Consider the following 500,214-nt stretch of genomic DNA (forward strand, 5'->3'; position numbering starts at 1 on the left):
ATTGTAGAGTGATTCATCATTATATAGAGTATCGTAGCAAGGTTTCACTGTAGGTATCCTCGTTTTTCGTTAAAAAATTCTTTTTATTTTTACAAAACTACCGCTTAAAATTTTGGAAAGAAGTGGAATTACTCTTCAATTTTTCTTTTTTGGATAATACTGCTGGCTACACACTGGCCCAATGTTCCTTGTCGAACATCTGCTTCTAGAAAATAGTGTATCTTGTGACTGTTGGCATTCTGCAACTAATGTGACACCAGACGCATTGGAAGATCGAGAAGGAAATAAACTTCTTTGACTTTAGAGGGGGGGGGGGGGGTAACCACTGATAGATTTCACCTTCATATTCCACCCAACAGCATTGGTAAGACATTGTCATTGGCAATATGATTGGAGTTGGTGTGCGGTAATACCCTCCAATGTTTGATGATCGTTGCCAATGGTGGAACGGCCAAACTACTCGTCCATTGCCAACCTTGGAATGTATTGGGCTAATCTGAACATGAATGTAGCCTTCGCTTAACAAATGCTATGATGAACAATGAATTTTGTTGTATAGATATCTCTGTCAACTGATCTTGGCAATCTCTATCATTCCACTGCCATTATCACTAGGAGTTACGGCCCATGATATATTCCCATTTCTTATAAATTATTTTTTTGGTTTTTTAATTTACAGTATTAAGTTTCATTACAGCCAAGTGGTTGGAGCACCAACTTCTGGTTCAACAGGGGTTGGGTTTTGAATTTGGTTGAGTGATATTTGCTTTAAACTATATATGTCCTAGTCTGTATAGCTTTGTATTCATAAAGTGACAGTGATGTGATGAAAATGGTCGTTACTTTTCCATTATAACCATCCACACATTTTTGAAGTTTCGTGGCTTGCTGGCACAATATTCTTTCCGCATCCTTTTTCAGCATGCTACTTGGCATGATATTCAGCAAAAACATTATGATATAAAAATATTTAACAGAATTTATCGGAATGATCAATATTATTCCGATGAAATAAGCGCCCGAGTGGTATGATGCTTGTCTTCCATCATGAAGGTTACTGTCAAGATCCATGGGCTTGAATCCGGCGGGGGGAGAACATCAAAAACAAGTTCTTTACTGTCCAAGCATGGGACGACTGACCACTGATAGACGGCACCTTCATTTCCCACCAAACTCCACTGCTAGGAAATTGCAGTATGTCAATATGATCAGAGTTGGTGTGCAGTAGAATAGAACTGTTGAAATGAAAGCTGTATGACAGATAATGCACTTTTGGGTGATACTTCATCTCCACATCAACAATGACAGTTCCATTGAATCAAGCAACAGCATCAATGTTATTACAGAGATAAGTTATGTTATTAGGGGGAAAACTATGGTTTCAACTGAAGAGTAACGAAAATGTGGTTGCATAAGTGAACCAAACTGACTCAGAGAAAATACTTCAGGAAAGAAACTAAACCAAACTGGCAATGAAAATAGGTACGAGTTTGCCCCCAAAAGTGGTAGTCGTGAAGATAAAAAATGCATTAAGTGGATCGTTGTAACAGAAAAGTACCGAATGATAGTTTTAATAGTTTTGTTACTTGTGAAAAAAATGTGTTGCTGTCTTTTGTACGGTCATCTCCTGATTGTAAAATGGCAGTGCTCGGTTATAAGTGCTGAATCTCATTTTGAATGTAAAAAATTCAAAGACGTAGTGAGAGAAATGTAATCCAGGGCTTGACAAATCAGGGGAAAAAGTTTTTTCCGAGAGGAAAAACCGTTCAAAATCTCTTTCACATTTTCAGGACTCGGCTATTCTTTTTCCATATTCCCCCCCCCCCTCAATCATCGAGGCAACTGGGATTAGTCAAGCCCTGGTGTAACCATTCATGTTTTTTTAGCTCACTCGATATTATAATGCTGCTTCTGCCCAAGGATCTCAAACATTGGATTCTGTGAAATACGGAACTCCCATGAAACAATTTGCACATTTTAAATATTGATACAGGTCATATTGTTTGTACTAAGAATCTCGTGATTGTTTCAACTGGAAATGTTTGATTACATCTGCATGTCATTATTCGCCTCAGTGTTTGTATGTTAAGGGGTGTTGGTCTCTCAGATTGTTTTTTTAATATATATTTCTTATATTGACATCCGTTTGTTATACAAATTTTTTTGTAAAGAATTTAGAAATAAATTTTTCGTAATTTTTTTCTCTTTAGTTCTTTACAGAATGGAAAATTAATCTGAAATGGGTGAGATGAAAAAACTAATTAAGATCATTTACTAAACAGTGAAATTAGCATCACCCTGTAATACAGGGATGTTAACCAGATCAGAGGCATCAGCATGAAGAAAGCATTATGGGAGGGCTAATACTACTTAATTGTACACGCACCTCATATACATTCCTCTACGGAATCTAACGTTATGAGAGGGTCCAAATTCTGTAAAAATAAATACAGTAAATATAAAAGGGACTCAAAATTTTTTCAAGACTGGTTATATCTGGAAATGATTTAGGAAGAAAATTTATTTCTGCTTCTATGGAGACAAACCCTGGTCTCTCATACGCCAGATGGGTGCTCTACCTCCAAGCTATGAAAGCAGATAGAATATTCCCTCCTAGGAGCATGTATATGCTAAACGGCTCTGTGCAATGGATGGCAGCAACAATCAACTAACAGTTCTTAAATGCCATCAGGGCCACCAGATAGCGACATATATGTAGAGAAAGATGTCCTCTGCACTTTTTGATGCTTTCACAACTTAGAGGTAGAGCACTCATTCAGCATACGAGAGACCATGGTTTGTGTGTGTGAGTATCCCTATAGTGGCAAAGATGAATTTTATTCGTAAATCATCATCTCCAGATATAACCAGTCTTCCGAAATCTTGTACCAACAAATAGAGAAGACATCTTTCTCTCCATAAAATTGACTTTTGAAGAACAATATAGGGATTTTTTAGGGATGTCAAAACCTTCGTAGTAATAGCGGAGATGACATCACACACTTTTGAAGCTGAAAGACCTCATTTGTCAATACTTATTAAGATGCAATAGATATGCACTTGCAATCTATTTCCACTGAGAATTTCGACTTGGTTGTCTAAACATTTGATTTCGCAGACAGTGCTGAGGAAATAGATTTCACTGCTTGCGAACGAGATGAATTTATTGATCTGATTTTGAATTGATTTTATTGTTAAATCAATTTTTGAATTGATTCTGATTGAATTTACCTCTGATTCCACACTCAAATGTAAGTTCACGAAGAGTGAGACATTGGTAGCTGCTTTTTGGCTTGGACTAAGAGAAGAGTATCCTAATCTAATTAAGAAAACAATTAACATACTTCTGTCCTTTTCAACATCATATTTATGCAAGCAAGCCTTCTCTGCTATGGAGACAATGAAATACAAATCAAGAAATAGACTACTGCGGCTCAACCATGCACATTCCTCTGCGGAATTTCTAATGAATTGGTACATGTTGGAATGCACGTGTTGTGAAACTAACGTGAAGTTTGTTTCTGTGTAATTCTTGTCAGGGATACTAATATCATTGTAGGGGGATTTATGTGTAGTGCTGCCATCTGTTAAGAAATAGACTGCAAGAACTTTAGGTCACTTAACGTGTTTCATTGCCAACTGTAAGGCTTGATTTCAAGTGTCTGCTCCAAGTATCAATCAAGTTTCACATTAATGATTAATTGAGCAAAACTCTATACTAATGTATTTTTACTGTGATTTTTGTTGTAGTAAACTGTATTCAAGGAAGGGTGCCTCAAGTTTTTAATATTATTTCCGAGGGTGCAGCGAACTTCAAAAGGTTGGGAAACGCTGGTCTAGAGCATAGTTTTCCAACCTTTTCGTCCCCTTCAGAAATTTTTTTTCTCCCATAGGATCCTATGTTATAGCTGTAGCTTCTACCGTCCCTCTGGAACATTTGCCCCCAGGGAGCATTAACGCCCACATTGGGAATCGCATGTTGCTTGGCTTGCAATAAAACATTTTGTGACATCTGTACACATGGCTGGGAAATTTCAGCAAATCACTCGAGCACAATGCATGTCATAGATGTAAACCAGACCTTTATACTCACACATCGCAAACCCTACATGGGTAGATTCCCTTGTTCAGTAAAAAAATTGTATCATTGGCATAAATGGGAAGGTGGGCACCTGCCCCTTTCGTGCCCTGAGTGGGTGCAAATTTCATTCTAAAACCACTCCAACATTACGGGGGGGGGGGGGCGTCAATGCCGCCCAATGACGGTGAAATGGACAATTTCAGTGACATCACAAGTTAGGTTTGTTACCAGTACAGAAATCCTTCGATTCACAGGATTTTGCTATAAATCTGTTTTAGATTATCAAAGAATCAGAACCTACGAAATTTAACCTGAAGTCTAAAATTTGCACTCTGGTCTTTAACCTGCGAGCACACGCAAGGGGAGTTTTGCACCCCACAAGTGAATATATATTACAAAATTTCTAACCTTGGCTATTTTTTAAATGGGTATAACCCAGTGTAGCTGCTTCTAAAATCATCTTTTGGTAAGAGAACATGTCAGATGTGAGAAATTTCCTTTTTTCTCTTGAATGCAGCTACCTGGGTGTTAAACACCCACTTGCGTGTGCTGGTGTTACTTGTACGAAAATAAGACCAAATGCTTACAAAAGTTTTTGAGGATGTTTCTACAGATGAAAAATCAGTCAGATTGTGTGGTGTGTGTCCTAAGAGCTTTACTCTTTCTTCTGAAGATGTTGCAGACGAAATGGGCGTTCCATATTCTACTGCTAAAATTTCAAATGGATGACCTATGCTAATAGTTTTTGCATTGCTGAAATCAATGTAAAAGAGAGAAGGCTTTCCTTCAACTAATCAGATCCCAAATAGTAAAAGAAAGATTCTGAATTGGTCAAAAATCTTTCTTGAAATTTTTCAGCTTCCAAACCATTTGCAAAAAAGCTAGACTTAATACATTGTTGTTTATGTGTATGAGAAAGACAGAAAAACAAAGTTTCCATATCAAATAAAAAACGAGTGTCAGGCCAGGATTACACTATAAAAGTTTGTTTATAAAACTTGAAAAATGCAACCAATAGGCTGATCAGTTAAGTTCGCTCTAATGTAGTGGATGTGTTTATTGGTTACATTTTTCAAGTGTTATAAAAGAATTTTTTATCAAAGTTTTATAGTGTAATACCAGCCTTAGAACAAATTAACTAGTGGGGCAAAAAGCACGCTCACGATTTGACAGAAGAAAAGGAACATCTGAAGACTAAAAATGTCATATTTGTGGTGTGGATGTCCAGAATTTGCTACCGATTCTTGGAAGATACAATTAATTTCTTTCCAAACATTTGTATAACCATAATATCCAACAAAAATCTTTCCTAAATGAATTTGTTTCGTTTTAAAAAAATTATTGCCCTATTATATATATATGAGACTTTTTAATCTAATTAAGGAGTCAGAAGTAGAAATTTTCAACTCATTCACAAGATTTAAGTTTGAAAAACCGTTGTTGAAGCTGGATGGATAACATGGATGACTGATAAGCTGATCCACTGCGATTCGAAATTTTATATTCATTATTGACAATCATTTGATTAACTGACAATTACTAGATTCTTTGAGAATGCCCATCATCGTATAATTTTGTTTATGATTTCGATTGCCTATCGGCATTTGTTGTTTCGATTTTAATTATCTGTTATATGTGATCTCAGATTGACGATCATTTTTATATAAATTTTATTTTTGTTGCTATTGTCTGAGATTACAATGTCTTGTTGATAATAAAACTTTCCAGATACATCCATCCTTCAGGAACGCTCAAATATCTCTGAGATGAGAAGTGGGGTGTGTCCGGTTGTCAAAGGTAATGTAAGGCGGGTATTACACTATAAAAGTCCTTTTATAAAACTTGAAAAATAAAGCCAATAAGGCCACCGGTTGCATTTTCTAGAATGTAACCAATAACCTTATTGGTTAGATTTTTCAAGTTTTAAAAAATGGATTTTATCAAATTTTTATAGCGCAATACCGGCCTAATACAGTGGATCCCCTTAGCACAACTCACTAGTCATCCAACATTTACATATAGAACATTTCCTGGTATATATTTTTTTCAAAAACGCTATAAGTGGGATGGACTGTATAGCTAGGGATCCTTGAAACCCAAGTGCAATGACAAAAACTACATTCTAGAACAGTGGTTCTCAAGCCTCAGTCACTCGCAGCTTCCCAGAATGGGGGGCAGAGGGTGGAGGAAACAGCACGAGTGATTAAAGCATCTGAAAATATATTTATTTCGTGACATAAATGGGTTGAACCTAAAAAACACTCCTTAATTGAGCTATTATTCACGAGCACTCAAATAATTAGGAACTATAGGAAAGGAAACTAAAAAAAAAAGACCTGAAAAGGCACCACAATTTTCTCTTTCAAAAAAGAACTAAACCTCAACACCAATAAAATAGTTGATTGGTTAGTTTGTCGTGGCTCCCACCATAGGTATATTAACACAACATATTTCCCAGTATACAGATTTTTTTTTTCACAGCCTATTTTTCAATTCTTCAAATCTAAAAATGAGATTTCATGTTTACACAGCCCTGTGAAATTTTAATTATCAGGTTTGACAGGTATAGATCAATGATAGGAAGCCCTACAATCATTCAACATTGGTTGTCAAACACATGTAAGCACCGATGTATCTTGACCAAAATGTTTTTTTTAAAGTTTTATAAAACTTTGACCCCCTCGACTGGTGTGATGGAATCATTTTGGTCCCACTCCCTTGAGAAAACATCCCGTTATAACGAAAATCTCGTATATTACGAAAACTTTTCCAACCCTTCAAATCAAAAACAAGTCTCTAAAAACAAAATAAAAATGATTCAATCTCTATCTACTCTTTTAACGTTTTTAAAAAAAACAGTTATTGGATCTCCTAGGAAATAGATCCAACTTTCGAATTTACAAGACATGGATGCAGCTGTCTTTACCTGGTTACCAGTCCACTCATAGGAGAAAAGGTTTTGGAATTCGCACATGCTTTTGGATGCGAAAACCTTCAAGCAAATTTCGGCTGGCTGAATCATTTCAAAGAACAGTATATGGTGTGGTAGCAAAACGGATTTGCAGAGAAGCAAATTCAGTCGATATGGAAAATGTAAATGAATGGAAAGCCATTCCGATAGTCTTAGGTAACAGTTGATAAAAAGATTGACGTTTAAAAAACACGAGCATTTGGTGGCAAAAACTCCCTTAACTGCTTTGTTTTGCTACAACGGCAACGTAACTGAAAAAAGAAGTTATGATCGGAAAATTTGTGGAGCCTGCAGAACGCGAAATCACTGCCTTGACAAATCAAATCGAAGGGCTTGGATGACAAGAATTTTAAATGAGGGGCTAGTAAAGTTTTATGGGGGAAACGAAGCAAAAAAATAAAGATCCTGATCTTATCCCAATTGCACGACACATTGAATCTTCAAAATTAAAGTGCAAAGGAAAATACCGTACGAAACTCCTATAAATGTAAATAACTATTTTTTTCCTTAATAATGTAAAATTCACATGGCACATTTCTGCAAGATGGTGACGAAATATTAAGATTCTTATTTTTTAAGAAATTAAATTTTTCATTTTAATTTTTCTGGAATTACACGCATGGTCAACTTTTTAATCTCACACCTGGGAACCACTTGGATATATAGCCATCGAAACTGTAGCCAAGTATAACCCATATTATTTACAGTTAAAGGCTGTTCCCTCCTTAATAAACTAATTCAAGCTGGAATATACTATAGCCAACTTTCTCAGAAATACTTATGTGCCATGTCTTCCGAATACCGAAGCAGTTTATTCTGGCTGTTATTTAAAATGCATTTTAAAAATGTTAATTTAAATTGTTTTGCAGAGAGCAGTTGGACTATCACATTTGAGCTTGCCATTTAACATTTTCTCACGACTGCTTTTTGAAAAGTTTACGAGATCCAATGTGTAATGAAAAAAAATTACATTACCATCCATTACACACTTAGCAATACATGAACAAACACTTGAAGACAAAGGAAAAGAAATTTTATTTCAGAGCAGTCAATTTCTCCTCGATCAATGATATTAAAAAATAAAATTCATTACTATTTTCCATGTTCAACACCTTTTCTCAGTTCTCAAATTACATTCAACAAGAAGCAACTGAAGCTGAAATATAAGAACAAGTTGAGGGCGGAGGAAATGAAGAAAAGCATTGATGATAAATCGAAGTCAGCATGAGTAAATATGTGATGACGTTGGCAGTGAAAATAAACGAAATAAAAGTAAAAAATAAGGAAAAAATATGGAAGTGTTGCTTTCAACTTGTCATTCATGTAGGCTTGGGAACACCTTTCTTTCCAATGAGCGACTTGTGGATATGAGGAATGACACCTGTAAAAAACGACAATGAATTAAATGTCAATATAAATTAAACTTGTCAAAAACGAAGACAAGAAATACCGTAAAGCAATAAAATTTATCGGGTCACAATAGTTTCTCCAAATCTTAGGACAGAAGCAGATTACAGTCACGGGTGGGAAGTGACGAATGATCGCGTGATTTCGGATCAGCAAAATATAGGATTCCGAGTAGTTTGGAACAGATATTTATAAATTGGAACAGTGAAATTAACTTAGAAGAATGTTTCATTACCCCCCCCCCCCTTTTCAAAACAAAACTGCTGTCTTGTTAAACATCTTTTTATCAGTTTCTTGTTTGAAAAAGAGTGGCTGTCATAAACTTCACACTAGTCTATTTAAAATGAAACTTTACACACTGAGAGCATTATTTGCCGTCTGGAACAACAGTTTACATGGGCTAAAAGTTTGAAAACTTGAACTCTATTAGGCTAAGCTGCTAAATTAGAATTCATAATTCAGTGGAATTGATCTTTTATTTGTGGAATGAATTTTTTCACGAAACATCAGAATTTGACGCAATGACGATCGACTATAGTAATTTCTGCTGCTTGCAATGAGACTTTGAAAACTGACTTACATTTACGCTCTAAAGCTAAGAGCCATTGCAAATAATCTTCAGCTGCACGATCATTATCGGGTTTCACGATAGAAAGCCTGACAGTTTAAATAAAGGGCCGGAGCTATCCCAATCAGATTTGTCGAACATGGGAGCTTGGCGGAAAAATTCAAAAAATCTGCCTTCTCTAATTTAAAAAACTTTCTGGACTTCCAGCAACTTTTTCAACGAGAGACCAGGTGGATTACCGATTTGACATGCTTGTAACACTTTAAAAACTCTTGAGGTAAAGTTACGAAGGGTAAATAAAAATTAAATATTGATTGACAATTTACGCACAAATATAAAAAAATCTATGTAGTGCTTACAGAGTGAAAAGCACATGGTTACGCCCAAGTTTCCCCCCCCCCCCCAACACTGTACTTTACAGTGTAGTAAGACTTTCCAACAGACCAAGTCAAGGTAGAGAGAACAATATTACAGAAGATAAGTGGTGCTGAAGAATACAGAGAACACTCTTCTGAAATAGTTTCGCAGCAAGCAAGAACAAATCTTTTGGTATCCTTCCTAAAATTCCGGGCATACTAAAGTAAAATTTATTATTTTGACACAGAAAAATACAAAAACACTACAGGAGCAACAGGGCTGTGGATAATTTTAGAACAGCGTTGTGTAGAATTTCCACCTCTGGAATAAGGGTCTTTAGAAAATATCGGGCCAATTAAATTGAAAAAGTTCAAATCTTTAGGCAACTAGTACAAATGCTATTTAATCCACCTGGCTTAAGATATAAAACACTAAAACAAAATTCTAAACAAAACCTGGGAAAGCTCGTTACGCAAGATTCTCTTACACAATGAAAAATTCTGCTAAAAGATATAAAAATCTGGTTTCTGGCTAAAAGATTTCAAAGAAAATTCAAGATAAATCTCAAGTATTAACACCTATAGAATTTGGTAAATAGCCTGCACCACACCTATAGATTTATATAGACCCTTCCCCCCCATAACTTTTTGGTGATGTAAAGTCAGAACATCTATTAAACATCACTCGTTTAAAAAAACAAATTTAAAAATTTACAGAAATAAAGACAAATCTACATCCAAGATAATTCACAAGATACTTACCACCACCAGCAATGGTTGCCTTAATCAATGAGTCCAATTCTTCATCACCTCGAATAGCGAGCTGCAAATGACGTGGCGTAATACGCTTTACTTTCAGATCTTTACTGGCATTCCCTGCCAACTCAAGAACCTATAAACATAACGTCTTTCATTATATGCTCATAAAAAAATTTTAATCTTATAATTTTTAATGAAATCAAAATATTTAACATAAATGTATTTCCCACTTAAAATTAATATTAGCCAATAAAATCTACACCCCCCCCCCCAATTTTTTAAAACAAACTGATCCAGGAAATCAAAACATTCTGCATTCACCGACTAGGATCTTGTCTATTGTAGGCATATTATTTATCATTAAAGTAATGGAAGACAAATCCTAATGTTCAGTTCGCCATACAACGATTGAAAATTGACCAAATCTTTTCTCGTACTTAATTGAATTCAAGGTCGAGAACACCAAACAATTATCAAAATCTTCAAATTGTAGACACTACATATTCTTTACATTGATCTGTAACTTAAATGACAGAATATACCTCTTGATTAAAATTCTCCAATTTTTTTTAGAAAATTACGTAAGTGGTAAGAACCTGGATATGTTTTTAAGGCAAAAATTTTCAATATACACATTTATCACATGGAGAAGAGTCGTTTCTTAAAAATTCAAAATATAGTTCTGTTACATATTATTCTGAATGATGACAATATTCAGCCTAGAATTATAAAAATCAACATAAGGAAAAACTAATTCCATAAAACAATATGCAGAACATTTTATACCTCAGCAGTCAAGTATTCCAAAATAGCAGCACTGTAAACAGCAGCTGTAGCACCAACTCTACCATGACTCGTCGTTCTATTCTTCAAGTGACGATGGATTCTACCAACGGGAAACTAACAGGAGAAAATTTTTTAAATATTAACATCTATTGCAAATGTAAAGTTTACACACAATGGAACACATCCGATTCATGAAACTGATATTTATGTTTATATATAATTTCAGATACATGTTGAAAGTTTCCCGCTGACAAGAAAACGTTAAAAAACAGCAAGTTGACAAAGACAGAACAGTCATGCTTTTGAACATCTTTTCTTGCCAGAAACAAAAATAGCTTCATTAAAATCATCAAAACATTCTTGTTGAAAACAGACATCCTACTTATGACTAATTATGTTTGAGACGTAGTGGTATAGGTGGGTTTTTTTATCAGTATTCTAGAGTTAAAATAAAAATGCCCAAGCAAGAGAAGTTGCAAAGAATGAAACCAAGTTATACTTTCTGAAGTTGCTCTATGTTTAAATATTTTGTTTTAATGGTAATGGAAGGAATTACTTTTAGAATTACTAGTTTACCAACCACTTTGCTTAAAAACAAAAACCTATGCTAATGACACTAACAATGTAATGCAAGGAAATATCTGCATATAATTACATTATTTTTCTTAATATGTAAAGATTTAATATTTCTGCCTTACCCACCTACAGCTTTAAAGGTTAAGAGCAACCAAGCCTAGGCAAGTACACCAGTGCATATTTTTAACCAAAACCCCTACACTGTTTTCCAAAGATTCTTATATTTTCGTACAGAATTTAAAGCCACATTAAAATCTAATTCATTAGCTACAATTTCTAAAAAAATTATTTACACAACTCATTTTGACTCGTCTCTCGCGAAACCACACCACTGGCCATTTTCTTCTTGACCTCACTTCTAACAGGTAACGACAAATCAATAATGCAATTAATGCCTTTAATGCAACAAATCACCAAGGGCGCAACCCATCACCATCTTCATGGTGACAACAAATCACCAAGGGCGATTTGTTGTTACCTGTAGCAATCAATTTAAACCTATGCCACAAAAATGTTGAATGAGAAAAAATATATCTCCCATGTTTCCAAGGTAAATCTACACAAAACTCAAGCTAAAAATAAACCCAGGCAAAACAGACATGATCATGGCCCACAAATTTTCAGGATTCCAAGATATTGATTGCCTTTTGCGTTATAAGCATGGATGTTTCCCAAGACTTATTAAAAACAATATAAATAAACCAAGACCGATTTACGGTTTTGCCACCTATGGGCTAAATTAATTTTTCCACCAGTCTCAATTTATAACCACTCGTCCCCAATTTAACCTAGTACAATAACCCATTTTTTTCCCTCACTACATTAAATACATCTGCGTTGCTCTTTTAATAACCTAGATTCAAATCTCAGCATGGGTTTTGACCTAATCCCTTTCCAGGTCTATTTGCCATTCACATGCTCTAGGTTACTGTTTTGCTGACTGACATTTTTGCGCTCTTGTTCACTCACATGTTTGTAAATTTTCTGGGCCTCATTTGATCACTTACCGACCTATTCCCTCGCTCTGGGCAAAGACAGATTTAGAAAGGGGGTCAAACGGATTTCGCCATCACTTATCCCATTTATAATTTCCTTGACCACTCATTCCCAAAATTTGCAACCTGTATTACAGCCCCTATGAAAGCCACTGTATATAAAAGGAGCCCCAAAAATTTCATTTTCCCCAGAGACCGAACATGTGAGAAACAAGCTGTAATGGTCTAATTTTCCTCAACCTCTCCAAATATATCTTTAAAAAAAAAAAATCCAGGTTTTGTAATTGCACAAAATTCAAATGAAAGGAAATTTCAATATACATTTTGAAATCGGATGTTACATTTGAAATTGCTTACATATGAACAGCCCAATATTCAAAACTTAGTTAAGATTGGCAATTTCAGATATCTAAACCAGGGGGTTCTTAACCTTTCCAGTACCAGGGACCTTCTGCGATAACGAAAATAAAGACATGCCCCAAAACCTATAGAAACTAGAAATTTACGGCCATTCATATTGGAACCCGTGATCTAAACAAACCGGGAAAATTCCTCGCATCTAAATTTCCCAGGGACGTTCTACCGGGTAATTCACACAAAATTTAAAATTAAAATACTCAAAAAGCGTTCGTTAAACGCCAAATGATTTTTCCAACGTACTTGAAGACCAGCTCTCGCTGAGCGGGAAACAGCTTTCGCCTTGGCTTTACCGGAATCTTTTCCTGCTTTACCACCAGCCTAATTGACGAAACAAGGAAGAAAATATCTATTAAGGCAACATTAATTAATTACACACAAGACTAACTCTTTATCGCAATTAATCGAAATAACATACCATCTTCTAATATGAAAACACTCGGCAGCAACTTCCTAACAATAACTTGACACGAAAAAATGGCAAACAAACCCGAACGAAGTAGTAACGGACTGGCGCCCAAATACGAAATGGAGGGAAAATTTAATAGCCTGGCTTACTTTTTTAGCCTTTGAATTGATCACGTGTGCCCGTCTGCAGTGGCATCTGTCGAGGAAATGCGTAAACCTTAATATGGTGACTATCGGAAAACTTTCTTTTGGAAAAAATGTTTTGAAGACAAATTGTCAGGCAATCGAAAATTTCCCAAATTCAGATTAGTGAAACTTTTTTTTTAATAATATTTTTCATTATTATATTGATTTTCATGTTTTTTAAAGCTTTTAAATCAGATTGTCCGGCAAGCATTTGAAAAAATTCTGTTAATTGTGCTTACCACTGTGAATTGCGTCGAAAAAATACATGAATTGGGATCTCCAAAATTGGAAAATACGGGATATTGCCAATTCTTGTCGATACATTGCCAAATGTGGCACAAAAGTAGTGTTTTCCCAAGAGCAGGATTTTCGCGTCATACGCAGCGTGAGGGAGAGGATCAGTTAAAAAACTTGAATTTCAGGTTTTTTAACCAATCTGTACCCTCACGCTACACGCGAGAGGGGAAAATCGTGCACTCAGGAAAATGCTTCTGTAGTAAAATAACTTCAAACTGTTTGAAAATTGCCAATAGATGAAAAAAAAGATTATTTCAAATCAAATATATTTCACGAAAAATTGAACAACTTTGTATTTATTTCAACGAGTATTGCCATTTATATTTAAAATTATCGTAATATAGTTTAGAAATTGCAAATATTATCTTCATCTTTCCTCGATTACTGTCAAGATTCAAGATTGGTTGAAAAACGGGACAATTCAGGTTTTTGAAATACGTCAAAATATGGTCACGTGAGCACTGAGCCTGTGAATATATGTCATCAGCATGATGGTGATGCACCATCACGATTTCAAACAACTACTACTACTTGTACGACCTCTGATTGGTCCTTCTCTACAGGATCATTAGCATGTATTGCGAGTAACATGTGCTATTGCATTAGAAATTATTGATAGGATAAATCAAGCAAATCATATTAAAATGGATAAACAGGGCGGTTATTTAAATATGTTCTCCTCCGTGGATCCTAGCATGATGCCATGTAAGTTTTGCATATTATTTCGCTTCATTGTTTACTTTAAATATTCCGGCTTTTCCCCCCCATAAAATGGATTTTAATCCCTCAAATATCCAGCAATGACTTTCATTGAATAATTTTGATTGTTTTTTCGTGTGGTTTTTTTTCATTGTTTACGTAAATTTTCACTATCGGGTGTCTTAGTAGAATTGGAAGAAAAAATTACCTAGTGTCCTGGGCAACCAGGCATTGAGTCTCATCAATTTGTGGCGTCGATAAGGGACCCTGACTAATTAGAGGGGACATAAGGAAGGTTCTAGGGTGTTTGATAGTTATAAGTAATTGATAATTACCACAGCAACGTGGGGGTTTTTTTTTTCATTCACTGAGACGTGAGTGTTTATATATAATGTCTCTTCAACTGAGCCAAGATTCAATTTGAATCCTGGTAAATCCCAACTGATAATCTTTTTTTTTATAATTACAAATATGAGCTAAGCTAAATGTAATATTGGGGGTGGGGGACAGAATTGTAACTATTTGTCTTAATGTTGAGGGTGCTAGATGACATTTCAAATAAAACCAGGAGTCGCAAGTACAACATCACTACAAGAACTTCAAGGATGAATAATGGAAATATATATATTAATTCTCAAAATACTTATTGAGTATAGCTCTTGGTTTTTATTCCTTGACCTAATCTGGCGATATTTACTGAGATTAATGGTGGGGACAGTATGAAATACTGTCAAGGTCACAAAGACGTTTGCACTGACACGTTAGAATGTTAACGACGTCTTAGCTATTTTAGTTTAATCTGAAAATTTGGGATAAAAACACAAAATGGTAATCTGAGACATGCTTTTCTTTAAAAGCAGCTATACACTGTGCTTCATGATGGTAGGGATGTGCAATCATTCTTGAGCAAACTGGGTGTATGTATATATGTATTTATTTATTTATACTCGCGACTTGAAGGTCCATTTACACACAATAAATGATTTGGTGGTCAATTAAATTTGAAGTTGTCAAGTACTTTAAAACGTATACAGACAAAAAGAGTAATTTGCATGCCGTTAGATTGGTAAGCAATTTAGTTGTTTAGTAAATTATCTTGATTCTATTATTTGTAACTAAGTAGGTCTATAGGTCCTACTCATTTGCCAGTTGCCCTTGGAGATGTGGTCTTTTATAGCCAAATAATTTTCCTGTACAATAAAAGTATGTTTTTCGAACCTCTGATTAACGGTCATTTCTCTTTTATTGACTTTTTTTAAGAACTTTTTGTCCCACTGGTGTTTGCAAAAGAGAGGTTTTATTGTATAAATTATCCAATGAGCGTTTACTGAATCTACTTAATGTATGGACACTTTTTTTGGAAACTTGCCAACTTAAAATTTAGTTGACTATTAAATCGTTTAACGTATAATAAGCATGTAAATGGGCCTGAAGTTCTGGCAGTGTGTGTGTTCCTATTCACATTTAAACAATTTCAAAAGTGAGGTGATGGCTCTAAAAAAAAAAAGGCAAGAATATGGCTGTTATTGTGAGCAAAAATCGAAGACTTAACTTTTTAGACTTAACTAACAAACTCTTATTTTCATCACTCAAGTGAATTAATTACATACGGTTTTTAAGCCATGGTGTAAAAACTTCCATTCCTGACATTTAGCCTATAGCTAAGCTGGAGGGCTGTATTGGCTGACCCTTCTGCGGTCAATCAAGCCTCAGAAGTCTATATAGGTAACAGTTTAACAGGGGCAGATGTATGTTGAATTTCTCACTTGTCTCAGAGACCTATGCATGTGTAACCTCTGAAAATGTCTGTCGCTGATGTGGGTGGAATATCAGGGATAGAAGTTCTTAAAACATGGTCTAACAACCCGAAAACCATACGTAATTTTTTGGATGCTAGCAGAAAAAGCCTCTGACAATATCACTGAAGTGTTTTAGAGAGATGTACATTGAAATTTCTATACAGCTGCAAAAATTTATTGTTATACAGTTGACGATCAATATATATTAATTTAACTTCCAATTTAAAAACTAATTTTCTGGTCGCCCAACGATACACTATGCTTTTCCCAATTACAAATTGTGTGTGTGTGTGTGAAGTGTCTACTGTAGTTGAAGTCCTCATCTTGAAAAGGGTCATTCATTTTGTGGGGGGTGAAATCTAGTTAATTTATCGTAAAAGAAATGAAACATAATTGTATCGAAAACCCTTCATTTTTGTGAAGGGTCTTTTTTCAGATCCGGAATTCGGACCCAAATTTTAGCTGGACAGACCCCTGTTACAGCAATTCTTCTTCCTGAAATGTCAATAAATTCATGCATGACATAATTGATAATTTTTATTGTATTAATCATAAACTCTAGAAGGTTTTTTTTCTCTCTCTATCGATAGATTCTACTCCTGGTGGAGGCATGCAAACTATATCACCATATCTCAATGTGGATCCAGCATATTTGGCACAGGTCTGTATATGTTACTGCAAAATTTAAAATATACCTACATCCATGTTAAAAATCCTGTATATTCATTTATATTGTTCTGCAGTTTGTTACTGCAACCCCTTTTTATGCAATCTGATGTAACAGTAGATTCAAAGTATTTAAATCGTTTGCTGTAGTTCTACATTCAAATATGGAAGATAGATTTCATCACCAGCAGAACACATAACAAACACAACCCTGACAACATAAATATGTTAAGGGCCACACATCCCAGCAGTACTAATTCGTTAAAAATTCAACACAGGAGTGTATGAGGTAAATTTCCGGTTTAGTCAAAATTCATGTTTGCATCGTGCTGGACTTTCACCATAAGGATCCTAGTTCGAACCTATTGGTGGTCAGCCAAAGTAAGGTATTCTGCAGTTTTCCAACTTCAAGACTTAAATGCAAGCCTGTCTCCCATTTGATAAAAGTTTCTCTGCAGAGTGCAGGTATGTTTCAAACATGATGCATTTACTATCTTCACTGTAAAATGTGGGAGACGAATGGCTGCATTATCGAAGAACATGAGACAAAGTGTTTCCTCTGACAACATAAATATGTTAGTGGTTACACATACACTCCAAACACACATTCTAGCCAGGGTTGGCAGGTTTTTGACACATGGTAGTTTTTGAGATTTTAAACTGTCGCATCAAAAACTGTCAAAAACCTCAAATATTGCTTTTCAGTTTAAAAATTCCCGTTAAAAATACACATTGGTTGCATGTAATGTTTAAAGTGACTACGTTATATAAATAATAAATACTTGATGATGTGATTGTAAAACAATATTCTGCTGGCTACAGAATTATTTTGGACAAGATATGTGTATTTTTTCTTGTAAAATGTACAATTTGAATAGAGCATAGTGTAGAAATGCTGAAGGGAAAAACTGTGGAATAATTTGATATTCTTCAATTCAAGATAAGATTCTCAAACTTCTCCAAAATTTCTTCAACTGTTTATATATGTGTATTGATAATAAACCATCGGCTGTATTCTTTTCATAACATATAGGTGATTAAAAGTTTTTATCCCAAAAATGTGACATTGATTTTTTTTTTTTTTGTTATTAAATTATCTAGATCAGTGTTACCGAAAGTGGGCAATATCACTCCCTGGTGGGCGATAGAAGCTACGAGTATAACATAAGATCCTATGCATTCGTTTGAGTCGGGGAGTGATGAGAGAAACATTTTCTGAAGAAGGGGGGAGGGGTGGAACAAAAAGTTTGAGAAACTATGATCTAGATAATCACTGATACTTGAAACAATACCTTTATTGTGCGTAACATGAGAATGTATCTAGCAATCAAAATATTAAATTGTTCGACCATATGATGTTTAAGAAACTCCTATAACTTATTCTAAGCATAATAGTAAGAATGACCAAGTTTTATTATGTGGTATATTTTTACTATTATTTATAATGCAATGAAGTTTTCCAAAATGGTTTTCCAATTGAAGATGTATCTAAACGTGCAAAACAATGCTTTGGATATCAAGTTCAATCAAACGCTTTGATTGAAAATATTCTTTAAAACTGTATTTATATGACGTAAGCCAATAAAATTTTTAGGTGGTAATAAATGAGTGCATAAACAGATGCTGCTTGAGAACTTTCAATGTGGAATTAAATTTTCTGACCTACTCAAAATTTTAAATATCAAAATAGATATTTTATTATTCGGTAACTATGTGGTAATTATAAAAATATAAAACACTTTAATCTGCATAAAAGTAAGTTATTTTTTGTTATTTAATTTATCTATCGGGTTAAAAAAAGAACTATATGATAACATTGACAATAAATTTTTTACTGTTTTAATATGTAAGTAAATAAGTTTTTGTTGGTTTCTGAAGCCAAAAACCTAATGCAGATGCCCTATCACACATATTTTGAATAAACTGCTCTATTTCACATAGTAAATTAAACACAGGTAATCAGTAGTTCAGATAAAATAGACCAAAATTATATATAATCTGTTCTGGACTGTTTTGTATGTCGAGAAATTCAAAATTTTAAATAATGATATCAATATTTTGTTTTAGTTATTATAATAAATTAGTGTTTAAAAATAAAAAATAAAGTTTTTCTCATGTCATCAACCTATTGTGTTCAAAATATTCAAAACCATTCATTTAGGTTTTTTGATGGTTTTTGCCACTTTAAACCAGTTTTTCACATTTGTCAAGCCAGAAACCCAACCCTGATTCTAGCATGTACTGATTCATTAGATTTTCTCCAAAGAAATGTGTACATAATGCATATATGAAAATGGTAGAAATTGGTACATTCAAGATGATTATCCTTAATAGTGCCTCTGAAAAACACCATTGCAATCATAAATTAGCTATTTTCAAAATGCTTTAAAATTTGCTTCAGAACTACTGTGTATATTCGTGTGTAAGCAGAGTAATTTGCACGCTGGCATGTTCCAATGAGCATGACCTCATAAATTCTTTCTTTGTTATATAAGTCCCCCCCCCCCCCCCAAAGCAGAATGTTTAGCACTGTTCTGCGATCATCCCTCAGCTGACTGCAAATGTTCTGCAGTAAAAGTCCCCATACATGTAATAGTGGGTTTTTTTGTTTTTTTTTCATACTTTTTTTTTTCTTAAAATTCTTCCAAATTGTTTTGCAGTAGCGCTAATTGTTCTGCGACGTACGTCACAGATTTTGGCACATTCTGCTTTGGGGTATAAGCCTACTCAACTGAAATACTTGTCACTTAGCACAAGGACTTTAGAGTAATGGTTTTATTGTTTAGCTCAGTTCTGTGTATATGTGTGTTATTGCAATAGAATTTTCTCCTAAAACAGTGTTTTACAATGAAAATGAACTCTTTGCTGATTGAAAATGCTCCTTGGTAAAAATGTCCACAATGGTATTTTCTATACAGCAGTGTTTTATTTTTTATACACAGCAGAATTTTTTTCTTGAAATTCTTCCTGATATTGTTCTGCGACATATGTAACAGTTATTCATAAATCTTTTTAATCTGCATTTGTTTTGGTTTTTTTTAATATATACAGTCAGGGCCAGAATGGATTTTCCCAGAAGGAGCATCGAGACAAAGAGGAAGGTTCGAACTTGCTTTTTCGCAAATCGGTGGAGCAGTGATGGCTGGTAAGTTTCAACATAAATCCATGTACCATAGCTGCCAACTTTGAAGAGTTAGAATTAAGGAGGTTTTTACACAGATTCTGTATAAAAATTAATATGTAGTAGGGATTTTTCATTAATGAAGGGATTTTCCTCCCCGTGTAAAAACGTGACATAGTGCAAAACCATTTGCCCAAGAGTACCAAGGCGTCAATCATTGCTAACCACTAGGTTAAATTACCTGTCTACCACTTTCTTATCAAATCACGCCAACAAAAATATTGCCATGGCTCCAAATAGGACATACAGACTCAACAGGATATATTGTCAAGGCAAACAAGTCATCTCACCAATTTTGGATGTCAGGAGGCTGAATTGATGCTAGCCGTTTGGCAAATTTTGTCTTTCCCCCCTGAAAATTAAATACTTTGTGTTATTTGACGCAATGGTGACAATTTACATTAAGCTTGTGACATTTTGGAGGATTAAAAATGAAAGCATGTCTTTCTTCCAAGTAAATTCTTTAGGAATAATTTTTCCTTAAAATTAGGGATTTTTTACAATTGCAGCCAAAATTCGGGAGACATATGGGAGACCGAGAGATGGAGTAGAAATTCAGGAGACTTGGCAACTATGATATACTGTTGCAGATTTCTGCTGATAATTTTTCAACAAAGTAGTTAATCATCCTTATAATGTACAGAAATATTGATCACTGTGTGATGCTATGTCACCCTGACATAACAAACTCTGATTTAACTCATTTTTTTAGAAATTTCTTTGTAAAAATCTGTGTTAATTTCAACCCCAATACTATATTTTACTCAATTCAACAAATAAAAAAAAAATTTGATTTTTTCACATTCGTTATATCGGGTTTCAACTGAATTACTTTTAAAGGGACTGTCAATGTGTTGTTTTTTTTTTTTTTCACTCCCAGCACAACTGCAATCTATCACCATGGGCAATTACAGAAGAATGTTGACACGGGAACACTGATATAGTCTTCATCTATCAGTGTTCCCATTTTATAAAAATATTCAGACTGATAAAAGTAAAATGTTACAAAAATATATATATATATAGTGGATCCCTTTTTTATTTTTTCTGTTTTCAAAATAATATCGTGAAAGAACGCAAGTGGGAAAACGCTTTAAACAGGAAATCTTAATGAGAATTAGTTCTAGTTCAGGCCACAAAAGTGTCATACTAAGTGGGAAAACATTCTAAGTGGGAATGTTTATAAAATGGGATCAACTGTATATAGGGAGGTCACTTTTAGAGAATCGGTGAATTATATAATTAGAACAGTATAACATGTTCATTTTAAATTTGTAGTTTCTTTTCGAAATATGACTTTTAAGATATTTTCAACTCTGATCATAGGTGCTTTCTACGGTGGTGTTCGAGGTTTTTATAATAGCTGGAAGATGGTCGATGCATCTCAAAAAGCGAGTGTTAGACGTACTCAGTGAGTATTTATTTCTAACTGAAGTTAACATCTTACTTTATGCCAGTGTATGATTCGCTGACTAATAAATTCAGTTTTCTTTTACCTTTGGTCCATATTATTTATTGAAAGATAATGATGCAGTAATGGGGGGGGGGGGGCCTGAGAGAGAATTTGTGAGGTACTAAGCAAATTTTTTTCACAAGGTCCCTGAAAAACGTGCTTTCTCAAAAAAAGTTCTTTTTGAACTCTTTTTTCCTTTCAAACTCTTCTTGTTGATTTCTCATAAACTGCGATTTTTTTGCAGGTAATTGTTCTGTACTCTGCAGTGTCTTTCAAGTTCTCAGACATAGGGAACATGCTCTATCATTAATTGTAGACGTAAAATATTAGTCTCTGTAAACAACATAGACTAGTTTTTTTTTAAAGGAAAAGCTTACTCATCGCACTAGCTGCTTATGATTATAAATACATGAGTGAACAATATGTTAAAATGTTAGGGCTGCACATATGTAATTTTTAACGTTTACCAATTCAATGAAAATTATGGAGAGAAGTGTTTATGAGAAGCACACACTGTTTAGTAGTAGTACCTTTTTAAGTATAATAGGATCTTGGTCATACGAGGTACTTTTAAAGTTTATTTTTAATTTTTTTTAAAAATGTGTTGTATAAAATTATGTACAAATTGTTTTCTGTTACAAAAAATTGGTTTAACTACAACCACAACTTATGGCGAGGGCTTTAAGCATTGTGTGAAGATAAAGGATGATGTAAAAGGCATTGAGCTTATGTTTTTTAATGTACAGTAATCTTTGTAATGTGGTAAATCATTACAATACCTTATTTAATGTAAATTTATATCGAGATTCGTTTGTGATATTTTTATTGCATTATATGCAAAGAAATTTCAAAACTCTTTTTCAATTATTGCTTCCATCATATTTACCTTTTTTTAACATAACTTAATCAGGTCCATAGTATCAGTTTTTTTTTGTTTATCCAGTTAACTAATAATTTAAATGAATTTGTTCCCTTTTAAAGCAGTTATGTGTGAAACTTTGCGTTTGTGTTCAATTTTAAAATATTTTTTCATCTTTTTTTTTCTATCCAGAATGCTTAATTACATTACCAAGGGCGGTGCTGGAACTGCTAATACCCTGGGTGTCATAGGTATAAAATTTTGCTTTTGTACAATTTTATTTTTTTATAATAGTGAAAATGCTATGTAATTAATTCTGTCTAATAATCACCTATATGAGAATATTCTCCTTGGTTCTGATGCACTTTTCATAGTTTCAATTATTTAATCTATAATGATAACTCCTTTTATAACGATTCTTTTCCCTGGTCCCATGCAGAGGCATATTTATAGTTTTGCCGCCCTTCTCTATTTTTTGACCACACATTCCTCAAATTTTAATCCACTTGCCTCCCCCCCCCCCCCATCCCTGTAAATATGTTGGTGTTTTCAAGTCACTGATTTGATAACTTGTATGCTTGTGTACTTGGTGACTCTCTTGGTCATTTGTATGCTCATGCACTCTCTAGGTTACTCTTTTGGTCATTCACATGCTCTAGGTTGGTCTTTCACTGACCTGGTTCTTTGCTGTATAGGTTACTTTTTGGGTCATTCAGATGCTTGTGCATGCTCTAGGTCACTTACTGACCTGGTCCCTGGACTTCCAAGTCATTCTTTTGATCATTCAGATGTTCACACGCTCTCTAGGTCACTTTCAGTCCTTCACATGCTTTATGCCACTCTTTTAGTCATTCAAATGCTTCCAGATGCTGTAAGTTACTCTTGGTCTCTGACTGACCTGATTCTTCGCTTTTTAAGTCACTCTTTTTATGATTCATGTGCTCTCACACTCTTCTGATTATTTGCATGCTTGGACACTCGCAGTGCTTGCAAACTCTCTAGTTCACTTGCTTTCTGGGCAGAGGTGGAAGTCTATGAAAATTTTGCTGCCCTTCTCCCATTATAATCATTTTCTTGGTAGCTCGATCCTCAAATTTTGCCGTCTCTCCAAACTTGCCATCCTTTACATACGCCACTGGTCCCATGATTTTAGTTATATAGGTGTTTCACTGTATAGGTACAAAAGAATTCTCACCTGTTTTAGAATGATAATTGCAGCTTTAAAAAAATCAATTGATTCATCACTATCCAATAAAAGATTCAGTTATGTATTTTGATATTGTTTTTTTCTTACGTAGTAACTTGTGTCATTTCACATTCAATAAGATAAGATACCTGGCTTTATTCTGTAATAATGCCTCTGGATGATCTGCAATTAAAAATATCTTAATTTTGATTACATCTTTGATATATGATTCTCTGACCTAAGAAGGCATATGGGGCTGATGGTTTGTATTTGCTAAATTTTTTGGAGAATTGATAAACATGTCAAAAACTTCTTGAAATTTATTAAATTTTTTTTAAACTTTAGTTTGCAATTTATTAGATTTCCAAGCCTCTTTGACTATATTTTTAAGTTTAGCACATGAAAATGAGATATTGTGTGATATAGATATTTGTTTTCATACAAGCAAGGTGAATCAACAGAGTAAAACGGGCACCAGTAAAGTTTCTTGAGGGCCTAGCCGTTTTTTTAATAGATCAAAACTGTCTAAAAATATTGACACGCTGTAAATATTGACAAAGTGTAAAAATATTTACACTTTTATGTAGACACGCTGACATAACTTCAAAAACAATTTGTTTTCTTTGGACTGTGATTTAGTGATCACACATAGAACATTTTTTGTGTGCCTATAACAATTCTTCAGTTGTCATAGCAGCCTAGTGCTTGAGATTTGTCAAGATGCCATATAGACAATTTAAGGTTCCCCGGAAAGTCAGGGAACTAAAAAATATATTTTGCAAGAGTCTGGGGGAAAGATCTAAGGGGGGGGGGGGTAAAAAAACATTCTTAAAAAAACATTCTTAAAAAATCAAAATTTGGAAGGTTAAGATTTTGAATTATATTCCTTTCTTCCAGAGTTTTGGTCAGAAAAAAATCAAAATTTTAAGCTTTGGGCAGAAAAAATCGAAGAAATGTACAAGCAGATTTTGCTGGGATCGCCTTTAAATTTCCTTCAAAATATATAATATATTACAGTGCTGGACAAATCCCAGGTACCTGGTCACCATGGCGACTAAAAAAATTGTTATTGGCACTTATATATAAAATTTTCTTTGTGCAATTACTAAATAACATGGCTGAGAGTAGCACTATCTTTGGAGTTATAGCAACATATCTGCCAACGTATGAAAGAGGGGTCACTATGGAATTTTGGATTTTGTATATTGTGTACATGTAATTTTCTTCTAGTAGTTATTCATGGCAGGAAATGGCTGAACTAGCCTTGATGAATAAAAGTAGTCTTCATTACCTAATTTGTGTTGTGATGAATTAACATGTGTTACTGTAAATTTTTTTGATTTTTAATAAATATTCTATATATCTGAATGGTTTTTTTTTTTTCTTTTTAGCTGTCATGTATAGTGGATTTGGAGTGATATGTTCCTGGCTCAGAGGGGTGGATGATGAACTCAATACCGTTGTGGCTGGAACTGCAACTGGCTTTTTATATAAGTCATCAGGTTGGGCATATGAAATATATAAAATTTTATCTTTTGAAGATGGGTCTGCACCATTCATGCTTAAGCCTATACAGTGAAACCTGTCTAAGAAGAACACACATGAGACAAAAACTGTTTTGAAGGCCAGGCCAGATCTAGGATTTTTATGTTTTGCACCACCCCCCCCCCCCCAATCACTTTAAAATTCAATAATTTTTCAACAGTGCTTTGTGTTTCAACGTCAGATTTTAGCCCCCATGGCAATTGCCCCCCCCCCCCCCCCAGTCACTGCCCTTTTAAAGAGAATCAAGATCACACACATCGATGATTGATGCTTTAATGTGCACCATTGTAAAAAACAGAAACCTGTCTAAAATAGACTATTTCAGTCTCTTAAAGTTCCATTTCATACAGGTTCCATTGTAGTTATGTGAATTTCTAAGCCTGTAACTAATGTGAGTGTAATGACAAGCAATGAGCGTCAGGCGATTCACAGGCTTATGAGGCTTGGCCTGTTGGTGTAAAAAAAAGAGCTCTATATGAGGCACCAGAGTTGTAGATAGCTCAAAGCCATATCAGTTTAATGTCTGTGGGGGCTTTCCATATAGTCCCAAGAACTTTTTTATGAAAGTTATTTTACAAAACTTGAGAAATCCAATAAGTTATGGCAATAGGCTTGGTTTTTTTTTAAAGATCTTTTATCAGACTTTTATAGTGTAATCTTGGCTTTAGTCAAAGCTTAATAAGCTAACTGAAGTAATATAGGCATAAATTGAAGTAAAAGGCTGGGAAAGTTCCCTGACAGTACAGGTAGTGTAGGCATATGTTTCTAGCAGAAGTGTATGGTTTCAATCATTTTCACAAAAGCTTTCCAAAACTCTGCATTAGGGATATATTATTAGGTTGTCTAGAAAGATTGTGCTGATTTTTTTTTTTTTTTAAGTGAAATTCGAAGGTAAAATTTGGCAGTTCATCATGAATAGAGCATAAGCTCTAATATCTAGAATACCTGAATTCAGTGTCCAGTAACAAAACTTGGACCATGAGCTGGGCATTTATTTTCAACCTAGTGATCATTGAAGGGTGAATAATTATAGTTAAAAATTTTATACCCATAAGGTATTGATTATTAATCAACCTCCATATAATGTCACACCTGGAGATAACAATGGCTTCACAGGTGGGCTGACTTATGAAAAGTGATGTTATAAAACCACTTTGTAGTGACCTATAAAAAAGGTTGTTATAGGCTAGATGACGTTAGAAGTGATGGCATTATACTGAAGACTTACTGTACTTGTGTACAAGTATCACACTGTTTTAACCAGTCATCTTTCTATGATGGCATAACATCAATCCCATTTTTTTGTCTAATTATTTCAATTTTAAAAACTATATTCATAAAAAATTTTATTTTTAAAAAAGGAAGACTTCAAAAAAAGAAATCAACCAGTCATCTGGCCGATTTCTTTTTTTAAAGTTTGAGCTTGTATGAGAGCAGCCATTCAAGTGCTCGTTTACTGATGATGGGCAAAGATTATGTTTGGGCTAGAACAATGTTGAAGACTTCTGCACAAGTGGATACAGGCTTTCCAAACAGTGGGAGGCAAATCACAGGGGTGTGTATAGCAATGGGGGAGGGGGTGCGCAATAGACTGACACCATCTTTGGGCCCATCAATTTCTCTGACTTAGACATTTCTTGGTGATGTCATTCTCTAGTGTTGGGACAACACCCCTTTACCCCAAAAACCTCTTTCGATTGACAACATAAATTTACCTTATTGACTACTTATAACTCTAAAAAAATTTGTTGGGTAGTCAGAGATTCATAAGAACTTTGCTCATTGTAACGCAAGGCTCTTACTTTTCGGTAAAATGTTCTACTTTTCCACCACACAAATCCTATGAACAAAATTTGTGTAATTGATTTTAATTGAGCAGGGAAAAGCATTGATATATTGTCAAATATTATAAATGTTGTAGATTGCAATTAATGATTCTGCCCAAGCAGAAATTTCATCATTTTAGAGGTTATTTTATGGGTGTAAATGTGGACAGTTTAGTTTATTAATTTTTCTTTTCTTTTTTTTGAGGAAATGAAAAATTTCATTTAAAACTTCAAAGTTTTAATAAAACATTCCTAATGTAAAGTCATTAAAAACTTCTGTTTGGATGGAAAAGATAATTTTGTATTTATTACTTTACGGTCTTGGACAGTAAATAACATTCATAATTCAAAATTTTAGTCCTCATTTTGTGTATAGGTGAAACATCAGTTTGCATTGCAAAGCAGTTGGATACATAGTCCTATTCTAAGTTTGATGATTCTGATTTGACCCAGTAGCATTCAATGTGGGTCTTGTATATTTTTAGGGCATGCAGGGGCATAAACAATATTTACAATTTTCGGCAAAGAGCTAGAAATAAGTGCTGCATATGTCAAAAACAATTACACTGGTATTGAACAGTAAGATGTAAAAAAAATCCCTTTAAAAAAGATTGAACAATGCAGTAAAACCATCCAGCCTCATCTTGACTTATTTACATAGGATCTTGTAATTTTGCAATGTGCTTTTGAAAGTAGTCTCGAAGGAGCATCATTCTTAAAAAAAATACATCTTCATAATTTACTGTGTGCATTGTCGAAGAGAGTTGACAGACTACTCTTTGGAAGAGAGTTGACAGACTGCACTTTGGAAGACTCCAAAAAAGAAAAACTGTAATATATATTGAGAGGAGAGACAGAAAAGATTTATCTGTGGTTGCTAGTACCCTGTTTTGGCTGTAAGTTGTTTTTGTAAGTGTCATCTCTGTCATTTTGCTTTGAGTCAATCTTATTGGATACTGAAATTGTGCTGAGAAAATAAAAATTAAATTAAAACATTATTTTGGGGGATTTTTTTTTTAATTATGCTATATGATTATGTTGTCTGGGAGGGGTACCCTTCCCATCTTTTTTTGAGTGGAAATCCTGTGTAACGCCATCTACTGAGAATTTAACTTTGTAGACAATTTTTATATATTTAAGTGCTTATGAAAATTGGTAAAAATTTCATGTTTAGCTGAATGGTACGTAGTTATATACTGTTTTCTTTAACTCGAGATACTTTGTGGTCATTACAGCTGGTCTTCGCAAATGTGCAACCGGAGGTGCAGTGGGCTTGGCTCTGACTTCAGCATATTGTTTATGGACTAGCAAAGACAGGATCAAACAGATGCTCCAGATTGCATAACCCGCTCTTCATATAGGTGTAAAGTTTCAAAGTTTGAGTTTGCATTGTGACAATAATTACAAATGATTGAATCAACATCCTTTCATGTACGTTGTAGATATCACAAAGAAATAGTCAATTAGTAATCTAATTAAAAGTAATTTATCAACTTTTGCCATGAGGTCTTTGTTTTTTTATTCCAGTGTGGCATCTATCGGACATTGTTTAAAATACATTCTTTGCACAGAATTTAATTTACTGGGTGTCCAGATCTTAAGTCTATGATTTCAAACATCACGTTAGGTGGCAGTATTAGAAAAATTTTGTTGTGCAGTTCTGTGAGTTTGACGAGAGAGATTCTGAAAGTGTCATTACGTACACTGTCATTGTTACGAGCAAACAAAGAAAAAAAAATTTTAAAAATGATGTTGCCATTATATACAGGGTGATTATAAAAAAAACTATCCCGACATATGGGCCCCTAACTATCATACCATTCACAAACTGAATGAAATTTTGGCATAAGGTATTTTGATGTATGCGCTCAAGAATGATATGGAAAACAAGTGTCACTCTAACAGCGAGAAAATTTCGAAAATATCAAATGGCAACACCAAGTTTTTTGTATTGGAATGTGATCTCCATTGGGAAAAACCCTAAATAGCGTTCGAACGGCAACTGTAGCATGAAAATCACTGGCGGTAGATAGGCTAAAAGTGAGGACAGCCAATAAGGACAGAGAAGCAGCATAAAATAAAGCATTTTATTGTGTTTCACAAATTTTCCACATGACCTTGTGGAGGACTAATCAGGCTGGGATCTCAGCCGAAGAAACGGTGTGACGAATGAAACTAACATTAATGCTCTGGTGCACGGCAAAGTCCTTTTTACTTTTTCCTTGCCTAGCTCTGGGGATTTTCGTGCTACAGGTGCCATTCCAACGCTATTTAGTGTTTTTCAGTATGGAGATCGCATTCCAATACAAAAAACTTGGTGTTGCCATTTGATATTTTCGAAATTTTCTCACTGTAACCGTAACTGTTAGTGACACTGTTGTTTTCCATATCATTCTTGAGCGCATACCTCAAAATACCTTATGCCAAAATTTCATTCAGTTTCTGTGAATGGTATGATAGTTAGGGGCCCATATGTCGGGATAGTTTTTTTATAATCACCCCGTATATAGAAGAAAGTGTAAATTGTTCTGTGGATATGTCAGCCCTAATCTAAGGTGAACCTGATTTCCACTCCAGGATATTTCTTAGCAACATTCCATGTGTAAAACCAGGTTAATAAGTACTACAGCTGAAATAGGGGCTAACAACGTATCGCGTCCCCTGATTATATGGCCCAATTGCTGCCCTGTAGGTTGAAATTGCTTGCACCAATTTTTCAAATTTGTATTATAGCGAAAACGTATAAAGCTTAGGATGCTTGTGCAGGACTAATTAAAAACACACTTTTAATCCAGGCAGCCTATATAACGCTCACTGAATTATAACATCTTCAAACTGTTTGATTTTGATAGTATTTTTCTTGGCACAAGGACCACTTTGGTCAAGCTGTGCCAAAAGAAGTGACTGGATAAAATCGGGATGGCTCAAGCGAGGGTGTAGCAGCCTAAACTTTTGTTTAACTATATAAATTTTTCAAATTTTGGAACAATAAAGGTTCACGTGACACCACTTGCTGTCATACCTTCACAATGGAAATGCTGAGAAAACATTGGGTAATGAACTCCATCACAAAGTCAGCAAGTCTGTATTTTGGTTTGGCCATGATTGCCCACATCCTTCGGCAGAGCCTCCTAGATTCAGATCTTTGATGTGGGCTCTTGATAGTACTTATAGTACAAAAAATCGTCCCAGGTTAGAGTCCTGTCAGCCTCAAGCAGTAATTTTTCAGGAGAGCAAAGAAGAAAAGAATGAGTTCTCTTGTACAGGGTCTGAAGCACCAGCAACCCCTTGCACTCCCTTAATTTTTGTCTTGGGAAACTAAGTATTTTAACAAGGTTCAACTGTGTTAAAAAGAATTTAGAAGAATTAAAAAATTCAGTCCTAAAAAGAAGGAAAATATGATGGGTTCATCAATAAGAGCTGTAAAATAATTCTGGACCAAAAAAAGCAGGATGTATGGACAAGTAAATTTTTTTTGGTTATTAAACATGGGCATATAGCTTTGGACGGGTAAAAAAAATCGGAGTCCCCCTTGGCCAAAGTTTTTTCAGCCTCCCACCAGGGATGCCTTTAGGGGCAGCAGGTGAGCTAGAGCAAACCAAACTTCTGGAAAATAAGATGTGCATGATAAGAAGCTGTCTTCAAACTTTAATAGATGGATGCTGCTGCACTTGCCAATGTCACTCTAAATGAGGCCGAGGGGTGCAGATCTCAAAATTAGTTGAGACCTAAAACTAACCTGTAACCGTTTTGATAATATGCTTAAAATTGCCTTGGAGATTTTTCCAAACAAATGACTAGAACATTATCCTATCTTCTGCAAGTGAAAATAAAAACTGATAGACATTTTATTTATTAAATATAAAATTTTGCAATAGCTGCATGAGAAATGTTTCACAAATCAGCGGTTGAAGAACATGGCTAGAATATAACTAACACATGAGATATTGCAGCTAAAAATTCTGATACTCTAACATTTTAAAAACAAATCGATGCTGAATTCTGAATGAGATATAGGAATAATATAGAAAAATATGTGATTTGACCTGTCTCTACAACCTTGCAATTCTTTTAATTCATGACATTATATTCTATCAATAAACATGTAAAATTTTTCTTACCTTTGAAAAAAAAAGGGTGTCCCATATTAACCTTTTAACTGACAATATTCCAGAATTGGTTTAATTAGTGGAAAATATATATTTTTTTTTGTTTATGAAAACACTTCATTTTTTTTTCCTGAAGAGATTTTTCAAAATTAAGATTCCAAACTTAATTTAGAAAAGAAAAATTTTATTCACCTCGGGACTTTTTGGTCATAAATTTAATTTTATTAAAGTATACATTTTCAAGAAATTTTTTTTGTTTTTAATGTTCTTTTTCATGGCTGTGTGAGTCCAGAAAACATGTAGAATTTTTTTTTTTTTTCATGAATTTCTTGGTTGATATCTCTAAACTAAAAGATAAGAAATAAAAAAGAAAAATAATGAAAATCAAATCTAAATTTGGTTACAAAAGGGTTAAAGTGCTACTTAGATTATCTATTTTTGAACTCTATACCTTTATTAAGTGACATTAATGACTTAAATCCTTTCTCTTAAAATGAAAATAAGTTTTTCACTATCAAGACAATCGCTGAATTTATCTGGATGTTAACTCCAGAGAGCACCCCTTAGAAAGCAGTCCTTTCCTCTTTATTATCAAAAAACATTGAATTAAAATACAAATACAACGCCACAACAGGCAAAATGCCCAACGAGGTGGCTGAGAAAAAGATGCCCATAAAAATATGGATGTCATATATTTCAAAAAAACAGCAACCCAATTAAAAATTAAAATTATAAACAATATATACATGATAAAATATTACACAATGCCCAAACGCAGGCAAAGAAATTTTTAAAAAGTTTAAAGGCAAATGATTGATCATTTGCAGGGATCCTACTTTTTGGTAAAATGTCCTTTATTAACAGATCCTGTCAACAAAATTATGAAACTGGTTTAAGCGAAGAGAATCATCAATATATTGCCAAATACTATAAATGTATATTGCAATTAGATTCTGCAAAAGCAAAAATTGTAACTTTTTCAGGTTATTTGGGGGTGTATGCGATTTATTTGGTTTATATATATTAATTTTTCTTTTACTTAGTTTTGAGGGTTCAAAAACTCATTTTGTGTTACTGTTTAGAGCAGTCATTAAAAGATTGTCTTGATGGGAAAAAAATCATTTTGCATTTTTACTCCTTTTCACACACACATATTTTTGGACTATTCATTGCACAGCAACTTTCATCCTTTAAAATTATGGTGCACATTTTTTGTATAGGGGGCCATTCAAGTATTACATAAGCAGATTTTTGACTTCCCCCCCCCCCCTTGTCAGCAAAATTTCGTCAGCAGCTTAGAATATTTCATATCTTCAAAAAGGGTGGTTGATGACGTAAGCAACCTTCACCCCCCCCCCTCCGATGCTGATGTAATACTTGAATGGCCCCTAGGTAAGAGAGAAGCAATAGGTTTTTTTTTTTTTGCATAACAAAGCAGTTGGATATATAGGCCTATTCTAGGTTTTGTGTTTCTGATGCTACTCAATAGCATTCAGTTCTATTTTTAGAACACATGCAGAGGCTTAAAAAATATTTACAAAGAGCTGGAAGTGAAAATGCTTCATTTATCAAAAACAATGATGCTGGCATTGAACAGTAAAATCCAAACAAATCCCTTTACGAATGGACAGTGTACTAAAACCATCCAGTTCACGTTGATTTATTTACATTTGACCTTGTAATTTACACATTTTGCACTGTGCTTTTGGAAGTGCCCTCGAAGGAGCATCATTCTTAAACTTAGATGTCTTCATAATTTGTTGTGTATCGAAAAAGAAAGTTGACAGACTGGGCTTGGAAGACTCCTCGAAAAAAGAATATAATATATTGTAGGGAACGATAGAATTATCTATGGTTGCTTGTATGCTGTTTTGGCCCAAAATTGTTTTTCTAACCACATTCTGCCATTTTTCTTTGGTTTGAGTCAGTCTATAAAAAAAATTTTTTGGAGCAATTTTTTTTCTGCTATGATTATGTTGCCTGAGAGAGGGGGGGTTAGGGTACCACTCCCCTTCCTTTTCCTAATTTTTTGAGTGGAAGCCCTGCATTTGTCTTTAAAAACGTGTTAAAAATTTCTTTGAACTTTCCTCTTTACTTTTTTAAAAATATATCAATGATCTTCCATTTGCAATCAATTGGTTTAATATGAGACTTTAAGTGGATGATTATGTTATTACTCACTACTCATAGACCAAGAAACTCAATTTAACTTAAAATAACTGGTGTACATCTTGGAATCTTCTACTCAACATTCTTCATAAAAACACCCTCCCTTATACAATCAATAATGCCCAGAAGTTTCTTATTTTGAATATCTTTGCATAATAATCTCAGCCAACCTTCGTTAGAACCTCATAATTCAACTACACTATTCAGAAATGCCTTCAAAAAAGCAATTTCTAATCACAGGATAATATAGCAGCAGGTTACTATGCTCATCTCATTGTCTGTAGATCATGGGAGCTCTCTGAAAGTTAAGCTCTCCTTCCTTTCCCCTCCTCATATTAAGCTACTTCGGTGGTAACCCTATAAAGGAATTTTTTTTTACCTCAGCATTATTGTTCACCTTTTCTTCCTTGATAAGTAAAAAAATATATAGTACTATGTATAATTAAGGGGGAATGGAAAACCAGCTCCACCTATTTTATTCCCCCCCCCCCTAAATTTCCTCAATGTTAACAGGTACCACTTTATTAGATGTATCACTGTTACTTCCAGTTGCATATCGTCAAAATTTGTTGCCAAAAGTCTGTACGTTAGAAGGGGTTAAAACAATATTGACACAGGCGCACATCCGTATTCTCTTGCATAGGCATGACCATAACTAGGACTTTTGTGAAAAAAAGGTGCAAACATGATTTTATAATATTTTTTACTCTTTCCTAAAATTTGCCACACTGGACAGTTGACCCCCCCCCCCTTAGTTCCTGCCCTAGCATAGGCCTTGATGACAATAAAGTAACTTGTAATCCAACAAGGAAACACAGTTTTATTCAACTTTCAAAGCAGAAACAACATAAATCTCAAATAAGAAAAAGAAAAAATGTGTCTATGGCATTATGCACTTTTTTAAACTTCAATGTCATACACTACTGGTAACGTAAGGGGCGGGGCAAAAAAAAGAGAGCATTAAGTGTTCACACAAAGAAAGACATGCCCTGTGGAATGAACTAAGAGAAGACGAGAAGGAAAGGCATTAAAAATAAAAATCTAAAATAAAATACTCACAGATAAGGGGGGAAAAGCTATTATCATACATATAACAGTGTGATTTCAAAAATTTAAACCACTTACAATAAAAATATCTATGGCATACACTTTTTCATCTTTACAAGCAATATTTTTCCCCCCACATTTTTTCCAACATGTCACACAAAATCGCTCTTATAAAAAAAATTAATTACATCACACGTATGACTCAAACGTGCAGCATCATTCATTTGCTTTTACATACCACAACGGTAATTTTATATATATATTTCCCCATGCATTCTTAGATTTATAAAGCCTTAAAGTGTTAAGATTTTGATACTGCGTTAAATTACTTTATGACGAAGCTTTAACCATTGAAAAATAATAGTAATATATACACGCACACACTGGAATTAAATGAAAACATTCATGGAATATTCAAAATAGTTCTTGATTTTACTTATCGAGAATCTGACGATATTTTTCCCAACATCAATTCAAGCCAGAAACTAAAAACAGGCATAACTTCACGAGCAAAGTAAAAATATGTGATTTTTGATGAGCTGCCAGAGAAAAAGCTCTCTAAACTTGTTAAAATGAAGTAATAAAAGCTTGAGGTGAAGCTGTGCACTTATATCCACGTTTTACAAGTTTTGTGGTTCAGTTTTAGAACTTGTACAACTGTCTGTCCACCACAAGAAAGGAATCGGCCATAGCTCTCAAAAAATCCATTTCATTGCAACGTGAGAGGAAAAATGCTCTAAGGTTAATCTCAATCGAAAAATAATTTTCCAAATCAATTTCAATTCTGAAAAATTTTACTTTAGAAATCGTAACATGCCAAAAATAACCATGTAATTTCTAAATAAGAAGAATCAATCACGCTTCTGCCCATGAACTGTTCAACATGAGCACTAGCTAGATGCAGTGATGAATTCTTGATAAATTAACAGCATTTAAACGACACTCTACATGGACATAACAGTCTTATCAAACAGACTACAATGTCATCGAATTTGCAATAGTGCAAAATAACAACTTGCTGGCAGAATGCAAAATATTCATACTTAGAGCAAGATCGTTTCACCAAAAAAAAACTATTGGAATTAGTTTTGTCATACGTCTCTTAATTTTTTTCAATAATCAGATATTGCGTTATTTTTGAGAATTGAGTTGTCTTTAATGTTCACTACTGCGCGCAATTCCTGAAGGAAAAAAATAATAAAATCGGGTATGAAATTTTAAGCAGACTTTGAGCCTCAATAACATACATTTACATATATAATTTATATATTCATATATATATATATATTTCCAATCTTTTTTTTGTTTGTTTTTTTCCATAAAGTAGCTTGCACCTGCAACTATTTCAGCTGCTCTTACTGAAATCGATCAAGAAAGCAAATGCTATTTCCAGTTTTAAGGAGAAGAAAAAAACAACCAAAAACAAACAAAAAAATGTCTCACTAGCAAAAAAGCTCCCAGCCAGCACTTTTTCCCACATTCCTTCCAATAAAATATAAAGCTAAACAGAAAAAGCACAATAACATTATTATTACTCGTTAAGTGGAAACAGTTGAGTATTTCTCTGCAAGCACAGACAGGAGAAGGGGAAAAAACGGGGAGAGAGGGAGGGAAAAAAAACAAATGTTCGTTATAGAACACAGACTAACTCTTGTCCATTGGATGGGAAACAGGAACTGGTGGAGCAGGCTTCAAGAAACGCTCTTGCTGCTGTTTACCTTTCACTGGTATGCCGGAACCTTGGGAACTCTAGTGGCACAAAAAGAAAAAAAAACATTAGTTTTCATACTTCATGCAACTGTTTCTATTGCATCTGATCTTATAGCTTTATGATTTATTTTTTCTTATAGCTTTAGCTACCTGACAGAGTATGCAAAAACATATTTTCAATGGAGAAAAGCAGAACATACATATATGGCTTTGATTAAAAGAATGCCTTGCTAGGCAGTAGTAAAACTTCGGATTATGAAAGTGAATATTATATTAAACTTCATTTGTGAGTGTATCACAAGACAAGCAAAACTTTTAAACAAATTTTGGCTTGATTAACAAGCCATATGTACTACTACCACACACCAATATATGCATATCTACATCTTCTTTAACCGTACATGCACCTTGTACACATTCCTCTACGGAATTTCTAAAGAATTGGCATATGCCGGAGAGAATCAGTGTATGTGCAACCCTAACGTATTTATGTTGTTGAATTGCGCTTGCTTTGTGTTCGTGCTGTCATCTGTCTTCCATCTGCTGAAGATGGAAATGCTTGAATTTTCATGTTATGTCAGTATTGGGTTGTTGGTCTGCCTGCGCTCTGCGGAGAGACTTTTTCGAATGGGAGGCCAGCTAGCATTTGCACCTCAAAGCTGGAAAACCAACTTCAGCTGACCATCACTGTGCTGTCAACAGGGTTCAAACCTGGATCCTCAGGACGAGTCCAGCACGATGCTCAATAATATATACATATCTCTATGCAACAATTTACTACTGATTGAGTTGGGTCAGAAATGAAAGCAATATCTATCATGGTCACCTCAAGTCGGATAGCGAAAGAACTTGTTTTTTTACGTCCTTTACAAGGAACGGACCTGATGGCAATCTTCATGGTGATAGATAAGCATTACCATTGTGCCACTAGTGCGCAACAAGGGATATCTAGCAAGAATGAACAGAAATTTTGATATTTTCAACAGATTTTGACCTGATGAACAATGTCTTGAAATAGTAGTGTGGGTACCAGTCTCCCAGATTAGGGCTATTCAACTTAGCCAACAGTTCTCTTCTTCTCAGTGCAGGCAAGACCATCTAAATGAGTTCAGGAGCCGGGCCCAAGTACTTTTTTTGGGGCTTCTTTTATCAAGTTCATGAGACCAAATTAAAAGAAATATTATATGAATATTAATGAAAATCTACAATAATTTAAGGACCCTTGTTTGACCTTGGACCCTTCCCAAGCCCCCGTGGGCCCATTCATATCACAAGCCCATGAAAGACTCTCACCCTCTTGTTATCTGTTACTGGAAGCAGGAATTTCACAGTAAAACCCTAGCTCTTTTTCACATTATGCTCATAAATCAGGGCTGGACAAGCACCAAGTCGTCATGGTGACTAAGAAATTAGTGTATTGCACCTAAAATTTTCTCTTTGTGTAGTTACTAAATTACAGGCTGAAAGCATCGCAAAATGTTTGGAATTTATAGTAGCATATCGGCCAACATGAAAGAAAGTCACTATGCTCTGAAAAAGTCAAAAGTAGTATTATTTTGGATCTTCTTCTTCGGGTAAAAATTTCCTCTGGCGCCTAGATTATTCTGAGATTTGTCCAGCCCTGTCATAAATCGAAGTTTCACTGTAATAATCGTAAAGTAATATCGCATTAAAATGCAGACAGGAGAAATTCCAAAATATTTTGATAGATACTTAGAACAAGTAGAAGATGCAAGTATACAAAGTATTTTATTCTGGTTTCACTAATTAACATTGAAATTTCTAATTAAAACAGCTAAAATTTCACTTAAGAAATGGACAATTATTTCATTTTAGCTGTGCTTTCCCTATTCACGAGAGCTTTCTCAAATATGCGTCGAATTGTAAAGCAAGCAAAATAGTTTTAACATTACCATTAATTGCAATCAAATCTGAAGCAGTATTGTTTAAGGTTAAAAAAAAAATTCTCAGCTACACAGTGTTTATGGTGGGATATCTTCATTAGTTTCATACTCACAGAAGGAATTGGTGAGAACGCTGGTGGTGGAGAAGGACTTGGCATGTGGACGTTCTGCACTAAGCTCTGCCCGCAATGTGGGCAGCGATTAACAATATTAAAGGATTCTCTTGAGCCTAATGAAAAAATAAAAGATCATTCAGATTGATTCTTACAATTCAGTGCTGTCATCAATAAAAAAACCTTTACTTAATAAAATTTCACAAAGTTATAATTTCAATAATATTTTCCTATACAAATAAAAAATTTTCTGCCTTGACATGTAATAGACATGAATATTACCTGGGCTGTGAGGCAAAGAAGTCGAGCTCTGGGGATTGAATGGCACCGGACTTGGTACTGATCGGGGATGAACATGTGCATGAGTTGACATCTCATTAAACTGCCTGAAAATTTATAAGAATCACAAAACTAAGCAAACAAAATTTTGTGTACGAGTTGAAAGATTACATAAAACCAGAAAACTTAATAATCTTTTCATAAAGTAATTTATTCAATAGTAATGGAGTCAGACCAGGGACATACGCAGGATAGACCTTTGGAGGGGACACAAAGATTTGCTTCCCGAGAAATTTGAGTTAACACCCTTCAAAAAAACATTTAAATTAACATAAATTGTTTAAAATAATATATAACAGGTATTTTCTTTCGAAATATTAATTTTCTTTGCACAGAAATATTTTTTCTAATTTTTGTACGGCTTAGGGAATGGGCTTACTATCTTACATCTTGCTATATAGAGTAATAAGTCATAACTAATAAATTCAGAGAGGATAACAAATATTTTACAGAAATGCTTTCACTAAATCAAGAGGAGAACTCTGTAATACTTTGTGAAGAGATTTATGTACAAATAAAAACATATTTGAACCCTGTGGTAATATTTATCATTAAAATGAATGGACCAGTATATGATAATATAGAATCAATCTGCATAGATTGTGATTTTATAGAATCCGTCGACAGAAATTAATTCAAATTAAAAGAAGCAAAAGCTGCCTTTCATCTAAAAACTCAATATATTACATCACTGAAACTGGATGTTGAACAAGACCCAAGGGTCTCAAAATGCCAGGAATTATGAAAGCCTAAATTCAGATATAAATATCAATGTATAAAAATAGCTCTCCTGTGATTTATTATGTAATTTTACATTGATATTTATATCTGAACTGAGGGTTTCATAATTCCTGGCATTTTGAGACCTTTGGGAAAAAGAAATCATAATTCCTGAGAATTAAGAAGCAGATTTCAAATTTATTGTCAAAAATTAATAATAATTATCAAAGGAGTATATAAATATATATCACCACATGTGTTATGGTTTAAGCTGGATAAAAAATTCCTTTCGTGAAAATGGGGGAAAAGCTTTAGCAAAATGCTACAATTCTAATGTAATGATTGATGGTTGGATGTCTACTCGTTTCGTACCTCCTGTACGCATTTTTGGGAAAGTGGCTACTACTTCCTTCACACTCTACAATTTTCTTCCACATTTTGCAAAAAAGGTGACCGTAGCTTGAACCCTGACGTGTGTATATATAAAAGGTGTAACTAAACTGATGGTCAGAATTGTAAAGGGTGATATGACTCGTCAAATGTGGCATCAGAAAGTAAGCTGCAAGAGGACACCTGCGTGGTGAAAATGGAGGAAGCAGTAAAGACAAATAATAAAGGACAAAGAATCTTTATTATCAAAAACTTAACAACAAATGCTCGAATGAGTGACCACCTGCAAAAATACAGGTGTCACATTGGCGACGGATAGCAGCTGAATAATGGGCTCTGCAAAAGGTGACATTTCATCCACTCCAGAAAAAGCTCTCTCTCTTATGGCTCACCAATTGCTATCCCACCCCACATTGTATGGTGAAAGTTGTTTGCTTTGGCAAGTTCTATCATCCCTTACAGTTCTGACCATCAGTTCAGTTATACTCCGCAGAGGAATATGGACGAGGTGCATGTCTGGTTTTAGTAGTTTAGTTACATAGTGTATACTTTAATAATTTATCAGTGTCACAACCAGGAGCAATTTTTTTCCTGTTTAGGGTTTCACAGGATTTAAAAAGCTATTTCCCCGATCTCCCAACATTAAGTCTTAGAATGGGATACCATCAAAATTTCCAGAGAACAGGTGGAATAAAATTCTCAACAAAAACCCTACTTGAACTCAATAAGTACTTAGTGTACTTTCTCAGTCTATTGGGACACATTATGTTTGAAGTATTTACCTTTCTTCATCCATTTCAAGACTAGATTCACTTTCAGACAAATGGCGGCAAAGGGATTCCCTTCTTTCCATTTCCATTTGCAATCTTCTTTGCAGGCGAATATTCTCTTCACGGACATGTTTTTCTTCTAAGGCAAACTGGGCCATCTTCTCAGAATCTAATAAATGGTGTGAAAAAGGAAAGAAAAAAGATTAAAATTATTGATTTATTTGGGTGTGCTTTATAGAAGATTATGAATATTTCTTCATCTTATTTTTTCACCAAATTTTATGTCATTCACAGATAATTTTCATTAAAAAGGCTGGATCAGAACATTTCAAGAAATATCCTCTTATGAGCATGACTTTTTCAACAGGTGAATTTTCAAATGCTTCAAAACTCATTTAACATAACACTTTTTCTAATTCCTCCTATTCTGTTGCGTATTTTTATTAGTTGGCATGCAGCTTTCATGAACATTTGAAAACTACACTGTATTCAATGCAACTGCTCATCTTTCAAAATTTCGTCAATTTTTTTGAGTAGGCGAAATGTCAAACCAGATCTGTTCTTGTATAAAAAAAAAAAGAGATTTGTTTCTTCCATTTTATAGCGTAATGAAGCCCCACTTTTCATAAGACAAAAGACTATCATGACTTGAAATTTAATCATTTTTCTTTAAGAATGTGAAAGATGGGCAGATCACCCATAAAAAAAATCATTGCAACATTCTTGTGTTAATCTGTCACGTTCTGTGACATTCATCTTTGAATCGACTGAATGACTCTTTACTGCAAGAAAAAACTAATATAGTTTTCTCAGTACATTTTCTTACTTTTGCTGTTATATTTTATGCAAATTGTTTGTATCATCCAATGAGACACATGTATCAAGCAATGTTCATAAATGTTCCTTACAGAAAGACGAGGGAAAAATAATCACTATAATAATGTGCATCAATCACAATAAATGATAATGGTCTGCTAAAAAAGAATAAGCTTTTTTACCACAAAGCAGGGTAGATAAAAATCATGATGTTTTAAAAACATCAGGCTTTTTTTTTTCCACCATAAAATATTAACTTTTTTTTACAGAATATAACATAAGCTAACTTTTATTTTATTAACAGTTAGTGGTTTAAATATTGTGTCTTTAAGAATATGACTGAGAACAATATTAAATTCTAAAGATGAGTATTCTTTTTGTGTATAAAAATAAGACCAACACTAACTTTTCAGACAATATTGAACTTGATAAATAATAAAATAAGTGTGGTCATACATGGAACAAACAATTATTTCATATGTATAGAGGGAAAATTATTGTTATACAATTTCTGCCAATTTCAACCTTTATCAATTCCAAGGTTAATATAAAAATCATTATTTTTCAAAAAAATCAAATAAGTTTGATTTTTTTTTACTTGAAAATAATATTTTATTTAAATTCTACATACTAATTTTTAAAATTCCCATCCATACTAAACTACTAAAAATCCCATTTATCATACCAATGACATCTATTCTGTCACCATTTTATGTTTAAAACAGTATTGAGATTTGTTCTTGGTAAAAAAAATCCAAAAGCGCAGTCACATATGCAACTAATTCATTAATTTAAACAATTTAAAAATTCTGGAGGAAAATCTTCACAAAATATTACTGTGATACCACATATTTTTTTCTGAGAAAAAAAACTACCTTTGAATGAACAAAAGTATTTATTGGAGCTATGAAAAATTTCTCTATGCATGATCAAAAAAGCATGGAGGGGAAGAATTAGTACCAAAAAAATTGTAATTTTCTATTATTGCTTTTGAAAAGAAACATATCTTGTTTTGACAATAAATTACTCTCACAGATACTGTATTGCCTACTTTCTACAAAAAGCCTGTACCAAATTCCATTCCAGGGATAAAAACTTGTCCAAACAGTTAACACTCTCTTTAATGACTTCACTTTCTCCATGGGAAAGAAAGTGCTTGGAATAGACTAGAAACTCACTCTCTCTAAAATTTTCTCCTGAGAAAAACTGAATTAATTCTACCAGCCTGACTTCACCAAAAAAAAACCCTTAAGTATTAATTAATGAATAAATAATTAAATATTAATCTTACCACCTCTGATTTACTTATACATCATACAAGTTAAAATTATTCAAAATTCTTTGAAATATCAAAGTATCCAATTTAAATCAGGTTTTTGTTTAAATCGTGTGATTTAAAGCAGGATTTAAATCAAGCTGATTTAAATCCAAAAATATATATATTGTTCATGGCAGGGTATCTCAATTTAAATCAAGATCCTTGTCATGAATAACATATATATTTTTAATATAATATCTCAGTAGTAGTCTATTGGTCTTATATCTAAAGGTATTATATCTAAAGTAGTGTATTGGTTTGACAATACATGGGATAAAACTCTCACGTTCTTGTTGAGCACTCAGTAACTGCATCTTCAATTTGGCAACTTCGTTTCTCAAATGCTGCACATGATGAGTCAAATTAGCTGCTGTATCACCGCTGTTTATATTCCTTGGTGATGGAGGTGCAGAAACTGGCTGATCCAACTTTTCTTGAAGCATTCTAATAAAAAAATAACAATTAAAATAAAGCAATCACTGAAACTCAGAAATGAGAGCAATTTTCAGAATCAAGTCTTAAAGGTTTTGACATTGGGTAAAGAGAATGGATATTTATAAATTTATACAAAAAATTCATGTACACAACAATGACAAAAAAAAAATTGTATGGTACAAACACACAAAGCTTTTCATCATGATAGTCATGATAATAATTTCAACTTGGCTTTGACAATAGATGGTTGAGCATTTGAAAAAGATGCTGCAGATGCTTGACAAAATTTGCAAAAACCTTTATAAGTTGACCTACGGCTTTTCAAATAGGTACACAAATCACGGTGAAAATCTATGAAACTTTTCTTGAAAAGAATATTCAAACAACTTTTTTTTAAAATTCATAATTACTTCATTTCAATAATAAAATAAATCTTAATTGAACCAATGTATTTCAAAACCACTAGAGAAAAATGCAATTATCTTTTTTTTTTTAAAAATGCACCAATTTCCTGCCTATAATCTGCACACAAGAATTTTGTCACTATGATAAAAATGTCATCCTATAATCTGCAGTGACACACAATCCCCGCGTGAAGTTTCATTAACTTCAGGACAAATCAAGAAAAAAAAAATTTAGGAGCCAGGAAATCTTCTTAGGGGAAAAGCAGGATTTTTTTTTTGCAAGAAAAACTATTTTGAAGTCTAAGATAATGTTTTGTTTTTTTACTTTTCTGGAACATAATGACTGCTTTTCATGTTGGAAGACATTATGAAATCAAAGAATTTTGTGTCATCCTTAGACACCAACTCACCAATCAATTATAGAAAATTTTAGGTGCCAATATTGATTCTTCTAGTTGCCATGGCGACCTTGGAATTAAAGTGCTAGTTTACCAATAATAAAGTAATTAAGAACAAAAGGGGTTGTGAATCACGTTTTTTAATGATTCCTCTACTCGCATCTATACACCATGTGTTATCTTAAAAAAAATTAATTTTAAAAATATTCATTCATATTTCAATCTCTTGGAGAAAAGGCTATAAATAATATACTCAGCTGTCCACACTATAAAAGTCAGATTTTTTTTTTAAAGATACAATCTAAAAACTGTATGCTGGAAATTACTGTAATCAAAGATACATCATTATTTTTTTAATTGACAGAACAACACATAAAACATATATTCAAGACAAGTGAGAAAAACACAAAATGACAAACATGATGATGGTACAGACACTCTAAATCCTTCCAGTAGGCCAATATGAATAGATTACACGAGTTTTCTTGGTTAAGCAACAGCCCTGTTGCTCAGGACCGTCATTTCAACTTTTTCCGGGGGGGGGGGGGGACAAAGTACATGTACTCAATGTATGTATATACATATTTGTGTATATACAATTTGCCCCTCCCGCCGCCCCCCTAAATGACGGGCCTGCTGTTGCTATCCTGCATGGTGATGATTTTCTAAAGGTGATGAATAATCCTCACAAAAAGCTTCACTTAGATTTTCACTCAACTTTAACTAAAAATAACTATTTATCTTGCAAATAAATTATATCAAATTGCATATGTATAAAAAATACCAAAAATAGAAACGATAAAATCTATATTTCTACCTTTTTTCAGCTTCAAGCTTGTCCATGCGTTTCCACAATTTATTCACCAAAGCTTCCTGTTCCTGTTCCAGAGTGTTTTCAAGCTCAACCTTTTCTCGTCTCAGCTGCTCAAGGTTATTTTGCTTCGCCATAGTTTCAGCTTCTAATTTTTCGATTTTTCGCATCAGTTTGTTTACCAAAGCTTCTTGCTCCTGTTCCAAAGTCTGCTCCAAATGAACTTTTTCTTGACGGAGCTGTAACCAAAATGACCAATGTAAGTAAAACTTCCTCTAATAAATGATATAAGAAAACAGTTTCCACAAATAAAATATCTCACGTACTTGATTTAATTTCCTGAAGAGATCATTAGTTAGGCATTCCTCTTCTTGCTCATAATTCAGGGCTAGAGTTTCTTGCTCTTTCTTGAGAGCTTGAATCTTCTTCAGCAAAGTGTTGCTAATGTATTCCTCTTCCTGCTCTGCCTTTGCTTGCTGCGAACAAAAGGAAATTACAAAATAAATAAATTCATGAAGAGAAATAGTATCTTGTTCATAAATAACTATGCCGAAAATGTAGTATACCATTTACAAAATTCAACTTTTATTATGATCAAAAAATAGGACTTAGTCAGTAAGCTCTTTATTGCACAAGAGGATATAAGTATTAACATCCAGATATATAATCTCCAAAGGTTTCTATTGCTTTTAAAAAAAGAGAAATAATTTATCAGATGAAACTTCTGAAGTTCATCATCTTTTTGCAATTATACATGCAGAGACATCATTCCATGTAGTAATTGAAGAACACAATGTGACAAGAATATCAATTTCATGTTTTCCTGAATTCTAATTGAAAATTTTTAGTCCTTCTGTTACAAAAAAAAATTTTGTGAAATGGAAAGGATTTCAACATTAGTTCTATGACACACTATTCTGATTCCAAGGACTAATTCTTAATAGCTGATGACATGTTCTCCAAAATTTTTCTGCTGTCCTCAGACTCCAATCCCACGTGGCAAATTTTAAGTGCTAACACCAATTGTTTAATGCCCACAGCAACCTGGCACCTGAGATTTGTTGAGCCCTGTCCATAGTGAAGCTGATTCCAATATACAGAGAAAATCTCATAAGAATACCCACTATAACAAGGTTGGCCAACTTCTCACTATTGGGCCAACATAATGGTAAGCTGTAGCGTCGCGAACAGCACCAGGGACAATACTCTAGTGTATAAGCTGCACCTGCAAAATTACCCAGAAAACTCGCTTATTTGTTGTTCGCCTAAGTAAATTGGTGAAAAACAACAATTTAGTCATTAAAATGTTTTCCTGGACGCGACTGCTTCATAAACTGATACATATCCATTGTTTTCATGGTTCCCAGCTAACATATGGGATACATCAAAAAAGCATAAAAAATTACTGTTTCTTTAGAAAATTAGACCATTCAATTGCATCCATAGTTTGAACTTTTAAGACAAAATATTTTTTCTATATTTTTCTGAAACAATTTTTATCCCTCACACTTCATTTGGCAACTGATGGGCCTGCACAGGTTGAATAGATGCTCAAGAAACCGATTCATGCACAAGTAGACTTTAAAGTTGAAAAGTTTTATTATTGAGATGGAAAGTGTGCCAAAACCTGTGATGGAATCATGATAAAATAGACTATCTTTGCATGGACCAGACAGACTACCTGTAGATGTGGAAGAATGCACACATGCACCATTACCTGGTGCACCTATATGTCCATGAGATTATACGAAACCAGATTTGCAATACATATTTATTACTTGACTTTAATACAATTCTTATTACTTGAGTTACCTCTTTGGAACAGAATATTGGTATTTTGGTTTGAGAAAGAAATCCCAGGTGCCAAGTCACCATGGCAAATAAAAAATTGGTAGTATTTTTCAACGTTTATTTCCAATGTTTAGTAGTCCTAAAATTTCCAATGTGTTACTATTATATTACAGTCCAAAAGCAACACAAAATTTCTGGGATTTATGTCAGCACGCTTACCAACATAAAAAGTCCTGAAAAAGCAGGAAAAAAGTTTTAGCAGATGTTTTTTATAGGGGGGAAAATATCTAGCTCCTAAAAAGTTGTCTAGACCTTTCTGTTTAGTACTTAATACACCAATTCCTTTGCCGGCAAAATGATTCTCTCAGACAAAGTAGGGAAGAGGCCAAAGTACTGCTGTGTGAGACATTACTTTCTCTCAAAGCAGAATGTTTTGCATTGCTCTGCATTGAGCCCTCGGCTGACTGGAAATGTTCTGTGTTAAAAATCCCCAGAGTAGCGTCTTCTGCATTTTTTCTTAAAATTCTTCCACTGGGGTCACTTCCCTTGGCTCATATAGCCACACTAAAACTACTTTTAAGGAATAGACTGTTGGATGCTTGGCAAGCACAGTGGAATCTCAATGTACACAGAGATTTATACAAGCTTCAGAGAAGCATGAAGACCAAAATCTGTTTGTACCAAACGGAAAATTATAATTTTATCTGAGAATGGGTCATTCCTAGTTGAAATAGATATGCTGCAACGAATGAAAGCCCCTAACCATTGGCTACTTAATTTAGTTTGAGGAAGAGGACTTCATATTTATCAATGAGAAATTGCAATACAATTTGAATTGAAAGCATTGTGTTATACATCAGGCTTTGACAAATTCCAGATACAAAGAGCAACCTCCAACACCTATGGAAGTCCAAGGTGATACCTTGTTTGCTTCTATGTTAGGCCACTACTAGTTTGCATGTGACTTAAAATAGAGTGACATCACTGATGCAATGCTAAATTTGAGTCTATGGACAACACAAATTTTTCTAATTTTGTGTCTGCTATATAAATTTATAGTTGAATATTAAAATATAGTACAGAGAAATTTTTGTCCACAATTAAGGAGATATAAATAAAAAGTTTAAATCAATGTTATTGCATAAGATATCTAATTCAAAAATAGGTCCGTCTAATTATTTTATGTTCAATTTTTTTCAATCTTTACACAAACTCAATATTTCAAAAATCAATTTAATTTTTAAAATTATTGATCTGGTGGAAAACTCTACCAAATTTCCACATTCTAACAGCAAAATTGGAAATTTTAACATTGATTTCTATTGGGTAATCATCCTGTGCCTGTCCTCTCAAAGTGATAATGATTATGATGTCTATGAGAAAAAGCCTAATGTAATTAAGTCTCAAGAGTCACCTTAAAACTATCGTCCTCCACTTTTTATTCATCAAGTACCATCTAGAAACGTGTAGAAAGCTTGCGTGTCACCAGATGTGTTGCTTACCTCCTTAAATTCTTCAACACGATACTTACATAACATGAAAACTCTGGCATTTGCCATTTTCACTCCAAAATATGGCAGCACCACTCAAACAAGAAATATGCATAACTTTCACAACATATAGATATGTTAGGGTCATGCATACATTCTGGAATGTATGGATTCATTTGAAAAATTCCACAAATGAATTTTTACGAGGTGCATGTGCAGTTAAATAGCAGAAGTACCTCCCTGGTTCCTATAAAATTAATTTAAGGCATGTGTGCACCTTGTGAAATGTGCTTAGATCTGTGCATATTGCATATCTCTTGAAATGTGTAAGAGGCTTGTCATAGAAAGTCACAGATGACTTGCAGAAGACATACAAGACCTGCCTACTCTAGGCATGTAAATGCCTAAAAATACAAAAAATGCTTGCCCACTCATAGAAAAGCATTTTTCCCTCATAGAAATGTCCTGGCATGATAATTTTTTGAAATTCTTTTTGTTACTGCACTCATTTCTTCCGCTATGGCTGATTGTTTCTTGGTGCAAGCAGGTGCAGATCCAAAACAAGGTGTCGGGAGAGGTGAATTGTGTAAGTTCTTTGAATCACCACATATTTTACGGGACAGAAAATTCTACCATACTATTCAGCTCTATGGAGGGATGATTGTTCCTATCCTCTCCCCCCCCCCCTCCACTGGATCTGGGCCTGAGCAAAAGCAGACTTCATGTGAATTGAGTGAAGGCAAACATCTTTAGCCATGAATGAAACTGAGGCAGATATATTCAACTGTGAATAGAGCGAGGGACAGGCAACTTCAGTTGTGAATGGAGCAGAGACAGACATCTTCAGCAGCAAATGGAGCAGAGGCAGACATCTTCAGCTGCAAATGAAGACGAAGCAGATATCTCTAAGTGTGAATGGAACAGAGGCAGATATATTCAACTGTGAATAGAGCGAAGGGCAATTTCAGTTGTGAATGGAGCAGAGGCAGACATCTTCAGCTGCAAATGAAGCCAAAGCATATATCTTCAACTGTGAATAAAGCAGAGGCAGACATCTTCAGCTGTGAATGGAGCAGAGACAGACATCTTCAGCTGCAAATGAAGACGAAGCAAATATCTCTAAGTGTGAATGGAACAGAGGCAGATATATTCAACTGTGAATAGAGCGAAGGGCAATTTCAGTTGTGAATGGAGCAGAGGCAGACATCTTCAGCTGCAAATGAAGCCAAAGCATATATCTTCAACTGTGAATAAAGCAGAGGCAGACATCTTCAGCTGTGAATGGAGCAGAGACAGACATCTTCAGCTGCAAATGAAGACGAAGCAAATATCTCTAAGTGTGAATGGAACAGAGGCAGATATATTCAACTGTGAATAGAGCGAAGGGCAATTTCAGTTGTGAATGGAGCAGAGGCAGACATCTTCAGCTGCAAATGAAGCCAAAGCATATATCTTCAACTGTAAATAAAGCAGAGGCAGACATCTTCAGCTGTGAATGGAGCAGAGGCAGACATCTTCAGCAGCAAATGGAACAGAGGCAGACATCTTCAGCTGCAAATGAAGCAGAGGCAGACATCTCCAGCTGCAAATGAAGCAGAGACAGTCTGCAGCTGCGAATAGAGCAAAAGCAGGTGGATTGAGGGCGATGTGTAGGAGAAGTGATTACTCTGTAGCATAGGAGGAGATAGACTTGGAAGTCTGGGGGGGGGGGGCAAGATGATGATGATGTCGATTCATCTATACATATATGCATTAGATCAGTCGACTTCACCTTTGATGCTGGGGGGGGGGGAATGCCCCCAACGCCCCCGTATCTCCGCCCATGCTCTGTAGATGCATTGCATCATCTTGTATTTTTCGGGACAAATTTGCCCCATATTACTCAGCTCTAGGAAAGAGTATGGGCGATCAGCCCCACACCCCCTTTTGAATCTACGCTTGGGTACATGCACCCACAAGTTGGGAACCACTGCCCCTTCAAAGGACACAAATGGATCAAAAATAAAAGCCAATGGTAAACAGTTCAGATTGGCTCTCACAGTAAAACAGAGAAAATATTTACCTACAGAAAGCTAGATTATTTGATAAATGTGGAATTGTTTTTCACACGTGACAAATGCTTGGTAACCACAAAAGAAATACCGGACATTTCACGGCCCTTTATTGGTACATACAAGATGGGCACGCAAAAAAACGTAAACAAACAGCTTGGGAAACACACACACACACTATTGATACTCACGATATTGACGCTGACTTGTCGCAAGTACTTGTTTTCCTCTTGAAGGCTTTTGATTCTGTACTTGAGGGTGTCGGACTCGAGCTTCAGGACTCGGTTTTCCTGCTGGAGGGACTCGATCCGCTTCTGGTACTGCTCGCGGCTCAAAACTGAAGGTGGGACCATGACCACGGACATTCCATCCACGGAACCGCTATCGCTCTCGCTGTCGCCCATGTTGAATATTATTCGATGAACGAAGCGGGATATGTTTCTATATTTCGTTGCCCTTCGACACAATCCCGGTGAAATTTATTTTTTTACGGATCCAAAATCTTTTTTCAGTATGAAGTAACCTGCCCGAAAAATAAACACAAGGCGCAACTTTCCTCCGGCATTACTTTCAGTGTGTTAGTTTTTCGCCAAATCACTTCATTTCATGGTCATTTTAACGACTCCAGGCGGACCCTAGTGACCAAACGTCCCGTTGTTCCCGGGACGGAATTGATTTTTCCGTTGTCTGCAATTTGGTGAGAATGCTCATTTTGTCCAACATGCTGAGAAAGTTCATATTAAGATTTCTCAATTGTGAATTCATTATTTAACGTGAGTTGTGTTGTGCGTCAATGAAATGTCCCGTAAATTCGAAATATGGTCACGCATGTACGAAGCAACAATTTGAGCCCTCCTGTACTTTTTTTAAGGGGTCGTTCAAGTATTACGTCAGCATCGATGGGGAATGGTTTCCGATTTGGTGACTTGATGACAAGGGGGGGGGGTTTGATAATGAATGCTTACGTCATTAACCACCCTTTAGGGGTAAGGCGACTGAGTAGGGGATTCTAGTGGCTATATTTAGGAGCAATTCAAGTATTACGTAAGCAGATTTTCAGCCATTTTTTACCCGCTTCCCCCCCCCCCTGTCAGCAAAAGTCAGCAAAACACTGACCCCCTTCCCCCCGTCAGCAAAATTTCGTCAGCACCTTAGAATATTTGATATCTTCAGAAAGAGATGGTTGATGACGTAAGCAACATTCAACCCCCCCCCCCCTCCCCTTGTCATCAAAAGTCAGCAAATCCGAAACCCCCTTTCCTCCCCCCCCCCCCCCACCTCGATACTGACGTAATATTCTACCAATTCCTACGTTGAATAGTTCTTATTGAAAAAGCTTGACAGCAAGTGCCACTTACAGAACCATCAATTTCAGATAGTGTTGCAAGCGGAGATTTTGAGGGCTTTGATATTGGAATTATAGATTAGCGTTCAAAATCATTGGTGGTCCGCTGGTCCGAGACCAATGATGAAAGAATCGGATCACCGAGGAAAAAAATTGCGGTAGCTCGCGGGACCAGTATCAAAACAATATCGTCAATCAGTTTGACACCGGAAAATGTATTATTTTTTGCTGAATGTGCTAAAAATAAAAAAACAGTGCATTTATGTGAATTATATTGTTTCAGATATACACAGCTGGCCACCCAAATTGCAACACCAAGAAAGACAAGAGATATCGCAACAATATTTATTTTGTAGATAACATGTTGACCAAGCATCAAATGATTAAATTTAGAGACTTCTGTGAAGTGTGGTTCCTGCCAAAATCAGTAGCCAGAGTAGCCGCCATTGTTGGAGATCACCGCTACCACACGCCTCGGCATTGATTCAAAGATACTTTGGATGTGTTCTTGGGGTACAGCAGACCAAGCAGCTTCCACGCGTTGCCAAAGTTGATCTGGTGTGGCAGCTGGGGATGTAATCTGAGTCAATCGTTGAGAAACCATGGACCACATGTTTTCTATCGGCGAAAGATCCGGAGAGCGAGCTGGCCAGCGAAGCAATTCAATCTGGCGATTGACGAAGAACCTTTGGACAATGCGTGCCACGTGTGGTCGCGCATTATCCTGTTGAAATATGGCTGTGGGCAAGCCCTGAAGGTAAGGAAGGACAACTGGCTCCAACACCTCGGAGATGTAGCGCTGGCTTTTTAAAGTACCGGCAATGCGTACTAGAGGAGTGCGAGAGTGATATCCAATACCGCCCCATATCATAATACCCGGTGCAGGACCAGTGTGGCGGTGCATAACGCAGCTGTTCAGCATCCTCTCTCCACGGTGTCTCCAGACTCGAATCCGACCATCGTGGTGTTGCAGACAGAAGCGTGACTCGTCAGTACTCGCACAATTTCATTCCATTGTGCCGTCCACATCCTTCTTTCATCGCACCACTGGCGGCGGAGACGTCTGTGGTTCTGCGTCAAGGGTAGACGAAGCAATGGACGTCTTGCGGACAGACCACTCTGCTGTAAACGGCGTCGCATGGTACGCGCAGACACTGGATGATGCGGTACAGACTGAATGTGCTGTGCTATGGTTCGTGATGTGGCTGAGCGATCCGTTACTGCCATACGCACAATACGCCTGTCATCACGTGAAGTGGTGCACTGAGGTGGATGCGATCGAACACGTCGGTCCGTCGTACCCTCCTGCATCCAACGATCACATATCCGCATTACAGTTGTTTGGTTTCGTCCAACACGACTACCGATTTCCCTGAAAGATAATCCACAATCTCGGTAGGCCACTATCCTTCCTCTGTCGAACTCGGATACTTGATCAAAAGATGATCGTTTTTTTGAAAAAACCACAAGAAAAACACAATTGCCGTACTTCAAATCGTCGAAATCTCCAAGCCTTAAATAGCGCTTTGAAGTGGCGCCACAGGCGCGCGTGATGTGCGTCTGCGCTGAAATTCTAATCATTTGCATATCTCACCTCCGCTAATGCATGTTGTAAATTTCATATTATTTGCATGCTTCCTTCAGGGTGTTACATTTACGGTGGCCAGCAGTGTATATTGTATACAGAGTATATTGTTTTAATTACTTCGTAATCAATGTTGCTGTTGGAATCATGGCAAAATGTTTTCTGAAAAGGTTAAAAAGGAATGCATTTTTATATTTAAAACCATAGAATCAACAGTGGTGAGTTCATAAGGTTTGACTAGTTCCTAATTCAAGATATACAGAAGACTGGATGTTGTGAAGATATTTATTATTTGAGATGTTAACTTTTTTTTAAGGAAGGAAAAAACTCATCTCTGCCTCTACCGGGAGTCGAACCCGGGTCCCTCGATTGCCGGACGAGTGCTCTGACCACTAAGCTACAGAGGAGATAGAGATTTTCCTTCGCTAGAGCGTATATATGCCGAACGGAACCGTGCAATGGACGGTGAAACCGATCAGCTAATAGCTCATGGACGACGAGCCACCAGAGGGCTATATATATGACATGAATGTCGCTCTCCACTTGTTAATACAAGATATACAGAAGACTGGATGTTGTGAAGATATTTATTATTTGAGATGTTAACTTTTTTCCTTCCTTAAAAAAAAGTTAACATCTCAAATAATAAATATCTTCACAACATCCAGTCTTCTGTATATCTTGTATTAACAAGTGGAGAGCGACATTCATGTCATAGTTCCTAATTGTTTTTCATGGCTTTTTGCACCTCTTGTGGTATATCACTCTTCTAAATGACAATATACTCAGGAAAATGAATTATTATTATTCAGAAACGATTTTTTTCGTTTAGCGGATCACTCATGATGTCTACGTACCTGTAAGGTCTCGTATTTAGTGGTCCGTGGGACAAGTGACTTCTATTTTTCAATTCTAACGCTGTAGATTATGCATATTCAAGAAACTAGACTTTGCCCTTGCATTGTTTTCATTCTGTTTGCATTTCATCTGTTAGTAACATTTCAGTGTTAGTTTAATGATTGCTAGTGGTTATGCACGGAAGATGATGTAAAAGTTCGTACTAGAAATTTTCGGAATCCCAGGGACAGATTAGTTCATTGTACATCAATTCCTGTGGGCCGTTTAAATATTAGGACAGCAGATTTTGACCCCCCCCCCCCACCTTGTCAGCACAACTACGACCCTCCATTGTCAGCAAAATTTCGTCAGCCCTGCCCTTGTGGGGGGAGGGGGGTCATGCCAAGAGGTATGTATATGTATCATATACATATAACACCAGTGCTCCCAATACACAGGGTCGGGGTACCCGGGGGGATTGCACATATACCTTAATGGGGAAGTTAAAAGGTTTGATTTCCAGGGCCCTTGATGGATCTCGTTGTTTTCTTGCTGCGTTAACATTGAAAAATTTGCGATAGCGGAAGCCCAAGATATATCCAGTCTGGGGACCCCCATAAAATTTGCGAATTCGGTCACGGGTAATTGAGGGGGAGCCTGGAATTTATTCGTTGGTAAAATGAATACAAATGAGCATTTGCCATGGCACTTACAAGGGCGATGTATGACAAGCTCCGAGTCAGGGGACCGTTTCATTTTGGGGGCCCTGGATGAATCTCATTCTTTTCTGTCATCTAACGTTTTAGAATTTGCAACAACTAAAGCCCAAGATAAAGCCAATCTGGGGGCCCACTAAAAGTATGCGAATTGGTGTCCCAGGTAATTGGTTGGGGACCCTGGATTTTATTCGTTGGTAAAATGAATACAAATGGAAATTTTCATGGCGATCGCAGCGGGGACGACCGACAAGCTTCCAAGTCGGGGGCCCCATGTTTACAGGTTTTACCGGGAGACCTCAAAATAAAAAAGGCTTCACAAAAGAGAGATGTGGTTGAGATTTTCGAGAATTTGCCTGGTAGGTAGGGCCTCAGAAAAATCATTTGGCCCGGGGGCCCATGATGCTCCTAAGACGGCCCTGCATATAGGAGGAATCTGTAATTCTGGGATGTCATAAATAATGTGCGGATCCATTCTGATAATTTGTGATTAACGACCACGTATACATTTATCGCTAATAACAATCATTTTCATAATGATACGCTGGCCATAAAAAAATAACGGTTTCATCATCGATGTGTATGGATAACTTCTCACTTCATCTCATTAACGGTGATATTTTCTTTAGAAAGTATCGAAATTAGCTTCTGCGGATTATAGGCATGTATTTTTATTCAGTGTCTAACTAATTCTGTTGTCTCTCTATCTTGATTGAAGTATAATTATTTAAATCTTTATGCAATAATATTATGCAATAATAATATTATGCAATAATATTCGAAACAACGGTTTGATACAAGAAGTCATTAAAAGCATATATCAGGACTTGTAGTCTTTTGAGGATTAACGGGTTTATTGCAGCGCTTCTCAACCTTTTTTGACCCACGGAGATCTTTCCGGTATGCAATTTCTATGGCGGCGCCCCGGACGCCTATTTTTTATTTATTCATCAAAGTTTCTGACCTATTTTTATTATTCAAAAATATTAATAATTATTTTTTCAAATTTACTGGTTTTTTTTATTTATTTTCCTCGAGTGGCCACAGAGCCCCTGGGAGTTCACACGGGCCCTAAGGGCTCTACGGAGCACTGGTTGAGAACAGCTGATTTATTGGAATCCTCCAATATTGCCAAACTGATTGATTTGGCATGAACAGGCTGGTAGGCTGGCGAGATGTCCCTTTTCCCGCTCAAAGGCTTTTCTTCTTTACCCTTCAGAACGCCTGCGGTCATTTTCGCTCTCTCCGCCTAGTCAGTATTTGAGGGGACATCGAGATGAGCATCGATGTATTTTCTCTTTTGAAATCGCTCGCTTTGTTCGACTCCCCAGTATGTGTTCGTACCCGCAGCACATTCCCAAATCACTTAAGTAATCCGTGGCATACCGATCACTTGAGTGATGATATTTAGGGATCATTAAAGTGGCTATGTAGGGGACTAATCAATAGCGCGGAATGCTAGTTCAGGTGTCCACAAACTTGCGAAAGGTTTTTCTCGTTTTTGGCACACCAAGTAAGGTGCCATTAAGAACACTTCATATTTTTATAAAGTTTGGTTGATGACGTAAGCATCATTCAACCCCCCCCCCTTCCCCCTTCCCCCCCGAAAATGAAAATAAATTGCACTTCGCGAACAATTCGGTTTACGAAAACGGACATGAAGAACGAATCAAGTTCCTAAACAGAGGGTGGACCGTACTTTTATTATAGAATCTGGCAACCATGAACAAAGCTCACTTTTCTGTTTTATCTTCACGATAGCAGGGCCGGCACCTGTCATGAGGTGACGAGGCGGTATGATTAAAGGGGTGCCATTTTTTATGACAGATTTATTATGACGGTGTTTTCACTTGCAAATGTTTACGCATCGAAATAATTTCGAATGGAAAAAGTATGAGTGGATAAATAAGCGCAGGCAACTACAATATTTTTCAGCGTTGAAATACTATTCAACTCTTTGCTAATTCATCTCAACACACCTCCTTTTTTGCACTTTCAAAAAGTGCCACCACCTATCTATAGAGAAGATGCTTCGTGAAAAAAAAATTAGGTTCCTTCTTTTTTTTTTGTTAAGGATCTTATCGCTCTCTTTCAACATTTTTCCAATTGAGTGTGTTCTTTCTTTATTCCAGTAGTTTCCAACCCGGGTTGCGAGATGGAAAAAAAATAATTACAGCATGTTGTGACTGATTATTCAGGAAAAATTAAAATGATGATAAAATGCATATGCACCTTCGGATTGGATTGGAGTTTGTTTTTTATTGGTGCAATTACCATGACGGTTATGCTACGCCAAATAATGATCAATCGGTACAATGACTAGTGGTAGAGTTTGCGTTGCCGAAGATGCACCATGAAAAGATATCACATTACAATATGCTGCACCCTAGTCACACGCATTGGCATATGAAAGATCGATCGTTAAAGGGAGCACATTGGGTTCGGGAAGCGGAAGGAATATTCGAAATTAACAGAAATAGGAAAATATAACAAACATTATAAAGGTAATTTCTTCCGATATTTAAATTTTTTCAATACAATGTTTGAAAATATTTTCAATTTTTGATCGTCTTTGAGAGAGCACGCCCCCGCCCCCCCCTCCCGCATGTTCTCTCCTACGATCGCCTCTGGTGATAAACATATGAACTCCAGGATGTCATTCCTCTAGAAAATTTCGCAGCAACACATTGTATAAATAAAAAGGTAGGAACAAGTTATTTTTATGCTACGCAGCCTAAGAACATATAAGCAAAAAAACATAACGCGGAGAAACAATTTTAAAAACTAGGAAATGAAGAGAGCGATTCTTGGATTTTAAATAAGTGAATTTTGTCTTCGGATTCCGAATATTAATTTATTAATTTTCATGCTCTTTCATAAGGGTGTTACGTAAGTATTACGTCACCAGATTTTTAGCCATTTTTGAACTCCCTCAACATAAATCAGCAAAACTCTGATCTCTGATCAAAAGTCAGAACCCCCCCCATCAGAAAAATTTCGTCAGCTCTTCCCCCTCCGCCTAATGCACACCAGAGACGTTCGCGGCCGGGGGGGGGGGCCTTAAGTCACCATATGCTTCGCCCCCCCAGACGATCAAAAATTAATTTTTTTAATAAAAAAATATTTTAAAAAAATTGAAATATTTTAGGAAAATATTTATGTTATAAAACATTTTTCTTAATTTCAGTGCTATTTGAAGGCCAAGAACTCAAAATTTCGGTTTAAGATCATTGCGACCCACCCTCTAATTCATATATGCTCAACCCATGGCCTGAGGGCCACCAGGATTATCTGATGTGGCCAGTCATCCCAAACCTAATTTTGTAAAAATGATCTAAGTGGCACATTTACAGATCGCTTAAGATTTTCAATATTTTTCTTGCCAATGCTCGTCATCATTTCACGCCTAATTAATTTTCCGAAAAATATTTGATAATAATTATTCAAAACATCAGTATCATCAATAAACATTTGTTGTCAGAAAAAGACTGGTTATTATTCCCGAGAAGAACTTTTGGAAGAAAAGTAGGTCGGTTCCACTGGGAATCGAAAATTCGTTTACTTGCAATCTGGGCAAGAGAACCGGAGCCCTAACCAATATACCACGGAGATAAAATTTTCTTTCCTTGTATCAATTTATTTACTTTTCACGATCACAGTAGCGTAATGCGCTGAGCAGAAACATATAAGATATTCTTTATTTTGTAGTAGCCTCCTTTGATAAGATTGTTATAATATTTGTTCATTTTAATGCAAAACCTTCATTGCAGAACTCTTTGAAATCCTAATATCAGTCATCTGTCATCTTTGAATGCATATATGTGATGAAGTGACGAATCGTTATAGCCAATCACTGTTTTTTTCCCACTTTTTTTTAAATGATTAGACGGCACTTATGGTGAGCCTACATTGGCTCACTCGCCCTGACCTGTTCACCGGGGTCTTGCTTTGCAAATCTGCTGTGCTCTTTCTCTACCTATTTTCCTCCTCTTTTCTCTCCCTCCCACTTATCTATACCCAACTTGGTTCCAACCTCAACCTTTGCCATAAAAAATAGAGAGGCAACGCAAGCTCTTACTCCAAATCCATCGTGAGTGGAGCCTCCTAAGTTTGGTGTTCGTCTAGTGTGCGTTGCTTGGCCTGCGATGAAATATTTTGTGGCAACCGCTCACATGGGTGGGAAATCGCACCAAATGGTTTAAGGACAATGCAGAGCTCGCGCGTGTTGGAGTACCTTCTGAGTAAAGCTACTAGACTCGAAAACTAGAAAAGAAAAAGGCTTGCGCGTCCATGCTTAAGAAACGTCTAAAGGAGGTATTAAAGGAGGTATATGTTTTTCCAATTCCTATATCAGATGTCGCCACTGTTCTAACAAAAAACCGCTATCACGGTAGCTTTTCTAAACAGAATAATAAATAAATAAAAATAAATAAATAAAAGAACAAATAACGATCCGTCTCCCCCACTTATAATTAATTGTTTACATATATTCTTGTCAGTTTTATTACTTTGCCTGAAGCAACGCGAGAGGTTTCCATTCTAAACCCCCTCAGAAGTTTTTTTCCTTCTTCCTTTCGGGAGCATTGCTGCCTTGCCAGAGACGATTTCGCCGTGAGAATCAGCATTGGACTGTTGTTTGCAACCATCACTCAAAGCGTGTAAAAATATGTGAGGAAAAAAAAAGAAGCGGAGGTATATGTTTCAAAGTTAAAAAAAAAATTCTCCCCTCACAGGAAAGAAAGAAAAATTATCCGGGAAACCTGAACTGAGGACAAAAGGGAAAATTTTGTAAAACGTAGGAGGACGCTTAAAATGACATAAAAAGAAAGAGGATGTCTGTTAATCCCTTAGAGAAGAAATAAGGGAAAAGAAATAAACTTATATTTCTTCTGAATGGTTAATCCTACCCATGGCTCCCACAAGGGCAGGGCTGACAGGGCTCTAGCCTTAGGGCCCTGGGACAATTCTAATCATTTTTGGCCTAAAATATAGGCCCTTCTATAGTAATGATTGGCCTTCTAATCATTAACTATAGAAGGGCCCGTGAAAAGTGTGACCAGGGGGCCCGCAAAAGTTCCGAGCCTAGGGGCCCTGCTCTAACGGCCGTATTCACCAACACAGTTTCAACTGCAATCGCAGGTGAAAGGATTGAAGATCGAAACGGATTGGTTAAATTAAGGATTTTAACCAATCCGTGTCGATCGCTGATCGTTTAACCTGAGATTGCAGTTGAAACTGTGTTGGTGAATACGGCCGTAAGATGTGTGGGCCATGATCCTACCTCAGAGCGGCAAGACTAGTTTTTTTCGTTCAAAGATGGAGAAGGATGGATCCACATTCCTTTCTAAGCGCCTCATTTCAAAACATCATGAATGACGTCATTAATACGTCACGGATGACACCAAAATCTGGGATATTATGAAGGAATTTCAAGTCAATACAAAGTCAAAGTCGACCAGGTCAGTCTTATTAAGGATTTCACTGGGATTTAATAGTGAAAAAAGGAAGTTATCGTTATTTTTAACTAAAAAATTGCAACGATTTTATGGTCATGCGAAAATTTCGCCAATCCTAGTCGCAATTAAATTGTAAAGGTGAGCCCAAAATCTATGGTTCAAAAAATTTGACACCTCCCTTGATAACTTTTTTAGATGATTATGCAATAGTTAATATTTTTGATTTGGGAATAGTTTTATTTCATTTAATAATAAAGAGTGCTTTAAGAGCTTTTCCAATGAATTTTTTAATTATAATCCCAACCGTGTAATGATTCATGAGTGAAAACCAATTGTAAGCAACAATGAATCGTCAGCGAATGTAGAGGGGGGCGCGATAGTGACGATCGCCCTTTCTAAGAGCCCCCCCCCCCCCGAAAAGGGAAAAAAATTTTCTGTCCCATAAAAAATACGGGATGATTCAACTGACTTAATCGTGCTAGCCTCCACTGAATTCGGAGTTGAATATGTGTGCCTACAGCTCCATTCGGAGCTGATGGTGTCTGCTTGATTTCAATTGGAGTTCATAGTGTCTGCTCGATTTCATTCGGAACTGTAGGTATGTGTCATGGTTTTTATTCATAGATCAAGATGCCTGCCTCCACTTCTTTCTAGGCTGAAGATGTCTCTTCTTCTACTCCATTCATGGCTGAAGATGTCTCTTCTTCTACTCCATTCATGGCTGAAGATGTCTCTACTCTATTCACGGCTGAAGATGTCCGCTTTTGCTTGATTTGTAGCTGGAGATATCAGCTTTATTTGCAGCTGATGGTGTCTGCTTCGGCTCTATTCATAGCTGAAGATGTCTGCCTCGTTTCATGCTCAGATCCAGAGAAAGGCAGTGGGGGGGGGGGGAACAATCGCCCCACTCAAGAGCCAAAAAAGGAAAAATTTATGTGTCCCATAAAATACGGAACAATTCAACGAACCCAAACAATTAATCGCTGCTCTCAACACATCGCCCTAGATCAGCATCTACAATGAATGATTCATCAACGAAACCAATTTTAGTTTATTTCTATGTGTATGTCATGATTACATAAACATGATTGATCATTATATAATATTGTAACATGTGTGCTGACTTAGTTTAAGGCTGGGATTACACATCAGTGTCTGTCTAGACCGGAACCTACAATTTATTGCCGATTCCGAACGGCAGGCTTTTTTTTTATATTCATCGAGAGGTTTTATACTAACTCCTCAATGGGGGACTCCCTGCGGTAGCAATTTTTTCTGTGGTCATGTCGCCATTTCTCTTGTACCCCTGTATCAGGAAAGTTTTCTGATGTAGATGAACCGGTTATAGAATTCGCGACACCTAGACATCCTTTGGTACTTTAGGCGAGTATCTTATCAACCTGGGCTACCACGCCCCCAAAATTACTTATTTTTCACAAAAATAAGAGATGAAGCCAAGTCTTAAGTCTTGCCTGCGCAGGTGCAAAGGGTGATATCGCACACATGTTGATAGCGAAACATAAAGGCCCCCATAAAAGTACACTCTAATACATTATATCCTGACCTTAACTGTGTAACAAAGCCATAGCTGGAAATTTCATCTGTTAGTAGGTGTATCATATGAAAAATGTTTTTCCTGTATCACTAACATATTCAGGGAAATTCATGATTTAAGGAATTGTGAGTGTAAGATTGATCACTGTGTGACACTGCTCCAGAAGCTAGATGATTTTTTTCTCATTAGCGCAAGCCCCCATCTTAATGTATCTGCCTGATAGTACAGGAGTATTAAGATAGCACTGCAATCAAGTATTCCTCTGAGAGAGTGTTTATGGGTGACAGATCTCTAAAAGTCGACTCTCTAGTTGATCCTTAAAAAGACCTCCAATTGCACCTAGTAATTGGAGGTAATAACCTGTACAAACCTGTTCATAATGATACTATAGGGACCTAGAAAAAATATTTTAACAAGTTAAAGGTTTAACATGTAGTCAGTTTGAGCATTTCTGCTGTTTCCTGTTGGACAGGAATTCTGCAAAAACAGAAGAAAATATTGTTATAGGTAGGTTTATCATTATAGACAGTATTGTTGCACACAGGTTTCACTGTATACGAGCGGGCCATACAAAATGATCAAGTCTGACCCAGAGACTGCATAACACTATTACCTCATGAAGTCTCTACATTGAGCCATACCAATCTCTCAATGAAAGACCATGAAAAAAAGAATTTATTTTTTGGTGACATAAAGTTTGGGTTTTGAAGACTCTTCCCTCGAGAGTGCTCAATATTTGATTTTTATAGCGTGAACCTCTGGTGTTTTTTTTTTTTTTTTTATCATACTCTGAGCTCAAGTGCTATTGTGTTTCTTGTAATATTTTTTTCCCCAAATTTTTTTATTTTTTAGTTTTCTTTTTTTTTTCTTTACAGTACAAGCTTGCCTATAACACAGCATGCCGTCTAGAGAAAACATGTCCGAAGGAATGAGGCACCGACCTAGGGAGTCTCCTGGGAGTAGCTCTGATGCAACTAGTCCTGATGATCAGTTGAAAGCTGTTGAAAGGTAATATTTCTGATACGTGTGTAAAAGTACTATGATAAAAGTTTTTGTGGCCTTTGGTACTTGAAAGAGAGTTTCTCGGGGATAGAGGGGCCATTGCCAGTATGAGTTTATTTTATCCTTAATGAATGGCAAACAGTAGAGCTTTGCGGAAATGTTGATTCTTAGAGCCAACAGTCCCTTTGCTCAAAGGAAATTTCTTTCAATATGTACATTTAAGCGTTATAGTTATACATTCAATATTATATTTCAGTCTGCATTGATTATGTCACGAAGGGTGTCATCATGTGGGAAAATTAAGACTCGATTGCTCATCAGAGAAATTCGGGTGCTAAGAAAACTTTAAAAACACAGAGCACAATGATTTAATGCATTATTGAAGTAACACACTAATTAACCCTCTTCACAATACAAAAAATACAATGTAAGAACTCGTACAATGACAACTTAATATAATGATACTATGTGGACCCAGAAAAAAATATTGTTGTAAAGGAATTATCATTTTATCGAGAGGCATAGAGAGTTAATACATTAGACTAGGGGTGACCAGCTTCTTTCTGTTCAAGGGCCAACATAATGGTCAGTGGCAGAATTGTGGGCCACACCAAGGGTGCTTCTCTGGTGTATAAGCTGCACTTGCAAAATGACGTGGAAACTCACATTTGTATATGCCATGCATAATATTGTGAAACACTGGCAATTTATAATGCTGCATGCAGCCCATGGTCCATTGTTGAACACCCCTGCATTAGACTATAAAAAATGTGTATGTGTTTTCAAACAGGACTTGAAAAAATGAAGCATTCGACATCTTATATTACAGGATAAGACGTTGTAAAGACTATTACGATATATTAGGAGTGACTAAAGATGCCGGTGATTCTGAATTGAGAAAGCAGTACAAGAAATTAGCTTTGCAGTTCCACCCTGATAAGAACACTACTCCTGGAGCTGTGGAGGCTTTCAAAGGTTAGACAAATTTTCTTCATTCATTACATGATCATTACCTACTGAAAAATATCTGTTATATGCCAACACGTATGAAAGCCCATTTATTTAATTATTTTGTTGCTTTAAACAGCTATTGGAAATGCATTTGCTGTGTTGAGTGACCCTCAGAAAAGGAAGCAGTATGACATGTATGGTCTAGAAAGTGCCCAAAGAGTTCATAACTACTCCGAGCATTCTGAGAATTCAGAGTATTACTATACTTCTCAAGGTAATTTTTTTTTATCATGGATTCCACTTATTTTTATTTCAACTGAGTTTGGAATTAGTTTTGTTCGCCCTATGATCAGTTCGATCTTACTTAAATTTTTAAAGTTAATTTGATTGCATTGAAAATTTAACACTTTCGTAATTTTAAAAACGTATTAGTTATATCGGGGCATCATTTTTTTTTTGTGATGAGAAATGTTTGAAATTATCTCCACATATATAGTTTGATAATCCGAACTAATCCTTGAATAAGCTGAGGTGAACAGGACCGAGCCCACTTTGAATTTACTGAAAACTCGAATTTGCTATCTGAAAAATACACTAGAACCCTGCTAATCCAACAACAAAAAAAAATTGAATGTGAATTATGCCCGAAACAATTCAAGAAGTCAGTATTTGCGATGCCATAGAATGACTCACGCTGGGAAAAAAAACTTTACCAGTGTGACATTTGTTACATGTGATTTGCAAGAAAAGGCGTCTTAAATAAGTATAGATGAAGTATTCACACTGGTGAAAAGCCCTTCTAATTTGACATTTGGGCTAAGAGATTTTCGAAGACCATTTACTTGTTCACGGGAGAATCCGTGCTCGTGATAAACCATATCAATTTTTTGTAAGAGAAGCTTTGCACTTATGCTGTGTTTGACCATTCATAAAATAAGTCTCACCAGAGTAACCCTGTGGGTAGTATAAAAGTTACAGACCAGATAATTCTAATCAAAACCGTTTTTGGTAGATTAAAGTGTGATTTTTTTTACCTTCCACTGTTTTTGCTTCAGCCAATGGACCAAAGGCGTTACAAAACATCAAAACAGGTGTACAAAAAAAATTATGCTTCGATATCTCATTGAAGATTAAAATGAATCTCTTTCCGTTCTGCAAAAACTGATTAAAAAAATGTCATTTACTGGCCCTTAGAAGCATGGGAAAACATGCAGGCCCGTCATTTAGGGGAGGCAGAAGGGGGGGGGGCCCGGCTTTGGAAAATACACTAAAAATGGTATATATATATATATACATTGAGTACATGTGCTTTGTCGTCCCCCCCCCCCCAGAAAAAGTTGAAATGACGAAATGACGGCCCTGAAAACATGACAAAATATTTCTTAAGAAAAATTGGGAAAAATTATGGCCAAGACTTCCTTACAAATGAATCGGAGATAATCCTCCAGCTTACAGCCATAAAATTTTCACAGATGCAGAAATCATCGATCAGTGGTTCTCAAAGTGTGCATTGTTTCTCCTAGAGATGTTCCCAACCTTCGTCAAGGGTGGTGTTGCTGTGAGCTGTGAACATTCATGATTACCTATTCAGTGCTTTAAAGTAGTTCTTTCTTAGATTATTTTGAGGTGTCATGGATAAACGTTGTCATAGCGAGGGAGCCACAGATGGCAGAAACTTGAGAACCTCTGGGTTAGATTATGATGCTGCATCACCAAAGACTCATTCAGAAGTGTAATGGCTTTTGAAACTGTCCTTCAATATGTGCAGTAGCATGCTAATGCAACATCTGCAGACATCACGTTTCTGAGACGATGGCTACAAACTGCATCTGCTAGGTATATTTCACTTCCTCAAATGAAAACGGATGATTTTTTCAAGGCATTTATGTAATTCATCATTATGAGAAGAGATCATGTATTGTCCATGTGTAAAATGTAACAATGCAGAATTTATCAGTAGTTTTTTTTTTTTTAATTTTTTGAAAATAACATGATCCATACGTATTCCCAAGGGATCAGCATGATCCGTCCAGGGAATTTGTTAGTGTTAGTAAACATCCATGCCCGAACCGGGAGTTGTTGATTCTGTTGATTCTTAAAATTTTTTTGCTCATTTTGTCTTCTTTTTTTTAAGAGCTGTTTAGATTAGTAGGGTTCTAGTGTAATAGAAAATGACAGTAAGTATGGAGAGATGTTACATTCTTTTACTTGTTTTGCCCTTAATTTAATGGCTTAATTCATTACATCACTGCTAAGACCAATGGCCTTTTTTTAAAGTAAGGTTAAAAGGGGTTCCAGTCCTGTGGACTTGATATGAATGTTATTTGTTTTCTTCTGTTTCACTCTATAAATTTTTTATGAAAAGGCCTGTGAAAAATTCTGAACTGGGAATCCACCGAAGACCCCACCTCCCGTAGGGTAGAAATCAAGACTTCTTGAAATTGCTTAGAAATCACTCATTTCTAGAAAGAATGAGATAAAATGAAACAAACTCGTTCTTGGTGAAAAGATAGATTTCGAGAAGGAATTCCGAAAAATTTTAGCACCTTGGGTTATCCGGAATCCTGAAGTTTTGAGACTCAAATTATCAGGACTTTACTGTAAATGTAATTGTTTCTCTACTTTGTATTTTTTATAATGAATGAGGTGTATGGGCAATACCTGAAGTCTGGGCGATTCTGGAAGTTTGTCAAATTCAGGCACTGGTTATGACATGTACACTGATTTCATAAGAAAACTTCTGGTTTATAAACTGTCAGTGATATAGTGTACACCTCTTAATGTGATAACATCTGATAACAATATTTTGCTACATTTACAATAAAAAAGTCCCAAATGCAAGTAAGATGACCTTTTTATGATGGATCTTAAAATGGGTGAAATCCATTTTCTTCATACAAAACTGGATAACATGTTGAATTGTGCCACTACATTCTGCCAACTCTTTTTTGGCAACTTTCAAAATAATAATTTTGTTCTTCAAGTTAATATCAGGATTTCTTCAAATTCAGACAAAGTGAGGAAATGGAATAGATTGGTTCAACCCTTTACCTACTAGATTACGAAAAAATGCTTGCTATGAAGTATATCGCTTTTAACTTCACCTCGTTTATAATGTCAGATTTTAAAGGTTCCTGTTAGCAGAATTAGCAAATCATGCAATTCTTGTTATTAAATTATTCTTGTTATCACCACGCTCCTTTGAAGTCATTTTATTAGTTACGTTATATAGAGGCCTAACTGCCTTATGTGCGCAAATATTTTATTTCTTTCATCAACAGTTATTTTATGCTAATAAAAATGTTTTCCGAATTATTTTCTTTAACATGTTCGTACATTTTTTATTTGATTTTAGGAGATATTAGTCCGGAAGATTTGTTTAATATGTTTTTTGGACCAGGTAAATACTTTTACATGTGTTTTACACTATTTTATACTCTAGTGTGTTTTGCTTTTTTTAAAGGAACCTATTGTTTTTCTGCATCATACTGTGATGGAGAAAGTAAATTGAGAATACATTCATCATTATTGAAAGGTTGTGAATTATTGGAAATCGACCATTATGTGCGTGAAATATACTCTGTAGCATGAGGAAAACAAAAATATATTTTTTAAAAATACGTAAAATAAGTCCCCCTTTTATCACTTGTTGGCCTCGATTTATATTTGTGAAAAATTAAGTTAAGATGTGCTTGTATGAAAATTTTTCTCGTTTGAGAAGTCATATTTCTGGAGCCCTGATTCTTTTGCCCCCCAACATAAAAAAATTGCCTTTTTATGAAGCTTTTCCATTCAATGTGTTTATGATGGAATAGTCTTGGCCACAGGCAGGATCCACTGTGATAAGAAAATAGTAAGAAAGCCATTGTGGTCTGAAATTTATTTTCTCACTCATGAGTTGATTCTGTATATCTGTGATTGTTGCTTAATGTACAGAAGTCATGTAAGATACAGAAACATTTCCTATGTAGCATTCAACATAAAAACCATATATAACATTGAAATACAACAAACAAGATGCAACATAGAAACACAGCATACAAGATGCAACATAGAAACACAGCATACAAGATGCAACATAGAAACACAGCATACAAGATGCAACATAGAAACACAACATACAAGATGCAACATAGAAACACAGCATACAAGATGCAACATGGAAATATCAATGAACAGTTGGATGCATGTTTCACTATGAAGAGTATTCATTCTAATGTGATACATAATACCTTCAGAGAATGCTTTTTCATTCATGATTGTGCATATTTCATGAAAAGCAATTTTTGCATAGGAAGTTTGGTATGAACATTATAAACAATTTGTTTGAATAGGTTCAAATTTATGTACTGTAATTTTTTTTTTCTGCTTTCAGGCTTTTCAAATGTTGGCACAACATATGTCCGTAGAGGAAATCAGTGGCACCGATACACTACTCGAACACACCATACACATCACCAAGAAATGGTTTGTATCATAACAATTTTGGAAGAATTATTTTCAATGAAATCTATTCAAAGTACACTGTAGAGGGGAGATTAATGATAATAAATTTTAAGTTCATTATTGGATGGGTCAATGGGATAAAATACTCGTTTCCTCCAAAACAAAATGTTTTAAATGGGTATCAGCAGCAGAACTGGAGAGCTACTTAATGATATGACATGTATTCACCAATGATGGAAAAAAATTCAATCTTCTTCATATCGTGAATTTTTTCTCAAAAACTGCTTGTAATTCTGTTGAGTGTTTTATATAGGACTTTGAACTTGTTTTATGTAATTTAAGTACAAAAATGTTTGTCATTAGAATTTTCTTGTGTTTGCTTACTATGAAGTAATCATCGATTTTTTTTACTTCCAAATCTTATTGTTTTAATAATTCATGAATGGAAAAATCTATTCCACTGAATTGCTTATTTTCACAAAAAATTGTTCTCAGAAAAATTATCAAAAAGAAAAATCATGCAATCGTAATCAGGACCATGATGGATATCTTGTCTATTGGATGTTGAAAGTATTTTATGTAACCATTGTAGTGTTATCACACAATACCATAATTCTCATTGCTATGATTTTTTGCAAAAAGTATTATAGTACCAGAGATAATTTGATATCTTGCATTATCATGACCAATGTGATTTCATTTTAGGAACCCCGCGGTATCTTAATGCAAATATTACCTTTGTTATTCCTTGTTTCAATAACCCTGCTGAGCAACCTCCTGGTCTCTGACCCAGCTTACAGTATGCAGAGGACTTCGTAAGTGACATTTTAACTTATCATTCAGATTTTTACTGATCATCTATTCATTCAAGAGTGATACAAGTAATGTAAATCGCAAGTTAAATATTTATCATTCTAAAATGATAAAATGTTCCTCTCATTGATGCCTTTTTGTCTGTTTTTTCAAGTTTGGTCCCCCACTGGTTGCAAATTTGATGGAAATCACAAATTTAAAAAGTATTTTGGCATGTTTTTTAAAATGTGTTTTTTGATTTTAAGATGCTGAATATAACATTTTAAACAGGACAATTTACATTCAAAAGACACCTAATCATTCCAAAGGCTTACAAAATAAGTGAAAGAAATTATTGGTGATCATTAGTATCATTTCTAAATTTCATAAAGGGTATAAGTATTTGTTATTTAGAGGTTTTGTTGGCTAAATTCTGATCAGATGACTTATATTTCTATACACTGTAAAGCTTGTTGTGATTTTATTTATCTTTACTTGTAACAACTTATCTTTGTTCCTGTAGAAAGTATATTCACGAGAGGAAGACTCCAAACTTTGAAGTATCATATTATGTGAAAGATAGTTTCGAAAGTGACTTCAAGGGAAAGATTCTTAATTTTGAAAAGCAAATAGAAGACGAGTATGTGATGAGCATCCGTGCCTCTTGCTATAGAGAAAGAAATTACAGTAAGTTTTTTTAGGAATTATTTGGTGTGTCTTAGTTTTTTCCCCTGTTGATCGGAATTAAAATTACAAATTTACTACAATGAATGTTATCGTAAGTTCAGAATTAAAGAATCAAAATAATGTATTTTATGATCAAATGATTTTTCTTTTCACATTACTCAAATATTTTTATAAAAACTTTTAAATCATTACTGGACGTTAATTCATTGTAGTTTATTGGAAAAAAAAGAACCTTCTGATGAGATGAAAATATAAATGGTACTGCTAGATAATAGTTTTAACAAAGGCAGCACCTAAAAGAGTTGAAGTTCCAATTTCCTGTGGCACCCCAGAAAAAGTTGGGTTTCTAATTTAATTCCTAAAACTGGTTTGCTACTAATTAAATGCCATTCAATTATTTTATAAAAACATGAATTTTGGGAAAATTTAAATATTAAAGTTGAAAGGAATAATTAAAATACTTAATATTGTGTCCTGTAAAATATTAGTTATATGGTCACTCCCCCTCATGTAGTGTGTTAGATGCTGAATCAAATCTTTCATTTCATTCGGTTATTTATTTTGGTCTAGTAGCATTGCAAGGAAGAAAAAGGGGAAAGGTTGATTTCTCAGGTACATGTCACACCTGTGACATTAATAATATATTCATTAATAATACATAGTGATTATATATCTTCAGGGGTGCTGAAAAAGTGCCCATAATTACTGGTGCTGTCATCTGTCTTTTAAATCTATATGTATATAAAAAAAAAATTTCTGTCTGTCTGTGTATGTGTGTGTTCTCTCTATGGAAATCTACAATTTTAGATGGATCGTCGCCAAATTTTGCATATATATCAAACAGGGTCCGGATTGAATGGTAATCTACTTTAAGAGTTTGTCAGAGCAGGGCAAATACCTGAAATGGGTGAAAAATCATCGGGCAATAATGGTTTCTGGGCTTAAACAATCACTTTCAGAAGTTTACATTGGTTACCGTGGTTCCCTAGCAATGCTTTTCAGACATGCATATGCTTTTGCAGTGGTTTGTCACTTCTTTAATGCTGCTGGTGTTATGTACAATAACTTATTCATTTATAATGGTTTATCACTTTTTCAATCCTCTTAGTAATTGAAGAAAACTGAGCAGTGCCAGGTATTATAGCTTGTTGGAATATAATTTTCACAATTTATAATAAATAATTGTTGGTGACAATGACTGAACTTGAACATGGATTTTTAGTGCTGATAGAAAGTAGTTGGGTACTTCTGTGCAAATTACTTAATGGCTATATTATATTGAAAGAGTATTATTTTTTTTCTAAATGGGTATAGACACAATTTAAAGATGATTTGACTTACAAAAATAGTTAATTAGTGGTTACCTTAGTAAAATACAAAATAATATCCCCCCAACCACCATAACTTTTGATGATGAGTTTGAGTTTTTAGCAAATTTTAATACAAATACAAGGCCACAACAGGCAAAATGCCCAATAAGGTGGCTGAGGAAAAAGATGCCCATAACGAATATGGATGTCGTATATTTCTAAAATACAGCAAACCAATTAAAAATGCAATTATAAAAAGTAAAAAAGTCATATATATATAATAAAAAATATAATACAATGTGCCCATAAAGTACATTTATGGTTGTATTATTCTAAGTATGGATAGATAGCTTCTCGATTTACTCCAACATGTTTATGGTATTTCTTTTTAAACATGTCAATTGTGTTAGAATTTACTACCCCCCCCCCCCCCCCGGGGTAAGCTATTCCATTTATTAACAACTCTAAGGAGAATAAGGAGAACTCAAAGGAGAATTCCCTGCAACACCATAACCTAGAATTGTCCCTTCCCAATTGATACTGATGTCTTCTTGTAAAAGCTGTTGATTGAGGTCGTATGGTCGTATTAATAATTCATTGTCCATCCATCATGTTTCTAAAAAACTTCTTGATATGAGCTTCTGTAAAGCACAGGGTGACTAGATTTAAGAACTGTTCCTAATTATGAAGGTTTATACGATTTATTTACGTTTATCACCTTTTTGCTATTATTAATTGTTTTTATACTGGTGATGTGCATGATTGGCCTACACACCTGCCCATGTACGTAAATTTTGTTCAAGCTACATGGTTCTACAAAAATATTTCAAGGGTTGGTTATATAGGTTTTCTGAATACACCTGAGTCAGCCGTGACAATGTACTTACATCACCTAGTGTGACAGAGCGTGTGTGTTTCTAAGCTCTGCATTGGGTGACTAAATTATGTGTGCATCAGTTGATTTTCCAAAATTTTTTATTCATCAATGCAGACTTGTTCCAGTTATATCAAATAATTGAGATTCTGCTGTACTTTATAAGGGGCTATAAATTCTGTGTATTTATAATCTCTATAGATAGATACAAATTAACTTGAACACTCTCCATCAAATCACATACGATTGTTCTTTGGAAAATATCACCTGGGTTTTTAAATATTTGTATGTTAAAGCAAACTTTTTTTCTCAACTTTATTTTCCACAGGAGAAAACATGATCTGGAGAGCAAAGACATTCAAAGATGTAACATTAGAAGAGAAAGCCAGAGCTCTCCGAACTCCATCTTGTGAGCTGCTTAATGATTTGTATGACAATGCAAACAGAGGTTATTAAGTTATTAAAATATATACACATATATATATTATTGTAGGTCGAGAATTCAACTACATATATTTATGATTTTGTTGGGAAATACGCAAACCAAGATTTTTCCCTTCCATTTTAAAATATACACAGTTTTCCCAGGGTTTGTGTTTCGAATCCCTGAGTGTATTTTCGAGTCATATGAAAGAAGTCAAAAATGTATATTGTCATATTTATATAGTTTGTAAATATATTTGTTGGATTGAGAGTTACATTTTTTTTTATCACATTTCCCCCTTTTCCTTTTTTTTCACCACTCTTTATACAAGCAATGCTGCATTATTTCTTTTTCATTGAAACATCCCGTAATCCTCAACCATAGGGAATTTTATAAATAACGAAAAAAGACTAAATGCCTTTTTGCTGAAGTATGGAGCTACACTTCACTTGAAACATTGATCACCTTTACATTTATGGCAGAATGCCACGATTGTTATGTGTGCACTATATTTGTTTCTCCTGAGCCTTGAATTAAAAAAAACCACTGAAATTTGCTCTTTTATTTTCCTTGTGAATGCTTCTGCGACAATTACTTTTTTGTTGTATTTGTATTCAGTACGTAGCAGGGCTGGACAAATCTGTTGCCCTGCATGCCTGGGACATATAAATATTATGACTGGACGTGTATTTTATTCAACCATACCATATGCCCAACACTGGTTAATAAAATACTGTCTTTGGTGTAAATTTCTGGAGATTTGTTCACCCCTGGTGCATAAAATTTGTAGGTATATGAAAAGAATATATTATGGTGCTAAACATTTCCTAGGGGCTTTCCCTCAATCTCAGGAATATGGATTTGAAGCAATTCATTCTTGGGCTCCTGAGAATTTTCTGAGATTCAGTTCCTGTAAGAGTATAAAATAATAAGTAACAAAATATTTATATTTATTTATTGCTTTTTTTAACCCTTACAGCAGCAATCCTGAGATATATTATCGAACTTGATCTTCTTTATTTCAGTCACTCCCAAAATATCTCTGATTCTAAAAATTCTTTTATTTCCAACGTGGCAGTTATAATGCAGATCAGAAAGATTTTGAAAACTGCTTAAAGGGTTAATTAATGGTGTAAAAATATACCATACATATTAGCATAGAGATAATACAGGCATTTAAATGGATCTGCGGCTTCAGGTTTTTTGCAGGATCCGGAGTGATCATTGAGGTGAGCGTTTTGATATGTAACATAGAGGTTCTCTTTGAATACAGCTTCATATTGGGACATTCTGTAATAATTTGTCCTGTTTCAAAACGATATTTCAACCATGGTTCCCCCCCCCCCCACATACCCTGAAGCTTTGTCTGTCGGCAGTGATCCTTGTCAGGCCTCTTTGTTGTAAATTTAGGGGGCGTGGTAGCCCGGTCGATAAGATACTCGCGTAAAGTACCAAAGGATGTTTGGAGGTGTCGCGAGTTCTATACCCGGTTCGTCCTTGTCAGAAAACTTTCCGGAGTACAACACGGGTACAAAAAAAAACGACGACATGACCGCACCAAAAAGTTGCTACCGCAGGGAGTTTCCCCATTGAGGGGTTAGCGCACCAACCTCTCGATGAGTATAAAAACAAGCCTGCCGTTCGGAATCGGCAATAAATTGTAGGTCCCGGTCTAATTAGCCCTCGTGTGCAGAAAATGACCGTGGTGCGACAAAAAATGATCAAATGATTGTTGTAAATTTAAGTGATAGTTAAAAAAAATAAATATGGGATTTGTTTAGGGCTCACCTATCATCATATTGTGATATATCCCAACGAGTGCACCAGAGCCTGTTTCTCATAAGTTCAGGCTGTGGTCAAATATGAATTTTATGGGCTTAGTGTTCTTTGAGGCAGAGGAGTGGGGAAGGCCTGTGCCTACGATACAAAAACATCCAATTCTGGGTTTTGGGGTCCCTGAAAATTTGTGGGGTCCTGGGCAAGTGGCCTGTTTGCCTGTGCGAGAAATGTCCTGGCCATGGCACTTTCCTGTACCGCCAGAATGCCTCAAGATCGGACTGGCATACTCTGAGATATTTAAAATACTCATCTCATTTAATCTCAGACATTATTAAAAGTATTGAATGAAGCTCTCTGATAGTCAGTCGACTGCTATCTTTACCGAACCACTTGAAAATATGCTGTCATTAACCAACAACTTATTTTTCCTCAAATAGTTATAGTTTTCTTCAAAATTATCAATTTATAAGCTTCTGATATACACATTTTTCCATTGATCAAAATCGTTCCGAAATTTCTAGTACGCAAAATAAGAACTGGGGTAAGCTCTTCCTTGTTTCCCTATGAAATTCCAAGCGATTGAATAGTGAGAATTCGTGGGAAATTTTTGGTGGTATTTTGAGTGTAGGATCCGGGGAGAAGTACTAGTAGATACCAGGAAAGGAATACGTGTGTTTATCTGTTTTTGTTCCTGGTAAGAATGAAGCATTTGGAACATTCTCACATGTGCTCTCAAACATTCCCACAAGTGCTCTTGATTATCCATAATCAAATATTTCATACTGCACTAAATGCTGTCTATCACTGTGAAAACTAATAAAAGGGAGCGGTAGCCCAGGTTGATAAGATACTTGCCTCTTACTAAACTACCATATCTTCAGAGATGTCGCTAATTCTATATTTGACATTGTTACTAGACGTCCTCACGCTTTACGTCACTGAGTGTTCTCGTGCAATTTTAAAATTCCTCACATTTAGGCTTTCGGAATCATTTTTCTTTCAGGATAGAAAAATTTGCATTGCCGAACATATATAACTTTTCATCAGTGTGTGTTTATGTCCCACCCATAAGCTTAATTTACCAAACACCGCCCAAAATTCGCAGTGAATGAGAACTCAAGTTGCAAGTACAAGGCGATCTGCCTTGATAAGAGTATGGCAGATATTATTGTAGCTGTAGCTTCATTTACACTTTACTATAGTATGAAGAGGACAGCCCAGAAACATCTCTGGAAGAAACTATACATCATCTGTCTTTAAAAATGCCAAAGTTCACTCAACTTAGGCTACATCGCTTTCAGATAGCTTGAAATGTTGCTAATTAACTAACAATTTGAATGCTTGTCTCTTATTTTTTATGACTACTTAATATCTCAACATTTGTATGAACTCGAGATTAATAGGTATAGAACATGAAAATTGACTCACAACTTTCAGGTATGAGATTAATACATATATCATTACGCAATTATATGATAGGTCTGATGGTCAGTTTTGAAAAAAAAAGACATAGCATGTGTGTTTCGGTTAGAAAATTAATGTTATTTTTAATTGAAAATAACATTATTTTCTAGCCAAAACAGATGTGCCACTATACTTAAGTATGGTGGCACCATCTGTTCTAAACGGAAGTATAATCAAGTCGTTAACAAGCGGGCATTTACGCGTCCTCATTTCGGAGTTTCTGAACCTGGCAACGCTATTGGAAACAAACTTGACGGTGGAGCATAACAATTACACATACCCGGTAGATTCCCGGCACACACCAATTCGTTAAGAGCGATGTTTACGAGGTGCATGTTCGGTTTAGTAGTACGGGCCAAGTGATTTTTCTGAGGCCCTACTTGGAAAATTCTTGAAAATTTCAATCAGTTCTCTCTCTCATTTTGTGAGGCCGCCGGTCGAGCCCGAGTGGGTTCATGCGTTAAGACGGCACTTTGAATGGCGTAACGTAAAGTTCCTAGTGAGTGCTTCAGCTTGCTAAGTTTAAGCAAGACTTTCAAGTCTATCTCCACCTATGGGAGAGACGGCGAAAAAAGGTGCAGGAAATATTAAAAAATTTCGACATTGACTGATGATTAACTGTGTTTTTTTTTAAAGAAAACACTAAGTTTTGTTTGCTTCAATCGCGAAATAAGATTCCAAGGATGTAAGTGCGAATTCCGATTCTGTGAAATAAATATTTTCGAAATAACCCGCTACAAAATCACTTTCCGTAGAAACGATCTTTTGCTGATCTTTGATCCGAGGATTCAATGCAATTTTTAGAATGCTGTACTTTTTGCCAATTTTTGCCTCTGTAAGAGTTCGCACATTTTAATTTCATACAAAATAATTTCTTTTTTCATCCAATGTCAAATACAAATTTTTTCTGTTTTGTTGACATAGCGGATTTGCAAGAAGAAAGTAGTCAAACAGCAGTTGGTCGAAGTAGATGTCAATCGACTCAGACCGGTATTACACTATAAAAGTCTGGTAAAAGTCCTTTTATAAAACTTGAAAAATGCAGCCAATAAAGTCACCGATTGCATTTCCCAGAATGTAACCAATAACCTTATTGGTTAGCTTTTCAAGTTTTATAAAAGGGATTTTATCAAACATTTACAGTGTAATACAGGCCTCAGAAATGACCTTATTAACAAATTAATGCATTTGTTCTCGAACTTTTTTTGACTCGTTGAGTCATTTCCCGTAGTCCACCTTTTTTTGAATTTATTCATTAAATTTACTGATTTATTTTATTTAGACTATTACAGTGTTTCTCAACTTCGTTGGGCATTTTGCCTGTTGTGGCCTCGTATTTGTATTTTCCTGAAGCGTCCATGGAGCCACTGGGAAGGACTACCGAAGCCCTTATAGCTCCGCGGAGTGAAGGTTGAGAACCCGTTCGCTATTATATCATACAATTTCTCAAACCACCAGTTCAACCAGTCCTAATGTGCTCGCTGTGGTGGTCGAGTGGTCATAATGACGGACTCGCATCGCGGGGATCCGGGTTCGAACCCCACCGTCACAGCAGTGGTGGTCGGTTGAAGTTGGTTTCCTGTGGTTCCCAACTTCGAGGCGCAAATGCGAGCCGATCTCCCCATTAAAAAGTCTTGCCACAGAGAGCAACACGCCTACAACGATAAATTATTCAATCATTACACTTCACTCACAGTTAGAAAAACTGGTGGCAGATGGCAGCACGACGCATAACAAGCATTACACAGAAACAAACTTCACGTCAGGTTTCACTACACGTACACACACATTCCCACACGTACCAATTCGTTAGAGGTTCCGCAGAGGAATTTGGACGAGGTGCATGTGTGGTTAGTAGTAGTAGTAGTCATAATGCATAAACAGAAGCGGCGAGCGTGCATCTTCATTTGGAGCTTTTAGATCTGGTAAAGGGCCGTTCAACGTCAGCAAATTATTATCCATTTTTCATTTTTTGACCCCCCCCCCCCCGTCAGCAAAATTTCGTCAGCACTGTCCCCTACCTCCTAACGCATATTGGTGGGATCAGAAACGTACGCAGGAAGGCATAGGGCATTTAAGTGGCCCGTGGCACATTTTCAGTTAACTGAAGTAGACCTCAAAGATCGCTTTTGTGACCCGCGACAGTTCCAGAGCACGTAAACGATCCGTGGCAAACTTAGAGATCCCTTGAGTGACGTGGCACAGTTTTAGAGCACTTGTGGCCCCCAGTGCAGTTCTACATCACTCAATTTACCCGCGGAACATTTCCAGATTACTTAAGTGATCCATGGCATAATTAAAGTTTTTTCCCGTTCTTGGCGCACCGAATAAGATGTCATTTAAGAATATTTCATATCTTCTTAAAGGGTAGTCGATGAGGTAAATATCATCCAATGATGCGGACTTTTGATAACAAAGGACCCCTTGTCATCAAAAGTCAGCAAATCGGAAACCCCTCCCCCATCTCGATGCTGACGTATTACTTGAATGACCCCTAACCAAAGCTGTATTAAAGATCTTGAACCGCTTTGCCCCAAACCCTAGCGCAGTTAACCAACCTGTTGTTACGCGAGTGCTGTGCAAGGGTCCGCGGAATGATTTGCACTTCATTGCATGAATGACGCATTTTGTGCTGCGAAATCGTAATTTATTCAATTTTTTTTTAAACATGCGAATTGAGAAAAGACGATATATTTTTACGAACTGTGGGAGAGAGACGTCGAAATCAACCTTCTGATACTACGGGGGGGGGGGGGGGAAAGAGGGCGGATGTTGTGCCACGGGTGCTGGACCAGAAGGGGCGCCGAATTCATCCTCTAAATGCTTCTTCTACGTGCAATTGGCACCAAATTCATCCTTTTTACTGCTAATTCTACAGGCAAGGGGCGCCAAAATTCCACCTCGCCCGAATAACCAAGTATCTACTTGCGGCCTTAGGAATCCGCGGTGTATTGACCTTCACTGAAAGGAGTCCACGATATCAAAAAAGTTGGGGGAAACTGCCTTAGCAGCAGGCACGTCATTTGGAGTAGGGGTGCTCGCCCCCCGGCTTTAAAAATACACTACAAATGGTATATACATATAAGCCTACATGCACAAACAATGAGTATGCGTTCTCTGCCCGAAAAAAAGCTGAAATGACTACCTTGGTTTTTTTTAGGGGCGGCCGTTCAAGTATTACGTAAGCAAATTTTTAGCCATTTTTGACCTCCTCCCTCTCCTTGTCAGCAAAAGTCAGCAAAACGCTGACCTCCCCCCCCCCCCCTCCCGGTCAGCAAAATTTCGTCATCAGCTCTGCCCCTCTGAATCCTAACTCATATTTTCATAAAGGGTGGTTGATGACGTACGCATTATCCAAACCCCCCTCCCTTGTCATCAAAAGTCAGCAAATCCGAACCCCCCCCCCCCACCCCCATATCGATGATGCCTTAAGACTTGAACGTCCCCTTAGCAGATCTCTTTTGGTTAGAAAACTGTTTTTCATTTTTCGGTATAGTGGTGTCACCTATTGGTAAAGCGATGAAAGTCTGTAAGTCAGTGGTTACCAAGAAGGGGCGTGAGCACGCGTCCTCATTTCGAAGTTTATAAACCTAGTAACCCTATATGTATGTGCTACCAAAAAAAAAAAAAATATTGATTCATTTTATTTAATAATCATTTATTTTCAATTTTTAGTGACGATACTGCGTCGTAATTTGCCGTGAACTTAATCAGTGACAGAGTTTTCACTGCAAACGGGACGCATGGCCAAAGAAATTTCATCAACGCAGCAGAAGACAGAAAGAGAAAAAAGCTGCTGTGCTTGTGAGAAGAAGGAAAAGAGACAACTATGGTGGAGTGAACGTATTTTTTTCTTTTTTATAGCTGTGATTTTTTATTTTGATAATGAGAGGCTTAAATGGTCTCAAGCGTGGGTCGATAGATGACGCCAAAGATTTGAACTCAAGTGTTTATTTCTTCTCAACAACGTTAAAAAATGCATGTATTCAACTGTAAGCGCAGCTCCTTTCGTTGATAATATTCCAGTGATGTCTCAATTCGCCACAGCCAAAAACCCACCATGGGTTCGCAACACTGGTAATTATAACACTTTTGTCAACTATTATAATTATATATTTGTTGAAATAGCTCTCTTTTACAATTATTATTTCATTAATAGCGTGTTTGAACATAAAAGCGATTGTGTGGAAATATATTCGTATCAAATTGGGACGTTTCTTTGTTTAAAATTGGATAAATGTTAGTTTTGATCTCAATATTGTGATAAAAAAAAAGAAAAGAGAAATCAATTCATCTTTGGTCAGTTATGTATCAACAAAGATGTGAGATGTATATCATTACTGTGTAAAATATTTTCTAATTTTCTTTTAAGGTTTGACTTGTGAGCGGCTACAGCTGTGAAATTGATATAATCCTTATCTACACTAAATGCAAAGAATGAACACTATTGTCACTATCATTGGTTAAGATTCCATAAGCTGGGGTTGCACCAAATATGCCGATTATTTTGTCGCCAACTGATTACTTTGCCACTGTGGATCTTTCAAATTTTTTCATTGGTGACAGTAGTATTTTTTTAGCTAACATGCTACTCTTATCTATTTTTGTGCCATTTTCATTTCTTATTGTCACCAGCATCTTAAGTCTCATTATATCGTGTTTGTCATCATGCATCCTTTGTTTGGGAATATTTCAATTTTTTAAAATATAGATGAGCATTATTTAGCAGGGCAGCAACTAGGGGAGGGGGGGGGGGGAAAGCAGGTTGGTCGTGTGCCCCGGGCGCTGGACCAGAAGGGGTGCAAATTTTATTCTCAAACCCTCTCCTTTAACATTACAAGGGCGCGGCAAAATGCTCACTTGCCCCAGGTGACCGAGCATCTAGTTGTGGCCCAGTTCTTCGGTCCGATAAGAAACACTTTAATTTTGGCAGAATTTGGTTTGATACCTGCAAAAAAATTTATGCTTTCTTTCCCGAAATGTGTTACTAGCATAGTTTCGAACAGCAGTCGCACCAAGAAACTCGGTTGGCATTGGATTTGTTAGAATAGGAACTCGAAGCCTAAATGTGATGGGTTGGTGTGTGAATCCTTTTGCCAATACTTTCTTCATTGATTCCAGATTTCCTTCTTGCGATGTTCTAGCTTGCGAAAAAAAAAAGTGGTGGAGAATTTGTTTTTAGTCTGCCATCTTGATTTTTCATGATGTCGAAGATATTTGGTGATAAAAAAAAATCCAGGTTGCCAAGAAAAAAAACTTTGGCAGAATTGGAAATCACAAATTTGGCGCAACCCTGCTTATGGAATCTTAGCCCTATCATTCACAGAAACAGTTAATTATTTGGAAGATCTGTATGCATGACCATTTTAATAACATCATAGGCTCACAGAGAACAGCTATAGAATAATCCCTTTTCGGTGATGAAGCAATTTTTTTTCTTTGACGAGGAAAAACATTCGAAAGCATGAGAAGTCACCCAGAGTAAGCATAGTGCTGCTTTCGGACATCTTTCATGCCAAGGAAAATAATCGTCAATACATCACCATGAAATATATTACTATGGACCGAACAGCTGTAGTTTCGGCAATGGTAATGCCAATTTTTTTTTATGAGGGAAAAAGTATGAAAGCATAACAGGAAGTTGTCAATAGTGAATGGAGTCATGCTTTCAGATGTCTTGCGTGCCAATAAAGAAAATTATTTTTTTCTTCTTTCAGTGAAGCTGGGATTACACTATAAAAGTTTGATAAAAGTTCTTTTGCAATCAAGTGAAAAATGCAACCAATAATTGTACCAATTACATTCGCACAAATGCAACCTATTGTCTTATTGGCTGTATTTCTATAGGTTTTATAAAAGAACTTTATCAAACTTTTATTGTGTAATCCCGGCGTTAGATAAATGTTGCTAGTTTTGATCTATAATTAAAAAAAATCAATTCATCTTTGTCAGTTACGTATAAAGAAAGATGCTAGACGTATATACTGTAGTTACTAAAGCGTGTATTAAATGCATATTTTGGCCTTTTTTAGCATTAATGCATATAAATGCATAAAATCAGAATTTTTATAATAAGTGCATATTTTTGAAAGTTTATTTGAGCTCACTCTATTTTCTTTATAATTTATCAAATAAATATGTTCATAATATTTTCATAACATTGGTTTTTTTTCGATGGTGGGATTTAGTGGATTAATAGATAAAAAAATAGATATCAATATTTATATTTTGTAACCAATTATGTGGGAAAGAAAAACCAGTTGTCCTGCTTTACTAATGCTAGTTTACCATGCACCCAATTCGACCAAACAGGATGTATGGTCACTGTACTTGCAAATGGGATTTTTTTTCACAGTTATCATTCAATTGTTATCAGAAACCCACAGTCCCAATGTGATCACATTAAGCGGCATGAACTGTGTATGAAATTTTTTATTTCCACTTTGTCTACTAGCTGTTGTGGTAAATGATATGCATTTTGTTTACCGTTCAATGTTCATGTTTTCTTCTCCATTGGATAACAAACTTGTTCAATAAATTTTTTATTCAGTTTCAGCAGCGGCAAATTTGGCAGCCCAGCAGTCTGCATCAGGTACATCTCTCGCAACATCTATTCTTGCAGCACAAGCATCTCATGCTCAAACTGCTGGCGCAACGAGTGGACAGATTGCTGCTGCTGCACTTCCTACGGGAACTTTGGCTACTGCCGTGGTGGCTGCTGCTCAGACACAACAGGCGCAACCGACTCCAGCAGTGAGCGCTGCATATGGTACCGGCTTGGCTACTATCACTCTTACCCAGGTAAGCTATACTTAAGCTAATTTATTACTTCAGTTACTTTGTATTGTTATAGCATCAAACTTTCTTTTCTTAAGTGTTTTTTTTAATTGGTTATCTGATGAAATTGGACCCAACATAAAAGTTGACACTAACAAAAACTGGAAAGATGACACATTTCAGACCTATCAGACTGTAGTATACCAAGAGTTGCAGCTGAACCCGCTATATAGCATACCTATTGTATAGTGACCTGGCTTATAATGAACCTTCCAATATAAAAATTATATTGAATAATGCTATCCTATGCTCATTGGATGCATTTTATTAGATATATCGTGGCTTGACAAAACAGACACCAAGCCACCATGGCCACGAAAAAATTGAGATTGCTGCTGAAAATTTCCTATGTGTGATTACTGAATAGAATAGCCTGAGGATAACACAAGATTTTTTGGCATTTCTCTCTTTCCCTCTCTCTCTCACACACACACACTCACTGTGCCTATCAACTTGGAAAAAAGTCACGGAGACCCAGAAAAGTAGAAAATAAGATTATTTTTGACCATTTTTTAAAAAATAATTCTTGGTTGGAATGAAATTTTTTCTGGAGCCTGAATTTTTAAAACTTTTTTATTTTATTTTCAAGCTTTGAGATATGCACCATTAGTTATAAGCTGTAACTGATATATATATGTATAACAAATCTTCAGATAAATAGTAAGCCAAATCGTCTGTCCTTTGAAGTTCATTACAACAAGGTTCGACTAAATGTGACATGTATAAGAGCTTTCAGTGTCTGTTAGGAAAAGAAGGGCATAGATTTTGTTGAAATAATTCAAACCTACCAATAGGCCCTCTCAATAGGTATAGGACTTCATATTTAGGTGCATGAGACTGCTTGTGTGTATCATTATAGCTCCGTTTACATGTGCCAGAGTACAGATGAATAGAGGTTGGTGACTATAAACCTGCTTGGCAATTCGGAAAAAATAAGGGAGAAAGAAACCATCTTTGGTGGATTTTTCAGTTCCATGCCCCTATCCCAAAATTCTTCGCACTTTTTTTACCCTACTGCAATTGAAAAATACTGGATTTTTTATTTCCTATATGAAAAGGGGTTATAAGATAATACCATACTCACATCCAAACTTGCAGTTTTGATGTAATGTTGCCATCCATTTTTAGCTGAAGTAAATGTCTCATTTTCAAGTATGTAATTTATATAAATGTGTATGTTATTGAATCGATTCCTAAATCTACTATTTGCTTGACTCTAAATTTTGACTTTTATTGCAAATAAAATCATGTTGGCAAAATTGAAGAAAATGAACAAGTGCATCATTTTTCTTTCTCACTTTCGTTATAAAATTGCATTGCCATCAATCAGAATTTTTCTAAATCAAAGCAACGATTCGAAATTGCAAAAGAAGCTAAAAAAAAAAATCAAAGCTCATATTTGATTTCATTTATTTAACAGAATGCTCTGCCGCAAGGAGCAGTTTTGCAACAGGTATGTGTATTAAATACACACTTATATGTATTTGTACAGAATATTTTCTAGCTTATTTCAAATTGCATGTTTTCATTGAGGTTGTTTTTATTTTGTATGGTTTTTCCCATTCTAATTTTTCAAAAATTGTTTTTATAGCCAGGAATTGCTATCCCAGCATCCTTAGCTGCTACTACTCAAGTAAATGTAAGTAAAAAATTCATTATTATATGATAAAGTGATCAGTTTTATGAATAATGTGTATACAAATGGTTGTTCAATTATTTTTATTTACAAGCATGTTTTATTATCATAAAGTTGCATTTCCATGATGAGAGATTTTATGGTTATGAATGAAAGACCAAATGATAAGAAATCAAGGAACTGTTTAGTTGATATATGTTCCTGTCAACTTGTATCAGGCAGAACTGTTGCAGGCAGATGAAATAACAGTAAACAGCTCAAATTTCAAAGGCCTGAAATTGGGTGGATGTGCCACCAGTAATATCTTAGACAGGCTCCAAATAAGCCTTTTTTTATAATGGGAACAGTTAAGCATATTGTTCCACCCACCATAACCTCATGAGTGAGCCACTCTCTATATGCCATGCTACAGGTCATGGAAATGGGACTTAACCCTTTAAGGAGTTTTTTAAATTTTCCTGATCAGCATTACAACTGCACAGTAGAAACCACTAAACCTAGAAATTACCATCTATTTCCAAGAATATTTTTTCCAATTGCTTGAGCTGATGTTTTCCCCCCCAACTAATAAAAAGAAAAGCAAGAGAAAAACCTATTGTTTTCTGTTATTTATGCTGTACACATAATCAATATACTATCTCGAATGAAAAGGAAAAGCATCCTCTCTCTCTCTCTCTCTCTCTCTCTCCCTCCCCCTTCTGTTATCAGACTTTGAATAAAAGCTGACTCTGCCCACTGGCAGTTGATCAATAGTTTGAGGGGGGGGGGCGGGAATAGAAAACATATCTGAGGTTGTGAAAAAAACTTGTAAAAAATACAGTAGCTAGGCTTGGGATTTCCGAAATGAGAGGGTTTTAAGAACACAAGATATTTCGGGATTGCCGAAATTAAGCTGATCATTTTAGACAAGATATCTCATCATTGCTGCCAAAAGGGTTAAGTGTTATTTTGGTACAAACGATGGTTCAACAAAAATCTATAAAATGATTTATTCTCCTCCAGCTAGTTTTTTAGATTTATATTTTTGTATTGTGCATGCTTTCAATGCATATGAGTGCAGTAAAACCTAGATTATTCAAGGGTACAAAAAACCTGAAATTCATATATAGTCAAACCTCGTTGATGAGTCACTCTTGGGAGAGCAAAAATATGACTTAGTAAGTGTAGTGACTCGTTAAGCGAAGTAAGCCATAGCTGAGTCAGTTCCTGCCTGTGGACAATTGGGACTTCCAAAAAAGTGACCCGGTAAGCGGAGTGACGTGTTAACCGGGTGGCGCACTAACGAGGTTTGACTGTATATATATATATACATATGAGAGCCAAACTACTGAAATGTGAAGTGAAAAGTAAAGCAAAAGATATGATTATTTGGAAGGTGTATGATCAGTCACATGCATGATGATTCTATTTTTCATTTAAAAAAAAGCCAATGAATAATGATTGTAATCACGTCTTTAAAACCCAAGTTTTGTTACTTTACTTGTAGTCAGGACTAGACTCATATTAGGGATGCCTCCATAACTAACATCAGAGGTGTTTGGTTAGCAAGTGAATGTTTTTTTAAATTTAGGGATTAGAATTATGTAGACTGGGGTGAATGCGCCACTTGTCCATGCAAAAATCAGGTGAAGCTTGTAATTCAAACCATTTGTGGTGATTGTTATTTTACAATTGTAAAAAAATTGTTTTTTTTTGTTTCTTTTAAATAGTTCAACAATTTGTTAAGGTTCTCTCTGACACCATTAGTTTGGATAATCAAAGTTCTTATATGTATGTGTGTTACTAGATTGTAGATTACCTTATACATTTTTATAAATTATAAATAAAAACTCAAATATATATTTCATAGAGTGGTGTTGTAGTGGAAATAGCCCGCTTACCTCAGCCAGGTGTGGCATTGCCTACATCCTTAGCAACCACTCAGGTGGCAACAGTGAGTTATCCAGCTCCAAGGCTGCTGGCTCAAACTGCTCAGTTTCAAGCTGCTCAAGCAGCCCACCAGCAACAGACTGCAGCAGTTCAACAGGCAGCTGCTGCCGCCGCCGCTGCTGCGCAGCAACAGCAGCAATCTACACCTGCTCCACAACAACAGCAACAGCCTCAAGCATTGAAACAACGAGTTTTTACTGGCACCATAACGAAAATGCATGCCAATTTTGGTTTTGTCGACGACGATGTGTTCTTTCCAATCAGGTGTGTACCAAATGATGTTTACAAAGGATGGTAATGAAGAGTTAATATTTTTTTTATACATACAATATTTTATACTTCTACAATAATGAAGTATTGATATTAGTCATGAGATGATACATCTTATAGAAGCTGATATGATGTAAAAAGAGGGATCAGTGGCATTTTCTCAGCTAATGTTATGTTAGCTGAAACTTTACATTTGATCAATTGAACTTTGAAGTTACGATCAAACTTCCATAACAAATTTTGTGTCTCAAAGCTTTTTTAATCTACCTTGTTATGCTTTTTTATAGCTCTAATTTTCTATAAGTAATATTAATTTCTGAAAGCATTTCTAGATATTTAAGTTTCATTGTATATAAATCAGCGTTTAAGCTAGATAAAAATTCCTTTAGCAAAAATGGGAAAAAAAGCTTGAGCGAAATGCAGACATGCCAACATTGGCTTGAAGCTTGTCAGTAGTGATGAATGTTCAGCTTTGCCGTCGGGGTACCGTCTAGGACAACATAATCACAGTGTAATAAAAAATAAACACAAAAATTTAATTTTTTAAAAATTTTAATTGAAAGTTGATTAAATACAGCATCTCATTGGCGCTGCAACCTAGAAGGTCCAGGACACACGACCCCACCCCATTTCCTGAAGCAACTTTCGGGGTTGCAGAGTCCCTTAATAATTCATGAATGTTCAATGCAATCCCAACTTGCCCTTGTGGGTCATATATACGGAAGTCTTGCAACCCTATACTCCCATCCCCATTTTCTTCGTATCAAAGCTCCTATAGCTTACGATGAAACATTCTTTTTGACACAAGTTCAGTGTTCATCGTTATGGTAAAGATGGATGCAATTAAAAAAAAAAAAAACAGTAAAATCTCTCGACAACTGCCACTAATAGGACAGTGAAAATGTGGTTGCTATTGAGAGGTGGTCGTTATTGGGAGTAGTTTTTTTATTTCTATGAAAAACTAAAATTTGTGATGCAAAAAAACATACATGACATGTGAAATGATAGTCCATTCTGTAACTGATTATGATAGTTATATAATTGATATGAGCAACTTCGGTGTAAATATGCAAATGAGACGGTTATAATAACTTGTGCTCCTAACCCACAACCAGTTCATTGTTATAAATCGTGTATGTGGACCTGCTGCACTCTGCCATTGCTAGATTTGTGACTCTCCTGCAATGTGTTATTCCCTGTGGTTGTGGTCAAGTGGAATACATACTGCTGTAATAAATTATTTTGAGGCATTCTGTTTGTTATTTGCTTATCTTTTCTTTGACTTCTGTACGTCAGCACCAGTTATCGGCTGTTTTTTTAGGGTTTTTTTCCCCGTCAAAAACTTCCTATGACCTAGCGATGCTAACGCTTCAAACCGTTTTTTATTTCAGTTATTTTTCCGGTTTTTATGAATTTTTAAAGTTTCTATGGACTTTTTTCTCACCCTGTATTATAATAATTGAGTAATCGATCGACAGCACTATTTTGACATTCAAAAATTCAGGCTTGCAGTTCTCAGGTAAAACATAAGCGAGAAAAAATGATATGTACAGAGATGGTGACCAGTAACCCCAAATAGTTCTTTGTTCATATTGGACCTTCAACTAGACCAGTGTTTCCCACAGATGGAATGATCCAAAGGGCAGTAGAAGCTATGGGTTTGGTATAGGATATTATGAGTTGGGTGGGGGGGGGGGGGGGGGTAATGAAAACAAAAAAATATTGAAGGAGGCAAGATGGAACAAAAAGCTTGGAAAACTATAAACTAGACCTTTCCAGGGTGTTCCTGAGTCAAATCCAATAGGTGAAGACAGGCGCTGACATACATTCTTGTTAAAAAAAATTGAGACATCCCTCTCAAAAATTTAATACCCTTTGCATTGGGGCCGTCTTAAGAGCATCATGGGGCTTCCGTTCCAAGGGATTTTTTGATACCCTACCGGGCAAATTTTCAAAAAATTCAACCAATTCTCATTCTCTTGAGGCCCAAGTCGAGCCCATGCGTTAAGACGGCACTGTTTTGCATTTCTATTCCTATTTGCTAGCACCATTTCTTGTGGACGAGACCATCCATTGGGTTAGAGAATGCAGTGAACTTGCATATCTCTCTAGTCATTAAGAGTGTGCACAACGGGTCTCTTCCGTTGTCCCCTATATTAGTTCTTCAAGATTTTTCCCTCTCAACTGCCTTCAATATGCCCATCTAGCATTTGTACCCAAGAAAAGAAAGCGTACATAATCTTTTTTCCCCAATAAAGTTTCGGGGAGTGGAAGAACTCCCTTAAAATCAGCTTGAAAATTATTTTTCTCATAGCGATATGTATATTTTTCCCCCCGACTCTATGTCCAAAGTGTCCATTATTCCGAAATCATTGTTCAGAGGTCTCTTGTAATTTTTGGTCTATGGGACACATTCGGTTCCAACAGAATGTGGCTGTTATTCGGAGATTACTGTTGTTCAAAGGAGGCCATTAGAGGAGGTTTTACTGCTATAAAAATAAGCAGAACACACCTCAAGAAACTCAGACCCAATTTTTTTTTAAAACCAATTTCCGTAGTACTGAGAGTGTTTTCCTTAGCATTGTAATTGCAGCCATTCGTAAAAACTACGGACAAACCATAACAGTAGACAACTCTGAAATTGCTAATAATTGATGGATGGATGTCTACCCTTTTCGAACCTCCTGTATGCATTTTTTGAGAAATATAAATCATTTTAATTTGAACAATTTATTCCATTTAAAGTTTCTCAAGTATTTCATACATGTTTATTTTTTATTTTTGGAAAAATTAGAAATTATCATTTTAAAAAAAGGAGGAGGAAACAAATCTGATTTTCTTCAATCTTTCTTTTGAACTGCAGTGCAGTTAAAGGAACAGTTGTGCCTAAAGATGGGGAACGTGTTCTGGTCGAAGCTGTATACAATCCCAATATGCCGTTCAAATGGAGTGCTACCAGAGTCCAGTTGCTGCCAAATCAGATGTGTCAGGTATATTTTTTGTAATACCTACTTTCTTATACACTTTTCTTTATGTTAAACATTAATAATAATAACTTTTGTGGCTTTATTTGAAATATTATTTATTAATGTATGGGAATGTGTGTCATTCTTTTTCCAGCATGGCCCAAGTCTGACCACCTGCTTATATCTCTTCGTTGAGACAGAGCGACAGGCCATGTTCTGGTTAGGAGACAAGAATTCATGCATCTAATTCAGTTTTACCTTTACATGCTAAGGAATGTTCGTGTAAATTTTTAGGAGGCTGATGGGTTTAAATGCTAAATTTATTGTAAAACATATATTACTTCATTTACTTGTAATTTAACTGCTCTACTACAGGTTGGGGATAACACTTATTTAATGGTATCATTTCTAGTGTTTGTATAAGTTTGTATAATTCATCAATATATATGTGTGATAGAAGCTAATTTTTACCTATTTTTAGCTGATGTATTAAATACATGATATAAAAGCTGATTAAATAGTTTATAAAATATCTTTTTCCTTATGAATAATGCAAGTTCACACATTTTTCAAGCTGATTCTGAATAAAATCTGTATTTATTCAAATAAAATTTACTTAGCTATTCCATCAACAGTAATAAATTTTGATGACTTATTCAACTCTTCAGTAAGCAAGATGTCAGCATTAAAGTTTTAGTTGTGTGTGTATTAGGTTTAAAATCCAAATGAGTGAAGTAGCTGCCAAAGTAGCCATCTCCATTTTTTTTTCACAAATGTGGTTTTCAAAGATTCTGAGTTTATTTGATCTCTTCTACCACTTGGGAACCCGAAAATGTTTTAAAGCCAGCTTGATCCAAGCTTAAAATGGACCTGAAAATCAAGGTGTGATTCAGAACTGGCCACTTTGTGTGACAGAAATGAGCTTTTCCCAAAAATTTTCTTTTTTATAGATGCTTGCTTTTGCAGCTACATGGCACAAATATATGAACTATACTGCAGTATATAAAGTAATAAAATAGTGTGCTGCAGAGCATGCATTTTGTTTTAATGTTTTAATTTCTCGTACATTAATTCAATTTTTTTGACAGATGGAAAGCTATTAATATCTTAGAAATACAAATTGTGGCTTCTGAAGTAACTTTTTGACCACACCAACTGAAGGGCCAGAAGAAATATCTATTCATATGACTTCTCCTGAAAGAACTTGGCTCTTTATTTTAAAATATAAAATAATGTCGAACAGTTGGCCAGATACTTCTCATTTCTTCAACTGGAATTTTTCATATGATATAGCATCAGTGAAATCAGATGTATCATTTTCATATCAATTTAGTATATCTGTGAATCTAAACTTTTTTTTCTGTTAAAATTAGAAACTTGAACTGCCATGATCATGATGAAGTTTTTAAATTTGATTGCAGTCATCACAAATAGCAACAACTGTTATGACTACTCCTGTCCCAGTGGGATTGAGTCTGCAGACGGGTGTGAACATGAATGCTCAAGTGGCTATTTCAAACAGTCAAGCATCTCAGTTATCCAGCATCAGTCAACAGAATCGATGGCAAGTTCAACAAGAAATGGCAGTTATGGAACAGATGGGTGCGTCTATAGTTCAAAGAAAAAATTAGCAGTAAAAAAAAAAGGGGAAATTTTTTTTAATCAATAATCAGAAGTGGTCATGCATTATGTTTAAAATATCTTATTTTCTTTAATTCAATCACAGGTCAACAGCGAGTCAATATTCAATATGAGAACAGAATGGAAGGCCCTCATCCATGGATACAGGATTCAGAATATCCAGAAATAACTGAAAGCAAAGGTCAGTTGGAAAGAGAATTGTTTCTCCTTGCTTTCATACTTATAATGTGTAATTGTTGATATCCTCTTATATGATTGTTGGATGATGTAATCAAGTATGAGTGTTTATTAAGACCAAAAACAATCTTCTATTCAAAAGCTTCTAGATTTTCCCCCAATTTTGTTTGCAACTAAACCTGCAATTATAGAAAAGTAAATGAATAGTTTTAGGTGCATAGATGCTCTGGAAATCTAGCTACTTTATGTTGATTCAAGCATTATTATATCATAGCTGCCAAGTCTCCCACATTTTTACTTTATTTCCCGGACTCTGAAAAATCATTTTATCTCCTGAATTTTGCCCGTGATTGCGAAAAAAATCCCTACATTTAGGGAAAAAAATTTTCTCCAAGAATTTACCCAAAAAAAAAAAAACCTGCTGCTTCACAAGCCTCTGTAAATTGTTACCATTTCGTCAAATCACAAAAAAATTTCATTTTTGGGGAAGAAATACTGTATTCGCCAATCAGCAAGCGTCAATCTGGCCTTTTGAAATTGAAAATTTGGCATGATCGTGTGTATCTGCTTTGTCCATATGTCCCGTTTCGATGGAGATTTTTTGGTTTGCGAGATTTGATGTTTGAGAGGTAATTTAACCTGAGGACTTAAACCTACTGATTGACCATGATTGGCAATGGCTTTCATGGTGTCACTGTTTTTGCAACAGGAAAATATCCCTAAAATTTTCCTTTTACTAATGAAAAATCCCTAAAATGTTTTAAAAGGTCCCTTTTATATTTATTTTTATATGGAATTTGGATCAGTGCAAAAACCTCTCAAAATCTCATTCTCCAAAATTGGCAGCTATCTTATATTGGCAACACAGATTAATAAAACTTAGTTAACATGTGTTGCATGTCACAGAGAAACATTATTCTCGGTTCTCATTAACTTATGGTAAAAAAAGTTTTTTTTTTGTCCTTTTTTTCTTGAAATTTCAGTCAAAATAGGAGCTACAAGGTTTTAAATATGTTTTTATCTTGAAAAATATGAAATTAGAAACAGTTCATTCAATCTTTTATTATGACACTCCTACACTGTACATGGTGCCCATTAATAATCATAAGATAATAAAATAACACTTCATTAAATTGCTCATGTTGAGAGATAGAGAAAAACTGTGATATACTCAAAATGTGATATAAATGACATTATCTATGATCTAATGTTGAACTATTCACATCAGTTATAATTGAAAGACACAAAATATCTTTATGCATATTGTAACGAGGGCTACTGTACTTTGATAATTATTTGGTATACAGATGTTTGAGTAGATTAAAAAGCCATTCTCTGAAAATTGATTTGTTTTTTCATTGCTAAAAATTTTTTACTTCCGTAGGATCGAGGATGTGTCCAGTTCCAAGAAGGCATAGTCCACCACCTCCCCCACCTACCAGGAGGGAGAGGGAACGAGAAATGCGTAGAGATGATCGCAGAGAAAGGTATAGGGAAAGGTATTCACCTCCACCCAGAAAACGATCTCGCTCTCCCCGTAGACCAAGCAGAAGTCCTTCTCGTAGGCGTCCTAGAATAGCTCCTAGATACACTGTACAGATTCCTAAAATTACTCTTGATGTGTAAGTGAAAACTTTTTATGCATCTGAAAAGTTTTTTCCTCGTATATATTCTTTCTGTTGTGATTTATTTGTATCTGAAATATATTTATTGTAGAACAAATTCAAACCAGTATGCAATAGTGCAAGCTAAGTAAATTTCCGGATCCATAATGATCTGTAATTGGTATGTGGTGATGTGCGCTAGGTCACAAATTTGTTAGGATGATGCTAATAGTTTAATAAAACAGCAGAGTCACCAAGTCATAGTAGAAAAGGCACTGATGTGTGTGTGTGATTTAAATATATCATTGAGAATTGTTAGTCACTATGAATTATTAACTTTCAGTTTTTTATATTTGTGAAATCACTGCACAGAGTATTTTAAAAATTTTAAATGATATCAAATGAGGTTGATGTTTTCTTTAATTTACATGCATTTTTGTACATTTACCTGCAGTAAAGAGGCCAACGTAATGGAGTTGCGTAAGAGATATATCAACTTGTACATTCCATCAGATTTTTGTTCTGCCAGCTTCCTGTGGCAAGATGCTTTTCCTTCTCATAATGCCTTCTCTCTGGACCATCCGTGTAATTTCCATATTGTAAATAAAGATAGTGAAAGTTTAATAGAAAATGAAGTCATTCAGGAACCATCAGACACAGATCACTTATACAGTGCAAAGGTAAGTACATAACATTGTACCAATTACTATTACGTTTTTTATAAAACCATGCATAATTATTAATTATCATATTTTTGAGTATTTCACACTAATTTTCTTATATATTTGTATAGGCATGACTTTTTAGATAAACACTTTTTTTTCTCAAATTAATTTATCAATCATTTGGCTTGTTTCTGTAAGTAAGAGTTGATTCATAATTTTTTTAAATTGCAATATATGATTAAAATACATTTTGATATAGTTATTACAGGGTCATTCCATGTCAAATCACCCAGCCATGACACCCATAGTCTCAGATTTCAATGATTTTTTTTTATTTGTTGCATTTACCATCCTTATTAACCGTGTGAAATATTATTTGCATATCTCTAAAAGTTTTTGAGAAAAAATCAAAAACTGATGCAGATGACTTTTCCGAAGCTCAATTTTTAAGCGGCATTGTTTGAGAAAATAAATCATAATTTTTTCAATTTTCAATATATTCAAGTGAAATTTTCACTAAAGTGTTCATAAAAACGTACAGAATATGAATAAAAATAATTCATGCACTCATATTTGAAATTTACATGCAAAAAAATTATGTAAACTTTGTTTTTGTGGAATTTTTCGTTTGAAAAAATACAATTTTTCAAACGTATTTTTAGACCATAGGCACAGCAGTTACCAAAACAACTTTTATTTTAAATTTCTCCTAAATATATGAAGTAAAATACTGGAGAGAAAAAAAGTTTTTTTGACCGTTAATATGTTTATTCTGGCTCGCAACACAAAATTCATCGAAATAAGATTGGATCATTCCGATTTCAAATCATTCAACTAGATACTGAAATGCAACCCATCATCCCGGATTCCAATTATTATTTTTTATTTATTGCTTCTATCATGCTTGTTGACCATGCAAAGTTTCATGTACATATCTCAAACTTTTTGAGAAAAAAATGTTTTCTAACCTCACGAATGACATCTCTTAGGTTAACCCCATTCAAGCAATATTATTTGTGAAAATATATCATAACTTTGCAGATTTTCAATATATTCAAATTGAATTTCCACTAAAATGCTCACAAAAAAATGTAAATTATGACTAGGAAAGAAAATTTAAACCTTTGCATTAAAAAATTAGATTGTAAAAAAATCATTGAAATTTAATTTTCGATTCTTTTTATAATAAAAACACAATGGCTCACCTTTGCTTTTTCATTTACAAAAGCTCTCCTTCTTTTCGCACAGCATATTCAGTGACATTGAACTCTTCAGAGTTTTTTCCTTGTTCCCCTTTCTTAAAGCAGGGGCCAGAGTTAAAATTTAGTTTTCCCCTTGTTGTGATGGTTAAATTGAGTGAACTGCAATGACATTATCATATTATTTTGAATCCCATTGATAACTATAGAAGCATTTGCTGTTTGAAATCTGCATTAAAATGTTGACATTTGTTTGATAAGCCCTCATGTATATGAAACTATCATGTTTCAGCAGCAGTGATCTCAAGTGATCAAATTGTGATGTATGTTACTTGAGTCATGGTATATCTACTCGTTCTTAATTTTTTTTATTGAGAAAACCTTTTTCATTTGTTTATTCTATCAAAGGTCATGCTGCTGGCTGCTCCACCTCTCAAAGAAATATTCAAGAAATCATGCGCTCTTGCTGAGGACACAGAGGAAACCAAAGAAAACTTTGTTCATCCAACCCGATTGATCAGTTTTTTGGTGGGCCTGAAAGGTAAAAACGAAACTGTTGCCATTGGTGGTCCATGGTCACCATCATTGGATGGACCTAATCCAGACAAGGACCCAAGTGTACTTATCAGGACAGCGATACGCACTTGCAAGGCTCTCACTGGTATAGATTTGAGCAAATGTAGTCAGTGGTAAGTGAAATGCCCATTTCATTTTTTTTATTTCTTAATCCTATGCTACTACACGCTGCACGCATGTAGTGTTTCTCAATACATTTTTTGAATTGATAAAAGTTTATAAATGGGGTATAAGTGTTATAGAACTTGATAATTTTTATTCTGTCAGTTTTATAGCAATGTTTAGAAATTCTGAATGTGGTGAGAATTTTTGGTAGATGTTTTGTGTTGTCCAGCCATGAGTAAAGAATCCTTGGTTATTGTAAAGAACTACATGATTTTTGTAATAGAGGCATGCAAAAATGGCACAACATCCGAACTTATCACTAACACAGTTTACTATTGATTATTATTTAAGACAGGGTAGTGTTGGAAAAACCTTAGACATCCAGGATCACCAAAGTTTAAACCGCAGTACAGTGATACTTTCGGGCTAACAAACACTCAGCTTACAAATTTGTGGCTACTGAATACAGTTTTATCTTATGAACATTTTAGTTGACGCTGATGCACATGCTCATATAAGTGTTGTGAGCTTAATTTTCACACTATCATCATCAGTATTACTGTCACTTGAGCCCAATTAATAAATAGCTGGATTTGAATCAATTTCATAGTATAACTGAACTTCTCTTTTAGAATGCTTTCGAGTCATTTTATGTAGAATGAATGATATTAGAGTGATGCTCAGAGAAAATGCATAAAAAAAGATGCTAGACGTGAATGCTTTCAGTGCACACGCTAGTTTAGTGCAAGAATCTTAGCATCAAACTGAATGGTCTAGACCAATCTAGGAGCTTATCTTTTCCGTCTGAATAAGTATGAGACACATAAACAAGCTAATTACAACACATGACACCTGCAAACCAGAATTGGTTTATGTACATAGTGTGAAGTAAAAAGGTTTTCAGTGGAAGATCTCATCTTCCTTTAAATTCTCCTTCGTCCAATACGAAGCTGTTCAGCTCAGCCTTGATTCAGTTTTTATCCTTTTTATAATGTGTCTTAATGTTTTATAAAACTTATCTTCAAATTTTGGGACATATCTGGAGCGAAGTGAACAATTTTCTATAGAAACCTATGGGAAATTGTGTTTCGGCTTACGAAAGCGATTGCAGAATGGATTATCTTTGTTAGCTGAGGTATTACTGTAAAGTGAATGATAGGTGAAAAAATAATGAAACCGTCTCTGCCATTCCTTCTAGCTGACAATCATTATCAGACTGTATACAATTAAGTTTGAAGTTAAGGAAGAAATAATTGTACTTTGCAAATTTACTTTGAATCCTCTTTTATATATATTCTTTTAAATCATCACTTGATCCTATCGATATTTTCTTTTGCCGTGCCAATGCACATGTGATACTGATGCTTTCTTTCAAGTGCTTTTTGAACTAATAGGGATTTTGAACCAAGGTTACTGCATTTATGGCTGGGCTATGCATGAATTACTAAATAATATTAATTTATAGTATATATTTGCAAAGCCAACAATCTTAAACAAAAAAATAGCATTTTTATTTTCAAATATTAAAAATTTATTTTTGGGTCCATAACTTTAGAAAAACCCACAGATGATAATGTAAATTACCTATGGATTTTGAAATTTGAAACATCAACACTTTTGAAAATAAAATTTCACAAGTGTGTTTCATTCATTTTCCAAATTAATTCATTGCAGCTAGTTTTATGATATAGTAGCTAGATAGCAGAATACTTGTAATGGTGATCTCTAGTTACAGGTTTTGTATTTACCTTAATTTTGAAATTGTATGTTTATCGTCATTCAAAATCAGTTTCAACTTTCAAGTCCTAGTTTTATTCATCTAATAAAAAGTACATGTAGAAGTGACTACAGAGCTACAAAAAACTGAATTAATTATAATCCAAATATATTAATGTGCCATTTACATTACCACAATTAGAAAATTTCCCACAAAAATTGCTGCTTATAATAAGTTTCTTGGGAGAAAATATTGATTAATATTTTGGCTGAAAATTTAAAGGTGATTCTCAATTATATCTTCCTTTTTTGCTTTGCCAAAGGTAATGTCAGATTTTTTAACAAGAATTTTTAATTTTTTAAACAACCTAGGACTTTTATTTTTTTAAAAACTCAAGAATGGTTATAGTTTTTCAATGTTGTATTTAAACAATACATTTCTGTCAAAATTTGTATGCGAAAACTTGACAGTAAAACCATTTTGCTTCGTATGAAATCATGAATTATATGGTGTTACCATCTCAACACGTTTCAAAACTATGTGAAGTTATTCGAAGTCAATTAATTTGTCAATATTAGCAGATATTTAAATGAAACTATAAAATTTTTGTCATTAAAATGAGGGTTTTCAGTTTGCTTCATATCTATTAGTTACTAATTTTCAATCTGTGATATTTTGAAATGTATACTTCTTTACAGATATGGTGGAAAAAATGTTTTTCAATATTGCAATTTTTAAGCTAAGAGTTTATATTATTTGTTTTGAAAAGAAGTCAAAATTTTAGTTTTAGATTATTGATTTATAAATCAAAACTATTCTTTTCCTTGAGACTGTGTTTACATAAAACAATTTTTTTTCCATCTTCCAAATTTGGGTTTGGTATGCCAAATAGGCTGCCCAATGAAGTTCTGCATAACCACTTGGTGTTTTATTTGTTACCCTAATCAACATCTTGAAGCCAATGACATATTTTGTCACTTTTATAAACTTCAATTATCATAAAAATATATAACTCAATCTGATTTTATCAAATTAAATTTTATACTGATATTAATTAATTATTGTGGAAATCGATCTAAGTTACTGCTACTTCTAAATTATTAGCTGGAATATTTTCATACTCATTCCTGAAAAATAAGTGTTAAATATGACATAATATTGAGTACTAAATCTCTTAGCTTAAAAATTGGTGCATTGTATAATATATTTTTACGGGGCTGTAATATTTATTTGATTGCATGAGCAATAATCCTGTATACTAGTAAAAATGTTGCATTATTTCTTAGAACAAGGCAGTTATGGTCACTACACTTCTGGCCTGAAGGATGAATTTCAAAGCTGCAGGATTGGCCAAAAAATAATATGTGAAATGAAATTATTTTGTATATGATATACAGTTTTCAGTATTGATAATGCTTACTTAGTAATGTTGGAAGGTATATTGTATTGTGGGTTCATCAGTTTTCACATTTAAAAACAGTTTTGCTATAGCATTGTCCGCTTTTTGATTGTTGTTGTAATGTATTTCTGCTCAGTATCGTTTCTAAAATTCCTTTCTTTCTTCTGTAACTATGCACTAGCTTTTCATAAATTTGAATTCATTTTTGTTTGGATTTATCATGCTTTCCATAATTTCAGTGTGTCCCATATTTTAGTTCTTTCCTACAATTAAAAAAAAATTCAAGTTGGCTGTATCTCAAAAAGATATATTTGATTCAAGATTTGCTTTCAAAAACATCTTTATTCAGTTTTTCTTGAACATTTTTGTCTATAACAGTTTGATATCTTGGGATAAAATTATTTTCTTTCGTTTTTTCACTCAAAATCTTTTGTAGTTATGAAAAAAGTGCAAATACCATGGGAATAAAATATAGATTAGTATTTAATTTTAAACACTTGGAAAAGCATTCTGAAAAAAGATAGTGATGTATTCAGAAAGCTGGCTGTAGTTAACCGGATGGGAAAAGCATCAGACAGGAGAATGGTAAAATTAAAAAAGAACCTATGTATATCCAGCAGAAGTAGATTGAGATTGGTCGTGATGCAATTATGATGTTACAGTATCTGAATAACTATTTTTGCGATCTGACTTTTATGTAGCCTCCTCTTTCGCTCTAGAATTTTCTTCGTTATATGAGTGTATTTTTTATTGTTTGGAGGGGAAAATTATCAAATTGACTACCTTGGAATTTTGAAAGTTGAAAAATCTTACTCCATGGTGATGTAGGTAGCTATTAATGTATTGGAAATTTTGAATTATAAACATCATTAAGCTGCAGTGATCAGGAATTATTATGGAAAAACTGCTGGCTTTATTTGTTTCGACTTATACTTTTCATTACATTACTTGTAGGTTGTGTTTTGTTAGTCATTCTTTTATGTCTGCCTTTCTTTTCAAGTGATAACCCACCTTTAAAGTGATATGTTAGTATTTTTGTGTTATCCCCCCATTTCAAAACTTTTTCTCAGGATTTGAATTACAGTGATTCACTAAATTCTATTTTTATTGTGATTCTGAGGAAAGAATGAATCAAGTTTCCTTCCATATAACCATGAATAATTTTTTCATGTTCCTTTTTTCTGACAGTATTCCAGTCAAAATCCATTAAATGAAATTATAATGGTGAATTTACTGTAGTGTGGCTTTTGTCTGACTCAGTGCTCGCCTTGTTTTTTATTCTCTCTCTCTGTACCCTGATTTGGGATTCCTGCTTAAAGTGAAGTGCACATTGTAATGCTTAACATTGTGTGTATTCTTATGCATACTTTGACATTGATCATCAAAGATGTGCAAAATTTCTCAACTACTGCTTTTTCACTGAAAAATTGTATATTTGCTCTTTGCATTTTAGTTTTTTCATGCTTTCTGGATTACATAAGCTAATGAGATAGTCAGTTTGTGCCTAAAGGCTTGACACATCTATAAGTTCTTTTTTTTGGTTGCAATTTCAGTTTGTGTGTGCATTTTCACTAGCAACAACTGAACTCCCTATTATAATTCAGGATCACAACTATAATAAGTGAAAACTAATGCTTTAAAGCAGCCATCGAGGGTGCAGCCAGAATAAGAAGTAGGTTTACAGGAACTGGTGTAAGTTAACAACGAAATTGAATTCATTAGAACACAAGAACACAGAAGGGTCAATGTGAAGTATGTTTTATTTACTTGACAGATTTTCTATTGTAAAACTTGTTTTAGCTCCTTAAACATTCTCTTCTGTGTAGTCAATAGTTATGATAAGGGGGAAAAAATCAAATCAGTTATTGTTTGTGTGGACTATAAGTTCATATAAAAGAGCTAAGAGCAATTTCGATTGGTATAAAAATAAAAAGATTTAGCTTGTCTTGGAAAAAAAATAATATTGATAATTTTTCTTTGGAATTTTTCCAATCAAAACATGTATTTAAATATATTTTTGGCTCTTTCCCTTAGTGGGAAACAAAAATCTGTAATTTAAAAAGAAAGAATTCCCATGTGTAGAGAAGCACGAGTATAAAAATATTTGAGGTCAAGAATATATATATATATTTATATCAGATGTGTTTTCCTAAGTATAGTGTATAGCATCTTGAAAGATGCTTTGTTCGAGCTTTTATGGGTTGTGTAGGTGGTTAAATCTTTAGGCGTTCCATTGATGTGCCAAGTATTTTTAAAATACTGATCCCTTCACTTGAAAAATTAGATTCCAGTTTGGAAATTGTTTTCTTATTTTCTAAAGTGTAACATAGGAGATCTTTGACCTACTCACGCCTTAAATTCCATCATATTGTCATGCATAGTTTTAAACGAATTCAAAATTTATTTTGTTAAATAAAACTTTTATTTAGTAGGGAAAAGTAGAACATTTTTGAATAAATTTTTATATGCTGAAACAAGTTTTGCATGAACTGGGCAAGGTAAGAATTCATTAAAAGTTTGTTAGTTTTTCTATGCAATTTACGGTGATGGCAATCTCATTTATCATATCAAATTTTGATCATTGGCTTTAGTTACAAATGTTTTAATGCTGAATCGAGCTGCTGAGTTGTAGCCATTAAGTAGTCTAATGGCTATTACATTGAACACATCAACAGCTATTGGGTATAAAGGGGTTTTTTTAAAATGAGCTTGCCTAAGTTTTAACTTGCATGAAAAAGAAAATTATATGTTGAAAACTCTTCGAAGTTCTGCTTTGAAAGAGTTTCCTGTATTTATTTTAAATACATTACTGTCTTCGAGCCTTTTCATTTCTTAGTTAGTTCATAAAAAATCTAAACCTGCTGATATATTTTTGAAGAAAAATACAGCATTTTTTATTTGCTGAATTATTTTTTTTCAGAGAATTGAAACAAATATACATGGATAGTTTAACATGTGCTCCATTATACAAGAAACCAAATCAAAGCAGTATTTCTGGGATGCTTTATTTCAAATTACTCCTACCTTTCTGTGTTCTTGAGTAAATTTATAGTTGCATAAGCTTGCTGGTTTTTTAAAGCAAAATCGTGTATTTAAGTAATCAAAAAATTTGTTTGATGATAGACTAGATTGTCTTTGAGATGATGTGATTTTTTAAAATTACATCATTGTTTTCCTACAAATATCTTTTGGTACTTGTAGTTTTTGGTAAAAGTAATTATTGACAGAGAAATTAATTTTTTCCTGGTAATTTTCTTTAAGAAAAATACCAGAACCACTTTTAGAACATTTGAAAGGGCTTTTCATAATTTTGCTTGACAGAAAGCATATGCAACTGGAGGAGATTCAAAAGTAAGTAGGGAGGCATTAAAAAAAATATGTTGCCTCCACTGTTCTTCTTAGCTCACATTGGCTATCGTTCTGTCTTTCTTTGACACCCCCAGGTATCGTTTTGGTGAAATCTACTACCGGAGGGGCGAGTCATCGCATAAGGGACGTGCACTGCCCACGCGTGTTGAAACAGTGGTCCTTTTCTTCCCAGATGTCTGGAGTTGTTTGCCCACCCGTGTCGAGTGGGATGAGTTCCTGAGCGGCTGCAAAAAGCAGCTTCCCAAGAAGCTTCCTGAGGATGCGACTGAAAATTCCATCGACACTCAGGCACAGACGATCTCTTCATTTCAGTTCGATAAATATATATGTTCTATTACTTATATACATTTTCTTTGTTTTTACAATTTCTCTTCTAGTTAGAGCGACTGTGAAGGCTTTCCATGCCTCACTGTCAGAGGGGAAAAAATGTATCATGACAAGCCATGATTAGTGAATGATTAGTGAAGTTAACTGAAGAACAAAAATTCATTGTGAATTTCAGTGAAAGAGATTTATCTAAATTGTTTAGATTTCCAAGAATTTTAAGTCTTATTGTATGCATGATTTACAAATCAGAAAGTCATATCCTATATTTAGTTATTTAAAGTTATCTATCACCAGTTGATGATGAATGAAATCCACACACATATAGTGAAAAAGGAAACAGGCAGCATTTTTCCTAATAGTCACTATTTTTCTCATTTGCTACTGAGCTGTTTTTGCATTTTTCAGTCACATATTTCTATTCATACTAAAATCATTATTTACTGATGGACTAAAATTACAACAGAAGATGGAAATCGTTGTTAAATTCAACATAATCTTATGGAAATTGGTCTTGCAATATGTTGCAGTTTAATACTATATACTGTTCAACTGCTTAATAATAACTATACTGTTTAATTGTTTGTCTGTAGTGAATTATGGTGCCTGGTTTCACTGAAATAAGTTACTGAAAAAATGCAAGAACAGCCGTTTTCTTCAATTAATATGCCGTTTCTACAGTTCTCTGATTTTAAACTGTTAAAAATTTTCTCAGTTCATGAATTTGATGCATTTTGCTTAGAATTGCAATAAATCTGTTGAACTTGATTTTCTTATATATTATAAAAATTGACTAAATAGAATAGTTGAAATGAAAAAAAAAAAAGATAGCAATATTTCAAATAATGCATCCAGTTCTGACACTGGCATTTTTTGAGAACTGTAGTTAATAAATTTTTTGTTTCAGAGGGAAGTGATATTACTGATTTTATGAATTTGCATGATGCGACATTCATTGCAAATATTGGGAAATCAAAAATCATAGGATTCAAATCTTATTCTATTTTGATAAGTCAAAATATTATTGGGAAAAAAATGTTGCGGAAATCTCTTTCCCCCTTATCAAAGCCCATAAATAAAAATAAAGTTGGTCGCACTGACAGAGAAAAAACTTAGGCCATGTTTATTATTGGAGATTTTCAGTATTATTTGTATCTCAGTCACACAATTTATTTTCATCACAGACCACTGGTGACTGAAAATAGATACTAGAGAAAACAGAGTCCCCTAATACCAACTTAACAAAAACAATGCCAACGTTATGTTTGGTTTCTTTTGAAGCCATTCAAAACAAATTTAGCACTTATTCATACACGTGACATAGAATTACAAATGGTGTTTTCTGAAACCCGACTTCTAAAAAATTTCCTTTTACCATTCACTCAGAAGTGAACAGAATATGCTATATTTTGCCATCTGAAATTTAATGCAAAATACAAAAAAACTATATAAGTGAACAACCTTATATTAGCATTCCATTTTTTTTGTTCCAAATTTTCCCTAGCTGCTGTTAGTGACATTATTACCAACATGAATATAATGCTTTTTTAGATATTGTGGGTGACTAACCCACTGTTAACTTTTTTTAAAATAAAAAGTTGGTTGAAATTTTTTCTACCAACATTTTTATGAGAACTTTTAGCATTTTAGAAAGTTGCAATGATTTTTTTGTGATAAGAGAAAAGATATTTTTCAAAAATTTTCATCATAAATTGAGGCTACTTATGTATGTTAGAATTTTTTTTGATTTAAATTAAATTTCACTTGGCAAAATGTTCATATCTGATCTCTTTTTAGTGGGAAAACAATCAAATGGCTGTATTGAAGACTCAAATTGACAATTCTCACACCCTTGTATGCATTCTCTTTAGGATTTGAATGTGTTGTGTGTGTTTAATGACAAAAGAATTAAAGTTTGTAGTCATAATTATTTGAACCATTGTCAAGAAATTAAATAAAATAAAACAAATGTTTTCTCTGAATTTTAGGACTTCAACATATAGACTTCATGAAAAACAGATTTTATGACGTAGTTGTGATAAAAGAAATATATGCAGAGGTGTTTGATTGTCTTTGAGTCATTTCAGTTTAGTCATTCAGTACATGATTTAGCTTGACATATTAGAAATGCTGCATGTTTTGTTTTTCACTTTGGTGTGTCAGATGATAGGTTATTTTCAGATAAATCTCTTGAATTTTCAAATCTTATGAGCTGCAGATAAAAAAAGCTCAATTCAAAAATTAGTGATCTAATCACAGCTTTCGAATTCAATACGTAAATTGCTATGCATTGCAAAATAAGAAATCATAAAACTAAGATATGCGTGGCTTGTCATTAATGATGTTTATTTTAATCTCTCTTCTCTTATTCTCTTAAAAGGTTACCATGGATGAAGCTGATGGAATGGATGTAAGACACAATTATAAAAAAAAGTTCATTTACTTTGCTGTGTGTTAAACAATTTATTTACCCCCTTATTTCTATAGGAACATGGGCTGGTGGTTAATTTAACCATTCTCGCAACTTTGCTGACCTTCGGTTTTGGAATATATATCCACTCTTATTTTTTACACATTGAAAGGTTTCGGTTTTTTAATGGGCAGAGAGGAGGAGGAGGGACATGTTCAATTTGGTTTATGTGATGAAAGAATTTTTTTATATCTTGTCACCAAATCAAGTAATTAGACAAAAACTTTTAAAATAAAATTTTTATATTTTTTTTATTAGGAGGAAGAGGGGAGTGAAGACAGTGAAAAGAAAGAGCCAACTCATTTTTCTGAATTAGACCCAAGGACAATTAAGGTAGTTATATGTTATATATTAGCTGTTATTATATACAATGCAACTTGTATATAGAAATATCCTTGACTCCACATAATACAATAAAACTTCTCTTATTTGGACTCTTCTTGACCTAGGTGATTATGGATACAGCTTTGTTTATTTCCCAAGTTTCCATATTTAAAGCAGTAATGTGCCTCTTTGGGCATTTTGGTTCACATTTTCTTTTAAAAGAAAATTAATAAAGCAAGAGAGATATATATTATAATAATAATAAATAATTTGATTCTAAACCATAATTTCTGAATTAAATAGTGTTACAAGTGAAAAGATCGCGTTGCATATTCTTAAAACATTTATTGTAGGCATTGCTTGGATCCAAAAATAATTGGGAAATATATATATTTTTTTGTGTTTGAAGATTGTAAATGTTAGATTTTCTAATTCCATAATCTTCGCACAGCATTCGTACTGGTTTTCCTGCTTACTAGATTTTTCAAAAGTTTGACATTCTCACTTATATTTTATAGCATTATTTTGCCGTTAGCAGCTTATACCTGCCATATCACTTAATGTTTTTGACAATGTGGGAAATTCATGTGTGTAATCACAGAAAATAATATAGCACTGGACAATTTTTAAAACACTTAGGTTAACTGTACAGCATGGAAAAATTAAATGAAGAAAGAAGAGTTCTTTTTTGACTAAAGTTGGCATTTCTAGCTAATCACGTTCATTGACAAATGCAAGTGCTATCATCGTGTTTATACTTTTCTGCAAAAACTATTGTGGACACCAACAATATATCCTGCAAATATGTTAGAAAAAGATAGAAAATGTAATATAAGTAAATAATAAATGTAATATATCGATGTAATATAAAAAAAGCAGAAACACAGAGTTCAGTAAAGAAAAAATTGACAGTCCCAGTGGAGGAAAACAAAAATTCTTGGCAGAAGTGTGCAGATTATGGGTGTTTGAATTAGATAGGCACTACTGCAGGGGTCTGTCCAGTCAAAATTTGGGTCATTTTTCTGGACCCTTCACAAAATTCTGGACCTTAAAAACGGACCCTTCACAAAATAGAAATTAATGAAACCATAAATTTGGAATTTTTTTTCTTTTGTAACAGATTAATTAGATTACTTTGCTTCCTACAACATTACTTATTTTTCACGAAATTAATGATCCTTTTCACAAAAATAATGAAAATTTTTACAAAAACAAAACCCAACAAAAAAAAAAATCTGGACAGACCTCTGTAATGTATAACTTTTTATTTTTTCTCCAACACTTTCATGCGTAGTATATAATGGCATTTGATTATATTTTTTATACAAGTATCTTAAACTTGGCCTCAATGAGACAGTGGCACAATTTTTGCATTTCTTCAGATGCAAATGGCAGTAGTTTCTGTTATTTGATATTTTGACAGTAGTTTATAAGAAATGAGTTATTGAAATTTGAGGTTTTTATTTTGACGAATTTCTTCACTTGTTTGTGGTTTAAAATGCTTAGTAATTTGACTTCAACTTAAACTCAAGTTTGTAGTCTGTTTTCAGGTACGAAAACCTATTTACAACGTGAGATTTTCTGACATCGTTTATTGTATGTGGTGTAGTTTTTTTCAGACATTTACCAGGCAAAGACATTACCCGATGAAGTACATATCTATCTGTGTCTGAAGTTTTTGTGGAATTCATAATTTTAAAGATTTGAAAATAGAGTTAAAAATTGATTAGAAACTAATGGGACATATAATCATAGGTAGCCGTACAGTTATGTAGTATTCGTGAGGGTGGGGGCGGGTTGCACTATGTAATTTATAATTTTTTTCTTATATGAATCCCACTTATTTTTAGAATTTTGTTCTTGTGAATAGTTATGTGATCTGAAGCGGGAACTTGAGGCAAGAAATTTGAGTTCGAAAGGGCTCAAGTCTCAGCTTATTGCTCGATTAACCAAAGCTATCAAGTCAGAGTCCCAAAAAGAGCAGAACATGGAAGAAAATTGTGCTACAGATGAATGTAAAATGGATTGCGAAGAAATGAACGAAGATCAAGAGGATGAGGAAAAGAAAAAAGAGGTATTCATCAAATTCACTAGTTTGTAGGTCTTCAATGATACATATTTTTGCTTAAGTGTTAACTTTTATTTCTTTAATTGAAACAAACAACCATGAGCTCATTTTTTTAAAAATTTATTTCATGTTCAGAATGATGAAAAAGTTCAGAAAGAGAAAGACAGAATTATATTAGAAAGAAAAGCTCAACTTCCAGAGAAACCTGCAATAATTGTCCAGCCTTCTAAAACCGCCAAAGGTGGAAAGTTTGATTGCGCTATCATGTCACTTTCTCTTTTGCTAGATTACAGGCAGGAAGACAACAAAGAACATTCTTTTGAGGTGATTTTCTTTTCAAAGTAAAATTTCAAAGATCGTGTTCCATGTATGAATCAGAATTGCACAAAATTACATTTTTTATAAATGCATGCAATATCAGGGATTTGAGACTTTATTCCAAGATATGCTGTATAAATTTCTTTCTAATTTCTTTTTCTTTTTGTATCCTGTGTATATAATATGGCAAGTGTAAGATAACAGATGAGATGGCATGGGGGGGGGGGGGCGCTCAATTGCTTTTAAAACATACCTCCATCCTAATATGTGTACATTCATCTTAACTAAACCCAGAAACTTCTCCAACTCCTAATCCCATCTCGTCTGTAATCACTACAAAATTTGTTAATCACGACAGTACCCAATTCTCTGGGGAAAATATGTTGTAAAAAAGTTTTTTTTTTTTTTTTTGACACTAAATAAAGTGTTCCAGACTCTGCCACGAAGCTGGGCTGGAAGAGATTTCGGCAACGGGATAAGTCCAGTAGCAAAGTTCTGGCCTTCATTCATTCATTCATTCATTCATGTATAAATTTCTCAAATATCATAAAGGAAGATGAAATAATTCTTGAGTTTGAAATTTGTATCGGATACTTCCACCAGAAATTAGGTATTAAATCATCTTTAATTTTGTGTATTCCAGGTTTCCCTTTTTGCGGAGCTTTTTAATGAAATGATGATGAGGGATTTTGGGTTTCGAATCTATCGAGCTTTGCATGAAGCTCCTGATGTCAAAGATGAAGAGAAAGACAAAGTATGCGAATTTAGCCTCTATTTTTTGTCACAAACATCAAGTTTTGTTTAAATGCTACACTCTGTATATTACTTTTACTACAAAGTAACAATTTTTTTTTTCAAACAGGATAAAAAAAAGAAAGATGACCAAAAGTATAAAAAGGTACTAGAATTTTTCTTTCTTTGCTATATTTTGAAATTTAATGTATACTTTTTGAGATTGAAATATTATTTTTTTTTTATTTATAAATTTTATGCTATTCAGATATGTAATTACTCCTAAAAAATATTTTTTTATGGACTGATATAGGTAAACACTAAGCACTTGCTCATGTAATACATCAATTTTTATATAAATTGTCAATTGAATACATCACTTGAGAAGATTAAAAGAAAAGTTTCATTCTAAAGTTCACCATTCACTTCATCAAGAGAAGTGTAGAATTTATTAGTTCATCTATCATGGATTATTAGTAGATAATCATATAGTTAGCATTATTTTTCAAATGTTCTAATTCTTTCATTAAAAATGTGAGTTTTATGAAATAATGGTTTTCTCAGGATGATAAAGATGAATACAGGAGAAAAGATGATATTGATGATGATAGTGAGAAAGAAGAAGAAGAATCACTGGAAGATGATGGAAATGGTGATGACAGAAAAGATAGAGGTAATACATGAGATTCATATATTGCATCATAGATTCATTTGGGTTTAGGCCTCTTTCAGAGATGCTCCTGTGTGAATGGGTGTATTTGTCCACTTCCACTGATTCTTTCACATGCAGCAGAGAAACATAGCTTGAAATGGCCCCCTTTCAGTAAATTTTCATCAACAATGTTAAATGGCTGGCGCTATGAATATTACTTATATATTATGATATATTTTATACTTGTATGAATATTCACATGGCTTTTATGTAAATAAAGTAATAAGATATGGGATTTTTTTAATGACATCTATATCTTAGTTATGAGTTTTTCTCAATTTATTTAGTAATTAACTTCTGAGAAGTGTTTTTTGTGTGCACTTTTCAAAGAGTTTATTTAGTGTGTATTTGTAAGTTGCTCAGTGAATTATAAAATTGTGAATGATTGAATTTCTTATATGTGAAGAGAGGAAAAAGAGACGCAAGAAAAGACTGCATATGTATACATCAGATCCATACCTTCTGCTTGCTTGCATATATTTTGACCAAACGCACTGTGGGTATTTGATGGACAAAGATTTGGAGGAACTTTTATACACATTAGGACTACAGCTTTCTAGAGCACAGGTAAAGATGAAAAAATGTTTGAGTTATTTAAAATTATCTTCAGTTTTTAAATCTTTGAAAACGTTTAACCGTTTAAAGGCTGAACTATAAACAAAGCCACTTATTATTTTGAAATTTGGAATTCGAGGTCCTTTTGCATGCCTATACATAGATCAACTTTGAAATTTCAAGAAAAAAGTTTTTTCTTTGTTTTTCACGATGTTCCATAAGTGGAACATTGGCACTTGGGGAGAGGTGAAAGCAGAAACTGGTGTATCGCCTATATTCTCACGATTATTTATTTCTGGAGTACAGTTATCACACAAAATTTTCTATTTTCTTCTACAAATTCAAATTCACAACACATACCAGTTTTTTATAATAAAAATGTGTGTTGAAAATTCAAATTTTTTTTTATGCCCGTGATAAAAGAAGGAAAACATCTATATTTGATTGGCCCATTTGTCACATTGGTAGCATTTATATATAGTGCTGCTTTTTTGGCAAACCGAACACCGTCCTTGCGTCGCATACACAATATAATGACCATCAGATGACCTGAAATTTTTTTTCACTTGACAAAGTGGACCTGGATGAATAATTAACCCCTCCGCTCGTAGAAGGTTCACTCTCACTTCTCTTCAGAATTTCAAATACGAAATAAGATCCGATTCTCATAATTCTCAATGAGTTATCCCAACATGTTGTAATGCTCATATGGCAAATCTTTTCCAATGGAATCCAGATCTGAGGTTTTGATCAGATTCTAAAAGTAATTTTTTTTTTATCCCACGCAATATTTTTTTTTCGGATTGCTCAAAACTGTCTTGCCTTTTCTTGAAACTTTCATATGAGTGTTGCACTTACTTTTTGCCCTTTTTTTCTGCCCTACATCTTTTGAAGAGCACGTTTATAGTGTTTTCTGACACCTCATCTTCGTTGTTGCAAAATTATCTAGTATTTCACATACATCAGTTGGAACTGTTGTTGCTGGATCATTTTCAAAAATATCTTCACCCTGTTGTTCCCATTTTCATTAGCGGTTTAATTGGCATATTATCTATGCCCTCTAATTCGAAATCTGAAAGAGTTTCTAACTATCCTACACCTTTTTCTAATGTGAGATATCTTTTTGATATGGTTACACTCAGCTGAACACAAGACTATCTAAGATTGTCAAACTCTGTTTGATTAGTCTGCAGTTTGTTAAAACATGCATTTTTAAGAATGCAAGAATAAAAAGTATTCGCCCAATATAAACAATCCACTCCAGAAAGCCCATTCCTCTGTGTCATATTACCAAGAATTAGCCCCCTTTATACATATCGAATGATGACAACACCCTGGGGTTTGAACGGGGAAATTGAGGCAGCGCGCTGCACATTAGATATCCCTAGAATCCTGCTCTCTTGAAAGGCCAATGTTCCATAAACGGAACATGCATATCTGAATGCACATAGCTTGTTAACGTGTAACAGGACAAAAAATTAATTGATTTACTTTGATTGATATATTAAGTGGTAGAAATATGCAAAATATAATTTTCAATTTACTTCAAAATTGAAATTTCAGCAAATTTTAATCGAAATGGGAAAAAATGCCAGAAAAATGCCCAATTTCAAAATTCGGTCAAAAAATTTTATATCAACCTGCAGTTTCCGAATTTATTTCAAAAAATAATTTTGAACTCTCCTCTATATACAATAAAAAACCGGGAATGTTTGAGTCAATTTTTATCTGATATTTTTGTAAATAAAAACTATGTTCCTTTTATGGAACATTGGCCTTTAAACGGTTAATTTGCTTGTAATTTTTGCTTTAAAAAAATTCTTTAGTGTTTTTAAATACTTAGGCTATTTCAAGGCAGCCACATGTTTGGTGAACCCACCTTTAGTTTTACAGGTTTTTGTTTAACTCATGGTGCTAATATGAAAGAAAAGACATTAAAAAGAAAACACCAATTACAAATTTGTAATTGGCTTTTAACTACCCCAGGACAATATTTACACTAATCATTTTTTCCCCTTTGCAATCTGTCTCTCTCTGTATAGTATGACAGTACAGTGAAATATGCCACTATATTGTATTTTTGTGTATGCGTTTTCTGCGATGCATGTTAGAAACTTTGGTTCTGTTTTTTTTAAACCATTACGTGCAAGATATATGACTGTGGTTTGGCAAAAACAGTGTAGTAGTTCAGGGGCAAAATTTTTTTTCCTAATCATGTATATTGTGGAGGTCAAACTTCATGCTGTCTCTTTTGCTTTTATAAATTATAGAATTTTTATATATTTTTTCTGCAATGTAAATTATATTTGCAGGTGAGAAAGCTAATCCAAAAAGTCTGCAAAAGAGAAGTTTTCAGGTATAGGAAAGTGACTGACAGGCCAACATCTGATAGTGAAAAGAAAGTTGAAGCCAGTGTAATTTCATCCAAGTTAAGCTTGGAGAATCTAGCAGCTGGTATGTGGTTGTTCATAACTGTGTATTTTCAAATTGATCCTATAGAATCAATGAGTTTGAAAATGTGTTATTGTGTAGTCCAAGTATTATCATGGTAACTTGGCTTAAGGAGGTTTTCCTTTTTTTTTTTATTTAACTTTTTAATTTTTATCATCTTCTCTTTTGCGTATTTAGTAATATTTTTTAAAATTTGTCCATTAGCTATCAATTATGATTTTTATTTAAATTTTTAATTCTTTCCCACATAGTTTTAGACTCGTGTAATGCATTAAAATGCAGGGTTGTAAAAAACCAGTTTTTTATAAAAACCCAGTTTTTTATAAAAACCCAGTTTGGGCGGTTTTTTCTAAAAAAAACCAGTGTTTTTTGAGCAAAATGTGAAAAATTGAATTTCCTTTTCCCACAACCTCTAAATACCTAATTTAAACATGTATGTACATCCTTTATGTGTACATCTTACATTATATCTTAGTATAAATTTTTGGTGCATGTTAAACTATGTATTTGATTGATAAAATTGACCATACAATAAAGGAATAATTGTTCACTTACAGGCCAGGTGGGTTTTTTGGGCAAAAACGGGAAGAAAATTGAATTTGCGATGGTTGGTGGGGTGTATATGGAGCGGCAAACATAAAAAATTCCTTTATTGTACATTAACATGCAAAACTGACAACCTTTCGTCATGAAGGTTAAAATCAAACTCCTCGAGAATGTCTTCGTTTCTCGATACAACTTAAACCTCACATGTCTCGTTAATAAAAGTATTACTGTATATCCTTGTCAACAGCTTCACTGTTACAAGTTTCCTTTTTTTACAGCCTCAGAATATATAACTTAAAAATGTATGCGCATACTTTATGTGTACATCTTATGTCTAAATATACATTTTTTGGTGCATGTTAAACTATCGAATTGATCAATAACATTGACCATACAATAAGGGAATAATTGTTCACATACAAACACACCCACTTCGTAATTATATCTGCACCTTGAGTTGTATGCAGAACTGTAGAAAGAAGATTATTTGTGGTAAAATGAATGAATTTGGATAATGAAAATTCTGGGAAATCAGGATGGTGCCTCAATTTTTTTCTCCAAATTTTTCAAACCCCCGAAGAAAATGTATGCAAAAGTGTCCTGATCTGTGAAAAATAAAACTTATAGCTACGTAACAAAAACCCCATAGTTTTTTTTTAAAATTGAACCCAAACATTCAAGAGCTAAAGTCGCATGCTTCTCTTTTTCTTGAATTCCTTACAAAGAATATCCCTTGCTTCATTAAATTAAATTCTGAAATATTTTTAAAGAAGCAATAATAATTTAAAAATGATCTGGTTAAGAGGAGATAATAGTCATTCTGAGGATTCATCACTCTGGAGGTGTTTTCCTCTTGTCCAAATTAGCGATTAAAACTACAGAATAACTTGAATTATCATTAAATACAAATGTCAATAACATTATTATGTATTAATATTACTTTATACAAGACAATCGTTCATGTATAGGAACATACCTACAGAATACCTTCATCTGGCTGATGATTTAAACAGCCAATTTTCGGGGTCAGTCTTATATTATGAGCATCTTGAAAAATCAAGCTAGGGCTTATATTTTCTGGTTAGGTCTTATTTTCAGAGGAAAACTATACTTTTTATTCTGTTCACTTGAAGGTGTTCGTTATCATTGTTCAATTCAAGAATCCCACAAAGTTATTTTCTTTTCCTTATGAGATAATGTTATTTTTGTCTCTTGATATTTCAGTTATGAAAGTCTGATGTACCTGTATAAAACTTGCGAAAATCAGCTTTTTTATGAAACATAGATAACACAACATATTGAAACTGTTCATTTTTTCCACGGACGTCGATGTTGAATGTAGTCTTTTCACGTCGTTGGATCACTTGAAACGGTCAGTCATATGTAGCTTGGAGAGGCTTCCGCACTCCATCTTGCCGAATGGATACGTGTGAGCAGTCCTTTAGATGAGGGTAGATGAAAATACTTTGTGGTCCATGACAAGATGTTGGTCGCAATTATAATTTGGAAAAATGTTCTTTGATAGTCTCAACAAGTTCTTTTGATGATGTTTCTGTCGGAGTGGGATAGAATTTTTCTCCAGGAAGTGTGAGACTAGTGCCGTATACCAATTCCGCAGTGGTAGCTTTCAGATCTTTTTTGAAGACGCTACGGAAACTGAGTAATATGGTGGGCAAGACAGTACACCTGTGCTCTGTGTTATATGCCTTGATGGCAGCTTTGAGTGGTCTGTGTAGCTCCTCTACAAAGCCATTTGCTTGCGGGTGATATGATGAGGACCGTATTCATTGAGTTCCTAGTACTCTTGCCAGTGCTAGGAAGAGGGAGCTCTCAAATTGACTGCCTTGATCTGTTGCAATCTTGGATGACACCCCGAAGCGAGATATCATTGAGTAGAATGTGCGAGCTACAGTCTTGGCTCTGATATCTGGAATCGGGTCTGCCTCCGGCCAGCGTGTGAACCTGTCGATCATAGTTAGACAATAGGCATTGCCACCAGAAAGAGGACCAATGATATCAAGATGGATGTGATCAAATCGCTCAGTTTGGTCAAGAAATAAACCTAATGGGGTTTTTGTATGTCGTGCTATTTTGGATTTTTGACAAGGTATACATTGTCTGCACCAGTTATTACAATCTTTATTTAATGAAGACCAAATAAAGCAAGTCTGAATCAATTTAGTTGCTTTAATTCCTGGATGGGAAATATGAATGGTTTCTGAAATATTTCTGGCATATATGGTCTAGCTGCGTCAGTGTAGAGATCACAAAATAGTGAAGTATTTGAGTCTGGCAAAGTCACTTTATTGAGCTGTAATCCTAGGGGATTTTGTAAAAGATCAGTTAAAGTTTGGTCACGTTCTTGTGCTTTTGAAATTTTGTTATAGTCAATAGGATTGGGGAAATTGATGCAATTTGGGAAAGTGCATCTGCGGACATGTTTTTGCTACCCCTGATATAGTGTACGTCAGTAGTGAATTGGGCAGTAAAATCTAATTGCCTGCATTGACGAGGAGAAGCCTTGTCTAATTTTTGTCTGAAGGCATATGTCAGTGGTCTATGGTCCGTGAATAAAGGAAAGTCCCTAGCTTCTAACATATGCCAAAACTGCTTTATAGAAGTATATACAGCCAGCAACTCATGGTCGTACGCGCTGTAGTTGCATTCTGTGGCAGATAATTTCCTACAAAATAATGCAAGAGGCTGAAGCTCATTGTCAACCACCTGAAACAATGCACTGCCAGTGGCAAAAGCGGATGCATCTATTTGAAGTATGAGTTTGGCATCATGTTTCAGATGTGCTAAAAGGGTTGCGTTGGACAGTAGTGTTTTGGAATTTTGAAATTTCTTATTTGCTATGTCAGTCCAAGCAATTTCTCTGTTGTCTTTTTTTTTCTCAATCCTTTCAAATAATTATTCAGTGTAGTTTGTGTATGTGCTGCGTGCAGCATCGCCGATGCCATTAAGATCAGGGTAGGACCTTTTTGTAATCAGTCTATTTTGTTTCGTCAGGATAACAAATATTTTGGTCCCCACTGCGACAATCAGCTTTTTATGTATCATAGACAACACAACATATTGAATCAGCATTCTGCTCCAGTCTGTAGAGTCACAAACATCGACTCGTGCCATCTCTGCACTTGGCGACTGTTGGCCAGTCTTTGGTGAGCCACCGCAAACTTATGAAAAGTAATGCAAACATGTAAATATTTTTTGAATGAAAATTCAGTTTACGTACATTGATTTACTTCTTCACAGAGGCTTCAATTTATTTATACAATGATTTATGTGTGTGTGAAAAATTATTGTGTATTTTAAAAAAGGAATAATTTCTGTGGATATGTTTATCACATATATTTGTTAAATTAAGGTTCATGGTTACATTTTCTGCTTGCGGTTTCTTGTAACATATTTTAATATGTGAATCTCGTACCTAAATGCTTATATAAAAAAAGGCTATGCAGCAATTTTTGGAATACATAAACCAATCTCAAAATAAAATTTTAACCTGAAAGCAACACATTTTCTTTGAAAACAAACAATTTCCCCAAAAAACTCAGGTTTTTAAGGGTAAAAAACCCAGCCTGGGGAGGGGGGGAATGGGAGCAAATTTTACAACCCTGCTAAAATGGGTTTTTGCCAAACTTTTTTTCATGAACTCGACATTTTTGATTCTGTAAGCCCTTAGCTGCCAACAAAATCTTACACGATCTGCTGCTTAATGACACCCTTTTTTGATCTCAAAGAGTAACGACGTATATATATATATATGCCTGTGGCAATTAACACACAGACTCCCTGGGGCTTATATATATATATATATAGTTAAGGGGGTTAATACCTCAAAAATCTAAACACCATACACAGTCAGCTGTTGGCGGTGGGATATGTAAGTAGGAAAGTAGTAAGGGCAGAGAATATGCAGTAAAGCTCGGTTTGAGAAGAAAAAGCTTGACTGTCTCTTTTTTTTCACAAACTTTGCATTGTTAAATCTTAAGGAGTTGATACTGTCTGATTACATCAAGTTGCTATCAGCTGTCTTTTGAGAAAGAGCATAAACCATCCAAAGCAGGGCCATAACTAGGATTTTTTGCCGCTCGGGGCAAACACTATATTGCCGCCCCACAGCTTTAGAATTATATAATTTTGTAACAGTGTTCTTTGTTCCCACCTAAAACTGCTGCCTGTGGCAGTTGCCCCCCCCCCCCCCCGCCCCCCCCATAGTTACAGCCCTGATCCAAAGATGGTCTCACTGGGTGGTCAGTGATCATGTTTGTTTGTCTTTTCCACCCTCTGCTTGATTATTTGTTCTTTGGGTTATATTTGGGTTAGGTATGAGATTTGCATTGTTATGATCAGCTGCTAATATGTAATATTGCCTTTTAAGTAGCATATATTGTACTATATTCTCAAATCGGTTTTGGAAGTCTAGATCATAGTTTTCAACATGTTTTGTTCCATTGCCCTTCAAAAATTTTTTTAATCCCTCCCCACCCCCAACTTAAGAGCCAACCTATGGGATCCTATAATAAACTTCAAGTTTTTACCATCCCCGTGGACCCTTCCATCACCTCCCAGGGGCAATATTGTGCACTTTATGAAATTTAATATTTTGGTGGTGATTTTTTCTTGTGAAACCATTTTGAGTGAATTTTCAATGAAAAAAATTTGAAGTGCTAAGTTTTTTTTTGATTTGGCCTTCCCAAGGTAACCGCAAATACATGCCTGTCTTTGATGGACTTCAGAAAAATAATACTGTATTGCCAGATGGTAGAGAAGATGACAATGAAAAAGAACAGGTTACCCGGTCTACAATGGTAACTCATAAAGGAGCACTAATAGATGTAGGCAAGCTTCTGGAGCAGTTGGAAAGGAGTGAGAAGGCTAGAACTGACATGGAACAAAAGCTGAAGAACTTGGAGAATGAACTGGGTACGATTCTTTTCATACTTAACTTATACCTTTGAATATTTAGACTTACAAGATAAATTGCTATGAGGGTTCATATCATGAATCTTGTATCTCAAACGTTTTTTTGTACAAAATAATGGTAATCCAATTAACAAGTATAACCCTCAAATATTGATACTGTACATAGGAAATGAGATTGGAATTCCAAACATGGTGTCTGGAGGTCAAATGTCCCTAATTTCAAACAGTGATTAAAAATTTGTAATGTTATGTAGGGAGGTGATAAAAAAAATTTAGCTGCCCAATTCTGACAATTTGATGGTAAATTTTCTGAAACTCATTAATGTACAATGCCACTGTTACGACCAAACAGAGAAAAATATTGTCATAGGAGAAAAAGACCTTAATTTTTCTGTAGAGCAATTTGTCATCGACAGTGAACCATAGGCAGAGATAGACTTCGAAGTCTGGGAGGTGCACGATTATTATTGCTGGGGGCACAATGATGTCAATTCATCTATACATATATGCATTAGATCAGTCAATTTCACCTTTGATGCTGGGGGGGGGGGGGGGGCGTATTTCCTCCCATGCAGTGAACCTGATTTCTTCTGCAGGATTATTTTTTTCAGATGAGGCACATTCCATTTTTCCAACAAGATGAGCACAATTGCTAAATTTGAGACTCGGAAAATACGCTGGCAATTTTTTAAGTGAACAGAAAAAGTCAATATCCATGTATGGTGTGCACTCCCAAATCATATGGTCATTAGGCTTTTTTAAAAAGTTTTTGGGGAGACATCTATGACATCAATGGTTCACTGAATATGCTGCAACTTTTTGCGATACTTCAACATCTACAGCCCAATATTATCTTCCAGCAAGATGGGGTTCCTTCTTGCTCTTTCTTTCTTTCTTTCGAATCGAGCACAACTCCTGTCTATCGTCATGGACAATTTACTACCAAATGAGTTGTGTCGGAAGTGTGAATGTGTGTACCTAAAGGTCTGAGTGCATATATAGTGTTGTGTCTGATTTTTTAGTATTGTCATCTATATTTCAGAAGTGAAGTGAGTGAAGTTTAATTATTGAATATTTGTACCATTGGTAGGTCTGTTGCTCTATGTGGCAAGACTTTAAGTGGGAGATTGGCTTGCATTCATGCCTTGAAGCTGGGAACAACAGAAAACCAACTTAAGCTGACTACTCGCGACACGAGTCTGTCAATATGACCACAGCAGCTCACTCCTACTCTGTGGCATAGATGGTCGATCATTTTCAGACACACCAAACCAATAGAATAGATGTTGTAGACCAATAGCCCGAAGAACCAAAAGAGCCTGATTTCAAGTGTAGAATCATTTTGAAATCGGATGATTCTCAATCACTCTGTATACAAAAATCAAGGACCATACACCTCACTTCCATCTTGCATAAGGGACATTTAAGTATATCAAAAAAAAAACAAAAAAAATATGATATTGAAAAAAAATTGAATATTTTTAGAAGTCAATATCTTCTAATTAAAATCGAAACAATAGTTCAGAAAATGTCTATTGGCAAAAAATCGGAATGTCCTGGGAAACTAGGACACATGGTCAGTCTGTGTAGTTTGACAATAAATTTTTTTGGTCAAAAGAGGGTCACACTTCAAAAAGTTTGCTCCCTACTGACCTAGATTACCAGATAATTACTCCACTAGATTTCTTCTTATGAGGATATGTCGAAGACTGCATTTACAGCAGAAAAATCCATGATCTGCCAGATCTTTGAGTCAGAATACAAAACATTATCGCTACTGTGTTTCGGAATGCTGCAGAAGACATGACTGAAACTTGACTACCAATTAGATTTCATCTGGGCAACAGAAGGAGCATATGTAGAAGGGAAATAAATTTTTCATTTAAACTTTATGTGTTACTTTCCATTGAAATAATTTTCTCATCCTTTTCCAATTTCTTGTAATATTTATGAACTGCTCAAAAGATTTTCTAATCGGACACCCTGTATATTCTGTATATTGAGACACTCTTGTTCAATCATAAGGCAAAAGCTGTAACTTACTGTTTGGGAGTCACAGCTCTTTAAGTGAAAATATCCAATATAATTGTATTATCAAAATATCTTGGTGCAGCCCAGATCAATCTCATGGCACACCATTTGGATGTCACAGGTCAATAGACATTGTTCACCGACACAAACCCTTGCTATGAAAGCACAACCTTGCTATGAAAATTGGGTCTTGAAAGCTTTGAAATCCTCTACAGGTTGTGTACTTTGCAGCAATTTAGACCATTGCCATTGTTCATTTTTCTAGCAGCCAAATTTCTAATTTTGCTGTTGTATGGACTGATATGAAAACTAAAGATGGACTTGATAGATGCAAATTTAGCATAACTCCAAGTCCTGCTACATCTTCTGTATAATTTTTTGGTTTTAGTACAGCCATTGCAACCACAAATAAAAACTATTTTTTATAAGAACTTTCTGGATTACTAACTGGGTGGCAGTCATGTTAAAGCTGTTAATGTTCATAGTTTAAAAGCATAATAACTATAGTAAATTAATAAAACATCCATTTAAGATTTAATTTGAAAAAGCAAAAGGCTATACAAAAAGTAGCTGCAAAATTTTGTCAGGTATACAAAAGTATAGAGCATAAAGTGTTTAATCATGAATTTTCTGTATCAAAATTTTTTTTCTGCATAAAATTTCCCTTCCTTAATGGGATTGAAAGTCCCTCTGAATTTTTAGAACAAGAAAGAACTATATGAACCTGTATATTTATTTATATATATATATTTTTTAGATTGTGTTAATGAGGCTGCCACTGATAAAGAGAAGAACTTGCAAAAGCTCACAACTGATCTCCAACACAGCCAACAGCAAGTACACAACTTGGATGAGGAGTTGAAGAAATCACATTACGAAAATGAGAAATACCATAGGGCCCTTTCCATTTCCCGTGACCAACTCCAGGCTACCATCACAGTAGTGGATAATGTTCTCAGGATCAGACAGCCTTGGCAAAGAGCTGGCGAGAATTGTTGGATGAAAATAGACTCGGAAATGAGCAATTCAAGGGACTTTCGGCCATTGTTAGGATATGATTCCCTGAGTAGCTTGGATAGAAGTTCATCAAAATCTACAAAGGAAACATCTAGACCAAATTCAGAGAGTGATGGAGACCAACCTAAGTCGGGTAGCAGTTCTGAAGATTGTAAGTGCAATCGTGAAACAAAACATGAAAAAAATTGAAGGTGTTTTCCCCCTCTCTTTTGTAAATAAATGCTTCAAATAACGCTTTTTGTAAATGCGTATTACAATATTTATAAGAATAAACTATATAAGTTTCTTGTGAATTTGATGCAGAGTCTTTTATGCAAATTTCATTTGTGCAATATCTTAAAATTCAGATTCATTCATGACATTTAGGCGTTTGAATTCTATGAATACAACAATCTAACTCAAACCAATGGAACAACCAGTTGTTTTCCTGTGTAAACACGGTTCAATATTATTTGATCAAGCTTTGTTTGCAATAGGTCAAATGTTTGGTTTCTATGAATTGGGAAAGTGCATCTAAGTAGAATTTTAATGAGAATCCAAATACAGTTAGACCTTGTCTATCACTTTTAATGCCACTCTGCTCATAATGTCAGTTTTTAAAGGTTCTGCTAGCATTTATTAGCTAACGATTTATTGTGTCACCGTGCTTATGGAGTCATTTTCATTGTCTCAAAGGGTGATGCTATAGCGAGGCCTGACTTGATGTTTGAAAGGAGAGAATCATTTCAAATAATGTTTCTTGCCAGCTTTTCAGTGTGAAATCGTACACCATGTAAATTATAGTTTTATGACACTATAAGAGACTAATATATGTTCTCTATGGGAACATATGCATAAAGCATATGTTCCCATAGATCCCGGGTGCTTTCGGTAAATGATAATATTTTGGGCTGTGATTTTGAAAAAGTGTAAATGGGTTGGTTGACATTGATGTTTACAGCCAGGTAAAAGGCTCTCAGAATATTACTTTGCCCGGGGGGAGGGGGCGGCATGATGCTGTTGCAGACCTGCCAACTCTCCCGATTTGTTAAAATTTCTCCGGATTTTGGCAGAAAATTAGATTTTACGCGAGCTTTCACGTTGTCGTGGCGTCAATGATTACCGTCGTCGTTAGGGAAAACACCCATAGAGGACAGCCGTAGTCATTTCCATCGAGCAGCAGTAAAAAAAAGTCTGTGACCGCATTTAAGCAACTGGCAAAGACGCGACTTCGTTTTCGTAGCGTTTATCGGCAATCATTTATCAGGGGTATGACCTTGGTTGCCGAAATTCCTGTATAATCGTTATTGTATTCCATTAACAGCCGTGCGGTAAACACGTTTTTTCGTCCGCAGCTTTGTAATTTGAATTTTTTTAAATCGTTTCTTCCTATTAAACATCTTCGGAAAGAAAATATAAAACTTTAAGCTATATACAGCTATAAGCTTTTAAGAATTCATATACCCAAGATTATCAATCACTGATGGCATCCACGACAGGAAACACTTATACTTTATGAACATTCTCTAAAGTGATTTCTCTATTCTGCATGGAAAGACTGACATGGAATTATATTCTTCTCAAGGCAATGCAGAACCTGCCTTTGGGGGGGGGGGGGAGAATTTAACTTTTTCTTAATTTATTAAAAAAAATTTGTTTTTCGAATTTTTTTTTATGAACTTTTTTTTTTGATCGAGTCTATGAGTGTCGGGGGGGGGGGATACCCCCCTCGGGAGAATCTCCGGATTTCTGGATTTCAAAAGTTGGCGTGTCTGCTGTTGAGACAATCCTGGGTAACACTAATCTCAGTTCGCAGCATTAGCTAACTATAGTATTCTCAAGATGGATGTTTTAGATTCCTGTCAGAGTTGTTTTCGACTACTCTTTATATTGGTATAATTATGAAGGGGGGGAATACGCGGGATCGTAGCTAAATTAACATCTGCCCTGTTTGGTGGCAACCTGGATTCTTGATTCTGCAAATTTCGATCGTGATAGGCAGGGTCGTCTTAAGAGTATGATTGGGGGGGGGGGGGAAAGCAGCGCAAAATGATTTTTCTGAGGCTCCCTACCTGGCTAGAAATGCCTTCCTATCAATTCGAATATTTCTCACAATTTTAAACCGAATCTTATTTTCATGAGGTCCTTTTGCACTCGAGGCCCCCACACATTGGGCCGTGCCCGGGTGGGCCCATGCGTTAAGACGGTGATGGGACGTCTCGAGAAAAAAAATCTATCCGGGAACTATGACCTATCTTTAGCGCCCCCTTCTACTCTTTTCGGTCAGCAAAGCCATAGTTTTTCGCCCTTTCAACTTCGATATTCCCCACCCCCCAGAGCAGCACTCAAGAGCCCCTCCTGGTGATGTCAGAACGTGCAGATATGCATCGAGAGACGGGGAAGGAAGACGATAGGGGAAGAGGGGGGGGTTTCGGGTTTGCTGACTTTTGATGTGGGGAGGGGTTGAATGATGCTTACGTCGTCAACCACCCTTTATATACACTCATTGCCATAAAAATTTGCGCACCCAGAAGAAGTCGTCAAAATGAAACGAAATTTTACACATGTAAGTACTACGTTGATATAAGTAAGTGATTAGAAAATCCAAGAAAAAGGATCATTTATTGCACAAAAAAAGTACAGATGAACAGAAGTTTTAGTACTCTGTTGGACCCCCTCTAGCGCGAATGCACGATGCGATACGAGCGGGCATTGAGGCATACAAGTTCCGTATGATGTCCTGAGACATCTCGTTCCACAGTTTCTGTAAATGCGCCTCTAGTTCGACCAACCTCGTAGGGTGTCCAACTTGCCGTCCCAAATGATCCCAGATATGCTCGATTGTGGTAATGTGGCGGAGGCAGTCTTGTGACATCCTTGCTGTGTGTGGCTTAGCATTGTCTTCTTGAAAAATGGCTCCTGGGAGCCCTGCCACGAGTGGCAACATATGTGGCTGAAGGATGTTATGGACGTACCGCTGGGCTGTCATTGTGCCATGGATCAATATTAGGGGTGACAGTGTATCGTAAGCAATGGCACCCCATACCATGACACCAGCTGTGGGAGCGGTGTGTCGCTGTAAAGCGAAGGCAGGATTGAAGCGTTCACCACGGGGCCTCCACACACGAACACGATTGTCATCACTGCTCAAGTTGAATCTCAATTCGTCGATGAAGACGACCTGGTTCCATTCCGTTGCAGTCCAATCCCGTCGTGCTCGACACCACTCCAAACGGAGGCGTTGGTGGGTGGGTGTCATCAGCAGCACACGTAATGGGTGCCGCGAAACCAGATGTCCTTCAGCCAGGCGCCTTGCGATGGTTCGGGAAGACACAGGGGCCCGTAGTGAAGCTGCTGCCTGTGTCTGGATAGCGGCCAATGAGGCAGTTGGCTCTACGCGTGCGTTTCGGATGATGTGACGGTCTTCTCGACGACTGGTCTGTCGAGGGCGTCCTGAACCTGGTCGCCGTGTAAATGACGTCTCTTCTGTCCACTGGTCCCAACACCTCCTCACAGTAAAATCAGAACGGCCTAGTTGACGAGCTGACCACCCAGCTTCCATCATCCCGATGATTCTTCCCCTATCGAACTCTGACAACTGCTCATATGGTCTTCGACGGCGGCGTAACGGCATGTCTACCTCAGCATTTCCTTTGCAAACGATTAAATACACTCCAGCAAGCTCTGCTTACCTGTTTTATACTCCAAGGAGAACGAAGTTCAACGCCCTCTAGTGGCATTACGCAATGCGCAATCACGCTGCATTTCTAATCATTTGCATATCTGCCCGACATGTACCTTCAGGCCAACTTTCGTTTCGATCCCACAATTATTTCTTGGTGCGCAAATTTTTATGGCAATGAGTGTAAATATGAAATATTCTTGATGACATCTTACTCGGTGTGCCAAAAAAAACCTTTCCCTATAGTTAGTGGGCACCTGAACTAACATTCTCCCTATTGAGAGTCCTTTAGTCCTCTATAGATCCACTTTAGTGACCCCTATATGCTCCGCGGATCCTTTAAGTGACCTGGAAATGTGTTGCGGGCCGCTCAAATGTTCTAGGAATGTACCGCGCGTCACTCAAGTGATCCTTAATTTTGCCGTGAATCACACGTAAGTAATTTGGGAATGTGCCGCGGGTAATTTAAGTGACGTAGAATTGCACTGCGGGCCGCTTAAGTTCTCTAAAACTATGCCACATGTAACTTAACGGATCTCTAAATGTGCCACGAACCGCTTTTGTGTTCTGGAAAGGTGCCGCGTGTCACAAGTGATCTGTAAATATGTCGCGGGTCACTTAAGTGATCTGTGAATGTGCCACGGGCCGCTTAAATGCTCTGGAATTGTGCCACGGGTCATTTAAGCGTATGCCCCTGATCCCAATATGCGTTAGGTTAGGAGGTAAGGGGCAGAGCTGACGAAATTGGGGGGGAGGGGTCTCAAAAATCGCTAAAATTCTGCTGACGTAATACATGAACATCCCCATACCAATACCTCCTAGATAGACGTAGTATCTAGGAGGTATTGAGTCCATACTGATTAACAGGTTTTCGTTTCGGAACGCGCGGAAAGTAATTAAGGAAATCTAAAAATTGGGACAAAAGGAAGAAATTTCGAAAACGTATGAGGACGCTGTGACATTTAGAAAACCGTCTGGCAACCCTACGTGTCTATTTTTGCACTGGAACCTCTGCTGCCATGTACAAAAAAAAAAAAAAAAAAAAAAAAAAAATGCACATTCTTAACCCTTAAGTGGTTTCAAAATTTTCCTGTCACATGAAATAGAAGCGTTTTAAGATCCCGAGATATTTCTGGGTGACCGAAATAAAGATCAAGTTTGACGAAATATCGCGGGATTGACGCTGTAAGGGTTAGTGGTTATCTGGCTATAAAATATTCAATTGTCTTTGGATTTCAAATACAGTTATACACTACTACTAAACCAGATACGCACCTCGTTCTTATTCCTCTGCGGAACCTCTAACGAATTGGTACGTGTTGGAATGTGTGTTTATGTATAGTGAACCTTCCATGAAGTTTGTTTCTGTGTAGTGCTGCCATCAATTTTTTATATAGACTGAGTTTTTTCCCCTCAACTCAGAGCGTGAATGAATAATTATAGCGTTGTAGGCCTGTTGCTCTCTGCGGCGAGACTTTTTAACGGGGAGATCAGCTCGCATTTTCGCCTTGGGAACCGTAGAAAACCAACTTCAGCCGATCACCACTGCGGCGACGGTGTGGTTTGAACCCGGAACCTCGCGATGCGAGTCCCTCACTATGACCACTCGACCACCACCACTGCCATAATTAGGCAGGTGCACCCACACAGGTCCCACTTGGGAGGAGGGGGGGGGGTAGAAGGGGGCCTCAATGCAAATTCTGGCTCAGGGCACAGCAATGACTAGTTACGGCGCTGGTCATACACCTCAGTAATTCGTTCAAGACTGATGACGTAAGTCGAGTTCCAATGCCCACCTTTTTCAGGAAGAGAAGGTATGGGGTAAATTAGCAGATATTTTCGTTTAAGTGTCCTTTTTTTATGCGGCTTTTTCTCTGCGTTCAATTAAGGAAAAATCATTTTTGGTCGAGGTGGATGACGTAAACCAAGTCAGGACCACCCTTAATATAGAAGGGTCTCTCAGCCCCAATTTCTTTTCTTTTGGGGAGAGGGGGGAATCGAAAAAGTTCAGAATATAATTATGTAAGAGAAATAATTCCAGAATTGATGAAAATTTAGAATAAATGAAAGAAATACGTTTAGAATTGATGGAAATCGATAATTGTGATGAAAGTTCAGAATTGATGGAAATTCAAAATTTGTTAAAAAAAACAAAACAACTCCATCTATATATGGTAGAAATTCAGAATTTGTGAAAGCAATGGTTCCAGAACTATTTCTTTCTAGATGAATGCTGAAAATTCCAAAATTTATGAAAGAAATTGTTACCGTAAATGCGGGACCCAGTGCGACTCGCACACTCCTAAGGGCTGCTCTGAATCAAGGGGATGTAAGTCGGGGTATTACTGTGTTCACTTTATACTCGAAAATTCTTTTTTTTTCGAACCTTACACCTTCAATGTTCAAGACACCCCATTCACAGTCAAATTTATATCTCGCAGCCGTAGATGTTTTCCAAATATAATATGAGACGTAAGTAATTAAAGTGGACGGAGATTATCTTTTAGAAAATAGCCTTTTCATCGAAACCCAGAAAAATTGCCTACATTTGTTCTGGAGAGATGGCGTCATCCTCAACTCAATCTTTCCGAAAATGAATCATCCTAGATCCCGATCGTCATCACCGAGCGTTTGGGGTTTTTCCCTCAACTCGATAGTTCTGGGGATGTGTAGGCGGAATTTTTATTGGATCCCGGGTCGTTTCGTGATGGCTATTTTATCTCAATTTTCCTCTCACGGATTCTAAATGAAAATTATATGTTTCTGAAAAATTAGAAATTCAGTTTGAACGAAATTTTGCACCATAGAACAGGAGTCTTGAACGTTTCAGACATTGCAGGCCAAATCAAAAAATATCCATGTTTCTCGCGGGTCATATTTATATTGCAGTATTTAAAATTCTAAGATGTCCAGGACCACAAAGGCTTAGCGTGATACACAGTGGTGTCTTGGTGAATGAGCCAATGGGTCCGAGTTAAACTCGAGACTAATTATTGAAGATTTAAATTAATTCCCAAATAATCGTTTACTAAAAATTCGAATTTTCAATAATATTCGAATAGTTTCTTACATTAAGTACGAATCTTCTATGGTACGGATTTTTATTATTAATTCTGAAATTATGCCTTCCATTAAATATGAATTTTCATCAACTCCCAAATTAGCTGTCCTATTAAGTATAAATTTTCGTAAATTCTGAAAAATTTGATTACTTTTCTTATTTATATCACTTCTGAAATAACTTTTACAATTTGACGTAAATCGCACACAGAAATTAATGAAAAGTTTAGATTAAGGAAGAAACTATTCCAGAATAAATGAAATTCGAATTTGAGATGAAAATAAAATAACGAAATAATTTCTCAGAACTAATTAAAACTTAGAACCAACAGAAGAAATAATTTTGAACCAATCAGACCATGGAACGAACAATTTTACGATGACGAAAAATGACGAGAGAAATTATCCTGAATTAATGAGAGAAATAATGAAAAGTTAATGAACATTCGGAAGTGATGAATATCCGAGATTGAGAAGAGGGATAATTTTAAAATTTTGTGAAAGATAATTTTAGAATTAATTAGTGAACATTCAGAATTTATGAACGGAATAATTTCAGAATCTTTGAATATATAATTTAGAATTTATGAATAAAATAATTTAGAATTTATGAATAAAATAATTTAGAATTTATGAATAAAATAATTTAGAATTTATGAATAAAATAATTTAGAATTTATGAATAAAATAATTTAGAATTTATGAATAAAATAATTTAGAATTTATGAATAAAATAATTTAGAATTTATGAATAAAATAATTTAGAATTTATGAATAAAATAATTTAGAATTTATGAATAAAATAATTTTGTAGAATAAATGAGTATTCTCAGCATTATAAGAGGAATAATTTTAGAATTGGTGGATATTTTCAGAATTTTCGAAAGAAATAATTTTAGAATCGGTGAAAGAATTATTTTCATTCAGAATTTATGTAAAAAAAAATTTAAAATCGTTCAATATTCAGAATTATTTTCTAAAGAAAAAAATTTCGGAATTTCTGAACATTCATAATTAGTTAATATTCAGAATTTACGAAAGAAATAACTTTAGAGTCACAGTGACTATTCAGAATTTATGAACAAAATAATTTGGGACTATTCAGAATTCATGAAAAAAAATTATAAGTAAATTTTTTCAGATTTATGAAAGAAAAATAATTTCAGGATAACTGAATATTCTACTATATATTAATATTCTTATTATATAAGTTTTGAAAGAAATAATTTTAGAATAGGCGAATATTCAGAATTTATGGAAAAAAAGTTTAGAATAAGTGAAAGAATTGTTTTTATTCAGAATTCAAGAAAGAAATGATTTGAGAATTACTGAATATTCAGAATTTATGGTAAATAATTTTAGAATTAGTGAATATTCAGAACTTAGGAGAAATACATGATTTTTGAATGGGTTCATATTCAGAATTTTCAGAAGAGATAACTTCAGAACTTGTGAATATATTCAGAATTTCTGAATAAAACATTTTAGAATTAGTATTAAATTTTCGTTGTAGATTTCTCCGTGTTGTCACAGGTGTGATCAATATTTCGTTTATTTCAAGAATACACAAATGCATATCTCTTTTTAATACGGTATTCTCAAAAATGGATTCCTTCATCAGATACTTAATCCTGTAGTTGTTCTAATAATGAAGTGCTGAGCTGACGAAATGGTAATAACGAAAAAATGTGCATTGAATACGCAATTAATGCAATGCCCCTAGAGAGAAGAGAAGCTTCTTCGATCTCTCATCCGTCCGTGATGTCGATTTCGCTACAGCTGCTGCCATCTATCGCCCAAAAAACAACGGACCATACATCGAAGCGACGCCTGACGGTTAGTTTTGATCTTATCCCCGAGGCTTATAAACGAAGCTACAATAACCACTTTTCGCGTGATACCTTTAAACCCCGGACTGGTGGTGGTGCTGCTGCTGGTTGGTTATTACTATTTTCGAGCCCGTCTTTTTTTGGCTCAACTCTCTCAGTTATCATTGTTGGTTTCGTGGTGATTGTTGTCTTACGGCTGCTAATTGTGGGGCCCTCATCGGCTGCCCGAAAATATTGTACGGTTTAAAACCCCCAAATATATATATTGGGTTTTTGACAAGAGAGAACTCATATATGTGCAAGGGAATAACAATTGATCATCTGATTGTTTTTTTAATTTTCTAATTGTTACCAAGGATAAGGAAAAACAAACACAAACGCCGAGTTCTGTTTATGTGAGTATTCATTTTCTTGTTTTTTTAAAATTAATTAATTAATCTTCATTATTTCATTGATTATATCCGTTTTCTAAGAGTTATTTCGTATGTTTGTTTCAAAGTGTTACAACACCTCAGGAGTTTGCGAGCGCAGTTCATGAAATACTCACATTTACAGTATAGTTCTAATTTGAGTTTTTGTGTAATTTGAGAATATCATTATTTCTCAATTACTTGATTAATTTTGAATACATATCGTTTCCCTTTATGCCACAAAGATGAATGTGATGAATTTTCACTCTTTTCGGGTTTATTATCTGGTTGGGATCATTTGTTTCGCAAAATTTTGCCAGAAACGCCAATGGGAAAACGTTATAAAACATTTTAGGAAAATTGACATCCGTAGCAGCCTCCCTTAGGGTCGTATTCACCGACATGATTTAAACCCGTAGTTACAATTTTTGGATAAGAGAACAACATAGATTGATTAAAACCCTGAATTTAACCAATCCGTGTCGATCTCTTATCAAAAAATTGTGACTATAGCTTAAACCATGTTGGTGAATACCGCCCTTAGGGGTGTGTGTGTGTGACAGGTGCAGTCGTTTGGGTCCCCGCGTTTTGGGAGGCCTCCCGCACTCTTACAGTAATAATAATTCCTTTAATAATTCTGGAAAATTCTGCATTTTCATCTAGAAAGAAGTAATGCTGAAAGAAGTTTTCTGGAATTTCTGGAGAATTTCTGGAAATATTTCTTTCATTTATTCTTAATTTTCATTAATTCTAAAAGTGTTTCTTGCATTAATTCAGAGTCTTGTCGGACGCTGGGGTGGTCGAGTAGTCATAGTGACGGACTCGCATCGCGAGGAGCCGTGTTTGAACCCCACTGTTGCCACAGCGGTGGTCGGCTGAAGTTGGTTTTTTGTGGTTCCCAACTTCAAGATGCGAACCGATCTCCCCGTTAAAAAGTCTCGCCACAGAGAGCAACAGGCCCACACACACATACAATTATTCAATCATTACACTTCACTTACAGTTAGAAAAATTGACGGCAGATGATAGCACTACATATAACGAGCATTACACATAAACAAACTTCACGTTAGGTTCATAACACGTACAACTTCCAGCATATGGCGCAGGTTTTCGACCACCTGCTAAAATCTCTTCATTGAGACGAAGCGGAGGGCCATGATCTGGTTAGGAGACTGAGGAATTATTTCTGGCATTTAGGCTGCAATTTTCATGGGTGCTGGAATTATTTTTCGCATTTATTCTGAATTTTAATGATTTTAGTTTTCTGAATTTTCGATTTCCCTCTTCGACAGAATATATAAAATAAAGGGTGGGGGGGGGGGGGTGCTTTCGAAATCATCAAGACGCCACTGTGCTATCATTTTCGCACTGGGCTCCGCATCTGGTAAGGGCGGCCCTGATCTATAGCGTAACAGGGGCAGAGTAAATATTCAAATGTCATTTCAATAGTTTTTGAAATTTGCATATTCATGTTTCTAGCATAAGGGGGGAGGGGAAACAATATGTGATATACGGAAGCTATATTATATTAGAGTAACTATGAAATCTCTCCAAACCACCCTCAATTGCTTAGAAAACCAGCCTTACAGAGGGTGGGGGGGGGGTGCCTAATAAAATGGGAAATTTTTGGACTAGAAAATAATTTTCCGTATATGTTGATGTGGCCCTGCAAAGAATTTTGACCTTATGTAAACAAATATTTACGAAAATTCTCTTTAATGCTAGTTCAACGTTTTTGGCTGTCCAAAAGCCCAAGGTTGGAGTTTCAAAATTTCAGAGTGGTATCCTCGTTCGTTTCAAAACATTATTAGAACATCTCTGAAACTTCACAGAACAGTTCATGAAATGCTTTCAAAATTATGGAAACTTCAAATTTACGGTATGGCTGTAATTTGGATTTTTGTGTAATTTGAGACTTTCATTAATTTTTATATTTCCAATACCAGAATGCTGAATTATTATAGAATAACAATGAAACGACTCCCTTCATTTCTCAGAAAACTAGCCCTACCATAGGCGTGCGCAGAATTTTCTCAGGGTAGAGGCTAAATTTTGTTTTCTTCTCGGGGGGGGGGGGTATGTTTTTTTCCGCAAAATAACACTATAATCTCAGCCTGGGGATGTGGTTAGAACCCCAAAAACCCCCCTTTGCGTACGCCAATGAGTCCTACAGAGAAGTGCCTCCTCTCCCTAATAAAGAGGAAAATTTTTGGACTGAAGATTAATTCGTCAATCATGGTTGATGTTGGCCTTCACAATTTTTGCCGTATACGCGAATATTATTAGCAAAATACTGTTCAAAGTTAATTAAACGTGTTTGGTTTGAGTCTCGAAATTTCCAAACATATTTGTTTCAAAATATTATAACGTATTTGAAACTCGCGAGCGCGGTTCATGAAATGCTCAGGTTGGAAACTCAAATTTACAGTATGGCTGTAATTTTCGCTGTGTGTAATTTGAGACGTTCTATTATTTTTCGATACCCATAATTAATGCATGATATACGGATGCTAAATAATAATGGAGGAATCGTGAGAGAGATACTTGTGCGAAATTACCCTTCATTCTTCAGAAAACCAACCATAAGAAGGGGGTAGACTTGAAGGTTTTTGGGGTGGGGAGGAGGGGCATGGTGATGATGATGACGTCCATACAAAAAACACATATTTCTACAGAGAGGTGACTCACCCACCCCCAATAGAGTGGAAAATTTTCGGACTACAAAATAATTGGCTCTATATATGTTGATAAGGCTCTACAAAGTGTTGACCGAAAACGCGAATTATTATGAAAATTCTCTTCCATGTTAATTCAACGTTTTTGGTTGCCCAAGCTTCGAGTCTCGAAACTTTCAGTGCGGTTGGTACAGAGCCGGTTCTAGAAATTCTGCCGCCCGAGGCGAATAATATTTTGCTGCCCTTAAGGTACGACTGTCTGAAAACAGTTTTCTTTCTTCACCTCCATTATCTTGTACAGTGGTTCCCAAAGTGGTTGTCACGACCCCCTTGTGGGGACGGGGGCTGGCGTGCGTAACGCTGATGATTTAAGATGTTACGAGAGAATTTCCTAAATGAAACGTACTGATGAGAGTAAATATATCAAATCAATATAATGATTCTTCTTTGAAGGGGGAGGGTGGTCGCATAGTGGGCGCACCTGTTTACGTTTTTTCCTATGGGTTTTGGAAAAATGTCAGCCCTTCAAAGGATTAGTTGAGCTTTTACACAAATATATATGTATCATATAATGCATTAAAATTCTACGTAAAATTTACTAAAAATAATTTGAAGGAAAATTTTATTCAACAAAGTATCACAAATGTATTTTTGCACTTTTTTAGGAGAAAACATGAAAATCAATAAATTTATAAATTTATTTTGAATAGAAAGACAAAATGCACAATTATTGAATATCCAAGAAACGCTGTCCTCATTCCTTAGTTTTTAAAATCTTGATTCTCCACGTTATGTTGCTTACATGTTGTTGGGTTGCGTAGAATGAAGATAAGTTTCCCTACCTTTTATTTATACTTTACAGTGAAGTAACAGCCCTGAGTGCGTATGTTTGGGACCAGAGGAGAAAACATAGTAGGAGAGAACACGGGGGGGGGGGGGGTGGATTGCAGTATTGGGGAGGGCAGGTTAAAATTTAAAGATATATTTCCAAATATTTCAGTAAAAAATTAAAATTTCGAAAGAAAATACCTTTGCACCGTATGTTATCTTTATCAATATCTGTTAATTTAATTTTAAACTAATTTAATTTAATTTAAATTAAGTTAGTTTAAATTTTGAAGGTCAGTATAGCCCAAAATTTCTCTAGGAGAGATTCCTTGTGCTCCCGGAACCCAATAAGCTCCCGCAAAGGTCGATCTTGCGTACGCCAATGCTCGTGACCAGGGCGCAAGGTGTTGTAATGTGGTAATGCAATTTCTACCACAAGTCATTGTACCGCTTGATCATTGTTTGGCCCAGCATAAACCTTCATGGTCGTTGTACCTATAAAAAACAAACCCCAATCGAACCCGAAGGTGCATATGCACACTCGAATGAATGGTAGCACATATCGTAGCAAATCTGTAGGAAAAAAAATCATTCAATCGTTCTCCAAAAACACCCTCTACCTCCTCTGCTATTGCGATTCGACAGCACATTCTATGATTAAAAATGCTTGTTTAGGTGTCTTATATCACCTCTTAAAGTTTTTCCCATGAATTTAGAATTACCTTGTATTTTACATGTGAGAAAGACATCAATGAACTAGAACCACTTACGCCATCTATCAAATAAATTTGTTACAATTCTTCGATTGAAATTAGTAACCGGATTTTGATTAACGTGTCATATAAAAATAGCAATGTGATATGATATTAGTTAATATTTTACAAGCAATAATATTAGTTAAATTACCAAGCTTGCCTCGAAATTTTAACAGTTTCGCTCAGAAAAGCAATATTTACAACCTTCAGAAACATTAAAATTATATTGTCAGGAGATTCACAGGTGCTCCAAAATACTTCAGACTAACCGACCTGCACGGTGATCTTCATCCATCTACAAATATATAAAGAAACTGGCCAAAAAGTACTTTGAGAAGCAAGATGCTTTAGAAGTGGATGGTATCAGCTCAGCATCCAACTACCCAGCTGAACAGAAATTAGCACAGCTAAGACTAAGGAATATCTTGGTTAAAAATTTTAGAAAGGAATTTTAATTGTTATAACAAGCACATAATGGTTAATCATACTGAAGTTATGATGTTGAAAATACCGTTCATTTTTTATTGATAATGTACCAAAAGCATAGTATAGATAAATATTACTATAAATAAATTACATCAATATATTTTTTTGTAAAATGCAGCAAATGATAGCAATGTTAATCACTACAGATTGATTTTTTTTTTATTTTCAACATTTTAGAGTGAGAATATTTTATGTAAATACATTTATTCATTAAACTGATTATTGTAATATTAGAAAGGTATATGATATGAACGCTTTGTGAATTATATAACCATTCGTTATATAACCTACCTGCATAGATTTTTTAATCTAATATAATTGTCAGATGTACCAAAGTAAAATCAAATGATTCTGATTGCATGGGGGGGGGGGGGTGTTAATGTTCTGTAAATTATAATAAAACCATTTGTAACCTCTTCCACTCTATTTTATTTATTTAATTACTTTTTTCTAATATGTTTGCCAAATGCTCAAAAGTCGTATTAAATGGTTCTGATGGCATTTTGTTGGGGTTTTCATGTATATAGCTACACATATCACCTTTCTCTGAATGGAAATATACTGTAAAAGATGCTGTAAACTTATGTTGTAAAAGATTGGTAAATTTTGCTATTTGTGGCAAAGTAAATCACTTTAGTGAAATTATATTTAACATTGTAGATATTGAGAATGTTTGCAATCTTCCGAGATTTATTTTTGAAAGTATGTGTAATCTGATATGGTAAAAAGATGTTTTAACCCCTGAAAACTGTTGACAATGCAAATCAGTATAATGATATTGCTTTGTAGTAGTGAGAATATTTTATGTAATATAAAGGGTTTTATATAATATTAAAAAAAAAATCACCCATGGTGGTTTTTAAGCAACCATTTTGCCATTGCCTGATCAATATCTCCACCTAAGTAGAGAAACCAAGACAGAAGACGAGCTCAGTGCTCGGTACATCGCATCAACTAGCAACGGCAAGCTATTGTAGGTTTTCTGTGATTACAATCAAAAACAATATAAAAATTTTGAAGCAAACTTGATAATTTAACTAATATTATTACTTATGAAATATTAACTAATACATATATATCATGTCATTTTTTTTTTCACTCGGCACATTAATCAAAATCCAGTTACTAATTTCAGTCGAACAATTGTAACAGTTTTATTTGATAGGTGGAGTATACAGTATATATATATAAGTGATATGATACTCTACAATTTTTTTTTCAATATTTTCTGGAAGGCATATTTTTGGCTGATGAAATTTTATTTGTACTCATTTATTGGTTATGGACAAAAGTGCCTAAGAAATGCGCCATTTTTTGATGGTGAATAAGTTTACAAAATAAGACCGTTTAGAGCCTGAGAATGCTTCCATGTACACAGAGTTTTTACTGAGCAGAAAAAAAAAAACCTATATTGTATAAGGCAGCATGTTATTATACCATTCTGCACAGATATCAAAATTCTGTAAGCAAAGAAACAGGTCTGCAGGTGTAATAAAAGGCAATGTTGATCATTTGATCATTTTTGTCGCACCACGGTCATTTTCTGCACACGAGGGCTAATTAGACCGGGACCTACAATTTATTGCCGATTCCGAACGGCAGGCTTGTTTTTCATACTCATCGAGAGGTTGGTGCGCTAAACCCTCGATGGGAGACTCCCTGCGGTAGCAATTTTTGCTGCGGTCAAGTCGCCGTTTTTTGTTGTACCCCTCTGTCAGGAAAGTTTTTTGACAAGGACGAACTGGGTATCGAACTCACGACACCTCTAAACATCCTTTGGTACTTTAGGCGAGCATCTTATCGACCGGGCTACCGCGCCCAAAAGGCAATGTGCCCCCCTATCTGGAAAAAAAAATTGAAGGCACATTTCATGTAATAACAGTCTTCCTTTTTATTGCGATCATCTCGGTGCTCATCATTCCCCCAACATCCTGGAACTGAGCTCCTCCCCCAAGACTGAGATCTTTGGTGGGGCCCCTCCTCTATAGTGAATTTATAGTGTAAAAAAAGAAAAACAATGAGGTTTGGCCCGGGCCCACGTGCTAGAGCCCTGCCAGCCCTACCCTTGTAGGGATCATAGTGCTCACTTAAACCATCGAGGATAGATGATTGATTTCATACTCAGGAGATATTCACCAACTCAAATGAACAGCCTATGATTAGCATCATGATTATTTCCGTTAAAGCCATATATGTCAGAGTTCTTGTGCGGGGTGCTTTTCTGGTGATGACTATAGTCAAAGCTCTCGATCCGTGAATATGCCTCCCAGTAGGTTGACAGGGCTCCAACTTCGCTGAATCTCAACCAAGAATTCAACCGGGCACGGCACGGATATCCATGGCCCCCACATCCCGCACAGTAGAACGTAAGGTTAATATCTTTGGTGGGCCCCAGTTCAGACTCTTCACGGGCCTCCTGTAATATGAATTTGTAGTGTGAAAAACAAAAATAGAATCACATCTGATGAAATTATATCGGACCCCCGGGCAAAAGCCCTGCCCGACCCACTCTTTTTGTGGAGGGCCATGCAAGGACCACAGTCCTGCATAGACTAGGAGTTTCCTCGATAAGATCTGCCACAATGATTTATGACAATAAATGTGTAAATTAAGAGGTGTTGCCTAGGCACTCTTTCATGTTGCCCCGGGGCTATGATTGTGTTGGGGAAGCTGTGGTGACACGAGTGTTTAGTGAGTCACGAGTTCGATACCCGGTTCGTCCTTTTCGGAAACGCGCGGCATGACCACAGAAAAGATTGCTATTGCAGGGAGTCCGACATCGAGGGGTTAGCGCATCAACCTCTCGGTGAGTATAAAAAAAGGATGACGTTCGGAATCGGCAATAAATTGCCGGTCTAATTAGCACTCGTGTGCAGAAAATGACAGTGGTGCGACAAAAATGATCAATGATCAAATGAGCTCCTAAAGGTGTCACCAACCTTTGTCAGAGGCGTCGCGGCGAGCTGGAGATATTAATTTGTGTGCCTTTTTTTTTTACATTTTGAAGTGGTTCTTTTGTGAATGCACAAATTTACTAAACTATTCTGGGAAGCTGTACCGTAGACGAGTCGTGAATCTGAAAAGGGAGCCGTGGGGGACAAAAGTTGGAAAACCACTTCTCTATTCTCCAGGTGAAATTGATGAAATAATTAGTGAAACTTCATGAATTATTCAATATATTTCTTTATGAAAAGTAAACTAATTTTTGTGAGTGTTACGCTAATTTTCATTTTCAATTATTGAAAAGGACTATTGAAAATACATCAGAATCCGTTTCAATTTAAATTTTTTTATACAATTTTGTCTTCGTATTTCTCTTATTTCTGAATATAAAGAAAATTCTTTGATATTAATCTGATTCATTATGACTATATTCGGAGACTCAGCAGGTTGTCTCATGAATTATTCATTATTCATTACTTGATATATAGTCTATTTATGTATTCATTCTGAATTATTCATAAATTAGTGTTCTGACGCTGAACGCAAAAAAGGGGGGGGGGTGAAATACATAATTTCGATACGTTATCGATGGATACGCAATTCATTATCTTTATGTTTCGTATCAAAAGCTTTATCCGGAATATTTATTGGGATAATGGATTCCAATGAGTTAGGTGAGAAACAAGAATGGTACTTCGTATTTACTAAACGTGTGAAATCCATGGATATATAACTGTTATTGATTAAATTCTCGTGGATACGCGCTTTGAAGAATTCGTGAGAATATCCTCAGAAAAATCTGAGAAAATTTTAAAAGATCTTTGAAAATTTTCTTTTGAAAAGTCGGTGTAAAATATTTCAAAAATCAGTGAGAAGTTGGTGAAAATATTCTTCGAAAAGTCGGTGTAAAATATTTCAAAAATCAGTGAGAAGTCGGTGAAAATACCTTTTGAAAAGTCCATGAAAATATTATCCGAAAATTCCCTGAAAATATTCTTTTGAATAATCTTTGAAAATATTCTTTTTGAAAAATCAGTGGATATATTCTTTGAGAAATCAGTGGATATATTCTTTGAGAACGTATTTGAGAAATCAGTGGATATATTTGAGAAATCAGTCAACATATTCTGTGAGAAATCAGTCAACATATTCGGTGAGAAATCAGTCAACATATTCTGTGAGAAATCAGTCAACATATTCTGTGAGAAATCAGTCAACATATTCTGTGAGAAATCAGTCAACATATTCGGTGAGAAATCAGTCAACATATTCGGTGAGAAATCAGTCAACATATTCGGTGAGAAATCAGTCAACATATTCTGTGAGAAATCAGTCAACATATTCTGTGAGAAATCTCAGTGAAAATATTCTTTGAGAAGTCAGTGAAAATATTAGTTGAAAAGTAGTCGGCAAAAATATTCGTTGAAAAGTCAGGGAAAATATTCTTTGAAAAGAAAAGTCGGTGAAAATATTTGAAAAATCAGTGAAAAAATTGGTGAAAATATTTGAAAAATTGGTGAAAATATTTGAAAAATTGGTGAAAATATTTGAAAAATTGGTGAAAATATTTGAAAAATTGGTGAAAATATTTGAAAAATCAGTGAAAAAATTGGTGAAAATATTTGAAAAATTGGTGAAAATATTTGAAAAATTGGTGAAAATATTTGAAAAATTGGTGAAAATATTTGAAAAATTGGTGAAAATATTTGAAAAATTGGTGAAAATATTTGAAAAATTGGTGAAAATATTTGAAAAATTGGTGAAAATATTTGAAAAATTGGTGAAAATATTTGAAAAATCAGTGAAAAATTGGTGAAAATATTTGAAAAATCAGTGAAAAATTGGTGAAAATATTGTTTGAAATGCTGGTGAAAATACTCTTTGGAAGGTCGGTGAAAAAATATCCTTTGAAAAAAATCCTTGAAAATTATCATCTGGAAAGTCGTTGAAAAACACTTGATAGAAAAAAAAATTACCCACTCTCTCCTATTCATATTTTCTGACCTCTAAGTACAGGCGAGTACTTGATAAATGTTTGGTATGCACTGAACTGTAAGTTTTAAAAATTAACTTAATACTGAATTAATGGTCCATTTTAGGTTTCAGGATAAATTTATTTTTGATTATTTTCTGTTTGATTACTTCAAAAATAAGTCCACAGCTCCATGCAAATGAGCGAAGACATGTGTCTGATGCTATATAAGAGAGATGCTTGAACATAACACACGTGTATGATGTCAAAATGAAGCAACTGAACGAAATAATCAAATGACAGAAAATAATCGAAACACGGGAAAAGATCCCTTATCCATGTAGCCTCAGCCAGTAACTTAAGTTACTCTCACAAATATCGCGTATACTACTCTTTCTGAATTTTCACGACACATTCAAAACTGGAATTTTTACATAAGTTGCAATATTTTACATCTGGTAGCCAAATTATGAAAAAAGAAAGTAGATATTTTTCCTGCGAACGTGCAATTAAAAATTATTCGCTAAAAATACTCTTTCATCTTATCGAATAAGGAATTATAAAATTCTAAATCTCTATACATGGTATCTCAATTTTTCTGTAAATTCCATAAAAATCGGCTGAAAGTTCCACATGCTATCGGCGGAAAAACATGCGATGGAAAAATTGGAATTTTTATTTAGAAAACATTTATATCTTTTCGTGTATATACGTGCTGTTCTCACGAAAATTAACACAAGGTTTAGTATAATATTTTGTGAAAGTTACAAACCATTTGCAGTTTTTTTTATCACACAGGGTTGATCAAAAAACCGTTTTTCGTATTTAATCTTTTATCGGTCTCCTAAATGCACTCGTGACTAAATTCTCACTGGAAATTGTGAGTACAAGCATAGGAGTGACGCGACAGAAATTTCAGAACAATTTGTCCAGTATTTTTCTAGAAATTCGAGAAAATGTCTAAACTTCAAGAAGGACACACGTCTGGAAACATAGTGTATGTTCTTCTCTCGAATGCCTTTCATTCCAGGTCATGTTCATTGATGGCTACCGATATAAAAGGAACAAAATACGCATATTTGCAATGATATTGAATACATGAAAAGTTGTTTGCGGAGATATAGGATCTATGTTTGTGCATGTGTGTGTGTGTGTGTATGTGCAATGTTTAAACAAGACAGCTCTACACATATATGCTTTATCTCACTTACTTTCAAAGAAACTTACGCATGTTTGAGGAACCCGGAATTAATTATCGATTTCTTTTCAATCTAAGAGAATATTTTCATCATCCAGCGGAACTCTCTCTCTTCAGGTTGCAATGATGAATGATGAGATAAGAGTTTCGTATTGAGAAATATCTCGCGTGTGTTTGCCATTTCTTGAAAGGAAAATGCGGAAATGAAACGTTTTCTCGACACGGGAAACGGTCGAAATATGGAGAAGAGGCCCGTAACTTTCCTATAATGTAAGAGAGAGAGGAATTTTCGTACATCGAGGATATGAAGTGGAGTGTGGTGGCTGTAAGAATCCAGAGGAGATGTGAATGCTTCGGATACTGCTGCTGCTGTGATGTTTACCCGATGTCATAAACGCTCCTCTGGTGTATGAGAAATTCTTTTTGAAGAATGTTCGAGCTGTCTAAGGTGATGCGATTTCCATTAATTAAGTAAAAGAGCGCTTTTAATGTTATGAGCGCTCCATAACTTAGGCTGCTAACCAGCGCCATCGATCTGTTTAATCTCTTCTCGGGAAAAATATTTTCTCCCTCCTTCACCCCGTTTCCGAATTGATGATTTTTGAGCGTCTTTGACTTAAGGAGCATCTTTGTCATCTTTAGGATTCCTTTTAAGCCGTCTTGCTCAAATTTTTTCCTTGGGTGGAGCGGGGGTGGGGGGGGGGAGGATCGTTTTTGAGCTTCCATTTCGGATGTTTTTAATCACGGTTACCCTGATATTGGTCTCGCTTCCCATCTTCTTGAAGCCGGAGTTCAGTAAAGTATTTGCAGAAGGGGAGGGGGGGGCGGGCTTATAGCCGGGCTATAGCTCAGGGCGGCAAGTTCAGAGTGGGCGGGATAATTGAGGAATGAGTGGCCAAGAATATTAGTAGAATGGGAGAGAAGCGGCAAAATTTGTGTAGGGCACTATATATCCATCTCTGCTCAGAGAGAGACGGACTTAGGTCGTTGAGTGACCAAATGAGTGAAAAAGAGAGTTTGAAAGCGTGTGAGTGAACAAAACAGTGATCTAGAGCTCAATGGACCAAAAAAGTCAAAAGAGTGAACTATAGAGTGCGATGGACCAAGTCAGTGAGGGACGAAAAGAGTCACCTAGAACGTGTGCATGCATGCAAATGATCAAAAGAGTGGCATAGAAATCAAGGGTCCAGGTCAGTGATCGACCAAAAGAGTGACGTAGAGCACTATGTACTGACCAAAAGAGTGACGTTGAGCACTATGTACTGACCGAAAGAGTGACGTAGAGCACTATGTACTGACCAAAAGAGTGACGTTGAGCACTATGTACTGACCGAAAGAGTGGATCTAGAGAGTATATGCGCATAGGTACTGGCAAAAAAGAGTGACCTAGAGCACTATGTACTCATTCCATTTGTATTTAGCACAGTCTGGGTTTGACGTTTCAAGATGTGTCGACTTTGACTTGTGTCACTCACACATCCCTAGTTCACTATCAAGTCTAGTCCAGGCACTGATTAGCAAGAGCGTTGGACGCGGTCCTATTCTATCCCAAGCAGGGTACTAACTGAGGGGGAATGGGAGGGGGGGGGGTGCGGGTCTGGAGCCCGGGCGCAGAACCAAAGAAGGCATAAATTTTCTGTTTTAAACTCTTCAACATTATAAGGGGTGCCAAAAAATACTTGCTTGCTCCGGCTGACCAAGAATTTAGTTTCGGCCCTGACTCCAAGAGCGCAAAAAAAGGGTCTGTACCGTAAAATACGGGACGTATTGTCACTATTCTTTCTCTTTAAGGTGCTTGTTCCTTGATACATCGTTCTGGATCCACGCCTGGGCCTATCGGACTGAAAGACATGCTTCAGCTAGTGATGACGGACACGGAGGTGCAGACGATGCTCGAGCACCCACAATATTTTGTAGCATCGGACTGAGCATCCCCAGAAGTGATTGAAAAATCGGAATCTCCTATATAAATATCAAGTTGAGCACCCACACTGATCTGAAACACTTCCGACGCCTCTGGTTTCAGCTTGGATAATAACCCAGGATCGTTAAACGGGAAGCTTGCTTGGCAGCCGACAGGCGGTTCAGTAAATGCAGGCTGGCTTGAGAATTTCCTGCTGAAACCATGTGGCAAAAATGTTTTATAGAACGGGGGGGGGGGGGGTTGGGGAGGAGAAGGGAACCACGTGAATCCTATCAACTTCCCGTGGCTCTTATCTATCCCTCACCAGGGCTAGTTTGACTCTTTGCCCCCCACACTCGTGGAACATGGTGCCTTTGATGTCGAGGAGGAGGTGGTGGTAAAAGGATGGATCAAACGGACTTGGATTCAAGCGAGCCAATCAATCGTTAATTATGCCAGCAGGAGAATACGCGGGGCACTGTTTTTTGGAGTGGGGGTGGGGGGGTTTGCAAACTAGTGGATTCGTTTTTTTCCCTCAAGAAAAATACGGGAAATTAGGATGCTGAATATCCGAAAATACAGGACATAGCCAATTATCGCCAAACAAGTTGCTAAATGCAAGCTAAGCTACAAGTTAACTCTAAAACAAATCGATGGAAATTCCTCAATGGCGGTTAGAAATACTGTATTTCCTCAAAATATTAATTAAATTATGATAATTACGGCTGGATAGTCCTAATGACAACTATGACTAAAAATATGAATGTTTATCTCATATATGTTTGTCATTGTTTAACGTTTTTTTTCACTGATTACATTTCAATCCACTGCGATCAGCAGTAGCGTCATTTCTCGCCATTTCATAATTTTTCACTGAGTTCAGACGTAATTGGCCGTTTTTCCTTACTTTTGGCAAAAATTAACGATTTTTTCCGTGAGGGGATCCTAGATTTCCATTTTTCTCTTTCGGGAAAATATGGATACGGATGGACAGTAGTAACGGTACCACAATTTGAGAGGCCACTCGTCTTAGCTTCTGATACTAGGCACGATGTAATGCAGTAAAACTTGTGTGTGTAAATTAGACACCCACGGTTCCATTAAAATCTGATATAAAGTGCAGTATAGTATTGTGCACATTCTGGGTAAAATGATTACGGTTGGTAATATAAACCGTCCAATATAGGCAGGTCCCCATGATATAGCTTAAACTAACAGTTTTTACTATAGTTACGCCGAGAGAACGGTGACAGAGATACCCCTGAGAAAGAGAGGATACTCAAAATGATTAAATTTCACCCATAAAAACAGAAGAATCGAGTGCGACTGAGCAAAATCCAATTTTAATTGGCGGTTTCCTCGTAATTTTCGATTCAACGGAGCTTTAAAGCGTCAACAACCCCCCCTCTCCCCCGGTCGTTAATATTAAATTATTTAACTCTCTAATGGCCCGCCTTTTCAGGGGAAAAGTCGACGTTGAAGTGGGAAAAGTGAGACGCGTGGTGTTTGCGGATTAAAACCTCGAATTTTCTCTCCAACGGGGAAGTTGATTTATGAGTAACTTTAGATCAAGGCACAAGATGATTGACGCTCTTATGTCTTTACGGTGACTCTTGGTTGGGATATTATCTCACAACCTCCTCCTTTGTGTTTCTTTCCTCCCTTCCACGATATCTCAACTGATTTTTCGACGTCGAGACCTCAGCTGACGCCATATTATCATAACCGTATAAAGCTTGGACGACGACGACGCAGAGTGTTTTCAATCCAAAGTTAATGCCAGTTTTGACCACGATCTGGCGGTGGCCGAAATTCAATTTCCCTACGTTAATGATGGGCACACGTGACTGGAACATATGCTGCCATGTGTTTTCTCCCGGAACAGATTCTTCCCATCCGGATAACGCGTGGAGATGGTAAGGGGTTAATTTAAATTGAGTTCGAAGATGAACGTTTCATATCATTGGACTCGTAAATGACTATTGATATCTCTGCTGGCCCGAATCCCCTACGGATTTATAGATATTCAGCTGTATTTAATGGTGAAAGGATGATCGCACTTGCCATATCGCATCCAGATGTGCTGTGAAGTTAAGAGTTAATGTTTATGAGGATTCATAAGCAGCAATCGCCCAGATCTTCCGCATAATGAGAGACACAACCGATCTGTGAAGATGAAACTATATTGGAATTGAAACCCCTGGTTTATTTCCATATTGCAGTGTTTCCTAAAGAGAGTGCTCGACCTCTAGGTCAGTGCTCTTCAAACCTTTTGAATATTTGCGGACCGGAGAAATTAAGTAAACAATTTCGTGGGCTTTATACCCACACCTGGACAAATCCCAGGCGCCGGGTCACCATGGCGGTGAAAAAATTGGTAGTGTCATCCAACATTTTCAATTAGTTGCTAAATTGCAGTCTCTCTCTTCCAAATTTTTTTCAGCATATTATCGATATTTGCATTCTAGTTAATGTATTAAAGTATTTTATTTTTCTCTCAGAAAAACAAATTGTAGGGTTTAAAGGGTTGATATAAATAATTTGGGAACAAACGAAAAAAAACTATTAGAGGAAAAACTCAACCTTCTGACTTATTATACTTCATATTTTATATTCTATTACAACATATTCGAGAAACTCAATTGAGCTGGGAGACGAGCTCCCACCTATGAAATAAAAACAGAACTATCTGTTATAGTTCTGTTCTAAAACTGGTATGCAGCATCAAAACAAACTATATGTGGTACGATAGCATATATTTTTCACATTTATGTTGCATACCGGTGAAAATTTCATATGCCATAATACCGGTTGATATGGTTTATATGTTTGCCATGGAACTTCAGCTATTATTTTATTGTTATACATTATGTGTGAGTGTGTGAAATATTTTTTTTTCTTTTTGGCGCGCAGAATATAAGTAGTTGAAACTCACGAGCTATATAGGGTATATTGCCATGAATATTCTTTCATTTCTTGTAGATTGGTGCAGGCAGTAGTTCCAATAATACGATCTATTATGATGCACCAGAGAAAAGCATCAAACCTGCCACCTATCAAAAAGAAAACTATATGTTATGATTCTGAAAGTGAAATTGATTGTTGGTCTAAAACCAGTATTCAGCATCAAAATAAACATTACGTGGCACGATACAAGTACAAAGGTGACAACGGAAAAAATGCCCAACGTGGTTGGCTGGAAAAAGACGTCCATGAAAAGTATGGATGTCGAATATGTATCTAAACCAGTATTTCCCAAAGTGGGCAATATCATCAATATCATCACCATCCCCTGGTGGGCGATAGAACGGTCCAAGGGGGCGATAGAACCTACTGATTTAACATAGGATCCTATGGGTATATTTGAGTTGGGGGGCGATGAGAGGAAAAAATTTCTGATGAAGGGGGCGATGGAACAAAAGGTTTGGGAGACTATGATCTAAACCAGCGGTTCTCAACCGGGGCTCCGTGTGCACTTCCCAAGGGCTCCGCGGCCACTCGAGAATAATAAAATAAATCAATAAATTTGATAAACAAACAAAAAAAAGGGGCCTAAAGGGAACAGCCATATAAATAATACACTAAAGAGGGCTCCTCGAGTTAAACAGGGCTCCGCCATAGAAATTATTCACTGAATTATTCACTCCGCGAGTCGGAATAGGTTGAGAACCGCTGATCTGAACTATATGAAAAATACAGCAACCCAATAAGAGCAATAAAAAACCAATAATTATTATAATATGCAAATATATTGCCCTAATGAAAAATTATGGTTGTCTCATCTAAGTATGGATGGCTTCTCAATTTATTTCCTAATGTCCTTATTGCGTTTCTTTTTAAACGTGCCAATCGTGTCAGAATTCACGACTCCCGGAGGTAAACTATTCCACTTATTACATTGATACCACATATTGTTTATTTCAATACTGCACGCCGGTGCAACTTTTTACCGATCACTATGTTTTTATTTTTGCCGTAGAATTTCAGATATTTTTCGTGTGCTGAATGTAAATACTTATTTTGTATTAATTTTCATGCTCTACAATTATACATACGAGAAAAAGTGGGACCGCTTCTGCCATCTATCCAATGAAAATAAAACTATTTATTATAGTTCTTCAAGTAAAACTGATTTTTGGTTTTAAAGTGTGAAACTGAATATATGTTAAATATACGAATAAATGTATGGTTATGATAGCGAATATTGTTTATTTTGATATTACACACTAAAGTAAATTTTATGCGCCATAGTATCGGTTGCTATGTTTTTGTTTTCCGCCAAATATCATCAATTATTCGTTGCTTCTTCGTGAAAAAAAAATTATATAATGGCTTTAGAGTTGCTTCTGTGAACTAAAGCACTGCATTACCTTCATTTCGATTTCTCTGTTTGGTTTTCATTATTGACACGGCTGAGCAATTTTTTTTACATGAATAGAAATTTCAAAAGCATCCTTCTCACCCTGCTATAATGCATCTCCTCAATCACGCAGTGGTTTTGAGACTTTAGCAAAATGTTTCGCGGACCGATATCGATTTGCGGACTAGCGGTTAAAGGACGTGGCTGTTTATCAATGTTTTTCATCCTTCTTACAGCTGTGAATAGGTGAAAATAGTTGAAAAGTTTCACAAACCACTGAAATAGAAGAAAAAAATACATAAACAGAAGAAACAATTTACGGATTAGCAAAAAGAAGAACTAGAAATAAGAAATAACTAGCAGAAAAAAAGTTTCGGATCAGCAAAAAAGCATGAATAGAAGGAATAATTTGCGAATCGGGGGAAAATGGGATGACTGAGTAGTTTTCAAATTCATTAATACTCATATCAAGGTTTTAAGCACCAATATAGGGACTCTTAATCAGGGTCTATGAACCCTTGGAGAGGTTTCAGAGGGTTTGTGAGCTTGAATGAGAATAAGTTATTGTTTATGTGTTAATATTATTCTGTAAAGGGTCTGTGGCTTTTGTCTTACAACCGTGAAGGGTTCTTGTAACAAAGGGTTAAAAACCCCTAAGTAACATAATGTGTGACATATTATGTCAGTTTTTTGACTATGTATACATATTTTTGGGATACTGTGATACCTTTTCATAACCAGAGCTTTCATTTTTTTGGAATTTTCAAAATATTTTTGCATTTTTGATAATCAAAAAATGCATTATAAATATAGATGCCAAATCTTTGTTTTTTCAATTTTTTTTAAATATCTTTTTTGTGAAGAAATAATTTACTTCTTTCAAAATTTTTTCAACCAAGATGTTGGAGGGTATATTCCTGTTCGCATACAATTACTTCCAGAATTTTACAGCTAAATTTTATGTTATTACACTTTCACACTTTGTCCAGAGGCACTTTCTTTCCTGGGAGCCATTTTAAAACCCCCCTGAAAGTTTAACATCAAGTGCTGCCCTCTGATGCAAGCCCCAAAACTTCATATTCAGCATATTTCCAACTCAAAATTTACACAATCCTAGAAGCCAGGACTTAACACCTTGTGGTAAAAAAAAGAAGAAAAAAGTGTGCAGTGAGAAAAAGCAATCCACACATTTATGCATGCAGGGTCTGAAAGGGAATATATTGAACTTTCTTCAAAAATATTTCGATGAAATTCTTGATCATGACATTTCCTTTTTCAGACCACAACCTCAAACGTCAATTGCTTATTTTTTATACGGTATTATTGTTTTAAATTTGTCACGGTCTTTTACTATACACCTTTAAAAAAGCATAAATATCTATCGTTTCATTACACTTTAAGGATAAAAAATTATTCGCATCAAAATACATTAGCTATAATATTGTACGTATGGATATAGTTGTCTTAAACGGAATATATTCTCGAGATAAGCCAGAAAAACGGTTACGTGAATATATTCTCCATGCTTTTTTGTCGGATTAAATCATTTCTAACCTAGGACAAGGATTTCCCGTATGAGTGTTTGCGGCAACATTTACGTTATTTTTGCATCTTTGTAAAGAACGTGGAGGAAACTTATTTTCTTTCCAGAGATGAGGTTTTGCGGAATCAGAAAACGAAATAAAAATGGTGTTTTTTTTTCTTACGTTTTTTCCACATTCTTTTTTTTAATATATATATATATATATAAAAGGCTATAAAAAGAGAGAGAACGAAAGTCTCTTCTGCATCTCACAATCGTCATGAAACAAGTGCGTGACTCAAGTTTAGGGTAAAAGGCAAGGGAGAAATAAGTTTCGGACGAGACTTACGGTAAAATGATTGAATCACGGAGTCGAATGCAGTCTTCTTCATGCTATTAAATTTTAGTTTTAAGGGGAAAAAAAATGCGTTGCTATATCCAACTTGGCTATCCGAAAAAAAAGAGCAATTTTTTTTCCCCGTCCAGGTTCCTTGGCTTTAAATAAATAATCTTCCAAGTGCCAGGAACGAACTCTTGTCGTCACAAGAACGCTAATGGTGAGTTTTCGGTACACGCGACCATTTTAGAAAGACATGCTCTTTTTTTATACGTTTCGTAACATTTGGGAGTGGATCTAGAATATATGTGTATAAAAAATTTGGGTTTAATATGTATATATGAAAATGTTATTTTTGTGTACTTTTTCTGTCTCCGGAACGAAGATTTTGCGCACGTTTATGATGTTCAACTTGTGGACGAGTTGTTGCTAGATGTGTCTGCACGGAATAGCGTATCTCTCAAAAATCTTGCATCTTTCTTCTCTATTGCAGTGTATATTTAGTATTTTAAGATTGAAATCGTTATAAAATTTACTAAGAGTTAGTCCGAAATTGATAGAGAAAACGTATAAATTAAATATTTTTAATACATTTAAAGACTAAAAATTTTCTTTTTAGAAAACTGGTGAAGGTATCAATCAATTATAATGTTAAGTAAAACTTTTTGAAGCGTCACTGGAATTACATTTGTAACATATTTCGATGCACAAATTATTTAAAATATAAGGATCGATAAAATGAAAGTGGTTTTATCGAGACGGACGTGAAAGTATACTCTGATGGTTGGAATATATTTTTGAATACTTGTGAAACCTGAAATATACTTTAGATAATAATTTACTCGAAGTTATTTTTGCATTTATTCGATTTTGTATGAGTTATGAATATCTTTTACTCTGTTTCTAATATTCAAAAAATATTTTCACAGTATAGGGATGGGACAAACAAATATATACTCTTTAGATTTCACGGCGAGTCCCGTGTATTGCAAATTAACATATTTATTGAAAACTACTCGGTAATGTATGTTATAATGCTGCATAAACAAAATATTTTGAACAGCCGGAAACTGAATCTATCTTACGTATTTCCCTATCCATACTTTCGAGTGGAATTTTTGTCCAGATAAATTTATCGTATACGTTAGCAACCTATGAAATATGTGAATATGAAAATGTATTGTTACATTCCGAATGTCTATTATTCCATGTAATTTTTACTGAGGTTCCGCAAGGCATATAACTGTCTCCGATTTTTATTTAAAATTTATCTACATTTGATGAGTTATTAATTACTATATCCGTTGGTTTTGGCTCAAAAATTCTCGCATGTTTTGTGATAAAGTTCGTATTTCAAAAAAAAAAAAAAAAAAAAAAAAAAACAGAAAAGGGAATTTTTTCATAGTTACATTTTTACGTATAATATAAAATCCATACGTTCACAGAAACCACCAAAGCCTAACAAATATCGTATTTTAATCATAATTTAATGCCTTAATAAATGACAAAATACTTGAATTCATCTTTTTCGAATTCCGACTACTTATATTTCCGGACGTATGTCTTGCATATTAAACGATGCTTATTCACAGTTTTACAAATTCAATAAAGAATTAATTTGAAAAAATGGAAAACATAATTCAAGATTGCCAGCTTCTACTTTCAAAATTGGAACTTCAACTGAAATTTTGAAAATTTTTGGAATTTTCGAAACCATGGAGAAGAGGGAAAATGTGTATCTGTATATATTTACTTGGAAAAATTGACAGTTACAATTCAATGACCTAGCATTTATTAATATTCACAGCATTAGAAATTTAAATTATTCATTGACACCAAACAAACGTTTATTCCATCACAGCTGCTACTCTAATATAAAATAAATAAATTAAATTGAAAATTTTCTTTCTATGGAAAGACGAATATATTTGGTGATGAAGAAGAAGGTAAGTCAAGAAAGAAATTGAGTTGAATTTCGTATTAATATGCTAAACGGGAGACGTCGGGTTTTAATTAGAATAAGCATATACGCGTACCCCCGTGATGTCCTATCAAAGAGACTTTGACTGAAATTGAAATTCACGAGACGCCATCTGCTCAAAAGAAGATCAAAATTAAAAAAAAGGAAATTGAATTAAATAAGAATTTAAAAAGAGACGAAATATGAATGATAATCAGGAATTCTTTTCCACTTTTTATATTAGAAATTTTAACATGAATAAAAAGTGCATTTTGTAAAAAACGATACAGAATACTTAAGAAATTGTTTATAGAAACATTGTAAACATAATTTAGTGTTTAAAAAATGTATGGATATTTATATTTTTTAATAAAATTATCGAGAAAAAAAACATCAATGATATATTGATAGTAAAAAAAATGATAACAAATTATTTATTAATTAATAGATAACGAATATATTTTAGTGTTATGTGATGTATATAATAGTAATTTTATATATTTTAAATAATTGATTTACAGTAAAAAATGCAGTTGATAGGAATGAAAAATAGTTTTATAAAAATATTTTTATTAATAATTAACGTTTTTCTTTCGAAAATTTCCTTCTATTTCAATATTTTTTAAAAAACTTATTTGGAAAAAGTGTAATGCTTCCTTGAAAAATAAAATTTAATAGAGTTTTTGATAAGTATATAAAGAAATAGTTAAAAGTATTATAAAAAAGATTTTTATAAGCTGAAAAGCTTTCGATTACGTAAATATAACTAATTATATGTTTATTTCAGTATCAATGTCTACTTCATACTCATTTTTAATTATGTACTTTAATTTGAATAGAAATAATATTCTGATGAATTTAGTTCTTTTCCATCAACACTACTTTCTATATAAATATTTTTTTTATAACCTGATAAAAAGATTTCTCCATCACGGGTAAACTTCTTTGATGAAGATATTTTATGTACCTTTTTAATCTCATGAAGCTTTGTTAAATTACCAGTATAATATACCATTTATAATTAATTTCATTCTACACGATGTACTACTGAATAATTAGAAGTTGAAGGTTCTCTATATATAATGTTTTTTTGGTGAATTTTGTGTTAATTCCCGATTTTTAATTATTTTATTATTAAAAGAGAGATATGCAATGTGGTATTGTAGCATTCATTGTGATATATTTTCGTAGTCGTCTTATTTTTTAATATTTTGAGTAATACTTGGGTAATATTTGAGAAGGTTGATGAGAAAGAGAGAAAACTGGGTATAGAGTTGGTTTTTATATTAGAGCTATTTCCATGACTTCCAAATGGAAGGGGCTGCCTTTTAGTTTGGGATAAATACAGTGAAACCTTGATATAACGATATTCTGGGCCAAGAAAAACTATTGTTTTCGAGGGATTATGGTTATATCGAGAGGCAACATTGTCATCAGGTGCTACCGAATTTATGCCGTTATTGGTATCTTTTCCAAAACTGCGTTGTTAGTACCATCAGAATACCTAGTATCATCATTCGTCGCGAAAAACTGAAAAATTCACGCAGATGCATTGCCCCTGTAAGATGAAATTCACGCAGATGCATTGTCCCTGTAAAGAAGTTTACTGTATTACACTTTTACGTCTTACAGGAAAAATAGCAATACCAACAGATTTATATCATTTTCGTTGCAAATGCGGTGCAAAACATCTATATTATAAGACGCTTTTGGAAGAAGAAAAACGTGACGAAGTTAAATTTGAATTCAATGCGATTTTGAGTGAAATATAAAATAATATCGTTGTAGCGGTTTATTAAAATCTCTTAAACATTATCGTTATTATCATAGTAGAAGAATGATATCGTTGTATCGTAGGGTTTAACATTTGGCTATAGAAAATTCGAAACAGGATTTGAAAAAATATCGTAGTATAGAGATTTATTATTGCAGCGAGGTTTCACTGTGTATATTACAATTTTTTTACAATATAAATTCACTGTAGAAAAGCCCTTTTTTCTGACTATACATTTTTTATTAAAGTTGTACTATTAAACATAAAAGGTTAATGTTTATTTTTCAAATACTAAAATTGTATTATTTTAATATACGCATTCTCCCTAGTTCTTAGATTCGAATTACTTTGCGAAAAAAAGATATCTTCTTTGCAAAAAAAATGTTAAAATCACGAAAATCTTTAAAGGGTGATAGAATTGCACTGAAAAAACATTATATTCTTCTTGACAAAAATGCATGGTTGCGAGTAACGCGTTTAAGATTTATACGTTACTAAATTAGAGTACCATTTGATGAAACAACAAGGGAGCTGTGATAAATAATTCATTAGTTATTTGCAATATTTGCTTTCAAGTTTTGTTTGATGTTTTTGTTCGAAAAATGCACCGCTGCTCATTTCTGTTTCTTACGGAACCTCTACTGATATCTGGGAAATCCCAGGGTTCAGAGGAACTTTGGTTGACAGACATTACTGAATGTTGTCGATAAGGAATTTCTTGTTCCTTTGTGCTGTTTTCTCACAATAGCGCTCCAATCGAATAGTGCTCATGTGAATTCCCAGAATCTGAATGGATCGCTCTCATCCATGCAGTGTTCACCAATACGCATCTGAAAGCGTGATTCATGCATCAAAATTCAATTTCAATGCAAGTTTCGTTGAGGAGTGGAAATATTTAAGAGTGAAAAAATTAATTTTTTTTTCTTAAACAGTTATTTCTCTGTTTTTCCTGAAAAAAAAAATACCCCTCATTTTAAAAAACAACGTCTTAGAATTTTGGAGAAGGGGATGAAATTACTCTTCAAAATAATTTTTTTCAGTTTACACTGCATTCACGCAGTCTTAAGCAATTTATTTGTCTTAGAGTGCGTTCTCGACGATCACTCCCTTAAAATTTGTACCGTGAGCTCAGAATCACCCTGTACATTTTCTTCTCTGGGTGGGGGGAAGGGAGGATAAAACAATCCTCAAGTTCCTTCCACACTAAAAAACAAAAATCTGTTACCGCCTTTTCATCATCGGGCTCAATAATTTCACCGATAAAAGCATTGTTTTGTTGGTATGGGGGGGGGGGGAAAGGGAAAGAATTCAGTACGTGTTCAGTCGATATGCAAATGAGGACAGCATATTTTAGGCACGTAAAGGGGGGGGGGAAGTGTGTGGGGGGGGGGAGCTATTTAGTACGCGTCGCTTGAGCGATAAGCAGCTATTGTTCTTGATGTATGTATTATTACTAACCCGTCTTCTATCACCATTAACATTTGTCATTCCCGTTCTCTTAAAAAAAAATTATACTTTGTGTGTGTAGATGGTGTGTGTGCGCACGCTCGGGAAGGGGGAGGGGGCAATAATATCGAAACTAAGGTAGTAAATACTAAGGGAGAATGGACGGTATTTTCTCTGAAATATATATATATTTTTTTCCTTGTACTTATTATTTGATTTCGGGAGCCTAATTATGTGGACGTGTATGGCAGGTGTCACGCTAAGCGTCATTAATTCAACACCGCCTCATTTTGTCGTATCTATGCGTGTGTCTTGAAGCATTTTTTTTGCCTCTTTTTCATTATTTTCCTTCTTTATAAATTTTCTTCTCCCCGTAGCTCATCTCAATTCAATGTCGTCCGTAAATGTCTCCTGCTGATCGATGTTGCCAAGGAAGATGTAAAAGAAAAATAATAATGAATACTTTTCCATTCAGTATGCGTGTGCTCACGCGTGCAAAAAATTTCTCGAATGTGTAATGATAATAGATCTTTGTTTTTTCTTCTCTTTCTCTGTAAAATAATGGAGTAATGAAAGGGTACGTGAAATGTATTGACAACATAATTCATGATATATAACTTGTTAGATTACATCAATTATAAGGGCGTCATTACTATTATTACAGCTTAACACATGCCTATAATGACGTTACGTTAGCGTTTTTTTTTCTTTACAAGTGAATATACAGAGTGTCCCGTAAGTTCGTAAATAGTTTAAAAATTATAAAACACTTCTCAAAGGAATTGGTGTATTTGAATGAGGTTTGCGATTTTTTTTGGTACAGAAAAAAGAAATTCGTTCAAATTTTTGTTGATAGAGGCCACTGCACGAAAGCAAGTCTCTGGAAATATGCAAATCAGAGTCATGAAATGCAGTGTGTACGACTAAGAGCTCATTTATGAATTTTCCTGTTACTGGCGCTTGCATGAGTTTTTTATTGTGATGTTGATATTGGTGAAGTTGTTTTACTTCAGCCACGAATCGTCAGTTGAAGTTTTACGAACGTTTCGGATACGGAGGTGATCAAAGAAAGGTTCGGGTAAAAACACTCTCTCCCCAGCTTCCCTCTATCGACAATAATTCGAACTACTTTTTTTCCTGTAAAAAAAAAACCAAAAAACCTCATTCGTGAGAAGAATAACTTTTCCCAAACTGCTTTCAAAATAAAATCGGATATCATGCCATGAGTTTTGGTGCAAACTGCATAGCTATATGACAATTCATAGATTTTTAAAAGGTGTAGTGACCTCTGGTCGGGCTATGCTAATCTTGGTACAATTATTCAATCATTGACCGTCACTCATTGTTAGAAAAATTGATGGCAGATGGCAGCACTACACATAACAAGCATAATACAGAAACGGACTTCATGTTAGGTTCACAACACGCACTCTCACATTCCAACATGTACCAATTCGTTAGTAATTCCGTAGAGGAATGTGGACGAGGTGCATGAATGGTTCAGTAGTAGTAGTGATTTCTGGCCCAACCTGTTCAATTCAAAGTAACGCTTAACGAGTCTGAAATGGGTGAAAGCTTACCTACCCTCTAGAACAGCGGTTCTTAATCGGTGCTCCGGAGCGATAAAGCAAGCACCCCACGCATATCTATTCTGGAGGGGGCATTTCTTTCGAGGACAGCTTAATCGGTGCTCCGGAGCACCGATTAAGAAATTGCTTCGCGAGTCAAAAAAGGTTCAGAACCACTACTCTAGAAATATGTGCAAAGGTTTTGCATCCCTTGAAATTGACGAAATGCTTTTGCATCCCTTGAAATTGACGAAATGCTTTTGCATCCCTTGAAATTGACGAAATGCTTTTGCATCCCTTGAAATTGACGAAATGCTTTTGCATCCCTTGAAATTGACGAAATGCTTTTGCATCCCTTGAAATTGACGAAATGCTTTTGCATCCCTTGACATTGACGCTTTTGCATCCCTTGACATTGACGCTTTTGCATCCCTTGACATTGACGCTTTTGCATCCCTTGACATTGACGCTTTTGCATCCCTTGACATTGACGCTTTTGCATCCCTTGACATTGACGCTTTTGCATCCCTTGAAATTGACGGAATGCTTTTGCATCCCTTGACATTGACGCTTTTGCATCCCTTGAAATTGACGGAATGCTTTTGCATCCCTTGAAATGAGGGGTCTCTTAGGTGAGCTTCCATACTCCTTAGAAATGTGTAGGTTACATGCTTTCCACCTCCCCAGAAATAGGCATTTGGAGGTTTTGTATCCTCGAAAGAAATGCCCCCTCCAGAATAGATATGCGTGGGGTGCTTGCTTTATCGCACCCTCCCTCTAGACCCATACGCGCGTAGGATGCTTTACTACTAGAAACGCATACCAGGTGTTCAAATCTAAGTATTAGTTACAAAATCATCCGAAAGAGGTTTTTTTCTTGAAGAAATTAGTTTTTAACAGTCCTCTTTGAAATGTAGAAATTTTTTTCTCATTGTTTCTATTCGTACAGCTGTAAAAGCGTAGTACTCTATCAGGTAATTTTCACTTACCTGCATAACAGAATCGATCAGTATGTGCAGTACAATATAATGTATCGATCCGAATATCCATCAAAGCTGCAAAATTGTCTTGAATTTTAAATGACCAACTTATTTTATGGCCACCTTTGTACATCAAAGCAATGACAGGATCAATCAATTTATACATTTTCCATATTTTCCTTAAAAAATATTCAAATTTTAAAATTCGCATTTATCATTCTACGGTCTAGTAGGTAGACATATCAATATTTGAAGAAATACTGTATGTTTTTTTTTTCTTAGCAAAAAATATTTTTTTTAGTCCAGATTTTTGAATTTTTCCCTATCCAAGGGGAAAAAATATCCTTATGGTATATCCCAGCTCCTGTTTTCAGTATCCTGGAATTTTTTCCCCCCCTCTTTCGGTTTTCGTTCGCTTGCCTCAAACGTTGTCGATACGAATATGAAGCGATTTCAACGTCTTTTCATTCATAAGAAAAGAACATTTTTTTTTCTTTTTTCCTTTAGAATAGCGATTTTGAGGGAAAATATATTTGAAAGTTCCCACATTTATTTGTAGGAGATATATTTCTATCTCTCTCTAGCCATAGTGAGAATCGGTACAATCTGTGGCAACGATTTTCGGTCCAACATTATCGATCTGAAAAAAATACCGAAAGTGCAGAGAAGTATCAAACCTTATCCATGTTTGGTGAAAAGTATCGGCCAATGTCTGGAATATCTACTCACTTCGCACATTACCTGTATTGGCTTCAGTACTGGAATTTGTGCGATTTTTTTTTTTTGGAGCGCTTGTTATCATATCGTGTAATGGAGAAAAATTCTCGATGTCTGGGGGAAAAACTTTAACAAATAACTATTTCTTTGAAGAAGAAGCCTCTTAAGCATTTCAAGGATTACGTAAGCTTCTTACGGCGCACATACATTAGCGCGCCAATCTTGCAGCGATTCTAATCCACTCGTGGGTGCACAAACTTCCTTTGTGTTCCTTTTCTTTTCTTTGTGTTCGTTGAAAAAACCGATTCCAAGTGGGTACAGTTCAAACAGCTCACAATAATTATTTCGTAACACCGTACAAATTACAGAACAACCAATTGCGAATGCTTACGTTACATGATCCACGTGCTAATATATACGCGCCTTTATGAGTTTGAACACATTGTATGCGTTTCTATTACGCAAGCATTCCATGTGCGTCTGGGCCTGGGGGGGGGGATAAAGCAAAGCATATCTAGTTGTAAAGATTTGTTGTATCCGACTTATTTTATGGCATGCAAGCATCCTACGTACTTCTGTGGGGATGGGCGAAATTCCACTCACTCCAAGAGCCTCCCACCCGAGCCAAATGATAAAAAAAGGCATTTTACGTATTTCCGGAGGGTTAGCAAACGTCTTGAGCACTTCTAGAGGGGGGTGAGCGAGCCTTCATCTTTTTTCAAGGGATTCGAAACCCTTCTACTCACCTATTTTCTTCTGGTGAGAGGAAGGGGGGGGGGGAGAAGAAATCATAATACAGCACCTTTAGAAGAGTGCAGACTTCGTTGGTTTGTAAACGTGTCGCAGGCCACTTAAGCGATCTGTAGATGTGACGCGAATCCCCCAAGTGATCTAGGAATCATAGGCGGAGATAGACTTGGAAGTCTGGGGGAGGGGCACGGTCATTATTGCTGGGGGACAAGATGATGATGATGTCGATTCATCTATACATATATGCATTAGATCTGTCGACTTCACCTTTGATGCTGAGGGATGCCCCCCCCCGTATCTCCGCCAATACTAGGAATGTACCGTGGACCACTTAAATCTTGTGGAAATGTGCCGTGGGCGTATGAGCAGGCCTCCACCAATTTTGAGGGATGCAGAAGCTTCACACCGATTAAAAGGGATATACAAAACCCTTCTATGCGTTTTTAAGTCGTACCTTCGACGTATTCAGTGGAATATGTATTTTTCTTCGTATTCCACTTCCTTGGTATTCGTATACCTTCTTCGTATCTTGTAAGGTGGACCCTCCCCCCCGGGTTAATGAAACCAAGACAAAGTCTTACCTTTATTCCCATAATTATTTACGTAAGCAATTCACAGCCCTCGCTACGGATTGCTTCACTAATAATTAATAATTCCAATCGCATAAACAGACACATGTTAATGAATTTTAATTGTGGTGAAATTTTTATGCATTAAATTCTGCAAATTTAGTGTTTAAAACACAAAAAGCTGTCTTAAATTAACGTAGGCTGTAATTATTAAATAGTTCATTGTTATGCTAATTTATTTACCAATGAATTTTAATCACGGGTTAAAATATAAAATTACTGTCAATTTTTTTGAACCCATTCTAATATTAATTAGAAAACTTCATATTAAATTCCTCCAATATTTAATTTAGGTAATATGAGTTCTTCTCTGAAACGAATTGAATATATTCGACGAAATATTTTTAGGTAATTAATTAATTATATTAATGATATTCCTTTTAGATACTTATCTTTGTCACTGATTTTGAAATTCCTATCAGTTTGTACAAGTGATTTGCATTTGAATAAAACTTCATGAAATTTTTTAACTAATATATGCATTTATTTTTCTAGGAACTTTGTGTAGAGTGAATGAACATGAATTGCCGACTGTGTCTTTTTCATCTGGTGTGTTTAGGGATCGTATTTCTCGCCGTCGCTCCAGAGTACAGTCACTCAAAGGTAAGTGCTTACAAACGATGATATTAAGAGTTTTACCCATCTCTCCCTCTGACATACAGCAATGCAATATCACGTCAAGTCTGCTGAATTTCCGCGTTCCGATAGATCTAAAGCAAGAGTCTTCAACGCAGGGATCTCGGAGCTTTTCATCGTGGTCCGCTGATAATTTTTAGCTTTTAGGAAATTGCTTAAAAAAAACTGGGAAAGACTTTTAATTACCTTCATTAATTGTGGCACATTACCAGGGTCGTCTTAACAATGGGGGGAGGAATAAACACTTTTTGGGCCCTCTATTTCAATATCCATGGAGAAAAAAGTCAGCATATAAAGACTTAGAAATGCTTGAAAAAAATCCCTTGATGAAAAAAATAATAATTTCAGAATTATTAGAAGAGATGGTATCATGATTGGTGAAAGAAATAATTTCATAACTATTGAAAAAATAATTTCAGAGTGGGTGAATGAAATGATCTCAGAATAAATAAATAAAAAAGTCTTCAGTTATTTGTGGACTCCCTTATTCTTATTCGGGGCCATGTTGGCCAATCCGTTAATACGCATCTGTACATCATATTTAAGTCGTTGTGAATTTGTGTATTCTTTACAAGTATAAATACCTGAGTATGACTCGATGTTGTCATCCACGGGCTTCACGGGAGCCGATCTCTCGTTAAAAAGTCTCGCCCCACTGAGGTACAAATAGTCAATAATTACGCTTCACTCACAATTTGAAATTTATATATAAATGGCAGCACACTAAAATTCACAAACACTATATAAGCACTCAGATTGCTATAGGTACTCATACGCTCACATTTCCGGCCGAACTCAATCAGTAGTAAATTGCCTAGAGTTGTGTTCAGTTTGAAAGAAAGAAAGAAAGACTTCATGGGAAGTTCGGTTTTGTACCACAATCTCTGGAAGGTTGAAGACCCCCCGCTTTCTGAAGCTTCGATATGTGCTTCATTATATGTTAATGGCCATCGCGATAGTTCCTGGATGTTCGAGATTCAATGTACGACTATTTATGAGAAAAATGTACTACTAATTTACTGTTACTAGCGAAAATCCTGCAAATTAGTTTTCACGATTAATTAATGTATTTAAGTAGAAGAAAATAAAGAATTTTCACTGTGAAAAATTTTCTCCGCAAAGGGATGGTTTTGTAGAACATGTGCGCAACTGTATGGGGGTCATTCAAGTATTACCTAAGCATCAAAAGGGGGGGGGGGGTTTCGGATGTGCTAACTTTTGATGACAAGGGGGGAGGGTTTGAAGGTTGCTTACGTCATCAACCACCCTTTATGAGAATATGAAATATTCTAAGCTGCTGACGAAATTTTGGTGACGTGGGGAGGGGGGGCATCAGTGTTTTGCTGACTTTTGCTGGCAGGGGGGGGGGTCAAATATGGCTGAAGATCTGCTTGCGTAATACTTGAATGGTCCCATGTTGAGAATCTGTTAAAATATTAGATTGATGTTTTACTTTTTCTACAATAGCTATTCCTGAAGAGGCCACCTTCATGAAAACCATTCTCAGTTGAAAAGTTTTTTTCTCCGAAATTACATGAATTAATCTTAAAAAGATGACAGATTGAGAAAATCACGAATTTCTCTAGGACGGGGGACATATCTATCAAACAATCATCTGTGTTCAATCCACGTAAGAAGTGCGATAGTATATAAAGCATAATCATATTTTCATCTCTGCCATCTTTTTTTTGCCTTTTGAATTTCACAGAAAAGGAAATGTATCTCAGCTTCAAATTGAATAGTAATTATGATTGTAAAAACTATTGGCTTCACTCAAAACAAATCCTATTCACCTCGATCAAACTGTTAATCCGGGCCACAAAACTTAGTACACTATACACTTTCTCTTATTAGCATATCAAATTATTATTCTTCTTATAGACTGTCTAGAAAAATCTTAAAACACCATCAGCTTAAAAAAATAATTTAATCACCGAGTCATTTCTACTAAAAATTGGAAATTATCTTTTGAAAGATAATAGATAACGAAAAAAAAAAAAATCTCACACACAAGTTATGGTAGGGGTTCTAGACCCTCATTTTCAAGAAAAATACTTCTTTTTCATGAAAATCTCGGCTATTAAATGCCAAAAGAAAAATTTCCATATAAATTCTAAAATACGCTTCCTCAGCAATGTCAGTCTTTAAAGAAAAAGTCTATGTTTACATTATGAAACTTCTCCAAATATTGAGTTTATAATTAATGTTTAAAAAAGAAGTAAAATATAAATAAAAATTCATCATTAGCAAAAAAAAAAAAAAAAAAGGTTGAAAAGTAATTCAAGCGTCGAGCATATCCACTGGCTTGTATAATTAGAGCCAAAATTTTGTCTGTCAACAAGCTAATCCCTGGGAAAAATCTATGGGTACCTATTCTCCCGGACACCCCTATTCACGCAGCCTCTAAGAGTGGGCGAAGGGGGGATGTCTTCACTGTTATTTATCAGTCCTGGAGCCGGGAATTTTAATGGGTTTTGCCGGTAATCTCCTTTAGCTCTCTCATCCCCTTTTCCATCTTAGTTTTTTTCCCCTACCCTCTCTGGTAGGTATTCTTTCTTTCTCTCCTCTCTCGTAGAGAGCAATATAATAAAAGTTTTCTAGAAAATTCGGTCCTGGAGAAAAAGGAGAGAGAGAGAGAAGAGAGCAAAACCTATAAGAGATACGACGTAGATGATTCGATAACAGCCAGCAGGGAAACGGAATTATATCGTGAAGAGGTAGAGATTGCTTGAGAGAGCAAAGTATTATAGCTTCACCGAGTATATTATAGTGAAAAAAAAAATACAGAGAACTTTTAAATATATATAACCATACAACGAGGATATCACTGGGAACTGAATAACAACCGATGACATTTATGTATTAGTTTTGTACTTTATGTACTCTATTTGATCGTAACTGCTCTCCACTATCCTGATGTTTATTGCTCCTCTGACAGCCATGGCAGCTAATGAATCGCTAGAAATGTTTCGGTTGGATTCCTATGATATCTGACTGAGGGTGAATGGAAAATTCATCGGAAACAGTTCACAGACGCGCAATTCACAGTCAGGGGTGATTCATCGACTCACAATCTACAGAAAGGATAAATTCAACGAAGGAATGATAACATGCACAGTATTATCATCTATCCATTTAATCAGTCGATATTGAATTTTTGTTTTCATTCGAGTCTACTCAGTCCTGTAATTCCTGCTTCTCGCATGGGTAATCGGGGCACGCGCCCAGGGCCTCAGGAATTAGCTGTATTGTATTTTAAGCAAAACACTGACCCCCATGCCCGTTCCCCCTTGCGTATACCTCTGCCTCAAAGAGGACTACATACAGGGTGTCTCAGCATCAGGTTTACAAACGTCTAGGAGGGGTAGGGTACACCTAGACCACCCGGAATCGCATAGCATTGCGGGTCGGAAATGCTTTCCTGATGCTTTAGAAGGCGTTGTACAGGAGCGGTGGTTGCGGTCGTTTGGTGCATTGGCCTGCTGGATCGCCGGATATATCATGCCTTGATTACTTCTTTCGGAGTCCCCAGACTGGAGACATATACAAATACAAAAACAACGCCACAAAAGGCAAATTGCCCAACGAGGTGGCTGACTTAAGAACATCATGGATCCCCGAGCCATTTTTTGGAGGCCCTACCTACTACTACTATACCACACATGCACCCCACAACAACATTTCAAAACATTTGTGTATGACCCCATTGAAAGCACTGAAGAATTTGTTGCCTGCATTGCAGGGAATTCCTAGACATGCCCGGAATCTTCCAGGATGTTTGAAATTCAATGCACCTGAGATGTGAGCCCTGCATTACAGCTCGCTGATGACATTCTGAACACCTTTGACCTCTGTTACTTTTTTCAATTCACATTTATTATTAAAACCCGTGTTCACTTACGTGGTGTCCTTTCACCTCTGGTGTTTTCTATGTACCCTACAGCAGTGGTTCTCAACCGGTGCCATATGGCCCTCTAGTGGTACTGCGATACTTGAAGGGGGCCACGGAAGAAAATGTAGAAAGGGGCCATGACAGGTGGTTTGGAGGGCTGCTGAAAGCCGAGAAGAAAAATTAAGGTGTGAAGAAATAAAGCTTTTATATTAGTGACTATACACTTGCAGAATCCAACAAAACCACCAATAAAACCAGGGCCGTCTTAGGGCAGGGACCCATCTGGGTCTCACCACCTACATTTTGCAGCAGGTTCCCTAGGATGAGGTTTTTCGCAGGCCCCCCGGCAACATTTTTCACAGACCTCCTCCTCTATATTAAATTTATAGTTTCAACAAAAAAATGATGAAAACCATATCAGGCCCCGTGCTGCAGCTCTGTGAGTCCCACTCTTGTGAGGGGTCATGCCCAGGGTATCATGTCCATAAGTAACCCCACCTTATGATATTTTGTATAATACAATAAATTTTGAAAATAAGTAAGAAATATGTAGGCTGTTTATTTCCAGCTAAGTATGGGACTACCATAGCATCACTTTGCTTAAGGCGCCCATGATGCTGAGACGGCCCTGAATAGAACTCACATTAGCGGGGAGCTCAATAAATTCTAGGCCAGTGGTCTGGAGGCCAATCTTATTTGCAAAATTTTCGTTCAGTATAAATTCACTGAAAAAATCAATTCAAATACGTATAAAGGATCTTGCTTCTAGATGAGAGTCGAAAACTCTGGGTAAGACGTGGGGGGGGGGGGGCGCATGAGAAAAAAAATGGTTCCAAGGGGGCCATGGGCAAATAAAGGTTAAGAAACACTGCCCTACAGTATCAGGAAAGCATTTTCAACCATGCATTGCTATTACCCAGCGCCCTGAGTCCACTTACAAACTGGTAATTCAAGTAATAAAGCGTAGTAAATGGGGACGTAATGAAATGTAAATTTGCCAGTTAAATTTCATTCTGATGATTTTTTTTTCCTTTCGGTGATTTGCGTGACGGTGAATTATCGAAGGCGAGTTTTCCGTAATTGAATTATATTGTCAGTAAATTTTCCTTTCCATGGCAGAGAACTTGGTGATTCACCGACGCACAATTTGCCTGCCGACAAGATGATTCACCGAAAGAAAGATTTGCAGCTGCAATACTAGATGGGCGATTATGAATAATACAATATTAATCAGACGATATAGAGTTTTTGCTTATTTTTATTTGAGTCTGATTGCAAACGTTGAATTCAAGTATTAAAGTGTAGTGAATGGGGTAATATGAATTGATGGTTGTCGATGAATTGTTTTTCGTCTGTTGGTTAAATTTTCCTTCGATATTATGCGTGGCTGAGAACTGATGTCGGCGAATTTTCAGTTGCTGGTTAACTTTCTTTCACATGGATAGTCCTTTCTGATGATATGTGTAACGAAGAGCGGTCGTGGATTTTTTGTATCGATGAATTGCTTGTTGATTTATTTTCCTTCCAATGAATTTTCTTTCCGGTGATTTGCGGAGCTGAGAAATGTTGCTGGTGAGTTTTCTGTCCATGGTAGAGAACTTTATAGTCTGTGATTCATGGATGCACCGGCAAGAAGAATAATATTGAATTTTTATGTGAATTTTTTTTGTATTCGAGCCTGATTACAAACGTTTAATTGAAGTAATAAAGTGTTACGGACGGATGGGCTGATGCAAATGGGTGTTGATGAATTGTTTGTCGGTTAATTTCTTTTCCGATGGTATGCGTGGCTGAGAACTGTTGTCGGTGAATTTTCCGTCTATGAATTGTTCTTAGTAAATTTTCCTTCTCACGAATTTTCCTTTCAGTGAATTCCGCCACGCTTATAATTTAGAGCGTGTCGGAGAATCTTCCGTCGATGCATTGTAGTTGGTAATTCCCGCAACCCCCCCCCTCGAAACTACCTTTCAGTGATATGTGTGGCTGAGAACTGTTTTCCGTGAGTTTCCTATCGATGAATTATATATATATATATATGTATATGATACATGTGGTGGTGATACTGCTGTCGGTCAATTTTCCGTCGATGAATAGGTGTTCGTAAATTTTTCTTTCCACAACTTTTGCTTCCTGTGATATGCGTGGTGGTGAACTATCGTATTTAAATTTTTCAGCGATGAATCTCCGGTGGACAGTTTTAAATATTTTCGAGCACCTTTGTCGAATCTCGAAGCACTTGGGAGGACTCCTAAAACAAGCAAACAGGTTAGGAATCCGAAATTAATACTCACTGAAAATAGCTTGATCAAAATCACGCGGCACTCCTGCACGATCTAATCTAACAGCATCATTCGCAATCAATGGGACAACACTGACAAAATTTTATCGATTCATGTCGTGTCGATATTTCTAATAACTCCAAGTATAGTCACCCTTTTACGAAATAGCGATCCAATCAAACCATTATTAATCCTTATAAGACCCTTGATAGAAAATAAAATCAAGATCTTTCTTGAATAAATCCAAGAAATCAAAAACAAAAACTAAGAAAAAAGAGCTAGTTTCAAAGAAACATGGTTTAAAATTAAAACATAGTTTGAAATTAGGAAATGGCAGATGGTGAACCAAAATAATTTTATTTTTGAATTTTTTTTTCTTTTTAAAATTCTTTCATGCCCACGAACCAAAGGTTAGGAGAAACCCCCTCAAGATATATATTTATATTATTATTTTTCCCCTATTTTTTTTCCCGATCCGTTAATCTCCTCCTCCGATTCTCGAGATTACGGAACGTTCCCTTCTTGTTCAAATCCCTTTTATTTATTTCAAGAGATTTTTTTCTCCCTCCATTTAATGCATTTTGTGCGCGTTTATTTTTTTTTTCAGTAAAAAAAAAAAAAGCCCCCGGTGTTTTTCTTTTAAATTAATTCAGGAGATTTTGAATTTTTTTTTTAAATTTCTTTTAATTTATTTCATATAAAATGAATTTAAAAAAATATATTTTTCCCCTTTGTTTAATGGAAGATAATTCATTAACTGGTGATTCCGAAGGGGCGCAGATGTCTTGTATCATATTGTATACGTGTGTTATTATCAAGGGTATTTTCCGTTCTGACACTTTTCTTATTTTTGCTTTAAATCCTATGTTGTTGATGACACTTCGATTTCTCCGTTAGATATTGGATTCTACTGAAATTACTTTTTGATCATACCTTGTAGAAACGAATGTTCTATCTTTCTAATCCGTAGAAAAAAAAATTCACGGTAATTTGTTGAAATTTAAGTAAATTTTTATTGAAAAAAATTATTGGTGGGAAATTAATTTGTTTTTTAGCTAATAAATTATAAGGGAAAATTTGTTGCGCTAATACTGGAAATTGGGCTAGTCAACACATGTTGAAGTAATCACTACCAACTGCCCTTAAATTGGTGATTATTTTGGCGGTAGAGTTATCACGTATAACTCCCCAAGAAAAAGAAAAATTAATAATAAGTGGAAAAAAATGTCAAACTCGATTCAAATTGAAACTTATATGCAGCAAAATCACTGAACAAATCAATTTCATTGTTTCATTAAAAAAAGTTAATCATTTATAGCTATTAAAGTTATGCCAATCGTAGAAAACCGCACGACTGCAGGGAAGGTAACACACTCAAGCAGGCTTCGGTGAAAAAAAAATTTTCTTCAGTATAAAGTTGATATAACAAAAACATCGCACAGAACGCGGTTGAACCCATAAAATACGAATCATATGGTCTACCCCTATTTCTGACTATCAACAGCGCGATTTGTCTGGGAGATGGAATCCATAACAAATGCGGTAACACACAAAAAGGAGATAATTTACGAGGATTCATAACTTTTAACATTTTAATCTCCTCAAAAACTATGCTCTAGTAGAAATATTACTAAAAATATTATTTAACCATTGATGTATTTCAAGTTTGGTACACATACTTGCAAGTGTATATGCCATGCAATGGCAGCGCAATGTTTTGTATACAAACAAACCTCCAGTACTCAAAAAATCACCGCGACTAGAAAGTCACGACGTTTGAGTTAGGCAGACGTATGTATTTTTCATTCCGTTGAGCAACCGAGATTGAAGATTTTGGTAATCAATCCAAGTGGGATACTCGGTCAGCGTGATATTTTTATTCTCTGAAGACGACACCCATAGCATATCGAAATGCATTAGGAGTTTTATATTTCCTTGCATTATTTGCCTTTTTTGTTGGTGGTTTTTCGGAGTTTTTATTGGAAAAGTTATCTACCGAACCTCCAATACTCATTTTCATTTGTTGCAAATCTTCAAACATTAAGAAAATTTTGTTTTATATCGTCGCCTTATGTTATGCGTATGATAAAATATCATGACACCGATATAAGTGAATTATTTTCAGAGAAAATTGACAGGTCTGTCAAAGAGGGCAAAATATTTGAGATCCATGCATAAAATATTTGATTTATAGAAAAATTTTAATTTTAAATGTAATTTCAAACCAGATTGAGACAAAGAAATTTCGATTTTTCTCCTCGTTTTATGAAATGAAGTTTTCTTTACTTGCAATCGATTTATATTGAATTACATGCAGAGCCGCAACTAAATAATTGTCACATGGGCCAAACCGGCATCCCTTGCCATGTAGAAGAAGCAGTTAAAGGGTAAATTCAGCTCCTTTTCTGGTTCAGCATCCGGGACACCGGACTCGCTTACTCCCCCCTAGTGGCGGCCCTCATTACATGGATGTCATGCTATTTTGTCATTCGTGCAAGCTATTAATATTACATTTTTCTTTTTCTGTAAATTTTCACGTTTGAAAATTTACAAAAAAGTATTGGAGACACAAAAAGAACATCCTACAGACATAGCATAAGCAATCGAAAATATAATTCAAATTCTAAATTTGAAAAATATCTTCATGGTTAAATAATATTTTTAATGATATTTATACCACGGCATAGTTTTTGTCTTTTTTGACAATGTTGAGACGCTCCTTAATGAATAGGAAAGTCAAAGCTGGATATTTTTTCCAAATGGTATGTATCTCCGAAGAAAAACAGAGAAAAGAAAATAGACAATGGAATAATGAATAATGGAGTTCGACTTCGGAGAAAAAAATTAATATAATAAATTTCGTTTCATAAGTAGCAAATTTTCAACGTGCAATAACAAGATAAGATGACAGGGATACGAAAAAAAAAAATAACTAGAAAAATCGTATCGATTGTTGGATACTCGACTCGGAATTTATTCAGGAATCGTTCTCCGGGACTTTTTCTTTCCTCCGTCACTGTTTAAGAGCGGGGAAAAAAAAGAGGAGTTTCTTTCCTCTTTTTCATCCTCGTTTTCTTGTGTCTCTTCATTGGGATTTTTCTTTTGTGTCCCGGAGGCTTTCTTTTCTTTTCTATGATGGAATATCTCTGCGGAATACGATTTCATAGATCGCTAGATGGATATTCTTACGGCGATAGAGAACTTTTCTTTGCCTTTAACCTTATTCTACCGACTTTATGTCGGAAGATATATATATAACTGTTCCACGTATGTGCGTGGTACAAAGAAGAGAAATCGAATTTTCTGAAGAATTTTAGTTTTATTAGCCGGAATATGTGAATCGATTTATTATTATTTTTTTTTTTTGGAATTCACATTTTCATTAATGAAAACTGACGTGGTTATATGTGATATAGAATAAATTTGATAATATGATACTTCTGCAAGTTTCTAGATTTCCAGGTAAAATCGTTTTCTAGTAAATTTTATTTTTCAGGAAAAGAAAGTCCTGAAATTACATTTACTGGGAGGTTATTCAAAATTTAACTGGGAAGTAACGGTCTAGGAAGTAACAGGTGATGGTAAAAGGCCGGAAACAAGATTTGAAGCAATAAATACTGACACATTTTTGAGAATTTTCCGGTGAAAATGTCGTTTTGTTTCTAAAATATCTGACAATAAATTTTTTTTGAAACTTCAGCATAAAATGGTGATTTTAAATAGCAATAGGCTATGGAACACCGCATTTATTAAAGTAAATTTTTCAAGGGATTCACTTTTTAACTTGGTAAAAAACTTTCTTATGTAGAAATACTATTATAAATATTATTTATCCATTGATTTATTTTAAATTTCTACCATATACATTTGATTGTGTATGCTATCCTATGCCAGCACAAAATTTTACATGTCTAATACTTAATGTTTTACAGATTTTCAAAAAAATACATTAAAAACAGCTTGCATGCATGATAAAATTTGATGAAATCAATGTAATGGAATAAAAAATGATTCAAAATAAAGGAAACTGTTCAGTTCATAAAATGATGAAAAGATTGAGATTTTATGGAATAAATCTCATTTAAAATTAAATTTTAAAAACTTTTAAATATAAAATTATTTTATAACTCAAATATTTATGAATGGATCTCAAATCTTTTTTGTCATTTATGAACTGAACAGTTTCCTTCATTTTAATCAATTTTTTTTTTTCAATTTCATTGATGTTTTTTATATTGTTTGCTATTTTATCATATGCGCAAGCTGTTTTTAACACATTTTTTTTTCAAAATTTGTAAAAAAAAATCAATCAAGTAATTAAGATATATAGAATTTTGTACTGGCATAGGATTAGCATGTACAATCAATTATATGTGATGAAAATTCGAATTAAATCAATGGACAAATAATATTTTTAATAATATTTCTGCGCACAAAGTTTTTTACTACATTAGGAAGGTAAGAGACCCTCTCCCATGAAGAATGTTTTTTGTGAGATTACATGCTATATGATTCACAATTCGATAGAATCACAGCTTACTATATTGTTTGTAAAGTATCAATGCTTATAGCATTGCGTAAAGAGAATTACGTAAAATGAAATACTGGTCGAAGCATTGTGTGAAATACGTATTGCTTGAAGCGTTGCATGAAGAGGAACATTGTTTGGAGCTTTTATGAACAACAAATACAGTAGAACCTCGTTATAACGGACTAATAGGGGCTGAAGGTGATCCGTTTTAATTGAAGTCCGGTGTATAACAAATAATTCTTATAGGGGTGTAATGCAATAGGGAGTACAGCAGTTTTCTATAAAAAGTATTTATTATACATCAAATAAAAACAGCCTTCAACATAGGTTGAATTGAGAAAGATGTGTACGCATACACTGCATAAGTCTTAATTTTTCTGGCTGGCAAGCGGTATGAGTTATGCAGCACTTCCATGTTTATGGGGTCTGTTTTAATGAGATTTTACTGTATTGTTTGAAGTTTTGACGTTTTGGTGCTTTATTACGAAAAAAAACGTTGCTTGGAGCATTTTTCGAAAAGCTAACGGTACTTGTTTAGAAGACTAACATAACTTGAAGCTTTTGTTTCCAGAAATAACATTGTTTGGAGTTTTGTTTCCAGAAATAACATTGTTTGGAGTTTTGTTTCCAGAAATAACATTGTTTGGAGTTTTGTTTCCAGAAATAACATTGTTTGGAGTTTTGTTTCCAGAAATAACATTGTTTGGAGTTTTGTTTCCAGAAATAACATTGTTTGGAGTTTTGTTTCCAGAAATAACATTGTTTGGAGTTTTGTTTGAAAAACTAACACTGCATGAAATATAAAATGAAGCAATGCACCTTGAAATATGGTTTTCACTGCCACACTGCTTGAAGAGCTATTTAGAAATCATCTAAGCGTTTACGGGTTTTATTTAACATGCAGATAATCCCCTATTAGTAAGAAATATATTTTGAATCATCATTAAGTGGGCAACCTAGAGAATTATTTATCAAGTTATGTGCCTAGAAACCACATATATATAAAAAAGACAATTTTCAATCCAAGCAATACAACGCTGCCTCAAATCATTGTAAACATTTGATGCTATTAAAAACGTGTCGACGTAATGTCGATGACAAACAGTCGGGTTAACACTGTCTATGAACGAATTAGAAACAAACCCCACAATTTCATTAATCAGAAATCAATACTCAAACTGTTTGGGTGAGGAAAAGCATTTAAGATAAAAGCATTTAAAAAAAAAGAAATTTTTTTTTCCTTTGCAAGAGCTGTTTGAGAAGCTATAATTGAGAAGCTACAATGCAATATACAAGCAAATATTGAAACAATAATTCCATTTCAAGGAGACACATATTTTCTGGATATTATGCCGAGTCGAACTGGGAAAAAATTTCATCTGGTCTCCACCAGGACTTGATCCATGCCCTCATGCAAACCGGGCAAACATACTACCATCTACACCACTGGAGACACGACCCTGCCTTCCTTATTTCACGTACTGTGGCGTGAGGTGCTGAAGTAGAGGCATTAGTAGCTTAGTTAACTCCAGCAAATGCCCCCCCACGCCCCGCAGGTGGGGACGGTAGAGATATATAGACGGCTTTTTTTTTTCAGCCCAGTATATATCAGGGAAACGGATGTTTATTTTCCATATATTATGCCGAGGTGAACTCAGAAAAAAGGAAGGCAGGTTCGTGCCTCCAGTAGTGTGGATGGTAATATAGCCGCTGTGGTGATCGAGTGGTTATAGTGACGGACTCGCGATGCGAGGATCCGGGTTCGAACCCCACAGTGGTGGTCGGCTGAAGTTGGTTTTCTGTGGTTCCCAACTTCAAGGCGCAAATGCGAGCCGATCTCCCCGTTAAGAAGTCTCGCCACAGAGAGCAACATTCCTGCAACGATAAATCATTCAATCATAACGCTTCACTCATAGTTAGAAAAACTGGTGGCAGATGGCAGCACTACACATAACAAGCATTACAGAGAAACAAAAAAAAACTTCACGTCAGGTTTCACTACACGTACACGCACATTCCCGCATTTACCGATTCGTTGGGGGTGGGTGTGTGTGCGGGGTACATGTGTGGTGTAGCAGTAGTAGGTAGGGCCTCCAAAAAATGGCTAGGGGATCCATGATGTTCTTAAGTCAGCCACCTCGTTGGACAATTTGTCTGTTGTGGCGTTGTATTTGTATCTAAACTATAAATGGGCATGCTTGCCCAGTTTGAAAGATGGCTTGGGTTCGAGTCCCGGTGAAGACCAGATGGCTTTTTCTTCCCGAGTTCATAATATTCAGAAAGTATCCATTTTCTTGAGATCTTGGATTGAGAAAAAAAAAAATCCGTCTATCTCTCAGCATTTCCATCCATTATCTGTAACTTAGACTCTGAACACATTCATTCAGAAAAAAAAAAAAATCGCAATACAAATACATAAAGTATTCAAAAAAAAGTGTCTATTTAATAATAATAATAAAAATACCACTCCACACATATCAAGCAACTCACCAAAAATCTATTAATATCAGCAACAAAAGAAAATTACAAAATGTATTCACATAAAAAAAAATATATAATTTCTTATTCTAGTTATAGTTGGAGAGAGTAAATTAATTTATTCCCAAAACAATGTCATTTCTCTCAAAGTAATTAAGATCATTCTCCATTTCCCATCTAACAAATTGATTGTGTGCTAAAAAAGAAAGAAAGAGAGAAAGAAAAAAAAGAAAGAAATTAATTGACATTGAATAGAGTCATCAAGTAATTAGCTTCCACTTCTCGTCGGTTTTGGAGATACTAGGGGAAAACATAAATACTCATCCGTCATTACACGGGTACGGTTTTCTTTCCGTCTGTTTGAGAAGTGTAAAGGGGGGAGAAAATGTCTCGTGCGTTTCAAATTCGAAAACGGATACAGCACAGGTTTTGTATCCGCTGTCACACTATCGGGATTAGTCATCAAATGGAGACTAATTAATGGTTTGCGAATTTAGAGGAGAGCTGAGATGGAATTTGAGAGGAATAAGGAGGAGTGTAAAAAAAAACAAAACAAACAAATATGGGGTGACAGCGACTTGAAGCGTTCATCTTGGATTCTTCGCCGTAATTAAATCAAGGTATCTTGGGCATTTATTAGCGTTTCGAGAAGAGTTTCTTGACAGCTGAGGTTCGAAGAAAGTCTCAATTTCGTTTGCTTAAATAATGAAGCCCCCCCAAGTATTATATACTTTCTAATGTTATTCCGTTCCCTTGCCGTGTTCTAATGTTTTTCCTTCTAGGATTTTTTTTTTTACGTGAAATTTAGAATCAAATTTCCTAATCAAATATTAATTTCTACATTTTTTTTTCTTTCCGCACTTACTTACAAGAAATACAGCATTTTTTTAGAAATTACTTGCTGGAAAAGTTCTTATTTTAAAAAAATGTCAGAATAAATTTTGAAAAATATGTATAAAAAGAGGGTACTTTGAATAATACAGGATACCCTATAAATTCGTAAATAGTTTGAGAATTCATACGAATTGAAGGGATTTTTGGTGTATTTGAATGCGGTTCGAAAAAAGATGGCCTCACGAAGCGGGATTTTTTTGTTTTTGCTACAGAAAAAGTTTTAGTTCTAATTTTTGTCGGTAGAAGGTGTTGCACGAAAAAAAAAAAAAAAAACGGAAATATGTAAATTAGAGTCCTCTAAAATGCAGGGTGTACGATTAACTCAATCTGTTATTGGTGCTTAAAAAAGGTTTTCATTTCGATGTTGACATTGGTGGCTAGAGCACTATAGGTGAAAACGTTTTACATTCGTGTTCAGTCATACGAATCGTCAAATGAAGCTGCACGAACGTTTTGGGCACAACAAATTGAAGAAAGGTCCAGGTCCAACTACTCCTACCGGAATTATGTGCAGAGTCCTCTATTGACGAAAATATCGGCTCTATTATGAATCAATGTTGAGATCTTGTTAAAGTTTAGAATTATTGTTGTAATCTCCAACTGTTCTCTTGCTGTCATTGAATCGGTATCTGGTAATATACAAATATAAACCAGGTGGATCTGGAAGCGCTGGTATAGCAGTAGCATTGATGTACTGTTTCTTTCTCAGGAGTTTTCATCCACCCAATCGGTTATATTTCTTAAGTGTTGGACTGGTACGTTGTCTTGCCTAGGCGTATGTTATTTATCTGGGCCACACTTGATTTTTCTTGATGTTTTGAATAGTATCACAATCTCCACGGGCGTTGTTGTATACTTAAGATTCTTATTTTTCAAATGCCCGGATGCACTCGCCCTTTGGGAACGATTCAATATCTCCCTGAGATAGGTAAACGAGACGTGTCCGGTCCTTCATGTTCATGTTCATCATGTAGGTGCACGTGGAACACGAAATACTCTCTGTCAACAAAAATACGTCAGGGCCACACGTACTCAGAATGCAGTAAGGGACAGTGACAGATGTACCAAAGGAGGGACCAGTTTCATCCCACCAAAAACTATTCTTCATTCGAGTTCCAGGACATCACTAACACCAGCCTAAATGATACCCTATTCTCATGTATTTCATGTGCTTTGCAACGCAGAAGTACCCAATTCTGTGCTCGGCTATTATTTACTTAGATGGGCAGCTAAGTCTGACGACATCCCCATCAAGTAAGCGCAGGTGGCAATATATATTGTGTACATTCGTCCCATATTTTAAGGGACAATACTTTTCCCCCATATAATCTTTTTTAGGAGGGGCTATCACTCCCTTCGACTCCCTCTGTTTCCGGGCCTGCCATGATGCTGTACGTTGCAACAACATTCCATTCGCCGGAATGTAGTGCACTTCCGCCAACACGGCAAGCATTTACCAGATTGAACTTAAATTGTGGGGGGGGGGGGGAAGAAACGTAATAGAATATTTCGAGGTTGTATGCTCTTGGCTCGAATTGGTTTTTTTCAAAGCCAAATAAAATTTTCATCACATCTTGCTTTGGTACTAAAAGCCAATTGCAGTTCACGTTCACTTAACGACCCCCCCCCCCTTCATTTTGTACGTTATATTGGGATATGTCGAACGTTTGAAAAAAATTAGCTTTCAAAGGTATTCCATATTTAGACGGAATAAAAAAAATTTACGAATTGATTTTGTTATAATGACAGCAGTTGCAGTGAAAATGCATTGGGTTTAGAAAATAATGAAATTGTAATAATTCATGGCATAGACGGGGGTTCCTATTTGTACCGAGCTCTCCAGTATCAAGGTCAAACACAATTATGGGGGAACGGAACGCACGGATTTCGTACATTTATTTGCAAAAAAAAAGGCTGAGCGGAGCATAGCTCCGACGTTGTATCGGATTGGATGTTCTTTGGAGGTGGTTATATTGGATGAGAAATAACGTGTAATGAATAGAAAACCATTATAGGACTTATCGTACGGATCGGAATAATGATGAACAGCCGCAATAACTCATAGTCTTGTAAGGGGTCATTCAAGTATTACGTCAGCATCGAGGGGGGGGGGAGGGTTTCGGATATGCTGACTTTTGCTGACGAGGGGGGGGGTCAAAAATGGCTGAAAATCTGCTTACGTAATACTTAAATGGCCTCTAACGAGCGTCAAGTGTATATATGGTCTCAAAATCGCACTGAAAACGCCGAACGAAAATGATTTTATGATCAACTTCTAATCTCTAATTCAACTGCCTTTGAGTGCATATCTACGCAGTCGCAAATGGCAAAACGTTAGTTCACTTGTACAGTTATTGTACAAGTATTCCTCTACGATTACAGTTTATTTGTTATATTGCGGGCACATACCAGAGATTCCACAAGAAAAACAAAACGAAATTAAACTCCACGCAACACGACAAACGATGCAGTAACGTTGTACATAAGAAACTCGATGCTTTCAGAAATTGAAAATGCACGTTGTATATATACACATAAACTCCATCTTGCAACTGTGAAACCTTTTCCCGTCAAAGCCATTTTGCGCATTTTCCAAAATGGAGTCCTTCCCTACTACGACCACCACACAACCGAGCAACTTACTGCATACTACTACTACTTGTTGAGCACTTCTCTTGTTTTCTCGCCACTAACTCACGTTTCAACACTACTCCCTCCATTTTTCCTTTACCTAGATATTAAATTTTCCGGATTTTGAACAAAGACTTTGGCGTAGGCGAAAATAGAATTGAGTATGAGGTAGGAAGAGTGTGTGTGTGTGTCTCTCTCTCTCTCTGGGAAAATGATAAGGGAAGTGTAAAGTGTGTGTGTCGGGAATTCACTCCCTTTCCTTAGGAACGTCTTTCCCAAACACATATACGTGTACGTACATACTCTCATACACACTGCCCTTGTTTATGCACAACTCTCTCTAGTTTCCATGGTTTCAATGTTGGGATGAACTCCTCACACTCCTATCCAGCTTTCAATATGTCTCAAACCGTCATACTAGTGCATTATTGAGGTCACAAATTGAAAGTGAAAATGTGAAGAAGAAAATTTTTTTCCCTTTTTTTCCTTTTCTCCAATTTTTATCAGAGAATATCAATTTCTAAGAAAAGAATTCTCTGGTGCATTTGCGTGTGGAGTTTTTATCATGCTATAAGTCCTGGAAAAAACAAATATTAAGTCGCTAGGAAAAATGATCCACCTCGGTGACGACAAATCTTATAAACTAATTTTCTAGGTACTGTATGTGCATAATAGGTGCTAGTGTGAATAGGGAGCAAAAATTATTTTTCTTAGTGTGGATATACAACTTCAAGGCGCGAATGCGAGCCGATCTCCCATTTGAGAAAGTCTCTCCGCAATAAACAGGGAAACCTTCAACATGACACATAACATAAAAATTCAAGCATTTGCCATCTTCGCTTAGAAATATAGAAGGCAGGTGACAGCAGCGAGAACAGGAAGTAAGCACAACTCTGACAACATAAATATGTTAGGGCCACGCATATACATACACACATAACACATACAACACGTTCCAACATGTGTCGATTCGTTTGAAATTCCGCAGAGGAATGTGTACGAGGTTCATGTACGGTTAAGTAGTAGTAGTGGATACACACTATGTAATTGCGTAAATGGTGTGAGTGAAATCGTAAAATAATTGAATTCCTTATGCAGCAAAAGAAGGTGGCTAGAATTTCATTTTTGGCAAATTTAAAAAAACTCCGAAGAGCGACTTCTTCCTTGCCCTCAGTGCTAAAAGCTCTATCTCAAATGGTCAAAGCAACTAACTGCTACTTTCGTCTCGGTGTTACTTTCGTCTCGCGCCATATGAAGGAGAATCTTTTTTTAAACCAGAAAGTGGACTTGACTCAAAAATGCAAAAAGTGGAGCTAACTCCTTCTTGCTGCAAAGCTCTTCAATTTTAAAGCCACGTTGGCGTAAATTTCTGGTTCTTCATATGGTTTGAAGACACGGTTCCGAGCCGGACATTCAACGGACTTGACGTCATTGATTTCCAAATATAGTTCAAAATGTGAACGCTAATGAATTACGACTTCCAGTATTCTTGAGTTGTAAGAGAGGCAATTGGTGATAAATTGAACTATACAATGGGCCTTCATGGACATGGATAGTTTATGGAGTTTATTCATGTATGTATGAAATTGAGGAGTTTTGTTCCACCAGCTGAAAACTGACTCTGTCATTGCAGAACCATTTCCGAATCGGAGAGAGAGAATAGAAGCGTTCACCGCTGAAGTTTATAGAACTACTGAAATTTTCCGAGTTGTTATGCCGTGAGTTGTTTTCGCAGGAAACGTTTTGTCCACTACTGCGGTGAACATCATCGGTGCAGGTGACGACAGGCAGTGACACGATACGACATTCTTCGAGTTTCTGGCCTCAAACATATTCATCTCAAAATATTGTCAAACATATACGTTTTTTTTGGTGAATTATAAATTTTCACCGATTGCGTCTTGTAGAAGCTCCCTACTTATCGCCATTGGCGATATTTCAGCAATTTTAGTGATAGCTGGCAACTTTACTTGCCAACTACTTATTGACAATTTTTATGGCTGTAATTGACAACTTGCCTCTTTGACAATTTTTATGGCTGTAATTGACAACTTGCCTCTGACAATTTTTTTCGCTATAATTAGTAACTCAACTTACATTTGACAATTTTTTGGTGATAATTTGTGATAGCCCGTATGAATAAGGAATTTTCTGTTTACCGTATTCTTATGAAGGAAATATGGTGAGCGAAAGTATTCATTGTATGTTGAGTAGTGTATTGATACTTTTCTACCGGAACACGTTTGGCGGGCCGTAGTTTGCCCATCATTATACCAAGACATATTTTCCAATTCACTTATTCACTTACTATACCGGAATAATATCGTGTTCACAGGATCGGTTCTTTTTTGAGATATATCAACTTTTGTAAGGATTTTATAATTTTTTTTCGCTAAACTAAACGACGAATAAAAATATTTTGCAATTGATATTTTTCAGAGGAGAAATAAAATTTTAGACTGAACCGAGCTTTTTTGCCATTGGCACGTATACCATATATATATATATATATATATATATATATATATATATATATATATATATATATATATACATATACACACACACACACACCAAAAGGATTCTTCTTCTTATATACAGTACATACTGTATTTTCTTTATTTAAGGTAGAATATAGGTTTCTTTATATTGAAAGTATTTCTTCAAGTGCCTGCTTGAAGAAAGACTGGGTTTTCTCTATCTCAAGAAGTACCTAGTGACAGGCATTGCGACGTGCTTCGGTTATAGTTCGTTGGTTCTTGGCCCGCGTGTGCTGATAGACTAGACAAGCACTTACAGTTTTTCCTTTTTTTTTTGCCCTTAAAATCCAGTCCCAAAAAGCTCTCGAAATATCGGAGATGTCGTCTCCTTCGGTGAGATTTGATCGACGCTAATGAGATGAAAAATAACATCGAATGACAGTTTTTCCTCACCCCTAAGAACGAGTATTCGTGTAGTGCGTTTTTTAAAAAAATTTTTTTGGTTATACATTTTTTTTTAGATTATTCTTAGTTTTAAGTTTAAAAATATTCAAAGATGGAAATTGTGATTCAAGGAAAGTAATTTTATGAAATTTTAGTTGGCGATATTTTAGTTTTGTTATGGAGTGAATGAGATCTATTTTGTGATATACATGATAGTTTAAAACTCAAGTAGAAATTTTTATGGGAGGTAGAAACCATAAAAATAAGTAATATTTACAGAGGGGAGCATGACTGGTAACATCATCTGAAAGCGACAGGATGACGCTATTTGGTTGAAGTTGAAAATTGAGACTCCATTACTGCAGGAAACTTCCACAAACATGATGTACGGAACTCCAGTTATCTTGGGAATTTACCTACTACTTCATCAAACACAAACTCCGGTCATGTCGCTATATTGCAATTTACTGCTATTAACGAGTTGGGATGGAAATGACAGCGTCATCTATCGTGGTCATCTCAAGAGGAAAAATATCTTGTTATATCTATACATATTCTTTCCCCGGTTCGAACTTGGGACATGACGGCAACCTTCCAGGTGGGAGACGAGCATCTTACCACCACGTTACTCCGGTGCTGAATTTACCTACTCATATTCAAGAGAAAACTCCTGTTATTATAACTGTAAGATATAACGATTGGCAGTGGAGATTACGATTCACATGGCAACTGCCAATTTTCGTTTGGTGGTATAATTAGATACTTTTTTTTCATCTACTTGGATTGATATCTTTCTGTTTTGTGAGGTTTACGTGGTCTTTACGCAACACATACTATATAAAAAGAGATCCGCATTGGAGTGGCGAGAATCGGAAATAATTAATAAGAGTTGCCAATTGCCAAACACCCTTCTCTGATAGGAACATCTCCCAATTTCCAACATTCGCAAAGTCATTAAAGTCTTATGCTGTCACCGAGATCGAACTCTATTCCTCCAGATTGAGATGGCGGAACGCTAACCATAGTACGTACGTCTGAGCTGAAGTTAGGCCCGGTTTCTGAGGTGACAAATTTCTCAAGAAAAAGTTCTACGTTTCTTTTTAGTCCTTATTTAAAAGACTGGATTCATACGAGAACTAGAAAGTCTCTTAAGAATACAGAAAATGTGTTCTAAATATCTTCGAAAAGACTCTTCTTACTTTTAAATTAATCCATGGGTAAATTTTCTTTTCCGTTCTAATTTAAGGATTGAAAAAGTTTGAAAACCATATTCACATGGGTGAGAAGGTGGTACACACCCAGCTTTGTACACCCCAAATGTTCAGCAGAAATCCCCTTCGGAAAGAGAATATTTAAAGTACACGGTGTGATCGCGTAAAATAACTTCGCAATATACGAGCCCTTGGGAGCTGCAAAACTTAACGAATGCGAATGAAATTTGAAATGTAAGTGTTTCACAGAGTATGCGTTCGAGAATGAGAAGAGCAACACAAACCTATATCTCTCGCGGTTACAACAATTTAAAAAAAAAAAATTCGAATGGCAACATTCACTTTTGTACATTACTAAGTGATGTGGAGACAATGTGTGAACTAAGTGATGTGGAGCCAAAGGTACCGTTCTTACGCCATTCAAGGTTTTTCACTACGAAGGCGTAGTAAATACATTTTCTAAATTTTCTTTGCCGTCCTTATTTGAAGACCGGATTCTCACAAGGACTAGAAGGTGGTACTCTCCCAAATTTGTTTCAGCAAAAATTCTCTTCGGAAAGAGTATATTTCAAATATCTTCGAAAATACTCTCATTTGCAAAGGTTTCATTTGTCAGTCTACTCTACATAATCCGATACCCGAAATATTCCGGAACTGATCCTAGAGAGCATGGAATAGTTCCTTATATTCCGGCTACATTATTCAATAGCGAACAATTCTACTTCTGTGATGTAGTACATATTCTATGTATAACAGGATGTTTCAAGAAACATTGACTCGAATCACCTGCTGGATAGTTTTCATCGTTGCCGAATAAGTTCCTCTTCTAGTCTAAGTGAGCTTTATATATCCTCTTTTATATTCGAGAAAAAACACAAGAACTGAAAAAAGGGGCTTAAATTCGATTTTGCTGTTTTTCTAGAACATTCTATACGTATAACATATATACTTCTTTCGCGTTTCTCGTTTCATCAAATCCTTTCCCGTCCCCATCTACATCCTACCTGGATTCAGTAAAGTGCTGGAGCTAGTATTTTTTTTTCTCCTAGTTTTAGATCCGCTATCCATCTGTGCCTTTCCAGGTCTTTTTTTCCGGGACAAAAGATTCCCGGTTTTTTTTTTTGAAAAATTATTGATTTTTTTTTTTCAAGAGCGTAGGGAATATATATATTTTTCCCGTTTTGTGTGAAGAATCGTTGATATATTCTTAAGAAGATCAATACCATGTATGCGACTGTGGGTGGGTGTGTATGTTTTGTGTCCTGGATATCATCTAAAAATAGATACTCTATTATTAAGTGGATATATTTCCGGGATCCGTTTATTGTAATGAAAATAATGAAAAATCTTTTGAATTTGTGTTTTTTTTTTTTTTGGTGGATTACTTCCGATGTGTTTTTCGTATTTTTCGAATTTACTTGTTGATAGGAGATACCTCCGAGAAATATTTTTATGTGATAGACACTGTTTATATAGGATAATAATGACGTAAAAATGATTGAAATTTTAGAACTTCAAAATAATTTCTGAACATCGTAACATAAATTGATAGAAGAACGAAAATAATAAAAATTACTGATTAAAATAATGTAATTTGAATATTTAGCTCTTTTAAGCGGCACGGCTGGAATTCACTAAACCCCTTATAAAATATATCTTTTTCAATGAAGTTGGCTTTTCTCCGGTTTTTAGCAGGTGCAAACTAAGGGGTATAGGGAAAAGTGTTCCACTGAGAAATCAACTTCACAGAGTCTAGGTCAATTCATTCATACTTCAGTACCAATTTTGATTGTGCTTGGATTTTTCGAAAATTTCTTTAATAATTTTTTAAGAAATGTTCTAACAGAGACATAACTTGAAACACATCTTTTTTCTAAAATTAACATAGGGATTTTTGTGAATTTGTGGAACTTTGACTGTCCTGCCGCTTATTGACGTTAGATTGCCTTGCCTAATCAACTGATATGCTTATACTGTCTGTAACATTGACAGATGATATTAGACAGACCTGAAAAAACCTAGAGAGAATCTAGCTAGAAAGGTATATATGCACAGATCTACTTCATCAAAATACAGTCGAATCCCGTTTTAGCGAAAATCTCGTTCTAACGAACACTTTTCTAATCCCCCAGATAAGTTTACCTAGGAACAATGCAAAAACCCTGGAATTCCTTTATAACGAAATTTCATTATAACGAAGGGATTTTTCGGTTCTCTTGGAGTTCGTTATAACGTGAATTGGACTGTATCTATGGTTGATCTATGTATGGCTCAGATCCATAGACTTTAGGGAGTCATGTAATAAATTTATATGTAGAAATTCCCTCTCTCCACTTGTTAATATGAGATTCCTCGAAAGACTGGTTATATTTTTGGAGATGATGAGGAATCTTGTATTAACAAGTAGAGAAGACATTTCTACATACTACATTTCTTATACATGTCGCCATCTGGTGGCCAATGTCATTCGCGAACTATTAGTTGATTGCTGCCACCGCCTATGTACGGAAACTTTTCAACATACATATACGCTCCAAGGGGTACATATTCTACCTGTTTCCATATCTTAGTTGGTAGTGCACTCGTCCGGCGAACGAAAGACCGGGATTCGGGTCCTCGTGGGGAGCAGAGATGATTTTTTTTCCTTGAAATCATCATCTCTAAAAATATAATCAGTCTTTCGAGGAATCTTGTACGCGAGTCCTGCAATATACATTTACAATTTTATCTTGACCACGGACGTTGCCCGTCCCCCCTGTCTTTAAGTTATTGGTCTTGGGCAGTTATATTGCCTAACCTAAAGTTTGTTCAGATTTTTTGAACCCTAGGCTACATCTGTGATCTTCATGCTTTTTTATAACTGCGCACCGGCAAAAATGGGTGAAATAATTAGCGAACCAGCAAAAAATGGCGAAATAAATTGCGGACCGGCAAAAAGTAAATACGGTAGATAATGAAACTAAATTGTGCGGACCAGCGAAAAAACTAAATTAATTAAAGAAATCCAAAATTATGTACCGGCTTGATGAATTGGGAGAAATGTTTCGCGATCTGTTAAGTGAACTGTAAATGTGCTGCGGGGTCACTTGAAAGAGCTGGAAATGTGCCGCGGTACACTTAAGTGATCTGAAACAGCCACCACCGGCCATTTAAGTCATCTGTAAATGTGACGTGGGGTCAATCAAGTGATGTAGCACTGCACCGTGGGTCACTTAAGTGAACTGGAAAATGGGCGGCATAGTTTATTTTTTATAAAATTAGGTGTGACGTCACTTGCCACATCAGATGATTCGGAAGGCCACATTTGGCCCAAGGAACATGAGTTGAGCATGTATGTTCTAAGTCAGCCTTCTTCAATCTCGCTCGCGAGCACCATGGTGCTCTCCCGCAGCACCAAGAGTGCTTAGCGCTCATACCTGATATCGTGCCCGCGAGCACTTTTAAACATCCTGGAAAAAAAGTTGCATTCAAGGATTATTCAATTAGGCTAAGATTACACTATAAAAGTTCGTTTGTAAAACTTGAAAATGCAACCAATAAGGTTATCGGTTACATTCGAGCAAGTGTAAACCAATAGCCTTACTGGGTGCATTTTTCAAGTTTTGTAAAAAAAAAAGGACTCTTTCATTAAAATTTCATAGCGTAATCCCGGTCTTATGCATATTTTAGGCATATTTATCGAAGTTGCCGCGAGAGTGCTCTACGTTTGATGATGGGCGTAGGCAGTGCTCGCGGCTCGAAGAAAGGTTCGAAGTAGTCATGCTTTAAGACGATTTTATACAGAAATTTTCATGTTCATTTTTTTCCCCATTTCACCATTAAAAAAATATTTACGGCCGAAAAAAAATTAATCGTATTAATTAAATCGATTGATATCGTGTTGAACTGAAACATTAGTATATTTAGTTTTAATCGAAAAAAAAAATGTTTTCACTTAGAGAGAGAAATTATTTACATACATAATTTTCTTTTTTGCGCATAAAATAATTCTTTACGTGATCACAACAAAAAGAAATAAATAAATAGGATATTTTTTTGTAAATTAATTAATTCAACGGGAATTTTTCCGGTCTTCTCAAAATGACACTCTAACTAATGAAAAAACATTAGTGGTATTTGAAGTACGTAGACATTTGTTTCCTTTTCTATTCATGAAATGGTTTTTCAATTTTCTATGAATTTTTGTTTTTCCATATCTTATTAATTTTTGATTTCTTTCTGATTTCTCCATTTTGTTTTTTTTCGGTGGGGAAAAAAAATGATTTTGAAAGGAAAAAAGATTTTGAGTGGAAATTTTTTTTTTATTGTTTATTATTTTGCTCTCTTAATGTTTTTGCACTTTTATTTGTTGAGTATATTTCTTAACATTATGATGATTTAAATCGCCATGTTCGCCCATTACTGGAGTATATCTACTCATGAGAGGTACTTTTTTTTTGTATGGACTTGTTATCATTTGACTCTATCGTCGACGGCATTTTCATAGTCGCAAGAAGGGTAGGCCTACAAGGTTCCACCCAGGGCTCGTTTTCATCATGAGTGAGTGGGGCACTTGCCCCGTATCCGTAAGGAAAATTCATGACAACAGTTCGACATGAGAGAGTGGTCGCTGACTCTGTCACTCAATCACTGGGTCACTCACTCTGTCACAAACTTATTCACTAGGTCATTCGCTCTGTTACTCACTTACTACTTCACCAAACACCAACTCTGGCCATATCGCTATATTGCAATTTACTGCCATTTGGGTTGGAAGTGAAGGCGCTGTCTATCGGTGGTCGCCTCGAGTTCGTTAGGGAAAATATCTTATCTATATCCTCCCTTGGGTTGGAACCCGGGACCCTGACAACAACCTTCACGATGGTAGGCGAGCACCATGCCACTCGGGCATGTTACTCACTTACTAGGTCTGTCATCCGTTCTGTCACGCGCTCACTCATTCACTCGTGATGTCGTTCGCTCGCTCATTCATTCACATACTAAGTCCCTCACTGTAAGACTGTAAGACCAGACATGGTCCACGCTCTGTCCCAAAAGGGATGTAAGCGTTTTACCCCGATGGGCTGGAGCACGCTGGGTCCCTGTCACTCACTCACACGATGACCACTGTATCACTCACTGATTCGCTCACTCTGGCATTGCTCGCTCATTCACTCGTGTCGAATTGCCGTGAATTTAGTTAGTGAATTTTTTCAGCGTTTGTCGGTGAATTTCGCCAGGGGTGAATTTTCCGTAGATGAATTGTTGGTCGGCGCATTTATCATGGCGGTGAATTGAGTAACCAAAGCACTTAAGCAGCCCATGGTGCAGTTTCACCTCACTCAAGCTTCCCGCGGCACAGTTCCAGATGAACCCACAGTTCACATTTAATAATTACTCAAATGACCCACAGCACATTTACAGATTACTCCGTTGACACACGTCACGTTTACAGATCATTCTAGTGGCTCGCGGCATATTTACACATCACTCGAGTGACCTGTGGCACATTTTCAGATCATTCGGGTGACCTGTGGCACATTTACAGATCACTCTAGTGATCCATGGTACATTTACAAGTCCCTCAAGGAACCAACGTCATATTTACAGATTCTTGTTACCCACAGCACATTCACCGATTACTCGAGTGACCCACGGCACATATGCAGACCACTTTAGTGGCCCCCCCCAGCACAATTACATATGATACGTAGTATGCAATGCATGTGTAAATATGCTGCGAGTCACTAGAATGATCTGTAAATGTGACGTGGGTCACCGGAGTGATCTGTAAATGTGACGTGGGTCACTGGAGTAATCTGTAAATGTGCTGCGGATCATTTGAGTGATCATTAAATGTATCGTGAACTGTGGTTTCACCTGTAACTGTGCCGCGGGAAGCTTGAGTGACGTGAAACTGCACCATGGGCTGCTTAAGTGCTTTGTAACTGTGTCGCGGGTTACTGAATTCACCGCTATGAAAATGTGCCGGGTATTATTTTATAGTTATACCCGATAAGTAATCATTGTAGTGATCCACGGCAAATTTACACATCCTTCTAGTGACCCGTGGCACATTTACAGATCATTCTAGTAACCCGTGGCACATTCACAGATCATTCTAGTAACCCGTGGCACATTCACAGATCATTCTAGTAATCCGTGGCACATTTACAGATTACTCCGGCGGACCGCTGCACATTTCCAAATCATTCTAGTGACCGGCGGCTCACATTTACATTTGTAACTTCTCCAAGTATATCGAGAAAACCCGGTCATGCCGGGAATCATGGCTAGTAAAACCAATAAATATAGTTCCGTAACAAGCAACATACGACGACAAAAAAGCATTTCATATGAGCTTGTTCCGTCGAATTGTTAACCACCGAAAAAAAAACACAACATCAGGTAAAGGAACGGGGGAGGGAAAAAAACCCCAAAAATCCATTTCAAAGCTCATTTCTTCTTTCCCACACACAAAAAAAAGACATTTCCCTCCTCCCATCCTTACCTTTCCTTAAAAGATTTTTAGGGATTTTCGCCGTCGAGGAACTTGGAAAATGATATAAAAAAAAGAGAGAGAGAGAGAGACCTACTAACGGCGCGTACTTCCCATGATCAATCGATTGTATTCGATGTGCATGCACTCCTGGAATAGGAAGAAAAAAAAAGAACGCAAAAAAAAGTATAATCCCTAAAAAAGGATCGATACACTAGGCGAACGGCTGGCCCATTCCCTTGGAACGCGTCACCGTAGGGATAGAAAGAAAGAGAGAGAGAGAGAAAAAAAATGTATATTTATCGATCTGATCGATTCCAGGCCAGAGATATAGCTTCCCAAACATTGATTGCGAACGCGATAGCGTTAGATTGATAGCTGGTTGGTAGCGACGGTGTGTTGGTGTCGGAAAAAGGGCTTTAAGCGACGAGGGCTGACCCTAGGAAATATGGTTCGGTCCCCACCACACACACACACACATACATATTGCTTTCCAGTTAATGCATATTTTATGTAACTTAAATCCATATCATCGTCATTACAGATTCTTTCCTTTCCTCGCGGAAAATCCTGGAAAGCACTCTGTCTGCGGAGAGTATGGAAAGCTTAAGAGTCTTCTAGGGATTTCTTCTCTTGTTCATTTCCATCAATTTTTTTTTTTATGAATGCGTGTGTAAAATATATACGCGAGCGAATATTTTTCTGTGTCCGAGAATCATATTTTTCTATTTATGAGAGGAGTAGAAATGATAATTGTCCGAGGACATATTGAAAATATTTAATTGAGAATTTTACACGTTTTTTCACTGAGGTGGTGACGTCTGTGAAAAAGAATCGAGATTTTGAAATTTTTCTGATCCGCAATTTAACTGCCACAGCAGAGAGCTTTAAACCAGGGGTGCACGACCTCTGGCACGCGGGCCAAATGCGGCCCACCAAGATGTTACATCTGGCCCGCGAACGGTATTCAGGTAGGAATGTATATGTACACTCAACACAATAAATACTTGACTATATTTCCTGTCTAAAAATAGGGGAAATCGTGATCCGCACATGTTATCACCAACTATTATGCCCCAAATTGTCAAATACAAGAAAGGTTGTTAGTTTCTGCCAAAAAATTTCAAAGGCAAAAAAAAATTGCTAATTACAGCCGAGAAATTTCCAAAGACAATGTCGTTAATATTGCAGCCAAATGTGATACTTCGATTCACATAATTATAATTGCGATGCACTATGTGTAATCTTTGACGTATTAATAAATTCTGGTTTCGCCGGAAATGCCCGGGTCTTCCCAAAGCCTCCTAGTATCTAGCTAGGGGAGCCACACTCGTATCCGGCCTGGCCAAGTACGTGCCAAGGCTGGGCATGGGTGAGTACTATGGCCACTCCACCAATTACAATGATCGTCAAATATTGGAGTCTGGGAGGAATCGGAAGGTTGGTTGAACAAAACGATCAGTACCTTCCAGCTTCCAATCTAAGTCAAAGGTGCCGCCTTCCTTTCCGATCAGTCTGGCCATACATTGGTCGAAGAAAGAAAACAGTTACAACACGTTGGCGTATTAAATTGATCAGAAAGCAAATTTTCGCCAAGGAACATTGAGCTAGGCTGGCAAGCTTATGCCACTGGTGCTTCATTGCAACTTGCAACGGGCAGGCAAACATTGGAAATAAATATTTGCGAATGACTATTGTGCAGGTTCGACACGAGTATGGACCCTAGCTATAGGGCAGTGGTTTTAAAACTTTTGCATCGATTTTTTGAATCTTCAGTGGTTCTAAAACTTTTGCCCCTCGACTCCCTTGTCATGATACATTTATCCGAAGCTCGTGATTGTGAGCTGTCTTTATAACGGACTTGCACTGTATAGTTAAGAAAACATTGAAACTACTTTTAGACTCTAGTATATAGTTTCCCAAACTTTCCGGCCCGTCGCCCCCTTCTTGATAAAATTTTTCTTCTCATCGCCCCCAAGCCAACGGATAAGATCCTATACTCAACTCAAAGCTTCTACCGCCCCCCGAACCTATTGGAAACTTTGGGAAACACTGCTCTAGTAGACTTTTCCCATTAAAACCAGGGCCATCTTAAATCGCCGACCCAGGGCCTCAATGTCAATTGCAGACCTGCATGATGAGATCCATTGATTCGCTCTCGTGTAACGTCCTCTACCGACAAAAAATTAAACTAATTTTCTTTTTTTTCTTTACTGGAGAAAAAAAAAATCCTTCTTCATGTGTGAGGATCATTTTTTCACAAATCGCAATCAAATATACTAATTTCTTTGATTTTTATAAATTTTTTAAACTATTTACGAATTTATGGGACACACTTTCTTAGCCAGTGTACAAAGTCTCGACGGATGTAGCTGTACATCATAATCACAGGGTTGTCAATACATATTGGCAAGTAATATACGCACCAAATGCGTAAAAAAAAATACACATTCTAATGACCATTTGAAACGTCACATTAGATCTCAATTCCTATATATAGAAATTTCTATACCCACTAAAAAAATATAGTACAACCATATACACATTCACATAAAAATATGTACTTGCATTCTTAAATAATCCGGGAATTCCGTCCACAAAAGAAAAACGGAATATAATGCATACATACACATATTTATATACAAGTTCCCTTGACGCAACTTCTGACATCCATTTTTGAGTTCCAAGTATTTTCATACCAAGAAGAAGATGGATTTACATACGATATCAAAGAATAAGAGCCATCATTTCGAAAGCATATATATATATATATATATATATATATATATATATATATATATATATATATATATATATATATAGTGAATGTACTCGAAAACGAATATGTAATAGTATATACATGTATATGTAGAAAACCAGACTTTCCAAAAACCGCCATTTCTTAAATAAAAAAAAAACTTGGAAATGTCTAGAAATTGGAATTTTCAGACAGCCTTCAAGAAATTCAGATTTCTATTACTGAAAACTTTTCATTTCTAAAAATGGAGGGGGAAAAAAAAAAGTGTAAATTTTTTTTTTTTATCATGTGAAAAATAGATATTTTAACATTTTTCTATTTTTATCCTAAAAAAAAAAATTATGACATGCCTAGGGAAAATCTTTCCTTTTTTTTCCCCTTCTTTTACAAATATGAAATAGGCGGTCGGAAAGGAAAAGCTAATAGAATATAAACTTGAGAAAACCACGAGAAAAGTAGGAAAATAAAAAATAATATCCGGAATATATTCCAGGATAAGGAAAAATGATGTCCTCGGTCTATGACAAGCATTCGATGTCTTGCCATTACAACGATGATAAAGAGGTTGGAATTTTTTCCCCCTCCGTGACCCTCCTACGGGATCTGTAACCCCTTCATGAACCCTGCAGGTCAAAACCATTCATTGTGGCTGTAGTGAATATCGGATTTATTGCTGAGGAGCTTAAAATGTTTATGACAAGATAATGGGAATTATATATAGTAATTTTCCAAGGAGAAAATTAATAATTGATTCAAAATTTTCCTTTACTATAAAAAATATAATTAAGTGTATTTTAATTATTAATTTATTACTTATTTACCTATAAAACTTATAGTTAATATAAAATACAATAAATATAAAATTTTTATTATTTAAAATTTTTTCTTTATGTTAAAGAAATAATGTAAATTTTATAATTTATATGAAATCGATAATTAATCGTTTAAGAAGCAATTAGAAATCACTAAATACCCCTTTCAAAATGAAATATTTTTTTTCAATTAAATAGGTTTTCTTTCGATTTTCCCCAGGTGCAAACTAAGGGGTATAGGGAAAAGTTTTCCATTAAAAACTATACAAAATATTTGGGCTTGTCAACTAAGAGGCTTTTATTGAGACGAGATATCTAGTCATTGCAGCTTAAAGGGTTAACAAAGTTTTCCGTCATATAAAAGAAATACTAAATTTAAAGTTTATAATTGATATAAAAGAAATCGAAAATTTAAAATTTATATTTGATATTACAGAAATAATGAATTTAAAATTTATATAATTGATATAAAAGAATAAATATAACTTTTTTTTATAATTCAACATTTTCTTTTTGTATAAATTAAATAATAGATATAAAATTTATAATTAATGTGAAATTTTGCTTTATATAAAATCAATATAAAATATGAAATTCATAATTAATAGTATTTTTATATGTGAAAGTAATTTTTTTTTCTATGAAAACAAGAATTTTATTTCTCATAATATTATAGGTTTTTTATACATTGACGATGTAATAAGTTTCAATTACAACAACTTTGACAAAATTAGTCAACAAGTATATATCCTAACACATTAAATCTACAAAAAACTAATCACGATTGTAACCAAGCTGATTTCCTAGGCTCAAAATTAAACACTGCTAACAATATGGTCTTAACAGGTATCCACGTCGAAAGAAACGACTTTAATTTCACCGTCAATTTTCTAACTAATCACAATTCTAAAATATCAGCAGAAAGGTTTTCAATAATATCATATTTTCTCAACTATCTCGCATCAAACATATTTGTAATAATGCTAACAATTTTTCGAATGCATTAATTAATCTTGAAAAAATCTTGACAGGCAACAATTTTCCCCATAGACCTTGCACTTACTTGCTTCCTCCTCACATCAATAACTGTTAACTTCAGATTGACCGCCAACCAGTGCCGTCATAACCCATGGGGTCTCAAAAGAGGGGGGGGGGGGAGGCTCACAAAAACGAGAACCGGTTGAAATTTTCGAAAATTGACCAGGCATTGTCTCAGAAAAATCACTTGGCCCGGGGGCCATGATGTCCGTAAGACGGCCCCGCCAACCCTACACACTAGGATTATTTACATGGTATGTACTTTAACCTTCTGCATCTACATTTATAACAATTTAGATAGATATGATTGCATTCTTTGCTTGCAATATTTGTCTGGACAACATTTTTTTGGTTTTAAATATTCTATATTACTTTGATTTTTTTTCCATAATCATTTATTTCATTGATACAGTAGCAGAACGTCGGGGGTTCGAGCTCTTTTATTTATGCCTTTGAGGCTAAAAGTGCTCTCCAATGCCGGGGTGTTCCCCACTGATGGAAGCCCTAGACATTGGTTTTGATTAATTTCAAAATTTCCATATACTTCTTTTAAATTCCATATCTCCTCATCAATTTTTTTTTCAATTTTTCATATATTACCATAATTTTTGATATTAACAATGAATGATTTACACAATGTTTATACACCACACTACATATTTCAGCTGCCTATCGCGCTAGTATTGATGAGTTTCGACAAAAAAATTAATTAATCTTGCAACATTTTGTACATTTTTCTATATTTAATTAAGTGATTAATGACTTAGTAGTAATTGATTGATGACTTAGTATATAGACTTTGAGAGAATGGGATTCATTTTCTTTTTTTCAAAGTCTTGAGCACCTTTCATATCCAGTATCAAAATAATAGCTGTTGAGAAGTTGGTGCTCTGAAAGAGTTCCAATCGTTTCTGAGTCATTAGAATTGTCTATACCATAAGGTCGTCAACCTTAATCGAGTCGTACAAATACAAATACAACGCCACAACAGGCAAAATGCCCAACGAGGTGGCTGATAAAAAGATGCCCATAAAACTGTTTATGCCCAGTAAAAAAAAAAAGTACCTAGTTCGCAACTCAGACACATTCTTAAAATAAAACCTGCATAGTTTGAGCTCCGGATTGAAAATTAATGGGATAAGATGGTTATATTGGAGTGCCAATCGCAAACTCGCGAGCTCTCTTGCGTGCTCAAGAGCACCAAGTGGAAGATGCTAATTCTAAGAGAAGAAAAAACTCATTAGTTCTGTTTTTTTAAATAAAATTATGAATTATTCAAACTATATAATCTATAAATAAGGTAAAATCTATGGATGACCAAGTAGAAAAAAATGATGCAGTAGGGACTGATTGATGATTTTTAGTATTTGAAGTATCTAGGAAAACCGTTGGGACTGTTATCAGCTTGTTATGGTAATGAAGACAAACATGTTTCATTCGACACTTTCCGAGCACCCTTACGGCCAATAACAAAGGGGCCATGAATGTAAACGAATTTATATAATTTTCTTCCAAAATTTATGCTTCTTTTTTAAAACATATCCTTCGAACGTAAGTTCTCGTGAATCCCGGGCTATCTTTTGCACAAACCCCTGAAACATGTGGAAAATATTCCATAATATACATTTATAAGCCAGACATATTTATTGATTTCCGAGTATGTATATCGATTGACAGAGAGCGGCTTACATTGACTATTACGTGGTTGACTAATATTGATTTCCTATGTATCCTTTTTGATTTATTGTGCATCTAGTGATTTTTTTTATGGCTCGAAATTTTTGGCCACTCTGATGGATGAGCTTTGTATATAAGTTATAAATACATAGACTATTATACAGTATTTATGTGAGAGAGAGGGAGAGACCCAGATCATGGCTCGCTGCTCTGCTCAACGAAGAGATTGTAGCATTGTAGCAGGTGGCCATGCTAGGAAGAGATCTAAGTCTAGGATATTTAATAAATTAATTGGATTAAACCTGGAATCTTTTTGCCTTTCAGACATTACTTTTTTACTTATGTATGAATAACGTGAAAATTCAGATGTTTGCCATTTTCACTTCAAAATGTGGAAGACAAATGCATCAGTAGAACAAAAACTCATATAATCTTGACAGCATTAACACGTAAAGGGCCACTCATACGCTGAGAACAAATCTTAATGTACGCAATCTTTGCGCACTTCCAACCACATCGTTAGAAATTCCTCAGAGGATTGCTTACGTGGTGCATGTACGGTTTGGAATTGATGGCAGTATTTTTCTTTTCCCTTGGGGGAATCCATGATGTCGAACCATCGGATGCCATAAGAATAAATTTGCCAGGAAATGGTAGAGAGACAGAAAAGAAATTGCATCGTGAAATAATTTTTTTATGTATATATACAGGATGTCCCATAAATTCACAAATACTTTAAAAATTCGTAAAAACTGAAGGAATTCTTATATTTGAATGCGGTTGGGGAAAAAGTTATTCTCACGAAAGGGGATTTATTTTTAGTGATAGAAGAAAAATTTAGTTAAAATTTTCATCGATAGGCGGCGCTACATGAAAGCAAATAACTGGAAATATGCAAATCAGTCCTATAAAATGCACTTATTTCTGAATTTTCCTGTTGCTGGCGGAAACATAGTGTTGCCGTTGTGACATTGGTGGGCAAAGCACTATTGGTGAAGTTGGTTTACCTCAACCAGGAATTGTCGGTGGAAGCTTTACGAACGTTTTGTTTGCAGAAGAGTTTCTCTGACCCTCCATCGACAAAGATTTGAACTAATTTTGTTTTCTGTACCGAAAAAAATCCTCTTCGTAAGAAAACTTCGTAAACCGCATTACAATGTAACAATTCTTTCAAATTTTTATGAAGTTTCTCAAACTACAGAATATTTATGACTTTATGACTATGCATTTTACCTAGAGATCCCGATTTCCCGTAATTTTCTAAAAAAAGGTAAGCACAGGTTTATCGTATTGTATATGTTTACACTTTTCTTTTAGGAAAGTTTTCGCGGACCGCATTTAGCTCGGGGGTGAGGGGGCGAAAATTGTGCACCTCCTGGTATATACACTGCATAACTTTTTTTTCTACAATAGAAAATACAATTCTGTAATTTTCAATATTCCGGATAGATCTTCTTATAGTATTTGTAAATAACTAACCAAAAAATAGATAAAGCCAAAAACACCGCTAAAATCCCGGATGCTCTTACAATGTACACTTAAAAAAAAATAAAAGGGGTCCCGTAAATTACCATCTACGCCACTGACAGACAGAAAGAGACAAATAACAAAATATATTCATGCAACTTCGACGGAAAAAAAAAAATGCATACAACAAGAAAAAAAGAGAGAAAAAAAAAATCGGAAATCGGGGATGCCATAACAATAAATTTACCAGGAAAAGGTAGAAAGAGAGAAAAAAATTGCATCGTGGAACAATTTTTTATCTATATATATACGTATATATCCGTTGTGAAGAAGAAGATCCGGATGATTTCAAACCATAAATTACGACATCGAAAGACCTCGCGAATGCATGGATATTCTAAAAGGCAGATGCCCCCCTTCAGGGTATAACGGGAGGCGCTAAAAAAATGAATAAATAAAATGAAAAAGAAATTCCTATAAATTTTACTTTCTAAATCACTCTGGAGGAAATATCCTCTCGTCCCAGGACTATATATATATATTTTTTTTTTCACTTTCTTTTGCTAAAGCGTAATCGGAATTTCAAATTTAGTGTTTTCGTTGTGGATATGCGGCTAAAATAAAATAATACATAAACATATGCGTATAGTATTATGTCTTACGTATATGTGTGTGTGTGTGTATATATACGGCGAATGAACCACTATGAAGTTCGATTTCTAAAGTTTCGAAGTAAATACGTGCGTCAATAATTTATGGTTTTATATAAATGTATGTGAGTTTGGTATTTTTGTTATAGGGAAAACATTTCCCCAGTACTTTCGGGACAATACGCTTCCGAAATGGGATATTGTTTTGTGTAATAACAACAGCACACAACAAAAGAAAAACGCGATATTGATTCTAAGATGAAAGGAGAAAGTGTTTGTGAAAGTGAAATGGCGCGTTATGTGTTTGTTTTTTTTTGCCTGTTTCTGCTATTAAAGTTCTTACAAAAAAGTTCTTTCAATTTATTTTTTCTACAAATACTTTCCCCAAAGAAACAGTTTTTTTAGAATAGTTTCTGTTAATATAGTTACGCATTGCACAAAGGTGTTGGTTGTAAACGTAAATAAGTAGGATTTACGCTTTTTCATTAATTTGAACAGTAAATAAGCAAAATTAAACAATTTTTCGTAAAATTTGATAATAGTCGTACTATTTGAATTTTTTTCATAAATTTTAGCAGTAAGCATGATTTACATATTTTCCTAAAATTTGAACAGTAAATTAGCAATATTTAACAATTTTTCATAAAGTTAAGCAGTAAGTATAATTTATGATTTTTCAAAAATGCTACCAATAAATTAGCAAAATTCAATAATAACAGTAAATAAGCAAAACTAAGCAATTTTTCATAAATTTTATTCGTGAATATAATTAACGATTTTTTATAAAATTTGATTACAGTATTTGCAATTTTTCATAAATTTTAGCATCAAGTATAAATGAAGATTTTTTATGAATATGAGTAGTAAATTTAATTTTAATTTTTTCGTAAATATTAGTTAATTTTTTTCATAATAATTTTTATTAGGAAAACATTTCCCCCCAATACTTTCAGAATAATACGTTTCCGAAATGGGATATTGTTTTGTTTAATAACAACACAAAGCAAAACACGATATTGATTCTAAGATGAAAGAAGAAAGTGCTAATGAAAGGGAGCAGTGAAGTGAGCAGTATATATATAAGTTAAAAAAATTTAGCAATTTTTCATGATTGACCAGTAGATACGAAAAATTATTGAATTTCGCTGAAATTTTATTAGTGAGTATAATCTATGATTTTTCATAATGTTGAGCAGTTAATACGCAAAATTTAGCAGTTTTTCATAAATTTTAGCAATAAGCAAAAAATAAAATTTTCATGAGTGTGTAGTAAGTACAATTAAATTTAAGCAAGTTAAATTTTTTCTTGAATTTTAATTTTTTTCATAAATATTTTTATTAGTGAGTAACACAATTCACGAATCTCAGCATTTACTGAGCAGTAAATAGTAAATAAGCAAATTTTAACAATTTTTCATAAATTTTATCAGTGCTTATATTTGAGCAGGTAATTAATGCTATAGAATAGAGTATATATGAGTGTTTTGCACTACCTCGATTTCTACGCAATTTTTAAAGATTTAAGTCACATGCTTTTTTAATTCCAGATTTGATTTCAATCGCATATTCTTGGTTCAGATTTGCTTTTTTTTTGATTTAAATGATATTAAATATTCAAGTCAAATTTTGTTCAAAGACAAATTCAATATTTAAAACAGTACTTCAATTTCAGCATACATGGATTTACATTCAAATGAAATTTCAGTTCTCTTTCCCCCACCAACTTAAATTAGATAAATATTTTTATGTCCCTTTTAAAATCGTGAGATTATGTTATCAAAAAGTTTTAAAATTAAAACGGAAAAAGAAACGACATATAACATTAATGTTATTTTGAGTTATCCAATTTTGAAAATTCAGTATTAAAAATACTTTTAGATAATTTCTTCTTCATTTCGCATGAATTTAAAAAGATTTCAAGAAATCCAATTAAAATCGCTAAAAGATTTCAGTGTATCTCAAAATATAATTAAGTTCATTTACAAAATCTAGTTCGTTCGAAAAAAAAAACCCATAATTGAATGATAATTATCTAGATATGTTTCAAAATGTCCAGCAGATATAATCTTCACAAAAATCCACAAAAATATTTATATCTAAAGGCACCGAATAATAAATTATGTTCGATGCTGCTCGTGGTTTCGGGTAATTAAATTTTTCCAAATGATCAAATCTAATTTCATAATTTTTAAGTAATTATTCATAAAAATGACTCTTGTAAATCAGGGATTTTAAGAATTAAATTAAGAGATAAGTAAAAGAAAATTCAAAGTTTTTCATCATGTAATTTAGTAAATTGAGTTTCCCAAGTTTTATGTGTTCAATGGGAAAATATTTCTAAATTACAGAAGATTTCTGTAATTCAGATTTATCAAATGAATTCAAATTAATAAAATCCAATTTGATGCCACAAATTATTCTTTTGAATAGCAAAAGTAATATAATTGAATGAAACAAAATTAAAACAAATGATATTTCAATAAATGAAATAATTCATAACTAAAATTAGTTATTAAAATAATTTACTAAATTTATTTGATTACTATTAATATTACAAAATAACAAATGAAAAAGAAAAAACAAAATTCTTTTGATTTCAATATAATTTTTTTTGTGTCTATAAAATGTCTATCACAATCGCGTTTTAGTACGTGCAGTGGTAGTTTCCATGAAGTGGTCCGAGGACCGTTCACCTCTCTGACTCCATCGGTTTATGACCAAGGGGTTCCTTGGTAACGTCACAATTGTCAGGGTCGTAAATAGGATTTTCGGGGGGGGGGGCGCAAACGTGATTTTTATCACCACCCGGCTGCAATATTTGAGGATTTTATAACTGTTCTTTCCTAAAATCTTCCGCCTCCTGAAGTTTGCTGCCCGGGGCAGTTGCCCCCTTCGCCCCCCCCCCCATCTATTTCCAGCGCTGCCCTTGGAAACAAAAATAAAAATGACTTCATAAGGAGGGTGACTTGATAACAAGGGTGACTCAATAAGTAACAAGATACAAGAACAACCTGCTATTTATGCTAGCAGGACAGGGACTTTCAAAAACTGATTTTATAAGTAAGGTGACGTTGAAAGCGATATATGTTATATACTGAAAAGTCTTAGTGTATTTATTTTTAATTTTCTTCAAAATCCCTCTTTTTTCCAGTTTTCATATTTTTACTTTTTTGTAAGGAACACGAATGAACACATCTTCGTGAAAATACCAGCCGAGGCTCTCAATTTAATATGTCTCTTTTTAAGTCTAAACGCACAAGATATTTTATGTGACGTTTTTATGGGTTGAAGCGTAATTTTTGCTGGTTACAGCCCCGGAAAAATATATTTATTTTATTTTTTATTTTTATTATTATTTCCGTCTAACGGCTTTATGTGTGCATCTTCCTCTCTCTCTCTATGTGACCGCCATTTTAGGACTTTTTTTTATTTAATTTGCTTTTCATTCCCTTTGCCAGTGGCAATTTTCGTTATGGCAACGGCAGCAACTTCAGCTTTTTGAGCTCATGCAAATAGAAGTGTAAATATACATATTTGAAGAACTGAGATTTTTCGTGGGAATTGGAAATCGAGCATTTGAAGGAGAAAATGGGGAGGGGTACGTGAGAGATACTATTAAGATGATATGTATAACGGTATTCCAACAATGCAGTATAGTCCAGACTCTCCGGCCGAATGTGGCGGAAGGGCGATCCGGATAACAGACATTCCGGATAGGCCGGAGTTCTATAAATGATCACTTCCTAACCCCCCTCCCCCCATACCATTAAAAACACCATTTTAATACCAAAAAACGCTCCTATTCATATTTTGCGACCTCTTGGTACAGGTCAGTACTTTATACATAAATGCTTACATAATATAAATGTTTGTTTTGTAATGCACTGCACGTTTTAAATTTTTTTTTTACAGAAAAAGGAAGTCCAAGAATATAAATAGTGTTACGAAAATTATGTGAATAGTTCTTATTCATCATTTATTGGTATTTTAAATAGTCATTATCTTACGTAAAAATGAAAATTAACGCATTTCTATGTAAATATCGTGAAATGGGTAACAAAGTTGGCGAAGTTTGGCGACAGCTCCGATGATTTGGCGACGTCATGGTGCCAAGTGACTAGGCCGGATAGTCGAGATTCTACTGTATTTGAGTTTCAATTTTGATTTATCAGTTGTAGAGGATTTTCCTAATCTCGAACAGTGATTTGATTTTCATCACGTTACTAGAAATACAGTCGACTACGCTTGAACGGATATCAACAGTTCCAGCGTATAATATCCGATTGAGCGGGGAACGATTCAATTGCCGCTTCACACAGTTAGTTTATAAAATATCCTGTATAGTTTGCAATGTCTTAAACATCAGATTGTTCCTTTGCTGCCATCAGTGTAACCATCCCCTTTGAAGCAGAAAAATTTTCAGTTTTCAAAATCTGGTGACTTCCTGTGCTTTTTTGTCTAATCACGGTATCATTGATTAATTCATTTTTGGCTTTTCCAGCGTGGAGCTATTGCAATAAAAATTTTGACACCGTCGAAATTATATTTTTTTCCCTTCCGTTTTATGTTACAGCTTCCGCTTTTTTTTACCAGTCTTCAATTTCATCACGATTCTTCTTAATGCACTTTGAGTTTGAGAAATTTCATAATTTTTTTCAATTTCAGTTTGATTTTTTTTATTGCATTCAAAACATTTGATTTCTTGCACAATCTTTTCTTTTCGCGTTCGTTTTTCTAATTTCAAGATATCTGCACGAAAGCCATGGGTTTCATTGAAATTTTTTTGAAGTTTTTACTTCCATCGAAAAGTTGACGCGTTCTATATTGGCTCGACAGATAACAAATTAAATAAAAAATAAATGAATATACTAAAAAGACATTTTAGCCACTTTGAGACTCCAAGGAAAGGTATTCTGGTGTGTGCACCGATTCGTTAGAAATTCCGCTGAGGAATGTGTATGGTTAAGTAGTAGTTGTATCAAAAGCTATGAAAGAGAGTTGTTAATGGTGTTGCAATGAAAGCATTTATATTGCAAAAATCGGTGAGATCCGAAATCACGGTTGTCACAAATTTATCTCAAGTATACTGGTACTGTACTTTAGCTTCATAAAGGAAATCTTCAGAAAATTCATGAATTTAATCTCTTCAATTACAAGCGATTTTCAAGAAATTCGGATGATCTAGGTTTGACGAATCGGCAATAAATATGGTAACTTTTTCCTAACCTAACCACATGTTAGAAAAAGGAAGGAAATAAGTAGAAAAGTAGGGAAAAAAACAAATGAAAAGAAAGCAGTATAATAGATACTACACCCTGTCTCGTATTTGTAATAATGACAGATAAGAGAGTATAAGGTACGAAGTGGATTATATTTCACTCTTATGCATATGTATAAAGTAGAAGGATACATTACAGAGGTAAAAATAACTTCTTTTCATAGGGTTGCAAGAAAGTTTCGCGGTGATGAGAGAGGAAAGAAAACAGAGAGACTTGTTTGAATTTATTCCACTGGCGTTCGGACGCAATATTACGTCCATGATCGTAAAGTGGTTAATGAATTGGTATTTAAACTATTCAAGTTCTAATTGACTTGCTACAGTTCAAAGATAATGATGAATTTCAAAATTGTTTTATCCTATTTCATGTAGATTATTAAAAACACAACTACATATCCATTTGAAAATTTATGATTCAAGTATTTATTCAGTATTGAGACAGTAACCAATATACAGCCGACGCAACTTATTATAATCATGGATAATGTTATCACTTGTGTATTGTTATCACTTTGGAGTTGCTTTTGCAATGGCGTACCTGCAGTGAAGGCAAATGTATGACGAAAACAAAAATGCTTTCCTTTAGTTCCTGATCAGTTTCTTTCAGTGTTATCCAGATTCAAATTTATTTTCCCGAAAGATTTCCTTCAGATTATTTATTATATTATTAAAAAAAAAGATTCAGAGAATGGAGTGAAAAAAAAAAAGAAAACGATTGAACATTTCGCAACCAATTATGTGGGAATGAAAAACAGTTGTCCCATTTTACCAATCAGGTTTACTATACATCCCGTTCGAATGGGATGTATGGTCACCGCACTTCAAACGGGACTTTTCGGATATAGTTGTCGTCGATTATTGTTATCAGAAACCTCAAGTCCCGATGTGATCACATTGAGCGGCAGTATTTCAAAAGGAAAATATAGGCAACTTTTTCGTACCAGAAAAAAGTAAAAGAAACGTAACTTTATACCAAGCCGAACTCTTAAGAAAAGCTATATTTTCTTTCCCGCGTAAGTAAAAACCTTACACTGAAAAAGGAAAATCCGTGAAAATAAAATTGGATCGAACTTTGGATTAGGAACCAAATAGAGGCTGATACGTGAAACCAACTATTTCACGCCAAACTGGATGGAGGAAGAAAAGGAAAAACCTTTTTTAAACCTGTTGAATTGCGTGGAGAAGAAACCGAGCCTTTTTCTCTTAAGAACTTTCAGTATTTTATTTTCTTATATGTGACACTTCGGTTACTTATTTCGGGGGAAAAAAATCGTTTATCTTTGTCTAGAAATTTCTCAAATTTCTTGCTTATTATTACATACGAAAGGCGTCTTCAATCTGTTGCCTGCTCACGAGCACCGCGTTGTTAGCTGAAGTATCAGGGGGGGAGTGCTCGAATTCGTATTCGCGGGATATTGATTCATCCAGAGAGAGGATCTCATTAGAAAATTAGCATCGTGTGCTTGATTTAAAGGATTTGAGTTGGAGCATTATGTTTCACAGTTGCTCTTCCGATGTTGGGTGTAGACTCGACCTTTTGTTGAACCTGTGTTTTTTAACATTTGGTTCCTATTCGGAACCTATTTTCTTTCCGTTCCCCCCTCCTGCCCTCAACAGTTCGTCACCAGTGAGTGAGTGACAGAGTGATTGAGCAAGTGAATGAATGGAATATAATTGGAATGGAATAAAATGATCTGTCCTGGGCTGTAGCCCGTTCCTCCCCCGGCTCAGTATATACGCCTGTATCCACGTGACTCTTTTGGTCGCTCGCTGACCTGGTCCTTCGCTCTCTAGGTCGGTCACATTTTTGGTCACTCACATGCCTGCACATTGTTTCGGTCATTCATGCTTGCGCAGCTCTAGTTCATGGGTTTTGGTCGCTCTCTGACGTGGTTCTTCGCTCTCTGTGTCCTTGTTTTTGTCACTCACTGACGCATGGGTCCACCCGGCACGGCCTGGGTATCTCAAGTGCAAAGGGGTCTTATGAAAATGTGATCTCATTCAAATTATCGGTAAATTATGTAAATTGGTAGGTAGGTAGGCATTTTTAACCAGGCGGAGGACCTCAAAAAATCATTCTTCTCGGGGACACGGATTCTCCTCAGTGAGCAAGATGGACCTGCTCACTGATCTGGTCTTTCACTCTCTACGTCACTGGTTTGGTCACTCACTGACCTAGTCCTTCACTCTTTATGTCACACTCTTTTATTCACTCATCGATCTGGTCTCTTGCTGTCCGGTCCATGTCACTCTTTTGTTCACTCACATGCTTGTAAATTCTATAGTCGCTCTTTTATTTACTCACTGACCTAGTCCTCTGCTCTTTTGGAAGAAGCGGATTTACCCCATGCGGGGGCCACACAAATTTTACCGCGCTTTTGCCATTCGACTGATTTTCTTGAACATTCATTTCGCTAATTCGTCGCCCCGTTCAATGACCCGCTATAAATACGCTTCTGGGTGAACATGAGTAGGATTCTAGTGCGGGAAAGTCATTGTTTGGGTATTTAAAGAAGGAATAAACTCTGTATTCTAATATATCTTATATCCTTTAAATTACAGTATATCAAATGATGGGGTGTTGTGCTATTTGACTCATTTCATATTATGAGCATTGAAGTCTCTTGTAGTAATTCTTTTCTATTGGGATCTAATTCGTTATATATCAAAGATGCTCAACCTTTACAAGAGTGTGGGCCACTTCATTGGTTTGAAAATAAGCCACGGGCCATTTAAAAGATCTATAAATACACCGTTGGTCGCTTGAGTGATGTTGACTGGGCTTCGGATAACTCGAGTGATGTGGAATTATGCCTTGGATAACTTGGGTGATGCGAACTGTGTCTCGGATAACTTGGGTGATGCGGAACTATGCTGCGAGCCGTTTAAGTGTTCTGGAACTGTGCTGCGAGCCGTTTAAGTGTTCTGGAATTGTGTCACGGGCCATTTTAGTGATCTACAAATATACCTCTTGTGAAAATGTGGCGTTGGCCACTTAAGTGATGTGGAACTGTGCCGCGGATAACTTGGGTGATGTGAAACCGCAAACTTGGGTGATGCGGAACTGTTTTGCGGGCCAGCCAAGTGATGTTTAAATATGCCACGGGTTACTTTAGTGATTTGTGAATGTGCTTCTTGGTTCATTTTTAAAAACTAGGTATGAGGCAGAGGCCACCTCACATGACTCCGCGGGCCACATTTGTCCCAATATTCGTTGAGCATGTATGCCATATGCGTGTTCAGATATCGATTAGGGGTACTTCGAATTAAAATATAAATTCTAAAAATGGTGGAGAAACTTCTAATGGTGGTATCCCAAACTTACCCTTAAGCAAGAAACGTATAATGGGGATTTACCACAACAAGGGTTTCAAAACACTGTCGGTGGAGATAAGAGAGAACAAATGATTCAGAAAGATAGAGAGGATGACTCTTCCACCCGAAATGACAACAAAGATCTAAGCTCAATTAACCCTTGCTTAGGGGTGTCTAGATCTGGAGCCTAACGTGGCTGAAAAACAAAACTCCCCCCCCCCACAACAAGCTGTTAATTTTTATTACTGAGTGGTTCCGTTTGGGGAACTTTTATCATGCCCCGTTTTTCTTTTCTACTTCCTCTCATCCACCCGGAAATATATTAAGAACAAGGCACACAACAAGGAACACTAAAAGCTTCCACTCTTTCTCTCCTCTCTTTCTCTCGGAAGCTAATGGCACCAAGCCATCAACAAAAAAACAAAAAGCAAGGAGAAAGAGGCTGTATGGCAAGAGGCTATCTTAGATCCAAAGCTCGATGAGAACGGATGCTTCTGGATCAGTCCAAGCATCCAGGAACATAAAATACCACCTACAAGGGGGAAAAAAAATCGCCAAAAAAAAGTGGGAAAAAACGGGAACACGAACCATGGCCCCTCCGGTCTCCATCTACAACGAATTCTACGCACTATCGCCCTATCAGCTCTAGTGCCGGTGCTACTAAAAAAACATCATTGGAGGTTGTGTGTGTGAGGGAGGACCTTTTTCCCATCCTTACCATCTTACCTTTAACGACTTGGGTAGAAGGGAAGACGAAGAGGATCCTTGGCGTATTCTCCTTGTCTCCTTCTTAAGCACGACAAATGGGGGGACGATCTCGTCCATAGATCAAGGGACATAAGGCTTTAATCACTGTGTGAGGGGACGTTTTTTTGTATTCTTCTAGAAAAAGGTTGAATCTCCTTCTTTTACGGAAGATGCATCTACCTTGTCGTTTTTTTTTTGCTTTTGCAGAATTTTCCACGGCCTATAGGCAATGAATTCATTTCTCTTTTTTTCTCCGGATTTCTCTTCCCTTTGCATCTTCAGAGATTGCTCTAGGTAGGAGAGTAGAGAACGAAATGATCCGGAGGACTGAAAGTACCCGAGCAGCACGCGATACCGCGCTCTCCTTGTGTATTGTGTGTGTGTGTGTGTTGTGTGTATTAGGTCACGAACTCTCTACGGGCACGTCCACATTGAGACCGATGAGAAGGGCGTAGGTGGCTGAATTCAAAATGAGAATGGCGGCCTCCTTTCATTCTTTTTTTTTTTTTTTTTTGAGTTTTAGAAAGGAGAAAATTTTCATCCTGGGGGAAAAACTTGATGTTAGTAATGATCGAGAAAACGTGGAAGGTTCATCGACTTGCAGGGAAAATACTGTTTTTTTCCCCTTGGGTTCCTGGAGAAATGCATGAACCTCTACCCTTCTGGTATGAATAATGGAGGAGCCAAAACACCCTCTTCTTACAGGATAACGTATAATCGCTGGACAGAGATTTCTTGAAAATTTCATCGTCTGATACTAGCAGGAATACCTATAATCGCTGCCCGGGTTGTCTCTGTACTTTGAAGCATTTAAGAAGGGATGAATCCACTTTGTTGGAAACTGTTTTGTTTAGTGACTATTTCTACGCCCGGGTGCTAAGTGCGCGATCGCGCTTCGTCCCTAAATATTAGGGCCTCACAAAAACGGGATTAAAATACATTAATACTTTATATACGGCAGTGTGAAAAGTAAAATAAGAAGAAAGTGATAAGAAATTAAAATGAAAGTATAAATGTGTAATATGATAATAATAAATAGTTATCATGTGAATTTAATGTTAAATTAACATCAATGTTTTTGAAACAAGTTAGTTCAAAGCAAATTATCGCACCTGGTAGTACCGTCAGGATATAAAGGGGTTAAAATCTGAGTACGTTGACCATCAACGGTGCAACAATTTTCTGGTTATTCTAAAGGTGTAGTCCTTCTTGAGAAAAACGGTTAACTTGACCAAGTGGACAACTTAGCAAGTTTTACTGTACATTGATTGCAGGGTGTCAGAAGTACTTCGAACCTGTGACTGCTCGTCTTGAACATTATGTGGGATACTAGTATTTCTGAATCAATTCTGGGGTTACTCGAACCGGTACCACACATTACTGCTCGAGCACCCACAGCATTCCCGGCTTCGACGTCACTGTTTGTGTTCTTAATTTTGACTTTAACTGCTTGATAAACCTCTTGCACACCATTCTATCAGTTTGATATTTCTTTGCATTTGCTCGAATGTAACCGATGCGCTTATTGGTGGAATTTTTGAAGTTTTATAAACGATCTTTCATCAAACTTAGTGTCACTCCGGCCTTATGGACATAATCTACAGCCTTAGTCTTATTTACCAACACGCACACACAAATAGAATTAGCCCATTTACCTTTTTCATTTTGGGGCGGTAGAGTTTCGGAACACCCTGTATATATATATATATATATATTTAATGTGGCGGAGATTGACCAAAAATTGACCGGTTTAACACAGAATAATGGATGGAGGAAAGTAGGAATACAATTATATTATATACAATTATATACAATTATATACAATTATATATATATAAATTATGGAGATTATAAGATGTTTACGGAGATGCTGCGAATCAGCCGATTAGTTGATTAACGAGATACGTCTGCCTCTGCAATACTGTTTGACTGCGAAAGATGACCCGAGTCACGAGCACTGCTTATACCCAGCATCAAAGAAGAGCGGTCATACGTAAGCTTTGACGTATGCGTACACCAAGCCCAGCATAATTTGATTTCTTGAATGCAACTTGGATGAAGTATCAACCAAAGGACCTGTCTCTACACTTGTGTTAAGAAATCAGGAACGAAAATCGAGCGTAGAGCTCGCGAGCAACAGGTTAAACAGCGGCGCATGCTATCAGGTTTCAACGATACCGCTACTTAAGTATTCGAATTTATACAGATTACAAAGAATGTATTGAAATGATGTCTTAAAAAAATAATAAATTAATTCGAGCATAAGAGAATGTAATCAAAGCAGCCGAAAATAAATCGAATAACACTTCCGGGAAGCATCCGTATATCCTGTGGATCGATGAATATTTGTCTTTTCAAAGTATCCATCAATCCGTAACATTCACGGAAATGAAATTAATGGAAAATTTATATGAAAAATATAAATGAATAAAACCGCTCATTGTGTTCATCTTCAAATACGAAACACGCACAATGGTGGAAACCCGCAATTTTCATTTTCCCCATGAAATAATTCATTCATTTTCACAGTGAATGAATAAAAATTGTTAACGATATTAATTTTTTATTTTAGGGGGAAAATATCCAGATAGTAAATTAGAATTCCATTATTAAATAGGATATTAATTCTACCGGAAAGATATGATATTTCTAAATAACATAAAATTGAACACAAAAAATTGACGAAAATTCAAATTTTTCATTAGGGAAAAAATATTTGATGCATCCAAAAATTAAAATCAATTATTAAGCTTTTTTTTTCGCAGTTAATCACGAATCATTGTTGCCCGACGATTTTTTGCCCATTTCGCCCCAGCTCTGGCGTACTTTTGAAATAGCCTATCGTTTAATCCGGCTCCTGTTTGGTATATTTACAAAATTTGGTGACGCGATCGGTCTAAAATTGTGGATAATTATAGCGAACATACACAACATTGAATTTTCTTTATGTTATGCCGAAAGGAATATTTGGAAAGCAAAGTGATTTGTCTCCTCCGGGAATCGAACAAGGATCTCCGTGCATACCGAGCAAGTGCACTAACCTGTACAACAGAGACACACTTTTAAATTCCTCATAACAAGGATTATTAGCGTGAAGTGCAGAGTGGAGACACATTGCAGCCTTAACTACTACTACTAAACCACCACATGTACCTCGTCCATATTCCTCTGCGGAACTTCTAACGAATTGGTACATGTTGGAATGTGCATGTCCGTGTTGTGAACCTAACGTGAAGCTCGTTTCTGTGTAATGCTTGTTATAGTGCTGCCATCTATCACATATTTTTCGAACTGTGAGTGAAGTGCAATGTTTTATGATTTTACCGTTGTAGGCCTGTTGCTCTCTGCGGCGAGACTTTTTAATGGGGAGATCGGCTTGCATTCGCACCTTGAAGTTGGGAACCGCAGGAAACAAACCGACCACCACTACGGCGAGGGTGGGGTTCGAACCGGGGTCCGTCACTACGACCGCTCGACCACCGCAGCGGCAGCCTCCCTCAACTACAGCAATTTTTGCCCCAGGTGGCGTATTGTATTAAGAGATGGTATTTTTTTCGAAACGAAATATGTATACTGAGAAACTGAATTCACTCGCGCTCCACTCAGTGCTTCACGCTAATAATGCGTGTTATAAGGAATGTGTGGAGAGAGAAGTGTGGCTATGTTGCATTGGTTAGCGCACTCTTTCCCGGTATCCAAATAGAAACTACAAATTACCTTTTCTTTCCAAATATTCGTTTCGGCATAACATCAAGAAAATTCAATTTCTCAGTCTATCGATAACAAAATTATTGTATGGCGATATCAAAGCAATTGGTGTGCAGTAAAGTAGTAGTTTTTTCTTTTTTGCTCCCAGGTTCTTGGAAAAATTGTTAGCCTCGTCCGTGATTCGTCCAGGGCAGGTAGCTGGACCTATGGTACAGTATGGTGGTCCCGTACTTACATTTCACACTGTATATTCGACCACTCCAACTAAATGAGTGTGGTCTGTTCCAAATCGCGTCACATTTTATGCATTCTTTCATGGTGTTGGACATTTTCTCTGTCAAGTAGTGCACTATGAGACAATTGGCTGGCTTTTCCAGTGTATTATTACATGACTTTCACATTGTGAGTTTCAATTCTATTCTTTCAGGAATACAAGAGATAAATTACCTACATTCGAAAAATAAATAGAAACAGAATTCGCTCAACCAATAAAAAAACAGCTCATATACGCGGGAATTCGAAGGGAACTTTTCAATGATTCTAAGAATGTATAAAAAGAAATAATAAAATTGTTATTATATTATTGTTTTTTATTTTATTCTGTGTGTGCCTGGTTGCCTTTCGGCGCAGTTTGCAGGCAATTTAAGAAAATAAATAAAAAGCGATATAAAGTTACGAGGCGAAAATGGCACGAGGGGCCATGAATAAAACTGCGCCTCATCCATCATTCCATATCGATCACTTTGTTCAAAGTCGATTATTTAGCGCAGCAGCAGCAGCAGCGGCGTATTTTTCCTACGTATTTTCATTTTGTTATTTCTTTTAACGTCAGTTGCGTAATCTAACTTCTCACTTTTGTGCGTGCTTTTTCATTTATTATTATTATTCAAGGGGAGTCATCATTTCATCATTTGCTTACATATTCACGTCTTATAGTGTCCTCTATCGGAAGTTTCTGAACTGGAACTGCTACTAAAGGTCATGGGTCGTTAAATTTGGTATTTTTCCTTTGATAGTTTGAACGAGGTGTTGAAAACTATGAAACCCCCCCCCCCCATCCCCTTACAGTTCCATACATTTCATGGACGCCTTACCAGCGTCTTGCGCGCGCGGATTACTTTTTGAAAACTTCTAGTATAGGTTAAATCGCGATTAGAAGTGATCAATGAGATAACGTTTTAATTACCCTTCTATATAAATATGCTATTATTTCATATGCAAACGTCATTCGATCTCTCGCTCACTCAAAAATACACGTGGTGATGAATGTTGTTTGTGGGTGAATGGCGACATTGAGATCAATATTGTTTGATTGTTTGTCAGTGAGTTATCCCTTATATGAAAATCGTTTGTCGATGAATCGCCCTATTGATGAATAATATTGACAGGTGAATTGCCCAATTGTGATGAATGATGTTTGTTGTTGAATCATCCGTTCCATGAATATTGTTTGTCAGTGGAAGTCCCTTCTCTCGACGAGCATTGTTTGTCGGGGATTAAATTTTCCCTTCGATGAATGTCTGTGGATGAATTGTCGCAGCGATGAATATTGTTTGTGGATGATATATCTATATCCCATCGTCCGGTGAATTGTCCATTCTATGAATATCGTTCGTAGGTGAATTATTCCACGAAGGAGAGAGAGAGAGAGAGAGAGAGAGATGAATATTGTTTGTCAGTGAAAGCCCCTGTGATGAGCATTGTTTGTTGGTGATTATAAATTTTCACTTCGATGAATATTTTTTGTGGATGAATTGGCGTAGCGATGGATATTGTTTGTTGATGATATATCCCATCGATGACGGTGAATTGCTCCTTTTGATGAATTTTCCCGTTGGGGGAATCGCAAGGCTATGAGTAGTTTTCGGAGAATTTTTCGTTAATCCTTTCGTATCCTTGAGTTCGGCCCTGACTGTTGATAGTTAACAGACTTGGATTGTTTAATTAGTCACAATATTGGGTATTACCTATAATTGAAGTTTGCGTGTTCTTAGTGAGTGACCCTATAAGTGATCAAGTTATTGAGTGAGTGAGCATATAAGTGATTAAGTGAGTTACCAACTGAAGACTGTATGAGTGAACCAATAAATGGGAGAACGAGCGATTGTGTGAGCCAGTGACCGTGTGAGAGATTGAGTGAGTCTGAAAATATATATAAGTGATATCAGTGAGTGGGTGTATGAGTATAGTGGGTGAGTGACAGTATGAATGACCGAGTGAATTAGGGGGAGTGACCGTATGAGTGACTCACTCGCTCATCCGCTCACTCACTTATTTGCTCCATCACTAAATCTGACTCACTTGATGAATCACTCACTGCCTCCCTCAACTGCTCACTCACTCATTATGTCCTTTTGTCGATGAATTTTCATTTCGGGGAATTACGTTCCGTTGGATTCTTGGCGATGAATTTTCCACGCACGAAAGCCTGTACGTAAAGGAGTTAAACGAAAACGGATGAATTTAACAAGAGCTAAACGTACAACTAATCTAAAAGAAAAACAGTAACTTTCCATTCATTTATTTCAGAGAACATCAATGTGAACGAAACCTTTATTGCAGAAAACTTAAAATAGGTGGATGTTTCTATTTTGTCCCATAGGAAAACCGAGATCCTATTATTATCGTATCTACCAAAAAATATTAATTTTCTATTTATGTTAGGACAGGGGCATACAACTAACCTTGAGAGATAGATGACTTTCCTCCGGAAAATATTATCCGTAATAGTTTACTACGGCAGTTAATAAACGTTTTTAATGATAAAAAACTCAAACACACCCAAAATATTATATAATAATCAATCTTCCATTTTTGTCGTACGGAAGTTAAAAAGAAAACATAAATATGAACTAAAAAGGGTTGTTTTTATTCTTTTATGTACAAATACGCTTTTTTTTATGAGAGCATACATGGGAGTGGACCGATGAGGCGGAATTAGCTTCAACATTGAATAAAAAAAAAAATGGCTGAATAGAGGAATTGGGCGGAGGCTTTATAACAATAGAAGAGGGGACGACGAGTCTGCTGTTGGAACTTTTGATATGGGTCTGGCTGGATCCAATGGCGGCGTCTAGGGCTCCCACGTACACAGGCAAAATACATAGGCACACATGGAATGGGGCACGGTACGAGACGCAAACGCGCGAACGGAGAAGGTGCCGCCACACAAACTTCTCTCTATTTTTCCTCCAACCCGACTCGCACAATGTCTGTCTGACTCACGATCTCTATGTCGGACGCCATATTTAATCGACCCGTTTGTTGGTGGAAGGTCCAAATGCGTCATAAAAGCCCGCCAAATAGACGCTCATATCTCACTCAACCACCCCTTTTGCTGGAAATGAATTTCGAAAAGGAGGAGAAAAACAAAAAATAGCGGACGTCTAGGAAAATGGTGGAGCTTGGCGGGAAAGGCTTGAAATTAAGACGGATGCGAGTAGACAAGATATTAATTATAATTACGCATCATTACTTTATACACGTTTACAATGCTGTGGAAAAACATTGTGAGAGCAATGGAAAGGCGCTTCGTTAATAATAATGAAATTCTCTTCAAGTTTTACGCTAACAAAGTATGTGTGATCAACAAGTTGTTACTGGAGTGACATTATATGCAACAGGCTGCTTAATGGAGATATATATTGAGTAGAGAAGGAAAGTTCTCAGGCAAAATGCCACAAATGCCTTTTTTTGCCAATTTTCAATTTTTTTTTTGTAAAAATGCTTTTTTTTTTTGAATTTTTCTTGCCGTAAATGCCTATTTCGATACTGTTATATGCTTATTTGTGAATTTTCGAGGTCTTATTTTGTAGAACTTGGATATTTTTAGCATTTAGAACATAAAAATAATTTAGGGATCTTCAATTTTCAACCCTCAGGACGAATTAATTAAGGGTTCTCGATCGATTGCTATCAAAATGGAAGGGTTTGAGTTTTCGTGTTCCCGCCGACAGGTCGATTGCCCTTCCTGATTTTCATCATTGTAGGTGATGAAAAGGGGGGGGGATTTCGAAACTTCTCAAACATTATTTAAGGTGATCATATGTAAAAATTATGTGTAATTAGAAATTGGATTTGTTGATGCGGTGTGCCAGAAAAGAGATGTTTGTTTTAGTGTCCTCTGTTGTTGATATAGAACACTAATTTTTAAATCGATGTATTTTATAAGAATACTTCTTTCTTAAGATAAGAATAATCTTTTTTTTTAAATTTGTATTGCAAGTTATTATTTTGATAAAATTTATTATAGTAAAGCTCAACCATAGCCAAATTTGGTGCAGTCAGATATCGGTTGATATCTTTTATCTTATTTTGTTATGGTGGACTGTATTACCCTTCGAAGCAGTTTAAGTTTCGGTTTTCTTGCGTGTCAAAATGAATTGGTTTTCTTTCTTAGCGTCATCTATCTTTGACGCTGAATATCATTTTCCAATTTCAGACATAAATTTTGATCTTATTTTTTTATTTTCGAACGTCTTTTTTTTTTATCAAAGAAATAAATTTTTTAACGATTTACAAAATATTTGATTATTTTTGTAAGTTTTTCCCACTAATAAAACTATCGGATGCAGTAAAATATCGGTTGAAACGATGTCTCTCCTGCCTTATATATATATATATATATATATACAATGAGTCATAATTGCTGTTATTAAAACCAACAAATCAGTAAGTGCGGCTATTATTTTAGCTAGTTTTCGGACCCTTAATAGTAGCTCTTAGATAATTTTTCTTTTTTAAATTAATTATAAATGCCATTTTTAAAAAAGGCCTATTTTAGGCATTTTGAGTGTCTTTTCGCCTGCTTATTTCGATAATCGATAATTGTCGATGCCCGAGCTTCTGAGCTCTAATACTAAGGGAAGGTATGCACTTTTCGTACAGAGCAATAATTTTCAATGCTATCTCGGTGACAACTATAATGTGTCTTAATTAATCCTAATGCTGCCTCTCGATATAACGACAATTCCCCCAGAACTGCATTTTTTCTTGGTTCACAGAGAATCGTTATATCGAGGTTTCCCTGTAATAGCATTACGCCTGATTAACGCGCTCATAGACGCGTAAAAATTTTTTCGTGCATCTGTAAATTAATATAGGATGCGTTAAGTAATTTAATTCAAATGCATTTTTGATCTCGTTTCATCATTGTATATATACGGTACGTCGCATATAGACAAGTCCTACAGTGGCAGGGTTTCTAACGCCTCCCACCCGTGTGAGCCTTTATCAGAGTCCCTACATCGATTTTATAGTAAAAGCAAGAGAATATATATAGTGCTATAAATTTAAAAATATAATAGTCGATCATATATCGAGCCTCTAGACTAGAGCAATGTTAGCCCTTTGTCCTCGTACCGGTCTATGTCTAGGCTTGATCCGGGAAAGCATTGTATTATTGATAATAATTTACTACACCCGTGAAAATAATATCCTCGCGCTCGGAGATTGCTTCTAGTATAAGTATATTTTTCTCGTATAGGATGAAATTGGACAATTGGGTGTTCGATCAATGTCAATCGTGGATGTCCATGGAACTGCTTTCGGTCATTGTGCTATCGCGCTTGATACTTCGATTGGACATGATTAATAAGGGTACTAGAGAGCTATTATACGATCTCTGTGTCGCGTCTAGGGGACGTGATTCTTCTTCGTCACTAAATGCATGCTCATCCGATTCTTTTTTTTCTATACATTAACGAGGACATATTAGCCGTGTGAGTGACAAGTCCGTCGAGTTGGGTAGAGAAATTCTGTAACTGATGTAGGATGACCAGTAAAATGATCTTTCTCAAATGAATCCATAGATTGTACATTGATTATACATAAAATTATTGAATTTTCATAAATATATCTAATTTCCCAAAACAAATGTAACTCCAACCTAAATACAGTTAAATTACCATATTTTACAAATTTTTCTATATGCGAGGGGGCTCAGAGAAATTGGTAAATCAGCGTCTAGTGAAAAAATTGTGAAAGGGAAATTATCTATATTGTAACTTGGGGTTACCTTGTACTCAAGAAAGTTAACATTTTTGTACATTTCTTACTAAAGGATAGCCTTAAAATCATTAATTATGCTGATAACCAAATTTTTACTACTTTCGTGATACTTTTCTAAGACTTATATAGTTTTTCAAATAAAAATTTTAATTTTATGTACATATAACAAATGATTAAATTTTGGGTTCAAGTAACCATCGTGTTTGGGTTACTTACTCAAGCTAATTTTCTATGAAATAAACAATTTAAATAGGTAGTGGGGTAAAGTAGGACCTAGAAGCTGAAAATAAAACCCTAGAAACATCTTTGTTGTAAGAATGTTTATGTAGTTTGACATTAAATTTGAAAATACATCATAAAGTCTGTAGTGTTGAATGAAATATTTTAGCACCCCCTTTATATCTTTCTAAGTAGTCCTAATAAGGATTAAAAAAAATGCATGAAATAGCTACTTTATACATACATTTTAACTGAAAACAACATCCATTTCATCAGTTTTGGTAGACTATTTTTATATCGCGCTTCTTCACTGGTAAAAACAACTGGATGTCCAAGTCTGTTTAATAAATCATTCTTCCATTTTCTTTTTGTAGATCTACATATTGTAAAGTGCGCTGATGCATGTCCCTGCCCCAAGGTGACGTCCTCAAAGAGTTAGGAAAAAATTACCACTGATTCTATCCATATAAAAATGCACAAAAATGTAAAAAAATCTGGCGGAATTATTATGGGTCACTCAAAAAAAAAGAAAAAAAAGTAAATATTAATATTTTGAACGCCAATAGAGGACAAGAATGAATTTAATCATTTTTTTAAATTTATTTTAATTAATTTTAATTTATCCCGCAACCGTAGAAGGACGGCATTTAAACAATAAATAAGCAGGTACAGCACAGAAGAAAAAAAAAAAGAGAAACAACTAGTTTGTAAAATAGAGAAGCTGGAGGAAAGAATGGGTAAAATATAGCTTTTATAGATATCGCCAAGAAGCGCGAGAGGCAATGAGTAGTCTATAGACTATTATCATTTTATAATTTTTTGGCTTCAATAATTGCATTCCACCGCTAATTTTTTTATTTTTAATGTATTTCTGGATGATATGAATTTACTTAATTTTTTAAGGGTGACACCTAGGGACCATTTTCTTGTGAGACATTTCTCCTGATCTTACAGCATTTGTACATTCTTCTAATTTGAAAATGTAAAATCCTCGTACCTTCTGCTACCAGAAGACATCTTGTAATTTCGGGGCATTTTTGGTTTCAAATCTGCAAATAAATGTACATGAACCGTGTAGCTAAACTCTTTTTGAAAGAAAATTGACAAAAAATGATAGTTATTTTTACGGTGAAATTTAAAAATGTGTAATCAAACATGTAGCTAGGGGTTACTTGAAACCCTTTTCTGGCTGTGATCCTAGTAACCCCCATTTTTTGTTTATCAGTACACTATTCATTACTTTTAAATTTTACTGTTTTCATTGGTTCCTGGTCTAGCTAAAACTATTGTACTTTACTTAAACACTGTATATGGAATGTAAATTTTTCTTTACCTTGCGTGTGACTGTAGTAAATAAAAAAAGTGATGGTGAAAAACAAAGTTATCAGGTCCCAAAAATTCATGCTTTTATTACCAAGCAACATAACCTGAACTAAGAAAAGGCGGGAAGAAGAGCGGTAACGCGTAGTTTAGTGACTCGGCACTAGCAAGTGATGCTGCTACCTGTTGAAGAGATATGGAATCACGAGTTCAAATCTATATTTGTGCATGACAGCAGAACCAGGAGTGATTAATTAAAAAAATTATTTTTGTTAAGGCCCCCAGTTTACGGTATATCGATTTGTAATTTTAGCAGTAGGGCAATTTTTTTGAACCAATCAGTCAAACAGGGAGGGAAAAACACTTGGCCACACACTTGGATGATAAAAGATATAACACTGTCCTAGACTTAGGCCATATAAAAATAGTTCTTTTACTATCAGCTATATAATTTTTTAACTGACATTTTACCATATTTTAATTCAATTTCAGAATAAACCATGGACCCCGAGAATCAATAATTTTCATTTCACTATGACATGTTGAAAAAGCGTCTATTTATCTACTATACATTATCTATAAGGTTCCAAGTCCTTGGCCATCTATAATAGGCAGAAATAATTGATATTAATCAAAATATACATTGATTACACCACTGGAAATTACTTTATAAATACACATAATCTTCAACATGGCGTTATCGAATCAATAATGATCGCGAGGTAAGGGATAACTCCTTAAGATGTTTTGATCCAAGTTCCTTAAGCACAATTTCACCCGGAATTTCCCATCCAAGAGTTTAATCACCCGTCACATAAACACGCCAGTAATCCCTCCAAGAATTCCACTCCGGATTGCTTGTTAATCCATCCCATAATAACCGACCATTAACTAGATTAGGTACAGAATTGATGTCGGGCTGTGAAAAGATTTTTATGCGTCTGGAACTTTATACCAATCCCTTGTAGAAAAAACCCCAAAAAAAAACTAGAAATGACTTTTACCGTTTTGAGGGGGGAAAGATTCGGGCAAGTTCTCCGACATCCACCGGCTTTTAAAACACCTTGTTTGAGAAAACCCAATCATTTTCTTTTCCGTCCTCTCCTTGTATGTGATTCCAAGATATCGACGAACATGTCGTAAAGATCCGTGGTTCGAGTTTCGAAAAAGGTTGTTAAATACATTGATGTTCCCCCCCCCCTTACCTTTTCAATCCTTTACCACTGTTTTCTAGTGTCCTAGATGTCCGGGAGACGAATCACTGTGAATTGGTTTTCTCTCGTTCTTATCCGAATCACCGATCCGTGGATTTTTCTCATCTCAAACAGAATAGTTCCTTGATTTGCGAATTCAAATCGAACTATTTCCTGCAGCGATTCTCTGGGATTCATGGAATTTCTCTTTCCTGGGGCCGTTAGAGTTCGATCAATTTAATCGAATGGAATATCCATTAATTCAAGTTATTTTTTTGGTTCAACCCTTGAGGACTAATTCAAACACTTGCTGGTCGATCACAAAGAATGCATTCTAAAGTGAGTATGAAGTATGCATGCGGGAGACGATCGTAAAAATGTACTTAGGTATTACACGTAATACGACGAATGTTTTATGTCAAGATAGTTTCATACATTAGCGATACAGTTGTGCTGTAATGAATTTTAATATGTATTTTTTATTGAAGAATCAGAGCCCTCTGGTCAGGCAGGGACGAAAAAAAATAGAGGACGGGATAGGGGATTCGGCCCTGGGGTTTCGATAATCCATTACCTACCAATTAGTGCGCGTCGTTTTGAGATATATTTTATGTCATATCCATGTTTTCGGGATTCGGCCAACAAAAACGTGACGATACGTTGAAGCCATTCTAATAAATGGTCTTTACTAAATTTTTATTCCACATTTTAATTGTGATTTTTTAAATTTTTGTCTCGCTCGCCAGTTTGTGGAGTTTTTTTCCACATGCCACTTTTTGAATTTCTTCTCACCTGTCGCTATCGGAATATCTGTATAATCGGACATTTTTTTGAATTTTTTTCCCACATGCAACTTTCTGAATTTTTGCTTAGCCCTTCTTGCAATTTTCTAAATTTCTGTGTGTTCCCCGACTCTTTTTTTTTTTTTTTTCAAATTTCTACCAAGCCCTTTCTTAAGTATCTACTCCTCCCCACCATGACTCTTTTATGAATTTATAGACCTGCCCTATTCTTTAAACTTTTTTAGTTTTCTCCCCCTTTTAAAATTTTCCTCAATTTTCTTCCTTTAGATATTTTCCGAATTTTCTTCCTTTTAAACTTTCTCTGAATTTCTGCGCACTTCTCTTGAATCATTCACCCCCCCCCCCCCCATGCTCGTTTCGGCTTCTGGCCGCCATGTGTACATGGGACAATTTGGGAAAAAACCCAAGATTTTTATAATTTCATACCCTATGAAAACCATATTTTTGTACGAAAACAAGTTCAAGTAATCACAGATGACGGACTTCTGGAAAGTGACCAGTGACTAGCTATATAATCACTAGCTGATACCAACGGTTTCGTTCTCGTGGATGTGGTAATCTGAAAATTTCGGGGCGATGATTCCCCCTCCCCGCCCCCCGTATAATATTTGAACCCCTCATGACACATTTAAAGGTTGAATTTAAATAATCCCGCCTTACTGGATATTTATATTAAAAAATATAATACTGAATTAAATTTCACATTTATAGCTTCAGCAAACACCATCTATAGCAGAATTCTCCCGCGCGAAGCTCGTGACGTCACTGAAGAAGGTAATCTCTCTTATAGCCATTGGATATAGCAGGCCGACGTATACGACATCTTTACCCTTTTTTGAAGTATATCCAGTGGCTGTAGGTGAGATGACCTTCTTCAGTGACGTCATGAGCTTCTCGTGGAGGAGTGTTGGCTCAGCGATGATTGTCCCATATAACCTTTGAAACGTCCCCCTCCCCGCCAAACCCCTCCTTAGTGAGTTTACGTTACGAAAACTAAAACACCACTAACCAAATTTCATATTCATAGCTTCAGAGACGATTGCCGCGTATGACCTTTGAACACCCTTATGACAGACCCCCCCCTCCCTTACGGGTTGAGTTTCGCAGAATCCCTTCTTACTGAGTCTTTACATTATGAAATACAATTACTGGTCAAATTTCATATTTATAGTTTTAGTCGTTTCGGCTCGGCATGATTTCTCTGTATAAATTTTGAACTCCCTTATGACCCCCCTTAGGGTTTGAATTTTAAAAACCCCTTGCAAGTGGGTTTTTAAACCATGAAATGAAACTACCGGCCAAATTTCATATTTATAGCTTCAGCGGTTTCGGCTCGGCGATGATAAATCAGTGAGTCAGAACATGTTATTTTATAGGTATGGTTATGGAACAGTTGTCGCGCGAGGAATAAATTTAGAATTTTCCTACAACAATATAGAAATTTTCCACATTTTTTGATCGTTCTTCTAAAACAATTTGAGTGACAACAATGCACTATCGCGATCGTTGAATAATGTTACTCAAGAATACACGAGCTTTCTACACGTTATGAAAATATTATAAGTCTGCGTACGCAGTGCCGTATTCGCTCTTATCGCTAGCTTTATGCAAAAATCGTTTCTCCAGGGTCTGAAATGCATAGGCGTGACATAACAGCGCGTGCCAACCAAATTTGGTTCAAATTATCTCTTTGTCTCTCTCTATAGAGGATCTTGATGTATAGTAAATCAACTAGAGACCACCCGGTAGTGTGTTAGTGGTTATCGAAAGATGTTCTGCTGACCATCTTGGGCTCCAATATGAACAATAATTGTCCGGTGGGGTCTGTCTGTGTGTGTGTAAATTGAGCAATATATATACTCGATAACTAACCAAACACTTTTGACCCTAATCGTGACAGCCCTATGGTGCTTGATTCATCTAGGGTCACAGGGCATCAAAGAGAACCTGTCGCAGAGAATATACGTGATTTCTCCCGTGTGCGAATGTAGATTATAACCTCCATTATGTATTGCAATTTCGTGCGGAATCCATGGCAGTTGCCCTGTGAACAAGTGTCATCTACGATAATGCATTAGGCCAGCGTGTTCCGCGAGGATTTTCGTGCACATGAAAATAAACAAGTGCTAAAGTAGAAAAAAATATATGTGCACACACACACAAATATTGCACGAAATATATATATATATATTTCACCCCGTGAAATTTATACGCCATCTTGGGGAAGTTTTTGCGTTCCGAAAGAAAAATTAACCTCTTATGGAAAAGAATGGAGGACCGTGTGAGGGCTACAGATACGTCCTGAACTCGATTGTGGAAAAAAAAAAATTCGGGGGAGAGAAACATGGTGCCGTCCATGGTGGATAAGTAGTGCCCCCTGGCGGTGTAGGGTAGGAAATAGTCATGCGAGGAGGGGATGCATTTAATGAGGTGGCACACGCGACGTAATTACCTGCATGCACCTGGCGACTGGCAGTTGTATTTATTTCTCCAACTGATGATGTTATACCCAGGAATGGGGGGGATTGGGAGGGGGGAAGGAAAAAGATTGTATGAGTCACGTGATTTATCATACCGCTAACTTATGGTACCGGGGGGGGGATGAATTTCGTTTTCCCTCTCTTTGTGTGTGTGTGTGTGTGTTTTTCTTCGTATCTCCTCCCGTCCCATTATTCACTATGCTAAGAGAAGCCTTGCTATTCAGGTTCCATGAATAAGTATGCTATTTTCTAGTTTTATGCTCGAGTTCTGCGATGATCTAATGCTGCAACATGTTGTCATCAAGTATTGAACGAAGATTTTTTCTTTTGGGTAAATTTCAAGAACGACAAAATGGAGGGAATCGAAAAATTCCCCTTAGCTTATTTTGCTGAGCCGTTTTCACAGAGGAACCTTATTATAATCCCACGCCTTTTAGAAATATTCCATTTAGTTCTGAAACGAAACTAAGAATCGCCGCCTGGTAGTCCAGTGGTTAGGGAGCTAGCTTCTTACTGTACAGGTCTGGGTTCGAATGCCGGTTCGGGCATGGATGTCTACTAATATATTCCCTGGACAGATCTCTTGGGAATACGTGATCACATTAAAAAAAAATAAAAAATTGGGATCATTCTATATATATGGATGTTCACAACCTTGTTTTAATCAGTATTATTCGTAGGGTCACAGAAGTTCAGGCAAAATGCCATAAGTGCCTATTTTAAAATATTCAGATTTTGTGTAACTTTGATATATTTGATCATTAAGAACTTCAAACCAATTGCCTTCTTCTTATAAATTTCAATTCTTCGCATTCATTGTTATCAGAAAGGCTCCCATCGCTCCCAGCCACATTTAAATACAAATAGGCGTAAACGCCCCCGAGATAGATATAAACTGAAGAGCCAAAAAAACTGGTACAAGCATGCGTATGCAAATAAAGAGATATGGAACCAATCAGAGTACGGCGCTGTGGTCAGCAACGCCTATATAACACAACAAGTGCCTGGCATAATTGTTAGATCGGTTACTGCTGCTACAATGGCAGGTTATCGAGATTTAAGTGAGTTTGAACGCGGTGTTATAGTCGGCGCACGAGAGATGGGACATAGCATCTCCGAGGTAGCGATGAAATTTGGATTTTCACGTACGACCATTTCACGAGTGTATCGTGAATATCGGAAATCCGGTAAAAAATTAAATCTACGACATCGCTGCGGCCGGAAAAAGATCATGCAAGAACGGGCGGAAAAAGATCATGCAAGAACGGGACTGACGAGAATCATTAAACGTGACAGACGTGCAACCCTTCCGCAAATTGCTACAGATTTCATTGCTGGGCCATCAACAAGTGTCAGCGTGCGAACCATTCAACGAAACATCATCGATATGGGCTTTCGGAGCCGAAGGCCCACTCGTGTACCCTTGATGACTGCATGACACAAAGCTTTACGCCTCCGCCTGGGCCCGACAACACCGACATTGGACTGTTGAGGACTGGAAACACGTTGCCTGGTCTGACGAGTCTCGGTTCCAATTGCTTCGAGCTGATGGACGTGTACGGGTATGGACACAACCTCATGAATCCATGGACCCTACATGTCAACAGGGGACTGTTCAAGCTAGTGGAGGCTCTGTGATGGTATGGGGCATGTGCAGTTGGCGTGATATGGGACTCCTGATACGTCTAGATACGACTCTGACAGGTGACAGGCACGTAAGCATCCTGTCTGATCACCTGCACCCATTCATGTCCATTGTGCATTCCGATGGAATTGGACAATTTCAGCAGGACAATGCGACACCCCACACGTCCAGAATTGCTACAAAGTGGCTCCAGGAACACTCTTCTGACTTTAGACACTTCCGCTGGCCACCAAAATCCCCATACATGAACATTATTGAACATATCTGGGATGCCTTGCAACGTGCTGTTCAGAAGAGATCTCCACCCCCTCTTACTCCTGCGGATTTATGGACAGCCCTGTAGGATTCATGGTGTCAATTACCTCCAGCACTACTTCAGACATTAGTCGAGTCCATGCCACGTCGTGTTGCGGCACTTCTGCGGTGACTTCTACCCTACACGATATTAGGCAGGTGAACAAGTTGTTTCGGCTCTTCAGTGTATGACGCAAACAGTGTTGTCAGGCATTAGATGCGATAAAGATTTTTCATCTCTTTTACACATAGTTTACAGATAACAACCAACAGCAAGCATCAACTTCAGAAATATTTATTTAAATTATTCTAGGTTGTGGTGTCGGAGGGAGGTTTTCCTTTCTCCTTCTAATGGGATTGTGAATGAATGGAATAGCTTACCTTAGGGGGTCGTGAATTCTAACACGATTAACACGTTTAAAAAGAATCAGGAAAATCATATTGGGATAAATCGAGAAGCTATCCCATACTTAGATGAGACAACCATAATTTTTAATGGGCAGTATATTTGAATTTTATCATAATTATTGGGTTTTTATTGCTCATAACTGGGTGCTGTATTTGTGATATAGTTTAGATATATATTCGACATCCATATTTTTTTTTTGGTTTTTTTTTCAGAAAGCTCGTTCGGCTTTGCATTTGTGGCCTTTGTAATTATTCTTTAATTTTCCTTTGTATTATTTCTTTAATAATTCTTAAACAATTTCTTTTAATAATTCTTAAATAATTTCTTTTAGTAATTCTGAAGATAATTTCTTTTAATAATTCTGAAGATAATTTCCATTAATTCTTAAAACATTTTCATTAATTCTTAAAACATTTTCATTAATTCTTAAAACATTTTCATTAATTCTGGAAATATTTCTTTCAATTATTCTGGAAATGTTTTTAATTACGATTTTTCATGAACTTCGAGGCACATTTTTTCCACCAATTGTGAAGTTATTTTTTCAACAGTTACGGAATCATTTGTCTCATTTAGTTCTGAAATATTTTATAAAATTAGTTTTTGAATAACTTCTTTCACCAATTCAGGAATACAATTTTTCATTGAGGGCCCCCCCCACCTCCCCCGGAATTTTTATATGCTCTGTAACCCCATGTAAGCTTTTCCGTCGGCAGGCCACTGCAAAAGGTTTCGAGGGCCACCTGTGGCTCTCGGACCATGCGTTGAACACCTCTGGTTTGAGGAATTTCGATTTCCTCAGTTAATTTTGGGGGCTCTCGTTCCAGTGTTACAAATTATTATACCATCCCGGCTCCGACACCACTGTAAACACGATATTAAAGTACAATTTTCCGCATCATATTCCGACTGAAAACAATATTACAATTCTGAAAAACATTACCTCATATTGCTGCGTTAATGCATCCACGCGGATCTGATTTGGAATATTTTTCATTAGGAAATTTAACGACCACTAAATGAGTTCAAAACACAACGTAAAAAAATTTTGCTCGCTCGGCTCCTGCAATGTTACGCGATGTACATGTATGTAAAGCAATCTATCCCGATTAGGTTATGCAGTGCTTTATAAGTCATCGTAAAATACCGGGGAATGTTTCATCTTTTTTTTATGTTCTCTTGGGCCACGGGCAATAAAATTTCGATGCATTTTGTGGTTTACGAGCTCATAAAAATATAAGTTTTTTTTTCCTTCATCTCTTTCTTCGAATTTTACGTATTCAAAAATGTCTTTTCTTCTCGATTTTATGTTGGCGCGAATAACGTATATAGTGCATACATAGCGTATACGCAAATTGCGTATGTTTCGAAGGGTGATCATATGCCAGATACTTTTACTGCGTCTCTCTGTACAATTCGTAATATACTTTTCAGTTTTTATTCCTTTCGCCGATTAACATAGAGTTCTAGTGTCTTTATATGTGCTACATGCTGAGGCAATGAATGAACAGCGATGAAGTCGAGCGATGTTATGACTTTACATCGACCACGAATTTTATTTTTCATCAATGATTAAACTTTTTAATGATCGAATTATTCGGGGTATTTGGAAATGATGTTCAAGACCAAAAATATATTTACCCGTCATTTATTCGAAACCACTTTATAATGAATGTTTTTATTTTTATTACCGATGAAAATCAAATAAAATGTTTGTTCACAAGAAAATACCGTAATGTATTTTTTTCGACAACTGTGTGATAATTCATTAATACGTATAATTATATTATTTATTATCAGGATGACGATATATATCTCTTGACGATCTGTTTGGATTATTTCAATCCAAACAGATCGTCAAGAGAAATATATTATTATATAGTATATTTTCAATCGTCTCGACTGTTTTGATAAAAATAATTTTTCAACGAACTTTGCTTGAATTTCTGTTCCTTACTAAAATTAAGGATAAAGATTATTTTCATGACTTATAAATTATATTACGATAATTATGACTGTAGATATAATTGCTCCTCTCACAAATATGTGAGATGAATATACTATATTTTATTTTTGGTGTAGCCAAAATTAGCAAATTTTTTGGCGAGAATTGACGTACTTACTCTACCTCTTGTAATTTTCCTTCATGATATATGGTCAGACTATTGAACAATACACTGCTCAAAGGGGGAAAAAAAATCACATTCTTAAGAAAATTTTAATGGTTTTAAGATATATTGTGGTTGCTGAATACAAAACTGGTTTTGCCGAATTGGCTCTAGTTTTCGAGATAAAGCATACTCTCAACAATCAGATTTGTATGCTGCTATGTACAGCCATGTAAATTTAATTTTCACGTTATCCCAAAAACTAGAGCCAATCTGACAAAACTAATGCCAGATTCGAAATCAGCGCCCGTAAAATCTAAGAAATATCTTTGAGAATAAAATCAGTGTTGAGCATTGCTATTGATTAATGGAAATTTTATTCATATAAATTATACAGAGTGCATAGGAAAGTCCCTTCAACCTGGAATAATTCGCGAACTGTTGATTCTAGAATGGTACTACCAATTGGAAAAAGTATCCAAATAACGTGCAGACCTCAGATACGCCATTAATTTTGCAAGGAATTGTGTGTTTTTGAATCGAAATATCTCAGCAAATATTGCACTGAAAACATGGAATTTGTTTGGTGCAAAAACATTGCACAACAACTTTTTTTAATTAGATTTTTTTAGGTCAGTTTGACCAAATAAAAGTTAATCATACTGTGAGATCTACACAATATTTGGATACGTTTTCCACTTTTAGAATCAGCACTTCACGAGTTATTCCAGGATAAAGGGACTTCTCTATGCACTCCATATAATGACTCCTTTCTGATATAAAATTTAGAATAATTCTTACAGCATTATAGGAATGAATAATAAAAGTAGATAACACACTCACAGATAATGAAATCCACATTTATTCACGGAATCTTGAAACTAAATAGCAGTACCGGATAGTTGAGTGAATAAAGGTGAAAAAAAGCAAAACCCACCAAAGTAGAAATAAATTTTGAAGGCTGAAAAATCTGAATTAACTTAAATTTAATTGAACTTAAGATTTTTTCACCAACAATCACAGACCAATCAATCTTACCCCAATGATTTCCTCAAGAAAATTCTGACAGTCCTGGGGACATAAGAATCCGCTTTACTTCTTTCAATTAACTCTATAAATTTGTTAGAAAATCAATTTGAGGGAATCTCATTGGCCTCGAGGGCCTCCTTGGGGATGTGAGGGCCGTTAATACACCTCTTATTACAAATAGCTTTCTAATAACGGTAGGGAAATTGGTAAAGTACTTGACGAATCGTTATTCTCAAGGTATCGTTTCAACAACAAATAAGTAAACATTTCCTTGTAACTTGCATGTATTTTATTTTACTACATTTCAAAAAAAGGAAAGAACTAAATTTTACCTAAAGAAACCTAAAAGAGCGAAAATTCATTTAAAAAAAGTAAGAAGAGCGAGTTAATATAGTAAGGAGCTGGAATGAAGCAAAACTTGAAATATTTACTCTTTTGCATCAAGAGAGCGTCGAATCAATTCTTTTGTTCCTAAAAATATATTTTATTGTATTTTGAAATATACATTTTTCTAATTATGCATTGTTCGCTCCCTTCTGATACAAAATATAGAATTCTTCTTATATAATTTTAAGAATGAATATAGGTAAATAATGCAGCCACAGATGATGAAATCCACATTTTTGAATGCAATCTTGAAACCAAATAATAGTATCGGATAGTTGAGTGAATAAGGATTAAAAAAAAAAAACAGTCAAGGCATAATATGAAAACGCTCTTGCAACTCTATAAATTTGTTAGGAAAACAATATGAGGGGGATCTTCTCATTGGCTTTAAACCCCCAGAGGAATTTATTACAAATACCTCTCTAAGGTGGGCCGTCAGTTACTATTACATCGTCAATCAACTGCTTCGACAAGCGGACACCAGTATGGTTTAGTACGGGACAACAGGTTGTGTGTCACAGGGGGTTTTCCTCTAACGGGGTTGTGAACAAATGGAACAGCTTACCTCCGGGGAGGGGGGGGGGGTCATGAATTCTAACACAATTAGCACGTTTAAAAAGAAATACGATAAACAAATTGGGATAAACCGAGAAGCTATTCATACTTAGAATAAGACAACCATAAACTTTTTATGGGCAGTGTATTGTATAGTATGTATTGGCAGTGTATTGTATGGTATGTATTGGCAGTGTATTGTATGGTATGTATTGGCAGTGTATTGTATGGTATGTATTGGCAGTGTATTGTATGGTATGTATTGGCAGTGTATTGTATGGTATGTATTGGCAGTGTATTGCAGTGTATAATATTAATTATCTTTTTTTTTCGTGCTTTGCTTTTATATTGCGTTACTATATTTTGGTTATATTTGATATTCGTACTTTTTATGGACGTTTTTTCAGCCACCTCGTTGGTCAATTTTGCCTGTTGTGACCGTTGTGTTTATATGCTAATATTTGTTTAATAACAGTTATGATATCGGTAAAGTACTTGAATACGATGAATCAATATTTCAAGACACTTATTTATTCGTATTTTACTTTATTTTATTACATTCCAAGAAAGGAAAGAACTAAATTTCACCTAAAAGAGCAAAAAAGCACATAAAGAAGTAAAAGCGAGTTAAATATAAAGGAACTAAAGTGAAGCAAAACTTGAAATATTTACTCTTTTGCATCAAGAGAGCGTCGAATCAACTGTTTTATTTCTAAAAAAGAATACATTATACTCTATTTTTAAATATATTTCCCCGTTTTTTTTTTATTCGTTGCCTCTTAAATGAACCGAAAAAAAAAAATTGTTGTAAAGTTTGCTCAACATCCACACACATTCGTTCAAAGTGATGTTGTTCTTAGTGATTCACATTCTTAGTGATGTTGTTGTCATGACATGCAGGAGAAGAATAATATTTAAGAGTCGCTGTAGTGGGGGCCTCGGGTTATATATGTATTTAAGCGCGTATGTGTGAATTTATTTCGTTTATTTTTATTTTAACTTTTAAGAAAGTGCTTCGTTTATTAAAAGTGAAAGAGTGAATTAATTCTTCTGAGACTTTTCCTTCTTAATAAACTAGCTTTATGTGCAGCCAAGAGTAAATTGAGAAGTCATTTCTGCTTTATGTTTTTTGGCTGTTTTCTTTGAAGATTTCGTCTTTTTAGTGAAATGAGAGTTTTAAAAAGTATATATTTTATTTGAAAAAATATATTTTTTTCATATATTTATTATATATTTTTCATTGCATTAGAAAGCGCAGCACCTGCTACTCATTTCTTTTTGTGGAGATTAATTTTCGTAAATAATTTTAATTTTCTGGTATTTTTAATTTTTGGAGTAAAATGATGTACACAGGGTGATGCAAAACTCAACATACAAACTTCTTGGGGAAGGTAGAAAACACAAAAGCAAAACAGAATCACATAGGAATATATGACCGGAAGCCCTAACCTGATTAGCTGGAGGATAAACGAAGATGGATAAATGACAAGCCAATAATGGGTGGAAAAACTCTTTATTTAGCGATACTTTACGAGAGGACAGTACGTGTGCAAATTAAGTTTAACAAGTGCTCAAGTTCTTACCATCTACAGTTATGCACACTTGAGGGCACAGTTGTCCGCTATTATTTTTGTAAGGGTTCGACAATCAATGTGTCGCCGTTGTGATATTGCTTGCATAACTGTGGATGGAAAGAACTTTGAGCACTTGTGAAACTTAACGTGTAAAGTATCTCTAAATAAAGAGTTTTTCCACCCATTACTGGCTAGTCATTTCTGCATCTTCGTTTATCCTCCAGCTGATAAGGTTGGGGTTTCCGATCATACATTTCTATGTGATTTTGTTTTTGTTTTCTATCTCCCCTAAAAGTTTGTACGTTGAGTTATGAATCACCCTGTATATATATTTTCAGGTTTTTTATGTGTTTTGACATGAAATTTTGATTTTGGGAAATTTTATATTCGGTACAAAACTTTGTTAAAAGTTCTAATTGGGTTAGAATACTTTTGGATACTCTAATTCAGAATGATTCCAACAATTTCAGATATTCTAATTTCAAATGGTTCTGGATAATCTAATTTACAATGATTCCAATAATTTAAATCAATTTCTAAAATAATTCGATATTCTAATAATTTATAATCATTGTGGATATTATAATTCACAATGATTCCAATAACTTGGGATAACCTATTTTACAATGATTCTGATTGTTTGGGATATTTGCTTTTCTAGAGCTTCCTAAATTTGCTCGCACCTTTCCATGACCTATCAAGGTATATAGTGCTAGAAAAAATTCACTCAATAATTTCAGAAATTCGGAGGTTCTAGCGCTTCCCCCAAGAAACATAGGTGTCTGTGTCAGTTTGAAAAGCCACCATTGTACAATAACACTCAATTAAATTTATGGATTAGTTTTTTTTATAACAGCATAATAAATCAAATTAACAGAAAAAATAAAACAATTTGATAACTTTACATATATTAACACTAGAAAGACAGATCGGGCAACACCCCGATAAGATCTTATCTATAGAGGGTGTTGGTCGGGGGACTATACTTAGAAAGACGGGCAGGGGTCTCTGTGATCCCACAGCTTTTCCCGGAAATTTTTGAACATTTTATTATTTTAAAGCATGGTATAAAATTTTTATGATAGAATAGAGTTAAAGCGCAAAGAATTAGTGGGTGAAATCATTGATCTATTAATATATATTTTATTATTATTTAGTTTTTGAAGCATCTGTGCATACGACTTCTCTCGTTGTGCGTCAGTGTGGAGGAAACTTGAGACTGGTGGATTAATATTTTCTATGTTCCGAATAGAATTTCAGTGTTACATCGCATCTAGGTTTTAAATAGGATCAACGAGTGTGATCTTTCTTTATTACTTTCTCAGTTGGAAGCATCTAACAATAATCTCTCCGATGGGTTTCAACCAAGTTTGTAGATTTTGATTTGAAGAAAAAAAATTCACATGATTTCAGTATCTGTATAAACAATGGGTTTCTCGTAAAATATTTTGCAATCCTCGACATCCTATTGACGAGGAGCTCAAAATATTTCATACACTTTCATATGCAGCAGTTTTTTCACAACGAGTTTGACGGGATATTATTGAAATCTCGGATTTTTATGGAAATCAATTGACGTTTAAGTGGAGAACAAGATTTTCATTGATGGCTTCAATTTGGTTAGCGTTTACTGTTTCTAGTTGGAGGTATAATTTCATTCTCTTTCAAACATCCGTCATCAGTGTTGTTGCTTACTTCTCAAAATAGCCTGGGTTAGTTTTCATTCTCCTCTGAATTCTCATCACCAGCATCACTGCTTCTCGATTTTTGTCACGAAATCTTTGCCAACTTCGGGAAAGTTTTCTCTTCGGTGAATGTGCGTCTTTTACCCATTTTTACAACAACCACGACCACGCGGATATTTCTACTTTGCAAAACAAACAGTTTATCGGACGAAGTGGCAAAAGTATTTGAAAACATAAGCTGAGACTTCTGCTGATCGACATCTGCAGATAAGAATGAAGGTAAAAAAGGAAAGTTTCATGAATGGAGATGTATTAGATGCACAAAGAAAGTGACCAGAAGAATTTTGGACTTCGAAAATCAATTGTGACAACTTTGGTAGTATCAGTATTATATGATGAATGTGTTCCAAAATCAAGAGGAGGGTCTGTGTGACCCTCTTCCATCTTTCTAGGTATATCCGTTTGTATCTGCGTCGCCAAGAAAGATTATGAAAAAGGTTTAGTGTACTATAAGAACATGATAATTCAGGAAAAGTCGAGAAATTTCTAAGCTTTTGGTTATTCTTACTTGAGAGCAGAAACAGCGTGCGGGGTCACACAGACCCCGTCCGTCTTTCTAGTGTTAAAATACAATTTTAGAATTTCATTCCTGCTCAACTGAAGAAAATGTTCGCCATCATAAAATTCATTCTGACTAAAGTGCAGTATAATGGTATATTAAATTTGTATCCTAATTAAGAGAAGTCCGTAATTTTTAAATATTTATCCACTTTGGCGATTGTTTTATTAAGAATAAAGAAGGTGATTAATTTCATGAACGACGTTAAACCCGGAGGAAAAAATATGACATTTTTCCTCAGCATTATTTATCGAATATTATGGTATGAATTGCCATTTCCTATAAAAGAAAATTTTTTTCTTTTTCCTCTTGAAAGCTGGTGAAAAGACAGGGTTGAAAAGGGCGATGGTCCTCATTCAATTCTTTCCTTTGTGCTTTGGTGCCACCGTTGGCGAACTTACAAGGGTCCAAACACCCCGCTGAGTCCAATCCATCAACTTCTGTACCAATTCTATTCGAAACTTTTCGCCCTTTGCATCAAGTCAGTTATAAATCACATTTTTTTTCGAGAGGTGTCATCTCTCTTCAAAAAGCATCCACGACATAACTTTTCTAAACTTATTTATCACTTGTCATATTTATTTATTTATTTATTCTTCTATTTACAAGAAAATAAATTATCGTTACATGAATGTAATCATGAATGCCTTGTGTCGTATCTATCTCCCGCTTATTATTACTATTAATTAATTTGAATAGATAAGTTTGAGCATAATTTACATAGGAAAAAATTTGGAGAAAAATATTTTTGTTTTATATTTTATTTTGATACGGTTTTTATCTCAATTATTTTAAACATCGAAATGTTTATTAAAACGGTTTAAAACTATATTTTAATTTGAATTCAGTGTGCGAAATTTACATACTGCTTGAAATATTCAATGTTTCAGAAGCAAACTGCCGTATTTCATACTTTTTTTTCTGCAAGCGTTCACGTCATTATCACGTGACTGTGAAGCCCTTACGTCATCTTAGAAATCAATTTTCTCTTTAGAGCGGACCGTGCAAAACTGGAATTAAGTGAAATTTTAGAATATAACGTTTTCCGTGGAATGAAGGCGGAAGGTTTAAATCTTAACCTAGTAGAGCAGGGGTGCACAACTATTTCAGTCCGCAGTCCAGATACTTTTATATTAAGAGTGACTACGTGACCAGTATTTTATAGGAGATTCCCGTAATATGCCCATTCCAGCTGGAAGTTGTTCCGTTTTCCCCCTATTTTTAAAAAAACTGCGTTTTTGAAATGATGAATTGAGTTATTTTCATAATTTATAAATTATGTTTTGATAATTTGACTTCATGGTTATTGTGAAATAAATATATTCATCTCGCATATTTGTCAAACATAGGCTTTTTTTTGGTGAAGTACATTTTGATTTGCAGCTCCCGTCATTTTTGGTGATTTCTCGATTTTTCAGCAATTTCCCCTACAGTTGACAACTATTTACTTTTGAAAATTTTTTCGGCTGTAAATGACAACTTTAATTGCCTTTGACAATTTTCTTGGTTGTAAATGGAAAATTCACTTGTCTTTAACAATTTTTTTGGCAATGTCTTATATTTTTATGAAGGAAATATAGTCAGCCTAGCGTGTAGTTTTATTGATACTTTTCTACCGGAACAATGTTTTGCGGATCGCAGGTTCTGCACCCCTGTAGTAGAGACTTCTCAATGATCAATAAAAGATGCAGGGAATGGAGATCGGTTGCTACATGGTATTATTCGATTTATTCAGATAGTAAGTGAAAATGAAACGAAGTGAAAAATACTGTATTTTTTATTTTACTCGGAATGCTAGGAGTTTGTATGTTGTGCATGAAATTCGCAAAATACATTCAAATATTCTAATTTTACGTCGGGAGAATATTTTTCTAACGTTTATGTTTCAAAAATATCGTTTATCCAATCCAAATACGCATCGTTAAAGTTCAAATAGAAAGGGAATAAATTGCTTTCACATAGAATTCCCATCACTTCCCACGCTTAAAATATAGTGAACGATATGGCATGGTACTAATCGACTTTCGGAATATCTTCTAAAAATTCCATTCCATCTGTTCACATTGAAAGGAAATGCATATCAGAAATGTTTGAAAAATTTATAACACGTAGTATAGCCCTCTCCAAAGGCCTCCTAGTTTTTTGCCCAAGAAAACACCTCCACGATAAATAAGTAAATAGGACATTTCAGACATTGGCGAATGAAAGGCGACAAATAAAAATAAGAAACAGGTGAGAGACGTAAGAAAATAAAGAAGAAAGGACACCAAAGAAAGAGTAACCAGTGAGGTGGACGAAACAGAGGAATGACAAAAAGGCAAGACAAACAGCTTGGAGCAGATGAAAGTTTGATAAAAGGACAGCGCCAAGGAATACTGGACATTGGAGAGGACAAAGAAAGCAAAGTAGAGGCTACTAAGGGAAACAAAAAATAAATACGTTATATATAAAGCATAAAAGAGAAATAAACGAGACGGCCGAACGGACAGTGGCCTGGCAGTAAAACACTCGTGGAAACATTTACAGTGACACGCTCTTCCCTATGTTTTTCATTTCTTATATTTTCTACCCCGCCGTATGTTGAGCAGCTGTTTTATTCAGTGGCGTAAGACTGGAGATATATCTCTCCCTATTTTGGAATATATATTATATTGGTGGATACCCCTAAACTCGTTTTTTTTAGTTTGGTGCAGTGAACTGCGTAATGTGTGATATATTAGAATTTTTTTTGCGAGATTTTGAAATTGAAGCATTTTTAAGGCGGAGGGAGAAAGAATCTATTGGAAGGAATACTAATTTAGTATACCAAAAAATTATGTTTGCATGCAAGTGTGTGTTAACCTTGCTGTCGATGAAATTTTTGCCAGAAATACCCACTTCATACTCCTTTTTATTTTCCGGTGGTGTATAGATATTTCTTTTTAATGTAAAAAAGTATATAAATATTTGTTATATCGAAGAAAAAATGATTTTGTATTAGCACAGTGAAAATTACAATTGATTACCTTGATAAGCATTGCTGGAACGAAGTTGCATGATAAACATAGCAGGAAAAAATACTGTTCAGTAAACGTTATGGGGAAAAAATTGTTATAGGTATACAATATTGTTAAAAGCATAATAGAAAACACGGCATTTCCAAACCATGTTTATTAAACGATCATTTGATGAACAAAGCAGGAAAACATTTTGTTTTTCTTGCAGGAAACATTGCAAGAAAACACTTTTTCGATGAACATTGCAAGAAAACCCTTATTCGATAAACATTGCAAGGAAAAACTATTGTGTAAACACAGCAGAAATAACTGACAAACATAACAAGTAAAACTGTTTGATAACAACAAAAACATGTTAGATAAATATAGAGAACCTTATTTGATAAGCAGTAAAACATATTTGATAAAAAAATTTTTTTGATAAGCTTGCAATAAATGTCTTTTGATAAATACTGTGATAAGCGTCTTTTTACACAAGCGTAAAAAACATCCTTATAGAGCAGCAATAAATTTGTATACATAAACAAAATTGTTGATGAACGTAATTGAAAAAAAGAACCATTTTTTGATTGTCATATAAAATAAACTATTTAAGAAAACTATCACATTTTTTTTTTTCATATTGTTGATGATAAACGTTTCCCAAGATTTAAAAAACAATTTAATTAAATAAAAAAAGAATCACATTTAAATTTTTGACACTTCGTAATAATAATTCCATAAAACAATTCAATAAATCGAGATGAAAAATTGTGAATAGCGTGGAAACTAATTGATTATTATACAGTATTTTCCTGATATTTTTCCTTCGATAACAAGTGATAATAATTATGAAGATACGCGTATATCTATTATCCTCTATAAGATCATGTGCAGAATATAAACGCACGCATATCTCTATTTTTTTCTTCTTACTTTTATCGAATATTGCTGTTGTAGACGATTTATTACCCCGAAAGCTTAAGGAAGAGGCATAGATCTAAACACTCTCATTTGGTCCTTTACCTTTCTTCAGAGAAAAGAGGAAGAAAGGGATTTTCCCAATATTCCTTTTCCCGTGGTGTTAACGAGTCATAACGGAAAGCTCCCACTAGGGCTTTATGAAGAACTATGGCTTTGGGGCTCCTCACTTTAGGGCAAGCTAGTTATTTTTTTCGGTTGTTTTAAGAATTTTTCTTCTCGGGGACAAAGGCGAAGGTCTTTCAAAGGCCGATGGATGTCCCATTCCTGGCTATTCCTCGAGAACAAAAGGAAAGCAATCTCTGTTCTTGGAGTTTTAGAGGAGTATGGGTTGCCGATTCCTGGATTTTTTTCTCCTCTATTCGTCTCCATTCGATATTTAGCGGCCTCCAAAGGCATTAAGGTGGTATTACACATTGATTACGTGGGCGAACAACGACGAGTGTAAGGAAAGGCTATAAACTGTATAGCCTTAAGCTGTCAGTGACTTTTTTTTGTTTGCTTTTTTATTTTTTGGTTCCTTTTCCTTGTTTCCGTTCAATATCCTGAACTATACAAGGATACACTATTCCCATATACATTATTTTATCGTGGTCTTTTGTTTGGTTTGTATGTTTTGTTTGGTCCTCCCTTCCGGCATGCCGGATGCGGAAGTGTTAATGCTACTGGAGAAGTTCGAAATCGAATGGTGGCGTTAGGAACGCAGCGAAGATGTTTCTAGAAAATACGTTTGAGTGATGTCTTGTTTCTTTTCGAGTTTTCTCATCTTATTCCGTAGGAATGTGCTGTGTATGCAGTAGCTTTGTGGAAAAGGAAATGAAGTATCATTTTTGGTACTAAAGAAAATGCTGTATGCATAGTAGCTCAGGGTTGCAAAATTTCAGAAGTGGTTTTTCGCGAACTTTTCTGTTCAAAAAAATATGTTTGATTTAATTAAATATCTTTAAAGTTAGGATGGAACGTTGCATATTTGGCTGCACAGTTGCGTAAAGGGCCCTAAATATCGGAATTATGAAATCTGTAAAAATTCTTGAATTGTTGCATCACACACACATACACATTGTTGGTTTCATTTATATAAATTACATTTTCTTCTGATTTTATATTAAACTCTTGCTATAACTGAAATTGTAACATTAATTTTTTTAATTTTGTAAAATATATCAATAATTATCACATTAGTTCATGCTGCATCGATGAAAAAAATTAAATGGCGTAGTAAATATTTAAGCCATTGTGTGTGAACACCTATTAGTTTTTTTACAGCAATTATTAAATTTATGGTTCTTAAATTATTTAAAATATTATCTTATTATTAAAAAATATCTTAAAAATAACTTAATTGAATTTTTTAACATTGAAATTATTTGGATTTTTTAACATTAATAGTTTAAAAAAAATTCAAATAAATTTAAACTTTTTTGAATATTGTTTAAAAAAAAAAATTCACCATCTCTTTATCTTATACTGATGATAAAATCAAATAATTATAGTCATTTTAAACACATACTGTATTTTAAGAGCATTTTATTTTACAATATGTTCCCCCGGTAATAAAAATAGTGTTATTATAACATACCACGCATCGCAAAAATTGTAATATGGAAATATCTTTCCCTTTTCATCAAATAATTTCCAATTAAATATTATAAAATATAATACCCGTTATAAAAATATATATATTTTTAATTTACTAGTTTTGTAATCATTGATTAATTCTTAGCAATTTCTGTTATTCATCTTCATACCATACAGAATGTTCGTCCATTACGTTTCATATTCAGATAGAAGTTTCGTTGTTGCTTTTAATCCGAAAATTTGTCTTTTTACATGTAAAGTTCACTCGAAATTCTGAATGAAAATTTGGACTAATATTGATTTTTTTGTTTCAGGTAAGTCTCCGTCAAGTTCTTTATTACAAGTAAGTGATGTTTTTTTATTGATATGTACCTCCACTCTTATTTTTATGTAAAAATAAATACTACTATCAAAAATATAAAAGTACTGTATTTTTTATATATATAAACTTCAATTTCATAAAATACCTTGTAATATCCATGATTTCATAATTAAAAACATAAGCAAAAAAAAAAAAGAAATTCTGAATGAAAGATATCTATAATTCTTTTTGTTGGAAAAAATATTATGGGGCTATAATTTCTTAACTGAAAAAAATATTTTCGGTTCTGTAATTTCTCGATTGAGAAAATTGAGGAAAACATTTTTCTATACCTTTTCAATAATTAAAATATCTCGAAGGTGGGGGGGGGGGGCGTCTTTGATTGAGAATAGATATTTCTTGCTTGAGAAAAATATTTTGGGGTCTATATTTACTTAATTGAGATTTTAGTATACAATTTTTCTTAACAGAAAAAATATTTTGAGTTCTACAATTTCTTAATTGAAAAGAAAATATCTCAAGTTCTATGATTTCTTAATTTAAAGTATTTTAGGGGTCTATAATTTTGCAACAGTGAAGAATATTGTACACTATCTCAATTATTTATTAAATATCAATTTGAGTTCAAATTTCAAAATACATATTCCTCGTTTTTTGGTGAACATTTCTGAATGCATTTCAAAAGAAAAAAAAAAACACGCACACACCAAAATTTTTATATTTCCTCAAAATTTCATTTTTCTTCCCATATATACCGAGTCCCTATTTCCGTTCTGTTCCCCTTAATGTCCCGGGGAGAAAAAAAATATCTAAGAAGGAAACGAATTTCGATTTAGCCCATTGGTGGTTCAGTCCAAAAAAAAATGTGAACACATTTTTGGGTTTCCTAAAGAGTTATTTAAAAATCACAATATTTTTTCCTCCCCTCTATATTTCACGGAAAAATTACATTTTAATATCAATTTTTTTTTCGTTTCCCCTCGAAACAATTTTTTTTTGGTGGTCATTTTTTTCCGGGTTATTGATTTCACGATACATATATATGTTTAAAAAATTTCAATTTTTTTTTTGTTCCCTGCCAGTGACGGAAAATTCGAAAAACATTGCTGTCGTTAAGTCACGTTCCGATGCGGCGACGTATACTCTACTTTATGGAAAAATAATAAAGAAAAATAAATTTATAAAAAAAATATATATATATATATTTATACAGAAGTGGGAAAAACTATCTTTTCGCTCTCAGAGAAATTTAAATATTTGCTTTGGTATCACAAAATTTTCTTTTTGGGTATAGTGGAGAATTTTTGTTTTTATTCCAGTGGAATCCTTTCGCATAGTTGCATTGGCTTTCTTCTCACCGACTCTCGCATTATTTTTATATATACACTGTTCTCACGTTTAGAATATATATATTATTATATTTTTTTTTTTATACATAAACTTTATTTTATCCCGTTCGCCTTTTTTTTCCACATTTTTTCTGAACGGGATTCCGAAGTCGGTGACGCACAAAAGCCGGATTCCGAGCGTGCTTTAGAGAAGATTGCTTTTGAGGGTTTTTCGGTATTTTGACACTCTATATTAACTTTTTCTTCTTGCTTTTTATCTTTTTCTTAAAAAAAAAATTTTTTTTCACTTATGATGCGAAAGAATTTTTTTTCCTTCAAATTCTAAATATTCCAAGTATTTTTATGTGTTTTTTTTTTTGTAATAGTTTGCGAAGTCAATTTTTTCTCCTTCAGTTTTTATGTCTCTAGTGTATGTTTTAGTTTCTGGTGTTTTTTTTTGTGTGTTTTGGTGTAACTAATTGGTGTAAATAATTATTTTTACTGTATTTATTATCACGCTATGTTTGAATTATGTGTTATTGAATGTTTTGAATGATCGGTATTGTTAGCTTGGTAGTTTTCTTAATTGACCAGAATTTTTAACATTAATCTGCATAAGCTTTTCTCTTTGGAGCTGAGCTTTAACCATTCCGGTTACCGTCGTACTCTTGATGGGGGGGGGGGGGGGAATGCAAGCTTTTGATGATATTTGCCCATGTTGTTACCATATTGTCACTAATGGTGTTTGTTCATGGTGGTGATAATATTTGTCAAATAATAATTTTGTTGTCAAATTTTATTGTCAAATATTTTTATTAATAATCAATTACCAAATTATACTTATCATAGTAAATTTGTAATCAATACTTATGGATGGAATAATACTATCAAAGAATGTTCGAGTTCTGAATAGCTGGAATTGCTTTCTAAACAATGTGTATGTGATAAAAATGAATTATCACACAATGTATATGTGGCAACAAAGTGTTTGCAAACAATATGTACAATAACAAATGGTTTTCATGCATGGTATGGTAACAAAAATTTACCATGTGATGCATAAATATATTGTAAGCAAAACAATGTATAAATATATTGTTTTCAAACAATGAATAAAGTAACAAATGTGAGGTGAGCTCGGAAAGATGTCAGTTGGGCTCCAAAGTAACAAAATGTTTCCAAATGATGCAATAAGTAACTAATAGTTTTCAAATAAGGCATAAAGTGACATACTTTTCAAGCAATATGTATGGTAACAAATACTATGCTCTGGCTTCTCTTCAATCTACTCCTTTTAACTGGTTACAAATACTTTTTAAGCAATATGTATGGTGGCAAACACTTTTCAAGCAATATGTATGGTGGCAAACACTTTTCAAGCAATATGTATGGTGGCAAACACTTTTCAAGCAATATGTATGGTAACAAGTAATTTTCTCCTGAAAAATATGGTAACATAATTTTCAAACAGTACATATGTGGCTACAATTGATTTTCGTACAATACATATGAAAAACTGAATTTTTGAACGATAGCTAGAGGCAATAGCCCCTTTATTCTCAATACGAAAATGACTTCCCCCAATATTCTCTAATAAAATACTGCGATCTTATAATAATACTAGAAATAAAAATGTCTCAATTTCAAAGATAACATTTCGAAATTTAGTATTTTTTCCGAAAGAAAAAAAAAATCTGCATGCGACATATTAGAAGTGTGTTAACGTTTCAAATTAATTCTATATACCGATGAATAAAATTGTCCATTGTTTCTCATATAACATTATACTAAAAATTCGACGTTAAAATAAAAGCACCGTATTTAATATCTTTACTCGAAACCCCAAGAATCGTTCGTTCACAGCTTTGTTAAAACATTATTAGTGTCATACATAACGGCGGTATCGTGATAAAAGGAAATATATTCCTACTATACTATTTTACGTCTTTTTATTCTTGCATACCATTATCGCCATTTCCAGGTTTTCCCATTCTTGTCCGGTTCTATTTTTTGTTGTTATTCATTCCAAGCCGTGCCTATAAACTAGACCAAATTAGCGGTTTTGCGAATGCAAGAGATGGTTCGAAATGCCCCTAATTCGTATGCGCCTTGTGGAAATTTCCTCGCAGCAGTTTTACCTCGAATATACTTTTTTCCCTTCTTCGAAGGTTTGTTTTTACGACCTGCTGCTCATTCGGCTTTCTGAAGGAGATGTTAAGCTTTTGTGTGAATGTGTATATATAATATGTATTGCGTGTATGGATATGCATGGCAGAGGGAAGAGTCGGTGGACGAAGACTCCTTGCTGTTTCGCTTCCTGGCGTAAACGTTTTTATTAAATGAGCTCGAAATGGAGTCGCTTCGTCGGAAACGGCGGATGATTTTTAGTGGGCCATCAAAAACCGGCATATGATGTGGGAGAAAAGAGGACCTATTCCCGTGAGGAAATAAAAATTAAAGGAGGAGAGAGAGCTTTCTTGAAAATGAGTCCATTCTGGTAGATGCATCGATTGGAGTTTGATTCGATTTTTGCCGGTTTACTACGTATTTGAGACTTATTTGGTCTGTATTGATACTGATCCAACCTGTTGATGTCTATTAATTTTTGGGAATCAGACTAGAAGCACAAAATTCCAGAAGATTAATTTAAATACCTTAAAAACATTTTTACAGTATGAGGTCACCCGTTTTAACCAAATTAATGCAAAGACACTTAGGTGAAACTTTACATATGTTTTTCGAATGGTACGTTAAGGTGCGGGGCATAATCAAAATCTGAAGCATATAATTCATTAGTAATAAAATTGCAGTAGAAATTGAAATATTCACCTGCGGCATATTAATAAGGACAACCTCTGAAAAGTCTCTGATAGAAATGATTCAACCTATATCTAACATTTTTTTAAAGGCTAAAATGAATTTTTTGACTTTTGGGAGCAGCACCATGGCATGGAAAACAACGGGACTAGGTAACCTTATTCATTATGAAAATAATCTGCCTTTTGGCGGCCCAGATTGGCGCGATTTGTGTTGGCATCGGTGAATTCGTAACAATCGTCTAATGGTTTTACGCAGTGGTTTAAAAAAGGTTTTCAGCGCAAAGTAAGACAAATATTGTTTTCATTCAGCATGTATTGGATGCCTAAAATTATACTGAATAGCCGGACTATTTATTGCTAATTTAGTGCTTAAATTTCGTAATTTCAACAAAACATTGCCTCCATTTATTAATAGAGCTATGAAATAGATTTGCTTTAATGGCGAAAAATTGATTGATTTCTTTGCACGTATTTCAGCTTCGAATTGAGTCTGGAACACATTATTATTATTATTATGCAATATATATACATATACATACACACATACATACATACATATACTGTATATACAAAAATATACAAATAAAAAAGTATACCTATAACATTGGGTACTGTGGTTATTAACATATTTTAATTTCATCTCTGCTGTTACCGGGACTCCAACTCGAAATGCCGGGCCGAGTGCTCTACCAGTTAAGCTATAAAAAAGGGTCATGCGCAGGAGAGATTTCGGCAAAGGGATAAGTCCTGTGGTAGAGTTCTGGCGTTCGTCATTCAGCTTCGAATTGAGTGTAGTTGAGTATATGCCAGACTTCCTCACAAAGCCGGACTGCAAGAGAAGTCTGGTGGCCGAATTCTGGTGCTCATGTCATTTCAGCTTTGAATTAGTAACTTTTGTGATAATGCCTGCCAAAAAAAAAGTTGATTGCTGATGATTTTAAAAAGATCGATTATAACCTCGTAGGAAAAAAAAATTCATGTAGAACACTGAGACCTGATTGGAACAACGGTGTACTAAATAACGATGCTCAAAATAATGATTATGAAATTTATGTTACACATTTCCAGTAATCATTTACATATATATATACAGGGTGGTTAAAAATAAACTGACACTACTCAGACTTATGTAGCTCCCATTCTGATGGAGATATTTTGATGACACTTGGTATATAGAATATATGGACCATGAAAGATTCAATGAAGAAATAGTTTGATTTATGACCAGCATGTGGAAAAGTGGTGATATTTTGTTGTAGTTATCTTTTTCCCCCATGGTCTGAATCAGTGGTTCTCAATCTTTGGAAAACAGTGGCCCGGTAATACGCACGCCGAATAGGGTATAAATGGGTAAAAATGAATCGGGGGGAGCTATTCACGGCCCGATTTGACTGATGTCAGAGCCCGGTACCGGGTCGCAGCCCGGCGGTTGAGAAACACCGGTCTAAATAACGTATATACCAAGTTTCAATGAAATACGTCCACCACAAAGATGCGCTATATTGGTCTGAGTAGTGTCGATATAAGTAAACTGACATTTACCCATGTATCGCCCGTCGTGGTGGACGCATTTCATTGAAACTTGGAACATACGTTATTTGGACCACGAGGAAAAAGGTAACTGCTATAATAAAAAAACGTCACATTTTCACCTGGTGGTCAAAAATTGAACTTTTTTATTATTACTGAATCTTTCTTTTCCCCATGGTCCATATATTCTATATACGAAGTTTCATCAAAATATCTTCACCGGAATGGGCACTACATACTCTGACTGAGCAGTGTAAATTTATTTTTTACCATCCTGTATATCAATAATTAAATAATTTTTAATTTAAGGGGGGGGGAAGGGGAGAGAAAGCATCTTTCAAAAAGAAGGAATGACCTTTTATAATTATGTTTCAACATATACAGAGGTCGTGCTGAGAGAGAAATGAGTAAAATAAATTTCTTATCAAAATTCAGAGTACAAAAAATTGTTATTACGCCACTGGCTTTAAATGAGCATTTTCACAATGAATTATTCATGCTGTCTGCAATTTTCGTCTTGAAAGAACAGTCCATTGAAGACCATTTTCTGGTCAGACAAGGCATGTTGAGTAAAATAAGGAAGGGAAAAGGAATAAAACTAGACTCGAGCGGCCATCTGCCGCTGTCATAGGCCATTTTATTTTATTTTTTTGCCTTTTATATTCTTGTTCGGCCAAAGTACTTCGCTTCTATTGAACGCGGCAGGTGTTCCAACTAGATTTGGCGTTATTATGAGGGACAACTTCCAAGGCATGTGCAGCCCAACTCTCACACTAAATCCTTATGCGTGTCTTATACTGTATAAAAACCCCACACACACCCAACCTACTAACAACAACAACTACAACGTCCAGTTGTATATAACTTCCCTCATCCAGACAGCCCCAGAGGATCATTTTAAGAAAATGTCGTCGCCACCTGGCTTTCCCCCTTTTGTTGCTGAAGGAAAAATGTATTTCTTTTTTTTTTTGCTGGTATTTACTTCAAGGAACTCCTTCAAGGTGCTCGTCTTGTTCCGATCCTTCTATTATTATTTTTTTGATCGTGAAACTACCCCCGAGGACTACAATCGAGATTGGTTGCAGCAGAAAATTGGTCCACGATTCGAGAAAATGGCGACACGATATAGTACGTAGTATATTATATATATATCCTTGTATGCGGGTTTGTGTTGTTAATAATTCCTTTGTACGTACTTTCTGCTGGGATATCTATGGGAGGTTTCACACACAATTGCCGGTGCTTCTGGAATGAATGTAATGATGACAATCAAATCAATAAAATTTGAATTTATGGATTATGTCTGTAGGTGGAAACTTCCACAAGAGGATTGACAGAGCTCTAGCCTGAGCAACGTTATTTAGAATTAAATTAACCTTTTTTTGTCAACTTTTTATTCTATAGACTTACTAGAAAATGTGTATAAAGTTATCAAAATGTAGAAATCATCAAAAAGATTGGAAATTTGTTGTGAAAGTTCTAAAAAAAATTATTGTGACAAGATATATTTTTTTGGGAAATTTCAAGGAAAAGACTGGTGAAAGCGAGAAAAAAAAAGACTTAGTTGCAAAAATATGAAGAAAACTTACGCTTTTATGTCATCGTTTAAGCATATTTCGTTTTAGCAAGTTGTAATAACTATCTAATAATAATGCAATTCAACACAATAAAAATCGTTCAAAAACATCATTGTGTAGAAAAACAGAGGCAAATTTGTATACCAAATTACTGTAGGCACAAACATTATCAATCTTTGTTGTAAAAATTGCTGACGAAAGCCGTTGTTGTTATAGTCATTGTTGGAAACAATGATGACGAAAGCCGTTGTTGCCAGACTGCTTGTTGGAAAGACAGCATTGCTGCGGAAAACGGTTGCTGCCTGAGTCTTTGTTGAAAAAGTTGTAGCAGAAGACCATTGTTGCCAGATTGTTTGTTGGAAACAGTTAACGAAAGCCGTTGTTCCCAGTGTCTTTGTTGGAAACATAGCTTACGAAAGCAGCTGTTGCCAGAGTATTTGTTGCTGTGGAAAATGTTTGTTGCCAGTCTTTGTTCAAAAAATTGTAGCGGAAGTACGTTGTTGCCAGATTCTTTGCTGAAAACGATGATACTGAAAGCTGTTACTGCTATGGTCTTTGTAGAAAAACAATTATGCTAAAAGCCCACTGCTGCTAGTTATGTTGAAAGCATTGCTTATGGAAGCCTCTGTTGTCAGACTCTTTGTTGAAAACATTCATGACAAAAGCCGTTGTTGTAAAGACTTTGTTAGAAACAATGATGATGAAAGCTGTTGTTGCCAGTCTTTGTTCAAAACATTACACCAGAAAACCATTGTTGCCAGTTCTGTGTTGGAAATAGTTGCTGTAAACATTATTAACGAAAGCTGTTGTTGATGGAGTTTTTGTAGAAAACATAGCTGACAAAAGCCGTTGTTTTCGTAGTCTTTTTTTGGAAACATTGCTGCGGATATATTTATTATGCAAACACTTTTTTGTGAAAACACTTTTTTTTATAAAAAAAAATTGAAATATATTGTGTTGCTATCATTGTAAGAAACCATTCTTACCGACATTGTTATGAGAAATACGTACGTCATCGACAGACCTGATACTAAATAACCGATGTTAACATATTCATCGTCTTAAAATATTTTTGAACCCCGATATTGTTGAAGAAAATAGTTCGGAGAAACGACAAAAAGAGAAAACGTCAAACCGTTTCAAGAAATCATTGCTAAAAAATTCCTTATACATTTCACAACAAAAGATTCTTACTAGGAATTTTTTTGTAATTGAACAATTAAATTCTTTGTAGAAATTGGTTGTTTTACTTAAACAAACCCACTTATTTAACTCATTGTATTTAACGATTCTTATAAAGCAGAAACAGAAAACAATTGTTTTTTATTGTTGTTTTGGATTGTTTTCTCCCCTTTATTGTCTCAAAATCCTTTTTTTAAACTGTTTTGTAAACCTTTTTTTTCAAACGTCTTCATTATGATGTCAACATAGTTTGTGGACGGGCAGCGTTTGGGTATCAGATAAGTTTCTACGAATGTAATTGAATTTATTGTTAATTTAAACTTGCGCTTCGTAAAGGGAATAATTTTTCATTCTTGGGGGTCTTTTAATAGCGTTATTTCGAGCGCCAAATCTCATTAGACTCGGTCTTGAAGGCGTCAATTAGTGGGCGCCTGTCAGTCGCCGTTTACTTTGTGATGGATGAGCGGAGCCCTTCGTGGCCGGGCTCGCGTACCAGAAATGTTTGCGGGCTTTCATTTGTTTGTTAGAATTCGTCGGCTTTTCCTTTCCATCAAACAACATTCTCTTTATATAGACTGGCGTTATTTAGTTTTATTCGTCTCTGTTTATTCCTCTACATTCCTCTCTACCATATGATATATCATTAGTCTTCGTAGATGGTCTTGGAACTCTCGAATTTTCTTCGAGAGATGTACTGAATTATTATTATTTTGGCAATTGAAACAATCTGGACCACATTAAGATTCTTGCCCATAATCAATTGAAGTTTTGTAAATGATGAAAGTTCATTATGAAGAATTTAAATTGTTTCATTAAGACTCTGATTTTAATATTTACATTAATTATTGATTAATGATAAATTTTGCTAATTTTTCTTCTTCATAGATATCATTGCATTGTGAGACGACCATGCATTAAAAATTATGAGCCTATGATTCATCTCATGTTGATATAGGACTTGATTAATACAAATTCACTAATTATGCTGGCAGGGTTCTATAAAAAGTGACGTTATAGGCCAAACGACGTTGAAAGTTATGACGTTATACTGAGGTCTTAAACCGCATGCCTCTAGGGGCGGGACGGATATGTATAATGCATTAACCTATATCGTGGTCTTACCGTATCTGATTCTCATTCATAATGTAGTCGTAGCTTTTCGTGCATTATTCCCACATGTCTTACATGTCTCTAACTATTTGCAACTTGGCGACTCAAAACGAATGAAGCTCTTAACTATATCTTCGTTCTAAAAAAAAAAAATCGCTTTTATTACACTGCATGCAGAAGGCAACCTGTATGTTCCGAACACAGATTATATGATTCGAATTCTTCAATTATTGAATACTTGGAACTGAATTATCGTCTTATCGGAATTACTTGTAGAAAATTGTTTGTAAAAGTTTGGCGAGGACGTCAATTATTCGTCATACAGAAAGACATGGCACTAATCGGAGAATATAAAAAAAAAATCAACTGTGCTGAAAGGATAAAGCTGGCGTCACCATTCAGCGGTGAATTGTTGAAGCCTTTCATTGTCCTTGCAAATTCCGGGAATCTCATAAGTAATTTCCACGAACTCGCGCGGGATTTCAAGAGGAAATGCAAAACATTTCCCATTACCGTACTCAAGAGATAGGAAAACTAAAATTCTTTCCATCACGGTACAGGTTCTGCTTATCCTCTCAACACAACACGATATTAATTCTTATTTTAATCAATAATAATAATATTTCCCTCGTTGTATCGGGAGTTTGTTTAGCAAGTTTTCCAAGTCTCCGTTGATTTAATTTCGCCTCTAGAACATTTTTTCCCCTTATAAATATGATTTTCTTCATTTCATGGAACGAGATTCGATCTTATATTTGCATTAATATTCAACGATTTTTTTTATATCTTTTCTCGTAAAAATACGATTTTTTTTTCATTACTTGTGGTTCCAGCTGTGATTTAATCATTGGAATTGTTCCTTATTTTTTTTTGCTTCTCTTTATGTTTTATTTGATATCAATTGCTATGATTGATGATTTTCTCTTTGCGGGCTAGTATATATACGGGGATATAACTTGATCATTTTCATTTCAGATATTTTGATATGATTATTTTTTATTGATTATTTATTTGCATAAATACATATGTTTCTGTTAATGAAGAGCTTTCAGTGACTTTTGATTTAATCGATTCAAGTTTCCAACATGAGCTTGCGAAACATCTGTGGTATTCATTTCTTATTTTTGTGAGCTTTTGTATTTATTGGAAGTAATAAGTATTGGAAAGCGTGTACTGGCTGTTTTTATGAGTAATATTAATTTCTGAAAAAATAATTATAGGTATAAGCTGTGTTCAGGAATATATTCTCAACGTGAATATGTCTGTTTCACGCATGCTTGGGGCTATCGAAGAATTTATCCCATTTATTTCGCTATGTAGATATAAAATTCACTGATGTATGTGTACATTGAGTGGTCACTTTATTATGGTTACCTGACAGTTTTAATTAAATAAGATATGATATCACACTGCTCTGTAATTTCGGAAATGCAAACATAGTACTTGAACTCGCACTTTCCAGAGCAAATTCGGTCTCGAATGTTTATTAGAGTACCGGCAAATTGTTCAAATGTGTATCATAAAAAAAGCTGCAAATATAACGTTCACAAAATATTATTATTGCTTTATACAATACTTGTCTGAAATCTTCATGAAAATAGCACGTACAGTATATTCACGAAAATATAAATGTTTTTTGTAAAAATTACAATTTTTAACACGTGGTTCTTGCTTATAACATGCGAAGTTTTCAACCAACGTTTATGAAACTCATAGAAAATTTGACACTATACATGTGTAAGACATACTGTAAAGAAATTTGAAGTGTGTAACATTTTATTATTTTATGAGAAATCTATATTTTTCAAAACGAATGATTTTTAATTACGCAGGAAATATCAATTTTATTTTTTCATAATTTGGTTGCGAGACATTTTTTGCTACTTATACAACAGTTCCAGCTGAATGTCGCGAAAAGTGAGAAAATTGTCGGCGATACAGTGAGCTGTAATGCAAGTTGCTTGCTGAAATTAACTGGGTGATAAGATTATAAGTGTGAAACCCCCCCGATCAACCAGCTACTTTCAGCGAGTAATTGAAGTTAATGCTCACTGTATCGCCGATATTCACACCTTATTAAAGATGGACAAATTAGCATTGGTATTGATTCGAGTGCCAGAGTTGCTGTATTGGTTCCATTTTGCTGGTGAAGGTGCAGGTCACGGCTTGAAATAAAAAAAGTTGAAGACCCCCCCCCCCCTCCCCTATAGACAGATCGACTACTAGTGCTTAAACATTACTGAACAGGGCGTTACAAATCAAAAGAAATGGAGGTGCCACGCAAATTTTGTAAGGGCCAAGTATATTTTTTCCCCGATCAGAACGGAATTTTCGGCTTTTCCAAGATTTCATGCCCCCCCCCCCCCCCGATATTGGAAGACACATAATCATGAAATAAGAAAATTTTTTGTTATTTTTAGACTGATTTAGTAATCATACATGGGAAATTCGTGATGCCAATACCAATTTCATAGTCACCATGGCGACTTGGCACCTGCGATTTGTGAAACCCTGCCATCGAAATGAAATTGATGATATTTTTTTTTCGCGGATACAAATTTATTTCAGTCATTCTTTCTTTGATACTTCATCACACACCAATTCCGACCATATCGCTATATTGCAATTTACTGCCATTAACGAGTTGGAAATGAAGGCTCCATCTATCGGTGGTCGGCTCAAGCTCGTTAGGGGAAAAAATATCTCGTTATCAAAATATTCTTCCTCTCGGTTTGAACCTGGGACTTCACGGCAACCTTAACGATAGTAGACGAACCTCCTACCATCACTCCACTCGGGCACTGCAGGCATTTTTTACGGGACGCAATGTCCATTCCCTGCTCCTTTTTACGCAAGTGATGACATCTCATGCTACTCTGTCATTTACAACGTAAAATGATGTACCCTATAAAATCTTGTATTCTCTGCACACCATTTACTTTCAAAGAAATGTCTCTCTCTCTGGTACCAGCAAGAGACTCTCTCATTTTCTATTTCAATGTGCATACTTTATATAAAAACAAACTGTTTCCTCTTTCCGAATCCCTCGTCACGTTGTACCTCGTCACATGAATGAAATGTCTGAAAGCACAACGAGCACCCCACACTCACTCTCATGCATGATAGATATATATTGTGTATATACTGTTATCTCGTTGGCATCAAGTATTCTATACAACGAACAAAAGAGTCGGTCTTGTACTTGAATTTATTCATGTATTCTCCGGGTCTCGGGGAAAAATAAGTAGCGAGTGTTTGTATCTACAGACTCGTGGTGGCGGCGTTTCTAAAATGTTTAAACACTGTTTTGCTTCGAAATCTACGGAATGTGCCCTGTGCAATCGGAGATCACGAGATGACATTCCTGACAGGAATTTCCATCTCGTGTAGAAATTCCACGAAAAGGGGGAGTCGAGTGGAAAAAGCTGTTACTGTGTGTGTGTGACTCAAAGACGTTGAAAATTATGTTTGACTTTTTAAATATTGCCATATTGCTGGATCATGGTCATCGATGGAAAATCCAATGACACTTATTGAATGATTTTTTTTCTCATCCTGAATTCATACAAGAAATCAAAACAATAAAGTGAATTGAATTGTTTCCACCAATGGTAGAGTTTGTAACCTTGCCGAAATATACATGTGTAGCATACCTGCATCTGTTTACAGGTGAGAGTTGGGGGAGTCTGTAGTCAGTAATATGAATATGTCTGTTCGCAGAGAGCATTCATCCAGCTACATGATAGTCATAACATAAAAATTCGTGCATTTACCATCTTCACTACAAAATATGAAGCCAGATGGCAGTACGAGCAAGACGAAAAAACAATTACAGTTCTGATAATATAAAATACGTAAAGGGCTATACATACTCAGCACTGACGTTAGAAATGCCACAGAGGAATGTGCTCGAGGCACATTTACGGTTAAGTATTAGTTAGTAGCCAGTCTCAACTTTGAAAAATTCTCTCCGTAGAGAGCAGGCTTTCAACATGATAGTTATGAAGTATAACATGGAAATTCATCATTCGCCACTTTCGCTTAAAAATGTGGAAGACGCATGGCATCATGAAGTTCTTCCATTTTCAGTCGAAGATCAAAATAGGGGCTTTCATAACTCATTCTAAGGAGTCAAAATCGAGGAACTTGAACTTGGAGTGTATGGTCAACACCATACACTCCAAGATTGGTATGTTGCCGGATGGTAGAGCGTTTTCATCGCTAACGGTTGAGATTACGCTAGATGCATCCAAGCATTCTTGAGTATCGTTTATTAAAGATTTTACTGATGTTGCTACGGTTCTGCAAGGTAACCCGCAAACGTCTTGGAGATCTTTGTGACACCGTAGTGCTGCAAAATCACTTAAATTTCTTTTTTAAATCTAGCTCCGCTTCATGTTTCGAGAACAACGTGACTTTACGCCGTAAGACCACTAAATTAAAATTTAGAGATTAAAATTAAGATTAAATAGCATAAGTATTTTAATCTCGCCCATCTGCATTCCACAGTCAATAGAAACACAATCATGCGATACTCTGGCTTATAGTATCTTCATGTGGTGCCTTCCATTACTGGCAGTTATTGTGCCAGTCTTACCAAGTGACGTTGCAACCATGGATGTAACAGTTGTGGAGTTCGCTCGCTTTCGCTTGGCAGCTATAGCAATATACGTATTATGAAAGCAATTCCAAACCAGTCAACAGTTGACCCGAGTCGACCAGGAGTTATCACCCTCTGTAATGGTTGGTACATTGCTAATGAATGTAGCCAAGTTGAATCGACGAACGTCCTTCACAACTGTTACAACCATGGATGCAGCACCACGTGGTAAGACAATATCTGCCAGTATTGTGTACCGAATGCTCTACATGTCGGTTCTATACGCCCGAGTACCACGTATTTTTGTTCTACTGACCATCCAATGCCGATCGGCAAGATTAAAACATTATTTCAAGCAAGCCATCGTGTGCTTAACTTTTAGAAGCGAGTGTACCATTTACTTTGAGACAGTGTACATAACTCAACTGCGATGTATAAACGCCATCACATAGCGTCCACATACGGCAGTGTTGCCACTATAAAAAAAAACACGTAATCTCATATCTACAAAAAAAGTGACAACGTCAAAGCGTATATATAAAAGAAAAATTCCCATCACATCCACTCTATTTGTCGATACATAGGTTTTTCTTCAAATATTCCCAACGAAATACAGTGAATAAACCATAAATAAATGTATATATAAAAAAATACATACACCTTATATTGATTTTTAGAATGCAAAAAAATAAATAAAAGAAAGTAGGCAAATATACTCCGACCGACTGGAACAAGATCACGTTATTGGACAGTGGGCAGCTCTCTCTTTGACTCCTTATTATTTTGTTTTTTTCCCCCCTCCTTGTCCAATGGAAGCAAGCACGATCTGGGCCTAACCTATCTTCCATCCTGTCAACACAAGAGTGAATTTTTAGAGGAAAGGTGAGGCCACGGAGAAAGACAAGGTCTATATATATATCTAAGGCGTTTTTTTTTCTGTGCCTCTCTTCCATATACACTTTCGAATACGAAATACGTATACAAACTCTCTCCATACTGCTCAGGCCTTATAACCACAGTTTGGCCTCTATTTTCTTTCGACCTCTCTCTCTCTGTAAATCCCTTCCCACTATCTTGGAAGACGTCGGTGTATATATATTGGCTCTTCTCTGGACGATTCCACTTTAGTTTTTATTTTTTTCATCCTTTATATATATCTTTTCGACTACATTACGTATTTCAATGTCGAATCCCCTCTTCTCTGTGCCGAGAATATATATTGTGGATTTTTGCTCTGCCGTTCATATTATGGTATATATACATATATATATTTTCTTCCACCTTTCATCTCATAACTTATGGATTTGGTAGATGTGGTTGAGGTGAAGTTCCTCCAACCCCCCGTCCCGTTCCATCTTTGATTTGTCTGTATTTGCGTGCATGGCAAAGACAGTTTCTGGGTATGCCGAATGTAGTAGTAGTATATATGCGAAGCGCCGATGGATGTAGTTTCTTCTGAAAGGGGAATAAGAAAAAAAAATATGTATAAAGAGAGAGAGAGAGTCTATTTCGCAATATATATATTCGCCTATTTATTTCCATCTTCGGATATGACTCAGCGGAAAAATTTCTGCTGATAAAACGGTATCTTTCTTTCGCAAAAGTCTATGGAACGGAAAAGGCAGCAATTTGTGTTTGTATTGGTTGATTTCGAGTATGCGGTAAGGTTAGATAGATGGAAAGATACGTTATATATATATAAATATTGATTTATTTATTGCTTTTCTTTTGCTCGGTGAATATACATGAACATTCTTATCGCATTTCTTATTGCAATATCAATCTGCTATGGATGGAGATATTTTTCCTATTGTTCGTTATGCGTGTGTGTTTTGAGCCGTGACAGCTTCATTTGGTATGATCCACAAAGACCTGATCTATATAGTTCGGAAGAATTTAATCTATATTGTATGTAATGTATGTAAGCTGAACGGTATTTGCTTGTTGTCTTGTGTCAATGGAAACTCAAATATCGGTTGATGTTTCAGAACTCCATGCAACTGAAATGGGAAATGTCGTATGTAGTACAGACAGACAGACATGACCGCTGACCGCTCAGAGTATGTAGTACATATTAGTTATGCCTTTATCGCTTCGCAGAGCAAATAGACTCCCCCCCCCCCTTACTATATGTGAATCATCGAGAACAGTGACTGTTTTGAGCGAGTTATGTATTGCAACATATTACGATCACGACGTGTTCAGCGCAAAAAAAAAAAGAGCTGGATAAAAATTTAATGCGCTAGAGTAGGGGTTCTTGACCATTCATGTTGGACCCTTTGTGCCAATAAGGCGAAGGCCAGGTACCTCCTTTGCCAAGCAGAAGTTTTACCCCCTTCGCAGAATAAAATAATATTTAGTGTATAATAATATGAAAACAATAAGTTAATTTCAAGAGTGAGACGGCTTTTTCCTCAGCCCAATGTATCAAGGTCATAGACATTTTCTGGATATTCTTCTGAGGTGAAGTCGGAAAGAAAAGTCACCTGGATTTTCGCCCGGAATGGAGCCGAGGTTCTCATGCACACCGGGCAAGTGCATTATCATGTATACCACTGGAGACACGATAGGAAAGTAGGGTCGTTACCGTAGCGCGTCAAAGCACACGCTCCTGGTGGGAAAGGAAACGTTATTTGCTATGATTTAGGGTGAAATACATCGCTTAGTTTGACATTGTTGTCTCTGGAGGGAGTGTTCACACTATTTAAAAAAAATGCCTAAAAATAACAATGTCTAGCACAAGAATAACCATTGTTGATGTTTAGAGAGGATTGTCCTAATTGCAGGCGAAAAAACGGAATGCAATATAGCCTGCCCAACAGTCTAAAGAACTGAGGTTTAACCCTTTGAGCGGCATTGACGAGATACCTCGTCTCCTTAAAAGCCTCTTATTTATGTTTTTTTAATAATGTGATCAGCACGTATTTCCAAGAGATCTTAACGATCCGTCCAGGGAATTAGTTATTGTTAGTAGACATCCATGCCCGAACCCAGACCTGCGCAGTCAGAAGCTAGATCCCTAACCACTGAACTGCCAGGTGGCTTTAAAGGGAATAGTGATTCCTGCTTTGTCGTTCGAAAGGTTAATTGAAAATGCTTCGAAGTCTCAATAAACTCGAAGAATATAATTTGAAACAGCGGGAAAATTGACGAGAGAGATATTTTGTAAAGTTGATTTTTTTTTCTCGCGATGGAACACCTTTTCCCTTTACTCCTTATTTTGTACCTGGGGAAAAAAGTTTACTTCATAAAAAGCAAAAAGATGGCATTTTAAAGGGGACAGTGATTTCTGCTTTGCCGCTCGAAAGGTTAATTGAAAATGCTTCGAAGTCTCAGTAAACTCGGGTAATATAATTTGAAACTGTGTGCGGGAAAATTCAATTGATATAGTAAAGAATGTGAAGAAAAGAAGATAAAATGTCTGTACTTTCTAAATTCGAAGATTAATTGCGTTCCTGACTTTGAACGCTTTTAACGGCATTTTATCTATTTTCATGCTGGAATTTTTAGGTTCTGACTTTTTTGACGGGTCTTGCTTCCTTCCTATCTCTACTCACGAATGATTCTCACTCTGAAATTAAAAAAGTAATAACAATCGTCACAGTTACTAGGCAGAAACAAATTAATGAAAAATACTCAATGAATTTGAATTCATGCTCATATTTGCAAAGAAACAATTCAGTATACAAATCGTAACACACAAACAAAAATAAAAGGAAAAGAAATGTAGCTGGATTCTCCTGAAAAGTCCCCGCTCCAGTTTTAGATCGTCCGGAGACGCCAGAAAGATGTTGAATTGCCCGACCCAGTTTTTGTCGATGGATAATGATGTACTGGGCGCGACGCCAAATCTATAGGGCGTCTCCGGCTAGTCGGCTGTACAAATGAATTCAGGTCATGCGAGCTTTATTTCCAGACAAAAAAAAAAAGAGACTGGTCTTGACGTTTCTTACTGTTAGACGATATATTCGTGTGGGAATTAATCACAAATTCGGATTGTTGAAAAGGGAGGAGATCGACAGAGCATTGGCACTCGCACTCGCGAATCACGGCTGCTATTGATATATATATCATTCCCGTACTCTCACATATTTGTCATTATATCTCCAGTACCCTGTCACAATCGGGAATCCCAATTTCGAGATCAACGCATATTTATTCAATTACATAATAAGCATGAATTCATGTGATGATTATAGTGTAAATGCTACGTAAAATTTGATAAATTCAGTTATTATGCATAATCGCCAAGAATTATGGTAACTTTGATAAATTTTATTAAATTCATCACTTTTACCGGTGATTACGCATAATGCCCAAGCGTCGCGTCGTTGGTACACAAAAAAATCATACTACTTCATATGATAAACATGATAATTCATATGTGTATTGTACCATTGTATGGGGGTACGATCTTAAAATTTGTTATCATTATATCGGGGTCAGTCAAAAAAAAATATTATATTCATCACGCTTAGTAGATATATGGAATTTTTTTCATATTTATTAAATTGACCAATTACATGCATGGTCATTATTAGGTACATAGGTATTATGCATAGTCACAGATAAAAGGGGATAAATTTATCAAACTTTCCAAGACGATTGGTAAGTACGCATAATGAGTGGTTATTATAATAACCAATTTATCGTATGTACAGTAGATAAAGAAAAATATTCGGAGATCATTTTATTGAATATTGATTCCGTTAAATTTCGATTAAGAGTGCAAAATTAATTGAAAGTGATAAAATTGGATGAAAATGCAAATTTTGAAAGTTCTAATAAAATTTATTGCATTAAATTTGTATAAAAATGCAAATTTTGTCAAATCGGAGAAAAATTGGAATGAAATAGCAAACTTCCATCAAAGACTGAGATTGGATTCTTGTAAATATACACAATATTAATTATATGTTGATATTACTAAGTACAGCATATCACATAATTAATGGATACAGTAGAAAATAGCGAAATTGAATCTCGATAACATAAATTATTAAGAATTTTTGAAATTAAATTTAGATAAAAATAAGTTTCAATGTAAATTAATGAAATGAAAAGCTTCGATAAAAATTGTATATTATTAGAAAAGTTTGTTTTCAATAAAAATATAAAATTTGATGAAACTGACAATTAAAGTTCGATAAAGATAATTAAATCTCAATATTATTATAAAAAATTTGTTGAATAATACTTAAATTTTATTTAAATATTTTTCTGACCATCTGGCATTTTTGGATGAACCGAATTCTGAATAAAAAGAATAATTCCGTGTAAATATTTGGAAAAGAAATTATTACAGAAATTGTATGACTATGTATGGAATTATGTAAATATTTTTCATGTGTTTGGTGTTTTTCTCCGTTAGAAAAATCACTAGAATTGCAACGTATTTCGCGAATTAATTCCGATTTCTAAATTTCTATGGAATTACATTGTGTGATTTCAAACTGTATATGTTCAATAATGACATTTTTTTTGAAATAATTCACATTCGGGGAATTCAGAATAATTTTTTGTTTGTAACTACAGATTTCTCGGAAAAAAAAGAAAATATTCAAAATTTACATATTTGAGGTACGCCCTCGGGCAAATTTTTTTTACTCTTCGTTTTCCACGTATATTCAATTTACAATAGGTTGTTGTATTCAGATAGTAGTCTCTCCATAGATAAGTCATTGACATTCTATTTCTTTGAATATTCCTTTTCTTTGAGAAAAACTTTTTCTTTCCCCCCAAAAATTTTTCCATTTCTATACCTTTTTCACTTTTTCTAAAAAAACAATTTTTTTTTCTTCAATCGGAAGTTATCTGGATTTCCCCATCTCCATGGATATCTGTGTTTTTTTACTTCGTTTTTTGGGAATATTTACTGAGATTGCAGTGTCTTTCTTGGTTATTTAAGGGGAAAAAAATCAATACAAAAATATGCAAAATTGTAGAAATTTTAAGGGCATCAGTCACCTTTTGAAAGTGTGGTTTTGTTTTTGGTTTGTGCTGTTTGGAAGCTTTTTTAGTTCATATTTGTTATTAAAGTTATTTTTTAAGACGTGTTCGGACGGGCCTGCTCGTTGATGCACATGAGTGGTAACCCTTTCCAATTTTTCATTGGATAATAATTAGGACGGTACTGGGTATCACATAAATTCGTAGAGTTCAAAAATTCATAGAAATTGAAGGAATATGTAGATATTTGAATGCGGTTTGCAAAAAAAGTTATTCTCGGGTTCATTCTTTTCATGAATTTTTTCACTACTAACGAATTTGTGAAACACCGTACATTTGGCATATTATTTGGAAATTAAAATTTCAAACTAATCCATGCATTTTGTTATTAATGAAAAAAAATCCATAGACACTCGAAGTATTATTAAAAACTATTTTGGGGTTTGAGATGATAGATTAGAGCGGAAAAGTAATTCTCAAAAGTAGAGTTTTTTTTTGTACGGGAAAAAATGTAGTTAAAATTTTTGGCACTAGAGGGTTCTGCAAAAACGCAGATCGCCAGAGAAATGCAAATGAATGTCCTTCAAAACACAGGGTATACGTTTAGCAGCTCATTTCTCAATTTTCCTGTTACTGGCACTTACAGTAACGTTTTCATTGTGATGTTGATATTGGTGGATTAAGCACTTGGTGAAGTAGTTTTACCGCAGCCATAAATCGCCTGCTGAAGCTGCACGAACGTTTTAGACACATAAGAGCTCGAAGAAAGGTTTAGGTTCGGAAGTATATCATTTGTTTTTGTGCAACTATCGACAAAAATTTGTAACAATTTCTTTTTGGAAAAAAATACCCTTTCGTGAGAATAGTTTTTTCCACAACCTGGATTCAAATATACCGATTCTCTGAATTTTATGAGCATTTGAACTATTTACTAATTTATAGGACACCCTGTGTTTTGTCGTTTCATGTGCACTTGAGTTATAAATAAAATTCATCACATTTAAAAAATTATTTGGGTACTATTAGCATATCAATGTGCTAGCTGGAGTATTGTCAAGATGTATCTGACTCGTCTATTGTAATAGTTTTATAAATGAATAAATATGACTCGAAAATTAAAGTTATTACGGTTTCTAAGGGAATATGTTTATGAGTTTAGAGTCACCAGTAACTACTATAAAAATTATGTCTCGATTCAAAAGATACTTCTAAGAGACGGAAAAATCACATCTTGAGGGCTTTCGGGATTCAAATGACAGCATGTAAATAGCTCTCATAATATGTCTTGTCTTTGTCTTTCTTTTTTGAAAACCATTTCTCCAAAGTTCAAACGATAGAGTGCCTCTTCATTTATAACTGCGTGATTCAAAATGATACGATCAATGGCAAAACCTAATTTTTCCCAAGTTTCTTCCATCAAATTAGTATTTCATATCCGTTCTCGGAAAGACCAATAAACTCGTCCTTAGACGGCATTATTCGCAGCAATTACCATTGTTTGTACGACGTGTATTGAATTTGGCATTATTAAAATCGAAGAGAGTATTTTGCTTATCTCTCTAGGTCTCTCCAAATTCTAGAAATATGACATACCAGCTGTTATCTGCGGCTTCGTTCGCGTAAATTTGGTAATCTGAAAATTACTCAACGATGATTCCCCCATTCAACATTTGAAACTATCGTGATCCCTTGGGGGTTGGTTGAATTTTCAGAAATCCAGTCTTAGTGGGTGTCGACATTACAAAATATAATACTAACCAAATTTCATATTTATAGCTTCAGCGATTTTAGCGCGGCGCCATGATTGCTCTATAGAACCTTTGAACCACCTTATGATTCCTTTGGAGGTTGAAATTTGAAAAGTCCCTCCTCTTAGTGAGTCTTTCCATCATAAAATAAAACAACTGACTGAATTTCAGATTGAGCGATGATTGCTCCATATAACTGTAGTGACCATAAGCCGTTGGTGTATGCGTTCAGGCAGAAACCAGAAAAGTGCTCACCACGCCAGCTACGACAGTTGAACTTTATCAGCCAATTCACAACAGAAATTCTCCATATAAAAGGTGTCGAAAATATTCCAGCTGATACTCTTTCTAGAATATCGACCATTTCTGTACCCACACCTTTAGATTACGTGCAACTCGCAGCTGACCAAGAGAATGACAACGATCTCAAAACCATCTTAAATTCTAGTGTATCATCTTTACAACTGAAGAAACTCAGCCTTCCTGACGCAACAGCCGAAATTTGGTGTGATGTGTCAAACGGCAAAATAAGGCCTTTTGTACCAATTTCTCAGCGACGACGAGCATTTGAATCATTGCATTGCTTGTCACATCCTGGCATGCGAGCAACATCAAAACTGCTGAGCGACAGATTTGTTTGGCCTTCAATTAGATCTGACTGTCGTGAGTGGACTAGAGCATGTATTCCATGCCAAAGCTCTAAAGTTCACCGACACACTCGATCCGCGCTGGCTGAATTCAAGGTACCTAACAACCGATTTCAGCATATCAATCTTGGCATAGTTGGTCCATTACCATTATGCCAAGGTTCTCGGTACCTCCTAACGATGATAGACAGATTCTCCAGGTGGATCGAAGTCTCTCCAATGCCAGACCAAACTGCCGAAACAGTAGCCAAAACCTTGATTGCCACTTGGTTTTCAAGATAAAACAACTGACTGAATTTCAGATTGAGCGATGATTGTTCCATATAACTGTAGTGACCGATCATAAACGATGCTCTGTGACGTCACGATGTCACGTTTTCTCGTTGTAGCGTTTTTCGCCTTGCGATGGATGGTAAACTAGCAACGGATCGCCAGAAAGTTTTTTGGAACGTTTTAATCAGTTGATTGTATTTCGTCGTACAGAATGGATGTCGCGTATAACTTGTCCGTGTTTGTGTAAATAAAATGTTCATGTCTTTAAGAATGAAATTTACATCTTCTCATTGCCGTCGCCTTTATAACCTTTGAACCCCGCTTAGGGGTTGAATTTTGAAAAACCCTTTTTTTATCTAGTCTTTACGTCATGGAATAAAAATACTGACCAAATTTCATATTTTTTACCTCAGCGGTTTCGGCTCGGCGTGATTGCTCTGTATAACCCTTGAACCCCCCCCCCCTTATGATCCCCTTATGGGTCGAATTTAAAAAAATCCCTTTTTGGCTAGTCTTCACGTCAGGAGATAAAACATTGCTCCATATAATCTTTGGATCTCCTTAGATGTAGAATTCAAAAAAAAAAAAAACCTTCTCAATGGGCCTTTACATTATACAATGAAACTACTGATCAAATTTTCATATTCATAACTTCAGCTGTTTCTTCTCGGCGGTGATGAATCAGTCAGAACATGTCATTATATATTTATATGAATTTGTGCTGAATGAATTCGTTTTCTTTTTTACGCGAGAGCTAGCCCCTTCTAAATTTTCATGTTTTAAATGCCATGTATTTCATTTTCTTGCATTTCGTCGCCTAATACCATATAAACACTGTTTACTTTGATTCGCGCAAGAAAAACATTAAAATACCGTGGTTAATACGTACTGTAGATAAGAAAAATGTTTACCCTGAAGGGATGCTTCACCTCATAGTGGTTATAACAACAGTGAAAGCAACTCTACACTATTGGAAAGGGAAAGTTCTTTAGTGCAATGTAGGATCCAAAGGCCATAGAATAAATGGAATATTTTAAGGAACTTTGTTGAATTCACTAATTTCAACAACTTAATCAGACTTTCTCTAGCTGTAGGGATACATACAGGGTGTCTCATAAATTTGTAAATAGTTTAAAAATTCGTAATAGTTGAAGGAAAATTGGTATATTTGAATATGTTACAATATGTTTATTACCATATATTGGTATATGGTACATTTCGAAAATGTTATTCTCACAAAGAGGGATTTTTTTTTCGGTACAGGAAAAACTTGAGTTCAAATTTTGTTGATAGAGAGCCTTGTACGAAAGCAAATCACTGGAAATTTACAAATCATAGCCCTATAAAATGCAGGGTGTACAGTGCGTTTCTGAATTTTCCTGTTACTGGTGGGATGATTACATGAAATTTTCATTGTGATGTTGACATTGGTGGATAAAGCAATAATAATAAAGTTGTTTCAACTCATCCATGAATGGCTGAAGCTCTCCCAATGTTTCGGACAAAAAGATTTTTAAGACAGGTTTAGGTCTGGAATTATGTGATTTGGTTTTTTGCAGCACCCTCTGTTAGCAAATATTTAAACTATTTGTTTGTTTTATTGGTTGTTTATTATTTTTTGAAGTTTCATAAGAGAGCTTTTATCGAACTTTTATATTGAAATCCCGGCCTTATACATTCAGCTAGTGATGATGCAGGTTCAGAACTACAAAAGATCGCATTGTATACGATCATGAAGTTACACCCGATTCTTTTGATGTGCATGTGAAAGTTGCTTTAACATATCGTGTATAAAACACTAATTAGACGAATGCTTGTGACACATAAAAATTTTGAAATGGCGAAAAACATTTTTAGAAACCATGTTTGTATTTCAAGTACAATGTCAAAAAAATAGCAATTCTTCGCATTTAATGCTACAGATTACTTCATGTGAAAACTTCGGTTCTAAGCGCCATAGAAACTAAATGTGGTTTGTTTTGAAATCACAAGAAATGGGGCTTTCATAAAAAACGAAAAATAAAAAGATCGCTATTTTTTTTCCTAAAAAATTACGTTTTAAACGTAATCGGATACCTTAATATAAATTTTGCAAATGAATTTCCACGAGGTCTCATAATTTAATTAATTCAATTCTCCCTTAATTCCAAGTTTTACGTAAATTCATATGAGAGAAATTATAAATTTCTTTATAATTTAATTTGTAAATATTAAAATATTTGTTTCTTTCACATATTTTGACTTATCCGCACCAAACAAAATCCGCACCCAAGTGCTCGCACGTACGTACAGCTCTCGAAGATGATGCGTTATGAAGGCAATCCATAGTGGTAATCACGGCGGTAATATTTCTGGCCTCCAGGCCAAAATATTATATTTCTGGAGAGAATGACTTCCAGCATGTTCATTCATCCACTCATTTACGATGTCCGACGTAATGGGATATAGATCTTCATTTAATGCATTATGGCTACCATAGAGTTTTCACACCAGAAGCCTGTCGACAAATCTTAGCTATTATCCTCGTAAATATCCTCTCGCTCTCTCTCTCACCACATATATATAAGAAAAGAAAAGTTCTATTTTCGTTCTTTTTTCTCCCTGGATACGTCTGGTGGTGCTTCTACTCTTTCTGCCTTCTTCTTGCTGTTGGTGTTCGGTCACTGACGATTTTATGTGGACCTTGGAACGAAGTACTAAAAAAAGAGAAGTATAAGGGAAAATAAAAACGAGGTGGAAATACTCTCTTTTTTTTGCTAAAAGTCCTGGCAAGCAATGGGAAGGAAGAAACAGTGAAAATGGAGTGTATATGGACAAGAAGAAGTAAAGAAGTTTTTTTATATATATATTCTTGGGTTGTATGCCTCTGGTAGGGCGCCAAAAATCTTTCGCCTTCAGATTAGTTTGGCCGAAAAATGGTATGTCCGCGTTGGCCGTTTCCTTTGTTTGTTGTTATTTTAACTATTTTTATTTATTTATTTATTTTTTTTGCCAGATAGTTCTGGAAGCTCATTCATTCGAAATGACTCAAGATGGGAAAGACACAGAAAATAGATTTTCTTTCTTAGCGCGTTTTCATTCACTGCTTATTTTCTTTAGTAGTGATTTTCATCTCGGCGTGTGTCACGAGTGTCACTCCGATTGATTGATCTTATGTGATCATTTATCTTATCGCTGTTTATATTATTCCGATGTCTGATCGTTGTTCTATCATTTATCACCTCAAAGAGTTTTGCTATCATCGGAAAGAGTTTTTCCTGTGGAAGTTTTATCGAATATTGCATCTTGAAATCCTTGCAGTTAGATCCACGTCCGAAAAATTCACCGACAAAAATTTCCCGCCATGAATTCACTGATAGGAAAATCCATCGCTGTTAAAATTCACCGATAACAGTTCGAAATTAAAGGAGACCGCAAACTGCAAAACCGGCCTGTCACTAGAGCTTGCTCGATCTCGTTCACTCACTCATCAAGTCACTCAGTAAATCAATAGGTAGCTCATTATATCACGCATGCACTCCATAGGTCACTCACTCACAATGTCACTCGCTCACTCTCTCAGTAGGTCAGTCGCTCTCTTGATCACTAGGTCACTCACTTGCCCACTAGGTCATTCACTCGTTCTATCATCAACGCACACCAGGCCACCCCTTCTAGCATCAACTCATCAGGTCACTTATTATATCAACTCACTAGGTTGCTTACTAACACACACTAAATCACTAGGTCGTTTGCTTACTGACTAAGTTGCTCACTGTGTCGCACACAGTCAATCACCAGGTCACGAATTTACGAGGTCATTCATTCTGTCACTCGCTCAATCACTAGATCACTGTCTACAACTGGGACGTTCACTATGACACTCACTCACTAGATCACCCATTAGGTCACTTCCTCTATCTCTAGCTTGCTCACTGTCACTCGCTCACTCACTAATTTGCTCACTGTCACTCGCTCACTCACTAGTTTGCTCACTCACCAACACTAACCATTCGGACACTCTTTTACTAACTATTGTATCATTTACTGAGTCACTCACTCGGTGATTCCTCACTAGGTTACTGGTTCACTGACTCGTGTGGAAATGTTGTCGGTGAATTTTCCTAGGGGTGAATTGCATGACGGTGAATTGTTGTCGACGAATTTTTCGTTTACCATTTCGACCACAAAGGTCGTTTAAAAAGAATAGAAGTCACAAAGTGCATCATTGTCGAACTGCCGCGTAAATGACGCAATCTCGATGAAAGTATATGGTAAGTTGTTAGACGTGAGGAAGTAGACTGATTTTTCTTCACTTTTTCTGGGTTTATCTGTTTGTGAATCAGGAACCTTTTTGATTCCTTGAACGGGAACAAGTTTATTTTTTGAATAACAAGAATTACAAGTAATGGGAAAAGGGTGAGAGGCAAAGCTCCCTGGTGGCAAAATTTATGGATGCAAAACAATGTTTTTTACATTAAAAAAAGAAAAAAAAACCACTTTGTTATGAAACTGTGAGGTTCTCTCGTTTCTCTCGGGGGGGGGGGGGGTCCCTCTCCTGACAAAAGTCCTAGTTGTGGCTCTGACGGCAGGGGGGGGGGAATTTCAGAGATGTTAAGTTGAGGCATGGCCTAAAAATGTTGGGAAACACTGATCTATGCCAAAGACTACCAGCAGAATTACTACTACCAGTTGACCGTACTGCCCCTCATGGTCGCTGAGAAACGGCAAAGTACTTTAAACTTACTACATTGGCGCTGCCTTCAGAAATTCCTTCGTTTGCAACTGTGGCGACAGCGTCCACCACTGGATGACGCTGTCCACGTAATGGGAAAAAGAACGCGCCTGCGCGATGTTGGAACTGGACTTGGATTTTGGCCGCTCAAACGAGACAGGCACGCGGTACACTCGTTCTTGTAGGTTCTGTTTATTTGTATTTAATTGTTTAATAAATGTTTAATAATATCTTTGAATCGTAGAAGGAAGTGTTTGTCGTAAACCGCCTTATTTGGCGGATACGGACTTGGCCAAAATCCAAGTCCAGTTCCAACATCGCGCAGGCGCGTTCTTTTCCCTATTACGTGGACAGCGTCATCCAGTGGTGGACGCTGTCGCCACACATCATTTGTGGCTGCCAACATGGTAAGAGCCATACGGACAAGGGAGGGAAGGCATAGTGGTCTCGTACTCTCCCAAAGCCGACCAAAAATTTGAATTTTTTTCAAACATTTCTGTGAGAAAATTAAAATTTTGAGAGAAAATACCATTTATATGGTTTATTAACTAATTTGTTAATTTTTTTTTTTGAAGTGTGGTAACTCCAAATTTCTCGGGAAGAAAATGAGCAGCATTTTATCTTCCGTTTACGCGTTACCATCGATTAGCATTAGAAGAAATAATGACCCTCAGAAGCCATGCATCATCTGCGAAATCATCAAAACATAATAAGCAATAGTTTTCAACAGATCCACTTAAACAATTTTTTGACCATTTTGTCTCTGTACGCGGTGTTTTGTGTTTCAGAAAGGACTCCGTAACTTTGAAATGACATAACTTAGAAACATTGACAAAAAGAAACATGAAACAATGGTACGTTTGATCAGAGGCGTGTTCAGGGAGGTTCTAAAGGGACCCCATGTCCTCCCCAACAAAATTAAAAAAATAAATATTTTGGTGAAAACATTGAAGTAACCATAGAAAATATCCTTTATATGTTATATAAACCAATTTCTGTTAATTTAAATACTTTTTGAAAGGTGGTAACTCACAATTTCTCGGGAAGAAAACTTTTTCCCCTCCCAAACCCGTTTGTGCCCCCCTCGAAAGATCGATTTTGTGTACGCTCCTGAACGTGACTGCCAGCGTCATATTTCGTCTTCATGAGCATTAGTAAATTCGTTTTTATCAAACCAAACTTATGTGGCGAATTCGGAAAAAAAATTGGAGCATTTTCTTTAAAATTTTGGAAGATCTTTTATCGTTAATCTTCGATGTAGGATAGCCGATCTATCAAGGATCCCACCGTGTGCAATGGATGCTGTGCGGTACATGTATAACAAAGTACTTCAGTTGTAATGCTACGAATTACATTGTACAGGGGGATTCAAATTAATGTAACACTTTATGATATAAGATGATATAAGACTCCTAAACAAGCATTTTTGGTCATAGAATGCACGGTCGAATCGCAATAGCAAAGGCGGTAGAGGGTGTTTTTAGGGAGGGCTCAGTAGCACTTCCCCAACAAACAAGCATATTTTTCCGACATATTTACTGCGATATGTGCTATTAACCATTCAGGGATGCATATGCACCTTCGGATTGAATTAGAATTTGTTTTTTTGTTGGTGCAAGGACGGTTATGTTGCACCAAACGATGATTACTCGGTATAATGACTTTCACCTCTAAAGTTTGTCCCATGCATTTAGAATCGCCCTGCATACTGCGTAATAATTCAAATCACGAGTTGCTGAGACACATAAAAATTTCCAATCATTCCTCAAAGTACGAATTTTGAGGGAAAAGATTTCTCAAAAAAAAAACCAAAATCTATGTTTACCAATACATTATGCGATTCTTAATTCCTTTTTACTCTTTCTATGCATATTTTACCAATATGAGCAATCAAGCAATTACCACCAAGCATTTAAGCTACGAAAGCTATTCGGATTAATGGAAAGGAAGGAAAGAATAATAATAAAAAAAAAAAACCCTTTTCCAAGATCTTTATCTTAAGTGCAAGTAAGTACTCAAGGAATCTTCGGTGCTTGAAAGAAAAGCAAAAGGAAGTCATCGGGAACTTTAATGATGACGATTAGAATAGCGCTAATGATGATGGAGGGAGGATGGATATATTGTGTTCTTTTCTACCTTCTCGTTGGAGGTTCATTAATGGCTTGCACCATTAAAACCAAACGTTTTTAATTGCTTTGAGTAAACGATGTCGTTTCCGTTCGGGCGCCTCTTGCCGATTTACTTCCATCCGACTCTTGGAAGAAACTGTACGCTTGTGGGAAAATACATATCAATTGAAGGTATGACATGTCTTAGAACTTGAGATTTCTTACTCGGTTATGAAGAAATGAAAAATCGCAGGCTTTAAAGGGCAGATATTTCATGCTAGTATCGATCGAAATACTTTTACATCCATGGCTTTTCAAGAGAAAACGCCTTTTCAAAAGATCGGAACGCTTTTCGAATAAATCCCAATAATTTTCCCATTTAAAAAGGAATGGGATATTTTCTGTAATTTACTTACGTTGCTATTGCATATCTACTTGAATTGATCATTTTTGCCGCTCCATGGTGATTTTCTGAACACGAAGGCCAATTAAATCGAGACCTACAATTTATTGCCGATTTCGAACGGCAGCGTTTGACATGTTGCTTTTTCTTTTCCTCATCGCGGGTTGGTGCGCTAACCCGTTGGTGTGGGACACCCTGAGGTAGCAATCGTTTTTTGTGGTCATGTCGTCGTCGTTTCTGTTGCATCCCTGTGTCGGGAAAGTTTCTGACAAGGACGAACCGGGTATGGAACTCACGACATCTCTAAACATGCTTTCGTACTTCAGGCGAGTATCTGATCGACCTGGGCTACACAAGCCTTATATTTCGGGGAGAAAAAAAACACAGGCAAAGTTTGCAGTATCAACTACAGTGTTAGTTAAAATATTTTTAACTTTTTCAAACTGTTTAAATTCATTTTTAGAATTTTTAAATTTTGATGATAAAATAACATTTAATACACAATTTTTTTCCAATAGCCTATAGTATTTTTTTAAAATTTATCACAGTTCCGACAGATTGGATGGACCGGATCGATACACCCGGGACCGTACCGCTCGTATCAGCGGCACCTATCGGCTGTTTTTTGAGGTTTTTTTTCTTTCCTGTCAAAAAAATTCCCCTGACCTAGCGATGCTAACCCTGAAAACCGTTTTTTTATTTCGTCCTTGCCAGAAAGTTTCCTGACGAAGGGGTACAACAGAAACGATGACCACACACAAAAAACGATTGCTACCGCAGGGTGTAGCGCACCAACCCTTTGGTGAGTATAAAAAAAAAGCAAAATGTCGAAAGTAGCCTTCCGCAATAAATTGTAGGTCCCGGTGTAATTAGCCCTCGTGTGCAGAAAATAACCGTGGTGCGACAAAAAAGATGAAATTATGATTAAAAATTCAAGTAATAAAAATCAAAATGAAGTCATTTCATAAATAATTAGTAGGAAAATTTACTTTCTCTAACACTAATAATTAATACTATAATAACTAATGCATATAAATAATTAGAAATTTACATTGAAAAATCAGTTATTCACATTTTAATGATAATTTTGAATTTCTATGGATAATCTTCAGTGAGCAATTTCAATCATTTATGTATTGAAATGCAATTTTACAAGAGGAAATTTCAATTTAAATTATTTATATATGGATTGAAGTCTTGCTTTTGATCATTTTGAAATAGTGTTCAAATTATTTTAATAGATTTGGTTTTTGGTTAAACTTAACCGATTCTGTGTATTTAGGTGGGGGGGGGGGGTTTATTTTTGTATACGAAATCCTTTAAAAGGTGATTTACATTTGAATACTTTTAAAATGAATACTGTTGTTGTTTTAGGCATCGTGAATGATTTAAATGAATTCTTGTTTGGAATTCTGATTCCCCCTTTTTTTTTAGTAAAAAGAATTCCCCGGAACGAATTCAACGTGAATACTCTTTGTCATAAATATGCAATGTTTAGCAGACAGTCATAAATATTTACTATGCTAATTGCATTTTTCTCTTTGCTCTTGGGTTTTTGGTGCGATAAAACGTTTTCCGTGGAAAATATATGAGTTTATTTTGCTTTTTTTTTTGGATGCAAAATTGTGTTTTTGTTCTTGTGAAGGCTAGCTTTTATTATAAAAAGAGTTTCACATCTGTTCAGGTTCACGTTTTAGTTAACAATCGTTGTTATTTCTGCTTCGGGAAAAAATTTGTTATTGTTATGCGTTAGTATTAAAGGGCTTCTCGATAAATTTCTGATTTTTTATAATATGCGTAAAATATTAATGGATGAAGGGAAAAAATTCTGTGCATTATTTGATTGAACAAAATACTCGGACAATTTATAAATTTCAAATTATTAGATGAATTCAGCTCTTATCTAGATAATTATGTGAATTATTTATAATCTTGACTAGAAGGGATCAACTTCTATCTGCATGTTATCAAGGTATCTAATGTTCAGGTGGGTGTTTTTAGGGTCACTAGAGCCTGTTTAAGACCAAAAAGAAACCTGGTAGTGATTTCGGTCATCTGAAGTTTCACCTTAATCTTATTTTCTAAATTAACATCCTATATCTTGTGATTTTATCGATTCATAGATATATTACGGTAAATGTGATAAATCCGATTATTATGCATAATGGCCGACCATTTTGGAAAGTTTGATAAATTTACCTAAATTTATCACTTTTACCGGTGATTATGTGTAATGCCCAAGCGTCGTTGGTAACACCGATTTAAATAATAATACGATTTATTATTTGAATGGCCGTACTTATCAGTTAGGGTCTGAATCGGATATAATCAATTCTGGTGTAACGAATTTTTCCCGAACATTCATTCTCGAAATAACTCCTATTTAAGGAATTCTGAAATCAGATCTCGATATAAGAAAGTCCTGTGCAGCGAATTTTCCTATCATACCCCGATACAATGAACACTCATTTTGTAAATTTTGTGATCGTACTCCGATATAATAAATCCCCTACTTAACAAATTTTTGAGTTGGTAAATTTTTACAAGTCCATATGAGTATACAATCCAACTCCCAATATAACATGCTCCTATTTAACGAATTTTTCTAAAACCTGACCCCGATATATTTAACCCCTATTTGACGAATTTTGCAATCGGACCTCGATATGACAATTTTCTGTTCAACAAATTTTGAACTCGGTTTTTTTGCACTTCATCAGCAAGCACGCTATCTGTATTCACCACGGGAGACAAGACTTTACTTTCCTTATTTCCCGCACTGTGATGCAGAGACTTTCAGCAGCTTCCCTTAAACTCCGCAAATGGTGATAGGCTCCGCAGCAGTTGGCGACAGTAGTGTGTGAGATGATTGTTTTTTCAGCCCAAAATCTATCCAAAGGATGTAGCCAAAGCTCAAAACCATCTCGGTCTTCCTTCTATCGCCACCTGGGTGTCATTTGCTTAATTTAAGGGCGGCTGCCAAGTCTCTACTTCAGCCTGTCACACTACTGCTTTAAATAAGGAAAACAAAGTCGTGCCATTCTAACTCTTTAAGGGGTTATTAAAAATTTACCTCATCTGCATTATATCTTCCACATTAAAAATCACTAAACCTTCTAGAAATTTCTACCTATTTTTTTAAAGAATTTTTTTTTCTGATCAAAAGCTGACAAATCCCCCCCCCCTCCAAAACAAAATAATAATAAGGGAAGAGAGGGGAAAAAACCTATCGTTTTCTGTTGTTCATGCAGCCGCTGTGGTGGTCGAGTGGTCATAGTGACGGACTCGTGATGCGAGGATCCGGGTTCGAACCCCACAGTAGTGGTCGGCTGAAGTTGGTTTTCTGTGGTTCCCAACTTCAAAGTGCGAATGCGAGGTGATCTTCCCGTTAAAAAGTCTCGCCACAGAGACCCTACAACGTTACAAATATTCAATCATTACACTTCACTCACAATTTGAAGTACAGAAGGCAGCACTGAAATATCAGACACAACACTAGCTACACACTCAGACTGTTAGATGCACTCACTTTGTTCCAGACTCTGCCACGAAGCTGGGCTGGAAGAGATCTCGGCAACGGGATAAGTCCGGTGGCAGAGCCCCTGGCGTTCATTCATTCATTGTTGTTCAAGCAATAAAGTAATATTGCGTACAGCATGAAGGTACTGCTTCGTTTGGCCTCCTAGAAATAGCACTATTTAAGTATACACCAGAGCTAACGAGAACAACTTATATTCATATTTATTTACATAGACGCCTCAACCAGAGCGTTCGACATGCTCTCATGTCCAACAGTCCACAACATGTCTCTCCTCGGCTCCATGGCCTATTCACTCGATCCGATTCTTATACATCACTTCATTTCACTATTTACAATTGTGATTTATTTACATGAATCACCATTTTTCGATATCAAATTTTATACTTGTTTGCTGGCGAGGTGCGTAATGGCACCTGCCCATGTATGTAATATATCTTTCTCAAGATCAATAAATGGTTAGGTCCCCGGAGGCACCCGAGTCCCCAGGGACAATGTGCTTATATCACTGAGTGTGACAGAGCCTGGGTGTCTCTCGGTTCCTATCACTATTCCTATCACTTCCGACACAGCTACTACCTCGAAGCAAAAAGAAAAAAATCCTCTCTCTTTCCCCCTTATGTTACAAGACTTTGAACAAAAGATGATTTCACCCACTGGCAGTTGACTGACACGACGGGAAGGGACATGTTATCAGGAGAGGAAAACTTTCAACCGTATGCGGGGTCGGGATTGCCGTTTTGAGAGAGTTTTAAGAATCCGAGATATCTCGGGATTGCCGCTGTAAGGGTTAAAACGCGACTATCCAAGTAATGTGTCCAGAATGATAATTTCTGAAATCCGGCAGCAATCTATTGACTGTTCCGTGCACCTCATTAACAAAGTTCATGCTATGGAGACCCAACGGACGTAATCGCTTATTATTCTGATAACTCCATAGATAATGCGTGGCTTCTAAGGGCCCCGTTGTTTCTTCTAATGCTAATCGATGATAACGCTTAAACGGAAGATAACACACTGCCCATTTCGTGTCTTGACAAACCAGGGCATTACGGCCATTATTACACGATATTTATGAGAGCATGAAATTTACAATATTCATATGTTGCAATGCCTCATAGATTGTTGGCAAGCGTGAATTCAATCATGAAAGCTTGGGTCCAGTAGACGAGGAATGTTTACTGATATGACAATTTGTAGGGCGCATTGACATCCGAAATCCTTAACTAATCCAGTAAATCCGCAACGAGCATCAACTTGATGGATTTCCGCCATCTATGTTCCCCCGTCGGAATCGCATGATCCAGTGATATATATACGCACATATACTGACCCGCTCACTATACATCAGGAGGAGTTGGTACTCAACTGATCAATGTTCTTCTACGTCATTTAAGAGTCTCTCTAATGAAATACTCAGCGTGTTCCGAGGGATTTCATCTCCTGTAGACGGTATTGAGAAATATATCATAGGTATGGACCGGAACTTCACTTTGTGTTGAAATATCTGCCGGAGATGGATACACAAGCGTGTTATTTCTTCATGCAACATTATTTGTTCCCTCGAGCATGTTGACTGTTTCTCCAAATCATTACATTGATGGGTGTCCGTTATGATTATTCAGAGTATTTCAGAGTTGATCGTTGCCGCTTGATCGTCCGACGCGACGCCATGAGATATTTTTTTAATTATGGGTCGTCAAGTGGATTATTAAGGCTGACGAAAAATTGTATCCGATGGTGTCGTGTAATTGAACAAAAAAGTCCTCAAGGAAGTTGGAATAGGCCTTAGATTGGCTGTTTCTTAAATTTATTTTCGCTCCCCCCTTGGATCGTAATTCCTTCTCGTGGTCTGTCTGTCTTATCTAGAGCTTTGCACCATATCCCCCAGGAGCTAATACCTTTGTATCTATTGAACTGACTGTTTTGAGTAAATAGAAATTTTAAAAATAAAGTTGATCTTCGGACTCCTGAGATTTTTTTTACAATGGCTATAAGGTCCTTCCCTCTTTTGATACAGGGTCATTTCAACATTATGAGATCGGGCTGAATGATGTTATCGTGGCCTCATACTTAGCTGGAAAAGCCACAGCTTACATATTTCCATGCTTGCCCTCGAAAAACATGGTCCCATATCTAAGCTAACGGGTCCTCTTTGAGTATGACCCTCTTCCAGAACTGGTCATACCATTGATATAACACTTATGACTATGGCCATATCCAAATGGGCCAATGTATTGACCCTTTGACTACTTACGATGCTTCAAAGTTCTGTACTGGGTTAGATTATTTATGTACAAAAAGTGAAAAATATTTATTTTCCATCCTTTCGTTTTTAATTTGAACTAAAATTATCTATCAAATAATTTACACAATAAATATTCATTATTGTCATTATATTCATATTTATTTTCATTTTTGTATTATTATACTTTTCATAATAGTGTTTATATGATTCTGGTTCTATGCGCAGTACTGCTGGAGTTTCAGATGGTGGTGGTTACCCTTTCGTCCAAAATATTTTAAATTTAGCTTAATCTCATGTAGAAGATTCTATGTGCCCTACTACAAACCGATAAAAACCCTAAAACAAATTTAAAAAAGAATCGATCTAATGTATCTCATAATTTATCACAATATCTCGTAAAATTTACTTCTATTTCCAATTAAAAAAATGCATAAAATTTTTCAATGTATTTTAAATTTTTAGAATTATTTTTCAAAATATTTAGTTTAGATCAAGTCTTCCCCTATTTCACCTACCTTATAATTAAAAAGCAGCTCTTATTCATTACTTCACGTTGAATTTTTCATTTTTAACGATGCTTATTTCACGGCTTTATGAGCCAGCGATACAACTTAAAATACGGCTTTTCATGAAACTTTTTTAATTACAGTAAAAAATGTTTAATAAGAAGAAAAAAAAATCACGAGAGAGAGGGACGAGAGTAATGCTTATTCTCCAGATTATTCCCAAGGTACATTCAAGGTAATTTTTTTTTTCATCCCAACTTCAAGATCTCGAACGGACTTAATGAGGTTCAATTAAAAAGACATTGTATCTCTTCCTCTCAGTTTCTGATGTAAACGCATCACTCGATCGAAATCCTTCAAATACGCTACGCACAGCATACCTTCCATTTATGATTTTTTTCGTACTTATCCCATGCTAATAACCATAATCATTAATGACGGAGGGTGATTTTTGATCCTTCGCCCCGCACACAGTGTGATTTCCTCTTGAGAATAAGTCAAATTACTGATGATTTTGTTGGTCACCCGCCACCATCTACTCACTTCATTTTGAACTAAGGTGGTGTCCTTTCTAGAAACCGTGAAAGCAATGGAGGGATTTTCGCAGTTTTATAATGATGATAAGCACATTGTAAATGCATGGGAGTCCTACCAAAAATATCTAACCAAAGAATGTTCTCGAAGAAATGAACGTTTGTTGCTTTGCGGTAATTGTCCAGAAGCAGTGCAAATGTTATTACAACGAAATTGAACAGATGCTGCGTTGTAAGATATACCGCCGAAGTCATTGGACGTGTATATACGCGAGAGCAGCTCATTACAAGCGTTCCGTGGGAGGCAATAAGAGAAGAGTGGGCGGGGGGGGGGGTGGCTTATGAATATTTATTAGGTAAAAGAAATTTCCTTCTCTGCGCTAGAAACCACGAAATCGATGTCCTCATTTCCTTTCGAACATCGGCTGACGTGTAAAGCTCATCAGTCCTCAAAAAATAACAACCATGCACTAAATTTACTTCGTATTTCTTTTTTTTTTCCTTCCGACCCCCCCCCCTCCCCCTCCACTTAGCCTTCCATAGTTAGTTAGGGTCGGAAAACACGCTGAAAATTTTTGAAAATAAATATTGACTAAGCTGTAGTAGTTGCAGCAAGCTGCGTTAGTGATAATGACAAGAGGAATGACGCGGTTCATTTAGTGATTTTTTTAACATTTTATTTTAAAATTTTCCTACTGGTTATCTCAATTATAACAGAAGGAACGAAAATCGATAGTATCGATTTTTGGTTACGTTCTGCTGTGTAAAAGTTTTCTAAACTTATCAGGTTTGATGTGCATGAAATATGTCCGAATACAGATGCTGACTATGACCGAATATTATTGTAATCTGATTGAAATGATGGTCGTGGGTTTCCTCTGCATAAAAAACAAATGCTTTCAAACAAGGCTGTGAGTAATAATCACATTTAAACAAAATTCTTGGGACAATTATTTCAAAAAGGCATTTAAACGAAAGCTCTAGCTCTATTTGTTTTTTAACAATGCTTCAGTCAAAAATGTTTTTGAATGGTGCTATCTTATAACAAATGGTTTCAAAGAAAGCTCTAGCCAACAATGTTTTTGAAGGAAGCTCCAACTATTGACTGACCACAGCCCCAGTGGATCATCCTGCGATGCTTCACAGCCAGCTGTATTTACAAAAGTGATGAACAGAATAGAGGGAGCAGTAGAGATAAAAAAAATATATGAATGTCATATTGAAGAGAACAGTAACGGTGCTCTTACCAAAATGATGTTTGTAAATAAAGCTGTAATCATTGATGTTTGTAAATAAAGCTCCAAACATTGATGTTTGTAAATAAAGCTCCAAACATTGATGTTTGCAAACAAAGTTCCAACCAGTGGTGTTTCTAATCATAGCTCTAACCAGTGGTGTTTCTAATCAAAGCTCTAATCAATGGCGTTTGTAAACAAAGCTCCTATCAATGACGTTCGTAAACAAAGCTCTTATCAATGATGTTCGTAAACAAAGCTCCTATCAATGACGTTCGTAAACAAAGCTCTTATCAATAATGTTCGTAAACAAAGCTCTTATCAATGATATTTGCAAAAAAAGCTGTAATCAATATTCATTTGAAGCATCGCTCTAATCAATGTTGTTTTGAAGCATTGTGCTCTAACCAACAACTTTTAAAAACTAAACTCCAATCAAAGATGCTATAAAGCAGAGCTTTAACGAACAAATATTTTAAAGCAAAGCCTTAACCGACACTTTTTTGAACCAAGTTCCAATCAATGATGTTTTTTAAACAAATCTCCAACCAACGATGTTTTGTAAAGCTCTAACCAATATCCATTCTCATAGGAATCTTAAAGGAAACAATTATTAACATCTTAAAAACAATCTTATGAAGAAACTTTTTCATAGAAAATCCTCCCTGCAAACAACGTTTTAACCAGATAATGGCAGGAAAAGATCAATATACAAAGACAAATACCACAACAGGGAAATTGCCTAACGAGGTGGCTGAAAAAAGATGTCCATAAAAAATATGAATGCCAAATATAACCAAAATACAATGAACATTGAAGGACCGGACACACCCCACTTCACTTTTCTCAGAGAGATATCAAAGTGTTTCCGAAGGATTGGATGTGTCTACAATAAGCAAAATACAGCAACCCAATAAAAAAGTATACTTCGCAAAAGAAAATATGTACTAATAAGTAATACTATAACACTGCCCATAAAAATATTATGGTTGTCTTATTTAAGTATGGGTAGCTTCTAGATTAATCCCACAATGTCAATCGTAATTATTTTCAAACGTGCCTTTGTGTTAGAATTCATGACCTCCAGAGGTAAGCTATTCCATTTATTAACAACCCTATTAGAGGAAAAACTTGCGACACCACAACCTGGAGTTGTTCCTTACTAAACGATACTGGTGTCCACTTGTGGAAGCAGTTGATTGACAGTGTATTAATTACTCATGGTGCATCCATCTGGCTGAAAATTTTAAGTACTTCAATCATATCCCCTCCTCCGACACCCGCGCTCTTCCAATGTAAACATATTCAAGAAATCACTTCCCTTCATAGCTCAAGCCTTGTGTGCCAACAAGAGTACGCGTAGTTCTTTGCTGTACGTCCTTCCCATTCAAGTCTATGTCTCTCTGTAGGTATGGGTCTCCAAGCCTTCACAGCATACTCAAGTCCAGGACGATCTAAGCCTCGGAAAAGCGGCAGAATGACTTTGGGAGAACGAGAAAAGACCTTTTAAAGAATGAAACCCCCCCGAGCATTCAATCCGTTTTTTTTACCCTCACTTTTTACTCTACATTTTTTGTACCATTCTACTCGTAAGTGAAACGTGGACTATTCGAACCAAAATGCGCGACCATGCACTTATCAACGCTAAAGGCCATCCTGCAGTCATATTCATGTTTGCCTGGAGCATCTCCCTATCGCTTGGATTCCCGACTACGCCCATTAGCTTCACGTCAACTGCGAATTTGCTAATAATCTCATCCACATATCTTGGTCGAGATCAATAAAAAGTGAAAAAAAAAAAAAATGGGCCCAAGGACACTTACTTGAGGGTACTCACGCACTCCGCTTGTGACACCAATCCAATCAGAAAATTCCCCGTTGACCATAACCCGTTGTGACTTATCTCTCAACCTCGATTCTATCCCATTCAAGTTGCCCCCAATCTCAATCTCATATACACGCTTCAAGAGTTTACCATGTTGGACAAGATCGAATGATTTCTGGAAATCAAGATAAACAATATCGAATATATATATATTCCATAAAAGTTTTTTTTCCTTTTCCCAAAGCCTTAGTAGATACCTAACAATTAGAGATTCTGAAAGCAATCGAAACGAAACAATGAAACTTTCCACTAATCATCAAGGCACATTCACAGAGAATAGTTACGATATTTATAGATAAATATATATTTCTTTTATCTTTACAATACAAAACTTCTTTAATTAGTAAAGTTTAGGATCACACTCTTTGCAAAATATATATTTACTCTAGCATAGCTGTTGATCTCGATATAATTTGGTGGAAAAATTCCCTTAACGAAGTATAGCGAACAATTTCAGCGCTACGCAAACAAAACACTTAAAGAATTCTATATTCCGTTCAAAACAACAACGTTCTTTTTATAATGGAATAAATTCATAGGGGCTTCCAAGTATAGTAAGCTTCACTGCTCACTATCTCAAGAACTAACTCCTAAGAAAATAATATTTATGTATAATTTTAAATTCCTATTTAAGATTCATGCACAAGAGTCTTTTCTCATGTAAAACCCTTCTTGTCCGAAGTTGTTATGGATGTTTTTGGCATCGTTCCTATTTATATGCATAGACATATATATATATCGCGAGTAGTATTAATTCTCTATGTTGCTCTGAAGATAATGACTTTGCCGTTTTCTTTTATTTTATATTATTTTCATCATTTTTTTATTGTTGTTTTCGTCGAGAAGATGTAAGATTGGACGTGAAATTGGATGGTTCCGTGTTTTTCTTTTATTTTCATTTTATTTATTTTATTTATCCTTACGTTCTCTTTCCATGGGTGTCCCGGTTCGAGAGCCTGATTTACTTCACGAAAAATGGTCCCGGAACCTTAAAGTCGGGAATAAAATTTCGATTTCCCAGATTAAATTTTGCAACGGACTTGAAAAATAAAATAAGAAAAATGAATAAAAAAAAAACGGTATAGATGTCGTTGGTTGGCTTGAAAAGCACTGGAGGAGGTACACGATAAGGAAAAAGGACGCAAAAAGACAAAAAAAAAAAAAATACACTGTACAGCCATTTTCTTTACTTAAATTTTTTTTTTCATTGAAGAAACAAGGTTTTAGTTCCCATTTTCTTAGTAGAAGGACTTCTGTTTCACTTTACTGAGACACTATATTTATCCTCCTACTGTTTTTACTGTATACTGTAGTAGTTTGTCTCTAACTATATCTCTCTTTATATGTGTATAGTAAGTGAAGTGTATATGTTTTTCTCTTATTTTCTTTTTTCGTCTGATGAAATCTAAAAAAAGCCGTTTTCGGGAATTGTACAGGGTGACCGCTCAAGTCCCTCGCTGTTTACTGATGAACCGTTGATCCTAGAGGCATACTTGTAGTTAGGAAAGTACCTCAATGGCGTGTAGACCTCAGATACGGCATTTACATTGCAAGGGGGTTATGTAGTTATTGAAAGACAAAAAAATTTTTTTTACGGACATACTGTCCTCAAAAAAAAAACCGAATTAGAAAATTGCTGCCCTGTCTCTAAAACAGAGTCCAACAAAAAACTCCGGGTTTCGAAGTACAATATTAAATAAGATATTCGGATTCAAAAAACGGAGGAAATTTGGGAAAGAACAGCATAAACTAACGGACGACGCTACTTTCCCAACTTTTCTCAGATTTTTGAATTAAAATATCTCTGCGAATATTGCACTTAGATGCGTGGCATATTTGTTATTGGCCTCAAGAGAGACAGCGCAACAATTTCTTAATTGGGTTCTTCAGTACAGAATGTTCGTATACATATATATTTTTTAATTTTAATAACTATACACCCCTTTGCAACAAGAAAGACGTAGGGGCGCGGTAGCCCAGGTCGGTAATATAGGCGCCTGAAGTACCAAAGGATGTTTAGAGGTGTCGCGAGTAAGATACCCGGTTCGTCGTTGTCAGAAAACTTTCCTGACACGGGTACAACAGAAATGGCGACATGACCCCAGGAAAAAATTGCTACTGCAGGGAGTCCCCATCGAGGGGTTAGCGCACCAACCCCCCTCGATGAGTATAAAAAAACAAGCCTGCCGTTCGGAATCGGCAATAAATTGTAGGTCCCGGGGTCTAATTAGTCCTCGTGTGCAGAAAATGACCGTCGTGTGACAAAAATGATCAAGAATGACGTACATCTGAGTTCTACACGTTATTCGGATACTTTTTCTAATTGGAAGTATGCTTCTGGGATCAACAGTACGCATGTAAAAATGCGGCTAGGAGAATTACAGAATCATCGTGCATACTTCAGGCAATAATTCTGCTAGCTCTGCTCAGCAATTGTTACTGGGAGATTCTTGGAGATTTGTGACTGGATACGAGATCAGCCATCCCTTCAACGGGGATCAAAACGCTAATATGATGTGATCTCTCATTTTAAATAAGGATCGCCACGGAGAGAAATGAGCCCTACAATATTTAAAGTTAATTTAAAACATTCAACTTCAATAACATCAAAGTTAAGCAGACAGTTATGTTAGAAGCAGGACGTGGTCATAATAACGTGACTCAACCCTGTATAAATCATGGATCAAATCTTTTGTAATAAAAATCAGCTGATCATTAATATTCACTAACACGCAACTACTGTCAAAATGTTATTGTGCATAACATTACAAAAACATATACATAACATTTCAAAAAAATTCCTCGCATTTTATTAATATTAAAGAAAATTATATAAATTAAAGCAAATTCTATTTTTTTGTATATATAACAACAGTAAGGAATTATAATAAATACTAAATTATCACGCGATGTTCTAAGACTCTACTGTAATTAATAACCAAGTGCTAACATCCCATTTTCACGGATTAATAATTAATAATCGGGTAATTTATTTTTCTAGAAATATTTCATCCCCATTTTTTTTTATTAAACAAAATTCCGCAATTTACAAAATCGAATTCCCATCATGGATTTTTCTTCACGATATTTGGCGGTTCAGAAATGATTAATTTTAATTATGAAGTCATTAGTCATCGTTATTTAGGAGATATTCGGTTACATATGCGTGGCGTATATACGAGATGGAGATTATTCTAAGAATTTCCGAAGGAAATAAAATTGTGGGACTTCCATCCTAAGGATGTAGTGTCTTGAACCAGGAAGTAATTTTCAAAATTGGAAATTTGAATCCAGGGAGTTGATTGTTATGATCACAAAATGGTGGAAATGAATTAACAGAAGGTATTAATTAACAATAACTATTTACTATCAATTTAATATGAGTAATTTGTGTAATGGTGAGAGACCGGATATAATTTGCATATGCCGGATATATCATAAGTGCACATGCAATTGCATATTTCAGCACTTTTTATAGTTATTGCACATAAATACATAAAAACAGCGAAATTTTAGAATAAGTAAATGTTTCTAGCATTTTTTCCTATTGATCGCATTGTACTAATGTCTCAGGATTATTAGTTTCCTCATTTTTCAAATTTAATCAAATTTCTCTTCTTTTTTCCAGAAAATGTTTTATCATTGAGTGTTGTTAATTTTAAAGCATATTTTTTAGGAATTTTAAATGTATATTTTTGCATTTCTGAATGTATGTTTTCTTAGTTTTTTGAGCATATTTTTTAGTCTTACATCCGTGACTCTAATAAGCGGCGTCGATTTTATCGCCGTTATAGCGAGGTTTTTTTACAAATACAAAGGCTACAACATACAAAATGTCCAATGAGGTGGCTGAAGAAAAGCTGCCCATAAAAATATGGATGTCTAGAGAATACATATCTAAACTATATAAAACATACAGCAACACAAAAGAGCAATAAAAACTTATAATTATAGTAAAATATAAAGATACTGCCCATAAAAAATTATGATCGTCTCATTTAAGTATGTATGATAAATCGATTATCGAGACATCGAATAAATCAAGAATCGATTTATTCGATGTCTTTGATAATCTTCCAATGTCTTTGATACTTCGTTTTGAACGTGTCAATTGTGTTAGAATTCACGACCCCCGGAGGTGAGCTATTCCATTCATTCACATCCCTATTAGAGGAAAAACTCCCTGCGACACCACACACAACCTATAATTATCACTAACCAATCGATACTGGTGTCCCCTTGTCGAAGCAGTTGATTGACAATGTATTAATAACTCATTGGCCCATCCTATCCATCCCGTTGACAATTTTAATCACTTCGATCACATCTCCCCGACACTTGCGTTCATCCAATGTATATGATAGAAATCATTCTAGAAGTTTTGAAGAAATAAATTATATACGACTTCCATTCTGGGGAAGTGGTATGTGGAACCAGGAAGTAATTTTAAAATTGGAAATTTGGATCCAATGAGATGATTGTTATAGTCACACAAAATGGGGGGAAATAACGGAATTCGCGTGGTGTTCGATGGGAAAACTTGCCATCGTCCTGATAGACAATCGATGATGACGTTATTTCCTGTCGGAAATTGAATGTTACGTTTTCCTTACAAAGTTGACGCCATTTCATATTTTTTTTATTCATTCTATAAATGTTTTCCGTTTCGCACAAAATTCGTTTCTACGAAAATTTCGTTCTTCATTTTTTATTTTTTTTCAATGTTGAAATGAAGTTGTAAGATATGTTCTATGGGGTGAGTAAAGGTGTGACAGGAAGAAAATAATTTTCTCTCAGTGAAAATTGTTTTCGTAGCTTTCTCTCGGAATCGAAATAATCTATTTTTTTTCCCGAGTCCCGGAATTGATATAACAGAGTGAGACAGCAATAATGGAAAAAAGTGATGAGAAAGCCATTTTCTCGAAAAAATAATAATGTATATACGTCCAGAATTTTCACATTACAATGATCATCCTAATAATTCAATTATATTATTCGAAATATTTTCAATGATTGTTTATGACTGAAGAGAAGTTCAATTCATGTAATTTGCAAATTAACCACTTGTCCGGTGGGTTTTCATTTTTTTCTGCGTAGGAACTGTTAGGTTTTTCCATTCTATTCATATGTCTATGACGAGTAATAATAGGCAATTACAGATAATTGCATAGTTGATTTTTTGTAATTTAAAAATCCGAAAATGTTGATTCGCTTATTACTTTTCTTTTGAAATTAAAAACAAAAATTGAAAGCTCTTATTTGAATTTTTTGCATGCAATATAAATAATTTAGTTTTTAGATTATGTAACTGAAATAGAGATTATGTATCTATGTAATTGGATTAAAAGATTATGTATCTATAGATATCATTATATTGCTGTTGCATGAAGCTCCCCCCTCCCGTATCATTCGTGCAAATTTAGTCACGTGTTTAGTTTCTGTCATCGCCCTCTAGGGGCGAAAATTACGATGTCCGTGCTGGGGAAAAAGTGAATGACTGGATCTGACACAAAAAAGTCAGACAAGTTGTAGTTTAAAAATTCATGAATATTGAAGCAATTGGTGTACATATGCGAAAAAAGCTATTCTTATAATGGGATGATTTTTTTTCGGGGGATTGTTTTCAAACTTTTGTTGATAGAGAGCGCTACATGAAAGCAAATCCCTGGAAATATGCACAAATCATAGTCTTTTTATAAAATGCTGGGTGTACGTTTAACAGCTCCCATTTCTAAATTTTCCTGTTGCTGGCGCAAACATAAGGACAGCACTGTTGATGAAGGTGGTTTTCCTCGGCAAGGAACCGTTTCTGAAGCTTTGCGAACGTTTCGTACACAGAAGAGAATCAATAAAGGTGTAAGGATAATAAAATCAATGGATAATAAAATAGTAAGGAATAAAGGATAATATATAAAATCATTATTACGCCTAGCAGTCGAGTGGCTAGCGTGTTAGCCTTTGGTTGTGCAGGTCTGGGTTCGGGTATGGATGTCTACTAACACTAAGAAATTCCCTGGACAGATCATACACATCTCTTGTGAATGCGAGAAGATCGCGTTATATGCGTATATACAGGGTGGGCAGAAAGTCCATAGAAACTTGAAAAATTCATAAAACGGAAACAAAAAACGGTATGCAGGGTTTAGCATCGCTGCGTCACGGAAATTTTTCTAAAACAAGGGAAAACATAACTCAAAAACAGTCGATGGGTGGCGCTGGTACGAACGACTTCGGTGGAAATATGCAAATGAAACGGTTATAAGAAATTGCGCTCCTAATCCACAACCAGTTCACCGTTATAAACCATGTATGTGAACAAGGATGCTGAGTGCGAAGGATAAAGCTTTTCGTTGGTGAAGTTGTTAAACCGGAATCACGAACCAGCGACCATTGCCTTGCGTAAATTCCGAGTTCAGAAGTGAGGACTACTTCACCAAACACCAACTCTGGCCATATCGCTGTATTGCAATTTACTGCCATTAGTGAGATGGGTTGGAAGTGAAGGCGCTGTCTATCGGTGGTCGCCTCGAGTTCGTTAGGGAAAATATCTTATCTATATCCTCCTTTGGGTTCGAACCCGGGACCATGACAACAATCGTCACGATGGTAGACGAACATCTTACCACCATGCCACTCGGGCACAAAAAAGTGATGCCAACAGCACGCGGTGTTCCCAGGTGGTCAGAAGTGAGGACTGGAAAAGGGCCTTTAACAGCGACAGGCCTCAAAGCTTGTTCAGCAGTTTGGGAAAACTATAGCCGGACGACCATGTTTAAGGAAGGCCCGTTAGCTGCGTATTGCAGCCGAAATGGAAGCGTTAGCGTCCGAATCACATGCAGGAATCAGCAGTGCTCGTGAAGCTGCCAGACTTGGGCTTATTACCGGACCTGCTGTACTCACTCTGCGTTGCTGGATTTGTGACTCGCCTGAATGCGTTATCCCCTGTGGTGGTGGTCACGTGGAACGCATACTGCTGTAATAAACGTTTTTTAAGCATTCCGTTCGTTATTTCCGTATCCTTTCTTTGACTTGTGTATGTCAACACCTCTTATCGGCTGTTTTTTGAGGGTTTTTTTTCCTGTCTTAAAAAAAAAAAATTCAGTGACCTAGCGATGATAACCCTGCAAGCCGTTTTTATTTCGGTTATTTTTTCCTATGAATTTTCAAAGTTCCTACGGACTTTTACCCACCCTGTATATATAAAAGCCTGCTGGGATTACTTGCATCGCCGTCTATTAACAAAAAAAGTTTGAACTTTTTTTTTCTTTACAAAACACACATCCCCCTTTTGAGAATAACCTTTTCGCAAACCGCATTTAAATACACCGAGTCCTTCAATTTTTATGAATTTCCAAACTATTTACGAATTTATAGGACATACCCATTAGTTAGAAATTCCAATCTCAGGAGAGAGATACGTAGCGAGTTGTATAAACAGATAAAAAAAAATTATTGGGGATCCTCGCGCGCGGCTTCTTGAAAAGTTCACGAATGCTTCTATGAACAATGAGTGTAAACTGAGAAGTGATCGAGAGACTCGCGTGCAACGTATATCCTGTTTTAATTTTTATTGTAGACCAGTGTTTCCCAAAGTGGGCAATATCGACCCCTGGTGGGAGATGCAATTGTCCCGGGGGTGGGGGGGGAGAATATAAAGCTACGTGTGTAACATAGGATCCTATTGCCACGCTGGTTTTGGGGGGGGGGGTGATGTGAGAGAAAAAAATTTCTGAAGGCGGTGGCGATGGAACAAAAAGTTTGAGGAAACTGCTTTAGACGAACACATTTATTTAACCATTTAACCAGGATAGGAGAAATCACTAAGCCCCACCTGAGAAATGCCGTATTTATTAATTTTTTCAATGAATTAAGCTTTCTCCTCATCTTAAATTAATAAAAAGTAAGGGAGGATAAGAAAATGTGCCCCATTGAGATATCAGCTTTATAAAATATCTAGGCTTGCCATTGTTAAAGTAAAAGGCTTCTTAGAAGGCGAGATATTTCGTCAATGTTGCTGAGAAAGAGTTAATATTTTGAGCTCAAACTCTGAGAATATATATTTATTGGAAAAAAACCCGGAAGTAAAAAGTGCTAGAAAATGTTTCGTGATATTCGATGCATTGCACTTCAGTTACAACGTTAAAAGCGATGCTCATAGATGTTATCACGATGACCGCAGCTCTAGGAGTGCATATTGATGTTGAAGCGGAGATATCCTTACAACGGGATTTGAGCGTAATTTGCCGATTATGGCCTGGGAAAGTATTGAAGATTCTTTACGTATCAGTCCAAAAAAATAAATAAAATACCAAGTTCGTGCATTACGTACTACATATGCACTCAGATTGTTCGGTACGTAATGCACACTTCCGGCAAAACGCATTCGATAGTAAATTGCCTGTGGTGATAGATAGAAGTTGTGCTCGGTTTGAAAGAAGGAAAAAAGTGCAGTAAAACAATTTTCTGGCCAAAAAAAGTAACATATTTTACTGCGTATACTATGCATGCCTCGTAAAAGTGTTGTCATCTAGAGTTATTGTTTTGTTGTTCTGGACTACGGCCAACATTAAAATTAAGTTCTGCTGTGTGTGTGTATATCTTATCACCATTAATGACGATATTTACCCATCGATAGACATTCGCTTTGAAGACGATAGAAGTTCCAGAATAACATAGAAAAATACATTTAGCTTCAAATGTGAAAAATTGGTCTGAAAAATAAGTCATTATTCGTACACTTGGATTGTGATCTACAAAATCTCCTAAATCAATCGAGAGCTTATGAAACTTATTAGGAAGGAGGTGAATGAATCGACACTTTCTGCATTCATCAAAAATCTTGGCGAAACATTGATTTATTGTAGGGCTTCATAAAATCGATGCCATAATTAATGTGTGTGTGTGTGTAGTTTTTTCCTGCAGGCGTTCACACAAAATATTAGTCTGTGAGAATTTCTTTCTGACCTCTGGTAAAAAATTGAAACGCCTCCATGGCCAACTTTGAGATTAAAGTGAAATAGACTAGGATTTTTTTTCGGAATGAGAGAAAATATGCTACTAACTACATTTTGCCACTCCATGCATGTTGCTCATGCTTAAATACGGCCATGATTAATGACTCATTATATATTATGTAAAACTCTCTCTCCCCCCCCTTTCTCTTACCCATACATATTGTTATACTTTGGTTATGTATAGTCTAACATGATGAGTAATATTTTCTTTTCTTTTGCAGGTAAGTCCTTAATACGGAACTTTCGAATGCCGATTCATCTGGAGCTTGCTTATTTGTTCATTGTGCTATGAAATGACGTATTATACAGCATCAATATGTAAGTTTATCCGATGTATTGTACGATAACGTATAATATATATATAATTTACTTATCCTGAAATACGTCATTTTGATTTAGAAAATTTTCTGAATCTCTACAGAAATTTTTAAAAAATGAATTTTTGCTTCTTATTGACTTGCCGAATTATTAGGTGCTCTCGTTGACTTGTAGGGGTTCTAAGGGAAGGGGGAAACACACACACACACACATTGAATATTTTTCCCTTACTTCCTAGTAATGCCTCGGAGGTAGAAACTTACGGTTTGCAGTTTCATCCCCGGCATTAAATATGATAACACCGAAGACGTATCTTTCCGAGCTGAAGCCATAGCCCTTTTGATTACTGTCGAGGATCCATTTAACCGGAGTAAAATTCAATCTACCCAATTTCCCAGAATTTCCACCCTGGAAACCTTTACTCCATCACCGCCGTAATCTTTGCCTTCAGCGGTTGTTTGCGATGAAGGGCTCGTGATCCACCGTCCTTTGCCACTACTACTACTACCACCACCTCCAATTTGTCGATGGTTGGCAACTCTGGGTTTTGGAGCCTTAACTTTTCATCATCATCTGTTCTGAGGAAATGGAGAGATGGAACCTAGAGGAAACCTTTCAAACGGGCCTACACGTGCGTGGAGCTTGAGTTCACTTTGCTAATAACAGCACCGCTTTGTTTCTGCTCGCCGATTCAAATTAACCGGGGATATCTGGATGAGCACTCGCATAATTAGAGGATTCTGCGGGAGGACTGTATAGAGAGGAGATTCTTCATCGAAAAATTCACGAGAAAATCACGTGCCGTAGTCAATGATCCTTTTGTGCGAAGCAAGTCTTCCGATTTCCTTCCGATTCACGGGATCGAGTTCTACAATTCAAGTACATATACAGGATGTTATTCATTGACATTCACTTGAAGTTCGAGTACGTAAACACCGCATTGTGGATTACAGTGATGTTCTTCAATGCTCCGGAGAATTTAGAATTCCATATCCGGAAGGATGCTCGTATTTCGTTGTCGCACGGAATCGATGAGAGCCATTTATGATGGAAATGCTTTTCATAACTGATCAGGTTATGAATGGGGTTATCCCTCTCCTCCCCGTATCAAATGCATATAAATGATGACACTGTATTCGAATCAAACTGAAATGATTCGAAGCGCGATTGAATCCATTAAATACAAACGATGCTCTGAATCCAATAGATTTTTTGGAGTAAATTGGGGAAAATTCTCTCGATTTGTAATGAATATTCAGGATTCGTCTCTCAAAAATTTATATTTCGCATATAAAATGTGGCCGAGGTACTATTTTTGTCAATGTAAGTGAACTGGATAAATGAGATAGATCTATACGTAAATAATTGGATCTTATATGTCCTCCCATGTGTCCATTTATGATTCCCTGATGTTATTATTCATGATGTACATCAGGGATGCACATACACAATCTTTTCAGTCCGTGGGCCAGAAACTTGTTTATATAGGGTGAGTATATGACACGTATTTTACGGGTTGTCCCAATTTTTTTATAAAATGTCCCGTTTTTCCCCCCTTATTTCTAACAAGGTTTAGTTGAATTTTTGAAATCAAGAATTAAGATAATTTTCTTGACTTATAAATTATACTGTGATAATTATGACTGATTACAGTCAAATATATTCCTCTCACATTTTTTTCTCGATGAATTAGATTTCGACTTGCATTAGTCTATCTAACAGAGAGCAGCAGGCCTACAACGATACAATCATTGAACTTCGCTCATAGTTAGAAAAATTGATGGCAGATAGCAGCACTACACGCAACAAGCATCACACAGTAACATACTTCACGTTAGGTTCTCTCACAACACTTAGACTCACATTCCAACATGCACCAATTCGTTAGAATTTCCGCAGAGGAATGTAGGCATGGTGCATGTATGGTTTGGTAGTAGTAGGCTACCCATCATCTTCCCTGATTGGCAATCAATGAGCATTCTTAGTGATAGGTGGAAATTTCACTTGCCTTTGACAATCGGGCTTTAAATGAAAACTTTATTTCCGTTTGACATTTCTTTCGGTTGTAACTGGCAACTTTACTTGCTTTTGATAATTTATTTGACTGCAATTGACAACTTCACTTGTCTTTGACAATTGTTTATGCTTTAAATAGAAACTTTCTTAAAAAAAGTTTCTCAACTTCCGAAATTATTGCCTTTGACAATTATTTCTGAGGCTTTAAATGGAAATTTTACTTGTCTCTTTGACAACTATTCCAGCTTTGAATGGAAGCTTTACTTGCGTTTGACAATTTTTTCGGCTGTAATTATCTACTTGTTTTGCCTTGACAACTTTTTTGGCGATGTACCGTATTTTTAGGAAATAAATATGTTCAGCTTAGATATCTATCGTTTTGTGCGTATTAATACTTTTCTGAAGAAACGACTTTCGAGAACCGGATGGAACCCCTTGGCATGTCGCATCTGGTATTTGGGCCGGAGGTTGTACACCCCGATGAACATCGCGAAATAAAGGATAATAATGATAATAAATAATAAAATAAATCCCATGCATATAGCCGTGGTAAAATAATAGAACCATCTATCTAATGTCTTGATCATACCTTAATCATATTCAGCCAATTTATGTGTGATGCATATATCGTCGGTATTTATGGATACCGGCGGTGACCTATCAGCTAGAAATTCCTTGGAATATAGACTGGGTCACTATTTCGGTTAGTAAGTAAGATCTTAGTGGATAAGTCCAGATACCTATCTTTGACACGTGTTTAATTAAATGTAGCTTTTACAATTCTTATATACGGTTCGAAGATAATACTAATGGTTTAAATGTTTTGGTTCGACCTTGCATACATGCATGAATTTTTCACATCGCATATGTAAATATCTTGAATCAAAGGTAACATTTTAGAGTTAACGCTGGAGTATTCTTGATCGTAATATTAATGAGGTAAAATGAAAAACAGTTGATATAGTGAGAAGTCGACAAAGCAGAAGATTTCAATTTCAGCACGTTTCAGAAATATCCATTGCTTAAGCAAATTCTAAGCACCAGCCAGTTTTGTACCTGAAAATATTACTTCCTGCCGAAGATTGTTCAAATGCATTTCAGAGGAGACACCGTCCATTTTGGTATCGTGATGTCGTATCACGGACATTAAATAAATAAAATCAAACATTACAAATGAGAAATAAATCTGACACATTGCGTTCTATACCGCAAATTTAATATTCAGTCAATCACAATTCAATTTAAACAAAAAAAAAAGCATATATATATATATAATTTACATTACAAGAAATTTTTACCTTATAAGCCACTCAAAATATTAATTATAATAGAAGTTCACACTAAACAAAACCAATAGATAACCTAGTCAAAAGAAATTCAAAATACTAAAAAACATAACACTAGCTCACCATCTCTCTCCATGGGAGCAGGAAAACTCGTGTATTGCATCATTTTGTTTCAAGCTGAATTTCAAATTCAAGTTGGTCTGGTTGGAAAGGTAGCCGGACCTCCAACCCTAAACAATCCCGCCAAGAAGTATGTGACACAGCTAGATATCGAAGAATCTGCCTTACACCCCTTGTTGGGACAAAGTGGGGTTATGGTTGATTTTAATTGGTCAAACGGGTCAGGTCATACTTCTGGAACTCTGTAGAACTATGGGAACGAGACATAACATGACATAATTTATTTGTCCCCAGTCAATTACGATAAAACTATACAAATTAAAATTTACAATTAAATTGCACATTTTACAATATTTGAAAGAAAAGAGAGAAAGAAAAAATTATGTTTGAATTGAAACGGTAGAACAGTTAATACATAATGTGATGATGAAAGCAGGGCCGTCATTTCAACTTTTTTGCAGGGGGAAGGGGGAAAATAACATGTACTCAATGTATTTTCAAAAGCCGGGGGGGGGGGGGGCAAAGGTCCCTCCTGACCCCCCTCCCCGAAATGACGGGCCTGGATGAAAGCTGGTACACAGGGAAGAGAGCTGTAGCTAAAAGCTAGTAAAATGCTCTCGGCCCTATAACGACATCTCTATAGGTGACGCACATGTATCTTCTTGTTTCTTTTGACCTGAAAGAAAGATAAGAACGAATTATATAACCTAACAGGTGTAAATATATTTATTAATTAAATTAAAAAGTGAATATAATGGCACCCGAATGCTGATTGAATTATTATAATTTGATTGCAGTCACCGAGTAAAACACAACAGTTTGGTACATGGAACATCTAAAGGCTTTCGCTGAAGGTGGGAAGTAAAGTTAGGCTTTGAGAGAGAGAGAGAGAGAATCGGCAAAAAAAGCGCCATTTATGATTGCTTGAAGGACATTAAAAATCCTTATAAAAAAGAAAAAAAAAACTCCCATAACAATTGGGAAAAACTCGGGTTTAGACACATTCATGTCTTTGGACAGAGTCATAGACTAGTCACCTTCATAGACATCCCATTCCATCTACACATAAAATTGATTCTCTGTGTGTGTGTTTTATGTGAACATCTACAATTTTAGACCGATTTGTATCAAATTTTGCATATATAGCAAACAAGACCCGACTTGAACAATAGGCGATTTCGAAAGTTCGCGAAAGCTGGGCAAATGCTTGAAACGGACAAAAAACTGTCGGGCAACAATGGGCCTAAGCAATGACTTTTGAAATTTTTACTTTGGTTACCGTGGTTCTGAAACAATGCGTTTCAGCCATGTTTATTTCTTCACAATGGTTTGTCACTTCTTCAATACACACAATATGGTGAAAACCCGGGCAGTGCCGGGTATCATAGCTAGTTATGTTATAAATGAGCTAATGCCCATGTTCGAAACGCGTAACCTCTCAAAGGTTAAACTTATCTGGCCCACGTTATACTAACCAGGAAAAAATATTTTTAGTATTTCACTTTTTTTAAGAGGCCCGTAAAGGTACAATCCTTTCTTTCAAACCAAGCTCAACTTCGGTGTAACTCCTTGGGCAATTTAGTACCGAATGAGTTTGCGCCGGAAGTGCAAATGTGTGTCTGGGTGCGTATCTACAGTTGAGCGTGGATTTTTTTTAGAGCTACCAACTGTTTTTCAAACTGTGAGTGATTTTTAACGGTTGAATATATATACCGTTGTAGGTTTGTTTCTTTCTGTGGCACAATTCTGTACCTGAAATTAATGCCTTCCCCCAGGACAGTTCAATGTCAACAGAAGGTGATATCTCCCAATGTAGGAGAGACTAGTTTAGACGCATCCATAACCAAATAAAATTTCCTCCAGAGCATGACACAGAGCCGAGGGTACTGCTCATTTAGCGCACCACGTAATTCACAACGACGTTGGTATCTCAATTGGGAATACTTTTGTTTTGTTTTCTCGTTCATTTTTCTTGTCCTTCGGAGTGAAATTAAAAGTAGTAAGAGAGAGAGAGAGAGAAATAATGAGGGAGGTGGGAAAAACGAGGAAACAATGGGCACAATAAGATGGCTGCAATTAAACGAACTAAAAATGCGGGGGGGGGGGTGGGGTTGTGTTGCTTCTTCTCTTTTGGTATTTAAATGAAGAACAAAAACAAACAGAAATGGGTAGGAAAATCAGGAAAAAGGGGAAAAAATAAACAATTAAAAAAAATGCGGGATAAAAGTGGATGTTTTCCTCCTATTAAAATCAGGAAACTAATGCGAGTGAAGACGGTAATGCTAATCTAAAAAAACAGTAATTAAACTCCATTTGTGATAAATTTTTCTTTCCTGTAATTTCGCTTTTTTCTCTCTCTCCCTTTCCCAATAGTTTTGTTTTCGCTTGCAAACGTGTATAATGTGTGAGTTACTAACCGATGTAAATGTACCAACTTGATCGATAGATATATGCACGTGTATGGCGTCCCTAATTACCGAGATTACTAATTTTCTACAAAGAGAAGAAAGACGCAAATAAAAACGCTGAAAATGGCGGAATTGGGATCTAGTTCCAAAAAGAATAATTTTTTTTTTACCCTGAGCGAGAAACGCTATATCGGGGAGGAGAAAAGAGCTTATGAGGCACCATTTAATTAGGGTCTTTGCACTATTCGTGACTCCCTTTTTCTGTGTGTAATAATTATGATTTAAGAGGATTGTATTATGCAATGAGCTCTACCGTATTCCGATTATGCATACGAACGAGATATTAGCGGTTTTTTAGTTCCGATTTGTCATCGAATACAAATTATAAAGTAATTATTAAATTAGGTGAATTTTAAGATTCGATTTTTTTATTGCTTTACTGTTGGTTGAGTTTGTCGTGAGGAAGTTGTTTGGACTTACTGTTTAGCATATCACAAGCGAGGACACAGATTTAGTCCAGCCTAGTCTGACTGGAATTAAAAAATTTTACTTCAGCTGAAGGAAGTTGCCGATTGCGGAATCCTTGATTACATTTTTAAAATGATGGAACAGAAATGGTGTTCGAATCAGAATTTTTTCCTTCCGTTCCTTTGTCTAATTCAAATTGGTGAAACAAAACCGTACGGCCTAGTATTCGCCAATACGCTTCACGCCATGAAAATTCAATATTACTCCTCCAAATTCCGTTGAGGTGTGATAATACTCTTTAAACATTTTAGGCATTGTTTTTAACGGAGTTACTGTATTTCACCATGTCGAAAAATTTGATCAAAATATTGATTCAAATATTTTTAAATATGGTCACTTTTTCCAAAATGTTATTCAGTGGAACTTGGTTAATTCAAATTTTGGATGATTCGAACTTTTACGAACTCTCATAAATTTTTCTATCTGATTTAATATCCAAATATCTTGGATATATGGGTTGAACTTAAGAACAAAAGACGTCATAAGCTTATTGTTGGGGTTTGTTACAATCCACCGAATAGGGATCAAAACTATATCGCCAAAATGCATGATGAAATTTCCTACATGTGTAAGCGAAAGAGGGTTCTCATACTAGGGGATTTCAATTACCCGGGTATTGATTGGGAGAACCTTTCATCTGGAAATCAGTATGAAAGAGACTTTCTTAAGTTGGTGCTCGAAAATTTTTTGTATCAGCATGTATCAGAAGCCACTAGGGGTACTGCTATTTTGGATTTAGTTCTTACTAGTTCTGAGGATCTAGTTGAACACGTTTCGGTGGGGGAAGAGTTTTCTTCCAGTGATCATCGTATCGTCAGATTTCACTGTAACTTTTCCTCGGGTAAGGTTGATAACAAAAGACTGGTTCCTTGTTTTCGGAGAACTAACTTTGATGTTTTGCGAAGAAGGTTAGCGGAAGTTTTCAAAGACCGGTTGGAATCAGTAGGGGTGGTAAGTCAATGGGAAGAATTTAGTACGAAGCTGTCCTCTGTTTTGCACGACGTCATACCCTTTGTTCGAAAAAAGCGTGTTTGTACATCACACCCTCTATGGTTCACGGATAGCGTGCGGAACCTTTATCTTGAAAAGAAAAGAGCATTCAGAGAGTATAAAAGTGGACGAGATGACCTATCATTGTTTACTGATAAAAGAAGACTGTTGAAGAAAGCGATAAGGGATAGTAAAAAGCAAGTTGAATCTAGGTTGGCAGATAACATTGACTCTGACCCAAAATCATTTTTTCGATACGTCAATAATGGATGTAAGGGGACAGTTGGCCCCCTCTCGATAGGAGGCTCAAAAGTAGAGAGCAATGTAGGCATGTGTAGTGCTTTCAATGACTTTTTCGCGTCGGTTTTTAATGGAGATAATGATATTCGATATACGGGTGTTGCATGGGGTAATAAAACGCTCAATGATATTCAAGTGGAAGACGTGGAGGTCCTAAATCTTCTAAGAAATGTATGTGCAAGCAAAGCACCAGGACCAGATGATATCTATCCCAGGGTTCTCAGGGAAGGTGCTAATGAATTGTTGGGGCCAGTCGCACAGATATACAGGAGTAGTGTTGCTGAGGGTATCGTCCCGAGAGATTGGAAACTGGCTAACGTTGTTCCGATATTTAAGAAGGGTAGTAGAGAAGTGGTGTCTAATTATCGTCCAGTGAGTTTGACGAGCTCCCTCTCGAAAATTTTGGAAATTATCATCAAAAGGCAGTTTGTGAAGTGGATAGACGAGAATAATGTATTGTCGGATAATCAGCATGGGTTCAGGAAGGGGAAGTCATGTGTAACTAACCTCCTTTGCTTCTATGATTACGTGACTAAGGCTTTGGGTAAGAGCAAAAATGTCGACGTTGTTTACCTTGATTTCCAGAAGGCATTCGATCGGGTCCAACATGGCAAACTCTTGAAGCGTTTACACGAGATTGGAATAGGGGGCAACTTGCTGAATTGGATAGAATCGTGGTTAAGAGATAGGTCGCAACGAGTTATGGTGAACGGGGAATTCTCTGGTTGGACAGACGTCACAAGTGGAGTTCCTCAGGGAAGTGTCCTTGGCCCCATACTTTTTTCACTTTTTATCGACAAACTCGATCAGGGTATCGATGGAATTACTAGCAAATTCGCAGATGATGTGAAGCTAATGGGGGTAATCGGAAATGAAAGCGATAGGGAGTTGCTCCAGACCAACTTAAACAAGATTGCAGCATGGGCAAATGAATGGAGCATGACGTTTAGCGTAGATAAGTGCATGGTCGCTCATTTTGGTTCGAACAACCCACGGTTCTCTTACGAGTTGAATGGTGTCACTATCCCGGATGCAACTAGAGTCACCGATTTGGGAATTCTCATTGACGAGCGACTTAAGTTTTCTGAACATTGTTCAGCGGTTGTCAAAAAATCGAATAGAATGCTTGGTCTCATTTTCAAAAAGGTCTCTTCGCGTTCTCCTAAAGTCATTCTTCCGCTTTTTCGAGGCTTAGTTCGTCCTGGACTGGAGTATGCTGTAAGGTTTTGGAGACCATACCTACAGAGGGACATAGACTTGGTTGAAGGGGTGCAGAGAAGAGCTACGCGTGTCCTTATTGGCACACAGGGCTTGAGTTATGAAGAAAGACTTCATTTTTTGAATATGTTTACATTGGATGAACGCAGGTGTCGAGGAGATATGATCGAAGTGCTCAAAATTTTCAATGGGATGGATAGGATGGACCATGAACTTTTAGTACACCGCCAATCGACTGCTTTTACAAGGGGACACCAGTATCGATTGGTGAGGGACAATGCAAGGTTATGGTGTCGCAGGGAATTTTTCTCCAATAGGGTTGTTAATAAATGGAATAGCTTACCCCCGGAGGTAGTACATTGTAACACAATTGACACGTTTAAAAAGAAATACGATAAACATGTTGGGGTAAATCGAGAAGCTATCCATTCTTAGAATAAGACAACCATAAGTATTCTTTATGGGCATTGTATAATATTTTATCATGTGTATATATTGTTTGTAATTTGTGTTAATTGCATTTTTAATTGGGTTGCTGTATTTTTGAAACATATGACAACCATATTTTTATGGGCATCTTTTTATCAGCCACCTCGTTGGGCATTTTGCCTGTTGTGGCGTTGTATTTGTATTTGTATATTATATTCTTATATTCTAATTTTTTTTCGAATATTTTTGATAAGTTGAGGAAGGGAAATGGTAATTTTAGTATGAGCAAATTTAGACAGTTGGGTAAAATCTATAAACAAATACAAATACAACGCCACAACAGGCAAATTGCCTAACGAGGTGGCTGACATCATGGATCCCCGAGCCCCTACCTACTTCTGCTACAATACACATGCACCCCCCCCCCCGCGGAACCCCCCAACGAATCGGTACATGCGGGAATGTGCGTGTACGTGTAGTGCAACCTGACGTAAAGTTTGTTTCTGTGTAATGCTTGTTATGTGTAGTGCTGTCATCTGCCCCCAGTTTTACTAACTATGAGTGAAGTGTTATGGTTGAATGATTTATCTTTGTAGGACTGTTGCTCTCTGTGGCGAGACTTTTTAACGGGGAGATCGGCTCGCATTTGCGCCTTGAAGTTGGGAACCACAGAAAACCAACTTCAGCCGACCACCACTGTGGGGTTCGAACCCGGATTCTCGCATCACGAGTCCGGTACTATAACCACTCGACCACCACAGCGGCAAAGTCAGACGTTGCTGCTCACGACTAATTTGTTTAATTTTTATTATCCAGGGCTCCTGCCCGCTGATCCATTTGTTAAACAGTAATTCTTTAAAAATGAAAGTTGAAAAATTCTGACGTTTCTGAATTTAGGCGCACAATTCATGCTTTTTTCGACCTTTTGGCTCGAACAGCCATGCCAACATTCTGTCTGCTGAGTGACGTGTAAGGAATTGACGGGCCAGTCCTAAAGATAACCGCAGGTTTTTTATGGCAACTTCTAATAGGAATACTAGTGAGTAACTTCAGAAACGAATGTCCGCGTAGAAAGAATCAAAAATGCTAATATGTGAATTTTTAGTTCATAATTCAATGCCGATTTTAACAATGAATGCATTGAAATTGTGTACCATTTGATAAAAATTGTGTTGCTCAACCTTTGGGAAAATATTTCTTCAGAACAGTTTCTTCTAACAAATTCTAAGGGAAAAAAAATTTACGTAAACCATGAAAATGAACGGCAGAATTTTGGAAACAGTGTCGTAACTGTTTCCGTAAATCAGGCTTTCTACAATGATAGAAAAGAAGAAAAATTATTTTTTCTCCTCTAAAAAAGAAGAGAAATTCTACAGTGATGCTGATTCCAGAACATTGGAATAATGTAGCAACTGAGAAAAATTATAACTGATGAATAATTATTAATCCTATGTGAATATTGATTAAGTTTCAATTTGTAGTCATTTTACGGATTCAGTATGGATTAATTAGATAATTCGAATTTTTTGAATAATTCCACCTTTTTTACTGTACCCTTGAGCTTCGAATTAACCAAGTTCGACTGTTTATATACGTAATTTAAGACATCTAATCGGTTTTGTTAAACAAGTAAAGTTAAATAACAAATTTTTCACGCAAATTTCATTCGAATTTTAATCGGATCCATCGAGTCGATTAACTTCACTAAACATTTTTAAAATTTAAAAGTTGATTGATTAATCGGATCCAGTCGTAATTTTTTTTTAGGGCGGGGATCGTTGCATAATTTTATAGTCATCAAAACCAGTCTACGTTGGATTTCAATTGTTCAACAATGTATTATTTCCCCTTCAGATATTAATACAAATACAAATACAACGCCACAACAGGCAAATTGCCCAACGAGGTGGCTGACTTATGAACATCATGGATCCCCGAGCCATTTTTTGGAGGCCCTACCTACTACTGCTGCTACACCACGCATGCACCCCCCCCCCCTCCCCGCGGAATCCCCAACGAATCAGTACATGCGGGAATGTGCGTGTACGTGTAGTGAAACCTGACGTGAAGTTTTTTTGTTTCTCTGTAATGCTTGTTATGTGTAGTGCTGCCATCTGTCACCAGTTTTTCTAACTATGAGTGAAGTGTTATGATTGAATGATTTATCGTTGTAGGACTGTTGCTCTCTGTGGCGAGACTTTTTAACGGGGAGATCGGCTCGCATTTGCGCCTTGAAGTTGGGAACCACAGAAAACCAACTTCAGTCGACCACCACTGTAGGGTTTGAACCCGGATCCTCGCATCGCGAGTCCGTCACTATAACCACTCGACCACCACAGCGGCCACCACATTTGCGAGTAAATAACGAATTCTATACCTCTTTTATCGAAGAACAACTCGCTACAATTTCGACGTAAAAAAAAATCAATTACTGTACATCAACCGAGAACTATTGTTAACGAGTTGTGAACTGTGTCGTTTGTTGAGGTACAATTTTGATCAATCGATGGATACTATTTTTCCTACTTCTTCAATCTATTTTCTTTTTGTATATGTGTGTCTATACACAGTCCTTTGTGTTTCCCGTAGTGTCCTTAGTGACCCAATCCTCACATGCGTGATGAGTCGCATTCATCATAATCTAGTGTCCGTGACGACGAACGCTTCGGTCAGTCTCCTTTTTTTCTTCTTTTTCGTACCACTTTCGATTAAAACTGATAGACGATGACCATAATAGAAGTGAAGCATATATATACGTAAAAAAAAAGAAGAAAAGGCGTAGGTTATTAGTTCACCAAATTCCAATTTTTTTTGTTTTTATCTTTCTTTCTTCCAATCCTGAAGCTTTTATTGGATGTCTCGGAAAGAAGACATTAATAACAACCTGCCCTTGAACGTTTGGTTGTTGCCATGGGGATGACATACGGGAATCAAACTCTTGTGGCTTACCTGACACGTGGGAAGAATACATACATGTATACAAAAACTACGAAAATACTCTATTAATTATGGACTTATACACGAGAAGGTTTTGTCTTGTAATAGTGGGTCTTAACGAAAATTTCATACGTTCGGTGCAAGTATAACTTCGAAGAACCTTTCTCGGGGCCGCCGCTCCGAGGGCCCCCCCCCCTGAAAAAGGTTGGCGGTGTACAGTTTGAGAACTGCTCTATATAAAGCTTAATCAAAGTACCTCCATCAGAATGGGCGCTGTATTCGTCTGAGTACAGTCAGTTTTATCAGCTAGTCAGTAATTTACTATTGCTATCTGTGTTTTTCCAGAAACGTAAACAAGTATCCCCTCCACAATTGAAAATCATGTACAAAACATTTTGGACCCCACAGTGGTGGTCGGCTGAAGTTGGTTTTCTGTACTTCCTAACTTCGAGGTGCGAATGCGAACCGATATCCCCGTTAAAAGGTCGGCCATAGAGAGCAACAGACCTACAACGGTACAGTTATTCAATCATTACACTTCACTCATATTTAAAAACATTGATGGCAGATGGCAGCACTACATAGAGACAAACCTCACGTTAGGTTCACTATACATACATGCACAGCTCCAAGGTCTCTTCTCTGACCTCCTGCTAAAATCTCTTCATTAAGACAGAGCGGTGGGAAGCTATGATCTGGTTAGGAGGAAGAGGAGGAGGTAGAGTAAACATTCAAACGCCATTTCTCGAGTTTCTGCATTTCTCACATTCTCATGTTTCTAGCATAAGGGGGACGACATGTAAATATGACGCTGGTCACTCAAGTGATCTGGGAATGTTCTGCGGGCATCTTTAATGATGCAGAACTGTACCGTGGTCCACTTAAATGATGAGGAATTGTCCCATGGGTCACTCAAATGGTTTTTAAATGTGCCGCAGGCTATTTAAATGATGTGGAACTGTACCGCGAATCATTCAAGTGATTTGTAAATGTGTCTCTGGTCCCTTAAGTGATTTTCAAATGTGCTACGACCAGCTTGAGTGGTATGAAACTGCACCGTGGGTCACTAAAATTATCTGTAAATGCACCGCATAGTTAATTTAAACAAAATTAGAAATGTGAGATCGCGGGCCACATCAGATGATTTCAAGGGCCATGGGTTGAGCGTGTATGGTCTAAATCCAGAAAATAATCTTGATATTACTACTATAAAAATGAATAAAAATTCCTATTTGCTATATACAGTGTGTCTTATAAGTGCTAATGCGGTTTTATCTCATCAACCGTCCGTCGCAGAGGTATAACAATTTTTACCTGTACCAGTTTTGAGAGTGAAAATACTGTGTTTAACCAATGAAAAATCAACCTTTTTATACGGTCCCCCTTGTCTTCTACCTTCCATTTAGAAAGTTGTTGCCGCGTCTCTACTGAGGCCGACAAAAAAAAAATTCATATTTCTAATTGCAATATTCGCTAAGATATTTTAACTCAAAAATCGGAGAAAAATTATGAAAGCAAAAACTAACGGACAACGCTTCTTTCCCCTCATTTATATGCTGTCTTTTCCCCAATTTTATCCCGATTTTTTAAAAATTCGAATATGCCTCCGAATATTGCAGTTAAAAAACATAGGATCCCTTTTGTTGGAGTGACGGAGCGACAACTTTCTAATCGAAAGTTAGAGAGCAGGAGGTACCGTATAAAAATTTAGATTTTTCCATTTTTGTGACACACTGTATATTCACTCTCAAAACTATCACAGGGTAATTTTCGAACAAATTTTGGGTATTTTTTAAATTGAAACTGTGCCTCTACGACGCAAATCTCGCAAGAGACAATTTTTCGATCCGGTTGAACCGAAAATTCATAAGAAAATATATGCATATAAGAAAAAAACATCTCGTAGGAATATCGAACAAAAATATTACCCGCAAAAAAGACAGTCCCCGCGGTGAATATTTCAGAACACGATAGCGACGAACATATTCTAAGAGTATTCCCCGGTAAATGCTAGATAAAAATCGACTGCTTACACTCAGGAGCGTATAACACATATACGCAGAGTTTATGCTCCTGGTATCGCTTGTTATGAAGCCGAAAGTTTTACGGTATTAGTGGAATTACGGCTCATCTGGGACACATTGCCGATCCCGTATTTGTCGTAGGACACTCGCCGCAAATCTCCGTAAAGACCACATGGTTTGATCTTGAGACTTGGGAATCGTTATACCTTTCCAAGATCCTTGTAAAGCGATTTAGGTGAATCCCTAAAGAGGGTTTTTTTTGTTTTTTACCCCGCGTCTTCTCTTTTGTATATCGCGAGAGCGCTCTATGGGGATATTGCCAAAGTTCCCGAGGGTACGAGTCTTGGTTTTTTTTTTTTCTTGGGGGCATAAAAAATGAACATTCAAAAACGTTGCGGGTGCTCAACACCTTTTTAGAAATATTCTGTTTATGTGAAACGACGTTTAGAATATAAAAGAGAGGTTGGAGTGTCTTCGAAAGATTTCCGAGGATTTATGGGCTAATGAAATTATATTTAGCGTTGAGAATCAGGCCACATTGTGTATTGAAGACATGTTATGTGTTAAGGTGAACGTGATAAATATCCGGTTATTATGTATAATCGCCGATGATGATGAATTTCCGTAAATTTATCACTTTTACCGGCGATTGCGTATAATACCCAAGCGTCGTTGGTAAACATGATAAAGCATCACAGTTGCTGGTTATTATGCATAATCGCCATTTCATATTGATCAATATGATAAATAGGTTCCATTGCCGTGAAGAGATTTATTATATATATATATAGATGGCCGTAGTTGTGAGCCGTATATAAGGAACTCGGATTTAACGAATTTTTCCGAACATCCCTGTAATAACTCCTATCTTTAACTGTTGTTTGAAGAACTCTACAATGGGACCTCAATATAACGAACTCCTATTTGGCAAATTTTACGATTGTACTCCAATATAACGAACTCCTAACAAAATTTAACGATCTTCCCCGATATAATGAACTATCATTTAACAGATTTTGCTATCGTACCCTGATGTTATGGAGAGTTCGTTGCAGTATAAAAGTGTCCAATAACATTAAAGGTTACTGAACACTTTTTCCATCTATAACATTGCTAATCTTTATAAAAGCTGTTGTCTGAACCATATGCGATTATAATTCCTTTTAGACCTGCTGAAAAGACTTGCTTGGGTACCCTCGGGGTCACAAAGTGTTTGTATTTATTTGGTTTTTATGTGTGTAAGTATGTGCATGTTTATATTTATACATACGTCTGTGTTTTTGTAATTTGTTTATTTAAAAAAAGAGAAAGTTATTAAAACCTGTTGACCCTGTGTACAGTTTTTGTTTCAGATTCCAATAATGAAGAAGTGGGGAGGGGGGCGGGCAGGGATTTTTCAAGGGAGATAAAAACTGTCAAAATCAGAGGTGGTGCAGCACCTCGTAGAGATAGAAGCTTGTGACGTCAGTAAATAGTCCATTTTCCCTCAGAATATTCAGGGAATGAAACTCCCTGCTTGTGCCAGTATCATCTTTGTGAGGAAAAGAAATGATCGGGCTCAGAATTGGTGATTTCTATGACCCACATCCAATCACTATGTTGTATTTGTGAGCCAATCGGGAAGATTCTACGCCAAAATAAGAAGAAACGAAATAGGATGCTGTGTTTCAAAATGTGACAAACTTGCTAGGTAGTGTGAATGACGTTTATGGTGCAAACAGTGCAGAGACCTTTTATTTCTAGGAGGTGCTGGGTGGTGCCCTCCTGCCCAACGAACGTGCACTAATAAACAAAAAGATGTATTTGACCCCCTCCTATATAGATAACAAGAATAGAAGATACAGCTTGTGGTCTTCTTGGAGAGTTACTGCCATTCCCCGTTTATAAACACCTATGAATAAGGTGAGGTACTTAAAAAACCACTCTTTCTATTCCATATCCTGCATAATTTTCAAGGAAAGGGGAAGGAAAACATGCTTTTTCGGCAATTTCTGTTTTATTATAGCGAACGTGTTATGATTTTTATTTATGAATTACTCGCTATATATACACGCGAATAGTTTTTGTATCTTTAATATCAGCTGTTTGACAATCACTTGCAAATTGCTCGTAATAGTGAGATTCTCAATATAACCCGCAATCGTTATAACGCACTTTCACTGTATATGATATACGCTCATTTCCTATCGAGTGGATACCTCAATTTATATCACCTACGCACGCATCGTGTGTGAATTGGTTTCACAAACGAACGATCAAGATGTACTTCAACGAACATACTGAATATGAATACAAGATTAATGGATGATCGATACTTATTGCATTGAATCGGTGGAGGGAACTTATTGATTTTATTGATTAACGGGACCTCTCTCTCCCTCGGTGTCTCACACCCGAACATCAGGTCATTTTGGATGCCTCGTAAGAATCAATGAATAGCGCTCTATAAATATTTTCTCGTCGTGTATTCTTGTCAATAAATACACATCCAAATAATTAAAGTCAGTTTGGTTTAACGACATCCTTACATGTGATGTAATAATAGCAGCTCTAAATAGCTGACAGAATGGTCGACATTCAGCCGACTGCTGTAGTCCCAACGTTTTAACAGAGATCTCAAAAAAAAAAAAAAAAATGTACACTGCTGCTCAAAAGCTAAGCAACAAACTGCGAATTCTTCACTGTGGAGGACAATAAAAACGAAAAGCTACCATATTTGGATACGTTGCAGGCAAACATGAGTGGAAGCTATTACGCAGCAAAAAAAAATGCGTAGCAGGATTTTCATGGTGCCAATAAATTCGGTGGATAAATGCCATCATTTGAGCAGGTTCTGTATTTTCTACAGTTTGTAAAGGAAAGGTGAAATAGAGACAAATCTTATAAAGACGAATATATATACGATATCACTTAAGTGTTGATATGCGATGGGCTGCGGTAAGACTTCTCGGAGCGAGCACAAACAGTCTGAGAGAGCGCGAGCCCTAAATTCAACCGCTACATCATTTGCCGCCAGTGGATCACTATCAAAATGAAAGGAAAATGTCCTGAACACTCGTGAGAGGACGCCCGAGAGCCACAGCTGTTCTCAATGATCATTGCTTGTGTTTTTAAGTATGACGTCTCAAATCACACGTCATACTTACAATTAAGTATGACGTCTTGCCAACTTGGTTCGGGACTTGCAGTGTCGACATAAAAAGCGGTATCACGCCAAACAGTTTCTCGACGGCTGCATGAGGGTCATCTGTACGCGAGACAGTCAATGGTCGCTATCTCATTAACGTCTTTACACCATAGAACAAGGTTCGGCGCTTTATACGGATCCTTTTTGGTTTGGTCTATCCCACCAAAAAAAACAGGAAAAAAAAAAACAGTAGGTCCTGCTTCCATCTCTGTCTCCTTTTCCGTGACATATAGTTCTTATTATATTTTGATTAAAAAGGAACTCCTGTCCGCACGGAAAGGAAGCCCAAAAGTCTATTAACGTGGTCTAAAGCAGGACTTTCCAACCTTTGAGACAGTGCAGGCCAAAAAAAAATTCCTTTTCGAGCCCAATGATCGACATGTCATAATGTGATATCTCGATTCACATAGAGGTATTTTGACGGTTGGACATAATGGGGCCGAGGGCTCTGAAGCAAATTGGAAGCCCCTATACATTACTGTACAATTTTATATATTCTGGGATCATTTTTCATTATATATGAATTTTTATTAATTCTGAAATTTCTTATCAAATATGAATTTTTATTAATTCTGAAATTTCTTATCAAATATGAATTTTTATTAATTCTGAAATTTCTTATCAAATATGAATTTTTATTAATTCTGAAATTTCTTATCAAATATGAATTTTTATTAATTCTGAAATTTCTTATCAAATATGAATTTTCATTGAGTTCTTAAATTAATTCCTTATCATTTATTAGATTCATCAAATATTAATTTTCTCAAATTCTGAAATTGTTTTTCGACTGAATATGAAGATTTCATTAATTCTGAGAAATTAATTTTTCATCAATTACATGAATATTCATAAAACCTGATTGTTCCCATTAAAAATCAAACTGCCCTCCCCCCTGGGGCGTGGGCCGAACGTTGGGAAACATGAGTTTGACGGTGAATCCCGATGGATACGAATGTGAAAAATGCCCGGAAATTGAAATCATACTCAAGATGACTGTGATTTGATGGCCAGGACAGAAATAGCTATTGGCGCCCTTACCGAATTTCATGTGTCTACTAGAGGTTCAGACACGGTAGTGCACGATCCAGATGACTTCGTTACACCATATGCTCAGTGCCGTCTTAAGGCATGGGCCTCAAGAGAAAAGGGGCCTCACAAAAATGTGATCCGGTTGAAATTTACGAGAATTTGCCTGGTAGGGCCTCAGAAAGATGACTTGGCCCGGGGGCCCATCATGCTCTTAAGACGGCCCTGCATATGCTCACACCATTTCTTCCTGTCACGGGACCTGATGCCATGTTTATGGACGATAATTCAACAATTTACACAGTTCGTGATGTCAAGTATTACGTTAAGTCAATACAATACACTGACTCGTCTGGAATAGCCATTTCTTTTTCTGACTTGAACTTAATAGACTATGTATTGGACATCCATTGAAAACATTCAACTGCTCTCCATGACCCTCTCAGAAGCCTCACTGAGCCACTGACGTGTCTTTTATGTAAATGAATCCCAGATACCCTAAACCGCCATTAATAATTATTGTAATTAGTACGGATGGACGTTGTCGAGCCTGTGTATCCAGCAGAGGTGTTCACATTCCATATTCGTCGACCGCCTGCACTGAATTTTTTGTGGCTCAATGTATATACATGATTGTTCTTTACTGCGGCTGTTGTTTGAGTTTTGATTACATATTTTCTTAGCAATTCCGCCTGATTGTCTGTTGCTTCATTCCATGACCTGTGCAAATGTTAATGTTGAAGAAAACATAAAAGCATTTGCTTATATGAAAAATATTTTTGCTTAACTTTTGAGCAATAGTGTAGGTCACCTCTGAATTTCTCCACATTTCAATTCAAAATACCAACACAACAGAAACAAAAATTGGCTTCCACTTTCAAATTGTAATAACACAACTTCGGGCATTACTTTTGAGAATAGCCTCGTATTTTTTAACAATACCATATTTAAAAAAAAAATAAAATAAATTTCCATGGCTTTTTATTCAATTATTATTTTGAATCGAATATTATTAAACAAAATAAGATTCTCGATTGGATATAATTCGATTGACTTTTCAACTTTTCCATTAGTTATTCAATGGCGAAAGAAACACATATCCAGTTCTTTCTTCTCTAGCATATTCACATTCTTTTCCCCATAAATTTTCATTTACTCTACTCATCGTTATTCGTTTTTTAGAGAAATTTATGTATATGTATTCTGAATTTATTATTAGTTTTTTTTTAAACATTACTATATTGATGATTCTTCCCACGAATTTGTTTTGATAATTTTAAATTATTATCTTTTTCGTTGTTGAAGATTAGTTACAAGACGAAAAAATAAGTTTTTTTTTTCTTTTTTTTTAAACATAACATCAGAGAGAAGAATCTTGAATTTATGTCGAATTTTCTATTCCGATCCATTTTTCATGCTCACTGAATTCAAAATTAAATTAAATTACGTGGAAGGTTCGTTCGTGGCTGGAATAAAACGTCGTTTCTTGAGATAATTTTAAAAGAGAAAGAAAAATTCGATGAATATATATGAAATATTTGTTTCGAGGATAATTTAGAGAAATGACGAATTGTGGGTATTTGGGGGAAAAAAAAAAAATGTTTCAATCAATTTCTGCCTTCTTTTTAAAGAAAAATATTTTTGTATCAAAATAAGTTTGCATCCTTGAAAGAATTATTTTTTGGAGAATGATTTTTCAGATTTTCTCTCGAAAAATAGGATTTATTTCAGGTAGCTTGTTTCTAATAAATACTTTTTGTAAAATACAAATTCGGTTACAAACGGCTAATTACATTATAAGCTCAGAGGTGGGGGTATCCCAGATCTGACTGAATATATTAAATCCCTTCAAGAGGTTTCATCAGTTCGAAACCTGCTCGAAATATTTTGTCAATTTTGTCTTGTTCTATGGCATGGGTCTTCAACCTTTCAGTCAAACTATGACATTTAGAATAGTGAGATCGTATGCACACATAGATTCCAGAGACTTAATGTAACGTAGAGTGGTTTATATTAACGCATGGACCGACAGTGTCCGAGCCAAACAAGGGTCCCAAATTATTAAATGTTTTTTTTATTCTGAAAATATTTCTTTGGTTAAGGATGAATTTAAAAAATTCTAAACTTATTTTTCTCACAATTTCTGAATTTTTATTCAATTTCTTTCTTCCGTTACATAATTATTGAATGGCTTCCAAGAACTATGAAATTGTTTCTAAAAGTGATAGAATTATTTCTATCATTAATTATAAATTTTCATCAATTATGAAACACTTTCTTTTAATGATTTCGAAATAGTTTCTAAAATTAATTCTGAAATCATTTCTAAAATTAATTCTGAAATCATTTCTAAAATTAATTTTGAAATCATTTCTGAAATTAATTATGAAATCATTTCTAAAATTAATTATGAAATCATTTCTAAAATTAATTATGAAATCATTTCTAAAATTAATTATGAAATCATTTCTAAAATTAATTCTCAAACCATTTCGAAAATTAATTCTGAGATTGTCCTGGAAGTAATTGTAAAATTATTTTTCCTAATGATTCCGAATTATATTTTTCAGTGATTCTGAATTTTTTTCGTTCAAAAAATATTTTGAAATTATTCTCAAATTATTTCTTTCCTTAAGGTGTTTTCCAGTGATTCTGTAATTATGTATGTACATTTTATATACTAGATATTCTCTCACGAAATCTATGATAACAAGGTTACTTGGAAGTGTTTGGAGCCCCAAGCCCCTTGAATTCGTTGAGACGGTGCTCTCAGTGACTAGCTGGCCTTAACAAAAAAGTGTGTGTGTGTCTTTTAATTCAATCCCCTGATGTGAAATTGCCATTCTGAATGTGAAATTGCCATTTAATTAGGATGGTCGGCGGGCCAAGGGAATAAGAGGAGTCATGCGTTGAATATCAACGAAAGATCAACAAGAAATTTTGTAGAAATGTTAATTCAACACGTGTCAGTAAAAGTAACCTCGAAAGTGGATATCTGACTATTTCTCAGAATTTCATGAACAATTAAAGTTCGACTAAAAGATAAATGTCCAAAACCTGAACTCAACATTTTTTTTGAAAACACTTCCCATTGGTCAATTATTAAATCTGAGGTTCATTTTATTAACACACGTCGAATAAATATTTCTGCAAAATTTCAGAATGTTTTTGGTGTGGTAGTTTTTGTTTTTATCTTGCTGATGAACTCAAAAACTGCAATCTGACGAAATCGCGTTCAAAACTGTCTTTCCTTCTATACATTTACCCTATAATTCATTACTTGTTTCTTTTAGTTGGAAAGAACAAATTAACCGATTGACACAATTTTTTTTTCATTTGATTGCATTTGAATGAAATATTTTCTAAAGCATTTTTGAAAAATCAACGGCAGGGATTGTGATACCCCTCCCCATAATATCTTACGCATAACACCAAATTCATCTTTTGCATGACAAGCTGTATATTTTGCCTACGGACGTCGTCATATTCACATTTTCTGACAACTAATAATGTAAACGACTCGTAGCAGATATATATCAATCAAAATTTACACGTAAATCTATTTCGTAAATCAAAACAAAAGATGGAAAAGATGTATTTCTTTTTTCTTTCCAGATTAATTTAATATGTACTTCTCAAGACGTATAAGTACAATTTTTGTTTCTCTTTTAAAAAAAAAAATCCTTCAATGGAAAATAAATGAAAAGAATACGAAACGCTGACAAATAGATTTTGTGGCTGAAAGAGGGACCCTCGAAAATAGCTCTTACCGGTCTGTCAAGATGTTATTTCAAGGAAACAAAAGAGTGTAATTCAGCTTCCTACTGAAGAAAAAAACGGAAAAGACTTCAGTCTATTATACTTCATTCTTCTCTAGTAAGAAGGAAAAAAAAATCCAAATATTTCTTTTTTTTAAACAAAAAAAATAAACTTTTTATTTCAAGGCATTTTACTAGTGGATTCGAAACTTAAAAAAATGACAAAAAGAACCAAAAATAAAAACAGATACCACAGAAGAGTTTTAACGGTTCTATCGATTTCCTTGGAAGAAAAAAAAAATTCTTTCTTATATGTCCTAAAATATATATATATAAAACTAAATGGAGGAATGTGGTATAATACCGAAACTACCACTACTAGAGGCGCTGCTCGATTTTGAGTTTCGATCTGATTGCTGAAGCAACTTCAAATGATATTGAAACAACTTTTTTCTTCTTGAATTTTATTTTGTTTTTTTTTATTTATTTTATTCTTCAAATAAATTGGTTCGATCGAAAAACTAGTAAAAGGCTTGTTGGTGGAAGTGGACAGAATGGGAAGAAAATTTCTTTGCCGATTTTCCGACTAGTTTTGCGCTTGACATTCTCTTTAATATCGCCTAGAGGTGGGAGTTACTTCCACTCAATGTATCTTTTATTTACTTCTTTTTTTTTTTTTTAGGGATGAGTTTACTGTCTTTTTTCTTGATTTGCTTTATTGAAGTCATCTTCTCCACCTTTTAAGGTGTTTCTATATCCTTGAAGGAAGAAAAAAAAAATCTGGTTTTTATTTGAATCGAAACGAGAAACAAGTAACCAATTATTACGTTTTGATATACGATGTGGAAAGTTTTTGGGCTTTCTTTTAAAAAAAAAAAAGTGGTTTTTTAATGTGGAGTAATCATGCGATATGCATATTTGTGAGTTTATTAGTAGAAATTCTCACTCACTATAAGGATGTGGTCCTACGATTGTTATTTGTTTCATTGCTCCACTTTAATGCAAAGCTATTTGAACAGCGTGAGTGCTCTTAAACCATTTTTGACTGCCATTGCATTTGCGCAACGCCTTGTTTGAATTTTTTTTCAATCGATATTCATTCATATTTTTACATGAAATGTGAATATTTTTGGAAATTAAAAGATCTTATGAGTGCTGTAGTTATTTCAAAAATTTGTTTGCAAAGAAATTTGGTTTTTTACGACACTTCGGAATTGAAATTTTTACCCACTAATTTTCAGTCTGCAAGGTTTTTTTCACAACCATGAACAGAAATATGTTTTTTTAAAAATAGAGAAAAAATAGTTTTCTCAATTTTTTGTTACATGGTACACGAGATTTAAGTATCGCCACAGAGAGCAGGAGCAGGTCTACAACGGTAAAATCTTCAATCATTACACTTCACTCATGGTTAGAAAAATAGATGGCGGGTGACAGCACTACACAGAAACATACTTTACGTCAGGTTCACAAAACAGACACGCACATTCCAACATGTACCATCGGTTAGAAGTTCCGCAGAAGAATATGGACGAGGCGCATGTGTGGTTTAGTAGTAGTGATACACGAGATTTCCCCGAATAATAATTACCAACTCATTATCATCATCAATGGTACACCAGTTCCAAAATTTGTTTGTTCCCCATGTTGAGCAGCCGTCACTCATCCTCTGTTTTGAGCTTCGGTCTTTTAGTACATTCTGCGCCCTTTAGTAGCGTTGAGATCCAAGTGACTCTGGACCTTTTCCCTTCAATCTTGTCTCGCAGCAATCCGCAGTGCCGGAGAACATGTCCCTACCATGTAGGCGTCTGTATTTAATGTTTTCCAGGATTTGGGGATTTTCTCAAATCTGTTTTAATACTTGTGAATCTTATGCGCTCCATGCGCGCTTCCAGCACCACATCTCCAGTGCTTGCAATCGCTTCGCTTCTTTCTTCTTTATGGTCTATGTCTTTGATCCGTGTAGTGCGGTTGACCACACATATGCCTACTATTACTAATTATTAATTGATAATTATTTTGATTAAATAAAGTTAATTAATTCATAATAATTAAAAAGTGAGTAAATAGGAAATTTCTATTAATCGCAAAGAAAAACTTATTAAAATCATTTTCAATTTTTCAAAACTTCTCAAAATTTGTCATTTGAGTCACCAGTTATCAGGTGTGAAAAAAATTGTGCAATTTGGTCATGAATTGGAAGATATGTCAAAAATTGGTAAACAGGGTGTCAAGCAGTTCGAAAATTGGTGAAAATTCAACAATGAATGAAAGAAATTATAATTATCGTAAGCGCGGGGCCCGGTACGACTTAACCTTTCGCACAGCCCTAATGGTGACTGTCTACGACACATGTAGTTTCGAAGTTATAATGTCGAAACCGTATTCGTGTCCTGTTTTTTTAGCCACCATGATCACAATATATGTGAATATTATGTAATTTTGAATTTTTTTATGAGATATTAAAAATAATTACATTTTCATGCACAGATGTCTCACACTTTCAATGAAGCCTTTCCGTGCACGAGATATGATAACGAGGAATCTTGTTCTGCAGAGTTTACGCCATCTTTACGAGACAAAATATTTACTTATTTTTAAGAATCTTACTTCTTTATGTAATGAACCATGCAAGAAAAATCATGACTATGTACCAGTGGCGCTGATTATTCGTAAGCCGAATCTGATTCTTTTTTAATTGTATACTTCAGGTATATTTAACAAATACCTTCCATGCGATGAAGGTAATTCATATCAAAAGGAAAGAATAAAATTTAATGGAAGATGTAAAGAAGATAAGAAAAGAAAAATGCTTACGAAGGACGATAAAAAATGTAGAATATCTCAGCAAGATTATCATCCATTTATCTTCGTTTGCGTTAACCTTTTTCTATGGCGATCATCACTACTGCTATCCTCGTGAGTCACATTAAAATATCAGGTTAAAAAGTGACTTTTCTGAGAGAGAAAAAGGATTTCTTTCATGACTGTCTGCGTGTGTGTGTGAAATGAATAGAAGTTAAAAAAAAAGAGAGAGGTAAATTTTTACAGAAATGGTAAAGAGTAATAAAAGAAAATAAAAGAGATAATTCACTGACGCAGACACACGCACAAAAGGGACGAGAGAACGCGTTGAAATGAAATGACGGATGGATAACATTTCTCATAATTTGCTATGGAAAAGTCGTTTAAAAGACCCGACAGAGAGAGGAAGAGATTAACAGAATCGCTTGGCTACCATTTTGGCGAGTTAGCCACTTCCAGGCGAAAACTAACAGGTTTTCAAGCTAACCAGACAAAAATTACATTCTATACTTCTTTATTAGATAATGCACATTCTGGAAGAATGATTGCTATTTAGAACTTTTATTTTTATCTAAATGCATGAATTTCTGAAGTAAACGTAAAATATTGTTGAAAGAAATTATATCTGGAGATTCAAATCTACTAGAATGATTTTTTTTTTTACATCTGAAGTTTTTGTACAGAGAATCGTGAATAACTATAAGCATTATACCGTCATTCAAAATCCTACTTGTGTAAATTTCTGAAATTGATAGAAATATGAAATGCTTCTTTTTTTCAAAATTATTTAAAAATAGTTTTCCAACACCCCCCCCCCCCAATTATTAAATTACTTGAACAGTAGAGATGAAATAATTTGATGAAAGATAAAGTGATAAAAAATAAAATAACAATAGCCCAGGTCGATCAGATATTCGCCTAAAGAACCGAAGGATGTTTAGAGGTGTCGCGAGTTCAATTCCCGGTTCATCCTTGTCAGAAACTTTCCTGACACGAGCACAACAGAAACAGTGACATGACCACAGAAAATGATTGCTACCGCAGGGAGTCCCACGCTGAGGGGTTAGCACACCAACCTCTCGGTGAGTATGAAAAAGGCTGCCGTTCGGAATCGGCAATAAATTGTAGGTCCAAGTCTAATTAGCCCTCGTGTGCAGAAAATGATCAAATTAAATTATCAGAAAAAAGTATTAAAAATATACAAAAAAGGAGTAAAACAAAACGAAATAAAATAAAAACAAATAAAAGAATAAAATACAAAGTAATAAAAAATTGAAATGAAAGAATAGGAAACGCGAAATAAAGAAAAATAAAAGAAGAAAAATAAACAAAAGAATGAAAAATAAACAAAAGAATGAAACAAATGCATAACAAAAGAGGGAATAAGAACACAAAGTAGAAAAATAATTCTTGATAAATTACTCGAACACATCAACTCGTTGAAGAGTAATTTTTACTAGAATAGATGGGGCACGTTGGTAGAAATATACTTTTCACGTGTTTGAATTTTTACCAGTGCAGAAAAATATTTAAAAAAAAAATTATTCAACTACGACTAAAATTATTCCTGTTTTAAATACTAGCTTTTGAAATATTGTTATTAAAACATTTGCTGTTAATTCTCCTTAAAATTTTCGTTAATAAAAAACTAATTATATTTTTACAAGTAAAATCAGGATTAAAAAATATAATTTTTTTTGCTAGAAAAATTAAATATTTACTTTCAATGACTATTGATATTTTAAAACTATTCAAAGGCTTAATGTCGGTATTATATATATAAAAAAATAATGAGCTATCCAATCAGCATTTAATACGCGTGTTATAACTAATACTCAACATACACATTTTCAGTTTATAAAACCATTGATATTCTTATTTTCATAAAAACGTTTTTCGATTCAAAAAACAAAAATTCTCACAAGAAAAAGTGTAAAAAAATAAATCTCAAAAACCTCAACGGAAAATATATATTTTTATAGGCGATAGAAAAACCGGAAAAAACAGGATGAAAGAAAAAGAATTGGGAATTTTTTTTTAGGAAAAAAAATAAGGAAATAAAAATGAGAATAAAGGGACTAATATTACGATTAAAATCGATATATAGAGGAGTTTTTGTGATGCTAGGCGGCAATTTTTTCGAGAGGCTGTTCAAGTAAGCAAACAGTATTCTCTTATAGAAGAGAAATTTACTAAGGATGGACGGGAACCTTCTCCTTCTCAGTTGAGTGTGTTCTGTAGGAGAGAGAAAAATCCATGGTCCGATGTCTGTGAGTCAACTACATCATCAGGAAACAAAATATAAAATAAAATGATAAGAAAAAATTGAAGAGAAAAACGATAAATACGAAACAACCTACTGGGGGAAAAAAAGTACACCTTTTGTCAGAAACGTGGCTTCTCCTTCGAGCATTCATCGACAAAATTTCCTATTTATGTCGATACAGGGGATGAAAATATTTTATTTCACTTCTTTTTTTTCTCTGCGGTTTCTTTGATCTCAAAGAGACGAGAAAATTTATTTTCAATTCCAACGTAAATAGTAAAATTTGTTTTTCCGAACTTCAATGTATAAATTGGATATTTTCTTTTATATTATTTTCAACGCCTCATAATTGAATTGGAATCGCATTACATTTTTATAACATTGAAAAAAAAAAGGATTAATACATTTATAACAAGATTGGTAAGGTTACAAGATTCATGTAATTTGTTTTTTTGATGTCTCGGTATTACTATAATTTTTTTTTTAGTAGAAGTATTAATTGAAAATGAAATATTTCTTTGGAATATTTCTCTAGCAAAATTATGTATGCTAAACAGTTAATGAAATTAGACATGATTCAATACTTATATAATAATTTTGCCATTTTTATTAATGAAACTTGACTCTAGTTCTTAATCTACAAATTTGATCGAAAGTAATATTTTAGTGTCGAAATATTTTTATTCTTCAATTAGAATTTTTACCATTTTGTTTTCGGTGATAGTCCATGTTTATTTGATAACCAGCAAAAAAATACTCGGCTGCTTAGGTTTTCTCCTTATACTGGGAGCATTTGAGAAGTTGGAAACCATTGTAAAAGAATGAATATGTCTGATTCGCATTGTTTTGGAACCGCAACTACCAAAGTAAATATTCCAAAAGTGATTGCTGAAGCACAAAAAACAGTGTTGCTTATCGCTTTTTCCGCCCATTTTGGGCATTTGCTCAGCTCTGACGTACTTTCCAAAGTAGCCTATCGTTCAAGTCGGCCCCTGTTTGGTATAGGTGCGCAATTAGACGGTGATCGGTGAAAAATTTTTGATTTGTATTGAGAAACCTACACACAGACACACCAAGAAAATGAATTTTATATTTATAGATGATGCTTCACCACTGTAATTTTTACGTTCCCAGGGACTAATTGCACTGGAATCTGCAGTTTATGACAGATTTCAATTGATTTCTCAATGAGAAGTGCTAACTGCCCAGCGTGAGCATATTTTATTGTGACCATATTCTTCTGTGGTAATTTTTTGAGCATAATCTCTTCCACTAACAAAAGTACAGTTGAATCTTTGTTATCTAATAGCCAGGACCGAAGGTCAGCCGGTTGAGAAAATATCCGATCAAATAGAGAAATTCAAAATCTGCAAATTTAATTGCCTATGTATGCTCTATTATGCTTATTAAATATGTTGGTACTGTACTTCATCGGTAAATATTGACTGACATGAATATTTTTTGGAAATAATGGTAATAAAATTGGGAATTAATTATTGTTTAATATTGAATAGCATGGATATTATTTGAAAGTAAAACTAATGAATTTTGGAATCAATTATTGTAAGATTGTGTTTCAAACACACACAGAGCCAATAGGGACTTGAATTATTCACGTATATAATCTAGTAACATTAATTTTTAACTTTTAAAATTAAATCAATTTATGCGCATATATAGCGCGTTATGGGATTTATTAGATTTTGATGTGGGGGAAGAATAGAAATGCAATTTATTATTATTTAAGAAATTCTCACTGTACACATTTTTTTACTCAACATAGCTGGAAACGTATAATTTCATTAACAAACGAGGCTGCTTACGTATTTTATTTATGCCAAAAAACTCAATGAATTGCAATGCACTCGTTTGGAATTCGCACCTTATGCAAAACTAAATACCTAATTTGTTGTGTTTTTTTTGTTGCTTCTTTGGAGCACATCGTTCAGGACATGAAAGCAAAAGTAATATATCTCGTAAACTAGAAAGGAGTGCAAAAAAGAATCAGAATATATATACCTGATTCTCCATTAAAAAAAAATGTACCCCAGCATTCGTACCAAAAGAAAAAAAAAAAAACAACCATCTTCTTTTCTTACGACCTGTATCTCTGGATAGTCTACATCTGCCAAAAGATTTATCTTGTGTAAATTTTCTGGGACCGTTACTTTATTGCCCTCTCTTGGAAAAACCTATTAAGGAAGACGAAGAGGAACACAGATCGACAAAGAGCTTTTCAGGGAACGGGAACCAGTAACGGCAAAAGAAAACCAGAAACAAAAAAAAAAGAAGAGGTTCGAATCCCGCCATTATTCTTCAATATCCACCTATTTAACCTGCTTCAGGTTCTTAAGGAATAGTCGACTAGAAAAAGAATAGCTTACCGTGTATGGATAGGTATGTTCTAGATTTAGATGGTGCTTCTATTTTTCGGCATGGAAATGGCAAATGAATGGTTGTGAATTCATACACTGTACTTTAATATCAGAAAAGTTGGTCGTATGTACAGTCGACGACGCTTATTAGAATCACGGATTATGCAATCATTCGTGTATTGCTATCACTTCGCTAAGTACGGACCATTAACATAGGAAAAAATTCTTTTGCAGTTATCAACACTTCGGCTTATGTTATCTTTTTTTTCGTGGAAAACTTTTCTTTTCGCATAATTTTGAAATAAAGGTGGAACTAGACTCATTTGTTTTCTCTATAAATTATCGTTATCAACCTGCAACGCTATGTAGGAAACCAAACTGCCCTTTTTTTGACAAAAATTTGCATATTCTGTTCGCAATATCCTAATCGGGCCGTGATATCCACCATTATCCATGTATCGTTGCTTTTGCAATTGTTTTTCTATAGTGAAAGCATGTGTAAAGTAAAATAACGAGTCCCTTTCTTCAGTTCTTGTTCAGTTTTTTCTAACTGACCACTTTTACAGTTCCTCAGCCGGGGGATTTCCACAAGGGAATCTATGGAATGTACCGCACATTACAAAAAATTTTGTAATTCGTAATATCCATTTAGACAGTTCATTTTAAACAATTTTTGAATCAAAAACAAAGGATTTTAGTGCAGGGGGGGGGGCAGTTTTACAACAATTGGAGGGGAAAATGCAGTATTTAACATCTTAAAACCGTTATGTAGGGGGAAAAAAACGTAGTTGTCCCGCTTCCATACATCCTGTTTGACCAAACGAGACATATTGTCATCGCACTTGGAACCGGGATTTTATTTCGGATGTAGTTATCAATCGGTTATTGGAAACCCGGAGTTGATCATATTGTGCAGCGTATTTCGTAATTGAAAATGTTATAATCTTTCGTCTATTTCAATTATTTTTGAACAAATAATGAGTTTCGACGAGTTTTTTTTTTTCATAAGCGTGATTTGATTTTTTAAGCAAAACTGCACCTATAAATATTTTTAATGCAAATGAGTGCCTCTGACTGACATGTATAGCATGTGACAAATTATTAAAAGTGCATAACGGATGCTGTATATTCTGTGAACGCAGCATACGTATAGTAGGAAAAGAAAAATTCAGAACATCCCGTATAGTCACCAAGATGATTGCCAGTTCCAGCTAAAATACGCTAACCATCATTAAACATTATCAACTATTTACATCATTAAAAAGTTAAGGCCCTCCTCACACGGGGATACTGAAGTCATGTAGGCACCAGAAGACTCGGTTTCCAGGCGGTCGGCACGTGTTATTTCTATGGAACCCATTTAGACGAGGATATTAGAGTATTTTTGCGAAAAGAAAAACTACGCGACCGGTGACTGGCGACTTGTCGTGCTAGTCACTATTGTATCTTGAATGCCGAAGTATTTCTTCATATTTTCGTGGTCGAGTTTGACAAATGGGTGACCTGCCATTCTCTCAATTTAACTTATATATATTCTATATAGAAATGTTTCCCGATGCGGCACCATACTTTAACTTTTGACTGGAATGTGTACAGAGTAAATAGAGGCCACGCTCATACACGTGTGTGGTGTGCATGGGGAAAAAATCGCCCGGCATCAGAATTGACTACAATGGTTTGAGTAACTCTTTCAAAGTGATGATCTTTCCTCCTAACTCGACGGTTCTTGATCCCATTGAACACTGTTGAGATGTGATGGAGCACCAACTAGTGTCATAACACACAAATCATCACATCATAATTTCCAAGTCCGCGAGTACTGTTCCATTCACCCTTTTATGCATTCTACCTCAGACCAGTGAACCAAAAGGATCTATAGATTCCGAACCAACACAAATCACAGCTTTTTTCCATGCTAGAAGTGAACGTGGTGTTATAGTCGGCGCACGAGAGATGGGACATAGCATCTCCGAGGTAGCGATGAAATTTGGATTTTCACGTACGACCATTTCACGAGTGTACCGTGAATATCGGGAATCCGGTAAAAAATTAAATCTACGACAACACAATAATACGAAGTTTTTTAACAACCGGTTGTTGCGAAGATATTTTGCAAAGAGAGAAAATTCAACTGCCTTTACGGGGAATCGAACCCACGTGCTTTAATTTTCCGGTTGAACGCACTAGACTACAAAGGCAACGAATCTCTCAGTCTTTGCTTGGAGCTCGTATGCACTGAAAGGGACTGTACATGGACGGCCGGACCCGACTCAGGCCAAGCTCACAATTGCTGCCGCTGCTACCAGATGGCGACTTATGAAAGGATGACGTCACTCTCCGGTACCATACGAAGGTTTTTTAACAACTGGCTGTTGCGAAGATATTTTGGAAAGAGAGAAATATAAAACAGCCCGTATAAAAGTATATGTATAAAAAGTATAAATATATAAAGAGTCCATATAAAACACAATATTACCGTGAACAGACTACTTGACTAATAAAAATGTTTTAGTTAATGAGAGTATATTAACAAAATTAGTAATATTGTTTATATGTAAGCGGAAATCATTTTTATGCGAAAATTTCATTAAAATATGGAGAGCGTGTCAAAAAATCTAATCTCAATATGAAAAACAAAAAACACTTGAGTAAAAAAAAATTGTCCATATAAAATTCAGATAATATTTTCATATTAATAATGCAATATTATAAACTGAAGAGCCAAAAAAAACTGGTACAGGCATGCGTATGCAAATAAAGAGATATGGAACCAATCAGAGTACGGCGCTGCGGTCGGCAACGCCTATATAACACAACAAGAGTCTGAAACAGTTGTTAGATCGGTTACTGCTGCTACAATGGCAGGTTATCGAGATTTAAGTGAGTTTGAACGTGGTGTTATAGTCGGCGCACGAGAGATGGGGCATAGCATATCCGAGGTAGCGATGAAGTTTGGATTTTCACGTACGACCATTTCAAGAGTGTACCGTGAATATCGGGAATCCGGTAAAAAATTAAATCTACGACATCGCTGCGGCCGGAAAAAGATCATGCAAGAACGGGACCAACGACGACTGACGAGAATCATTAAACGTGACAGACGTGCAACCCTTCCGCAAATTGCTGCAGATTTCAATGCTGGGCCATCAACAAGTGTCAGCGTGCGAACCATTCAACGAAACATCATCGATATTGGCTTTCGGAGCCGAAGTCCCACTCGTGTACCCTTGATGACTGCACGACACAAAGCTTTACGCCTCGCCTGGGCCCGACAACACCGACATTGGACTGTTGAGGACTGGAAACACGTTGCCTGGTCTGACGAGTCTCGGTTCCAATTGCTTCGAGCTGATGGACGTGTACGGGTATGGAGACAACCTCATGAATCCATGGACCCTACATGTCAACAGGGGACTGTTCAAGCTGGTGGAGGCTCTGTGATGGTATGGGGCATGTGCAGTTGGCGTGGACCCCTGATACGTCTAGATACGACTCTGACAGGTGACAGGTACGTAAGCATCCTGTCTGATCAGCTGCACCCATTCTTGTCCATTGTGCATTCCGACGGACTTGGACAATTTCAGCAGGACAATGCGACACCCCACACGTCCAGAATTGCTACAAAGTGGCTCCAGGAACACACTTCTGACTTTAGACACTTCCGCTGGCCACCAAAATCCCCAGACATGAACATTATTGAACATATCTGGGATGCCTTGCAACGTGCTGTTCAAAAGAGATCTCCACCCCCTCTTACTCCTACGGATTTATGGACAGCCCTGCAGGATTCATGGTGTCAATTACCTCCAGCACTACTTCAGACATTAGTCGAGTCCATGCCACGTCGTGTTGCGGCACTTCTGCGGGCTCGTGGGGGCCCTACACGATATTAGGCAGGTGAACCAGTTTTTTTGGCTCTTCAGTGTATATACCCATTGAATTCTTGGAATATTGAATATCAAATGTTCAATGATATGCATGATTTCGAAGAATTTAATTTGGATGTTTCATTAAATATTTTTAATGCATAATTCAATAAAAATAGAAAAAGAACTTGAATTTCATATTCTTCTTAATAGATATTTTTCGATGAAAATAATCGACCAGCTGGAAATAATATTTTAAATCTATTTTAAATTTATAATAAAGTATATACTTAAAAGACCAAATTACTTATCAATAATTTTTGTCACCGTAGTAATCGTTTTTGTTACGTTGTAATAGTTATACGAGAGCGTTATACTCAAAATTGTAATAATAAAATAATTACATTAAGGTATATCGAATAAAAAAAATCTATATTTTGAAAAATTAAAAAAAGCAAAAATTGAGAAATTCGTTTTTTTTTAAATTTTAGCTTTACGAGAAAATTAATTTTAACATCAAAAATAATTCATATAGGTCAATTGCTAAGGCTAAGGCTCATTTTATGAGATCTTTGTTCCAGAATCATTTCGTGTCATAATATATAATTTATCTAGTTTATTTTTCCCGTAATAATGAAATGTCTCAGCGTTAAGTGTGAAAGATATTTAATTTCTTTGAATTAAAAAAAACATCCCAACAGAAATTGGAAACGGAATTACTCATAAAATACAGAATATTATCAATAACATGTAAAATATTTAAATTAATTGTAGTAGATTTACTGTGTGGAATGTTTTACAATTGAAAAAACTTTAAGAAAGAATATATTTTACTCATTAAAAAAATGAAAACAAGAGACCTTCTTAGAAATTTTAAATATTTTATCTAAAAATATATGGATTCGAAGAAATATATATATGAAAAATGGTCATTTCAGAGCGGACATTTCCCGTCATCGTGATAGAAGAATATAAAGAATACCAGCGATGAAAACAGTAAAATACATAAATATATAAACGGCTGGTACTGACGTTTAATTTTTCTTCTACTACCAGTACACTTTTCCTTCACCAAAAAAAGGAAGAAACAAAATATTGTATATATATAGTAAAATATAAAACAAAAATATATATATATAACGATATACAAGAACAGAAAAGAAAAAGGGTCAAGAGCTTAACCTGAAATATCTTCGAAAAAATAAAATAAATTTTTATAAGAAAGTAAAGCAAAAGTTTCTTCAAATATTTATTTTGTTTCATAAAACTGACTTGTGACAGAACAAAAATAAGAAAAGAAAAGACTAAAATATGAGTAAGAATAGAACAAAAAAAAGAAAGAAAGAGTAAAGCAAACACGAACTGCCGTCCAAAATTGAGAATCATATATGAAGAAAAACATTTTTTTCTTTAGTTTTCTTCTAAAGGAATAACATGGAAAACAATATGGCTTCCATCTACTTTTCTACGCTCGTAATATACAACCAGGGAAAATATTTTTTTTTTGTTCCCCCTTAGAATATTGAGAAAATTTCCTTTCCCCCCTATTTTATACATAGATATAGAAATGTGAATTTCTGTTTTTGAAATTTGAAATATATAAATATAGAATATTTTTATTATTATTTTTCCGTTTGTTATTTTATATACATCGAATATCATTTTCCTTACATTGTTATGATATTTCCATCAAATTTAATCAAATATTTGGAATTTTTTCTGATGAGAAAGTGCGTTGATGTTTTGAAATACTTTCGTTTTTTTTTTATTAATTATATTCCGTTGTTTTAGAATTTGTGTGAAATTGATTGATTAGAAATTGTAAGTGAATTTCAATATTATTATCGTATTTTTGTGTTCATACTGAGTTTTGTGAAGAGAATATTAGATTTTTCGGGATTAGAAAGGAAAGCAGTTGGAAGTTAGATAGCAGTTTCAATACAGAAATACGCTAAAAAGAAAAAACTATCTAATATGTGACGTGAGAGTAATTTTGGACATATAACAATCATGTGCAGGGTCTCCTATAAATTTGTAAATAGTTTAGTAATTCATAAAAGTTTGTGGTACGGTTTTGCAAAAAAGTTTTCTCGCGAAGGGGGATTTTTTTTTTCAGAAAAAAAAAATCATTCAAATTCTTGTCGAGGGAGGGCCTTGCACGTATGTCCTACAGGAGTCCTGAACTTTTCTTCGATCACTTCTGTGTTCGAAACGTTCGTAGTTTCATCCTGTGATTCGTGGCTGCGGTAAAACAACTTCACCAATGTCAACATCACAATGAAAAACTTAAGCGCCACTAACAGGAACGTTCAGAAATGAGTTGTTTATCATACACCCTGTATTTTATAGGACTCTGATTTGCATATTTTGAGTGATTTTCTTTCGCGCATCCATCGGAAAAAAATTGAACTAATTTTTTTCCTGTACCAAAAAATTCCACTTCTTGAGAATAAGTTTTTTGCAAACCGCATTCAAATATGCATACCAATTCTTTCAATTTTATGAATTTCTAAGCTACGGAAAACTTATGAATTTATCGGACACCCTGGACATCACATTTACTGATGATATTTAAAAACACTTTTTTTTTATATGAAGAATGATACTTTTCAGGTCTTTTTAGTGATATTTGTCCGAGTTGTAGGGTTTGAAACACTGTTCTGAATTCTCCGTATTCAATACTACAATTGTACGATTAGAGCTGTCTAACATACACATGAAGGACCTAATCTAATCTTAACTACGTCCTTTGTGTATAGCATCGCATGTCGTAATCATGTGAATTGATGAACCGTATGCTCTCTTCGAGGAAGTATATATTTGGGACAGTAAAGTCCGTGAGCGATGTCCATGAGGTTTTCGTATTTTGTGTGTATGGCCCCTCTTTCAAATAACATTTTTTTTCCATTTTTGAGATCCTCGCTACAATGCACGCCGCTTACTGTGATCACATCGGGACTCGGGGTTGCTGATAACAAAAACAGATTGATAACTATATCCGAAAAATCATGGATTTTGACCATATGTCCCGTTTGGTCGAACGGGATTTGTTGAAACAGGACAACTGTGTTTTTCTTTATGAAACCTGTTATTGTTTTTATTGCTGTTATTCATTATTCAATTGTTCTAAAACAAGATTTTACCCATTTTTTGCTAAAATCCTTTTTTTAATGCCGGAATCGTACGTAGTTACAATGGAATTGTCTAATGCGTATTATGAATTGTGCAAAACTTATGATAATAATGTACAGTACGTTCCATAGATCCCTTATGAAAGCCTTCCGGCCGCAGAACTTTCAATGCAGTCAGTAAAAAGAAGCTGACCATGAAATGAAGAAAGGAACTTTTTTATCTCATATATATGCCTTCACTATAAAAAAAAAGAAATTGTAAAAGAAGCGCAACACTTATAATGTATATTGTCATAGCGGCTATTACGGCCCGATCAGGATTGATCAACATTGTGAACTGAGTTTGCAAATTTTTGTCAATAAGGGAGCCTTCTAACCTCCTACTTAGTCTTGAAGGTTGATAGCGATAATAAAATGAGTCAACCTTGATTTCAATACATGGAAGAAAAAGACCTTTTCAACGGGAAAAAAAAATGATAACACATAAACCGAAGCCCTGATAACTGTAATGTATTTTTTCCCATGTGTGATATTGGTCCATCCTGACTTGGCAAAAGTGATAACAGTACCAAAATGATAACATTATACGTGATTTTAATAAGTCTTCCGATGGCTTCCAATCGAATTTTTTCAATTTTTTTTATGAGGATCCATTTAAGACTGCGCTTTTCCCGGATGAAGCATGGTTTTTTTCTGCCTCTACCCAAAATGACTAAACATGGAACTCTGAAAACCTACAGCTCTCTGTTGAGTCGTATCTGTATCCTACGAAAATAGGTGCCTGTTGTGCCAAGTTAAAGCGACGAATAATCAATCGGTCACCTGTTTTTTGATAAAATTTTTATGGTTTAGAAGCACTGAGATATTGTCAGGAAGGAAGACAACGCGAACTGTCATACCAGCGAATTGCACCGTGGCATTGCATGATGGAAGAATGTTTTTAATAATGACATTCATCAAATCTTCTAATTACTCTAGTCATCAAGATCTTCAGATCTCACCAGTCTGGATTATTTTTATATTGTATTATATGTACGTTGTGAATATTTTCTATAGTTTTTGTATTGATATTCAAAACAGACTAAACAGCAAAAACAATCCATGCACCTTGGTATTGCTGAAAATGAATATCCCTGATGCAATCTTGAATATAGAAACCAGGAATCTTTTCATCAGGTTTTCCAGAAAATGGTGAAAAACTTTCCTCACACGTGAAATCGATGCGTGTGCATTGAATTGGAAGGACATCGTTTCCACGACTATCGAAGACTATTTATATATACACATTTTTAAATACATATATACGCATCTCAATACTTACTCTTATAATATGCTCTACCAGTGAATACAATTTCAAATTGAATGCACTGTGCTATATATACATGTAAACGGCTTCCCATAAATTCCTAGTTTAAAAATTCATAAAAATAGAAGTAATTTGTTTATTTGAATGCAGTTTGTAAAAAAAAGTTATTCTTAGGAAGAAGATTTTTTTTTTGGTACAAGAAAATGAAGGTAGTTCAAACCTTTGTCAATAGAGGGCACTGCATGGAAGCAAATTACTAAAAATATGCAAATCATAGTCCTATAAAATGCAGGTTCTATGGTTAACAGCTCATTTCTGAATTTTCCTGATGCTGGTGCTCACATAAGGTTTTGATTGTGATGTTGACATCGGTGGATTAAGTACTATTGTTGAAGTTGTTTTACCTTTGCCGCGGATCACCAGCTGAGACTTTACGAACGTTTCAGACACAGAAGAGATGGAAGAAAAACTCCAGCTACTCTGTCAACCAAATATTGAACTAATTTTTTTTTCTGTCCCCGAAAAAATAAATTCCCCCTTCGTGAGAATAACGTTTTCGCGAACTGCATTAAAAATATACCAACCCCTTCCATTTTCATGAATTTTTAAAACCTTTTCGAATTTATGAGACAACCGGTATTTAGAGAGTTATCAACTCATAGGTGGAATTAATGAAGTCAGATTGACGGGAACTGGAAATACATACCATACATACCTGGAAAAGCATATCACGTACAAGCGTATCTATACATATATACGTATAATGCATGTAGCCATACAACCCTAATATCGTACACTCAGCGCGTAATAAAATAGAATCACCATGTTCCGGATGATATTGAAGAATTTCTCAAGGTCTATCACATCAGGGGGATCAAAACTCCTAGTCCTAAACGTCAATTATATTTCACGCTATTCGCCCCCCTCTCCACCAAATAATCCGAATTCTTCAAGAAATGTAACACGTAACACCAAAAATCTAGAACAAAAAACGCCGAGACCAGCTCTTCTTGTTCTGCCATTCCGCCTACAACGGAAGTGCGAGAAAATTGGAAGATATTGAAAAGTTGTGAGAGAAAACATATAAGAAAAAAAAAAAAGAAGTTTGTTGAAAGAAAGGTTTCAACAAAAAAAAAATAAATATCCATCAAGCAAAGTGAAAGAAAAAAAATGTTCTTTTCCTTAGGAAACATACGGAGGAAGTGTGAAGTAAAAAAAAAAAATAATACCAAGGAAGACACTGAAAGGAATATAAAAATGTTCTCTTACCTGATCCGGAATGGCACGCATTGGAAAGATGTGCTGAAGAGACACTGGGAATAGAAAAAAATAGAAAAAGCAAACATTGAGACAGTGACACATGTCAACCGGAAAAAAAGCCTAGTCAGTAGAAAGAGAAGATCCGGAAATTGGCCAAGAATTCGGGAAAAAAAAGAGGAAAAATTCCTCGTGTAAGAAAAGACAAAAAAATTTCTCGAAATAGAAGAAAAAATTTTACCTAGGTGTTGTCAGAAGTGTTAAAAAGAAGAGCAAATAAGGGGGGGGGGGCGATATTTGATAGGGAATATTTGCTGTTTATTTTCAGTCAGCAAAAATACTTTTTGGCATTAGTGTTGACGCGCACATGATCGGGCGATCGGGGTAAACTATTGCACATATACAGTTTATCTTTGTATGTAGGGTGATTATAAATGAAGCGTCCCTATCTCGAAAGTTTGGGCACGGTAACCCAGGTCGATAAGATACTCGCCTTAAGTACGAAAGGATGTTTATAGGTGTCGCGAGTTCGATACCCGGTTCTTCTTTGTCAGAAACTTTCCTGGGAAGAACAGAAACGCGACATGAACACAGAGAATGATTGCTACCGCAGGGAGTCCCACATCAAGGGGTTAGCGCACCAACCTTTCAGTGGTTGCTGCCGGTCGAAATCGGAAATAAGTTGTAGGTCCAGTCTAATTAGCTCTCGTGTGCAGAAAATGACCGTGGTGCTGCAAAAATTATAAATGATGTCGAAAGTTTCTTAACCACCCGAAAACAATCATGACGTGACAATCAACAATCCGTGACATCAATGATACCGAAAGATATACGGGATATATCGATAGATATAAGTCCATACGGTACCGATGTTGCGGATTATGGCGAGTGTAATAATTAGTTGACCATTTTTATTTTTTCTTAGTGTGGCTTAATTGCAAGAAACAACGGTAAATTTAAAATTGTATACAATTTATATTCGGTTTAATAAATTTCCAAAACAGAAAATAAATTTAAAAACTCTAAAAATTTATATTCGTAGATATAAATTTTAACGGTGGCAAAATTGGTTATTTTGCTATGAGAAAATGCTGCTATATATATATATATATATATATATATATATATATATAAATCTCGATTCCAATTCGAGATATATATATATATATATATATTATTATTTATATATTATATATTATATTCCATTATATATTATATATTATTTATATATATATTATTCGTTAATATTAAAACGTGATGGTCTAAAAGTTGTTTTAATGCGCATATATATATATATATATGCGCATTAAAACAACTTTTAGACCATCACGTTTTAATATTAACGAATGATCTCTAGCCATCAAATTGATTTTTGGTTTTACAGCTGTTGATTCTCTAAGACAGTGATTTTCAAAGTGTGCGTCGCGGCTCCTAGGGGCGTTGTCAAACTTTGTCAGAGGCGTCGCGCTTAGCTGGAGATATTCATTTGTGTGTCTATTCATCATGAATTGGGCAAGGAAGCCGTGGAGCCGTGAAGTTTGAGAACCTTGCTCCAAGACATTTTTGCCTAGAATCTCGTATGAAGGCTATTTAATCGCTTAACTACACAATTAAAATTCTCAATTTCATGCCCCTGTACAGGTTCGTCAACATTTTTCCTTAATCGGAAAGTTTTCTTAGCACGATTTGTTCAGTCATTCTGAAATGACTTGAAACTGTAAGTTCTGGTTCCATGGTGTTTTAGTTACTGGGGGATGGAAAAGTGTTTAACCAGTGTGTGTTACAAGCACTGACTTATGTAGTTGAAACATGGACACTTACAAGACGTTACAAAGGCTACAGACAACACAAAGGAGCCAAAGGAGCATTGGAAGATGTATGTTAGGCATCACAAGAAGAGACAGAAAAGCGAATCGCCTGGTAAAGAAGCCACACAAGGTATATGATATCATGGAAGAAACGTTTAAAATTGAAATGGTCTGGACGTATTGCAAGAATACAGGGCAACAGATGGACTACATGTATTCTGGGTTGGTACTACCGTCGTGTTAAACGTCCGAGAAGTCGTCCCCACACAAGATGGATCAACGAGATCAGAAAAGTGGCTGGAGTCAACTGGATAGCTAAAGCATCAGACCCAGTAAAATGGAAAAATTTAGAGGAGACCTTCATACAGCAGTGGAAGTGAAAATGGTTGTTGACTGTTATGATGATGACTTAAGTAGAATAAAATCGTCACATATCCCATGTGAGGAAGCCTAAAAATAGGAGAGGGGTTTAAAATTTTGACTTTTTTGTATCCATTCTTTGTTAGAAGTACCTCAGAGTAATTTTTACGAGGAGCACGTTGCAATGATGAGAGTCATCATGTTCAATTATTGAAGAACGTAAAAACTGGCATTTTGAGAATTCCTTTGATGTTACATAGAAATGCTTCATAATTTTTAACTACCTATAACGAATATACTATTTGCAAATCACTCGTTATAAGCTGTTCTCGTTATATCGAGCTTTCACGGTATCGAAATGTTATGTCTTTTCCACAAATATTTTTGAGGATATGAAATTCTATGGAAAAAAAACTTCTTGACGAATCAACTGCTGTGAGACAAATAATACAAAAGAGCCAAATTAATGGAAGAAATGAATTTCGCGATTTATTTACCATATTTACTTCACAGGAGAACGAAAAAAAAAAGAAATTCGCTCATAACGGGAAGTTCGTTATAACGACAATTTTTCCCGCGATTGATTGTGGGCTCTCGTTATAACGAGCATCAACTGTATATTCAAAGATACGCAACGATCGGCTGTACGAAAAGTACACGTACCGTTTCATCGACTGGTCATAACCGGGCCGCCATGTTGACGTCGGAGGATTAGGACGGAGGAATTATCGTCGATAAGGTCGCGGCGATATATTTATATAACGGCATGAGTATGCAGAAGGAAGAAGTAGGTAAGAGCGAGAGAGAAGCGAAAAGACCAAGACAAAACCATCTCAGTAATTACTTAAATCCTCCGCCAAGATCTTGGTGACGTCACAAGCAACCGGTCGATGCTTTTCTAATTTTGTTTCCAATCTCCTGGAAAAGGGTTCGGGAGGAGAGTGGGGGGATAGAAATAGGTGAGGGCAGTTGGAAATCGATTTTTACATGAAACAATCAATGTTATTCAGCCGCGAAATTTCTTTCCGTATCGTAGAAGAATCCAGATAAGTTGGAATTTTTCTTCTTGATACTTACAAGGAGTAAGAGAAAAAAAAGTATCTTAAAAAGAACAAGCGCACGTGGAGTGACGGCATCTTCAAAGGCTATTTGTTTTAATTAACGGGTACGCTAAGCCCCGCGCTAAGATTTAAGACTAATTATTTCGAAAGGGGAGGAGATAAGACATCGTTGTGTGTGTGTGTGTGAGTTCCTTTCTTCTTTACACATAACCCTTCTTATCTTCCTCCTTCAACTTCATGTCGATATCGGCTATTTTGAATAGCCGATGATGTACCGATGCGTGTGTATCTTTGCTCGTGTCGCTTCCCAATCCTTAAAATTAGACGAAATTATTAATAATGATAGTGTTGGTGTTGGTGGGGATGTAATCACGAGTGGCCTCATTTTAATTAATTATTGCTTTTTTTTTTTTAACCTATCGTAATTATAATAACGAAATTAATGCGATTAAACTGATACTTCCATTATAAGTTTTTATTTTGGCCCTTGTGTGAAAATGGAATTTTAATTATTTATAAATGGTTGTGTACTTTTAAGTGCTTGTCGTGTTCGGTATTCAATGTGTCCCGTAATTGGATTTTTTTTAAAAGTAATTTCAGTAATTATTGGAAGTTTTATGTTTTTGACAGTCTTGTAAAAGGATACAGTAGGGTGATTCTGAGTAGTGGGAGTTTTTTCTAACTACATAGGCCTTTATGCTATTTTCTAGTTTCTAGGGATACCTTGAAATAATAACGGAATCCCAGCCTTTCCATCGATCACTTGTTGAAAATCTATGTTAGTCAACGGTACTCAACCTTTATGAGAGTGCGGGCCACTTCACTGGTTTGAAAATGTGTTGCGGACCACTTAATAGGAGTGGAAACTGATGAGGGTCATTTTGGTTAATTTAGAAAAAAAAATCAGGTTTGATTTCCCGGGCCACATCAGATGATTTCAATGTCCGCACTTAGACCGAAGGCCATGAATTGAGTATGTATGTTGTAATTAATGATTGTAATGATATTCACTTAGCTTCAGTGAACGCCGCTGTGGTAGTCGAGTGGCCATGCTGCCGGACTCGCATCGCGAAGGAGCCGAGTTCGAACCCCACCATAGCCGGCCGCCGTGGTTGTCAGCTGAAGTTGGTTTTCTGTTTCTCCCAACTTCGAGGCAGGAATGCAAGCCGCCGAAATCTCCTCATTGAAAAATCCCACCGCAGAGAGCAGCAGGCCTGCAACGGTACAAATATTCAATAGCACTCAGACTGTTGGGTACACACACTCACACTTCCGGCACAACTCACACAATAGCAAATTATCCATGGTGATAGGCCGTAGGTGTGCTCGGCTTGAAAGAAAGAAAGAAAAGCTAGCGTGTGCGAGCAACTACTCGTGAGCAACCGGGTGATGATATATTTCGGCACCATACAATCATAGACCACAAAATTTGGCTTCGAAAAGTAAAATTACCTTAAATACGTGCGATTCTAAAGACACATATAACAGATACCGCTAACTTTATCTCTAAAAGTATTTTATGCAAGCAATTTCAAACCTTTAATAAGTCTTTCTCAACACGAAAGAGATGAATGTATTTATAATATAAAAGTGGATATCATGGAGAGAGATCTTTTTACAAAAAAAGTAATTTCTTGTTCCCCCCCTCCCTTAAAAAAAGAGAAGAGAAATGAGGAAAGAAATTTTTTCTTATGTTAAATGTATTCTTTTATTTAGAAATTTCTTCTGTTATTTTTGGTAACGAGATACGAGCACGCATCGCATTGTGGCATGTTATTTTTGGGGCGGAAATAGGGGTTTCGCGTATTTTTACCCTGAAGGAAAAGATTTTTCCTTTCTGAGTAAATTTGGTTCACCTTGGAATTTTCAGTCTCTTTTAAATATGGCGAACAAGTTTCGCGCGAATTCAAGGCGTCTCCAAAATTACTTATCCCTTCTTAATCTTAACTTTTAAATTATTCTCGCTTTTTTTGTAGGATTTCATATGAAGTTACAAAATTTTAAGAATTTTGTTTTTTTTACTCCCAATTTGTATTTTAATTCAGTTAAAAATGCATTGAAAATATTTGTCGTTACAAAAATTACATAAAAATTTGTTTTGCTTTATAGAATACTTTTCAAATCTATCATGTTTTACCGTAATTTCTCACAATATTTTGTGAAAGTTCTATTTTGAGGCACGTGACACCACTTCTATTAATGAAGAGTTTATGGGCAGTTTTTTTCCTCAGAAAATATTTTCTACAAATTTTAACAATGCTTGGTATACATCGACATTAGTATAGGATATATCTTCACTTTTTCATACGTAAAATTAAAGTGTCTTGGACATTGGATGTCCAATCTTTTTGCTCAAAGGCATTTTTTTTTTGTCTAGAAATGTAATTGTGTGCCGCAAAAAGAGCTGAATTATATCTTCGGAAATCAATTACGAATGACAAAACGTTATCAAAATCAATTTAAACATCGCTTTTATGGGATTTCATGAGTGAGTGAATAGAATGATCCATGGGCGGAGATACAGGGGACGTGGGGGTCAATGCCCCCCCCCCCCCAGCGTCAAAGGTGGAGTCGACTGATATAATGTATATATGTATAGACATTATCATCATCGTCAAAATGCCCCCCAGCAATAATGACCGTGCCCCCAGACTTCCAAGTCTATCTCCGCCGATGCAATGATCTCTCACTTTGACGTTATTCTCACTTATTAGACGATTTTCTGTACTCCCAGTCAAAGATATAGGTAAATAATGTTATTCACTTTTTTTTATACGTTTCTCTTACTTATGAGTTTTTAATTCTCTTGTTCCCTTGCACTGACGCATGAGATATCACTGAATTTAAATTTTACCGAATTTTTGTCTTATACGTGGACCGACTTGACTTCACGTTCTACGGTAAAATTTAGTTATAACGATCTAGAATGTAACGATACCTCGGCTATAAAGTCAATAACTGATGGTCCCAGCTTATTCCTATGAAAAATAACGTTGTAATGAATCTTGCTTATAACGTCGATTACAATGCAATGACCTCGGATGTAACGACATTTTCGTCACTTTTCTTCCGTTTCCAAAATAATTCCTAAAACATTGCAAAAATTGTCGATTTTTTCACCAAAGCTTGCTTTTATTCAAATAAACTTTTTGTAGCACTTACTGTAGCTAAGGGTTATTTAAGGGCAATATAATATTGACAATTTTACCGACAGTTAGTAACATTTTTGGCAAGAATTGGCCATTTCGCTGGCAATCCACAGCATTTGTTTTTTTTCAGCGATGCCCCCCTGTATACCATCCTAATTTCTTGTATTTCTCTCAATCTAATATGGTCACCACTCTAACACAAAGTGAAACATCTTCAGTTTTGTATTTGATTGCATCTGTGATTAGAAAACGCCAACTACGGTTACAACTTCAGTCTTCGTTGTTGTAATCAAGTTCGACTGAGTATATTGTATCTCTCTATAATTTTAAATATATTTTTAAATGATCTGTAAGCCGAATAAAATTCTCGAATAGGCCAGTTTAACCCTGGGCTGGAGTTGCGCATCCATTGTATTGTACTTTCCATGCTGCAGAGAAGAAACACCAAACTCTCTTACTCAAGATTTAATCAGAAAATCGTTCACAGATGCGATGTTTCTGACGGGTTTCAGTTGCTTAGGGGGGGGGGGGATATTTTCATATTTTCTATATTTTACACAAATGTAATAGTCAGTCTCGCTCAGCACTGAAAAAATCAGATGCAACACTAATTACGCAGTCAGACTGTTAGGTACACAAACTTACACCTCCGGCACAACTCACAAGGTAGTAAACTGTCCATAGATGGCGGTAGACTTGAGTTGTGCTCGGTTTGGAAGAAAGTTATTCAGTCTTGCTTGATCGGATATCACCGATTAAAGCACCCAATATATTCGGTTAAGTAGGGTATCTGATTATGCGGGAACAATTCAATCGCCATTTCACAACGTTAGTATGGTTTGTATATTTAAAACTGATGAAGGATCAATATGTATGAAACTTCTCGAATAAATCAGGCATCAAAAATGAAAGGAAAATTATATTTATTATATATATATATATATATATATATATATATATAGTTGTTGACGTATATTAATGGCAGAAATATATATATATATTATATCAAATGAAAATTATTTAGCCAAATTACATTGTAAAACATCAACGACTTTCCAGCTCCTTAACGCGGAATGCTTGGTCTATTCAGCAATCACGAATAAGGGTAAAAATGTATTTGAAATTTGCAAGAATTAGTTGAAGACTGGTGTCAAGACAACGATATCAAATTAAATCATCTTTCCAAGAACTCCCATGTACATCGGCAACACGGTGTTAACAAGAAAACTCCAAGTCAAATATCTAGGTTGTGTACGAGATAAGTCGCTCTCATTTTCTCCCCAGGTAAGAAATAAGACCTCACAAATAGTTGGGATGTTATGCAGAATCATATTTCTACAGGCCCGGCTAACATTGAGGAATAAAGTAATTCTTTTTAAAACTATTATTCGTCCTATTCTGACATATACTGTCCAAGTGTGGGCTCATGCCAGTCTTACGAATATAAAACGTTTACAAGCACAGCAGAACATCATTCTTCGTCAGTTCAGTAGAGCCCCCTATGTGAGAGGAAAAAACATCCGTAAAAATCTTGACTTACCGCTAATCTTGGACTACATCAAGGAGCTTGCGAATGCTCATTTTGACAGGCTACGATCTTCTGAACACCCGCATCTTAGAGAAATTGTCTATTATGACCCTAGAATCCTCACAAAACACTCTAGGCCAATGGACGTGCTAAGCTTGGATTGGGTGACTGGGTGAAACTATGGTATACAGCAGTTTCCCAACCTTTTCCGTCCCATCGGCCCCCCCCCCCCAACGCAATCTAACCCATAGGATCCTATGTTATACCCCTAGCTACTACCGCCCCCTGGAACTTTCCATCGCCCCCAAGGGGGTGTTAACGTCCTCGTTGGGAATCACTGGTATTAAGGCTTTTCTATAACTTGCATAAAGCCAGGTTGTCCTAGGAGCAGGTTTCTACAGCGCACGCAGCGTACATTCAGCGTAAAAACGCTGAATGGTAAAAAAAAACCCCCAGAATTTCAGGTTTTTAACCAATCAGCGTTTTCACGCTGCATACGGCGCAAAAGTTCTACTTCTAGGAAAACCCGGCTTAACTGCGGAGCTCAAGATAATGCGACGTTTGCAGCTGAAAATGTCTGTTTAACCCTTTCCGGTACGCTACCTTTTAAAGTTATAATTTCACAAAGGCAAATATGTAGGCCGTCAATTTAGGTGCAGAAGAGTGCGCAGGTATAATTTTGTAAATATTGTACTTACCGTTTTAATTTTATGGGCGTGCCTCCAATCTCGAATACGGGAATTTCTCTATTTTAGGCAAAATTTGAATGTAAAAAGTTAAAACTTATTCAGAATAAAGAGATTCGTGTACAGCCAACACCATAACATAGAAAATTTTTTTTCCAGAAATCCTTTATATATCCAAAAAAGAAATCATTGAAATTTGAATCTTTGAAAAATAAGGGTTTACAAAAAATAAACACAGGCCAAAAGTGTGGATCGGCTTATATGGTGCTGTTACCTAGTGTTGATAAAGAAGGTTCAGAGCAATCCTCCTAAGCTAATTTTCATTTTATTTATCGTTTATTTTCGTTGTTTGAAAGGGGAATTTTTTTAGGTGTGCCACAGTCAGAAAGGGTTAATGCTAGATATGGAGTTTACTTCTGTGATATAGAGAAACAGAACCATTTACAGGATGGGTGGTATATGAAATTCCATACCATTTTCGTACTAAAGCATCCTACACATTGTTCGTAACATGACGGCCACCATCCAAATAAAGCACGAATCTATGCACAAAGTAGTGATAAAATTCAGTTCGTGGCGTTTATCGACGAATTATTGGTATCCTAACCACATGGACTTTTTGATTAAAAACCAAGCACCCCCTATCGGATATAGGAACAATAACAACACCAGGAAAAAATATGTTTACACTAAAAGTGATGGAGTGTAAGACTTGTTGCGATGTATAAGACATTTCTTATCCTGAGCAAAGCTTCCGGAACGGGGGAGGCAAAATGTGAAAAAAAAGAGCAGGTAGGACGTCGCCAGGCACGAGCGAGGTCTTGCCGTCGGATGTCATTTATTTTGCACGGGGATTGCGCCTCCTGGCGACTTTCGGCGATTGGCTGCAAGATTGATGACACTTGCCTGACACCTGGAGGGACACGATGATACTAACGTATAAGAAGGCACGGGCGGAAAAAAAACAACAACAAATGAATTGTCAGGAATCTGCAGCTGCTCCCGTTTTTCCTCTGTAAACTGTTTTCTTCACAGGGTTCTTTTTTATTTTTTCCTTGGATTCTTTCCCATTTTATTTTTGCAACCATGTCTTTGGCGCCAGTTTCAAGATGAAATCAATATCAGTCCATTATTCTTCTGTAACCACTGATTTCTTAGATACGGATTAATGACAAAAAACATACGGCGATATCGATCTTGATTCCAGGACCATTTGGAACCATAAAGAACCTAGGATTTTTTGGAGCCTCATGAAACTTTTATTTTGGTCATTTATTTCAAGTAATATAAAATTGATTTTCTACGTGTGTGTTCTCTGTACCGATCTATAATTTTAGACCGATGGTCGCCAAATTTTGCATATATACGAAACGAGACTCGGATTGAACGATAGGCTACTAAGTTCATCAGAGTTGGGCAAAAAAGCTGTCGGGCAACAATGGTTTCTGAGCCTCAAAAATGACTTTTAGAATGTTTACTTTGGTTACCGTGGTTCCTTGGCAATGCGTTTCCGACGTGCATATGACTTTGCAATGGTTTGCCACTTCTTTAATGCTGCCAGTATTATGTACAATAGTTTATAATGGTATAATCCTTTATAATGGTATTTGTCACTTTTTCTTCTTCCCAGTAATTAAAAAAAAACCCGGTCCACGCCGGTTATTATAGCTGGTTTCAAATAAAAATTGAATTCGGTCAGAAATCTAGTGTTTGTAATTTCGCACATGCGCAGTGTTTATAAAAATCTGTTGTACTGAGACAGACGCCATTTTAGACCGTGGCGGCATTGTATGCGTTTCATGTTTCGTCAATGGGAACGGTTAAGATTGAGAGCTGCCCACCAAGTGTAAGTTAAGTCTTTTAGTCTCTCCCTGACAGCAACAAATACACCACTTCTAAAAACCGAACACATGCACCTTGTACACATTCCTCTGAGGAATTTCTAGTGAATCGACACATTTCGGAACGTGTTGTGTCAGTGTATGTATACGCATGTCCCATGTTAGAGTTTTGCTTGTTTTGTGTTCTTGCTCCCATATATGTCAACAAATACACTGTACGCAGCTTACTGTGATCACATTGAGACTCGGGGGTTTCTGATATCATGAATGAATGAACACCAGGGTCTCTGCCACCGGACTTATCCCGTTGCCGAGATCTCTTCCAGCCCAGCTTCGTGACAGAGTCTGGAACAAAGTGAGTGTGTACACCTAACAGTCTGAGTGTGTAGCTAGTGTTGTGTATGAAATTGCAGTGCGGTTTCTGATATCAGTAACCAATTGATAACTATATACGAAAATGGTCCCGGTTTCAAGTACGATGACGATACATCCGGTTTGATGGAGCAGGACGTATGAAAACGGGACAACTCCGTTTTTTTCCCACATAAGTGGTTGCAAACTGTCCAATCGTGGCATTTTTGGATTTTTTCCCTCCATATTTTGCTCTAAAACTTTATTTTTTCCCCCCTTTAAGCAGAAATTCTCTTTTTTTTTTCATTTTATTCAGCCATTGTGAGGAGTTAGAATGAAACTATTCAATGTGTATTACGAATCATAATATACCTAAAGAAGAAAAAAAAGTGCTACACGTATGTACATAGATTAGAGAAGTTATTAAGGCTCGGATTAGGATGTGAACTGAGAACGGAAATTTCTGTCAATTAAGGGAGTCTTCTGACCTCCTACATAGTCTAGGAGATTGACAACGATAACTTATGAGGAAAAAAATGAGTCTGGTTCAACCTTAGCTTCAAAACATGAAAAAACTTTCGACGGAAAAAAAAATTGATAACGTAAACCAGATTACTATAAACGATTTCTTCCATGTTGCAACATTAGCCCATTCCGTACTTTGCGGAAGTGATGAAAACAACCGAATGATAACATTATCCGTCATTCTAATAAGCAGCGTCGACTGTATAGTAAACGCGTCCATCACCGGACCTTTGGCCGTTTTCACTTGATAGTAATTAAGCGAGGCTACCGGGCCTAGAGAGGCCGGCGGATTCATCATCCTTCATTTTGTGTGGAGTGGCAAAATCAGTATTTATGTTCAAAGTGAAATCTAATCGTTAAAAAAAGCAGGATAGGGAACAGTGATTGGCTATAGCGATAATACTGACACGCACTTCGCCCAAAGATGGTGGATAAGTCATCCTAGTGTTCAAGACTTATGCATTGATCTGCAATGCTGTTGATATATCTATAATACTCATGCTGAGGCCTTTATACATGGGCGATTTAAAGTGCTCCCCCGTACTGTGTACGGGTTGCAAGTTACAAGACAAACAACTTAATGTTAATTGATTCATTCGCTCATAAGAAGCTTGTTCCATCACAGAGGTTTCTGCCAAGCTATTCAAGTCTTTTGATGGGTCTGAAACGTATAGCCTTCTTAGTTGATCCTCATCAATTCATTCTATTTGAATTTTCAATGATGGATTCGTGACTTTCGTATCCTGCTGAGTAAAGCTTGTAGTAGGAAAAAAGGCTTGAAGTAGCGTGAACCGAAATCGAACGAGCACAAGAAAAAGCCAGACTGGTTCTCTGGTGAGTCACTGGGGAACATTAGTACTGTGAGCGCATCGCAACGTAGGAATAAGGTCATCGGCGATAGCCAACCACCCGCCCGAACTTACTGATCATACACATAAGTCAAGCTTTCCCAAAAGTCTCGCCCGTTTACGAACCTCGCCACCACTAATGCCATTCAAATCTGATTGCGACACTGACAATTTGAGGAATGCGACATCTGCCGATAAATTTCTGCCGGTGTCTCGTTTCACGTGATCACAAAAGCGAATAACCTACCTTATCGCACAGGCTCCATAAACATTCTTCTGCGCGATTTCAAACGATGTGGTATATGCTGGAATTTTTTGCTTTCATTGCATGTGTTCACCCTTAATGATTCAAGTTTTCAGAGTTGCACTTGTTTCTATTTTGTTGGTGTTGCCATCTGTTTTTCATATTTTGAAGCGAAGATGGTAAATACTTTAGTCTTCGTATTATGTAAGTATCATGTTTAAGGTATACCTGCTCTCTGTGGAGAGACTTTTTGAGATGATAGACTGGCTTTCATTCGCGCTTCGATGTTGGAAAACAGCAGAAAACCAACTTCAGCCAACCGACGCTAAGTTGCCAACGGGGTTCGAACTTGTATCCTCACGGTGCCCCCACGACCGCACAGTGGCTAAAAAATTTACATTGCCATCACGATGGAAAATGACATGTTTGTGTGAAAGTCATTCCGGTTAACAATATTTATGATCGAAATGACACACGCACGTGTTTCAGAAAGATATTGCCAAACATACACTTCTTGAATCGCGAGGATCTCTATCGATGATTCATTCAAATAACTTGATGCATTCAAGGGATCGTCAATATTTCATAAAAGTCCGTGCTGAAGAATTGAAGGGTGATAATTTTGTAAAAGTAATTAAATTAGAAGATAATTGCGAAAAATTCTGGAGTGCAATTAGAACAACACGAGTTTATATTCACCAGTGAAGTGGGCCGTGTTTCGAAATTTTTCACTCTTCACGAGATGGTCCTTCAAAGCAGTATTAATTAGAAACTGCGAAGTACACGAAGTATTAATCCTTGTATTTATAACAAGATTAATATCCCTGAAGTATGTGAAATATGCTAATTAAAATTATTACGTAATTTGCTTCCGGCAAAGAAAACAAAGTATATACATATGTATATTAGAAATAACAATATGGAAGGCTATCATATGAAAATCTTTAGTGATTGTCAATGAAAATAAAATCCGAAAGGAAAATTTCATCCCATACCTTGAGTTTGAATTTTCTTATTTTAGATATTTATCAGAAAATTTCTCGAAATTATTTCCTTTTGAATGCTCATTTGATCTCTATCAAATGTTTGGATTTGAAAGGAAAAAAAAAGCTGCAATTTCGTATCAATTTTTAAGGAAAGTTCAATTAACGAAATCACAGTGATTCATGCTTTACTATCATCCTCATCATGAAAACGTTGCAAAATCTCTGTGCTATCTTTTCTTCCGGAACGTGATATTTTCTTTCCCGTTTCGAATGTTTTCAGATCGGGAGGGACTTGGGGAAATAGTAATAATAATAATAGTCGCATCTTTGTTCGGTTATGCAGATAATGAATCAGTTTCCGGTAATTTGAAAATTAGCAAATGAAGCAAGAACTCTGTGCCACCAAAACGGAATTTCTCATTTTAATGGAGAGGATTATTCCTAGATAATGAACTTCCCTCCTCTCTTTCCCCCCGATCCTTCCAGGCTCTTTTAATTTGCTTCGGAAATGAGTTATTAAATTTTTGGAATAAGCTCTCCCTCTATGTTATCTGTAATTGGATACTTTGTTTCGAAATTTGCGACTCTTTGGATATTTGTTCGAATGAATCGGAATAATTCATTCAGAAACCTGAGGAATATCCATTAACTTACTCTGGAAAACCTTATAATTAGTTCGATATGCCTGCCTTACTGCATGATTTACTTTACTCAGCATTGACCTTTAAAAGTATTCTATGTCTATGTATTGGGTGTAAGTTCACTAGCGACTTATATTATTAAATTTTTAACACCGGTGCATAACCATTTTTGCTTTTTTTCCTTGCATCCTTCATTTCTTTTTTTTTTTCAATAATTTTCTTATTCTTCTAATATATATTCTCCTTCACTTTCTTAGATTTTTTTCTTTCCTCTACCAATTTCTTTGGTTTTTCTCTCCGCTTTCATTGTTTTCTTATTATTTCTTCATTCACGTTCTTGAATTTTGTTTTTGCCTGTTTTGACATACCTGGATTCTCATTTCTTTTCACTCAGCATCGACTTATAAAAGTATTCTATGATGTCTGTATATTGGATGCAAGATCACTAGCGGCTTTTATATTGCATTTTGATTCTAGTGCATAGTTCACTTTTCCATTGCCTTTCCTCTCTGCATTCTTCATTTCCCCCCTGAATCATCTCCTTATTCGCTTTGCATTCATTTTCCTTCACTTTCATTAAATTTTTTTGCATCTTTCACTTTGACTAAATTGAATTCTTTTTTTCTCTTTTATTTTCATTCAAATTTTCTTTTTTTCTCCTTCACTTCGATTTTTCTTTCAATTTTTTGGATCCGTTTTCCTTCACTTTCTTTGCTTTCTTCCTTGTTTTACTTGATTTTCTTTTGTCCTTCACGTTCTTTGATTTTCTCTTTTCCTGAACCTAAGAATATCTACTTTTTTTTTTCACTTTCTTAGATTTTCTTTTTTTCCTACCAATTTCTATAGTTCCCCCTTCCAATTTTTTCCCTGCTTTTTCACTCTGATTCTTTTTTTCCCCTTCTTTTTTGTCCTTCATGTCCTTCGATTTCTCTTTCCTTTCTTCACTTTCTTTGATTTTCTTCCTTTCTGTATCAATTTTATTGATTTTCTTTTTCCTATACCGATTTCTTAAATTTTTTTCCACTTTCATTTTTTCCTCCATAAATTTTTTTTCGCCTGCTTGACATAACTAAATTCTCTTCTTTTATCCTTCCCATACTTTGATTTTCTTCCCTTTTTTTCTGTTATTTTCTTTAATTTTCTACAATTTTTTATCTCGACTTTCTTTTTCTTCCATATCCTTTTACATCCCCTTCATTTTAAATTTAGTTCAGGCACCAAGTCAATGGCTTTTTTTTACTTATATTCTATTTTTTCTCTAATTATCCGATTTTTTTACCCCCCCCCCTTTAGCTTCATTCTTAAACGTTGCCAACTGTTATTTGAAAATCCATGGATGTCGCCTTTCTACTTGGTCAAATAGATGGCTATAAAAGTATTAAATTAGTAATGGTATTATCAAGTGAAATTCAGCAGAAGAAAGCGTACTTGTTGCATGTATGGTTAAGTATTAATGGTAGTGTATTAAATAGTATGTTTACTTCTTGCTGGAGTCATGAATCAAGATTATTTATTTTTTCCCTCCCCCATTGGCTCCAAGTATTCAGTGATACTGGGAAATAAATATATAGATTTTTAGTTTCTGATATCAATATATATTTTTTTGTATTTGCTATGATTTCTGAATTACGATCGTGTTTCTTGAAGCCACAAAGACATTCTTTCTCATGTGATCAGTGCATAGGAAAAACAAAATAAGAGAACAAAAGAAGACGCATAAGAGCTATCGTAGTGAAGGTAACTTGAGGAAAGTAGCTCATAAAACTCCAAAACACAGAATTATGAAACAATTCTAATTAACAATTTTTATTTCACACATTCCAATTGTAAGAAATGGAAAGTAAAGGTTCTCTCTCTGTCTCTCTCTCTCTCTCCAGCTCAGAGAACTAACTTCTGAGAATTCGTGTCCTACTTGAATCGATTGATGAAATATGTAGTACATATGAAGCCAAATAAGCAAAAACAAAACAAAAAAAAAAAAAAATCGATGAATGTAATAGATGATGTATCAGCATCATTACATCACTGTCACGTTTTGTCGGGATCCGCGTTTTATGAATCGATCGATCGAAAATATGGGGTGGTATAGACGGGGCTGGGTGATCTTCCGCCTCAAGTACACGGGGTTCGGAAATTGGAATTGCGCTCTTCCGCCATACAACACAAGCTGCAAAATTATTCCGGTCGACAAATCTTCACCTTATCTGCAATCAATAGATTTCTCGGTTCTCTTCCGAGAAAACGCCTTTTTACCTCCCCCCATGTATCTGAAAATTGCCAAAATTACCATTCGGGGACACAGAAGCAAATATTTTGCCTCCTTCTCAAAAATGCCCGGGAACTTTAAAATTCCCTTTTGGTCCATATTTTCCCTTGGAATCGATGCCAGAAAGCTCAAATATATATGTGTACATGTCGGGTCGATTAAAGGAGAGAGAGAGAGAGGTGGAAGAGATATCTCATGCGAAAGTGTTCCAAAAATCTGCATTCAACTTAAATAATTAATCAATCCGAAATAACAGTAATCTGCGCCAACGGCCTCATTTATCGGGTTTTCGTGCCAATGGAATAATTTCGGCATTTTCTCTCTCTGCACTTCTTCAATTGTTTTACGTAAACTATCAAATCGAGCTATAAAATTCGAATTCGAGAAACTCAAGGAGCAAACATAAGGATTTAAATAATCCGCATACAATGAGTAAGGTAGGATTCCATTTGAAGAATTTCTAGGATTAAATGTGTTTAGGTTCGATTAATAATCGTATTACTTGTACATGAGATTTCATACTACGGAATTCCTAGACGACAACCGAGGAGTTTGTAAGGCTTTTGTTCAGCTTTATAAATCCCGTTTGGATTAATTATGAGGGGCGTACATTTCTGGAGAGTGTTATCAGTGCTCTTTCAGGCAAAGGAATTGATACGGATTCTTCCTCACTTCTCTGGCTCAATTTTTATATATACAGATAATAAATTTCGTTCGAACAAAATATTAAGATTATGGAAAAGGGTGTTTATTAATCAATTTTTGTTTTATATACTCGTCATAATCTTAATGTATATGCGTATTAACATGACTCGTTATCCAATAGTTCTTCCTTATTTTAAAAAAATGTTAGTGAACATGCACACCAGTATTCAAATTAATTAATTAATTATGGAGTTCTCATTAATTTGTGCTGATGACAATTAAGGATCAATGAGTTTTCTGCAAGATTCGGAAGTTTTTCATTATTAATTTGAGTGCTAATTAATTGATTTTAAGGATATTCCGATTTGAGAAGTGGCAATGACGAGGTATCTCGCCTCCATAAAAGCTTGTTGTTTTGGCATTGACAAATTCAGATATTTTGTATGAAAATTATGTCTCAATGGAAAACCTTTCCCTATAACCCTTAGTTTGCGCCTGCTGAAAGAGGAAAGCCTACTTTATTAAAAAAAGATATGGTATTTTGAGGGGGGGGGGGGGGTTAGTGATTTGTAATTGCCGCTTAAAAAGGGTTTATTACAATGTGTACTGTACATTATACAGTATGCATTGTAACATGTGCAGTGTACATATACTAGTATTTTTATATTGATTAAAAGCAGTGTGAAGACAACATTTAGAATTGATTTATATCTGTTTCGTAGAAAACATCCGTGACTAATGTATGATGAGATATTTCAATATTACAATACAATCAAGTCGCCTATTGCAGTACGTCACAAATTCTTACCACGTATATCCCCCCCCCCCCAATTTCTACCAAATGCCTGGCCAAATAAGTTATGACAAAGAATCAATTTCAAACTGCTTATACAAAAAACCAGCCATGACTAATGTGACAAGATTTCGATATCATCAAACAGTCTGATTCGTTATCGTCAACTGCCACCAATTCTGCCCAAGTATACGTCCAATTTCCATCCAAATATAGTTAATTCTCGCCAAATAAATTATGACGGTATTTAGAATCGATTTTGAATTGTTTCCACATCGAACAACCGTGACTAAAATGCGGTAAAATTTCAATATTACAATACAATCTAGTCAATTATTGCCAAATGTTACCAATTCTTTCCATATGTCACCAATTCTTTCCATATGTCACTGATTCTTTTGGCACATAGATCCCCAATTTCCCATCAAATGCCTTGATGAATAAATTATGAAAATATTTCGAATCGATTTTTCGAGCTGTTTCACAAAGAACATCCGTGATTAATGTGACAAGATTTCAAAAACAATCTAGTCAGTCATAGCCTAATGTCGCCAATTCTGGCATATACCCAAACAACCAAAATTCAACTTAATATAGTTAGTTTTCACCAAATAAATTATGGCAGTATTTAGAATCTATTTTTAACTGTATAGAAAATCCGTGACTAATGTGTGTGTGTGGTAACTAATTCAGTGTTAGAATAGAATCTCGTCAGTTATCACCAATTCTCGCCAAATGTCACCAATTGCGGCCACGAATAACCCGTTTCAATAAAATGTGGTTAATTCTTGCCAAATAAATTAGAAGCAAATCAATCGGACTGCTAACTTGTTCTTATACATCAAAATTATTCACTACATGTATGATTATAATTAGAAATTCATGGAGAATTAGAATTCTTATTCAAATTCCTTAACATTTAAAACTAATTATTACTGTTCTCCAGAATTTCTAGAAAACACATCAAAATGTTTCTAGAAGCAGAAAAAAAAAAACCATCCTTTGTTTAACTTTGCCAACATTCAAAGTAAAAGGCGTGTGTTACAAGAACAATCGACACAGTAGCGTAAGCAGGTTTAGCAACGAAAGCACTCAATGTTTTTCCCCAGTTGGTGGTCTTTGACTTTGGAAAACACGAGGAGCTTTTTTGTTTTCTTATCATCATCATTATTTTCTTCTTGTTTTAATGGACTTTCGAGGTTTTAGTTCGTCGTGTTTGAAGTTCTGTAACAAGCCAAAACTCTATTCACGTTCCCCCTTTTCACCTTCTTTGAGGCACTCGTCATCATCACCATCGGTTCCGTGTTATGTTGTTGATCGATCCGCGAGTTTCGCTTGTTCCACTCACTCACAGGAGCTTTTTGGTTAAAAGTTGTTTTTTTTCCCTCCCTTTTGTGTTATGCTTAACATGTTTTAGAATGTAAATCGGTTTCTCCTAGAATCCAACCAATTTTTCGCTGTAGATCGTGATTTATCTTCCACTGGTGTCTAAAACCACATGCAACGTCATTAATCGTGAAAATTGTTCAATTTAATCACGTTTGAAATGAATTCGTTTTCATGAGAAGGAAGAAACAACACCGCATAGCATCAAACGTTATGGAAATTAGTCACGAATAAATCCTGTGAATTCAATATGCCGCCACTCACCATTTTACCAACACGTTCTATCCGTAAAGCGGTCTAGTACGATTTCCGAGTTGCCTTATATTATTTCATTGAGGCATATGAACAAATTCTGCTCCGAACATCGGCCTGGGCCGTCATTTCAACTTTTTACGGGGGTGGGGGGGGGGGGCAAAGCACATGTACTCAATATATGTATATATATATATATATTTGTATGTATATATATATACAGTCGAATCCCGTTTTAACGAATACCATTATAGCGGAAAATCTCGTTTTAACGAACACTTTTCTAATCCCCCAAATAAGTTTACATAGAAACAAATCTAGGTAACCTGGAATTCCTTTATAACGAAATTTCGTTATAACGAACGCGTTCGTTATAACGGGATTCGACTGAATATACCATTTTTAGTGTATTTTCAAAAGCCTGCCCCCCCCCTAAATGACGGGCGTGACATCGGCCCATATTTCGGAAAAATGTGATTTTTCAAATACGTTCCATGTTTTATGGAAACAAGAACGTGATTTTAAGCCAATTGTCGCCAATATACGTCTACACCAGGGGTTTGTGGCCCGCAAATGGGTTCCATCTGGCCTGCGAAATGTGTTTTGGTAGGAAAACATAAACAATACGATGGATTCCTAGGCCAGTGGTTCTCAAAATATTCGCGGCTTCTTTGCGTTGTTTATGATTCATTTGCAGCACCCCCCCCCCAGAATAGTTTGGTATGTAGTGTGCATCCATTAAAAAACACCACACCATCAAAACATAAATATTCAATAATATAAACCCGCCAATGTTTCCAGTTCGTCGTGACGTCCCTGATAAAGGTTGGCGAAGCACCTAGGAGCCGTGACACACACTTTGAGACACACTGGCCTAGGCTGGCCATATTTCCTTCATAAAAATTCTGGGAATAGGTGATTATGGCGGTGACATGTTCCGGGTCTCTCACATGTACTTGTATTACACGGCTAATTTCTCCCTTCTGATACTGTCAGAATTGATACACTGCATTTGTCATTGTAAATACTTCATGACTTACACATGTTATATTCCCTATTTAACCTCAAGTTGACCATTATTATTTTTATCTACATTATCATATTCGTATAGCATTAATTACATCACTATTAACATTCTGCATCTCCAGCATCTTGCTCATCATATGGTGACTTTGCTTTCATATGTTCATATTACATCATATTATCACATATTATTAGTTAGCATCAACTATCATCAGTATATGATATCCATTAGTTCCTGTGGAGGTAGGTGGCTGTTAATTCCCGGGGTAAAGATGTACTTCCAGCCACATTTCTAAATTTTTCGCCATCGTAGAGATGGTGTGAGATGACTCTCAAATTGTCATCATCCCTAGTCTCTTATACCAACCATGACTTCAATGTACTACTTCATTTAATTGGCAGAGCGATGATGAAGGGGTTAAGAGCTCTTAAAGTCTCATCTACGACACCCCGATATACGAGTGAAGGTTCAAGTTCAACATTCTAATGTATAACTCAAATGCGCAAAAAAAGGATGCAGTAGGGGACTACACTACGTTTCAGGAGTGGTTATCCCTTCTATGAATTGTGAATCCATTCGGATATAAATTTACGATCCGAGCCGGGAGCCCTAATTTTTAGCGAATTTCTCTAATGTGACCCTGCAGAGTCCTGGAACACCTATTATTATGATTTTGGGTATCATACTTTGAATAATTTCACTTCAAGAGACCGTCTGTATGCATTTGTAATTTTTTTTTGAAACGAGAAATTTCATGAATCTGATATTTCATACATAAAAGAAGATCCATTTCCTAAATCCAATTTTTATCAAATTTCCATAAGAATATTACCACGTCTTCGCACATGACAGAAAAAGAAGTGCATTGTGTTATACAGCGGAATTTTCGCTTCGTGAAAATGGCAACACGATCAATACTTTCTTTACCATGCATTTTTTGTCAAGCCAGGTGCCATTTTTTAGGATTTATATTATGTTTTTATGAAATACCCGGAATGGCAACAGCAATGCTTCTTTCAAATTATATTGTTATTGAGTGTCTTCTTTTTAATCTTGTGCTCTCACGAAGAACAAATTTCCATATATTTTGGTTTCTATTTAGAATCTCTAATGTGTAGTCGTGTTTGAAGGAGAACTAGTTTTTTGAAATTTTGAATTTTTCCTTGACATTCATTTAATATTTCCGATTTATGAAAGAGCTTGTCAAGAGAATTTTTTCGACTCTCTATGGCTAAGGAATGGCTTGCTTTGCGCGATATTTTTTTCATGTCAAAAGTATCATGAGGAAAATTCGCTGTAGTTGTAGTGGAACAATGATTTAGTAAACATGGGGAGTTAGAACATTATTAGGCAACGATCTAATGAACAATGGTGAGTCAGACAATGATCTAGTGAAGAAGGATAATGGTGTGTTGGAAAATTATCTAGTGAGCAAAAGGTGAAAGAGTCATTGATCTAGTGAACATTGTGAAATAGACATTGGTCTAGAGAAAAAAAAGGTGAAATAGAATTGTTCTATTGGAGAATGGCGAGTTGGAAAAGTATTTAGTGAGCAAAAGGTGAAATAGACATTGGTCTAGTGAACAAAAGATGAAATAGATATGTCTAGTGAACAATGACGAGTTGGAAAATCATATAGTGAACGATTGTGAAATAGATATTGATCTAGTACATAATGAGGAGTTAGATGTCTATTGTTATATAGATGTTACTTGTCTTTTCACAATTGCTCTTTTAATAATTTTATATCAAGTTAGAAAATTTTGTAGTGAACAATTGTAAAACAGACATTGATCCCAGAATCGTTTTGTATGAATATTATTTCTTATATCAATTGTTGATTAAATTAATTTGTGTAAAGCATTCGTTGAAATGCCAATACAGTACATTTTTTTTTCAAACTTTTGCCTTAATTTTCGAGTTCTACTAATCAAAACCACTCCTCTTTATCATTCCCTTTACAATATCCTGGATGAGCTTTAACACATATTTTCTGAAATGTATACTTTACTACATCTCTTATAATGTTCCTAACGAATCTTCAGAACGTTTCTCCCTCACAGCACCAATGCTTCGTCTGAAACCGGGAGATATACCGAATAGCCCATTTGCTATTGAAATATGAACGAACTATTCCCCCGATATATAGGAATCAATCAATCAATCAATCAAGATGGAAAAAGAAGGGGGGAAAAAACTGCCCAAGAAGATATCTTGAACGAAAAAAAAAAAGTGGAATTACGCAACAAGAAGAGAAGAGTACACTCTCCCCTATCAGAACGCACCACTCTCCAATCTGCCAGACAAGAAGATATTCATTCCACTGGAATACCCCTCGAGACATTGCTGACACTTCGTTCTCGAAATCCCACTTTGCCGATCCTTGCAATATTACCTTTACGTCTTCCCTCATAGACTTGTTGTATAGGAGTTGGTTTTTTTTTTTCCTACTTATATTCGTCGCCTGTCTCCCGTTCTTCTCGTACTATATTCTTGTTATCGGCAGAAAAGAGAAGAGACTGAAATATCCTCATAGACTCGCTGGTGGTAAGGAGAATGAAGACTGAGATAAGGCGTCGTCTACCTTGTGTTTTCAGTGGGGGGAGGGGGGTAAGAAGAGCCCCCAGGAGCCAAGCAGGTGGAAAACATTTTTCCCCCCTTTTGAGGTTGGCAAGACTGCAGATCAATCCTTCTGAGCCCTCTTACCACACTGAGCAGTGATAAAAAAAAACGAGGGGATATGGGATGTGAAAGACATGATATAAGAAGGAATAAGTGAAGGAGAAATAAGAAAGATTATATATCCTATTTTTCCTTCTTCAAACTATGACAGCCAATTTGGATAGAATAAGGCAAACCTTACGATGGTAGCACGCCACTCCAATAGAATAAGGAGAAACGCGATTTCATTTTACCTTATTCTTGAGCGAAGTTAGTACGGTATACCCTGTCTAAGTTGGACACCTGTGGTTCAATTAAAATCTGTCCAAGTTAGGTGTCCAAAAATATAGAGGAAGTACAAAGAAATATTTTACAGCATCATTTTTTTTAAAGTCTTTAATTAGTAGACTATGACAAAAAAATGCCCTTTAAGTATGTTAGAAAATATAATTGTGCACAAAAATGTATCTTTAATTAATAACAATATCTTACAATTAAGAAATTTAAATGCAGTAATTAAATATGTCAATTAAATTAATCAATAACTTCCTTTTTATTTTCAATGGTCAACTCTATTGCCTTTCGTTTGCTCATAGTGTAAAGTTAAAATTTACTTTCACACTAGCAGGAAGTCTAAAATGATACTTCACTATTGAGGAATGAATGAAAGTTTGAAATGCAGAGAGAGAGAAATAAGTAATGAAGGGAATGTATTTTCCCCCTTAAGAATAAAAAGAAGGGGTTTCTTAAGATAAAAGGGATGTACAGGTGCATAAAAAAAAAATCTATTTTTTAATTTTTCCTGATAGATGGGAAAAATTACTCTCCCAACAACTTCATATACACTGTGAAGTATTCACCACTTATAGTGATCACCACTTACTAGATAGTAAGTGGACAATGAGCTGCACCTGTCCAAGATGTGAACCCAGAAGATGTCTAATGTCCAAGATGGAGAGGTGTCCAAGATAGAGTATTGTGAACATGCTTTGATATAGGATTATAGCCGGTTCCATTCAAAACTGCCCAACAATAAGGAGGTGTCGAGAGTGACATGTTATATAGACAGTATATAAGGTTTTTATCTCGCCAAGTTTTCAGCATGGTTTAACCTCGTTCCTTCAAATTATGGCCCGTTTAGTAGCACCAAATAGTATAGGGACCGTTCAAGTATTACGTAAGCAAATTTTTAGCCATTTTTGACCCCCCCACTCAACTTGTCAGCAAAATTTCGTCATCAGCTACGGCATAGCTAATGACGAAACATGACCCACAATCCTAACTCATGTTTTCATAAAGGGCGTTTGATGACGTAAGCATTATCCAAACCCCCTCCTCCCCCCTTGTCATCAAAAGTCAGCAAATCGGAACCCCCTCCCCCACCGATGATGACGTAATACTTGAACGGCCCCATAGTAGTTAACTAAATTTTAAGTTGTCAAGTACTTTAAAATGTATGCAGATATTAAGGGCCGTTTGCACGCTGCTCAGTTGTTAATTTGTCAAGTGATTTAATAACTTAATAACTTAAATTTATTCAAAAACAAGAAATATATATAATGATAATAGACAAATGTTAAACATTGAGAGTCCTCCCTCTTGACTTGTGTTTCAGAGAACACGCAGATATGGTTTTTACGAAGATTTCAAATTACTTTCAAACTGTTCGTCCTGCTCACCATAGGAAATAGCAGAAGGAAATTTACCAGCACAGGAGAGGATGATAGTCACGTGACACAATGTTGATAGTGGAAAAAATAGAGTTTCCTTCTCTCTATCCTTATACATCCCCTTAAGGGCCAAGCAGGTGGGAAACAATCTCTTCCCCTAGCCCACTTCTGACTGCAGATCAATCCTTCTGAATTCCTACCATAGTCAGTCAGCAGTGATAAAAAACGAGGGGATGGGATATGAAAGACACGATGTAAAATGAAATAAGTGAAGGGAAAGAAGAGAAGATTATCTTATTCTTCCTCCTTTGAACTATGAGAGCCAATTTTTGGATAGAATATGGAAAACCTCAAGATGGCATCGCGTCATTTCAATAGAATAAGAAGAAACGCGACTTCAGTTTACCTGATATTTTGGCGAGACACAAATCTCATTCCTTCGCTGAAGTCCGCGGTGTCGTTGCTTTAACCCTTTAACGATCAGAGACGAGATATCTCGCCAAAACGCAAATGGAAGAAATTAATTCCAGCTCGCCCTGATTTATTTACCTCTATTCTCATCATTTCGAAGCTTCACTGTAATCCTATGAATGGAAGTTGTTTTTATTCCATACCCGTTCTTTATATAATCCAGTTTAGTGATTTCCACATCACGTATTACCTATCTTTCTACTATATATTTATAAGAGAGATAGAGAAATAGAACAAATAGGGTTAGGGGTGAGAAAGAGAAGGTTAGGGCGAAAGGGAAATCTATATAAACCACACAATAATCTTTTACCCCCTTCCATTTCTAATACATAAATAAGGGAAACCAGTTTTTAGAAATTTATATATCATCTAGATTTGTTGCCAAAAGTCTGTACGTGAAGGGTTAAATTAATCTCGCAGCTTGCCAAAATAGTGCTGAGGACGCTAAACGGTAAAAAAATCAACAAGGAACTGCTAAACTGGTTCTTAAGATCGGTTTAATTTGTGAAAAATTATAAAATGGTCCGACATCAATACGTTAAAGGGTGTTTTACCTTTGATTTCAGTACTCAAGAAAGAAAATATCTCACGGAAACTTTCATTTCAAAAAATTAAGATGGAAATAAAATTAATTATAAGGTTTTTGAGGATCACGAAAATTGTTTTAGAGAGTAAAATTTTTGATCAGTTGGGCTGTGATAAGCCTGAATGATATTCCTCCGAGAGTTAAAAAGTACGGTTATGACCGATTTTTTTGATGAATGTTGAAGTCCGAGAAGAAGTGTGATCTTTGATTTTGAGAAAATCTGGAAAATCAATTTAAAAAAGTGATAATCGATTTTGATAGAATCGTCAAAATTTATCTTGAAATGACGCGTAATCTTTGATCTTGAACTGGAACGGTGGGAAGAGGTTCTTGAAAATTGATTCCGAAAAATGCATAATATCGATTTTGAGACAATCTTGATCTTGTGAAAAAGCTCGTATTTAGTACCGTGAGAACCGATCGTAAAATGAATCGTGATCTTTGGGGTATTGGGATAACAATAAGAATCGATGCTGGAAAGAAGTATGATCTCCGATTTTGAAGTAATATTATAGAAATTGATTCTGAAAAGAAGCAAAATCTTTGCTCTAATCATGGGAAAAATTCATCCTCTAAATTACTATAACCACAAAAACTGATCGTTCCAATTGCTATAACCACAAAAATCGATTCTTTAAATTAGTATAATCACAAAAATTGATCCTTCAAATGTTCTTACTGAGAAATTTGTGACAAAAACTCATTTTTTTAATTATTTTAACCACACAAAAATTGGTCTCAATAATACCATAACAATAATAATTGATCCTACAAATTTCTACAACCACAAAACTTGAACCTTTCTCTCGTCGAATAATACTCGCAGTATATTTTACATACATCCAGTTGAGATCAAAAGTGATCAAGACTGCTGAATACACCTTGTGTACCAAAGGAAATCGCAAAAATTTTTCAAACATGACTTTTCCTCACGGGCTCGCTAAAGTAAAACGTCTCCATCATCGTTATAAGATGACTTTGGATTCCAACAAACTGTGGCCGTTTGTTGTAAACACGATTCACGCCAAACCGAAGGAAATGAGATTCTCATTTATCAGCCTCTTTTCACACAAAATTCGCCAATCCGCACGCTCACAAGAAGGGCCTTCGTTCAATGTACTAGAAGAGTGGCCGAATGCAACACGTACTAATATATATCACGTTCCACTGTGTGTATGCGTATATAAATGTATGTGAGTGTACTTCCTTTATGCAAATGCTGCATATTTATTCAGGAGATGGAGATCAGTAGCCGTCGTGGAATACATTATTCAACAACGAATGCTTCCGGGTACACTCACTACAACTCCAGAACGTTCAGAGACGGAACAACGGATTCATGGATGTTTTGTTCTAACAGTGTTCGGGATTCATTTTCACTTTCTCATGGCTGACTTCTTTGGTGCATTTTCGATACTTCATAACGCGTGGAAGAGATTATAAAATGCTTTCTCTCTTTACTCGTGGTAAAGGATTGTGGAGCCAGTGTCTGTGTTCGGATGAAGATGAATTCGAACGAATCAAATCCAGAAACATGTTTAATTCAGCTGCACAACTACTACTACTACTACCGAGTTTTTGATTTATAGGTTACATCCTGAAAAGTTCTCCAGAGACGTTTTATCCAGGATATATCTAAAACTTGCAGTTCAGCTTCGTTAAGACTCTTTTACATACTCTTTGAGATTTATATAACCTCTTGTTGAGCATTAGAGAGAGAGAGAGAGAGAGAGAGAGAGAGAGAGAGAGAGAGAGAGAGAGAGAGAGAGAGAGAGAGAGAGAGAGAGACAGAGATAATAATAGTTTAAGCTCCACCTGGTCGTGAAGTAGTCATAAAAGGGGACGAAAATTCCTATCTTGTAGAATTTAAATATCCATTCTCTAGGCAGTTACGATTAATATACATGATTTCAGGACGATTTGAAATGAAAACTAGTCAAAATGCTTTGAAATGGAAACAACTGGTCAGAACGCTTTGAAATGAGAACTGGTTAGAATGTTTTAAATTGAGAACAACTGGCAAGAATGCTTTGAACTGAAAACTGGTTAGAATGTTTTAAGTTGACAAAAACTAATCAAAATCGAACCAATGGACTTTCTGGATGTTATGCTCAGGTGAACTTGGGGGGAAATGCCCCGTTGTCTGTACAAGAAATTGAACCCAGGACCTCTTGCACAAAGGGCAAGTGCATTGACCATAAGACCGCGGAGACGAGGTCTCCCCCCCCCCCAAAACACGCACGGTAGCGTGACTCTCATTATCCATCTAAACTTCCATAACCTGGACGCCATTCGCTGAAGTAAAGAATGACTGCACTGGCTCTTTTCAGCAACTGACGCTATTGTGCGTGTATTAAGGAAAAAATATCTCGTCTCTGTGGTCTATAGCACTTGCCCGGTTTCCAGGATGTTCTATTCCCGGTAGAAACAATACAACTTATTTTCCAATTTCACCTCGGCTTAATATCCACAAAGTCTATTGACTTTCTCTTTTCAAGAAAAAATCATTATCCGACCAGTCTGAATGTTTTGAAATGAGAATAACTACTCAGAATGTTATAAAATTCTGTGTGAACACTCATGGTGAAAAATAGCGGTTCCCAGTTAAGGTGACTCGATCTCCAGTGGTCCACGGTTTGTTTACTGGGGGTCCACGGCTCGTGATCATCATAAGAGATCATTATGATCTGTCCAGGGAATTTGTTAGTGTGTTAGTAGACATCCATGCCCGAACCGGAATTCGAACCCAGACCTGCACAATCAGAGGCTAGCTCCCTAACTAATGGACTCCCATTCCGCAAGCTGTAGAAAAAAACTCCAAAAAATTGCTCTTCTGGTGACATCTTCCTATAGGAGTATGAAATGCTGTTTCAGATCTTTTGCAGTCCAGTAGTAGTTTTGTAGTCCATTGGAAAATGTCTCTTCCCAGAGAGCAGGCAGACCTACAACACGATACTGACATAACATGAAAATTCAAGCATTTCCATCTTTACTTCGGAAAAAACTCGACAACGTAATTACGTCAGGTCCACACATGCACTCAGAACACACATTCCGATGTGTGCCAATTCGTTAGAAATTCCGTATAATGTGTACGAGGTGCATGTACGGGTAAGTAGTAGTAGTAGTAGTCTAGTTGATGAAATTGATATCTTATCACATTTACTACTACTGGATAGAATGGCTTCCACTTTTCGAGAACATTCTCGCTGATACATGGCTTTAGTTTCAGCTGTTAAAAATAGGGTCCGTGGCCGACACCAAAATTTCCGGCGGGAATCCACAACTAAAAGAATATGAGAGCCGCTATAGTGGGTGTAGAATGAAAAATTTGTTCAAACTCTTGTCATGAGAGGGATGATTGGGGCATTAGGTCGGTCGTACACTGGAAGCTATTCAGAACGTAAACGAGTCACGTGTACGCTCAAGACTACTATGACAGTCTCGCGCATTCACGCGAATTGTTCCTGCTCAAATTAAAAAGAGCATAATTTTTGCTTGTAATACGAATCATCGCTCCTGAATCCAGTCAAAATTTTTTCATAATATTTGCTTATTATACGAATCGCTCGTTAACCGAAGTTCCACTGTATTTTGAAATAACAACTTTGATCGGTCAGTTTTCTTTTTTTTTTAATGTAAGGTACTTGATATTTTCTTGTTCATACCAGAGATGGAAACATCATTTGAAACAACTATGGACGCGACAATAAACACAATAAGAAAGGCCGACATAACACACAAACACAATATGACGAGGCTTTCGGTTTCCCAATAGGAAGAAACAGTTGTCGTTTGTTTCTCCACCCCCTCATCAAATAAGATGACATTCCTGAAAATCCCCACGGGACACTGGTCAACCAGGCAGAAGATGGCCAGTGGATAGACAGTGGAGAATCGAAAGAGGAATAAACAAGAAAGATCGACTAAAACCTCTCTAATACCTCTCTTGTACAGAGTTAGATCTGTCTCTATCCATCTATCTCTCGTCTTTCCTCCTCACACCAGATCCGGAAACGCCAAGAATTCCACTCAACCTTACACTCTGTCTTTCTCACTCTATCCCTGCTCACCCCACTCTGGCTAGCATCCAGAATACATGCTTAATACCCAACCTCTTTAGCTTCTTTTTGTTATAAGCCCTCTATGGTATTGAGGGCCTTTTCTCTTCCACACACATTCATCTGGACACTTCCTCTCCGTCTACTTGATCCTTTTGGATGTGCTCTTCCCTCTCAGAGACGAAACTATTCGAACCAAGGGATGATGATGACGACGATGGTAGTGTGATACTGAGGAAGAGAAAAGGCTGGAAAAGGATGGACATACTTAAGTGTCCCGTAGCATCCGGGAGAAACTTCTTATTCGGGAAGCAGGAGACGAAAAGGATGTATAAGAAAGGATAAAAAAGAAAACCAATGGCCAAGCATTAGGAAGATAAAGCCCTTCTTCTATATACCGGAAGTATTGCTGTACGTGTGGCCGCTCGACAAACCAAAGGACGTATATCACTTAGTAACAGAATGAACATGATCTAGTACGGAAAAATGTTTACTTCAAAATAACCTCTGTACGAAATTTATATACCAGAAAATACCCTATATTGGTAAATTTTATTTTATGTCTTGCGTACACTCTCTACTGGGTTCATGTCCTCAACGGTTAATGTATGCAATAATGAGTCAAAACCAGGCATTGCGCATCAAGGCAGACTTTCTGGAGGGTTCCTGAGACGGTTCTTTCATGCTTTAACCCGGTCATCCACTGGAAGCTACTACGAGAGATAACAAGTCGCGTGTATGAGCACAACTGCAAAAAAAAGGACTTGCGCATGTACGCGACTTCTTATCGCTCGTAGTAGCTTCCAGTGGATGAGTAGCCTACTTTAGAGGTTTGGCGCATACACGTGTCTTGTTGTGCAACTTGTTTTCACTCGTCGTAGCTTCCGATGAACGAGAGGCATAAAGCATAAACGCGGCTATACACGTGACTGCAAGTATACACGCTTAAACTTTTTGTAAAGCATTCTTGAGCGTCTGCAAAATTTTGCTCAAGAATTTTGATTGAACAAGCGTAGTAAAGACTGAATGGATTTTGACTGTGCATGCTTGTACAAGCCGCGTTTGCGCAAGCGAAACTGAAGGTGTTTACCATGCCGGTAGTTTGTACAAGTTCTTACTCTTCAGTGAGCTCTGCTCAGTGTTAGTATTAATTGTTGGAGTTTTGCTTTCAGTACACAAAGACAGAGGCAACGAAAGCGAGCACATCACCGTCCGCCCTTGACATATTCGAAATACAAACTACATAGTTCTTGTGCAAGACACACTTGTACCGTGTAGTGTTCAAAGGTAAATTATGTACACTTGTGCAAAATCATTGAACATGCGCGCTTTTCCAGCTAGCCGATACATGTGTAGCCGCTTTCTGATCGAGTTGGACTCTCATCATGAGGATCAAGATTCGAACTCCGTTAGCAGCACAGTCGTGATCGGCTAAAGTTATTTTCTGCGGTTTTCCAACTCCGCGTATGAGTTTTCAAAGTATATGCATTTTCGGAAATGCAGCCGGTAAGGTCAGATTAGGATTCCAGGCTGACTTATCCGCCATCATTGTGCGAATTGTGACGCTACAGCTAATCACTGTTCTCTATCTTGCTTTTTTTAACACTTAAGGACCTCACTTTGAAAAAAAAATGGTTTTGCTGCTCTAAGATGGAGGACGATCAGTCCGTCCGCCTTTCTAGGCACCTTAGGCCGGATAGCTGATTTACAAGACATATTCACGACGCCTCTTAACCCGATCATAATATTCGTTTAATGAATCTGACTTCCACCAAAACAAGCACCAGTGACAAAAAATCGGGTCCGTATCCAGAAATATACTGTATCAAATATTCAAAACATTAATTAACAACCCACACATGCATGCGAATTATCTAGACTAAAACAAATAAGGGACGATTCACAACGATTTTTTTGTACCAAGTTCTACTGAACCTCATGAATGGGAATCATCCAAAAATTAAGAAGAGAAAAAAAAAACTAATTCAACACAAGCTTAATCAAAAACCACCAGAATCTACATACGCGCACTCTCGCTAAGAATTCCAATAAAAAAAGTCCGACGAATCATTATTCAATAAACGTGAGGAAATTAAAATCGTATAAATTAGTGACTAAAAAAAAAAAAAAATTGAAGCAAAAACATAAAAAAAAAACATACGTATAAGAAATAACAATTTCTTTCAACTTTACACGGCGAAAAAAAAAAAAAGATATCTCAACTCATTGAAAGGGTAAAAAGGACTGCCTCGAGGTAACATGGAACTATTTAAATGGAAGTGACGATAGTTGGGGAGAAAGTAATTGCCGGACATAAATGATACTCTATAAAGTTCTGAACAAGCAATAGAAAAAAAAAAAAAATTTTTTTTGCCTTTGACGCCTCTCGGGGGGGTCACGCGTGCCCTGAAAGCATGTCTAATTTCTCATCATAAGACATGTAAGATAAAAGAAATATATAAGAAAAGGAACAAAAAGAAAAGTGTTTCATTAACGATTCTTCTCGCTCGGTAGTCCTTCATTATTGAAAAAGGGGAAGATCTCATCTCTACTTCAAAAGGAAAAAAAAAATTCTTATTTCTTCTCCTTTTGATCTTTTTTTCTTTATCTTTTCCTCATTTATTTATCTTTATCTTTTTTCTTATGAAACCAAGTCTCTGAGATGTACGTGAGGATACAGATCCTTCGGGTCAGATCAAAACTTTTTCTTATATGTTGTTTTTTTTTTGGGTTTCCCTTAGAACAAAGTTTTGTTTTTTCTCTCGTATACAGAAAAATATTTGATATTCTTCCCAATCGTCGGCAAAGATGGAAACTTGTGTAGTTTATTGATTTGTTATGATGGAAGAAGAAAAAAATATTTCTTCTTCTTCTAGGAAAGTTTATATACTGGGATAACGCTTTATTTTTTATTATATTATTTGTTTGAAAGATGTTTGGTGTGTTCTATAACGGAGCTGGAACTAAAAATTTTATTGAGGGTTTGGAAAGTTATACGAAAAAGAAAAAACACTGCAAAACATTAAATGAGAGGAATCGATATTGATTGTATTTTAGAACTAGGTTGATTGAGTAATTTATTTTCATTAATATGGTAATTTATATTCATTAAAAAAATTAAATTATCGAAATTGTTAAGATAATAGATAAAAGTATGTATGAAATTGAATGATAAGATTATTTTATTCATTCAATCGAAACACATACAGCCACAAAACATTTTCGGGTTAGGATAGTTTGTCAGCCCCGAAAAATAATAATCGTTATATGTAAGACGGTACAAATAGTAAATCATGAATAAAGGATTTATAAAATTATAAATTAATTCTGAATAAATGATTATAAAATGATGATAATATAAATTTAGAAATAAAAACAGAAAACAATAATATTAATGCAGTTTGTATTTAACGTGTATTAATCATTAGTCATGAGTTTTATTGTTGTTTCCCAATGATTAATCATCAATCCAAAATTATAGAAACATATTTACCACCAATAATAGTTTCATTAATCGACAGTTTTTGATTTGGGGTTGTATAAAAATTCTCAGTTTTTATGTTTTCCATCCCAATTTTTCACTGACGGAAGTGATCGATGCTGATTTTGTTTTGCTGGTAAGTTTTCAAGTTTTATTTTCATTCAAGAGTCAGCTTCAGAATGTTTTAATCCTCATAGACAATTCGTGAAACACCCAGTATGTTCATGAAAATAAATAGAAAACTGTACCTAAAAAATGTAAATCAACCATTGACACTATTGTATAAAAACTTTGCACGAGAAAATTTAAATTTTTCTCGATCCAATAAAAACTCTGAAACTAATATCCAAAAAGCGCATAAATGTGTTCCGAACTGAATACTGCATTTCCCAAAGAAAAAAAAAAAAAACGTAAAAATACTTGAATTTCTTACGAACCTTAATCTCAGTCTAAATTCTTTTACCCACGTCATTAAAAAAGAAAAATCAAATTTTTTAAAAGAAAGACGAAAAATGGGAAGAAAAAAAAATACGAACTAAAAATGTATATTCAATCGTCAATATAAGAACCAAAAAAAAAAATATATATATATTGAAACGACTTCCAAGATTTATAAGAATTCCAGTTTGAAACATTACTCCAATCTGGAAAAGGATGAGGCAAAGAAAAAAAAATTACATATAAGTATTTGCAATTCTTACGAAGGAGAAATAAAGTAAAAAAAAATGAAAGCTTTTCCCCGCCATCTTCCCATTAAGAATTTGGAATAAGAAACCTCAAAAAGTAGTAAGTAGGTTTCGAAATGAGAAAAAACGAGAAAAATCATACTAACAAAAATAGGGGAAAAAAAAATGTATATATATATTCCCATTCAATTATTGAAGCCCACCCAAGAAAAGATATTGCGAAATTTCATCATTAATCTCCTGGAACCATGGGAATCATACGCATGTGAAATTTTTTTTTTTCTTCTTATATTTATGACACTGACTGTATATCATTCCACCCCACATCTTGCATTCTTTCTCAAGGATATGGCTCAGAATCGGTACAAAAAAATAGCCATTGAATTTCCGTATGTAATATTTCTTTCTTTTTTTAAAAAATCTGTATATAAGTATGTATCTGCATGTATTTTCAATGTATGACAGTAATCCGTTTATGTGTGCGTTTAAAATGTTGAAAAGCTGTAGAAAGAAAGAGGTATGAGTGGATAGCATTACAGCTGTCCTTGGAGTGGCTTCTTTCTGGTCTTGTGTATGTACACATAAATTTTTGGATTAAATTCAACTTGAATTCTAGCCAAAAACAAGAAGAAAAAAACATGAAATTGACATGCGTGGGTGGTTGAGATGAGGAATAATAAATAAAATCTTGAGACGTATTTCTTAGATGCCTCTTATACTGGAGGAATGAAAGTTTTATTAGATCATCTCTAAAGAGATGGACATGCCTTTTTTTTTTCGCTTGGGTGAATTTTTTAAATTATTTATTTGACAATTTTTTCAGGAAAGAGGTTGTAACATGAATGGTTTGGCGTAGCTTGTCCATAATCTGGAGAGGTTGAGATAACCTTTTATAGCCATGAATGTCTCTGGTTTAGTTTGGACATTTAAGGACTGAACTGAAAATGGAAGAACAAATACTGATTTTTAAAAGCTTTGTGCGTTTACCTTGCAAGTTCACGAGAGGAAAATTGTTCAGCACTTTACCTCCATTTTGTTAACTCTCTACCTCCATAAAATACTTCAGATATTTTTTTTTGTAAACTTTGAGCTGTTTTTCTGGTATTTTCAAAATGATGTTCCTTCCCCAGGCAAGATTGGCTGGTTTGAAGACTGAAGTCCATCTATGGCCGGGATTACACTATAAAAGTTCGATAAAAGATCTTTTACGAAACTTGAAAAAAGTAACCAATAATATTCGTTACATTCTCTTGAATGTAACAGATGCGCTTATTGGTTGCATTTGCAAGTTTTATAGAAGAGCTTTTATAAACTTTCATAGTGTAATCTCGGCCTGTGAGGCTTTTGTAAGCATCACTCCAGCGAAGAATTTAGTGGCAGCACAACAGTGAGAATTAGATCGTGTGATGAAACGAAGATGATCATGATTAGAATCAATATGGTGGATTTTTAAACGTTCGCGCAGAGCTGCTTACAAATTTCTAGTGCATAGTATTTAATATAATAATAATAATTCCAGCCTCCTACGCATTTTTAAGTAGTAAGTGAGCCTCCTACATATTTCTAGGAATAAGTGAGCCACCTAAGGATTTCTCGAAATGCGAAAATGTTCGTGAACGTTCACGCAAGCCATCCAAGAATTTCTATATGCATAAGTAAGCCTACGCATTTCTCGTAATATGCAAAAGTTTCACGCATTAAAAGTAGGGCTGGGAATCGATTAAAATTTTTAACTCGCTTATCAAAAAAATTTTAACCGATTTTAATCAAATTTCAATCGAATATTTTCAAACGCTATTCGTTCAGAGCAAACGTATCGTTGGTAACTACATAATTATAGATATTAATTGATTGTTATAAAAATATATTTCATTCATTTCAAGTATCTATCCAGTGAATGGATCTAAACAAACATAGAAATAGATTAAGAAATAATAGCCGCGACCGCTTGAAGCTACTTAATATCGTCCTCTTTTGCTAGAAATATGAATGTACAAATCTCTGGAACTTATAAAATGACTCTTGAATGTTACGATCCATGTTACTCTATGGAATTCGTCCTTCTAAAATGTTTTGTAAAATGTGTTTAATAGGAATACACATTTGCGTTTCTGGAAAAACTTAGATAGCAAAAAGTTTTTAAGTGATTCAACCATTTGCACATTCGTGTCGTTGGTATAAAAGGGGTGACATGCTGAACACATGCTTCTCATACTCTGGAATTTTTAAACTTGGATGTTGTCCTTTTCTTTTAATCAGTAATTTTAGAAATTAACACTGGTTTTCATTGAATCGACTTGCGTTTCCTCATGTCGAAAACTGATCAAAATATTGATTCAGATATTTTTAAATATGGTCTGTTTTGTTTGGGATATAATTTAAGACATTTAATCGGTTTAGTGAAATAAATCAAGTTTGAAATTTAACTTTTAATAAAACATTTGAAGTGAATTTTTATCGCGATTTTTAACTGCGGTTAACAATTGATCGATTAACTAACACGATTAATCGGAGCAGCCCTAATTAAAAGGAATGCACATATTTGCGTATGAGACATAAGATGCTCACGAGGTTTACGTATAACTTAAATATACGTAAACCCCTCATGAGCATCTTATGCATTTCTAGAAACAAGATAAATTCCATAACAAAGATCAATTTCCAGGACGAGGATTGAGTGAACATCATACGCATTCTAGGATCAAGTGCGCATTCTATGCATTTTTAAGGAATCCCGAGTCTCCTACGTATTTCCAATGGCTCCAAAAACATGAAAACTTGGATACCCTTATTCTAGACTGAAATTGTAGAACCATTGATCTATACAAAAATAAATTATTTTTGTATTTCTTAGGTAAACAAGCCTCCTACGCATTTTTAGGGCTTTTCAACGTTTCTACATATTTATCAGGATTCGCTAGCCTCTAGCGCATTTCAAGGGCGATACGTAACGCACCTCTTCGCATCTCGAGGGCGGATGTAAATATGCATTGCAAGAAATAGGCAAAGCACTTTTACGAATTTCAAGAGTTAAGTAACGCACTTCTACGAATTTCAAGAGTTAAATAACGCACTTCTACGAATTTCAAGAGTTAAGTAACGCACTTCTACGAATTTCAAGAGTTAAGTAACGCACTTCTACGAATTTCAAGAGTTAAGTAACGCACTTCTACGAATTTCAAGAGTTAAGTAACGCACTTCTACGAATTTCAAGAGTTAAGTAACGCACTTCTACGAATTTCAAGAGTTAAGTAACGCACTTCTACGAATTTCAAGAGTTAAGTAACGCACTTCTACGAATTTCAAGTGTTAAGTAACGCACTTCTACGAATTTCAAGAGTTAAGTAACGCACTTCTACGCATTTCAAGAGTTAAGTAACGCACTTCTACGCATTTCAAGGAGTGCGTAACGCGCTCCCACACACACTTAATTGATTTTCCGTTATTTCAAGAGGTACGTAACGCACTTTAACGCGAGCGTAGTGCACTTCCACCCATTCCAGAAGGTACTGAAACATACTACCATTGGATACCATTGTCCTAAACCCAAATTTCCAGATATTTAAAATTGTTTTACCGAAAGCATCACCTCTCTCTCACCAGTCTTTATATATAAAAACGTGTCTGCCTTACCGGTCTATTCTACTCTAGAAATAACAATAGTTATTGCAACCATTATCAACAGCAAAAACGATTTTTCCAACAGTAGCTTACACATGAACCAAAAAAGCAAACAGAGAAAAAACAGCAAAAAAAAAAAAAAAAAAAAGATTTTCAGTTCGAATTCGTAACGCGGGGGTAGATCATTAGCATTACGTTCCCCAGTTAATAATCACTTTAATTAAAAATAAACTGAGAAGAAATATATTTTTTTAATTAGTAACAATGAAAACAGATCGATTCTTGCGTTTTGCTTCCACTTATCTAAATAAAATATATATGTAAAAAAAAAATAAGCGAGAGAGATTTCATTTTAATGTATTTTCACCACACAAGACGTTTCCATTTCTTAAATGGCACTCATGGGGAAAATGTTCTTAAATTATCTCAATAATTTCATCGGTGAAATTTATTCTACTCTATTATTTTCTTTTTTTTTTACTGTTATTTCTTAAAATGAAAGAAACAAAACTAAAATAGGAACAATAATTAAAATTTTGCGCATTTCGGTTCTGTTTCTTAGGGAAAATGAACCGCGTTTGCAATTAATTTTTCTCAAGATGGAGCAGAAAATTTCACTTATTTTTCAGTTATGATTAATGTTAATGTATTTCAATAGTTTTTCTTTTCTTTTTTTTCAAATTTGTGTTTTTAGGAAATTACTTTCGTTCATGTTAATGAATTTGAAGAAAAAGAATATTGGAAAATATTTCTTTAAAAAAAAAAGAAAGAAATTGTAATTATCTCTGCCCAATGTTTTAATCGATCCAAAAATTCGTATCCATATGTTTCAAATCGGGCTCGATTTTTTTTTCACATGATATTTATTATATTCAGAGTGTCGTTGACTGAGTTTATCTTTTTCTTCAAAATTTTATCACGGATTGTGAAATGCAGTTTGGCCTGATTTGAATCATGAATAAAACCAGGATATCCACCTGATTCTCACTGCCTCTGTGGTTGTCGAGTGGCCATAGTGACAAACTCGCATCCGCAGGGTTCGAACCCCACCGTCGCCACAGTTGTGGTCGGCTGAAGTTGGTTTTTGTGGTTCCTAACTTCGAGGCGCGAATGCTAGCCGATCTTCCCGTTAAACAAGTCTCGCACAGAGAGCAACAGGCTTCTACACCGATATTATTATTCAATTATAACACTTCCCTCATAGTTAGAAAAATTGATGGCGGATAGCGGCACTGCACATAACAAACACTACACAGAAACAAGCTTCACGTTAGGTTCACAATACGGACACACACATTCCAACATGTACCAATTCGTTAGAAGTTCCGCAGAGGAATATAGACGAGGTGCATCTTTTATTTAGTAGTACTTGCCATTTCTGCAAGTAGTAGTGCCTGCCAAATATTGGTTGTTCACAACTAGCAGCGTGAATTATGTGTTTCTTAGGACAGGTATTTTCAACTTGTTGCTTGCAAGCACCACGGTGCTCCCTGTAGCATAAAGAGTACTCAAAGCTCGTGTCTGATTTCGTGCTAGCGAGCAATTGATCAACGTCTCAATTATATATCCTGCACACACAAATTGCGTTCAAGAATCATAATTATTCTTATTTCAGGCATACGTTTGTCAAACTTGCCGTAAGCGTACTTTTCCTTTAATGATGGGCATAGGCAGTGATCGCGACTCGAGAGTTTGAACACCCCTGTTTTTGGACAAAGAGAATGCGACGTCTTGTTATACGGTCTGGCATAACAACTTGTGATTAAGTCATAATGAACCGTTGGCAACAATAGATGCAATGGAATTTCATTTCATCATATTGCTGCGGTAATTCGATGTGCTGTATCGACTTTTAATTCGGTTGGATGAAAACATACATGCTCTCAGAGTAGAAAGTCTAACACTGGCATGAACAGTCAGAACCAAAAACCTAGTACACTGTGACAGGTAGCGGCGTTAACATGAAATCTTGAAGCGTCAGTCACATTTTCTCTGTTGAAAGAATACGGGCTGAACCAGACACATGCTGAACCTGGATGGTCTGACAACTGCGAAGTGTGTCGGACTGGAAATATGCTGAATTAACCTTCTCCTTCACTTTTTTAAGTTCGAGGAGAGGGTAGCGCCGAATTAATGCATGGACTCACCCGGGCATCTCACAATAATTAGAACTAGTTGAAATTTTCGGGAATTTGCTGTTTAAAGGGCTTCAGAAAAATCCCTTCGACTTGTGATGCTTTTAAGACATCCCTGGGGGAGAGACACAACCAGTGTTCGCCAATGCCCATCTAGATGCGTGATTCAAACATCAAAATTCAATTTTACTCCCCCAAATTTCGTTGAAGAGTGAAAATACTCCTTCAAATTTCAAGTATTTTTTTAAAATAATTTCTTTGTTTTTCATTAACAAAAAATACCTTTTTTTTAAACATAACCATCCCTTAAGAATTTGTAGATGATAGTAAGAACAGCATATCCCCTTTAGACCATGGCTAATGTGTGAGTTGCTTCCCGTAACCGCGGAATTTTTTTCTCTTGACCTCAGCGAGTTAAGCCCTGACTTATTGTGAAAGTTTTCATTCAGAAATATGGTGAATATGAGCTTTGGGGGCTTTCATCGTTGGGCAGCACTTAAAGTTCAACTTTCAGGGAGTTTTTAAGACGATATCCAGGAGAAAGTGCCTCCGGGAAAAGTGTGATTTACTAAATAATATTCAGCAATACAATCCTGGAAAAAAATTGACGTTAAAACGAACATTCCCTGCATTATCTTGGCTGAAAACATTTCAACAAAGTGAACTATTTCTTCACAAAAAAAAAGCAATTAAAAATTTGAAGAAAAAAAATTAAAAAATAAACGTTTGTTACACTATCAAAAATGCAAAAACGTTTTGGAAATTCCAAAAAATGAATTCTCGGGTCTGAAAGGGACATAAACCATAGAATCTGTTCGTCGATTTGTTTATGCAGTTCTTTCCTCCATTTCAAGTGAATTCAAACATCTCTTTTACAAACTTTCCATTTAAACCATTATTTCCATTTATATCATTACAAAGAAAAAAAATTTATAAAAAATCTTTATGCTTTCTTGCTCCAAGGTTATGCAATCAGTTTAATGGTATTAATAGACAACCGCGTTCATTTAATATGTTTAAAAGAGCTATAACAAATTGCGTATTTGAAATGACGAATATTGAACAGTTCATTTTATTTGATAATTAACTAATCACTGTAATTTGAGGGAGAGGGGTAACATTTAAACATTTAAGTAATATTCTAAAAAAAGTTAATTATTGTTATTATTGTGTAATATTACTGAGTATTGTTGCTTTTGTACACTTTTTTGGGGTTGCCGAGGAGATTGCCCCATTCGTGTTACTGTTTATGACCCATGAAAGGATTATATTCAACTTTCTAATTGCGTTTTGTATAACGGTGACCAAAATAAAAAGTTAATTTTTTTTTTCATTTTAATAGCTATAATAATTACTTTGTGTCCCCTGCAATATGAATGCCGCATCTGAGGTCTACACGTAATTTGGATGTTTTTCCTTCATTGTAATTATACTTATAAGATCAACTGTTCTCCTGTAATTTGCGGGAAAGGGACTTACTTGAATGTTCATCCAGTACGTCCAAGTGAGTTCCAGGTACATGTGCGGTTTAACATCTGCAGTCTCAGTATTCCTTTTCCGAATTGAACAATCAAATAAACAGCAGATTCGGTTCCGAATTCGTTAATTTTCGAATTTCAATCAGCCGTTAGAAATCAAAAGTAACGTTATTATTACACCACTTATGCATAAATAAAAAAGTGCAGGAGACCGAGAAAGAGAGAAAAAAAAAAGAGTACAGTCGAATCCCGTTATAACGAACTCGAAGAGACCGGAGAAATCACTTCGCTACAACGAAATTTCGTTATAAAAGAATTCCAGTTTTTTGCATTGTTACAATGTAAAATTATCTGGGCGGTTTAGAAAAGTGTTCGTTAAAGCAAAATTTTCGCTACAAACGGTATTCGTTAAAACGGGATTAGACTGTAATATCAATTTTTTAAACAACAAGAGTCCAATAATGAATATAAATCCCGTAAGGGTCTCGAACCAAAATCCAAAGACTTATATAAAGACCATTACTATCCATCAGTCATACTTATAATGATTTCGTCCTTTGATAAATATGCTCCGAAGAAACAATTTGTTTTTAACGTAACAATTTTTCGAACAAAACGGCGCTAAATTTAATAATATATATATATATATTTTTTTTTTCTTTATCGTCTCTCGTACTTTATACTCGACGAAGCGCAACATTTGTTATAACCAGGATATATATTGAGTTAAAGGGTTTCTTTTTTTCTCCCCGTAGAAATTCGGGATGGAAAATGAATCACTTTTTCCCGGAGCCCATCCATCAACGAATGACATTTCGTTCTTATTCCGGAATAAATCCACGAAGCGAAACTAAATTTGGAATTCTCTTAGGAGCTGACGCCTTGTGCCTATATAATATATATGCAATAAAAAAAAAATATATATAGGGGGGAGATATATCTATATATATATGGGTAAAAAAAAAAGTTTCTGGTAGGAAAAAAACGGGGCGCACGAAACACACGTCTCCTTTCGCCCTATCGCTAACCACTGCCGCCCATCGTCCCTAAAGCAACGTGCCAAGAGTGAGTGCCCCAGCAAAAATATTAAATATCGCTAACGTTAGCAGAATATGAGACAAGAAAAGATAGAATAAGGGTGGGAAAGAAATATTCTTGGAGGCGGGGGGAGGGGGGAAAAACGGGCAAAAAAAAAAGGAGAGGAAAAAACGGGAAACTTGGAGATGAATTTGAGTGGACGTCAGCGAACGGTAAGGGAATATTTCTCCCGGCTTTTTTTTTTTTGTTTTTTCGAGGGGAACACAACGAATTAGAAGTGAAGAAAAAAATTTTTATTTCCCCCATTTCGTGAGACAAATTGATAAATTGGGAAAATCTTGTCGAGACTAACATTTTTTTTTTCCCGGAAAAAAGAGAAAAAGAAATGTCCATTAAATTAGTGTTTTATTTCCCGATTATAGTTAGGATAGCAGAATTCCCTGATATCATTCGAGTTTGGTTTAAATTAAATTCTCACAAGATGCAGTCGGCGGTCATATTTAATCTGGTAACGGATAAACAGATAACCCGCTTAAACGGATAAAATTCTCTCTCGGAGGATGATGTCACTCTCCGCTATCCTAGTTCTCCTAGATATTTTAGAAAGAGAGAAAATTCAACTGCTCTTGCGGGGAATCGAACCCCACGTCGTTTCACTTTCCTCTTGTACGGATAGCGGAGAGTGACATAATCCTCGGATAAGTCGCCATCTGGTCAGCAACTGTGAGCTTTGGCCTGAGTTAGGTCCGAAAGTCCATGTACGGTCCCGATCAGTGCACACGAGCTCCAAGGAAAGATGGAGATATTCGTTGCCTCTGTAGTTTAATTGGTCTAGGGCGTTCACCCGAAAAGTGAAAGGACGTGGGTTCGATTCCCCGTAGGGGAGTTTATTTTTCCCTTTCCAAAATATATCTTGGCATCAGCCAGCTGTTAAAAACCTTTGTATGAAATTCTCTGGAACCAAAGTTTTTCCCAGGGAGACATTAAAGTTAACCGCTAAATATAGTAATACAGTCGACGCACTCGATATAACGAGTGTTTCGTTATAACGACCGGTAAGACAGTTACAAAGTATTTTCCTGTTTCTCCCAACGACCAGTAAATATCTAATCCATCACAACGACCGAACTTTTCTCGGACCTTTCTTTTTGCGAACAAATAGACAGAATTCGTCGGAGAGTTTGTGTTCAACCTTGACCTTTGATGCTTTGAGGGGAAAAAAAGAGTATGAAATAAATAAATATATATATATACAGTCAAACCTCGTTAATGTGTCACTATTGGGAGAGCAAAAATATGACTTAGTAAGCGGAGTGACTCGTTAAATGGAGTAAGCCATAACTTTGCCAATTCCTGTCTGAGGACAATTGGGACTTCCGAAAAGTGACCCGTTAGGCGGAGTGACGTGTTAACCGGGTGACGCACTAACGAGGTTTCACTATATACATAAATGGTTTAAAGGTAGAATGTTTGTCACTTCAGATTAACTACTTCACCACTCACCAACTCCGGCCATATCTTTATACCACAATTTACTGCCATTAACGAGCTGAGTTGGAATTGAAGGCGCCATCTATCGGTGGTCGTCTCAAGCTCGTTAGAGAAAAAATATATATTTTTAATTTTTCCTACGGTTCGAACCTTGGACCTGATAGCAACCTCCACTGTGGTAGACGAGCATCTTACTACCACGCCACTCGGATGTCCGTTGGTTAACTAGCGCTATCACTGGAAACGGGGTAAATCATAGCAAAGAGCTCGCCGTGGTGATTTTCTTCCCCTCCCCTCTCCACAACTTTGCTCACTCTATTCTGTTTGATTTTCTCACATGGTGGCTCACTCCCACTTCCCACGTAGTTGATTTTTCTATCTTATTCTACATTCCAATGCTCAATTTTCTAACTGGGAGAATATTCAAGCAAGTGAATTGTGAACTTATTTCTCGATACTGAAAATTATTCATTCTTTAATTATTTTTCATTCAATTATTCATACATGGTTGTCTTAAAGGGCTATATCTTTAGATCTGAGAGTGCAAGTTTGGGCGGAAGTTGTCATGGAATCGAAGTCGAAAGCCAAAATAGCCGAATCATTTAATATTCATCGCATAAAAATGAAGGAATTTTTTTTGTTCTAATGAATATTATATACAATTTTTCGGACGAGCTAAACTTTTTTTTTCCCAAGCATCCAATATAACGTCCGTTTTCCGTAGAAGGTAAGAGGGTCGTTATAACGAGTGCCGATTGTATCATCAACTGTAAATACTTACTAACTATGCGCAATATTTTTATGAGACGAAATATTTGCATTTATAGCAAATATGTTACCGGTTGAGAATTATAAAAAAAACACCTATACTCGTTACTTCAGAGTGTTTCTTCCGTACATTTGACTATTTTATTTTTGTTCTCTGTTAAGCCCATAGAGAGCGCTAGCATTTACAATAAAAGTAAGAATATCATAAAATCTGCACAAACGCCATGTTTTCACGCAGTGTTTTGAAATTGGAATAATGATCGCGATAAAAAGTTGTTTCTGTTTGTGCAAGAGATTGAAAGTTTTTGGTGCAATTCAAAAAAAAAAAAAAAAAACTGAAATTGCTGAAGAGAATGAAATTTCTCAAGCTCTGGTGTCAAGCACTATAGAAAATTCTGATGAATCGAAGATTGACGCAAACGTAAGAGAAAATCCAGTTTAATACCAATTTGTATTGCAATGGCTTCACGCTGAAAGAGCCAGAAATGCATTTATCAACCTCGCCATGACTAGGCGAAAAGCAGAGGAAATCTCCAAAGACTTTGAAAACTGTGAAAATTTTCCCAACGTGGGCGTTAACGCCCCCTTGGGAGAGGTGGAAACTTCCAGGGGGGCGGTAGAATAGCGTTGGGGAGGGGGCGATGGGAGAAAATATTTCTGAAGAAGGGGGCGATGGAACAAAAAGGTTGGGAAACTGTTAGAGAAAGATGGTCACAAAGATGACAGCAAAGGTGCAATTTGATGATTGAGACATTGCAAAATATTTAAGACATTTTATAAACTATAGACCCACTAACGTTGTGAAACGGCAATTGAATTTGACCCCTCATTAATCAATACCCCGCGTAATCTTTCTTTCAAACCGAGCACAACTCAGTTCTATCACCATCTATGGGTGATTTACTATCCGCTTAATCGGATGTTATGCGCTTTAACCGTTGATATCCGTCTAAGCGGAGCCGACTGTAATCACTTCTAATTACATTATACGTGCGGCATGTGTACTCAACAGTCTGAGTATATATCCAGTGTTGTGGGGGAAATTCTGCACTGCCATCTATTTTTCAAACTATGAGTGTTTGGAATGCTTTTTGTTATAATCTTAACGAGCGTCGACTGTATTTTAAAAGATCATATCACAACCAGTTTGAATAGCTGTTCTTCAACACCGTCTTACGTAACGAAAGTAAACAAAAACCATGTTATTGACTTACATGAAGTCTCTCTGTACCCCTTGAATGTTGCATTTCCAGGCACATACATTCTGTAATAATAAAAAAGAAATGTTAATTTTACGCTTCTCTACCACATTCTAACATTTCCCCACGTATTTTCGGAAACAACGTGTATACGTAGAAGTTCCATTACGCACTTTTAATGAAACTCCAAGGTTAGACGAAGCCCTCGACGACAAAATTAACTGCATAAATTTTTCCTGTAACACAGTTTTCTTGTTTGGAAAATCCCTTAAATCAGTTTCGTGGGGGGGATTTCATTACAGCAAACCGACCGTGATGGCTTTTTAAATGGATTCCTTATATTCAGATCGATTTCACCCTCGAACAACTATTTCCTTGGACAATGTCATTTAAATGGGGGAAGTGAATAAAGATTCATTCCCCTTTCTCGAGAAAACCACAAAGAGAGTTCATCTACTAGAGAAACCTTAACTAGAGACAGAGACACACACACAGGCTAGAACATTCCCCCCTAAACCTCCAGCACAGCAGCTATTAGTACTCTATTCCGGTAGGAGCTGCACGTGTGTGTTAACTATTCAAGAGGCTAATGGAAAACAAATGGAGACTGTACGTTGGACAGAAGAAGTTCTCTCATCAATTTTTCCTGTACTTGTTTCCTTCTTGAAGAGAGAATAAGGAGCCAAAAAAAGGGGACACTTTCGTCTAAAAGACAGTTCGAGCGTAAAGTTTTGCTTCTCAAGTCCCCTTTATCTTTAGTTGGAATCATTCGAAATTACAGTGTAAGAACTAAAAAGAATAAGATAGGGAATAAGAAAAAAAAAAAAAAATTAAAGGGGAAAGTATCTCCTATAGTGAAATGATCGACCAGAAGAACAAAATGACGTGCGAAAGGATCTGCATTCCTTTCTTAGATCCTCTTCCTTTCCTTATTTTTTTTCTCCCTATCCCATTTGTTCAATCGACTCCGCAAAAAGGAGCTAGTCAAGACATTTTCTATCAAATATTCCCGGCGGGTGCTTCGACGATTACACGGCACAGGAAATTCCTGATTTATTGTTCAATCAGAGAAAAGGATGAAGAAGAACGAAGAGTGAGTGTTTGTGATGATGACGACGAGATGGATTTTTCGTGTGAGTCTTGAAAATGGGAATACAGAATATATTGTCCCAATACTTCACTCTTGTACTTCACTCTGTACGTGATGTAGGTGTGATCAGTTAAGATTTTTTTTCCCCACCTTGGATCGGAACTCGAGTTTTCGTATGTAGGATGTTCGGAACTCTACGTAAAAAAAACTTTATGGGGAGTTTTTTAGAGCATCAAAAATGAGGCACGTACTCATAGGAATGGATGACGGGAAACGTCACCGAAAGGTGATAGGAAGCAATTTTTTTTTTTTGCTAAAGGTAGTAACAAAGTACGAAAGACTGGATACCAAGCGGAGAACGGGTTCGGAAAGAAAATTCACATGCCTTCGCAGGGAATCGAACCGCCAACCTCTCACAGTCAGCGTGAGCGCTCTACTATTTAGCTACAAAGGACTGATATTTTCTTCTCTTAAGAAGTGATTGAATGTTGTTTCATGGCATATACGCTCGACCTATGTCCCGTAGGCCACTCTAGTGACCCACGAAAGGTAATAAAAACTCTTAAGTTATCCGTGGTGCATTTCCAGATTACTCCAGTGACCCCAAGCACATTTCCAAATCACTTGAGCAACATGCAACGCACCTCCCATCCTCTTAAGTTGCATGTAGTACGTGTGCAAATTACTTAAGTGGTTGGCGGTTGATTTCAAGAACACTCCAGTGGTTCGCAACACGCTCTTCCAGATAATAAAAACCGTTCACTTACAGTTCCAGATAATAAAAACAGATCATTTACACTTCACTTAAGGGTTTCTTGGCAAATTTCCAGATCATTTGAATGACAAGAAGCGCATTTCCAAATCACTTGAATCGCCCGTGGAACACTTTCAGATCATCGGAGTGACTCGCGGTACATTTCCAGACACATTTTTCTAAACCAATGAAGTGGCTCACCCTCTCCAAAGGTTGAGCATTTTAAGGTTAATATGCCTTAAACTGATGATTAATTATTATTATTTTATGGTTTTAGAGTCCAACGGAAAAGTTAGCAATTATTACATTTTTTAAATTTTATACATCCATGTTATTTAAATTTCCGGACACATCCATCCGTCGGGAACCCTTCGATATCTATCAAATATGTGAAACCGTGTGTGTCCGGTCATTCAATATTCAATGGTTAATGCCTCAAGAACTTGACTATTCAAAATCTAATATCTTCACTGTGATACATTTCTCGATGCATTTGATTTAATTCACCTCTTCTCCATCATCACTTAAAACAAAAATCACAGAACAATTTCTTTTCTCTCCCGGAACATCGTTTAAAGCTTATCCCAACACTCGTATTATCCGGCTGGTAAATTCCCGGCAAATTATTTTTCTTTTTAACTGAAAGAGACAATTTCCCGGGAACGATTTCCAAAAAATATCGCTTAAATGAACGTAATGCAAAAATTCATTAATGATGTACCATCACCGAATCGAAAATCCGCAATCACCTGAAATTACGATATACAGGAACATATTGCAAAAGAGAGAGAGAGAGAGAGAGAAAGAAAGAGGGAAACTGTTAAGCAAAAATGCATTTCCGCTCTTCCTTCTCAATTTGCTGCAACAGCATCAGCAGCTGAATCCCAGAATCCAATCTCATTCAGCTTCGCTGACTGGCAACAGCGACATTTCGAGGGCCATTTTGCTAATGAGTCGACAAATGGTTTGCCATCATTCCTCTGATTTTTCCTTACTCTGCCTTCGCATTTAAAGTAAATAGTCTAAACATTTTTAATGTGCCCATGTGCCACCATCTCTGGGGGGGGGGGGGAAATCCTTCTTGGAGATGATGTCTTGGAAGAGGAGTTGCTGCAGCACACGTGTGTGTATCTTAGCCGTTGCTTGCTGATGGAAAGGGTTATAAGAGGGCGAGTATCTCACGCGCTCCTCCCATTCGTCGCCATACTACAAGGCGAACATCACTTAAATTTAGACCATCAGGAGTAACTCTTTTGAGCTTTTCCTCTCTCTTTGTCCAAATGGCGTGATTACTTTCACCCTGTAATGATTACTGCTCTCGTCTTTCCCATGTTGGTGGTGGTGATGATACTAATGGCGGTGATGATGAGGATTGAGATGTTCGATGGTCTTTCTCCGCTCTTCCCGATGTATCTTGGGGATTATGCAAGGTTCTTCTCTAGCCCCCCTCTTTTCTTATATTAGAGCTATTCTAATGCTGAATAATAATAATCATAATAAAAATTGTTTTTCGATTATTGCTCGTCTATTCTAATTTTTTCATAACCAAAAAAAAAAAAAAGAAAAAAAAAAGATTTTTTGATAGTGTTTCTCGGGCATATAATAAAGTGGATATCATATTATTGCATGTAAGTTCAAATTCAAGAACATTCCATAATGACGATGATGGTGACGATCATTGCAATTTCTAAGTTCTTCTTATTTAGCTAACTGGATTAAGAACACCGAGGTGTTGGAATCACATCCATTTGAAGTATGCTGTATTGGTTATTTCAGTGGTTCGTAATTTTTTAGCCCGTGGTTCACTTTGGACAATAATTTCTCATGGCCGCCTTCGCTCCCATTTTTCTATGAGTGACATCCCTTATAGTTGCTAAATTGTTTTTTTTTCAGTAAATTTATGAACAAAACATTTTAAATAAGGTCGGTTTAATAAACCCAGGGTAAGAGTTCTGTGAGCTTTTTCTTATCCCGGTTGTACGCCGAACTGTCTTAATATCCTGGTCCCTGGGCGAAGTTATTTTCTAGGGATCACAGTACTTAGCTGGAAGTAACAGTTTATATATTTGCATACTTCGGGTGCGAACTTAGTGCAAGCTGGTTTCCGCAAGTCGGTGCCGTCATGTTGAGATTTTAAAAAATTGTCAGAGAGATTTTAAAAAACAAAATAGAGTCAAAGAAAAAAATTAGATGGATAGCAGACAATGAAGAAAAATTGATCGCACAGACGCCATTTCAACCAATAATACAAGTACAAACTATACCGCCTGGCCGTTCACAGAGAAAATAAACAAATTGATCAACTATTAAGAAGACTGACTGATGGCATAATAACAGCATAATGCCGTGGAAATCGAACGATTTAAATTGAGGATGATATCGATTATGAATTTTATCTGATTTATTATTGATTTCAATATGTGATATAGGATTTTATATTCGAATTGTGAGATTTAATATGCGATACAGGATTATATGTTTGATTTCCGATTGTATGCGTAGATTGTAATCTCGCAACTGATTTTATATTTAGATTATGATTTTATAGCTGTTATGATTTTTTTTTTTTTTTTTTTTAACCGAGCACAACTCAGGTCTATCGCCATAGGCAATTTTCTACCTAGTGAGTTGTGCCGGAAGTGTAATTGTGTGTACCTAACAGTCTGAGTGCGTATCTAGTGTTGTGTATGATTTTTCAGTGCTGTCATCTATATCTCAGAGGTGAAGTGAGTGATGTGTCGTGACTGAATATTTGTACTGTTTGTAGGTCTGTCGCTCTCTCTGTGCGAGACTTTTTAACGGGGAGATCGGCTCGCATTTGCACCTCGATGTTGGGACCCACAGAAAAAGCTGTTATGATTGTAATGTATATATTTTTTTCATAAATAAATTGCCAGAGGTATATACATCCAGTCCGTGAGGACAATGAGCCAATATTGCCTTATGGCGATGTGGCGTGGGTATCTTTCGGTTTGACGGAAGGTATGTTGCCTAGCGTGCAGACTGAATCCCACAAGGTTCTTGGTCTGCAGCGTTACAGCAATGGAGGTGAAAAATGCCTACAGCGTATGAAGCTAGAAATGAATCGTTTAATCCAGATATACAGTTGGTGGCACAATCATTCCTGTCTGGCGAGACCGTAAGATGTGGTTGAAGATTCGGTTGAACTAGAACCGCTTTTTTTCTCTCCAAGAATGAAATTCATCGCATTGGGGAAGGTGCCTACCTCAACAGCAAGATTTGATTTATTTGGAATTTCAGTACCACTTTTTTTATGCTTTGGTCTTTGTCTAACACATAGAAATTTCGAACGGGTACCATTTAATCTTCCCTTATGCATTTATTTATCGAGGATTATAATCAAGCTGGATGTTGATTTTCTCTTATATCCTCTGGTAGGACTGATAATGGCTTATCAAATGTGCCAAATGAATCTTGATTATCAATCGCTTTCCAGCTTTGAACTTATTCGTCTCCAGGATGAAAAACCCTCTTATCTTTTGAAAATCCTTCGTCTCTACCTGTTCTATCTCTATCTCGCTTTTGTGGGGGGCTTTAAAGTCTGGAATTGAAAGGATGGGTCGAAAAGATGATCATAAATTCGCCGCCAAAACTAGTGGGCGGGTTCCTCATTTCTCTTGCCTTCGAAAATGGTGGGAAACCCTCTTTTCCTCTCTATCTTTCCCAAAAATACTATGAGAGAATATGCTGGAAGAAGAAAGGAAGAGAAGAGAGAGAGAGAGATAAAGACATAGAGGGAATCGTCGGTGAACAAGACCAGAGGACAGCAGGTACGAAACCTAGAAATCGATACAGTGAAGCGCAAGGGGCGGAATTTTCCTGTAGTATAAAAGCTATTCCTTTTCTTACGGATACAGACTCTCCCTTTGCTGTTTGGTTGCTTTGGCTTCTTTGAACAAACGAAAATCGCTTTGATTTTTGTGGTCCGATGTTATGGATGTATTGCACGGTTCATCTCTGTTTATTTTCCCAGCGTATATCCCCGAGCAGATAATAATTTTTACTACCGCTACCTGACCATACATGCACCTCATAAACATTCTCCTGGAGTATTTCTAACGAATTGGAACAAGTGAAAACATGTATTTATGTTGTTACAGTTATGATTGTTTGCTACGATGGTTTCAACAGCTGGCTGAGCAAAAATAAATCTAGGAAAGAATATTTAACGCCCTCCCCTTCTTGCGGAGAATTGAACCCCCGTCCTCTCATTTGTGGGGTGAGCGCCAAAGACCGCTAGACTACAAAGGTGGTGAACCATCTTTCCTTAGAGCTCGTGGAAGCTGAACGGGGCCGTACATGCACAGCCAGACCTAACTCATGCCAGAGGTCATATTATAGTTCACACTCCCACCAAATGGCGACTTATTTTCTTTCCCGGATTTATCGTTCACATCAGCCAGCTGTAGAAACCTTCGTCATAAATAAAGGAGTGTGACATCATCTTCGGGTTAAACTTGTTTCTTATTAAACTACAAAAGGGTGTTTCATTAACGTAAACAGTGTTTTAATCACGCGTGATTTTTTTGTTTGAAAACTGGCAGCACTGTTCCTACATTTTCGTAATCTATTATCACTCCGATTGGAAGACCATTTGGCGTTTTTCCATTTAGTAACAATGGAGTGGTTCAGTATCGAGCAAAGCATTCTTAGTGTGAAAACTCATTACAAAAACCGGGAGTGCTACGAAGAAACTTAGGGAATTGTCACGTCCAAAGAGAAAGCGCTATCTAGGGCCGTAACTAGGCTGGGGGAAACCGTGCCACAGCCCCGGGACCTCGAGCCAAATGAGGGGAGGGCCTCACAAGTAATGTAATTTTACATATTTTTTCCCCTTTTAAGGGCCTCTTAAGAAAATGTCTTCTCCGGGGCCCCGACGAGGCATGCTACGGCTTTGCACCCCCACCCCCACCCCCCAATGCAACAACCGTTTCGAGGTTTGTACAGAAATTCGGAGAATCCGGGTCAGTTGAAAATCACCCAGTCGAAACCGTAATGTTCGAACGCATAGTTATCATTAGTTTCAGCGATCGAATGACTGCCTGCAGAGAAAGTAGAGGAGGAGATAAGATCGATATAATTTTAATTGGTAAATCGAAGTATATTTTGAATGAAATTAAATAAAATTTTTTAAGTTTGCTTTGATTTTGGTTAATTTATTGCATTTTTAAAAACTGCGTACTTAGTGAAACAGAACCTATGAAAATTCGAGCATTCGCCATCTTTATTTCGAAATTTAATTTTCACCATAAAGAACACGGAACAAGCGCAACTCGCACAACATAAACGCAGTCGAATCCTATTATAACGAACTCCAAAAGACCGAAGAAATCACTTCGTTATAACGAAATTTCGTTTTAAAGGAATTCCAGGTTTTTGCAAAGTTCCCATGTAAACGCATCTGGCGGATTACAAAAGTGTTCGTTAAAACGAGATTTTCGCTATAACGTTATTCGTTAAAAAGGGATTCGACTGTACGTTATGACCATACATACACGCTCCGACGTTCCGGCATGTATGGATTCATTAGAAATCATGCAGAGAAATGTGTAAGAGGTACATTGTAAGGCTAAGTAGTAGTAGTAGTACGTAGTGTTGCTCAAAACAATTTGGGGAAATGCAGTTTATATTCATAAATGGTTTTTACGCATTTTAATTGATAAAATATTGACAAAGGAAGTTTTTAGGTAGTCACAAAGACTTGTGTCGCAAGAGTAAATCATTAACTGAATTTTATTAAATTTAAATAAATATTTAAATATCTCCTAATTGTTTTGAGCAGTGTAGTAATATGTGGACGAATAAGATTCAGTGCCTGCATACTTTCTGAATTTAATTCTTCCCGTGCAGGCTTTTGGCAACTAATTTGGACGATCCCTATCTGAAGTATCGGTGATAAATCCGAAAAAGAAAACTGGTTTCCTTGTCCGCATGTTAGAAATAAAAGGAGCAAAAAGATTGCACCAGATTTTTCTTTCGCCCTCACTTCTTTTCTCAACCTCTCCTATGTGATCGCTTTCTTCCTCTTATTTTTATATGTATGGTAGATAGATATAGGTAGAGAAGGGGCGAAATTACACTCAACACGAATATCGACATAACGGGGAGGGGGAAAAATAACTTTTGTTCATAGGGTTTTAATGAAGCTCTCCGATCCTGTACAAAGAAGTGAAAAAACCAAGTAGAGCTGGAACGAATTTCTTCCGTTTGCGTTCGGGTGATATTCCTCGTCCCTGATCGTTAAGGAGTTAAATCATTGACTCGTGCTAAACATCGTGTACAAAATGAGTGAAATGTGAAACCTCCCACTTGATATGAAACAGCGCCTCAACAGTTTAATAACACCGTAAATCGTGTTAGACACTTGGCAAGAGATCGAGCACCGTTAGGACATCTGCAGAACCACTAAAGGTGAACTTCATTAACCAGAGAATATATAAATTTGAGGAGTAGCCTTCTTCAATGCAACTTAAATTTGCAATTAATCATGCGTGGTTCGCTCACTGTAGGCCGTTAAGTTTGGCCACCTTGGCCCAGTCACCCTTTCTCATGTTACGCACACACACACACATTAATGGTACACTTTCAACACGGAAAGTAACTTCGGGATATTTTCCATCTCCAAACGAGAGTGAAAAAATAAAATAAAAAATTTTGCTATATATTCTTGAAATGTTTATTCCTCGCTTTCATTTTCACTGAGCCGGAAAGGGGATTAGATATTACAAAAAAAAGGAAAAAATGGGAAAATCCACTCGAAAGTTAGGTGTGTTAGGATTATTTTTTTTGTATAAGAAAAACCTTTTTGGCGAATTTCTTTCTCTCCGAGTCGCTATTTCATTTCTCGAGGCCATTAGAATTATTTAAATTTGATGGATTTCTCTCTATTCCCCCCCCCCCCAGACGCGAAATAATATTTCATATTTCCTTGGTTTCTTAAGTAAATCTCTTGATCACATTCTGTTTACTAGAAAACTACAGTTAAATAGTAGTAGTACGAAGAGTAGTGGTGTGTGTACACCACAACATAAGATGCCTGGTTTAGGCGTGCTGGATTTAAACCAGTGACGCGTGTTAACACATTTTAGACTGGATTTTCAAGGGAAAGCTCACTCACATTGCATTGGCTAAGTATGAGTGTAAGAACAAGAGTTGACTCGTGAAGAATGTGCACAAAATAAGAAGTGTGAAACTCTCCTATATGATTAGCAACACAGTCTCGGCAGTTTAATAACACCTCAAATGCTGTTGAACACTCGACTAGAGATCGAGTACCGTTCGGATTCTCGCAGAGCTACTAAGGATGTTCACACTGAACTTCATTAATCCGAATATAAACTTGAAGAGTTGCTTCTCTTCATAGCAACTCAAATATATAAATAATCATGCGTGGCTCTCTTCAACATAAGCCGTTACTTTTAGACACCTTTAGCCCAGACACACTGTTCTATGTTTCATCGCGCACATCATATATTAATACTTTCTCTCTTAAACAGTACACTTTCTACACCGAAAGTAACTTCCGAGTATTTTCCATCTCCAAATAAGAGTGGAAAAATAAAATAAAATTGTACTATATATATATTCTTGAAATGTTTATTCCTCGCTTTCATTTTTACTGAGCCGGAAAGGAGATTAGATATTACAAAAAAATAGGAAAAATGGGAAAATCCACTCGAAAGTTAGGTGCGTATTTTTTCGTATAAGGGGGAAAAACCTTCTTTTTGGTGAATTTCTTTCTCTCCGAGTCGCTATTTCATTTCTCGAGGCCATTAGAATTATTTAAATTTGATGGATTGCTCTTTTTTCTTCGTTTCCTCCCTCAGACGCGAAATAATATTTTCTATTTTCTTGGTTTCGTAAGTAAATCTCTTGAGCACATTTTGTTTACTAGAACTTCTAATGCTCTCCGAAGAAAAAAAAAATATATATATTTATTTTTTCTTGTGTATTTTTTTATCAAATATATTTTCTTAGTGTTTCAAGTCTTCGGAGCGTAAATTTTCCGGATAAACAAAAAAAAAAAAAAAAAAAAAAAGGAATTTATGCTAGAATCGGAGAGGAAAAAAAACAGCTTGGCTTGAGGTTTCATTCCATTCTATTCGTCAGATTTTAATATTATTTTATTTATTTTTTTTAGTCTCTGATATTAGAAACTCCAGACTACTAAATGATTATACTTGGAATTCTTCCCTGTTTTTTTTTTTTTATATGGTATTTATCCTGGATTGTAGATCTATATCTTGTGTCTGGAATAGTTATTTGTATAGAGTTGTGCTTTTGGTTTTTGAGAATTTCAGTAAATATACTTTTTTGTTTTTATCGGAACTTGTTTTTTACAATTTATAAGAATTTTTTTTTAGGTTCGTCTTGCTGTTGATGAAATTCCAAGATCGAAATATACAGGGTGACCAATAAATTCGTAATTTGTTTAAAAATGTATAAAAATTGAAGGAATCGCATTGCGTGGATGCGGTTTTGTGAAAAAAATTTTCTCCCGAAAAGGAGTTTTTTTTTTTGGCACAAAAAGTTTAAATTTCTGTTGATAGAGGGCACTGAACGGAAGAAAATAACTGTAAATATACAAATCAGAGTCCGGCAAAATGCAGAGTATATGATTAACAGCTCATTTCTGAATTATCGTGTTACTGGCGTTAAAATAAGGTTTTCATTGTGATGTTGACATTGATGAATAAAGTATTATTGGAGCAGTCGTTTTACCTCAGCCACGAATCACTGAGTGAAGCCACACGAACGTTTCGGACACAAGAGATTGAAGAAAGTTTCAGGTTAAGAATTTTGTGATTAGCGTTTGAACAGTGGCCTCTATCGACATAAGTTTGAACTATTTTTTTCTCTCTGTGGGGGATAATCTCTTCGGGAGAATAATTGTTTTGCAAACCGCATTCACATATAACGAATCCTTCAATTTTTATGATTTTTTTAAGAATTTATGGGACATCCTGTATAATGTTGGAATAGTTTATTTTCCCACTTACGTGATGTAAACAATTCAATATGTCCTGATTCAATTGAAAGGAAATACATTCTAGCTATTCCCTTATTAATTATTTGCTTAGGAAATTCAATTCATGAATAATTTTGAAAAGACAAGAGATTATAAAGAAAAACTTCTCCTCGCCAACCCCTTTTAGTAGGGGTTGGCCATATTTCGTCGTTATAATAACGTGACATTGCCGATTTTAGAAAGAGATGATTTTTCTCGGCCCACAATGCATCGAAGAAAGGGACTTTTTGGACATTATTATTAGCGCACTGGCCCGGAATGTAGAAGGACGGAGCTTCAATTCCCGCTGCAGACAGCAAACTTTCCTTCCCCAAGTTTAACTTCTCTCTCTATGGTATGGTCCCGTGTATATTTGAATATACATTATCAAAAAAACCCGTTATACCAATTTCATTCCTCAATTTTTTTTGGTTTTTTAGAAAATACATCTTGCAGGGTCATTTCGTTGCAAAATATTTCTCTATATAAGTACAAAACTTCTTTACCTAGAAAAAGTTTATTCCTTGTCGGTGCCATTTTTTGAGAGCTGCTGAAATTTTGCGTTCAAAGATCTTTGAAATCGTACCAAATCGACTGGGTTGGAAATGAAATTCGAGTTAAAAGCTACTATTTCACTTTGCAAAGCACGATTTCATTTGCTTATAAATAACATTGAAACCAAGGTAAACTGTACATTGTTACCTTAATTAAATATTTTTGCAAATTTAAAAATCTTCTCTATGTAATTAAATTGCTTTCTTAATGTATTGTTTCATTTAAAAATATTCCAACAGCACCCACATTTACATCCGTTTTTTCTAAAAAAAGCCATTTTCAATAGGTTTGGAAACGAGTCGAACCATAGAGGGTTAATTTCATAGAAGAGGAAATTTGCACCAATCATCATCCCCCCTCCAAATGTTAAATGCAATTTGCCATATTTGCTAAATGCCATTTTACAATTATTTTCGAAATTTACATTTTTGATAAATTCACAATATAAATATTCCTCCAGAATGGACTGCTTTGCAAAAGTAGAAAATAGCCAAACTGGTAGCATATGGGAGTGGTATAAGAATATTTAAATACTATGTTTCTCGATCAACATTCAAGAAAGCTATCTACATTTGAACTGTGGAAATGTTCCGTTTTGGAAAAAAATCTTGGAAATGTAACCTTTCGATCAAAATTGGAGCTGGTTTTAGTCTGAAAAAATTGGAAGCTTCAAACAAATTCTTCGTAATCTTTGGCGGCTTTATTGAAAACAAAATGAAATAAAATAAAGTGTCAAATTTTGAGCAAAATACAGTAGAAACTTTTCAAAATTAATTGACAAACAAATAAATAAAAATTACACAAGCAGTCTGAAATGGCAAAGGTTACCTGATCTTCCTGACTAAAATAATCACAGTTCGCAATTAATCGCAGCTCTTATTTCACACGTGAAATATCTTTACTTTTTTTCTTCATCAAAATAAGTACATTCTTCTTTTTCGTCTTCATCAGGATCTTTACCTCCTTTCTCCTGGTTACGAAATAATTATCTGTATCTTGTAACTACATTCACATTCTTCATCATAGTGAGTTTTTAAGCAGCAGATAGTTTGTCATTTTTCTTTTCGACGGTTAAAAAGCGATTCAAAGGAACATGAGACGGAGCATTCTTGTCGTCTTCTGGACTATTGATCTAAAATCGTCAAGATCATGCACTCTTGTTCGAGGTTCCTTCATTAGGAGTTTCAATTTTTTGTTTTATGATCGCTCTCCTTATATACACTGCTTATACCTATAATTTTGTAGTGTAGTATTGTTCCAGGTCGATCATATATCCTCCAGATCGAGTTTCTTAACACGCCAAATTTCATCTAGTACTCCTCACTTCTTTCTATTTCAGTGTGAGAGGTCCTCTATTGGGCTATTGGGTGTTATCACAAAAATTAGAAACTTTGCCTGGTTTTAATTTATACAAAAATTGCCACGTTTTCAAGGCAAATAAAATTCGAATGATCGACGCGTTTCGGCTCTTCAATGGAGAGCCGCCATGAGGACCTCGTGGTCAGAATTCACACGAACGAGTCGTGGAGGGGTGATGCTTACGATTGGTCGTCCAAAAAATTCGCCTTTGTATTTGCTGCGTCCGAGTGGTCTTTGGATGCAAATTGGGGAGCCATCTGTTGCAAAGTGTTGACAGACAGAGGCTTACGCAGAATTTTCTGAAGGAGGTTCAATCTTTTTTTCTTCTCGGGAGGGGGGGGGGGTTACGTTTTACGTTACTTGCAAAATAACACTATAATCTCGGCCTGGGGGGTTAGAATCCCAACCCCCCCCCCCGATTGCGTACGGCAATGGTGACGGACTCGCATCGCGAGGATCCAGGTTCAAACCCCACCATCGCAGCAGTGGTAGTCGGCTGAAGTTGATTTTCTGTGGTTCCCAACTTCGAGGCGCGAATGTGAGCCGATCTCCCCATTAGTCTCGCCGCAGAGAGCAACACGCCTACAACAGTAATTATTCATTCATTACACTTCAATCACTATGAGTTGAGAAAGAAGTCATAGTTTAAAAAAAAACTGATTGCAGGTGGCAGCACTACACATAACAACCATTACAATAGAAACAAACTTCATGGAAGGATCACTATACGTAGGATCACTCCTCCCAAAGATTCAGAAGCCATTGAAAAGTGCATTTCGAAAGAAAATGGAAAAATGCTCCCTTTCGAGAATAAGCTCCTCACATATGGTTCAAATTTGCCGTCAAAAGCTTGTACGCAATGGTGTTAAATCATTTTATACTTACAAATTGCATATTAATGTGATGAAATTTCATTATAAATACTCGTATATCTGCGAGTTACTTAGGGAATATATAACTTTCGAAATTCCATGTTTTACTCTAGTTCAATTGGAAGTTATTCGATGCATGTTCATTATTGGCAAAGGTGTAAAATCTCGATATTACCAGGCATAAATCATGTTAAAAACTGCCTATGCTCACCGTTAATACCCTCATCGGTTTAAATCGTTCCCTTTCGAAAGGGTTTGTTCGATTTTACGTATCTATCTCATTTGCAATCGTTTTTACTGCTGTGGTTTTCGGGCTCGGAATTCGTAACGTTGCTTCCAGAGCTAATTATTGAATAATTTGAGATAATGAACTCGTTAGCAACGCTCCAATGAGTTGGTCAAGCGGAGCATTGATGTGTGTGTGTGTGTCTCTCTCTCTCTCCCCCGCTTTCTGCTATTCCCATCCTAGACAACAACCCTTGATTCCACCATCATGTCCCGCAGCTCCACTTGCTAATTATCTATGCGATCCAGAACGTTAATACGGCTGGAGTCTAGACCGCAGTGAGTAATGTTATAGATAGATGGTTGGTGGCAGGCGAAAGGGTGATGGGGGACCTTCAAGAGGCAATGTTATTCTCACTGGGCATCTAGAGGATGGTGTAACTACCTGCTCCTTCGGCTCCTTCTCTTTCTCTCTCTCCGTTGCTTGTACAAACCTTAAATTTTATCGTCTCCCCCGAACTACGTGTCATCGGTAGTCGCAGCTGTCCATTGTCCAAAGTCCCACAGGTCATTATACACGCATCTCTGTCCCTTCTCCATATCAGGAGGGAGAAGTTATCTCTGTCTGTCTCTCTCTCTCTCTCTAATCCACGATGGCTCCTCTCGACAAGCACTAGTGCTTCGTGAGCTGGACTTCGCGTCTAGAGTTCACCGGCTGTTGCCTTTGTTGTGTGTGTGTCTCATTCGAAGTGGGTATTTGACATTAATGATGCAAATATCTAATTTGCTTGATGCTTTGTGTCGTAAACATACACTTATCCATAAGCATATTTCATATATATGTCAAGACATGAGTAAATTAACTTCCAAAAGCGGCACTGGAAATTATAAATTTTGATATTCAGGATAAAATCATTTTTGCTCCGGTTATGAAGTTCGGATCGTACCTGAACATGCAGTAGATTACTCTACCGTCGCACAGTGGTGGTCGGCTGAAGTTGGTTTTCTGCGGTTCCCAACTTCATGGCGCGAATTCGAGCCAATCTCGCCGATCTCTTGGAAAGTCTCGCCAAAGAGAGCAACAGGCCTACAACGATACAATTATTCAATCATTGCACTTTACTCACAGTTAGAAAAACTGATGGCAGATTTCAGTACTACGCATATAGCAAGCATTACACAGTAACAAACTTCACGTTAGGTACACTCACATTCAAGCATGTACCATTTCGTTCGAAGTTCCGCAGAGGAATGTGGACGAGGTGCATGTGTGGTTTAGTAGTATTAGTAGATTACTGTATAAATGGTGTGTATTCGTAAGCCTTTGGTGCTATTATTTCCAACCTGGGTGATACCGCCTCTTCGGAGACGCTTTAATGAACCGTTGAGAGGCTTGAAAGCTGCTTGTTGTGGAAGTGCAGGGTGTCTCATAAATTCGTAAATTGTTTAAAAATTCATAAAAAAATTGAGTGATAATACTGACGTCCCATTGCACTCAAAGATGGCCGATTAGCTAGCTTGGGTGTCGGAGTACCGTACCCCGTTCAATGTAACCAAACCTTGGGTGTTTACTTGCTTGGAAAAAGAACAGTGGTTCCCAGTCTTTCATGCTTCAAGTACCGTCTGAAAAAGAATAAAAGGCGTGAGCCGTTCTTGAATTATGTAGGGGACTTGCACATCCCTCCTAGAAATATATAGATGATATGCATACCCCTTCTAAATCGTAGAAGGCTTGCGAACCCTATGAAATCGTAGAAAGCTTGTGCGTTTCCGAGGAAATACGCAAGAAGTTCCTTCAGTCTTAAACATTCCTACGAGGCTTGCATGCCCTAGAATTGCATTGGATGCTTGTTTACCACCAGACAAACCGTGACCCCCGCTCTGTCCCATTAGGGGATATAAGCTGGTCCGTCTCAGGAGAAGGGGACCACGGTGGAAAACTCCAATGACATCCAAGACCAGTAAACCACCCACACCAAACCACGCAAATTCTACCACCAGACCAACCGTGACCCCCCCCCCCGCTCTGTCCCACTAGGAGATATAAGCTGGTCCGTCTCAGGAAACGTGGACAACGGTAGAAAAATCTAATGACATTCAAGACCAGCAAACCACCCACATCAAGCCACAAGCCAACCAGCAGCAGGATTCCTCATACAACATCACCCCCCCCCCCACACACACACACACACTTCCCCACTTGTTGTACATGAAATGATATATCAATAGAAAGATATGGGGGAACATGGGCAGGTGCAGAGACGCACATTCCCTGCAGGCCACGAGTGGGGCATACGAAAACTAGTTATACAAGTTGTATATTTATACATATATGAACATATATAGCCAACAATGCAATTATGAAAAGATACAAAAGAATGATACATGGTGATCAAAGATGCAACAAATACGACGTACAAAATCAAAAATTTCAAAAAAAAAAAGAAGTCTTGTTTACCACCACCAGACCAACCGTGACCCCCCGCTCCGTCCCACTAGGGGATATACCTCGTTTACCCGTAGAAATGCATGGCCTGGCATGCAAGTGGAGTGGTAGGGAACTTTACCTCTGACTGAGTAGGTCTGGGTTCGGCATGGATGTCTACTAACACTAACAAATTCTCTGGGCAGATCATACGAACCTTTTGGGGAAAACTCGAGAATCACATTAGATCTTGTTTAAAAAAAAAGAAAAGAAAAAGGGTTGTTAACCTGAGTTATACAAACCAGGTCCTACGTACTCCCTCGTATACCATGCCGTAATTAATTTTTATCGTTTTCTATTACTTTGTTGGTTGTTGGTTTCCTTGGCATTCGGGTTATTTCTCACGTACAACCCCCCATAAGCGGATACGGGCTCTTCGAACGGGGGGGGGGGAAGAGAGGGGTGAACCATTAATGAACTGGGGCGGATTTTCCTCCTCTTCCCCCTTTCACCTATGCGAATAATAAATTTTTTAGGGCAAATGGAGGAACCTCCTCCTCCGGTACTCGTGCCCCCTCAGGTTAGGAACCACTGGTCCATGTTCTAGAATATATTTGTTTATCAGGGCGACGACACCCGCCTATCCCCCCCCCCACCCCAATGAAGACACATTCACGTCAAAAAAGCCAAAAAAAAAACAAAAACCCAGTTATGCTAAAACAACGCAATAAATGACTTTGAAATAAGAAATATAAATTGAAGACCGTTTTATTTACAATATGCGTGTATACCAATGTCCCATTATTTACTTTTTTGTCTTTTCTCGTCGACGGTCTTGTTTTAAAGGCAGACATATTGTCTGATCCTTAACAAAAGAACCTAAAATTTTTTCATATTTCTTATTTCTTTACCTTTTAGTAAGTATTTCGTTCCTTATTACTCGTCAACAATCTCTTCTCTCTGGTCACCGTTCCGTGCATACAATAATACGTACCGTGGCTCTCTGTGTTCTTTCTAAGGGATTTCCAATCATTTTCCCTCCTCCCGCCCGCCGAAATTCTTTCTTGTCCAATGGCTCCTCTTTCTACCTCTACCTGGAAATACCAAGCAGCAAATTCTAACGTAATTAAACCTTATTTATGCATGAGTTCACTTATTTTGCTCCATGGATCACTGCCTCCTCATTTCTTGGGGGATAGCAAAAGACTTTTAATACCGTCCGTTGTATTGTTTGAGAAAGAGATTTCGTCTTGCGCAGAAGATCCTGACGTTATAGAGTCTTTCACCTGGAGGAACATTGCGAAATTCCTTGTTCAGTTTACCGGTGTCTTCTTGAAAGATGGAGATTTTCAGGAGAGAAATAGTGGAACTATATATATACTACAGTCTTTAATCCCGTTCTCTGCTCTGACATTATTCTCTGCATTTTCAGTCTTACGTGCATAATGTATTCCCTATCCAAATTTCTCTGCTTTACGATATTATTTTCCCAGAAAGATCTGGAAATATTAGGGAATTTTCGCATCAAGGACTGAATTTGAAGTTTTGAGATAACAGCATTTATTGGTTGACATTACGCTGCCTGGGCGAAAATGAATTCACACTCTGGTACTTGTTGGAACTGTACGCAACAACGCATTCGTCGTTGCATCACTTTCATGAAGTCATCTCTATCCTAATTTGCGTTGTTGTTTCACCAAGATGGATTAAGGAAGAAACGAATGACTCACATTTTCACGCAATAAGATCAGAAACAAGGGTGTCGTTCCAAACTTCGAGGCGAATGCGAGCTGATTTCCCCGTCAAAGGTAAAAATATTCAACCTGGACACTTCACTCACAATTTAAAACCTAGATGGCAGCACTAAAAATTCGCACACAACACTTACTCAGACTGTTAGGTACTCACACACATACTTGAGGCACAAGTGATTCGGTAGTAAATTGTCTATGGCGATAGACCATAGTTGTGCTCAATTTGAAGGAAAGTAAGTTTACCAGATACACGATGTTTCTCCCACTCGAGGGCTAGAAACTTGTATGGGGCCATTCAAGTATTACGTAAGCAGATTTTCAGCTATTTTTGACCCCCCCCCCCCCACTTGTCAGCAAAAGTCAGCAAAACACTGACTCCCCTCCCCCCATCAGCAAAATTTCGTCAGCAGCTTAGAATATTTAATATCTTCAAAAAGAGGGTGGTTGATGACGTTAGCAACCTTCAAACCCCCCTCCCCCTTGTCATCAAAAGTCAACAAATCCGAACCCCCCCCCCCCTTGATGCTGACGTAATACTTGAATGACCCCTATGTAATGGGTCGCCATATGGTCTGTGTTTTACGGGACATTCCAGTAATTTTGGCCATCCCAACTATTTTTGTAAAATTTCCTCTTTTTACCCCTAATTTTCAGTAAGGTTTAGTTTAATTTTTGTTAATAAACAATTATGATTATTTTCATGACGTAGTCATAATTATTATGATATAAATTATATTATAACAATTATGACTACGTCATGAAAATAATGAATGGGGGTGATAAATTTATTCATCTTACATATTTTTCGAACATTGTTGTTGACAATTATTGCCGCTGTAACTGACAACTTTACTTTCCTTGACATCTTTTTTTTTGGTGATTTTAATGAAAGAAATATGGTTATATATATATATATATATATATATATATATAGTACTGTGTGCGTGGTGATGTTTCTCTACCGAAATAACTTGCAAAGGCCGGATAGAACCCAACCCCCTTACCTGGGTTGCGTTTGGCCAGCTATGCTGGAGGTTGTGCACTGGTCTGTAATGCTCCTGACTGAGTGACTGAGACTACGGGGAGGAAATTTTGGCCAGTGGAAGTCTATGTATGATGTCTAATGCTTTCTAATCAATTTTCACAGTCTATGCTAAATGTATCTCGGCATTGATTTTGCAAAACAAGTTAGTGATATCATTATTATTTTCTGAGAAATGTTATTGTAGCGCTATCTAGATTCATTGATACTTCTGAAGTCACTTTAAACTGTACTTTTTGAGCTGTTTTTCACTTTAAACTGTACAAACTATTTGAAAGTAGATATTTTTCCTTTCAAATAATGCAGATTTGAAAATAGAAATTTTATTTTAAAAACAAATTTAGAAATTTTTCAAATGACATAATCCCGTTATTATCTCTAATATTTTCATAATAATTAATATTAATTATATGTTTCATTCATTTCCTAGCATGTCGACGACGACAGCAGTCACTACCTTGATGATGAAGAGGATCATTTCCTAGGCTCGGATCTAGACAACGGCATCGCTGAAGATGACGTCCTTCCGCCTCGGGCCTTGCCTTTGGAAAATGGTAAGCCTTTATTGCGAAAATTTTCAATTTAAATTGTCAACTCTTTCAAATTAATAAATAATCTTCTTGTACGTCAAAAAGAAATTTTAATGTTAAGTCACCGTATTTTTGCTATTCCGGCAAATTTCTTTTCTTACAGCTTCCACAAGTACTTGTTGCTGCTCTTAATTGGTTACTTGGTTGAAAAGTAATTAGATAATAATTGGAAATTTGTACGTAATTGGAATTTATCACGAGAAGAAAAAATTTTTTTTCTTCAACGTAATGTCAACGAAAATGACATCTTGTCGAACGGATTGTTTGTACAGCAATTTCCAAATTTGAGACTTTTTCCTCTAATTAGAGGCTAAACAAGTACAAAGCCACTTTTTTTAATTGCTGTAATTAATTTTGAAATTTAGTTTCACGGAAATAAATGTTTTTTTTAATGTTTAAAGAAACGGAATTAATGAAGTAAATAATTATTTTATAATCTTTTTCTCTGAGTATAATATATTTTTTTATGAATTATTCATTGTAAAATGTTCGACACTGGTACGTACATTGGTTCTGTGTACACAGCTCAAGAACCTTTACAACCGTTCATAGGAAACTTTTCTCTTTTATGGCCTTCTAATGCTTTTACTCTTTTTGTTTGGAACATAAATGGCGTATACGTAAGAGAGGAATTTGACCATACATCATTTTAACCTCACACTTTAGACGACTCACTGTCCGAGCATAGAGGTGGTCATGCATATGGCCCTAGGCCAGACTTTTCATGAGACCTTCAACAGTGAATTTAAAATGTGAAAAAAAAAAAAATCCCGAGAATCGTCTACGGCCTCCCAGGCTACTTCACCGCACACCAACTCTGGTGATATCACAGAGTTAGAATAATATCTTTAGTCTATGGGTGATATATCGCCATACGGTAAGTTCCATCCAGTGGAGTTGGGTGGGAACTATCCATCGGTGGTCGCCCTAGGTTCGGTAGGTAGCTGGTACCAGGTAAGAACTTGCTTCTGACGTTCTATGCCCAGATTCGAATCCATGGACCTTGATGGCCTCCCAGGCTGGAGCTCTCTCAGCTCCACCCTTGTGAGGAGACTTGACCATACATCCTTAGCTAGACTCACTGTGCGAGTGTAGAGGTTGCTGTACATCATATTAGTCTCATTTCAGACGACTCGTTGTGCAATCATAGAGGTTACTATACGTCATATTAGCCTCATTTTAGACGACGCATTGTGCGGATTATATCATCTTGAAACGTCATTTTTGAGTATTCCGGCTCTTCTTAGGTTACTCATCTCGAGAGGGTATTTTCACTGTTGTATGGTATAGAAAATATAAAATCCAGTCCATATTCGGTACGTTGTCTTAAAGGAAGTCACCCCGAGTTAGGATACTAGTAAGTTAAGACCGTGGCCACACACCGATACCTATCTCTCTCTCTCTCTCTCTCTCTCCGCCAATAATAAATTCTCTGATTTTCCCATGGGTCTTACATTCGTCTATGGATGGCTATGCATTGTGAAAATCAATCGACCATCCATCGTTTATGTGAATTCCACAACCCAAACTACCGTGTTATGTAGCAGTTCCAAAACTTGACTGGATCTATTAAGCAAACGCTTCATAACAACTACTATACAACTCGGTATCTGATATATATTCAAATGTAGCGTTCGAGAGGAGATGCCTGAGAGTTGATTTCACATGTCACACGAAATACACATATATAACATACATGTACACAGCGGAAGGGGGGAGGAGAGGAGGAATGATTCGATTCGCCGTTCATTCTCAAAATGGCGAACGGCATAGGTGGAAAAGGAGTGGTTGCAGGTAGTTATTAATAAATTAACGTGACAGAACTGGCTTCTAATATTTACTGTTACGGCTTTCATGTATCAATGCGCGAATGTGAGTGTGCCTGCGTTTCTCCCGCAACCATTCCCTCTTTACTGTAATTTATCGGAGCACAAGTGAGGATACTCCTCTCTCTCTCCCTCTCTCTCTGTATATCTTGCCTCTGGTACTTCAACCCTTTCGCCTTTCCTAATGGCTGATCCATTAGCCCGTGTGACGTTGGTCACGTGACACATCGATCCGGCTGTGGGAACTATAAATATTGATGCGAATGATCCGTTGGTTTGACTTGATACGCGCACCCCTTCAGGGAACGAAATGAGGGGTGAACATTGAATTGACCGGAGTTCGGTTTCTTGGGATGGATCTTGCTGTTATTTTCGCGAACCAAACTGTCGTCTTTATTACCTCATTCCTTTGGAATGGATTTCTTATTTCTGGAGCGCTCCCTATTACTTCTTTTGAAACATAGAATGTTATGTTGGAAGAAACTAGGCAAGGCCTATTTATATTTTGAACCGGCTGCAGAACTAGAAAAAAACTTCCGTGACTGAAAGTGTTGATGATCCATGAAGAACTTGGCGATATAAATTGCGTGATGACACACGTAGAATAAATCACTTGACAACGTGGAAGGTACAGCAAAGTATATCACGTATCCTTGCCGATGGAATGACTTGGGTTATATGGCCGCAACCTGAAAAAATAACGTAATTTAATGTTCTGTTGTCAAGTGGCTAAGATCGTGTATGATCTGTATCATATGCAATGACAGACCCAAGTAAATTAAGAGAGTGGTAACTCTCTGGAACCACTAAACGCTGGTACACGATTTGGGGTTCTGCCAGGGCTGGACATATCTATTGCCCGACATGACACCAGGCATGTAAAAATTTCCACCGGGTATGCATTTTTGCAACCGCATGCCTGTGGCGTGAGCATATAAAATAAAATTAAAAGTTAAACCCTTTTTTTTTTTCGCTGATGATGATGATGATGCAAGTGTTCTTACACATGCTCGTGAAATTCCACAGGAATGCTTGGTAGCCATGATGCAAAGGCGTAATCAACGTATTTTGATCTACTTACACGGTCTCTTAATATTTAGCAGGCCTAGTGCATTCACAAATGTACGCCAGGGGCTTTGCCACCGGACTTATCCCGTTGCCGAAATCTCTTCCAGCCCAGCTTCGTGGCGGAGTCTGGGACAAAGTGAGTGCACCTAACAGTCTGAGTGTGTAGTTCTGTACACACTAATACTAGCTTTTGCTACTGCTAGAGAGCGATAGCTGCTAGCTATTGCTCTCTTCCCTGTCCCAGCTTTCTTCACCATATTATGAATTAACTATTTTGTACCGTGTTCTTTCAAACATTTTTTCTTTCTCTTTGCATTTTCTGTCAAATATTGTAAAATATATAATTTAATTGTAAACTCTAATTTGTATAGTATTATTGAAATTGACTGGGGACAAATAAATTATGTTATGTTATGTTATGTAGCTAGTGTTGTGTTTCTGATATTTCAGTGCTGCCATCTATACCTCAAATTGTGAGTGAAGTGTAACGATTGAATATTTGTAACGTTGTAGGCCTGTTGCTATCTGTGGAGAGACTTTTTAACGGGGAGATCGGCTCGTATTCGCGCCTCTAATGCATTCACGGTCCCTTATACACTGCAACTGAGCTATTCTGGAAAACGAATAACCTCACTTTCAGCAAAATAGTATATTCTGATGGTATTCACGGAAAAATAACAAAAATACTTCTTGTTGAAGCGACTCCTTGGTTCGCATAAAAGAGAAAAAACATATTTTTCCAAACGAAGTTATGTATTTTATGATCCTATTATACAGATAATAGGGATAAAATTTATACAATAGATTCTAAAAAAATAATTGTTAGTATTTCTCTTCTGCACAAAAATAGCGTAAAGAATATTTTTCGCAAAATTATAGGGTCTCTTTATTTTTATTCTGCATTCCAGTATAAATTTCATGCACCAAAATACCGGTTAATTTGCTTGTATGTATGCTGCTGAATCAATTTTTTAAACGTCATAATACATAATAACTGGTATTTTGATGCGTGGAATTTACACCAGCAAGCAGAATAGAAAAAAAATTCATAGTTTCACACCAAATGTTGTTAATTTTTATCCGGAACATCGGTTTAGAATCAGCAACCATTTTGAAAATTATAACAAATAATTTTGATTTTATTCAATAGGTGACAGTAGTAGTTACTAGCTCCAAGTGATTTCTCGTATGTGTATAGCAGATTTATATAAACATGAAGTATAAATAAGTCAGAAGTTTAGGAACTTTTTCTTCATTTTTCTTGTTTTTTCACTGGTTCGCCAATTAATTCCCCCCCCCTTCCCCATTTATGCCAGTTCACGAAAATATTTACTTCATTTCAGCGGTCTGCAATGAGAAAAAACATTGAAGAATACTAACTAAACGGTATAAGGCAAGGCCTAGGCTTTATAGCCGATAGATAATGTTAGTCATTGCCTCCCGAGATTCGACACTATAATACCTTCTGAATTTTTTTTCAAGATGTCCCTGTTTTTTTTATGATTAGTCCCGGTTTCTCAGTCGCTTGATCTAGCCACCCTACCCTAGGCCCGCGCCTGCTCTAGTTCTGCCCCGTACTGTGTTTGAATCGGCTTTGATTCTACAAGCGAGGGGGAATTGTAATTGGAACAAGAAGACTTCGTTGAAATAATCCTGGACACCAAAGACTAGAGGAATCGGGTTTTTGTGCTCTACATCTACCCTGTAGATCCGAGTTTGTGGCACAAAGGTAACTTGTAACTTGGTGACAGAAAATTACAATTAGCGGTTCGACTAATTTTAGATTTTTAAGTGGTGACCATATTCCTTTTAAATTTTCGGATTATTTTCAAAATTTCGATTTAAATACAAAATTTAGATTTTTTATGTAAATGAATCGATTTGCTTAAATTTTTTTTAAGTAAGTAAATCCATTGATAATATGTTTTCGGGTATATAAGATGTTGATTCGGGCATCTATTGTAAGTTACATCCCGACCGGGCATGGAAATCTTTTGGAGATTTGTCAAACCCATCCTGGTCCGTTGCTTCTGTAGCGTAGCGGTTTAGCGCATTCGTCCGGCTATACGATGATGGTTCAACTCCCCTCTCGAAGGCAGTCGAGTTTCCTTTTCTGGATTTCTCTTCGCATCAGCCATCTATGTGCTGATTAAGTGCGTAAAAAATTCTCTCACAGAAATTATAAAACAAGAATAATGAATTAAAAGACTAAGAACAATCTCAAATAATTACACTTGTCAACAGTTTTTTTTTGTTGTAACATGAGGAGCGTTATAGCGGTCCCTTACGACTACAGGAAGGAGGAAGGACTCTCTTAATTTGATTTCTCAGCAAAACGTACAAGATATTCAAAAGTGCAATAGCTAGCTAGCGTCCAGGGGCCTCCCTCATTGCCGGGGAGGCGATATAAAGTACCAACTGTACCAACCAAGTACAGAAAAACTCTGGACCGCAAATTCACTCAAAAAATTATGAAATCAGTGTAATGAATTCATAGACTAAAACAATCTGAAATGTTAACTAATTGCCATCTATGCAACTCACCTCAATCCAATTCTACAAAAAAGCCGCATTAAAATTTGGGAAAAAGAAATGTCTGAATTTTTCATTAAACGAAAATTGTTTTTTGCCATTTTTTTTAAAGATTGATAAAAAAAAGGGAAAACATGATTAAAATGGGGAAAGTGCAAAATTAGTTTCACATAGACGGGGGAAGTTTAACAGAATATCTCATCAGGCGGAAACAGGCCCGGCCTTCCTTCATTATCCTTTTCTTCTTTCGGTGGGGATGCACATACCCAAATCTTTAATTAATAAATTTATTCCAATAAACGAATAGGTGGTCATCGTACTAGCAACAGATAATTTTTTTGGATATAGTTATCAATCGGTTATTATTACCACAAACCGCAAGTCCCGGTGTGATCACATTAAGATGCGTGCACTGAAATTGCAAAGCGTATCGATGCAAGTGAAATTACGGTCAAATCAAAGAAAAAAAAAATAAACATCTAACCTTTTTCTGTCCTATTGAACCCGACATCAGGAAAAAAAAGATACTCCATTGCTATAACTGCCCCTTACGACTATAGGAAGCCCCCATTGGGCTTGGCTTGAAGCCAAACTCACAAGCAATTCTACCCAGGGGGTTACGGGGGGAGGGCGCTATGGAATCCGAATTGTACTAAGTGCTGAAAAAAACTAGACCGCAAAGTGTTGATAAATTCACTCACAGAAATTATGAAACCAGAGTAATTAATTAAATTAAATTATAATCTATGCAATTCATATCATACAACCCAATTCTACAAAAAGCCGCATTTAAATTTGGAACAAAAAAGGGATGGCTGAATTTTTCCTTCTATGAAAATTGTTTTTTGCCAATTTTTCAAAGAATGGCGAAAGAAGGAAAAATAAGAAAAAAACGCATGATAAAAATGGTGGAAGTGCAAAAGAAGTTCCATGTAGACGGGGAGAGGGGGAGTTTAAGAGAATACCTCATCAGGAAAAACAGGCTCAGGCCTTCCTCCATCATCTTCTTCCGGTGGGAATGTGCATATCCCAATCTTCCTCCCCGCAAACTCCAAGCTTTTATCCATCCATTCGCGAAACTACAATTCTCTCTCTCTCTCCAAAAGCTCCCCGCCATTTTCCACGACCTTCCCATCTCGGCCTTCTTACTTTAATTAATGATGACTCCAGAGGTATGCTAATGGAAATGGCATGCGGCATGCATGCATAATGAATTGTACTGGCTGGAAAGCGAAATGCTTCAACCACCACCACCGCCGCCGAGCTCGGGCGTGTTTTGTAGGTATGTATGTATGTATATGAATGAGAGCTAGAGAGAGATAGAGTGAGTGAGAGAGAGAGAGAGAGAAGCGGGGGGCCCTTAGGGTTTAATGGCGCGAGACGTTTTGCGGGCCCTCTCCAAAACGCCTCGAAAAGTTTGACGCGTTGACTTCTGGCAATGGAAATGGGCCCCGTGCACTGGGCGGTGTATCATCATCATACACATACTAACGAATTACCTTGCTTCGTTTTCACCCTTATATGCTGCTGTACGTGTCAGCTTGTTTTATCTGAGGGTGTGAAGCTCACATTTTAGCCGTGTGCTTTCATCCAATTATAAACTCCGTTTACTGTAGTTGTGTGTGTGTGTGTGTGTTTGTTTTTATATATTCTCTATCAGTCATTAACCAAACGAGTGGAGTTCAGTTTGGTTCGTGGAGGTTTGTATGCAAGTATGCTTGGATAAGCCATTCGTGTACAGAGAGTTCTATCCGAACAATTTTGAATAATCAAATAGCTAAATTATTTTGTACTAGTTATAACACCCGGCGCTGCCCGAGGTTTTCTCTATTCAGGGTGTCCTGTAAATTCTAATGCTGCTTTTATCTCGTCAACCATTCGTTATAGAGGTATGATACCAATTTTAAAAAAAAACAGGTCAAAATGTATTCACAAATCACCCTGCACCCCAGTTTTGGGAGCGAAAATACAGTGTGTCATAAAATAAAAATCAATTTTTATATGGACACCCTGTCCATCCATAAAGCCTAATAAGAAAGTTGTTGCCCTGACCCTTCCGTAGCTAACAGAAAAAGTTCTCGTTTCTAAGTACAACATTCACCGAGATATGTGAATTCAAAAATATGACAAAATATGAAAGAACAGCATAAATTAGGGGAAAAAAGTGTGAAAAGAAGCGGAGAACAGTTTATCCTGTTTTTCCCAAATTTTCCCCGATATTTGAATTCAAGTATCTCGGTGAATATTTCACTTCTAAATGGGGAATTTGTTTGTTGACCTCAAAAGAGACAAAGTTATGGCCTCATTGTTGAGGAGCAAGAGATAACAAAAAAATTGTTTCTCGCCAGTTTTTTTCCCCCAGCTGTAACAAACTTTTAGAGTCGACTATCGTACAAATCGAGTCCTGTTTCGGTGTTTCCGGCATGGTCCAGGTCTTTGACCTCCTGTTTATATCTCTTCGTTGAGAAAGAGCTGACCATGTTCTAGTTGAAAGGAGGAGGTCCTTTTTGGGATTCGTACGCAAAATTTGGTGACGATCGGTCCAAAATTGTAGATTTGAATAGAGAACGTACACACGCAGACAGACAGACAGACATAAAATCAATTATATATATATAAATGAAAAAATGAAATGGATTAGCAAAATATATGTGGTAAAATCATAAATTTCGTTTTAATCCTAGCTTCCGTTTTTTTTTCCTACTTAATAGCCATATTTGGTTTTAAGCTCCGATCTTTGACGACATCTGGGTCATTTCTATCTTATATCTGACGCCATGAGATAGTGTTTTTCAAAGTGTGCGTTTTGCCAACCTTTGTTAAGGGGTGTCGCGGTGAGCTGTTGACATCGATGATTGCCTAATCAATGCTTAGACGTGGTTCTTATTCCGTTGAGCCCCGCATAAACGCTGTCATTGGAATGAAGCCGCCATGATGAAAGTTAAATTTTTATGTGGACACCGTTCTCAAAAACCCAATGGAAAAGTTGTTTTTTTACCTCATTATAGACAGCCCAACAACTGTTTTAATTACGTTTTTGAAAACAGGGTGTCCGTCTAAAAAACGTTGATTTTTATTCTAACAACTGTATATACAATCCCTTGCAACATGAATGACGTATATATGAGTTCTACACGTTGTTTGAGTGTTTTTTTATTGCAAATATGCCTCTAAGATCGATGGTTCGCCGGTAAAATGCGACAAGGAGAATTATGGAATCACCCTGTAAATGTGGTTCTGTACGCAATGAATGTATGTCAATTTTTTCATTTATTTAAAAATCATAAATCTTGAAAAAATATAGTAATCTAACAATTTTCTTTTACAAATATCTAAAAATCGTGATTAATGAGCATATTGTACCACGTATGATTTCCGTGAATTTTGACTGAATTGACATTGAAGAAAACTATTCTGGTAAAATATAGGTAAAAGGTAATCGAAATTATCTATGATGATGATGAGAATATAATTGATATTTAAGGAAAATTTCCCACAGAATTTCGATTAGAAGTGGAATGATTCTTAAGTATTATTATACACAACGCCATATAAACAAAAATAACGTAACGACACGTAAATATGGTAGAAGTACGCATACCACCACCATCATTAAGGCAAAATCTTCGCATAATATAACCATCAAGATCACACAAACCTTCCACAAAACTTCGGAAGAACAAAATAATGGCGAAAATAGCATGAGTTTATTCAAATTATTTTATGTGAATCTTCTGTTTTTTCCTCAAAGAATATAACTTATAATAGTAGTTTCTAGGTTTTCTTGAATTATACCTGATTGCATTAAAATGAAAAAAAGACCTTATAAGCATAAATGTAATGTGTCTCCTTTTAGGAAAAAATTACGGGAAAAAAAATTATGAAAAAATATCGTGATTTAAAATTTCTCAATCTGTAAATCACGATACTATTGGGAAAAATAATATTTTCCCAAAAAAATTTATTAGACAATATTATTTAACAGCTTAATATTTTGGTAAAAGGGTGCTAGGAAGACAAAGATATTGTAAAAAGAGAAAAGTCGTATTTTTTAAGAGAAAATCGTCTTTTGGAAGAGAAGGGTCGTATTCTCAAACAGGAAAATTGCACCCTGAAAGTAGAACATCGTACTCGTTAATAGAAAAATGTTATTCGGAAGAGAAATTTTTAAAAAAGCAACAGAGAGAGAGAGAGAGAGAAGTGTATTGTATTTTCAAAATAGAAGCTTTTCTCATAGATGAATCACATTCAGTAGGATTGTATTATAGAAAGAATATTTTCTTTGTAAAAAATCGCACTATTGAAGGGAAATAGAATAGAAGAATTAGTTTTTTGAAAAAAAAATACGATTTTTTTTCTCAAGACAAAAATAAAATTTTAAACAAAATGACTACTGTAATGACACTCTTAAAGAAAAAAAAACATATTTTGTAGAAAAAAAAATCGTATTACGAAAAAAGAATCCTAGGAAAACGTATTTCAAAAGAGAAGAATCATATTTTCTACAAGATGAGTCATATATCAAAGAATTTGTTTTCAGAAGCATCTTGTTTCGTTAGGATTCTTTTTCGACATAAGATTTTTCGCTCATTTCGAAAAAGAATCTTATTTTGAAAGACAAAAATCCAACTTTCTACAAGAAGAATCCTAATTTCTACAAGAAGAATCCTAATTTCTACAAGAAGAATCCTAATTTCTACAAGAAGAATCCTAATTTCTACAAGAAGAATCCTAATTTCTACAAGAAGAATCCTAATTTCTACAAGAAGAATCCTAATTTCTTCAAGAAGAATCCTATTACATAAAGATTCCTAGTCTATAAAATATCTTTTCTGAAAATAGTTTTTCTGAAACAGGGATCATTTCCCAAAAAAAAAAAAGAATCCTAATTTGTACACGAAGAATCATATTCTAAAAAGAGGAATCCTATTACTTTATTAGAAGAATTTTATTCGAAAAAGAGGAATCCTATTTTATTAGAAGAATTGTATTCGAAAAAGAGGAATCCTATTTTGTTAGAAGAATTGTATTCGAAAAAGAGGAATCCTATTTTATTAGAAGAATTGTATTCGAAAAAGAGGAATCCTATTTTATTAGAAGAATTGTATTCGAAAAAGAGGAATCCTATTTTATTAGAAGAATTGTATTCGAAAAAGAGGAATCCTATTTTATTAGAAGAATTTTATTCGAAAAAAAGGAATCCTATTTTATTAGAAGAATTGTATTCGAAAAAGAGGAATCCTATTTTATTAGAAGAATTGTATTCCGAAAAAGAGGAATACTATTTTTTTTAAAGACTCGTATTCCGAAAAAGAATCTTATTTTCCCTAAGAAGAATCTTATTTTAAAAGGAAGAACTGTATTCCGGAAAAAATGCAGTTTTCTACAAGAAAAATCATATTCTAAAAATAGAAAATCTTATTTTTTAAAAAGACAGAAAAAAAAATCTCAGTTTTCTAAAGAATATGACTCAAAAGGGAAATTCTATTGTTTAACAGGAGACTTCGATTGTTCAAAGAAGAGTTGTAGTGTTTAAGAAAACAATTGAATATTAGAGAGAAAAACTACAAAAGAATGAGGGATTTCGAAAACGGGAGAATGAAATTTATTTCATCTAATAACGCTATTTATTGTCTCGCCGTAGTTCGGAATTGCGCCTTTCACCCGAAAAGCAATTCAATTTACGACTGGGAACGAGTGTTTTAAATTTTTGGTTTATCCAATGGGGCGATGATATTTCGCGTATATCCAGAGAAATGCCGTATTCAACATGGGACAAATAATAGCTATTTCGGAGTTCCTATTTGTGTGGAGCACCGTAGTAATTTTCTTAGGTGGTTAAAATCCATTTGTTATAAGAAAACTGTTTTCATGAATAAGAAACGGTTTTTGTTCTGCAACGACTTAAGAAAATACGTCAAAACATATGGTTGGCTTTTAGTATAATTAACTTTTTGCAATTATTCATTCATGAAAGACGATTGTGTACATTCAATGCATATGTTACGGTAAATGTTATAAATGTGGTTATTATATATAATACAAATGCCGGAACAGGCATATCACCCAATGTCTGAAAAATAACGCCCATAAAAAATAAGGATGTCAAATATCACCAAAATATCTAATATAAAAGCATATACCCCAAAAAATAATAATAATTACTATTAATAATATATAATACACTGCCATAAAATAGATTATGGTTGTCTTGGCTAAGTATGAATAGCTTGTCGATTTATCCCAATGTGTCTATCGTACTTATTTTTAAACATATCAATTGTGTTAGAATTCACAACCTCCGGAGGTAAGCTATTCCACTTATGAGCAACCCTGTTAGTGAAAACTACCTACGACACCATAACTTCGAATTATCCCTTACTGAACGATACTAGTGTACCCTTGTCGAATCGGTTAACCGGCTATTATGCTTTCTTACATAACATTTTGGTAAGTTCGATGAATTTCCCTAAATTCATCAAATTTACCAACGACACTTGGGTACCATGAAAGAGTAGTTGGGTACATACAGTGACTGACGGGTTTCATAAAAAAAATATTTATTTATTTATCAATACATGTAGGTATTAAGTAATTCGATCTACAACTTATCCCATAAATTCGTAAACTCAAGTTCAACAACAAGTTCAAAAATTTAAGAAATTTGATGGCATTGCTATGTTTGTAAAATTTCTCACACGGGGGAGTTTTTTTCCCGTACAGAAAAAATCTTGGTTCTAATTTCTATCGGTAGAAGACGCTAAAAACCAGTCCGACAGGAATGATTGGACTCGAATTTTTCTTGAATCTCTTTAGTGTCCGAAATGCTTGTAAAGTTTCAGCCGTCGGTTCTTGGCCGAGGTAAAACAACTTTACTAATAGTCCTTCCTCCACCAATGTCAGCATCACAATGAAAATCTTATGTAGAGTCACCAACAGGAAAATTCAGTATTAATCTGTTAATCCTAAACCCTGCATGTTATAGGACACTCATTCAAATATTTCCAGTGCTTTCGTGTAGTGTCCTCTAAAATTTGAGCTATTTTTTTCCTTGCACCAAAAAAAAATCACCCTTTGGGAGAATTGTTTCGCAAACCACATTCAAATACACCAATTCTTTTGATTTTAAAAGAATTTTCAAACTATTTACGAATTTATGGGGCACCCTGCATAAGTAATATTCAGAATATTAGCGAAAGTAATGAATTTACGTTAGCTGATTTAATAAGTAAATGAAAAAAGCGGGACAATTATTTTTATTTTATTTAAAAAAAAGACCAAAACTTGCGAAAAATTCAGGTCATTTGGGAACTTCAAGCCGCATACGTCGCCGCGTTTCCATTGGCAAATGAAACACATATCAATTAGACATTTTAAAACTAACATTTGCGTATCATACAATAATTCTCTTGGCAAACATCCAAAAAAATTGTCAATTAACGAATCCCCCACCTATAATCATAAAGATTAAAAACGTAATCGTTCTGGACTGACGGTGCCATTCATTACAACTGAAGAAAATAATAACAATAACGCATATTCGTCTTTTATTAATTTTTTTTTTAATTAAAACCCATCAATTTTAAACGAAATCTCTGCAGAATGGCAACGGAAAAATGCACGTCACGCATTTTCTTCTTACCTCGAAGTGAATTTACTTGAAACAAATAATTAAATTTCTTTCTCCATTAATTGACGCATTTCAATCGATGGCGTAATCAGAGGTGTCGCGGTCACTAATTACTTCCTCTTACCGCTCTTTTTTCCTCTTAATTTTCCGTTGCATATAAATTTTTAACGTTTAAAGAAAATATTTTATTGTGTGCTTGTAGTTTCATAAGGGTGAAGAAAACACTATTTAATTAATGTTACTATTTTTTTAAATATTTGTAATAAATACATTTGGATCTTGAGATATTTTAGACATTTTTTTCCCGATGGAATCAGCGAAAAGGTGGTTAAAATGCTAATTTTAATTTTTTTTGTCATTAAAAAATTATTTTCTACCCCTCAAATAAATTGAAACATTAATAAATTTTTCCCTCTGATAAGGATTTAATTTTTTTTTCATATTTAAAATATAAAAAAAATTATCATAAATTGAAAAAAAAAATTTTACTTATTTTATTGTGTTTTCGTAATTATTTTTCTCTCAACTGAAATAATAATTGTCTAGTAATCGACACATTCAATCAATCGATGACGTAATCAAAGGTGCGCCACGCTCACTAATTACTTTCTCTTACCGCTTTTTTCGCTTATTTTCCTGCTGTACATAAATTTTTAACGTTAAAGCAAGTATTTTGTTATGTTTTAAAAGGGTAAAGAGAAATAATTATTGTTATTTTTTGTCATTTTTTTAAAAATACTTGTAATAAATACATTGAAACTCGAGCTACTTTTGATCTTCTTTGATCGAATTGGTAATGATTTTAATTTTTTTTAATAAAAAAATTGTTTTCTACACCTCAAATGCATTAGAACACTAATAGATAAATAAATGAGGGGGAAACTCATAATAATTTCATTTTTTCACATATTAAAAATCATAAATTGATAACAAAATCCATTTTTTCATTTCTCAATAATTTTCTTCGTTCTGTCTTCATCTTTTAATTCTCTAAAATTAAAACCCATCAATTTTAAACAAAATCTCTGCAGAATGGCAACGGAAAAATGCGCATCGCACATATCCATCTTATTTTGACGAATTTCCTCAAAATATATAATTAAATTTATTTCTCCATCAATTGACGCATTTCAATGGATGGCGTAATCAAAGGTGTCGTGGTCACTAATTACTTTTCTCTTACCGCTTTTTTCTCTTAATTTTGTGTGATACATAAATTTTTAACGTTAAAAAGAATATTGTGTTATGCGTTTTAAAAGGGTGAAAAAACACTAATTAATTTTATCATTTTTTTAAAAATATTTTTAATAAATACATTTGGAATTTGAGCTATTTTTTGTCTCAATTTTTTTGATCGAATTAGTAATGTTTTTGTTAAAAACTTAAGTAATTTGATTTTTTTTTCATTAAAAAATATTATTTTCAACCCACAAATAAATTGGAACATTAATAGATAAGTTTTTTCCCTCTGATAATTCCATTTTTTTCTTATTTTCGAAATTGAAAAAAAAAAAATTCAATTTTATTATATTCGTCATTATTTTTCTCTTACAATGTATTAACTAGAAATAATAATGGTTTTTTAGTTAATGGATAGAACGACGGAAAGTGACAGGAATTCCATTTGAAAACTGAAAAGGACTTGAATTAATAATATTTTTCTAATTCGATTTCTGTTATTTTGTTTTCTATCGTATTTGGTAAATGAATTTAAACGTGTTGAGAGAGAGAGACTATGATGATATTTTTTTTTTTTGCTTAAATTTAATGATTTTACCCATTGTAGATGAAAAAAACTATTTTATCGAGCCTATTAATATTATTTTAATAGAATTTTCTGTCAGAATTGGACGGCGAAGTTTGGCAATGATCCAGAGAGAGATTAAGGATTCTCAGTTGCAATACGAATAGCCAAATGAATGAATATTGTTCTTCGTTTCGGGACTAAGAAAAACGATTGAAAATTGAAATTAGATCCACAAAAATACTCTAGGTATGTTTTCAGTATATTGATGGATTCACGGGAAATACTCAGCAGGAAAATTCACCACACATGGCATGAACAAGTGAATGACTTTCTCACTGATTCACTCACCTACTTAATAATTGGCTCGATCACTATCTCATCCACTCACTCACTCTATCACTTACTCACTTCTCAATCGCCCACCCAAACATTTATTCATTCAGTTCATCCATTCGCTCACTGGCTTACTCTCCCAACCATTTACTCGTTGAGCTCGCCCAATTCTTTATTCACTCACTTGCTCACCCACTCACTTACTCTATGACTTACTCGCTCGCCCAACCATTTATTGAATCGCTCATTCAATCACTGATTCCCTGACTCGTTCGCTAAACCATTTTACTCACTTACTCGGTCATTTGCATTGCTCACCTGTTGACTGACTCTGTCGATGTTTCGCTCAATCAATTGTTCACTCACTTTCTCGGTCACGCACCCATTCTCAAACTTTTGCCTACTGACACAGTCACTTACTTGATCCCCCAATGGCGAATTGTTTGTTGTTGAATTTTCCTTTCGCGGTGAACTCTCTGCTCGTCTGTGAATGAATTTTCCCTTCGATGAATTTGCTTTGAATGAAACATTGCTTAATGATGATGTAATTTTTTATCGTAACTACAGGCATTTATTTGGCTCTAGATGGTGGATATGTGATTCTCAAATATCTATATATAGTCGACGCTCGGTAAGACAGGTCCAAAATATAAGTATATAACGACAGCGAGTTGATGATTTTTGGCCGTACTGTAATTGCCGCAGAGCTGGCGGACTACACATTTAGCCAATAGGATCGTCCAGTCATCCACATGGCTTGTTCACGGGCCGTGTAAGTATATAACGACAGGTCCAAAATATTTCCCTATTTCCACCGTGTACCGGTAAATTTCGTGTCCGGGAAATTCACCGACGAATAATTCACCGAATAGAAAACTCATCGCTAGGAAAATTCACCAACACCAGTTCGACCGGAGTGAATGGATGATCGCGTGAGTGAATGAATGAGCGAAACCAGTCTGCCACTAGAGCTAGCTCGCTCTTGCTCACTCACGCACAAGACCACACAGTCAATCACTCTTTGGGTGGCTCCCTCTGTCACTCACTCACTAGGTCACTCACGTACTCCCTGAGTCACTCACTTGCACTTCAACTAGGTCTCTCACCAAGTTACTCCCTGAGTCACTCACTTGCACTTCAACTAGGTCTCTCACCAAGTTACTCCCTGACTAGTTCGCTCACTCTGTCACGCACTCAATAACTAGATCTCTCAGTCAACCACTGAGTGACTCATCATGACATACTCACTCATTAGGTCACTTACTATATATCTAGGTCGTTCGCTCTGTCACTCGTTACTTTTCTTCCTGTCACTCACTAACTACTGTATCATTTACTAATTTACTCACTCGGTCATTCATCGCTCACTTGACGTGACATGCTCACTGACACGTGTCTCGGTGAATTTTCCGTCGATGAATTGTTGGTGGTGAATTTTCCGTAAACCGTTATTTTCCAATATAACGTAGGGTAAGTACCACTCATTCTACATGACAATGACCGAACCGAACGATCTCCCGTTCTTTGTTCCTTTTTTTCCTAAAGAAATAGACAAAATTCGTCGTTGAGAGGATTTGACCTTGAAATTTGATGGTTGGACGAGAAAGAGTATGAACATAGATCGCTTAAAGATGAGGAAAACCAAGTGGTTAACTAGCACCATCATTGGAAAATTTAGGCTCACCATTTTGTTTTATTTTCTCATATGATGACTCACTCCTACGTGAAAGATTTTTTCTTATCTCATTCTAAATTTTATTGCATGATTTTATACTTGATTTCCCAATAGTACAATACAGAAACAAATGAAGTTATTTTGCTGAATGTATTAAAAACTAGACATTAGTTCTTATTTTCGCGCTTGAGAAGATATAAATAAAAAGTTTAAGTCAATGTGTGTTATTGCATGGATATCCACCTCAAAAGGGGGGGGGGTGCCTGGCTCATTATTTTATATTTAATTTTCTGGGCTTTGTATCTCTCAGCCAGTTATTCCCAACGTGGGCGGTAGAAGGAAGCTACGGGTATACCATGGGATCTTATGGGTTAGATTGCGTTGGGGGACGATGGGACAAAAAAGGTTGGGAAACTATGCTCTGAGCCAGTGATTCCCAACGTGGGCATTAACTCCCCCTGGGGGCGGTAGAAGCTACTGGTATAACATAGGATCCTATGGGTTAGATTGCGTTGGGGGGCGATGGGAGAAAAAAATTTACGAAGAAGGGGGCGATGGGGCAAAAAAGGTTTGCGAAACTATGCTCTAAGCTATAGTTTTCCAACATTTTTTTGTTCCACATCGCCCCCTTCTTCAGAAATATTTTCTCCCAACGCCCCCCCCCTCATCGCAATCCAACTTATAGGATCCTGTGTTATACCCGTAGCTTATACCGCCCCACTGGAACATTCCATCGCCCCCAGGGGACGTTAACGCCCACGTTGGGAAACACTGCTTTAAGCGAACTCAATACTTCGAAAATCAAAAGTAATTTTTAAAATTATTGCTGTGGTGGAAAACCATGGCAACTGCGGGTGGTATAGATTTGAGAACTACTGGGCTACGAGATATTCAATAGCGATTTGCAAAGTCCACACACCCTCAAAAAGTCATGTGTAATTAAGTAACATTAGAAAGGTTAGTTGACAATTATTACTTTTATTCAACTACAATTCAAAAGTCAAAAGAATTACTTAAAACTGAAAACTACTAATATAAAATATTATATAAGTTGATTGAATTTAAAAAAAAAAATTAAAAATCATTTGATTTTCATGTAAATGTAAATTTTTGCAAAACAATTTTTCAAAAAAACACACATTTTTATTCATAGATAGCGCTCAAACTTCAGTCAAACGCAATCAAGACGCGGTTTCCGTACAAGAATCGTGGCTTTCACCCACACACAATTTCAAAGTCAATACGTATGAACGCCGCATACTTGACCACCCGAACCTACCAGGAGGGGGCGTCCTCATTCTCATCAAGAGGAATATTTTCATACTCAAGACACTTGATCTTCCTTCATCTGCAACACGTGAGGCCATTGTCATTAGGGTACATCACCAAAATCAACAACCGATGGTAATCTGTTCCTTCTATATAAGCCATCACGATACCAACTCTACATCCCCTTATTAAAAGCTACATTTTGAAGCAAGGGGAATAAACGCATATTTGTAGGTGGCGATTTCAACTCAAAGAACCAACTTTTCAATACCATCACTACAAATCAGGATGGTAGGGTGCTCGCAAATTTTGGTCATTTAAATACGATTGATGTTCATGCACAGCAATCTACACATTATCCCTACAACATTCAGCATAGGCCAGGCACGTACTTGACACACACAAAAACACAAAACCTATTACAAAGACTCACCATTGAGGTGCTTAGTGCTCTTGGATCTGACCATAATCCGGTCCACTTCGAAATTGACAGTATCACTTATCAAATTCTATACAAATACAAACACCAAGGCCACACAGGCAAAATGCCCAACGAGGTGGGTGAGAAAACGATGCCGATAACAAATATTTCAAACATGCAGCAACCCAATTAAAAAACGCAATTATAAAAACTATATATACAATGATAAAATTTTATATAATGCTTATAAAAAGTATTTACGGTTGTCTTATTATACAGAGTGTTTCAAAAAGAATCAACCGAAAATCTCAACTATTCAGCTTTTAATCCGTTTTGATCGAATAATGTATAGGTAGAAAGAGGAAAATCTCGAGTTTCTCACGCAGATGCCGACAAATAGCGTTAACGCTTTTCCTTCGGCCGCCAGTGTTCGTCAAAATGGCGATTGCACAACAGAAATCGTTTTGTGTTTTAAGCTTCGCCAAGTGTGAGTCCGTAACATTATCCATCGTGTTTTTCGTCGGCAATACCCTGGTGTTGAACTTCCCACCGCTCAGAGCATTAGGCGATGGTATAAATAATTCTGAGACACGGGTTGTATGTGTAAAGGGAAATCCCCGCGTGTCGGACGAAAATATGGAGCTCATCCGGCAGAGTTTCACAATTAGTCCACAGAAATCCACTTGATGCAAACATGCTCGCAAAAGTTTGCGACGAATTTGACTACCGTATAGACATATGCCGTGCATCCCAAGGTGGACATATTGAGCACCTTTAATTTGATTTGTAAAACAACGTTATGATTAGCCATGCAATATAAAATTAATCTTAAGTGTCTATGTGTTCAATATTTTTCGTGGTATACGCATTTCAAATAGAGTGATTATTTTTGAAATACCCTGTACTCTTCGGTTATGGTTGTCTAAATGTCTATACATACTTCGTACAGATTGGAGTTCAATCTTCGTCTTTTCAGTTGATTTTTTTTTTCACATATGCTATAAAATGATATTTACACATCACATTCAGAGTAATCTCACATTTATCTTATCTCACATGCACTTATTTCCTCTTATTATGTAATCATTAAAGAAGCCATTTTTAATAAAAAATATCGAAAAACGTCCAAAGTTATCTCCCCCCATCCCCATTTTATATTGATAATCCCTCCCCGAGATTGAACGTATTGTCCGCCATTTTATAATAAATTTATTTTTCATTCCTCCGCACCCCCCCCCCCCCTTTTGTTCTATTGAACCTTTTCCCTTACAAAGTTCGATTTATTCTTCGCATGAGAACAATATCTTGAAATTAATGATTTACTTGCGCCGTTAAGATTTTGCTTTTTATTTTCTTATCGTCCAGGGGCCATAGAAAGCCAGAGGCCATTACGTACACACACACACATGCATAAGTACTTGTATCCGAAGCCTTCTTTATATATATAATGAGGTGAATATTTCCCGCTACAAAAATAATGGGAGTTCAACTTTTCAGTCGATAACTTTAATGAAGTAGAATAAAAATACCCGAACAAACGTTAGTTTTTCGAACGGTCCGAAATAACAATGCCAAAGTGTATCCCAGATAGCAATAACAATAATAATTGCAATAATAAAGTCCTGGGAAATTCGCGATGAAAAGGATATCTGGAGGGGGAAAAGAATTGTATTGTGGATGTCAACGGTTCCTTTGAATGCAGTATAAAAATTACATCCCAAATGTAATAATACCGTATTTCTCATGTTGGTGGAATATTCTTCAGTACAACGAACAATATTTGAAAATGTATATTATAATATACTCGTTTATATGGTGACTTGGGTTTTATTTAATGTAGATTCATTATTGAATAATTGCGAATGTATTTTCTGAATTCTTGTGGGAAATCAACGTTCTGTAGTTAAGGGAAAAATTTTGTAAAATTTTTAAAGTTTTTATAATTTTTACGAATGCACAGTCATTTCAAAAATACATATGGTAACAATGGCTCTTCAGATATTTTCAAGATAATGTTTTCCCTCAGGAAAAACTATTTGCTAAAATGTCTAACAATCTTATATGCTATGTGTTTTAAAAGAATAACAATCCTTGCATTAGCTTTTTATCTCTGTTGTAATAATATTCCATGGAGAGTTACATCCTGGTGGATTATCAAAGCTATAATTTTGAATAATTGAGTGAAAATGCTCCAGAATCGTTCACAACACCGTACAAATGACTGAACAACCAATTGCGAATGCATGATCCTCGCACTAATGTATGCGTGCCTTTATGCGGTCACATAGGGACTCGGTTTTTCTGATAATAATAACCGAAAAATAACTATATCCGAAAAGTCCCATTTGCAAGTACGGCAACCATGCATCCCGCTTGGTCGAATGGGCTGTATTGTAAACGGGTATTGATAAAACAGAACACATTACCAAAACCCATTCACCATATTCTTCCACATTATTGGTTGCAAAATGTTCATTCATTAATTTTTTTTTCATTTTGGTATAAAACGGGACTGTTTTTTTCTTCATTTTTTTGCCTTTAAGCTAATTTAATTTTCTCTGTTAAGCCATAGTTAGTCTACCACCAGTGGTAAAAAGGTGGCGCTTTTTATTGAATATCACTTTTTTCCCATGAACATACAGTGTATATACCAAGTTTCAATCGAATACGTTCTCCATAACAGGAGCTACTTAGGTCGGAGTAGTGAAAGTATGCTCAAGGGTCCCCGAGTGGCGCAGTGGTAAGATGCTCGTCTTCCACTATGAAGGTTACCGTCAAGGTCCGCGGGTTGAAATCCGGGCTTAGAACATTAGAAACAAGTTCTTTACTTACCGAGCCTAGGGCGACCACCGATTGATGGCGCCTTCATTTCCCACCTAACTCCACTGGTTGGGAATTGCTGTATGGCGATATATGACAGGAGTTGGTGAGCGGTAAAGTGGTATACTGACGGGTGCTAAATTGGCTTGAGCAGTGTCCTAATACTGAAACTACTCAGACCTATATAGGGCCCGTTCTGGTAGGCGTACTCCTTTCAAACCTGGCTACACGAACTATCGGAAAATGTAACATGCAATAAAAAAACGCCACTTTTTCACCTGGCGGTTGAAAATCGAACTTTTTTTATTTATTTCATATATTTCTCTCTCCCGTGGTTTCAATAATGTATCCTAAAAATTTAGCTGTATTCGGATAAACAATTTTTGAGGAAACTATTCAGAGTACGGGAACTTTAATTATAATCATCCTGCATATTCATGAGCACTTAAGCACTATGCTTTGACATTAAAATACTGTATTGACTTAGTGGTAATTATTAGTATTTCTTGATGTATTCGCAGCGCTTACGACTTTTTAAAAAAAAAATTTTGGGAGATAGTCACGGTTACACAGATGAGGCACCTAGGTTAATTTAATAGGAAAAAAAAACACAATCTAAAAAATTCATCACAAACATTTTTGTAATAAACAAATAAAAGAAGAACTGAAAAAATAAATTCATAGAACACTAATGACATTTTAGTTCAACTACGTATTTCAGAATTGGATCTAAGGAGACTTGGCAAATATTCTTCAAAATAAATATTTGTTTATGGAGAACACACACAAACAATAACAGAAAAATTACATGAAAGTTGAATTTTATCGTAGAAAGGCACTTACTCTGAGAAATACGTTACCAAAATACATAATCATTAATTATGCAGTGAAAGCCTCCACAAATGCAGTTTTCTTTTTTTTTTCAATTTAATATAGCGTACTTTGCTTATAATATTTTTCAAATAATATATAATACAAGTACTAGATAAAATGTTTTAGAACAACTGATAGTGATTAAATTTGAACATTCGAAAAAAATTAAAAATTGAGAAATTCAAACGAAATCTTTTTTTTTGTGATTTGAAAGTGCTCCGGCAAACAGCAGGTATTAGGAGCCCCTCCACGGCTATGATAAAAGATATTTTGTTGATTAACAACCACACATATATTATTCAATTTGTAGAAGCAAAAGTTACAGGAGAACTGGGAAAAATACCTCAATTGCCTAGTTCAAAAAAAAAAAAAAGGCGATAGAAAATTGGCATCAACAGTACCTTTGCAAATATAAATATGCACTTTGAAAATCATACAATATTTTTTTTTATTTTATAATATTTTCTAACAAGAAAATACCCGCAAACAAAAGAAAATTATCGCAATTCGAAAATCATTAGAAAAATTTATCAAGGTATCAAATTTCTCTGAAATTACAAATCGGAAAAATAAAATAAAATATTCTCTACAATTTTCTTAATATTTGTATAATTTTTTTTTTGTTGAAAATAAGTATCATCGGAGTTTTATACGCCTCGAGGGGGATTTCACTTTCCGTGAATTAATATTAGTTTCATCCCTGCTAGTCTATTTTTTTTATTATTATTGTGCCGATACATAAATATAGGAGAGAAAATATTCCACATTCATGGAATTTTGTTTTTCTGTTTTCTATTCCGATTTCTCAAACCGCAATTTTCCCTTGACAATAACAAGAACGGACTTCTAACTATTTCTTCCATGACGATGATGATGCAAAACAGAAATAGTGAACAAATAAAACTTTGCCAGAGCAAACAGAACTTTTTTCTGAAAGAATTGTAAATTATTTTCTTTCTTTTATATATTTTTGTACATATTTCTTACATATTTTTGTTTCTCGGAATGCAGCATTTTAATGTTTATATCTTGAAGCGAATCTTCGAATTCAATTAACAATCCATTAAAGTCCCCCCCTCCTCCCTTCTTTTTATGAGGGATTTATAATGTTCTCGGAAATATATGTTGAATTTTTGCTTAGCAAAGATATGTTCATTGATAATATGTTCTATATAACATTCGATAAAAATTTTGTTGTTTCTTTGCTAGAAGAAATTCTGTGATTTCTTCTTTTTTCCCTTCAAAATGTATATGAATCTGTGATTTCCATTTGAAATCAATATTTATCTGATCATCGGAATCAAAATAATATTTGAATTCATTTGATCATTGGAATCGCAATATGATTTCAATCAGTATTCTTTGAATCATTAAAATTAATGTTTCTTAGATAATTTAAATCAATGATTCTCATATCACATCGAAATCGGTAATTTTTATATCAATGATTTTTATATCATCGAAATCAATGATTTTTATACAGTATCATCAGAATCGATGATTTTATCATCGAAAGTATTGAAAATAAATTATTCTCATATCATAGAAATCATTCTTATATCATCAAAATCAATGATTATCATCAAAATCAATGATTATCATCAAAATCAATGATTATCATCAAAATCAATGATTATCATCAAAATCAATGATTATCATCAAAATCAATGATTATCATATCATAGAAATCATTCTTATATCATCAAAATCAATGATTATCATCAAAATCAATGATTATCATCAAAATCAATGATTATCATCAAAATCAATGATTATCATCAAAATCAATGATTATCATCAAAATCAATGATTATCATCAAAATCAATTATTCTCATATCATAGAAATCATTCTTATATCATCAAAAGCAATGATTATCATCAAAAGCAATGATTATCATCAAAATCAATGATTCCTATATCGTCGAAATCATTCTTATATCATCAAAAGCAATGATTATTATCAAAATCAGTGATTCCTATATCGTCGAAATCAATAATTCTTGTCATCAAAATCTTGCATTATCGAAATGAATTATTCTTTAATTATCAAAATTTTATTCTTAGTTCATCAGAGTGAATATTTTAGACTATCAGTCGATAGCTTTAAGATGGTAAGATAATCAAAAGTTTCACCGTACATCAATAGAATTATCATCCTTTGATCATCGGATTATTGTACTTGGACCCCATTATGCAATTAGTGTCTTATAAATATCAAGTTTAATGATTGGGAAATAGATCAATGTGGAATCATTTTTCTTACTTTATTGAATAAATTTCTCAGATAATTAAAATTAATTTCTTATATCATTAGAATTATTCTCTGATTCTTAAAATAATTCTGGGATTTTTTTTTAGAATTTATTTCTTATAGATTATTAAAACAATTTTTAGATTATAAGATTTTTTATTATTAGCGTTAATCTTTTCAGATTATTAGAATAATTTATTTTCTCGTAATTCTTTAAGTAATTCTTAGATCATTTAGAACTAATAAAAAAAATTCTGAGATAATAACATTAATATTACTAACTGGTAATATAAATGATAACTTATGCTTAATTTTTTTACTTGAATTTTAGAAATTAATCACAAATTTTTGAATATATATTAATTTTTATTCAATTATTTTTAACCAATTTTGGAAAGAATTAAATTTTTCCATAAACTGCTGCATGGAGTTGTAAAAAAAGATAAGGAATTATAAATTTATTGTTTTCGAAGATAATTAATCAGAAGTTTTGATTACCGTAAAATGTATATGAAACCAGAATGTTAATTAAAACATCACATGAGACGTAAACATGATGCCGTTATATTTAATTGGGAAACGATACGTCTAATTAAGATATGAAGCTCATTAAGACTTTTTTTCCCCTGTGCAGATAATGTTAAATAATGTAATATTATTTTGAACGAAGCATGATATTAATTAACGAGCGTTTTTTGCCGTTATTATTAAACTATTGTAAGTCTAAAGATTTTTAAGAGAAATCAATATAATTATCCCTTGGGGGCAAATAATAAAAAATAAATAAATCATTTTTATTGTAATTTTCCGGCATTTTTTTCATAATTTTGAGTCACGGAATATGATATTCATTTATGTAAATTAGAAGAAATTTGTAAAATTTTAGCATAAAAAGCGTATTCAAATCGAGCTATCGTGAGATATGATTTAGTTACGTGTTGTTGGGTCTAATTATAATGGTTTATTCTTTTACCTTGTTCGAAGTTTGATTTTTTTCCCCCTCAGAATTATCGATTCTTAGAAATTAGTGAAACTCATCTAATAACTAAAGATTACAAAAGAAGACCATAACTCGTATTTAACTTAAAATTATAAGTCATAATTAATCAAAGATTATGATACTGAAGATTATAACTAAAATTAACTTATGATGTTAACTTAAATTAACTTATGATGTTAACTTAAATTAACTTATGATGTTAACTTAAATTAACTTATGATGTTAACTTAAATTAACTGGTGATGTTAACTAAATTTTATTAACTGCGAGTTAATTAAAAATTTACTGAAGATTATAACTAATATTTAGCTGAAAACTATTTAACTAAAGAACTAATAACTACTCGAAGATTATAACTAATAAGTAACTGAGTATTTTAACTAAAAATTTACTAAATATTTAACTAAAAATGCACTCAAGATTATTACTCATTATTTTCTAAAAAAATAATTCAACTAAAGATTATAACTCATATTTAACAGAAAGTTATCTATCTAAAATTTGTAACTCATTTAAATGAATATTATTACTGAAGATTATAATTCTCATGTTTAACTGACGATTATTACCCGAAATGATTATTCACATTCAACTGAAGATAATTCATATTTAGTTGAAGATTTTAATTCATATATTTAACTAAAGATTATTACTGAAGATTATAATTTGTATTGGACCACAGTTTTTGATTGAAGTTAGTGTTTTATTTTCAGTCGAGCCCTAATTTTTTTTACTGAATATTACTCATATAAACTACAATATAACTCATTCTCAATCGGCTCATAACTCATTCTTACCTGAAATATAGCTCATGTTTACTGAAATACAACTAAAATAATGGCATGGCAACCATGTAATGCGAGAAATTTTTGGGATATTGAAAGCATTAATTAGGCTCTGATTCTCAACCAGTGTGCCACTGCATTTGAGACTTTCAGGCGCCACAGCAGCACCTGACGACCAGGCAGAAATGCCTCGAAATTAGCTGAAATTCTATTCCCATTCCCAAGCGTACTGCGAACGTGGAAAAATTACGGAATCCTTGTTATATAGGACAACTTGAAACTTTGATTACTACAAGTGATTCACATCGAACCGTGCCTCGCAAAATGAGGTATATCACGAAAGATACCATACCATGTGCTTATACCATAATTATGTGCTTGACATATTACTGACCTTGGATTAGGAAAATGTGTTTAGAAATGGGTGCTGTTTTCTTATAGGCGCGCAGCCATTCGATATTTCATACTCTCAGTGATGTGTTGCAGTGTTCTCTCGGCTTCCCAACTCCGAGGCGCGAATGCGAGCCAATCTCTCCGTTGAAAAGTCTCTCCACAGAGAGCAACAGGCCCACACCGATGTTCAATCATTACACTTCACCCATAGTTAGAAAATATTGACTGCAGATGACAGCACTGCACATAAAAAAAAGTATTACATAGAAACATACTTCACGTGAGGTTCATAACACGTACACGCACATTTCAACATGTACTAATCCATTAGAAGTTCCGCAGAGAAATATGGACGAGGTGCATGCATGGCTTAGTAGTAGTAGTGTTCTCTCGGTGGTTGTCCTGATCTCAGCAGGAATGTTATTCAAATTTTGCAATGCTTGAGTGTGATATTTGCTTGTGCACTCTCTGGTATATACCTATTTTTTGGAAACGCTTCGATACTTCTATGAGATGTGAAACAGGGTGTCTCCGGTCCTTCAATATTCAATGTATACACTCTGTTTTTCTGAACACCCCCCATAAAAAGAAATCGAGGCTTCTAAGGTCTGGGGATCTTGAGGGCTTATGTGTCCTTGAACTTAACACCCTATGTGCTGCCACCTATTTGAATCGTTCGAAAATTATTCGGCTATCCCACCTACGAAGCCGAGAGATTATTACGTACTAATGTTTGTCGATTACATGCATCAACTACGGAATTACTGGCGAATTCATTCGGCTGGTTCTATAGGAATCGCCCTGTAATTTAGCCCACCCACAGAAATGAATAAGATGTTTTTTTTAATCCGTGTATCGTGTATCTTCTATATGACTAGACTTTGAACATTTCTGCACTTGGCATGCTAATTAATCAAAGAATTCATTATCGCGTAATAGGTTGTAATAACTTTTTGGGAGAAAATCTGTAATTTTCTTGATTCTGAATCAAACCACGACTTCTTCTCCACACATTTCCTGATTTATTACCAACTCTTGCATTTCGGTATCGGAGCGCCGTGGCCTTTGGTTGCCCCCGTGAAAGAGATAGCCAATTAATTTTATACCGCGAAAATCTGTTGGAAGCATTAGTAGGCTTTTCTCCCCGTTGAGACTTAGATGCGAAAAATTATGCTCAAGAGAAATTCGCTCCGAAATCAGTGGAGGAATTTCCTGTGATTTGAGAGCTTAAGTGAGTTGGATTGTGTGTTATGGCGATATTTATTGTCTGTTGATCGTATCGTTGGCAATTAGTTGGTTTTAATTGAAGTAACAATTGTATTGATTTATATCTTGTGGCCTCGTTTGTCGGGTAGAACTATATCTAATAGTTAAACATGAACTTACGATCAAGTCTTTATCCAACTTTCTGAACATTGTTCAGCGATTGTCAAAAAATCGAATAGAATGCTTGGTCTCATTTTCAAAAAGGTCTCTTCGCGTTCTCCTAAAGTCATTCTTCCTCTTTTTCGAGGCTTAGTTCGTCCTGGACTGGAGTATGCTGCAAGGTTTTGGAGACCATACCTACAGAGGGACATAGACTTGGTTGAAGGGGTGCAGAGAAGAGCTACGCGTGTCCTTATTGGCACACAGGGCTTGAGTTATGAAGAAAGACTTCATTTTTTGAATATGTTTACATTGGATGAACGCAGGTGTCGAGGAGATATGATCGAAGTGTTCAAAATTTTCAATGGGATGGATAGGATGGACCATGAACTTTTAGTACACCGCCAATCGACTGCTTTTACAAGGGGACACCAGTATCGATTGGTGAGGGACAATGCAAGGTTATGGTGTCGCAGGGAATTTTTCTCCAATAGGGTTGTTAATAAATGGAATAGCTTACCCCCGGAGGTAGTAAATTGTAACACAATTGACACGTTTAAAAAGAAATACGATAAACATGTTGGGGTAAATCGAGAAGCTATCCATTCTTAGAATAAGACAACCATAAGTAATCTTTATGGGCATCGTATAATATTTTATCATGTGTATATATTGTTTGTAATTTGTGTTAATTGCATTTTTAATTGGGTTGCTGTATTTTTGAAACATATGACAACCATATTTTTATGGGCATCTTTTTATCAGCCACCTCGTTGGGCATTTTGCCTGTTGTGGCGTTGTATTTGTATTTGTATTTGTATTTGTATAATAAAATCACGATAGAAAATATTTCTTTGCTCATTTTAAAATACAACAGTGATCACAAAATTTTTTAGAGCTCTGTATGAAATAAGTGTTTCGTATACTATTTTACTCCAGGCTTTCCCAAACTAAAACAAGAATGTCTTTGGTTAAAATCCCATTCTTAGGGCATCTGGCAATCCCTAATTGGGGGCCGTAATTAGTCTTATATCAACAAACTGAGTGCTACTTCGGTGGTGTACAGTGAGACTGCGTAGTGTTCGCATGCGTTCAGTATACTGTTCATGTTACTTCAGTTGGGTACAGCAAGGAGTCCATCTCATTTCTGGGCATAGGTACAGCAAGGATTCCATCTCATTTCAGGGGCATAGGTACAGCAAGGATTCCATCTCATTTCAGGGGCATAGGTACAGCAAGTCATACTGTTCATTTTGCTTGGGTACACAGCAAGTCCGTATACTGTTCATACTCCTTTAGTTTGGCAAAGCAAGGCCGCGCCTATTCATTTTATTTCAGTGTCGTACAGCAAGGCCGCTCTTGCTCATATTTCTTTGATGGGGTAGAGCAAAGCCGAATACTATTCGTCTTACTTCAGTGACGTACAACAATGCCACTTGCTATTCTTCTCTTGCTTTAATACTGCGCGATAATAACGCATAGTACTACGGTATTCTTCTTGCTTTAGTGACGGGCGACATGACCAAAGAAAAAGATTGCTACTGCAGGAAATCTCACACCAAGGGGTTAGCACACAAACCACTCGCTGAGTATAAAAAAAGGCTGCCGTCCGCAATCGGTTATAAATTGCAGGTCCCGGTCTAATTAGCTCTCGTATGCAGAAAATGACCATGGTGCGACAAAAATGATCAATGATCTTAGCATTCAACAAGACAGCATACTCTTCATGTTTCTCTAGTGGCATACAACAAAGCAAGGTACTCTCCATGTTTCTGTAGCATACAGCAATCCCGTATACTGTCCCTACCGTTTCGGTCGGGTACGACAAAGACGCATATAACAAGTCGTGTGCAACAATTTATGTTACTTCAGTGGCGTATAACAAGGCCACATACTATTCCCACAGAGGATGGAAATTCATTCAGAAATCTTGTATTTTTATATATAATGGTTTTTAAAGCTATTGAGAGAGAGAAGATCTCATAATTAATTTCCTAGTTAAAGGTGCGATTCTTTTTCATGAAAAACTTCGTATGTTTTTTATACATGGAGGTTCACCATATGACGTCAAAATTTCATGAAATCTTTTGTACGCATATTCACATGCTTGATTCAATGATCCAAAACTGATATCATTATACAACAACCGAAAAAAATACAGACATGGCGAACAAAAAAAAGTATAGGAAAGGTCGTAAAACGGAGAGAATCGGTCGTTAATATCGTCTAGGAATGAGAGTCAGAGGCCTGCATTAAATCTTTCAGGAACAAGTAAGGTTAACATTTGTACACGGACATAAACAGCAAAAATATTAGGTACAATAAAGTGACCGGATCCAGGCAGTTCCGCTACTAGAGAATGAACAGTAAAAGTCAGTATGTAATAAGTCTTTTTACGGTTCCGCGGCACATTCCTCAAATACAAGAGTACCTTGTACCATAAAAAGCTTTTTCGAAGTGCTTAAGGCTGCATAAAATAGCGTTAATATTTTAAAAGGGCGAACGCATTTCTCTCTCTCTCTCTCTCTCTCTCTCCAGTAGTTTATTTCTACCAACATATAGGAAAGAAAGAATATTTTATTACATATTTCCGTGTATCACGAATGAGCGCTCACTTGATCACCCAAATTTGGCTCAAATTATTTATTACTCGTAAAATTATCCTGTTATCACGCTGTATACAGACGGAACAACCAAAAATAATCCGATTTGTGTTAATCTGTTACAGATTCAATGGGATGGGTTCATGTGATCTGAAGATGATAAGTGATGTAAATGATTCGTTTATCTCGGTAAATTGCATCTGAAAACTGGTCAAATCTGAAAACAGAGGGAAAAGAGCCTTCATGAGAATTCATGGGGGGGGGGGGACATGTCTCTTATACCTTCTAAATTACCGGTCAAGATATATCACTGTGTGTAGTTGTAGTTGTGTCTCACTGTGTGTAGTTGTAGTTGTGTCTCACTGTGTGTAGTTGTAGTTGTGTATCACTGTATGTGAGGTGTGTATGTTCAGGTCCCGTCTAGCACTTCGATCTTTCACAATGCACAATTATGATGTTTAGGTATCATTAGCCTCTCTTATTTCACAATTATGTGTAGTTCTTCCTTTTCAGGTGTCATCCATCGCTTTATGCTTTCACAGTGCACAGTTGTGCATGCTTGGGTCCCATCTTCCCCTTATTTCACCGTTAGGAGTTGTATCTGTTAAGATCTCGTCTAAATGGGGTTATTTCACAATGGCGTACAGTTGTTTCTTTTTTAGGTCTCATTAAACACCTTTGTCTCTTCTGTGTACAGTTGTTTCATTTCAGGTGTCATATATTGCTCTGAGCTTTCACAGTGCACAGTTGTGCATGTTTTGGTCTCATCTTCCCTTTATTTCACAGTTAGGAGCTGTCTGTTTAGATCTCGTTTACCTCTTCGATTCTGCGCGGTGCATAATTGTTTCTGTTTGGGGGGGTCTAGCCTTTCAACCTCTTATAGTGCCCAGTTGTGTATGCTTATGTTTCGTCTATCGCCTCTTTCACAGTTGAAAATTGTGTCTGTAGATACCGCTTATCACTTCGATTTTTCACGGTGAGTTGTTTTGTTGTAAATCTCCTTTACTTTACTTATCGTTCGTATGGTTCGAGATTCGCTATGGGATATTTATTCTTTAGCAAGATGCTATAATTATTTGGGATAGTGAGATAGAAGAAATGTAGAAGAACGAATTTGAAATCAAGACAAAAACAAAGGAATTAACAAATTAAACTTCATCGTTAAGAGTCTGTACATCAAATATCTAGTCTAAATTTAATATATATATGTTACGGTAAATAAGATGAATCAGTAATTAAAAGCATAATCGCCAATCGTTTCGGTTAGTTTGGAAAATTTATCACTTCTGGTGATTATGCATAATACCCACACAAGTGTAGCTACTCAATTTGATAAATACTTGAAATTTATCACCGCTGGTTGTGCATAATGTATGTTAGTGTGATTGGTGAAATTAAGTGTAATTGGTGAAAACAACAATTCACAAATGAGTCTAATATGTTCAATAAATATTGTCGGATCCCGATATAACAAATTTTATTATATGTATTTCACGATTTTTTATTGTTGTGCCCCAGGAATGAAACTTGTGGGGAGCAGGAGGGTCTGGTGCCTCGTGCGCTGGAAAAAAGAAGGGGTTCCGAATTCACCCTTTAACTGCTTCTAAATGGCATATGGTGCAAAAATGCCCGTTTGACCCGCGTGGCAATTGTCTTGGTGCAAATCTGTTGGATAAGAATTTGCAAAAATTCATTAAATCGAAGAATTTTATTAATGAGAGCTCGTACTATCGGGGTACGTACGTGAAATTGTTAAACAAAAGCTCGCTATATCGGGGTGCAAAAACATCCTAAAATTTGTTAAGTATGAGTTCGTTATATCGAGGTTCGATTTTAGAATTCATCAAACTGGAGTTAATTATAGGAGTTATTGGCTCACAAGTACGGTAATCTAATAAATCTTATCACAGCAATAGGATCGATTTATCATACTTACCAATATGAAATGGTTATTATGCGTAATAACCGGCAAATGTGATGAATTCAGTACGTTTTATCATGTTTACCAGCGACGCTTGGGCATAATAGACGCTTGGACATCGCATAATTGCACAGACTTTTGTTATTATCAAACACGTTGTAATATTGCGTGACTCGAGCTTATCAATTTAAAAACTGTAAAATAAAGATATTTACGTCACTCGAAATTTTTTTGTAACATTATTTGGTTTGAAATTGAGCACACGCAGCATTTGTTTCACCTTCCAGATAATCGAAGATGTGGGAAAATAAGAAACATCATTTCAAAACCGTTTGTTTAATACCTGTAAACACTCGATTCTGATCGATATCTTAATCTTGGAAATAAGAGAAATGTATAAACGGAGTAAAAAAAAACAAACGTATGTCATTTTCACGAGTCACTTTCACCGTTTTCGCTCGACCTCTTCTTTTCTTGTTGTAAGTGCAATTTCCTTTATTTTTATCGATCCTAGATAACGAATCGTGGAGCAACAAAGTATACTAATTCGAGCAATTGTTATGCAATTCACGGTTCTTTTTCACTCTCCAACATTTCCATCCGCAACTGCTTGTTCGATTCCTCAGCAACAGATGGTGTGTGTTTCGTTCCTCTTAACTCTAGGAATAAATAATGTTTCAATTCCCCCCCACAAATATTGATTTGATCTTTTCCCTTTTTCTAGGAAAGGTATCAAATTATATAGATATTTCTAATTTCAAACAAATACTTTTTTACATATAGATGAATCCATGCTACATTGAAAATCCTCTGAGAAGTTGCTTTTTCAATGGAAATAAATTTGTTTTATTTCAACTAAAATGGATTTATTTTTGCAATGGGAAGTTACGATCCAAGTTTTTATTTTGTTTGAAACTGATTTTGTTTTTGTATTAAAACCTTGTAATCTTAAAATCTTGACTGACTGAGATAGACGCATTTTCTCAGGACGTACCGAGTCTTTAGACTCCCATAAGCTTCCCTGTTGGATGCTGCTCCGTACGAGATCTTAAAATTTTTTTCTTGCAATGTCTGTAAGAATTTACTTTTAGTTTTCATAAATTTTAAGTTCAAATCCAGGTATACAGGGTGTCCCATAAACTCATAAATACTTTAAAAATTCGTAAAAGTTTGAGAAATTGATATATTTGAATGCGGTTTGCCAAAAAAAGTTATCTTCACAGAAGTGGATTTTTTCAGGTTTAAAAGAAAAAAAAATGAGTACAAATTTTTGTCGAACGAAGGTGTTTCACGAAAGCAAACGAATTTAAATATGTAATTCATAATCTTGTGAAATGCAGGGTGAACGATTGGCAGTTTATTTATGAAATTTCCCATTACTGGCGCTCACATAAGGTTTTCATTGTGATGTTGGCATTGGTTAATGAAACATTATTGTGGAAGTTATTTTATCTCAGCCGCGAATCGACGGCTGAAGCTTTAGCAACGTTTTAAACACAGAAGAGATAGAAGAAACTTTCAGGTCCAAATTTCTATTATTTTGTTTTATGCATCGCCCTCCATCGACAAAAGTTTGGACTACATTTTTTTCTGTAGAGAATCATCTTTCATGAAGTAACATTTTCGTGAACCGCGCATTCAACTATACTAGTTCCTTCAATTGTATGAATTTTTAAATAATTTACGAATTTATGAGACATCCTGTATTTGTTAACTTCAAAATTAATTTTCATCTTCAGCTAAAACTCAAGTGTATTTCACTAAGAGAAATGTTATGTTTCAATAAAAAAATTGGGTTATGTAATTTTTTATACAAGATGAGTTATAAATGTTTGATCATTAAGTATTAAATTAGATTGTAACCTTCAATTAAATTTTTACATTAGTTACATTTTATTTGAAAATAAGTTTATACCTGTCAAAAATAAATTACGTTTTTTATTAAAAATGGGGAGACATATTTCGTTTGAAAATGATTCATAATCATGAGTTAGAAATTAGTTTTCTGGTATTAAATTTAAATGTTTAGTTCTCAATTTTGTTATTTAAATTTTCAGCTATTATTTGCTTATTAAACACTGTTTAGTTGAAATTTAGATATGATATGCAGTTCACCGATGAATTCTATTACATTTTATTAAGTTACAATCTACATTAATATATAAATTGAGCTATTTAAATTTAAGAACTATTTGAAAACAAAAAAATTAGCATGTAAATCATTAAAATCTTCAAATGAGGTGTTTGAATTTAAAAATAATTCAAAATCTTCGATTAAAAATCAATTACGTTTCATTTAGTGATGTGTTTCATATTTCTTCAGTTAAAAATAAATATTTCCGTTTGACACTCACTGATTCTTTTTCCAGTTTGAACTGAATTATTTTTCTGGCGGTAAAAAAAAACAATTTTTCGAGGTTGAAATTTATTTACAAATTAATTAATTTTTTTAACAAGAGTCGTATCGATAAACTTTTAATTTCATGAAAAAAATATGACAATTAATAAAACCTAGATTAATAAGCCAAATAATTTTCTAACATCTATAATCTTAACAAATATCACTTACTTTTCATGAATTTTTTTTCTCCCTTTCAAAGAGAAAAAAACTGATAATTTTAATTATTTAGAAAAGTAGTTATCGTTTTAGAATAATGTTACCAAATATTTAGTGAGAATATAAAAAAAATGTTAGAGATATATTTAATTGGAAAAAAAAAATAATGATGATGAATACTTGGCTTGTAATCGTTTGTTCTTAATCTATCTAGCCTTTTCTTAAGAAGAAAGAGAGGTTAAAAAAAGAAACCTCCGATTTCATGATCCTTTGTTACAACCTCCTCATCATTAACCTGTTTTTTACTAATTACGTTCGGTAGCTGCTAATTAAAGAGATCCTAATTAAAACTTTAAAGAAGGAGAAAAAAAATCTTTAGTTTCAGATAAAAAAAAAGAATTTTTCTTTTATGATTTTCGGATTTTCTTGGAAGATTTCGTTTTTTCCTTCGTTAAAAACATTGATGACGTGGGCTCAAAACTGACACTATTTTAAGAGATTTTTGTACCCTACGTACCTCTAAGGTGGTATTAGTGGGATCTATCGACGTAATAGAGGAAGGGCAAAGTTTTGACGGAAGATAAAAGGAATTTCTTTCACGTTTTTTTTAGGAAAAAAATTGTATATAAGCTCTCTTTTTAATCTTTTCTGAAATTATTTTAAAAAAAAATGAGAGTTCTCAAAGAAGACGACTTTAATCGTCAAAGTAATTAAGGGATCATATTTTCTTTTGTTTAAAATTGGACAACGAATTATCCATCTTCAAAGGCTGGATGAATAAATTTCAGCTATGTTTCCACGTTATTTTGACACTTTAACGGGTAATAGAATTTCTATAAAACAATGCTTGTGAAATTTCTAACAGCTTGCGCCTTCTGTTTCAGGATTTTTGTTTGAACTGAAACTTTAAACTAAAATGGAAAAAATTCCTCATACAATATATTTCTTAAATGTTTTTTTTTTATTATGTGCCGAAACTTAAAATCTTAATCTGTTCGCCGTGAAATTTAATAACTTCGTAAATTTAATCGTAATTTCATGCGTATAAATGGCAAATTGTATTTCATCTATAATGAAATCTATAAAGAAACAGAAGAGGTTGTTTGTCATTCTTTCCATAAGAAAAAATTCAGATTTTTCTATTTACGCATTTTATTTTCAAACCACGATTTTTCGATACGCCATCTACAGTCTTAGAAAAATTTTTTTTATTTTATAAATTAATTTGCAAAATATTTATTTTCATTCCATCCTCTTAGAGAAAAATATCTGCCGATAAGACGCAGTAGCATATATTCCGCAATAACACATTCCATGTTTCTTAACCCTCAAATGCATAGCTTTGCACATGTGCGAAGGGACCCTCAAACGTTCATTACTTCAGCCAGTTTGAAGATAAAAATTGATAATTGCCTTTTTTGCACATAAGGTGAGATCATATTGTTTCCATTTTATATTTTAAATATGCTGGTAAATGCCAAAATTAATGAAAATAACTCTTTGTTGCAGAGCATGTGTGGCTGTGATTTCGCTTAATTTTTAAAAATGCTTTGTTTGTGTGCCTTTTTATTTTTTTTTACATTGAAGGTTACAGCCCGAATTTTGTTCTGAATATAGTTTGAGTCACAAAAAGAAGATAGTTATACGTTTAGAAAGTAATATTACTTCAATACATTTATTGTTTGTGGTTTTTGAGGTGCTGTACGTCCTCTTTAACGTCCTGTATAAGCAGTAAAATTCAAAATAGATTTTTTTAAATGATTTTTCCCGACTTTCTGTATACATATATACTTATTAACTATGAAAAAATTATAAGCTCGTAAAAAACATGCATTCAAGGGTCAATGAGTAATCCGCCGATTATACGCAGGAACATGCGGGAATCAATCCCAAAAGATCATCTTTTACAGAATTCGTGGTCAATCACGTCTTATATGAGACTATTATACGTATCGTATAAATCAGGTATCTTCAACCTGTTGCTCGCGAGCCCCACTCTGCTCTGAAGTACCCAGAGATGCTCGTGTCCGGTTTCGTGCTCGCGAGCACTTGATCAACGTTCCAAGTAAACACCTCGTACAAATTCCATTGAAGGATTGAAATCATCCTGAATTAATGCATTATTGGTATGTCAAACTTACCGTAAGGGATGCTCTTCTTTTGGTGATGAGTAAAAGCAGTGCTCGCGACTAGAAAAAAAGGTTCAGGACCTCTAGTGTAAATGGATTTACCGATCAAAAACCAACATTACCTCCCCCAAGATATCTATATATATCTTTGCATGAGGGAGTAATAATCAGAAACTTTGTGGAGAAGAAAAGGACGTAAAAAGTGACCGATACGGCCTATAAGTTTTATCCGATACGCCTTCTCTCGCAGTGCCAAACGAAACACATGCACATTGCTCAAAATTATTCAACATCTACACTTTATCACCTTATTAGAGAAAAATTATGAAAATAATATATTTTATATTACCAATATTCAATGAAGAAAAATATCATAAAAATAAAAATTTTCAGTTATTTAGGACTCCCTGTTTGATTCAGAGCCCTGGGTTCCATTGGACCCACCTGTTAAGAAACCACTATATGAATCTAGATACAGCAGTATGACTTGTTGGTTCCAAGGCTTCATAGAAATTTTTTCATAACCAGCAATGTATGATACGTAGCCTCCTTATTGAACAAATGAAAATTATATTTAACTAGCTATAGTACTCGGCGCTTGCCCGGGTTTTCTCCAACAACTGAAGGGATTGAAAAAGTAACAAATCATTGTAAAGACATAAACTATCATAAATAATACCGGCATCATTAAAGAAGCGGCAAACCATTGTACAGGCATATGTAAGTCTGAAACGCATTGCTAGGGAACCACGGTAACCAATTAAACATCCGGGCCCTATTTGGTATATAAACGCAAAATTTGGCAACGATGGATCTGAAATTGTAGATTTGTATAGAGAACACAAACACACATAGAAAATTAATTTTATATTTATATTTTATTTTTATATTTATAGATTAACGATTATCACAATACAAAGATTTTTTACTATTCATTAGAAAAGTTGGCGTCCTCTGTTGGTTCAATAGAGAACAAAAATACAATACATTTAATTTGCGTATTGAAGATAATTTGAAACCTTGAAGGCCACTACCTATTCCAAATATATACTTTATATTTTTTATCTTAACTTAGTAACATATTTTCCATTAATTCCAAATGCTTCATTGAATAAAAACATTATGTGTATAGTGGTTAACGTGTATTAACAGTTGACGTGGGAAGCGTAATATTCAATTAAGCCGGGAAAAGCCGTTAAAATTATCACAGAAATAGGGGAAATTTAACATGGTCTCAACTGTAGAAATTTTGGTGACGGACGATTTTATCCTTTTAAGCGGGGGCCGAATGTTGACGAACTTTCACACCATGCAAGTATCATGTTGCAGGTCCGTCATTTATACTACTGGAGTACGCATAACCATCACTTATCAGCATTAGAATTCCGTTGAAACTTGCCATATGGAAAGCGGAATGTGTTAAATATTCATTATAGTGAACGTCGCCACGAAATAAATCGTGTAAAATGGTTGACAAATATCATATCCCGTTCGCGTTGAGTTATGTACTCTGCAAAGTAACGCTTGAACTTTTCCGTGTGAATTGTCAACGAACAGCTGAGAACTTGGAGACTCTGATTAGGATATACATTAAGTCTTATTAAACTAGCCTTAAACTGATTCTTCCATTTTACTACAGCATCCAGCGCAGCTTCACCGTCGACTGTGCTGATGGAGCCTAACGCTTAACAACGCGGAGTAATACAAATTCGGCTCCATAAGTGAGATCATTAATTACTTGGAGAGTATGTATGAGTCTCGTTTTATGCGAACATATGGCCCCGTGTCTCGGCTCCAAAGAGTTAATTTCATATACAACGAGAAACAATTGCTAATGACCTGTCACGTGATACTCTGAATTAAAACGCATTGAGAGAAGACGTTGGAAATACTTCACAGCTCGTTCGGATGTGGAGGAGAATGCGAAAATCATTGAGGAGTCGAATATCAAATGGAAACGAATTATTTCGTTGTCGGAATTCTTAAAATATCATCGCATCGTCGATCGATGGCGTGAATTGCAACGAAATCAACGCGATTTTCCATCCGGCCTGAATCTTGATATTTGATTTAATTTTGGCCATACTGAAATCCCATACTAATTAATGACATTTCCTCCTTAAATGGTTTAGAATTTCATTTAAGTTAAATAACTCTGTCTATCCTTCAGAAAAAAATTCAACCAAAAAGTTTGGCATGATCTTCTGGAACACAATGATATCGATATTTTGATGCAGATTTGTTAATAAAAAAATTCTATTTTTTTAGATGCATTAAGACAATTACCATCATTAAAATTTGAAATTGAAATGCTCAGAGCAATATTTGAAACTGTATAGGATCAATAATCGGAAGGTTTTACCACCACTTCCTCAATTTTGTAGAAAGTGCTGAGTCCGAAATTAGAGCAGGAAAAGTTGAAAGTATCATATTAAGCGGGGAACTTTAACATGGTCCTCATCGGAGAAATTTTGGTGTCTGAGGATTTTATAAATTTTAACGGGTTATCCGTTAACTCTGATTAAGCGGGGCCGACTATATTTATTCATGTGAAGAAAAAAAATACGTCTCTGATATATTCACAGCAATGTATAGCGGCTCGAAACATCCAAAATAATATATATGACTTTTTATATCATGAGGAACCGAAAAGTTGATCCACCACGAAACTGTACCCAGCAGCTGTTCTTCAGTCAATATCTCACCAGTTACTTATCGATATTCGATCGGATCCAGTAAAAACCACTTAATGTTTTACCTTTCTCACTAATTAAAGAGCCTGAATCAACTTTGTCCTTTACACATTTTTTTTTTTTGTTATTTGTCAGAGTATGTGGTTACTCCTTACTCGGATAAAAGAGTATATATACCACCTTTTTTTTTTTTAATACTATCTGTGGTTCAGAACTTTCCGCTGACCAAAGCATACACTAAAGGCCATGCTTCGCAATTTCCAGTTCCATTTCAGCCGTTTCAGCTAGATTCTCTATCTGACTAAGAGAGAGAGAGATCTCTCATGAGATTGACCAATAAGAAAATAAAATAAATAAATAAATAAATGTACTAAAAGAGGATAAAAAAAAAATGAAATGTAAGAAATAGAAGAAAACGTATCTCCTTCGGTCCTAATGCGTTTATCCTTAGCGTCAGTCAATTTAGCACAAGAGGAGAGAAGTAAAAAAAAACTATTTTCCAACTACTGGGTCTCTCTCTCTCTCTCTCTCTCTCTTTTAGTTCCTTTCTTCCACTGCTAGCAATTACGCCACTGCCGTTGGGTAAGGAGAAAGAGGTTCAGCGGTCATTCCTCTAGGTGAGAAAGTAAAGTGTGGAATGAGACTAGAGAAAAAAAAATAAGAAACAGGGACCTCTTTTGCACGTTTTTCGTAGGAATGAGTTTTTGTTCTTTTTTATTTATTTATTTATTATTCTCTCAGCAAGTTCCCTATCTATTTCCCCAGTGGAGAAGTTGCACTCTATTATCTGACATGCAGTAATTCCCCTGGGAAATAACGTTTGGGAGGGTCATCCTCTTTTTGCTCTATCTGCTATTGTTAAGTTTTCGATTAGTGAAGCAAAGAGAGAAGACGAAGTAGACGGCAGAAAAAACAAAAACAAAGCTAACAGTAACAACAACAGAGGTATGTACACACTCACACAGTGGTCAATTCCCTCAGGTATTCATCGCGTTCTTCTGATTTAGACCTCCGGGATGACCGGAAGCGTTGGGTTTTGTGAGTGGGATGGGAAGAGTCCGTCCGTCCGGGTTTCGTTCAATTTCCGGAGCCCACCAACAAATCAGGCCGGCAATTTCCACACGTCGGCTATAGTTGGTTGGGGCAAGAAGAAAATATCCTTGTGCGGATAAAAATTAATCCGCCACGAACACGGGGAAAATTATAAGCCATCAGGTCATCTAGCCGAAACCAATAAACATGTCACGGAGGTCATTTTGACCGATTCTGATTAATTCTTTCGGCTTTCTCTGCGGGCAAAAGAATAATAGAGCCCTAGCATTCTAAGGAAAGATTGGAGCAATAGCAATTTTGTAGAGAAAGATGTCCTCTTTACTTATTAATACAATATTTACAGAATACTGGTTATATGCATAGATGCCAATTTTTTTGATGGAAAAATTCATCTCTGCCTATACTGGGAATCGGCCCCAAGCCCTCTCGTATGCCGGACGAGTGCTCTAACACTATGCTATAGAAGCAGATGGGATATTTCTTCCTTGGAGCGTATATATAATGAACGGCACCGTTCGATGGATGGTGGCCACCACCACCACCATATATGCCGCCATCTAGTTGCCTTGGTATCATTTACGATCCATTAGCTGATGGCTGCCGTTGTCTATCCCACGGTGCCGTTCCGCGTATATATACGCTCTAAGAAAGAAATATTTCATTTCTTTCTATAGTGCAGTGGTAGCGCACTCGTCGAGAATACAAGAGGGCATGGGTTAGAATCCCCGTAGAGGAATAGATGAATTTTTCTATCCAAAAAACCAGCATCTCTACATATAACCAGTTTTTTGTATATATTGTAATAGTAGTTTTATTAACAAAAAATAAAATGAGTGTGGGCTGTGTCAATACACGGACGCTAGTTTTTAACGTGAATTTGTTAATTAGTAAAACATTAGCAACTTGAAAGTTTTTTGGAATATACTTACGAGTCACTCTATCCTCAAACCAATTATCTATTAAAATCAGAAAAATAAAAAATTTCACTGTGTTTTGGACCAGAGTTTTTTTATTCTTAGTGGTTTTTGTTACACTACATTCTAGTGGAACTTGCTAAGACAAATTCAACGGCACTTCTCTTATGGTGTAGCAGCCCGGGGTCCCCAATTTTCAATAGGTGATACGACAGAAAAAAACACGACAGTTTTCAATTTCATTTTTGCGACAATATTGTGTTACCCCGTTGACGTCATACTAAAATCAAACTTACATACGCGTCTCGTGTCACACACATTGGACAAGTCTCGGAAAGTTTCAATCCTTTGAAAAGTAGCGAAATCCAAGAATTCCAATTAGTAATAATTGAGGATGATAATCGGTGACATTTGGATCAAAATTCAATGAGAAATTGGCAACTGAAATTTTTTGACTTTCCGTCTATTTTTTGTCATTCCCGTATTTCTTTTTAACACACCTTTTCTATTTTAACATCAGAAATGTGGCGAAATCAAGAGTTTAAACTTCAGATATCCCAGTGAATTTTTATACAGATATTGATTGAAGATTAAATGTCTTTCGGCATCACAAAGAGAGGCGCAACTTCACTGTGTTTCATACTTTCTTATTGGTGGCCATAAACAATGGATACGAGACTGTCTCATGTTTTGTTTTGTTTTTTTGAAGAAATATACAAGAGTTCTATAGACAATTTGAATTTTCGTTTTCAACCTTCGCGTGCAAAACTTAGCAACATGATATATCACAAGTTGGCAAACAACCTCTTTGCTAAAACAACCGAATTTCAAAAAGTTCCAAACTTCTAAAAAAAGCGGAAAGGTTATCGAAATTCTTCACCTTTGAATTTGGAGGGACTGGAAAAAAGAGTGGCATTTTTTTAAAATCTCTTCACCCTATTCATAGGAGGGGCATGCAGTCCGGATAGGTTTCGCCTATTTTAAAAAGTCTCTCCGCAGAGAGCAGGCAGACCTACAACTCTATATTGACATAACATGAAAAATTCAAGCGCATCCATCTTCACTTCAGAAAATGGAGGACAGATGGCAGCATGAACACAAAACAAGCGAAACTCGACATTATAAATACTAAGGTCACACATATACTCAGAACTCACATTCCGGCATGTACCGATTCGTTAGTAATTCCGTAGAGAATGTGTACAGATGCTGTGGCCGTATCTTATCTTCTTGTTATCTACTCGTATGTAGGAGGTGGAAAAACATATAATTTTATCTGTAGGTGTGGTGATAAGACAAGTGGAACATGACCTTTGATATAGTTGTTACCTCTTGAAAAAACTCCCCCCCCCCCTTCCTTTCTTGAAATCTCCCAAAACTGAACACAGGATAAACTGGTGTTAAGGGGTTGGTGAACTCAAATTTTCCAAAAAAACGTATTCAAATAATATAAAATTTTCTGCGTCTAATCATGTTCCAAGTTTTTGTTCCACATGCAGTACAAGTATTTTTAACGTATTTTTTAATATAAACTACTAGCAGGCATTATATATGCTAATGTTTCCCATTAAAATGCTCTTTTCTTAAAACCTAGTTTTTGCGAGATGAAGAACATTTTTTCAAACACAATGCGTTCAAATATCTTGAAACTTTCTGTGTGTCTGAACACTAAGGTGTTACATACTTGAACGAGAGGATTTCTTTTTAAAATTTTTTTATAAGAAATGTTATGGCACAAAGTAGTTGTAAATTTCAGTGATTTTTGGAAAAGTTGCATGTTGTTAAAGTTAAAATTCTAGAAAAAAAAAATAATAACCACCAATTAAAATTCTAAACGCTGTCTTTAAAGTGTATAAAAATATTCATAGTGTTTGAGAAATAAAGCTGAGTGTCTAAAATGAATAGAAAGTTTTTAAATGTTTGTTGAGGGAAGAAGATTTTCCCATAGGAAAGCATGGGAAGCCAAGATCGTGCCCCAATCCCCCTTAGTAATTTTGTCTAAAATTTTAATTGGACATTCTTATAGTACAACGAATACCCCAGTTGCAAAAACTGCTGCATTCCACAAATATTTCATGAAAAGTAGTTCACAATAAAAGTGGGGGGGGGGGGAGGTAAATTTATCTAGTTTGTTTTTTTATTCATCTGTATGCTTCTACAACGCAAAAAACTAAAATTCGTTTATAACGAAAAGGTCATTTCAACGAAAATTTGAAAATTTTCCCTAAGCCTATGAACAGTCGTTATAATGGACTTCTGCTGTGTAATAAAACCTCTCTCTTTTGCGGACACAGGTGGGACAAAAAATTCGTCCATAAAAGAAAGGGCGACCGTCAACGGGAGGACTTACTGTATTGCTGTACTATTTTTGCTGATAATTTTTTGTATTTAATTTTAGTTTCCTGAATATTTATTGCTATTTGGTTGCTCTTCATGGATCACAACGAGTTCACAAAACAACATAGTAATGAGTCATATTTTAGGTAAAATATACCCAAAACACGAGAAAACAAAGACACGAGAAATACGCGAAGAAATATCTCTGGGCAATACTTCACATTTCTCTTTCGATCCGAGAGAAGTTTCTTACAGACGTACATACATCTTTATACATTTTTTTCTTTCTTATGTATGTTTTTTTCCTTTAGTTCATACAGGAAGTCAATCGCTATATTTTCATCAGGCATCTGCTCCATCTTTACCCTTTCCTCCTCTCTTCTCTAAGAAAAGAAAAAACCCTCTCCACATCGAACCTTTCGTTTCAAGTTCAGAATCAAAACATATAGAAAAATTCTTCTCAAGAGAAGAAGAAGGCCCAAGAGGAAAAAACGAAGAAAATAACTAAGACGCTATTCTTTTTCCCTTGACTTTCATTTTTTCTCTCCTCCCTTGGAATTCTTGTAAGACAGGAAAAAGAACTCGGAAGGAGTTTTCCCGAATTCTTTTCTCCAATTTTCTTTTTTTTCCCCCCTCTTTCAAACCATAATTCCTTGTTACCTTGACAAGCATAAAGAAACATTGGAAATCGATTTCGTGGACCCCTGTAAGAAAAGGAAATAAAAACGACGTACAGAAGTCAGTTGAAGGGTTCCAAGATGGCCTCTCTTTTATATATATATTATTATTATTTTGCTTATTCATACATTTATAAAGGTTACCTTTTTTTCAAGATTCTCGGTGTTTTTTCGTGCTTTCAAGAGGGGAAATAAAATCAAGTAAATAAGGCATTTTTTTTTTTTTTCGTCTCACTCACTCACTCTCTCTTGAGAGTTGAAGCTCTTTTCTATAGACGTTACTTACGTTGCAAAGCATTGAATAACAGAGATAATAATTTGATGAAAGGAACTTTTTTGTGTGTGTGTGTGTGTGCGGGATTTTTGGAAGAAAAATTTATGGAGTGAAATGGATTTTTGAGGGAAAAAAAAATTTTTTTGTCCCTTTGCATTCTATTTTAGATACATTTATCATCGTATCGATTACGGGGGGTCTGTCATGAAGGTCTCGATTTGACTTGAAAAGCGTCTTTTGATATTCTTGAATAGTTTTTTCCTCTCCCTATAAAATTAATAATTCTTAGGATTTCCGAATATTTTGCATTGGATAGTATAAGGTGTCACATAAGTCCGTAAATAATTAAAGGAATTGCGTTTGCGAAAAAAAAAGTGTTTTCAGGGAATTTTTTTTATACAGGAAAAAAAATTAGTTCAAACTTTTTTTCGATAGAGGACGCTAATACTTATACAAATTCCTTCATTTATTAAAAATTTTTAACCTACTTACGAATTTATGGGACACACTGTATTTTATTATGAAATTTTAATGTGATAGGTATGCAAAAAAAATGTACCTTCCTCCTCACATATATTCACAGACCAACTGCAGCAGAAAACGAAAATTCCCAAGCAGAAAATTTGCTATTCTAGCCACATCCCCACGTGCTCCATTATACAGGGTGTCACATAAAATCGTAATTTATTTAAAAACTTATTAGTCACTTATTAGTCACTTTTACAAAACAAAATAGTTAAATTTTTCGTCAATAGAAAGTACTGCACGCAATCAAATCAGAGTTACTGTCGCGCTTCACATAAGATTTTATTGTGATGTTTATATTAGGGGATTAATGAAGAATTCATGACTGTTGGTGAAGTTATTTTGACTCGGCCACGAATCACCGGCTGAAGCTTTGCGAATGTTTCGCACACATAAGAAATTGAAGAAAGGTTCGGGATTAGAATTCTGTGATCGACTCCCGTACGGTGTCCTCTATCGACAAGAGTCTCAATTATTTTTTTCTGGATAAAAAAACAATTCCATTTCCGATCGTAAATTTGAAATTACTTCTTTCACCAATTCTGAAATACAGTTTTTTCATTTTGATGGTTTTTTCCTATAAATTCTGTAACTATGCAAGGTGTTTCATCGGCGGATCCCCAATGCAGACATCTATATGCATAAAATTTATTTTGTACGTGTGCGTCAATGAGTATGTTCGCTATACAAATTCAGAATTTTAGACCGATGGTCGCCAAATCTTGCATACATACCAAACAGAACCCGGAATGAACGATAGGCTACTTCAAAAGTTCATCAGGGCTAGACAAATGCCCGAAATGGACAAAAAAACTGTCGGGCGACAATGTTTCTTCAGCCTCAACAATGACTTTTAGAATATTTACTTTGGTTACAGTGGTTCCCAAACAATGCCTTCTAGATATGTTTACACCTTTACAATGATTTGGCACTTTTCAATCCTTCCAGTATAAGGATAAAACCCGGGCAACACACTGGGCATTTTTGCTGGTTACATATAATAGTTTATATACAAAAAAAATCGTTAAATAATAATGTCAAATTATCCATCCCCTCTCAAATTCCAGCACTAGAAATTATCATAATTATTATATTATCCTTTCATTAGAAAGGAGAAAGAGTCTGCATATCATTTCAATGATAGTACTTTATAACGTAATCTTTATATTGTAAGAGAGAAAACCAAAATAGATCGTCACAATTTTATGCACCATAATTCCTCCGACGTTTTCTTTAGTGAAAAAAAGGAAGATTTGTTATACTGTTCTGCCAATGCAGGTACATTCAGGAAATAGATAGTGGCTATAATTAGATAGTTAATTGGGAATCCAGGAGAACCTAATTAGAATTCTTTGCGTGTTTCGAGCAATGAGATTTGGATTCCAATTCGATTTTTTGTCCTTTCCCGATTCTTTTACTTTGTATGAGAAAAAAAAATTAGGCTTTTTTCCCCCCTATTCTTATCACATATAATTCCAACCGAAATCTTTTTGAGTTATGTAAATTAAGCAAATATTACTAATGGGGGGGGGGCGCTTTCATTCGTGGAAAATATGGAATGCATATTCTTTTTGATAAAATTCGTGATAAAATTTAAGCGAAATATATATACATGCACATACCTAATAGATCCAATTTTTAATTCGAAGAGTGTACGACGCGTATAGGTTTTTAAGCAAATCAGTTTGCGAAGATTTATTTTATTCAATAGACTTGTATAGAATGGATCACAAGTTAGGGACTGGTAAAAAGAATAAACTACATTTTGTCGGGCAAAATAACGCAGTGTGAATGAAATTCCTGTATTTACTTATGTGACACACTACAATGCATAGCGCATTCATCGGTCATTGGGGAAAAGCACATTTATTGTCAGCAGTAGAGACAAACGCATTATTGTACACAAGAGTATTTATCGGCAGAGAAACAAAAAAGCGCATTTGTTGGCACTAGAAATAAAAAGTTTTTTTTTCTTTATCTGCATAAGAGACGAAAGCATTTATCCACAGAAGGGACAAGCTAATTTATCAGTAGCAGAGACAAACGCATTTATTGTTAATAGAAACAAATTAATCTAAAAGTGGAGGTAATAGAGAAAAATTACTTTATAGGCGACGGGAAAAAATTTATTTTTGGGCAACACAGAAAAATGAATTTATCATCAGCAGAAACATGCGCATCAATTGACAAATCGACAGGAGAATTACGATCTGGATAAGATCGTCACGCACGTATCGCGTATAGGACTGTTTCTCAAAGTGTGTTTCGCGGCTCCTGCAGCCCTCGCCAACCTTTGGCAGGGGCGTTGCGACGAAAAACGCTTTTATGTTCGTGCCTCTTTGTTCTTTGTGATTATTGTATGAATGTACAATATCTACTAAACTTTTCTGGAGCCGCAGACGAACGATGACTAGGGCAAGGGAGCCACTGTTGACTAAAGTTTGATAACCACTGGCTTATAGTGAAGAACTTTCCAAAAGATCTGTAAAGTCTGTCTTCTGTTTGGAAAACAACAACAGAAGACCTTTTCTATCAATCTCATAACGTATATATATGTAAATTGCGAAGATATCAATCGGCATGGAGGTAGGGTGCTTTGAGAAAACCCACTGCTAGCACTTGTACGCGAAAAACAAAATGCACGCGTCCAATTGGCCAGCTTCTGAAAAATCTAACGAATCTTGCTTTCGTCTGTATATACCGATGATACTCGTCGCATAGAATAGAATGAATCGAAAACCTCGTGAAACTTTCAAAGAAATTGGACGCAGTATAGGCAAGCTAGGCAGGGGTGTCTGGGAGATGTTTTAGACCTGCGGGTGTGCTCGTCTTAAACCCCAATTGTGTGAAAATTCTAATTTTCCGAATTAATTCTGGAGGAGAGGGCTGCTATAACCCATGCTACAAAATACTGTGGGCGCTCGAGCAACCCCGGTTCCGACACCACTGAAGAGAGAAAAAACTGCGACGTTGTTGGGTTACTTAAATCATACTGAACTGGGCCAGTTGTGGAGTAGATAGCTTCTTGTATTCAGTTTCCGGATCATAGGCGTACGCAGAATTTTCTCGGGGGGGGGGGGTTTCAATTTTTTTCCCTTCTCAGGGGGGGGGGTTTAACTTTTTTTTTTTCCTGCAAAATAACCACATAATCCTGGCTTGGGGGGGGCGGCCCTTTGCGTACGCCAATGTTCCGGATGATTGGGTTTTCGCTCAGCAACTTGAAGATCATCATAACTTGGAAAAACAATATTCCATGGCGATAATTGGCAAGTACATGGGTGCGCATGATGTGTGGGCAAGCTTTCAGGAAAATTCGCCAATATTTATAAGATCCAGTAAATTGTCCTGGTTCATTTCATAGATGAAATTGCTTAATTGATCATGCACTTCGATCAATATTCCGAAAAGCATCGAAGCAATACGTCAACCCCCTAATTCCCTTCGGCCTTAAACCACGATTTATTAATACTCAAAATTAATGCAGCTTGTGCGGATTTAAATTTCAAAAGATGGCCTCGAACAGTTAAAAATCAGTCATATAATTATTTTCCTTCAATGAGTCCTATCCGCAAGCTCTCATCCGCTGGAACTGGAACTTGGGGCCGTTTTCACGTGTGTACTCCCTCTTCTACTTCCACTCTCTCTACTGAAGTATTACTATCCAGCAGGGTCCCTTTCCCCTCCAGCATTTTCCACTGCTACCTGGAGATGGCCACGTTTAAAACTAAAGCCGATTAACGATTTCCCAGGCCGTAATTTTCCCCTGGAAAATCGCATAAACGAATTGTTTCCTCCCTCACAGATATCGCCACTCACAGCCAACGGAGCTTATGCAAATGCTGCCGGAGTTAAGACTCACCTCCCTCGAGGGGGCATTATACACCACTCGTTTTTCCTACCACCCATTTTGGAATTTGATCCTACAGCTTTTGGGAACGGTGGGAAAACCTCACCGACGTCTTCTCTTGCACCTTTAGTTTTTCGATCGAAATACGGGGAATGGAATTAAAACCTTTGTTTCGCAATTTAAAGGCTCTTAAACGCTGACCGATAATTCCCTCCCCTAATCGAGTTAAGGACCTGTCCCTTTTTTTTTTTTTCCTTTAGGTCCTTTATTTTTCTTGTTGGGTTCATTCCAATGTTACCTCTTCTTTACACACCACCTCCGTCTCTATTCATTCCTCCGGTTGACTCTTTGTTTGAACTTGGCCCCTCATTAAGGGCTTCCGAACTTCATTAATAGGGCGATCGATTATTCTTTTTACGCTGGAACACTCTTTTGCTTCTTAAATGGCATTTTATCCTCCTTTTTATTGCGTCTTCTCTTTAATAATGATGATGATGGGAGGGAAAATCTTTCCGCAGCGATTTTATGGGGGGGCCCCAATTTTTTTTTTGTTCTCCTTTTGTTCTCTTCTCTCTTGAGATAGTGTTAAACTTGAGTACCTTGGAAGAAATAACTGCAAAAATCTAGGCTTAGTCCTCTCTCTACTACCTTCTTTAATTTTCTTTAGGGAAAAATCATCAGGACGTGATTTTCTTGGAAGGAATTTCGAATATTATCGCGGGTGGCCCCCGTGGTGTTCTACTTCGGTATTGTCTTAGGTTAGTATCGAAAATCATGGTGAAATATCACCATTACACATACGTTAAACTTCTCTCTACCTTACCCGCCCCGCCCCCCCCCCATAACAAAAACGAAGAGGTGAGTAATTAATGTCATAAACACCTATGGAAACACAGTTTCTTCCAATCACCAGTCTGTTGAATTGTAACAGAAATGCCAGTTGGCCTAAGCACTACCTGTATTGCCACTGTGAGTACAGAAAAAGTATGAAATAACGTAATTCTTTCAAAAATTATGAATTTTTTCTTGAAGAAAACTGATTTTTCTTCAACAGATTACAACGGTTTCGCTAGTCAAAACATAGACTTGACGAAAACATCGCACTGGCAAAATCATAGATCGCCAAAAAATTGCACTGACAAGATCATCGCTTGTGAAAACAACATCGCCCCGATAAGAAAATCGCTTGTCAAAAAATCGATCTTATCAGAATATCCCTTATCTAAACATTGACCTGATCAGAACATCGCTTGAGAAAACATCACCCTGACAAGAGAGAGAACTTTGTCAAAACATCGCCCTAACAAAAAACATCATTTGTCACAAAACTTCACCCTGACAAAAACATCGCTTGTCAAAAAATCACCCAGACAAAAATTTTGCCAAATGAAAACTTTTAAAATTCAGATTGCAAATACTAATTGAAATAGTTTATAAAACATCCGACGATATTTTGTGATGCTATGCAGTTTTTTTTTCTTTTTTTGCGGTGATATTTTGACGTGATGCGATTATTTTTGCGGAGATGTTCCTATACGATGCATGACTGAAGTATCACATTATTTCATCATTTTCCACCATTCGTAGTCAAATGAAAGACTCGCACGATCTTGATCTTTCATTTAAATCAATGCTAATTAATGAATACATCGATATCCCATCATGTTCCCTCACGACATCAACCCAAAACTCAAATCCTAAACGATTCCCACAAACGTCCATAAACTTATTCACAATTCCACGCGCATCTTTATCCTATCACTCCACCGTATCTATGACATTTTCCATACATCCCCAACATTAGAAACCAGCAAATATCGTTCCATCAGCTCATAAGAAATCGACTTTCACAGTCCACGAAAATTTTCGGAACTACTCCCATTTTATTTTTTTTAAAGATAAAGAAAATGTCAAGAAATATCTTAAGAAGAGAACTTTCTCTGAGGAAAAAAAGAGGAAAAAAAAGAAGGAACAGGAAAAAAAGAGTAAAGCCCAAAAGATGTTTCAAGCTGGTAATCTCTTGAAACAGTTTCAAAGTGGTTTTTTTTTTCGTCTTCCTCTTATGTGTGTGTGTGTAGATATATATATATATATATCCCGACTATCCTTTCCTATACTTTTCGGTGATAGTTCGGGAATGAGCAGGTATCGCTGTATTTCTGGTGAGGGTGGAATCGGATGGTCAGAGGAGAGAGAAGAGCCCTATACAAGGGAATCTTCGCAGTTTCGGTCATCTGTGAATCTTCTCAGTAGCCCATCAAACCAGAACCTACGTCAGCTACTTTCTACACCACAAATCGCTTCCATGATTTCCTATTTTTTTTTTTTTTTATATTTCTTTCTTTTCCCCCGCCAACTTCTTTGCGGCTTTGGATCAGATCAACGCTAAGAAATGAAGTTTTTTGGATTCAATTCATTTTTTTTTTCCTTTAAAAGAAGTTCATGCAATATTTATCTTCCCCCAGTCATCGACAGAGAGAGAGATATCCACACACACAGACACAGAAAGAAAAAAAGATGGTGTTGATGCCCAATGAATTATGCAACGCCATTTGAAAAACAGTTAAACTGTTCCAAAATGTCTCCACAAAATGTCTTTCCCCCTCCTTCCTGTCTTCTTGAGGAAGAAGAGAAGGAAAAAGAATATCTCCGGTGGATGGTAAAATTCCAGCAATTTCTGTAAATTATATTTTTCTTTGGTTATCCCCCTTTTTTTAAGGCGATTAGGACTAGAATGGTACACGTGTGGGAGCTATTAGCTTTTGTAGATATATATTTGAGCCAAGGCTTTTCCACTATAGTTTTCTCCCCAACTAGAAAAGATGAAGGTTCGTAAATCAAATTTCAGGATTCACAATTTGACCAAAAACATTTACCGGGTAATCGAAATTATATCTATCAATAATGCTTTCTGTAACTAAAACATCAGTCTGATTCAAGAATTCTCGTTGATGAATGTCTTCAATTTTTCAGCTTTTTACAAGGACGAGTCAAAATTTTAGCAATATATGAGCATCGTACATGGCGAGTCATTTAACCCAAACAAATCGCCACTGAAAAGTTTAGTGGGAAAAAGGGTTCTATCTGGAAAATAATAAAGAAATGCCTATAACAAACTTCATGAGCAATTTGTGTTAAAAGGCAGTATGGTAAGAAACATAGCACAGTACTTTCCGTGTTATAACAAAAAAAATCTTATGATTAAGAAAAGCTCCCTTGAATTCGGCTTCTTAGCAGAACTCGTAAACTATACGAAAAACGCAAACGAACAAACATCCAGGAAGTCTTCCTTATTGCGGAGTGGGGGGGGGGGGGGGGGAGAGACGCAATGAAATACGAACTTTACCAACGAAGTGCCAAAAAACACCTGAATTTTAAATGTTTTTCTACAATTTTGCAGTATTTATGGAAACTTAAATTTTGATCGACCGATAACCAATCCAGTTATGTGGTACACGATGCATTTCAGGCTTCGCGTGGAAAATCCTCGAAAAACTCTTCCCGAGTCGAGGAATATCACGCATTCCTAAACAATAAGAGTATCATCTTACAAATTTTCGCCAGTTTTCACGGGTTTCTTTCCAGAGCTGGAGCTTAGAGCTCAATAGGTACATTTCGCAGCTAAACACGTTCCATACGAGAAAATTGATTTTTTTTTCTCCAACTTAGATGCATATAATCAAGACAAGAATAGAACTAAACAACAAAAATAAAATTGATCCTATGAATGCACAACAGCGGAAAATAAGGAAGCAAACACACATCGAGATCCCTTCAATTCTGCATGATAAGAGACATCGCTATGCACCTTGTATATTTTTTTTATTCTCCAAGTAAACCATTTCCAATTTCCCCAAACATCACTTTTACTCTTATTTATTTCATTTTTTTTCCACCTTCAGCTAACATCTTATTAACCCCCCTAAACCTCTTCCAATTTTTTTTTTTTATAATGTTAAACCCGTTCCTTGAAAACTCGATCAAGTCTCTCTTGCATCTTGTTCACTGGGTAAACCCTTTTAATGCCCCTGAAAATTCCAATTCCATGCACCCTCTGTCTCTCTCTCACACACTATCTCTCGTACTCTCCTCTGTCTACCATGAGTATATTCTTCAGGGTTGGAGGTAGAATTGCTGTATGAGAAGGTTGGTGGGCGCGAGATATTCTGTCAGGCATGAGATTGAGTTCTCTCTCTCTCTCGCTCGGTGTTAAAGGAAGAGCACTTGCTTTTTTTTTTTCCCTTAGCTTAACTCCTTAATGCATAAAACGAACTTCCATAAAACGTCTTTAAAGAGGACGCATGGACGACTTTTACGTATCCTCCAGGGCCGAGAGCAAAACCCAGACGGGAAAGTGAAATTAGTGAGAAAAGAGTCACCAGCAGTAGTGCTGGAGGATGAATGAGGCGTCGTGAGGAATGGTGATGTTAAAAAGAGTCGTAAGGTAGTGCAGTGGAACGTCGTTTATACGTCGCTCAGTTGTACGACTTTCACGTTTACACGACGACGTTTGGATTCGGTCGCAATCGGATCCTATCCTCTTCACAACTGAGCCAAAGCTGACTATTAGAGAAAATGTTTTTGATTGATTTGTGTTTATTGTTTTCAAAATGCTCGTTAAAAATAGAATTAATTAATTAGTTAATTACTTTGGGTCGATATCTTTACTGGGACATTTTAGATTGGTACACATCGTCAGGTCTTAACTTGACAAATGAATCATTAAAAACCATTTGAGGAGCTTATTTTCAATAGGGAGCATTTTCACTTTTGCTAAATTTACAGTAGAAATAAGAAACGTATTCTTCCGGAAAATACGGTTGTTTTACAAAAGTTGAAAATCGCCCAACAGGCAGCGTGTAGGAGTCGTAGAAGAATATTTAAATGGTATGCTTCTTGATCACCATATGTTCAAGAGAGTTATCCACATTTGAATTTTGGAAATGTTTCTTTTTGATAGAAAATTAATGAAAATTTTACCTTTTGATTAAAACTGGAGCTGGTCAAGTTTGAAACATTGGGAATTTCTACGTCACCTGTTGATTCCAGAAGGCTTTTACTAGCCCAGGAAGGTACCTTTACTGCCCTCTCGTCATTTACATAAGAAATACGATCATTCTACAATGGAACCTCCCATAACGGAAACTCCCGTTAGTGGACACTTCCACTCACTGACACGATTTTGAATTATATCGACGGGACTCATCTTACTATCCATTAACAGACACTTCTCGTTAGAAGACAAAATTTTCTGTGCCATGGGTTTCCGTTATCGAGAGATGAAAATACTTAAGTGTATGAAAAGGATGGATACTTTCATTTTTGATAGAAACGACTAATTTTGCATTGTTATTTCTGCCAAAAATATTCCCGTTTGAATAATCCCGGCTGCATAATCTGACATAGCTCATCCCAAAGATTAATAAACCGTTAAAAAGTGTATTTCGGAAAATTGGAAATTTCCCCATTTGAAAACAAGCTCCTCATTCAGAACCGTTAAAAATTAGATACATACATACATACACACACACACACATATATATATATATATATATATATATATATATATATATATATATATATATATATATATATATATATATATATATATATATATATATATGTACGTCTAGAGCAAAGAGGATGCACATTTTAATGTTAAATTAATTCATTTATTCCATTTATTCGACGTTTTCACTTCGATTCGAACTCCAAATCTTTCAAAAACAAACGTCATTTATATCCATCGAATGCGCGCAATTTTTGTGAACATTGAAAACGCGTCGCCGAAACAGTTCACCTTCCATATTGTCACCGCAAAAGTCACAAATGTTAAGATGATTGTTAACAAATATGAAAATACACCCATTGAACTGACTGATGACTATTTAGAGTGGACACTTAAATTATTTGTTTTTGCTTGTTTCTGGGAATACGCAGACATGGGTAAAGCCGCAAAGAAATGGATTTTAATTGTTTGAAAGACGACTGTGTATGTCCTGTCAGAATTTTTTTTTTATCTCAATGTTTTCAACGCTATCCGCAGAAAATAGGAATGTCCCCACATTGTTAGCATTTGAAGGGTACAAGTCTGCCAATAAGAGACATCACACGGTATTATACTTACGATTATTTCCTGTGGGATTTTCTTTGATTGCTGGCTGGAACAAATCCGTCGTTCGTAATGTGGAGAAAGAGAAAGACATTTTCTCTAAAAGGTATATCGTTGGAAATTTCGGAAGAATTTGACAAAAAGTTTAAGCTGACGACGGAAAATTTTTGCAAAATTATTGAAAAGCTCTGTCTCAACTTTCAAATCGATTTTAAAATAGAGAAATCAAATGGAAGACCAAGCTGCTGGTTGTAGATCATCTGTTGGCACAAAGATGAGACAAGATGGTAAATAAATTTTCTTAAGAAAAGTTTGTATTGTTCTGCGAATTTTATTTCTCTCTAAGCGATTTGTGAAATCCGATTTTATAATTCAATTCTTTTCCCCTCGAGTATGATTGAAATTATTATTATTATTTTATAACAAAATTGGAGAACGCAGTGAATTTTATAATATTTTGTATGTCTGTTACGGAAGTTGTGGGGGTCACTTTTAAAAATAAGTCTCAGTTGTGCGACTTACGCAGTTATACGACGTTTTGATCCGGCCTCTTGAACGTCGTATAAACGAGGTTCCAGTTTATTTGATCCATGCTTCCAACTTAACAAAAATAGAGCCGAATTAAAAAATAAAAATGTTTTCTTTTCACCATAATCTTCACCTTAATTTTTTTTTCTCTCTAGAGAAAGTCTTTCATTAAATACCTAAAAAAAATTAACGAATGTTAACTTGACCCTATTATACTCTTCCCGCTGTTTAATGTCTTTTCTTTGCGTTTCCCACCGCTAAATTTAATAGTGTTTTCCAGGAATAAACATTAAGTTTATTTTTAAATTTCCCTCTTAGATAGTTAAGTTCCCCAGTGTGAGATATTTTGGGGTAAAAAAATTATCAGATACCCTTAAATTAACGTTATACATGAAAAATTACTGAGTTATAATTTTTTTTTTTTTTTTTTTTCGCGGAGGATAAGTACGGAGATCAAATATCGGTAAATGCTGTTGTTGAAAACTTGAAAATTTATTACCTATTTTTAAACTTTCTTTTTTTTTAAATAATATCCTTGAAATTTTCGGGATTCGCGTTGTTGTTGACGTACGTTCTAAATTTATACACTTACGGTACTACCATTGAGATAGGAATTTCTATTCCCATGGAGAATTTAAAAAATAATAAAACCCAATGCCTATCGATGATTAAATTTTTTCTTTCTTCGTTAGTAAGTGAATGAAGTTCGATCAACGTAAATTGAATTACTTTTAGTTCCTAAAGAATTTACGCTTAAAATTAAAATCGGCTTTTTTTTCCCCTTAAATAAATTAATCTCGGAAAAATCCCCACTTTTTTTCCCGAGTGAAAGATTAGATTTCGCAGTTTTCTAAAAAGTAATTTGAAAAAAAAATAATAATAATAACATTTTAAGTTCAGAATTTTCAGGTAGAATAAAATTTTGATATATTTTTTTTGTTATATTTAATTTGTGATTATTTTCGTCAGGTTTATTTTAATTTTAAAAAAATGTGAGCATATTGAATTCGGAAATAATATACATGGATATCGTAATTGCAACGAAATATGAAGGAAAGGAAATACGTTTTGAGCACAGTACAATTATATAAATGACAATACAACGTTGAAAGCTAAAAATACCAAAATTTAAACACCAAACAGCTGTTGCAAGATTAATAATAACCCTTTCTTCAGTGGAAAATGGTCTGATATAGTAGATAGAGACCACTCGCTAGAATAAAAACACGTGGTTGGTATCAAGCGTCAGTCTTCTATCAAGACGTGTTTTTATTCTAGCGAGCGGTCTCCACTATATCAGACCATTTTCCACTGAAGAAGGGGGCTATTATTATCCTTGAAACAGCTGTTTGATTTTAAATTTTGGTATTTTAAGCTTTCAATGTTGGATTGTCATTTATATCATCATAAAATATTGTTTGAATTTATGTAATCAAACATGCCCTTGACAGAAGTTTCCGTTAGATAGAAATTTTCGTGGAGATCGCAAGTGCATTTAGACAATTTTATTACTAAATCCGCGATGTTGTATATCTTTTTTTGCCTGTGATTTACTGTTTATGGATCGATTGATTAACTGTTCATGGATCGATCGATTAACTGTTCGTGAATTGATCGATAAACTGTTCATGGATTCATTGATGCACGTTATTTATAGTATCTGGATCGACTGATTCCTCTGGATAATTTTTTGTGTATATGTTACGGTAAATGTGATAAATCGGGTATTATACATAATATTACTATTATATATATAATTACGCATGCTTGCCAATCGTAGTGGTAAGTCTGATAAATTTATCACTTCTACCGGCGAATATGCATAATACCCAAGCGTCGTTGGTAAATTTAATAAATACTGAAAACATTATCACTTTTACCAGTGATTATGCATAACGCCCAAGCGTCGTTTGTTAAATTTGATAAATATTTGAAATTTATCGCCTTTATCTGTGATTATGCATGATACTCTAGTGTAATTGGTGAATTTGATAAATATGAAGAAAAATTCCAAATGGGTATCGTTGTGTGATGAATATATTCGGACCGAGGTATGATAATAACAAATTTTACGATCGTATACCCGATATAATGATACAATACATGTATGAATTATGATGTATAATATATCATATAGTACGATTTATTATGTTAACCAACGACAGGACACTTGAGTATTATGCATAATTGCCGGTAAAAGTGATAATATTTTAGTACTTATTAAATTTACCAATAACGCGTGAGTACTATGCATAATCACTGATAAATTTCTTTAATTTAGGGAAATTTATCAAACTTTCCGAAATGCTCTGGGATTATGAATAATAACCGAATTTATCACATTTTTTTTAACCGTTACATATATATTTATTGCCCTTTATTATTTTATATGTTTATAAATCTATTATTAGTCTTAGATAGCTCCGTTCATTTAGGAAAATTTAATTGCTTCCAGAAGTGATGAGAACATATTAATCTATATACATAAATAAAATTGATTTCCTCTGTGTGTGTGTGCATGTGGGGCTGTGCGTGTGCATATTTTACCATTAATTAAGATTTAGGCTAATTTAAAATTCACTTTAATTAGTTAAATAGCTGTTCTGATGTATTGTTTCAATTAAAAATATGCTAACAGAACTTTGTGAAAATACGTGTAGTTTTTAAAAATGAGAGTTTTCAAAGTAAAATGAATGAAATTGAAGAAAAAAGTAATTTACGCTTACAATTACATCAATGAAATTGGAAAGAGGTAATTATAGAAACAATGGGAAATAAAGATTCGAATAATTCTAAATTTAATAATTATACACACAGGTTGTCGCACAAATTTATAAATAGTTCAAAAACGCATAAAAATCGAAGAAATTATATTTGAATGCAGTTTGCAAAAAAAAGTTATTCTCATGAAGGGTTTTTTTTTTTGGTACAGAAAAAGAAATTAGTTCAAACTTTGTCGATAGAAGGCTCTGGCCAGGAGATTGTACCCGAAACTTTCCTTAAATCTCTTCTGCGTCGTTTGTAAAGTTTCAGCCGATGATTCGTGGCAAAAACAGCTTCACCAATGTGATTTATCCGCACCTGAATTCGTATTTATCAAAAAAAAAAAATTCAATACTTTTTATAATGGTCAACCATGGGGAATCAAAAACCATGAATTTACATCAAAAACAAATCAACGGGCCGGAAAGAAAAATCATGCTCACACCGTGGCTGAAACATTAACATTTCCGAACTGAAAACAAAACATTCCATCTGTGTTATGATATTTTTCAAAGCATTGAATCATTTTATTAAGAAGAATATAGAAAATTCATGCACCCTAATATATATATATACATATTTATTTATTTTTTATCGATAACTTTTCCATTTTCCATATTATTATACGCTATCTTTAGCTGATAACAATTCTCTCTTTTTTTATTGGTTATAAAAATATTAGTACAGAAAAAGAAACACTACAAACGGATATAAATGTAAATATTTAATGCTATCATTTCTGACGACTAATAATGCTCTTTTATAGGTATATAAATACTACGTGAAGCAGTGTAAAAGTAATAAACAGGAATCAGAATTTCCGTATTTAGGGCATTTGCCCTGAATGCATATTTTATTTTTCCTCTGCGTAGTTGCCAAAAAATTCGGTAATTGCATATTGGAGCGCAACGGATAAATAAAATGGATAAAAATAAAGTTTTTATCAGTTTTTTTTTTTTTGGCACTCTCTTTAAATGCAAGTAAACCATATTTATATCGTTCTTCCCCCTCATTTGCATTTAAATATGCAGAGAGAGAGAGAGAGACAGAGGGAAACAACATTTATTGCTCAATATGCTTTTTTCCTTTACTCTCTTAAATTATCACCGACGATTTGTCAAAGTTTTTCGGTACGTATGCGATAACCAATTTTTATTTTGGAAAATTTTTGGTGTTTTTTTTTTTCTCCTGTACAGATTTTTCTTTTCTCTGTTAATAGTAATTACCTAAACTACTTTCCAGAAAATATATAAATACAGTATTATGCGAAAAATGAAAAAGACCTTTTCCCTTACAGCTATATCGTAAATGTATCTATTATGTTAGGTATAGTATTCTCTTACGGAACTGCGTATCGAAATTGGAAAATTTATTTTTTGGAAACGGATAAAAAAATATAGTTCAATAAAAATATTATGTTTCAAATGCGTGAAACAAAATTCTAGGAAAAAAAATACAAAATTAATTCTATCGCTCTTAATAAAGCCGCGAGTGAAGATTTCAATGTTCTTTTTTTTATATTCAATTTTTGTTATTTTATGGTGATGGGGATCTGTAATACACGATACGTGTATTATTATAAATAAGTTATTCAAAAGTATAAATGTATTAGATTAGAAGCTGCAAATTAATAGCAGAAATAAATATGAAAATTTAATTTAAAATGAATAAACAAAAATTCATATGAAACTGGAAAAGAAATGGGAGTACGAAAATACGTATGTTTTTATATCAAATTGAATTTGAAAAATATTTATTTAAAATAGTGGATTGACAAATATAATAGAAAATAAATTAATTAAAACTGTTGGTCATAAAATTAAAAACATACGCGTTTGCATAAACACGTGTGTTTTTTAAGAATGATAGTTTTGAAAAAAAAAATTATAAGGAAGTTAAATGAAAATTGATTTGCACTTGCAATTATATTAATGAAATTGAAAAAAATAATTATAATATCAATGGGGAAAAAGATTCGAATAATTAGAAATTTTATAGCTATTCTATATATATATATATATATATATATATATATATATATATATATATATATATAAATGATTTTGTGTGTGTATGTATGTGTGTATGTATGTGTGTGTGTGTGTGCGCGCACTCACGCAATCTATGCAAATCTACAATTTTAAACTGATCGACGCCAAACTTTGCATATATACAAAACTGGACCTGACTTGAACGATAGGCTACTTTAAAAGTTCATCAGAGCTGAGCAAATGCCTGAATTGGGCAAAAAAACTGTCGGGTAACAATGATTCTTGGGCCTCAACAACGACTTTTAGAATGTTTACGTTGGTTACCGTGGCTCCCTAGCAATTCGTTCCAGACATGCATATGCCTTTACAATGGTTTGTCACTTCTTTAATGATGTGTGTGTGTGTAACACGACAGGCAAATTGCCCATCGAGGTGGCTAAAAAAATTAAATTTGGCATCCATATTTTTTTATGGGTTTAACTAAAATACAGCAACCCAATATATAAAAGCATATATCACCAAAAAAATAATAATAACAATAATAATATATAATACACTGCCCATAATAAAAATAATTATGATTGTCTTATCTAAAAAAGTATGGATAGCTTCTCTATTTAAATCCCACTATCGTACTTCTTTTTAAACGTATCAATTGTGTTAGAATTCACGACCTTATGCTTATTTCATTAAAAAAATTTGAATTCCATTCCTTAATTATCATGAAATTACAATTTCATGTGCAAAATTTGATTATATTGTACTGATGATATTTATAATTTAATGAATATGATGATTATGAGAATTTGTTTTTCAATGAATTAAATTATACACAAGGGTGGACGAGAAATCCTGCACACATTTTGAATTTTAATAAGAAATCAACCACTTGTGTGACATAAGAAGGTACGGCTTGTACTGAAATACTTATCACGGCTTGTACTGAAATAGTTATCACGGCTTGTACTGAAATACTTATCACGGCTTGTACTGAAATACTTATCACGGCTTGTACTGAAATAATTATCACGGCCTAGAGTTCTTTTGAATAAATTAAAAAAAAAAATCAAATTTTTTACTCACAGGTGGCGCTGTAAAACTAAAACATCTACTACATGACGTATAAAATGCAACAGAAACAAATTCAAATTTTTGTGACAATTTGCGTCATATGAAACTACCTCTTTTCAATATGAGCACCCTTTTTAGCTCGGGCTACATTAAACGGCCGAAAAGGTGCTCATGTTGAAATTTTACGTAACGAAAATTTTCATAAACATTAATTATACACTGTTTGTGTGTTTAAGTTGCATTCTATGTGTTATGTAAAGTGAGTTTAATATGAGTTTTTCATTTTTCAGTGCCGCCTGTGCGTGAAAATTGAACTTCCTTTGATTTATTTAAAAATAAAAACTGGGTGTCACAAATCCATAGGTTGCCTTTTTCTCACTGTAGATTTTTTTTCTCTTTTGACCTCAGGGAATTAAGCCCTGACTTAAAGGATTGTGTAAGTTTTGAGTTAGCAATATGGTGGATATGAACTTTGAGGGTGCTTTCATCAGAGGGGAGCACTTAAAAGTTGAACTTTCAGGAAGTTTTTAAGATGGCTTCCAGGGGAGAAATTGCCTCCAAGAAAATTGTGATTCATTACATAATATTTAGCAATAAAATTCTGGAAAAAACTGTATGCGAAGATTAATATACCCTGCATCATTATGGTTGAAAAAAATTTGAACAAAGTTAATTTTTTTCTAAAAATATTAGATGCTCGGGTCTGAAAGGGTTATTGATTTCCAAAATATGCCGAGAACTTCTTGTCCGCCCTGTATTATACATAAATTTTAATTTTTTTTTTCGGATATCAATGCATAGGAAAAGTATAGAAAATTTAATTATAATTTAATTCAAGAGGCATGGAAAATTTCAAAAAAAAGAAAAGAAAGCGGTAAGAAAATATGAACATGAATAAACGCGATTCCATCCGTTACTAGGGAACTAACGCTTACTCCGTGATTTATTTCGAACATACGCACACACTCGAGGATATCTCTTAGGGCCCCTCTTGTAAACGTCCCAAGGCAATAGCAGTGTTGCTTGCGCAGTTTTGTGTGATCGAGAAGGCTTCGTATCCTCTGTTGCTGCTTCTCCTCCATCTTTTAGTACTTGGTCCTCTTTTCTATGTCTTCCAATATCTTGTTCCGTTCGGATGGGCTCCGTATCTTCCGCATCCACCTTTAGCTTTTTCTTTTAACACGTGAATGGTTCTTCCGCCTTTTGCATTGAGCAACACGCTTCGCTACACGAGATATCAGGCCTCTCTCTCTCTTTCTCTCGCTTTTTACGTATTTATTTCATTCCAATCCATTCGCTGTTGCTTTTATTTTTATCGTATATATTTCCCATCGCCATTCCTGTCTTGGAATTTCTGACGAAAGCCAATATAGAATATGCAAGGCTTTTGGTTAATCTCTGATCTTGCATTTTTGAACGCGAGACATGAATAAATGGTCTTTTAATTTGCTTTTAACCAATTAATTCAATTATTATTTAATTATTTCTTATTAGCTATATGCCTTAAGGCAGTGTTTCCCAATGTGTGAGTCACGGCGAACTGCAGATATTGGTTTGTGTGCCGATTTATACTTTTTGAAGTGGTTCTTTTATGATTGAAAATATCTACATAACTATTCTATGGAGCCACGGATAAACCACGAACTGGGCAATTCTGGGGAGCCGCGGGTGACAAGAGTTTGAGAACTACTGCCTTAAGGTTTTGGATACCATACCTACTGAGGGACATAGACTTGGTTGAAGGGCGGAGGGTTCAGGGAAGAGCTACGCGTGGTCTTGTTGGCACACAAGGCTTGAGCTATGAAGAAAGACTTCCTTTCTTGAATATGTTTACATCGGGAGAATGCAGGTGTCAGGGGAATATGATCGAAGTATTTAAAATTATTAATCGGATGGACCATGAGTTATCAATAAACAGTCAATCGACTGCTTCGACAAGGGGACGCCAGTATCGTTTAATAAGGGAAAATTATGGTTGTGGTGTTGCCGGGAGTTTTTCTCTAGGGAGAAACACATATACCTATACTGGTCGATTTCGATAATGCCGTTTTCCCCTCACATTATCCGGCATGCCGGGGAACCGCGAGGGAAATCAGCATGCTGGGGGATACTCGTATTTTCCGGCATGCCAGGAAATTCGCGTGTCTCAGATTCTTAAATAACTTTATTCTAAAAATCAATTTAATTGGCTGAATGCGTATTATGATCTTCTCGTTGAACATCGTTTTTTCGGCATGTCGTCAATGGACCAGACCATAAATTCCAAAGTTTGTGTCCACCGAGTTTTACGGAATGCTTGCGGAAGGGGGGAGGCGGGAATGTGGTACTTCTAACACGGAGCACAATACGTAAAATACAGGGTGAACGAAAAAGTTCGTATATCAAAAACTCCGAGATTTGTTTTTTGTAGTAGCTTCAAAGGTAATAAATGTTTTCACAATCAACGCGACTTACAGTTTTCCACGAATTCTGACTACTAACGTTTTCACATTCTATGTTTTATGCATTAACGAATGTACTACATAGAATTTTCAACTTCTTGATGTTTAAAAATTTTCGAAATAAAGGAAATAATTATGAATTTTTTTTGTTAAATTTTGAAATGAGTGAAACGAAATCAGTGAATATGAAACATTTCCTTTAATTTTGAAATGAACTAAATAGATGAATGATTATGAGACAATTTTTTTTTCATTTTTAAATGAATGAAATCAATGACTATATAGCGAGACCTCGCTACAACGATATTCAATATAACGATAAATCCCTCTGCAACGATTTTTATTCCAAGTCTTGTTTGGAAATGTCTATATTCTTCTGATAAACTGCATAATTTCTCAATTTTCCATTAATTTTCACGCACTATCAGGCCACCCTGTATCCCTAAATACTTGTTATCACTCGGTAAGAGTTGCCGTTTCATTACGGAAAAGACGTAAGAAAGAAAAGATAAGCTATGACACATGTACTGATACTAATGAAGTTTCCCTTAATCTTCTCACGAATTCTCGAGAAAATAAACCAAATAATAATAATAATAAACCTCACAAATGGTTGAATTAGAGTCAAGGGAATGGAATCAAATCAACGACTTTCATTGGATCACGGAAGAGTTTTCGGTCCCACGAGATCATTGGTAGCACGTACTGTATGTACAAAGACATACGTGATCTGGTAATAAATTTTCTTTCCCTCCTTATTAAATGACTCAGAATTTTCTTTAAATTTGCATGTAAATTTAAAGTTATATATATATATATATATTAATTTCGTTAAGTTTGACAGTAACACTTTAGTTCAGGGGGTCTTCAACCTTTCAGACATTTCACGCCGAACAAAAATTATATGAAGCCCAAGGGCCCCCTCTCCCCAGATCATCCTGCATTAACTTGATTCACATAGCGATCTTAACGGGTGTGCCCAATGAGGCCATCGCTCCGAGCAGAGAACACGTGGGTGGAATCATATTTATTAGAGAATTTTATTTTCTTCTGAGAACTTATTTCATTACAAAGGAATTTCCCCATTAATTCTGAAATTATTTTTTTATCGAATGCGAATCTTTATATATTTTTCCTGCAAATATTTCTTTCTTTAGGTTCAGGTTTTCTGAATATTGTTCAGCGGTGGGGTGAAAAAATCGAATATGGAATGCTCGGTTTCATTCTCCAAAAAAAGGTCTCTTCGCGTTCTCCTCAAGTCAATCTTCCTCTTTTCCAAGGCTTAGTCCGCCCTCGACTGGAGTATGCCGCAAAGTTTTGGAGACCATACTTACAGAGGGACATGGACTTGGACTGCAGAGACGAGCCACGCGTGCTTTTGATGGCACACGAGGTCTGAGCTTTGAAGAGACTTGTTTTTTTTTTTAAATATGTTCACATTGGAGGAACGCTGGTGTAGGGGGTGGGGGGGTGTATATGATCGAAGTGTTTAAAATTTCCAACGGGATGGATAGGATGGACCATGAGTTATTAATGCATCGTCAATCAACTGCTTCGACCGGGGGACACCAGCATGGATTGGTAAAAGGAAAATTTTAGGTTGTGGTGTTGCTAGGAATTTTTCTCCAATAGGGTTTTTAGTAAATTAAAAAACTTACTTCCACCAGAGGTCGTGAGTTCTAACGCAATTAACACGTTCAAAAAGAAGTACGATAGACATAGTGGGATAAATCGAGAAGCTATCCATATTTAGATAAAACAACCATAATAGTTGTTTCTTTCGTAATACAGTAGAGCTTGGTTAATTCCAACTTTGTTAATTCGAACTCTTACGAACTCTCCTTGAGTTTTCTATCTAATTTAAATTTAAAAATTCTTGTTTAATTCGATTTTTTCCCAAATGAACGAAACAGTTATTTTCCGGATATTATGCTGAGGTGAGCTCGGAAAGAAAAGTCATCACGTCTCCACCGGGACTCGAACCCAGGCCCTTTTGCATACCGGGCAACCATGCTACCATCTACACCACTGGAGACACATGAATCTGCCTTCCAAATTTCACGCACTGTGTCGTGAGGCGCTGAAGTAGAGGCATTAGTAGCCTGCAAGAGAGCCTGGGTTCGAGTCCCGGCGGAGACGTGATGGCTTTTCTTTCCGAGCTCACCTCAGCATAATATCCGGAAAATTACTGTTTCGTTGATATCTCTGGCTGAGAAAAAAGCCATCTATATCTCTTTTCCCGAATGCTTTGGATAAATCGAAGTTGGACGAAAAAATCATGATTTTATATACGAGGAAATTTTCGTTTGGAAAAAGCCAAATTTTGCTTCTCTGGACCAAGTTGTTTAATAGTAAATTTTTAAAAACAAATAAAAATCTAGAAAATTCAGTTTTTTTTTCTGCGCTAGTTCTTTGACATGAGTAAATGAGCATTTTTACATGACATGAGTAAATGAGTAAATGAGCAATTTTAACTTCGTTCAGCTGTAGTGCATCGAGAATGTGTACCACTTAATACCGATTATGTTGTTCAACCTATGTTCAAAGAGAGTACCATTCAATATCTGATTATTTTTTTATCATCATTAAGAGTATGTATTCGAAAGCACAAAATGTGATACGTTAATGAAAATATATTTCCATGATAGAGCATAAGAATGATAAGCAAAATTTGAGAAACAATTTCGTAATGGGTTATCATGGATTTTGTTACCGTAAATCAGGCTTTGGGCATGGTCGAGAAATTTAGCAGTGATGCTGAAGCATCAGCGAGCAGTGGGTATGATGTAGCAGCTAAGCTCAATTATTATAATTATAAATTATTAAAACTTGGGAAACAGTTTTGTAACTGAAGATAAAATTTTAATAATTGATAAATATTATCCTGTGTGAATGTTGATGATTATAAGTTGCAATTTGTAGTCATTTCACGGATCCATGATAGATTGATTGAATAATCCAAAATTTGGGTAATTCGAACTTTTTTTCCAGTGATTTTGGACTTCGAATTAACCAAGTTAAACTGTATATGCTTTTATATTGGGTTGCTGTATTTTGGTTATATTTGACATCCTTACTTTTCATGGACATCTCTTTTCAACCACTTCGTTGGGCAATCCGCCGGTTGTGGCCTTTGTGTTTGTATTTATTCTGAAACGATTTTTTTCCAATAATTTTAAAAATATTTTTCATCAATTCTGGAAATATTTATTTCAAGAATTATAGAATCACTTTTTTCAATAATTCTAAAATGATTTCTTTCAAAATTTTTGAAACTATTTCTCATTAATTCAAAAGTTAGTTCGCTCGTTAACGTTTTCTGAAAGGAAATTGGAAAAATTCTGGAATAGTTTTCACCGTTAAGGTGTTTTTTTCCAGCATTTCTATAACTATGTAACCCTTTTCACTGGCGGGCCACTACAAAAACCTTCGAGGGTGACACGTGACCCACGGGACATGCGTCGAATACCCACGCCGTCCGATTCATCCATGAGGAAACAAGCGCACATATTATTTATGAGGTTCTTCATCCCATAACGGAAACTTCGATCATTCCAAGAGTGACCAAGATTTGTGGGGGGGGGGGGGGAGATTCCTTGAAGACATCAAGGATGATTTACAAGTGAATGCTTAATCAGAGAGAAGGTATGCAATAGTACAAAAGAAAAGAAAGAAAATCCACGCATATGGATTTTGATAATGACACGGCACTGATCCCACTTTTGTCCATGGATCCATTCCTTGGTCTTCACGCGAGAATCGTCTCTCTCTCTTTATACTTTACACTTTCTCTGTTCCAGAGGTTTTATCGCCCTCCATTTTTAGTTCTTTTTTTTGTTTCAAGCATTGATTTTGTGATTAAAAGGACATTAGATGCAGATATCGTTCTTCTTCCTTTTATTTTATTCCTCTCTTTCTCTACCATTTTCTCACTTTATACTGTTTTCCTATTCTGTCTGATTCTGGATTTTCTTCTTTTTTTTTTTGTGTCTCATTCTGGTGGTCTCTATCACTAATGTTGCCTCGACTAGTAAGTACTATTACAGTGAGGATACATCTGGAAGATGAAAAAAAAAATTATACTTATTTCTTACTCTTTGCCACATCAAATCTATCTTTTCCTCTCTAACAGCTGGTTCATTTTCTTTCTTTTTTTTGTTAACTGTGATTTCCCAGTGATGGCTTACTCATGAGGAAATGACTGCGGTGCCAAGGATTCTTATGATCACTGTATTTGATATTCCGTGTTTTTTGAACCCATAATCCTTTGCAAAGTATCTGATGGACACAAGAGAGAAATTGTGGCATTTTGATCGTTTATTATCGAGGATTGTGAATAAAGTGGAATGCATTATGCATAAAAACATTTTTCTTTCTGACCGGTAATCGTTGCATCATATGATGGATTCAATGATGTTGAAAATGTTATTTTTTTCAAAGTCATATATTTTGGTTAATGCTGCATAAACAACATTAGGGGGGTTTTTATTTTTTTCAATCAAAAGTTTTGTATTGAATATTTAATGGATGATTGCAAAAGTATTTTTGTTTCGAAAATAATTATCAATTAAATAGCCATCTGGGTTTTTTTACAATTGTTGCTGAAAGTGGATATGTGACCTTTTCGTAGAGAACGCGTGTGTGGTTTTTCTTCAGAAAAGATAATGTGGACTACGATTTCAACTTATATCACCGAATCAAACTTCTTGCCATTCAATACTGTTCTGCAGTGACTAATTCAGAGAGTAAGAGATTGCCAATTTTGCAGAATATGGTGTATATTGGAGGATTTCCCACTGAGACTTCTTCGGTTTTCACAGTGTCTATCTTTTTGTGTTTTCTGTTCTGTTTTTTTTCCCCACTAAGATACGCACCAATGCTGAAATTACGTCCAGTCTATATATTTTACATAAATACCTTTGCGCAATCGATAAAAAACCCATTTACTGTGTTTTTTAATGATGTCTTGCTCATGAGGAAAAGACTGCGGTGCCGAGAATTCTCATGATCACTGTATTTGATATTCTGCGTTTTTCGAACCCATAATAATCTGCAAAGTATCTGATAGACATAAGAGAGAAGTGTTGTGTTTGATTGGTTATTAATTATCAACGATTGCAGAGTAAAGTGGAATGTACTATGCAATAAATTTTTTCCTTCGGACCGGTAATCGCTGCATCAGATGATGATGATCACATTAAGACAACCATAAATACATTATGGGCATTGTATAGTATTTTATCATGTGTATATATATTGTTTATAATTTTAGTTTTTAATTGGGTTGCTGTGTTTTTGTGGAAATATATGACATCCATATTTGTTATGGGCATCTTTTTCTCAGCCACCTCGCTGGGCATTTTGCCTGTTGTGGCGTTGTATTTGTATTTCATTGATTATTCACTGATGTTCAAAATGTTATTTTATTTTCAAAGTCATATATTTTGGTCAATGCTGCATACACAGCATTAGAGTAATTTTTTCTTTTGCATTAAATATTTATTGAATTATTGCAGAAGTATTTTTGTTCCGAAAATAATTATCAGTTAAATAGTCACCAGGGGTTTCCTACAATCGTTGCACAAAGTAGATTAAGTTTATATGTGACCTTTCGTAGAGAAAGTGTGAGGTTTTTCTTTAGAGAAGATTATGTAGCCTACGTTTTTCACTTATGCCACTGAACCAAACTTCTTTTCATTCAATACTATTTGTGCAGGAACTAAGAGGTTGCCAATTTTTTTAGAATACGGTGGATATTTGACGATTTTCTTATTCAAAATTTTCCTGTTTTAGCGATGTCTGTTTTGTTTTTTCTGTTCTGTATGTTTGCCCACAAAGATACGCATGGAATCGTGCCATCATCGAAACACTTTGATTTTGTGTGATTTTATAAATCTCCGAATACATAAAATTTCAGCAGCTCTCAATAAATGATACTGACAAGGAATCAACTCTTTCTACTAAAAAACGTATTGTGCTTATATAGCTGTATTGCGTACTGAAATGCCACTAAAAGATGTACTTTTTAAAATTCCAAAAAAAAAAACAAAAAAAAAATGAGAATAGCAATTGGTATAATGGGGTTTTTTGACCATGTATTTGCCATGTATATTCAGATATACACGGGACAATAGATGGTTAAGTAGTATAGTTGGCGAAACAGACCAACGACATTCGAAAACCTTATTTTTCGGGATACAGAAATGAGCTGCTTCGCATTTGGGCATACTTATTTGCAGCTAGTTGCTACACACAATACAATTACAGCACATGAAATTTAAAATTATCACCTTCCGATACCGTCCATTCTAGAAAAGGTCCTCACCCAATGAAAGATCGAACTGCTTAAATTGGTATTTGCAACGAAAAATCTGTTGTTATAATTCAAAGAATGTCGCATGAAATGTGGGTTAAAGAACACAAATCGTAATAAACACTAAAATTGTGGATTTTTTTCTGTCGCATTTAAAGTTTTACGTAGAGTTTTTGAATTATTTTTTAATTAAAAAAAAATCTTTACACCATAATATGTATTTGAGTGGGAACCACACTTTCTTATGCCAATTGGCTGCTCTCTTTTTAAATCAATTTTTAAAATGTGTCATGGACTTTTCACCACCCCTGTATTTGCTGCTGGAAGAAATGACACAAAAGCTGAAAAGGTAGTGTACCCATGGTCTACTGCATACATGCTCAACCCATGACCCGCGGGACAAATGCGGCTCTTAGAGTCACCTTTTGTAGCCCTTTTTGACCTAAAACCTAATTTTATATTTAAAAAAAAATAGAACTAAGTGACACACACATTCCTATATCACTTGAGCGACCAGCGGCATATTTACGTATAACCGCGGAACAGTTTCAGAGTACTTTAGTCAGGTGTTTTAGTCAGGTACTTTAGTCAGTAACCTATGAGACGCGACCCAAACTTAGGTCGCAGAGGCTTCCGAGATGGGTCGTTTCACTACCCAAACTTGATTCATAGAGACTTCCCCAAACGGGGCTTACGAATCCACTTACGCCAAGGATTTTTGAGCTATCGGTCACAACCCAAACTTGATTACTTGTTTCGCAAGGACTTTCGAGATGGGTAGTATAAGTCCACTTACAGTTAGGGATTCTCGAGCTATGGGTAACGACCCAAACAGGGACTTCCGACATTTTTTTCCGTACGAATTCACTTACAGTCTGTTATAAATGGTTTCACGGATTTCTAAGAACAAACACTTAAATGAGTCACAAAACTGATATTGCTGGATTTTGAGTCGCGGATGGAAAAAGTTTAAGAACCCCTGACTCAAAGTAATCCGCGGCACATCTACCGATCGCTCAAGTGACCCGTGGCCAGATCACTTAATTAAGTGCCCCGCGACACGTTTTCAAATCAATGAAGTGGCTCGCACTCTCCTAAAGGTTGAACACTTTTTTGGTCTACTAAATAGTATTCATACTAAAGATTAACTGAGTTTTTGTATGAATAATTTTTTAATCTGACTTCATCTTTACTTTAATTATAACCCGTATATTTAACTTCTCAATTATTTCATTGCTACATAAATTTCTTTTTTTTTAAATTCGATTTTCTCTTCTAAAGGGATCAATAGTAAAAGGTTTGCCGTAGGTACAGCTAATAAAAAAATATATAACTTTCCTACCGAAGTTTTTATCTCGAAACATTATTATATATATATAAGTACTCGTATATAATATTTCTCTTAAAAAAATAGTACCGATACCAAGTGAACATTCCTATCTGAGTCCAACACTAACAGAAAACGACATTTCGTGATCGTTGCCAGTCTTTCTCTGATATAGTGAGATATCCTTTCTTTCTCGAACATCTCTCAAGAGAGAGAGAGAGAGAGAGAGAGCTACCGAGAGCTCTTAAATGCAATACTGCTCTCGTGGCGATATCGCCATTTTTTTTTACTATTATCGTTATTATTTTTATTTTTTTTTTAAAAAAAGCACTACCTCTCCTGAGAAATTCTCTAAAAGAGAGTGAAATCTCTCCATTTTGTGTGGTGTTATCGTACTACATGGTAGTATGGTGTAGTTTCTCGGAACTTAACTGTACTGTAACGATTCTAGTATCGGTGTCGTAACTCCATCCAAGTATTTTATTAGTCTATTATTGTCATTGGGGGAGGAAAGTGCAGCGATAATGGATTGTGAGGATTTAGAGCTTTGTTGTTTTCTGTTTTATCATCGATGGTTTCTTTGAAGTTTTATAAACTTTGAATTTCGATACGGCATGGTATATTGAGTACTTCTCTTTCCTTTTTTTTGGAATTTTTATTCTTTTCTGAAATTAAATTCATTTACGTACTTTCGATTCATTGCATGATTTTTTATTTCCACGTATAATTTTTCATTTACTGTTGCGGTAATAATTACTATCAAATGTAACGGTAAGTTGTTAATTACGTAAGTTTTAGGATTTTCGTGCTATATTTTCATGGATTCTTCTAGTGATATTTTTTATGTGAAATTGATTATATTTTAAGTTTTTTTAAATAATTAGAAAAATATTGATTCATATTGATTAATTTCGTTTCATTCAGTTCAAAATTTAAAAAAAATGTTTCATATTCATTCATTTCGTTCCATTTCAAAATAAAATGAAGCGGTCAATTTATGAAATAAATAAAAAATAAACCTCTGAGGACTCCGCCATACAAATCAATTTTAAAAATGACTCCACGTTTGCAGAGTTCAAAAGGTTGGAAACTGCTACACTGATTGCTATAAAATTGTGAAAAACTCAGAAGTATTGAAAAACCATTGCAAAATTTCAAAATTGTTTACAAAATCCGATTCGATCTCGAAATTTCAAAATATTGTGTTAAAAACCCTAATCCATTTCAAAAAGTGTTTACAAACTAGCAATCTATTTCGAAATTGTTAACTAATTCGCAATCGTTCTCAAATTTATTTTACAAAACATCAATATATCTCAAAACTGATTACGATTTTTAAACAGTCTCAGAAATGTTTACGAAACCCTTAATCAATCGCAAATTTTTTTAAAATCCTAATTAACTTTAAAATTACTACAGAGAAATGTAAACATCTATAATTTTCACCAAACATTTTAATTAATCTTACAAGTATCGCAAACCCTAATCAATCTCGAATAACAAGGTATTATTATTCTCATAAAAAAAATTCAATCACAAGATTGTCGTAAAACCATAGTGATTGTAGACCTGTTAGAAAAATCTTTGCTAATCTCAAAATTGTAGGGAAACCATTATAAGTCTTAAAATTGTTACAAAAAACAATATTAACCATGATATAATTCAAATTCATTGTTGTTCGAGACACTCTGAAAAAGGCATTACTCGCTGAGTTGATAACAAAATAGTAACAATAATTTATTTTATGCATGCAAAAAAAATTCATTCTAAATAATTTCATAAATCATAACTGCATATGTTATTCTTTAATTTCCTGCAAACGCAAATCCTATAAACATTTCAACCAATTTTCTCATATCTCCACACGAAAATCTCTTCCCATCGTCAATATTCAATCCAAATTGCATTCCGCCATTAATAACAATTTCCCAAAAGAAAATTAACTAAATATTTTTCTCTCCAAATATAATACATTTTTAAGAAAATGACGTAATACATCTTAGAAATAAAAAAAATTGATAAAAGAATAAATAATAATAATAATAATAATTCCCGATCCATTTTTACTTAAAGGACAAAAAAAAATGGTTTCTTTTACGATTTATATCCTAAAATTTTATTATTTTATATCTAGAGAAGTTTCTTTTTGGAGAAAATGAATTGAAAAAAAATTTTTTGAATAAGTTTCTTCAAGAAATAATTTTTTTTATTCCCGCGGATTTAAGAAAGAATTTGAAATATGTTCAACTGAGAAAACAAAATTATCGTAAATATTCCATTCATAAGATATTTTTCCTTTTTCTCCTGTGATTTTCCTCGTAAAAGTTTTCTTTTAAAAAAAAGTAGAAGAGAAAATTTGAATATTTCGGTTCACTGATGCTTTTCAAAACACGCTCCAATGAATGTTGCCTTTTTTAACGTTAATTTATCAATTTAGACAGGATTTATTTACTTTACTGAATGCGTAATGAGTTCGGATATTGTTGTTATTTTTAAATATTTTGGGAAAATTAGGTTGCTTTTTTTTCTGAAAAAGCTCTTGAAAATGAAATAGAAAAAAATTGTTTTTTTTTAATTATGAGGATAATTCAGAATGTTTTTCCTTAGTTTTTTATTGAACTATAAAATTATAATTGTAAAACTGAATTCAAATATTACGTCAACTTTCAAACTATACAATTTTGTATTTGATTTTTTTTATGAATGGAGCTAAAATACCGGCTTTCGTTATGAAAAATTTTCCTTAAATTTTAGAAAAAAATTAAATTCTTCAAAGTTATACGGAATTCTAAAAATAGGATATATATATTTGATGAATTTTTATATATTTTTTTCGAATGAAGCTAAAACGTCGGCTGTAATTACGAAAAATTTAATTTCTTTCCTGAATTGTGAAAATAAAATGAAATAAATCAAAATTATATCGAATTTAAAAAATATACAACTTTCAGAAATTATAACTTAAAAAAAATTGCAGAAATTTTTTTTATCAAATTTTAAAAACATGCATATACAATTTTCTATTTTAATATTTTTATCGATATAGTTAGAATATTGGCTTTCATTAATAAAAATTCGAAATTTTTCCTGAAAATTGGAATTAAACTTTTTTTAAATCTAACTATTTCGATTATGTTTATCGTATTATTTTCAAATAAAATGTTTATTTAAAAAACAAAATAGATATTTTTTAGTGATATTTGTATGTTTGTGTACCGACTTCGTTCAATATTTCGATAATTGCGTAAAATTGAACGAAAAAAAGTGGAAATAAATCCTATCTGATATCGATTTTTTTTACTGGAAAATAATCTAATTTTCTGACTTATCTTTTAAAAAATTGGAATTCGATTCAAAAGACGAATTCCATGTTCAATGTTACATAAATAGAACGAAATACATTTGTATGTTCGTGGGAAAAATGTGTTGATGAAATGCCTATTAGCAGTATTGGTTTCCTTCCCACAAAAATGTCGTTTGTAACATGGTTGTATTAAGATTACAATATGTTACAACTTCGTTCGGGAGGACTGTATTCTAATGGTCTTTCCGTCTCCGTACCATACGTCTACAAAATAAGCTAAATATTTCCGTATTTTCTAATATATCATTCACATCAATCGATTCTAAATATTTTGAAGGAAATATTCCTATTGCAATTAAAACTATATTATGATGGTGGTGAAAAATGAAGGTGGTGTTGGCTAACCCTAGATTGGCCGTACGTATCAACCTTTGATCCCATATTGATGATCTTTTTCCTTGGGTTATTTCATTTTAATAGTTTCAGTTAGTATTTCCGAAATCGAGTGATATCTTCCCCCACCCCCGGGAGATGATAGAATGATCCAGGAGGGGATTGAAGCTATGTGTACAAAGCAGTTTCTTAACCTTTTTTCTCGCCTCCCCTCGCTTCATCCGGGACCCCTCACCTCTCGTCCATACCTATTGAATTAATTTTTTTGAGTGAATTGGTAGTGAACAAAAATTTCATGGATGAGGTAGACCCCTGATTCGGTGAGAGTGAAGGTTCCACGCAGTGCCGTCTAAACACCGTGGGCCATCAGGCAAAATTATATTCTGGGGCTCCGTTCTTAGCTGGAAGCAGGAGCGCGGTAGCCCAGGTCGATAAGATACTCGTCTAAAATGTCAAAGGATGTTTAGAGGTGTCGCGAGTTCGATACCCGGTTCGTCCTTGTCAGATACTTTCCTGACGCAGGGGTGCAAAATAAACATCGACGTAACCAGAGAAAAAAAATTACTACTGCAGGGGTTAGTAAAAAAATTACTAACCCCACACCGAGGATTTAGCGCACCAATCTCTCGGTGATTATAAAAAAAAAGGGCGCCGTTCGGAATCAGCAATAAATTCTAGGTCTCGGTCTAATTAGCCTGCGTGTGCAAAAAATGACTGTGGTGCGACAAAAATGATCAAATGATTTTAGCTGGAAGCAACAGGTTAAAGTATTTATTTACGCTCGCAAATCATGGTACCGAATCTTATCATTTAGCCCTTTCCCAGTGACATCAGGCCCAGGTCCTGGATGGGCCTTGATTCTATCAGGCCCCCCATATGGTTGGCAGTTTCTGTGTATACCAACCTCTGCATACTGTATTTCTTCTCAAAAAATTGCATCAGATATTATCATGAGGGCCACATACGGCCCCCGTGCAGTGTCCAGATGGAGCCCATGGGTAAAGAGTGCCCTGGTTCTATGGGCAGTTCTGCTTTATTTTGAAAGTAGTCACACACACTCTCTTCGCAATATATAACTTATCAGCTTCATTCCTTTACATCTAAATTTTTTTCACAACTCTTTGTGCCCCCCCCCCCCAACCTTAGCAGCCTGTCATCGCTTCACTTAAACTAGATTTTCTTCCGTGGCCCCTTTACACTATCTCAAAACCACAAAAGGGGGGAGGGGGCATATGACCCCAAGTTGAGACATACTACTACTACTAGTAAACCACACATGTACCTCGTCCATATTCCTCTGCGGAATTTCTAACGAATTGGTACATGTTGGGATGTAGTTGAGAAATACTGTACCATAGGATCCTGTGAGATGAGCCGAAACAGACTCCTCCAACAGGAGGAGGGCGAATCACCAAGGATGTGTATAGTGAACAGTGAGGCGGATGTCCGCCTCCACCCGCTGACTACACAAATAATACAACTTTTTCGCTGAACTGGGAAAGGGTGTTCCCCCTCAGCTCCTCCTCCCCGTCTTTGTGTTCACCTATGTCGTAAGTTGGGGACGATGGTCATAAAAATTTCATACGTCCCCGAGCAAAATGGTTTTTCTGAGCTCCGTACACATGGCTAGAAATACCCCCCCTCCCCGCCTACCCAGTTACATGGTTACTATAGAAAATTTCAACTAGATCCAATTTCCATGAGCCCTGTACTTGAGGCCCCCCCCCCCCCATGAGTGAAGCCGGCACTAATTTTTATTACCATTAACCATTTTATTTACCATTAACCATTATTGATGAATTACATACGGTTTTTTTCTCTTGGGTAGATCCCTGCCGAACTACGACTTGCGGTAGATGGAGACAGTGCGAGGTAAATAAGCTGGGTGAAGCAGTGTGCGTCTGCCACAAGTACTGCAAGAAACGCAAGAAGCCCGTGTGCGGATCCGATGGCAACTACTACGTCAACCACTGCGAACTACACCGTACGGCTTGCCTTACCGACACCCCGATCACCATCGACCACAAGAGACAATGTCTGCAGAAAAAAGAATGTAAGTATCGAATTCTCAAGATAATCGATTCGTGTCTAATTAAAAAGTATTGGTTAAATCTTGGTACTTATCGAACCTCCTTCTGCTTCCGTAACTCAATAGCGGAAATCGAGACGACTACCACGACGGACGCCGAAGACGTCCTCACGACTCTGACGACGGAACAGAAGACGGAGGTGCCGTCGTCATGGACAAACTTGCCCCAACCGGAGGCCAAGACCACGACGGTTCCCACGACGTCCGTCGAAGGGATCGGGTCGGAGCTCCCTCAGAGGGATTGCAGTCAGCAGGAATACGACTTCATGAAAGAGAACCTGTTGCTGTATAACAATGCCAAGCTCACGGATAGCAAGAAGCCTGGTGGTGAGAGCATTGTTTTTGAAACACAATATTTAAATTTTTTTCTCTTTCTGTCTTTTGGTTCAAACCCAGGGTTGTCTTAAAAAGCATCATGGGATCCCCGAAAAAGTGATTTTTCTGAGGTCCACCCTACTTGGCAAGAAATGAATGTTTACTAATTAACATGGTTACTCTCAAAAATTTGAACCCGATCTCATTTTTATGAAGCCCCCCTGGCCATGCCCGGATGGGCCCATGCGTTAAGACGGCACATCGAACACTGCCACCTCTTTAATTACATGCATTATCAACCACTCGTAGCCATATTGGGCGTGGCCCGATACGCCTTAAGGAAGTGATCGTCAGCTATTCATAGAAAATTCACCGAAATTCTATCGACGGAAAATTCATTGTAAAGAAAACACATCGACAGGATATTCACCGACAACAGCCAGTACCTCCTATATTCTTCAACTGTGACGCGTTCAGGGGCTTCCTAAGCATATATAGGAGGTGGTGTAACAGTTCACCATCGAGAGATCAAGTGAGTGACCGAATCAGTGAGCAAATGTGAGAATGGATAGGCGAGTGGATGGTTCAGAAAGTAAGTGAATAAAGGAACTCGGGAGGTAAGAAAGTGAGTAAAGTTGCATGAGCAAGTAGGTGAGTGACTGATTTTCTCACTTTCCCACTCGCTCACTGATTCACTCACTTTCTCACTCGCTCACTGATTCACTCACTTTCTCACTCATTCAATTGCCCACTTACTCACTTTCTCGATCACCCACTTGCTTAACCATTCTCCCGCTTGCTCACTTACTCGGTCACTCACTCGAAATATCGATGGCAAACTGTTGTCGGTTATTTTTCCTGTCAGGGAACTAAGGCTACATAGCAGTGGGCCATGTTCTGGTTAGGAAGAGGAGGTGAACTAAGGGGGGATTCATGTCAGTATCATTATGTTCAGTATAACTCCGAAAATATATACACGTTGCGGGGGGGGGGGGGGGGAGTAACGATTATAAAAACCATGCAACCCATTCCAAAATCCCTACTGTTTTTTGGCTCGTAAAAATGTTAATATCCTGGGAGTAAGCTGATGCATCGTAAGGGTGGGTGAAGAAGATCCATTAAAAAAAATGTATACAATAGTTTAGTTACATCCAATAATTTTGTATAAACGTCCTTCCACGCCTCCCCCCCCCCCCCAATGATAATGTACAGATTCTTATTGTAACGTCGAGAAAATTTTCCTGGACGTAATTTCAAAATCCAGCTTTTTCTTTTGGGGAATGAGGTTCACAGCGACGTTTTGTGCTCGTTCGGTTGAGCGAGGAAATTACCTGTCATTTACGGGAGACATTTTTCGGTGAAGCTGAATAATCATTAAAAACAGAATGGAGTTGAAAATCATGGGAAATCGTTACGAACCATCTAATAAATGCTCTAAGACATATACATGCTAGATCCACTGGCCGCGGGCCAAATGTGGTTCTCTGGAGTCATATGATGTGGCCTTCGACCTCAAACCTAATTTTGTAAAGATTAACTAAATGGCGCATTCCCAGATCACTCAAGTGATTCGCGGTACAGTTCTACATCACTTAAGTGACCCGTGGCACGTTACATTCCCAGATCACTTAACGGACCCGCGGCATATTTGCAGACCACTCCAGTGACCCGCAGCACATTCACAGATCACTCGAGTGACCCATGACACCCATATTCAGATCACTAAAACGACTCGTGGCTCTCGCTGTTGACTGCTGTAATCTGAGAATATGTCGTGGGCAACTCAGGTGATCTGAGAATATGTCATAGGCAACTCAAGTGATCTGAGAATGTGCCGCGGGTCACTTTAGTGAAACGTGCCACTTAGTTCATTTTTACAAAATTACGTTTTTGAGGGCGCGGGCTAAATACATCATATGACTTGTAGTCGAATGAAGATTCTAGTCGAAACTTAAGCGGCAAAAAATTTAGCTCTCTGACTAATCAATGCTAAAGATGTTTTCAATGCGGAATGGACCAAGCAAAACCCGTCCCCAGGATGCCAGCGGTTCTCAAATACTTTTAGTGTTGGACCCTTCCTCCTCCCCGGAAATCTTGGTGTCTGCCATGGACCCCTCATTTTTAGTCGTAGACTCACGGAAATCTCGGTGTCTGTCATGGACCTCCATTTATCGCAGCCGACGGCTTCATTGCCGTCTATCAGCGAGAATGTTCTTGAATGCAGGGACATCCTATCCAGTAATATAAATGTATGTTTGTGGGGTCGGGTCTCCGGGGGTATGTGGGTGACTACTCCCGCTGTTGTTTTTGGGTTCGTGGGCCCCTTCTGGGATGGATTTGGGCTGGGGTACTCGCTGGTTGCCCGGACTGGTGGTGGTGGTAGGACGCCCGGACTCTTTAGAGATTTTGAGTCTGGAGTCCCAATCGTAGGGATCGAGGACTGGGGGCGCCGGGCCGGGGGCTTGTACTTCAAAAAAACTAAAACAACGTTCCGTACTCCTTTCGAGACATATCCCTGCAAGACAAATCATTACAATATTACTACTGCAGTTTGTCAACGTGGCAGCGGTGATTATGTGCGTTAATTTTTAATTAAAACGTTTCTTTTTGAGTAATTTATTTTTATATTACTTTTTTTTCAACTCAGAAAATATTATAAAATTCCGCAGTTTGGCCATGGACATCCCCCCCAATAAAAAAGCTGTGGACCCCTGGGGTTCCAGTCACCCCTAAGTGGGAACCACTGGTCAAGACTAATTCTTTCCATGGTCGTTACTTCTCAGGGAACGAGTACCTAGTCAGCATCATGTTCTCCCATTACGACCAGAACAACAACGGTCTCCTGGAAGCCGAGGAACTATGGCAAGCGGCCGAGAAGGATCACCTGGGCCAGCTGTCTTCGTCGTGCATACTGGCCGATATGCTGCTGTTCGACGACACCGACCACGACGGCAAGATGACCATCAACGAGTTTTACCTCGCATTCAGTAAGTTATACAGTAAGTCGAACCCCGCCACTTTCTTATCCTTTTATCCATACCTGTCAGTACCCGCTTATAAGCATTTGCATGTTTGTCTGCATATTATGTGTGTTTCCAGATCAGTAGTTTTTATTCTTAGCGCTGCTTAGACTGTCCAATCCACACCTAACAGCTTTCCTCATGTATGCTTATATAACTTACTTTACATCATATTCAATAGGTTACTTTTGTAGATTAATTTTTTTTTAGAAATTGCATAAGGCGTCCTTATAAGCCATTATAAGCCATTTCCTTACTATTAGTGCCCTCTATCGGGACTTTGAGATGGTCTATTGATTTATTTTTTGTTTGGAATTAATTAATTTTAATTTTGTTCATGTGTTCGATCAAAAATCGCAGACGGTGAAATTCATCTCACCTCCATCAACCGCAAGTTGAGAATCACTTGCCTAGAGCAGTGTTCCTCAACTTTGCCCCCTCAGTCCATGCCTCCAGCCCCATTTTTGGATAATATTTACTTCTCGTGCCCTCCCCCCGTCTTATACAAGGCCCCCCTACTCTCATCTAAGAGCGAGATCCTCTCTACTTTACGAATTGAGTTTAATAAAAACTAAATTTATAATTCACAAAAACTTTACAATTAAGATCGATCTGTGGAACCCTGGGCCAGGATCCAGAAGGTGGGCGATAATCCCTCTCAAGGGCCGAATTATATGGGGGGGGGGAAATTGGTCTGTGGAAAATACTGGATGATCCGATGTATACTTGTCCACGTCAACCTTAGGCTATAGTTCAGTGAGCTTCCTTCTTGTGGGGATTTTTATGCATGGCCGTCTCTACATCATAGGCCTTTTTGGCAAAGGAATGGTCTGGGATCCCAATGCTTAGCTGGAAGTAACAGTTTACATATTTAAGTACAGTCAAACCTCGTTAATGAGTCACTCTTGGGAGAGCAAAAATATGACTTAGAAAGCGGAGTGACTCGTTAAACAGAGTAAGCCATAGCTGTGCCAATTCCTGCCCGAGGACAATTCGGACTTCCCAAAAGTGACCCGGTAAGTGGAGTGACGTGTTAACCAGGTGACGTACTAACGAGGTTTGACTGTACTTACATTAGAAAATCTAGCACTGCAGTACGAGATCTCATCGTGCAAGCCCCAAAGAGGTGTTAGATTCTCAGTCATTTCCGCATGGGCCCAAGAGTTGAGACGGCCCCCCTGGTTCTTCGGACAGCTCTGCTAGATTCTGAAAGCAGTCACCATTTTTCCTCACCATGTTTAACTTGCAAGCTTCATTTTCTTCACAGCTTTATGTGGCCACTTCTACCGCTTTTAGTTGCTCACCCCCCCCCCCCATCTGATTTTCACCCATGGTCATCCCTACTCTCCCCCCCCCCCCATAGAATATCCCAGGACCACGGGACGGACGGACATATGGTCCCAGGTTGAAAATCACCGGCTCAGAGGATCTTATTTAGGATACAAGGACCGTTACATTACAAATCTCTGTCTATTTCCTACCACAACCTCACATTCTTCACCATACAGAGGAATCGCTGGACAATAGACACCCTTTGAGTCAAAAGTTTTGTCTTCAGATGGCGTGTATCCGTTGATATGTAATGAAATCAAGGCCATCTCAAGAGCATCATAATAAGCAGAGGGTTATTTACAATGGGTGGGGGAGGGGTGCCTAGCTGGCACTATATCCCAGAGTGGCAAGTTCGGAGGAGTTGTAAATTTGAGCAATGACTGGTCAAAAAAAATAGTAGAATGGTAGAAGGAAGGCAAAATTTGTATTGCCCACAGGAGGTAAAAACTATAAATCCACCTTTGCCTACTTCAGGTGAGGGACTATATCGTGGCCAAAAGGGTGAACCACAGTGGGTGCAAGTATATGAGTAACCAAAAGAGTAACATAGAGAGCAAGGGGCCAGGTAAGTGAGTGAACAAAAGAGTTATCTACAATGGAAGCTAGCACGTTAAGGACCAAAACAGTGTGCAAGCGCGGGAATGACCAAAAGACAGGTCAGTAAGCGACCAAAAGTGTGACCTAGAAAGTGTGTGAACATCGAAATCATCCTAGAGAGCGTATAAGCATGGGAGTGACCAAGAGAGCAAACGACCAAAAGAAAGACCTTCACCTGACTAGGAATACCCGCTCACCAATTTACAACTTACAATATTACTCACTCTCGAGAAAATTTTAACCAGATCTCGTGAGGGACCCCCGGGTTGTGCCCGGGTGGGCCCATGCTTTTAAGAAGGTACTGTGAGTAAATACATTGTAGCCCAATTTATCCTAAATTTAAAATCTTCCGCTAATGGTGAGTGTCCGTTACGAAATGTTTCCTACCCACAAGTAATTACTTCGATACTTTCCAAATACGAAAACATTGGGAAACATTAATGACCAATCAATCATTTTCGATCATTGCGCTTTTTTTATTTAACCACCAATGACGAATAATAGCCGGTGGCGCTATCTATACATGACCATCGAGTTAATGAAGTCTTCGAACGAAAGTTTTTTTTTTTACAAAATTATAGATATTTTTCTTGGGGGGGGGGGGGGGAAATATCCATTCGGAATGCATTTCACTGTCTGTCGCATTTCTATTAAAACCAGTTAATGAAAATGTACTCTCGCTCCCTCTTGTAATTTTGTCGAAAGGGAACCAATGTTCTCTCTCTTCTACTCTCTCTCTCTCTACTCTACATTTTCTACGCTTTGCCTCATTTAATTCCAGACAGAGAGCGAATTTTCATTAATTTTAAGCTTCTTCCCCTCTGACTCCTCTCTTTCTCACTGAGGAGCTTCGCCTGTGGATGTGGAATTTTTTTCCCCCCTTCGCCCTGTACATCTACTACATCCCTCCTTCCCTTCAGGATATTAGCCTATGCTTTCTACATAGTAACTACGAATTTTTCTGGTCGTCCATTAAGAATGGAGATCGTGAGAGAGAGAGAGAGAGAGTGAGAGTGTCGGAGGTAAAAATCTATTTCGTTCCGAATCACTGTCATTCGCAGCAAATTACAAAAGGTTTTTCGTTCGTTAAAATGAACGTTTTCTCTGCTGTCCCGGATTTTCCGGGACAATTTTTTGGAAATTAAAAAAAAACCGTGAAAAAATTGCGTTTTTTTTGTCGTCATTTACTATTTTTTTCCCCACTCTGATATTCAGTTAATTATATTCGATTAGTAACTTTTACATGTTAAGGCGTCTACATAACAAATTTCAATTTATTTCATTCATAGCAGTATTTCATAGGTCTCTAGTACCCGTTTCCTTTCACGAATCAGTGTTATTTTTAGCAACTGAAAATGATTTGCGCGGAATGGCAGAAATGTGAGGAATAATTTGCAGACCGGCAAAAAAAAGGGGGAAATGAGAAATATAATAAATAAATGACTGGAAATGTGGGAGGACCGGGCAAAAAATTAATAATAGAAGAATTAATTTTAGGTCAGTCAAAAAAAGTAAATTGGAGAAATAATTGATAAATGAATGAGAGAAATAATTAATTTGCTGACCAGAAAAAAGGGAATGGGGAAATAAATTTGCAGAACAGCAATAAATAAAGGGAGAGAAATAATTTGCAGACCGGCAAAAAATTAATAGGAGATTTAATTTGAGGACCAGTAAAAAAAGTAAATCAGAAAAGTAATAGATAAAGGGGAGAAATAATAAATAAATAAGTAGAGAAACAATAAATAAAAAAGTAGAGAAATAATGAGAAATAATATTTATTATTTCCATACGTTTTCATTTATTATTTACCATTATTTCTCTACTTATTTATTTATTATTTCTCATTATTTCTCTACTTATTTATTTATTATTTCTCATTATTTCTCTACTTATTCATTTATTATTTCTCTACTTATTCATTTATTATTTCTCTACTTATTCATTTATTATTTCTCTACTTATTCATTTATTATTTCTCTACTTATTCATTTATTATTTCTCTACTTATTCATTTATTATTTCTCTACTTATTCATTTATTATTTCTCTACTTATTCATTTATTATTTCTCTACTTATTCATTTATTATTTCTCTACTTATTCATTTATTATTTCTCTACTTATTCATTTATTATTTCTCTACTTATTCATTTATTATTTCTCTACTTATTTATTTATTATTTCTCTACTTATTTATTTATTGTTTCTCATTATTTCTCTACTTATTCATTTATTATTTCTCTACTTATTCATTTATTATTTCTCTACTTATTCATTTATTATTTTCTACTTATTCATTTATTATTTCTCTACTTATTCATTTATTATTTCTCTACTTATTCATTTATTATTTCTCATTAAGTAAAGGGATAATAAATAAATAAGTGGAAGAAGTTATTCGCGGTTCGGCAAAAAATAAATTTGAGAATAAATTTCCGAACCAGCAATAAATAAAGAAGAGAAATAATTGGCAAAAAATAAACAAATGGGAGAAATAATTTGAGAACCGGCAAAAAAGTAAATAAGAGAAATTATAAATAAGTAAGCGGGAGAAACCAGCTCAAAATAACTAAATGAGAGTTTGTATTACGAGTCCAAATAAGCTTCTTTGGAAAAACGGGACACCATCCTGAAAAGTCAGGTCATATGGTCATTGGTACTGTATATATTGATCGATTTTTCCTCCCAATTCAAATTTCCCGGGCCCATGTAAAAATCGAAAACTATTTATTTGATTTATAGGACTTGGCTGCCATCTTAACAGTAACGTTAATGCTCAAAACATCGAATAGGTTTTGCCATGATAACTGTAGATGGCAGCAGTTCTACCGCGATTCGTAATATGGGCGCGAAATTTGATCTCGAAATCTTTGAAAATGCGTTATATTTAATAAGATTGAATAGCAAAAGTCCCTTTTAAATTTTTTTTTACTGCAAGGAAATTATTATGATCATGAAACAGAATAATTGACCATTTTTCCATTTTTACCATGCAATTTTAATTATTTAACACTAGTTTTGAAAACAAAAATCCAGTGAATGTTACAACTGTAAAATTTTATAAATCTAAATATGTACACTGATAAGGCTCCAGCCGGGAGATCCTGGACATCATTTTTTCCTCTGCTATTAATTCACCATAGAAAAGGCCCTTAAAATGTCTGGCCAAGGGCCTTGTACAGTATGTGCGACATATTGCTTGAGCATTGAAACGTAGACGGCAGGGCCGTAGAGTGCCTTCTTGGAGCCCCGGGGCAGGATCCCTTGAAAGGAAAAAAAATCATGTTAAATAAATGTATATTATTTGTGAGGTGCGCTCATTCGGCTTGGCGAATTTTCTGCGAATTTTGACAGTGATTACATAAAGCGTGTAAATATATGGGAGGACATACAGAGACACACACACACCAAGGAAGAGATAGTAGCTGTTTCGCAGTGCACTTTTTTCTCCCTCCCCAGAAATAAATAAAAATTCTGGATATGAGGGTAAAAGGGAAGAAATTTCAGAAACTATATGAGGATGCTTAAAATTACATTAAAATGAGGACACGTCACCATAAACGGAAAATATCTGGTAACCCTAGTCTCGCTTCAAAACACTCTGAAGGAAAATAGGTAAAAATAACTTGAAGGAAAATAACTTTGATTGGCTCATGTAAAATTCTTCCGTTGCAGGTGTATCTGTAGTCAGTCTCGATAAAGCATTAGAAGTTAACCATGTCACTGCACGGGTAGGGGATAATGTCGAGATCAAATGTGATGTTACGGGAACCCCTCCACCTCCGATACTCTGGAGACGAAACGATATGGATTTGGCTGCTTTGAATGAAGAAGAAATCAAGGTATTCATTGTTATTTGTTTTGGAACTATGTATTGCATGTAAGTTCTGTTATTTTGGTACTGTGAATATAAATCATGTATATAAGTGGTCTAAACTTGACACATATTTATTTATTTTATATAGGTATTTGTCGATGGATCCCTCTACTTGACCAACGTTCAATTGATACACGGTGGAAATTACACGTGCCATGCTCAGCATAACAGGGATGTTATTCAGACTCATGTGCTCCACGTACAGAGTAAGTGTTTTTGTTTATATGGGCTGAAGACAGTGCCCTCATAATGCATGGGCCCACCCGGGCACGGCCAGGAGGCCTCATAAAAATGAAAGATCTGATTTAAATTTTTTAAAGTAAGCATGCAAATTTGTAGGCAAGCATTTTTAGCCAGGTAAGGCCTCAGAAAACTCACTTGGCTCAGGGGGGAGGGGAAGCATGATGCTCTTAAGACGGCCCTGGCTGAAGATAGGGTCACCAGATTCTGAAACTAAAAAATGAGGACGCATACTTGTGCTCCCTTAGTAACATACCTTATGCCTGTTCACAACAGATGGGCCCCACTATACTTACAAAAACCCCTAATAGTTTTCCAATTAAAACAGAACTGCTATTTTTTATTTTGTTCGGGTCTTTGACAGAGGGTTGCCATATTCTAAAACTTCGAAATGATGACGCATGAGCCTGCACTCTTGACGACGTCATAACACAGATATCACCTCTGTATCAACAAAGAAAAACAATTGTTTTCCAACCAAAACATTGGTTCCTTTTGTGCACAGTCCTTTTTTTTTATGGGGAAAGCGTACTTTTTTAATAAAGAGTAAGTTCAGCCCTGAATTTCCTCAGAGAGTTTGAATATGCGTGACAAAAAAGTAAATAAACACCTACTAAAATGAACAGGTTTTTGTTTCATAGTGCTTTTTCTTTTTTGAAAAGAAATGACTAAACACTTTAACGCTTAAAACACTGTGAGGACATGTCCTCATAAATGATGAAATCTGGTAACCTTGGCTGAAGAATGTCCTTATATGATGAAAGAAAATATACTAAAAAGGGAGAAAGAGTATGTGAGCTTTTTTTTTGTTATGAAGATGAATAATTATCATACACATTTTGTTTATTTCTTCAGCGATACCAGAGGTACACGTCATACCTAAACTTCAATCGAGAGCACCCGGAGAGCTTGCCCAGATGGAATGCCACGTGATTGGTGTCCCAACACCTCAAGTATCTTGGCTGAAGAATGACGAAGAACTGAAATTGATGACGGATAAATACACAGTCATCGGTAAATTAAGATCATGGTTGTTTTTTTATTTTTCTTATCTAAATTCATGATGAATAATTCTCATCGGCTCCAATGTTTCATTCAGGTAACGGCACAGCATTGCTGGTTGGAAAAATAACATACAGTGATACTGGAGCTTACATGTGTGTTGCTAGTAATCCAGCGGGCAGTACCAGAGACATTACATCTTTGATTGTTCAAGACCAGCCTACCCCTAGTAAGCTGAGTCTTATACAAGTTATTTGTATGCTCATGTATACTCAATAATATGTTTGCATGTATATTAATAAGTAGGGAGAAGTTTTAAGAATTTTTCTATTGTCCTCACAGCTGCGCCATCGGAAGAACGCCGTTTCTTTGCTTTCCATGATTGGGGTGTTTCGGTTTATGACCCGGATAACTGCAGGCTATACCACCAAATCCAAAGCACGGATGTCATACCAGGAACCCAAGAATATGTTTGTGGTGACAGGGGCATAAATTGCTCTTGGGGAAAAGCCATAAACGTTGCCGATCGTTATGTGTATGTCTCTCAGCCTACGAAAGATAGGATACTAATCATTTCAAGAGTTCAGATGGTAGTTGTAGATGTAAGTACTTTTTTTTTTCAAGACATAGATATTACTGCGCATGTCATTCTGCATGTGTACGTCTAAACTTTCTAGGTATAAGGATTTGTTTATCTCCTCAGTTCGATAAAAAATTCAAATATATCTAGGTTGTTGTAACAGATAAGGTCCCCGTTGATGTTCATTACGTGCCTCATCTGGATCAAGTGTGGGTGTTGTGCTGGAGGGGCAAAGAAGATCGAGGGACCAAGACAATACAAATCATTAGAGATGCGAGTCAGAAGAAGAAGCACCATACTGTTCATCCTGAACCAGTTGACGGTCATTTCGATCTGGTATGTGTCTTATAGGCTACATACTTAACTGTGCATGCATTTCACAAACATTACACTGGCGAATTTCTAATGAATCGGTACATATTGGAACGTGTGTTGTGAGTGTGTGTGTGGTCCTAACGTATTTATTGAATATTTTGTGTTCTAGTGGTGTAGATATCTTTTTTCATGTTATAGATGGCAGATGACTGAATTTTCTTTTTATGTATTGTATTGAAAATCTGCCTTCTCTCTCTGCGGAGAGACTTTTTCAAATAGGAGACCAGCTCAATATATGTTGTTACCAGTAAACTTTCAAATGTTCAGATAATGCCTCATATGTCTCAAATGGCTTGTTCTCATGTTTTTTGCAGGTAAGTGGGCTGTTCATCCCACCATTACAAGACCTTGGTCATGGATGGAAATATGGATATGTCGTTCATACAAATCAGAGGGGAATGTATAAAATTGACTTGCAGGCAATGAAGTACATCAAAACTGTTGATCTTACACCATATAACTGTGCGCCTAAAACTGCTGACTTCTCGACTATTGGTAAGCTTTGTATGGATATATGATCATTACATTATTTTTCAGGGGCATTGTAACTATTAATATATACAGATTGTTTTATGTAGTTCAATTGTATCGATTTCAAAATCAAACCCAATGGAAAATATTACCAATATACTTTATAACAAAAATGGAACACTCGGCCGTAAATCGTTTGCAATTAAACACACTGAATTTCTATGAAATGAATTTTGTTATTTTCAAGCATGTATGCATTGTTATCTTGATAACACATCATAGGCCTCAGGGCAAGGTGGTTTTCCTAAGGCCTTCCCTACCTAGCTAAAAATACCTGCCGACTAATTTACATCCTTACTCGTGAAAATTGCACTAGGTCTAATTGTGTCCCTGGGCCATGCCCGGGTTCGTCCATGTGTTAAAATGGTACTACACAGATCAGGAATTTACAAGCATTTTTTTTTTAATTCAGTGGCTCCCTGGTGCTTCCAAAAATTAAACTTGTCTATCTTTATACCCGGGGTAAAACTATATAGCTGGCATTGGTAGGCAGGTTAAATAGATAAGTAGAATAGAGACAGGCCTATTTTTTTCGTCGAATAGGCACTATGAGCATGAACCAGTGGACGTAGCCTCCTATTATCCGATAAGCATCCACTACTTGATTACTTGCGTTGGTACAGTCTTTCCAGCACTTGATGACTTAAAATTCAGTTAGCTACTTAATCACTTGTAAACATGCTTAACCCTAGGTAACTAAACTTAAATCAGTGTTACTCGGTAGTCTATTAGACAAATATTTAGTTATCTAAGGGTTAAGTCAGACGGAGTAAACACAGATTTTGTCAACACTTTAATGTTGAGGGAGCTGTCAGAAAAAAGCAGAGAATGAAATTCGGCACGCTACCAGTCCGGTGCCTTGATGCATGATAACTGCCTACGCTTCATCCTATGTTGTTGTTTTTTGTTAAATTAAGGTAAGGCATTAAAAAGCACTAAAAATTTAGAAATTCTTATGCCTCTGCCATGAAACTTCTAAAGCTAGCTCCTCAGGGAAGTGCGCCTCATGGTTTGAAAACCCTCTGGTACCAACCCTCTGTATAAGACAAACAAATTATCAAATTTTATATTTATATTAACCACAACTTAGATATATGAATATTCAGAAAATAGACATGTTCTGTAATTTACCTTCTTGTCTTTATATAACCTTTGCATCAATATAAACAATAATTCATTTAACAGCCGAATGTAACACAATCCATCTTGATTATTGAATTGACCATTTCTTTTGCAATTATTTACAGGTGGCTTTGTAATACTTGAGTGCAGAGAACCTGTCACAGATCGACCAACAGGACAGATCGTTTTGGATTATTTGACAGATACAGTGTTGGCTCATAAGACTGCTCTATATGGTCGTCCTCACGTATCTCCCGATTCCAGGCACGTGGTCACTTTGGAGAGAAATAACAACAGTGTTGTAATTGTTGCTCAGCATATTACAGAGAATGGTACAATAGTTTTGTTTTATCATTGTATGTAATTAGGGTAATTAATTTAAACTCTTCAGATGTATTTAATGTATTTAATTACATTATGTTATTAATTACACACTATACAATAAGCACACACATTCATCTCTCTCTCAATGGTATCTTCCAACTTACAAAAACTAAAAATTTAAACTGTACACTGGTAAAATGCTGTCCTGTACGACTCTCACACATACTTGCAATTTCTAAACTTAACCTCATTGAGATAAGGTATACTATGGTGCCTGGTCAAATGTGTTTGGTCAGGATATATGTCGAGGGTACTTAACCAAGGGTCTATTGACCCCCTTGGGCTCCTTACAGATTTCAGGAGATCAGTCATTGTCATTAATTATTATTATAAGGAGATAGATGGGACCTATTTTGATGTAAATTATCAATATGAGGAATCTCCTAGACCAGAAAGTAATATCGTTGTTATTCAAAAATATTCTTATAAGTTTCACAGTTTATACATATTTTTGAAGATACTGGCCAAGGCCATCAGTGACCATGACACTTTCACCTGGAAGCAGAATTAGGTCCCTATTAGCATTATGGACACCTGGGCAAGTATTGCACTGGGGGGGGGGGGAGATCTTACATGTATGCTTTGATTGATGTTAATTGCAATGCAAGGTTGTTATCTTGAGGTCTCTACTATGTACCCAGGGCTCTAAGTCATGTCTGGCTATTTTTAACTTTAACTTTTGAAAATTTTTAAGCTGATGAAAAATGTATTTTCCCCCCTTTTAGGTCTAAGCTTTTTGTTCGACGTGAAGACTACTCTTCAGATAAGTGACATCACATTCTTTCCTTCTCGTACCACTCACAACTATGATCTTTACGCAAGCTCCTCAACAAAAGAAGACATACTGTTCGTTAATCTTGCTGATGGCAAAGTCGAGATGATAACTGGCATCGGGCGCTCGATGGATTTCCTAGTTGCAGAATGGGGAAACACCAACCGGCCGATATCCAGTGCCGGCGTCTTCGGTACCTACATGGTGACAACAGCAAATGAAGCAATATTTGTCATCAATGGAAAAACTCGAACTGTCAATTGTGAAATAGGTAGCACAGTTCATCCGAGGATGGTTGTATGGGTTAAAGCTCCATGAGCTTTACTTACTGTAAATAGCACTAGCAAAACTACTCGCTCCTTGTGTGTGTCTGTGTGTGTGTGTTGTGTGATTGCACTGACTTGACAGGGTCACAGGGAATGTAGACCAACACGGCGGGAATAATTACCAAAAATAAATTCAAAAAAATAACATAAAAAAATACTGTTGGAATTACAGTTCCTTCATTGCCATTCTATGAATCTGCTTCCCTCTATTTCGCAATGAAAAACAGACAGACCATTCTTTCTCTGCTCTTTGGTGTTGCATTTTTAGATATAAAAACCATACAATATCCATTTTGGATCCATGGGAGATAATTAATTATTATTGACTGAGTTAAAATGAAATAAATTATTTTAACTGCATGTGTACATATAGGTATTTCTTTTTTGTTGCGATAATTCAATATCTGGTTGCACTACAGATTCCACGGAGTCACCCACCTCTATGTCTAACAACACATATATATATAATAATTTATATCTCTGTCTCAAGAAATCTATTGTTATCAATTTAAAAATAATGTCTCTTCAACAGAAACCTGTATGGTATGAATTCATTAGAACCCTTTTATTGTTAGTTATTACTGAAAAACAGATTAAACTCACTGCATTCTGTCCTCAACGAGTATAGCTATTTCCAATGAAAAACAAGCTCCTGATTTGTTGTATTGTCAATAACACAATAGGGGGGGAATGCATTGATTATAATATGTGAGCATCATTATTGTCTTGTATCACTGACAAGACAAGCTTTCTTTTACATGTCAATTAGTGAGCTGTTGCATACCAGCTGAACTTTATATTCAGTCCATCAGTAAAGAAGCAGAATGATCACTGGTGGGCTTCAGCCATTTTTTTTCCCATTCATTACGGCTCTCGCAACATTGCACAAGTTTTAGAAATCATTATCTTAAACATATCTTAACCGTTTTGAAAAATTGATTGGTGTGTTGACGGATACTTGTCTTCTCCCTTGAATAGTTCACTTCTGAGATCCGTTCCCCGAAAACTTTAGAAGACAAAAAAAAATGAACGACATTTCAACTCAGAGGAAGAAATTAACGCCCCCTCCCCAAAAATGAAATGGGCTGAAATCTTAAAATCATTTACTAGTTTAAATTTCTTATACGATGGCCTGTTGCCAGATAGACAATTTTTCATTGACGCAGAGAAGTGTATGTCATCAAATTGACATCTTCATTCTCCTCACACACTTCTTGAGATTTTCTCCTCCACAATTGGCTATTCCAAAGGCAAAATCAACATCATTGTAGAAGTTGTTTATAAATATATACATATATATAGTTGTTTATATATACATATGTTCGTTAGTTCAGAACTCATTATCATTCTTAAAACCTGTTTATATTGAAAATTTAAAAAAAAACTGATATTTTACTGGCAATAGAGGAAAAATCACTAAAACCTGTTTACTTAACACCACAGTTTTTGTCCATTCGGGATGAAATTATGCGAAAGGTGATGTGAACCTCCCTCCCCAACATAAATCCACTAAATAAAGAATGTGCAAGCTTTAAACCATCCCCAAGCCTATTTAAATTCCAGAAAAACCCCAATACACCAGCAATCTTGGCCTCTGTAATTTTGTCTGTACAACATCTCCTTATATTGAATACAATTTTTTTTCAAAATCTTTTTAGTTATGTTGATTAAAACATGAAAATACATGGCAAGATATTAATACATTATTCAGGTCTGTCTGTTTTTCATGTCTGCATAAAGGAAGAATAAAGCACATACTCCATTGTGATGCATATGTAGTCCTATTTCCGTACACCTCATATTGTGAAGTGATATATACAAAAGAATATATATATATATAAAATATATATATATACATACTATGCCTATATTTAATAAATAATTGTTGTTGCACTTACAGCTTTTGCTTTCAGGGTCACTTTGTCCAACGTATTAATTCCTGTACTGTATGTAGTTTTGGATATAAGCCTGTGATTTTGCAGATAGTAGTTGGCGCACCAATTATAACATGCTTTCGACAAAAAAATAAATACTTATAAAGCATTTTTTTTTCTTTTTTGGGAAAAAAATCGTTTTGTGCATTCCTCGTGTAAAGAAATAAAATTTGGGGGAAAAGTGTTTTTTGTCATCGGGGAAAAACAGAAATTATAGATGTATAAAAATAAATAAATAAATATGCAAATACTTTTTATGAAGTATGTATAGTCAGTGTCCTTAATATGTCCTATTGCATATATATACATATATATATTTGCTGTTTCATCAACCTGTTAGTTATTAATAAATGACGAGAACAACCTTATACTGATCACGAGATATCTCGGTCACTGATTCTGGCTACTTTTTTGCGCACTGAAGCCATATTCGTCAAAGAAATGTCTGATCTTATTTGATCATGCATTGCCATGTTAGATGTTGCTATTCTTCTCTTAATTGGGTATTATAATTATTATTGTGTGTAATTATTTTTGTGTTATTACGTGGTTTAAAATGAATGGGTAAAGTCTTTTTTTTTTTTTTTTTGGAGACATTTTTGAGGAATTCCGCATTGAGAATGAGTGATATAGTTCTGAACACGTTTCCATATGGGCTTGATATTTCATGCTGAGAATTTCTTTACTCACCATTTTTTGGGCTGTAAATCTATGTACCTGACTAAAAAATACTCATTTGTAAAAAAATTATCAGTATGATTTCTAATTTGATGAGAAATTATATGTTTGCTTTCTCAAGCTTGTCAGGCCATATTGAACGAAAAGTCATTTGTTACTAGTAAGTACACGCATTGCTATATGCTGAATTACATGCCAACATTCCCAATGGAAATTGACACTAGAGATGCTACTCTAAAGGAAAGCTATATTTCAATGAAGGCTAGTCAATTTGAAATTTTTAATTCATTCATGGTGTTTTTAACCTTCTCTTGAAAATTCCGGTTCATTCATATAACAGTTAAGAACAATCTGGCGTTCTTTAAATGAAGTTCAAGAAAAAATACCTAGAGTTTCTTTAAAATTCAAATTTTGAATGCAGTGTTCGAGTCTGGAGGTATTATCAACACTTAAAGGATGGGTGAAGTTGTGTCTCACTTGGATTTATTGGATTAATTGGATTTATTAGAAAAATTGACCAATTTATACCTCTGATTGATTCCCACTGAAAATTGCTATTAGAATCTATTCATGATTCTACAAAGCAGCTACGATTGGTAAAGGAAGGCTAGTCAGTTGCAAACTAATAGTAACATTAATTTGTGAAATCATTGGCCTTCCTTTAAAGAAAGCTTTTTTGTTTATCGGATAACCAACCAATCTAATATTTCTGAGATTCTTTGAGTTTTCACTATAACATGTCAAGGTTAAAAAAAATGTATCCAGGGTTTCCTTAAAATTTTCTTTAAGTTGGCAAAAACAACATTGAGCATTGGATATTATTAAAATAGGTGTAATTTCTGTATGGGCAAGAAGAGCATTTGTCCAGGGGCCACAATACTTCTTGGGCCTTAAATGTGATTTACATTTATTTGCCGACCAACTTAACATCTTAAACCCTAGTCATGGGGAACCCCTTATTTGCTCATAGCCCCTTCGAATAAAGGCCCTGATTAGAACATGAAACGATACATAAGTTGGTATCTTGCGCTCATGGGTAGTATTATATGATTAAAGGAAGGCTATATAGTCATTGTAATGAATACAAATTTTTATGATGGCTAGTTCCTCTTCTTTTTGGTGTTTGTATTCTCCGTACTGATGCTTGGAATATAATTTTATGGTTTTTTTTCTCTCTTCTGATAATTGTGAAGTTATTTCATGTTTATTGTATCCGTTACCTCATTATCTGAACTGTATTCGTGATTCATTATGTTTCATGTAACTATGTGAATTCTTCAGTTGGATTTTGTTTTTTTTACACTATGTGTGATTTGATATTTGTTCGTTTATCAGCAACATAATGTCTATTAGTCTAGTCTTTTACACACCAGCTGTATAGTGGTTTAATGTATGTACAGGAAATTTATTCAGCAAAATGTGAAGTAATAGAAAATAAGGAATGTTAATATTTAAAAAAAAAAACGTGAAAATTTTCTTGCACCACCCTTGCAAGTAAAGGGCAAAAATGAAAAAAAAATTATAATGTATTATTACATTATATATTCATTGATTATTATACTGGTTTTTTGCAACTTTAATTATTATTTTTGTTTCACAGCTTGAGCTATGAATGAATTTTTTGCAAAATTGGTTTAATATGAATAAAACATTCATACTGTACTTTCTTGTCCACATTATTTGGCTTTTTATTTATTTTAGATCATTTGAAGCACTGACCATGCAGTGCTGCAATACTTTGCATCAACGGTTCTCCATATGAGAAGCGGTTTGTGAATAGCGGGATGGGCCTATAGAAGGTGACCCCCGATTAGAAATTAGCTAACTGAATTCCTTACTTTAAATTACCAGACCAGAATTAAATTTTGGCTGATTCCCAGCCCTATGGGCCGCCTGTCAGCATACAAGCTGGCCATGAAGGCCTATGAAGAAAGGGGAGAGTATATATTGTTTGTGTAAAGAATTATGTTGTGCATGTTTGTGTTAGGGCTTGATTTGAAAAAGTCCAATCGGTCATTGGCTGTCTGTCTACTCTAACACACTCAATGCCGCCACAACATACACAGTGCCACCACGAAACATCTCAAGGGAGAAGTACATTCGATCATAACATCTGTTCTGGGTGAAAAAGAGGGAAAACATCACATGGGTGTCGTGAGGGGGGGGGGGAAACCTTCAATTTTTGTCATCAAAATTCAAAAAGCATACATGAAAGTTCTGTTCAAGTATTCAGTGCAGTTCCTTCAGAAAAATTTTTCCCATACAATCAAAAATTCTATTATGTCCTAAAAATGTCCAAGTAGAAAGTCCAACTCCCACTTTTTTTTTTTCTCTCACAGTTCCATCAATAAGGTGATTAAATGCGGTTAAGAAAAACAGAATAAATGCGACTAAATATGGTAAATGCAGATAAAGTTCTATCAGGACACAAAATACAATCGCGTGCAATTGCTGGCTCCTTAACTTTACAAATTACAGAGATGAAAAGTACATGCTCACTTATGTACAATATTTCCCCTTCCTGAGAAATAACTTATGTTGCCTTAAAGTAGCTTTCAGTCCAAGTGCATTATCTGTCTAGGTCTCCTATATTTCCTTAGGATCCCTATGTCGTAATTCACTATATCTTTGAGGTGTACAAAATCAGAATTTAGCATTCTGTCGAATTGTTCTGTATTTAATTGTTTAATGTATGTAAATATATGCGAATGTTCAAATCTTTTCTTATATTAACTCCTCTTACATACCCGGGTGCACCTACAAATCTCCTCAGGATCTTGTTTTGAGTGACTTGTAGTTTTTTTTATGTTTGTTTTGCAAGCCTGGGCCCACGCTGGGGACGCATATAGCATTGTTGGTCTTAAAATTGATTTGTAGAGGATTACTTTATTTTTTAACGTGAGTTTAGCCTGGGGGAAAGTAATTCGGTTTAACATTCCCAAAACTCTGTTAGTTTTGTTCCCGACATGATAAATGTGATTAGTGAATGATAAGTTTTTGTTCAATATGCAACCAAGGTATTTGATTTGTCTTTCTGGCCTTAAAATTTGATTACTATATGTAGACGTCTATCTGGCAATTTACGTCTCCTTGTAAACCATATGAATTTACACTTTTCAAAATTTAGCTGAATAGCTGATTCTTCACACCAACCCTCGATTTCATCAATTGTGTCTTGTAGATTATTAAAGGCTTGATTAGCATCTCTACTACTGCAAAGTACAGCGCAATCGTCAGCGAAAAGGGATATTATTCCATTTTGAGGTCCCGGAATATTATTAATATATACCAAGAACAGCTGGGGCCCCAACACACTTCCCTGTGGCACAGATGCTCTTATAGATTTTGTTGATGAAAAAGAGTCCCTTGTTTTAACATGAAAAGTTCTTCCGAATAAGTATCTGCAAAAGAAAATAATCATGTGAGGTGGAAAGTTCATATCAATTAATTTTTCAAGCAAGGTTGCATAATCACACTTGTCGAATGCCTGTGGTATGTCCAATAAAGTAAAGCAACAAAACTAAAATTAAATTTTTCAGTTCCAATTGTTGTTGAAAAATAATATCAATATATAAATATTTCAAATTAAAATCAATTGCATCAAAAAAATAAGGATCACTGCATTTGCAATTTTTCTACAAATTTTAAATAATGATAGTGGTTCAAGGAAAGTTTAAAAAAAAATGCAACCTTGCAAGTGTATTTAAAGTATCTATGTGGTTGAGAAATCAAAGTAACTGACACTTTTAAGACAGCCCCTAATTTAAAATACAGATGGCAGCACCAACTGATACGAATGACTTGTTTTTATTCGGCAAAATTACAGCTTAGGGCTTCACTGATGGGAACCAGTGATGGTAACTCGTGGGAAATTTCCCATATTCGTGGGAAAAATTGGCGAAATTTGTTCCACATGGAAAATTTCTTGGCGTTTGTGGGAAATTTTGAGAGGTCATCAAACAAAAGAATTTTTGTTGAAAAAAAATATGTATAAATGCAAAACTAATGCTTTTCCAGCGTGAAATAATTGACTACATATTTCCATCGATAGATGGCAGCACAAATTTCGGAATGTGTGGGGGGAAAAAATTAGTCAAAAGGGAAATTTTCGAGGGAAATTTTGCTTGACGAAGTTACCATCACTGATGGGAACTCACGAAAAATTTCCCATATTCGTGGGGAAAATTGGTCCACCCGGGAAATTTTTAGGCATTAAACAAAAGAATTTTCTATAAAAAACATATATGCAGTACAGTACTTTACTATGACGCTGGGAGTGTCCTGACCGGGTGGGTTGGCCATCCTACGCAGCTTTGTTCGTAGTCATCAGTGGCTAGTTTTCGTCGTTCGAATGCATCGTCTTTTTGAGCCTGAGGAGCCTTGCGACCCGAGTTTCGTAGCTCATTCGCAACCTGAGAGTTGGTATTCCCAGTATTGTCTGGAGCGCGTTCGTAAGGGGGGGATGGTGTATTCGCCAGCTGTGTGTCGCAGGTGGGGCCGCTGTATTGAATCTAGTTTTCTCCCCACTTGAACTTTGGCTTGGCGAACCTGCTTGCAGCTCCGTAAGCAAGCGATGATTCTTTCAGCCACCATCTTGTATAGCGCTCGTCTCATATCTTGAGGTATGCCCTGAAGTGGATTTCAATCGGTTGAGGCGACGGGCGCTAGAGACAACATTGCCCCCCCCCCCTTAAATTAGAAAAAAGTGTAAAGTTTTGGTTTTTCGGAGCCCTTCAGAAGTCGGGGTCCCGTGCGCAACGGGGGATCGCACGGGAATCCACTACCGTGTGTGTCCCATTGCGGGCTTGCCGTCCTCCTCATCTTTTGTAGCACTTCCGTCATTTTATATTTTGTCCGAATAGCTCGTTATTTGAATCAAACTTCCCCATAGGAAATTAATTAAAAATCGGAATTCGTTCCACAATTCACATAAAAATGACTACTAAAAACGGCGTTCGCTATCGTTTAGGACAGACTTTGGAGATAGACAGACAAATTTACTGACTCCTTGTTGTTTGCGAACTATTTTTTTTACTTGAATTTCAAAAAGAGCCTTATCCAATGACACTTGCTTTTGCCTCTTTTTTAGGATTTCTAGGAAATGGGAAATTGCAGTGTTCGTTGGACAGATTCATTGCTCGCACACTGCTACAGCTTTATTTGGGTGGTTCTTTTCTACAGAGTTTTACAGATTCCCCACATTCTACACATCTCTCTAATCTGATTTTATGTGAGTGATATCTCCTTACTTCTCTCTTCCTCAGATGAGATACCGTCCATAAACTCTTTCTGGTGAAAGAGATCCATCACTTAATCGGTCGTCAGCTCCTAGACATTTTTCACCACTAGTTCGTGAATGCCATCCTCATGCACCCCCAGTCAACGGTCTTCCCCAATTACATTATCTCTTCGACAATTAGTGGCTCCTGTTCATGAGCTAGCCCTTCAAAATCACGTTCAATTATTCAAATCAGCCCACAGTTTTCTCCAAGCGAAAAAAACTTCAAGCGCACGTACGCATGGCTAGGCTACAATGCTACATCTAGTTTCATATCGTAAATATTCACACTTGCACGTGTATTAATTTTCCGAGAGAGGCACGATTCCCAGAGACTTTAGAGGAGAATATTATCCGAAATTCCATAACACGTGTGTGGGCGGAAGCAGAAAATCATCAGCTCAGTTGTTATAGCGTGAAAATAAATGAACAAAGCGCAAAATTTTTGCTCGTAATGCGAATCATCGCTCGTTTACCGAGTCAAAATTTTTGGAATTGCTCGTTAACCGAAGTTCCACAGTATTCTAAATCAGACATCTTCAACACTGTGCTCACCGAAGCTCCCAGAGCTCTTAATGCTCGTGTCCGATTTCGTGCTCGCGAGCACATGATCAACATTCCAATTGAACACCTTGTACAAATTGCTTTCACTGATTGAAACAATCCTGATTTCCTGCCATTCGTGTGTCAAACTCGCCATAAGGGTGCTCCTCTTTAAATAATGGGTACAGGCGACGACTTGAAAAAGATTGAAGATCTCTGCTGTAAATATATATATTACTTTAAAAATTCATAAAATTTGAAGCAATTTGCATATTTGACTGCGGTTGGGGAGGGAAAGTTATTCTCACGAAATGGGATTGTTTTATTTTTGTAGAGGGGGAAAAATATTAGTTCAAATTTTTGTCGTTAGAAAGCACTGCACGAAAGCGAATCACACAATTCCAAGGAAAACACTTTTTCCAATCTAGTGTTACAAGACGACCTCCTACGTTTTTAAGAAAAAAAAACCATGTCCTTCAGTTCTTGATCAGTTTCTTTCAGTTGACCAGATTGAAATTTCTTTTTTCAGAGAAACTTTCTTAAGGGATCTATGAAACGTATTGTGTGTTAAAAAATATCAGATTCCGTGATATATATCCTGAACTGTTCCGTTCTCTAATGCTGAACAACAGAAATGGAGGATTTTAGCTGAAAGGTAAAAAAGTCCCGAATTAGAATAGAATTTTTTTTAAAAATGGAACGATTTTTTACCATTTTGCACGAATGATGTGGAAAAGAAAAACAGAGTTTTCCCATTTTTTACCAATACCCATTTACCATATGCCCCATTCGACTAAACGGGATATATGATTGCCGTATTTGCAAACGGGACTTTTTTTTATATAGTTATCATTTGGTTATTATTGTTATCAAAAACGTCCCGATGCTATTACATTATGTGGTGTATATAGACTGTATCTCTTATTTTTTTTTCCGCTCATTTTTACACTCTTTGACCAATCACCGTCGAAATTCTCAGAATACAAGGACCCAAGTTGCCTTCAAGCAGTACAGATGCTATTCTAACCACGGCTCAGCTTGCTCCAGGATAATATAATATGAAAGCAAATCCTAAAAGAAGCTCTGGAAGAACAAAACCGCAGCATCAATTTTAAGAATACAATTGTTTGCTCACGAGCAGCTAATGCCGTATACTGAAGGGGGGGGGGAGGGTGTTGCCTCTTCCATTCGAAAAAATAAGGAAAATAGGATGCAAACAACACTCAATGCAGATTCCTATGGCAAATCACCTCTGGCAAAATAAGCAACGCTTCCCCCAAAAACCTTTCTGAGTACCTTGAGCTTAACAAGTCTATAGAAATTTCAAAAATTCCAATAAATGTGACAAAAGACAAGGTCCTTGCCCAAAGAAAACATCGCCATGCTCTAGGCAAAAGTACCAATGCAATAAAACTGACCACTTGGAACAATTCATTTTAAGTGAAAGGAGACAGGTCGTAAAATTTGTTCTTTTCTTCCGGGTTTGGTTTTTGGCTGTTCTGCTTTAATTAGGAAAAATTATTGTGATGGTCTGTTTTTTTCTTTTATTAACGGGATTGTGGCGCCATCTGATGTAAAAATCACGAATAGTCACGTGCAGAGGATGCGTGAAGGCATCCTGTTTCCTGAGTTTTAGAATCCGATAACCTGGGCTTTTGGGTAGCAGAACATCAGCCAGTCCCTCCTCCCATGACTTCTTCCCCCCCCCCCCCTTAATCTTTTGACTGTGCTATTTTGCGTTTTATCTCGATAAGCACTCATTTTGCAAAGATTTGTTAACAATCCGGTCCTGGCTCTTTTCATTCTCTGCACATTACATACACCATACAACTCACGCACATGCACAAACTTCTCTTACCCCCTTCACATACCACCCGTGGTGATCTGCAGGTCACCAGACGGCCTGCAAAGGCTAGATGGCGATGGAAACGTTCAATTCTGGTCTGGTCTGGAATGTGATAATCGCACACTTTAATCTGTTAATCGTATTCCCTGCATTTGGTAGGACTCTGGTTTGCATATTTCCAGTTATTTGCTTTTGTGCCGTGTCCTCTATGGACAAAAAAAACTGGGAATAATGTAATAATTTTGCAAATCGCATTCAAATATGCAAATTCTTTCAATTTTTATGAATTTTTGTAACTATTTACAAATTTACGAGATACCCTGTATCAAGGACGTAGCGAGGGGCGGGGGGACTTGGGGCAGTATGTTGTGGCGGCATTGAATTTATTAAGGGAGACAGACGGACCATGACCGATTGGACTTCTTTCTATCAAACACATACACGTACATGCACAACACAATTCTATACACAAACAATATATACTTTCCTTTCTTCATAGGCCTTCTAGGTCAGTTTGTATGCTGACAGGCGGCCCATAGGGCTGGGAATCAGCCAAAATTCAATTCTGGTCTGCCCCCCCCCCCCGAAATGTAAGGAAATGACTGAAAAAAGGGAAAAAGATGGCAAAATCTATTGTTCTATCACTTTGGTTCCCCCCCCCCCGAAATGAAAGTGGTCCCCTCCCGAACGAAATTTCTGGCTACGCCCCTGCCCTGTATATCGATAATACAATTAGAATGTGGCACTTGGAATGTGGTTGTCAGATGAATACTGATCAAAAGACGAATAGTAGTTCTGTTTGCTCAAAAAAACAAAATAATATTATCTTTCAGTGTAGTGGTATTACATTATATATTCTTTAGGGTACGGCCCGGTGCGTACCATAGGCGTAAACTTATTGAAAATGTTGGGGGGGGCTCAGGCTCTAATGGAACCTCGTTTATACGACGCGTCGTATAAATGCGAAAGCAGTACTGCAAAGCGAACTTTTTCCGAAAATTACTCCCCCCCCCACCTTTTTTTTACAGACGTTTCCGAAAAAAAAATTTGTGAAAATCTGTCGTTTTGATTCAAAATCTTATGCTTGAGAAGAAATATACTTATAATACTATCATAACATTACTGTTGCTCAAGCAATTCTTCAATTCAATAAGTCTCAAGCAATTTTACGGTATTCATTTCAAGATTTAACCGAAAAAAAAAGTGTTATTTAAACGTTATGTAAAACGTCCTTTACTTGACAGAGAACACCGTTACAAAATTATCGAATGTGGGGGCGACAAAAATCCCAGTTACAGCCCTGGCTATCAGCATACCGTAGCCCGTTCAATAATTATTTCAGTACCTGTCAAAAGCCATTGAACACAGGGCCACAACTAGGGAGGAGCAGGCGGGTCTCGTGCCCCGGGCGCTAGACCGGATGGGGTGTAAATTTCATTCTAAAACCTCTCCTTCAACATTACAAGGGGGGCGTCAAAATGCGCGCTTGCCCCGGGTAACCAAGCATCTAGTTGCAGCCCTGATTGAACCAGTCAATCATCTTAAATTTTATTACTTATTCAGTAAAAAATATGCATGAGAAACTACAGTCGATCCCGCTTAGTTTTTCCACTTACAACGTTTCTTCATGATGGGTTTTTGAAAACCGTAAAACACTGTATTTCAGTGACACGTTTTCACCAATTGAAAAATTATGTGATTCGATTGATAGAAAAGGTGTTTTCCAAAGACTTGGGAGTTCGAATCGAAGTGAAAACGTCGATTAATTGAAGTGTATACAAGCAGGGCCCTGGGTAAAGCAGGAATTAGGAGGCTCTTGCGACAAGAGTCAAAGATGTTAATTGGTCAGTGAGTGTATGTTGTTTGAATTTCGGGGGCTCAAAGTTATAAAGGCTTCATTTGCCCATGAAGAAATTAGGCCCTGTATACAGGGATAATGTATAGAAATGTATAGCAACTGAAGCAAAACCTCGTACAAATAAGTAAGGTCAGAAACGTAATAGGGAGATATATACAAAGGGTTCCATTACATTTTCCTAAATACAGTAAAATCTCCACAAATAATCACCTGTACTCAAACACAAATATGCATCAGTGGCCGCCTCTATTCGGCGTAAAATTTCTATGGTGGAGCCCCGTACGCTCTCCTCTTATATTCATTTATCGAATTTACTGATTTATTTTCTTCGAGTGGGTGCGGAGCCCCCGGGAAGTGTACACGGAGCACCGGTTGAGAACCGCTGCTTCAGTGAAAAGTTTTCCCAAACTTTTTGTGTTCCATAGCTCTTCTTTAAAAAAAATTTCTTTCTCATTTCTCCCAACTCAAGCCCACCCATGGGATCCTATACTAAACCCATAGCTTCTATCGACCCTTTGGACAATTGCATCGACCCCTTCCCCCAGGGGTCGATATTTCACACTTTGGAAAGCACAGCTTCAGTGGCCATTCTTGGTTATTATACAACTTAATTTAATGAAAGGTCACGGGAAATTGACCTTTTTATTTTTGATTTATTCAATTATTCATTTTTTTTTTTTTTGCACTATTTATAAATTTGTTATGATTAGTCCTGTTTGTTGCATTTATATAAATTCACCTCTTTTTAGCATTAATGTGTGTATAAATGTATGTAATTGAAGAATTTTCAGAATAAGTGCAAATTTTCAAGTTGTGCGGAAGATTAATTAAATTTTTGTAATTTTTCAAATTAATATTGCTCATAAATACAATAAAAGTTCGTTATAACAACAGCTCACAACCACAAGAAAAGTTTTCGCTGTAACGTAGTTCTCATTATAAACGAATTTTCACGTTTCGCTCTGTAAGAACATAAAATTATTGAAAATTGCTGCTTTATCTGCATTGGGACGTCTTTGAGATCATTTCGTTCTAATATTAACGATTGAACGGAACTCTAGTCATGTGAAATTGATTTTTGATCTCAAATCAGTTGATTCTCTAAGAGTATAAGACGTTTTCCATAGAATTTCGTATCATCAAAGCGGTTTAGATGACCAACTGAACAATTAAAAGTCTGAACTTATTACATTCATGCTCACTTCCATGGATTTATGGATCAGGAAAATCGTCTATCGAATCGGAAATTCGACATTTTCAAATAGTTTGGTTGCTCAACTCCAAGGACCTTCTAGCTACAATGGACCATACCCGAAGCCCGGGTGCTTTATTTGCTTGTCATTTCTTTTTTTTCAAGTAAAAAGAAGTAAAATCTCAGGAGAAAAATCCGCCTATTTTTGACATTATTCATGTTTTGTTACTTGTGTGCACGTGTAGTTTGCTTCTTTTTCGAGCAACTTTTTCTTTCTATTAGTGAGCAGCTACAGTACTAATAACTAGAAATTCCTAAATAAAATACATGTAGAAATCATTTGCATGAGAATGTTTTTGCAAATGAATATGCACCGAGATAAATAGAAAAGATGCATTTAAAAACGCATTTGCGTTTTTTGCTTGGTTATTTGTTCTTTAGCACATATTTTCTCAGTTTTAGTTCATATTTAGCCATTTTTTTTAAGTGGAAAATTCGGGCTCTAATTACAGGCGAATCCCGTTTTAACGAATACCGTTACAGCGAAAATATCGTTTTAACGAATGGTTTTCTAATCCCTCTAATAAGTATACATAGGAACAATGCAAACAATCTGAAATTTCTTTATAACGAAGTGTTTTCTCCGGTTTCTTGGACTTCGTTATAACAGGATATTCTACTGTATAACAATCATTTAATGTATTGTTACCAAAGTGAATGTGACAAGGGCGTAGCCAGAAATTTCGTTCGGCAGGGGGGACCAAAGTGATAGAACAATAGATTTGGTCATCTTTTCCTCTTTTTTCGGTCATTTTCTCACATTTCGGACGAGGGGACCAGACCCCCAAGTCTTCCTCTTCGCTACGCCCTTGGAATGGGACTACCCCTGAGCATGAGTGTACCCAAGAAAACCAATCTATTGGGGGGGGGGGGGGAGGGACACGGAATTTCTTCCAGAGAATTTTTGAGTTGGTGGCAATTTTCCAAAAGCATTTAATTAACAAAAATTTATTTGATTGTTGGGGGCGTAGCCTTTGCCCTTGAGCCCCATTCTAGTTTGATCACGGTCCAAGTAAAAATATACTTTCATTCTCTCTCTCTCATTGAAACGAGCACAACTCCGGTCTATCGCCATAGGCAATTTATTCAGATCTAGTCATGCCGTAAATCTGAGTATATCCTCCCAGGATCCCCCAGATCTCATGAATTCCGAAATCCCCTGGGCGGGGTCATGAAAATGACTATATACAAAAAATATATTCAGAACAGTATATGCATCTTTATTTATTCCAAGGTTGGACAAACCCCAAGTGCCAGGTCACCATGGTGACTGGAAAATCTGTATTCGCGCCTAAAATTTTGTATATGTGATTGCTAAATCAGAATCTAGTGATGGCTCAAAATTTTCCGATTTCATAATTGTCTTCCAACATAGAAAGGAGCAGAGCCACAACTAGAGAAAGCAGGTAGGTCTGGTGCTCCGGACGCTGGACCAGAATGTGAGTCGAATTCACCCTTTAACTGCTTCTTCTACATGCAAGGGGCGCCAAAATTCCGAATTGCCCCAGATGACAAAGTATCTAGTTGCGGCCCTGGGAAGGGGGTCATCAATTCCCAGAAAGGTTGAAAAAAGATTATTTAAGATACTTTTCTCGTGAAAAAACCATGCTTGGCTCTTAAAAAATTTGGCTGGTGCCTAAATTTTTTAATGATTTTTGTCCAGCCCTGTATTTATTTATATTTTATGATACAGTGTATATTTCCCCCAAAATCAAATTACATGTCACTTATTTAAGATTTATTTTACTCTCATATATTGAGTCATATATCAGGTTTTAAATTAGAAAAATAATAATTTTTTTAGTTGCATAAATTTCTTATTAAAAACTCGATTCAAATACTGTCACTTTTACAAGTATGCAAGCCAAATGGAGTTTAAATTTTTCTTAAATAAATTTTAAATATGATTGAAAAAAATAAAACATGGTAAGTTTTATTAATTTATTGATATGTCTAACAGAAAAAAAATATTTTATACTACGCTTTATTGATTATAACTATTAGAGGGCTGCAAAATCTAGATTGTTTTTGAAGATTCTGAATAAATTATCATTAAAGAAAATGTTTAAAATGCATGAATTTATCAAAAATGTGTAGCTATATTTAATATTGTTTACTTTTTCTGTCAGGAAACTGTGCGGAATCACGAGGAACTTTTCCGTTTTCTTGTAATACAACATGTTTTACTAACAGAAGGTTATACTGTACGTGCACAACCGAATGTGGTCCACACAAACCATAAAATACTGTGGAACTGTCCATCTCAACATTTGTGGGGGGGGGGGGAGTTTTCAGTGGAAAAACAAGGAGTGTACTTCAAGTGGCTCCAAACACAGCTATTCTTATTTTGCAGAATCACAAACCTCGTCTAGATTTTTCTTCACCACCGTAATTTCTTTATATTCCAATTAGGATCATCTATGTCGGCGTCCTTCACGGATGGCCATCCATTAAGCACAAAAGCTTTTAAAGCCTTGACCGGCGGCGTCAAGAAGAATGTAGTTTTCAGGATCAGAAGGGGGGTCCCCATATGGACGGATGCCTCCAGGTGACATATTCCCCACATAAGCGACACGCTATACACTCCCTGTCCTTCTAATTAGGAAATGGTGATTGTATTCAGTAAACCTGCATTGAAGCAGCCGAAACTGAACCCTATTGAAATGCTCTTTGTCAGCTGCAGAAGGTGCGGCCCCTTGATCATGAAAAAAAAAAAAAAAATACATGGAATAAAAAGCCTGCCAAAGATCCCAGGCTAGAAGCCCTTCTCCAGTATGTGGGAGTCCATGGCCGTGCTTATAGCTCGCTGAGTGCCCCCCCCCCCCGGGAAACACGCCACTAGATGCCACGGACGGGCTGTAACTAGGAGTGAAGATCATTTTATTGTCGGGAAAGGGGGGGGGAAGCATCGAAATGCCTCCTTGAGATCGACTGTGATGCCGCAAGATATTTAAAATTTCTAACAGTGCTGCGAACGTAAACAGGGTATGTAAAACCCCCTCTTTGCGGTCACCGGCTGGACAAATAGAAATTCGTCCGTAAAAAAGAATTGATCGGGAAAGGAGGAACCCTATTAAAACCTTGAGAATAATTCTTCATTTTGAAATAAACACAATTTTTTGAATAACATAAGTAAGAAATACTACATCCTTTTTAGAAAAATTCCCCCAATTTAATTTGCAATGGAACATAGAAAAAATTACAGTATTTTCCGATAAATAGAGGTCGCATCCTGTAAAATGGCCGGAATTTGTGGAAAAATCGCCACTTTTTTTTTTACATGTCACAGCTTCGTGTAAGGCCGAAACTCACTGTACTGACGTGACGTGATTATTCCGAGTCTAGGTGTGGAAAACGTATCCATGCGATTTTTTTTTTGGGGAAGAGGGGAAGATTGAGCCAGCTCTCCGAAATTAATAAGGGGGGGGGGGGGAGTCTCGATCCCATTGGCTTAAAAGAAGTTACGACTTAATGCACTTAACATACGACTTAATACAAGTTACGCTTACGACAGGTCCAAGCACTTCCCTGTGAAAAATCGGGGTCCTCGCGAAAGATCTGTCCAAAAGCCCGGTCCAACGGAGACAGGATCATTTTAGTCGTGGAGGGAGGGAAGAGTATGTAATTTTTTCCACCCTCTCCCCACTAAAAAAAACGATCGAAACGATATTTTTCGTTCTTCCACCCCCCCCCCAGAATTAGCAGTCCCCACAAGAATTCCGCCTGTGAAAACTGCCTTCTTCCCTAGTTCCGGCCCTGGCTACCTAAGTGTTGGAGTACTGGAAACAGGGCTGGGGGCAGGGGTCAAATGTCTAGGGTGCCGGACCAGAGGGGGGGGGGGACGCAAATTTCACCTTTTAACCTCTCTTCAACATTTATTGAAATACCGTATTTAAAATTTCTATATAAGAGTGCTGCTAACGTAGATAGTTTGAGAATCCCTGATTTATAAGGAGGAAATTTCATATTCCTAGTATTAGAATGCAATGGTACCCGGCTCAGGGGGCTTTGAAATTTTCCATTCATTTCTTATTTTCTTTTTTTTTTGTGTGTTAATTATAATTAATTTGTGTGTTGTTAATTTTATTTTACTATTATTTATTTGATTCCCCTCAAAGGCACCGGAACCTAGGAGTGGAGGATATTTGAACCCAAAAAATTTTGAAAGGCGGTTGAGCCCTCCCTCCCCCCCCCCCCCAATAGTTTTTAGAAGAACAATGCAGTGCGTCCTCTGTTTCCTGCGTATGTGCTTCATTTCATCCCCGTATATAGGGGACGGCCAGCAACTTCCAGCGCTCTCTCCCCACCCAATGTTAATTTCTTCATGTCAGCGCCTCTGTTGTGAAGAACTTGTTAATAAGCTTAATCATTGTTCACTTTACCTCCTCCCACTTTTTTTCTTTTTTTGTGTTGTATCATGTCCCCATCCCCAAGGGTCACACTCAACAAAAGAAGGAAGAGATGCTCTTGAGTTTACCGACAGTGCAAGCAAGAGAAAGGATCCCTCCCCCCCCCCCAAGTTATCTACACTGGTGCCTTCAGGCACCACTCTGGGAGGACGCAATTTAGGATGAATGGATGCTGGATTGATTGGGAGATAAGACTACTATTGTCACAGAACAAGTGCGTTGAGATTCTGAAGAAACGTAAAAAAATAAAATTTCGAGTAGATGGATTTATACTATTTAAAGAAATTTTTTGTCAAAAAGTTTTTTCTGAGCCAAGTGTGAGAAACATATCCACTCGAATTTTTGGGGGGGCCGAGCCGGCTCTTCTAAAATGTTGGGGAGGGGGCGGGCTCGGGCCCACGGGCCGGATACAAGTTTACACCTATGTTCTACCCCCACCCCCAGTCAAATTTTGTTGTAAAGGGGCTCGAAAAATGTTTCGGCATCGATCCTCAAGATCTGTTATGAATGAGCATTTAGAATGTGCTTTTTTCCCCAATATTTTTCAAAAAAACATTGGGGGGGGGGCTAAATGTTATTGGTCCTCCCGCATATACGGGACTCATGCGTGTACGAAGGAGAGGGAGAATGCATTGCACAATGGTTTTTTTCAGTAATTACTGGGAGGCTCAGTCCCCTTACAAAATTTATTGCGGTGGGGGGGGGGGTTAAATGGCCTCAGCCTCTAGGTTCTGGCACCTATTCTTTATAGAGTGTAATTTATTTCGGTTTCAATATCATTGCTTCCCAATTTTCAACCTCCCCCCCCACCATGCATCTTTGGGCTTATTTTCATGTCGGCGCCATGGCCGTCCTCCGGTCGCAGTGAACAAAAGAAGAGACACTCAGTTTTTGCCACAGGCAAAGAAGAAAGAGCCCCCTCAACACCTCAAAGAATCTTCCTCTCAGCCGTGCTTTCTGGCAGTAAGGATTGGAACCGATGGAGGGTGCAATTGGGGATTCAACGGCAGGGAAGAAATGAGATAAACGTATTGTCATGGAACAAGAAAGCCAAAGACCATCCAGATTTTTTAAAAGAACTAAAATTTTGAGCAGATTGTTTCCATTAACTAATTCATAATTAGGACAACTTTTGGTTAAAAAAAAAAATTTTCATCATTGCAAAATGAATAAGCCATATTCATACGAATTTTTGGGGGGG

The 500,214-nt window shown here is 35.7% G+C and overlaps 7 protein-coding genes across 11 annotated transcripts in view; 5 read left to right on the plus strand and 2 right to left on the minus strand.

Moving 5' to 3' along the window:
* Positions 1–2,199, plus strand: part of bou (glycosylphosphatidylinositol anchored membrane protein boudin) — a 10,433-nt gene extending 8,234 nt beyond the window's left edge. Inside the window, exon 3 of the mRNA XM_089254831.1 lies at positions 1–2,199. This exon is cut by the window's left edge and continues 1,829 nt beyond it. The gene's annotated coding sequence lies outside the window, so the exon portion shown is untranslated.
* Positions 2,200–8,067: 5,868 nt separating this feature from the next.
* On the minus strand, positions 8,068–13,502 carry His2Av (Histone H2A variant). The gene is made up of 5 exons (XM_089254710.1): positions 13,335–13,502; positions 13,160–13,237; positions 10,929–11,042; positions 10,146–10,275; positions 8,068–8,433 (listed from the first exon to the last, which is right to left on the minus strand). Exons 1-5 carry the CDS (start codon positions 13,335–13,337, stop codon positions 8,372–8,374), a joined length of 387 nt encoding a protein of 128 aa, XP_089110836.1. The 5' UTR covers positions 13,338–13,502; the 3' UTR covers positions 8,068–8,371.
* An 851-nt stretch (positions 13,503–14,353) lies between these two features.
* Positions 14,354–28,519, plus strand: Tim23 (translocase of inner mitochondrial membrane 23). The gene is made up of 7 exons (XM_089254709.1): positions 14,354–14,512; positions 16,896–16,966; positions 20,023–20,116; positions 21,479–21,563; positions 22,657–22,715; positions 25,042–25,152; positions 28,257–28,519. Exons 1-7 carry the CDS (start codon positions 14,452–14,454, stop codon positions 28,364–28,366), a joined length of 591 nt encoding a protein of 196 aa, XP_089110835.1. The 5' UTR covers positions 14,354–14,451; the 3' UTR covers positions 28,367–28,519.
* Positions 28,520–34,099: 5,580 nt separating this feature from the next.
* Positions 34,100–50,372, minus strand: LOC149064682 (coiled-coil domain-containing protein 6-like). Its single transcript, XM_089254901.1, has 8 exons — positions 49,998–50,372; positions 44,801–44,950; positions 44,481–44,713; positions 42,713–42,870; positions 40,305–40,461; positions 38,356–38,459; positions 38,074–38,189; positions 34,100–36,095 (listed from the first exon to the last, which is right to left on the minus strand). Exons 1-8 carry the CDS (start codon positions 50,208–50,210, stop codon positions 35,991–35,993), a joined length of 1,236 nt encoding a protein of 411 aa, XP_089111027.1. The 5' UTR covers positions 50,211–50,372; the 3' UTR covers positions 34,100–35,990.
* A 9,367-nt stretch (positions 50,373–59,739) lies between these two features.
* On the plus strand, positions 59,740–72,338 carry LOC149064683 (dnaJ homolog subfamily B member 12-like). The gene is made up of 9 exons (XM_089254965.1): positions 59,740–59,883; positions 62,176–62,308; positions 63,132–63,277; positions 63,390–63,527; positions 66,609–66,653; positions 67,629–67,720; positions 68,405–68,514; positions 69,015–69,178; positions 71,691–72,338. Exons 2-9 carry the CDS (start codon positions 62,199–62,201, stop codon positions 71,816–71,818), a joined length of 933 nt encoding a protein of 310 aa, XP_089111091.1. The 5' UTR covers positions 59,740–59,883; positions 62,176–62,198; the 3' UTR covers positions 71,819–72,338.
* A 6,471-nt stretch (positions 72,339–78,809) lies between these two features.
* Positions 78,810–119,892, plus strand: LOC149064684 (cell division cycle and apoptosis regulator protein 1-like). Of its 4 annotated transcripts, XM_089254974.1 has the most exons (23): positions 78,899–79,106; positions 81,580–81,830; positions 83,287–83,319; positions 83,458–83,505; positions 85,352–85,695; positions 88,565–88,691; positions 90,089–90,269; positions 90,394–90,489; positions 91,870–92,107; positions 92,544–92,769; positions 94,362–94,642; positions 101,194–101,407; positions 103,824–103,853; positions 104,172–104,246; positions 106,108–106,311; positions 106,441–106,629; positions 107,267–107,377; positions 107,486–107,521; positions 107,920–108,028; positions 108,474–108,634; positions 110,935–111,076; positions 116,327–116,551; positions 119,340–119,892. In XM_089254974.1, exons 1-23 carry the CDS (start codon positions 79,010–79,012, stop codon positions 119,786–119,788), a joined length of 3,867 nt encoding a protein of 1,288 aa, XP_089111100.1. In that variant the 5' UTR covers positions 78,899–79,009; the 3' UTR covers positions 119,789–119,892. The 4 variants fall into 4 exon arrangements, with proteins under 4 accessions (XP_089111103.1, XP_089111101.1, XP_089111102.1 ...); XM_089254975.1 differs by lacking the exon at positions 103,824–103,853 and having other exon boundaries at positions 78,814–79,106; XM_089254976.1 differs by lacking the exon at positions 83,287–83,319 and having other exon boundaries at positions 78,825–79,106.
* Positions 119,893–128,155: 8,263 nt separating this feature from the next.
* LOC149064685 (follistatin-related protein 5-like) lies at positions 128,156–481,853 on the plus strand. Of its 2 annotated transcripts, none has more exons than XM_089254722.1 (15): positions 128,156–128,544; positions 157,861–157,968; positions 388,730–388,853; positions 466,480–466,704; positions 466,807–467,067; positions 469,839–470,054; positions 475,682–475,848; positions 475,972–476,089; positions 476,979–477,137; positions 477,223–477,354; positions 477,468–477,727; positions 477,856–478,041; positions 478,395–478,575; positions 479,859–480,065; positions 480,843–481,853. In XM_089254722.1, the coding sequence occupies exons 2-15, from the start codon at positions 157,879–157,881 to the stop codon at positions 481,205–481,207; spliced, it is 2,691 nt and encodes an 896-aa protein (XP_089110848.1). In that variant the 5' UTR covers positions 128,156–128,544; positions 157,861–157,878; the 3' UTR covers positions 481,208–481,853. The 2 variants fall into 2 exon arrangements, with proteins under 2 accessions (XP_089110848.1, XP_089110849.1); XM_089254723.1 differs by having other exon boundaries at positions 128,206–128,544; positions 469,839–470,042.
* The last annotated feature ends 18,361 nt before the right edge of the window (positions 481,854–500,214 follow it).

The sequence above is a fragment of the Pholcus phalangioides genome, unplaced genomic scaffold, assembly GCF_987345545.1.
Source record: "Pholcus phalangioides strain wild (caught in Gottingen) unplaced genomic scaffold, Ppha-v1.0 ptg000042l_1, whole genome shotgun sequence".
Lineage (NCBI taxonomy): Eukaryota > Metazoa > Arthropoda > Arachnida > Araneae > Pholcidae > Pholcus > Pholcus phalangioides.

What these genes read in the sequence shown, in the direction of transcription:
- Tim23 (XM_089254709.1), top strand. Translation starts at nt 14,452, where the DNA reads ATGGATAAACAGGGCGGTTATTTAAATATGTTCTCCTCCGTGGATCCT. An exon ending in GCGAGTGTTAGACGTACTCA is followed by an intron (nt 21,564 to 22,656) that starts GTGAGTATTTAT and finishes TTTTCTATCCAG; the next exon opens with AATGCTTAATTACATTACCA. An exon ending in TAATACCCTGGGTGTCATAG is followed by an intron (nt 22,716 to 25,041) that starts GTATAAAATTTT and finishes TTTTCTTTTTAG; the next exon opens with CTGTCATGTATAGTGGATTT.
- LOC149064684 (XM_089254974.1), top strand. Translation starts at nt 79,010, where the DNA reads ATGTATTCAACTGTAAGCGCAGCTCCTTTCGTTGATAATATTCCAGTG. An exon ending in GGCAGTTATGGAACAGATGG is followed by an intron (nt 90,270 to 90,393) that starts GTGCGTCTATAG and finishes ATTCAATCACAG; the next exon opens with GTCAACAGCGAGTCAATATT. An exon ending in ATGACCAAAAGTATAAAAAG is followed by an intron (nt 107,522 to 107,919) that starts GTACTAGAATTT and finishes TGGTTTTCTCAG; the next exon opens with GATGATAAAGATGAATACAG.
- LOC149064683 (XM_089254965.1), top strand. Translation starts at nt 62,199, where the DNA reads ATGCCGTCTAGAGAAAACATGTCCGAAGGAATGAGGCACCGACCTAGG. An exon ending in GTATTACTATACTTCTCAAG is followed by an intron (nt 63,528 to 66,608) that starts GTAATTTTTTTT and finishes ATTTGATTTTAG; the next exon opens with GAGATATTAGTCCGGAAGAT. An exon ending in TACAGTATGCAGAGGACTTC is followed by an intron (nt 68,515 to 69,014) that starts GTAAGTGACATT and finishes TTGTTCCTGTAG; the next exon opens with AAAGTATATTCACGAGAGGA.
- LOC149064685 (XM_089254722.1), top strand. Translation starts at nt 157,879, where the DNA reads ATGAACATGAATTGCCGACTGTGTCTTTTTCATCTGGTGTGTTTAGGG. An exon ending in GGATAGCAAGAAGCCTGGTG is followed by an intron (nt 467,068 to 469,838) that starts GTGAGAGCATTG and finishes GTTACTTCTCAG; the next exon opens with GGAACGAGTACCTAGTCAGC. An exon ending in CGCATTCAGTAAGTTATACA is followed by an intron (nt 470,055 to 475,681) that starts GTAAGTCGAACC and finishes CTTCCGTTGCAG; the next exon opens with GTGTATCTGTAGTCAGTCTC.
- His2Av (XM_089254710.1), bottom strand. An exon ending in CAGCGAGAGCTGGTCTTCAA is followed by an intron (nt 11,043 to 13,159) that starts GTACGTTGGAAA and finishes TTCTCCTGTTAG; the next exon opens with TTTCCCGTTGGTAGAATCCA. An exon ending in TGGAATACTTGACTGCTGAG is followed by an intron (nt 10,276 to 10,928) that starts GTATAAAATGTT and finishes TTATGTTTATAG; the next exon opens with GTTCTTGAGTTGGCAGGGAA.
- LOC149064682 (XM_089254901.1), bottom strand. Translation starts at nt 50,210, where the DNA reads ATGGGCGACAGCGAGAGCGATAGCGGTTCCGTGGATGGAATGTCCGTG. An exon ending in CTTGAAATGGATGAAGAAAG is followed by an intron (nt 38,460 to 40,304) that starts GTAAATACTTCA and finishes ATAAATTTTCAG; the next exon opens with GCAGTTTAATGAGATGTCAA. An exon ending in TTCTTTGCCTCACAGCCCAG is followed by an intron (nt 38,190 to 38,355) that starts GTAATATTCATG and finishes TTTTTTCATTAG; the next exon opens with GCTCAAGAGAATCCTTTAAT.